The sequence below is a fragment of the Phyllobates terribilis genome, unplaced genomic scaffold (genome assembly GCF_046119375.1).
Source record: "Phyllobates terribilis strain yellow unplaced genomic scaffold, ASM4611937v1 Scaffold_1__5_contigs__length_1240528914, whole genome shotgun sequence".
NCBI classification, from domain to species: Eukaryota; Metazoa; Chordata; class Amphibia; order Anura; family Dendrobatidae; genus Phyllobates; species Phyllobates terribilis.
In genome coordinates this window covers 586889784-587381017 of record NW_027362761.1, presented here as the reverse complement: position 1 = coordinate 587381017, position 491234 = coordinate 586889784, and the positions used below count along the sequence as shown (strand labels likewise).

The 491234-nt window shown below is 47.4% G+C and overlaps 2 protein-coding genes across 5 annotated transcripts; both read left to right on the top strand.

Annotated features, from left to right (window-relative positions):
- Nucleotides 1–13568: 13568 nt before the first annotated feature.
- On the top strand, nt 13569–56606 carry C9 (complement C9). Its single transcript, XM_073681953.1, has 11 exons — nt 13569–13718; nt 25927–26032; nt 29076–29223; nt 30336–30486; nt 38932–39070; nt 46197–46412; nt 47621–47861; nt 48072–48200; nt 51243–51421; nt 53132–53360; nt 55844–56606. The coding sequence occupies exons 1-11, from the start codon at nt 13642–13644 to the stop codon at nt 55987–55989; spliced, it is 1761 nt and encodes a 586-aa protein (XP_073538054.1). The 5' UTR covers nt 13569–13641; the 3' UTR covers nt 55990–56606.
- Nucleotides 56607–188737: 132131 nt separating this feature from the next.
- On the top strand, nt 188738–456823 carry FYB1 (FYN binding protein 1). 4 transcript variants are annotated; one of them, XM_073681921.1, is made up of 20 exons: nt 188810–188861; nt 192322–192424; nt 261884–262925; nt 313004–313127; nt 326643–326674; nt 327894–327913; nt 335163–335215; nt 335652–335763; nt 338294–338450; nt 340999–341137; nt 342429–342451; nt 342575–342638; nt 419726–419854; nt 429215–429231; nt 430325–430385; nt 430904–431006; nt 437206–437368; nt 444098–444131; nt 454441–454472; nt 455819–456823. In XM_073681921.1, exons 3-20 carry the CDS (start codon nt 261917–261919, stop codon nt 455839–455841), a joined length of 2295 nt encoding a protein of 764 aa, XP_073538022.1. In that variant the 5' UTR covers nt 188810–188861; nt 192322–192424; nt 261884–261916; the 3' UTR covers nt 455842–456823. The 4 variants fall into 4 exon arrangements, with proteins under 4 accessions (XP_073538014.1, XP_073538041.1, XP_073538022.1 ...); XM_073681913.1 differs by lacking the exon at nt 192322–192424 and having other exon boundaries at nt 188738–188861; XM_073681931.1 differs by lacking the exons at nt 188810–188861; nt 192322–192424 and adding an exon at nt 234355–234478.
- Nucleotides 456824–491234: the final 34411 nt, after the last annotated feature.

Sequence of the window (491234 nt, the reverse complement as noted above, 5' to 3'; positions counted from 1 at the left end):
CCAGAATAATGAGAGAGAGAGAATGTTTTAAGGCATTTTTATTACTTACTGCAAAGTCAAAAGTTTCCATACATTTCATTAGTATTTGGTACCATTGCCTTTAAACTGAATGACTTGGGTCAGACGTTTGGGATATCCTTCCACAAGCTTCTCACAATAGTTGGTCGGAATTTGGGCCGATTCCTCCTGACATAACTGGTGTAACTGATCCAGGTTTGTAGGTCGTCTTGCTCGCAGCCTTTTCAGCTTTGCCCATAAATTTTCAATAGGATTGAGATCAGGGCTTTGTGATGACTCCAAAACATAGACTTGGTTATCCTTAAGCCACTTTGTTACCATTTTGGCAGTATGCTTCGGGTCATTATCCATTTGGAAGACCCATTTCCGCCCAAGCTTTAACTTCCTGGCTGATGTCTTGAGATGTTGCTTCAGTATTGCCACATAATCTTCTTTTCTCATGATGCCATCTATTTTGTGAAGTGCACCAGTCCCTCCTGCAGCAAAACAACCCACAACATGATGCTGCCACCCCCGTGTTTCACAGTTGGGATGGTGTTCTTAGGCTTCCAAGCTTCTCCCTTTTTCCTCCAAATGTAACGATGGTTATTATGCCCAAAAAATTCAATTTTAGTTTCGTCAGACCACAGGACAAGTCTCCAACAATTAAGGCCTGTGTTCCTGTGTGCATTTGCCAACATTAATCTGGCTTTTTTATGTTTCTTTTGGAGTAATGGCTTCTTCCTGGCAGAGTGGCCTTTCAGCCCATGTTGATACAGTACTCGTTTCACTGTGAATATTGACACAATCTTACCAGCTACCGCCATCATCTTCACAAGGTCTTTTGCTTTTGTCCTTGGGTAGATATGCACGTGTCGGTCCAAAGCAAGATCATCTCTGGGACACAGAACCCGTCTCCTTCCTGAGCGGTATGATGGCTGGACATTCCCATCTTGTTTGTACTTGCGTATAATTGTTTGTACAGATGAACGAGGCACCTTCAGGTATCTTGAAATTGTACCCAAGGATGAGCCAGACTTGTGCCAGTCCACAATTCTCTTCCTGATATCTTGGCTGATTTCTTTAGACTTTCCCATGATGCTGCACAGAGAAACAGTGTGTTTCAGGTGTGCATTAAAATACATCCACAGGTGTGTCTCTAATTAACTCAGATGTTGCCAAAAAATCAAAACTCAGATGTTGCCAAAAAATCAGAAGCTTCCAAACACATGACATCATCATATGGGCAGTCCAGAATTGTTTAAGGCTTAGTGCCCACGATGCAGAAATCAAGCAGAAATTTTCCTGAGCATTTCTGCATCTCCTTGGCAGAAAAATGCATGCGGTTTTTACATGCATTTTTGATGCGTTTTTGCATGCGTATTTGCCATGCGTTTTTCCAATGCATTGTATAAGCAAATCTGCATGCAGAAAAGTACAAGAATTGGTCATGTCCGGATTTTTTCTGCAAGTAAAATCCACGCAGAAAAAATCCTGACCATGTGCACAGAACTTGCAGAATGTCATAGGAAGTCATGGGATAAGGTATGCAATGTGTTTCTGGAGCGTTTCCGAGCTGCAAATCCGCACCAAAAATGCATCTTGGGCACACAGCCTAAAGGCATAGTAATCTTAGTGTATGTAAACTTTTGACTTTGCAGTAAGTAATAAAAATGCCTTAAAACATTCTGTCTCTCTCATTATTCTGGCATTTGGCAAATATTAAAAATTATGGTAATCCTAATTGACCTAAAATGGGAAAGGTTTATTCTGATTTCATGTCAGATATTGAGAAAAACATGGATATGTGACTTTATATATAGAGTATGGAAACTTCTGGTTTCAACTGTATATTTTGTGCAAATATGCTGGAAGTTGTAGATGTATTATTGTTATTCACAGCTGAAAAATATTTCAATGGCATTGCTAAAATATGGGCACTTGCTAAACCCTGGGGATACAATAAATACTGTATATAGCAGCCAATATGTCCCTCGTGCCAGCCACAATACCCCAGCGACTGCCTTAATGCCCTCAATACATGACCCGATTCTCCTAAAACAACCAAATTTCCACTATGACAGCGACAATGACCCAATGATAGTTACAATACCCCCATGGCTGCCACAATGCCATCATTGCCCTCTCTGCTTGCCATAATGCCCCATATGTTCGCCAAATTTCACTGTATGTCAGGCACAATGCCCCTTGACTGAGTCAATTCCCCGACAGCAGTCGCAGTGTCCCCAGATATTCACAGTGTGCTTAATTCCCAGGAAACCCCCATGCTTTCCATAATTCCCCCCTATGACAACCAAATTTCACTCAACGTCAGCCACAAAGCACCATGACACCTACAATTGCCCATAGCTGTCACAATTTCCCATGACCACCATACTACCCCTACGACGATGTCTCTCAAGCCAGCCACAATACCCCCATTAATATCACATTATCATTAATGCCCCTTTACCAGTCATAAACCCCCTATGACAGCAACAGTGTCCTTGGAGCAATCACAAAGCCCCCTTAAAAACCACAGGCACATGGTAGCCACAATGTCTTCTGCCTGACATTATGCCCCCATGGCTGACACTAAGCTGCCCATGCTAGCTATAATCCCCCCATAACATCCAAATTTACTCCTATGACCCCCTAAGACCGTCACAAAGTCCTCAGGGCAATTATAATATTCCTACACAACAACAGTGCCCCCATTCGAGCCATAAAACCTCCATGACAGATGCAATGACCTTCCTGCCTGCCACAATATGCCTGCGACTGCCTCCTACGCTACCTATAATCCCCACATGACATATTTCTTCTTATGACAGCCACAAGACACTAAATGGCCCAACGCCAGCCAAAATACCCCCTTGTCATACACAACGTTCATGCCAACCTCTATTGAAATTCCCCTTTTGCTCGGCACAATGAGCACTCCAATGCCTCCCCCTATTGGGAATATTGCCCTGTATGATGTCTGTATACACGCGGCAGTGTAAAGAGATGTCCTTATGTTACCCAGTGAGCACTCCAACGTCCCTGCTATTGATGCGTGGTCCATGTGGTTGCTGGGGATGCCGAGTGTCTGACTGACTTACTCAGTGAGCGCTGTGGTGCTTCTGCTAGTCCTGTACATGCAATGCTGCCTATTGGTGTTGTACTACATTGGTGGAAATGCACTCCTATCTTTTTCTCTACAGATATAAAGATGGATGTCAGGATGAGGTCCCAATGTACGTTTCGCCATTGAATTGGCTTCTTCAGGTGGCAAATTGTTGAATTCAGTTTTTTGGTTTAATTTATAGAATTAGGGTGACCACAATGAAATTATTAAAAGCACTCAACCTTCACCACCTACTAGAATTCATCATCTACTATTCGCATATATCATTTATACTATTAATTATTTCCTTCTCCGTCCTCCAGTGTTGGATACATTTGGCATTGAAGAGGTTTAGTAAAATACTGGCTGAACAAGCAAAAATTCGGGAAGGTCGTCCAGTTTCCCTATAGTAGACTGTTATCTGATGCTAACCCCCCACTACTATGTACAGCGGCCGATGCTGTGATTGGACACCGTGGCCACTTGGAGAGATATCCTCACCGACATCACTACGTTCTAGTGGACACACATTTAATAATCCAAACCACTAAGACCCTTGTTGGTCGATCAGTGGATGGAAATCAAGTTTTTGTCCTTTTAAAGGGATGATTTCACAATCATAACTGATCACTGAGGGTCCCACCGATCAAGAGAACAGGTGTGTAACGAGTACTCCATCAATCCTGCATAGCTTGAATAGAGTGTCAGCGTACATACTTGATCAATGTCCCCTTTAAGTGGATCTTTGTCCATTTGATCGATGGGGGTTCCAAGTGGTTGGACACCCTACGATCAGATACATATCACTTATCCTGTCCAAAGGTCTAGGTTTAAAGCCTAAAAGCTCCTTCTGTGTTCCTTCTTGAGACTGAAAACTCTATGATCCATGATGGCCGACCAATAGGTTGCAATTAACATTTTTGTCACCCTTTTTTGTAAAGTAATGTTCTTACAATAACAAATAATCACTTGGGGTCCTACAGAAGCGACTCACCACCAATCACAAACACAGAGGTCCTATGCTCCCTCTTAAATGGAGCTTTGTGCAAGCCAGTGCATTAACCGGGGGCATGGAAAATGATACGTTGGGGGTCCTTAGTGGTGGAAACCTCAGTGATCAGATACTTATCCTATAAAGCCCATATGGGTTAGATCCCTCCCATTAGTCAGCACTATGCCCCCCACTTCGAATTTTATCATCATATCAATTCTGAAATTTATCTGAAAGGGTAACTGTACTTTCAGGTAACCGTTAAGAATAAGCCATCCTGTATGTACATGAGGAATAGCAGTTTCTGGCCATTATGCGACTTGTCGTATGCATTTTTTCCCCAGTTTTCCACTCTGCAGTCTCTTATCTCTAATTTTCTGTTGTCTCTGAGCTGGTGGGTGGAAACAATCCGCTATGATGTCTTCCATACATACACAGCACACACACACGAGGGATTCCTGCTCCCCTGTCTGAGTGGCACATGTTCAGACGCAGTATGGAGTTCATTATGCAGCTATACTGAGCAGTGTAGCTGTGAATCTGTAAAGAGTTGGTAAAAAGTTTTTCTTTCTGTGTCTCCATACATTATACAGCTGTACTGAGCAGTGTAGCTGTGGATCTGTAAAGAGTTGGTAAAAAGTTTTTCTTTCTGTGTCTCCATACATTATACAGCTGTACTGAGCAGTGTAGCTGTGAATCTGTAAAGAGTTGGTAAAAAGTTTTTCTTTCTGTGTCTCCATACATTATACAGCTGTACTGAGCAGTGTAGCTGTGGATCTGTAAATAATTCTTAAAAAGTTTTTCTATTCTGTGTCTCATAAGTGGATAAAGTAGCATATTTCCCTGATAAACTACACTACCGTTCAAAAGTTTGGGGTCATTTAGAAATTTCATTATTTTTGAAAGAAAAGCACATTTTTTTTTCAATGAAGCTAACATTAAATGAATCAGAAATACACTCTATACATTGTTAATGTGGTAAATGACTATTCTAGCTGCAAACGTTTTGTTTTTATTGCAATATCTACATAGGTGTAAAGAGGCCCATTTCCAACAACCACCACTCCAGTGTTTTAACGGTGTATTGTGTTTGCTAACTGTGTAAGAACGGCTAATGGATATTTAGAAAACCCTAGAAAACCCTTGCACAAGTATGTTAGCCCAGCTGAAAACGGTTTGGCTGATTTGAGAAGCTATAAAATTTACCTTCCTTTGAGCTAGCTGAGAATCTGGAGCATTACATTTGTTTGTTCTATGAAACTCTCAAAATGGCCAGAAAAAGAGAACTTTCATGTGAAACTCGACAGTCTATTCTTCTTCTTAGAAATGAAGGCTATTCCATGCGAGAAATTGCCAAGAAACTGAAGATTTCCTACAGCGGTGTGTACTACTCCCTTCAGAGGAGAGCACAAACAGGCTCTAACCAGAGTAGAAAGAGAAGTGGGCGCCCCGCTGCACAACTGAGCAACAAGACAAGTACATTAGAGTCTCTAGTCTGAGAAATCGACGCCTCACAGCTCCTCAACTGGCAGCTTCATTAAATAGTACACGCAAAACACCAGTGTCAACGTCTACAGTGAAGAGGCGACTCCGGGATGCTGGCCTTCAGGGCAAAGTGCCAAAGAAAAAGCCATATCTGAGACTGGCTAATAAAAGGAAAAGATCAATATGGGCAAAAGAACACAGACATTGGACAGAAGAAGATTGGAAAAAAGTTTTATGGACAGACGAATCAAAGTTTGAGGAGTTTGGATCACAAAGAAGAACATTTGTGAGACGCAGATCAACTGAAAAGATGCTGGAAGAGTGCCTGACGCCATCTGTCAAGCATGGTGGAGGTAATGTGATGGTCTGGGGTTGCTTTGGTGCTGGTAAAGTGGGAGATTTGTACAAGGTAAATGGGGTTTTGAATAAGGAAGGCTATCACTCCATTTTGCAACGCCATGCCATACCCTGTGGACAGCGCTTGATTGGAGCCAATTTCATTCTACAACAGGACAATGACCCAAAGCACACCTCCAAATTATGCATGAACTATTTAGGGAAGAAGCAGGCAGCTGGTATTCTATCTGTAATGGAGTGGCCAGCGCAGTCACCAGATCTCAACCCCATTGAGCTGCAGTGGGAGCAGCTTAACCGTATGGTACAAAAAAAGTGTCCATCAAGCCAATCCAACGTGTGGAGGGTACTATCGATTCATGTAATATAGTGGGAAATGATTCATGATTGTCGTGTAGCGCTATCTCATAATCTCTGGGAATTGGAGCAACATCAGAAAGTTCTGTGCCCAATCTTGTGTTTATACTTCAGTTAATGAATCACTATGCGCCTACTGACTGCAAGTCAGCAAAGTCCCTCAACGTACAGTTCCCCAGAGGTCCAAGTATGGGGTCCAGTCATTGGGGTGAGTTTCACCATAGACCACCCAGGAAACCAAAAATACAAAAGAGGCCAAGGCAACAGTATGATCAAATATTGATTTATTTGGAAAAGAGCGACATTTCAGCCAGCAGCCTTTCCATCAATCTGAATAGATAAATTTGGCGCTACTTTATAGGTAAAGTTTATATAAATGTATATGTGTGTAGAACTTATGCTAATTTCTGGTGTAAATCCTAGTAAATTTATCAGGCCACCCAGGTCCCCTCTTGCTAAAAACACTCACTTCTTGGAGAAACAAATGGTGAGATCGATAAAAATTAGAAGAAAAATTGCATCAGTTCTGACATAATGCCACAAAAACTTTCCACCACCCGCTGAGGTTAATCCTCTAGGTAATTGCATGGACAATTTCATTACTCCATAAAGAAGCAAATCCGGATCTTTCATCTTGCACACATCTCGGGGAAGGAGCAAGTGCACAAAATGCAGCAACTGGGTGTAAGTGACTTGAACAGTGGGGAAAATAAGTATTTGATACTCTGCTGATTTTGCAAGTTTTCCACCTACAAAGAATGGAGAGGTCTGTAATTGTTATCGTAGGTCACTTCACCTGTGAGAGACAGAATCTAAAAAAATCCAGAAAATCACTTTGTATGATGCTTACATAATTAATTTGCATTTTATTGCATGAAATAAGTATTTGATACAGTAGAAAAACAGAACTTAATATTTGGTACAGAAACCTTTGTTTGCAATTACAGAGGTCAGACGTTTCCTGTAGTTCTTGACAAGGTTTGCACACACTGCAGCAGGGATTTTGGCCCACTCCTCCATACAGATCTTCTCCAGATCTTCCAGGTTTCGGAGCTGTCGCTGGCCAACATTGAGTTTCAGCTCCCTCCAAAGATTTTCTATTGGGTCCTTGTCTGGAGACTGGCTAGGCCACTTCAGCACCTTGAAATGCTTCTTACTGAGCAACTTCTTAGTTGCCCTGGCTGTGTGTTTCGGGTCATTGACATGCCAGAAGACCCAGCCATGACCCATCTTCAATGCTCTTACTGAGGGAAGGAGGTTGTTGGCCAAAATCTCGCGATACATGACCCCATCCATCCTCCCTTCAATTCGGTGCAGTCGTCCTGCTCCCTTTGCAGAAAAGCACCCTCAAAGTATGATGTTTCCCCCACCATGCTTCATGGTTGGGATGGTGTTCTTGGGGTTGTACTCATCCTTCTTCCTCCAAACACGGCGAATGGAGTTGATACCAAAAAGTTCTATTTTTAGTCTCATCTGACCACATGACCTTCTCCCATGCCTCCTATGGATCATTCAGATGGTCATTGGCGAACTTCAAACAGGCCTGGACATGTGCTGACGTGAGCAGGGGGACCTTGTATGTCCTGCAGGATTTTAATCCATGATGGCGTAGTGTGTTACTAACAGTAATGTTTGAGACTGTGGTCCCAGCTCTCTTCAGGTCAGTGACCAGGTCCTCCTGTATAGTTCTGGGCGGATTCCTGACCTTTCTCAGAATCATTCTTACCCCGCGAGACGAGATCTTGCATGGAGCCCCAGACCGGGGAAGATTGACAGTCATCTTGTATTTCTTCCATTTTCTAATAATTGCGCCAACAGTTGTTGCCTTCTCACCAAGCTGCTTGCTTATTGTCCTGTAGCACATCCCAGCCTTGTGCAAGGCTACAATTTTGTCCCTGGTGTCCTTTGACAGCATTTAGGTCTTAGCCATGGTGGAGAGTTTGGAGTGTGATTGAGTGTGTGAATTGGTGTCTTTCATACAGGTAACGAGTTGAAACAGGTGCAATTAATACAGGTAATGAATGCAGAGTAGGAGGGTTTCTTAAAGAAAAACTAACAGGTCTGAGAGAGCCAGAATTCTTGCTGGCTGGTCGGTAATCAAATACTTATTTCATGCAATAGAATGCAATTTACCGTATTTTTCCCGACTATAAGACGCACTTTTTTCCTTCAAAATTTTGGAGGAAAGTTGGGGGTGCATCTTAGGATGACGGATAAGGGGGGCCATGCATACCAGGATGAGGAATATGGGTGCCATGCATACCAGGTAGAGGGATGAAGGGGTGCCATGCATACCAAGATGAGGGGTGCCATGCATACCGGGATGAAGGGGGCCATGCATACTGGGATGAAGGGGGCCATGCATACCAGGATGAGGTGGGTCATGCATACTTGGATGAGGAATGAGGGGTGCCATGCATACCAGGATGGGGGATTGGGGTGCCATGCATATCAGTATGGGGCTGAAGGTAACGTATAACAGGAAGGAGGGGGCCATATATACCAGTATGGGGGATTTAACAGAATTGGGGGACATTATCCCTATAACAATGTCAGCAGCAGACCTCCCTCCCCCTTAACAGGGCATCATGACCACATTTTTTGCCTAATTTTTTTTTTCTATTTTCCTCCTCTAAAACCTAGGTGTGTCTTATAGTCTGAAAAATAGGGTAATTATGTAAAAATCATATACTGTGATTTTCTGGATTTTATTTTTAGATTCTGTCTCTCACAGGTGAAGTGACCTACGATAAAAATTACAGACCTCTCCGTTCATTGTAGGTGGGAAAACTTGCAAAACCATCAGTGTATCAAATACTTATTTTCCCCACTGTATTTAGTATATCCAGTGTGCTCTTATATAGGATACATGGAGCTAAAGTGAGATTTTCCAAAATCTAGTTTGTCCCTCATTACAAAACATCTTGGTTTGGTTTTCTCTATCACGCAGGGTTTATTATCACAGTCTGCACTTTTGGAGGGGTCCGAGGGTCACGTTCACTGCAGTCACATTCTAGACATATTGAAGTCAAACATATAATCTCTATGTAAATAGCACCTGGAAGGCTCTGTCTGGTGTCTACCCCCTGTGCTGCTACTCAAACAGTATATGGAGAAAAGTATGTGACCCCCTCCAAGATCTTTCCTCACCTTCCATCCTACATCCATAGACATTAATATGGAGTCGTCCTCTGCAGATATAACGGCTCCCGCTCTTCCGGGAAGATGTTCTACAAGATTTTGGAGGCATCTGTAGGAATTTTTGCTCCTTCATTCAGAAGATCATTTGTGAGGTCAGACCCTGATGTTGGGGGGGTCCAGTCTCACATCCTCCATTATAGGATGGGGCTGAGGTCCAGGCTCTGTGCGGACCCTCATGTTCTCCTCCATGTCTGTATGGAGCTTGTGCACTGAGCACAGTCATGGGGAACAGGAAAAGGGCGAACCCCAAACTGTTCCCACAAAGCTGAAGCTACAATTGTCCACAATGTCTTGTGCTGGAGATTAAGATTTCCCTTCACTGGAGCTGAGGGTCCGCGGCCGCCCCCTGATAACAGTCTAGAGCATTATCCCCCTCCACTATCTGTACAGCGCACAATGCAGTCAGGGGGAACGTCCTCCTGGAATCACCAAACCCAGACTCCTCCATCAGACGCAGATAGAGGAGTGCGATCCGTCACTGCACAGGACACGTCTCCTCCAGAGTCCAGAGGTGGCTTAACATCACTCCATCCGACACTCAGCATTGTGCTTGGTGATGTATGGCTGTATGCAGCTGCTCGGCCATGAAGCTCCCAGCGGGGGGCGCAGTGTTTGTGCGGATACCAGAGGAGGTCTGGACTCTGCAGTTATGAGGTCAGCAGAGCGGTGGGGACTTTTCTGCCCTCTGCTCCTCAGCACTCAGCCCCCCGCGCTCTGTAACATTACGGGGTCTTAACTTTTTGGCTGAGTTGCTGTGGTTGAAGCAATGGACCTGAATCTTATACACCAGGGGCTATACAGCCAGATGTTATAGAAAAACATGAGTTCAATGAATAAGAAGTGTGACACGATACCTTTCTCCATATAGTATATGTAAAGGTGTGTTATATACAGCGGGTGAAATAAGTATTTAACCTGTCACTAATTTTTCTAAGTAAATCTATTTCTAAAGCTGCTATTGACATGAAATTCTCACCAGATGTCAATAACAAACCATCCAATCCACACAGGCAAATAAATCACCATAGATGTCCATAAATTTTGCATAATAATGAGAAATGACACAGAGAAAAAGTATTATTATTATTTATTATTATTTATTATTATAGCGCCATTTATTCCATGGTGCTTTACATGTGAAAAAGGGGTATGCATACAAGAACAATTACAATAAAGAGTATTGAACACGTTTACTGAAATGTAATTAATACTTCAGACAAAAACCTTTGTTGGTGATGAAGTTTCAAGACAGATGAAGAAACTAGTCGCAGGCATTGCTCAGCTGTGATGTTGGCCCCTTCTTTCACACAAACGCTCTTCACATCTTGAAGCTCCCGTGGGCTCCTTCTATGAACTCTGAGCTTTAGTTCCTTCCATACATTTTCTATTGTATCCAGGTCCGGTGATCGACTCAGCCGTTCTAGCAGCTTTATTTTCTTTCTCTGAAACCAGTTGAGAGTTTCCTTGGCTGTGTGTTTGGGATCATTGTCTTGCTGAAATGTCCACCCTTGTTTCATTTTCATCAGCCTGGTAGATGGCAACAGATTTTTATCAAGAAGGTCTCAGTACATTTGTCCATTCATCCTTCCTTCAACCACATGAAGTTTGCTAGTGCCGTATGCTGAAAAACAGCCCCACACCATGATGTTCCCTCCTCCACACTTCACTGTTGGTATGGTGTTTTGGGGTGATATGCAGTGCATTTTGGCCTCCAAACGTGGTGTGTATTATGGCATCCAAAGAGCTCAATTTTGGTCTCATCTGACCAGACTATATTCTCCCGGTATTTCACAGGCTTGTCTCAATGTTGTTAAGCAAACTGTAAATGCGCCTGAACATGATTTTTGTTTAGCAATGGAGTCTTGCATGAGGAGCGTGCATACAGGCCATGGAGGTTGTGTGGTGAGCGTGCATACAGGCCACAGAGGTTGCATGGTGAGCGTGCATACAGGCCATGGAGGTTGTGTGGTGAGCGTCCATACAGGCCATGGAGGTTGTATGATGAGCGTGCATACAGGCCATGGAGGTTGTATGATGATCGTGCATGCAGGCCATGGAGGTTGTGTCGTGAGCGTCCATACAGGCCATGGATGTTGTGTGGTGAGCGTGCATACAGGCCATGGAGGTTGCGTGGTGAGCGTGCATACAGGCCATGGAGGTTGCGTGGTGAGAGTGCATACAGGCTATGAAGGTTGTGTGGTGAGCGTGCATACAGGCCATGGAGGTTGCGTGGTGAGCGTGCATACAGGCTATAGAGGTTGTGTGGTGAGTGTGCATACAGGCTATGGAGGTTGCGTGGTGAGCGTGCATACAGGCTATGGAGGTTGCGTGGTGAGCGTGCATACAGGCCATGGAGGTTGAATGCTTTACTTATAGTTTTCTGTGAAAACTCTTCTGATAATTTTTTTCACTCCTCTGTCTGATTTCTTGCAACTGGTCTTGGCCGGTTTATGGTGAAATTATGTTCTTTCCACTTCCGGATTATGGCCCAGCAATGCTTTCAGGGACCTTCAGTAGTTTAGAAATTCTTCTGTAACCAATGGCATCAATATGTTCTGCAACAATAAGGTAGCAAAAGTCTTGAGACAGCTGACTGGTATTATCCATCATGAGATGTTTCTTGTGTGTCACCTGGGTAATGAGACACCTTTTTATAGGCCGTCAGATGAACCAGCTGATATTATTTGTCACTAAGTTGCTTTCTAATTACTGATAGATTTCAGATGGTGTCAGGACTTTCCAGGGCTTTTTGCACCTCTCTTTATTCATGCGTTCAATATCCTGTGTCATTTTTCATTATTACACATAACTTCACTCATGGACGTCTATGGTGATTTCTTTGCCTGTGTGGACTGCATGGGTTGTTACCGACATCTGGTGAGAATTTCATATCAGTAGAAGCTTTAGAAATGGATTTACGTAGAAAACTAGTAACGTATTCAATACTCCTCTCACCCACTGTATACAGCGCAAGAAACATGAGACTTGTGTGTAACTAAAGCCTGTAAATAGGATGAAACAAATTCATAAATAAATATATACAGAAACATAACATAAATATGTTCAAATAGATGCCATAAAAAAAAAAAAATCAACAATGGAAAAAGTAGAAAAAATGGAAAAGTGACACCTCGTGTGAATTGTGCTCCGGTATCATTTACGTTCCCATTGTGCAGAATGTATTGAAAATAATTACATGTTATTTATTTTCCCCAGAGGTTTGTGACAGTCACAGGGCCTAACAGGATTGCTTTAAGGTGGGTACCAAAGGCAAATTTTGATGGGAACCCGGGAACCCTCGAACCCACTCATTATTTTAGTGAAGGAGAAGTGGTTAAACATAACTATGGCACTTTCCACTGAAGTCTATGGGAGTTGGCCAAGCCAGTAACTTCCATAGACACAGATTTTACGACCGCACTACATGCTGCGATTGGCAGTGTATATCGGCAAGTGTATGGGTGCGTGCAAAACATCGGACTGCACTTGGATTCCACCTGAGTGCAGTCCCATATACACCGACTCACACCATGGAGAAGATGGAGAAATTAAGTTGTCCGTCTTCTCCGCAGTCTGCACATGTGATCCGATTCTCGCATGCAAGGAAATCGAATCACGGTAAAATGACACTCGGCTCAGCAGAGTTTGAGCCGAGGGTCATTTGTATGAGAGAAACATCGGGTGCTGGACACTAGTGTGAGCGAGCCCTTACTGGATTTTTCCTCTAACTTCCCCCATACTACAAATGTCCTCACTCCTAGCAAACAGTATTATCTACATGGCACAATCTGAGGTCAAGGAAGTGATAACATTTGCCAAGTTGCTCAATTTCTGCAAAATACAAAACTGAAAATGAAGGAAATTTATTGGGGTAATTTTGAAGAATCAGACCCAGAAGGAAACAATGTATCAAGGCGGGATGAGACTTCCCAGTGCTGGTAACATTGTGATGCATTGTATCATTATGACACTGATACAAGTGCACGGACACAATCCTGTGCTAGTTAAGGTTGTTCAGAAGCCAAGGGACGGGGGGCGCTGTGTTTATGTTTGGGTTAATAAATGACAATGGACATGATATATTAGAGAAATTGTGCAAACTCCTAGTTTTTCACTGGAGTTATTCCCATCATCAGACACGAAGACCATGTGGCACCACAAAGCGGGGGTGATTGCGGCTTTCTGCCTGCTGGGTTGTGCATTTTCTGCGGCTGAGCACACATGGTAGGTTTTATTGTATATTTTATATATATATTTCTTATATACCTTATTAATTGATATGAAATGTCTTTAGTCCTCACTATTACATGTATAACCTTGTGTACAGAACTGGAAGTACCCAGTTAGTCTAGTGCAAAATCGGGGATCTAAGGCCACAGCTCCACTATCAGTATTCGGTCAGTATTTTTTCTCAGGAGTGGGAGCGAAAACCAGGAGTGGGTGATAAATGCAGAATTGGTGACTTGTTTCTATTACACCTTTTCTCTGATTGTTCCTCACCTGGTTTTGGCTCCCACTCCTGAGAAAAAATACTGACCGAATACTGACCAAATACTGATACTGGGGTCGTGGCCAAAGTCTGTGGATACAGGGTGTATTACATTGTTAATATTTTGTTTCCTAGTTATCTAAAATTTAATATGGGATTAAAGGGAACCTGTCACCTGATTCATGCAGCCCAAAACCGCGAGCATCAGGAATCAGAGCCTGGTGCACATGACTCAGTCAGGTATATATTGTTCTGAAATGCTCCGGCGTTTCAGACAAATATAGTTAAGGCAGGGGGAGGGCAATTAATTTTCCCAAGGGGTCACATGAGACCGTGACTGTAGTGGAGGCTGAATCAACAGGCTAAAATTAATTCTGCTCAATATTAATATTAACATATTAATTACATTTATTTATATTAACCCCTTTACGACATAGGGCGTATTAGTATGTATCTGAGCCCTGGGCCTTATGGACCAGATACGTATTAATACGCCCTCGCGATTTCGCCCGCACACAGGCTGTGCGGGCGCGATCACCGCCGGGTGTCACCTGATTGTCACAGCTGACACCCGGTGCTATGTGCAGGGAGCGGTCCCGCACCGCTCCCGGCACATTAACCCCCACAATGCTGCGATCGAAGTCGATCGCAGTCGATCGCAGCATTGCGGTGGCTAAGGGGAAGTGATCGGTGTACTCACCTCCTCTTCCGGCCTCCAGTTCTGTCTGCCGCGGTTTCCTGGATGTTGCCATGACGACCCGATGTTGTCATGACAACATCCGGGTCACCAGACAGCAGGAAGATTTTTTGGACATGCGCAGTGCATCTCTAAACTATCTTCTCCCTGTCCAGCGCTGACTGCCTGCATGGCACAGGGATGGTGCTCCATTCCTGTGCCATGCAGGCGATCAGAGAAAAAAAAAGTGAAAGTCCCATAGTGGGACAAAGTAAAAAAGTAAAAAAACTGTCATAAAGTGAAAAAAAAAAAAAAAAAATTGTAAAAATATAAAAAAAAAATAAAAAAAAATAATCCCCCAAAAATAAAAATATAATGTACCTTTCAATAAATATTATTATGAAAAAAAAACAAAAAAACAATAAAAGTACACATATTTTGCATCGCCGCATCCGGAATGACCTGACCTATAAAACTGTCCCACTAGTTAACCCCTTCAGTGAACACTGTAAAAAAAAAAAAAAAAAAAAAACGAAGCAAAAAACAATGCTTTATCACGATACCGCCAAACAAAAAATGGAATAACACACGATCAAAAAGACGAATATAAATAAAAATGGTACCGCTGAAAACGTCATCTCGTCCCGCAAAAAACAAGCCGCCATACAGCTCCATCAGCCAAAAAATAAAAAAGTTATAGCTCTCAGAATAAAGCGATGCTAAAAAATATTTTTTTCTATAAAATTGCTTTTATTATGTAAAAGTGCAAAACATAGAAAAACAATATAAATGTGGTATCGCTGTAAACGTACTGACCCGAAGAATAAAGCTGCCTTATCAATTTTACCACACGCTGAGTAGAATAAAAAAAAAAACAATTCCTAAATTGTTGTTTTTTGTTTATTTTGCCTCCCAAAAATCTGAATAGAAAGCGATCAAAAAATGTCACGTGCCTGAAAATGGCACCAATAAAAACGTCAACTCATCCCGCAAAAAACAAGCCGTCACATGACTGTCTGCCAAAATCTGGAAAAATTATAGCTCTCAAAATATGGCGATGCAAAATCTAGATTTTACAAAAAATGCGTCTTTTAGTGTGTGACAGCTGTCAATCATAAAAACCTCATATGATTCTGGTATCGCAGTAATCGCACCGACCCGAAGAATAAGGTCGTCTAATCACTTATACCACACGAGGAAATGCGTAAAAAATAAACTCTCGGGTTAGGGTTGGGTTAGGGTTGGGCTAGGGTTAGGGCTGGGGTTGGGGTTGGGGTTAGGGTTGGGGTTAGGGTTGTGATGGGGTTGGGATTTTTTTCAAAAGTAAGAAAAAAAGATGACGATATGGCGACTAGTGCTGAGCGCAAGTGCTCACTACTTGAGTTTGCATCGGGTGTTCTGGTATGCATTGAGTATCGTGGGTATTTGAGTGACATGCTCGAGTCTCCGCCCCATATTCTTCACGGCCAAAAAAACGTTGCTGGGGTTGCCTGCCATGCACGAGCGATCCCCACATGTTTTTTTTGGGGTGTATAATAACCGTGAAACATGCGTGGCAGGGTCTCGAGCATGTCACTCGAGCACCCGCGATACTTGGTGCATACCCGGGTACCCCATGCAAACTCAAGTAGCGAGCACTTGCGCTCAAGACTAATGACAACTTATTCAATATGATGACCTAATGTTATCAAATTCTGTGTTGTACCTCTGCGTTCAAAATGTTCACTATACCCCTTGATAAAATCCTTGAGGGGTCTAGTTTCCAAAATGGGATCACTTGTGGGGGGTTTCCACTATTTAGGCACATCAGGGGCTCTCCAAATGCGACATGGTGTCCGCTAACAAATTGAATGGAAAATCGGCTCAAATTGTTAGCTGACACCATGTTGCGTTTGGAGAGCCCCTGTGTGCCTAAACATTGGAGCTCCCCCACAAGTGACCCCATTTTGGAAACTAGACCACCCAAGGCACCTATCTAGATGCATAGTGAGCACTTGGAACCCCCAGGTGCTTCACAAATTGATTCGTAAAAATGAAAAAGTGGAAAAAAAAATACTTTTTCATTTTTACGAATCAATTTGTGAAGCACCTAGGGGTTCCAAAAGCTCACTATGCATCTAGATAGGTGCCTTGGGGTGTCTAGTTTCCAAAATGTGGTCACTTGTGGGGGATTTCCACTGTTTAGGCACATCAGGGGCTCTCATAACGCAACATGGCGCCCGCTAATTATTCAAGCAAATTTTACAATCAAAAAGTCAAATGGCGCTCCTTCCCTTCCGAGCCCTGCCGTGCACCCAAACAGTGTTTTTTCCCCACATATGGGGTATCTGCGTGCCCAGGGGAAATTTCACAACAAATTTTGGGGTCCATTTTTTCTTGTCACCCCTGCGAAAATAAAAAAAAATTGGGTCTAAAGTAACATTTTTGTGAAAAAAGTTAAATGTTCATTTTTTTCTTCCACATTCCAAAAATTCCTGTGAAGCACCTGAAGGGTTAATAAAGTTCTTGAATGTGGTTTTGAGCACCTTGAGGGGTGCAGTTTTTAGAATGGTGTCACTTTTGGGTATTTTCTGTCATAAAGACCCCTCAAAGTGACTTCAAATGTGATGTGGTCCCTAAAAAAATGGTTTTGTAAATTTTGTTGGAAAATGAGAAATCGCTGGTCAACTTTTAACCCTTATAGCTCCCTAACAAAAAAAATGTTGGTTCCAAAATTGTGCTGATGTAAAGTAGACATGTGGGAAATGTTATTTATTAACTCTTTTGTGTGACATATCTCTCTGATTTAAGGGCATAAAAATTCAAATTTTGAAAATTGCAAAATTTTCAAAATTTTCGCCAAATTTCCGTTTTTTTCACAAATAAGAGCAAGTGATATCGAAGAAATTTTACCACTATCATGAAGTACAATATGTCACGAATAAACATTCTCAGAATCAGGGGGATCCGTTGAAGCGTTCCAGAGTAATTACCTCATAAAGTGACAGTGGTCAGAATTGTAAAAATTGGCCTGGTCATTAACGTGCAAACCACCCTTGGGGGTAAAGGGGTTAATATTAATTGTATCAATGAATATTCAGCAGAATCATGTATGCTGACATCCCCCTATATGAGCTCACAGACATATAAAGTATGAGCCCCCACATAGCCTCCTATATACTGTATGAGCCCCCACACAGCCTCCTATATACAGTTTTAGCCCCCACATAGCCTCCTATATACAGTATTAGCCCCCATATAGCCTCCTATATACAGTACAAGCCCCCACACAGCCTCCTATATACGGTATTGTAACATACCTGGCGGAGTCCTTGCATATTGGTCCATCTCCCACTGTGCAAGAGCGCGCACTTGATCTCCAGTCCAGTCTGCTAGCCTGGCTTCCCTCCATGCTGTCTGCTTGCCTCTGTTTCTGCTGCTTAAGGGCGGCGCCCGATCACTTCCTGCTTCTTGTAGCTGCTGCGGGCACACCCCTTGTGCGTCCTCAGCCTATTGCTGTCTGTCACCTGGTATTTAACCCAGCTCCTCCCTGAAATCCAAGCCTGAGCATTGTGTTCTGTCAGTTGGCTTCCTGTCACTGATGTGCCAGGTCCTGTCTATGTTTCCTGCCTGGCGGTATCAGTTCCCGTGTCTGAACTGTGTCCTGTCTGATCTTCTAGCCTGTTGTCTTCTGCCTATCCTGGAGGCTGTATTTCCAGGCCAGTGTGAACACGCTCCTAGCCTGTTCTTTCTGCCTTCTAGGGGCCGCATACCTAGGCCCGTTCCTGTATCTTGCCTGTTCCTGTCTGAACACGCTCCTAGCCTGTTCGTTCCGCCTTCTAGGGGCCGCATACCTAGAACCGCTCCTGTATCTTGCTGTTGTGTCTGTTCTTGTCTGAATACTCTCCTAGCCTGTTACCTGTTTTTCTCTTTGTCCGTACCTTCCCTTTTCCTGCAGTATCTGATCCCGTACCTAACTCCTACTCGTTGTCCCTGTACTCCCATTTGTGAGTTTAGAGTCCACTCGCTACTTCATTGCAAGTATCCTGTGTGTACCTGGTTCTGCCTTTCCCTTCCAGTCTGTTCCGTGTGAACAGAGCCCTGTCCCCTCTGCTCTGCCTTGCTCACCGCTCCGGCGGTTCTAGCCTGCTCTGCCTTGCTCACCGCTCCGGCGGTTCTAGCCTGTGCTGCTTTACTCACCGCTCTTGCGGTTTCCGCTCTGCTCTGCCTTGCTCACCGCTCTTGCGGTTTCCGCTCTGCTCTGCCTTGCTCACCGCTCTTGCGGTTTCCGCTCTGCTCTGCCTTGCTCACCGCTCTTGCGGTTTCCGCTCTGCTCTGCCTTGCTTGCTGCTCCGGCAGTCTCGCTCTGCTCTGACCCTTTGCTCGCTGCTCCGGCAATCTCGCTCTGCTCTGATCCTTTGCTCGCTGCTCCGGCAGTCTCGCTCTGCTCTGACCCTTTGCTCGCTGCTCCGGCAGTCTCGCTCTGCTCTGACCCTTTGCTCACTGCTCCGGCAGTCTCGCTCTGCTCTGACCCTTTGCTCGCTGCTCCGGCAGTCTCGCTCTGCTCTGACCCTTTGCTCGCTGCTTCGGCAGTCTCGTCCTGCTCCTCTTTCGCTCACCTCTCCAGGCGGCCTTGTCCTGCTCTTCTCTCGCTCACCGCTCCAGTCGGTCTCGTCTTGTTCTACTCTTGCTCGCCGCTCTGGGCGGCCTCACTCTGCTGTTTGTCCACTGCGTCTGCGGTTCTGTTCCTGAGTCCCAGTCTGTACTGGGTCCTATCCACTCGGTGCTCCAACCTGTCGTACCTGCCAGTACCTCCCTGCCTGCATACCAGTCGTGCTTACCAGCATCCGCCAGTCTGCATACCAGCCATGTCTGTCTATACCCAGCAGTCTGTGTGCCAGCCTAACCTGCCTGTTCCTGTATTCCCCTGTGTGGGTCAACAGCTGTGTCCGGGGTCTGTCCTGGAGTAGCACCTGGTCCCTCTGCTCGGTTCCTCCTTGGTGCACTGGCGTCGTATGCCGTCGTGCGACCCTGGTCGGATCGGGTGGATACTTAGTTACGCCCCTCCAGGCATTCACTCTCCGGCACGGTCCAGTGGAATCACTACATATACATGCACACGCCACTCAGCCCGGGCGTGTGCATTACAGGTATGAGTCCCCACATAGCCTTCTATAAACAGTATAAGCCCCCACATAGCCTCCTATATACAGTATGGGCCCCCACATAGCCTCCTATGTACAGTATGGGCACCCACATAGCCTCCTATATACAGTATGAGCCCCCATATAGCCTCTTATTTACAGTATGAGCCCCCATATAGCCTCCCATATACATTATGAGCCCCCATATAGCCTCATATATACAGTATGAGCCCCCTCATAGCCTCCTATATACGATATGAACCCCCACATAGCCTATATACAGTATGAACCCCCATATAGCCTCTTATATACAGTATGAGCCCCCACACAGCTTCCTATATACAGTATGAGCCCCCACATAGCTTCCTATATACAGTATGAGCCCCCACATAGCTTCCTATAAACAGTATGAGCCCCCACACAGCCCCTATACACAGTATGAGCCCCCAAATAGCCTCCTATACACAGTATGAGCCCCCATATAGCCTCCTATACACAGTATGAGCCCCCTCATAGCCTCCTATATACAGTATGAACCCCTATATAGCCTATATACAGTATGGGCCCCCACATAGCCCCCTATATACGGTATGGGCCCCAACATAGCCCCCTATATACAGTATGAGCCCACACATAGCCTATATACAGTAAGAGCCCCCTCATAGCCTCCTATATACAGTATGAACCCCCACATAGCCTCCTATATACAGTATGAGCCCCCACATATCCTCCTATATACCGTTTGGGCCCCCACATAGCCCCCTATATACAGTATTGGCCCCCACATAGCCCCCTATATACAGTATGAGTCCCCACATAGCCTATATACAGTATGAGCCCCCTCATAGCCTCCTATATACAATATGAACCCCCACATAGCCTATATACAGTATGAACCCCCATATAGCCTTTTATTTACAGTATGAACCCCCACGTAGCCTATATACAGTATGAGCCCCCACATAGCTTCCTATATACAGTATGATCCCCCAAATAGCCTATATACAGTATGAGCCCCCTCATAGCCTCCTATATATGATATGAACCCCCATATAGCCTATATACAGTATGAACACCCATATAGCCTCTTATATACAGTATGAACCCCCACATAGCCTATATACAGTATGAGCCCCCACATAGCTTCCTATATACAGTATGAGCCCCCACACAGCCCCTTTAAACAGTATGAGCCCCCACATAGCCTCCTATACACAGTATGAGCCCTCATATAGCCTCCTATACACAGTATGAGCCCCCTCATAGCCTCCTATATACAGTATGAACCCCTACATAGCCTATATACAGTATGAGCCCCCACATAGCTTCCCATATACAGTGCCTACAAGTAGTATTCAACCCCCTGCAGATTTAGCTGGTTTGATAAGATGCAAATAAGTTAGAGCCTTCAAACTGCAAACGAGAGTAGGTTTTATGAACAGAAGCATTAATCTTACAAACCAAAAAGTTATGTTGCTCAGTTGAATTTTATTAAATTTTAAACATAAAAGTTTGGGTCAATTATTATACAACCCCTATGTTTAATATTTTGTGGAATAACCCTTGTTTGCAATTACAGCTAATAATCGTCTTTTATAAGACCTGATCAGGCCGGCACAGGTCTGTGGAGTTATCTTGGCCCACTCCTCCATGCAGATCTTCTCCAAGTTATCTAGGTTCTTTGGGTGTCTCATGTGGACTTTATTCTTGAGCTCCTTCCACAAGTTTTCAATTGGGTTAAGGTCAGGAGACTGACTAGGCCACTCCAACACCTTGACTTTTTCCCTATTGAACCAGGCCTTGGTTTTCTTGGCTGTGTGCTTTGGGTCGTTGTCTTGTTGGAAGATGAAATTACGACCCATCTTAAGATCCTTGATGGAGGAGCGGAGGTTCTTGGCCAAAATCTCCAGGTAGGCCGTGCTATCCATCTTCCCATGGATGCGGACCAGATGGCCAGGCCCCTTGGCAGAGAAACAGCCCCACAGCATGATGCTGCCGCCACCATGCTTGACTGTAGGGATGGTATTCTTGGGGTCGTATGCAGTGCCATCCAGTCTCCAAACGTCACGTGTGTGGTTGGCACCAAAGATCTCGATCTTGGTCTCATCAGACCATAGAACCTTGAACCAGTCTGTCTCAGAGTCCTCCAAGTGATCATGAGCAAACTGTAGACGAGCCTTGACATGATGCTTTGAAAGTAAAGGTACCTTACGGGCTCGTCTGGAACGGAGACCATTGCGGTGGAGTACGTTACTTATGGTATTGACTGAAACCAATGTCCCCACTGCCATGAGATCTTCCCGGAGCTCCTTCCTTGCTGTCCTTGGGTTAGCCTTGACTCTTCGGACAAGCCTGGCCTCGGCACGGGAGGACACTTTCAAAGACTGTCCTGGCCGTGGAAGGCTAACAGTAGTTCCATAAGCCTTCCACTTACGGATGATGTTTCCAACAGTGGAGATAGGTAGGCCCAACTCCTTGGAAAGGGTTTTGCACCCCTTGCCAGCCTTGTGACCCTCCACGATCTTGTCTCTGATGGCCTTGGAATGCTCCTTTGTCTTTCCCATGTTGACCATGTCTGAGTGCTGTTCACAAGTTTGGGGAGGGTCTTAAATAGTCAGAAAAGGCTGGCAAAAGAGATCTTTAATCCACACATGTGAAGCTCATTATTCTTGGTGCCTGAACTACTTCTTAATACTTTAGGGGGACCAAACAGAATTCTTGTGGTTTGAGGGGTTGAATAATAAATGACACTCTGAATTAACTTTTTACGTTTTTAAAAAAACAAAAAAAACAAAACAAAAACAAAATTTGCTGCAGTGCATTTCCCACTTCCAGGCTGATCTACAGTACAAATGTCACAATGCCAAGTTAATTCCGCATGTGTCAACCAGCTAAATCTGCAGGGGGTTGAATACTACTTGTAGGCACTGTACAGTATGAGCCCCCACACAGCCCTCTATATACAGTATGAGCCCCCACATAGCCTCCTATATACAGTATGGGTCCCCACATAGCCCCCTATATACAGTATGGGCCCCCACATAGCCCCCTATATACAGTATGAGCCCTTACATAGACTATATACAGTATGAGCCCCCTCATAGCCTCCTATATACAGTATGAACCACCACATAGCCTCCTATATTCAGTATGAGCCCCACATATCCTCCTATATACAGTATGGGCCCCCACATAGCCCCCTATATACAGTATGGGCCCCCACATAGCCCCCTATATACAGTATGGGCCCTCACATAGCCTATATACAGTATGAGCCCCCTCATAGCCTCCTATATACAATATGAACCCCCACATAGCCTATATACAGTATGAACCCCCATATAGCCTTTTATATGCAGTATGAACCCCCACGTAGCCTATATACATTATGAGCCCCCACTCAGCCCCCTATATACAGTATGAACCCCCATATAGCCTCTTATATACAGTATGAAACCCCATATAGCCTCTTATATACAGTATGAACCCCCACATAGCCTATATACAGTATGAGCCCCCACATAGCTTCCTATATACAGTATGAGCCCCCACACAGCCCCTATAAACAGTATGAGCCCCCACATAGCCTCCTATACACAGTATGAGCCCCATATAGCCTCCTATACACACTATGAGCCCCCTCATAGCCTCCTATATACAGTATGAACCCCTACCTAGCCTATATATAGTATGAGCCCCCACATAGATTCCTATATACAGTATGAGCCCCCACACAGCCCTCTATATACAGTATGAGCCCCCACATAGCCTCCTATATACATTGAGCCCCCAGATAGCCTCCTATATACAGTATGGGCCCCCACATAGCCCCCTATATACAGTATGGGCCCCCACATAGACCACTATATACAGTATGAGCCCCCACATAGCCTATATACAGTATGAACCCCCACATAGCGTCTTATATACAGTATGAGCCCCCACATAGCCTCCTATATACAGTATGAATCCCCACATAGCCTATATACAGTATGAACCCCCACATAGCCTCCTATATACAGTATGAGCCCCCACATAGCCTCATATACACAGTATGAGCCCACACACATTAACACATATTAAAAACACATACTCACCTCAGCTCCCGTTCCCTTGGCACTTTGCTTCAGTCTTTCCTGTGTGTACTGATGCTCCGCACAGCAGATGGGATGTAGTGACGTCAGTGTGTCTGCTGTCAGTCGCACTTGCTGACTGGTGGAATAAGGTGCCAGCAGTTCCCTCCTCCACCATTGTATTCACTGCTCTCTGCATCCTGAAGGTGCAGATAGAAATGAAATTGGGACTCCAGTTAGGAGAGGGTGTGGTGCAACCTGTGGAGTGGTATTTGCAGCCCTTCAGCTGTCTCGGCCCACTGGCCGGACTGGAACAGCCAGAGGACTGAATGTAGCCAGCGTGCCGCACTTTGCCAAGGTCTGAGCTAGAGGATCCGGCCGGGGACCAAGGCTGGAGATGAGACTAGTCCAGCACCATCCCCAGACAACTTTTCCCAGTACCATTCCTAGTGATTGACAGGTCTCTCCCTATGTACATGCAAGGGAGAGACCTGTCAATTAAATCCTGTGCTACTGGAAAGAGCAGCCAGGCTGGATCCTCCTACAATAATCTCTGAAATGCCAGAGTATTTTAAAGAAACATATGCCAGGCTACAATTGTGTCACCACATTCACATTCACTCTCCTGCCCTGCACTGATCATATGGATCACTGGTTACTAGGAAGAAGTGAAAACAACCAAAAGGCCAGAGTGTACCCCTGGACCACCCTGACTGTGGATTATTAGATTTACACACTTTTTTGCATGATTTCCTTGTCTCATGGTCTGAAATATCACTGTAGGGAGTTCTGGGTGACAGATTCCTCCAGTAATAGACACATCCCCTTCTGGGTGAAAACTATATAGATGTAAAACTACATCAGATTTTCACACAAACCTTCAAAAAAAAAGAACCAAATCAAACAAATGAGGCACAAATATTAGACTTTGTCACTTTCTTCTTGAGGAAAATGAAGGTGAAATTAGAGTCTGATGTTTTCAATCAATGGCATGACAATCAGGTGTGAGTGGACGACCTGTTTAAGATAAAGAACTGGGATCTATCAAAGTTCAGCACATGTTTGTATTTTGACATGAACAAAGGAGATTTCTGAGGATCTCAGAAGAAGAGCTGTTGATTCTCATCCGGCTGGAAAAGGCTAAAAAACATCTGTAAGGAGTGTGGAAAAATGGAGGAAATTTAAGACCATTATTGCCCTTCCCAGGAGTGGTTGACCAACAAAGATCTCTCTCAAAGCAAAGCTTTTATATAGTCCATAAGGTCACAAAGGAACCCAAGGTAAACTCTAAGGAACTAAAGGCCTCTCTCACATTACCTAATGTTAATGCTCATGAGTCCGCCATCAGGAGGACACTGAATAACAATGGTGTGCATGGCAGGATTGCTAGTTGAAAGCCACTGGTCTGCCAAAATAACACTGCTGTCCAGCTACAGTTTATTAAAGATCACTTGGACAAGCCAGAAGGCTACTGGAACAATGTTTTATGGACGAATGTGACCAAAATAGAGCTGTGTGGTTCAAATTAGAAACTCCTCATATATTTGCTGGGTCAGTTTTAGACAAAGTGTGTCCCTGAGCAAAAATTATAAATGGGGCCCAAATGCTAACATATTGTACCGCCACACAAGAACATTTACATGGGTTGATTTCAGACCATGAAACAAGCGTCGATTGATTATTTGTGAGTTGTTTGGCGCTGGGACGCTTTACACAGAAGAATGACGGTGACGGAACAATCACTAATAGATCATTTTTTGCACATACTCATGTCCTGGGTCTAGTCTCTCTCCTCCTCTTCAGTTCCTCTATATTCCCTCAGGATGAAAGACCTTTGGTCACATAGTCATGATGTCACCGGAGGTTCTTCTCTATTTCTAACTATAGAAAATGCACAGATAATGCAAGACTAGCATTATTGGTGTCATTTCTGGCTTCTAAAGATTGAGGGCTCTGGGCAATTGCAAAGTTTGGGACTCACATGTGGAAGGTGACAGTGCAGCCACAGACTTGACTTTCTACCTTCTTGTAGTACTGGAAACTTAATTAGACCCCTTCTCTTTGTTTTTAGGTTTTTCGGGATGGTTCAGAGATCTCCTGAGACGCCTGCTCCTATAAACTGTGAACTGACTAGTTGGGGTAATTGGAGTGAATGCGACCCGTGCACCAATCAGAAGGTAAATATCAACTTCGACCATATCGCCCAACGCTGAAGGACTGGAAACAGGGAGAACTATTGAATGCTGTGAATCCCCTTAGTAATTCCACATAGTTTAATACACATTTTACTGCCTTCATGCAGTGTGACTCCACAATGATGTCCACCACACACACTTGTCACCCCACACTGCCCCCTTACACACAGTAAAATGCCTCCACAGTGCCCCTAACAAAGTATAACGCCCAAAGTGCCCCTCATTTAGTATGATGCCACCAGTGCTCCTCCAAGAGTATGATGTCCCCACACACCTATGATGCCCAAAGTGTTCCCCCAACACATTATGATGCCCCCACATCCCACTCACACAGTATAATGCCTTCACAGCCCTCTCACACTGTTTGATGCCCCCACAGCCCTCTCACACAGTGATGCCACCATAGCCCTGTAAGAAGTGTGGACAATCACTGTCGCGTTCCTATCCCTGAAGACACCAGTGCGGTTATGTGAATAAGTGTAATGCATTTTCTACATATATTGTGATATATATATATATATATATATATATATATATATATACATATATATATATATATATATATATGAGTGTGATAAGCATTCATAGTATAATGTAATCAATAGTGAATAGCAGTGTTATAGGCAATGTTGGTAATGTATAATGTAGGATGTGATAATGTAAGGTATTATAATGTATAGTGATGTAATGCATGATAGAGATAGATGCTGCAGTGTTTGCATAGAATGTAGGTGAAAGGTTATGTCAGCCCAGCAACAGACTGCAGGGTCAGAGAGAATTAATGTTCAGGACTAGCCCACAGGAGAAGGTTTCCTGATAGTTAGTCAGAGAGGGACTTGTTCCAGTAGCAGTAGGAAGTGTTTGTGAGCAGTGCTGCCGTTTGGGTGGACTACAACCAAGGAGACGAAGGGGCAAGAAAGTAGCGCGACCTAGAACTGACAGAAGAGACAGAGTTGCCTTACATCTTAAAGGGGTCCTTGGATAGGACGATGTGTCATGAGAAACCCTGAGCTTGCAGAATGCCAATGGTAACGGACCGAAACAGAATGGAGTTTGAGGGGACTAGTGGGTGGTCCCGAGTGGTAGATCCAGGGCGTCCATAGTGATAGAACGCGGAACTGCTGAGCAGGTAGAGAGACTTGCTGAACAGGACTGGCAACAAGCTAGGTTGTGATGAAGTAGGGCTAAACAGTGCTTCACCAGCCCTGGAGTGGACTACAGTGGAAGGATACTGTGTGTGTAAAGATGCTTCTCAGTGTAAAAGAAACATCCATAACACTTTGTACCCACTACCCCTTGTATATAACCCTCATCTAGTTCAGTAAAGACCCCGTGTTTGAACGGAAGTCTCCTTTATTAATCTGTGGAACTCATGGTCCTGACCAGCCAATACCATCCGCTACAGGAGGCCTGCAGAAGCTCAAGGCCTTCATAACACTAAACACTCAGCAGGGACCCACAATGTTCTGAAAGTGACAGGGCGTCATGAAGCAGCCACTCGATCATGGCCACTGCCCGTGGCCACTTTACAGCCCCCTCACACAGTATGATGCCTACTCACTTAGTATTATGCCCACAGTGCCCCCTCACTCAGTATGATGCCCCCACAGCCACCTCACACAGTATGAATCCCCCACAACACCCTCACCCAGTATGATGTCCCCATAGTTTCCTCACACATTATGATGCATCCACAGCCCCCTCACAGTATGATGTGCCAACAGCCCCCTCACACTGTATGATATACCCACAGCCCCCTCATACAGTTTGATGCCCCCTCATATAATATAATGCATTCACAGCCCACTCCCACACACACATTATGATGCATCCACAGGCCCCTCACATTATGATGTCCTCACAGCCCTTCACACAGTATGATGTCCCCACAGCCCAGCTCCCTCACATAATATAATGCCCCCACAGCCCCCTCACGCAGTATGATGTGCTCACAGCCCTTCACACAGTATGATGTCCCCACATACTCCTCACACAGTATGATGTCCCCACAGCCAAGCTCCCTCACATAATATGATGCCCCACAGCCCCCTCACACACTATGATGCCCCCACAGCCCCCTCACACAGTATGATGTCCCCACAGCCCAGCTCCCTCACATATGATGCCCCACAGCCCCCTCACACAGTATGATGTCCCCACAGCCCCTTCACACAGTATGATGTCCCCACATACCCCTCACACAGTGTGATGACCCACATCCTAGCTCTCTCACATACTATGATGCCCCCACAGCCCCCTCACACAGTATCATGCCCCCACAGCACCCTCACACAGTATGATGTCCCCACAGCCCCCTCACACAGTATGATGCCCCTACAGTGCAGTTACACAGTATGATGCCCCCAAAGCCCCCATACACAGTATGATGCCCCCACAGCACAGTCACACAGTATGATGTCCCCACAATCACCTCACACATTATGAAACCTCCGCAGCTCCTACACCGTATAATGCCTACAGTGTCCCCTTCACACTTTAAATTTTTCAGAGGTCTGCCACGGCCCCTTAGTTTCAATATTGGGAAATTTTAATGCTTTATCATTTAGCAATTGTAGCCTTCAGCTTTTTGGGAACAGTTTGGAGAAGAAGACCCTTTTCTGTTTCCCATGACTGTGCCCAGTGTACAAAGTCCAAAAGGACATGGTTGAGGGAGTTTGGTGGGAGAATATGAGCGGCCACACAGAGCCTGAACCTCAGCCCCATCCAACATCTATAATGGAGATTGTGAGTCCGGCCTCCCCTCAACACCAGGGTCTGATCTCACAAATGCCTCCAAAATCTTGTAGAAATCCTTCCCAGAAGAGCGGGTGCCGTTACATCTGCAGAGGAGCGACTTCATATTAATGTCCATGGATGTAGGATGGGAGGTCAGAAAAGCTCCTGGAGGGGGCACATACTTTTTTTCCATCCAGTGTATGTGTGAGATCTTTGTCTATGATATGCCAGGGCCTGGATATCATGTCGGATATTATATATGTCTCTCTCCCTGTCTCCTGGTATATAGTTCCGCTCTCGAAGCATCGTGAAGTTCGGCCAGTTTGGCGGTACCCGATGTCTGAGCTCACTGGGGGAATATCAGCGCTGTAAGTCACATGAGCAGTGCGGAGGTTCGGTGCTTGACTGCGGAAACGACTTTGAATGTGAAACATCAGGTAATTAACCGCAGAAATAAATTCAATGCAACCAACAAGGACATCTAAAAAACCTCCAATAACAGGAGACCCCACAAACATCACCTATTCCCAACTTTTACCAAACTTGTTCTGGAGAATTTTGATAGCATTCAAAATTATGGATACCTGCAGTTGCCACTAGGGGGAGCTCACTGTATACAGATTAAAAAAACTCCCATTGAATTCAGTGGAGACAATATTGCTACATATGTAGCTCGCTTCCCCTTCTGACAGCTTTTTGAGTGATACTTGCCTGATCTGCCCCATATTACAGAAGACCCCTGAACTATCAGGGCCAGAAGGCACCACCAATACTGCAATAGTTGACGGTCATATTGATCTTTATTTGGCATTTAAAGGGGTTGTCTTGACACGGATAATCCCTTTAATGTAAGATTTGGCTCTTAATACCCAGAAGCAAACAGCTGATTTTGCACAAGTTGTTTTTGGCTATGTCATCTTATATACAAAGTCACGGAGGTCACGTCTCTGTGAGACCCTTATAGTTCATAGATGGGTCCCAAATATTTTTGCTGGGTAGAGTAAAAAGGAAGAGCATAAAAAAAAAAAATACATTCACCGATGAAAGACTAAAATTGCACCTTGTTGGGAAGGGGGGGAGGGGGGCGCTGTTGCATTGATTACTATGGAAATATGTGCCGCCATTAGTGGTAAAAAATGGTACTGCAAGTGAGAAAAGTTTAAAAATCGAAAAAGGGAACATAATGCACGTGTAAAGGATATTCTAATTCTGTGCATCATTGCTCAAAAGAGTAATAAAGTCCAGGTTTAAGTGATCTGATTCTGTACAAGTAAAAGGGACAAACATAATATGCCATTAGTACTAGTAGTTGTCTTCTCTTATGTGGCACAAGGGTCATCAGGCATCATGACCTTGTTGTGACTGTAACCTGAGCACCCCTTGTAGCTGCATGTTTTGTGGGTTTTTCAGCAGTTGCACCTATAAAGTGATGTGGCCACTAGGCGGCGCCGTTCTATTGGAGAATCCAGTATAACACTTCTCCATCAATGTGAATGAACTTTCCAAACTGTCGGATTTCTTTTTTTTTGTTTTTTTCGGACTGTCCCAGGTCGATGCGTAAAAACGAGGCTTCTGTGTAATGGAGACAATGACTGCGGAGACCACTCTGATGAAAACTGTGATGACGGCAAAGAGCCCAAACCCGTCTGCCGGAATATGGATGTGGATTTGTCGGAAGTCGCTCGGACAGCAGGAGACGGGTGAGTAGGATAGAGCTGGACACGCTGGACATTTATTGATGCATGTGACAAATTATTGCTTCATTTTGTTACTTAAGAAGAAAAATTACATAATACAGATTCACAAATCAGCTGGAAACAGTCAGCAAGTTTATCCATAAACACACCCTTAATCAATGAGCGGAGCTCCTGCAGAGCGGGCGCACAGTGCGGAGCCCATTCCTCACCTGGATTTCTTTATTATCTTATTCTTCTTTATTATCTTATAGCATTCGTTGACATTTTTGTGACAAAGTCTCCACACACGAGGTTCATGAATTTGGCGCAAAATAAAAACTTGCTCTTCATTTTTTTTCGCATTTTTTTTATTTGCGCCTCTTTAATTCTAAAAGTCATAAGACCTGTAAATATGTCGCACACAACTAGGATTTGCAGAACAAAAAAGTTTGGCATTTAAAAAAATAAAATAAAATCCCTGCAGGGAGGACGGAGCACATTTGATCAAAAACTTTAACAACTGTTTAAGAAGTCGCAAAAAATAAACCGGCCCGAAAATATCTGGATCACAAAAAATATATAAAGAACGGAGAACAGAGGAAATAACAATGAAAAAGTAGAAAATAGACACAAATATAAATAAAATAGATGAAATTCAAAGGAGTATGTATGTACACAGTGACTGCACCAGCAGAATAGTGAGTGCAGCTCTGGAGTATAATACAGGATGTAACTCAGGATCAGTAATGTAATGTATGTACACAGTGACTGCACCAGCAGAATAGTGAGCGCAGCTGTGGAGTATAATACAGGATGTAACTCAGGATCAGTAATGTAATGTATGTACACAGTGACGGCACCAGCAGAATAGTGAGTGCAGCTCTGGAGTATAATACAGGATGTAACTCGGGATCAGTAATGTAATGTATGTACACAGTGACTGCACCAGCAGAATAGTGAGTGCAGCTCTGGAGTATAATACAGGATGTAACTCAGGATCAGTAATGTAATGTATGTACACAGTGACTGCACCAGCAGAATAGTGAGTGCAGCTCTGGAGTATAATACAGGATGTAACTCAGGATCAGTAATGTAATGTATGTACACAGTGACTGCACCAGCAGAATAGTGAGTGCAGCTCTAGAGTATAATACAGGATGTAACTCAGGATCAGTAATGTAATGTATGTACACAGTGACTGCACCAGCAGAATAGTGAGTGCAGCTCTGGAGTATAATACAGGATGTAACTCAGGATCAGTAGTGTAATGTATGTACACAGTGACTGCACCAGCAGAATAGTGAGTGCAGCTCTGGAGTATAATACAGGATGTAACTCAGGATCAGTAATGTAATGTATGTACACAGTGACTGCACCAGCAGAATAGTGAGTGCAGCTCTAGAGTATAATACAGGATGTAACTCAGGATCAGTAATGTAATGTATGTACACAGTGACTGCACCAGCAGAATAGTGAGTGCAGCTCTGCAGTATAATACAGGATGTAACTCAGGATCAGTAATGTAATGTATGTACACAGTGACTGCACGAGCAGAATAGTGAGTGCAGCTCTGGGGTATAATACAGGATGTAACTCAGAATCAGTAATGTAATGTATGTACACAGTGACTCCACCAGCAGAATAGTGAGTGCAGCTCTGGAGTATAATACAGGATGTAACTCAGGATCAGTAATGTAATGTATGTACACAGTGACTGCACCAGCAGAATAGTGAGTGCAGCTCTGGAGTATAATACAGGATGTAACTCAGGATCAGTAATGTAATGTATGTACACAGTGACTGCACCAGCAGAATAGTGAGTGCAGCTCTGGCGTATAATACAGGATGTAACTCAGGATCAGTAATGTAATGTATGTACACAGTGACTGCACCAGCAGAATAGTGAGTGCAGCTCTAGAGTATAATACACAATGTAACTCAGGATCAGTAATGTAATGTATGTACACAGTGACTGCACCAGCAGAATAGTGAGCGCAGCTCTGGAGTATAATACAGGATGTAACTCAGGATCAGTACAGGATCAGTAATGTAATGTATGTACACAGTGACTGCACCAGCAGAATAGTGAGTGCAGCTCTGGAGTATAATACAGGATGTAACTCAGGATCAGTACAGGATCAGTAATGTAATGTATGTACACAGTGAATGCACCAGCAGAATAGTGAGCGCAGCTCTGGAGTATAATACAGGATGTAACTCAGGATCAGTAATGTAATGTATGTACACAGTGACTGCACCAGCAGAATAGTGAGCGCAGCTCTGGAGTATAATACAGGATGTAACTCAGGATCAGTATAGGATCAGTAATGTAATGTATGTACACAGTGACTGCACCAGCAGAATAGTGAGTGCAGCTCTGGAGTATAATACCGGATATAACTCAGGATCAGTAATGTAATGTATGTACACAGTGACTGCACCAGCAGAATAGTGAGTGCAGCTCTGGAGTATAATACAGGATGTAACTCAGGATCAGTAATGTAATGTATGTACACAGTGACTGCACCAGCAGAATAGTGAGTGCAGCTCTGGAGTATAATACAGGATGTAACTCAGGATCAGTACAGGATCAGTAATGTAATGTATGTACACAGTGACTGCACCAACAGAATAGTGAGTGCAGCTCTGGAGTATAATACAGGAGGTAACTCAGGATCAGTAATGTAATGTATGTACATAGTGACTGCACCAGCAGAATAGTGAGTGCAGCTCTGGAGTATAATACAGGATGTAACTCAGGATCAGTACAGGATCAGTAATGTAATGTATGTACACAGTGACTGCACCAGCAGAATAGTGAGTGCAGCTCTGGAGTATAATACAGGATGTAACTCAGGATCAGTAATATAATGTATGTACACAGTGACTGCACCAGCAGAATAGTGAGTGCAGCTCTGGAGTATAACACAGGATGTAACTCAGGATCAGTAATGTAATGTATGTACACAGTGACTGCACCAGCAGAATAGTGAGCGCAGCTCTGGAGTATAATACAGGATGTAACTCAGGATCAGTAATGTAATGTATGTACACAGTGACTGCACCAGCAGAATAGTGAGCGCAGCTCTGGAGTATAATACAGGATGTAACTCAGGATCAGTACAGGATCAGTAATGTAATGTATGTACACAGTGACTCCACCAGCAGAATAGTGAGTGCAGCTCTGGAGTATAATGCAGGAGGTAACTCAGGATCAGTACAGGATCAGTAATGTAATTATGTACACAGTGACTCCACCAGCAGAATAGTGAGTGCAGCTCTGGTGTATAATACAGGATGTAAATCAGGATCAGTACAGGATCAGTAATGTAATTATCTATGACGCGCCCCCTGGGACATATTCCTTTTTTGAGGGGAATACCCGGCACCGGATCAGATGGGGGGTTGTAGTCTCCGAGCGGCTGTGACCCGGTCCCGTGCCCAGGGCGTCAAGCTCAGTGTTATGTGGCAGCTTTACAGATGTTACTAAAGTTCTTTTGTGTCGACTACGCCACCCGTTGTGATGCGGTCACTGTGGCCGCCGCTGCTGCAGGGTCCGCTGAGGCTGATGGTGGGTGCGCAGCTTGGTGAGATAACCCCCAACGGGAGGGGTATAGCCTCAGAGGGGACAGGCGCAGAGGATGGGGGTTGTGGTGGTGCGATGCAGCCGGCAATGAAGACAGACTCGGGTTGTGCAGTTAAGGGTGTTTACTTACTGCTGATGTTGTACTGGTCACTCCAGCTGCTAGTGACCACCCGAGCCGTGCTGCGTCCACCAGGTCCTGGATCCGGCCAACCCCCAAACAAGTCCAGAGCGTGGCCCTGAGCTCTCCCTCTGTCCTTTCTTCAGCCGTCCCCACCAGTGATTCACCTAGGTCCAGCTCCCTCGGGCCTTCTTTTGGGACACCCTTGGCCCTGGGTTCCCTGACCCTTCATGTGGTGTGCCTTCGGGGTGAATGTGGTGGGTGACCGTGACAGACACTGCCCACGGTCTCCGGTCTCTGGCTGGGGAATGTCTTTGCCCCCACCAGCTTGGGTTCCGGTACCCTCTTGCTGACTCCTCACCCGGTGCTCTAATTTGGGTTCTTGGGTCCCTTCAGTCTTCCCCCTCTGGGTCTTTCTCTGCTCCACTCTCTCTCTCTCCAGGGCTGCTGTTTCCTTCTCTCTCCTCTCCTACTGACTTGTTCTCAGCGTCTGACCCTGATCTAAGTTGGTGCCCTCCTTATATATCCCTCTATGTGTGAGCTCAGGTGACCAGCACCCAATGAGCTCCTATCACTACCCAGACTGCTCCCCCTATCTGCCCCTACACTACATGGGATGTACCACCCCCCTCCCACTCCAGCCAGGAACAGGCTCGGTTGTACCTGCACATTTCTAAGTGGGAGTACCGTCGGCCTGCTCCTCTGGAATGGGATGTATGTAGTGCATGCAGTCTATCTGAGCTCAGTTCCACACTCCTTCCTTACCCGGGAGTGGAATATCACACCTCTGGGTTGAGGTGCAATACCCCTGTAGCAGCCGAATCCTCAGGGTGCTACATCTACACAGTGACTGCACCAGCAGAATAGTGAGTGCAGCTCTGGCGTATAATACAGGATGTAAATCAGGATCAGTACAGGATCAGTAATGTAATTATGTACACAGTGACTCCACCAGCAGAATAGTGAGTGCAGCTCTGGAGTATAATGCAGGAGGTAACTCAGGGTCAGTACAGGATCAGTAATGTAATGTATGTACACAGTGACTGCACCAGCAGAATAGTGAGTGCAGCTCTGGCGTATAATACAGGATGTAAATCAGGATCAGTACAGGATCAGTAATGTAATTATGTACACAGTGACTCCACCAGCAGAATAGTGAGTGCAGCTCTGGTGTATAATGCAGGAGGTAACTCAGGATCAGTACAGGATCAGTAATGTAATGTATGTACACAGTGACTGCACCTGCAGAATAGTGAGTGCAGCTCTGGAGTATAATACAGGAGGTAACTCTGGATCAGTACAGGATCAGTAATATAATGTATGTACACAGTGACTGCACCAGCAGAATAGTGAGTGCAGCTCTGGAGTATAATACAGGATATAATTCAGGATCAGTACAGGGTCAGTAATATAATGTATGTACACAGTGACTGCACCAGCAGAATAGTGAGTGCAGCTCTGGAGTATAATACAGGAGGTAACTCTGGATCAGTACAGGATCAGTAATATAATGTATGTACACAGTGACTGCACCAGCAGAATAGTGAGTGCAGCTCTGGAGTATAATACAGGATATAATTCAGGATCAGTACAGGGTCAGTAATATAATGTATGTACACAGTGACTGCACCAGCAGAATAGTGAGTGCAGCTCTGGAGTATAATACAGGATATAACTCAGGATCAGTACAGGGTCAGTAATATAATGTATGTACACAGTGACTGCACCAGCAGAATAGTGAGTGCAGCTCTGGAGGATAATACAGCATGTAACTCAGGATCAGTAATGTAATGTATGTACACAGTGACTGCACCAGCAGAATAGTGAGTGCAGCTCTGGAGTATAATACAGGATGTAACTCAGGATCAGTACAGGATCAGTAATGTAATGTATGTACACAGTGACTGCATCTGCAGAATAGTGAGTGCAGCTCTGGAGTATAATACAGGATGTAACTCAGGATCAGTACAGGATCAGTAATGTAATGTATGTACACAGTGACTCCACCAGCAGAATAGTGAGTGCAGCTCTGGAGGATAATACAGCATGTAACTCAGGATCAGTAATGTAATGTATGTACACAGTGACTGCACCAGCAGAATAGTGAGTGCAGCTCTGGAGTATAATACAGGATGTAACTCAGGATCAGTACAGGATCAGTAATGTAATGTATGTACACAGTGACTGCACCAGCAGAATAGTGAGTGCAGCTCTGGAGTATAATACAGGATGTAACTCAGGATCAGTACAGGATCAGTAATGTAATGTATGTACATAGTGACTGCACCAGTGTATTGTTTTTAAATGTTTTGTTAATGTGGTGTAACAATGCTACTATTTGGGAGCGATCTGAGGTATCACAGGAACTGATTCTATTTAAAGTCCGGCTGGTTTATTTCACTCCTCAGAAACCACATCACAGGAAACTCAAATATAGCCTTTGTCCGTCACAAAGTGGTACATAAAGTAAACAGTCCATACAATAGTGCTGGTTTGCCTGCTTGAGTTAGAGTCCAACTTCTTAGTCCTTTAGCAAAGGCACTCAATCCTGGAGGTCTGCACACCTCCATACACACAGATAAGTGTGAGACAAACACGCCTCATTTTATAATGTGAACCACACCCAGGGATGAAGATATGGGGAGCAGCCATCTCACCAAACTCTTCATCTGCTCACAATAAAACCCAGCCTGTTATGGCCGATTAACCCATCTTAGTACTATGTGTATTAAATCATTCCTCCAGGTTTTACATCACTGAGGACATGAACCTCTGTGATACATATCTCTCATCCACTATGTGTCCGGCAGCCACCTTACAGTGGTTAGAGGTCATGAATAAGGATTTGTGTCTTCATAAAATCTCCATGACTCGTCTGTGCTCTCAGCCTTCTGCAGTTCTGTGTTGAGCAGAAAACGTATGTTTCAGGTTATCATCAATGGCGTAACAGCCGCTGTGAACAGGTCCGGCGGGTCAGGGGCTTACCGACGCCAGCGGAAACTTCAACTGTGCGTCCTCGGACTCACATCCAGTTGAAGTGTATTGCGGCACACAGTCCCATTGGGTCCGCGTGCCACAATACACTCTGTCGGCCAAACAGAGGCAAACTGCTTGCACGCGACGGGGTTAAAGGCAGTGACATCACGCGCTCCCGTCGCACACCAAAGTCAGTTGCCAAATTCACAAGAGGACGAGGGAGCGAAGGAAAGGTGAGTAGAGAATTTACTATTTTTTAAATCAGTGGCTATACTACTATGGAAGACTATGGGCTGTACATTATACTATGGGGCTGCATTATAATTTATATATGACTGTGGGGTGCATTATACTATTGGGGTGCATTATACTTTATGGATTACTATGGGATGCATTATACTATGTGTGTGCATTATACTATGGGGTGCATTATACTTTATGGATGACTATGGGGGTGCATTATACTTATGGGGTGCATTATACCTTATGGATGACCAAGGGGTACATTGCACTCTATGGAAGATTATGGGGTTGCATTATTCTTTATGGATGACTATGAGGTACATTATACTATATGGAGGACTATGGGATGGGCATTATACTATATGGATGACTATGGGGTGCATTATACTACATGGATAACTATGGACTGTGCATTATACTATATGGTGGACAATGGGGGGTGCATTATACTTCTTCTATGGAGCCCCATGACTTCTATGTATGCCCTTGGTAAGGATAATGGTTTATTTTCTTCTATACATGAAAGAACAGCAGAAGAATGGGGAGACATATACCAAGCCATATACCATTTTTCTTCCCTACTAACGATTGGGGGGGGACCCGGTTCAAATCTTGCACCGGGGCCCATCAGACTCTAGTTACACCACAGGTTTTTATGTTATCTGCACACTGACTTTTTCGGAAGAGTTCAGAAATCATTTCAGGAAATGTTCTTTTTTTGGGGGGGGATTTTTTGGAGTAGTTTTTCTTTTTGTGAAGTGGTTTTGATGAGGTTTTGAAGACTTTTGGAAGTATTTTTTTCTGATGCGTTCTTTTCAGTCTTTTGATTGGACAATTCCTAATTTGGAGAGGTTTCCTTCAGGATCCACTTAAAAAATAGTAACAAGCACTTTTTTTCTACAAGGTCCTTTTGAAAATCTACTCCAGAAAAATAAAAAAAAAGTAAAAAAAAAACTCGTATGAACAGCAAAGTGGATTTCCCATTGAAATTCAGAAGTAGAGTTTTCCAAGAGTTTTTGAAGCAGTTTTCTTTGGAGAAGAAAAAAAATGCCCCAAAAAACGCAGGAGACAGAGTGCAGACATGGCTCAAGGAGCTTTGTGAAGAAGACATATTGTTCCTCCACTTCCTACACAGTTAAATAAATGTATATATTTATTACAAGTCAGAGTATATTCATAAAATAACATAATTTATATCAGGTTTTTGAATATTGAAAAAAAAAAAACATTTTTGTTTTTTTATGTGACCATTCACATAAAATATTCTATATTTCACTTTTCATACTGGCCACTAGGGCTCACAGTAACATAACATTACCTTTTTTTTTCTGTATCTCGCTTGTCAGCTTTGCTGTGTATACTGGGACAGAATGAGCAGAGTCATCTCATTATCATTAGTGGTGAAGATAAAGGGGGTAGTTTGGGACACTTCAATAACTTGGCAGGGAGTGTAACAGCGGAAACCTAACACTGAGTACATTACATCTAGGATTTATTTTGTTGCCGTGAATTTTACATTTTTTTTTTTTCGTTCTCTTCATTTTAGTTTTAACTTCCTGGGAATGGAAACAAAGAGAAACCCCTTTGACAATGAATATTATAATGGGGTCTGTGACCGCGTTCGTGATGGCAACACGAAGACCTACTACCGCAAGCCGTGGAATGTGGCTGCTCTCGTCTATCAGGTAGTAAACTGCAATGGTCTCTTATTGGGACTTTATTTGCTACTATATAATTATCTGCTTAAGATATGCCTGTTTATAGGCTATGCTAGGAAGCCTTCTTCTGGAGGTCCTCAGGATAGTGCAGTCTCAGGTCTGATACGTCCCAATAACCATGAGACTGAGCCAAGTGAGAGCTGTACTTATAATGTAATATTCGTCTGTGTTCTACTGTATTTTTATTGGTCCCGTTGATGACATAATTTAGAGCATGTAGGTCCACTGGCCCTCCTCTAAAGAAATAGTTACATAACTGAAGTGGCCAAAATGGTAGAAGTTTACTTTTCCCTTCCTCATACACAATGGTGCAACAAACTTGATAGTTACTGACCTCACATGAAGTAGAAGAGCTTGGTGGTTGCAATCTCTCTGCTTGACTATTTCAGAACAAAACCTGGACAGTATTAAAATACAGTAATTATAACGCCTTCTCACTTAGTTCAATTGACCATTCTAGTTTTGCAACAAACCTGATAGTTACAGATCTCACCTAGAGAAGAAGAGCTTGGTGGTTGCAATCACTCTTGATGTCTCTACTTCTTCACCTATTCAGAGCACAACCTGAACAGTCTTAAAATGCAGTGATTATAACTCCTTGTCATCCTTTATTCCTCTGTTTCTCCCCCTCAGTTCAACAGTCCCTCCTAATGGTACAAAAACTTGGTGGTTACAGACCTCACATAGAGCAGACGAGCTTAGTGGTTGCAGTCACTCTAGGTGTCTCTACTGCTTGACAATTTCAGAACACAACCTGAACTGTTAAAATACAGTGATTATAACTAACTGTCAACCTTAATCTCTCTGTTTTTCTCACTCCGTTGAACCAACCATTCTAGTTTTACAAAAAACCTGATAGCTACAAATCTCACATAGAGAAGAAGAGCTTGGTGGTTGCAATCACTCTAGATGACTTTATTTCTTGACCTATTCAGTGCACAACCTTAACAGTCTTAAAATATAGTGATTATAGCTACCTCTCTACATTTATCTCTCTGTTTCTCTCACTCAATTCAACAATCCATCCCAATGGTACAACAAACTTGATGGTTACAAATTTCACGTAAAATAGAAGAGCTTGGTGATTGCAGTCAATCCAGGAGGCTCTACTGCTTGACTGTTCCAGAACACGACCTGAACAGTCCTAGAACACAGTGATTATAATTCCCCCACAACCTTTCTCTCTCTCAGTTCACTATTAGCTCCAGATGACCCTCAGACCTGTGTTGCATCACACAGACCTCTGGATATTATTTCCATCATACTGCTTTGAAGAAATCAATACTGTTTGAGTGCAGCTCACTGTATAAAACAGCTCTCAACCCATGAATATGAGGAGTGTCATTACTAGTGCAGACCTATTCGTATGGAACTGTTCCACAATCGACCCTTCCTAATGGTGCAACAAACTTGATGGTTATGCATCTCACAGAAAGCAGAAGAGCTTGGTGGTTGCAGTCACTCTAGGTGGCTCTACTGCTTGAATGTTTCCGAACACAACTTATACAGTTATAGAAAATAATGATTATAACTCCCTCTTGACCTTCTTCTCTATGTTCAGTTCAACAGAACATTCCAGTGTTGTAACAAACTTGATGGTTACAGATCTCACATAGAGTAGAAGAGCTTGGGGGTTGCAGTTACTCCAGGTGGCTCAACTGCTCCAATGTTTCAGAACACAACCTGGACAGTCTCACAGAACAGTGATTATAATTCCCTTTCAACCCATCTCTCAGTTCAATATTAGCGCCAGAGGACCCTCAGACCTGTGTTACTTCACTAAGAACTCTGGATACTTTTTTCTTTCATACTGCTTTTCAGAAGTTGCCAGTGTTTAAATGCAGCTCACTGTATAACACAACCTCCAGCTCATGAATAAGAGAAGTATAGTTACTTTTCCAGACCTATCACTTGAAGCTCTTCCACAACCAAACCATTGTACCATGCTTCTATTCCATCTACTACACCACAAGACCGATTAGACCAGACCACAGGTCGGAGGCTTACTCGCCAACATCTCCATTGGTAAGATATGACCCTTCAAGTGCCATCCCCAAAAACACTTAAAATCTACCAGACTACCCACTTTTGGGTATTGTTTATGGAAACCTCACCCCTTTTCAGTCCAGAACATTCCCGCATTTGCTTACATTGTTTCTAAAAAAATTGTGACAGTCCTAGAAAATTCAGACTGTTGTCAACTATGGCCACCAACTCTCCACTACAATCTGCTCACAAGTCTCTTCCAGGCCGATGACCCACATAGCCCCTGCAGAACTGTAGCCTTCTCTGGATATGAGTTAAGAACCACTCAACCAAGCTTGGTTCCTTCTCAGGCTGACAACTCTCACTGCCAGAGCTGACCACTAAAACTGACCAATTTGCAGGCTGACAACCTACTCGGTCCATACTGACCGATCACAGCTACGTAAGATACCCATCTCCAAGGCTAAATCATGCCAGCCCCTGACTTCAGAGCAAAACTAAAGATCAGCTCAACCTCCCACAATCTGCAAGCATGCCTCACTGATAACCCTTGCCCAATGGACTTTTCAAAGAGTGCCAGATTACCCAATGTACAGTGTCTGATAAGGCCCCACATCAGACTCTTCAGCCCACCACCTCCTCTGCAATGGACAAGACTTTTCAGCCACTGATGACCTCTGAAGAGCAAGTCAACCTTGACCTCTAGTTCACTAACACAGTACTAATGGACAAGCCCCAGGTCTAACTCTGTACAAAGACCAGTCACTGGTTCACTTTACACCACAGCCCTCTTGACCCCAAAACACTCACTTTAATCATCTTCAGAATCACAATATCCACATACCTGTCGGCATTGAGCCCTTCCTGACATGGTATCACCTCCATCTCTCTACATGTCAAAGTTGTAGGGTAAGGTTGTCATGCCAGGTAGGAGATACACATGTAGCAACTTCTCTGAAACATAAGAAATGGAACATGGTGGTGTGGGAACCTGGTATGTGTTTCACATTTGGGTGTCATGTTATTGTGTCATAATCTGAAGATAAAAATGGACCTGGATAAACCCAACTTAATTCTGCCTCTCGAAGCCCACTATGTCATGGCAATCTGGAGACTCCAGCAATCCACATACCTATTGGTATGGCCGCAGTGTTTACGAGAGAATAACATGTGAATTGAAAAGTGGGGCAAAAGAATAACTTTGACTAAAATTAATAATTATTTTCTTTATCTTTGTCAAAGAAAATATTAAAAATCTCTCTCTCCAAACTCCTCGTCCCCCCTCCCCTATACCATTTGTAGTGAGAAGAGCTAGCAATCTAAAAAAAGCTGCTTCTATGTAAAGTGGCAGTGTACAAAAGAAGTGACAAACTTAATTATCCAGGCTAATTACCATGTGAAAGGGAGCTCCTGGTTTAAGAGACATGTGTGACAAATAGACACCTTAGAACATATGGGCCAGAGACTGAATGAGAATGAGATGTATGTTTGATTAGAAATAAGACACAGATTGAAGTAGATAGGAAACATCTCATTAAGGCTTCAAAGGGAACCTATCACACTCCTTACAATAGCCGGGACATTCCCAGCTGCACATGAGTTCAATCTCCAGACTCAGAGGCACCGAAATGAAATATGGAATATCGGAAGTTCTATAATTCCGTTTGTAATGGGACATATATTTTTAGAGGCGGGGCTAACTAAGGAACAGTATGCATATTTTTCCATATCTGTGGTCCCTGCCGGTGAGCTGTAATGCAAGAGGGCAAACATAACGGACAGCAGCCATGTCATGTTTGGTCTCCAAGGAAAGGTAAAATCACAGTAAAAAATATGGCATCACTTTCTAACTTCTGCGATCATCGAGCGAGGAGATATCTCCTTATATCTATATAAAATTAGAGATTTAATAAAACCATGAAGGGCGGAGACCAACCCATGTGAGGTCATCACAGAGGAGTGTGTGGGCAGGGCCCACTTCGGCATAAAAGATTAAGCTAAATATTGTTCTATGCTCATGCTGGGAGATACATATTCGTGTAAGCAGGAGTCACGTCTGTGGAACGGCCAAATCAATTGGGGTGCTCCCCTCCGACTAAACTGAATCGTCTCTGCGATCGGTATAGTAAGTTTCTTCTAATAATCTCTTATTTTGTATATGTATATGCTGTATTGTTTTGTCCCCCTTTGTAAAATCTTTTGTATATTTTTTCATAAACACTTCCTCACTTTGGATTAAATATAAAATGTAATAGTTCTGTTTCTTCTGTTCTGTAATTATTCCTCCCCTGAAGCCACACACTACCTATAATGCGTCGAATCGGCCGGAATTGATTGGTGGTGGCAGCGAATAATCTTTCTTGGGTTATCGTGAAGCTAGCAGTGATCGTACGAGGGTGTATACACATATTCCATGTGTTGGAAGGAGGTGTGTATGCCATGTGCTCACTGTTATCTTTCCAAGAACTAATAAGTGAGATCAGTCTGTGGTCAGCCAATCGTGCAATTGTCCAGATGATAGGGGGCAGCAGAGAGCTGTTTGCTCCAGAGATCACAGTGGGTGGTCTTTGTCAGTAATCGGGATCGTGGGGAACATAGGCGGATTATAATGAGGGCAATCTGGGCTACCTCCCAGGGCTCCAGGGGGCCCGGGGTTTTGGGGGGCCCATGGCCAGATTGCCCTCATTATAATATGTGCGGCGCTGCGGCACATACCGGCAGTCAGTGGGGGGGGTCCCCTGGACCGCTCCCTCAGTAGCAGTGCAGGGCCGCTGCTTCTTCTTCGGCCGGGCCAGCACTGCACCTGTTAACTTCCCTGTGCTGGCCCGGCCGCGGTCCTGTGCGCGGCCGTGTCTGCTAGTGTGATGTCACGCAGTGCGCGCCCTGCACTGCTACTTACCACCGGAGAGGAGCTGGACGACGGGAGCCGAGCCGGGGGAAGGTGAGTGTGTGTGTGTGTGTGTGTGAGAGTGTGTGTGTGTGAGAGTGTGTGTCTGTGTGTGAGTGAGTGTGTGTGCAGATATCATTGTGTGATGTCTGTTTATATGTATTTTTGTGTTTCAAATGTGTTTATGCGTGTATGTATATGTCTGTATATGTTTGTGTGTGTGCCTGACTGCGTGCGGCCTCCCGCTGTGTATAGATGGCTACGTGCAGCCTCCCGCTGTGTATAGATGGCTACGTGCGGCCTCCCGCTGTGTATAGATGGCACCGTGCGGCCTCCCGCAGTGTATAGAAGGCGCCTGCGGCCTCCCGCAGTGTATAGATGGCTACGTGCGGCCTCCCACTGTGTATAGATGGCTACGTGCGGCCTCCCGCTGTGTATAGATGGTACCGTGCGGCCTCCTGCTATGTATAGATGGCTACATGCGACCTCCTGATGTGTATAGATGGCTACGTGCTGCCTCCTGCTGTGTATAGATGGCTACATGCGGCCTCCTGCTGTGTACAGATAGCTACGTGCGGCCTCCCGCTGTGTATAGATGGCTACGTGCAGCCTCCCGCTATGTATAGATGGCGCCGTGCGGCCTCCTCCTGTGTATAGATGGCGCCGTGCGGCTTCCTGCTGTGTACAGATGGCTACGTGCGGCCTCCCGCTGTGTATAGATGGCTACGTGCAGCCTCCCGCTATGTATAGATGGCGCCGTGTGGCCTCCTGCTGCGTATAGATGGCTACGTGCGGCCTCCCGCTGTGTATAAATGGCTACGTGCGGCCTCCCACTATGTATAGATGGCTATGTGCGGCCTCCCACTGTGTATAGATGGCTACGTGCGGCCTCCCGCTGTGTATAGATGGCTACGTGCGGCATCCTGCGATGTATAGATGGCTATGTGCGGCCTCCCGCTGTGTATAGATGGCTACGCGCGGCCTCCTGCTGTGTATAGATGGCTACGTGCGGCCTCCCGCTGTGTATGAATGGAACCATGCGGCCCCCTGCTGTGTATAGATGGCTACGTGCAGCCTCCCGCTGTGTATAGATGGCTACGTGCGGCCTCCTGCTGTGTATAGATGGCTACGTGCGGCCTCCTGCTGTGAATTCATGGCACCGTGCGGCCTCCCGCCATGTATAGATGGCTACATGTGCTCAATATTAAGCCATACAATTAATGTTAGGCTATGTGCCCACGATGCAGAAATGCTCCGGATTTTTCCTGAGCGTTTCCGCATCTCCCTGGCAGAAAAAATGCATGCGGATTGTACATGCATTTTTCCTGGCAGGGACAAGCGGATTTTAGCATCACTTGGAAAGTGCTTGACAACTTGGTCACACTATATAAATCCATGCAACCGGCAACCGGCATGGATTTATATAGTGTGACCGTAAAGGAATGGTAAAAAATAAAAACTAAATATATACTTACCTTCTGATGGCCTGCCGACGTCAGCGGTCGCGTGACCCGTCACATGACTAAATGACGTCACCACAGGTCCTTTAGTGTACCGCGAGCTGCTGGCAAGCCAGGACTCATCGGATAAAGACACCGGGGGCCATCAGAAGGTAAGTATAATATTTATTTTTTGTTTTATTCTTTTTTTACAGGTTCTATTGTACCCGGGTCTGGAGGAGAGTCTCCTGTCCTCCAGACCCGGGTACCATCCGCACAGTGAAACGCTTGGATTCTGCATGTACAGATGCAGTGATGCGGATTCCATGTTTTCCAATGTAAGTCAATGGCGGCGAAAACGCAGTGCTTCCGCAAAATAATTGGTAGTGCTGCGTATTTTTCCGCAATGATAATCCGCAGCGGAAACTTCCGCATCATGTGCACAGCACATGCGGATTATCATTGGGGAACATGGCAGACCTTCTACCAAGCATTTTTTTAAGAGTTTCTGCAGCGGAATTGCCGCTGCGGAAACGCTTAACGCATAATGGGCACACAGCCTAAAAAAATTATTATAATTAATATTGTGCCAAATTAATTTCACGTGAACTATCACATGATCTATCACATGGGATCATGTGACATGTGATACATCAGGTGTGTGTGTGTGGGGGGGGGCCCCGTGCCTTCTAAACTGCCCGGGGCCCTCGCTACTCTTAATCCACCCCTGATGGGGAACCCCTGACAATCTTTAATTCTTTTTTTTTTTTTTTATATCCAGACCAAAGCTGATAAATCGTTTACCACCGAAACCTTTCAAGATTCTGTGAGTCTGGTGACGAAGCTCCTAAAAGAACACACTCAAACGTTGGATATCTCACTTTCGTTTAAAACTACCCCTTCTGATTTGGATAACACAACAATCGGTGGAAATGTAGGGTTAAAACATTCTAGAAATGAAAGTATTCAAACCCTGAAGGAATACTCCAAGACAACGGTAATAATATGAAGCATTAACTTTTTGAAAATGTAAAAAAAATTTTTGTTGCGCTGTTTTTTTTGGGTGGAATTAAGGAAAAACATTTCCCATGACTCTAGAACTACCAAGAATATGTTATCTTCCCAACTGGACATGTCATAAGTGGTGTACCAAGAGGTTCATATGGTGACCAAATCATGTGGCATTGTCTTACAGTTTTGGGACTAGTGGTAGCCAATCTTGTATAAAAATTGTACCTAAGGTCTAGAGGGAAAAATAGTGGTTATATCATTGGAGGCCTCATGGGCTCTTCAATGGCCCTTTCTGGTTTTGTAAGTCAGATAGGCGATGTCCACCAATCTAGGTTTCAGAAGATACCCTCCAAAAGGAGCATATTGTCCCATGGCCTTTAGAAGGCCAACTTGTTAGATGGGTTGAACATGGCCGTATGCGTCCTGATTTTCATCAATACGGGTGATCGGCATCACGTTTTGAAGTTTAATGAAATTGATCCAAAAAAGATAGTTTTAGATAAGCATAAGTAAAATCATTTTTTGCCAGCTAACCATAAACGCCATGTTCTTATGGTGCCACCAGAATGGATACCATAAAAGGGACAGAATTCAGAAGACCCCATTCTGTCTTAACTATGGTGGAATTACTAAAAGTCTGACTGTCTCCTGTACAAAGAGCAGACCACACGTTTCCAACATTTGGACTAGATGGTGGTCCCATCACAGTATGATATTGATGGGCGATGTCTTTGTTTAGCTTTTGTCCCTTCATCGTAGACCACCCTTTTAATCGGAGAGCTCCTAAGACCTCTAGCAAACAGTTTATTTTGCTGGAAAAGATTCAGATCGTCATGTATTTGCCCAACGAAAACATAGTATTACATGGAAGACATTCAGATAGGCAATCATTCATGTAATGCACGGCCGGCACCTTTTGAACAGCATGTCTCTACGCTGGATCATAGAAGAGGGTCCCAAGTGAACTTTCTTCCCTTATGATGTCTATATTTATATTTGTAACAGTGGTCCTGACCAAAAACCTTTTTAAGAATCGTATACATCCAGAATAAAAAAAGTTCAATAAGGAAGTAGAAGGGTAAAATTAAAAGAAAAGCAAAAATGAAGAGTGTTGGGCTTGAACTAGGAATCTACATACGGGGCATTGTGCATTATATAAAGCGGGAAATGAAATATTTTCTACTTCTCTCTTAGAACAAACAATATCTAAGAGTGACCGGAGAGGTGCAGCTCGGAACTTTCCAAATGAGAACCAGAGGCGCCATGGCATCCACAGTTTTCATTGACGACCTGAACAACCTCCCTCCGTTCTACCAAAAGACGGAATATTTCGCTTTTCTAGAGATGTACGGGACGCATTACGCCACCTCCGGAGTCGTGGGTGGGAAATACGATTTGGTTTATATATTGGATTCCAATTCTATGAAAACTAAAGGTACGATAAATAGAAATGCACGGCTGAGTCCTTCACTTGAGACTCCGGAAGTCGCAAAACTTCCACTCTCATCAGACGCTGACATCCCGCCAGGTTGTGAAGGAGGGAAAAATATGGTGGCAACGTTGTAAATCCACACCAAAACAGATCTTGATTTTAGGAAAAAATGTGAAAACGTGATAAATGAACTGACCTGTACTGTCATTTCAGAGGTCACCGACCGCACTGTAACGACTTGTCTTGGATTCACCGCTGGTATAAAGGTGGAGGCTAAAGGGATTAATGTTGGAGGTGAAATCAAACCATCCGATTGTGAAAAGCTTATTTCCAATACAGCAGGTAAGTCTCCCTCCCATTATCCTCCACGTCAGTCAGACACATTTGTGCCTATTTTTTGTCTAGTTTTCCTTGTTTTAAGGCTTATTTTTTTTGCAGTCCAATTCTTCTTTTAATTTGCGCCTTTTTTTAAGTCTATTTTCTACTTGTTCGTCTGTTTTTTTTTTAAATTATTATTCTTTGTGGCTTTAAAATTTGCAATCCAGATGCTTGCAGCCAAATCATTTACAACTTTTTAAAAAGTTGCAGAACTTTTGCAGATCTATACTACATTGCCACTGTCCGCCCCTTCCCTGGAGTAACTTATTGTACAACCGAAATTTCGGTCCAAATGTCAGAGTCGTGTGCGACATTTTAATGGATCGTGAAACTTTTGGCTTTAAAAAGGGCACAAAAAAAGGGTCAACGACAAAGATAAAGTGCATTTTTGATTTTGCAAAAAATTCAAGGACGTGCTTGCGCAATTTTGAAGAATTTTAAGACAATGAATAAAAAAAAAAAAAAAAGGCAAAGTGACCGTAAAAAAAAGGCAATGAAGAATTGGATACAGATCAGGGTAAGTGGAGCAGAAGACAAACCATAAGGTGGTGAACGGACCACCAGATAGAAAACAAGAGAAGGTTAACTTTCGTTAAATTGAAAAATAGATGAAATCAAGGATGAAAAACCCCAAAACTCCATTAAAAACAATACACCATCACAGCAATAAAAAGAGCCAAAAATAAAAATAAGATAAATAAAAAAAAATTGTAAGCTAAAGTGACGCGCCCCCTGGGCCTTGGGGTACTCGGTAGCCAGGCCGGTCGTTGCTAGGGGAGATGTCGCAGTGGCAGTGACCCGGTCCGTGACCCAGGGCGGTCAATTAAAGGGGAATTTTATATAGTTTTTGTATTTAATGAAATGTTTGTGACGCCACCTGTGGTATGCGGCTATGTGGAGCCGCCGCTGCGGAGCAGGTCCTCTGGAGCAGATGTTAGTGCAGCAGAGTTGGTTCAGCTCTCCACAGGTAGAGCTAAGCTCCAGGGCATTGCAGGGGATGTTATAGATGAAGTAGGTGTGTAAGGTTGTGCAGGGGATGATGGCGAAGTAATAATTCATAGAGACAGTGGGGTGCAGTCTTCAGAGTTTTTTACTCACGATTTTTTTAGACTCCAAGTTACCAGGGCCAGGGTAACTTCCCACGTTGTCCTGCGCTTACTCAGGGAGGGGTTCAGCAAACTCCCAGGTACCTCCAGAGTACGTAACGGGACCCCCTTCTGTGTGTTCCTTCTGGCTGTCTCCCTGCACCTCACACCCAGTGTCCCAAGCCAGTGACAGCGGACCTTGTCGGGCGACGTTTTCTCTGTCCCCTGGGTCCTCTATGGCCACCTTTTTGGTGAGTTAGATGTGGCTTTTGGCTGCAGCAACTGAAATGCAGCACCCTCCGGTTATCTAGTTGAGACTTGAAGAACTCTGCTAGTTTAGGGGCCGGTCCCCTCTCTGCGGCCTGATCCTTCCACGTTTCTGCAGACTCGGGCGCACGGGTGGCCTCCGCACTGCCCATGCCCCTGGGATCCTTTCTGTTCTGGAGCCTTTCCTTCTCACTCCTCTCCTCTCCTCAGTCTCTCCTGGGCCTCTCTCTCCAGGCCCTCCTCCTGAGCAGAGCTCCTGCTGAGCTCCTGCTCCACAGACTGACCTGACTGTTCCTGTTCTCACAAGATGGCTTCTCCTTTTATATCCTCCCTCTCAAGTGCTCCCCTGAGCTGCTTCCTCCACCCACACCCACTACATGGTTCCCCCTCTCTTGGTTCCCCCCACTCCAGCCAGGGTCAGGGCTCAGCAGAGGAGCAGTGCATCTTGCCCCTCCTGCTGGTCTGAAGTAGTGTAGTGTTGGATGCAGGTGGGTGGGTCCCGGGTAGTACTCCATCCTTACCTGAGAGTGAGATACCACACCTCTGGGTGAGATGCAGTACCTCTGTGGCGACTGAACACACAGGGGCGCCACAAAAGCCTTCCAGAATATGGGGTAAAACAAAAAGAATAAAAAATGTAGTATTGCAGTATATAGAAAAAGCAGTAAGTCCCTATAGGGACTAAAAAATATAGTAAAAAAAATAAATAATGATCAAATTATACTAATTTACCCCCCTCCTTTTTTCTCACATTACTAATAAAATAAAAAATAAACTGTTTGTATCGCCGCATCCAGAAAAATCCCATATATTAAAATATAAAAATTAATTTATCTGAACAGTAAACTACATATTTTTTTGTTGCCTCACCTTCCTAAAATAAAATGCAATAAAAGCGATCACAATCTCATATATACCTCATATAATTCGCCCTGCAAAACACAAGCCCTCGTAAGTCAGGGGAAAAAAATTTTGGGTCTTGGACGAAGTAAGGGAAAAACAGAAGCACAAAAAAAAAAGGATCAGTCATGAAGGGGTTATTATTAAAGAGGGCCTATCTCTTGCCATATTTTTATTTGGTATAAATGCCGCTGTTCCCCTGAATCCGGCGAGGTTTTTCTTTTGCTCCTGCGCCTCTCCGTTCCTGAGATATGACCTCCTCTTTCCTGTTCATATATCTAGTCTTGTTAGCCAACTGGGCATGTCCATATAAAGACAGCAATGTAGTAAAGCTGATGATCACACCCACTTAGCAAACAAGATCAGATTTCTATGCAGCGATGATGGGGCCATATCTCAGGAACGGAGAGGCGCAGGAACAAAAGAAAAACATCGGCGGATTCAGGAGAACAGCGGCGCTTACACCAGGTTAAAAAAAATTGCATAAATTACAGAAAGTAAAACTTTCTGTACAGTTGTTAAAACTTTATCATCATATAACAGAATGAAGATTTTCAGACATGAGTCTGGTGTTAGTTTAGGAATATTTTTTAGCTGTATCAGCTATTCCCTCCAGACAGTGCCCCCAAATTTTATGACTTTTTAAAAAGTCATGTTATAAAGTTGCCTAATAACATCTGACTAATCCAACCTTTCCCACTTTGATATATTTTTCCCCTCCCCCCTCCCCAATATTTCTCATTTTATATTACAGGGAGCACAAATAGTGACTCAGTGATTGAGCACGTCGTCTCATTTGTGGAGGGAGGAACGATCGATTTTGCAACAGTTATACAAGAGAAACTTTCCCGGAGAGAAACCAACATTGACGTTGACCTCTTTGTGAAATGGGCGCATTCCTTAGTAGACGCTCCGGCCGTAATAAAAAGGAAGGTAAAGGAACAGATGACACAAAATATTGGTGCAGTGACGTATGTATGCAAATCGCATGCTTGGTTTTACATGACCTCCCGCTCTCACCACTGGCACCAGAGAATCCTGACAGCATGCTGGGAGTGCGCTGTAAGGATTCAGAAGCCTGCAGTCACATAGAGTGACTGTAGACTTTCATCACAAACCTGGACAACCCCTTTAATGATAGAGAAATAAATACAAATGTAGTAACTCGTAACTTGTCAAACGGCACAACACTTTATTAACAGAGCCATGTATCAAGTAATCTTACAAGTTATGGATTGTTACATGTGTATGGGGTGAGAACCAATATCCGCACAGGAATACATCACAAGAGACACCCTCACTACAAAAATACAGCATTACACCCCCCCCCCCCATCAGTCCAGGAATATATCACCAGAACCACCGATAGCACATGAATAAATCACCAGAACCACCATCAGCACAATAATACATTATCAGAACCACCATCAGCACAGAAAAACATCACCGGTACCACCAACAGTAGAGAAATACATCACCAGAACAATCATCAGTACAGGAGTACATCACCAGAACCACCATCAGTACATTAATACATCACCAGAACCACCATCAATACAGAAAAACATTATCAAAATCACCATCAGTATAGAAATACATCACCAGAACCACCATCAGTACAGGAATAAATCACCAGAACCACCAACAGTACATTAATACATCACCAGAACCACCATCGGTACAGGAATAAATCACTAAAACCACCATGAGTACAGGAATACATCACCAGAAGCACCATCACTACAAGGATACATCACAAAAACAATCATCAATACATGAATACATCACCAGAACCACCATTAGTACATGAATATATCACCAGAACCACCAACAGTACATGAATATAGCACCAGTCTTAGTATAGTGATCAATTGTAATGTCAGGTTAGCCCAATATACAATTGCAGCACAAGAACCTACAATTCCCAGTATGTCCTTAACAATGGTAAGGAGTTACTGGGATTTGTTATCAGTCATCATCAGACTGCGGACCATACATGAACCAAAGTACTGATGAGAATTAGTCAGAATCACAAATAAACATTTACATCCAGGTACCTTTATAGGTGACATCTTCTCTGATTGGAGTCATTCTCCTTCTTTTCTTCTCCATCTTGTCCAGACACCATGAGAACTTTTTACATCCCCCAACTCCTCTCTACAGACTTCTCTTCTCTCCGGTCTTCTTCAGCACAGTGCCCTTAAAAATAGCAGCATGATTATACAGTAATGCTCCTGAATACAAATATCTAATGCTCCTGAATACAAATACTCCTGAATACATAATTGCCCCACACTGCGCGCAAAAAATATGACCGCACCACCACTGTCCCTTTTATGGTATATGTCTTCCACATTTCCATACTGGGCCCTTTCTCCATACTGTGCCCCCCCCCTATACTGCCAAGTCCCTATACTATACTGTGCCTTGTCCTCCCTCACCCCTTCTGCATACTGTATACTGAACACTTTTCTCTCCTCAATGCTGTATCCTCACACATTCTCCCCACTCCCCATATGGTCTCCTCACACATCTATCTATCTCATACCTATGTGCTCTTGCTGCCATGTTTAGATGCTTGGATTACAGTTTAATATCATTGATCATTTCATTGGATATTTCTTTTTCACATTCCCCGTGCAGCTCTCTCCCATTTACACCCTGATTCCTATTGACCTAAGAGACGCCTACAGTAAAACAAAGAACCTGGAGCGCGCCATTGAGGATTACGTGGATGAATATAATGTGTGCAAATGTCAGCCATGTAAGAACGGCGGCACGCTGGTGCTGCTGGATGGGGAATGTATGTGCACGTGCCCACTGGGGTATCACGGCATAGCCTGCGAGACTGTGGCACACGACCTAGCCAAAAGTAAGTCACACCATTAACATCAATCTCCAAACTAAACTTTATTATTGTAATTATTTATTTACAAAAATTAATTTACAATTCATTGCATTTGCAAAAATGTTGCGAAGTATCGAAAAGAACTTTCTGGTTGTCAGTTTGGAGGTGAATTACTATAAAGTAGAGAGATTGTATAATTTCTTATTGATTGGGTGATTTTTTTAAATATTTTTTTACTTTTTTATTTTTTAGTCTGTTTTTTTTCTTCCCCATCTTCCAACAGCCTAAACTTTTTTTTTTATTTTTCCTTCCACGAAGCTGTACGGGGGATTGTTCTGTGACATATGAAGTGTAGTTTTGTCTATGTAACCATTCACTTTATTATATAATCTACTGAAAACGGGGAAAAAAAATAAAATTTTGGTGAAAGGGCGAACCACCCCCTCCCCCCCGTAATTCTGGATTTTGTTTTATGGCGTTCATTGTGCCATAAAAAAATTACCCAGTAACATGATAATCTAGGTCAGTACAATTACGGTGATGCCAAACATCTAAATTCACAACATACAAGACGAAAAAAAAAAGAACACAAAAAGAGCGAACGTAAGAAAGTAAAGCGATATTACTTCCTTCATTCCAAAGTCACATGTGACCGATTTGCTAATGGATCTGGAAACCCAAATATTTGGGCCAGTTACATAATCGCAGGACTATAAGTAAGTGTGAATAGAGAAAAAGAGTCTGTGATCTGCGGAATATAAAATATATAAAGAAAAAAAGTTTTTTTGCACTTTTTTGATACTTGTTTTATAGCTTATTATTAGCCCATTTTTCATCAATCCAGACCAGAACTTGAATTATAAGAAACTAAAACCTGAAATGTCAGAACAAGCCCTAATAGTCAGTCCTATGTCAGATTCCCAGATAGAAAACAGGCTCAGGAGATGAGCCCGCACTCTAGCAAACTATAAGTGAGTGTAAGTAGAGAAAAGACTCTGAGAACTGCGGAATATAAAATGCATACAGAAAAAAACGTTTTTTTCACACTTTTTTAATACTACTTGTTTTATAGCTTATTATTTCCCCATCTTTCATCAATCCAGACCCAAACTTATCAGAAACTAAAACCTGAAATGTCAGAATGAGCCCTAATAGTCAGCCCTACGTCAGGTTCCCAGAGAGAAAGCAGGCTCAGGAGATGAGCCCGCACACTAGCTGATGCGTGCCTCAAGCCTTTACACAGCTCCATCTATAGAAAATTATAAAGTTACACTTCTCCGAAAATGGTGCCAAGAATCAATAATAGACATATTGCCATCCATCTGTTCGATTTTTACATCCATGTGCCATCCATGTGTCCGTTTTTTCACGTCGTGTGCCATCCGTGTGTCCGTGTTTTACATCCGTGAGCCATCCGTGTGTCATTTCCCTTTGGCATCAGTTTTTTACATAAACAATTTGATAAATAATAAAGGTCACAGACACTTTCCTGTCTTAATAATTGTAATGGATCTGAGAAAAACGCATGAAATACAGATGATAACCCATTTGTCATCCGGATTTTTGCACACCCATTGACTTATAATAGGCGAATCTGTACCAAAATAAAGATGAAAGTGGTTTATGATGTAATCTGTTTACATGCGGAGCGCCGCTCAGCAGGTAAAGCCTACGTCCAGTCCCCAAGTATGGAGCAGGCTCAGGCAATGAGCCCGCACCATATCTGGAAAATGCCTCAATCCCTCACACAACTCCATCAATGGAAAAATAATAAAAGTTACAGTTCCCAGAAAATGTGGACAAAAAACAATTAAACATTTTTTTTTTAATTTCTACATTATTTGTCACCACTTAAAATGTAAATTTGGAATCGCCATAACTGTACTGACGAAAATATTTTTTTTGCCAAGTCATGTTTACCGCTATGTAAAAACAAAATTCAAACAAATAATAGCAGAAAAGCGTTTTTCTTTCACCATTTTAGCACATTTGTAATTATTTTTTACCCATTTTTCAGTACGTTTTATGGGAAAGTGAATGGTGTCAATCAAAACTATCTATGATGATGCAAAAATAAATAAGTTGGATCTTGGTAGAAAGGGTGGGAAAACAATAAAGTGTAAAAATTAAAATTGGCTGAAAGGGGTCAAGATTTTGCTGCGAGTTCTTCGCTGTGAGAGTGGGAGATAGAGCTGCTATATTCAGAGTCTGAACATTGTTTTCGCCTGGCTACTGCAGAAATCAGATCCTGAAAATACCAAGAGAAGTGGGAAAGAACAGTCAGTGATGACATCTATAGACTTTTGTAAATCTTCCCCATAGTTTGTAGTAGCTCATACCGTCCCCATACCAGCATTTCCATGTCTCCAAGTTAAAAGGAACACTCCGGGAACAGGACTTGTTACAATGTATGAAGAATGTTCCTTTGTATCTGCGATAATATTGACCCATTGTTGAAAGTTACTTTGCTTTTCTATAAATGCTGATCCAAATGTGTCTTCTCATAGAGTCTTTGGAGGATCACCATGGACGCTGGAGCTGCTGGGAATCATCACCATCCTGCGTAAACAACGAAGAGACAAGAACCCGAACTTGTGACGACAAAGATGGAAAAGCATGTGTGGGGGAGACTACAAGGAAGGTTCCGTGCTGAGACCACCATCTCTAGGTTCAGCGTTCCCGCGATCCCTTCCTCAAAAACGTTCCTTCTTTTGTAGAACTGTCCAATGTACCTTAGATTCTCAAGGTGCCAACTTTTATGTTAATCTATGTGAATAACTCTACTTGGCTGTAAGGCTACGTTCACATCTCTGGGTTCTGTTCAGAGACTGTACAATACTTAGAATAGGTCATCAATATCAGATTGGTGGGGGTCCTACACCCAACATAGGTAGACCTTGTATGGAGCCAAAGCCACAGCTCTGTACACTGTGTAGTGGTCATTCTTGGTTGCAGCTACTCAGATCTCATTCACATCAATAGTAGCCAAGCGACAGTACTGAGAACGGCCAGTACAGTTAATGGAGCTGGGTTTTATGTGCTTTGTATCTGATTCCTCCCGGACCACATCATAGTCCTGGATAAACCCTTTAATGCAGCGTGTAGAGCTGTACTTCACAGCAGAACAACGAAGTTCTCCATAGAACCTTATTATGAGTCAATGTGGTCCACAATTTATCGTACAGAGTTGCCCTTTTTTTACCCGCTTGCTACTGACCCTGTTATTATGTATCTGTTGTTTATTATCATGGAATTATACATATCAAGTAATCAGCGTCTTGTGTCGTCATTGGTTTTATTGATAAACTGAGATACATATTCTAGTTGTGGGATGACACTAAGGGGTAAAACTCTCGTTCCCACTGATGCTCAAAGGTGCAAATCAAATCAACTTCATTATTAAACGGGTTCTCCAGTGAAAAAAAATATTGCCTATCCTTAGGATAGGTGATAACGTCTTGATTAATTCAGACCAATACATTCAGACGTCAGACCAAACCTCACAATAAGATCTGATTCTAAACCAGACATGACCCCTATAAGAGATATGTCCAAAGTGCTGACTGCTCATTTAAAAATCCAGAGACTCACAGGTGAGATCTCTCCGATTTCAGATGTTTACTTTCCTCCTCCATCCAGCCCAGACTCCCATGATGATGTCTCCCAATAACTGCTGAGATTACTCCTGATGAACTTTTAACTCCCTCAACTATGCAGCCATCACCAGCCACAAGTCAATTAATTCAGACCAATACATTCAGACATCAGACCAAACCTCACAATAAGATCTGATCCTAAACCAGACATGACCCCTATAAGAGATATATCCAAAGTGGTGACTGCTCATTTAAAAATCCATAGACTCACAGATGACATCTCTCTGATTACAGATGTTTATTTTTCTTCTCCATCCAGCCCAGACCCCCATAATGACTTTTAAAGACTGCAAAATTTACTGCTAAGCCCCTTGCTCCTGCAGCCATCGCCTGCTATTCAGACTGCAAAACCCAAAACAGAAACAAAATAAATAAATACCTTGCTGAAAATAAATAAATAAAAGCAATAGTGCATATAAATTACATTGGGTACTTAGTAAACACCATTTTTGATAAAAAAAAGCGTAGAAGCCATCCCACCAACGTCAAGGTGTACCCAAGTTTGGGATAGTCCTAACCTCTAATATTAACACCTTACCTTGAATCATAGTGATGTCCAATGTGAATAAGGACTGAGCAGGATCGGGTCCCAAACATGGACACACAGCTAGTGAGAAGCTTTTTAAATGTAATATTGGGTACACCTTGATGTTGGTGGGATGGCTTCTACGCTTTTTTTGATCAAAAACGGTGTTTACTAAGTACCCAGTGTTATTTATATGCACTATTGCTTTTTACTTATTTACTTACAGCAAGGTAATTATTTTTTTTATTTATTTTGTTTCTGTTTTTGTCTTTTTTTCCGGCCAGTGTGAACGTGCTGCTATCTTGCATGCATACCAACTTTAATATTCAGACTGCAGTGTAGACCCCCTAATTAATTCAGACCTCAGAACCTAAATCAGCCATATCACCAGACCTGAGATCAAACCGCAAAATAAGATGAGACCCTAAACCAGGCATGACACCTATAACAGATATGTCCAAAAAGGTGACAGCTCCTTTATGAATCCAAAGATTCAAAGGTGACATATCCCTGAATGGAAATATTTTTTTTTCATTTCTTCTTCTTCAGACCACCATGATGACTTCTCCCTAAGACTGCAGAGTTTTCTGCTGATACAACCTTGACCCCCCCCCCTAAATTCTGCAGTCATTTTCAGCAGCAGGTATGTTAAGACTGCAGTCTGGACCCCTAAATAAATTTAAACCAATTAATTCAGACCTCAGAATTAGTGATGAGCGAGCACTAAAATGCTCGGGTACTCGTTGCTCGGGTCGAACAAATTGGAATACTCGAGTGCTCAGACCGACTAATGAGCCCAATGTAAGTCTATGGGAAACTCAAGCATTTTTCCGGCGGCTCCCCCCGGCGGTCTGCAGAAGGTCAAAAATTGCCCAAATTGATGGGAACAGTGCTCAAATGACATGGGAACAGCATGGGAAAGACCCCTGGAAGCATTTCTGACTTTCAGGTGTCGTCACTGCATTCTGGGTCTTCTATCCTTGGATTACGATATCGGAGAGAATGAGACACAGGACAGGATGTATGTGTCAACAAGCTCTAAACTTTATTACAAACACAGGGTTAATATACACCCTGAAGGCAGGAAACGGATTTACCATATATGGTTCGATTATACAATTTAGCTGCGCAAGCAAAAAAACTAGTTTCTGTATGCTTTGAAACATTTAATTAGACGTATCTGGCTAGCAAGGCCACGTTATCTTCTAGCAAGGACACATTATTGATACAAGGAAGGAACATTCAGCTGCTGTTATTTTGACCTAAAGTAACTGTCAGGCTTATATAGCATAGATGGGGTCTTTGAACTTGAGGGGCCTCATCTTCTGCTATAACACAGGTCACTGCTGTCAACAACGTGGTCAGAGCATTATGCCACTTTTACGGACTCACAATAAAACATACAAAAACAAAATCAAAATGGATTTTCCTGGGAATTATGTTACCTTTCCAGGGTAATGATTTGTATATAAGGCAAAATAAATAACCAAAAACAAAAATACTCCTTCACACCTTGGGCTATGTTCACACGTAGCGTTTTTGATGCATTTTTTCACTTTTGCATTGCTTTCAACCGTGACAAATGCATTCACCAGGAAATGTCATTTTAACATTTTACAACCTTATCTGGCCATGTGCTGTGTGACACATCATCAGACACATCCTTTTTCATTCATGAAGGAGGGATTGTGAAAGTCACAAACACTGTTTTCACAGCCTTACTATTCTTAAAGGGCCAGCAGTCGGCTATGCTTTGTTGTTCCCATTATTAAAGAGTGGGTCTCCTATATTGTTATTGTGTATGCAGTGACTGCAAGGGCTGCCAAAAATTTGGACGCACCACAATACCCCTTTGAAGAGACATAGAGGAGGGTCTCAGTAAAAAAAAATTTTCCCATTCTAAAGGAGCGCGTCTCCTATAGTGCTAATGCCCATGCTGTGACTGCAAGGGCTGCCAAAATTTGGGAAAAACCCCACTAACAACTTAGAGCTGGGCCACAGTAACATGTTCCTATTAGAAAAGGAGAGGGTCTGCTAAACAGTTATAGGATATGCAGTGAGTGCAACGGTTGCTAAAATTTAGGAACAACCTGTAGCATCGGCGTCTCTGCCCCTTTCTAGGCAGAGACGCCGTCCCTCTCACCTCCCCGCTCCTGGCGCGGCGTCCTCTAGCGCTTCTCTCTCCGCTGCTTCCGGCACGCGCTCCTTCCCCGGCTGTGTGCTTAGGGCGCGCATGCGCTCCCCCTGTCTTAAAGGGACAGCGCGCGCCGTCCTAAGGAGTCCCCGGCCAATTGCCGGAGGACCTCCCATATATAAGGCACTTCCTCCAAAATGGAGGTGCCCGAGCAAAGTTGTTTGCACTGTGTCTGATCTGTGCTTCAGCCCTCAGGTCCCGCTGCTAGCCTGACTTCTCGTCCTGCCAGCCTGTTATCTGCCCGTTACCTGCCAGCCTGCTCACCTGGAGCGCTCACCTGTTACCTGCCGGTTACCTGCCTTGGCTATCTGTCCACTCACCTGGAAGCATCCGCCTGCCTTGTCTGTCAGACCGCTCACCTGGGAGCGCCCACCAGTTACCTGCCAGTTACCTGCCTCGTCTGTCTGGCCGCTCACCTGGGAGCACCCGCCTGTTACCTGCCTCGTCTGTCTGGCCGCTCACCTGGGAGCACCCGCCTGTTACCTGCCTCGTCTGTCTGCCCGCTCACCTGGGAGCGCCCACCTGTTACCTGCCAATTACCTGCCTCGTCTGTCTGCCCGCTCACCTGGGAGCGCCCACCATTTACCTGCCAGTTACCCGCCTCGTCTGTCTGCCCGCTCACCTGGGAGCACCTGCCTGTTTCCTGCCAGCCTGCCTGGAGACCCTGCCGTCACTTGCTGTGACCACCTTCCTGGTAAACCTAAAGACTGCTATTTGCCCTGCTTTCTCGAACTGTGACCACCTGTCTGCTACCAGAGACTTCCGCCTGCTTGCCATGGCCATCCGCCATACCGGTCAGTCCCAGCCATCTGACCCATGGGAGCCACCTGCTCTCTTACAAGGTCGTCCCCAGAGTAGCACCTGGTCCCTCAGCCCGGATCCTCCCTGGTCACGGTGTCGTTTGCTGCCGTACGACCAGGGTCGGTTCGGGTGGATACTTAGTCACGCCCCTCTGGGTCCCTCCTTGCACCTCGGCACAGAGGTTCCACCACCCGGACCCGTAACAAAACCCCACTAACAATTTAAACACACATAGAGCTGGGCCTCAGTAACGACATGTTCCTATTGTCCTATTGTCCAAAACTGAACTTCTTGTGTTTCCCCCCTCTACTAACCTAACTCTATCTAACATCGAAATTACCTTGGAGGGGTCAACCATAACTCCCAAGCAGCACGCCCGCTGCCTTGGGGTCATATTCGACATTAACCTTTCTTTTACTCCCCATATCCGATCACTCACTCGCTCTTGTCACCTGCATCTTAAAAACATCTCCAGAATCCGATCTTTTCTCACTTTGGAAACTGCTAAAACTCTTACTGTCGCTCTTATTCACTCTCGTCTGGACTACTGCAACTCTCTTCTGATCGGTCTCCCTCTTACCAAAATTGCCCCTCTCCAATCTGTCCTGAATGCGGCAGCCAGGGTCGTGTTTCTGTCCAGCCGCTTCACCGATGCCTCCACCTTGTGCCAGTCATTACACTGGTTACCCATTCCCTACAGGGTCCAATATAAACTCATTGCTCTCACCCACAAAGCTCTCCACAGTTCTGCACCACCTTATATCTCCTCTCTCATCTCAGTCTATCGTCCTACACGTGCCCTCCATTCCACAAATGACCTAAGACTAACATCCCCCATAATCCGAACCTCGCACCTCCGTCTCCAAGACTTCTCTCCTGCTGCACCAGTTCTCTGGAATGATCTACCCCAGACGATCCGATTGATGCCTAGCCCCGATGTCTTCAAGAGCGCTTTAAAAACCCATCTCTTTAAACAAGCCTACCACCTCAACTACTCAGTAAACTAAATTTCCCCTGTTCCCTCCTAAATACTATTCAGAATCTGCCCCCTACTGTTCATCTGTTTCTACACCCTTCATGCACACGATAACTGCACTCGGTAATTGAGTATTGCACTTGAACATACAGGCCGACTTATTATAATTGCCTGACCTGAAATAACAAGCACTTTCCACCTATTGTGTCCCCCCATTTCCTTGTAGATGTAAGCTTGCAAGCAGTGACCTTACTCCTGATGTAACTGTTAAACTGTCTCACCTTGTGTTGAATTTATTGTCTGTACATGTCCCCGCTTAATTGTAAAGTGCTGCGGAATATGTTGGCGCTATATAAATAAAAATTATTATTATTATTATTAGAAAGGGAGAGGGTCTACTATACAGTTATAGGGTATGCAGTGAGTCCAAAGGCTGCCAAAATTTAGGAAATACCCCACTAACAATTTAAAGATACATAGAGCTGGGCCACAGTAACGAGTATGACATGTTCCCATTAAAAAGGAGTGGGTCTCCCATACTGTTTGCCTATGGAGTGAATGCAATGGCTGCCAAAAATATTTTTAGGAACTCCAATGTCCCTTGCAAGAGGCGTAGAGGTCGGAGGGCCTTCTGAAAACAATGTTCCCATTATTAGGAAGTGGGTCTCCCATACTGTTTGCCTATGGAGTGAATGCAACGGCTGCCAAAAATTTGGAGGAACTCTAATGCCCCTTGCAAGAGACGAAGATATGGTGATATGGTGGTGATATGGTGGTAGAGGTTGAGGATGAGGAGAAGGAGTAGGACAAGAGAAAATAGACAAAATCAGGAAGCGTATAACCATGTCTGGGTGTGAAGAGGTGCATGGGAATAGACCTCCCAAAAAAAAGACACTGTATTTGAGTCTATGTTACGCTGATATCATTCGGTGGTGTTGAGAAGTCTGGCCCAATCCAACCCTTGTTCATTTTTATCAGAGTCAGCCTGTCAGCATTATCAGTTGACAGGCGGATGCGCTTATCAGTTATAATTCCACCAGCGGCATTAAAACCCGCTCTGATAAAACGCTGGCGGCAGGGCAGGCCAGGACACCTCCAAGGCATAGAGAGTAGTGTTGAGCGAGCACTAAAATGCTCGGGTGCTCGAAGCTCGGGCCGAGCTCGCCGTGATACTCGGGTGCTCGACCCGAGCAACGAGCCCAATGTTAGTCTATGGGAGACCCGAGCACTTTTGCAGCGGCACCCCCGGCAGTCTGTAGAAAGCCTAAAAAGTGCCCAAAACGATAGTGACAGTGCTCAAATGACATGACGACAGCATGGGGATCGCCCCAGGAAGCATTTCTGACCCCCAGGTCACTGCTGTCAACAACGTGGTCAGCGGTATTAAGCCACTTTTACGGACTCACAATAAAACGTTCAAAAACGAAACTGAAACTGTTTTCCTGTGAAATATGTTAAGGAACTTCCTTTCCAGGGTAAAGACTTGTGTATAAGGTAAAATAAATAACCAAAAACAAAAATACTCCTCCACACCTTGGGCTATGTTCACAAGTTGCATTTTTTATGCTTTTTTGTATTGCTTTCAACCGTGACAAATGCATTCACCGGGAAATGTCATTTTAACATTTTCCAACCTTATCTGGCCATGTGCTGTGTGACACATGCATACAGTGCTGAAAAGACATGGGAACAGCATGGGGAAGACCCCTGGAAGCATCTCTGACATCCAGGTCACTGCCTAAAAGTGTGCCCATCAGAAGTGATCCTTGCCGCATCAGAAGATGCAGACTTGCAACTATCCCCGTGCAAGTCCTTGTCCCAGGGCAGTGTTCAATTGTACCTCCCCCATTCCTTGCAATGCAAGCGCAAATATGCAGCCAACCACCCACCCACCCGCAGGCTGAAATACTATACTGCTAGCTTGCACTTGAAATGGGGCCTTTTAGTTTGGAGGAGGCCGAAGCTGGCCACTACCTCATGGCTGTGTCGGCGGCGAGGTATCCATACTCAGTCCCCAGCTGCCACTATTTGTCCCGGGAACCTTCCCCACACTTTTCTTAGCCTGGCCTGCTTTAGGGCAGCATTGGACGAGCCCACCACACAACCAGAGACTCCTCCGGTGGGCCCTGGCTTCTCCATCAGGGGAGTTGAGAGTGCCAAGGTGAGGAGCATGATGATGATGATAGAAGTTAGCATCTGCTTTGTTTTCTTGGAATGCAAGAGTAAGTGTGCAGCCTGCCACCCATCAACCCCCAGGCTGCAATACCATACTGCTAGCTTGCTTGCACTTGAAATTAGGCCTTTTAGGCTTGTGGAGGCAGACGCCGGTCACCATGTCATGGCTGCGTCGGCGGCCTGGTATCCATACTCAGTCCCCAGCCGCCCGGCGGCCGGGTGTCCATACTCGGTCCCCAGCCGCCCCTATTTGTCCCGGTGCGCCTAATACACAAGCGCGCATACCAAAACATTACCTGTGCCCTGCCCAGTGCATTTAGTGGCAAGTACAGCCTATTCCGCTGTAGTGTGTGCACGCTAACCCCCTGTTCATGGCACATGCGAAGATGCCTCCCGCCCTGCACCTGTCGTTGCAGACTTGCAACTATCCCCGTTCAAGTCCTTGTCCCAGGGCAGTGTTCAATTGTACCTCCCCCATTCCTTGCAATGCAAGCGCAAATATGCAGCCTGCCACCCACCCACCCCCAGGCTGCAATACCATACTGCTTGCTTGCTTGCACTTGAAATTGGGCCTTTTAGGCATGTGGAGGTGGAATCTGGCCACCACATCATGGCTGCGTCGGCGGGCTGGTATCCATACTCAGTCCCCAGCCGCCCGGCGGCCGGGTGTCCATTCTTGGTCCCCAGCCACCATGGGGAGGCCGGGTGTCCATACTCGGTCCCCAGCCGCCCCGCGACCGGGTGCCCACACACGGTCCCCAGCCGCCTGGGGGCGGCCGGGTGTCCATAAACGGTCCCCAGCCACCCCTATTTGTCCCGGTGCGCCTTATACACAAGCGCGCATACCAAAACATTACCTGTGCCCTCCCCAGTGCATTTAGTGGGAAGAACAGCCTAACCACAAACACGTGGACAAGTGAATGTGGCCAGGGATGGTCCATCTCACTGACGCCTTCACACTGGGTTAATATTGTGGAAGCCGGGACACAGTTGGACACTGGGATGCAACATGTCCTCCAGACATAGAGGATTACGGGTCCTGGGTCAATCAGGCTTCAACACAAAGTTCAGAAAGTAGACAGCAGCACTGGTCGGCCTCCTACACAACGAGTAAATTATTCATGATCATGAGGCCATCCATCTCCTTAGCTTTCTGTTCCTTGGAATGCAAGCGCATGTATGTAGTAGCGGCTAGGCCTGAGGTGGTCAGCGTTTTGGCACATATCCTACCTCCCCCGAGGATTGCTGGATATTTTCCTGCTACTATCCCAGTTCTATGACTCCCATTAAAACAAAGCTTCAGGTGATGAATGATGGATGAGGTGGTGGCAAAGGAGAAAGAGCAGGAGGAACAGGGACCATTCACATCAATATCAGGCCAGTCAACCACACATGTCTTGTAGGATATGTTTCTGTACCAAAAGGAGCGGTTCGGCTACACAGTTATAGGGCATGCAGTGAGTGCAATGCCTACCAAAAATTTTGAGGCACTCCAATGCCCATTGGAAGTGACATGGAGGTCAGAGGGCCTTAACTAAACCGTTTTTTCCATTTATAGCAACTGGGTCTCCTGTACACTGTTGGCCTAAGCAGTGAATGGAAGGCTTTCCAAAAATTATGAGGAACTGCAATGCCCCTTGAAACAGACGTGGATTACAGCTACTAAAAACCTTCTACCCATTATTGGGGAGTAGGTCTCCCTTAGTGTTCGCCTATGCATTGAAAAGCAAAAGCTGACTAAAATTCGGAGGAAATGCAATGCCCGTTGGAAGAGTCGTGGAGGTTAGAGGTAATTAAAAACAACATTTCAATGCCCATTGGAAGAGCTGTGGAGTTCAGAGTGGTTTAACAAGACGGTTTTAATGCCCCTTGGAAGAGACGTGGAGGTAACAGTAGCTTAACAAGACAGTTTTAATGCCCCTTGGAAGAGACGTGGAGTTCAGAGTGGTTTAACAAGACGGTTTTAATGCCCCTTGGAAGAGTGGTGGAGGTCCCAGTGGAATAAAAAGACAATATCAATGCCCCTTGGAAGAGTGGTGGAGGTTACAGTGGAATAAAAAGACAATATCAATGCCCCTTGGAAGAGTGCTGGAGGTCCCATTGGAATAAAAAGACAATATCAATGCCCCTTGGAAGAGTGGTGGAGGTTACAGTGGAATAAAAAGACAATATCAATGCCCCTTGGAAGAGTGGTGGAGGTCCCAGTGGAATAAAAAGACAATATCAATGACCCTTGGAAGAGACGTGGAGGTCACAGTAGCTTAACAAGATGATTTTAATGCCCCTTGGAAGAGACGTGGAGTTCAGAGTGGTTTAACAAGACGGTTTTAATGCCCCTTGGAAGAGACGTGGAGGTCACAGTGGAATAAAAAGACCGCTGTATCTTATATTCAAGCACTCTTTATGGACAGGGACTGTCCCACTAGACTGGCGCCAAGCAAATGTGGTACCAATATTCAAAAAGGGGTCTAAAAGTGACCCTGGGAACTATAGACCAGTCAGCTTAACGTCTGTTGTGGGTAAATTGTTTGAAGGATTTCTTAGAGATGCTATTGTAGAATATCTTAATGATAATAACTGTCTAACTCCATATCAACATGGATTCATGAGGGATCGCTCCTGCCAAACAAACCTGATGGCCTTCTACGAGGAGGTGAGCTCACAGCTGGACCGGGGAGAGTCAGTGGATGTTGTACACCTTGACTTCTCCAAAGCGTTTGATACCGTGCCACACAAAAGGTTGGTATATAAAATGAGATTGCTTGGTCTGGGGGATAATGTGTGCAAGTGGGTAAATAGCTGGCTGAGTGATAGAAAGCAGAGGGTGGTTATCAATGGAGTAAGCTCAGGGTGTGTCAGGGTTACTAGCGGGGTGCCTCAAGGGTCTGTCTTGGGCCCTATATTATTTAATATATTTATTAATGATCTAGTGGAAGGGTTGCATAGTAAAATAGCAATATTTGCAGATGATACTAAACTTTGTAAAGTAGTTAATACAGATGAGGATAGGGCACAGCTACAGGAGGATTTAGATAAATTGGGGAGTTGGGCCAAAAAATGGCAAATGGGGTTCAATGACGATAAATGTAAGGTCATGCACATGGGAAAGAAAAACAGCAGTCACCCATACATATTAAATGGGAAACCGTTGGGGAAATCTGACATGGAGAAGGACCTGGGCATCTTGGTTAATAGGAAATTAAATTGGAGTGCCCAGTGTCAGGCAGCAGCTGCGAAAGCAAATAGAGTCATGGCATGCATCAGAAGAGGAATAGGGGCATATGATGAGAACATTGTTCTTCCTCTGTATAAAGCGCTGGTAAGGCCGCACTTAGAATATTGTGCACAGTTCTGGTCTCCGGTGCTCAGGAAAGACATATTGGAGCTAGAGAGGGTACAAAGGAGGGCGACTAAGGTAATAAAGGGAATGGAGGGACTAGAATACCCAGAGAGGTTGTCAAAATTAGGCCTATTTACGTTGGAAAAGAGAAGGCTTAGGGGAGACCTCATAAACATGTATAAATACATCAGGGGGCAGTACAGAGATCTCTCCCATGACCTGTTTATACCAAGGATGGTGACAAAGACAAGGGGGCACACTATGCGTCTGGAGGAAAGGAGGTTCCTGCACCAGCATAGAAGGGGATTCTTTACGGTCAGAGCCGTGAGACTCTGGAACTCTCTGGGAGAGGAAGTGGTGATGTCCAACTCACTTAATGAGTTCAAGAGAGGCCTGGACGCCTTTCTTGAGAACAATAAAATTACATCTTATGCTTAGTGATAGTTAATTAATCCAGGGATTTAATCTGACTGCCAGATTGGTGTCGGGAAGTGAATTTTTCCTCGATGTAAATTGGCCTATACCGCATGGTTTTTTTTTTGCCTTCCCCTGGACCAACACTGCGGAATAGCTGAAGTGCACAAGAAATAGGCTGAACTGGATGGACGCTTGTCTTTTTTCGGCCTTATAAACTATGTAACTATGTAACAATAAGACAATATCAATGCCCCTTGGAAGAGACGTGGAGGTCCCAGTAGCATAAAAAGACAATATCAATGACCCTTGGAAGAGACGTTGAGGTCACAGTAGCTTAACAAGACGATTTTAATGCCCCTTACAAGAGCCATGCAGTACAGCATATTAAAAACATTATTCCCATTATTGGGGAGTGGGTCTCCCATAGTCTTTGCCTATGCCTTCCAAGCAAAAGCTGCCAAAAATTAGGACGGAGAAACTTGCAATGCCCCTTACAAGAGCCATGCAGTACAGCATATTAAAAACATTATTCCCATTATTGGGGAGTGGGTCTCCCATAGTCTTTGCCTTCCAAGCAAAAGCTGCCAAAAATTAGGACAGAGGAACTTGCAATGCTGGCAACACGGACCACGGTCACCCTGGTGGTATAGTGGTGATGGAGGCTGAGGATAAGGAGAAGAGCAAAAAACAGCCTAAATGAGGAAGCGTATACCCATGTGTGGGTGTGAAGCGGTGCATGGGAATACACCTCCCGAAATAACACAGTGGATTTGACTTTATGTTACTCTGCTGTCATTTGGTGGTGATGGGAAGTCTGGCCCAATCCAGCCCTTGTTCATTTTGATAAGGTTCAGCTTCTCAGCATTGTCAGTTGACAGGTGAGTGCGCTTATCAGTTATAATTCCCCCAGCGGCACTAAAAACACGCTCTGATAACACGCTAGCGGCAGGGCAAGCCAGGACCTCCAAGGCGTACAGAGCGAGTTCATTCCAAGTGTCCAGCTTGGATACCCAATAATTAAAAGGCACAGAGGAATCACGGAGGACGCTGGTATGGTCGGCAAGGTACTCCCTCACCATCTTTTGAAACTTTCCACTCCTTGTGAGAGTACCCCGCGCCTCAGGGCCTGTAAGCTGGGCTGGTCTCAGAAAACTGTCCCAGAACGTTGACAGTGTTCCCCTGCCTCTGCTGGATTGGAGTTGCGTCTCTCTCGCCTGTACACCTTGGTTGGGCAACGAACTGTGACCTCTGCCGCTAGCGTGTTCAGATGGGAATTTTTTTAACAGTTCTGCAGCAAGGGCCTTCTGGTACTGCCCCATTTTTGTAGACCTCTCCACCTCAGGAATAAGAGAGTGAAATTTCTCCTTGTAGCGGGGGTCTAAAAGTGTCACAAACCAGTAATGACTGTCACCCAACATTTTGACAACGCGAGGGTCACAGTTAAGGCAGCGTAACATAAAGTCAGCCATGCGTGCCAGACTGGTAATGGGCAAGACTTCCGTGTCCTCACGAAGATGACAACTGACCATGCTCTCCTCCTCCTCCTCCTCCTCCCCCTTGTCCTCAGGCCACCCACGCTGAACCGACGGTATGACAGTTGTACAGGTACTACCGTCTACAGCGCATGATACCAGCTCCTGTTCTTCTTCCTCCTCCTCCTCTCCCTCATTGTCCCCCAATGCATGTTGGGATGAGATGAGGCTGGTCTGTGTGTAATCTCCCGCTATGGCTTCTTGATCCATCTCATCATACTCTGGCTGCAATGCCTCCTCTTTAATTCTCTGCAGAGAGCGTTGCAAAAGACAGACAAGTGGGATGCTGACACTAATGATGGCGTCATCGCCACTCACCATCTTGGTGGACTCCTCAAAGTTTGCCAGGATGGTACATATGTCAGACATCCAGGTCCACTCCTGAGGTCTTATGTGTGGAGTCTGACCTGAATATCGACGGCCTTGTTGCAGCTGGTACTCCACAACTGCTCTCTTCTGCTCACAAATCCTTTGCAACATGTGGAGGGTAGAGTTCCAACGTGTGGGGACTTCACACACAAGTCGGTGTGCCGGAAGCTGCAAACGCTGCTGCAACACAGCAAGGGCGGCGGAAGCTGTAGCCGACTTCCGAAAATGAGCTGACAGGCGGCGTACTTTGACGAGCAGATCTGGCAACTCGGGCTACGATTTAAGAAACCGCTGAACCACGAGGTTAAGCACATGAGCCAGGCATGGTACGTGTGTGATCTCGCCTTGCCTCAGAGCCGCCACCAGGTTACGGCCATTGTCACACCCGACCATGCCTGGATGTAGGTTCAGCGGTCTCAGCCACAGATCTGCCTGCTCTTTCACAGCTGTCCACAACTCACAAGCAGTGTGAGGTTTATCACCTAAGCTTATGAGTTTCAGCACAGCCTGTTGCCGCTTGGCTGAGGCAGTACTGCAGTGCTTCCAGCTTGTAACTGATGTGGTGATATCTGAGATGGAGGCTGAACATGAGGAGGAGGAGGAGGATGATGCGCTGGAGCTGTACACTGTGGGGGCAACTCTGACTGACATAGGGCCCGCAATCCTCAGTGTGGGGAGGATGTGTTCCGTCCCAAGGTCCGACTGGGTCCCGGCTTCCACTATGTTTACCCAGTGTGCCATCAGGGAGATGTACCGTCCTTGGCCACAAGCACTTGTCCACGTGTCCGTTATCAGGTGGACTCTCCCAGTAACTGCGTTGTTGAGGGCACGGCAGATGTTTTGGGACACGTGCTTGTGTAGTGCGGGGATGGCACACCAGGCAAAATAGTGTCGGCTGGGGACCGAGTACCGAGGGATGGCCACCGCCATAAGGTTGCGGAAGGATTCCGTCTCCACCAGCCTAAAAGGCAGCATTTCCAATGCAAGCAGTCGTGAAATGTGCGAATTTAGGACTGTGGCCTGTGGGGCGTTGGCTGCGAATTTGCGCTTTCGTTCAAAGCTCTGGGATATGGACATTTGAACGCTGCAGTGGGACGTGGACGTTGATGCTGTTTCTTGAGAAACTGCCATAACAAGTGAAGACTGAGAGGAGGGGGCATCTTTGCATGCAGTATGGACAGGGGATTGCCTTGCACGCACAACAGGGGGTTCTCTTACACGCACAACAGCAGAAGAAGCAGTGGTGACACCCGCTGACACTGGTCGTGGACCCTGGGGTTCGCCCCACAAAATTGGGTGCTTTGCCGACATGTGCCTGATCATGCTGATGGTGGTCAGGCTGGTTATTTTGTCACCCCTGCTGATTCTGGCCTGGCAGGTGGTACAAATGGCCTTTTTGGGGTTATCAGCAGAGTCTTTAAAAAAATTCCAGACCCTGGAAGACCTACAGGTTGTACTGGCAACTTCCCTCATGTTGGTGTTACGGGGAACGGTTGCCCGCATTCTGTCTGCGGCCACCACACTGCTTCTTCCTGCCTGTTGGGGTACTCTGCCTCCCTCCCCCTGTGTGCTGCTGGCCTCGCTCTGCGTGTCCTCCTGCCACGTTGGGTCAGTTACTAGATCATCCACCACCTCCTCCTCTCCCACTTCCGCACCACGGTCCAAATATTTGGCCATCGCTACATGGGATCTCCTCTTCCACCACTTCATGCGGAGCAGGCGAGGGGCCCAAATATGGAAATGGACACTCTGAAGAGCTGTTCACTAGTCCAACTGTGGGATCAGTTGCTGTCTGATGACACTTGGCATGGTCGGAGGAAGGAGCATCAGGGTGAGGAGGAGTATGTGACTCGCCCCCTGGGCCGTGGGGCACTCGGATCCGGGCAATAGGGAAACGGTGGGAGTAGTAGTGGCAACCCGGTTCCGTGGCTCAGGGTGGTCAGTCCAGTGGTAGTCCGTTATGCGCTGATGATTATGTCCGACTACGCCACCCGTGGATTGCGGTTATTAGGAACCGCCGCTGCATGCACACCGCTGGGGCTGATGAGGTGTGCAGCTAGGGTAGTGTGACTCCCCACGGGAAGAGTGCGGCCCCAGGGCAGTATAATGGATGGTGGGAGTGATGGTGGTGAGAGTCCCAATACCGGTAGTGCTGGAGGCGCGAAGGAGCACACAGACAACAGGTTGCAGTCCAGGGTCTTTACTAAAACAGGTAAACTGACCCATAAACAGTCCCGGCTAGGAGGGGACCTGGATGTCTGAGAGCAATGGGGAAATTGGCCCTGGTCAGGGTGAGGGTGTAGGCCTACCGTGCTTTCTGCGCTCCTTCTGGCTATCTCCTCCTGATAGGGTAACAGCCCACGTTTCCGAGCTTTCCGTGTACTCTCGCCTATATGGCCTGCGACGTGGGTTCCTTTCTGCTCCCGGCCTGGTACGGCTTTACTGGTCCCTTCTGTTGTGGCAGAGCCTCTAGGCTTCTTAGGCCAAGGAATATACAGTCCCCTGCGGACTGGTTATCTGCTGTAGGATGTGGAATCCTCCCAGCCTCAGACACCAAAGTTTGGTGAATTAAGTCCTTTATCTGCCAAGACAGGCTCACTTCGCCTCTTGTCTCTGGCTTGTGGCTCTCCTCCTGCCACACTTCCTCTTAGGTGCAATACAACTTTCTGTCCCTGCTCTGCTCTGGGACAAGTCTCAGTGCTGAGACAGGTCATCCAGTTCTCACTAACCCTGCCCCCAGCACCAGCTTTTATAGGGGCAGCCTGCTCCCCCTACTGGCCTGAGACAGGAGGTACTGCATGCTAATGTTCCCCTGACCAGAGAACCTCCCCCTTGCTCTCAGACACAGCTTTATTACATTTTGTGGCATCCAGGCCAGGGTGACACATTCCCCCCTAGTGAAATTTAGTACTCCGGGACTAAACAATAAACAAAGACAATATGCATGACCATAAAACATTATCAGGAAAGTGACGCACAGATTGAGTTCTTAAGGTCACAGTGTGGCCTGTGACCGGGTGTCCATATCACCAATACAACGGGGAGCCTTAACCAAGTGGGGGTCTGTCCTACCCCAAGTCCTTTACAGTCTTAGTTCATTCCTTGGTTAGGCTCCGAACGCAGTCCATACAAGGTCCCGGTTATAAAAAGTCCATAACCTTTGAGTCCTTACGGTAACTGCAAGAAACTGAAACACAGAATTACCAAACATGCATGTAACTTTGTAAACATTTCAACATTTGGCAACAGGGTTATTTACAATTTTAGTACACTCTATATTTTCCAGCGAGCGGGTATCTGCCCCTTTGTGCTCCTGGTTGATCTACGTAGCCCACTGTCTGGTGGTGGACCAACCTGACTTTCCCCATTAGCGTTAGGGGTACAGCCACCAGCTGGGTGTACAGGTAGGGCAGGCAGCTGTCTGCGGGTCCTTTGGCTTACCGCAGGCATGGCAGGCTCACTGTCAGCAGAGGGTTGACTCTCCTGGGCTGCTGGTACAGGCTCTTCTGCCTCTGGAACCGCTCGCTCCTCTTCACCTTCGGGCTCTGGTGTTGGTTGTTGCTGTGCCGGTTGCAGGAAATGCAGGACGGGTACCACTATGGCATCATTTATGCGAGTCCAGGACTGAGGGAACTCTCTGAGAATGGTGCTGATCATTTCTTCCTTGTCCTCTGCAGGTTCAAGGTCACTCTGATCCTCTTCTGCACTACGGAGTTGCTCGGGGCATCTTTTGAGGTGGTCCCTGGAGACGACACTAGTGGTTTCTCCTCCGTCCTTGGTGATTACGCACACCTTTGGGTTGTCGTGATCAGACTGCAGTACGGTGTAGGGTTCCCTTTCCCACTGGTCGTCCAACTTATGTAGCCTTCTTTTTCGCTTTAGGACTTGCTCACCAGGTTCTAGGGGACCAGCAGGGGCGTGTTGATTGAAGAGTTTTTCTTGCCTCTCTCTCACCTGGGTCAGGCTCTTCTCCACACTCTCCTGTACCTTCTTGTACTGCAGTTGCCTTTCCGTATCCCAGTCTGCATCCGGGGAGGTGTTCTCAGGTGTTAGGACTCCCATCTCCAGGTCTACGGGCAGCTTACCTGGTCTGGCTCGCATCAGGTAAGCCGGGGTGCAGTTGGTAGCGTTCACCGGGATATGATTGTATAAGTCTATCAGGTCCGGCAGTTTTTCTGGCCACAGGCTGCGTTCCTCCAGGGGCAACGTCTTCAGGAGATCAATGACTATATTGTTCATCTTCTCACACATCCCGTTGGTTTGTGGATGGTAAGGCGTTGTCCGAATCTTCTTACAGCCATAGAGGTTGCAGAACTCCTGGAAGATTTCAGCCTCGAACGCTGGACCCTGGTCTGTTCCGGATACCCGTGTGGATGGCAAAAGTATTGCTGTAAGGCTCTGGCCGCCGTTTGGGCTGTCAAATCTTTCACCGGGACCACCACTAGAAAACGGGAATAGTGGTCCACGATTGTCAGGGCGTAGATGTATCCTGACCGGCTTGGAGCCAATTTGACGTGGTCCAGAGCTACCAGCTCAAGAGGCTGCATGGTGACGATGGGCCTCAAGGGTGTCTTCTGGTTGGCACGGTCCTTCCTCCTTAGGTGACAAGGGCCACAGTCTCTGCACCACTTCTCTACAGCCCCTCTCATGCCGACCCAAAAGAACCGTCCTCTTAGCAGGAACTCCAGTTTCTTCCAACCGAAGTGCCCCGCTCTGTCATGGTAAGCCCCCAGGACCATAGCTGCATCCCGCCTTGGAACCACGACTTGCCAGGTCAGCTCGTGCGTCCGGTGGTTGACAATCCTTCTGCACAGCTTGCTTTCGTAGAGGAACAGCTTGCTCTTCTCTTTCCATAGCTGCTTGGCTTCCTCTGGAGCATCCGGATCCATGCGGGCATCTTCCTGGGTCAGCAGATCTTTCACTAGGCGGATGGCAGGGTCACTATCTTGGGTCTCGGCCCAGCTGTGGTGAGGTAGGGGATTGATCATCACGGTTGTTAGATCCTCCTCCTTCACGCGGTGGGAGTATTGAGCGGCTCCATACCGGTGAAACGCGGGGAGTTCTACCTCCTCCAGCTCTTCTGGGTCTTCGTCACCTTCAGGTAAGTGAGGCATTCTCGATAGGGCGTCAGCGTTGGCATTGGTTTTGCCTGCCCGGTACTTGATCACGAAGTCATAATTGGAGAGACGGGCCATCCACCGCTGTTCCAGGGCACCAAGTCTTGCATTGTCTAGGTGTATTAACGGGTTGTTGTCCGTGTACACCGTGAACTTTGCGGAGGCCAGGTAATGCTTGAAGCGTTCCGTCACGGCCCACACCACCGCCAAGAATTCTAGCTTGAAGGAGCTGTAATTCTCCGGGTTCCTCTCGATGGGTCTCAGCTTCCAGCTGGCGTACGCGATCACCCTTTCTCTGCCCTGTTGGTTTTGGGACAGTACGGCTCCCAGTCCCACATTACTGGCGTCCGTGTGGAGAATAAAAGGCTGACCATAATCAGGGTAGGCCAGGATCTCATCCCCCGTGAGGGCCATCTTCAACTGGCGGAAGGACTCCTCTTCCGGTTTATCCCACTTGAAGGGTGGCTTTTGACTTCGGTCCTGCATAGGAGCTGCCATCTTAGTGAACCCGGGGATGAACCTTCGGTAGTAGCCTACCAACCCGAGAAACTGTCTCACCTCTTTGATGTTCGAGGGGCTTGGCCAGCTCTTGATTGCCGTGAACTTGTCAGGGTCGGGGGCCACTCCTTCCGCGCTTACCACGTGCCCTAGGTACTGGACCTTTGGTTTCAGCAGGTGACACTTCGATGGTTTCACCTTCAGGCCATAGCCTGCCAGGGCTTCGAACACCTCGGCCAGGTGCTTTAGGTGGTCCTCGTAGGTCTTCGAATAGACGATCACGTCGTCCAGGTAAAGGAGGACCGTCTCGAAGTTTCGGTGCCCTAGACAGCATTCCATCAGCTGCTGGAAGGCCCCTGGTGCGTTGCAGAGCCTGAAGGGCATACAGTTGAACTCACTCAGTCCCATCGGGGTGGTGAAGGCGGTCTTCTCCTTGTCAGCCTCTGCCACAGGAACCTGCCAGTACCCGCTAGTAAGGTCCAAAGTAGAAAAGAAGTTAGCTGATTTTAGTGCGGCTAAAGACCCCTCTATTCTAGTCAGCGGGTATGCGTCTTTGTGGGTGATACGGTTGATTTGTCTATAGTCTAAGCACATTCTCATGGTGCCGTCTTTCTTTTTGACCAGAACCAGGGGGGCTGCCCAGGGGCTACAGCTGTCTCTAATGACCCCAGCTTCTTTCATCTCTCTTAGAATGCCCTTTGCGTTCTGATAATGTGCAGGGGGTACAGGTCTGTGTCTCTCTTTTATTGGTGGGTGGCTCCCTGTGGGGATGTGGTGTTCTATCCCCTTTACTCTGCCGAAGTCTAACGGGTGCTTACTAAAGACTCTCTCGTACTCCTGTACCACCCGGTAGACTCCTTGTTTTTGGTGCAGGGGAGTGGAGTCAGCACCCACGTGGAGTTTCTGGCACCAGTCCTCCTTTTGTTTCTGGGAGCCATTACCCTCCGTCTGTGGAGATGGAGGCAAGGGTTCCACGGCCCTGATAGCTTTGTGTTCGACAACAAACAGTTTGGCGAGTGTAGCGTACCTGGGTAAGTGTACTTCCCTCTCCCCAATGTTGAGGATGCGGACGGGCACCCTCCCATGACGGACATCAACCACCCCCCGGGCTGTCAAAATGGTGGGCATGCTGTCCGAGTACACGGGTTCTACCATGGCTTGGTAGTCTCTACCTCTCAACCCGATTGCAGTCCGACACCAGATCATCATTTCACTTTTGGGAGGCATGGAAATGGGGAATGGGTCACTCAGTCTTACGCTACTGATCTCACCACCAGACAGTTCTACCTGCTGCCGTCTCATCAGGACTTTTATCTCCTTGTTGAGGACTCTCTGTTGGCTGGAACTAGCATTCACCGCCACCTGTTGTAGAATTACAATTACCTCTGAAAGAAAATTTTTAATTACATTAGTACCCACAGTTATTTTAGGGTGACTTTCACGACGGTCAATGTCCACAATAATTACTCCCTGTGCCGGTAGTTCAACTTTACCAATTTTAATGGTCATCTCCTTGAACCCCATCTGCGGCACGGGTAAGCCATTACTGGCAATGATGCTCAAGTTACTGTCTGGATACCGTGTGATATCAGCATCAGTCCAATACTGCTTAAAAAGTACATAAGGGATAGTGGTTACTTGTGACCCAGTATCCAGCAAGGCGCTCATGGGGATACCGTCCAGCACCACGGGTAAAACCGGGCGCCCCCCAACGTACTTATCACGCCAATTATAAGGGCCTGGTGATCTTATGCCTGGGGGTTGGCCCTCTGCCCCAGGTTGGACCCGTTTAAATTACAGTACCTGGAAATGTGTCCGGGCTGGTTGCATCGACAGCAAATGGGCTGTCCATCCTCTGCGTAGCGGTCTGTGGGCCTCCCTCGGAACGACGGGATCCTCCTCTGTCGACGCCACGGGACATCCTCCGGACTTGAAGCCAGCTCGATGGGTCTTGACGGGTCCACTTGCAACGCCTGGACGGTCCTGGTCAACGCCGCAACGCTCCTGGTCAGCTCCTGGACTTGGTGGTGCAGGTCTTTCGACTTGGCTTGGTTCAGGGCCTGTGCATCAGCCCCCACGGGGTCCATAGAGGAGGGCGCCGCCTCCTGGTGGTAGGTGAGAGCAGGGCGCCGGGGTTTATAGCGCCACTGGTTGCAGATTCACGGAGCACCCTTATGGCCCTGTCCTTAAATTGGGCAAAGGTCAGGTTGGGGTTCTGAAAGAACATGAGGCGCAGTTGGGCCCTGTGGGCGCTAGACAGCAGACCTTCTATGAATTGTTCTGTTAACAGCTTATCCGTATCCTGCACGCTGCCAGGGTCAGTTTGTTGAATAGCCCTCAAGGCTTCCTGCAGATTTAGGGCATAGTCTCTGATGCTGTCCTGTGCCCGCTGCTTACATCCATAGAACCTCATTTTAATCTCAGCGGAGGTACGTGTGTCAAAGGTACCCCGCAGCCGGGCCAGAATACCCTTCACTGTCCTTTTCTCCTCAGTGGGCCTGATTTTATCTCCCTTTGGGCTGCGCCAGTTAGCTGCCCTGTTAGTATGCTGACCTTCTGTTCCTCTGTCAGGGGGTAGACTTGGAACAAACTGTACAGCCTTTCCTTAAAGTCAGTTAGGGCATGGGGCTCCCCTGAGTACTTGGGCAGCCAGGCCGCTCCAGGGATGTAGGGCAGGGAAAATGGCATCACCGCTGCTGCAGCTGCGTTGGTGGTAGTGGGCGCCTCTGTGTCCGACATCTTCCTCCCCCCTAGTTAAGCGTGGCCTACCTTCTGACGATCCTCTTCTGTAGGCCGCGGCTCCGCTGCTGCTGCTCTGGACGAGGACCTTGCGTCGCGTCCTGATGACGTCAGCGTCGCTCTCTCTCCCTTCCAGGACCTTGCGCAGCGTCGGTGTGTGGGGCGGAGCTTCAGGTCTCGCGCGCTTTCGGCGTCCACGCCCCTCTTCTTCCCGCGCGGCGTCCTGAAGATGGCGTCCGACGGCGGGAAAACGACTTCGGATGGCGGGAAAACAGCTGAAGATGGCGGGAACCGATGGAAGATGGCGGGAGATGGCTGGAAATGGCGGGAAACGGCTCCGGACGGCGGGAAACCTCTTTTCAGGTAAGTGCAAAGTCTCTTTCAGGCACGCAATACCCGTTTGTGGCGGGTTGGTTGCAATCCTGCCGACTACGCCAAAGCTGACTCGCCCCCTGGGCCGTGGGGCACTCGGATCCGGGCAATAGGGAAACGGTGGGAGTAGTAGTGGCAACCCGGTTCCGTGGCTCAGGGTGGTCAGGCCAGTGGTAGTCCGTTATGCGCTGATGATTATGTCCGACTACGCCACCCGTGGATTGCGGTTATTAGGAACCGCCGCTGCATGCAGACCGCTGGGGCTCATGAGGTGTGCAGTTAGGGTAGTGTGACTCCCCACGGGAAGAGTGCGGCCCCAGGGCAGTATAATGGATGGTGGGAGTGATGGTGGTGAGAGTCCCAGTACCGGTAGTGCTGGAGGCGCGAAGGAGCACACAGACAACAGGTTGCAGTCCAGGGTCTTTACTAAAACAGGTAAACTGACCCATAAACAGTCCCGGCTAGGAGGGGACCTGGATGTCTGAGAGCAATGGGGAAATTGGCCCTGGTCAGGGTGAGGGTGTAGGCCTACCGTGCTTTCTGCGCTCCTTCTGGCTATCTCCTCCTGATAGGGTAACAGCCCACGTTTCCGAGCTTTCCGTGTACTCTCACCTATATGGCCTGCGACGTGGGTTCCTTTCTGCTCCCGGCCTGGTACGGCTTTACTGGTCCCTTCTGTTGTGGCAGGGCCTCTAGGCTTCTTAGACCAAGGAATATACAGTCCCCTGCAGGCTGGTTATCTGCTGTAGGATGTGGAATCCTCCCAGCCTCAGACACCAAAGTCTGGTAAATTAAGTCCTTTATCTGCCAAGACAGGCTCACTTCGCCTCTTGTCTCTGGCTTGTGGCTCTCCTCCTGCCACACTTCCTCTTAGGTGCAATACAACTTTCTGTCCCTCTCTGCTCTGGGACAAGTCTCAGTGCTGAGACAGGCCATCCAGTTCTCGCTAACCCTGCCCCCAGCACCAGCTTTTATAGGGGCAGCCTGCTCCCCCTACTGGCCTGAGACAGGAGGTACTGCATGCTAATGTTCCCCTGACCAGAGAACCTCCCCCTTGCTCTCAGACACAGCATTATTACATTTTGTGGCATCCAGGCAAGGGTGACACATATGCGGTCGAGACTCACGGCTACTAAGACTTGACCATGTGGAAGACAGACCGGAGGTGCTGGTGCCCAGGTGACTGGAAGTATTATCTGCTATCCAATTAATAACCTGTTCACACTGATCAGTTCTCAATACTGGTGTTGTTCTGTGCTTCCCTAGTAATTCGGTCAAGAACTGGAAGCGAGAAGATGTGGCTGTTGGTTGTGGCACATTTTCACCTAGGCCACGGCCCCGTCCTCTACACGCACCATCACCAGAACGTCCACTTCCACGTCCCTTGCCACGCACCTTGCCCATTGTAAAGGAAGTAAAATAGCTTACACTCGCACTATCAATGGCAAAAGGGTAACAAAAAGGAGATTAGAACTGTGGAAGAGGAAAACCACAGTTCTATTTCTCTGGCCTACACCAGAATCTTTTAAACAGATATATTTGTGTCTGAACAATCAGCGAGACACTCAAACTGTTTTTTTTTATGTAAAAAAGGCAAAAAGGTGGATTACACCCAGATTTGAACCGTGGAAGAGGAAAAACACAGTTCTAATTTCCTGGCGTATACCAGACTTTTTTAAATAGATATATTTGTGTCTGAACAGTCAGCGAGACACTGAAACTGTTTTTTTTTATGGAAAAAAGGTAAAAGTGGATAATACAGAGATTTGTACCATGGAACTGCAAAACCAGTTCTAGTTATCTGGCCTACACCAGACTCTTTTAACCACTTCTCACCAGAGCCTGTTTTTGCCTTCGTGACCGGGCCAATTTTTTCAATTCTGACCACTGTCACTTTATGAAGTAATTACTCTGGAACGCTTCAACGGATCCCCCTGATTCTGAGAATGTTTTTTCGTGACATATTGTACTTCATGATAGTGGTAAAATTTATTCGATATCACTTGCGTTTATTTGTGAAAAAATCGGAAATTTGGCGAAAATTTTGAAAATTTTGCAATTTTCAAACTTTGAATTTTCATGCCCTTAAATCAGAGAGATATGTCACACAAAATAGTTAATAAATAACATTTCCCACATGTCTACTTTACATCAGCACAATTTTGGAACCAACATTTTTTTTTTGTTAGGGAGCTATAAGGGTTAAAAGTTGACCAGCGATTTCTCATTTTTCCAACAAAATTTACAAAAACATTTTTTTAGGGACCACATCATATTTGAAGTTACTTTGAGGGGTCTTTATGACAGAAAATACCCAAAAGTGACACCATTCTAAAAACTGCACCCCTCAAGGTGCTCAAAACCACATTCAAGAACTTTATTAACCCTTCAGGTGCTTCACAGGAATTTTTGGAATGTGGAAGAAAAAAATTAACATTTAACTTTTTTCACAAAAATGTTACTTTAGACCCAATTTTTTTATTTTCACAGGGGTAACAGGAAAAAATGGACCCCAAAATTTTTTGTGCAATTTCTCTTGAGCGCGCTGATACCCCATATGTGAGGGAAAACCACTGTTTGGGCGCACTGCAGGGTTCGGAAGGGAAGGACCGCCATTAGACTTTTTGAATGTAAAATTTGTCTGAATAATTAGCAGACGCCATGTTGCGTTTGGAGAGCTCCTGATGTTCCTAAACAGTGGAAACCCCCCATAAGTGACACCATTTTGGAAACTAGACCCCTTAGGGAACTTATCTAGATGTGTGGTGAGCACCTTGAACCCCAAGGTGCTTCACAGAAGTTTATAATATTGAGCTGTAAAAATAAAATTTTCACATTTTTCCCACAAAAACGTTTTTCATCCCTTAATTTTGCATTATCATAAGGGTAACAGGATAAATTGCACCATGAAATTTGTTGTGCAATTTCTCCTGAACACGCTGATACCCCATATGTGGAGGCAAACCACTGTTTGGGCGCACGGCAGGGTTTGGAAAGGAAGGAGCGCCATTTGACTTTTTGAATGTAAAATTTATTTGAATAATTAGCGGATGCCATGTTGCATTTGGGGAGCCCCTGATGTGCCTAAACAGTGTAAACCCCCCACAAGTGACACCATTTTGGAAACTAGACCCCTTAGGGAACTTATCTAGATGTGTGGTGAGCACCTCGCACCTCCAGCCGCTTCACAGAAGTTTATAATATTGAGCCGTAAAAATAAAATTTTCACATTTTTCCCACAAAAAATGTTTTTCATTCCCTAATTTTGCATTATCATAAGGGTAACAGGATAAATTGCACCATGAAATTTGTTGTGCAATTTCTCCTGAGTACGCCGATACCCCATATGTGGGGGAAAACCACTGCTTTGGTGTACGGCAGGGTTCGGAAGAGAAAGAAGCGCTATGTTGGCTGGGATAGGTTGCAGACACCATGTCACATTTGAAGAGTCGCTGACATGCCGAAACAGCAGAAACCCCCACAAGTTACCCCATTTTGTAAACTACACCTCTCAAGGAATTCATCTAGGGAAGTAGTGAGTATTTTTTAATTTTTAAATTTATACCATTGGGCAGTGAAAAAAGCATAATTATATTTTTACCACAAAAAAATGTTTTACCCTCAGATTTTACATTTTCACACAGGGCAATGGGTAAAAATGGTGCCGAAATGTGTCACACAATTTCTTCTAAAAGTGGCAATACCCCATATGTGGCTGTATCGTACCGCTCAGCCATACTGCGAGATCTTGGGGGGACGGAGCGCTATTTGACAATTGGAGAACAAATTATTGTAGAATAGGTATTTGGATTTGGGAGCACAAAATTTTCTGAATTTCTTTTGGGGGGCAAGGGCCATTTCGCTTTCCCAGAGCCTTTCTGCTACCAGTAACTTGGAAGTCCCTTATATTTTTAACAGATGACGGACCTGAGTGGGGACTAGCTTTTTTTGAGGACTGAGTTGAAGCTTTTATTGGGAACATTTTACGTAACATTTATCCGGCGCTCTAGGCTGAGCACTTACATCGGAGTTTCCATCTAAATTTCCAAGTGATGTAATTCAGATGAAACCCCTGCAGGATCCATTCACTGTAATGAGGCAGCAGAGTTACTCTGGACTCCGTCTGGCCTCTGTTTAGCGGTGTCCTTTTTTTCAGAAGTGCACAAAACTGTGGCCAACCGCACTTTTATGCACGCCTAAAACAAATGACACCGTGGGATCCCAGGCCAGACGGCATCCACAGTGGCCTATATCTGCCTCATTACAGGGAATCTTCCGTCATGGGTTCCGGCTGAATCACATATTTCAGAGATTTGCACGGAAACTCTGGTGTAAGTGCTCAGCGCAGAGCACAGGATAAATGTGAGCAGAGCCTTACTGCGATCTTTGGGAGACATAATAAACTAATCAGTAGCAGGTGAAGAATTGATTTTATTTATTTTTTACGCCGTTCCTCGTGTGGTATAAGTGATGAGATAACTTTATTCTTCGGGTCGGTGCGATTACAGAGATACCAGATTTATATCGGGTTTTTATGACTGACAGCTGTCACACACTAAAAGACGCTTTTTTTTGGAAAATCTAGTTTTTGCATCGCCATATTTTGAGAGCTATAATTTTTCCATATTTCGGCCGACAGAGTCATGTGACGGCTTGTTTTTTGCGGGACGAGTTGACATTTTTATTAGTACCATTTTTGGGTACGTGACATTTTTTGATCGCTTTCTATTCCGTTTTTTGGGAGGTAAAATTAACAAAAACCAACAATTCAGGAATTGTTTTTTGAGGCTTTTTTTATGCCGTTCTGCGTGTGGTAAAAGTGATCAGGCAGCGTTATTCTTCGGGTCAGTACGTTTACAGCGATACTACACTTACTGTATATTTTTTTATGTTTTGGCGCTTTTACACAATAAAACCATTTTATAGAAAAAATATTTTTTTTTGCATTGCTTTATTCTGAGCACTATAACTTTTTTATTTTTGCGGCTGATGGAGCTGTATGGCGGCTTGTTTTTTGCGGAACAAGATGACGTTTTCAGCGGTACCATTTTTATTTCCATTTTGATTTTTGATCGCATTTTTTTCCACTTTTTGTTTGGCGATATGAGGAAAAAGCATAGTTTTTTGCTCCGTTTTTTATTTATTTTTATTACGGTGTGCACAGAAAGAGTTAATTAGTGTGACAGTTTTATAGCTCGGGTTGTTTCGGATGCGGTGATACCAAATATGTGTACTTTTTTTATTTTTGCATAAATATACGGATTTATCGGTTTAATATTTTATTTATTTATTTTTATTTATTTTGTAATTTTTTTTTAACAGTTTAAAAACATTTTTTTTTACTTTTTTTTTACATTTTTACTTAGTCCCTGTATGGGACATTAATTTTTATTTTTCTGATCACTGATCTCATGTAATGTAATAGACATGTATTACATTACATGAGATCTTCCCTGACTGTTTCACAGTCAGTCTCCTGCCAGGCTTCAGCTGCAGGCTGAGCCAGGCAGGACACCATATATGGCAGATCTGGAGGCAGTCATGTGACCTCCAGCTGCCATAGCAACGTCAGGTCCTGGAAGGTATAAGGGGGCCGTCGGAGAGGTAAGTGGACGACCCCCTCTCCTCCTGCTGTCTTCTATATGCCGCGATCACTATAGTGGGCGGTCGGGAAGCGGTTAAACAGATATATTTGTGTCTGAACACTCACAGACACACTCAATTTTTTTGGGGGGGTTGAAAAAATACCAAAAGGTTAATAAGACGGGTATTTGTACAGTCTGTGTGAGGAAAAAAAAAAAAAAGAGGATTTAGATGAAAAAAAAGGATTTTTCCTGGCCCCTGAGACCTGAGGCTAAGTCTAGCAATTTGAGCAGCAGCAGCACACAGGACTGTAATGTAGTGTTAGTTGGTATAACCACTGCGTCTCCTATACAGCCTGCCTGCCTGATATCTGGGATGGATATTAGTCCTCAGAAGGGCTGTTTGTTTGATTTTGCAGGCTTTAGAGACCCTACACTACCTATTTTGCAGTATAAATCTCTCCCTAGCTCAGCAGCACTCTCCCTACACTGTCTGATCCGGAGCGACTGTGTCCAAGACGGTTTTAAATACTCGAGGTGACGCTGTGCGGCCAGCCAATCACTGTAATGCCCACAACCAACATGGCTGCGGCATTACAGTGACTGGCTGGCAATCCCTGCATGTTCATTGGCTCTGTAAAGAGCGCCAAACATGCAGGGCGGAGACCCGAGCTCCCGCCCGAGTAACCCGGAAATGCTCGGTGCTCGCTGAACATCCCGAGTAGTGAGATTGTAGCACCCTGAGGGCTCGGCTGCTACAGGGGTATTGCACCTCAAACCAGAGGTGTGATATTCCACTCCCGGGTAAGGATGGATTGTGGACCAGGACTCGTTAGGCTGCATGCACCACACACACCCCATTTCCAAGGGACAGCTCAACGGTGCTCCCACAGAAGTGCAGGCACGACAGCTTCTGTCCCTGGCTGGAGTGGGGAGGGGGAGGAAAACCCAGTGGTGTAGGAGCAGATAGGGGTGGGTCTCTGGGCATAGGTAGGAGCCCATTGGTTGCTAGTCACCTGGGCTCACACATAGAGGGAGGCATATAAGGTGGGCACCATCTTAGGACAGTAGTCAGTTCAGTCAGGAGTAGAAGAAAACAGGAGTTCAGCCAGAGAGGGCTGACAGGGAGCTGTGGCTCAGTCTGGGCCCAGCTCCACGAGGCAGGCCTGGAGTGAAGGCCAGAAACAGCAGAGAGGACAGGACCAGCAGAGAGGAACAGAAAGGAGAGGAAGAGAGGAACGGAACATTAAGAGAGGCCCAGAGACACAAAGGTAGAAGGAACCCCAAAGGCCCAGGAGATTGCGGGTGAAGGGTTGGCAGAGCAGGGTACCGGAACCCAAATTGGTGGAGGCAACAGATTCCTCAGCCAAAGACCGGAGGTTGTGACCACATCTTGGTGCGACCCCTCACTACATCCACCAGGAAAGCAAACCACATAGGGTAAGGGAAACCGGAGATAGGTTTCGCCAAGAGAAGGCCCGAGGGAGCTGGACAAAGGTGGGTCACTGGTGAGGACGGCCAGAGAAGGGAAGAGAAGGGAGCCCTGTGCCACGCTCTGGAATTGCCTGGGAGTTGGTCGAGCCCCTTGCCTGGTGGATGCAACACGGCTTGGGCAGTCATTCCCTGCAGAAGTGACTCGGATAACAACTGTGAGTAAAGCATTGGAAACTGCAACCACACGTCTCTGTGTTTCATCACCGCACCAGCACCATCAGTACTGGGACGCTCACACCATCACTCTCATCATCCACACTAGCTGCCCTGAGGCAATACTTCTACCGTGGGGAGTTATCCCATACTTGGCTGCGCATACAACATCAGCCTCAGCGGTCTGCAGCGCAGCGGCGGTCCCCACTGACCGCAATCCACGGGTTGCGTAGTCGGACATTTGTTATTACACTAAGACTGCCACTGAATTGACCACCCTGGGCACGGACCGGGTCACCGCCACGGAGACTACAACCCCCAGCGATCCGGCTCTGGGTATTCCCTGCACAACACAGGCCCAGGGGGCGCGTCAACTTTTGGCGTAGTCGGCAGGATCTTTACCAACCCGCCACGAGCGGGTATTGCGTGCCTGAAGAAGATTGTACATGTACCTTGAAAAGAAGTCTCCCGCCATTTCCAGAAGTTTCCCGCCGTCCGGAGCCGATTCCTGCCATCGGACGCCATCTTGGACCGTTTCCCGCCATCTTCATCCGCTTTTCCCGCCCTGGCAGAGCGGACGCCATTATGTGCGCACCAAAAGACAGCAGGAAGCCGCCTCCCATAGTGGGCCAGGTCCCAGAGTGGCGCCAAAGAAGGGGCCTGCCCCCAGCAACTATGAGTGCAGCAGTGGAAATGTCCATCAACGTGGGGGGGCTGCCCCTAAGGGTGATTGTCAGCAGATGCCCCCAAGACCACCCCCCATGGGGGCGGATAGGAAAGAAAACTGTGGGGCCGGGCGCGGCCTGAATCAGTCTGGACCTGCTGCACCCGGAGATGGAGGGAGTAGCGAACCCCACCAGCACCCTGGCCAGGCAGCACAAAGATAGCCCGCAGAGTACCCCGCGAGAACTGAGTAGCGCGCTTGCCGTTGGGCGCGGAGAAGAAGGACTGGCGGTGGCAGACGACGCCGCGGAGGAGGTCATCAAGATCAAGGCAGGTAACGGGGACGACACCACCCCAAGCCCTGAGGCCGCGAGCCTGCCCCCACCCTCCGCTGCGTGACCCGAAGCCCCGGGGACCGTACCTGAGACCACGCCTCCACGGCCACCAGCTAGGCCTCAGGCAGCAAGCACCGTCGTCATGCCCCGCCCCGCGCTGTGCCCTCTGAACCCGGGCGCCGCTGCCTCACCAGCGCCCCCTGCCTTGACGGTGTCATCCCCGGGCGCGGCAAAAGAGGAAGTACCACCGGCCTGGTCGCAAGGCCTGGTGAACCCGGGCGCCGCTGCCCCTCCAGCGCCCTCTTTCTCAACAGTGCCACCCCCAGGCCCAACCGGAAATTCCCCGGCCTGGTCGCAAGGCCGAGTGCCCCCGGGCGCTGCTCCCCGACCGAGGCCCGTGGTGCCACCCTTGGGCGCAGACTTCAATGCGCAACATGCCAGCCCGGACGGGCTGCCCTTCGAGTGGCCACCGGAGTTCGTCAACCCCCGTCTCCGGAGAGAACAACCCCTGAGCGAGCCTCTGATCCCGGCCCCGGAGCTCGCCAAAATCGCTCCACTCCCGCTGGAGGATGCCCAGTTTGCATGGGATCCTACCGGCAAGAGTCTCATGGGGTTCACCCAGGAGACCCGGGCGGAAGCAGCCCATCGCCTGGATCCCTGCCGTCAGCAGCTGGCCACCTTTGAAAGAGAGCGGCGGCAGAGGCGCATCAGGGAGGAGCGACTCCAAGCCCGGAGCGCGGAGCAGAAGAGGAGAGCCCGTCAGAACTCCCAAGCCATCCGCGGTCCCCGAGCCACCGGGACCGTAGTAAAGTTCCAGCTGGAGCACGGCTGGGGCTTCATAAGAGACCCGGAGGCTGACACCGACGTCTTCGTCACCAGGAGAGACGTGGAAAGCCACCTGCCGGAGGAACATCACGGACGTGACCTGTACCCGGGTGACGTGGTCACTTACACCCGGCACAAGGGTGCCAAAGGACTGTACGCCCTCCATGTCCACCGTCTAACGGAGGAGGAACTGCGGTACCGCCCAGACATGGACTACCCTGAGGGCCCGGACGGGTCTGAAGATTACGAGGAAGGAGCATCAGGAGGACACCGTTACTAAGGAATGGTAAATTGAACTGTATATAGTTACCCGGTATAGAAACTGTTGCTGAGTGGAGTGTGGTCCCCGTCGGGACTAATGTGGACTGTTACCTGTGTGCCCCTAATCCCTACCCAGGCTGAGGACTGTGAGCAGCCATTCCCCTATCCCCAGTGGCCGAGGACTGAGAGCGGCCAATCCCTTGTAAATAGTTGCGCTTCTTAAAGCGCCCCCTACTGGTTTTATACAAGAACTGCAACGTCTACCTCAAGATTAACTGGACTGTTGCACCTTTACCTGGTCGCAAGTTGCACAGCGGCCAGAACTCAAGAATATGTTTTGAAAATGTTTTACTTGAAAATGCCTTAATGTAAAAAGTCTATGTGCTGCTAAAATAGAAATGCCAAAGTTTTATATGGTGTTTTTGCAAAAAGAGTTCCGGTGGCGTTAGCAAAATGTTTTATAATGATTATACCAGTAACGTTAAAAAGAAAAGAGTACCTCCCATAAAGGGATGAGTTTATGGTTAATGTATTATATGCGAGTGCACTTTAAAAATTTGTATGTTTAAATTGTTTTGCTCTTTTCCAGCCCGAGGACGTCCTGTGATTTACCAGGGGGGAATGTAGCACCCCGAGGGCTCGGCTGCTACAGGGGTATTGCACCTCAAACCAGAGGTGTGATATTCCACTCCCGGGTAAGGATGGATTGTGGACCAGGACTCGTTAGGCTGCATGCACCACACACACTCCATTTCCGAGGGACAGCTCAACGGTGCTCCCACAGAAGTGCAGGCACGACAGCTTCTGTCCCTGGCTGGAGTGGGGAGGGGGAGGAAAACCCAGTGGTGTAGGAGCAGATAGGGGTGGGTCTCTGGGCATAGGTAGGAGCCCATTAGTTGCTAGTCACCTGGGCTCACACATAGAGGGAGGTATATAAGGTGGGCACCATCTTAGGACAGTAGTCAGTTCAGTCAGGAGTAGAAGAAAACAGGAGTTCAGCCAGAGAGGGCTGACAGGGAGCTGTGGCTCAGTCTGGGCCCAGCTCCACGAGGCAGGCCTGGAGTGAAGGCCAGAAACAGCAGAGAGGACAGGACCAGCAGAGTGGAACAGAAAGGAGAGGAAGAGAGGAACGGAACATTAAGAGAGGCCCAGAGACACGAAGGTAGAAGGAACCCCAAAGGCCCAGGAGATTGCGGGTGAAGGGTTGGCAGAGCAGGGTACCGGAACCCAAATTGGTGGAGGCAACAGATTCCTCAGCCAAAGACCGGAGGTTGTGACCACATCTTGGTGCGACCCCTCACTACATCCACCAGGAAAGCAAACCACATAGGGTCAGGGAAACCGGAGATAGGTTTCGCCAAGAGAAGGCCGAGGGAGCTGGACAAAGGTGGGTCACTGGTGAGGACAGCCAGAGAAGGGAAGAGAAGGGAGCCCTGTGCCACGCTCTGGAATTGCCTGGGAGATGGTCGAGCCCCTTGCCTGGTGGATGCAGCACGGCTTGGGCAGTCATTCCCTGCAGAAGTGACTCGGATAACAACTGTGAGTAAAGCATTGGAAACTGCAACCACACGTCTCTGTGTTTCATCACCGCACCAGCACCATCAGTACTGGGACGCTCACACCATCACTCTCATCATCCACACTAGCTGCCCTGAGCCATACTTGGCTGCGCATACAACATCAGCCTCAGCAGTCTGCAGCGCAGCGGCGGTCCCCACTGTCCGCAATCCACGGGTGGCGTAGTCGGACATTTGTTATTACACTAAGACTGCCACTGAATTGACCACCCTGGGCACGGATCGGGTCACCGCCACGGAGACTGCAACCCCCAGCGATCCGGCTCCGGGTATTCCCTGCACAACACAGGCCCAGGGGGCACGTCAAGATGCTCGGGTGAGTACCGAGCAGTGTCGAGCATGCTCGCTCAACACTAGTAGAGAGCCAGTTCATGCCACGTGTCCAGCTTGGATACCCAATAATTATAAGGCACAGAGGAATCACGGAGGATGTTGGTACAGTCAGCAAGGTACTCATTCACCTTCTTCCGAAACTTTTCCCTCTTTGGGAGAGTACCACGCGCCTCAGGGCCTGTGCGATGGGAGGGTCTGAGAAAACTGTCCCAGAACTTTAACAGTGTTCCCCTGCCTCTGCTGGATTGGGGTATTGTCTCTCTCACCTGTACTCTTTGGTTGTCCAACAAACTCTAACCTCTGCCGCCAGCGTTTTCAAATGGGAATTTTTTAAATAATTCCGCAACAAAAGCCTTCTCGTACTGCACCATTTTATTAAGCCTGTCCTGCAAGGGAATAAGAGACAGAAAGTTCTCCTTGTAGCGTGAGTCTAGAAGTGTCACCAACCTGTTATGACTGTCACTTAAAATTTGGACAATGCGAGGGTCACAGGAAAGGCAGCGTAACATAAACTCAGCCATGTGTGCTAGACTGCTAACAGGCAAGACTTTCGTGTCCTCATGAAGAGGACGAATGACCATGCTCTCCCCCTCCTCCTCCTCCTCCTTGTCCTCAGGCCATCCACGCTGAACAGACAGTATGACAGTTGTGCAGGTAGTACCGTCTATAGCTCAGGAAACTAACTCCCGTTCTTCCTCCTTCTCCTCCTCTTCCTCATTGTCACCCAATCCGCATTGGAATTAGATGAGGCTGGGCTGTGTGGAATCACCCTGTATGGTTCCTTGCTCCATCTCATCGTGCTCTGCCTGCAATGCATCCTCTTTGATTGTGAGCAGAGAGCGTTTCAGAAGACAGAGAAGCGGGATGGTGATGCTAATTATGGCGTCATCGCTGCTCACCATCTTGGTGGAGTCCTCAAAGTTTTCGAGGATGGTACATATGTCTGACATTCATGTCCACTCCTGAGGTCTTATGTGTGGAGTTTGAACTGAATACCGACGGCCTTGTTGATGCTGGTAGTCAACAACTGCCCTCTTCTGCTCACAAATCTTTCCCAACATCTGCAATGTAGAGTTCCAACGCGTGGGGACATCGCAGGTCAGTGGGTGAGCTGGAAGCTGCATATACTGCTGAAGCATGGAAAGGGCGGCGGAAGCTGTAGTTGACTGGGTATCGAGTACCAAGGGCCTGCCCGCCGCCATCAGGTTGCAGAAAGCTTCCATCTCCACAAGCCTAAAAGGCAACATTTTGAGTGCAAGCATTCGCGAAATGTGTGAATTTAGTAGTATGGCCTGGGGGCGTTGGCTGCATATTTGCGCTTGTGTTCCAAGGACTGGGGTAGGGACAACTGAACGCTGCGCTGGGACAAGGACATGGACGTGCTTGCCGCTGGTGCTAGTTGAGGGTGTGCAACGACACATGCAGAGCGGGAAGCATCTTGGCATGCGCCATGGACAGGGGATTGGCATGCATGTGTGACACCCCAGGGGTCTGGTTGCCACAGTGATAGAGATATTACGTCTGAGAGCAGGTGGGAGGTCTCTTGGTCAGGGATCCTATGCATGCCACACCTCCTGCCCAGTCCTGGGAGGGGAAGGACTTCCCCTATAAAAACCTAGGGCTGAGGCAGGGTTAGTGAGTAGAGAAGAAGCAGAGGAAAGAAGCAAATATAGGAACAAAACAACAGGAGCTCTGTGGGAGCAGTGTTACAAGGAGTCAGGGGCTGGCAGCTGCAGAGCTCGCCCTGACTGAGAAGTGATCACCGGACCCGGAGTCCGAGGCTGTGGGGACTAACTCCTATCCAGCAGCAGAAACCGACCAGCAGGGGATTGCAGGTCCTCTGGAACAGAAACCCGAAGGCCCCGAGTCACCGGCCATACGGGTGAGCACCACACAGTACACTCAGGGACGTGGGCTACTTATACCTGCCTCTAGCAAGGTAGCCAGAAGAGTATCGTTAGTTTGGGAGGCCTACAACTCCGCCTGGCCAGGGGAGATCCCATCTGCTCAAGGACTGACCAGGCCCCAATCGCTAGCCAGTACTCCGGGAGGGTCTATCTTTGTGACCAGTAAAGACCCTGAACTATACAGTACCGTCTCCGAGTGGTTCCTGCTACCCCCATCATCCACGTCGGCTGCCCTGAGGCCATACCCCTCCCGTTGGGGGTTATACTATCACGCTGCACAATCCTACCACCGGCCTCAGCGGTCTGCCCTGCAGCAGCAGCTCCCTGGCTGCACTCAACGGGTGGCGTAGTCGTCCAACACCTACCGCTAAAACAGCGCCACTTAGTCTGACTCCCTGGGCACGGACCGGATCACCGCCACGAGACTACAACCCTCAACAGATCCGGCTCCGGGTAAGCTCCCGCGTGCGCAACGCAGCGCGACACAGGCCCAGGGGCGCGTCAACTTTTGGCGTAGTCGGCAGGATTTCGTGCCCGCAACCACCGGGTACTGCGTGCCTGAAAAAGAGACTTTTAAAACTTACCTGTGGTGAAGATTTCTGCCATCCGGCGCCATCTTCAGCCTTCTTCCCGCCATCGGTGAAGATTCCCGCCATCCGGTGCCATCTTCAGCCTTCTTCCCGCCATCCGTGGAGTTTTCCCGCCGTTGGACGCCATCTTGGGGACGCCGCGCGGGAAGAAGAGGGGCGTGGACTCCGAAAACGCGCGAGAACTGAAGCCCCGCCTCACGTCCGGACGTGGCGTAAGGTCCTGGAAGGAGCCCAGCAGACGCCGACGTCACAGGAGCGCGACGGAAGGTCCTCAACCCTGACGATCCACTGCGGAGCCGCGGCCTACGGAAGAGGATCATCGCAAGGTAGGCCACGGTCCACTAGGGGGGAGAAGGATGTCGGATACGGAGGAGAGCTTCACCGCTCCAACCCCCGCCAGCGCCACCGCTGTTGCGGTCATGCCTTTCGCCATGCCCTATATCCCGGGAGCAGCCTGGCTACCCCAGTACTCAGGGGAGTCACATACCCTGCAGGACTTTAGAGAAAAACTGGATAGCCTCTTCCAGGTGTACCCCCTCACAGAAGAGCAAAAAGTAAGCATCCTGGTGGCCCAATTAACCGGGGCAGCCCAAAGGGAGGTAAAGTCCTGGCCACCTGGGGGGAGGATTGTCGCAGGGATACTAACCCGGCTGAGGGACACCTTTGATACCCGCACCTCAGCCGAGATCAAGCTTAGATTCTACGGGTGCAAACAGCGGGCACATGAGAGTATAAGGGACTATGCCCTGAACCTACAAGAGGCCCTGAGAGCCATTAAGCAGACCGACCCTGACGGCGTGGGAGACGAGGACAGGCTGTTAACTGAACAATTTATAGAGGGTTTATATTGCAATGCCCACCGAACCCAGTTGCGGGCAATGGTCTTACAGGACCCTCATCTGGGATTTGCACAGTTCAAGGACAGAGCCATCCGGGTGCTCCGAGAACCGGCACCAGGTGGCGTTGTGACCCACAGACGCCCCACTACTACCTACCACCAGGAGGCGGCGCCCTTGTCGGCAGGGCCTGTGGGAGCTGATGCGCAGGCTTTGAACAATGACTCGGCTCCAGACCTGCACCATCAGGTCCAAGAGCTAGCTAAAAGCGTTGCTGCGCTAACCCGAACTGTGCAGTCTTTACAGGTTTCCACTCCAGGGAAGATCCAGCTGGCATCCGGACCGGAGGACATCCCGTGGCGTCGACCAAGGAGGACCCCACCGGCCAGAGGAAGACCCAGCGACCGATACAACGAGGACGGACAACCCATCTGCCGCCGCTGCAATCAACCCGGACATATGGCAAGGTACTGTCCTTTAAACTGGCACAACCTAGGGTAGAGGGCCAACCCCTAGGAAAAAGATCATCAGGCCCATCGAACTGGCGCGACAAATATGTGGGAGGACGTCCAGTCTTACCAGTGGTACTGGATGGCATTCCTATGAGTGCCCTACTGGACACCGGGTCACAGGTCACCACCATCCCGTACGTGCTCTTCAAGCAGTACTGGAATGACTCGGATATTACCCGCTACCCTGACGACGACTTGAGTATCATCGCCAGCAATGGTCAGCCCGTGCCACAGATCGGATTTAAAGAGGTGACCATTAAAATTGGTAGAGTTGAACTGGCAGCACAGGGACTGATCATTGTAGACATTGACAAACACGAGAGTCACCCAAAGATAACTCTAGGAACTAATGTAATTGAAAATTGTCTTGCAGAGGTGATTTTCCTTTTACAGCAGGTTGCCAAGAACGCCAGCTCCGGCGAGCAGCGAGTGCTCCAAAAAGAGATCCGGGCACTGATGCGACGGCAACAGGTGGAACTCTCCGGCGGTGAGATTGGTAGCGTGAGAATGTGTGACCCTTTCCCTATTGCCATGCCCCCAAAAAGTGAAATGATGATTTGGTGCCGGGCAGCTATTGGTCTGAGAGGTAGAGATTACCAGGCAATGGTAGAACCAGTTTACTCAGACAGTAGGCCCACCATCTTGACAGCACGGGGGGTGGTTAATGTACGCCATGGGAGGGTGCCCATTCGCATAATCAATATCGGGAAGAGGGAAGTGTACCTGCCCCGGTATGCCACGCTAGCCAAATTATATACCATTAACCAAAATGCTATACAATCTGTGGAACCCTTGCCTCCATCTCACCCGGAGGAAGGTAATGGCTCTAAGAAAACAATGGAGGACTGGTGTCAGCAACTACATTTGGGTACTGACTCCACTCCCTCACACCAGAAACAGGGAGTCTATCGGGTGGTTCAAGAGTACGAGAGAGTGTTTAGTAAACACCCGTTAGACTTCGGGCGAGTCAAGGGGGTAGAACACCACATCCCCACGGGAGACCATCCTCCCATAAAAGAGAGGTATCGACCCGTACCCCCTGCACACTACCAACACGCCAAGGGGATGCTTAGAGACATGAAGGAGGCTGGGGTGATCAGGGATAGCTGTAGCCCCTGGGCAGCTCCACTAGTCTTAGTCAAAAAGAAAAACAACACCATGAGGATGTGTGTAGATTACCGGAAAATCAACCGTATCACACACAAGGATGCGTACCCCTTACCAAGGATAGAGGAGTCTTTGGCTGCTTTAAGATCTGCTAACTTCTTCTCTACCTTGGATCTCACTAGTGGGTACTGGCAGGTTCCTGTAGCAGAGGCGGACCGGGAGAAGACCGCATTCACCACCCCGATGGGACTTAGCGAGTTTACCTGCATGCCGTTCGGACTCTGCAACGCACCAGGAACCTTCCAACGATTAATGGAGTGCTGTCTGGGCCACAGAAACTTCGAAACGGTCCTGTTGTACCTGGACGATGTCATCGTATATTCTAAGACTTATGAGGACCACCTGAAACACCTGGCGGAAGTGTTCGAAGCTCTGGCAAGCTACGGCCTAAAGGTGAAACCCTCCAAGTGTCACCTCCTGAAACCAAAGGTGCAGTACCTGGGACACGTGGTGAGCGCTGACGGAGTGGCTCCCGACCCTGATAAGATCACCGCAATTAAGGAATGGCCAAGTCCCTCCAGTGTAAAGGAAGTGCGGCAGTTCCTCGGGTTGGTAGGCTACTACCGCAGGTTCATCCCCGGTTTCACCAAAAAGGCAGCTCCTATGCAGGACCTCCTGATAGGCCAGTCCCGGAAGGCCAAGAACCAGAAGCCTCCCTTCAGATGGGAGAAGTTGGAAGAAGAGTCCTTCCGCCAGCTGAAGATGGCCCTCACGGGGGATGAAATCCTGGCGTACCCGGATTACAACCAGCCCTTTATCCTCTACACTGACGCAAGTAACATCGGGCTAGGAGCCGTGCTGTCCCAGATCCAGCAGGGGAAAGAACGAGTAATCGCTTACGCCAGCCGAAAACTGCGACCCACCGAGAGAAACCCTGAGAATTACAGCTCATTTAAGCTAGAGTTCCTGGCAGTGGTGTGGGCAGTCACCGAACGCTTTAAGCACTACCTCGCTTCTTCCCGGTTCGTCGTGTACACGGATAACAACCCGTTGACACACCTGGACACGGCAAGACTCGGTGCCCTAGAGCAGAGATGGATGGCCCGCCTGTCCAACTACGAGTTCACCATCAAATACCGGGCAGGACGCTCCAATACCAACGCGGACGCCCTGTCCAGGATGCCAAACCTACCGGACGTAGGAGAAGATCCAGAGGGACTGGAAGAAGTCGAACTCCCCGCGTTTCACCGTCATGGGACTATCCAGTATTCCCATCGGGTAAGGAGTAAGCAAGGCGCTACGCTTAACCCCTTACCTCACTACAACTGGGCGGAAACGCAAGACAGTGACCCTGCCGTCCGGCTGGTGAAGGAGATGCTGACTCGGCCAGAGGCTCGCCTTGACCCAGACGCTCCGGAGGAAGCCAAGCAACTGTGGGCTGAGAAGAGTCGACTGTTCCTTTACAAGGGGAAGTTGTGCCGCAGAATGGTTAACTCCCGGACGCATGAACTAATCTGGCAAGTAGTGGTGCCACGAAGAGACGCAGCCATGGTGATGGAGGCATACCACGACGGGGCTGGACACTTCGGATGGAAGAAGCTGGAGTTCCTGCTGCGCGAGCGGTTCCACTGGGTAGGCATGAGGGGAACCATCGAGAGGTGGTGCAGAGACTGTGGCCCGTGCAACCTAAGAAGGAAGGACCGTGCCAGCCAGAAGACTCCCCTGCAGTCCATCGTCACCCGGCAGCCGTTGGAACTGGTAGCCTTGGATCATGTAAAACTGACCCCAAGCAGAAGTGGCTACGTCTACGCACTAACCATCGTGGATCACTACTCCCGGTTCTTGGTTGTCGTCCCCGTCAAGAACTTAACAGCTCGAACAGCCGCGAGAGCCTTCCAGCAGCATTTCTGCCGTCCACACGGGTACCCGGACCAAGTGTTGACAGACCAGGGACCTGCCTTTGAAGCGGAGGTCTTCCAAGAATTCTGCACTCTGTATGGCTGCCGGAAGATAAGGACGACACCCTATCATCCGCAAACTAATGGACTTTGTGAGAAAATGAACCAGGTGGTAATGGATCTTCTGAAAACGTTGCCCCTGGAAGAACGCGGTCTGTGGCCTGAGAAGCTGCCCGATCTGGTGGACCTATACAACCACATCCCGGTAGGTTCCACCAACTGTACCCCGGCTTACCTAATGAGGGCGAGACCTGGTAAGTTACCTGTTGACCTGGAAATAGGAGTCCTGACACCCGAGGACACTTCACCAGAAGCAGACTGGGACACAGAGAGGCAGCAGCTGTACCGGAGAGTACAGGAGAGCGTGGAGCGAAGTCTCTGTCAGGCTAGGGAAAGACAAGAGAAAACTTACAATCAGTATGCTCCCGCTGTTCCCCTGGTACCCGGAGAGCAGGTCTTGAAGAGAAAAAGACGGCTCCACAAGTTGGACGACCAGTGGGAGAAGGACCCGTACACCGTACTGCCCTCAAGCCACGACAACCCAAAGGTCTGTACCATCAGTAAAGACGGAGGGGAAACCACAACCATTGTATCCCGGGATCACTTGAAGAAGTGTCCCGAACAGCTACGGAACCCTGAAGAGGAACAAGAAGACCCTCGACCCGTAGAGGAAAGGGAAGACATGGTTAGTACTGTGCTCGGAGACTTCCCTCGGTCTTGGACTCAAGTCAATGGCGCAGTTGTGGTACCCGTACTCACCTTCCTCCAACCAGCATCCCAAGCACCTACGGAGCGACAGGTAGAGCTGGAAGAGCAGCCGGTCCAGGAGGCAGAAGACTCCACACAAGCAGAACAGGAGGATCAACCCTCTGCTTATAGTGAGCCTGCCGTACCCCTAGTGAGCCAAAGAGCCGGTAGACAGCTGCCCAGTTTACCCTTGACAGCTCCTACACCCTGTAGTTCAGGGCTAGACAGTCAGCTCCGTAGGTCCACTAGGGCCACTAGAGGCCAGTTACCCGCACGTTGGAGGATTTGAAATGTATAAATTGTTTTATTTGTGGTTACCTGTTTTTCTTGTTACTTGTAAATAATTATGTGTTTCTAGTTATTTTTAGGAGTCCTTGGTGGATTTACCGGGAATCCTTGTACAATTAGTTGGAGCGTAACCCAGGATGGACTAAAAGACTGTTAAGGACTCGGGGCAGGACAGACCCCTACCTGGTTACGTCTCCCTGTTTTGGTGAAATGGACACCTTTGTTTTCTTCAAAGACTGCACCCGGTTGCGGACACGCCGTAACCATCTTTATGTGTTTTTCTTATTGTATTATTATTGTTTTTACCTTGTTATGTTTTTCTAAAAATATGTTTAGTCCCGGAGTACTAAATTTCACTAGGGGGGAATGTGACACCCCAGGGGTCTGGTTGCCACAGTGATAGAGATATTACGTCTGAGAGCAGGTGGGAGGTCTCTTGGTCAGGGATCCTATGCATGCCACACCTCCTGCCCAGTCCTGGGAGGGGAAGGACTTCCCCTATAAAAACCTAGGGCTGAGGCAGGGTTAGTGAGTAGAGAAGAAGCAGAGGAAAGAAGCAAATACAGGAACAAAACAACAGGAGCTCTGTGGGAGCAGTGTTACAAGGAGTCAGGGGCTGGCAGCTGCAGAGCTCGCCCTGACTGAGAAGTGATCACCGGACCCGGAGTCCGAGGCTGTGGGGACTAACTCCTATCCAGCAGCAGAAACCGACCGGCAGGGGATTGCAGGTCCTCTGGCCCAGAAACCCGAAGGCCCCGAGTCACCGGCCATACGGGTGAGCACCACACGGTACACTCAGGGACGTGGGCTACTTATACCTGCCTCTAGCAAGGTAGCCAGAAGAGTATCGTTAGTTTGGGAGGCCTACAACTCCGCCTGGCCAGGGGAGATCCCATCTGCTCAAGGACTGACCAGGCCCCAATCGCTAGCCAGTACTCCGGGAGGGTCTATCTTTGTGACCAGTAAAGACCCTGAACTACACAGTACCGTCTCCGAGTGGTTCCTGCTACCCCCATCATCCACGTCGGCTGCACTGAGGCCATACCCCTCCCGTTGGGGGTTATACTATCACGCTGCACAATCCTACCACCGGCCTCAGCGGTCTGCCCTGCAGCAGCAGCTCCCTGGCTGCACTCAACGGGTGGCGTAGTCGTCCAACATCTACCGCTAAAACAGCGCCACTTAGTCTGACTCCCTGGGCACGGACCGGATCACCGCCACGAGACTACAACCCTCAACAGATCCGGCTCCGGGTAAGCTCCCGCGTGCGCAACGCAGCGCGACACAGGCCCAGGGGCGCGTCACATGCACAACAGCGGAAGAAGCAGTGGTGTCACCCACAGCCACTGTTTCTATACACTGGGGTTCGACCCACAAAGTCTGGTGCTTTGCTGCCATGTGCCTGATCATGCTGGTGGTGGTCAGGCTGCTAGTGTTGCTACCCATGCTGATTCTGGCTTGGCTTGTGGTGCAAATGGCCTTTTTGGGGTTATCTGCAGAGTCTTTAAAAAACAACCAGACTCGGGAAGACCTAATAGTTGTACTGGCAACTTCCGTTGTGTTGGCGTTACGAGGAACGGTTGCCTGCCTTCTGTCTGAGGCCACCACACTGCTTCTTCCTGCCTGTTGTAGTGCTGTGCCCCTCTTCCACTGTGCGCTGCTGTCCTTGCTCTGTATGTCCCCCTGCCAGGTTGGGTCAGTTACTATATCATCCACCACCTCATCTTCCTCTTCCACACCCTCGTCCTCCTCCTGACTTTCTGGCAATTGTGTCTCATCAACGTCCACCTCTTGTGACACTTTCCCACCGTCGCCTTCGTGTGACCGTGGCTGCTCAAATATTTGGGCATCGCTACATGCGATCTCCTCTTGCCCCGCTTCAAGTGGACCGGGCGAGAGGCCCGAATCTATAAATGGAAAAGTGAACAGCTCTTCTAAGTGACCAAGTGTGGGATCAGTTGTCTCCGGGCACTCAGCATTGTGGGAGGAAAGAGGATCAGGGTGAGGAATATGCGATCCAGACTCACGGCTACTGAGACTTGACCATGTGGAAGACAGGGTGGTGGTGGTGGCAAAGTGACTGGAAGCATTATCCACTATCCAACCAACAACCTTTTGACACTGCTCTGGGTTCAATAGTGGTGTACTGCGGTCCTCTAGTAATTGGGACAGGAAGGTCGAGCGACAAGATGTGGGTGTTTGTTGTGGCACAATTTCAGCTTGCCCATGGCCACGTCCTCGGCCTCAGCCTCTGCATGCACCAACACCATCACGTCCAGTTCCCCGTCCCATGCCACACACCTTGCCCATTTTAAATGGAGGACCATATTTTCCACGTTCACGAGAAATGGCTGATTTTGGAACGCAGTTATATATGATACGTCTGACAGAGAACCACAGTTTTAAATAGCAGGCCTGCAATCTACTAATATTATTCTACACAGAGACCAAGTGTGAATAGCTTGACCAACACACTGCAACGAAATGGAAGGCAGAAATGGCTGATTTTGGAACACTATTATAGGCAATATGTCTGACAGAGAACCACGGTTTTAAATAGCAGGCCTGTAATTTACTAATATTATTCTACACAGAGACCTAATGTGACTAGTTTGACCGACAAACTGCGACGAAATTCCATTTAAGGATTATGGAGGCCACTCTGCTCTTAGGAACCTTGAGTAATGCAGAAATTCTTTTGTAACCTTGGCCAGATCTGTGCCTTGCCACAATTCTGTCTCTGAGCTCCTTGGGCAGTTCCTTTAAGCTCATGAATCTCATTTGGTCTGACATGCACTGTGAGCTGTGAGGTCTTATATAGACAGGTGTGTGCCTTTCCAAATCAAGTCCTATCAGTTTAATTAAACACAGCTGGACTCCAATGAAGGAGTAGAACCATCTCAAGGAGGATCACAAGGAAATGGACAGCATGTGACTTAAATATGAGTGTCTGAGCAAAGGGTCTGAATACTTATTGACTCGCCCCCTGGGCCGTGGGCCACGCAGAACCGGGCAATAGGGAGACGCTGGGAGTAGTAGTAGTGGCGGCCCGGTCCCGCGGCTCAGGGTGGTCAGGCCAGTGGTAGTCTGCTACGTGCTTCAGATAATGTTCGACTACACCACCCGTGGATTGCGGTTATTAGGAACCGCCGCTGCAAGGCAGACCGCTGGGGCTGATGGTGGGTGCAGCTGAGGTGGTGTTACTCCCCACGGAAGGAGTGCAGCCCCAGGGCAGTGTAGTGGATGGTGGGAGTGATGGTAGTGAGAGTCTCAGTACTGATAGTGCTGGAGGCGCGAAGGAGCACACGGACAACAAGTTATAGTCCAGGGTCTTTACTCACAGTTCATTTGTTCCGGGTCACTTCCGTCGGCAGTGACCGCCCGAGCCGTGCTGCGTCCACCAGGTGAGGGGCTCGGTCAACTCCCAGGCAGTTCAGGAGCATGGCACAGGACCCCCTTTAATCCTTTCTCTGGCCTGCCTCACCAGTGACCCACTTTTGTCCAGCTGCCGCGGACCTGTGCGGTTAAACGTGGGCCCCGTCCTCCGCTGTCCTATATGGTGCCTTCCTAGCAGGTTTGATGAGGTGTCGCACCAACAAATGATCACGACGACCGGTCTTTGGCTGAGGGTAGTTTCTCCTCCACCAACTTGGGATCCGGTACCCTTAATCTGCCTGACCCTGCACCCTGGATTCTCGTGGGTTCTTAGGGTCCCTTCCACCTTCTTGTTCCTGAGCCCTTCTGTTTCTCTGTCTCTCCTTCTCTTTCTCTGTTCCTTTCTGTTCCTTTCTGTTCCGTTCTCTTGGAGCTGAGATGAGCCAAAATCCCAGCTCCCCTTCACCTCCTCCTCGGCCTCTCACTAGGCCCTCCTGGAGTAGAGCTCCTACAGAGCCTCTACTCCCTGTCTTCTCCTCTGGCTGAACTGACCCAGAACTAAGATGGTGCCCACCTTTTATACCTCCCTCTGACCATGAGCCCAGGTGACCAGCAACCAATGGGCTTCTACCTACACTCAGGAACCAACCCCTATCTGCCCCTACAGCACTGGGTGTTCCACCCCCCTCCCCACTCCAGACAGGGACATAGTCGGTCGTGCCTGCACTTGTCTAGTGGGAGCACCGTTGAGCTGTCCCTCGGAAATGCGGTGTGTGTGCTGTATGCAGCTAACTGAGCCCTGGTCCATACTCCATCCTTACCTGGGAGTGGAATATCACACCTCTGGTCTGAGGTGCAATACCCCTGTAGCGGCCGAACCCTCGGGGCACTACATTCCCCCCTGGTAAAGCACAGCACGTCCTCGGGCTGCAAAAGAGCAAAAACAGATAATTACAGGACATGCAAAAACTTTTTAAAACTTTTCACATCAGAAAACAGGCAACATGGTTCAATTCCCTTTATGGGAAACGCTTTTCTTTTCTTGTCACTATTATAAAACACTTTGCTAATGCCTCTGGAACTCTTTTGTCATATAAAACATCTTGTAAAACATTTGCATTATCACTTAGCAGCATATAAAACTTTCTCATGTAAAACATTTTTAAGTAAAGCACATTCTTGGATTCTTGGATCATGGCCGCGGTGCAACTTGCGACCAGGTAAAGGTGCAACAGTCCAGTAAACTTGTCTTGAGGTAGACGTTGCGGTTTTTGTATAAAACCAGTAGGGGGCGCTTTAGGAAGCGCAACTATGTACAAGGGGTTGACCGCTCTCAGTCCTCGGTCAGTTTTGGGAAGGGAATGGCTGCTCACAGTCCTCAGCCTGGTGGGGAATGAGGGGCACACAGGTAACAGTTCAATATTTCTCCCAACGGGGGACCACACTTTCAAGACGGGAACAGTCCCAAAAACAGTTCTGACACCCTGACGGGTAACTATGCACACCGGTACGTGGCTACTTACTAGTAGCGGTGTCCTCCATATGCTCCTTCTTCCTCCTCATATGGTTCTTCAGACCCGTCCGGGTCCTCTTGGCTCTCCTCATAGCCGCGGTGTTGTAGCTCCTCCTCAGTGAGCCGATGAACATGTAGGGCGTATGGTCCTTTTGCACCTACGTGGAGGGTAAAGGCGACCACATCACCAGGGTACAGGTCACGGCCACGGTGTCCCTCCGGTAGATGACTCTCCACGTCCCTGCGGGTCACAAAGACGTCGCCTGCGGTTTCTGGGCCCCTGATAAAGCCCCAGCCATTCTCCATGTGGAACTTGACTATGGTCCCGGTGATTCGGGGACCACGGGCTGCTTGGGGGTCTTGGCGGGCCTTGCGCTTTTGTTCAGCACTCTGGGCTTGGAGCCGTTCCTCCCTGACGAGCCTCTCTCGTCGCTCCCGCTCAAAGGTCGCCAGTTGCTGGTGACAGGCCTCCAGACGACGGACCGCGTCTGCCCGGATCTCTTGAGAGAACCCCATCAAGTTCTCGCTGGTGGGGTCCCACGCAAATTGGACGTCCTCCAGTGGGGGTAGGGTGACCTCCACGGGTTCTGGAGCCGGTATCAGAGGCTCGCGCGGGGGCTGGGCCTTCCATGGCTGATTGCCGGTCACTTCAGCCGGCCACTCCAGCGGCAGTCCATCCGGACTGGTGTGATGTGCCAATAGGTCCACGCCCAGCGATGGTATAGTGGGGGGACCTGATCTGGGAGCAGCGCCCGGGGGCACTCGGCCTTGCGACCAGGCCGGGGGTCTTGTGGCTGCGCTAGGTAGCAGACAGGGGCGCAGGCTTAGCGATGACGCCCGAGTCATCCAGGCCTTGCGACCGGGCCGATGATGCTTCCTGCTTTACGGCGCCCGGGGTCAAGGGGCGTGGCGCCGGGCGGGGCGTGGCGGCGGCGCTCGTCGCTTGAGGCCTAGCGGGGAGCAGTGGTGGCGCGGCAACAGGTGCGGTGAGTGGGGCTTCTGGTGCTGCGATGGGAGGCTGGGGCAGGCTTGCAGCTGCTGGGCCTGGGGTGGTGACGTCCCCTGTACCTGCCTTGGCCCTCACAGCTTCCTCCGCGACGTCGCCTCCGGTCCTCTCTCCTCCTGCGCCGTCCTCAGAGGCAGGCAGACCCCGGGGTGCGGCTGAGGCCTGTCGCTGGTGGGTCTCGGCCTGCCGGGCCAGTTCCTCTCTCCACTCGGCGAGTGCACTCCGCTGCGCCCGGACCATCCTCCGCTCCAGGTCCTCCAGTGCAGCTTGCGCACGCTCCGGGTCTCTGGGGAGCTGCGCTAGGACTTCTGCTAGGCTGCAGAGCGGTTCGGCCTGCAGCAGGCTTCGGGCCAGGAGGCTGGTGCTGCTTAGGGCGTCCATTCCCGGGTGCGGTCTGTCTGGACTGATCCAGACCACCCCCTGCCCCGCAGTTTTCTTCTCTTTCCGCCTCCATGGGGGGTGGTCCTGGGGCATTCTGCTGACAATCACTCTCAGGGGCAGCCCCCCCACGTTGACGGACATTTCCACAGCAGTGCTCATGGTTGTTGGGGGCGGGATTCCTCTTTGGCGCCATTCTGGGACCCGGCCCACGATGGGAGGCGGCCTCCTGTGGTCTTTTGGCGCGCACATTATGGCGCTCCTTCTTCTAGGGCGGGCGCCATCTTTAGTACAACGAAACAGTCTCTTTTCAGGCGCGCAGTACCAGTGGTTAGCGGGCACGAAATCCTGCCGACTACGCCAAAGCTGACTCGCCCCCTGGGCCGTGGGGCACGCAGAACCGGGCAATAGGGAGACGCTGGGAGTAGTAGTAGTGGCGGCCCGGTCCCGCGGCTCAGGGTGGTCAGGCCAGTGGTAGTCTGCTACGTGCTTCAGATAATGTTCGACTACGCCACCCGTGGATTGCGGTTATTAGGAACTGCCGCTGCAAGGCAGACCGCTGGGGCTGATGGTGGGTTCAGCTGAGGTGGTGTTACTCCCCACGGAAGGAGTGCAGCCCCAGGGCAGTGTAGTGGATGGTGGGAGTGATGGTAGTGAGAGTCTCAGTACTGATAGTGCTGGAGGCGCGAAGGAGCACACGGACAACAAGTTACAGTCCAGGGTCTTTACTCACAGTTCGTTTGTTCCGGGTCACTTCCGTCGGCAGTGACCGCCCGAGCCGTGCTGCGTCCACCAGGTGAGGGGCTCGGTCAACTCCCAGGCAGTTCAGGAGCATGGCACAGGACCCCCTTTAATCCTTTCTCTGGCCTGCCTCACCAGTGACCCACTTTTGTCCAGCTGCCGCGGACCTGTGCGGTTAAACGTGGGCCCCGTCCTCCGCTGTCCTATATGGTGCCTTCCTAGCAGGTTTGATGAGGTGTCGCACCAACAAATGATCACGACGACCGGTCTTTGGCTGAGGGTAGTTTCTCCTCCACCAACTTGGGATCCGGTACCCTTAATCTGCCTGACCCTGCACCCTGGATTCTCGTGGGTTCTTAGGGTCCCTTCCACCTTCTTGTTCCTGAGCCCTTCTGTTTCTCTGTCTCTCCTTCTCTTTCTCTGTTCCTTTCTGTTCCTTTCTGTTCCGTTCTCTTGGAGCTGAGATGAGCCAAAATCCCAGCTCCCCTTCACCTCCTCCTCGGCCTCTCACTAGGCCCTCCTGGAGTAGAGCTCCTACAGAGCCTCTACTCCCTGTCTTCTCCTCTGGCTGAACTGACCCAGAACTAAGATGGTGCCCACCTTTTATACCTCCCTCTGACCATGAGCCCAGGTGACCAGCAACCAATGGGCTCCTACCTACACTCAGGAACCAACCCCTATCTGCCCCTACAGCACTGGGTGTTCCACCCCCTTCCCCACTCCAGACAGGGACATAGTCGGTCGTGCCTGCACTTCTGTCTAGTGGGAGCACCGTTGAGCTGTCCCTCGGAAATGGGGTGTGTGTGCTGTATGCAGCTAACTGAGCCCTGGTCCATACTCCATCCTTACCCGGGAGTGGAATATCACACCTCTGGCAGAGGTGCAATACCCCTGTAGCGGCCGAACCCTCGGGGCGCTACATTATGACCATGTGATATTTCAGTTTTTCTTTTTTAATAAGTTTGCAAAACTTAATACATTTCTGGGTTTTTTTTTTCAGTCAAGATGGGGTGCAGAGTGTACTTTATTGAGAAAAAAAATGAACTTTTTAGAATTTACCAAGTGGCTGCAATGAAACAAAGAGTGAAAAATTTTAAGAGGTCTGAATACGTTCCGTACCCACTGTTTTATTCTACACAGAGACCTAGTGTAAATAGCTTGACCAACACACTGCAACGAAATGGAAGGCAGAAATGGCTGACTTTGGAACACTATTATAGGTGATATGTCTGACAGAAAACCACAGTTTTAATTAGCAGGCCTGTAATTTACTAACACTATTCTTCACAGACACCTAGTGTGAATAGCTTGACAACACACTGCAACAGAATGGAAAAGGAGCCCAATATTTTCTACGTTCAGTTCAAATTTCTGGATTTTTATTGCTGAAATATGGAACAGATCTGGATATATTCTACAGTGCTAACAAACAAATGGAGCAGAAAATGGATTGCTTTTTAAGCAAATAACCAGGATTAAGATGCAAAAAAAATTGTCCTGTCCCCTGATATCTGGGGTTATGTCTACAAATATCTGTAATTATTACAGCAGCAGCAGACAGGACGTTCAATGAACCCTCTTGCACTATATGCACTGCAGTATGCCACATACATTGTCTGCCTGTCTAATTCCTGCTATTACCACTGAATATAGGCAGCTGGATTAGTCCTCAGAAGGACTGTTAGTTCAGATGGATATATATATATATATATATATATATATATATATATATAGTACAGACCAAAGGTTTGGACACACCTTCTCATTTAAAGATTTTTCTGTATTTTCATGACTATGAAAATTGTACATTCACACTGAAGGCATCAAAACTATGAATTAACATATGTAGAATTATATACTTAACAAAAAAGTGTGAAACAACTGAAAATATGTCTTATATTCTAGGTTCTTCAAAGTAGCCACCTTTTGCTTTGATGACTGTTTTGCACACTCTTGGCATTCTCTTGATGAGCTTCAAGAGGTAGTCACCGGAAATGGTTTTCACTTCACAGGTGTGCCCTGTCAGGTTTAATAAGTGGGATTTCTTGCCTTATAAATGGGGTTGGGAGTATCATTTGTGTTGTGCAGAAGTCTGGTGGATATACAGCTGATAGTCCTACTGAATAGACTGTTAGAATTTGTATTATGGCAAGAAAAAAGCAGCTAAGTAAAGAAAAACGAGTGGCCATCATTACTTTAAGGAATGAAGGTCAGTCAGTCTGAAAAATTGGGCAAACTTTGAAAGTGTCCCCAAGTGCAGTTGCAAAAACCATCAAGTGCTACAAAGAAACTGGCTCACATGAGGACCGCCCCAGGAAAGGAAGACCAAGAGTCACCTCTGCTTCTGAGGATAAGTTTATCCGAGTCACCAGCCTCAGAAATTGCAGGTTAACAGCAGCTCAGATTAGAGACCACGTCAATGCCAGACAGAGTTCTAGCAGCAGACACATCTCTTCAACAACTGCTAAGAGGAGACTTTGTGCAGCCGGCCTTCATGGTAAAATAGCTGCTAGGAAACCACTGCTAAGGACAGGCAACAAGCAGAAGAGACTTGTTTGGGCTAAAGAACACAAGGAATGGACATTAGACCAGTGGAAATCTGTGCTTTGGTCTGATGAGTCCAAATTTGGATCTTTGGTTCCAACCACCGTGTCTTTGTGCGACGCAGAAAAGGTGAATGGATGGACTCTACATGCCTGATTCCCACCGTGAAGCATGGAGGAGGAGGTGTGATGGTGTGGGGGTGCTTTGCTGGTGACACTGTTGGGGATTTATTCAAAATTGAAGGCATACTGAACCAGCATGGCTACCACAGCATCTTGCAGCGGCACGCTATTCCATCCGGTTTGCGTTTAGTTGGACCATCATTTATTTTTCAACAGGACAATGACCCCAAACACACTTCCAGGCTGTGTAAGGGCTATTTGACCAAGAAGGAGAGTGATGGGGTGCTACGCCAGATGACCTGGCCTCCACAGTCACCAGACCTGAACCCAATCGAGATGGTTTGGGGTGAGCTGAACCGCAGAGTGAAGGCAAAAGGGCCAACAAGTGCTAAGCAGCTCTGGGAACTCCTTCAAGATTGTTGGAAGACCATTTCCGGTGACTACCTCTTGAAGCTCATCAAGAGAATGCCAAGAGTGTGTGTGGCGCCCCTGAGGGTTCAGTCGCCACAGGGGTACTGCATCTCAGACCGAGGTGTGGTATCTCCACTCCGAGGTAAGGTGGAGCACCTCTCAGGACTCAGCCATCCATTCAACACTACACCACTCCTGTCCTGAGGGGGGCTTTAAGGCACCATAGTGCTGCCCCAGCCTGGATAGAGGAGATGGGGGGAACCAAAGATAGGGGGAACCATGTAGTGGGTGAGGGTGGAGGACGCACCTTTAGGTTACACTCATCCAGTTCATATTTAACCAGCGGCCATCTTAAGTTTAGGGTCTTTGGTTGTGGGTCTTCGGCTGGAAGGTAGCGCAGGGCCTCATCTGGCTGGAGGCTTACGGTCCTCGGTCTCAGGCCTCGAGACGAGGAGCGGGGTGGAGTGATCGGCGGTGGAGTATTGGCGCCTCCACCCCGGCCAGGGTCCCAGAAGCAATAAGGCCAAGGCGGGGAGCAGAGGAGAAAGCTCCGTAGGCGGGGAGCAGAGGAGGAAGCTCCGTAGGCGGGGAGCAGAGGAGAAAAGCTCCGTAAAAGGGGTACCGGCCCCCGATATCTGGCTTTGCCACTTTATGTCCTAGTCAGAAAAGCCCGGAGGCTCAGAGGATCCCACCGGGTAACGAACGGAGCGGAGTCGCCACCCGTACCCTTGTTCTGTGCATAGTCCAGAGGGAGACCCAGCCTTGTAACACGCACCACATACGGACAGGAGAGGACCTAGTGGGAAAGTCTAGGAACACTCTGGTGCGGGGGTCCTGATTGATTCACTCGAACTACCCGGAGTGTGCTGAACCCCTTCCTGGTGGCCGCAGCCCGCCGTGAGGAGCAAGGAAAAGCCTTGCAGCTGACACCTAAAAACGTGAGTAAAGCTTGGAAGACTGCATCTACTGCCTCCAGTCCCTTATTTCAGCGCGACACCACACCGCACCACCCACTACGACCCCCCCTGATCCGTCTTCTCTGCCTTGAGGCCCTGCTCCGCCTGTGGGGAGTAGTACCATTTTCTGCTGCCACTACATCCCGCCTCAGAGGACTGCCGCAGCGCTGGTTGCGAATCACCAGACTCCACAGGTGGCGTAGTCATTTAATCCACTCGATTACCATCATCCCTCCTAGCCCTTATTTTGATGTGACGACCCTGGGCACGGAACGGGTCCAGGCCACGAATGCTACCCCCAACATCTGACCTGGCTCCGAGTACCCCCATCTCTCAGGGTGGGCTAGCGAGTAGCGAAGTAGGCGTCACATGTCAAAGCAGTCATCAAAGCAAAAGGTGGCTACTTTGAAGAACCTAGAATATAAGACATATTTTCAGTTGTTTCACACTTTATTTTGTTAAGTATATAATTCCACATGTGTTAATTCATAGTTTTGATGCCTTCAGTGTGAATGTACAATTTTCATAGTCATGAAAATACAGAAAAATCTTTAAATGAGAAGGTGTGTCCAAACTTTTGGTCTGTACTGTATGTTGTGGAATACCTACACTAACTAGAAACAAGCAAATCTCTCCCTGACTCAGCAGCAGCACCTCTCCCTACTCTGCCTGTTTCCAGGGTAGACTGTGACGAGCATGGCGGTGCCAGGTCTGATATAGAACTGATGACGCTGTGCTGCCAGCCAATCACTGTAATGCCACAACCAACATGGCTACGGCATTACAGTGAGTGGCAGGCAATCCCTGCATGTTCATTGGCTCTGTAAAGGGCTTCAAACATGCAGGGAGGAGATCCGAGCATCTCGAGCAGTGAGATGCTCGGGCAAGCACTGAGCAGTAGCGAACATGCTCGCTCATCACTACTCAGAATCAAAAGCAGACCTCAAAAACAGATCAGACCCTAAAACAGACACAATACCTATAACAGATGTGTCCGAAGAGCTGCCATCTCCTCTATAAATCTAATGATTCACAGGTGATATCTCTCTGATTGGAAATATTACTTTCTCATTTCCTCTCCACCTGTACCAGACCGCCATGATGACTTCTCCCAAAGCATGCAGAGTTTTCTTGACATCCCTCAATTTTGTAGTCATCGCCAGCTGCAGACTACAGAATTTACTACTCATGCACCTTTCACACACTTCCCTCTTGTATTTTCTGTATAGGGGCGGCCATATTGGAGCACACACTTTCCTTCTGTATTGTCTGTATAGAGACGGCCATATTGGAGCACACACTTCCTGTATTGTCTATATAGAGGCGGCCATATTGGAGCACACACTTCCCTCCTGTATTGTCTGTATAGAGGCGGCCATATTGGAGCACACACTTCCTGTATTGTCTATATAGAGGCGGCCATATTGGAGCACACACTTCCTGTATTGTCTGTATAGAGGCGGACATATGGAGCACACACTTCCCTCCTGTATTGTCTGTATAGAGGCGGCCATAATGGAGCACACACTTCCTGTATTGTCTGTATAGAGGCAGCCATATGGAGCACACACTTCCCTCCTGTATTGTCTGTATAGAGGAGGCCATATTGGAGCACACACTCCCTGTATTGTCTGTATAGAGGAGGCCATATTAGAGCACACACTTCCTGTATTGTCTGTATAGAGGTGGCCATATTGGAGCACACACTTCCTCTATTGTCTATATAGAGGCGGCCATATTGGAGCACACACTTCCCTCCTGTATTGGATGTATAGAGGCAGCCATATTGGAGCACACATTTCCCTCCTGTATTGTCTGTATAGAGGCGGCCATATTGGAGCACACACTTCCCTCTTGTATTGTCTGTATAGAGGCGGCCATATTGGAGCACACACTTCCCTCCTGTATTGTCTGTATAGAGGCGGCCATATTGGAGCACACACTTCCTGTATTGTCTGTATAGAGGCGGCCATATTGGAGCACACACTCCCTGCATTGTATGTACAGAGGCGGCCATATTGGAGCCATATTGGAGCACACACTTCCTGCATTGTCTGGATAGAGGCGGCCATATTGGAGCACACACTTCCTGTATTGTCTGTATAGAGGTGGCCATATTGGAGCACACACTTCCCTCCTGTATTGGATGTATAGAGGCAGCCATATTGGAGCACACACTTCCTGTATTGTCTATATAGAGGCAGCCATATTGGAGCACACACTTCCTGTATTGTCTGTATAGAGGCGGCCATATTGGAGCACACACTCCCTACATTGTATGTATAGAGGCGGCCATATTGGAGCACACACTTCCTGCATTGTCTGGATAGAGGCGGCCATATTGGAGCACACACTTCCTGTATTGTCTGTATATAGGTGGCCATATTGGAGCACACACTTCCCTCCTGTATTGGATGTATAGAGGCAGCCATATTGGAGCACACACTTCCTGTATTGTCTGTATAGAGGCAGCCATATTGGAGCACACACTTCCTGTATTGTCTATATAGAGGTGGCCATATTGGAGCATACACTTCCTGTATTGTCTGTATAGAGGCGGCCATATTGGAGCACACGCTTCCTGTATTGTCTGTATAGAGGCGGCCATTTTGGAGCACACACTTCCTTCCTGTCTGTATAGAGGCAGCCATATTGGAGCACACACTTCCTGTATTGTCTGTATAGAGGAGACCATATTGGAGCACACACTTCCTTCCTGCCTGTACAGAGGTGGCCATATTGGAGCACACACCTCCTGTATTGTCTGTATAAAGGTGGCCATATTGGAGCACACACTTCCCTCCTGTATTGTCTGTATAGAGGCGGTCATATTGGAGCACACACTTCCCTCCTGTATTGTCTGTATAGAGGCAGCCATATTGGAGCACACACTTCCCTCCTGTATTGTCTGTATAGAGGCAGCCATATTGGAGCACACACTTCCCTCCTGTATTGTCTGTATAGAGGCGGCCATATTGGATCACACACTTCCATCCTATATTGTCTGTATAGAGGCAGCCATATTGGAGCACACACTCCCTGTATTGTCTGTATAAAGGCGGCCATATCGGAGCACACACTTCCCTCTTGTATTGTCTGTATAGAGGCGGCCATATCGGAGCACACACTTCCTGTATTGTCTGTATAGAGGCGGCCATATTGGAGCACACACTCCCTGTATTGTCCGTATAGAGGCGGCCATATTAGAGCGCACACTCCCTGTATTGTCTGTATAGAGGCAGCCATATTGGAGCACACACTTCCCTCCTGTATTGTCTGTATAGAGGCGGCCATATTGGAGCACACACTTCCCTCCTGTATTGTCTGTATAGAGGCAGCCATATTGGAGCACACACTTCCCTCCTGTATTGTCTGTATAGAGGCGGCCATATTGGAGCACACACTTCCTGTATTGTCTGTATGGAGGCGGCCATATTGGAGCACACACTTCCCTCCTGTATTGTCTGTATAGAGGCAGCCATATTGGAGCACACACTTCCTGTTTTGTCTGTATAGAGACGGCCATATTGGAGCACACACTCCCTGCATTGTCTGTATAGAGGCGGCCATATTGGAGCACACACTTCCTGCATTGTCTGGATAGAGGCGGCCATATTGGAGCACACACTTCCCTCCTGTATTGTCTGTATAGAGGCGGCCATATTGGAGCACACACTTCCTGTATTGTCTGTATAGAGGTGGCCATATTGGAGCACACACTTCCCTCCTGTATTGGATGTATAGAGGCAGCCATATTGGAGCACACACTTCCCTCTTGTATTGTCTGTATAGAGGCGGCCATATTGTAGCACACACTTCCTGTATTGTCTGTATAGAGGTGGCCATATTGGAGCACACACTTCCTGTATTGTCTGTATAGAGGCAGCCATATTGGAGCACACACTTCCTGTATTGTCTATATAGAGGTGGCCATATTGGAGCATACACTTCCTGTATTGTCTGTATAGAGGCGGCCATATTCGAGCACACGCTTCCTGTATTGTCTGTATAGAGGCGGCCATTTTGGAGCACACACTTCCTTCCTGTCTGTATAGAGGCAGCCATATTGGAGCACACACTTCCTGTATTGTCTGTATAGAGGAGACCATATTGGAGCACACACTTCCTTCCTGCCTGTACAGAGGTGGCCATATTGGAGCACACACCTCCTGTATTGTCTGTATAAAGGTGGCCATATTGGAGCACACACTTCCCTCCTGTATTGTCTGTATAGAGGCAGCCATAATGGAGCACACACTTCCCTCCTGTATTGTCTGTATAGAGGCAGCCATATTGGAGCACACACTTCCCTCCTGTATTGTCTGTATAGAGGCGGCCATATTGGATCACACACTTCCCTCCTATATTGTCTGTATAGAGGCAGCCATATTGGAGCACACACTCCCTGTATTGTCTGTATAAAGGCGGCCATATCGGAGCACACACTTCCCTCTTGTATTGTCTGTATAGAGGCGGCCATATCGGAGCACACACTTCCTGTATTGTCTGTATAGAGGCGGCCATATTGGAGCACACACTCCCTGTATTGTCTGTATAGAGGCGGCCATATTAGAGCGCACACTCCCTGTATTGTCTGTATAGAGGCAGCCATATTGGAGCACACACTTCCCTCCTGTATTGTCTGTATAGAGGCGGCCATATTGGAGCACACACTTCCCTCCTGTATTGTCTGTATAGAGGCAGCCATATTGGAGCACACACTTCCCTCCTGTATTGTCTGTATAGAGGCGGCCATATTGGAGCACACACTTCCTGTATTGTCTGTATGGAGGCGGCCATATTGGAGCACACACTTCCCTCCTGTATTGTCTGTATAGAGGCAGCCATATTGGAGCACACACTTCCTGTTTTGTCTGTATAGAGACGGCCATATTGGAGCACACACTCCCTGCATTGTCTGTATAGAGGCGGCCATATTGGAGCACACACTTCCTGCATTGTCTGGATAGAGGCGGCCATATTGGAGCACACACTTCCCTCCTGTATTGTCTGTATAGAGGCGGCCATATTGGAGCACACACTTCCTGTATTGTCTGTATAGAGGTGGCCATATTGGAGCACACACTTCCCTCCTGTATTGGATGTATAGAGGCAGCCATATTGGAGCACACACTTCCCTCTTGTATTGTCTGTATAGAGGCGGCCATATTGGAGCACACACTTCCTGTATTGTCTGTATAGAGGCGGCCATATTGGAGCACACACTTCCCTCCTGTATTGTCTGTATAGAGGAGGCCATATTGGAGCACACACTTCCCTCCTGTATTGTCTGCATAGAGGCGGCCATATTGGAGCACACACTTCCTGTATTGTCTGTATAGAGGCGGCCATATTGGAGCACACACTCCCTGCATTGTCTGTATAGAGGCGGCCATATTGGAGCACACACTTCCTGCATTGTCTGGATAGAGGCGGCCATATTGGAGCACACACTTCCTGTATTGTCTGTATAGAGGTGGCCATATTGGAGCACACACTTCCCTCCTGTATTGGATGTATAGAGGCAGCCATATTGGAGCACACACTTCCTGTATTGTCTGTATAGAGGCAGCCATATTGGAGCACACACTTCCTGTATTGTCTATATAGAGGTGGCCATATTGGAGCATACACTTCCTGTATTGTCTGTATAGAGGCGGCCATATTGGAGCACACGCTTCCTGTATTGTCTGTACAGAGGCGGCCATTTTGGAGCACACATTTCCTTTATGTCTGTATAGAGGCAGCCATATTGTAGCACACACTTCCTGTATTGTCTGTATAGAGGAGGCTATATTGGAGCACACACTTCCTTCCTGCCTGTACAGAGGTGGCCATATTGGAGCACACACCTCCTGTATTGTCTGTATAGAGGCAGCCATATTGGAGCACACACTTCCTTCCTGTATTGTCTGTATAGAGGCAGCCATATTGGAGCACACACTTCCCTCCTGTATTGTCTGTATAGAGGCGGCCATATTGGATCACACACTTCCCTCCTATATTGTCTGTATAGAGGCAGCCATATTGGAGCACACACTTCCTGTAACGTATGTATAGAGGCGGCCATATTGGAGCACACACTCCCTGCCTTGTCTGTATAGAGGCGGCCATATTGGAGCACACACTTCCTGCATTGTCTGGATAGAGGCGGCCATATTGGAGCACACACTTCCTGTATTTTCTGTATAGAGGTGGCCATATTGTAGCACACACTTCCCTCCTGTATTGGATGTATAGGGGCAGCCATATTGGAGCACACACTTCCCTCCTGTATTGTCTGCATAGAGGCGGCCATATTGGAGCACACACTTCCTGTATTGTCTGTATAGAGGCGGCCATATTGGAGCACACACTTCCTGTATTGTCTGTATAGGGGCGGCCATATTGGAGCACACGCTTCCTGTATTGTTTGTATAGAGGCGGCCATTTTGGAGCACACACTTCCTGTATTGTCTGTATAAAGGTGGCCATATTGGAGCACACACCTCCTGTATTGTCTGTATAGAGGCAGCCATATTGGAGCACACACTTCCTGTATTGTCTGTATAGAGGTGGCCATATTGGAGCACACACTTCCCTCCTGTATCGGATGTATAGAGGCAGCCATATTGGAGCACACACTTCCTGTATTGTCTGTATAGAGGCGGCCATATTGGAGAACACGCTTCCTGTATTGTCTGTATAGAGGCGGCCATTTTGGAGCACACACTTCCTTCCTGTCTGTATAGAGGCAGCCATATTGGAGCACACACTTCCTGTATTGTCTGTATAGAGGCAGCCATATTGGAGCACACACTTCCCTCCTGTATTGTCTGTATAGAGGCAGCCATATTGGAGCACACACTTCCCTCCTGTATTGTCTGTATAGAGGCGGCCATTTTGGATCACACACTTCCCTCCTATATTGTCTGTATAGAAGCAGCCATATTGGAGCACACACTTCCTGTATCTTCTGTATAGAGGCGGCCATATTGGAGCACACACTCCCTGCATTGCCTGTATAGAGGCGGCCATATTGGAGCACACACTTCCTGCATTGTCTGGATAGAGGCGGCCATATTGGAGCACACACTTCCTGTATTGTCTGTATAGAGGAGGCCATATTGGAGCACACACTTCCTTCCTGCCTGTACAGAGGTGGCCATATTGGAGCACACACCTCCTGTATTATCTGTATAGAGGCAGCCATATTGGAGCACACACTTCCCTCCTGTATTGTCTGTATAGAGGCGGCCATATTGGAGCACACACTTCCTGTATTGTCTGTATGGAGGCGGCCATATTGGAGCACACACTTCCCTCCTGTATTGTCTGTATAGAGGCAGCCATATTGGAGCACACACTTCCTGTTTTGTCTGTATAGAGACGGCCATATTGGAGCACACACTCCCTGCATTGTCTGTATAGAGGCGGCCATATTGGAGCACACACTTCCTGCATTGTCTGGATAGAGGCGGCCATATTGGAGCACACACTTCCCTCCTGTATTGTCTGTATAGAGGCGGCCATATTGGAGCACACACTTCCTGTATTGTCTGTATAGAGGTGGCCATATTGGAGCACACACTTCCCTCCTGTATTGGATGTATAGAGGCAGCCATATTGGAGCACACACTTCCCTCTTGTATTGTCTGTATAGAGGCGGCCATATTGGAGCACACACTTCCTGTATTGTCTGTATAGAGGCGGCCATATTGGAGCACACACTTCCCTCCTGTATTGTCTGTATAGAGGAGGCCATATTGGAGCACACACTTCCCTCCTGTATTGTCTGCATAGAGGCGGCCATATTGGAGCACACACTTCCTGTATTGTCTGTATAGAGGCGGCCATATTGGAGCACACACTCCCTGCATTGTCTGTATAGAGGCGGCCATATTGGAGCACACACTTCCTGCATTGTCTGGATAGAGGCGGCCATATTGGAGCACACACTTCCTGTATTGTCTGTATAGAGGTGGCCATATTGGAGCACACACTTCCCTCCTGTATTGGATGTATAGAGGCAGCCATATTGGAGCACACACTTCCTGTATTGTCTGTATAGAGGCAGCCATATTGGAGCACACACTTCCTGTATTGTCTATATAGAGGTGGCCATATTGGAGCATACACTTCCTGTATTGTCTGTATAGAGGCGGCCATATTGGAGCACACGCTTCCTGTATTGTCTGTACAGAGGCGGCCATTTTGGAGCACACATTTCCTTTATGTCTGTATAGAGGCAGCCATATTGTAGCACACACTTCCTGTATTGTCTGTATAGAGGAGGCTATATTGGAGCACACACTTCCTTCCTGCCTGTACAGAGGTGGCCATATTGGAGCACACACCTCCTGTATTGTCTGTATAGAGGCAGCCATATTGGAGCACACACTTCCTTCCTGTATTGTCTGTATAGAGGCAGCCATATTGGAGCACACACTTCCCTCCTGTATTGTCTGTATAGAGGCGGCCATATTGGATCACACACTTCCCTCCTATATTGTCTGTATAGAGGCAGCCATATTGGAGCACACACTTCCTGTAACGTATGTATAGAGGCGGCCATATTGGAGCACACACTCCCTGCCTTGTCTGTATAGAGGCGGCCATATTGGAGCACACACTTCCTGCATTGTCTGGATAGAGGCGGCCATATTGGAGCACACACTTCCTGTATTTTCTGTATAGAGGTGGCCATATTGTAGCACACACTTCCCTCCTGTATTGGATGTATAGGGGCAGCCATATTGGAGCACACACTTCCCTCCTGTATTGTCTGCATAGAGGCGGCCATATTGGAGCACACACTTCCTGTATTGTCTGTATAGAGGCGGCCATATTGGAGCACACACTTCCTGTATTGTCTGTATAGGGGCGGCCATATTGGAGCACACGCTTCCTGTATTGTTTGTATAGAGGCGGCCATTTTGGAGCACACACTTCCTGTATTGTCTGTATAAAGGTGGCCATATTGGAGCACACACCTCCTGTATTGTCTGTATAGAGGCAGCCATATTGGAGCACACACTTCCTGTATTGTCTGTATAGAGGTGGCCATATTGGAGCACACACTTCCCTCCTGTATCGGATGTATAGAGGCAGCCATATTGGAGCACACACTTCCTGTATTGTCTGTATAGAGGCGGCCATATTGGAGAACACGCTTCCTGTATTGTCTGTATAGAGGCGGCCATTTTGGAGCACACACTTCCTTCCTGTCTGTATAGAGGCAGCCATATTGGAGCACACACTTCCTGTATTGTCTGTATAGAGGCAGCCATATTGGAGCACACACTTCCCTCCTGTATTGTCTGTATAGAGGCAGCCATATTGGAGCACACACTTCCCTCCTGTATTGTCTGTATAGAGGCGGCCATTTTGGATCACACACTTCCCTCCTATATTGTCTGTATAGAAGCAGCCATATTGGAGCACACACTTCCTGTATCTTCTGTATAGAGGCGGCCATATTGGAGCACACACTCCCTGCATTGCCTGTATAGAGGCGGCCATATTGGAGCACACACTTCCTGCATTGTCTGGATAGAGGCGGCCATATTGGAGCACACACTTCCTGTATTGTCTGTATAGAGGAGGCCATATTGGAGCACACACTTCCTTCCTGCCTGTACAGAGGTGGCCATATTGGAGCACACACCTCCTGTATTATCTGTATAGAGGCAGCCATATTGGAGCACACACTTCCCTCCTGTTTTGTCTGTATAGAGGCAGCCATATTGGAGCACACACTTCCCTCCTGTATTGTCTGTATAGAGGCGGCCATATTGGAGCACGCACTTCCTGTATTGTCAGTATGGAGGCGGCCATATTGGAGCACACACTTCCCTCCTGTATTGTCTGTATAGAGGCAGCCATATTGGAGCACACACTTCCTGTTTTGTCTGTATAGAGACGGCCATATTGGAGCACACACTCCCTGCATTGTCTGTATAGAGGCGGCCATATTGGAGCACACACTTCCTGCATTGTCTGGATAGAGGCGGCCATATTGGAGCACACACTTCTCTCCTGTATTGTCTGTATAGAGGCGGCCATATTGGAGCACACACTTCCTGTATTGTCAGTATAGAGGTGGCCATATTGGAGCACACACTTCCCTCCTGTATTGGATGTATAGAGGCAGCCATATTGGAGCACACACTTCCCTCTTGTATTGTCTGTATAGAGGCGGCCATATTGGAGCACACACTTCCTGTATTGTCTGTATAGAGGCGGCCATATTGGAGCACACACTTCCCTCCTGTATTGTCTGTATAGAGGCGGCCATATTGGAGCACACACTTCCTGTATTGTCTGCATAGAGGCGGCCATATTGGAGCACACACTCCCTGCATTGTCTGTATAGAGGCGGCCATATTGGAGCACACACTTCCTGCATTGTCTGGATAGAGGCGGCCATATTGGAGCACACACTTCCTGTATTGTCTGTATAGAGGTGGCCATATTGGAGCACACACTTCCTGTATTGTCTGTATAGAGGTGGCCATATTGGAGCACACACTTCCCTCCTGTATTGGATGTATAGAGGCAGCCATATTGGAGCACACACTTCCTGTATTGTCTGTATAGAGGCAGCCATATTGGAGCATACACTTCCTGTATTGTCTGTATAGAGGCGGCCATATTGGAGCACACGCTTCCTGTATTGTCTGTATAGAGGCGGCCATTTTGGAGCACACACTTCCTTCCTGTCTGTATAGAGGCAGCCATAATGGAGCACACACTTCCTGTATTGTCTGTATAGAGGAGGCCATATTGGAGCACACACTTCCTTCCTGCCTGTACAGAGGTGGCCATATTGGAGCACACACCTCCTGTATTGTCTGTATAGAGGCAGCCATATTGGAGCACACACTTCCCTCCTGTATTGTCTGTATAGAGGCAGCCATATTGGAGCACACACTTCCCTCCTGTATTGTCTGTATAGAGGTGGCCATATTGGATCACACTCTTCCCTCCTATATTGTCTGTATAGAGGCAGCCATATTGGAGCACACACTTCCTGTATCGTCTGTATAGAGGCGGCCATATTGGAGCACACACTCCCTCCATTGTCTGTATAGAGGCGGCCATATTGGAGCACACACTACCTGCATTGTCTGGATAGAGGCGGCCATATTGGAGCACACGCTTCCTGTATTGTCTGTATAGAGGCGGCCATTTTGGAGCACACACTTCCTTCCTGTCTGTATAGAGGCAGCCATATTGGAGCACACGCATCCTGCATTGTCTGTATAGAGGTGGCCATATTGGAGCACACACTTCCTGTATTGTCTGTATAGAGGCGGCCATATTGTAGCACACACTTCCTGTATTGTCTGTATAGAGGCGGCCATATTGGAGCACACACTTCCTGTATTGTCTGCATAGAGGCGGCCATATTGGAGCACACACTTCCCTCCTGTATTGTCTGTATAGAGGCAGCCATATTGGAGCACACACTTCCTGTATTGTCTGGATAGAGGCGGCCATATTGGAGCACACACTCCCTGCATTGTCTGTATAGAGGCGGCCATATTGGAGCACACACATCCTGCATTATATGGATAGAGGCGGCCATATTGGAGCACACACTTCCTGTATTGTCTGTATAGAGGTGGCCATATTGGAGCACACACTTCCCTCCTGTATTGGAAGTATAGAGGCAGCCATATTGGAGCACACACTTCCCTCCTGTATTGTCTGTAAAGAGGCGGCCATATTGGAGCACACACTTCCTGTATTGTCTGTATAGAGGTGGCCATATTGGAGCACACACCTCCTGTATTGTCTGTATAAAGGTGGCCATATTGGAGCACACACTTCCCTCCTGTATTGTTTGTATAGAGGCAGCCATATTGGAGCACACACTTCCCTCTTGTATTGTCTGTATAGAGGCAGCCATATTGGAGCACACACTTCCCTCCTGTATTGTCTGTATAGAGGCGGCCATATTGGATCACACACTTCCCTCCTATATTGTCTGTATAGAGGCAGCCATATTGGAGCACACACTCCCTGTATTGTCTGTATAGAGGCGGCCATATCGGAGCACACACTTCCCTCTTGTATTGTCTGTATAGAGGCGGCCATATCGGAGCACACACTTCCTGTATTGTCTGTATAGAGGCGGCCATACTGGAGCACACACTCCCTGTATTGTCTGTATAGAGGCGGCCATATTAGAGCTCACACTCCCTGTATTGTCTGTATAGAGGCGGCCATATTGGAGCACACACTTCCCTCCTGTATTGTCTGTATAGAGGCGGCCATATTGGAGCACACACTTCCCTCCTGTATTGTCTGTATAGAGGCGGCCATATTGGAGCACACACTTCCTGTATTGTCTGTATGGAGGCGGCCATATTGGAGCACACACTTCCCTCCTGTATTGTCTGTATAGAGGCAGCCATATTGGAGCACACACTTCCTGTTTTGTCTGTATAGAGACGGCCATATTGGAGCACACACTCCCTGCATTGTCTGTATAGAGGCGGCCATATTGGAGCACACACTTCCTGCATTGTCTGTATAGAGGCGGCCATATCGGAGCACACACTTCCTGTATTGTCTGTATAGAGGCGGCCATACTGGAGCACACACTCCCTGTATTGTCTGTATAGAGGCGGCCATATTAGAGCTCACACTCCCTGTATTGTCTGTATAGAGGCAGCCATATTGTAGCACACACTTCCCTCCTGTATTGTCTGTATAGAGGCGGCCATATTGGAGCACACACTTCCCTCCTGTATTCTCTGTATAGAGGCAGCCATATTGGAGCACACACTTCCCTCCTGTATTGTCTGTATAGAGGCGGCCATATTGGAGCACACACTTCCTGTATTGTCTGTATGGAGGCGGCCATATTGGAGCACACACTTCCCTCCTGTATTGTCTGTATAGAGGCAGCCATATTGGAGCACACACTTCCTGTATTGTCTGTATAGAGATTGCCATATTGGAGCACACACTCCCTGCATTGTCTGTATAGAGGCGGCCATATTGGAGCACACACTTCCTGCATTGTCTGGATAGAGGCGGCCATATTGGAGCACACACTTCCCTCCTGTATTGTCTGTATAGAGGCGGCCATATTGGAGCACACACTTCCTGTATTGTCTGTATAGAGGTGGCCATATTGGAGCACACACTTCCCTCCTGTATTGGATGTATAGAGGCAGCCATATTGGAGCACACACTTCCCTCTTGTATTGTCTGTATAGAGGCGGCCATATTGGAGCACACACTTCCTGTATTGTCTGGATAGAGGCGGCCATATTGGAGCACACGCTTCCTGTATTGTCTGTATAGAGGCGGCCATTTTGGAGCACACACTTCCTTCCTGTCTGTATAGAGGCAGCCATATTGGAGCACACGCATCCTGCATTGTCTGTATAGAGGTGGCCATATTGGAGCACACACTTCCTGTATTGTCTGTATAGAGGCAGCCATATTGGAGCACACACTTCCTGTATTGTCTGTATAGAGGCGGCCATATTGGAGCACACACTTCCTGTATTGTCTGCATAGAGGCGGCCATATTGGAGCACACACTTCCCTCCTGTATTGTCTGTATAGAGGCAGCCATATTGGAGCACACACTTCCTGTATTGTCTGGATAGAGGCGGCAATATTGGAGCACACACTCCCTGCATTGTCTGTATAGAGGCGGCCATATTGGAGCACACACATCCTGCATTATATGGATAGAGGCGGCCATATTGGAGCACACACTTCCTGTATTGTCTGTATAGAGGTGGCCATATTGGAGCACACACTTCCCTCCTGTATTGGATGAATAGAGGCAGCCATATTGGAGCACACACTTCCCTCCTGTATTGTCTGTAAAGAGGCGGCCATATTGGAGCACACACTTCCTGTATTGTCTGTATAGAGGTGGCCATATTGGAGCACACACCTCCTGTATTGTCTGTATAAAGGTGGCCATATTGGAGCACACACTTCCCTCCTGTATTGTTTGTATAGAGGCAGCCATATTGGAGCACACACTTCCCTCTTGTATTGTCTGTATAGAGGCAGCCATATTGGAGCACACACTTCCCTCCTGTATTGTCTGTATAGAGGCGGCCATATTGGATCACCCACTTCCCTCCTATATTGTCTGTATAGAGGCAGCCATATTGGAGCACACACTCCCTGTATTGTCTGTATAGAGGCGGCCATATCGGAGCACACACTTCCCTCTTGTATTGTCTGTATGGAGGCGGCCATATCGGAGCACACACTTCCTGTATTGTCTGTATAGAGGCGGCCATACTGGAGCACACACTCCCTGTATTGTCTGTATAGAGGCGGCCATATTAGAGCTCACACTCCCTGTATTGTCTGTATAGAGGCAGCCATATTGGAGCACACACTTCCCTCCTGTATTGTCTGTATAGAGGCGGCCATATTGGAGCACACACTTCCCTCCTGTATTGTCTGTATAGAGGCAGCCATATTGGAGCACACACTTCCCTCCTGTATTGTCTGTATAGAGGCGGCCATATTGGAGCACACACTTCCTGTATTGTCTGTATGGAGGCGGCCATATTGGAGCACACACTTCCCTCCTGTATTGTCTGTATAGAGGCAGCCATATTGGAGCACACACTTCCTGTTTTGTCTGTATAGAGACGGCCATATTGGAGCACACACTCCCTGCATTGTCTGTATAGAGGCGGCCATATTGGAGCACACACTTCCTGCATTGTCTGTATAGAGGCGGCCATATCGGAGCACACACTTCCTGTATTGTCTGTATAGAGGCGGCCATACTGGAGCACACACTCCCTGTATTGTCTGTATAGAGGCGGCCATATTAGAGCTCACACTCCCTGTATTGTCTGTATAGAGGCAGCCATATTGGAGCACCCACTTCCCTCCTGTATTGTCTGTATATAGGCGGCCATATTGGAGCACACTCTTCCCTCCTGTATTCTCTGTATAGAGGCAGCCATATTGGAGCACACACTACCCTCCTGTATTGTCTGTATAGAGGCGGCCATATTGGAGCACACACTTCCTGTATTGTCTGTATGGAGGCGGCCATATTGGAGCACACACTTCCCTCCTGTATTGTCTGTATAGAGGCAGCCATATTGGAGCACACACTTCCTGTATTGTCTGTATAGAGACGGCCATATTGGAGCACACACTCCCTGCATTGTCTGTATAGAGGCGGCCATATTGGAGCACACACTTCCTGCATTGTCTGGATAGAGGCGGCCATATTGGAGCACACACTTCCCTCCTGTATTGTCTGTATAGAGGCGGCCATATTGGAGCACACACTTCCTGTATTGTCTGTATAGAGGTGGCCATATTGGAGCACACACTTCCCTCCTGTATTGGATGTATAGAGGCAGCCATATTGGAGCACACACTTCCCTCTTGTATTGTCTGTATAGAGGCGGCCATATTGGAGCACACACTTCCTGTATTGTCTGTATAGAGGCGGCCATATTGGAGCACACACTTCCCTCCTGTATTGTCTGTATAGAGGCGACCATATTAGAGCACACACTTCCTGTATTGTCTGTATAGAGGCGGCCATATTGGAGCACACACTCCCTGCATTGTCTGTATAGAGGCGGCCATATTGGAGCACACACTTCCTGCATTGTCTGGATAGAGGCGGCCATATTGGAGCACACACTTCCTGTATTGTCTGTAAAGAGGTGGCCATATTGGAGCAAACACTTCCTGTATTGTCTGTATAGAGGTGGCCATATTGGAGCACACACTTCCCTCCTGTATTGGATGTATAGAGGCAGCCATATTGGAGCACACACTTCCTGTATTGTCTGTATAGAGGCAGCCATATTGGAGCACACACTTCCTGTATTGTCTATATAGAGGTGGCCATATTGGAGCATACACTTCCTGTATTGTCTGTATAGAGGCGGCCATATTGGAGCACACGCTTCCTGTATTGTCTGTATAGAGGCGGCCATTTTGGAGCACACACTTCCTTCCTGTCTGTATAGAGGCAGCCATAATGGAGCACACACTTCCTGTATTGTCTGTATAGAGGAGGCCATATTGGAGCACACACTTCCTTCCTGCCTGTACAGAGGTGGCCATATTGGAGCACACACCTCCTGTATTGTCTGTATAGAGGCAGCCATATTGGAGCACACACTTCCCTCCTGTATTGTCTGTATAGAGGCAGCCATATTGGAGCACACACTTCCCTCCTGTATTGTCTGTATAGAGGTGGACATATTGGATCACACACTTCCCTCCTATATTGTCTGTATAGAGGCGGCCATATTGGAGCACACACTCCCTGCATTGTCTGGATAGAGGCGGCCATATTGGAGCACACACTTCCTGCATTGTCTGGATAGAGGCGGCCATATTGGAGCACACGCTTCCTGTATTGTCTGTATAGAGGCGGCCATTTTGGAGCACACACTTCCTTCCTGTCTGTATAGAGGCAGCCATATTGGAGCACACGCTTCCTGTATTGTCTGTATTGAGGCGGCCATATTGGAGCACACACTTCCAGTATTGTCTGTATAGAGGTGGCCATATTGGAGCACACACTTCCTGTATTGTCTGTATAGAGGCGGCCATATTGGAGCACACACTTCCTGTATTGTCTGTATAGAGGCGGCCATATTGGAGCACACACTTCCTGTATTGTCTGCATAGAGGCGGCCATATTGGAGCACACACTCCCTGCATTGTCTGGATAGAGGCGGCCATATTGGAGCACACACTTCCTGCATTGTCTGGATAGAGGCGGCCATATTGGAGCACACGCTTCCTGTATTGTCTGTATAGAGGCGGCCATTTTGGAGCACACACTTCCTTCCTGTCTGTATAGAGGCAGCCATAATGGAGCACACACTTCCTGTATTGTCTGTATAGAGGAGGCCATATTGGAGCACACACTTCCTTCCTGCCTGTACAGAGGTGGCCATAATGGAGCACACACTTCCTTCCTGTCTGTATAGAGGCAGCCATAATGGAGCACACACTTCCTGTATTGTCTGCATAGAGGCGGCCATATTGGAGCACACACTTCCCTCCTGTATTGTCTGTATAGAGGCAGCCATATTGGAGCACACACTCCCTGCATTGTCTGTATAGAGGCGGCCATATTGGAGCACACACTTCCTGCATTATCTGGATAGAGGCGGCCATATTGGAGCACACACTTCCTGTATTGTCTGTATAGAGGTGGCCATATTGGAGCACACACTTCCCTCCTGTATTGGATGTATAGAGGCAGCCATATTGGAGCACACACTTCCCTCCTGTATTGTCTGTAAAGAGGCGGCCATATTGGAGCACACACTTCCTGTATTGTCTGTATAGAGGTGGCCATATTGGAGCACACACTTCCCTCCTGTATTGGATGTATAGAGGCAGCCATATTGGAGCACACACTTCCCTCCTGTATTGTCTGTATAGAGGCGGCCATATTGGAGCACACACTTCCTGTATTGTCTGTATAGAGGCGGCCATATTGGAGCACACACTCCCTGCATTGAATGTATAGAGGCGGCCATATTGGAGCACATACTTCCTGCATTGTCTGGATAGAGGTGGCCATATTGGAGCACACACTTCCTGTATTGTCTGTATAGAGGTGGCCATATTGGAGCACACACTTCCCTCCTGTATTGGATGTGTAGAGGCAGCCATATTGGAGCACACACTTCCCTCCTGCATTGTCTGTATAGAGGCGGCCATATTGGAGCACACACTTCCTGTATTGTCTGTATAGAGGCGGCCATATTGGAGCACACACTTTCTGTATTGTCTTTATAGAGGTGGCCAAATTGGAGCAAACACTTCCTGTATTGTCTGTATAGAGGCGGCCATATTGGAGCACACGCTTCCTGTATTGTCTGTATAGAGGCGGCCATTTTGGAGCACACACTTCCTTCCTGTCTGTATAGAGGCAGCCATATTGGAGCACACACTTCCTGTATTGTCTGTATAGAGGAGGCCATATTGGAGCACACACTTCCTTCCTGCCTGTACAGAGGTGGCCATATTGGAGCACACACATCCTGTATTGTCTGTATAAAGGTGGCCATATTGGAGCACACACTTCCCTCCTGTATTGTCTGTATAGAGGCAGCCATATTGGAGCACACACTTCCCTCCTGTATTGTCTGTATAGAGGTGGCCATATTGGATCACACACTTCCCTACTATATTGTCTGTATAGAGGCAGCCATATTGGAGCACACACTTCCTGTATCGTCTGTATAGAGGCGGCCATATTGGAGCACACACTCCCTGCATTGTCTGTATAGAGGCGGCCATATTGGAGCACACACTTCCTGCATTGTCTGGATAGAGGCGGCCATATTGGAGCACACGCTTCCTGTATTGTCTGTATAGAGGCGGCCATTTTGGAGCACACACTTCCTTCCTGTCTGTATAGAGGCAGCCATATTGGAGCACACGCTTCCTGTATTGTCTGTATAGAGGCGGCCATATTGGAGCACACACTTCCAGTATTGTCTGTATAGAGGTGGCCATATTGGAGCACACACTTCCTGTATTGTCTGTATAGAGGCGGCCATATTGGAGCACACACTTCCTGTATTGTCTGTATAGAGGCGGCCATATTGGAGCACACACTTCCCTCCTGTATTGTCTGTATAGAGGCAGCCATATTGGAGCACACACTTCCCTCCTGTATTGTCTGTATAGAGGCAGCCATATTGGAGCACACACTTCCCTCCTGTATTGTCTTTATAGAGACGGCCATATTGAAGCACACAGTTCCCTCCTATATTGTCTGTATAGAGGCAGCCATATTGGAGCACACACTTCCTGTATCGACTGTATAGAGGCGGCCATATTGGAGCACAAACTCCCTGCATTGTCTGTAGAGAGGCGGCCATATTGAAGCACACATGTGGCACCCCAGGGGTCTGGTTTCCACAGTAACGGCAATGTTATGTCTGAGAGCAGGTGGGAGGTCTCTAGGTCAGGGATCCTATGCATGCCACACCTCCTGCCCAGTCCTGGGAGGGGAAGAACTTCCCCTATATAAACCTGGGGCTGAGGCAGGGTTAGGAGAAGAGTAGAGAGAAGAAGAGAAGCAGTAATAGGAAAGAAAGACCAGGAGCTCTGTGGGAATCGTGCTAAGAAGAGGTCAGGGGCTGGTAGCTGTAGAGCTCGCCCTGATCGAAGCTTTCTCACCGGACCCGGAGTCCGAAGCTGTGGGGACTAACTTTTACCCAGCAGCAGAATCCGTCAGGCAGGGGATTTCCGGTCCTCTGGCCAAGAAACCCGAAGGCACGGTCACACGCGTGGGACCAGCACCGCCGTCGTGGAGCGGAAGCATGTAGAAGGCCCCGAGTCACCGGCCATACGGGTGAGCACCACACGGTACACTCAGGGACGTGGGCTACTTTTACCCGCCTCTAGCAGGGTAGCCAGAAAAGTGCAGTTAGTTGGGAAGGCCTACAGCTCCGCCTGGCCAGGGGAAATCCCATCTGCTCAAGGACTGACCAGGCCCCATTCGCTAGCCAGTACTCCGGGAGGGTCTGTCTTTGTCACCAGTAAAGACCCTGAACTACACCGTACCGTCTCCGAGTGGTTCCTGCTACCCCCATCATCCACGTCGGCTGCCCTGAGGCCATACCCCTCCCGTTGGGGGTTATACCATCTCCGCTGTACAACTTTGTCACCGGCCTCAGCGGTCTGCCCTGCAGCGGCGGCTCCATAGCTGCATTCAACGGGTGGCGTAGTCGTCCAATATCTACTGCTACGTACACCGCCACTCAGTCTGACTCCCTGGGCACGGACCGGGTCACCGCCACAAGGACTACCACCCCTAATAGATCCGGCTCCGGGTAACCCCTGCGTGCGCAACGCTACACCAGAAAGCAGGCCCAGGGGCGCGTCACACACTTCCTGCATTGTCTGGATAGAGGCGGCCATATTGGAGCACACACTTCCTGTATTGTCTGTATAGAGGTGGCCATATTGGAGCACACACTTCCCTCCTGTATTGGATGTATAGAGGCAGCCATATTGGAGCACACACTTCCCTCCTGTATTGTCTGTATAGAGGTGGCCATACTGGAGCACACACTTCCTGTATTGTCTGTATAGAGGCGGCCATATTGGAGCACACACTCCCTGCTTTGTCTGTATAGAGGCGGCCATATTGGAGCACACACTTCCTGTATTGTCTATATAGAGGTGGTTATATTGGAGCATACACTTCATGTATTGTCTGTATAGAGGCGGCCATATTGGAGCACACGCTTCCTGTATTGTCTGTATAGAGGCGGCCATATTGGAGCACACACTTCCTTCCTGTCTGTATAGAGGCAGCCATATTGGAGCACACACTTCCTGTATTGTCTGTATAGAGGAGGCCATATTGGAGCACACACTTCCTTCCTGCCTGTACAGAGGTGGCCATATTGGAGCACACACCTCCTGTATTGTCTGTATAAAGGTGGCCATATTGGAGCACACACTTCCCTCCTGTATTGTCTGTATAGAGGCAGCCATATTGGAGCACACACTTCCCTCTTGTATTGTCTGTATAGAGGCAGCCATATTGGAGCACACACTTCCCTCCTGTATTGTCTGTATAGAGGCGGCCATATTGGATCACACACTTCCCTCCTATATTGTCTGTATAGAGGCAGCCATATTGTAGCACACACTTCCTGTATTGTCTGTATAGAGGCGGCCATATCGGAGCACACACTTCCCTCTTGTATTGTCTGTATAGAGGCGGCCATATCGGAGCACACACTTCCTGTATTGTCTGTATAGAGGCGGCCATACTGGAGCACACACTCCCTGTATTGTCTGTATAGAGGCGGCCATATTAGAGCGCACACTCCCTGTATTGTCTGTATAGAGGCAGCCATATTGGAGCACACACTTCCCTCCTGTATTGTCTGCATAGAGGCGGCCATATTGGAGCACACACTTCCCTCCTGTATTGTCTGTATAGAGGCAGCCATATTGGAGCACACACTTCCTGTATTGTCTGGATAGAGGCGGCCATATTGGAGCACACACCCCCTGCATTGTCTGTATAGAGGCGGCCATATTGGAGCACACACTTCCTGCATTATCTGGATAGAGGCGGCCATATTGGAGCACACACTTCCTGTATTGTCTGTATAGAGGTGGCCATATTGGAGCACACACTTCCCTCCTGTATTGTCTGTATAGAGGCAGCCATATTGGATCACACACTTCCCTCCTGTATTGTCTGTATAGAGGCAGCCATATTGGAGCACACACTTCCCTCCTGTATTGTCTGTATAGAGGCGGCCATATTGGAGCACACACTTCCTGTATTGTCTGTATAGATGTGGCCATATTGGAGCACACACTTCCCTCCTGTATTGGATGTATAGAGGCAGCCATATTGGAGCACACACTTCCCTCCTGTATTGTCTGTATAGAGGCGGCCATACTGGAGCACACACTTCCTGTATTGTCTGTATAGAGGCGGCCATATTGGAGCACACACTCCCTGCTTTGTCTGTATAGAGGCGGCCATATTGGAGCACACATTTCCTGTATTGTCTATATAGAGGTGGCCATATTGGAGCATACACTTCCTGTATTGTCTGTATAGAGGCGGCCATATTGGAGCACACGCTTCCTGTATTGTCTGTATAGAGGCGGCCATTTTGGAGCACACACTTCCTGTATTGTCTGTATAGATGTGGCCATATTGGAGCACACACTTCCCTCCTGTATTGGATGTATAGAGGCAGCCATATTGGAGCACACACTTCCCTCCTGTATTGTCTGTATAGAGGCGGCCATACTGGAGCACACACTTCCTGTATTGTCTGTATAGAGGCGGCCATATTGGAGCACACACTCCCTGCTTTGTCTGTATAGAGGCGGCCATATTGGAGCACACATTTCCTGTATTGTCTATATAGAGGTGGCCATATTGGAGCACACACTTCCTGTATTGTCTGTATAGAGGAGGCCATATTGGAGCACACACTTCCTTACTGCCTGTACAGAGGTGGCCATATTGGAGCACACACCTCCTGTATTGTCTGTATAAAGGTGGCCATATTGGAGCACACACTTCCCTCCTGTATTGTCTGTATAGAGGCAGCCATATTGGAGCACACACTTCCCTCTTGTATTGTCTGTATAGAGGCAGCCATATTGGAGCACACACTTCCCTCCTGTATTGTCTGTATAGAGGCGGCCATATTGGATCACACACTTCCCTCCTATATTGTCTGTATAGAGGCAGCCATATTGGAGCACACACTTCCTGTATTGTCTGTATAGAGGCGGCCATATCGGAGCACACACTTCCCTCTTGTATTGTCTGTATAGAGGCGGCCATATCGGAGCACACACTTCCTGTATTGTCTGTATAGAGGCGGCCATACTGGAGCACACACTCCCTGTATTGTCTGTATAGAGGCGGCCATATTAGAGCGCACACTCCCTGTATTGTCTGTATAGAGGCAGCCATATTGGAGCACACACTTCCCTCCTGTATTGTCTGCATAGAGGCGGACATATTGGAGCACACACTTCCCTCCTGTATTGTCTGTATAGAGGCAGCCATATTGGAGCACACACTTCCTGTATTGTCTGGATAGAGGCGGCCATATTGGAGCACACACTCCCTGCATTGTCTGTATAGAGGAGGCCATATTGGAGCACACACTTCCTGCATTATCTGGATAGAGGCGGCCATATTGGAGCACACACTTCCTGTATTGTCTGTATAGAGGTGGCCATATTGGAGCACACACTTCCCTCCTGTATTGGATGTATAGAGGCAGCCATATTGGAGCACACACTTCCCTCCTGTATTGTCTGTAAAGAGGCGGCCATATTGGAGCACACACTTCCTGTATTGTCTGTATAGAGGTGGCCATATTGGAGCACACACTTCCCTCCTGTATTGGATGTATAGAGGCAGCCATATTGGAGCACACACTTCCCTCCTGTATTGTCTGTATAGAGGCGGCCATATTGGAGCACACACTTCCTGTATTGTCTGTATAGAGGCGGCCATATTGGAGCACACACTCCCTGCATTGAATGTATAGAGGCGGCCATATTGGAGCACACACTTCCTGCATTGTCTGGATAGAGGTGGCCATATTGGAGCACACACTTCCTGTATTGTCTGTATAGAGGTGGCCATATTGGAGCACACACTTCCCTCCTGTATTGGATGTGTAGAGGCAGCCATATTGGAGCACACACTTCCCTCCTGCATTGTCTGTATAGAGGCGGCCATATTGGAGCACACACTTCCTGTATTGTCTGTATAGAGGCGGCCATATTGGAGCACACACTTTCTGTATTGTCTTTATAGAGGTGGCCATATTGGAGCATACACTTCCTGTATTGTCTGTATAGAGGCAGCCATATTGGAGCACACACTTCCTGTATCGACTGTATAGAGGCGGCCATATTGGAGCACAAACTCCGTGCATTGTCTGTATAGAGGCGGCCATATTGGAGCACACACTTCCTGCATTGTCTGGATAGAGGCGGCCATATTGGAGCACACACTTCCTGTATTGTCTGTATAGAGGTGGCCATATTGGAGCACACACTTCCCTCCTGTATTGGATGTATAGAGGCAGCCATATTGGAGCACACACTTCCCTCCTGTATTGTCTGTATAGAGGCGGCCATATTGGAGCACACACTTCCTGTATTGTCTGTATAGAGGCGGCCATTTTGGAGCACACACTTCCTGTATTGTCTGTGACGCGCCCCTGGGCCTGAGTCGCGCAGCGTTGCGCACGCGGGAGCCTACCCGGAGCCGGATCAAATGGGGGTAGTAGTCTCGTGGCGGTGACCCGGTCCGTGCCCAGGGAGTCAGACTAAGTGGCGCTGTATCAGCGGTAGATGCTGGACGACTACGCCACCCGTTGAGTACAGCTAAGGAGCTGCTGCTGCAGGGCAGACCGCTGAGGCCGGTGGTAGGATTGTGCAGCGTGATAGTATAACCCCCAACGGGAGGGGTATGGCCTCAGGGCAGCCGACGTGGATGATGGGGGTAGCAGGAACCACTCGGAGACGGTACGGTGTAGTTCAGGGTCTTTACTGGTGGCAAAGATAGACCCTCCCGGAGTACTGGCTAGCGATTGGGGCCTGGTCAGTCCTTGAGCAGATGGGATCTCCCCTGGCCAGGCGGAGTTGTAGGCCTCCCAAACTAACGATACTCTTCTGGCTACCTTGCTAGAGGCAGGTATAAGTAGCCCACGTCCCTGAGTGTACCATGTGGTGCTCACCCGTATGGCCGGTGACTCAGGGCCTTCTTAGTAGCTTCCGCTCCACGACGGCGGTGCTGGTCCCACGCGTGTGACCGTGCCTTCGGGTTTCTGGGCCAGAGGACCTGCAATCCTCTGCCGGTCGGTTTCTGCTGCTGGATAGGAGTTAGTCCCCACAGCCTCGGACTCCGGGTCCGGTGATAACTTCTCAGTCAGGGCGAGCTCTGCAGCTGCCAGCCCCTGACTCCTTGTAACACTGCTCCCACAGAGCTCCTGTTGTTTCTTCCTATGCTGCTTCTCTTCTCTACTTCTTCTCTACTCACTAACCCTGCCTCAGCCCTAGGTTTATATAGGGGAAGTCCTTCCCCTCCCAGGACTGGGCAGGAGGTGTGGCATGCATAGGATCCCTGACCAAGAGACCTCCCACCTGCTCTCAGACGTAATATCTCTATCACTGTGGCAACCAGACCCCTGGGGTGTCACATCTGTATAGGGGCGGCCATTTTGGAGCACACGCTTCCTGTATTGTCTGTATAGGGGCGGCCATATTGGAGCACACGCTTCCTGTATTGTCTGTATAGAGGCGGCCATTTTGGAGAACACACTTCCTGTATTGTCTGTATAAAGGTGGCCATATTGGAGCACACACCTCCTGTATTGTCTGTATAGAGGCAGCCATATTGGAGCACACACTTCCTGTATTGTCTGTATAGAGGTGGCCATATTGAAGCACACACTTCCCTCCTGTATTGGATGTGTAGAGGCAGCCATATTGGAGCATACACTTCCCTCCTGTATTGTCTGTATAGAGGCGGCCATATTGGAGCTCACACTTCCTGTATTGTCTGTATAGGGGCGGCCATATTGGAGCACACACTTCCTTCCTGTCTGTATAGAGGCAGCCATATTGGAGCACACGCTTCCTGTATTGTCTGTATAGAGGCGGCCATTTTGGAGCACACACTTCCTTCCTGTCTGTATAGAGGCAGCCATATTGGAGCACACGCTTCCTGTATTGTCTGTATAGAGGCGGCCATATTGGAGCACACAGTTCCAGTATTGTCTGTATAGAGGTGGCCATATTGGAGCACACACTTCCTGTATTGTCTGTATAGAGGCGGCCATATTGGAGCACACACTTCCTATATTGTCTGTATAGAGGCGGCCATACTGGAGCACACATTTCCTGTATTGTCTGCATAGAGGCGGCCATATTGGAGCACACACTTCCCTCCAGTATTGTCTGTATAGAGGCAGCCATATTAGAGCACACACTTCCTGTATTGTCTGTATAGAGGAGGCCATATTGGAGCACACACTTCCCTCCTGTATTGTCTGTATAGAGGCAGCCATATTGGAGCACACACTTCCTGTATTGTCTGGATAGAGGCGGCCATATTGGAGCACACACTCCCTGCATTGTCTGTATAGAGGCGGCCATATTGGAGCACACACTTCCTGCATTGTCTGGATAGAGGCGGCCATATTGGAGCACACACTTCCTGTATTGTCTGTATAGAGGCGGCCATATTGGAGCACACACTTCCCTCCTGTATTGTCTGTATAGAGGCAGCCATATTGGAGCACACACTTCCTGCATTGTCTGGATAGAGGCGGCCATATTGGAGCACACACTTCCTGTATTGTCTGTATAGAGGCGGCCATTTTGGAGCACACACTTCCTTCCTGTCTGTATAGAGACAGCCATATTGAAACACACACTTCCTGTATTGTCTGTATAGAGGAGGCCATATTGGAGCACACACTTCCTTCCTGCCTGTACAGAGGTGGCCATATTGGAGCACACACCTCCTGTATTGTCTGTATAAAGGTGGCCATATTGGAGCACACACTTCCCTCCTGTATTGTCTGTATAGAGGCAGCCATATTGGATCACACACTTCCCTCCTGTATTGTCTGTATAGAGGCAGCCATATTGGAGCACACACTTCCCTCCTGTATTGTCTGTATAGAGGTGGCCATATTGGATCACACACTTCCCTACTATATTGTCTGTATAGAGGCAGCCATATTGGAGCACACACTTCCTGTATCGTCTGTATAGAGGCGGCCATATTGGAGCACACACTCCCTGCATTGTCTGTATAGAGGCGGCCATATTGGAGCACACACTTCCTGCATTGTCTGGATAGAGGCGGCCATATTGGAGCACACGCTTCCTGTATTGTCTGTATAGAGGCGGCCATTTTGGAGCACACACTTCCTTCCTGTCTGTATAGAGGCAGCCATATTGGAGCACACGCTTCCTGTATTGTCTGTATAGAGGCGGCCATATTGGAGCACACACTTCCAGTATTGTCTGTATAGAGGTGGCCATATTGGAGCACACACTTCCTGTATTGTCTGTATAGAGGCGGCCATATTGGAGCACACACTTCCTGTATTGTCTGTATAGAGGCGGCCATATTGGAGCACACACTTCCCTCCTGTATTGTCTGTATAGAGGCAGCCATATTGGAGCACACACTTCCCTCCTGTATTGTCTGTATAGAGGCAGCCATATTGGAGCACACACTTCCCTCCTGTATTGTCTTTATAGAGACGGCCATATTGAAGCACACAGTTCCCTCCTATATTGTCTGTATAGAGGCAGCCATATTGGAGCACACACTTCCTGTATCGACTGTATAGAGGCGGCCATATTGGAGCACAAACTCCCTGCATTGTCTGTAGAGAGGCGGCCATATTGAAGCACACATGTGGCACCCCAGGGGTCTGGTTTCCACAGTAACGGCAATGTTATGTCTGAGAGCAGGTGGGAGGTCTCTAGGTCAGGGATCCTATGCATGCCACACCTCCTGCCCAGTCCTGGGAGGGGAAGAACTTCCCCTATATAAACCTGGGGCTGAGGCAGGGTTAGGAGAAGAGTAGAGAGAAGAAGAGAAGCAGTAATAGGAAAGAAAGACCAGGAGCTCTGTGGGAATCGTGCTAAGAAGAGGTCAGGGGCTGGTAGCTGTAGAGCTCGCCCTGATCGAAGCTTTCTCACCGGACCCGGAGTCCGAAGCTGTGGGGACTAACTTTTACCCAGCAGCAGAATCCGTCAGGCAGGGGATTTCCGGTCCTCTGGCCAAGAAACCCGAAGGCACGGTCACACGCGTGGGACCAGCACCGCCGTCGTGGAGCGGAAGCAAGTAGAAGGCCCCGAGTCACCGGCCATACGGGTGAGCACCACACGGTACACTCAGGGACGTGGGCTACTTTTACCCGCCTCTAGCAGGGTAGCCAGAAAAGTGCAGTTAGTTGGGAAGGCCTACAGCTCCGCCTGGCCAGGGGAAATCCCATCTGCTCAAGGACTGACCAGGCCCCATTCGCTAGCCAGTACTCCGGGAGGGTCTGTCTTTGTCACCAGTAAAGACCCTGAACTACACCGTACCGTCTCCGAGTGGTTCCTGCTACCCCCATCATCCACGTCGGCTGCCCTGAGGCCATACCCCTCCCGTTGGGGGTTATACCATCTCCGCTGTACAACTTTGTCACCGGCCTCAGCGGTCTGCCCTGCAGCGGCGGCTCCATAGCTGCATTCAACGGGTGGCGTAGTCGTCCAATATCTACTGCTACGTACACCGCCACTCAGTCTGACTCCCTGGGCACGGACCGGGTCACCGCCACAAGGACTACCACCCCTAATAGATCCGGCTCCGGGTAACCCCTGCGTGCGCAACGCTACACCAGAAAGCAGGCCCAGGGGCGCGTCACACACTTCCTGCATTGTCTGGATAGAGGCGGCCATATTGGAGCACACACTTCCTGTATTGTCTGTATAGAGGTGGCCATATTGGAGCACACACTTCCCTCCTGTATTGGATGTATAGAGGCAGCCATATTGGAGCACACACTTCCCTCCTGTATTGTCTGTATAGAGGTGGCCATACTGGAGCACACACTTCCTGTATTGTCTGTATAGAGGCGGCCATATTGGAGCACACACTCCCTGCTTTGTCTGTATAGAGGCGGCCATATTGGAGCACACACTTCCTGTATTGTCTATATAGAGGTGGTTATATTGGAGCATACACTTCATGTATTGTCTGTATAGAGGCGGCCATATTGGAGCACACGCTTCCTGTATTGTCTGTATAGAGGCGGCCATATTGGAGCACACACTTCCTTCCTGTCTGTATAGAGGCAGCCATATTGGAGCACACACTTCCTGTATTGTCTGTATAGAGGAGGCCATATTGGAGCACACACTTCCTTCCTGCCTGTACAGAGGTGGCCATATTGGAGCACACACCTCCTGTATTGTCTGTATAAAGGTGGCCATATTGGAGCACACACTTCCCTCCTGTATTGTCTGTATAGAGGCAGCCATATTGGAGCACACACTTCCCTCTTGTATTGTCTGTATAGAGGCAGCCATATTGGAGCACACACTTCCCTCCTGTATTGTCTGTATAGAGGCGGCCATATTGGATCACACACTTCCCTCCTATATTGTCTGTATAGAGGCAGCCATATTGTAGCACACACTTCCTGTATTGTCTGTATAGAGGCGGCCATATCGGAGCACACACTTCCCTCTTGTATTGTCTGTATAGAGGCGGCCATATCGGAGCACACACTTCCTGTATTGTCTGTATAGAGGCGGCCATACTGGAGCACACACTCCCTGTATTGTCTGTATAGAGGCGGCCATATTAGAGCGCACACTCCCTGTATTGTCTGTATAGAGGCAGCCATATTGGAGCACACACTTCCCTCCTGTATTGTCTGCATAGAGGCGGCCATATTGGAGCACACACTTCCCTCCTGTATTGTCTGTATAGAGGCAGCCATATTGGAGCACACACTTCCTGTATTGTCTGGATAGAGGCGGCCATATTGGAGCACACACCCCCTGCATTGTCTGTATAGAGGCGGCCATATTGGAGCACACACTTCCTGCATTATCTGGATAGAGGCGGCCATATTGGAGCACACACTTCCTGTATTGTCTGTATAGAGGTGGCCATATTGGAGCACACACTTCCCTCCTGTATTGTCTGTATAGAGGCAGCCATATTGGATCACACACTTCCCTCCTGTATTGTCTGTATAGAGGCAGCCATATTGGAGCACACACTTCCCTCCTGTATTGTCTGTATAGAGGCGGCCATATTGGAGCACACACTTCCTGTATTGTCTGTATAGATGTGGCCATATTGGAGCACACACTTCCCTCCTGTATTGGATGTATAGAGGCAGCCATATTGGAGCACACACTTCCCTCCTGTATTGTCTGTATAGAGGCGGCCATACTGGAGCACACACTTCCTGTATTGTCTGTATAGAGGCGGCCATATTGGAGCACACACTCCCTGCTTTGTCTGTATAGAGGCGGCCATATTGGAGCACACATTTCCTGTATTGTCTATATAGAGGTGGCCATATTGGAGCATACACTTCCTGTATTGTCTGTATAGAGGCGGCCATATTGGAGCACACGCTTCCTGTATTGTCTGTATAGAGGCGGCCATTTTGGAGCACACACTTCCTTCCTGTCTGTATAGAGGCAACCATATTGGAGCACACACTTCCTGTATTGTCTGTATAGAGGAGGCCATATTGGAGCACACACTTCCTTACTGCCTGTACAGAGGTGGCCATATTGGAGCACACACCTCCTGTATTGTCTGTATAAAGGTGGCCATATTGGAGCACACACTTCCCTCCTGTATTGTCTGTATAGAGGCAGCCATATTGGAGCACACACTTCCCTCTTGTATTGTCTGTATAGAGGCAGCCATATTGGAGCACACACTTCCCTCCTGTATTGTCTGTATAGAGGCGGCCATATTGGATCACACACTTCCCTCCTATATTGTCTGTATAGAGGCAGCCATATTGGAGCACACACTTCCTGTATTGTCTGTATAGAGGCGGCCATATCGGAGCACACACTTCCCTCTTGTATTGTCTGTATAGAGGCGGCCATATCGGAGCACACACTTCCTGTATTGTCTGTATAGAGGCGGCCATACTGGAGCACACACTCCCTGTATTGTCTGTATAGAGGCGGCCATATTAGAGCGCACACTCCCTGTATTGTCTGTATAGAGGCAGCCATATTGGAGCACACACTTCCCTCCTGTATTGTCTGCATAGAGGCGGACATATTGGAGCACACACTTCCCTCCTGTATTGTCTGTATAGAGGCAGCCATATTGGAGCACACACTTCCTGTATTGTCTGGATAGAGGCGGCCATATTGGAGCACACACTCCCTGCATTGTCTGTATAGAGGAGGCCATATTGGAGCACACACTTCCTGCATTATCTGGATAGAGGCGGCCATATTGGAGCACACACTTCCTGTATTGTCTGTATAGAGGTGGCCATATTGGAGCACACACTTCCCTCCTGTATTGGATGTATAGAGGCAGCCATATTGGAGCACACACTTCCCTCCTGTATTGTCTGTAAAGAGGCGGCCATATTGGAGCACACACTTCCTGTATTGTCTGTATAGAGGTGGCCATATTGGAGCACACACTTCCCTCCTGTATTGGATGTATAGAGGCAGCCATATTGGAGCACACACTTCCCTCCTGTATTGTCTGTATAGAGGCGGCCATATTGGAGCACACACTTCCTGTATTGTCTGTATAGAGGCGGCCATATTGGAGCACACACTCCCTGCATTGAATGTATAGAGGCGGCCATATTGGAGCACACACTTCCTGCATTGTCTGGATAGAGGTGGCCATATTGGAGCACACACTTCCTGTATTGTCTGTATAGAGGTGGCCATATTGGAGCACACACTTCCCTCCTGTATTGGATGTGTAGAGGCAGCCATATTGGAGCACACACTTCCCTCCTGCATTGTCTGTATAGAGGCGGCCATATTGGAGCACACACTTCCTGTATTGTCTGTATAGAGGCGGCCATATTGGAGCACACACTTTCTGTATTGTCTTTATAGAGGTGGCCATATTGGAGCATACACTTCCTGTATTGTCTGTATAGAGGCAGCCATATTGGAGCACACACTTCCTGTATCGACTGTATAGAGGCGGCCATATTGGAGCACAAACTCCGTGCATTGTCTGTATAGAGGCGGCCATATTGGAGCACACACTTCCTGCATTGTCTGGATAGAGGCGGCCATATTGGAGCACACACTTCCTGTATTGTCTGTATAGAGGTGGCCATATTGGAGCACACACTTCCCTCCTGTATTGGATGTATAGAGGCAGCCATATTGGAGCACACACTTCCCTCCTGTATTGTCTGTATAGAGGCGGCCATATTGGAGCACACACTTCCTGTATTGTCTGTATAGAGGCGGCCATTTTGGAGCACACACTTCCTGTATTGTCTGTGACGCGCCCCTGGGCCTGAGTCGCGCAGCGTTGCGCACGCGGGAGCCTACCCGGAGCCGGATCAAATGGGGGTAGTAGTCTCGTGGCGGTGACCCGGTCCGTGCCCAGGGAGTCAGACTAAGTGGCGCTGTATCAGCGGTAGATGCTGGACGACTACGCCACCCGTTGAGTACAGCTAAGGAGCTGCTGCTGCAGGGCAGACCGCTGAGGCCGGTGGTAGGATTGTGCAGCGTGATAGTATAACCCCCAACGGGAGGGGTATGGCCTCAGGGCAGCCGACGTGGATGATGGGGGTAGCAGGAACCACTCGGAGACGGTACGGTGTAGTTCAGGGTCTTTACTGGTGGCAAAGATAGACCCTCCCGGAGTACTGGCTAGCGATTGGGGCCTGGTCAGTCCTTGAGCAGATGGGATCTCCCCTGGCCAGGCGGAGTTGTAGGCCTCCCAAACTAACGATACTCTTCTGGCTACCTTGCTAGAGGCAGGTATAAGTAGCCCACGTCCCTGAGTGTACCATGTGGTGCTCACCCGTATGGCCGGTGACTCAGGGCCTTCTTAGTAGCTTCCGCTCCACGACGGCGGTGCTGGTCCCACGCGTGTGACCGTGCCTTCGGGTTTCTGGGCCAGAGGACCTGCAATCCTCTGCCGGTCGGTTTCTGCTGCTGGATAGGAGTTAGTCCCCACAGCCTCGGACTCCGGGTCCGGTGATAACTTCTCAGTCAGGGCGAGCTCTGCAGCTGCCAGCCCCTGACTCCTTGTAACACTGCTCCCACAGAGCTCCTGTTGTTTCTTCCTATGCTGCTTCTCTTCTCTACTTCTTCTCTACTCACTAACCCTGCCTCAGCCCTAGGTTTATATAGGGGAAGTCCTTCCCCTCCCAGGACTGGGCAGGAGGTGTGGCATGCATAGGATCCCTGACCAAGAGACCTCCCACCTGCTCTCAGACGTAATATCTCTATCACTGTGGCAACCAGACCCCTGGGGTGTCACATCTGTATAGGGGCGGCCATTTTGGAGCACACGCTTCCTGTATTGTCTGTATAGGGGCGGCCATATTGGAGCACACGCTTCCTGTATTGTCTGTATAGAGGCGGCCATTTTGGAGAACACACTTCCTGTATTGTCTGTATAAAGGTGGCCATATTGGAGCACACACCTCCTGTATTGTCTGTATAGAGGCAGCCATATTGGAGCACACACTTCCTGTATTGTCTGTATAGAGGTGGCCATATTGAAGCACACACTTCCCTCCTGTATTGGATGTGTAGAGGCAGCCATATTGGAGCATACACTTCCCTCCTGTATTGTCTGTATAGAGGCGGCCATATTGGAGCTCACACTTCCTGTATTGTCTGTATAGGGGCGGCCATATTGGAGCACACACTTCCTTCCTGTCTGTATAGAGGCAGCCATATTGGAGCACACGCTTCCTGTATTGTCTGTATAGAGGCGGCCATTTTGGAGCACACACTTCCTTCCTGTCTGTATAGAGGCAGCCATATTGGAGCACACGCTTCCTGTATTGTCTGTATAGAGGCGGCCATATTGGAGCACACAGTTCCAGTATTGTCTGTATAGAGGTGGCCATATTGGAGCACACACTTCCTGTATTGTCTGTATAGAGGCGGCCATATTGGAGCACACACTTCCTATATTGTCTGTATAGAGGCGGCCATACTGGAGCACACATTTCCTGTATTGTCTGCATAGAGGCGGCCATATTGGAGCACACACTTCCCTCCAGTATTGTCTGTATAGAGGCAGCCATATTAGAGCACACACTTCCTGTATTGTCTGTATAGAGGAGGCCATATTGGAGCACACACTTCCCTCCTGTATTGTCTGTATAGAGGCAGCCATATTGGAGCACACACTTCCTGTATTGTCTGGATAGAGGCGGCCATATTGGAGCACACACTCCCTGCATTGTCTGTATAGAGGCGGCCATATTGGAGCACACACTTCCTGCATTGTCTGGATAGAGGCGGCCATATTGGAGCACACACTTCCTGTATTGTCTGTATAGAGGCGGCCATATTGGAGCACACACTTCCCTCCTGTATTGTCTGTATAGAGGCAGCCATATTGGAGCACACACTTCCTGCATTGTCTGGATAGAGGCGGCCATATTGGAGCACACACTTCCTGTATTGTCTGTATAGAGGCGGCCATTTTGGAGCACACACTTCCTTCCTGTCTGTATAGAGACAGCCATATTGAAACACACACTTCCTGTATTGTCTGTATAGAGGAGGCCATATTGGAGCACACACTTCCTTCCTGCCTGTACAGAGGTGGCCATATTGGAGCACACACCTCCTGTATTGTCTGTATAAAGGTGGCCATATTGGAGCACACACTTCCCTCCTGTATTGTCTGTATAGAGGCAGCCATATTGGATCACACACTTCCCTCCTGTATTGTCTGTATAGAGGCAGCCATATTGGAGCACACACTTCCCTCCTGTATTGTCTGTATAGAGGCGGCCATATTGGAGCACACAATTCCTGTATTGTCTGTATAGAGGTGGCCATATTGGAGCACACACTTCCCTCCTGTATTGGATGTATAGAGGCAGCCATATTGGAGCACACACTTCCCTCCTGTATTGTCTGTATAGAGGCGGCCATACTGGAGCACACACTTCCTGTATTGTCTGTATAGAGGCGGCCATATTGGAGCACACACTCCCTGCTTTGTCTGTATAGAGGCGGCCATATTGGAGCACACACTTCCTGTATTGTCTATATAGAGGTGGCCATATTGGAGCATACACTTCCTGTATTGTCTGTATAGAGGCGGCCATATTGGAGCACACGCTTCCTGTATTGTCTGTATAGAGGCGGCCATTTTGGATCACACACTTCCTTCCTGTCTGTATAGAGGCAGCCATATTGGAGCACACACTTCCTGTATTGTCTGTATAGAGGAGGCCATATTGGAGCACACACTTCCTTCCTGCCTGTACAGAGGTGGCCATATTGGAGCACACACCTCCTGTATTGTCTGTATAAAGGTGGCCATATTGGAGCACACACTTCCCTCCTGTATTGTCTGTATAGAGGCAGCCATATTGGAGCACACACTTCCCTCTTGTATTGTCTGTATAGAGGCAGCCATATTGGAGCACACACTTCCCTCCTGTATTGTCTGTATAGAGGCGGCCATATTGGATCACACACTTCCCTCCTATATTGTCTGTATAGAGGCAGCCATATTGGAGCACACACTTCCTGTATTGTCTGTATAGAGGCGGCCATATCGGAGCACACACTTCCCTCTTGTATTGTCTGTATAGAGGCGGCCATATCGGAGCACACACTTCCTGTATTGTCTGTATAGAGGCTGCCATACTGGAGCACACACTCCCTGTATTGTATGTGACGCACCCCCTGGGCCATATTCTTTAGGGGAATACCCGGAGCCGTATCAGATGGGAGTTGTAGTCTTCCGAGTGGCTGTGACCCGGTCCGTGCCCAGGGTGTCAAGCTCAGTTGTATGTGGCAGTCCTACAGATGTTATTAAGTTCTTAATGTCGACTACGCCACCCGTTGTATTGCGGTCACTACGGCCGCCGCTGCAGCAGGGTCCGCTGAGGCTGATGGTGTTGGTGCAGCTTTTGATGGTATAACCCCCAACGGGTGGGGTATAGCCTCAGGGGGTCAGGTGCAGAGGATGGGGGTTGTGGTGGGGCAGCGTAGATGTTAAATGAAGACCGAGTCGGGTTGTGCAGTTTAGGGTATTTACTCACTGCTGATGTTCCGGTCACTCCAGCTTCAAGTGACCACCCGAGCCGTGCTGCGTCCACCAGGTCCTGGATCCAGCCAACCCCCAAACAAGTCCGGAGCGTGGCCCTGAGCTCTCCTTCTGTCCTTTCCTCTGGCCGTCCCCACTAGTGATCCACCTAGGTCCAGCTCCCTCGGGCCTTCTGTTGGGAGACCCTTGGCCTTGGGTTACCTGACCCTCCACGTGGTCTGCCTTCGGGGTGGATGTGGTGGGTGGCCGTGGCAGATGCTGCCCACGGCCTCCGGTCTCTGGCTAGGGTGTGCTTTTGCCCCCACCAGCTTGGGATCCGGTACCCTATTGCCGACTCTTCACCCGGGGATTGAATTTGGGTTCTCAGAGTCCCTTCTTTTTCTCTGGGTCCTTCTGACTCTCCTCTCTCACTCTCTCTGGGACTGCTCTGCTCCTCTTCCTCTGACTTCTCTCAGACTGACCCTGATCTTAGATGGTGCCCACCTTAAATACTCCCTCTATGTGTGAGCTCAGGTGACCAGCACCCAATGAGCTCCTATCTTTACCCAGGCTGCTCCCCCTATCTGCCCCTACACTACTTGGGATGTACCACCCCCCTCCCACTCCAGCCAGGAACAGACTCGGTCGTACCTGCACATTTCTAAGTGGGAGTACCGTTGGTCTGTTCCCCGGAAATGGGATGTGTGTAGTGCATGCAGCCTACCGAGCTCAGTTCCACACTCCATCCTTACCCGGGAGTGGAATATCACACCTCTGGGTTGAGGTGCAATACCCCTGTAGCAGCCGAATCCTCAGGGTGCTACATTCCCCCCTGGTAAACCACAGCACGTCCTCGGGCTGTAAGAACAAAACACCAAAACATACAATTTTTGCATAAACATCATAATAAAACATCATATAAAACATTGTATATATATATATATCAATAAAACTTTTTCATATAGACTTTTCTTCGCTTCCTGCTCCTCCTCCGGTCACTGTGCAATGCGTGACCGGGTAAAGTGCGACAGTCTTTTCTTGAAAAAATTGTTTTCCTATAAAACCGGTAGGGGGCGCTTTAGGACGCGCAACTATATACAAAAAGGGAAGGTGGCCGCTCTCAGTCCTCGGCCAGGTATTAGGGAGGAATGACCGCTCTCAGTCCTCGGTCAGTGGGATTTAAGGGTTAAACGGGTAAACAGTTCAATTCTCTGGTCCCAACGGGGACTACATTAGCTACAGTAACAGTTCACTGTGCCCCGACGGGCAACTATATACAGCTTCTGCTTCGCTGTACTTAACGACGACGTCCTCCTGCTCTTTCTTTATGGTTACCTCTAACTTCAGACCCGTCCGGGTCCTCTTGTTCTTCCTCCTCACACCGCAGCTCTTCCTCCGTCAGGCGATGCACATGGAGGGCGTAGGGTCCTTTGGCACACTTGTGCCGGGTGAAGGTGACCTCGTCCCCGATGTAAAGGTCACGACCTCTGTGTCCCTCCGGTAGGTGGGACTCAACGTCTCTCCTGGTTACAAAGACGTCACCTGGGGTGCGGTGGTCTCGGATGAAGCCCCACCCATGCTGCATGTTAAACTTAATCACAGTCCCGGTGGTGCGGGGACTATGCGCTGCACGGGGGTCTCTCCTGGCCCGGCTCTTCTGCTCCGCGCTCCTTATTTGAGCTTGCTGTTCCCGGACCCGCCTCTCTCTCCGCTCCCTCTCGAAGACCTCGAGCTGTTGGCGGCAGCACTCAGCACGCTCCGCTGCAGCTGCCCGAGTCTCCTGAGTGAACCCCATGAGATCTTCTCCGGTGGGGTCCCACTCAAATTGGGCCTCTTCTAGCGGGGGCGAGATCCTCTTCACGGGCTTTGGAGCCGGGATCAGGGGTGCACACATGGCCCCAGCCTTCCTCTGCCGTTCCAGTTCATGATATTCTTGGGGCCAGATGAAAGGCTGCCCATCCGGGCACGTGTGTTGGCCAAACAGGTCCTCTCCCAGATGCGGCACTCTTGGTCTTATGGGCGCGGTGGTGCTAGCGCCCGGGTTGCCCGGGCCTTGCGGCCAGGCCTGGGGTATCTGGAAGGTGAAGGGCACCGTAAGGACGGCGGCGCCCTGGGCTACTTGGCCCTGCGACCAGGCCGGGGGCTCCGCGGAGGTAGGGGGCGCTGTTGGTATTGCGGCGCCCGGGGGTACTAGGCCTTGCGACCAGGCTGGTGGTACTTCCTGCTTGGTCACGCTCGGGGTCGAGGCGTGTGACGTCACAGGGGTCGCGGCTCCCGTTTGAGGCCTAGTCTGCGGCGGTGACGTTGCAGCGACGGGCACGGCAGGATAGACTTCGGGCTCTGCGACGGGGAGCTGGGGCAGGTACGCGGTTTCCCGGTTTGGGGTATAGACGTCCCCTTTACCTGCCTCCACTCGTTCGGCTCCCTTCTCGGCGCCGTCTCCGGCCTTCAATCCTCCCGCTTCATCCTCAGAGGCGGTCTGTCTCCTCATCTTGGGTGGCGTGCTCCGCTGACAAGTCTCAGTCTGCTGGGCCATCTCTCGGCTCCACTCCGCCAACGTCTCTCGTTGCACCCGGGCCATCCTCCGTGCGAGGCCCTCCAGCGCAGTCTGCGCACACTCCCGATCTCGGGGGAGCTGTGCCAAGACCTCCACTAAGCCTAGTGGGGTCGTCGCTTCTAGCAGGCTCCTGACCAACGGGTCGGTGCTGCTCTGCTCTCCTTCTGTTGTCTCCAGCAGGCTCCTGGCCAGCGGGCCGGTGCTGCTCTGCTCTTCTCCCATCTCCGGGTAAGCTCCTCCGATACTCTTCTCCAGGCTTCTTGCCTCCGGGTGCGCTCTCTCCAGACTGCTCCAGGCGACACCCATCTTTGCTCTCTTCTTTCGTCTCCTCCCACTTCGAGGGCGGTCCCGGGGCCACTTGGTGACTGTCAGCTCCAGGGGCTGTTCTTTCACGCTGACAGACACCTCTAGCATCACAGTCTCTGTTGGTGGGGGCGGTTTCCACTTTTGGCGCCATTTTCGGTCCTGGCCCACGATGGGAGGTGGCCTCTTGCCACCCTCTGGCACGCCCATAATGGCGTCCGCTCTTCCAAGGCGGGAAACCTTTGGAAATGGCGGGAACCGCTTCCCAGTGGTGGGAAACTCTGCAGATGGCGGGAAAAAGCTGTTAATGGCGGACAACCGGCAGGAATCGACTGGTGATGGGGTCCGATGGCGGGGACCCTCCGGAACCGGCAGGAGACTTCTTTTTGAGGTAAACTTGCACTTTTCTTCAGGCACGCAGTACCCGGGTGTTGCGGGCACGTAATCCTGCCGACTACGCCAAAGTTGACGCACCCCCTGGGCCATATTCTTTAGGGGAATACCCGGAGCCGGATCAGATGGGAGTTGTAGTCTTCCGAGTGGCTGTGACCCGGTCCGTGCCCAGGGTGTCAAGCTCAGTTGTATGTGGCAGTCCTACAGATGTTATTAAGTTCTTAATGTCGACTACGCCACCCGTTGTATTGCGGTCACTACGGCCGCCGCTGCAGCAGGGTCCGCTGAGGCTGATGGTGTTGGTGCAGCTTTTGATGGTATAACCCCCAACGGGTGGGGTATAGCCTCAGGGGGTCAGGTGCAGAGGATGGGGGTTGTGGTGGGGCAGCGTAGATGCTAAATGAAGACCGAGTCGGGTTGTGCAGTTTAGGGTATTTACTCACTGCTGATGTTCCGGTCACTCCAGCTTCAAGTGACCACCCGAGCCGTGCTGCGTCCACCAGGTCCTGGATCCAGCCAACCCCCAAACAAGTCCGGAGCGTGGCCCTGAGCTCTCCTTCTGTCCTTTCCTCTGGCCGTCCCCACTAGTGATCCACCTAGGTCCAGCTCCCTCGGGCCTTCTGTTGGGAGACCCTTGGCCTTGGGTTCCCTGACCCTCCACGTGGTCTGCCTTCGGGGTGGATGTGGTGGGTGGCCGTGGCAGATGCTGCCCACGGCCTCCGGTCTCTGGCTAGGGTGTGCTTTTGCCCCCACCAGCTTGGGATCCGGTACCCTATTGCCGACTCTTCACCCGGGGATTGAATTTGGGTTCTCAGAGTCCCTTCTTTTTCTCTGGGTCCTTCTGACTCTCCTCTCTCACTCTCTCTGGGACTGCTCTGCTCCTCTTCCTCTGACTTCTCTCAGACTGACCCTGATCTTAGATGGTGCCCACCTTAAATACTCCCTCTATGTGTGAGCTCAGGTGACCAGCACCCAATGAGCTCCTATCTTTACCCAGGCTGCTCCCCCTATCTGCCCCTACACTACTTGGGATGTACCACCCCCCTCCCACTCCAGCCAGGAACAGACTCGGTCGTACCTGCACATTTCTAAGTGGGAGTACCGTTGGTCTGTTCCCCGGAAATGGGATGTGTGTAGTGCATGCAGCCTACCGAGCTCAGTTCCACACTCCATCCTTACCCGGGAGTGGAATATCACACCTCTGGGTTGAGGTGCAATACCCCTGTAGCAGCCGAATCCTCAGGGTGCTACATATGTATAGAGGCGGCCATATTAGAGCGCACACTCCCTGTATTGTCTGTATAGAGGCAGCCATATTGGAGCACACACTTCCCTCCTGTATTGTCTGTATAGAGGCGGCCATATTGGAGCACACACTTCCCTCCTGTATTGTCTGTATAGAGGCAGCCATATTGGAGCACACACTTCCCTCCTGTATTGTCTGTATAGAGGCGGCCATATTGGAGCACACACTTCCTGTATTGTCTGTATAGAGGTGGCCATATTGGAGCACACACTTCCCTCCTGTATTGTCTGTATAGAGGCAGCCATATTGGAGCACACACTTCCTGTTTTGTCTGTATAGAGACGGCCATATTGGAGCACACACTCCCTGCATTGTCTGTATAGAGGCGGCCATATTGGAGCACACACTTCCTGCATTGTCTGGATAGAGGCGGCCATATTGGAGAACACACTTCCCTCCTGTATTGTCTGTATAGAGGCGGCCATATTGGAGCACACACTTCCTGTATTGTCAGTATAGAGGTGGCCATATTGGAGCACACACTTCCCTCCTGTATTGGATGTATAGAGGCAGCCATATTGGAGCACACAATTCCCTCTTGTATTGTCTGTATAGAGGCGGCCATATTGGAGCACACACTTCCTGTATTGTCTGTATAGAGGTGGCCATATTGGAGCACACACTTCCTGTATTGTCTGTATAGAGGTGGCCATATTGGAGCACACACTTCCCTCCTGTATTGGATGTATAGAGGCAGCCATATTGGAGCACACACTTCCTGTATTGTCTGTATAGAGGCAGCCATATTGGAGCACACACTTCCTGTATTGTCTATATAGAGGTGGCCATATTGGAGCATACACTTCCTGTATTGTCTGTATAGAGGAGGCCATATTGGAGCACACACTTCCTTCCTGCCTGTACAGAGGTGGCCATATTGGAGCACACACCTCCTGTATTGTCTGTATAAAGGTGGCCATATTGGAGCACACACTTCCCTCCTGTATTGTCTGTATAGAGGCAGCCATATTGGATCACACACTTCCCTCCTGTATTGTCTGTATAGAGGCAGCCATATTGGAGCACACACTTACCTCCTGTATTGTCTGTATAGAGGCAGCCATATTGGAGCACACACTTCCCTCCTGTATTGTCTGTATAGAGGTGGCCATATTGGATCACACACTTCCCTCCTATATTGTCTGTATAGAGGCAGCCATATTGGAGCACACACTCCCTGCATTGTCTGGATAGAGGCGGCCATATTGGAGCACACGCTTCCTGTATTGTCTGTATAGAGGCGGCCATTTTGGAGCACACACTTCCTTCCTGTCTGTATAGAGGCAGCCATATTGGAGCACATGCTTCCTGTATTGTCTGTATAGAGGCGGCCATATTGGAGCACACACTTCCAGTATTGTCTGTATAGAGGTGGCCATATTGGAGCACACACTTCCTGTATTGTCTGTATAGAGGCGGCCATATTGGAGCATACACTTCCTGTATTGTCTGTATAGAGGCGGCCATATTGGAGCACACACTTCCTGTATTGTCTGCATAGAGGCGGCCATATTGGAGCACACGCTTCCTGTATTGTCTGTATAGAGGCGGCCATTTTGGAGCACACACTTCCTTCCTGTCTGTATAGAGGCAGTCATAATGGAGCACACACTTCCTGTATTGTCTGTATAGAGGAGGCCATATTGGAGCACACACTTCCTTCCTGCCTGTACAGAGGTGGCCATATTGGAGCACACACCTCCTGTATTGTCTGTATAGAGGCAGCCATATTGGAGCACACACTTCCCTCCTGTATTGTCTGTATAGAGGCAGCCATATTGGAGCACACACTTCCCTCCCGTATTGTCTGTATAGAGGCAGCCATATTGGAGCACACACTTCCCTCCTGTATTGTCTGTATAGAGGTGGCCATATTGGATCACACACTTCCCTCCTATATTGTCTGTATAGAGGCAGCCATATTGGAGTACATACTTCCTGTATCGTCTGTATAGAGGCGGCCATATTGGAGCACACACTCCCTGCATTGTCTGTATAGAGGCGGCCATATTGGAGCACACACTTCCTGCATTGTTTGGATAGAGGCGGCCATATTGGAGCACACGCTTCCTGTATTGTCTGTATAGAGGCGGCCATTTTGGAGCACACACTTCCTTCCTGTCTGTATAGAGGCAGCCATATTGGAGCACACGCTTCCTGTATTGTCTGTATAGAGGCGGCCATATTGGAGCACACACTTCCAGTATTGTCTGTATAGAGGTGGCCATATTGGAGCACACACTTCCTGTATTGTCTGTATAGAGGCGGCCATATTGGAGCACACACTTCCTGTATTGTCTGTTTAGAGGCGGCCATATTGGAGCACACACTTCCTGTATTGTCTGCATAGAGGCGGCCATATTGGAGCACACACTTCCCTCCTGTATTGTCTGTATAGAGGCAGCCATATTGGAGCACACACTTCCTGTATTGTCTGGATAGAGGCGGCCATATTGGAGCACACACTCCCTGCATTGTCTGTATAGAGGCGGCCATATTGGAGCACACACTTCCTGCATTATCTGGATAGAGGCGGCCATATTGGAGCACACACTTCCTGTATTGTCTGTATAGAGGTGGCCATATTGGAGCACACACTTCCCTCCTGTATTGCATGTATAGAGGCAGCTATATTGGAGCACACACTTCCCTCCTGTATTGTCTGTAAAGATGCGGCCATATTGGAGCACACACTTCCTGTATTGTCTGTATAGAGGTGGCCATATTGGAGCACACACTTCCCTCCTGTATTGGATGTATAGAGGCAGCCATATTGGAGCACACACTTCCCTCCTGTATTGTCTGTATAGAGGCGGCCATATTGGAGCACACACTTCCTGTATTGTCTGTATAGAGGCGGCCAAATTGGAGCACACACTCCCTGCATTGAATGTATAGAGGCGGCCATATTGGAGCACACACTTCCTGCATTGTCTGGATAGAGGTGGCCATATTGGAGCACACACTTCCTGTATTGTCTGTATAGAGGTGGCCATATTGGAGCACACACTTCCCTCCAGTATTGGATGCGTAGAGGCAGCCATATTGGAGCACACACTTCCCTCCTGCATTGTCTGTATAGAGGCGGCCATATTGGAGCACACACTTCCTGTATTGTCTGTATAGAGGCGGCCATATTGGAGCACACACTTTCTGTATTGTCTTTATAGAGGTGGCCATATTGGAGCATACACTTCCTGTATTGTCTGTATAGAGGCGGCCATATTGGAGCACACGCTTCCTGTATTGTCTGTATAGAGGCGGCCAGTTTGGAGCACACACTTCCTTCCTGCCTGTACAGAGGTGGCCATATTGGAGCACACACCTCCTGTATTGTCTGTATAAAGGTGGCCATATTGGAGCACACACTTCCCTCCTGTATTGTCTGTATAGAGGCAGCCATATTGGAGCACACACTTCCCTCCTGTATTGTCTGTATAGAGGCAGCCATATTGGAGCACACACTTCCCTCCTGTATTGTCTTTATAGAGACGGCCATATTGAAGCACACAGTTCCCTCCTATATTGTCTGTATAGAGGCAGCCATATTGGAGCACACACTTCCTGTATCGACTGTATAGAGGCGGCCATATTGGAGCACAAACTCCCTGCATTGTCTGTAGAGAGGCGGCCATATTGAAGCACACATGTGGCACCCCAGGGGTCTGGTTTCCACAGTAACGGCAATGTTATGTCTGAGAGCAGGTGGGAGGTCTCTTGGTCAGGGATCCTATGCATGCCACACCTCCTGCCCAGTCCTGGGAGGGGAAGAACTTCCCCTATATAAACCTGGGGCTGAGGCAGGGTTAGGAGAAGAGTAGAGAGAAGAAGAGAAGCAGTAATAGGAAAGAAAGACCAGGAGCTCTGTGGGAATCGTGCTAAGAAGAGGTCAGGGGCTGGTAGCTGTAGAGCTCGCCCTGATCGAAGCTTTCTCACCGGACCCGGAGTCCGAAGCTGTGGGGACTAACTTTTACCCAGCAGCAGAATCCGTCAGGCAGGGGATTTCCGGTCCTCTGGCCAAGAAACCCGAAGGCACGGTCACACGCGTGGGACCAGCACCGCCGTCGTGGAGCGGAAGCAAGTAGAAGGCCCCGAGTCACCGGCCATACGGGTGAGCACCACACGGTACACTCAGGGACGTGGGCTACTTTTACCCGCCTCTAGCAGGGTAGCCAGAAAAGTGCAGTTAGTTGGGAAGGCCTACAGCTCCGCCTGGCCAGGGGAAATCCCATCTGCTCAAGGACTGACCAGGCCCCATTCGCTAGCCAGTACTCCGGGAGGGTCTGTCTTTGTCACCAGTAAAGACCCTGAACTACACCGTACCGTCTCCGAGTGGTTCCTGCTACCCCCATCATCCACGTCGGCTGCCCTGAGGCCATACCCCTCCCGTTGGGGGTTATACCATCTCCGCTGTACAACTTTGTCACCGGCCTCAGCGGTCTGCCCTGCAGCGGCGGCTCCATAGCTGCATTCAACGGGTGGCGTAGTCGTCCAATATCTACTGCTACGTACACCGCCACTCAGTCTGACTCCCTGGGCACGGACCGGGTCACCGCCACAAGGACTACCACCCCTAATAGATCCGGCTCCGGGTAACCCCTGCGTGCGCAACGCTACACCAGAAAGCAGGCCCAGGGGCGCGTCACACACTTCCTGCATTGTCTGGATAGAGGCGGCCATATTGGAGCACACACTTCCTGTATTGTCTGTATAGAGGTGGCCATATTGGAGCACACACTTCCCCCCTGTATTGGATGTATAGAGGCAGCCATATTGGAGCACACACTTCCCTCCTGTATTGTCTGTATAGAGGCGGCCATATTGGAGCACACACTTCCTGTATTGTCTGTATAGAGGCGGCCATTTTGGAGCACACACTTCCTGTATTGTCTGTATAGGGGCGGCCATATTGGAGCACACGCTTCCTGTATTGTCTGTATAGGGGCGGCCATATTGGAGCACACGCTTCCTGTATTGTCTGTATAGAGGCGGCCATTTTGGAGCACACGCTTCCTGTATTGTCTGTATAAAGGTGGCCATATTGGAGCACACACCTCCTGTATTGTCTGTATAGAGGCAGCCATATTGGAGCACACACTTCCTGTATTGTCTGTATAGAGGTGGCCATATTGGAGCACACACTTCCCTCCTGTATTGGATGTATAGAGGCAGCCATATTGGAGCATACACTTCCCTCCTGTTTTGTCTGTATAGAGGCGGCCATATTGGAGCTCACTCTTCCTGTATTGTCTGTATAGGGGCGGCCATATTGGAGCACACACTTCCTTCCTGTCTGTATAGAGGCAGCCATATTGGAGCACACGCTTCCTGTATTGTCTGTATAGAAGCGGCCATTTTGGAGCACACACTTCCTTCCTGTCTGTATAGAGGCAGCCATATTGGAGCACACGCTTCCTGTATTGTCTGTATAGAGGCGGCCATATTGGAGCACACACTTCCTGTATTGTCTGTATAGAGGCGGCCATATTGGAGCACACACTTCCTGTATTGTCTGTATAGAGGCGGCCATATTGGAGCACACATTTCCTGTATTGTCTGCATAGAGGCGGCCATATTGGAGCACACACTTCCCTCCAGTATTGCCTGTATAGAGGCAGCCATATTAGAGCACACACTTCCTGTATTGTCTGTATAGAGGCGGCCATATTGGAGCACACACTTCCCTCCTGTATTGTCTGTATAGAGGCAGCCATATTGGAGCACACACTTCCTGTATTGTCTGGATAGAGGCGGCCATATTGGAGCACACACTCCCTGCATTGTCTGTATAGAGGCGGCCATATTGGAGCACACACTTCCTGCATTGTCTGGATAGAGGCGGCCATATTGGAGCACACACTTCCTGTATTGTCTGTATAGAGGCGGCCATATTGGAGCACACACTTCCCTCCTGTATTGTCTGTATAGAGGCAGCCATATTGGAGCACACACTTCCTGTATTGTCTGGATAGCGGCGGCCATATTGGAGCACACACTCCCTGCATTGTCTGTATAGAGGCGGCCATATTGGAGCACACACTTCCTGCATTGTCTGGATAGAGGCGGCCATATTGGAGCACACACTTCCTGTATTGTCTGTATAGAGGCGGCCATTTTGGAGCACACACTTCCTTCCTGTCTGTATAGAGGCAGCCATATTGGAACACACACTTCCTGTATTGTCTGTATAGAGGAGGCCATTTTGGAGCACACACTTCCTTCCTGCCTGTACAGAGGTGGCCATATTGGAGCACACACCTCCTGTATTGTCTGTATAAAGGTGGCCATATTGGAGCACACACTTCCCTCCTGTATTGTCTGTATAGAGGCAGCCATATTGGATCACACACTTCCCTCTTGTATTGTCTGTATAGAGGCAGCCATATTGGAGCACACACTTCCCTCCTGTATTGTCTGTATAGAGGCGGCCATATTGGAGCACACACTTCCTGTATTGTCTGTATAGAGGTGGCCATATTGGAGCACACACTTCCCTCCTGTATTGGATGTATAGAGGCAGCCATATTGGAGCACACACTTCCCTCCTGTATTGTCTGTATAGAGGCGGCCATACTGGAGCACACACTTCCTGTATTGTCTGTATAGAGGCGGCCATATTGGAGCACACACTCCCTGCTTTGTCTATATAGAGGCGGCCATATTGGAGCACACACTTCCTGCATTGTCTGGATAGAGGCGGCCATATTGGAGCACACACTTCCTGTATTGTCTGTATAGAGGTGGCCATATTGGAGCACACACTTCCCTCCTGTATTGGATGTATAAAGGCAGCCATATTGGAGCACACACTTCCCTCCTGTATTGTCTGTATAGAGGCGGCCATATTGGAGCACACACTTCCTGTATTGTCTGTATAGAGGCGGCCATATTGGAGCACACACTTCCTGTATTGTCTGTATAGGGGCGGCCATATTGGAGCACATGCTTCCTGTATTGTTTGTATACAGGCGGCCATTTTGGAGCACACACTTCCTGTATTGTCTGTATAGAGGAGGCCATATTGGAGCACACACTTCCTTCCTGCCTGTACAGAGGTGGCCATATTGGAGCACACACCTCCTGTATTGTCTGTATAAAGGTGGCCATATTGGAGCACACACTTCCCTCCTGTATTGTCTGTATAGAGGCAGCCATATTGGAGCACACACTTCCCTCCTGTATTGTCTGTATAGAGGCAGCCATATTGGAGCACACACTTCCCTCCTGTATTGTCTTTATAGAGACGGCCATATTGAAGCACACAGTTCCCTCCTATATTGTCTGTATAGAGGCAGCCATATTGGAGCACACACTTCCTGTATCGACTGTATAGAGGCGGCCATATTGGAGCACAAACTCCCTGCATTGTCTGTAGAGAGGCGGCCATATTGAAGCACACATGTGGCACCCCAGGGGTCTGGTTTCCACAGTAACGGCAATGTTATGTCTGAGAGCAGGTGGGAGGTCTCTTGGTCAGGGATCCTATGCATGCCACACCTCCTGCCCAGTCCTGGGAGGGGAAGAACTTCCCCTATATAAACCTGGGGCTGAGGCAGGGTTAGGAGAAGAGTAGAGAGAAGAAGAGAAGCAGTAATAGGAAAGAAAGACCAGGAGCTCTGTGGGAATCGTGCTAAGAAGAGGTCAGGGGCTGGTAGCTGTAGAGCTCGCCCTGATCGAAGCTTTCTCACCGGACCCGGAGTCCGAAGCTGTGGGGACTAACTTTTACCCAGCAGCAGAATCCGTCAGGCAGGGGATTTCCGGTCCTCTGGCCAAGAAACCCGAAGGCACGGTCACACGCGTGGGACCAGCACCGCCGTCGTGGAGCGGAAGCAAGTAGAAGGCCCCGAGTCACCGGCCATACGGGTGAGCACCACACGGTACACTCAGGGACGTGGGCTACTTTTACCCGCCTCTAGCAGGGTAGCCAGAAAAGTGCAGTTAGTTGGGAAGGCCTACAGCTCCGCCTGGCCAGGGGAAATCCCATCTGCTCAAGGACTGACCAGGCCCCATTCGCTAGCCAGTACTCCGGGAGGGTCTGTCTTTGTCACCAGTAAAGACCCTGAACTACACCGTACCGTCTCCGAGTGGTTCCTGCTACCCCCATCATCCACGTCGGCTGCCCTGAGGCCATACCCCTCCCGTTGGGGGTTATACCATCTCCGCTGTACAACTTTGTCACCGGCCTCAGCGGTCTGCCCTGCAGCGGCGGCTCCATAGCTGCATTCAACGGGTGGCGTAGTCGTCCAATATCTACTGCTACGTACACCGCCACTCAGTCTGACTCCCTGGGCACGGACCGGGTCACCGCCACAAGGACTACCACCCCTAATAGATCCGGCTCCGGGTAACCCCTGCGTGCGCAACGCTACACCAGAAAGCAGGCCCAGGGGCGCGTCAACTTTTGGCGTAGTCGGCAGGATTTCGTGCCCGCAACCACCGGGTACTGCGTGCCTGAAAAAGACTGTTCAAACTTACCAGTGGTGAAGATTCCCGCCATCCGGCGCCATCTTCTACCTTCTTCCCGCCATCCGCGAAGTTTTCCCGCCATCCGGCACCATCTTCTGCCTTCTTCCCGCCATCCGTGGAGTTTTCCCGCCGTTGGACGCCATCTTGAAGACGCCGCGCGGGAAGAAGAGGGGCGTGGACTCCGAAAGCGCGCGAGAACTGAAGCCCCGCCTCACGTCCGGACGTTGCGTAAGGTCCTGGAAGGAGCCCAGCCGACGCCGACGTCACAGGAGCGCGACGGAAGGTCCTCAACCCTGACGATCCACTGCGGAGCCGCGGCCTACGGAAGAGGATCATCGCAAGGTAGGCCACGGTCCACTAGGGGGGAGAAGGATGTCGGATACGGAGGAGAGCTTCACCGCTCCAACCCCCGCCAGCGCCACCGCTGTTGCGGTCATGCCTTTCACCATGCCCTATATCCCGGGGGCAGCCTGGCTACCCCAGTACTCAGGGGAGTCACATACCCTGCATGACTTTAGAGAAAAGCTGGATAGCCTCTTCCAGGTGTACCCCCTCACAGAAGAGCAAAAAGTGAGCATTCTGGTGGCCCAATTAACCGGGGCAGCCCAAAGGGAGGTAAAGTCCTGGCCACCTGGGGGGAGGACTGTCGCAGGGATACTAACCCGGCTGAGGGACACCTTTGATACCCGCACCTCAGCCGAGATCAAGCTTAGATTCTACGGGTGCAAGCAGCGAGCACAAGAGAGTATAAGGGACTATGCTCTGAACCTACAAGAGGCCCTGAGAGCCATTAAGCAGACCGACCCTGACGGCGTGGGAGACGAGGACAGGCTGTTGACTGAACAATTTATAGAGGGTTTATATTGCAATGCCCACCGAACTCAGTTGCGGGCAATGGCCTTACAGGACCCTCATCTGGGATTTGCACAGTTCAAGGACAGAGCCATCCGGGTGCTCTGAGAACCAGCACCAGGTGGCGTTGTGACCCACAGACGCCCCACTACCACTTACCACCAGGAGGCGGCGCCCTTGTCGGCAGGGCCTGTGGGAACTGATGCGCAGGCTTTGAGCAATGACCCGGCTCCAGACCTGCACCATCAGGTCCAAGAACTAGCTAAAAGCGTTGCTGCGCTAACCCGAACTGTGCAGTCTTTACAGGTTTCCACTTCGGGGAAGATCCAGCTGGCATCCGGACCGGAGGACATCCCGTGGCGTCGACCAAGGAGGACCCCACCGGCCAGAGGAAGACCCAGCGACCGATACAACGAGGACGGACAACCCATCTGCCGCCGCTGCAATCAACCCGGACATATGGCAAGGTACTGTCCTTTAAACTGGCCCAACCTAGGGTAGAGGGCCAACCCCTAGGAAAAAGATCATCAGGCCCATCGAACTGGCGTGACAAATACGTGGGAGGACGTCCAGTCTTGCCTGTGGTACTGGATGGCATTCCTATGAGTGCCCTACTGGACACCGGGTCACAGGTCACCACCATCCCGTACGTGCTCTTCAAGCAGTACTGGAATGACTCGGATATAACCCGCTACCCTGACGACGACTTGAGTATCATCGCCAGCAATGGTCAGCCCGTGCCACAGATCGGATTTAAAGAGGTGACCATTAAAATCGGTAGAGTCGAACTGGCAGCACAGGGACTGATCATTGTAGACATTGACAAACACGAGAGTCACCCAAAGATAACTCTAGGAACTAATGTGATTGAAAATTGTCTTGCAGAAGTGATTTTCATTTTACAGCAGGTTGCCAAGAACGCCAGCTCCGGCGAGCAGCGAGTGCTCCAGAAAGAGATCCGGGCACTGATGCGACAGCAACAGGTGGAACTCTCCGGTGGTGAGATTGGTAGCGTGAGAATGTGTGACCCTTTCCCTATTGCCATGCCCCCAAAAAGTGAAATGATGATTTGGTGCCGGGCAGCTATTGGTCTGAGAGGTAGAGATTACCAGGCAATGGTAGAACCAGTTTACTCAGACAGTAGGCCCACCATTTTGACAGCACGGGGGGTGGTCAATGTACGCCATGGGAGGGTGCCCGCTCGCGTAGTGAATATCGGGAAGAGGGAAGTGTACCTGCCCAGGTATGCCACGCTGGCCAAATTGTATACCATCAATCGAAATTCCATACAGTCCATAGAACCCTTGCCTCCATCTTCTCCGGAGGAAGGTAACGGCTCTGAGAAAACAATGGAGGACTGGTGTCAGCAACTACATTTGGGTACTGACTCCACTCCCTCACACCAGAAACAGGGAGTCTATCGGGTGGTTCAAGAGTATGAGAGAGTGTTTAGTAAACACCCGTTAGACTTCGGGCGAGTCAAGGGGGTAGAACACCACATCCCCACGGGAGATCATCCTCCCATAAAGGAGAGATACCGACCCGTACCCCCTGCACATTACCAACACGCCAAGGGGATGCTCAGAGACATGAAGGAGGCTGGGGTAATCAGGGATAGCTGTAGCCCCTGGGCAGCTCCACTAGTCTTGGTTAAAAAAAAAGACAACACCATGAGAATGTGTGTAGATTACCGGAAAATCAACCATATCACACACAAAGATGCGTACCCTTTACCAAGGATAGAGGAGTCTTTGGCTGCTTTAAGATCTGCTAATTTCTTCTCCACTTTGGATCTTACTAGCGGGTACTGGCAGGTTCCTGTAGCAGAGGCGGACCGGGAGAAGACCGCATTCACCACCCCGATGGGACTTAGCGAGTTTACCTGCATGCCGTTCGGACTCTGCAACGCACCAGGAACCTTCCAACGGTTGATGGAATGCTGTCTGGGACACCGAAACTTCGAGACGGTCCTGCTATACCTGGACGATGTCATCGTCTATTCCAAAACCTACGAGGATCACCTGAAACACCTGGCGGAAGTGTTCGAAGCTCTGGCAAACTACGGCCTAAAGGTGAAACCCTCCAAGTGTCACCTCCTGAAACCAAAGGTGCAGTACCTGGGACACGTGGTGAGCGCTGACGGAGTGGCTCCCGACCCTGATAAGATCACCGCAATTAAGGAATGGCCAAGTCCCTCCAGTGTAAAGGAAGTGCGGCAGTTCCTAGGGTTGGTAGGCTACTACCGCAGATTCATTCCCGGTTTCACCAAAAAGGCAGCTCCTATGCAGGACCTCCTGATAGGCCAGTCCCGGAAGGCCAAGAACCAGAAGCCGCCCTTCAGATGGGAGAAGTTAGAAGAAGAGTCCTTTCGCCAGCTGAAGATGGCCCTCACGGGGGATGAAATCCTGGCATACCCTGATTACAGCCAACCCTTTATCCTCTACACCGACGCCAGTAACATTGGGCTAGGAGCCGTACTGTCCCAGACCCAGCAGGGGAAAGAACGGGTAATTGCTTACGCCAGCCGAAAACTGAGACCCACCGAAAGAAACCCTGAGAATTACAGCTCATTCAAGCTGGAGTTCCTGGCAGTGGTGTGGGCAGTCACCGAACGCTTTAAGCATTACCTCGCCTCTTCCCGGTTCACCGTGTACACGGATAACAACCCGTTAACGCATCTGGACACGGCAAGGCTCGGTGCCCTGGAGCAGAGATGGATGGCCCGCCTGTCCAACTATGAGTTCACAATCAAATACCGGGCAGGACGCTCCAATACCAACGCGGACGCCCTGTCTAGGATGCCAAACCTACCAGACGAGGGTGAGGATTCAGAAGATTTGGAAGAGGTCGAACTCCCTGCGTTCCACCGTCATGGGACTGTCCAGTATTCCCACCGTGTAAGGGGTAAGCAAGCCGCTACGTTCAACCCCTTACCTCACTACAACTGGGCGAAAACGCAAGACAGTGACCCTGCCGTCCGGCTGGTGAAGGAGATGCTGACTCAGCCAGAAGCTCGCCTTGACCCGGACGCTCCAGAGGAGACCAAGCAACTGTGGGCTGAGAAGAGTCGACTGTTCCTTTACAAGGGGAAGTTGTGCCGCAGAAAGGTTAACTCCCGGACGCATGAACTGGTCTGGCAAGTAGTGGTGCCAAGAAGGGACGCAGCTATGGTGATGGAGGCATACCACGACGGGGCTGGGCACTTCGGATGGAAGAAGCTGGAGTTCCTGCTGCGTGGGCGGTTCCATTGGGTAGGCATGAGAGGAACCATCGAGAGGTGGTGCAGAGACTGTGGCCCATGCAACCTAAGAAGGAAGGACCGTGCCAGCCAGAAGACCCCCCTTCAGTCCATCGTCACCCGGCAGCCGTTGGAACTGGTGGCCTTGGATCATGTAAAACTGACCCCAAGCAGAAGTGGCTACGTCTACGCATTAACCATCGTGGATCACTACTCCCGGTTCTTGGTTGTCATCCCCGTCAAGGACTTAACGGCTCAAACAGCAGCTAGAGCCTTCCAGCAGCACTTCTGCCGTCCACACGGCTACCCAGAGCAGGTGCTGACGGACCAGGGACCTGCCTTTGAGGTCTTCCAAGAGTTCTGTACTCTGTATGGCTGCCGGAAGATCAGGACGACACCCTATCATCCGCAAACTAATGGACTTTGTGAGAAAATGAACCAGGTGGTGATAGATCTTCTAAAAACATTGCCCCTGGAAGAACGCAGTCTGTGGCCTGAGAAGCTGCCCGACCTGGTGGACCTATACAACTACATCCCTGTAGGTTCCACCAACTGTACCCCGGCTTACCTAATGAGGGCAAGGCCTGGTAAGCTACCTGTTGACCTGGAGATGGGAGTCCTGACACCCGAGGACACTTCACCGGAAGCAGACTGGGACACAGAGAGGCAGCAGCAGTACCGGAAAGTACAGGAGAGCGTGGAGCGAAGTCTCTGTCTGGCTAGGGAAAGACAAGAGAAAACTTACAACCAGTATGCTCCCGCTGTTCCCCTGGTACCCGGAGAGCAGGTCTTGAAGAGGAAGAGACGGCTCCACAAGTTGGACGACCAGTGGGAGAAGGACCCGTACACCGTACTGCCCTCAAGCCACGACAACCCAAAGGTTTGTACCATCAGTAAAGACGGAGGGGAAACCACAGCCATTGTATCCCGGGATCACCTGAAGAAGTGTCCCGAACAGCTACGGAACCCAGAAGGGGAACAAGAAGACCCTCGACCCGCAGAGGAAAGGGAAGATATGGTTAGTACTGTGCTCGGAGACTTCCCTCGGTCCTGGACTCAAGTCAATGGTGCAGTTGTGGTACCCGTCCTCACGTTCCTCCAACCAGCATCCCAAGTGCCTACGGAGCAACAGGTAGAGCTGGGAGAGCAGCCGGTCCAGGAGGCAAGAGACTCCACACAAGCAGAACAGGAGGATCAACCCTCTGCTTATAGTGAGCCTGCCGTACCCCTAGTGAGCCAAAGAGCCCGTAGACAGCTGCCCAGTTTACCCTTGACAGCTCCTACACCCTGTAGTTCAGGGCCAGACAGTCAGCTCCGTAGGTCCACTAGGGCCACTAGAGGCCAGTTACCCGCACGTTGGAGGATTTGAAGTGTTTAAATTGTTTTATTTGTGGTCACCTGTCTGTTACTTGTAAATAATTATGTGTTTCTAGTTATTTTTAGGGGTCCTTGGTGGATTTACCGGGAATCCTTGTACAATTGGTTGGAGCGTAACCTAGGAATGGACTAAAGACTGTTAAGGACTCGGGGCAGGACAGACCCCTACCTGGTTACGTCTCCCTTTTGGTGAAATGGACACCTTGCTTTTCTTCAAATCTGCACCCGGTTGCGGACACGCCGTAACCATCTTTATGTGTTTTTCTTATTGTACTATTATTGTTTATACCTTGTTATGTTTTTCTAAAAATATGTTTAGTCCCGGAGTACTAAATTTCACTAGGGGGGAATGTGGCACCCCAGGGGTCTGGTTTCCACAGTAACGGCAATGTTATGTCTGAGAGCAGGTGGGAGGTCTCTTGGTCAGGGATCCTATGCATGCCACACCTCCTGCCCAGTCCTGGGAGGGGAAGAACTTCCCCTATATAAACCTGGGGCTGAGGCAGGGTTAGTGAGTAGAGAAGAAGAGAAGCAGTAATAGGAAAGAAAGACCAGGAGCTCTGTGGGAATCGTGCTAAGAAGAGGTCAGGGGCTGGTAGCTGTAGAGCTCGCCCTGATCGAAGCTTTCTCACCGGACCCGGAGTCCGAAGCTGTGGGGACTAACTTTTACCCAGCAGCAGAATCCGTCAGGCAGGGGATTTCCGGTCCTCTGGCCAAGAAACCCGAAGGCACGGTCACACGCGTGGGACCAGCACCGCCGTCGTGGAGCGGAAGCAAGTAGAAGGCCCCGAGTCACCGGCCATACGGGTGAGCACCACACGGTACACTCAGGGACGTGGGCTACTTTTACCCGCCTCTAGCAGGGTAGCCAGAAAAGTGCAGTTAGTTGGGAAGGCCTACAGCTTCGCCTGGCCAGGGGAAATCCCATCTGCTCAAGGACTGACCAGGCCCCATTCGCTAGCCAGTACTCCGGGAGGGTCTGTCTTTGTCACCAGTAAAGACCCTGAACTACACCGTACCGTCTCCGAGTGGTTCCTGCTACCCCCATCATCCACGTCGGCTGCCCTGAGGCCATACCCCTCCCGTTGGGGGTTATACCATCTCCGCTGTACAACTTTGTCACCGGCCTCAGCGGTCTGCCCTGCAGCGGCGGCTCCATAGCTGCATTCAACGGGTGGCGTAGTCGTCCAATATCTACTGCTACGTACACCGCCACTCAGTCTGACTCCCTGGGCACGGACCGGGTCACCGCCACAAGGACTACCACCCCTAATAGATCCGGCTCCGGGTAACCCCTGCGTGCGCAACGCTACACCAGAAAGCAGGCCCAGGGGCGCGTCACACACTTCCTGCATTGTCTGGATAGAGGCGGCCATATTGGAGCACACACTTCCTGTATTGTCTGTATAGAGGTGGCCATATTGGAGCACACACTTCCCCCCTGTATTGGATGTATAGAGGCAGCCATATTGGAGCACACACTTCCCTCCTGTATTGTCTGTATAGAGGCGGCCATATTGGAGCACACACTTCCTGTATTGTCTGTATAGAGGCGGCCATTTTGGAGCACACACTTCCTGTATTGTCTGTATAGGGGCGGCCATATTGGAGCACACGCTTCCTGTATTGTCTGTATAGGGGCGGCCATATTGGAGCACACGCTTCCTGTATTGTCTGTATAGAGGCGGCCATTTTGGAGCACACGCTTCCTGTATTGTCTGTATAAAGGTGGCCATATTGGAGCACACACCTCCTGTATTGTCTGTATAGAGGCAGCCATATTGGAGCACACACTTCCTGTATTGTCTGTATAGAGGTGGCCATATTGGAGCACACACTTCCCTCCTGTATTGGATGTATAGAGGCAGCCATATTGGAGCATACACTTCCCTCCTGTATTGTCTGTATAGAGGCGGCCATATTGGAGCTCACTCTTCCTGTATTGTCTGTATAGGGGCGGCCATATTGGAGCACACACTTCCTTCCTGTCTGTATAGAGGCAGCCATATTGGAGCACACGCTTCCTGTATTGTCTGTATAGAGGCGGCCATTTTGGAGCACACACTTCCTTCCTGTCTGTATAGAGGCAGCCATATTGGAGCACACGCTTCCTGTATTGTCTGTATAGAGGCGGCCATATTGGAGCACACACTTCCAGTATTGTCTGTATAGAGGTGGCCATATTGGAGCACACACTTCCTGTATTGTCTGTATAGAGGCGGCCATATTGGAGCACACACTTCCTGTATTGTCTGTATAGAGGCGGCCATATTGGAGCACACATTTCCTGTATTGTCTGCATAGAGGCGGCCATATTGGAGCACACACTTCCCTCCAGTATTGCCTGTATAGAGGCAGCCATATTAGAGCACACACTTCCTGTATTGTCTGTATAGAGGCGGCCATATTGGAGCACACACTTCCCTCCTGTATTGTCTGTATAGAGGCAGCCATATTGGAGCACACACTTCCTGTATTGTCTGGATAGAGGCGGCCATATTGGAGCACACACTCCCTGCATTGTCTGTATAGAGGCGGCCATATTGGAGCACACACTTCCTGCATTGTCTGGATAGAGGCGGCCATATTGGAGCACACACTTCCTGTATTGTCTGTATAGAGGCGGCCATATTGGAGCACACACTTCCCTCCTGTATTGTCTGTATAGAGGCAGCCATATTGGAGCACACACTTCCTGTATTGTCTGGATAGAGGCGGCCATATTGGAGCACACACTCCCTGCATTGTCTGTATAGAGGCGGCCATATTGGAGCACACACTTCCTGCATTGTCTGGATAGAGGCGGCCATATTGGAGCACACACTTCCTGTATTGTCTGTATAGAGGCGGCCATTTTGGAGCACACACTTCCTTCCTGTCTGTATAGAGGCAGCCATATTGGAACACACACTTCCTGTATTGTCTGTATAGAGAAGGCCATTTTGGAGCACACACTTCCTTCCTGCCTGTACAGAGGTGGCCATATTGGAGCACACACCTCCTGTATTGTCTGTATAAAGGTGGCCATATTGGAGCACACACTTCCCTCCTGTATTGTCTGTATAGAGGCAGCCATATTGGATCACACACTTCCCTCTTGTATTGTCTGTATAGAGGCAGCCATATTGGAGCACACACTTCCCTCCTGTATTGTCTGTAAAGAGGCGGCCATATTGGAGCACACATTTCCTGTATTGTCTGTATAGAGGTGGCCATATTGGAGCACACACTTCCCTCCTGTATTGGATGTATAGAGGCAGCCATATTGGAGCACACACTTCCCTCCTGTATTGTCTGTATAGAGGCGGCCATACTGGAGCACACACTTCCTGTATTGTCTGTATAGAGGCGGCCATATTGGAGCACACACTCCCTGCTTTGTCTATATAGAGGCGGCCATATTGGAGCACACACTTCCTGCATTGTCTGGATAGAGGCGGCCATATTGGAGCACACACTTCCTGTATTGTCTGTATAGAGGTGGCCATATTGGAGCACACACTTCCCTCCTGTATTGGATGTATAAAGGCAGCCATATTGGAGCACACACTTCCCTCCTGTATTGTCTGTATAGAGGCGGCCATATTGGAGCACACACTTCCTGTATTGTCTGTATAGAGGCGGCCATATTGGAGCACACACTTCCTGTATTGTCTTTATAGGGGCGGCCATATTGGAGCACATGCTTCCTGTATTGTTTGTATACAGGCGGCCATTTTGGAGCACACACTTCCTGTATTGTCTGTATAGAGGCAGCCATATTGGAGCACACACTTCCTGTATCGTCTGTATAGAGGTGGCCATATTGGAGCACACACTTCCCTCCTGTATTGGATGTATAGAGGCAGCCATATTGGAGCACACACTTCCCTCCTGCATTGTCTGTATAGAGGCGGCCATATTGGAGCTCACACTTCCTGTATTGTCTGTATAGAGGCGGCCATATTGGAGCTCACACTTCCTGTATTGTCTGTATAGAGGCGGCCATATTGGAGCTCACATTTCCTGTATTGTCTGTATAGAGGCGGCCATATTGGAGCACACACTTCCTGTATTGTCTATATAGGGGCGGCCATATTGGAGCACACGCTTCCTGTATTGTCTGTATAGAGGCGGCCATTTTGGAGCACACACTTCCTTCCTGTCTGTATAGAGGCAGCCATATTGGAGCACACGCTTCCTGTATTGTCTGTATAGAGGCGGCCATATTGGAGCACACACTTCCAGTATTGTCTGTATAGAGGTGGCCATATTGGAGCACACACTTCCTGTATTGTCTGTATAGAGGCGGCCATATTGGAGCACACACTTCCTGTATTGTCTGTATAGAGGCGGCCATATTGGAGCACACACTTCCTGTATTGTCTGCATGGAGGCGGCCATATTGGAGCACACACTTCCCTCCTGTATTGTCTGTATAGAGGCAGCCATATTGGAGCACACACTTCCTGTATTGTCTGGATAGAGGCGGCCATATTGGAGCATACACTCCCTGCATTGTCTGTATAGAGGCGGCCATATTGGAGCACACACTTCCTGCATTATCTGGATAGAGGCGGCCATATTGGAGCACACACTTCCTGTATTGTCTGTATAGAGGTGGCCATATTGGAGCACACACTTCCCTCTTGTATTGGATGTATAGAGGCAGCCATATTGGAGCACACACTTCCCTCCTGTATTGTCTGTAAAGTGGCGGCCATATTGGAGCACACACTTCCTGTATTGTCTGTATAGAGGTGGCCATATTGGAGCACACACTTCCCTCCTGTATTGGATGTATAGAGGCAGCCATATTGGAGCACACACTTCCCTCCTGTATTGTCTGTATAGAGGCGGCCATATTGGAGCACACACTTCCTGTATTGTCTGTATAGAGGCGGCCATATTGGAGCACACACTCCCTGCATTGTCTGTATAGAGGCGGCCATATTGGAGCACACACTTCCTGCATTGTCTGGATAGAGGTGGCCATATTGGAGCACACACTTCCCTCTTGTATTGGATGTATAGAGGCAGCCATATTGGAGCACACACTTCCCTCCTGTATTGTCTGTAAAGTGGCGGCCATATTGGAGCACACACTTCCTGTATTGTCTGTATAGAGGTGGCCATATTGGAGCACACACTTCCCTCCTGTATTGGATGTATAGAGGCAGCCATATTGGAGCACACACTTCCCTCCTGTATTGTCTGTATAGAGGCGGCCATATTGGAGCACACACTTCCTCTATTGTCTGTATAGAGGCGGCCATATTGGAGCACACACTCCCTGCATTGTCTGTATAGAGGCGGCCATATTGGAGCACACACTTCCTGCATTGTCTGGATAGAGGTGGCCATATTGGAGCACACACTTCCTGTATTGTCTGTATAGAGGTGGCCATATTGGAGCACACACTTCCTGTATTGTCTGTATAGGGGCGGCCATATTGGAGCACACGCTTCCTGTATTGTTTGTATACAGGCGGCCATTTTGGAGCACACACTTCCTGTATTGTCTGTATAGAGGCAGCCATATTGAAGCACACACTTCCTGTATTGTCTATATAGAGGAGGCCATATTGGAGCACACACTTCCTTCCTGCCTGTACAGAGGTGGCCATATTGGAGCACACACCTCCTGTATTGTCTGTATTAAGGTGACCATATTGGAGCACACACTTCCCTCCTGTATTGTCTGTATAGAGGCGGCCATATTGGAGCACATACTTTCTGTATTGTCTTTATAGAGGTGGCCATATTGGAGCATACACTTCCTGTATTGTCTGTATAGAGGCGGCCATATTGGAGCACACGTTTCCTGTATTGTCTGTATAGAGGCGGCCATTTTGGAGCACACACTTCCTTCCTGTCTGTATAGAGGCAGCCATATTGGAGCACACACTTCCTGTATTGTCTGTATAGAGGAGGCCATATTGGAGCACACACTTCCTTCCTGCCTGTATAGAGGTGGCCATATTGGAGCACACACCTCCTGTATTGTCTGTATAAAGGTGGCCATATTGGAGCACACACTTCCCTCCTGTATTGTCTGTATAGAGGTGGCCATATTGGAGCACACACTTCCTGTATTGTCTGTATAGAGGCAGCCATAATGGAGCACACACTTCCCTCCTGTATTGTCTGTATAGAGGCAGCCATATTGGAGCACACACTTCCCTCCTGTATTGTCTTTATAGAGACGGCCATATTGAAGCACACAGTTCCCTCCTATATTGTCTGTATAGAGGCAGCCATATTGGAGCACACACTTCCTGTATCAACTGTATAGAGGCGGCCATATTGGAGCACACACTCCCTGCATTGTCTGTATAGAGGCGGCCATATTGGAGCACACACTTCCTGCATTGTCTGGATAGAGGCGGCCATATTGGAGCACACACTTCCTGTATTGTCTGTATAGAGGTGGCCTGTAACATACCTGGCGGCGTCCTTGCATGGTGGTCCATCTCCCACTGTGCAAGAGCGCGCACTTGATCTCCAGTCCAGAATGTCTCTCTGGCTTCCCTCCATGCTGTCTGTTTGTGTCTGTTTCTGCTGCTTAAGGGCAGCGCCTAATCACTTCCTGCTTTTTGTACCTGCTGTGGGTCACACCCCTTGTGCGTCCTCAGCCTATTGCTGTCTGTCACCTGGTATATAGCTCAGCTGCTCCAATCAATCCCTGCCTGAGCATAGTGTTTCATTCAGTGTGTGCTTGCACTCTGAAGGTGCCAGGTCCCGTTCTGTGTTCTCTTGTCTGCCTATCCTGGAGGCTGTATTTCCAGGCCTGTCTGAACACGCTCCTAGCCTGTTCCTCCCGCCTTCTAGGGGCCGATTACCTAGACCCGCTCCTGTATCTTGTCTGTCCTGTCTGAACACGCTTCTAGCCTGTTCCTCCCGCCTTCTAGGGGCCGATTACCTTGACCCGCTCCTGTATCTTGTCTGTCCTGTCTGAACACGCTCCTAGCCTGTTCCTCCCGCCTTCTAGGGGCCGATTACCTAGACCCGCTCCTGTATCTTGTCTGTCCTGTCTGAACACGCTCCTTGCCTGTTCGTCCTGCCTCTCTGGGGGCAGTATTCCCAGACCCGCTCCTGTATCCCGCTGCACTGTCGGTCTCCTCCGTACACTCATTTCCAGTCTGAACTCTCTCCTATCCTTTACCTGTTTTTTCTCTATGTCCGTTCCCTTCCTTTTTCTGCAGAGTCTGAACTCGTACCTAACTCCTGCTTGTTGTCTCTGTACTCCCGTTTGTGAGTTTGTGGTCCACTCGCTACTTCACTGCAAGTACCCTGTGGGTATCTGGCTCTGCCTTTCTCTTCTTGTCTGTTCTGTGTGAACAGAGCCCTGTCCCCCCTGCTCTGACTCCTTTGCTCACCGCTCCGGCGGTTCTAGCCTGCTCTGACTCCTATGCTCACCGCTCCGGCGGTTCTAGCCTGCTCTGACTCCTTTGCTCACCGCTCCGGCGGTTCGAGCCTGCTCTGGCTCCTTTGCTCGCTGCTCCGGCAGCCTTGCTCCGCTCTGACCCTTTTGCTCACTGCTCCGGCAGCCTTGCTCCGCTCTGACACTTTTGCTCACTGCTCCGGCAGCCTTGCTCCGCTCTGACCCTTTTGCTCACTGCTCCGGCAGTCTTGCTCCACTCTTGCTCACCGCTCCAGGCGGCCTCGTCCTGCTTTACTCTTGCTCACTGCTCCGGCAGTCTCGCTCACCTCTCTGGGCGGCCTCACTCTGCTGTGTTTGTCCGCCACATCTGTGGTTCTGTTCCTGAGTCCCAATGTGTACTGGGTCCTATCCCGCCAGTGTCCCTACCTGCTAGTGCCTCCCTGTCTGCACTCTAGCTGTGCTTGCCTGTACCCCTCTGCCTGTATTGTTCCTGAGTCCCAGTGTGTACAGGGTCCTATCCCGCCTGTGTTCCTACCTGCTAGTGCCTCCCTGTCTGCACTCTAGCTGTGCTTGCCTGTACCCCCCTGCCTGCATACCCGCCTGCCTGCATCCCAGTCGAGCCAGCCTATACCCACCAGTCTGTGTGCCAGCCTACCAGTCTGTTCCTGTATTCCCCTGTGTGGGTCAACAGCCGTGTCCGGGGTCTGTCCTGGAGTAGCACCTGGTCCCTCTGCTCGGTTCCTCCTTGGTGCACTGGCGTCGTATGCCGTCGTGCGACCCTGGTCGGATCGGGTGAATACCTAGTTACGCCCCTCCAGGCATTCACTCTCCGGCACGGTCCAGTGGAATCACACGCACACGCCGCTCAGCCCGGGCGTGTGCATTACAGCATGCTCAGGCCATGGTTCCCGTTGAGCCCCACGGCCTTCGCTCTCTGAGAAGTTTTCCAGCGAATACATGCATTAAAATAAATAAATAATTTTTTTTTTCTTAGCTGAGTTCCAGGCGAATTACGCACCCGTCCAGATGGATCTATCTGCTCTCGTTCCTGCGGATCCGCTACGTTACTATGGGGATCCAAGATAAAGTCGTGCATTTGTGGAGCAATGCATGCTACACTTCAAGTTCCACCCTCTATGTTTTCCCACCGATCGGGTTAAGGTGGCATTCATTATGTCTTACCTAGCGGGTGATGCCTTGGAATGGATCAACCCCCTATTTGAAACACAGGATCCTATCGTCCTGGACCTAATGGCCTTCCTGGTGGCCTTTCTAATGGTCTTCGATGATCCTAACCCGGAGGCTCCTGCTGAAGCTTCACTTCCCAATATCCCGGAGCAGCCCCGATGGGTAATGTGTGTGGGTAGCGCAATAGTCCTCCAGCCCAATGAGACTACTGCCCACCCAGAATCCTCACAGGGTGACTATGCTTTCCGGAATACTTCTCCCAACCTCAAGAGGCAGTCCAGACGTGCTAGACGTAGAGGCAAGCCGTCACGCCAGGGTCTGTCCTCCCTGAGACCTCCTGACCCCAACCTTGAAGTCCCTACTGAAGCTTCATCTCCCTGTATCCCGGAGAAGCCCCAACGGGTAATGTGCGTGGGTAGTGCACCAGTTCTCCTGCCCGAAGAGACTTCTGCCCATCCAGACTCCACACAGGAGAACTTCCTGCACCCGGCATCAGATGCTTCACCCACTTTAACCGATGTGCATGTCCAAGGATGCTCCAAAGCTGTGGTTACCTCAGAGTCTGTGCACCTCTACTACCTGGCGGAGGACCCCCTGTTGCCTCCTGAATCCTCTGGGATACCACTCGCTGACAAATGGAGAGAGACTTCTCTACACCGGGTACTCGATACTTTGTCCACTTCGTCCTGTGAGCCTGACAATGGGTACCCCAAAGTGGTAGTTACCACCGAGTCTCTACACCCCTCCAACCAGGTGGAGGACCTCCAGTTGTCTCCAGAACCCTTCGGGGTGCTGCCTGGTAGCGAAAGGACAGAGACTCTCCTATACTCTGTACCTGATACCTCGCTCGCTTCGTCCAGTGAGTCCAACCTAGTGTACTCCGAAGCAGAGGTTACTCCCGAGTCTCTACACCCCTCCGACCAGGCGGAGGACCTCCAGTTGTCTCCAGAACCCTTCGGGGTGCCACCTGGTGGTGAATGGACAGAGACTTTCCTATATCCCGGATCTGGTACCTCGCTTGCTTCGTCCAGTGAGTCCGACCTAGTGTACTCTGAAGCAGAGGTTACCCATGAGTCTCTACACCCCTCTGACCAGGCGGAGGACCTCCAGTTGTCTCCAGAACCCTTCGGGGTGCCACCTGGTGGTGAATGGACAGAGACTTTCCTATATCCTGGATCTGATACCTCGCTTGCTTTGTCCAGTGAGTCCGACCTAGTGTACTCTGAAGCAGAGGTTACCCATGAGTCTCTACACCCCTCTGACCAGGCGGAGGACCGCCAGTTGTCTCCAGAACCCTTCGGGGTGCCACCTGGTGGTGAATGGACAGAGACTTTCCTATACTCGGTACCCGATACCTCGCCTGCTTCGTCCAGTGAGTCCGACCTAGTGTACTCTGAAGCAGATGTTTTCTCTGAGCCTCTGCACTCTTCTGACCCGGCGGAGGACCTCCAGTTATTTCCTGAATCCTCCGGGGTACCACCAGATAACAAAGAGACAGTGATTTTTCCTCATTATGTACCTGATAACCCGTCTGTTTCTTCCTGTGAGCTTGACAAGATGTACCTCGAAGCAGAGATTACCCCCAAGTCTCTGTCCCCCTCCAACCCGGTGAAGGACTTCCAGTTGTCTCCTGTACCCTCTGGGGTGCCACCTGAAAATATGTGGAGAGAGACTTCCTTGTGTGCTGTTCCTGGTACTCCACCCGTTTCGTCTGTTGCTGAGGATGGCTGGATAGGAGGTAGCATCCTAGCTAACCAGATGGGATCAGTTTTTCCTGTGGACAGTGGAAGTGATCTCCTTGAAGTGAACGACTGGTCCTCGAATTCCCTGCGGAAGATTCTGGCAGGCCTGAAGAAGAGGGGGCGTAAGGGGGGGGGTACTGTAACATACCTGGCGGCGTCCTTGCATGGTGGTCCATCTCCCACTGTGCAAGAGCGCGCACTTGATCTCCAGTCCAGAATGTCTCTCTGGCTTCCCTCCATGCTGTCTGTTTGTGTCTGTTTCTGCTGCTTAAGGGCGGCGCCCGATCACTTCCTGCTTCTTGTACCTGCTGTGGGTCACACCCCTTGTGCGTCCTCAGCCTATTGCTGTCTGTCACCTGGTATATAGCTCAGCTGCTCCAATCAATCCCTGCCTGAGCATAGTGTTTCATTCAGTGTGTGCTTGCACTCTGAAGGTGCCAGGTCCCGTTCTGTGTTTTCTTGTCTGCCTATCCTGGAGGCTGTATTTCCAGGCCTGTCTGAACACGCTCCTAGCCTGTTCCTCCCGCCTTCTAGGGGCCGATTACCTAGACCCGCTCCTGTATCTTGTCTGTCCTGTCTGAACACGCTCCTAGCCTGTTCCTCCCGCCTTCTAGGGGCCGATTACCTAGACCCGCTCCTGTATCTTGTCTGTCCTGTCTGAACACGCTCCTTGCCTGTTCGTCCTGCCTCTCTGGGGGCAGTATTCCCAGACCCGCTCCTGTATCCCGCTGCAGTGTCGGTCTCCTCCGTACACTCAGTTCCAGTCTGAACTCTCTCCTATCCTTTACCTGTTTTTTCTCTATGTCCGTTCCCTTCCTTTTTCTGCAGAGTCTGAACTCGTACCTAACTCCTGCTTGTTGTCTCTGTACTCCCGTTTGGGAGTTTGTGGTCCACTCGCTACTTCACTGCAAGTACCCTGTGGGTATCTGGCTCTGCCTTTCTCTTCCTGTCTGTTCCGTGTGAACAGAGCCCTGTCCCCCCTGCTCTGTCTCCTTTGCTCACCGCTCCGGCGGTTCTAGCCTGCTCTGACTCCTATGCTCACCGCTCCGGCGGTTCTAGCCTGCTCTGACTCCTTTGCTCACCGCTCCGGCGGTTCTAGCCTGCTCTGGCTCCTTTGCTCGCTGCTCCGGCAGCCTTGCTCCGCTCTGACCCTTTTGCTCGCTGCTCCGGCAGCCTTGCTCCGCTCTGACACTTTTGCTCACTGCTCCGGCAGCCTTGCTCCGCTCTGACCCTTTTGCTCACTGCTCCGGCAGTCTTGCTCCACTCTTGCTCACCGCTCCAGGCGGCCTCGTCCTGCTTTACTCTTGCTCACTGCTCCGGCAGTCTCGCTCACCTCTCTGGGCGGCCTCACTCTGCTGTGTTTGTCCGCCACATCTGTGGTTCTGTTCCTGAGTCCCAATGTGTACTGGGTCCTATCCCACCAGTGTCCCTACCTGCTAGTGCCTCCCTGTCTGCACTCTAGCTGTGCTTGCCTGTACCCCTCTGCCTGTATTGTTCCTGAGTCCCAGTGTGTACAGGGTCCTATCCCGCCTGTGTTCCTACCTGCTAGTGCCTCCCTGTCTGCACTCTAGCTGTGCTTGCCTGTACCCCCCTGCCTGCATACCCGCCTGCCTGCATCCCAGTCGAGCCAGCCTATACCCACCAGTCTGTGTGCCAGCCTACCAGTCTGTTCCTGTATTCCCCTGTGTGGGTCAACAGCCGTGTCCGGGGTCTGTCCTGGAGTAGCACCTGGTCCCTCTGCTCGGTTCCTCCTTGGTGCACTGGCGTCGTATGCCGTCGTGCGACCCTGGTCGGATCGGGTGAATACCTAGTTACGCCCCTCCAGGCATTCACTCTCCGGCACGGTCCAGTGGAATCACACGCACACGCCGCTCAGCCCGGGCGTGTGCATTACATGGCCATATTGGAGCACACACTTCCCTCCTGTATTGGATGTATAGAGGCAGCCATATTTGAGCACACACTTCCCTCCTGTATTGTCTGTATAGAGGCGGCCATATTGGAGCACACACTTCCTGTATTGTCTGTATAGAGGCGGCCATTTTGGAGCACACACTTCCTGTATTGTCTGTATAGGGGCGGCCATATTGGAGCACACGCTTCCTGTATTGTCTGTATAGAGGCGGCCATTTTGGAGCACACACTTCCTGTATTGTCTGTATAAAGGTGGCCATATTGGAGCACACACCTCCTGTATTGTCTGTATAGAGGCAGCCATATTGTAGCACACACTTCCTGTATTGTCTGTATAGAGGCGGCCATATTGGAGCACACACTTCCCTCCTGTATTGGATGTATAGAGGCAGCCATATTGGAGCACACACTTCCCTCCTGTATTGTCTGTATAGAGGCGGCCATATTGGAGCTCACACTTCCTGTATTGTCTGTATAGAGGCGGCCATATTGGAGCACACACTTCCTGTATTGTCTGTATAGGGGCGGCCATATTGGAGCACACACTACCTTCCTGTCTGTATAGAGGCAGCCATATTGGAGCACACGCTTCCTGTATTGTCTGTATAGAGGCGGCCATTTTGGAGCACACACTTCCTTCCTGTCTGTATAGAGGCAGCCATATTGGAGCACACGCTTCCTGTATTGTCTGTATAGAGGCGGCCATATTGGAGCACACACTTCCAGTATTGTCTGTATAGAGGTGGCCATATTGGAGCACACACTTCCTGTATTGTCTGTATAGAGGCGGCCATATTGGAGCACACACTTCCTGTATTGTCTGTATAGAGGCGGCCATATTGGAGCACACACTTCCTGTATTGTCTGCATAGAGGCGGCCATATTGGAGCACACACTTCCCTCCAGTATTGTCTGTATAGAGGCAGCCATATTGGAGCACACACTTCCTGTATTGTCTGTATAGTGGCGGCCATATTGGAGCACACACTACCCTCCTGTATTGTCTGTATAGAGGCAGCCATATTGGAGCACACACTTCCTGTATTGTCTGGATAGAGGCGGCCATATTGGAGCACACACTCCCTGCATTGTCTGTATAGAGGCGGCCATATTGGAGCACACACTTCCTGCATTGTCTGGATAGAGGCGGCCATATTGGAGCACACACTTCCTGTATTGTCTGTATAGAGGTGGCCATATTGGAGCACACACTTCCCTCCTGTATTGTCTGTATAGAGGCGGCCATATTGGAGCACACACTTCCTGTATTGTCTGTATAGAGGTGGCCATATTGGAGCACACACTTCCTGTATTGTCTGTATAGAGGTGGCCATATTGGAGCACACACTTCCCTCCTGTATTGGATGTATAAAGGCAGCCATATTAGAGCACACACTTCCCTCCTGTATTGTCTGTATAGAGGTGGCCATATTGGATCACACACTTACCTCCTGTATTGTCTGTATAGAGGCAGCCATTTTGGAGCACACACTTCCCTCCTGTATTGTCTGTATAGAGGAGGCCATATTGGAGCACACACTTCCCTCCTGTATTGTCTGTATAGAGGCGCCCATATTGGAGCACACACCTCCTGTATTGTCTGTATAAAGGTGGCCATATTGGAGCACTCACTTCCTACCTGTCTGTATAGAGGTGGCCATATTGGAGCACACACTTCCTACCTGTCTGTATAGAGGTGGCCATATTGGAGCACACACTTCCTGTATTGTCTGTATAAAGGCGGCCATATTGGAGCACACACTTCCTACCTGTCTGGATAGAGGTGGCCATATTGGAGCACACACTTCCTGTATTGTCTGTATAGAGGCGGCCATATTGGAGCACACACTTCCTGTATTGTCTGTATAGAGGCGGCCATAGTGGAGCACACACTTCCTGTATTGTCTGTATAGAGGCGGCCATATTGGAGCACACACTTCCTACCTGTCTGTATAGAGGCGGCCATATTCGAGCACACACTTCTTTCCTGTCTGTATAGAGTGTGCAGCAGGGTTTGTGCATTATGGCAGCTGCAATGAATAAAGGCAATAGAAAGAGCCTGTTATCTAGGTCTCCAACAGTACAATTGGAGCTGTCAGTAGCTCCCCTGCCCTCCAATAATAATGAAATGACTCTGCTTATGCTGTTGCAGTCTGTACAGCAAATCTTACAAGTAAGCAGCAGAAACCAGGAAATATCAGCCTATTATGTACTCTCGTGATCGGTGTGAGAACTGTCATAGTTCAAGATTTTATGTCAACATTAATACAATAAAACTCCAAAAATATTGTAAGTTATTTGTCATGTTCAGACTTCTAATAGGGCGGTGCAGCTTCCCACATACAAATCATTTCAAGATAGTGATTATAAAAAAGTACAAATATGAGCATTGGAAATGTATGTGAAAAATATAAATCCTCGGGTGTATAATAATAATAATGTGTTTTTCAGTATTTCATCATTGACACAAAATTGAATACTGGTTTTAGTAGTTTGCATTTTTGGTCATTCCTTCCTTTTTTTCGTCTGGATGGATTTTTTTCTGGTAGCATTTGCAGTTTTTAGCATTCTTAAAAATAATTTTAAGTGTTGGGTTTCTGATGTTTTTTGCAATGACCTTTGTTACACTTTGAGTACATACTTTATAATAACGGGTTCTGGTGCACCCACTTAGTCATTCCTTGAGCTACTTCCACTTTGATCATCACCAATAGGGGACTTTTCATTTTCTTCATTGGGTGGCTTAGAAGACTCGCTGACAGTGCTCTGCAGGAGTGACTTGAGTTTAGAAGGTTTTCTTCAGGATGGTTCAACCTCTTGGGTGATAAACTTTCATTAGATATTTGAATACTCCAAAAAAATGATCTGACTAGTACAAATATTATTGGATGCAGTAGAAATGGATCTTGTATGGTGCCTACATGGTGTTGCACCAGTTTTATGCTGGTACTATGTTGGACTATGAAAGACCCTAAGGACTTTCTGCTAATGACTCTGGAGACAGCCAAGAAGTTAGCAGAAGTATATCATACAAGCTCCCTGCACTGACCCTGCACACAGCCAGGAATCTATCAGAGGTAAATGTAACACAAGCTCCCTGCAACTGACCCTGGGGACAGCCAAGAATCTAGCAGAGGTAAATGTAACACAAGCTCCCTTCAACTGATCCTGGACACAGCCAAGAATCTAGCAGAGGTAGATGTAACACAAGCTCCCTGCAACTGACCCTGGACACAGCAAAGAATCTAGCAGAGGTAAATGTAACACAAGCTCCCTGCAACTGATCCTGGACACAGCCAAGAATCTAGCAGAGGTAAATGTAACACAAGCTCCCTGCAACTGACCCTGGGGACAGCCAAGAATCTAGCAGAGGTAGATGTAACACAAGCTCCCTGCAACTGATCCTGGACACAGCCAAGAATCTAGCAGAGGTAGATGTAACACAAGCTCCCTGCAACTGATCCTGGACACAGCCAAGAATCTAGCAGAGGTAGATGTAACACAAGCTTTCTGCAACTGACCCTGGGGACAGCCAAGAATCTAGCAGAGGTAGATATAGTACAAACTCCCTGCAACTGACCCTGGGGACAGACAAGGATCTGGCAGAGTTAGATGTAACACAAACTCCCTGCAACTGACCCTGGGGAGAGCCATGAATCTAGCAGAGGTAGATATAACATAACATAAGCTCCCTGCAACTGACCCTGGGGAGAGCCAATAATATAGCACAGGTAGATGTAACATAAGCTCCTGCAATTCACCCTGGACACAGCCAAGAATCTATCAGAGGTAGATGTAACACAAGCTCCCTGCAACTGACCCTGGACACAGCCAAGAATCTAGCAGAGGTTGATGTAACATAAGCTCCCTGCAACTGACCCTGGGGACAGCCAAGAATCTAGCAGAGGTAGATATAATACAAGTTCCCTGCAACTGACCCTGGGGACAGCCAAGAATCTAGCAGAGGTAAATGTAACACAAGCTCCCTGCAACTGATCCTGGACACAGCCAAGAATCTAGCAGAGGTAGATGTAACACAAGCTTCCTGCAACTGACCCTGGGGACAGCCAAGAATCTAGCAGAGGTAGATATAGTACAAACTCCCTGCAACTGACCCTGGGGACAGACAAGAATCTGGCAGAGTTAGATGTAACACAAGCTCCCTGCAACTGACCCTGGGGAGAGCCATGAATCTAGCAGAGGTAGATATAACATAACATAAGCTCCCTGCAACTGACCCTGGGGAGAGCCAATAATATAGCACAGGTAGATGTAACATAAGCTCCTGCAATTCACCCTGGACACAGCCAAGAATTTATCAGAGGTAGATGTAACACAAGCTCCCTGCAACTGACCCTGGATACAGCCAAGAATCTAGCAGAGGTTGATGTAACATAAGCTCCCTGCAACTGACCCTGGGGACAGCCAAGAATCTAGCAGAGGTAGATATAATACAAGTTCCCTGCAACTGACCCTGGGGACAGCCAAGAATCTAGCAGAGGTAGATATAGTACAAATTCCCTGCAACTGACCCTGGGGACAGACAAGAATCTGTCAGAGTTAGATGTTAGATGTAACACAAGCTCCCTGCAACTGACCATGGGGAGAGCCATGAATCTAGCAGAGGTAGATATAACATAAGCTCCCTGCAACTGACCCTGGGGAGAGCCAATAATATAGCACAGGTAGATGTAACATAAGCTCCTGCAATTCACCCTGGACACAGCCAAGAATCTAGCAGAGGTAGATGTAATATAAGCTCCTTGCCACTGACCCTGAGGACAGCCAAGAATCTAGCAGAGGTAGAAGTAACATAAGCTCCCTGCAACTGACCCTGGGGACAGCCTAGAATCTAGCAGAGGTAGATATAATACAAGTTCCCTGCAATTGACCCTGGGGACAGCCAAGAATCTAACAGAGGTAGATGTAACACAAGCTCCCTGCAACTGACCCTAGGCACAGCCAGGAATCTAGCAGAAGTAGATGTAACATTGTTAAATATACTTATTTCAGTACATTATATAACAGATGTGATTCTTCAAGAGAACATCACAAAATCTTATAGAAAAATGTAGCGGTTTATTCTTGGATTGTCCATTAAAAAGAATAATTGCAGTAGTTACATAAAATAGGTGAAATAGTTACATAGTGATTGATTCATGAGTGTCCATCTTTCCTTGAATTCGGAATGGTAGTTTGTCTGTCCTTGTCAAGCATATGTCGGCCTACTCGGACATTGTCAGCTGTTTTCTCCAGCATGTAGATCCTTCACCTGATGTAGTGTGAAGTGGCAAGAGATCCCCTCCCTGTGACTCACGTGGGTTATATATTCCCTTCATAGCATCTGTTCTTCATATATGGCACTAACTATATACCCTAAATGTATAATAATAGATTGAATTTCATATCAGTTTACAGTGTGTCTTCAGTAAAATGGCGCCAGACAGCGCGGTGCTCAGGCGCCGCACTCCTTCCCCGGCCTCTGGCAGAAGAGGTCACCGCAGCACTGGAGCACAGGGAAAAAAGGTGAGTATAAGTGTTTATTTTTTTTGTATGTGTTGTAAGGCAGCGCTAGTCATCATACTGGGGTTACTCGCTTCGCTGCGTCAATCAATGCACACGTGCAATGTCTTTACGTATTTTCTCACAATGCTGCAGTTTATTACTTCATAAGCCACAGTTCGCCGGGTCCAACTCCGTGGCACGCCGACACACATTAACACAATGTTCATGAGCCAAGCGGCACACAGGCCCACTTGCTCCAGGTTACAGCTTACGGCAAGGTAAAAATAGCAATGTTCATATCACAATGTCCATATAACACAGGGTATTACCTTTGCCGGGTTTAGCTGTCTCAGACCATTACGCTGGCCACCACTGTGGCTTTGTGGCTTCCCAGGTAGGGGTCTCTAGCCGTCGTCCCCTCGTAGGCTACTGGTATGTGTTCCACACTTGACATCCAGCCTGCGCTTTTCAGGGTTCCTCAACAAGCCGGCTCTCCCTCAAAGGCCACTGGCATCCACGCACAGGATCCGGGCTCGGCCTTTCAGGCTGCCAGGCTTCACTCTTGGCCTCACTAAGCCTCTCACAAACGGTGTCTCACACACACGGAGCACAGGCCTCACGCCTCACACCGAACACACCTGTCTCAAATTAAGCAGGGTTTATATATGCATCCCGTGCACACACACACATACACATACTGACAGGACCTTAACTGTGTGCTTCAGGACCTGTGTGATGTCACGGTCATGTGACCAGTCAGTTAAAGGGGAAGGTACATGGTCCGGTAAACACATCCTGGACCATTTACAGTAATGCTAGCAAGCTGCTGCATTACAGTGTGCAGAGGATACCATTCATACCAGGATGAGGGGACCATGCATACCAGGATTAGGGGAATGAGGGTTACCACGTATACCAGGATTGGGGGATGAGGGGTACCATGCATACCAGGATTAGGGGAATGAGGGTTACCACGTATACCAGGATTGGGGGATGAGGGGTACCATGCATACCAGGATTGGGGGATGAGGGGTACCATGCATACCAGGATTGGTGGGTGAGGGGTACCATGCATACCAGGATTGGGGGATGAGGGGTACCATGCATACCAGGATTGGGGGATGAGGGGTACCATGCATACCAGGATTGAGGGGTGAGGGGTACCATGCATACCAGGATTGGGCAATGAGGGGTACCATGTATACCAGGATTGGGGGGATGAGAGGACCATGCATACCAGGAATGGGGGATGAGGGGACCATGCCTACCAGGATTGAGGGGTGAGGGGTACCATGCATACCAGGATTGGGCAATGAGGGGTACCATGCATACCAGGATTGGGGGATGAGGGGACCATGCATACCAGATTGGGGGATGAGGGGTACCATACATATCAGGATTGAGGGATGAGGGGTACCATGCATACCAGGATTGGGGGATGAGGGGTACCATGCATACCAGGATTGAGGGGTGAGGGGTACCATGCATACCAGGATTGGGCAATGAAGGGTATCATGCATACCAGGATTGGCGGATGAGGGGGCCACACATACCCGGATTGGGGGATGAGGGGTACCATACATATCAGGATTGAGGGATGAGGGGTACCATACATACCAGGATTGGGGGAAAGAGGGGTACCATGCATACCAGGATTGGGGGGATGAGGGGACCATGCATACCAGGATTGAGGGATGAGGGGACCATGCATACCAGGATTGGGGATGAGGGGTACCACGCATACCAGGATTTGGGGTGAAAGGACCCTGCATACCAGGATTGGGGATGAGGTGTACCATGCATACCAGGATTGGGGGATGAAGGGTACCACGCATACCAGGATTGGGGAATGAGGGGTACCACGCATACCAGGATTGGGGGTGATGGGGCCACACATAACAGGATTGGGGGGTGAGGGGGCCACACATACCAGGATTAGGGGGTGAGGGGGCCACACATACCAGGATTGGGTGGTGAGGGGGCCACACATACCAGGATTGGGGGATGAGGGGGCCACACAAACCAGGATTGGGGGATGAGGGGTACCATACATATCAGGATTGAGGGATGAGGGGTACCATACATAACAGAATTGGGGGGATGAGGGGTACCATGAATACTAGGATTGGGGGGATGAGGGGACCATGCATACCAGGAATGGGGGATGAGGGAACCATGCATACCAGGAATAGGGGATGAGGGGACCATGCATATCAGGATTGAGGGATGCGGGGTACCATGCATACCAGGATTGGGGGAGAAGGGGGCCATGCATACCAGGATTGAGGGATCAGGGAACCATGCATACCAGGAATAGGGGATGAGGGGACCATGCATATCAGGATTGAGGGATGCGGGGTACCATGCATACCAGGATTGGGGGAGAAGGGGGCCATGCATACCAGGATTGGGGGATGATGGGTACCATACATACCAGGATTGGGGGATGAAGGGTACCATGCATACCAGGATTGGGGGATGAGGGGTACCATGCATACCAGGATTGGGGGATGAGGGGTACCATGTATACCAGGATTGGGGGATGAGGGGTACCATGCATACCAGGATTGGGGGATGAGGAGTGCCATGCATACCAGGATTGGGGATGAGGGGTGCCATGCATACTAAGATTGGGGGATGAGGGGGCCACGCATACCAGGATTGGGGGATGAGGTGTACCATGCATACCAGGATTGGGGGATGAGGGGTACCATGCATACCAGGATTGGGGGATGAAGGGTACCATGCATACTAGGATTGTGGGATGAGGAGAGCATGCATACCATGATTAGAGATGATGGGTGCCATACATATCAGGATTGAGGGATGAGGGGTACCATGCATACCAGGATTGGGGGATGAGGGGTACCATGCATACCAGGATTGAGGGGTGAGGGGTATCATGCATACCAGGATTGGGCAATGAGGGGTACCATGCATACCAGGATTGGGGGATGAGGGGGCCACACATACCAGGATTGGGGGATGAGGGGTACCATACATATCAGGATTGAGGGATGAGGGGTACCATACATACCAGGATTGGGGGGAAGAGGGGTACCATGCATACCAGGATTGGGGGGATGAGGGGACCATGCATACCAGGAATGGGGGATGAGGGGACCATGCATACCAGGATTGAGGGATGAGGGGACCATGCATACCAGGATTGGGGATGAGGGGTACCACGCATACCAGGATTGGGGGTGAGGGGGCCACACATACCAAGATTGGGGGGTGAGGGGGCCACACATACCAGGATTAGGGGGTGAGGGGGTCACACATACCAGGATTGGGGGTGAGGGGGCCACACATACCAGGATTGGGGGATGAGGGGGCCACACATACCAGGATTGGGGATGAGGGGTACCATACATATCAGGATTGAGGGATGAGTGGTACCGTACATAACAGGATTGGGGGGGATGAGGGGTACCATGAATACTAGGATTGGGGAGATAAGGGGACCATGCATACCAGGAATGGGGGATGAGGGGACCATGCATACCAGGATTGATGGATGAGGGAACCATGCATATCAGGATTGAGGGATCAGGGAACCATGCATACCAGGAATGGGGGATGAGGGGACCATGCATATCAGGATTGAGGGATGAGGGGTACCATGTATACCAGGATTGGGGGAGGAGGGGGCCATGCATACCAGGATTGGGGGATGAGGGGTACCATACATACCACGATTGGGGGATGAAGGGTACCATGCATACCAGGATTGGGGGATGAGGGGTACCATGCATACCAGGATTGGGGATGAGGGGTGCCATGCATACCAGGATTGGGGGAAGAGGGGTGAAATGCATACCAGGATTGAGGGGTGAGGGGTACCATGCATACCAGGATTGAGGGGTGAGGGGTACCATGCATACCAGGATAAGGATCTGGGGGGTCCATGCATACCAGGATTCGGATGAGGGCCATGTATACCAGGATAGGGATGAGGGGTACCATCTATACCAGGATAGGGATGAGGGGTACCATGCATACCAGGATGAGGGAGCCATGCATACCAGGATGAGGGGCGCCATGCATGCCAGGATTGGGGGTGAGGGGTGCCATGCATGCCAGGATTGGGGATGAGGGGTACCATGCATAACAGGATTGGGGGATGAGGGGGCCACACATACCAGGATTGGGGGATGAGGTGTACCATGCATACCAGGATTGGGGGATGAGGGGTACCATGCATACCAGGATTGTGGGATGAGCAGTGCCATGCATACCATGATTAGGGATGATGGGTGCCATGCATGCCTGGATTGGGGATGAGGGGTGCCATGCATGCCAGGATTGGGGATGAGGGGTGCCATGCATGCCAGGATTGGGGATGAGGGGTGCCATGCATGCCAGGATTGGGGATGAGGGGTGCCATGCATGCCGGGATTGAGGGTGAGGGGTGCCATGCGTACCAGGATAGGGATGAGGTGTTCCATGCATACCAGGATAGGGATGAGGGCAGCACATAACAGGATGGGGGGGCAGGATTGGGGAGCACAAATTCCAGGATTGGGGAGCACAAATACCAGGATGGGGGCAGCACATACCAGCATGGGAGACCATATACCAATAAAAATATCTAGTTAGTTATATATTGTTATTATTTTAAAATGTTAGATACATAAAATCATGCAGTTATTGCAACTTCCTGTGTAAATAAAGAAATAACTCCAAGCAAGAGGTGTTTGATCAAATCCTGCTTTGAAATGAAAATTCTAAGGAAACATAAAAGATAAGATTAAATATCCAATTCATACAGAAACAGAATAATTTAAATATCTTATACATACTGTATATTGGCTCTAATGTAATTCAAAATATTTGTTACTTTAATTTATATATGAAGTTCTAATTTATTAATGAATCAAATTTGAATTATATGACTATAAATATATAAATTTACAAAAACTATGTAGCTATAATTTTACTGTATAAGATTATAAATAACTATTGATACGTTGTATAACACTTTTATACAGCATATAATTACAGTATTTCCTTAGCCACTCCCTAAACCAAATCTTTCTCTGTCAAAAATGTCCAAAAAAGCTCTATTCAGAAAAGGCATTTTTCAGCCTTAAAGAGATCAGGTGACTGAGTCTTCAGCTTACATTCCATTATGTTACTCTGACCTGGTCGACCCACCTGTCCCTGTTTGTCAATTTCCGCCATTTTTTTCCTTTTTAGGGAGAGAAGGACAGAACTTTGAAACTTTAACTCTTTCTGTGAAGAAATTGACTTTTGAATAATCTCATATGGCTTATAACATATATGAAATCTTCTGCGTATTTTACAGATTTCATTAGGGGGATGACTCAGTTTAGCAGAGTTTGATATTGGCTTTTGATAAGATTTTACCTTTTCAGGTTTTACAAACTTAGCTTGATGTATTTTCTTTTCACGATTCTCATGTTTTCTAGCAAAATCAAGCGACTGCGCACATTTAAATAAAGGATCCTTTTGTGATGCAATAAAGTGACAGGACGAATTTAGTAATTTTAATTTTTGTACAAAATTTGTTTTAATTTCTCATTTTTGATGAGGGTATTGTACAACCGTTCAAATATGGACATGAATGTAAACGTACATTCTTTCCTACCAATCCTTAATTTTTGAAGATCCTTTATGTCCGGGAAACCCTAAATTGCACAGTAAATCAAATATTTTAATCTGTCAGAATCATTTGTCCATTGTTTAGGAGAGTCATGTTCACAGGACATTAAAATTAGACATTTGGAAAATGTCACAGGAATCCACATTTTAAATAATTGATTCCTCTCCTCATTGGTTAAATCAAACTTATCAGCAAAGCTCTCAAATATCTCTGAATTTCTACAGACATGGATTTTGACATCATATTTTGGCATGATTTTGTATAATTTTAACAAATTTTTCCTAACTTTAATTTGGAGTTGAGCTTCTAAATCTTCTATTTTTAATGGTCTTTGTACGTCAGTTCCTCCTACGTCACCTAGGTCCATTATAATGTCTTCTCCCACATCACCTAATATGTCAGTTTCTCGTTCGTCCGTTCCCATGTCAGTCCCTATGTCACGAGACACAAGGTCACCTTCAGTAGCTGTTACAGACAGGTAGATGTAACACAAGCTCCTGCAACTGACCCTGGGGACAGCCAAGAATCTAGCAGAGGTAGATATAGTACAAACTCCCTGCAACTGATCCTGGACACAGCCAAGAATCTAGCAGAGGTATATGTAACACAAGCTCCTGCAACTGACCCTGGGGAGAGCCAAGAATCTAGCAGAGGTATATGTAACACAAGCTCCTGCAACTGACCCTGGGGAGAGCCAAGAATCTTTTAGGCTAAGTGCCCAAGATGCAGAAATGCTGAAGATTTTTTCCGCATCTCCCTGGCAGGAAAAACGCATGCGGATTTTACATGCGTTTTTCCTGCCAGGTAGAAGCATTTGTCAAGCGTTCTTCACATGCATTTCTGCATGCAGGTTATCAAGCGCTTAAAAAAAAAAGAAGAAAAATGGTAAAAAATAAAGATTATACTCACCTTCTGACGGCCCCCGGTCTTTTCTCTGCTGCGTCCGGTCTCTTGTACGGCTCGCGGTGGTGTGAAAGGACCTTTCATGATGTCATTTAGTGATGTGACAGGTCACGCGACCGCCGACTAAATGACGTCATGGAAGGTTCTTTTAGACCATCGCGAGCCGTACAAGAGACCGGATGCATCCCTGAGGAGACCGGGGGCCATCGGAAGGTAAGTATAATCTTTATTTTTTATTTGAAATTCTTTTTTTTACAGGTTCTATGGTACTCGGGTCCGGATGAGCATCTCCTCTTCTCCAGACCCGGGTACCATCCGCACATTGAATTGCTTAATATCTGCATGTGCACATGTAGTCATGTGGATATTAAGCGATTCAATGCAAATCAATGGCGGCAACTATTTTTTACTGGATTTTGGGCCCGGCATTTATGAGTGACTTAAAGAGCTTAGATGGGAGAAATCGCTCCATATTCCAGTCTAGGTCAGTCTTTCAGAGGTAGATGTAACACAAGTTCCCTGCAACTGACCCTGGGGGAAAGCCACAACACTGTTAGAGCTAAATGTAACACAAGCTCAGGAGACAAAAGACTAGAATTAATATAAAAGCTTGAATTATGGACTAAAGCTGAAGGTCACCAGAAGGTAAGCACTGGTTTGCAAGTTGCCATAATGCATGAAGAGCTTTTACAGAAGGTTTTTACTTGCCCGGTGAAATAGAAGACTCAACATGGGAGGGTCTCTTTTTTGTCGGTGACAAAATTTGGCTTATGTGGGAGCCAGAGATAGGTGGCACTAGAGACATTTTTCTTCCCTACTAAAGAATATATTTTATATGCTTTTCGCTGAGAGCATTTCTTTACCCTCTTGAGCAAGGGTGGGGAACCTCAGGCCCGCGATCCGTTTACGGCTCTTGATGACTTCTTATCCAGCCCCCGGGCAGATTCCCAAGGACCACAGTGCTTGGGCCGGCAGCTGTATTTTGCTGGTCACTAGCCCATAAATTTCTTCTTGTTCTGTGAGCACGTGTACCCTGTGTTCACTACTGAATGCTGAGGCGCGTGCAATGTAAGATTGTGCACTGACACCAGTGTCAGGACGTACTTTGTGGGCAGAGTTAGAGCGCAACTTGTACGGCCCCCGAAGGATATATAAATATCCAAATGGCCCTTGGAAGAAAAAAGATGCCCCACCACTGCTCTTGAGAATCAATCTTGACCTTCATATCAGGACGTGGGTTGCTTTTTGACCTTGCAGGAGATGTACTGTGTGTAGCTGCCTTCTTTTAATACTTATAAATTTGCGCTGAATTTGTTTTAATTTTTTATTTTGTAAAAAAAAAAAAGCAATTAATGGAGATAAATTATGGTAACATTTCAGGTGTCGAGAAAAAGTAGAAGTCAAATAGGAGGGAGCATGACCGAAAGATCAGGCATCGCATGGTTCATTTGTTACCTGCATAGATCTGCTTTGGTGCTGTAGACAAAAACATGGTAGAAAATTAGAATTTTTTTAAAATTTGCAATAATTATTTTTTTTTATCTCTCAGATGTTCTGGAGGAATGCAAAGATGAATGTTATTTGAAGAAAGGGTTAATGGATATGAAGGATCTGAAGAAGAAGAAGAGTTGAGCAAAAAGACTCAACGGACTCTAGTCAAGCGGCCACGTCAGTAATCCGTAGCCGGATCAGAGCCATGTGGTATCCCTCTTTGGATTAGTAGGTCCGGCTCAACGTCATCCGATTATCGGATCGCGCTCAGCCCATTCAAGTCTATGGGTCTGTGGATAACATCGGACCACACTCGGATGACATCGACTATCAGAATGGAGAAGGTGGGGAAAAAAAAAAATTTCTCCACCTCCGAGAAAATCGGATCTCAGCCCGATCATTCTTTGATCAGACTCTGATAGTTTTAGCAAATCGGACTGATTTTCTCGGATGAGAGAATATGCGGTCCTGCGATTCTAGCCTAATAGTGAAGCTGTATAGCGTTAACACAAAATGCGAGGAAGGCTTAGACTATATTCACATTTGGCGGATAGGTTATGGATTTTCTTTTAGGTCATTTCTTCTGCCCGTGTTCTGAAAATGCAAAGAAAATCTGTCCAATATTTGTGTGATATTTGATACTTTCCTTTTAGCATTTGAATGTTTTAGTAGGTAATTTAATACGTGAGAAAACCAGTTCTGTCCAAGGTATAGGGTAAAGTAGAAGGAAATGTCATCCACGTTTCTTTAGAATACCTGAAGAAATATATAAGACGCTGTGTATAAAACTGTGCAAATACAGAAAGCAGGAAACGCAGGGAGAGCTCCTGATTGACGTCTGTCCGTAGGGGCCGCGCTGACCATCTCTTGCACTGTTACATGCATTTTTCTAGTGTTACATAATTATCTTTTAAAAAGGGAACAATCTTCAATAGTAAAGGCAGATAATGGATCTATGATAAGAGGGAATGAGAGAGAAGCCAAAAAAAAAAAAGAGGAAGTGTTCTGATCGCAGCTTCCAGTCCAAGCGAAGGGATAATCATTAAGCCTCAGACGACACTACACCGCCAGCCAGTGCACGCAGCAGCACAATGGTGAGTACGGTGCGTGACCGCGTTACATTATAGCAGGAAAAGCTACCGTCCCCGAAAGGTTCTTATTGTTACTTGTTCTGAAATCCGGATACATTGATATTTGCTTTAGCGTTGCCGTGCACAGCGGAACGGAAGAAAAACATCACAACTGTGCACAGTCAGCTGTGTATCACAACAGGGAAGTGATTATTGTAAGAAAGGGCATACTAGTAATACTACATCTCCGTCCAAGGAGACAGAGAAAGTTTATCTGTTGCTTTACATTCATATGGGCGCACTATAATAAGTGATATTAGCACTGTATGGCAGTATTATTTAAAGGCTATGGACGTCATTTGGAGCAAGAATTTGGGCTTAAAAGCAATTTTGCAACATTGTTTCATTCAAAATTTGTTAGCATTTGTTTTCCGCATCCTATATTTGTCACTGTACATAGCAGACTGCAGAATGAGTTAACGGAGACTCTATCAGTGAAATAGTTCTATGGGCTACGACTCTTACCTTCCGCAACATTGTTTCATTCAAAATTTGGTAGTGTTTGTTTTCTGCATCCTATATTTATCGCTGTACATGGCAGACTGCAGAATGAGTTAACAGAGACTCTGTCAATGAAGTAGTTCTATGGGCTACGACTCTTACCTTCTGCAACATTGTTTCATTCAAAATTTGGTAGTGTTTGTTTTCTGCATCCTATATTTATCGCTGTACATGGCAGACTTCAGAATGAGTTAACAGAGACTCTATCAGTGAAATAGTTCTATGGGCTAAGACTCTTACCTTATGCAACATTGTTTCATTCAAAATTTGGTAGTGTTTGTTTTCTGCATCCTATATTTATCGCTGTACATGGCAGACTTCAGAATGAGTTAACAGAGACTCTATCAGTGAAATAGTTCTATGGGCTAAGACTCTTACCTTATGCAACATTGTTTCATTCAAAATTTGGTAGTGTTTGTTTTCTGCATCCTATATTTATCACTGTACATGGCAGACTTCAGAATCAGTTAACAGAGACTCTATCAGTGAAATAGTTCTATGGGCTACGACTCTTACCTTCTGCAACATTGTTTCATTCAAAATTTGGTAGTGTTTGTTTTCTGCATCCTATATTTATCGCTGTACATGGCAGACTGCAGAATGAGTTAACAGAGACTCTGTCAGTGAAGTAGTTCTATGGGCTACGACTCTTACCTTCTGCAACATTGTTTCATTCAAAATTTGGTAGCATTTGTTTTCTGCATCCTATATTTATGACTGTACAAGGCAGACTTCAGAATGAGTTAACGGAGACTCTGTGAGTGAAACAGTTCTATGGACTACTTTCTAAGGTCAACTTTCATCCTGAGTTCAGGAGAAGTGAAATACAAGTTTTTAAACCAGAGAATGAGCTTTCTGAGGGATAAACTGGTAACTTATTCTGCTGTCTGCTTGTGTATGTACCGTGATACGTAGATGCTGCAGAAGACAAACACTCCAACATTTATAATTACATTGTATGGAAAAAAATGCACATATATAAAGAAAGAAAAGCCCCCAAAGTGTCCATATCCTTCAATCCCTGTATGAGGTTGTTACTTTGATGCTGTGCGGCAGAATGATTGGGCACAATTGGATTTATTTTTAGGCTCCAAAGCATTTTTGCACTAAGGTGTCTTCAAAAAAATTGCATCCTTTAGCTTCTACATCCTCTATTTATCATTGTACATAACAGACTGCAGAAAGAGTTGCCATTGATCTGTCAGTGAGCGCGTTCTCTGGACTCTATAGCTTATCCCTCTTCTCCTGATTCATCTTTTAAGCTGATTCATGACCACATCAAAGTACAATTTGCAAGTTCATAAAGATGGTTCAGTGTCATTGATCAGGGAGCTTGTCTTCTGGTCTGTACGCTTTATCTTTCCTCTCCTAATCCATTTTCTAAGCTGATTCATGACCAAATCAAAATTGACAGACCTCGAATGAGCTCACTGACGGATTCACTGTTAACTCCTTCGACATTCTGCTATGTACAGTGATATATTGAGGATGTAGAAGACAAACGATCCAAAATTTATAACTGCATCCTATTTGAAAAGTGTATTTTAACTAAAAATATATGCATTTAAAGTGCATCTGTCAGTAGGATCAACCCTCCTATGTGCTCATAACATGATCTTGAGGCTGATTCTCAGGAGGATCTATTCGTATTATTTGCCACCATATTAATGTATTCATCGCAGAACATTATCTTTAATTCGGTTGTACTTACGTAATATAAATGTGAAAACATTCTTCCTCTTTTATGTGAGAATGATTACGCTGTGATGTTCTCTGCGTGTCAATTTCTCAAAAATTTCAACCCAAATGTAATTTGTAGAAAAATTTGAAGTGCGGAATGTTAGAAAAAGGCAGCAATGTATCACTGAAAAAAAAAATGCTACAATTGTAAAAGTAAAAAGTTCTACAACTTTCTAATAAACTTTGGGAAGAATTCATCAAGAATCAGGTTTTATGTCCCAGTCTTGGTCCTGAGTCCGCTGGAATAAGAGGAGTAATATTCAGTTGCCCGTGTATGATCTATGGTGGTCTAGGCGCCAGTTTTCTGGTATCAAAAAGTTACACATTTTGGCACACTTCATTTTTATTGCAAAAATGTGTGACGTTTTACAGTTTTGTGCCTCTCTTGGCACTTTGGAAAAATTGGGTGTCAAAGTGGTTAGCAATGTAAATGAGTAGCAGAGACTCTGATTCCAGTGATGTGTCACTTACTAAGATGCTTGCGCAGTTTTGATACAATCACAGTTTTCTTTGCTGTAGATGTAGCAAAGCTCGAAATGTTGAGCTGTGCATAACCCCGCCCCCCACCACTGATTGGAAGCTTCCTGTGTACATTGTCAGCAAGCAGCCAATCACTGGTGGGGGCGGGGTTACACAGATTAGCTGGACTGTCTGGCACAAGATACGTAGTCCTGCAGTGATTATCTCCTGCTGATAAAACACTGATTGCATTGAAACTACAAGAAGCTGCTGAGCAAGTGACACATCGCTGGAATCAGGTTCTCAGCCCCTATATTATGCTGCTCTCAGGTTAAATAGCAAAAACCTGCTGACAGATCCCATTTAAGAATTTGCGACTTTCTATCTCCATTTTTTTGTCATTCAGTCCTTTCTGAATTCCATCCAATACAATTTTAATATTTCACCAGTTTCACTAAATTTGATTGCACCAGTGAACGAGAACACGTTTTTTCTCAAAGCTAAAGGGGGAGCAAATTAGAGAAAGCTGAGCTGAAACATCAGACACATCGGGAAGAAAGCAAACACATTTTTATAATCATAGACATCCCCTTTAAAAATGTTTCGAGCATATAGAGAAATGTTGCTATTTTCACACCCTCTACATTTATCAATTCTAAATGCTAATGTCTTCGTATGTATATTAGCAGGCAATAAACAAACTCACACCCTATCTTTTATGTAGAAGATCTGTCATTTTAATCCTCTCTGTGATGCTAATGAGACTGCTGAAAAGTCTTCTGTAAAGAACAGCAAGAACGAGACTAAAATGAACCCCAGTGGCCAGTGTAAGAATTGCATGATTTCTGTTTTTTTTATACGGATTATAATTTAAAAAAAATATCAAAAATTAAATAAAACACATTTAAAATGAAAATTTGATTTACAAAAATAGGTAATTTTCTGTGTCCTTTAAGAAGGAATGCTCCATGATGACTTATGTTTACACGTTAATTACTATAAAATCATAGACTGTTGCAAACTTGAAGTTTTCCTACAAAGGAAAATTTATGGGTGACTTGTAACAATCGGAAGAATTCCAATAAAGTCAATTTTTTTTGCCATTGTTGTAAATTTGTATTATCCCGAGGAAAACATTGAGGTTGTCCAATGGAAGCGCTATCCATTGTTGCAGATCCAAGGCCTTAAACCTTACAAATGAAACTTGTTTAATAGCAAGAAGGTGCGAGATTTAAAGAAATAAATAAATAGTAATTAATAGTAATCATTAATTTTTTTTATAAATCATTAGTGCAAGTGAAGAGAAAAAAACTTTGTAATATATCTTTTTAGTGAAATTTGCTTCTTCTCTCACTTCCTAGTCTCTTCTCTTATGCACTGTTTATTCACTTTGAAAAAAAATGCTCAAATAGGTCTACAGATCTGTCTGCAGTGAAGGATCAAATTACACCAGTTACTTATGGAAGTCTATGGTGAGGACAGAATCTGAAGGAAGATAGAAGCAGAGACACATAAAGAAAAGCTTCTGAGGCTTCTAGTGCTTATAGAAGTCTATGGTGAGGGCAGGATCTAAAGAGAGACAGAAGCAGAGACATAAAGAAAAACTGCTGAGGCTTCTAGTGCTTATAGAAGTCTATGATGAGGGCAGGATCTGAAGGGAGACAGAAGCAGAGACACATAAAGAAAAACTGCTGAGGCTTCTATTGCTTATACAAGTCTATGGTGAGGACAGGATCTGAAGGGAGACAGAAGCAGAGACACATAAAGAAAAGCTTCTGAGGTGCCTAGTGCTTATAGAAGTCTATGGTGAGGGGAGGATCTAAAGAGAGACATAAGCAGAGACATAAAGAAAAACTGCTGAGGCTTCTAGTGCTTGTAGAAGTCTATGATGAGGGCAGGTTCTGAAAGGAGACAGAAGCAGAGACACATAAAGAAAAACTGCTGAGGCTTCTAGTGCTTATAGAAGTCTATGGTGAAGGCAGGATCTGAAGGGAGACAGAAGCAGAGACACATAAAGAAAAACTTCTGAGGCTTCTAGTGCTTATAGAAGTCTATGGTGAGCGCAGGATCTGAAGGCAGACAAAAGCAGAGACACAAAAAAAAACTGCTGAGGCTTATAGTGCTTATAGAAGTCTATGGTGAGGGCAGGATCTGAAGGGAGACAGAAGCAGAGACACATAAAAAAAAGCTTCTGAGGCTTCTAGTGCTTATAGAAGTCTATGGTGAGGGCAGGATCTGAAGAGAGACAAAAGCAGAGACACATAAAAAAACTGCTGAGGCTTCTAGTGCTTATATAAGTCTATGGTGAGGACAGGATCTGGAGGGAGACAGAAGCAGAGACACAAAGAAAAACTTCTGAGGCTTCTAGTGCTTATAGAAGTCTATGGTGAGGGCAGGATCTGAAGAGAGACAAAAGCAGAGATGCATAAAAAAAACTGCTGAGGCTTCTAGTGCAAAAGGAAAAACTGCTATAAATGCAGGATACAAGTCATATAATGGCCAGGAGAAATGTTTTTCCTCATGTACACACATGACCGCTTACACGGAAAAGTCACCTGCAACTGAAGTTACACTTAAATGTTAGTGCAGCTTTCTGTTGCTCATATGAACAGGGCTGACTACTTGTATCTGAACCTTACATGTATCCCGGCTGAGAAAAGACTAAATTCAGAGCTGAGGAGGGTCCAAAATCCAAGGTTAAATAGAGAAGTCAAACAACCGGCATTGCCAAAAACAAATATTAGCATATGCATAAGGAAAAGTGAAAGCAAAGCTCAGCTCACCCTGCGCCTGTACACGTTAGCCTAAATTGTACATTGGAGCTTTTCATGGGGTAAACCTCAATGTCCCCATACGTTTTCATTCACATGATTGGATTCTCATGTAACAAGTCCTGAGTTTTCTCTTTCCTCCAGGGTTCTCACATCGACTTCACGTTTTCAGTCTTTAAAAACTCGTATGTTTTTCCCAAGTTTGGTGCAGATTCCCTGCTATTGACGCGCCCCCTGGGCCATGGGGTACTCGGTAGCGGGCCGGTCGATGCTGGGGGATGTCATGGTGGCAGTAACCCAGTCTGTGACCCAGGGCGGTCAATTAACCCCTTTACAACCCAAGGTGGTTTGCACGTTAATGACCAGGACAATTTTTACAATTCTGACCACTGTCACTTTATGGGGTAATTACTCTGGAACGCTTCAACGGATCCCCCTGATTCTGAGACTGTTTTTTCGTGACATATTGTACTTCATGATTGTGGTAAAATTTCTTTGATATCACTTGCGTTTATTTGTGAAAAAAACTGAAATTTGGGGAAAATTTTGCAATTTTCAAAATTTTAATTTTCATGCTCTTAAATCAGAGAGATCTGTCACACAAAATAGTTAATAAATAACATTTCCCACATGTTTACTTTATATCAGCACAATTTTGGAATCAACATTTTTTTCTGTTATGGAGCTATAAGGGTTAAAAGTTGACCAGCGATTTCTCATTTTTCCAACAAAATTTACAAAACCATTTTTCTAGGGACCACATCACATTTGAAGTCACTTTGAGGGGTCTTTATGACAGAAAATACCCAAAAGTGACACCATTCTAAAAACTGCACCCCTCAAGGTGCTCAAAACCACATTCAAGATCTTTATTAACCCTTCAGGTGCTTCACAGGAATTTTTGGAATGTGGAAGAAAAAACTGAACATTTAACTTTTTTCACAAAAATGTTACTTTAGACTCAATTTTTTTTATTTTCGCAGGGGTAACAGGAAAAAATGGACCCCAAAATTTGTTGTGCAATTTCCCCTGGGCACGCAGATACCCCATATGTGGGGAAAAAACACTGTTTGGGCGCACGGCAGGGCTCAGAAGGGAAGGAGCGCCATTTGAATTTTCGATTGTAAAATTTGGTTGAATACTTAGCGGACGCCATGCTGCGTTTGGATAGCCCCTGATGTGCCTAAACAGTGGAAACCCCCCACAAGTGACCCCATTTTGGAAACTAGACCCCCTGGGAACTTATCTAGATGGATGGTGAGCATTTTGAACCCCCAGGTACTTCACAAATTAATCCGTAAAAATGAAAAAGTATTTTTTTTTCCACTTTTTCATTTTTACGAATCAATTTGTGAAGCACCTGGGGGTTCCAAGTGCTCAATATGCATCTAGATAGGTGACTTTGGGGGTCTAGTTTCCAAAATGGGGTCACTTGTGGGGGAGCTCCAATGTTTAAGCACACAGGGGCTCTCCAAATGCGACATGGTGTCCACTAACAAATTGAATGGAAAATCGGCTCAAATTGTTAGCGGACACCATGTTGCGTTTGGAGAGCCCCTGCGTGTCTAAACATTGGAGCTCCCCCACAAGTGACCCCCATTTTAGAAACTAGACCCCCCCAATGCACCTATCTAGATGCATAGTGAGCACTTGGAACCCCCAGGTGCTTCACAAATTGATTTGTAAAAATGAAGAAGGTGGAAAAAAAAACACTTTTTTATATTTACGGATTAATTTGTGAAGCACCTGGGGGTTCCAAGTGCTCACTATGCATCTAGATAGGTGCCTTGGGGGGTCTAGTTTCCAAAATAGGGTCACTTGTGGGGGAGTTCCAATGTTTAGGCACACAGGGGCTCTCCAAACGCGACATGGTGTCCACTAACAAATTGAATGGAAAATCGGCTCAAATTGTTAGCGGACACCATGTTGCGTTTGGAGAGCCCGTGTGCCTAAACATTGGAGCTCCCCCACAAGTGGTCCCATTTTGGAAACTAGACCCCCGAAGGCACCTATCTAGATGCATAGTGAGCACTTGGAGCCCCCAGGTGCTTCACAAATTAATCCGTAAAAATAAAAAAGTGTTTTCTTTTCCACTTTTTCATTTTTACGAATCAATTTGTGAAGCACCTGGGGGTTCCAAGTGCTCACTATGCATCCAGATAGGTGCCTTGGGGGTCTAGTTTCCAAAATGGGGTCACTTGTGGGGGAGCTCCAATGTTTAGGCACACAGGGGCTCTCCAAACGCAACATGGTGTCCGCTAACAAATTGGAACCATGTTGCGTTTGGAGAGCCCCTGTGTGTCTAAACATTGGAGCTCCCCCACAAGTGACCCCATTTTGGAAACTAGACCCCCGAAGGCACCTATCTAGATGCATAGTGAGCACTTGGAACCCCCAGGTGCTTCACAAATTAATCCGTAAAAATGAAAAAGTGTTTTCTTTTCCACTTTTTCATTTTTACGAATCAATTTGTGAAGCACCTGGGGGTTTCAAGTGCTCACTATGCATCTAGATAGGTGCCTTTGGGGTCTAGTTTCCAAAATAGGGTCACTTGTGGGGGAGCTCCAATGTTTAGGCACACAGGGGCTCTCCAAACGCGACATGGTGTCCACTAACAAATTGAATGGAAAATCGGCTCAAATTGTTAGCGGACACCATGTTGCGTTTGGAGAGCCCCTGTGTGCCTAAACATTGGAGCTCCCCCACAAGTGACCCCCATTTTAGAAACTAGACCCCACAAGGCACCTATCTAGATGCATAGTGAGCACTTGGAACCCCCAGGTGCTTCACAAATTGATTCGTAAAAATGAAGAAGTGGAAAAAAAAACACTTTTTTATATTTACGGATTAATTTGTGAAGCACCTGGGGGTTCCAAGTGCTCACTATGCATCTAGATAGGTCCCTTGGGGGGTCTAGTTTCCAAAATAGGGTCACTTGTGGGGGAGCTCCAATGTTTAGGCACACAGGGGCTCTCCAAACGCGACATGGTGTCCACTAACAAATTGAATGGAAAATCGGCTCAAATTGTTAGCGGACACCATGTTGCGTTTGGAGAGCCCCTGTGTGCCTAAACATTGGAGCTCCCCCACAAGTGACCCCATTTTGGAAACTAGACCCCCGAAGGCACCTATCTAGATGCATAGTGAGCACTTGGAACCCCCATGTGCTTCACAAATTAATCCGTAAAAATAAAAAAGTGTTTTCTTTTCCACTTTTTCATTTTTACGAATCAATTTGTGAAGCACCTGGGAGTTCCAAGTGCTCACTATGCATCTAGATAGGCTCCTTGGGGGTCTAGTTTCCAAAATGGGGTCACTTGTGGGGGAGCTCCAATGTTTAGGCACTCAGGGGCTCTCCAAACGCAACATGGTGTCCGCTAACAAATTGAATGGAAAATCGGCTCAAATTGTTAGCGGACACCATGTTGCGTTTGAAGAGCCCCTGTGTGCCTAAACATTGGAGCTCCCCCACAAATGACACCATTTTGGAAACTAGACCCCCAAAGACACCTATCTAGATGCATAGTGAGCACTTAGAGCCCCCAGGTGTTTCACAAATTGATTCTTAAAAATGAAAAAGTAATTTTTTTTTCCACTTTATCATTTTTACGAATCAATTTGTGAAGCACCTGGGGGTTCCAAGTGCTCACTATGCATCTAGATAGGTGCCTTGGGGGGTATAGTTTCCAAAATGGGGTCACTTGTGGGGGAGCTACAATGTTTAGGTACACAGGGGCTCTCCAAACGAAACATGGTGTCCGCTAACAATTTGAGCCGATTTTCCATTCAATTTGTTAGCGGACACCATGTCGCGTTTGGAGAGCCCCTGTGTGCCTAAACAGTGGAAACCCCCACCAGTGACCCTATTTTGGAAACTAGACCCCTCAAGGATTTTATCAAGGGGTATAGTGAACATTTTGAACCCAGAGGTATGACACAGAATTTGATAACATTAGGTCATCATATTGAATAAGTTGTCATTAGTCTTGAGCGCAAGTGCTCGCTACTTGAGTTTGCGTCGGGTACTCAGGTATGCACCATGTACTGCGTGTGCTCGAGTGACATGCTCGAGTCTCTGCCATGCATGTTTCACGGTTATTAGACACCCAAAAAAAAACATGCGGGGATCGCTTGTGCATGGCAGGCAATCCTCGCAAAGTTTTTTTGGCCACGAACCATATGGGCCGGAGACTCGAGCATGTCACTCAAATACCCACGATACTCAATGCATACCAGAGCACCCGATGCAAACTCAAGTAGCGAGCACTTGCTCTCAACACTAGTCGCCATATCGTCATCTTTTTTTCTTACTTTTGGAAAAAATCCCAACCCCATCACAACCCTAACCCCAACCCTAACCCCAACCCTAACCCCAACCCCAGCCCTAACCCTAGCACAACCCTAACCCTAGCACAACCCTAAACCTAACCCGAGAGTTTATTTTTTACGCCGTTCCTCGTGCGGTATAAGTGATTAGACGACTTTATTCTTCGGGTCGGTGCGACTACAGTGATACCAGAATCATATGGGGCTTTTATGATTGACAGCTGTCACACACTAAAAGATGCATTTTTTGTAAAATCTAGTTTTTGCATTGCCATATTTTGAGAGCTATAATTTTTCCATATTTTGGCTGACAGAGTCATGTGACAGCTCGTTTTTTGCGGGATGAGTTGACGTTGTTATTGGTGCCATTTTCAGGCACGTGACATTTTTTGATCGCTTTCTATTCCAATTTTTGGGAGGCAGAATAAACAAAAACCACCAATTCAGGAATTGTTTTTTTTGTTTGTTTTTTATTCTGTTCCGCGTGTGGTAAAATTGATAAGGCAGCTTTATTCTTTGGGTCAGTACGTTTACAGCGGTACCACATTTATTTCGTTTTTCTATGTTTTGGCGCTTTTACACAATAAAAGATATTTTATAGAAAGAATTATTTTTTAGCATCGCTTTATTCTGAGAGCTATAACATTTTTAATTTTCAGCTGATGGAGCTGTATGGCAGCTTGTTTTTTGCGGGACAAGATGATGTTTTCAGCAGTACCATTTTTATTTATATTCGTCTTTTTGATTGCATGTTATTCTATTTTTTGTTTGGCAGTATGATGATAAAGCATTGTTTTTTGCTTCGTTTTTTATTTTATTTTTTTACCGTGTTCACTGAAGGGGTTAACTAGTGGGACAGTTTTATAGGTCAGGTCGTTCCGGACGCGGTGATACCAAATATGTGTACTTTTATTGTTTGTTTGCTTTTTTTTCATAATAATATTTATTGATGGGTACATTATATTTTTATTTTTGGTGGATTATTTTTTATTTTATTTTTTTATATTTTTACAATTTTTTTTTTTTTTCACTTTCTGACAGTTTTTACACTTTTTTACTTTGTCCCACTCTGGAACTTTCACTTTTTTTATTCTGATCGCCTGCATAGCATAGGGATGGAGCACCATCCCTGTGCCATGCAGGCAGTCAGTGCTGCACAGTGAGAAGATTGTTTGGTCGTGCACTGCGCATGACCAAACAATGTTCCTGCTGCCTGGTGACCCGGATGTTGTCATGACGACATCGGGTCGTCATGGCAACACCCGGGAAGCCGCGGCAGACAGCTCTGGAGGCCGGAAGAGGAGGTGAGTATTGCGATCACCTCCCCTTGCCACCGCAATGCTGCGATCGACTTCGATCGCAGCATTGCGGGGGTTAATGTGCCAGGAACGGTGCGGGACCGCTCCCTGCACATAGCACCAGGTGTCAGCTGTGACAATCAGCTGACACCCGGCGGCGATCGCGCCCGCACAGCCTGTGTGCGCACGATCGCGATGACGTACTAATACGCGTCAGGCTCTTAAGTCCCAGGGCACAGACGCGTATTAATACGTCATGGGCTGTAAAGGGGTTAAAGGGGAAAAGTAAAAGGGGAATAAAGTTTTAGAGATAATGTTCGTGACGCCACCTGTGGTATGCGGCTATATGGGGCCGGCGCTGCGGTGCAGATCCTCTGGAGCTGCTGGTAATGCAGCAGAGTTGGTTCAGCTCTCCACAGGCAGAGCTTAGCTCCAGGGCAGTATATGTAGAATTGTATGAGGTAGATGTTGCTGGTGCTGTGTAGTGCAGGGCTGGTGATGGCGCAGCAATAATTTTAGGACACAGTGGGGTGCGGTCTTCAGGGTTTACTCACAGTTATCACGCTGCTCCTGGTTACAACTGCCAGATTATAACCACCCATGTCGTCCTGCATTCACCAAGAAAGGGGTTCAGCAGCTCTCAAGTATTTCAGGAGCACTTAAACGGGACCCCGTTCTATATTCCTTCCTCGGTCGTCTTCCTGCGCTGGCTCTCACCCTCCTGCCCTGCGCCTCACAATGAGTGTCCCGACTCCCGAGCCGGTAGCCTCGGATCTTGTCGGGCGACGTGCAATCCCCTGGACCCTATGCGGCCGCCTTTTCGGTGATGTAATTGTGGTAGTGGGCAGCTGCACCTTGAAAGTACAGTAGCCTCTGGTTATCTAGCTGAGCCTGGTTGTTCTCCACTAGTTTAGGGACCGGTCCCCTCTGCAGCCTGATCCCTTCACGCCCGTGTAGATTCGGGCGCACGGGTGGCTTCCTGCACTCACCGTGCCCCTGGAATCCCCTCTGTCTCTGGAGCCTTCCCTCTGCTTCCGTCCTCTCTCACTCTTTCCTGGGCCTCTCAGACTAGGCCCGCTCTCCTCTCTCCTGAGCGGAGCTCCTTCTGAGCTCCCGCTCCCCACAGTTTCTCCTCTGTACTCACACTGCACTCCTGCTCCCAGCACTGGAGCAGGAGACTGGCTTGTTCTAGAACCTTCTACCTTCTTTTTATACTCTTTCTGACGGTGCTCCCCTGACCTACTTCCTCCACCCACACCCACTACATGGTTCCCTCTCTCTTGGTTCCCCCCCCTTCCAACCAGGGACAGGGCTCAGCATTGTACACTTGCATCTTGCCCCTCCTGCTGGTCTGGAATGGTGCAGTGTTGGATTCAGGTGGGTGGGTCCCGGGTAGTACTCCCTCCTTACCGGAGAGTGGGGTACCACACCTCTGGGTGAGATGCAGTACCTCTGTGGTGACTGAAGCCGCAGGGGTGCCACACTATAACTTCAGGGTTTGACTTTTGACCTGAACTCCAGATTACTGACACCTCGCACTGTTTTCATTGTTCAGTCTTGTGATGTGACAGTTGTGCAGTGCTATATCTGTTCTATCTTGGAGGGCGGCACAGGCAGGTTCTTACTGTCTAACAAGTCATCAGTACACAAGACTAGAAAAATGATGTCCATGGTGTGAACAGTATTCTTAGGACCACCCAAAAGCCCCTTCATAGCCCCATACAATGCTCATACACTGGGGACATAGCACCGGCCCCTCCATATAATGTCAGCAGTGATGTCATGAAGGTTTTGACTTGGTACACATGACATCATCATCCATTATTGAAGTTTAGTAGGGGCACACAAAGCTGTTTCCACAATGTCTTGTAGGAACTAAGGGGCCAAATACACCCCCATAGTGGTACCCCGCCTCCACCAAACTGTACAGTGGGCACAATGCAGTCAGGGGGTAACGGCGTCCTGGAATCACCAAACCCAGACTCCTCCATCAGACGCAGATAGAGAAGAGCGATCCGTCACTGCACAGAACACGTCTCCTCCAGAGTCCATGATGGCGGCTTTACATCACTCCATCCGACGCTCAGCATTGTGCTTGGTGATGTACGGCTGCATCCAGCTGGTCGGCCATGAAGCTCCCAGCGGGGACGCAGTGTTTATACCAGAGGAGGACTGGAGTCCGCAGTTATGGGGTCAGCAGAGCGGTGGCGAATTTTTTGCCCTCTGCTTCTCAGCACTCGGCCCCCCTCTCTGTATTGTTACATTGGGGTCTCCACGTCATGGTTGAGTTGCTGCGGTTTCTTCCACTTAATATCATCCACAGGTGATGGGGGAAGATTCAGGAGGAAGAAATGTCATGGACGGACTTGTTCCTCCGGTGGCTCCTATTACAGGACCGCGCTGGTATCAGTGATCTCTGCTTCACCGGCCATTCTGTCACATGTTAGTAAAGGCTGATGGTATGGCAGGGAGTTGGAGGTTATATACCGGGGGTGGGGGGCTGGAGGTTATACATAGGGGCAGGGGGCTGGAGGTTATACACTAGGAGTGCGGGGATGGAGGTTCTACACCAGGAGTGGGGGATGGAGGTTATACACCAGGGGTGGGGGGATGGAGGTTATACACCAGAGGTGGGGGGATGGAGGTTATATACCAATGGTGAGGGGATGGAGGTTATACATCGGGGGGCGGGAGGCCGGAGGTTATACATCGGGGGCGGGGGGCCGCAGGTTATACACCGGGGGCAGGGGGCCGGAGGTTATACACCGGGGGCGGGGGGTCGGAGGTTATACACCAGGGGTGGGGGGACGGAGGTTATACACTGGGGGCGGGGTGTCGGAGGTTATACACCAGGGGTGGGGGGACGGAGGTTATACACCAGGGGTGGGGGGACGGAGGTTATACACAGGGGACGGGGGCCGGAAGTTATACACAGGGGACGGGGGCCGGAAGTTATACACTGGGGGCGGGGTGCCGGAGGTTATACACTGGGGGGCAGGGGGTCGGAAGTTATACACTGGGGGGCGGGGGGCTGGAGGATATATGCCGGGGGCTGGAGGTTATACACTGGGGGCAGGGCCGGCGTCACCACCCGGCGCACCTGGGCAAGTGCCAGGGCCCTGGACAGCGGGGAGGCCCACTCATCTTTGTTGGCTGCTATGTGAACGCTGGTGCTGCCCGCAGCGTCCTGGGTTACCGCTGGCCGGCAGAGCCGCAGATGCATTCTTAGCCTTCCGGTGCTGCAGAGCCCATGCGCCGGCAGTGCAGACATCCAGTCAGATGATGGCACCATCTATTCTCAACTGTCTACAGCGCATGCGCTGCCTTCAGCCTGGATCCCTCCTCCGAGCTCGAGCTCCTCAGTGTTCAAGCGCCAGCCACAGCCAGCAAACACAGACCACCGGTAACTTTATCTGACTATCAGAGACTGCATTTCTTATGCAATGTCTTTCTATATATAGATACAGTGACAGTCACATGCATCATCATGTATCTATATATAGAAAGACATAGATATATTATATATAGTCAGCATAGCACTGTCTGCAGTCTGTCTGCAGCATCTTACAGGAAATCCTGGTCTGACCTGTCTGACTGTGTGGAATGGCAGAGAAGTAAGTGGCAGGCAGGCAGGGGCAGGGATGATGGTGACAGTCTTCTCCGCTATAGGAGGGCTATACTGTAATGGTATGTGACCCTTTCTCCTGGCACTGTCTGACCACCTGGTGCCCATCTCTCCACTATGTGTGGTCACTGGGTGAGTTACTGCCATGGCTCCTGTCAGGACTATGTGGGGCCCATTCTTCTGTATGGAGCACTATGTGGGACCATTATACTGTATGGAGGACTATGTGGGGCCATTATACTGTATGGAGGACTATGTGGCCCATTATACTGTATGGAGGACTATGTGCGGCCATTATACTGTGTGGAGCACTATGTGGGGTCATTATACTGTATGGAGGACTATGTGGCCCATTATACTGTATGGAGGACTATGTGGTACCATTATTCTGTATGGAGGACTATGTGGGGCCCATTATACTGTATGGAGGACTATGTGGCCCATTATACTGTATGTAGGACTATGTGGGACCATTATTCTGTATGGAGCACTATGTGGGGCCCATTATACTGTATGGAGCACTGTGTGGGACCATTATTCTGTAGAGAGGACTATGTGGGACCATTATACTGTATGGAGGACTATGTGGGACCATTATTCTGTATGGAGGACTATGTGGGGCCCATTATACTGTATGGAGCACTATGTGGGACCATTATTCTGTATGGAGGACTATGTGGGCCATTATACTGTATGGAGGACTATGTGGGGCCCATTATACTGTATAGAGGACTATGTGGGACCCATTATACTGTACGGAGCACTATGTGGGACCCATTATACTGTATGGAGGACTATGTGGGGCCATTATACTATATGGAGGACTATGTGGCCCATTATACTGTATGGAGGACTATGTGGGACCATTATTCTGTATGGAGGACTATGTGGGGCCCTTTATACTGTATGGAGGACTATGTGGGCCCATTATACTGTATGGAGGACTATGTGGGGCCATTATACTATATGGAGGACTATGTGGGCCCCTTATTCTGTATGGAGGACTATGTGGGGCCATTATACTGTATGGAGGACTATGTGGGGCCCATTATACTTTATGGAGGACTATGTGGGGCCCATTATACTGTATGGAGGACTATGTGGGGCCATTATACTGTATGGAGGACTATGTGGGGCCCATTATATTGTATGAAGGACTATGTGGGGCCCATTATACTGTATGGAGGACTATGTGGGGCCATTATACTGTATGGAGGACTATGTGGGCACATTATACTGTATGGAGCACTATGTGGGCCCATTATACTGTATGGAGGACGATGTGGGGCCCATTATACTGTATGGAGGACTATGTGGGGCCATTATACTGTATGGCGGACTATGTTGGCACATTATACTGTATTGAGCACTATGTGAGGCCATTATACTTTATGGAGGACTATGTGGGGCCATAATACTGTATGGAGGACTATGTGGGGCCATTATACTGTATGGAGGACTATGTGGGACCATTATACTGTATGGAGGACTATGTGGGGCCATAATACTGTATGGAGGACTATATGGGGCCATTATACTGTATGGAGGACTATATGGGACCATTATACTGTATGGAGGACTATGTGGGGCCATTATTCTGTATGGAGGACTATGTGGGGCCCTTTATACTGTATGGAGGACTATGTGGGGCCATAATACTGTATGGAGGACTATGTGGGGCCATTATACTGTATGGAGGACTATGTGAGGCCATTATACTGTATGGAGGACTATGTGGGGCCATTATACTGTATGGAGGACTATGTGGGGCCATAATACTGTATGGAGGACTATGTGGGGGCATTATACTGTATGGAGGACTATGTGGGGCCATTATACTGTATGGAGGACTATGTAGGGCCATTATACTGTATGGAGGACTATGTGGGGCCATTATACTGTATGGAGGACTATGTGGGGCCATTATACTGTATGGAGGACTATGTGGGGCCATTATACTGTATGGAGGACTATCTTGTCCGGTCTGCACTGTGCGCTGTGAGGATTCGCCGGTTTCTGAGCTATTGTGGAATTTACAATAGATATCTGTCATGTAATGTAAGAAGTGAAATCTTCGGGCTTGTACTATATATATATTTCTCTGCGGTATCTGTGCATCATGAATCATGGTATGTGTTAAAGGGGCCACTGAGACTATTTCGCCCGGGGCTCACGAAAACCTGGAGCCGGCCCTGACTGGGGGGCAGGGGGCCGGAGGTTATACACTGGGGGGGCGGGGGGGGGGCTGAAGATTATATGTCGGGGGCGGGGGTCTGAATGAGATTCTGGAATTCAGTGATTCAGTGAGAATTCTTTTCTGCATATGGTGTTGTCCATCTTTATTTCTCGGTGGAGCTGCCGTGTCTGTCTGTCTGGCAGCTGCTGAGCGGGCTGGTACTCCATTTTTAGCCTTTATAGGATCTACACTGTGATGTCACCAATAATCTGTGACATCACGGCCCATGCTTGAATCCCAAAGGCACCTTACGTAAAATCTGTGAGAGCCATTATGCGCACACCCAACTGTGACATCACCCACCCAGTGATGTCACCACTTGCACTGATCCCTCCTATGATGTCATCAGAGGTGACATTACAAGAAGAGCGGCTTTGGTTCTCTCGATGTCGCGCTCGCTCCAGACAGACTTTCTATCTATGAGAAACTTTTTTTTTCAGTTCCTTATTATTTTATGGGAAACATCATTGCTTTTAAGCCTTTATTACTCACTTTTCACTTTATTTTTTGCCAGGGGTCACACTCCGGCATGGAGATCTGCAATTTCTATTGCCCCATCTCTTCTGTTTTTATGCTGTTTTATATAAATTTTTCCCAGCTCCCATCGTACGTCTAGAAACATTTCTTATAACAGTTCTGTTAGTGCAGGACATCCATATTTGATGTTCGGGGGTCCTTCTCCCACCACCTCTGCCGATCAGCAGAATAAAGGGATTCCTTCATTGTGGCACAGCGCCATACTCATGGTTGTGGCTTTACCTGGTACTGCAGCTCGGTGCCATTTCAGCAGTTCTAGATTTCTGATATATATATATATATATATATATATATATATATATATATATATAATAATTTTTTTGGACCATTTCATCACTTTCTTGCATTTCTCGCCATATTTCCCTTGCTTATTGATATGAGGACGATGTGACTGTCCATGGCTTTAGCACTTTGCATACGGCTTCCAGGGAAAGACTGCCGCTCTTTGTTACAGGCATTACCCGTGTCTTTATTACCCTTAAGCCATTTTTCCCCATGCAAAAAAAATTCACATACAGGATTCATTGTGCTGGGAAGCGAAACAAGAGACTTTTCTTTTACTTTTCTAAACTGTCCCAAGTTCCATCAACAAATGACGAAGACCTAAAAAAGAGGACGCGTCTGCTAACTGGGGACGTGTCTGATGATGTGCGGGTCGGCCGTGACTAATCCTGCAGTGAATGAGGACTAGCGTATGGAAATAGTGGAAATGTTATTTCATTAAAGGGAGTGTGTCACTGTATAAACTAAACACACAACCTTTTAGGGGATATCACCCCTTTAGTGATTTAATTGATGCCTCTGTTCTGCAGAAACTGAAGTTTAATCAAATATGATAATTAGGGTTATTGGTGCACCCTGGGTGTGGCCAAGACTCTCAGTACACCACCACTCCCGCTGGATTTGTATGCCCCGCCTCCCTCACTAGTGACTGACAACAGTGCCTTGTCAGAGCATTCTCTATAGACAGTTCTCCCCCCCAGGCAAGCCAAGACTGTCAATCACCAGTGATGGAAGAAAAAAAAAAAACAATATAGAGGTAAAGCAGTTATTAATTATATTTATTTACTACATATTATTTCAGATATTATATGTTATTATTATTTTTTTTAGATATTATTATTATTATAGTTTCATAGCTTTAAGGTTGATGGAAGACTTAAGTCTATCAAGTTCAACCTATAGTCTAACATGTTGATCCAGAAGAAGCAAAAACCCCATGGGGCAGACACTAATGGTTCCATATTAGGGGAAAAATTCTTTCCCGGCTCCATATACGGCAATGAGATGAGTTCCCTGGATCAATGCCCCATCACAGAATCTAGTGCCCATAACCTATAATATTATATTTATCAATAAAGGCATACAGACCCTGCTTGAGTTTGTGTAGGGAACCAACTATTACAACATCATGTGACAGAAAGTTCCATAGTCTCACTGCTCTTACAATAAAGAATCCATAGTCTCACTGCTCTTACAGTAAAGAATCCAGAGTCTCACTGCTCTAACAGTAAAGAATCTATAGTCTCACTGCTCTTACAGTAAAGAATCCATAGTCTCACTGCTCTTACAGTAAAGAATCTATAGTCTCACTGCTCTTACAGTAAAGAATCCAGAGTCTCACTGCTCTTACAGTAAAGAATCCATAGTCTCACTGCTCTACAGTAAAGAATCTATAGTCTCACTGCTCTTACAGTAAAGAATCTATAGTCTCACTGCTCTTACAGTAAAGAATCCATAGTCTCACTGCTCTTACAGTAAAGAATACATAGTCTCACTGCTCTTACAGTAAAGAATCCATAGTCTCACTGCTCTTACAGTAAAGAATCTATAGTCTCACTGCTCTAACAGTAAATAATCCATAGTCTCACTGCTCTTACAGTAAAGAATCTAAAGTCTCACTGCTCTTACAGTATAGAATACATAGTCTCACTGCTCTTACAGTAAAGAATCCATAGTCTCAGTGCTCTTACAGTAAAGAATCTATAGTCTCACTGCTCTTACAGTAAAGAATCTATAGTCTCACTGCTCTTACAGTAAAGAATCCAGAGTCTCACTGCTCTTATAGTAAAGAATCTGCGTCTGTGATTATGCTTAAACCTTCTTTCCTCCAGACGTAGAAGATGCCCCCTTGTCCCCGTCTCAGGCCTCAGAGTAAAAAGATCAGTAGACAGGTCTTTGTACTGTCCCCTCATATACTTGTACATAGTAATAAGATCCCCCCTAAGCCTTCGTTTTTCCAAACTCAATAACCCCCAGTCTGATAACCCGTATTCATCTTCTGCGGCTCAATCCTTCCATTAATAACCTCAGTCGCTCTTCTCTGCACCCGCTCTAACTCAGCTCTGTCCTTCTTATACACTGGAGACCAAAATTGTACTTGGAATTGTATTCTAAGTGTGGTCGCACTAATGACTTGTATAGAAGCAAAACTATATTCTCATCATGAGCATCTATGCCTCTTTTAATGCATCCCATTATTTTATTTGCCTTGGCAGCAGCCGCCTGACACTGGCCACTAAAGTGGAGTTTGCCGTCCATTCATACACACGTCTTTTTCAATGCCAGTTTTGAGCTGTGTTCTACCCTTTATTACATGATTATACATTTTATTTCCTCTGATTACATAGACATAAAAAGCCTCTAAACCAACAAATACATTAGCCAATTATCACCTTTATTAACCCCTTTACCCCTGAGGGTGGTTTGCACGTTAATGACCAGGCCAATTTTTACAATTCTGACCACTGTCACTTTATGAGGTAATTACTCTGGAACGCTTCAACGGATCCCCCTGATTCTGAGACTGTTTTTTCGTGACATATTGTACTTCATGATTGTGGTAAAATTTCTTCGATATCACTTGCGTTTATTTGTGAAAAAAATGGAAATTTGGCGAAAATTTTCAAACATTTTGCAATTTTCAAAATTTGAATTTTTATGCCCTTAAATCAGAGAGATTTGTCACACAAAAGAGTTAATAAATAACATTTCCCACATGTCTACTTTACATCAGCACAATTTTGGAACCAACATTTTTTTTTGTTAGGGAGCTATAAGGGTTAAAAGTTGACCAGCGATTTCTCATTTTTCCAACAAAATTTACAAAACCATTTTTTTAGGGACCACATCACATTTGAAGTCACTTTGAGGGGTCTTTATGACAGAAAATACCCAAAAGCGACACCATTCTAAAAACTGCACCCCTCAAGGTGCTCAAAACATTCAAGAAGTTTATTAACCCTTCAGGTGCTTCACAGGAATTTTTGGAATGTGGAAGAAAAAAACAAACATTTAACTTTTTTCACAAAAATGTTACTTTAGACCCAAATTTTTTTATTTTTGCAGGAGTAACAGGAAAAAATGGACCCCAAAATTTGTTGTGCAATTTCCCCTGGGCACGCAGATACCCCATATGTGGGGGAAAACCAGTGTTTGGGCGCACTGCAGGGTTTGGAAGGGAAGGAGCGCCATTTGACTTTATGGGTGTAAAATTTGCTTGAATAATTAGCGGATACCATGTTGCGTTTGGGGAGCCCCTGATGTGCCTAAACAGTGGAAACCCCCCACAAGTGACCCCATTTAGGAAACTAGACCCCTTAGGGAACTTATCTAGATGTGTGGTGAGCACCTTGAACCCCCAGGTGCTTCACAGAAGTTTATAACATTAAGCCGTAAAAATAAAATGTTCACATTTTTCCAACAAAAAATGTTTTTCAGCCCCCAATTTTGCATTTTTATAAGGGTAACAGGAGAAATTGTACCATGCAGTTTGTTGTGCAATTTCTCCTGAGTTAGCAGACACTGTTTGGACGCACGGCAGAGTTCGGAAGGGAAGGAGCACCATTTGACTATTTGAGTATAAAATTTGCTTGAATAATTAGCGGATGTGCCCATGATGTGCCTAAACAGTGGAAACCCCCCACAAGTGACACCATTTTGGAAACTGGACCCCTTAGGGAACTTATCTAGATGTGTGGTGAGCACCCTGAACCCCCAGGTGCTTCACAGAAGTCTATAACATTGAACCGTAAAAATAACATTTTCACATTTTTTCAACAAAAATGTTTTTTCAGCCCCCAATTTTGCATTTTCACAAGGGTAACAGGTTGTGTTTTGGGAGTCCCTGATGTGCCTAAATAGTGGAAACCACCCCACCCTCCCCCGAGTGACTCCATTTTGGAAGCTACACCCCTCCAGGATTTTATCAAGGGGTATAGTGAACATTTTGAATCCAGCGGTACGACACAGAATTTGATAACATTAGGTGATCATATTGAATAAGTTGTCATTAGTGCAAGTGCTCGCTATTTGAGTTTGCATCAGGTACTAGGGTATGCACCAAGTATCGCGGGTGCTCAAGTGACATGCTCGAGTCCCTGCCCAGCATGTTTTTTTTATTAGACACCAAAAAAAAACATGCGGGAATCGCTCATGCATGGCAGGCAATCTCCGTGAGTTTTTTTGGCTGTATAACAGCTGCAAAACATTTGGGGGGGAGACTCGAGCATGTCACCCGAGCACCCGCCATACTCGGTGCATACCCAAGCACCCGATGCAAACTCAAGTAGCAAGTACTTGCCCTCACTAGTCGCCATATCGTTGTAATTTTTTTTTCTTTACTTCTGAAAAAATCCCAACCCTAACCCTAGCCTAACCCTAACCTTAGCCTAACCCTAGCCCAACACTAACCCTAGCCCAACCCTAACCCTAGCCAAACCCTAGCCCAACCCTAACCCCAACCCTAGCCCAACCCTAACCCCAACCCTAACCCTAGCCCAACGTTAACCCAAACCCTAGCACAACCCTAACCCTAGCACAACCCTAAAGTTTATTTTTTACGCCTTTCCTCGTGCGGTATAAGTGATTAGATGTCTTTATTCTTCGGGTCGGTGCGACTACAGCGATACCAGAATCATATCGGGTTGTTATGATTGACAGCTGTCACACACTAAAAGACGCATTTTTTTGCAAAGACTAGTTTTTGCATCGCCATATTTTGAGAGCTATAATTTTTCCATATTTCGGCCAACAGAGTCATGTGACGGCTTGTTTTTTGTGGGACAAGTTGACGTTTTTATCGGTATCATTTTCGGGCAAATTACATTTTTTGATCGCTTTCTATTCCAATTTTTGGGAGGCAAAATAAACAAAAGCCAACAATTCAGGAATTTTTTTTTTTTTTTTTTTTACCGTATTCACTAAAGGGATTAACTAGTGGGACAGTTTTATAGGTCAGGTCGTTCTGGACGTGGCGATACCAAATATGTGTACTTTTATTGGTTTATTTTTTTTTTTCATAATAAATAAATATTATGGGTTCAATATATTTTTATTTTTGGGGGATTATTTTTTTCATTTTTTTTATATTTTTACCATTTTTTTTTTTACTTTTACACATTGTCCACATTGATCAATTTCGATCGCAGCATTTTGGGGGTTAATGTGCCAGGAGCGGTGCAGGACCGCTCCCAGCACATAGCACCAGGTGTCAGCTGTAACAATCAGCTGACACCCGGCGGCGATCCCGGGCGAAATCGCCAGGGCGTACTAATACGTATCAGGCCCATAAGGCCCAGATACGTACTAATACGCCCTGGGTCAGAAAGGGGTTAATTACAAAAAAAACTATTACTGATAGTAACATTCACTCAAACTAGTTGATCAGTATGAACCAGGTGAGTGCAGGTTTGGACTGGCCCACAGGAGAACAGGAGAATCCTCCGGTGGGCCATCACCCTCTTATATGAGCAGTACTTGGCACTATATACAGTACTTGAATCACTATGTACAGACAAAGACAGCATCTTATTCATTTAACAATCTACACAGTTCATTGTTATATAAATTTGTGATTGAGGATAATGTCACATCTGCATGTAGCTGAAAAGTGGGGCCCTGGAGTTGGTTACTGGTGGGCCCTTGGCACCCCAGTCCGACACTGAGTGAGTGTACCATATACTGCTAAAGTTAGTGGCTTAGTCAAGCTAAATAGCATATTGTGTGGCCAGGCTGGGTGAATAAAACACAAAATAGCAAAGATCAAGTAATGAATCAGTATAGAGCTGGTAAATATATCATAAAATACTAGTATTGGTGATTTCATAGAGCTGAATCATGCAGCCAGTCTGGGTAAATACAGCACTAATTGGAAAAAAATACCACATATAGAAATCAGTGCAGCTAATTAGAAAGAATAAAAAAATTACATATATCGTAGTTCGTAAAGTGTAGTCCCCGCGCGCCCCAATGCGCGTTTCGCCCTTTCTTCATCAGCTCGATCAAATCACTAATACTAGTACTGTATGGTATATTATTATTATTAGTAGTATATGGTATAGTGTTATTATTATTATCAATATTATTTTGTATATTATTATTACTATTATTATTTCAGATATATCTAATTGTTACTATTTTGGATATTATTTTATTATTATTATTATTATTATTAAATAATATCCAAAATAATAATACTGAAATATATCTGAAATAATAATCATCATCATAATAATAATATTTTCCAAAATAATATCTAAAATAATGTATTAATGTGTTCTGATTATGATTATTATTATATAAATGATTACAGTATTATCATTATTTTAGATATTATTTTCATATACTACTATTATTATTTGAAATATTATTTATTATATTATTATTATTATTTGTATTATTATTATTTCAGATATACACACGTGGTCAAAATTGTTGGTACCCCTCGTTTAATGAAATAAAAACCCACAATGGTCACAGAAATAACTTGAATCTGACAAAAGTTATAATAAATTAAAAATCTATGAAAATGAACAAATGAAAGTCAGACATTGCTTTTCTGCTTCCACTGAATTTAAAAAAAAATTAAACTGATGAAATCGGCCTGGACAGAAATGATGGTTCTTCTTAACTTAATATTTTGTTGAACAACCTTTTGAGGCAATCACTGCAATCAAACGATTCCTGTAACTGTCAATGAGACTTCTGCTCCTCTCGACAGGTATTTTGGCCGACTCCTCATGAGCAAACTGCTCCAGTTGTCTCGTGTGTGAAGGTTGCCTTTTCCGGACGGCATGTTTCAGCTCTTTCCAAAGATGCTCAATAGGATTTAGGTCAGGGCTCATAGAAGGCCACTTCAGAATAGTCCAATGTCTTCCTCTTAGCCATTCTTGGGTGTTTTTAGCTGTGTGTTTTGGGTCATTATCCTGTTGCAAGACCCATGACCTGCGACTGAGACCAAGCTTTCTGACACTGGGCAGCACATTTCTCTCTAGAATCCCTTGATAGTCTTGAGATTTCATTGTACCCTGTACTGATTCAAGAAACCCTGTGCCAGATGCAGCAAAGCAGCCCCAGAACATAACAGAGCCTCCACCATGTTTCACAGTAGGGACAGTGTTCTTTTCTTGATATGCTTCGTTTTTCCATCTGTGAACATAGAGCTGATGTGCCTTGCCAAAAACTTCCATTTTTGTCTCATCTGGCCATAGGACATTCTCCCAGAAGCTTTGTGGCTTGTCAGCATGTAGTTTAGCAAATTCCTGTCTGGCTTTTTATGATATTTTTTCTACAATGGTGGTCTCCCATGAAGTCCACTTTGGATCAAACAACGACAGATGGTGCGATCTGACACTGTTGTTCCTTGAGCTTGAAGTTCACCTTTAATCTCTTTAGAAGTTATCCTGGGCTCTTTTGTTACCATTCATATTATCCGTCTCTTTGATTTGTCATCAGTTTTCCTCCTGTGGCCACGTCCAGGGAGGTTGAGTACAGTCCCATGGATCTTAAATTTCTGAATAATATGTGCAACTGTAGTCACAGGAACATCAGGCTGCTTGGAGATGGTCTTATAACCTTTACCTTTAACATGCTTGTCTATAATTTTCTTTCTAATCTCCTGAGACAACTCTTTCCTTTCTGCATAGTTAGTAAAGCCGAATAAAGACTTGCGTCCATCAAGTTCGACCTGTTAGTTCTGTAATTGCTAAAGTTGATCCAGAGGAGGGCAAAAACCCCAAATGATTTAGCCAATCTTCACCTGAGGAAAAATTCCCTCCCGACTCTGAAACCAGCAGTCAGAATAAATCCCTGTATCAACCTACTATTTTATTCTATTTTTAAGTATATGCAGAAATCTGCCTGGTATCTAGAAATGCATCCAGTCCCCGCTTGAACTGGTTTAGTGAATCCGACATTACCGTCTCCTCACTCAGTGAATTCCATATTCTCACTGCTCTTACCGTAAAGAACCCCTTCCTATGCTGGTGCTGAAACCTTTTCTCTGCCAGTCTTAGTGAATGCCCTCTTGTTACCGTAATATTCCTCCTTTTGAACAAATCCCGGGCAAGGTCTCTATACTGTCCCCTAACATATTTGTACACATTTATTATGTCCCCCCTCAACCTTCTCTTTTCCAGGCTGAATAGTCCTAGTTTTGCCAACCTCTCTGGGTATTGCAGTCCTTCCATTCCCCTTATTAATTTTGTTGCCCTCCTTTGTACCTTTTCAAGCTCATTTATATCCTTTCTATATATTGGGGCCCATAACTGAGCACAGTATTCCAAGTGTGGTCTGACCAGTGCTTTGTACAGTGGAAGAACAATGTTCTCATCCTTTGCAGCTATACCTCTTCTGATACATCCCATTACCCTGTTTGCCCTTACAGCAGCGGCGTGACTTTGGGCACTCCAATTTAGTTTGCTATCAATCAAGATGCCCAAGTCCTTCTCCATCTCTGAATTCCCCAATGATTTCCCATTCAGTGAGTACTGGTGACTTCCATTTTTCCTTCCCATATGTATGACCTTACATTTCTCCTCGTTAAACCTCATTTGCCATTTAATGCTCCACCTACCCAGCTTATCCAAATCCCTCTGTAGGTCTTCACTATCCTCTTTTGTATTAATTGTTTTACATAACTTTGTGTCATCTGCAAATATTGATATTTTACTATTTATCCCGTTGACTATGTCGTTAATAAAGATATTAAATAACATTGGGCCTAGTACAGACCCCTGTGGTACCCCACTAGTGACGCTTACCCAATCTGAGTATATTCCATTTATAACCACCCTCTGCCTTCTATCCCTTAGCCAGTTAGCTACCCACTTGCAGACATTTTCCCCCAGCCCCATCATTCTCATTTTGTATACCAACCTATTATGTGGCACGCTATCGAACGCTTTTGAGAAGTCGAGATACACGACATCCACTGGTTCCCCCTGATCTACTCGAGAGCTAACCTCCTCGTAGAAGTCAATCAGGTTTGTTTGGCAGGAGCGATTCCTCATGAATCCATGTTGGTTCGGGGTTAATAGATTATTAGCATCAAGATGCTCCATGATTGCCTCATTAATAAAGCCTTCAAAAATTTTGCCCACAACGGACGTCAGACTCACCGGCCGATAGTTTCCGGCGTCACTTTTCACTCCCTTTTTGAATATTGGCACTACATTCGCCTGTCGCCAATCAAGTGGCACAGACCCAGTCTCAACAGAGTCCTTAAATATAAGATATAACGGTCTGTCTATCACATTACTTAGTTCCCTTAGTACCCGTGGGTGTATGCCATCAGGTCCTGGTGATTTGTTTATTTTAATGTTACTGAGGCGTTTCTGTACCCCAGCTTGGGTTAGATTTGTCATACTTAGTGGAGGATTGAGTTTGTCACTTCTCATTTCTCCTGTTAGTTCTTTTTCCTTTGTGAAAGTTGACGAAAAAAATTTATTTAATAGATTAGCTTTATCCTCATCTTTCTCTATGATTTTGCCTTCCTCACTTTTTATCGGTCCAATATTATCCGATTTAATCCTTTTACTATTTATATATGTAAAGAACAGTTTGGGATTTGATCTACTTTCCCTAGCAATACGTCTCTCTGTTTCCTCCTTCGCTATTTTTATTTGTTTTTTGCAGGTTCTCGTTTTTTCCTTGTAACACATTAGCGCCTCCTTACTGTTTTCCTGTTTTAATCTCTTGAATGCCTCTTTTTTGCTATTTAACGCCCCTTTTACGTTCTTATTCAACCATATTGGTTTCCTCTTATTTCGGGCCCTTTTATTCCCATACGGTATATACCTCTCGCACTGAGTATTCAGAATTCTTTTGAAGGTTTCCCATTTACTATTCGTATTTCCTTGATTAAGAACTTTGTCCCAGTCTATAAGTTGAAGGTTTTCTTTCAGCTGATCAAACTTCGCCCTCCTAAAGTTTAATGTTTTTGTTGTTCCCTTATTGATAACCCTACTGAAGGGCATTTTGAAATTGATAATATTATGATCGCTATTACCTAGGTGCCCCCCTATCTGTACCTCAGTTATTCTATCAGGCCTATTAGTCAATATTAAGTCCAACACTGCCTTCCCTCTCGTTGGTTCCTGCACTAGTTGGGAGAGATAATTATCCTTAATATTTGTCAAGAACCTTTTTCCTTTCTGAGATCTACAGGTTTCTGTTTCCCAGTCAATATCCGGGTAGTTGAAGTCCCCCATTACAATCACCTCATTATGTTTTGCTACTTTGTCTATTTGTCCTAATAGCAGTTTCTCATTCTCCTCTGTTATATTAGGTGGCTTATAGCAGACCCCCAGTAATATTTTATTATTATTTTTTGCCCCCTCTATCTCTACCCACATGGACTCGACCCCCTCTTCTCCCTCTCCTATATCTTCCCTTAGTCTGGGCTTTAGACGTGACCTTACATATAAGCAGACTCCTCCGCCCTTCCTCTGTTTCCGGTCCCTTCTAAATAAACTATAATCTGTTAAATTTACCGCCCAGTCGTAGCTATCGTCTAGCCAAGTCTCTGTTATACCTACGATGTCATACCTCTCCTCCGATATAAGCGCCCGCAGCTCATCCGCCTTATTGGTCAGGCTTCTTGCGTTGGTCAGCATGCAAGATAAAACTTTGGGGTTATTTAGCATCCTATTCTTCTCTAACGATCTAACTGTACTATCCCCACCCCCCTCTCCACCCTCATTATATTCACTTCTCCCGTTCCCCCTTGCTTGCCTCACATCCCACCTATTTCCTTGGTTTCCCCCCCCCGTCTCTAGTTTAAAAACTCCTCCAACCTATTAGCCATCTTCTTCCCCAGCACCGCTGCACCCTCCCCATTGAGGTGCAGCCCGTCCCTACGGTAGAGCCTGTAGCCGACAGCGAAGTCGGCCCAGTTCTCCATGAACCCAAACCCTTCTGCCTTGCACCAACTCTTTAGCCACTTATTCACCTCCCTAACCTCCCGTTGGCGCTCCTGTGTGGCTCGCGGGATTGGTAGTATTTCTGAGAAAACTACCTTGGAGGTCCTTGCCCTAAGCTTCCTACCTAGATCCCTGAAATCATTTTTAAGGACCCTCCATCTACCACTCACTTTGTCATTGGTGCCAATGTGGACCATGACCGCTGGGTCTTCGCCAGCCCCACCCAGTAACCTGTCAACCCGATCCGCGATGTGCCGGACTCGAGCGCCAGGGAGGCAGCACACCGTTCGGCGATCCCGGTCTTTGTGACAGATTGCCCTGTCTGTCCCCCTAATAATAGAGTCACCCACTACCAGGACCTGTCTAGCCTGCCCTACACTTCCCCCCTCCCCCTCATTACTGGAGCATACACTCCCCCGGCGGTCAGAGGATCTGTCGTGCTCCAATAATGCCGGTTCTGAACCAGCCTTCCTATACTTCTTCCCTCTATCCCTTCTAACTGTTACCCAGCTCCCTGCCTGTTCAGCCTGCGCTTCCCCACTAAGCTCCACCCCCAGTGTTGACCCATTGAGTGTCTGCTCGGTGAGCAGCAAACTCCGTTCCATGTTGTCGATGCTCCTCAGTACCGCTATCTGAGCACTTAGATCCAGGATTTGGGCTTCCAAGTGCACGATATGCTCACATCTCTCGCAGCAGTATGGATCCCTGAGCGGTAGCTCAGGGAATGCATACATTGCGCAAGATGTACACTGCACGGCTCCGGCCAACATGGACGTCATTCTAAATATGGGGATACAGTCAGTATATATATACAAGTACAAAACACAATTATTTATATATAGGTGTATGGACGGGGATCAATTAGGGATGTGCAAGTGTATCGATTAGATATCGGCGCGGGATCAGTTAAGTATGGACGGGGGATCAATTAAGTATCAATTAAGTATGGACGGGGGATCAGCTGAGTGGGTCAGGTGGATTAATTAAGTATGGACGGTGTGTCAATTAACTATGGACTGGGATCAATAAGTATGGACTGGGGAAATAATTAATTGTGGACTAGGTAATCAATCAATTAATTATGGACAGGGGGTTTAATTAAATAGGATGGGGGTAAAGCAAATAAATAGGTATGGATGGTGGGTCAATTAACTAAGGACTGGGGATCAATAAGTATCAATAATATCAATAAATATGGACAGGGGAAATAATTAATTGTGGTCTGGGGAATCAATCAATTAATTATGGACAGGGGTTAATTAAATATGGTGGGGGATAAGGCAAATAGATAGGGACTGGGGATGAGTAAAAGTGGACAAGGGGAATCTATTAAATAGGACAAGGGGGATCAATCAATTATGGGCTGGGGGGGTCAATCATTTAAATGTGGTCAGGGGGATCACTTTAATATGGACGGGGGGTGGTCGGGGATCAATTAAATGAGGACGGGGGGTCAATTTAATGTGGTCAGAGGGATCAGTTAAATATGGACGGGGGTGTTCAGGGGAATCAATTTAAATATGGACGGGGGTGATCAATTAAATATGGACGGGGGGGTAATCAATTAAATATGGACTAGGGAATACAATACAATTACAATACAGATACAAATACAATACAGTACAGTACACACTTGGGTTCAGTAGGGCCGCTTATCACGGCCTCCTGCCCCTCACTCACCTCCTCTAGGGACGCTGCACGCTATCACAGCGCGCTTGTCCCTCCGGTCGCCTCTTACCGATCCTCCTGATCACCTCCTGGTCACCACCACCTGGCACCCTCCGCTGGCTGGCACTGCACGCTGCCACAGCGCTCTCTTGCGCTCGTCCCTCCGGTCGCCTCCTACTGGTCCTCCCGCTCCGCTCGGTCAAATCCGCCTGGCTCTCCTCCCTTCCCAGGAGCTCTCTCCACACACAGCACAACTCTTGCAGCACACGGCAGGCTCCGCCTCCACCACTTCCTGTCAGGCCTCCTCCCACTTCCTGTAATTCCCCTTTGCTTCCTCTGGTCCATGTTGAGTGTGGTACACACCATGTCACCAAACAGCACAGTGAGTATCTGTAGCCCTATATACAGGCCACTGACTGATTACAAGATGGTAGACACCTGTGATGCTAATTAGTGGACACAACTTGATTTAACATGTCCCTTTTGTCACATTATTTTCAGGGGTACCATCATTTTTGTCCAGGCCTATTTCATGAGTTTAATTATTTTTTTAAATTCTGTGGAAGCAGAAAAGCAATGTCTGACTTTCATTTGTTCATTTTCATAGATTTTTAATTTATTATTACTTGTGTCAGATTCAAGTTATTTCTGTGACCATTGTGGGTTTTTCTTTCATTTAAACGAGGGGTACCAACAATTTTGACCATGTGTGTATTTCATAATTACTATCTTGGATATTGTTTTAATAATAATGGTATAATGTTGTTGTTATTATTATTATTATTATTATTATTATTAACTAGTATCCAAAATAATAATAATGAAATATATATGAAATAATAATAATAATAATAACAATAATAATAATCATCATAATAATAATAATTTGCCAAATAATCTTTAAAATATTGTATTATTATGATTATTAGTATAGAAATTATTACATTATTATTATTTCACACACTATTATTATTATTAAAAATAAAGTCTGCAAAAGAGCCGCAGATACACAATAACTTGTGAAAGTGGACACAGAGTAACAACTTGGTAACTTGGCTGAACTCTACATCCATCACTAGGGGTCGTACAGTGTAGAATGAGGAACAGTAAGGAAAGGTTATGGGGTCTTCTGTATGTACCCGGCTGGATCAGGCGACATTACATATTCTATCATCATCCTAATGCAACAAAAGAAAACAGAGAGATTTGACAGGTGAACTGTCATCACAGGGGCGGCGTATCCCGGAGGTGTATTTACTTACTGTGCGGCTCTGCCTTTTCCTACTCTAGGTAAACTGTACCAGTAAGGCAACGTTCTTAGCACGCTTGTAGTGCATGCTGGTCATAAATGATGACGATCTTCCCATGTGCACCGAGCGTGTTATAAGAGCACTATAGTGTATACAGCAACTTGCATAACCGGTTAATGTTTCTGCAGGAGGTGCATGGACTTCTGCACATCGGATACATGATATAGCCGCAAAAATATGTGCAAAAATATATAATGTGTATGCATAGCCAGTCATAGAATATTTTGTTTTATGCCACGTATTTTGCAGCAAATGTTTTGCATTTGGATTTTGGCGGAGATTGTGACTTGGATTTCCAATACAGAACTTCTAAAACCCTTTGAGAGAGAAGCTGCAGCAGCGCTTCGTCCTACCTGTAAGAATGGCTTGGCCGGCAAAAGCCCTCTAATTTTGCTGTTTTTGTAAATTGATGATCTAAAAAAAAAATCTCTTTGGAAGTGAATGATGATGTTCTTGCAGAACCTTTCATTATACAAGAGAGAAAAGCTGCAGTAACAGCCTTTCCTACCTAGAAAACAGGTCGGGCTGAGAATTGCGCGGTCCTCAAGTCCATCTGATTTTTATGCTTTTTAGATATTGATGATCTAAAAAAAATCTTTTCTGCGTAAGTGAATGATGATGGTTCTGCTATCAGTCTGCAGAGTCTTTCATTATACGAGGGAGAGAGAGAAGCTGCAATAGTAACTCTTCTATCTGTAAGCAAGTGTGGATTGAGTATTGTATGGGTACTTTGAAAGTTTTCTTTCATCTAAATACATTTATCATAGAATCCTAGAATGTTAGAGTTGGGAGGGACCTCCAGGGTCATCGTGTCCAACCCCCTGCTCAATGCAGGATTTACTAAACCATCTCAGGGTATGTGTGCATGATACGGATTTGAAGCAGAAATTTCCTGAGCATTTTTGCCTCTCCCTGGCAGAAAAAACGCATGTGAATCTACATGCATTTTTGACGCGTTTTTACATGCGTTGTTTTTTGAAGCGATTTTGCACATCAATGAATGCTTTTTGGAGCTAAATAAAGTTATTTGGTGGGACATTGCTTAAACCCTTGGATTACCATAGAACTGGGGTGAGTATATTGGTTTCTTTAAATAATTAAAGAATGTGTCTGCTGTAATTCAAATAAAGTGTTTACACTGTGTCTGTGTGTTTATTTAACTCTTTACTTTAATTAAGTTTGGTCATGAAATGGTCTGATGGACACCTTGACATAACCAAACAAAAGAGCTAGTTGTCAGCTAGTCCCATCCACCCAATCCTCATTAGCATTTCTATTCATGTACTTAATGCGACTGCTTTGAGCTGTTAATTTTAGCCTGGGAAGTTGCCACTAGGCAAACAGTTTCCCTGGCCATAATTAATATTTCACATCTGGTTCATTAGCTACTACATCCCCCAATCAGCACTCAGCAGCGCATTGAAAACAACGTATTTATGTCGCATCAAAAACGCTGTGTTCTAATGCCGCATTTTTGTTGTCGGTACATGTGAATCCACCGCATATAATGACACTTCAATCGGTCAAAATCTGCAGCAGAGACTAGCGTGTCTACTACAGAAATTGACATGCTGCGGGTGAGTTTGGGTACGTGGCCACGGTCAAGAGCTGCTGCAGGTTTGACGCTGCATATTTATACCGCGTCAAACCCGCAGCATCCAGATGTTACAGTATAAGGGATGGGATCTCTAGAAATCCCATGTACACTGTGCGTGCATCAGAGACTGCGAATCACCCGTGGACACTGACATGCGGCGCGTCTTTCAGGACCGCAGCATGTCAAATTCTCTTGCGGAGTCGAATGCGGTAAATGGTTCAGTGAACACATCTGGATTTTCCTGTATTCAATAGAATGCAACATTTTGAACACAGAAAAAAATTGCATCCAAAGCGCTGCTATGTCCGGATCGTGGGCACAGAGCCTAAAATTAAAAAAAAAATGGCGTGGGCTCCCGCGTCATTTTTATAACCAGCAGAGGGAAAGCCGACCGCTGAGGGCTGATATTAGTAGCCGCGGAAGGGGTCATTAGCCAAAAATGTTCCCTGGCTATTAATATCAGCCCACAGCTGTTTGTTTAAGCTTTACTGGCTAGATTACAGAGGACTCCAAAAAAAAATTGACCTGGGGTCCTCCTATAAAATCTAACCAGCAAAGGCTAAACTAGACAGCTGCAGGCTGATATTAATAGCCAGGGAAGGGGCCATTGATACTAGCCCCCTCCGCGGCTATTAATATCACCCCTCAGCAGTCCCAGAAATGGTGCATCCATAAGATGCGCCAAATCTGGCGCTTAGCCTCGCTCTTCTCACTGCCCTGTAGCAGTAGCAGTGGGGTAATGAGGTTGGGGTTCATGTCAGCCTTGTATTGGCGGCTGATGTGAAGCCCAGGTTAATAATGGGGGTGTCTATAAGACGCCCCCATTACTAACCGTGTGGTAAAATAGTTGCCGCCTTTTCAATAAAAGACACAGCTTGAATAAAGTATTTTAATGAAATAAAACACACACAGTTCTACAATTTTTTTTATTACACGCCTCTGCAAAGCCCTCGATGTCCTGAAAAAAACGTAAAAAAACACACAAATATACAGTGGGGAAAAAAAGTATTTAGTCGGCCACCAATTGTGCAAGTTCTCCCACTTAAAAAGATGAGGTCGGCCTGTAATTGACATCATAGGTCGACCTCAACTATGAGAGACAAAATGAGAAAACAAATCCTGAAAATCACATTGTCTGATTTGGAAAAAAAAATTTTTTAAATTTTGGTGGAAAATAAGTATTTGGTCAATTACAAACAAGCAAGATTTGTGGCTCTCACAGACCTGTAACTTCTTCTTTAAGAGGCTCCTCTGTCCTCCACTCATTACCTGTAGTACTGGCACCTCTGTCCTCCACTCATTACCTGTAGTACTGGCTCCTCTGTCCTCCACTCATTACCTGTAGTACTGGCTCCTCTGTCCTCCACTCATTACCTGTAGTACTGGCTCCTCTGTCCTCCACTCATTACCTGTAGTACTGGCACCTCTGTCCTCCACTCATTACCTGTAGTACTGGCTCCTCTGTCCTCCACTCATTACCTGTAGTACTGGCACCTGTCTGAACTTGTTATCAGTATAAAAGACACCTGTCCGCAACCTCAAACAGTCACACTCCAAACTCCACTATGGTGAAGACCAAAGAGCTGTCGAAGGACACCAGAAACAAAATTGTAGCCCTGCACCAGGCTGGGAAGACTGAATCTGCAATAGGCAAGCAGCGTGGTGTGAAGAGGTCAACTGTGGGAGCAATAATTAGAAAATGGAAGACATACAAGACCACTGATAATCTCCCTTGATCTGTGGCTCCACACAAGATCTCACCCAGTGGTGTCAAAATGATCTCAAGAATGGTGAGCAAAAATCCTAGAACCACACGGGGGGACCTAGTGAATGACCTGCAGAGAGCTGGGACCAACGTTACACAGACTATCATCAGTAACACACTATGCCGCCAGGGAATCAGATCCTGAAGTGTCAGACGTGTCCCCCTGCTTAAGCCATTACATGTCCGGGCTCATCTGAAGTTTGCTAGAAAGCATTTGGATGATCCAGAAGAGTATTGGGAGAATGTCATATGGTCAGATGAACCCAAAGTAGAACTGTTTGGTAGAAACACAACTCGGCGTGTTTGGAGGAGAAAGAATGTTGAGTTGCAATGAACACCATACCTACTGTGAAGCATGAGGGTGGCAACATCATGCTTTGGGGCTGTTTCTCTGCCAAGGGACCAGGACGACTGATCCGTATACATGAAAGAATGAATGGGGCCATGTATCGTGAGATTTTGAGTGCAAACCTCCTTCCATCAGCAAGGGCATTGAAGATGAAACATGGCTGGGTCTTTCAGCATGACAATGATCACAAGCACACCGCCAGGGCAACGAAGCAGTGTCTTCATAATAAGCATTTTAAGGTCCTGGAGTGGCCTAGCCAGTCTCCAGATCTAAACGCTCTAGAAAACCTTTGGAGGGAGTTGAAAGTCCTTGTTGTCCAGCGACAGCCCCAAAACATCACAGCTCTAGAGGAGATCTGCATGGAGGAATGGGCCAACATACCAGCAACAGTGTGTGCCAACCTTGTGAAGACTTACAGAAAACGTTTCACCTCTGTCATTGCCAACAAAGGATATATAACAAAGTATTGAGATGAACTTTTGTAATTGGCCAAATACTTATTTTCCACCAAAATGTGAAAAAAAAATTCTTCCAAATCAGACAATGTGATTTTCAGGATTTGTTTTCTCATTTTGTCTCTCATAGTTGAGGTCGACCTATGATGTCAATTACAGGACGACCTCATCTTTTTAAGTGGGAAAACTTGCACAATTGGTGGCTGACTAAATACTTTTTTTCCCCACTGTATCTTTCACCTGTTCCCAGTCAACGACGCAGTCCACATACCGCCGAGTGTCCCACGGCGATCTGGGTCACTTCTACAGCAGTGACATCAGCCATCACTGATGTCATTGCTGTAGAAGACAGCAATGTATACTGACAGGAGTGTAAAATCACCCATCAGTATACAGTGCTGCAGGAGGTCACTGGGCTTCTTTAGCTGAAGATCAGCTGATCAGCCCCAGTGAGCTAACCACCGTGACCATCAGATGATCGCTGCCAGCACTTATCAGCTGATGGTCACGTGACCATGACCTGATTCGTGACGTCACTGCAGGTCCTGGCAGCTCGGTACACTGCGGGGCGCGGGCCCACGCCTAGCAGTTTACCTCTGGCCGCCGGGGAGACAGCATTGTCGCCGGGGACCAGGAAGACACCGGGGGGGCCACCGGACAGGTGAGTATAAAGGTTTATTTTTATTCCTATTTTTTACTACCGCGGGCACGCGGGCTGGGAAGAGCAGACTGCTGATCCTCCCATCCACGCTGTTCTCGCTGTTATCAGCCAGAGCAGCGGTCGAATGAGAGGAGTAGCAGCCTTCTCTCCCGACCCGGGTACCATCTGCAGCGTGATTCCGCGCCTATTTATTTTCATTGAAACGCAGCAATTCCGCAGGTATAGATATTCTACCTGTGGGTTTGCTGCTATTCAATGCAAGTCAATGGGCGCAAATTCGCCGCGGAATCGTGTTAGAAATGGTCATGCTCCGGATTTTACCGCAATGGTAATCAGAAGCGGAAATTTCCGCATCATGTGCACAGCACATGTGGATTACCATTGCTATACATGGCCGACCTATTAATATGCAGTTTTAATGCGTTTCCGTGGCAGAAAAACCACCGCGGAAACACATAAAAACCGCATCGTGTGCACATAACCTCAGACAGATGTCTGTCCAGCCTCTGCTTGAAGGAGAACTCACCACCTCTCGTGGCCGTCTGTCCCACTCATTGATCACTCTCACTATTAAAAGCTTTTTTCTAATATCTAATCTGTATCTTCTCCCTTTCAGTTTCATCCCATTGCTTCTCTTGTTTCCATGTTCAAATGAGAATAAAGCTGATCCCTCTACACTGTGACTGTTATGATCTGCTACAAGAACTAAGGAAAGATAGGAAAACTGTCCCTACAATAGGACTAAGCTGATTCCCTACCATGCAGCGGGCAACCTGTTCCTTGTGAACAGACCCGCCTTCGTCCTCAGCTAGTCTGAACGCAGACCTATAGATATAAGGGAGGGGTCCCTAAAAGTACTAAGGACTGGGACAAAATTGGACACCTCCTAGCAGAAGTTGTAGCGGAGCAAAAAGACAAACAGACAAAAATACTTAGAGGTCCAAGGACCAAGCAAACTATAGAGATAGGTAAAAAGCACCTGGCTAGATTAAGAGTCAAAGTAACACTGAAGTCCAGTGTGGCGCCCCTGAGGGTTCGACCGCCACAGGAATGCTGCACTTCTTTAATGGAGTGTAGTGTTCCTCCTTTAAGGTAAGAACGGTGTGATAGTCGTGACCTAACCTTTTGCATCCAACACCACATTTCTCCACCAGAGGGAGCTAGTAGGCACTAGGTGCTGCTCCCCTGGTTACAAGGAGACTGGGGAACCAAGAGTGAGGGGAACCAGTTAGTGGGTGACAGTGGAGGACTTACAAGTTAGTTACACTTTAAATTTCATATTTAATAGAAAGCCATCTTTGATCTTGGTCTTGGTTGCTGACAGCTACTGTATGTACTGTGACCTCCCTCCGGGAGCGCAGATCCTGTGTGGGCCTGCACCGGCAAGGGACACAGCCCTTGTACCCTGGCCTCGGGACGAGAGGTAGGTTGTAGACAAGGAATGTCTCAACCCGGCCAAGGACCAGGATCAAGAAGGCCCAGAGCTTAGGAGTGTGGCTCCACAGCAAATGGATCCCAGGCAGGATGCAGACGGAGCGGAGTACGCCACCTGTCCTCGCCATGCTGATATATTCAGAGGGACTCCGGCTGCAAAAGGGGTACCGGCCCCCGACACCCGACCTTGCTACTCTATGTCCTGGTTGGGAAAGCCCGGTAGGCCCAGAGGATCCCACCGGGCATCGGACGGAGCGGAGCTGCCACCCGTGCCCTTGTTCTGAGAGGAGCTCAGAGGGAGACCCGGCCTATTTGCACACACACGGACAGGAAAGGATTCGGTCTGTAGTTCAGGAAAACTCTGCTGTAGGGTCACAACTGAATGCTGGACTTGCTCGGAGGTTGTCGGACCCCTGTCCCTGGTGACCGCAGGACTCCGCGGGGAGCAGGGAGTCGCCTTCCTTTGCCAGCTACGTGAGTAAAGCCTTGGAAGTTCACCCCTATGGCCTCCGGACTGTTATTTCTGCACCACACCGCGGGATGCGGGATCCCTTCTCCTCAACTACTACCCCCTCCATCCTGTCCCTCTGCCCTGAGGCCTTGCTCCGCCTGTGGGGAGTAGTAAGAACTCTGGCTGCCATACCACCATGCCTCAGCGGACTGCGGCGACGCTGGTGGCCCTTCACCAGGCACCACAGGTGACGTAGTCGTTAATTAAAGACAAAATGGATTCGCACGGACAATAGATTGTTCTCAGAGGGAAAAGTAACGTATATATATTAGATACCCTCGGCACAAAATGAGATTACTAGTATAATGTCAAAAAAGAAAATTTTATTCAGAGCGACCCAAAAAATGGAAAACAGTGCAATCCATCCAACGTTTCGGCTATTTGCCTTTATCAAGGTTATCTGGGTTGAGGCTCGGGGCTCAAAAATGTGGTGTTGTCACTGCATGTAGAGCATGTCAACACATGTCAACATTTTGCACTGTTTTCCATTTTTTGGGTCGCTCTGAATAAAATTTTCTTTTTTGACATTATACTAGTAATCTCTTTTTGTGCCGAGGGTATCTAATATGTAGTCGTTAATTAGCCATTCAACCCGGACAAGCCCGCACCATCTCTTTTAACTGTGACGGCCCTGAGCACGGGTCGGGCCCGGGCCACGGCTGCATCCCACCTCTCCATCACAGGGCCCAACACCGAGTCCCCCAACACCCAGGGTAAAACACGGGCTTTACGAGTAGAGGCGTCACACCAGCAAAGCCAGAAGGGCGGAGCTGGAATAAATAGGCAGCAGGTCACGTGACCACAACATAGAAAAAAAACTAACAGGAGGGTTTTAACAGTACCCCCTCTTCTATGAGGATCCTCTGGATCCTCCAGACCCAGGCCTATCCGGAAATCTCCTGTGAAACGCTCTGATAAGTCTAGGAGCAGAGACATCATCCGCCTTTACCCAGGAGTTATCCTCAGGACTGAAACCTTTCCAAGCGACGAGATACTGTAATCTCCCTCTATGCCTTCTGGAATTCAGGATACGAGAAATTTCATATTCACCGTCTTCCACCACCGGAGGAACTGTGACAGTGGCGTCCCTCTCCGAAACCTCAGCTTTTTTCAACAAGGAAACATGAAACACCGGATTAATCTTCCAGGAGGAGGGAACCTCCAACCTAACAGCAGACTCGTTAACCACCTGAAGCACCTTAAATGGTCCCACAAACTTCGGACCCAATTTCTTAGAAGGAATCCTCAACCGCAGATTCTTTGAGGACAACCAAACCATGTCACCAACCGTAAACAAAACCTCTTGACGTTTCCTGTTAAAATACTTCTTAGACTTTTTGTTAGCCTCTTGAAGGTTACAACGTACATCAGTCCAAACTCTCTCCAAATCACCCGAAAAATTCTCCTCCTCCGGCACAGCCGACACCAATTTGGAGAATGAACCAAACGACGGATGTCTCCCAGTACAACAGAAAAACGGAGAACACCCAGCAGAGGAGGATGTATGATTGTTAAGAGAAAATTCAGCAAGTGGCAGAAACTCAGACCACACCTCTTGATTGTCTGCCACAAAACAACGCAAGAACTGCTCAACATCCTGATTCTTTCTTTCTGTCTGTCTATTAGACTCAGGATGATAACCAGACGAAAATGACAAATGGACTCCCAATCTGTCACAAAAAGCTCGCCAAAAACGAGCCACAAACTGAGGTCCCCTATCAGAAACAATGTCGGTGGGAACGCCATGGAGTCTGACAATTTCCTTGACAAAAGCCTTAGCGAGTGTCTTAGGGCAGGGTAGTTTAATGAAAGGAACCAAGTGACACATCTTGCTAAAACGGTCCACGACCACCCAGATGACAGTGAAACCCTCGGACACAGGAAGGTCAGTAATAAAATCCATTGCCAGATGTGTCCAAGGTGCACTAGGAACCTCCAGAGGGCAAAGCAACCCCGCAGCAGGAGCATGTGAAGCCTTTGATCTAGCACACACCGTACATTGATGCACCCATTTAATGATTTCCTTCTGCCACCCAGGCCACCAAAAACTGCGACTGATAAGTCTCTTAGTCTCAGAAATTCCTGGATGACCTGCCAACCGAGACTCATGACACTCAACAAACAACTCTCTCCTAAAGGTTCTAGGTACAAACAACCTCCCATGGGGAGTGTTAGATGGGGCATCCTCCTGGGCTTTCAGAATCCCATCTTCCAAAACGGAGTCCAATGCTGCTATCACAACTCCTTCCTGTAAAATGCTCTCCTCCTCCTCGGTACCAACCATGGGAGAGAAGCTGCGAGATAAAGCATCGGCTTTAACATTCTTAGTACCAGGGATATAGGTAACAGTAAAATGAAACCGAGAAAAAAAAAAAGTGCCCACCTAGCTTGACGGGCATTCAAGCGCTTGGCAGCATCCAGATAGATCAAATTCTTATGATCTGTGAAAACCTGAATAGGAAATCTAGCGCCTTCCAAAAAATGACGCCAATGTTCAAATGCGAGTTTGATAGCCAGCAATTCCCGATTACCAACATCGTAATTAAGTTTGGTTTCAGAAATTTTTTTTGAAAAAAAAGCACAGGGATGAACCCCATCCTTGTTCTCCTGAGACAAAACCTCACCGACCCCCACCGAAGAAGCATCAACCTCGACCAAAAAAGACTTCGTCTCATCAGGCTGCATAAGGATGGGAGCAGAGCTGAACCTCTCCTTGAGATACTCAAACGCTTCAATGGCCTCAGTAGTCCACTGGGCCGTATTCGCACCTTTCCTGGTGAGATCGGTCAGCGGCTTAACAATTATAGAAAAATTCTTAATGAATTTTCTGTAATAATTGGCGAAACCCAGAAATCTCTGTATCGATTTTAAACCAATAGGCCTAGGCCATTCTTGCACAGCTTGAACCTTCACAGGATTCATCTCAAAGCCCTCGCTGGAGACAATGTAGCCCAAAAAACTAATTCTCTGCACAGCGAACTCACATTTCTCCAGCTTAGCAAAAAGTCAATTGTGACTTAGTAACTGCAATACCTCACGTACGCTCTGCCAATGAGACTCCAGATCTGGCGAATAAATCAAAATGTCATCCAAATACACCACCACATTCTTACCAATCAAAGGTCTCAGGATGTCATTAATAAGGTTCTGAAAAAATGCTGGAGCATTGGTAAGACCAAAAGGCATCACCAGATTCTCAAAATGGCCCACCGGGGTGTTAAAAGCAGTCTTCCATTCATCACCCTCCTTCATGCGCAACAAATTGTATGCCCCCCGGAGATCAATTTTAGAGAACCACTTGGCCCCCACTAACTGGTTAAACAAGTCAGGAATTAATGGCAATGGGTAGGAATTGCGTACGGTAATTTTATTAATTTCGCGAAAGTCCAGACATGGATGTAAACCGTCGTCCTTTTTTTTTTACAAAAAAAAATCCAACAGCCACAGGCGACTTAGAAGGTCTAATGTGACCAGCAGCCAAACTCGTCTGTATGTATTCCTCCAAGGCCTTTCTCTCAGGGATAGTCAGATTAAATAAGCTACTCTTGGGAAGAGTAGCACCCGGAACAAACACAATGGTGCAATCATAGTCCCTATGAGGAGGTAGAATTTGTGACTCCTCCTCTGATAAAACCCTCCAAAAATCCTGAATAGTTACAGGTAATTCCCCTCTTTCCACAGCAGCAATGCAACCATTACAACATTTATCGTAACACTTAGGACTCAAAGATTTAATCTCATTAGTAGACCAGTCCAGTAAAGGATTGTGCAGTTTTAACCAAGGCAAACCTAGAACAACCAGAGAGGGCAAATTATTTAATACAACTAAATCCAACTTCTCTTGGTGAATACCATTAATAGTGAGGGGAAATTCAAAAACCTTGTGAGTAACACATTTCAAACGAGTGTTATCAAAAGCAACCACAGAAATAGGAGATGACAAAGGTTTGGGTTCCAATTTAAGTTTTTCCAAAAATCCCTTATCAATCACATTCAGTGTCGAACCACAATCTACAAATACCTGAAATTCAATCAACTCCTCCTGCAATGAGGTACTCCCTGAAAGAAATACTCCCTTAGAGTTTAAGCAAGCAATACGGGTGTAACTGACCTTTTTTTTTTCTTTGTTTAACAGAAGCTCACAGTTCTTAACAAAATGGTCAGATTTACCACAATAAAAACACAATCCCTTGCAAAACCTGCGGTCTTTTTCCTGAGAGCGGAGTGACATCGCCCCAATCTCCATCCGTTCTCCGTCGTCCGAGCAGACCCTCTGATGACTAGGAGCTGCCATAGCAGGAGTTTTCTCCTCATTAACCCTGGCACGCAGTCTCCTGTCCACACGTATAGCTAATTGCATGGCTTCTTGCAAGTTTCCAGGTACAGGGAAAGCAATCAGCAGATCCTTAACCCTTTCACTTAAACCAGCAAGAAACAAACATCTTAACGCCGAATCATTCCATCTCACTTCAGAAGACCACCTTCTGACGTGTGTACAATAATTTTCAACATCACCTGACCCCTGCTTTAAATGTCTCAGTTGTGTCTCAGCAGAAGAGACTCGATCAGGATCGTCATACAACAACCCCATAGCAGAAAAAAAATCCTCCACTGATCTAAAACACGGATCATTAGGTTGGAGAGAAAAGGCCCATCCCTGTGGTTCCTTGCGCAAAAGTGACATGATAAACCCAATGCGCTGTGATTCATTCCCAGAGGACCTGGGTCTCAAACGAAAATATAATAAACAAGCATTTTTAAAGGAAAAAAAATCTTGTTGTTTACCATAAAAAAACACAGGCAGTCCTACCTTCGGTTCAACAAAATGTGCTCCAGGACAGCTACTCACGTGTTGCTGGAGCTCGGCCACCTCAAGAGACAATCCCTGCAGGCGTTGAGCCAATTCCTGAACAGACACCATGCTGATCTCCGGATCTCTTTCCTAGGAATTTTTTTTATTTTTTTTTATTTTGGGCTGGACTTACTGTTATGATCTGCTTCAAGAACTAAGGAAAGATAGGAAAACTGTCCCTACAATAGGACTAAGCTGATTCCCTACCATGCAGTGGGCAACCAGTTCCTTGTGAACAGACCCGCCTTCGTCCTCAGCTAGTCTGAACGCAGACCTATAGATATAAGGGAGGGGTCCCTAAAAGTACTAAGGATTGGGACAAAATTGGACACCTCCTAGCAGAAGTTGTAGCGGAGCAAAAAGACAAACAGACAAAAATACTTAGAGGTCCAAGGACCAAGCAAACTATAGAGATAGGTACAAAGCACCTGGCTAGATTAAGAGTCAAAGTAACACTGACGTCCAGCAAGCTGGAATAAATAGGCAGCTGGTCACGTGACCACAAAATAGAAAAAAAAACTAACAGGAGGGTTCTAACAGTGACATCCCTTCAGATATTTGTAGACAGCTATTAAGTATCCCCTTAGCCTTCTTTTTTGCAAGCTAAACATTCCCAGATCCTTTAATCGTTCCTTGAAGGACATAGTTTGCAGTCCGCTCACCATCCTGGTCGCTCTTCTGTGAACTCGCTCCAGTTTTTCAATGTCTTTTTTAAAATGTGGTGCCCAGAACTGGACACAGTGTTCCAGGTGAGGTCTGACCAAAGAGTAGAGGGGGATAATTGCTTCATGTGATCTAGACTGTATGCTTTTGTTAATACATCCCAGAACTGTTTGCCTTTTTTGCTGCTGCATCACACTGTTGACTCATGTGCAGTTTTTGATACCCAAGTCTTTTCACACGTGCTGTTGCTTAGTTCTATTCCTCCCATTCTGTAGATGTAATTTTCATTTTTCTTGCCCAGATGTAGAATCTTGCATTTCTCCCTGTTAAATACCATTCTATTAGTCGCTGCCCATTGTTCAAGCTTATCTAGATCCTTCTGAATCCTTTCTCTGTCTTCTCTAGAATTAGCTATCCCTCCTAGCTTTGCATCGTCTGCACATTTATTATATAATCATTATATAATCATTTCATCACTAGGGGGAATCTGACCACTGAGAACCCCACCAATCTTAAGAAAAGGGATTTCAAACTCCCCTGTGTATGTAAAGCAGTGATGCACTTGCTCAACTACAACTATATTTGCTTTAATTTAGAGAAAACAACAGGCGCTCCATAGTGTGATCAATGAGATAAAACAGTGTTGGATGGAACCATTACATCATAATGTTACAGATCTTGGAAAATGGCGATACAAGCAAATTTTGTTTATTTATTTTTTAACAAATTTCAGAATTTTTTTTACCACTTAACTAAAAAAAAATTAAATTATGCATGTTTGGTATCGCCGTAGTCATAGTTATATGGAGAATCACATTGCCATATTGCCAAATCATTTGCCATAAGCAAAAAAACCAATAAACAATTGTGGAACTGCACTTTTTTTTGCAATTTTGCATAGTTGGATTTTTTTTTTTTACTTATTTTCCAGTACATCACATGACAAAATGGACAATGTCATTAAAAAGTATATCTCATCCCATAGAAAAATCAAGCCCTCATATAGCTATATTGATGGAAAAAAAATAAATAAAAGTTACGAGTGTTGGAAGAAGGGGGGGGGGGGAGAGACAAAAGCGCAAAAAAATGAAAAATCGCCATGTCAAAAAGGGATTTATGTCAGGCTGTGTTGAATCAAAAATCAGAGTTTTTTTTTTAAACCTGCCTCATCTATGTGTGGTGTATTACTATCCTGCCTTATCTAGGCCTCCAACAGTATAATAAAATTGTCTGCAACTTCTCTGCCTTCTAATAATTATGAGATGACTCTGCTGACCGCAACCCAGTCTATACAGTAAAGCTGATAAATGAGTTTTTTTTGTATTGAGAACTGCACTGTTTCAGGACCTTTTGACTGCCATAGTTTTACTTTTATATGTGAACAATGTGGCACTTTCAGATGATACATTCTTTACTTTTCAGATTCGGTAATTATAATCGAGCATTATATTTCGCTTTCAGCTTCCCTTAAACTTAAGTTCCTCAATAACCATTGTTGCTATTAGAACGGAGTGATTGTTTGTCATTTCGCAGCCGGCTCCGTTGACTCTCGTTCATTCTGCCACTTTGTATCTGAAGCATATAACCTTATACAAGACGCATTAGTCGCCGACTACTTTAATGTGAGTATTAGTTATTATGTATCACTGTGTTCTGCTCTTTATGTGATTGCATTGAGTTGCTTCATTATATCTGTGTCCAGTCCAGCTGCCCCTCCTTGACATATAGGGTTTTTTTTTTTTTAGTGGGGTCTTTACATTGAAGTGGTCACTCTTTATCTAGAAGCTTATGATTTTTTTATGACATGTTTATTGAAGGTAATACATTACAAAAATAGATAAGAGAAACCATTGTGGAATGTTCACACGACTTTTTTTCAGGTTTTCAAGCAGAAAGGAAGTATCGGCATTTTCGCAGTTTTTTTTATTTGTCCTGGAGCACTTTTTTTTTTCAGGAGTTTCCTTGTGCATTTTGTAGACATTTTCTTATTTGTTTTTTCTTATTATATTTTTTTTTTCAGAGTCTTTTTTTTTTGCATTCCTATTCACTTCTACTGTAAAAAATGGATCATCTTTCAAGCATAAAAAGACATCCAAAAGATTTTTTGGAGTGAACCAGCTCTAAGCCCACCTAAAAAAAAAGTCGTGTGAACATCCCCTTATTGTCTCGTATATGCATCCTGTGGACAAGCCCAGTTACATCCTGATGGAGTCCATTCTGTAACCGGAATATTAGTGTTCAGTTTTTGTTTTCTGGAAGCAACAATTTCATTTTCCCTGTTAGAGATGAGTGAATCTGACGAGATTCAAGCTTAGAATATCACTCGAATTTTTCAGGAAAATTTTTCAATGTGTGGGAAGAGATGAGCGAACCCGAACTTAAAAGTTTGGGGTTCGTACCGGACAGTTGGTGTCTGGTGCTAAAATCCGAAGAGAGAGATTTTTTTTCAGCTCAAAAGCTCTGATCCCCATTGTTTTCAATGGGGTTTGAGTTCTGGTTCAAGTTCGCATACAGTTCTGGTACTCGAACTGAACTTTGGAATAAAGTTTGGGTTGAGTACCAGAACCCAGAACTTCCACAGATCCGTTCATCCCTAACTGTGAGGTCTCTGCAGACCCTAGAGCATAATAAATGGGGTGAAAAAAAAATAACCACCTCGCTGCTCACCACTCCCACCATCACAGCTTATTTTATGGTGCTCCACGTGGCCTCTTGCATCTCCTCCTGCAATCTTCACACCGGGGCTTCTGGCGCTGACTAAACCTCATGTACTTGTACTGCAACAAGTACAAAGGGGTTAAAAAGTAACATTTTTGTATTCATAAATCAATAGTACATGTAAAAATTAGAAACTTTGTTATATATATTATATATATTAACAGCTAAATCTGCTTCTTCCTCCTCCTGGACTGATCTTTCATTCACAATTCAGAGGTAAAATCTGAAAAAAATTGTATTCAGTGAAGACAAATTTTTCCATTACTGTGATAATAGATGACAGTTGGTGCTCATAAAGTTCTATGGAGGGGGAGGAGCTAGAGGTGACACATACATGAAAGGGGAGGCGCTAGAGGTGGCACAGAGGGGAGGAGCTAGAAGTGACACAGGCATAGAGGGGAGGAGCTAGAAGTGACACAAACATAGAGGGGAGGAGCTAGAGGAGACAGACATTCCTCCAATGGTTCTGTAAAACTTTGAGTAGCAACTGTTACTTACTATCTCGGCAACAGGAAAGTCTGTAGGCATTGATGACACATTTTACTCCTGAAATGAGAATTTTGAGAAGAAAAGATCAGTCCAGAAAGAGAAAGAATCAGATTCTTCTCCTAAGATCCAATACAAAGATTCTTACTTTCATGTGTAATATACTGATTTCTGTAAAAAAAAGTTCAAACAATTGTTACTCTTTAAATTAAATATGGGACAAGCCCCCAAAATCACTAGTTATCCATATAGTAATATTTGTTTGGGTGTGGTATGGCTTTTATCTGGATCCTGTATGACACTATTTATCTGGACTCTGTATCCGCTATCTGGGAAGTGTATAAAACTACTGATTTGGAAGTTTGAAACTTTATCTGGACGCTTTATGCACTCAGGGTCGGTTCTGGCTTTTCTACTGCTACTGTTTTGCAATTTAAATCTGCAGTGAACAAACGCAAAGTCGTCATTGTTTTTTAGGTTTTGCACTTACAGAATTCATTCATCATTATTTATGTGATGCTGGACAGTACTTATGGACAAGCCGATGAGGCTTGAGGTTCAAGGTGAAAAGTCAATAGGTTCGAGGTCAAAAGCCAGGAGGGTACGTCATAGACAGAGGGGTGAGACAAAGGCGTAGTCAAGGCACAGTCCGGGGCAGAATTCCAAGAAGGTAGTGGATTACTTAAAAAGGGCTAGGCAAACGCAAGGTCAAAGGCAAATCCAAGGTCGAGCAACAAAGATCAGAATACAAGACTAGGAGCACAGAGCACACACCTCTTCAATAAAGCTACAATTGACAGCAATCTTAAGCAGAAAGCTGATTAAATAGTCAGGTAATTACTCTGAACAGGAGACACATGGCACACCCTGGTCCTGATTGGACGGCTAAACTGTCACTCAAGACACTGACAGCTTAACATGCCCCTGTCCTAGATTGGGCTGCAGAACTGTTATTCACAGCGTCGAGACACACTGATAGGAGGAATCGTGACAATTTAGTTCCCTTAGTTCTAACTGCCATCAATACATGAATTCATCACTAGAAACATCGTCAGTAGATGAATACAGCACCAAACCACCATTACTATATAAATACAGCACCTGAACCACCATCAGTGCATAAATGTATAACCAAAACCATAATCAGTACAGGAATATAGAACCATCGTCAGTACATGGATACAGCTTCATTATCACTATTACTGCATGAGCACAGCTTCAGGAATATAGCACCAGAACCTCCATCAGTACATGAATACAGCATTGTTGCCATCATCTGTACATGAATACAGCACCAGCACCAAGCTTAGTACTGTGATCAATTGTAAAGTCAGGTCAGCCCCATATACAACTTTTTGAGCTGACCCAACACTTTTCTCTAAAGTTGGACGTAATCTAGCAAAATGCCTTTCCGTAACCAAAGTCAAAACATGTACAAAAATGAATCAATTAATAATTTTGTTGCATCTTACTGCAGCAAGCTTTGGGTTCAAGATTGGAGCATGAATCACAATCACCAATCTTGATAAATTCCCTCTATTAGCTTTAATCTGACTGGAGGGACCCCAAGACTGATTGGCTCTGACCAAACCGGTCACATCAAGTTATGACCGACTTCTGAGTCCTACTGACACGACACTGCAGAGACGCTGAGTCTCTCAATCAGGAACACATTGCCAGTGCAGCACGTCCGCCTAAAATAAGTATATGTAGCACCGTGAGGATTCGGCTGCTACAGGGGTATTGCACCTCAACCCAGAGGTGTGATATTCCACTCCCGGGCAAGGATGGAGAGTGGAACTGAGCTCGGTAGGCTGCATGCACTACACACATCCCATTTCCGAGGAGCAGACCGACGGTACTCCCACTTAGAAATGTGCAGGTACGACCGAGTCTGTTCCTGGCTGGAGTGGGAGGGGGGTGGTACATCCCAAGTAGTGTAGGGGCAGATAGGGGGAGCAGCCTGGGTAAAGATAGGAGCTCATTGGGTGCTGGTCACCTGAGCTCACACATAGAGGGTGTATATAAGGTGGGCACCAACTAAGAACAGGGTCAGTTGCAGAGAGGAAGTCTGAGAGCAGAGAAGAAAGACCCAGAGTGAGAGAGGAGAAGAGAGAGAGAGACCCAGAGGGGGGAAACAGCAGAAAAGGACTCCAAGATCCCAACTTAAATCCCCGGGTGAAGAGTCGGCACAGGGTACCGGAACCCAAGCTGGTGGGGGCAGAAAACACACCCCAGCCAGAGACCGGAGACCGTGGGCAGCGCTTGTCACGGTCACCCATCACATCCACCCCGAAGGCACACCACATGAAGGGTCAGGGAACCCAAGGCCAAGGGTGTCCCAACAGAAGGCCCGAGGGAGCTGGACCTAGGTGGATCACTGGTGGGGACGGCCAGAGAACGGGACAGAAGGAGAGCTCAGGGCCACGCTCCGGACTTGTTTGGGGGTTGGCTGGATCCAGGACCTGGTGGACGCAGCACGGCTCGGGTGGTCACTCGAAGCTGGAGTGACCAGTACAACATCTGCAGTAAGTAAACACCCTTAACTGCACAACCCGACTCTGTCTTCATTGCCGTCTGCACTACACCACCACAACCCCCATCCTCTGCACCTGTCCCCCCTGAGGCTATACCCCTCCCGTTGGGGGTTATCCCACCAAGCTGCGCACCCACCATCAGCCTCAGCGGACCCTGCTGCAGCGGCGGCCACAGTGACCGCATCACAACGGGTGGCGTAGTCGACACAAAAGAACTCTTAATAACATCTGTAGGACTGCCACATAACACGGAGTTTGACGCCCTGGGCACGGGCCGGGTCACAGCCGCTCGGAGACTACAACCCCCCCCATCTGATCCGGTGCCGGGTATTCCCCTCAAAAAGGAATATGTCGCAGGGGGCGCGTCAACTTTGGCGTAGTCGGCAGGATTACGTGCCCGCAACACCCGGGTACTGCGTGCCTGAAGAAAAGTGCAAGTTTACCTCAGAAAGAAGTCTCCTGCCGGTTCCGGAGGGTCCCCGCCATCGGACCCCATCACCAGTCGTTTCCCGCCGATTGTCCGCCATTTCCAGCTTGTTCCCGCCATCTGCAGAGTTTCCCGCCACTGGGCGACGCTTCCCGCCAAATCCGCAGATTTCCCGCCTTGGAAGAGCAGCGGACGCCATTATGGGCGTGCCAAAGGAGGGCAAGAGGCCACCTCCCATCGTGGGCCAGGACAGAAAATGGCACCAAAAGTGGAAACCGCCCCCACCAACAGAGACTGTGATGCTGGAGGTGTCTGTCAGCGTGAAAGAACTACCCCTGGAGCTGACAGTCACCGAGTTGCCCCGGGACCGCCCTCGAAGTGGGAGGAGACGAAAGAAAAGAACGAAGATGGGTGCCGCCTGGAGCAGTCTGGAGCGAGCGCACCCGGAGACAAGAAGTCTAACGAGGAGTCTGGAGCGAGCGCACCCGGAGGCAAGAAGCCTGGAGAGGAGTGGCGGAGGAGCTTGCCCGGAGATGGAGAGAAAGCAGAACAGCACCGGCCCGCTGGCCAGGAGTCTGCTAGAGACCGAGGAAGGAGAGCAGAGCAGCACCGACCCGTTGGTCAGGAGCCTGCTAGAAACCACGACCCCACTAGGCCTAGTGGAGGTCCTTGCACAGCTCCCCCGAGACCGGGAGTGTGCACAGACTGCCCTGGAGGGCCTCGCACGGAGGATGGCCCGGGTGCAGCGAGAGACATTGGCGGAATGGAGCCGGGAGATGGCCCAGCAAGCTGAGACCAGTCAACGGAGCACGCTACCCTGGAAGAGGAAACAGACCGCCTCTGAGGATGGCGCGGGAGGACCAAAGGCCGGAGACGACGCCGAGAAGGGAGCCGAACGCATGGAGGCAGGTAAAGGGGACGCCTATACCCCAAGCCGGGAAACCGCCCACCTGCCCCAGCTCCCCGTCGCAGAGCCCGAGAGTTCCCCTGCTGTGCCCGTAGCCGCCATGTCACCGCTATGGACTAGGCCCCGACCGGAAGCCGCCGCAGCGACCCCTGTGACGTCACGCGCCTCGACCCGGAGCGTGACAAAGCAGGAAATACCACCAGCCTGGTCGCAAGGCCTAGTACCCCCGGGCGCCGCATCACCAACAGCGCCCCCTACCTCCGCGGAGCCTCCGGCCTGGCCGCAAGGCCAGGTAGCCCAGGGCGCCGCCGTCCTAACGGTGCCCTTCACCTTCCAGGTGCCCCAGGCCTGGCCGCAAGGCCTGGGCAACCCGGGCGCCACCACCACCGCGCCCGCGCCCGTAAAACCAAGGGTGCCACACCTGGGGGAGGACTTGTTCAGCCAGCTCACATGGCCGGACGGGCGGCCCTTCATCTGGCCCGAAGAATTCCATGAGCTGGAACGGCAGCAGAGACTAGGGCCCTTGTGTGAGCCCCTGATTCCAGCTCCGACGCCCGTGGCACGGATCTCGCCCCCGCTTGAAGAGGCCCAATTTGAGTGGGACCCCACCGGAGAAGACCTAATGGGGTTCACTCAGGAAACCAGGGCAGCTGCAGCGGAGCGTGCTGAGTGTTGCCGACAGCAGCTCGAAGAGTTTGCGAGGGAGCGGAGAGAGAGGCGGGTCCGGGAACAACAGGCCCAAATAAGGAGCGCCGAGCAGAAGAGCCGGACCAGGAGGGACCCCCGTGCAGCACATTGTCCCCGCACCATCGGGACAGTGATCAAGTTCAACCAGCAGCATGGGTGGGGCTTCATTCGAGACAACAACACCCCCGGCGACGTCTTTGTCACGCGCAGAGACGTGGAGTCCCATCTGCCGGAGGGGCACAGAGGTCGTGACCTCTACATCGGAGACGAGGTCACCTTCACCCGGCACAAGTGTGCCAAAGGACCTTACGCCCTCCACGTACACCGCCTGACGGAGGAGGAGTTGCGGTGCGAGGAGGAGGAGCAAGAGGATCCGGACGGGTCTGAAGTTACAACCAGCTATAAGCAAAGAGCAGGAGGAAGACGCCGTTGAGTGCGGCAGAGCAGTAGATGTAAATAGTTACCCGACCGGGTACTAAAGAAACTGTTGCTACATATATATAGTCCCCGTTGGGACCAGTATGAGTGAACTTTTACCCGTTATTCCGTAATCCATACCAGGCTGAGGACTGTGAGCAGCCATTCCCTTCCCTTTACCTGGCCGAGGACTGAGAGCGGCCAACTTTCCCTGTATATAGTTGCGCTTCCTAAAGCGCCCCCTACTGGTTTTATAGGAGAACCAGTTGTCCAGAGAGACTGTCGCACTTTACCCGGTCACACGTTGCACAGTGACCGGAGGAGGAGCCAGAGGCGACGAGAATGTTTTATTTGCTAATATATGTTGTTTTATATGTTTATGAAAAAAAAAAAATGTATGTTTTGGTGTTATTTATGTCTTACAGCCCGAGGACGTGCTGTGATTTACCAGGGGGGAATGTAGCACCCTGAGGATTCAGCTGCTACAGGGGTATTGCACCTCAACCCAGAGGTGTGATATTCCACTCCCGGGCAAGGATGGAGAGTGGAACTGAGCTCGGTAGGCTGCATGCACTACACACATCCCATTTCCGAGGAGCAGACCGACGGTACTCCCACTTAGAAATGTGCAGGTACGACCGAGTCTGTTCCTGGCTGGAGTGGGAGGGGGGTGGTACATCCCAAGTAGTGTAGGGGCAGATAGGGGGAGCAGCCTGGGTAAAGATAGGAGCTCATTGGGTGCTGGTCACCTGAGCTCACACATAGAGGGTGTATATAAGGTGGGCACCAACTAAGAACAGGGTCAGTTGCAGAGAGGAAGTCTGAGAGCAGAGAAGAAAGACCCAGAGTGAGAGAGGAGAAGAGAGAGAGAGACCCAGAGGGGGGAAACAGCAGAAAAGGACTCCAAGATCCCAACTTAAATCCCCGGGTGAAGAGTCGGCACAGGGTACCGGAACCCAAGCTGGTGGGGGCAGAAAACACACCCCAGCCAGAGACCGGAGACCGTGGGCAGCGCTTGTCACGGTCACCCATCACATCCACCCCGAAGGCACACCACATGAAGGGTCAGGGAACCCAAGGCCAAGGGTGTCCCAACAGAAGGCCCGAGGGAGCTGGACCTAGGTGGATCACTGGTGGGGACGGCCAGAGAACGGGACAGAAGGAGAGCTCAGGGCCACGCTCCGGACTTGTTTGGGGGTTGGCTGGATCCAGGACCTGGTGGACGCAGCACGGCTCGGGTGGTCACTCGAAGCTGGAGTGACCAGTACAACATCTGCAGTAAGTAAACACCCTTAACTGCACAACCCGACTCTGTCTTCATTGCCGTCTGCACTACACCACCACAACCCCCATCCTCTGCACCTGTCCCCCCTGAGGCTATACCCCTCCCGTTGGGGGTTATCCCACCAAGCTGCGCACCCACCATCAGCCTCAGCGGACCCTGCTGCAGCGGCGGCCACAGTGACCGCATCACAACGGGTGGCGTAGTCGACACAAAAGAACTCTTAATAACATCTGTAGGACTGCCACATAACACGGAGTTTGACGCCCTGGGCACGGGCCGGGTCACAGCCGCTCGGAGACTACAACCCCCCCCATCTGATCCGGTGCCGGGTATTCCCCTCAAAAAGGAATATGTCCCAGGGGGCGCGTCATATACACCGGAGGTGCCTGAGGCTACAGCACATTGTCCTCTGTACTGAGTGTATTGCACAGCTTTGCAATCACAGGGGTTTTCTGCAGGTACAGTAGAGCTGCAATCACTTGGAAGTTGTGTCACAGTTAGGCATCATAGTTCTGCTCTGACTCAATTCTTTCACCTGTAGGATTCGATGTAGTCATCCTGCAGATCATGGCGTCTGATAGCCGCTGCACCACTTCCTGCGTGCACCGAAATCGTAGCAATAAATTATATGTTATGCGATTGATACAGCATCAACCCACACGTTTCTCACCCACAGGTAGTCGTGCTGCACTCCGCACACATACAGGTGATACTTTTATGATCCAAGTCTGATATTGCATGCTATAACACTGAATGGCCACTTTGTTAGAGATGCCCGTCTAGTAGATCCGATCCGCAGCAGAATATTGGACCATGAGCACATTCCTCGCACCATTACTACACCTCGGGAGGAGGTCATCCATTCACGCTGCTCGTCCTGCTATTATCATGGTACAGCATAAATCTGAATCCTCCGCTTCTCTGCTGGATCCATCTGTAGCATCGGCGTCTCTGCCTCCAGCCGGGCAGAGACGCCTTTCCCCTCACCGCCGCGGTCCAGGTCTGGCGTCCTCCCGCTCCTCTGCTGCTGTGGCACGCTCTACGCGCAGCTTCCCGGGCCCTGTGCTTAGGGCGCGCGAGCTCCCTCCCTCTTAAAGGGGCCGTGCTCGCCGTCCTATAGAGTCCCCGGCCAATGGCTGGAGGACTTCCCCTATATTAGGCACCTCCTCCTATATGGAGGTGCCTGTGCAAGGTTGTTGTTCCGTGCGCTAAACACTTGCTCCAGCCCTCAGGTCCCGCTGCCTGTCAGTCCTGCCTGCCAGCCTTCTTTCAGTCTAGCCTGCCAGCGTGTCTAACAGTTCTGTTCTCCAGTCTGTCTACAGTTGTGCCTGCCAGCCTGCTTACCTGGAGCACCTGTCTGTAACCTGCCGTGCCTGCCAGCCTGCTTACCTGGAGCACCTGTCTGTAACCTGCCGTGCCCGCCAGTCTGCCTACCTGGAGCACCTGCCTGTTACCTGTCGTGCCCGCCAGCCAGTCTACCCGAAGCCTACCCAGAGCACCCGTCTGGCTATCTGCCGAACCAGCCTGCTTATCTACCCGGTCCACCCGTCAGCCTTCCTGCCGTGCTCATCCGCTGTACCGGTCAGTTCCTGCCATCTGGCCCGTGGGAGTCACCTGCTCTCACACAAGGTCGGTCCCAGAGTGGCACCTGGTCCACCTGCCTGGATCCTCCCTGGTTCACGGAGTCGACTAAGCCGCTGTGTGACCTTGGTCAGGCCGTGTAGGCACTTAGTCACGCCCCTCTGGTCCCTCCTTGCACCGAAGCACAGAGGTTCCACCACCCGGACCCGTAACAGTTTACACAGTCCATGGAACCCGGTGGCCCCCAGGCTCCTTCGCTCTCTGATCTGTATCAGGAGGTCTCACGTCAGAGATCTCAACAGGAAACTATCCTGTCCTATCTGCGGACTGTCAATTCCCGCCTGGACACGCTGTCCACCCCATCTGTGTCCGTCTCTAGCCGAGCGGCACCCGCTCTGGCGACACCTCATCCCACTGGCGCTATGGCACCTGGTTCTGGACCCCGGCTCTCTGAGACTGCACATTTTGGTGGTGACCCCGTCTTATGTCGGGGCTTCATGAATCAGTGCACGCTGCACTTTTAACTCCTGGCACATCAGTTCCCCTCCGACCGGGCCAGGGTGGCGTTCATCATGTCTCACGTCACCGGGGAGGCATTGGCATGGCTAAACCCTCTGTGGGAAACAGGGGATCCCCTGGTGTCCGATCTTCCGGCTTTCCTCACTGCCTTCCGGAAGGTCTTCGATGACGAAAATCTTCTACTGCCTCCTCAATTCTCCGTCTCCGCCAAGGGAGCCTCTCCGTGGGTCAGTATGCCATACATTTCCAACCCCTCGCATCTGAGCTTGCCTGGAACAACGAGGCCCTAGTGTCCACCTTCTGGGAGGGTCTTTCTGGACTGATCAAGGATGAGCTAGCCGGTCGTGACATCCCTTCCACCCTGGACGACCTGGTGTCATTAGCTACCCGAATTGACATCCGTTTTCTGGAACGTGCTAAGGAGACTACCCGGGAGAGAAGATTTCCGCATCTCGCTCCTGTATTCCAAAAGCCAGCCTCGCAACCAGCAATTCCCCGGGCATGTTCGTCTGAGCCCATGCAAATTGACCAAACCAGGATGGTCAAGTCTCGCTAGGAGACGCACTGAGCCGAGGGGAGTTGCTTCTACTGTGGCAGTAAAGAGCATCTGATCCGTTCTTGCCCGGTGAGGCCGGGAAACTCCAGTGTCTAGGACCGCTCGGAGAGGTCGTCCTAGGCAAGAGTAAATCCTCTCCGTCCTTGACTCTGTTTCTATTTCCAGTGGTGAGACCCTCTTCTTCGAGATTGCCCATCTGGATTCCGGAGCCGCTGGGAATCTCATTCAACAGGCTGTTGTGGAGCGGTATCAGATTCCTACTGTACGTCTGACTGAACCATTGGCGGTTGCCTCCGTGGATGGGAGGCTTCTTCCAGAGACCATCTTGCTCATCACAGAGCCTGTAACCCTTCAGGTAGGAATGCTGCACTCGAAGATCTCCTTTCCTGTGCTGTCCGGTCTCTCTCACCTCCTCTTGCTTGGTCTACCCTGGTTACAAGACATGAGCCCGTCCTGAATTGGAGGTCTGGTGAAGTGCTCCGTTGGGGTCAGGAATGCCATGAGTTCTGTCTGGTTCCGGTTCGTCCTGTTCGACCCCCGTCTACTCCAGCTAATCTACCTGGTCTGCCGGCGCCATACTGGTCCTATGCGGACGTCTTCGACAAAAAGGAAGCAGAGACACTACCACTTCATAGGCCGTATGATTGCCCCATCAACCTGGTACCTGGTGCTTCTCCTCCCCGCGGGCGTATCTACCCCTTGTCGCTGGCTGAGACCTGGGCCATGTCTGAGTACATAGAGGAGAATCTTGCTAGGGGATTTATCCAGAAATCCACCTCTCCGGCTGGTGCAGGATTCTTCTTCGTCAAGAAGAAAGACGGCTCCCTACGTCCCTGTATCGATTACAGGGGTCTTAACCAGATTACCATCAAAAATAAGTACCCCCTGCCTCTCATCCCGGAGCTGTTCGTCCGCCTTAAAGGCGCGAAGATCTTCACTAAGCTCGATCTTCGTGGGGCGTATAATTTGATCCGGATAAGCCAGGGAGACGAGTGGAAGACGGCATTCAACACCCGGGATGGTCACTATGAGTACCGTGTGGTGCCCTTTGGTCTCTGTAATGCTCCAGCTGTCTTGGAGGAGCTGGTTAACGACATCTTTCATGATCTTCTGTATTCTTGCGTAGTGGTATACCTGGACGATATCTTGGTCTTCTCTCCGGATCTGCCCTCACAACGGAGGGATGTTCGTCAGGTTCTGCTAAGGCTCCGGCAGAATTGCCTTTATGCTAAGTTCGAGAAATGCCTCTTTGAGCAGACATCTCTACCGTTCTTGGGCTATGTTATCTTCGAGACTGGTCTGCGGATGGATCCTGAGAAGGTCTCTACCGTCTTAAAGTGGCTCCATCCGGAGGGGTTGAAGGCGATTCAGCGATTCCTGGGCTTCGCAAATTATTACCGTCTCTTCATTCCTCATTTCTCCTCCCGGACTGCTCCCATCTCCGCTCTCACCCGTAAAGGAGCAAATCCCAGGGAATGGACTTCCGAAGCAGAGGAGGCCTTCGTCTCCTTAAAACAAGCCTTCTCTTCCGCCTCTGTGCTGCACCGTCTGGATTGCAACAAGCAATTCTTCCTGGAGGTTGATGCATCCTCCTCCGGAGCTGGAGCAGTGCTCACCCAGGAGTCCTCATCCAGGAGAATGGTAACCTGCGGCTTCTTCTCCAAGCTCTTCTCCTTGTCTGAGCGCAATTACTCCATAGGAGATTGTGAGCTGTTGGCCATCAAATTAGCGCTGGAGGAGTGGCGCTACTTGCTGGAAGGGGCTCTGTACCCAGTGGTCATCTCGCTTATTTGTAGAACACCCAAAGATTAAATCCGCGCCAGGCCAGGTGGTCTCTTTTCTTTGCCCGATTGTGCTTCACTCTGCATTACCACCCGGCAGACAAGAACATTAAAGCTAACGCTCTATCCCACTCATTCCTGTCTTCCGACCAAGAGGAGGAACCTCTACATATCATCGACCCCTCCAAAGTGATGACTGTGGCCCCGTTGGACCTGTCTGATCTTCCACCCGGCAAGACCTTTGTAGCGGTTCCGGATCGTAAGAAGGTTCTACTCCGGGGCCATTCATCCAAACTAACCGGTCATGCTGGCCAGAGTAAGACCTTTCTGCTCATCGCCCGACATTACTGGTGGCCTTCCCTGCGCAAGGATGTTGCGGACTTCGTCGCGGCTTGTTCCTCCTGTGCCCCTAACAAGGTTCCCAGGCACCTTCCATCCGGCCGTCTCCTTCCTCTTCCCGTGCCTTCCGCTCCGTGGCAACACATTGCAATAGACTTCATTATGGATCTCCCTGTTTCTGCTGGTTGTACAGTTATTTGGGTGGTCGCTGACCGCTTTTCTAAAATGGCCCACTTCATCCCTCTGCCTGGTCTTCCATCTGCATCTGTACTGGCTAAGGACTTCATTCATCACATTTTTCGTCTTCACGGCCTACCCCTCCACATTGTGTCTGATCGCGGGGTTCAGTTCTCTTCGCGCTTCTGGAGAGCTACGTGTAAGCTGCTGGATGTCACCCTGGATTTCTCCTCTGCTTATCATCCTCAGTCCAATGGTCAAGTGGAACGTATTAACCAGGTTCTTACCAGCTTTCTTCGGCACTTTGTCAACGCTCACCATAACGATTGGGTTGAGCTCCTGCCCTGGGCCGAGTTCTCCTATAATAACCATGAAAGCGAGTCCTCTTCCAAATCTCCGTTCTTTGTGGTCTACGGTCAACACCCCCGGATTCCGTTTCCCATCTCCTCTTGAGTGGACAATCCTTCCACAGAGTCTCTGGTCAGCGAATTTTCAGCTATTTGGGAAGACACTAGATCTGCACTTCTTCAGTCCTCCGAGTGGATGAAGAAACATGATGATAAGAGATGCCTGGATCCGCCTCAATTCCGGGAGACAAGGTCTGGCTTTCCTCCAAATATGTTCATCTCAAGATACCTTCCTATAAGTTGGGTCCACGGATCATCTGTCCTTTCGAGGTTCTGAACCAAATTAATCCCGTGGTTTACAAGCTGAAACTTCCGGTCACCTTACGGATTCCCAACTCCTTTCATGTATCCCTCCTCAAACCTGTTGTCCTTAATTCTTTCTCTGATGATCCAGGTACCGCTCCAGCTCCTGTCTCTGCTGAGGGTAAGAGGAAAAACTTTCTTTCTTGTGGATTGGAAGGGGTTTGTCCCTGAGGAGAGGTCTTGGGAACCCATGGAGAAAATTCATGCCCCTCATCTTCTTAAAAAATTTCTTGCGGGCCTGAAGAAGAGGGGGTGTAAAGAGGGGGTACTGTGGCATCGGCGTCTCTGCCTCCAGCCGGGCAGAGACGCCGTTCCCTTCACCGCCGCGGTCCAGGTCTGGCGTCCTCCCACTCCCCTGCTGCTGCGGCACGCTCTACACGCAGCTTCCCGGGCTCTGTGCTTAGGGTACGCGCGCATGCTCCCTCCCTGTTAAAGGGGCCACGGGCGCTGTACTGTAGAGTCCAATGGCCAGAGGACTTCCCCTATATTAGGCCCTTCCTCCTATATGGAGGTGCCTGTGCAAGGTTGTTGTTCCATGTGCTAAACACTTGCTCCAGCCCTCAGGTCCCGCTGCATGTCAGTCCTGCCTGCCAGCCTTCTGTCAGTCTAGCCTGCCAGCGTGTCTAGCAGTTCTGTTCTCCAGTCTGTCTACAGTTGTGCCTGCCAGCCTGCTTACCTGCTGTACCTGCCTGCTCACCTGTCTGTAACCTGCCGTGCCCGCCAGCCTGCTTACCTGGAGCATGTAGTATCGGCGTCTCTGCCCCCTGGCAGGCAGAGACGCCGTCCCTCTTATCGCTGCGCTCCCGGCCCGGCGTCTTCCGGCTCTCCTGCTGCTGCTGCTGCCAGCGCGCGCAGCTTCCCGGGCACTGTGCTTAGGGCACGCGCGCGCTACCTCCCTCTTAAAGGGGCCGCGCACGCCATCCTAAGGAGTCCCCGGCCAATGGCCGGAGGACCTCTTATATAAAAGGCACCTCCTCCAAAATGGAGGTGCCTGTGCAAGGTTGTAGTTTTGTGTCCTAAACTCTGCTTCAGCCCTCAGGTCCCGCTACCAGTCCAGTCCGCCAGCTTGACTACCAGTCCAGTCCGCCAGCCTGACTACCAGTCCAGTCCGCCAGCCTGACTACCAATCCAGTCTGCCAGCTTGACTACCAGTCCAGTCCGCCAGCTTGACTACCAGTCCAGTCCGCCAGCCTGACTACCAGTCCAGTCCGCCAGGCTGACTATCAGTCCAGTCCGCCAGCCTGACTTCCAGTCCAGTACGCCAGCCTGATTACCAGTCCTGTCCTCCAGCCTGAATACCAGTCCTGTCCACCAGCCTGACTACCTGTCTCCGTCTGCCAAGTGTACTATCAAGCCCGATGGTCTGCCTACGATCCAAACCCACCAGTCTGTCTATGGGCCTGGCTTGCCTGCCTACCCGGAGAACGTACCAGTCACCTGCCGTGCCTATCAGTCAGCCTACCTGGAGGCTCCTGTCAGTTACCTGCCGTGCCTACCCGGAGGCTCCTGCTAGTTACCCGTGGGAGTCACATGCTCTCATACAAGGACAGGCCCAGAGTAGCACCTGGTCCCTCTGCTCGGTCATTCCCTAGTTCACGGAGTCAATTGAGCCGCCGTGCGACCTTGGTCAGTCCGAGTAGATACCTAGTTACGCTCCTCTGGTCCCTCCTTGCACCGCAGCACAGAGGTTCCACCACCTGGATCCGTAACAGAGCACCTGTCTGTAACCTGCCGTGCCCGCCAGTCTGCCTACCTGGAGCACCTGCCTGTTACCTGTCGTGCCCACCAGCCAGTCTACCCGAAGTGCCTGCCAGTTACCTGCCGTGCTCGCCAGCTCGTCTACCCGGAGCACCCGTCTGACTATCTGCCGAACCCGCCTGCTTATCTACCCGGTCCACCCGTCAGCCTTCCTGCCGTGCTCATCCGCTGTACCGTTCAGTTCCTGCCATCTGACCCGTGGGAGTCACCTGCTCTCACACAAGGTCGGTCCCAGAGTGGCACCTGGACCACCTGCCCAGTTCCTCCCTGGTTCATGGAGTCGACTAAGCCGCCGTGTGATCTTGGTTGGGTCGTGTAGGCACTTAGTTACGCCCCTCTGGTCCCTCCTTGCACCGAAGCACAGTGGTTTCACCACCTGGACCCATAGCACCATCTCTTTCTCCACTGCTCAGTGATACAGTTTTTGCTCTTTTGCTCCTTTCTGTTTCTCTTAAACGGTGATGGTGCTGGAACTGGTCGTCTGCTGTATTAGGCCATGTGTGCTAAGGAAAGATGAGCTGTGGGTTATGCCACTTTAGTTTGATACCAGCAGTGTAGTCAGCTTCAGTTTTCTTGACAGTTTTCTGCCGATTTATTCAAATCCTCCTCTTACCCTTTTCATAAAAACTATTCTTCATCTACTCATCTGCGCTGCTCTGAAGGTGGACGAAACTCTTGATCCGGCCCGCTCCAGTGCCCTTGTGGTCTGCCAATGCTACAGAGGCAAAGCTCCTGCTGTTAGCAGCCTGGGAGAGCACATGGTGTGGACCAGCAGCTCAGCCATGGTGCCTGCTGAAACTGTCAATCATCAGGAGCGCACTAGCCCCCTGGTAAGCATGAAGCTAGGAGGCAATGAAGCAATGTGCTCCTGATGATTGATAGTTCGTAGCTGCATCATGATCAAACCACTGGCCAGAACTGTGCACTCTCCAGTGCTTAAAACAGAGGCAGCTTTGCCATGGTGTCAGCTAAAACTTTCAACCATTAGGAGAGCACTAGCCCCCTAGTAAGCAGGAAGCCAGGAGGAAATAAAGCGGTGTGCTCCTGATGATTGACAGTTCGGAGCTGCAGGATCTGCCACTGGTCTGAACTATGCAATCTCCAATATTTCAAGCAGAGGCAGATTTGCCATTGCAGCATCGAAGTAGAGCAGAGGCAGCTTTGCCATGGTGTCAGCTAAAACTTTCAACCATTAGGAGCGCACTAGCCCCCTGGTAAGCAGGAAGCCAGGAGGCAGTGAAGCGGTGTGCTCCTGATGATTGACAGTTCGGAGCTGCAGCATCTGCCATGGGTTTGAACTATGCACTCTCCAATATTTCAAGCAGAGGCAGCTTTGCCATTTCAGCATCAAAGTTTTGCCATTGCAGCATCTAAGTAGAGTAGAGGCAGCTTTGCCATGGTGTTAGCTAAAACTTTCAACCATTAGGAGCGCACTAGCCCCCTGGTAAGCAGGAAGCCAGGAGGCAGTGAAGCGGTGTGCTCGTGATGATTGACAGTTCGGAGCTGCAGCATCTGCCATGGGTTTGAACTATGCACTCTCCAATATTTCAAGCAGAGGCAGCTTTGCCTTTGCAGCATCAAAGTAGAGCAGGGGCACATCAGCGATCTAAACAGCTTCAGGGCAGCGCTTACAAGCTATATAGCAAAGAGCTTGTAAGTGCACGCTCCTTGCCTAGCAAACAGGCGATTAAACTAGAAAATGAGCAGTAAATGTCAGAATTAAAAATCTTGCAGTTCTTGAGAACAGAGAGGTTTATTAATAATAAGTAAATTAAAAAGTTGTTAGTTTTTACAAGCACTTTGCAATTTTATCCATATATGATTATGAGAAACCCCCTTTAATGGTAACAGCTGACCACCGGGTATGAGAGAAGCCAGACTTCAGACAATCAGTTGATTGTAATGTTGGCTTATTTTCTTAAAAGAGCTTGTCATTACTATTACCCCATCACCAACGACCATGCAAACAGTTTTATCTACTAGTGGAATATTTGAAAATTAAGGGCCATTCGAAGCAAAATGAAACTACGGTATATCCTTCCGAGCGCAGTGTCTCTTTAAGAAGTTCAAGAAAAACTTTTTTCAGAAACAAACTTATTTTAGAAACAATGTAAAAAAGACCGGTCAGTCAAGAAATATTCTGGCAATGCTCCTTGAGAAATATATGCAAAGAAGTTCCTCTCTGAAAGGAGAAGAAGAGTCTGGGGAAATTCAAGAAAGTAAAATTGGATTTTTTTCTAGTTAATCTTCGTTTTATGGGAGGAGTTTATCCGCTAAGGACGCCTCTGGAAATTGGAAGCAATTATAATGATAAGGGTCAAAAAATATAAATAATTAAGAGTGAAAAAGCAAAAAGTGCAGAAGGGGAAAAAAGGAAGCACAAAACGGGAACTTTTCCTCTATCTTGCAAGACAAGAAAGCCAGGGGCATAAGTAATAACTTCGCCTACACTTCCCCAACAAACCTTTAACCGACCATGCAAATACTACTAGTAGAACATACACCGATCAAACAGTGAACTGTCCTGCATTACACCCATTGATATTAATAGATGTTGTGTCATACTTCATTTCCCCTGCGGAGGCAGTGTGGGGAAATTGAACCCATACTGCCAAGCTTACCCACAGATTAGAGCTGGTCACTGGTGGTATTAGAGCTCTTTTCCTATGTTATTTTTGTGCGGAACTACGGACCGTGTAATATCTTGATGCAAAATTATGTTGATTTTGCATCAATTAGGGATGAGCTAATAAATTCACAGGACCCTGATCCAGTGGTCATTCCATGGCTGCTGGATGGGAGCCCTGCGGATATTCTCCAACCTGATGGCATCCACGGCTCCTCTTAAGCACGGGAACTTTTGTGCATCATACCGCAACAATACTGTTGCATCGGGCAGGTGATCAAAAATGGAGACATGGGATGCTCGAAGGTAAGAGGCTCTTATCAGGTCTCCTGTACGGCGGCAGTCATGGAATACTGACCTGGCCGGTGGAGCGAGAAGGCGTGATTTGAATAAGAAAGCGGTGGGACAGGTGGTGGTGCAAACTCAGGAGCTCTGCGGATCACAGAGTGGGAAGAGCATGCCTGTGAGTAATGCTGTCAAGTAAATCGCCTCCATCCTGGAAGATCGACAAGTATATTAGGCTGTTTCTAAGAATCTTGTGCTTGAAAAGTGTCTTTGGCAGTGAAACCTAAAGCTATTTATAAATGTTTACCACTGATGTAGGGGGTAAAAGTCTCGGACCTCCCATCCTTCTAGAGGTCAAAGCACTTGGCAGAGGCGTAGCTAAGGTTTTGGTTCGGGAGGGGGGCAAAACTTCTGAGGGGGCCCCTAACCAGGTAACAGTGATTACAGCTATGGTGGCGCACCCAGATAGTGGATGTAGGAGAACCTCAGCAGATGACCGCGCTGTTACTGAAAATAATCTCAATACAAAGACCAGCACTGATATTACCGCCATACGGTGACCATATAGTGGTAGATATCAGTCATGCAGAACATGTAGGAGATCACAGTACAGTTATATATAGTGACTTACAGGTGACTTTCTTTCTGATGAAATCATTCACATTTCCCATCTTTTCCATCTGGCCCAGACCGACACGACAACTTCTCCATTCATGACTGCAGAGATTATAACAAAGACACATCTGACATCTCACATTTCCAGCCTCATCCCCATCTATTCCCAGCCTGCACAAATGCCTCATCCTGCTGATACCCCAATAATGAGCCGCTGCTCATATTGCGTATATGTCCCTATTACTGCACCTGCTGTGTGGTACTGTGCGCCCTCTAGATGGTAAAACAAACCTCTAGAATATATTACTGCCCTGTGCAAGTGCCCTAGAAAACAGTGCCCACATTTTGCCTCCTAGACACCTGAGTTCCCCTATAACAATAAGTGCCCACTTAACATTTAATAATGTCCTGAGTCTCCCCCCAAATACAGCTCCCCTCTACACAATATGATGCTCTCTTATACATAGTATAATGCCCCCTTACTGTATAGTACCCCCTAAGCAGTATACTGACTCCTTAGTAGCCCCCAAACTGATGGCTCTAACACTGTAAGATGGCCCCCACACTGTCCAAAGACCCCACATTATATCCCATACTGTATGATGGCCCCATAAATAATCTCCATATAGTATAATGCACCAGATAGTCCTAAATATAGTATAATGCACCCCCATAGGCAGACTCTATATAGTATAATGCACCCCCATAGTAAAACTCTATATAGTATAATGCACCCTATAGGCCTATATGCAGTATAATGCACTCCCCATAGTCCTCAATATAATATAATGCACTCCCCATAGTCCTTAATATAGTATAATGCACTCCCCATAGTCATTAATATAGTATAATGCACCCCCATAGGCCTCTATAGTATAATGCACATTCCATAGTCCTCCATATAGTATAAAGCACCCCCATAGGCCTCTATAGTATAATGCACAGCCCATAGTCCTCCATATAGTATAATGCACCCCCATAGGCCTCTATAGTATAATGCACTCCCCTAAAAAATAAATAAGTAAATAAATACAATACTCACCTCTCCTCCCCGTTTCCTTCGCTGCTCCGAGCACCCGCACATCTCAGGGCAGTGGGCTCCAAGTGATTACATCATCGCGCCTGGTCAGTGACGTCAGACTATGAGGGGGACTGATGGGAGAGGGAGCGTTGCGCTGTCTCTCTCATCATGGAACTTGCGGTGACAGGTGGGGGGCCTGATGCTGGCCACCCCCTCCCCCCCCACTCTCCTGTTCAAGGGCCCCCTGAGACACAAACCATCCATGAGTTTATGTGAAAAACAAGAAATGACATCTTTATAACACGTAAACCCAATTTGCATAATAATTGGGAATGCTGTGTATGACTAGATGTGAAAATGAAGTCCATAAGAGCGGCAATAGCGGCCGTATTAGTGGTCAAAATCTAAAATCTAACCATACATATTGAATATCTGTCAGAAGACTAATCCATGGGTCAAAATTAAGGTAAGAGTAGTTTGGGATAAAAAAACAAATGGATGGTATAGAGGTTGATATGGTTGAATTAAAACTTAAGACCCCTAATACACTTGGGTGTAACTAAAACCACACAGACCTGAACAATAAATGCTAGATCAGGTAGGTCACCTGTATCACATATACCCAATGACTTATCTGTTTCTGGGCAGGTAACCCAATATTCCTCAGCAGCCATGGTGAAAAGATTGACCAAATTATATGACATTGTCACCTCCACTTTAACCTGCCGAAATTTTGGTGGGAAAACAGTCTCACTATTCTCCAAAAGTAGAATTCCCACCATCATTGGGATATGCCATCATCACTTCCTCCTCATGGCTGGGTGTAAAACTTCCCAACTCCCTGGAAAGTCAGGGAGGCTCCATGAAAAATGGAAGACGTCCAAGTCTCCGAGAAAAGAAGGAAAATATCCGGGAATAGAATGTTATTAGAAATAAAAAGAATGGATGAATCGGAGAGGTGGTTATATGTACACCTGACCCGGGGGTCTGTGTTTTGGGGATATTTTAGTCTGTGGTAGGTAATAACTAATAAGTGGAAAGTTTAGTTTTATATGAAAGGGTCATCTGGTCTGGGTTCTGTATTAAGGATGTCTGATCTGGCGTCTGTAGTTACTCAGGGGGTCTGGTCTGGGATCTGCATTGATGAGCGCACCCCTTGATTATCCAACTCCAGACTACCAAGAGGTAATTGGGTTTCCTTTTGCTTAGGACTCAAGGGACAGGCCCCAATAGAATGTTCATTTTTTCCACAAAAAAACATACGCCCTTTTTTTTGCGGATCTCAGGGGAAAAGTACGATGCAGTAGCTCCCCCTAACTGCATAGGTTCTTCCACCTCCCCCAGTACTGGTTCACCCCCAGACTGCTCCCTCGGCAAAGGGGCATTACCCCGAAAAGAAGACTCCAGAGAAGGTGGTCCCACCCGTCTATCCCAAAGGCGTCTATCAACACGTATAGCCAAAGACATGGCAGCCTCTATGGACTCCGGGGTTTCATACACTGTCAAGGCATCTTACAACCTTTCAGTAAGGCCCTGACAAAATTGGCTTCTGAGAGCCGGGTCATTCTATTTTGTATCCGTTGCCCATCTGCGGAATTCGGAGCTGTATGTCTCCACTAACCGATTCCCCTGCTGAAGGCGACGCAGCCTGGACTCAGCCAAGGAGACTTGGTCAGGGTCATCATAGATGAGGGCCAGAGCCCCAAAAAATCCCTCCACAGACTGGAGACAAACCGAACCCTGCGGCAAAGAGAAAGCCCAGGATTGAGGATCTCCCTGCAGTAGTGAGATCACAATCCGCACTCACTGCTCCTCACCTCCAGAGGAGTAAGGACAAAGTTTAAAATACAGTTTGCAGGCTTCCTTGAACACAAAAAACTTGTCCCTACCTCCTGAAAACCTGTCCGGGAGGGCAACCTTGGGTTCAATCTGGACCGGCCTACCCACAGAGACCCCAACATTAGGGACCTGCAGTCGCTGTTGCTGCTGCTGAACCACAGAGCGGAGGTCAGTCACCTCCAGAGACAGCCCGTGCAGCCGCTCTGCCAGCATTGCAACGGAATTCATGAACCAAGGGAGAAAGAAAAAAAAAACAACGTACCCTTAAAAAAAATCACACACAAATAAAACCACGTGTCAGTTTTTTTTCCAATTTATGCACGGTCGGTGATGTCACGCAACGTGTGGGAAAGACTAAGTGCAACACGAAGCGAAGAGGGGGAGGAAGCCCAAACACTAGGGAAAGGGGGAGTGAAGACCCCCTAGGCAGATCTAATATCACCCTGCCTACCCTACCGTCCCTATATAGGTTCCACACCTATCGCTGAGCAGGACCCTAAGCCCTAGATGTCCCTAGAGTTTGGCCCAAGATAGGGAGGGGGAGGGGTGAACACTGGTCAGGCCCTACTACAAACTAAAGACAACAAGGTAGACAAACAAAGGGGATAAACTTAGCTTGAGCAGACACCAGAGGAGTAACGCCAACTGTCCTCCAAGGGCACCAGAGAAGAAGCTAGCCAACAGCTAATGCTCCAAGCCTACACATAGGTACATAGAAGTATCACCGGCGATTCCCTGGAGCAAGCTGAGTATTTTAAACTCCCAGGAAAGGGCGTGTCAGTCAGCAGCAGGAGGGAGGTCGCCGTTTGGTCCTAAAGGAATAAGGATTAAGAAGGCATCTGTAATGCCAATTGTAGTGACCTTGTACAGCCAGATCCAGAGCGACTGTCTATTACACCTAACACACCCGTGACAACGGGTCCGCTCATCCCTTATCACAATGATAAAAATTTTGGCTTGTCTTAGTACATAGAGATGAACACCTCACATGTGCACCCTGCAGCATGTTCACCAAAATTGGGCAATGTTGAGGAATACAGTGAGGATGTCGGGCTGCGGGTTGTGCGGTGCCACTGTAGCACCCTGAGGATTCGGCTGCTACAGGGGTATTGCACCTCAAGCCAGAGGTGTGATATTCCACTCCCGGGTAAGGATGGAGTGTGGAACTGAGCTCAGTTAGCTGCATACACTACACACATCCCATTTCCGAGGGACAGACCGATGGTACTCCCACTAGGTATATGTACAGGTACGACAGTGTCTGTCCCTGGCTGGAGTGGGAGGGGGGTGGAACATCCCAGTAGTGTAGGGGCAGATAGGGGGAGCAGTCTGGGTAAGGCTAGGAGCTCATTGGGTGCTGGTCACCTGAGCTCACACATAGAGGGAGTATATAAGGTGGGAACCATCTTAGATCAGGGTCAGTCTTCTGTAGAGGGTTAGTCAGTCCTGAGAGAGGTCCAGGAGCGCCTGCAGAGAGAAGAGAGAGAGGAGAAGAGAAGGACCCAGAGGGGGAGAAGAAGGAACCCCAAGAACCCAGAATTAGACCAGAAGGGTGAAGGGTTGGCACGCAAGGGAACCGGATCCCAAATTAGTGGAGGAGAGAAACAACCCTCAGCTAAGAACCGGAGGCTGCGACATTACATGTGGAGCAGCCCCTCACTAAGTCCACTAAGAAGGCACACCAGGCATAGGGTCAGGGAACCCCGAAGAGGTGCACCCACCAAGAGGCCCGAGGGAGCCGGATATAAGTGGACCCCTGGTGAGGAAGGCCAGTAGAAAGGACAGTCAGAAAGGGAGCTCAGGACCACGCTCCAGAATTGCTTGGGGGTTGGCCGAGTCCAGGACCTGGTGGACGCAGCACGGCTCGGGCGGTCACTTAAGGCCAGAGTGACCACAAGAACAGCAGTAAGTAAAAACCCTGAACTGCACAGCCCGACTCTGAGTCTTTTTACCATCCACACTGCAACTCCACCACAACCACCATCCTCTACACCTGACCCCCTGAGGCTATACCCCTCCCGTTGGGGGTTATACTACCCGAAGCTGCACACATACCACCAGCCTCAGCGGACCCTGCTGCAGCGGCGGCCTTTTGACCGCAAATCAACGGGTGGCGTAGTCGACACTAAGAACTAATAACATCTGTAAAGACTGCCACACACTGAGCTTGACACCCTGGGCACGGACCGGGTCACAGCCACTCGGAGACTACAACCCCCATCTGATCCGGCTCCGGGTATCCCCCTAACAACACTGGCCCAGGGGGCGCGTCACCACCACTTTCCTATATGAAGATGGTGAGTACATAAGTTGCATTGGGTGCAGCGGGTGCAGCAGGTGACACCCTTGATCCTGACAATGAGGTGTTTCCTGTGTTGCTAAGTTAGGAAATCAATATTGACAGCTTGTTGTCAGAATCACCATCACAGACACTTAGATATATGCTGTGTGCAGCTACCAGTGGTGTGAAAATCCTGTTTTTAGTTTTTATTATATTTCTAGCATGGCCCTGTTAAATCTCCCCAAAAACATCAATTTTGGAGCAAATTTGCATTAGCGCTGTGTAAGAGAGCGATACGTGGGTACAACAAGCTTGTTGGTTACGGAACTGGGATAAGGCACTAGAGCTTGGTGGTTGCGGATCTGGGATAGGGCACAAGAGCTTATTGGTTACGGATCTGAGATAGGGCTCAAGAGCTAGTTGGTTACAGATCTGGAATAGGGCACAAGACTTTGGTGGTTACAGATCTGGGAGAGAGCATAAGAGCTTGGTGGTAACGGATCTGGGATAGGGCACTAGAGCAAGGTGGTTACGAATCTGGGATAGGACACTAGAGCTTGGTAGTTAACGATCTGGGATAGGAAACTACAGGTTGGTGGTTACGGATCTGGGATAGGGCACTAGAGCTTGGTGGTTACGGCTTTGGGATAGGGCACTAGAGCTTAGTTGTTATGGATCTGGGATAAGACACAAGAGCTTGGTGGTTACGGATCTGGGATAGGGCACTAGAGCTTGGTGGTTACAGATCTGGGTTAAGACACAAGAGCTTGGTGGTTATGGATCTGGGACAGGGCACTAGAGTTTGGTGGTTACGGATCTGGGACAGGACACTAGAGCTTGGTGGTTACGGATCTGGAATAGGACACTAGAGCTTGGTGGTTATGGATCTGGGATAGGGCACAAGAGCTTGTTGGTTACGGATCTGAGATAAGGCTCAAGAGCTAGTTGGTTACGGATCTGGAATAGGGCACAAGACCTTGGTGGTTACGGATGTGGGATAGAGCATAAGAGCTTAGTTACATATCTGGGATAGGGCTCAAGAGCTTGTTGGTTACAGATCTGGGATAGAACATAAGAGCTTGGTTACATATCTGCGATAGGGCATAAGAGCTTGTTGGTTACGGATGTGGGATAAAACACAAGAGCTTAGTGGTAACAGATCTAGGATAGGACACTAGAGCTTGGTGGTTACGGATCTGGGACAGGGCACTAGAGCTTGGTGGTTACAGATTTGGGATAGGGCGCTAGAGCTTAATGGTTGCAGTTACCTGTAGATTTTGCTCTGGCCACCGATTCTCCACTGTTGTGCAAATCTGCTCTTATGCATTTGTTCACCATGGCATGGCTGCAATGGACATGCACCACACCTAACCCAAAACACAGAGGGCAATACGTAGAATCCGAAAGTATAAAACTATCTTCAAGCAAGAGTAACAGCCAAGGTTCCTTTCTGCGTTGCCAACTAATGTAATAATGACCCGACATCTTTGTTTTATCAATAAAAATAATGTTGTTGATAAGTCATATAAGAAAAAAAAATGCAATGTAAAAAAATAAAATACATTAAAGAGTGAAAAAATTAATTAATTTTCCACATCATACCAGAGTCTTTATTGACGTACACAGATGTCACAGATTACTGGATTACTGCACCATTACTGTGACACCTGTGTGCGTTAAAGAGTAACCTTTGTTTTTATTTTTATTTCAGAAATCAATGGATCATGTGAACATAAGAAACTTTGTAATATATGTTATAGAGAAATCTGCTTTTTTCATCTCCTACATTGATCTTTGACTCTCAATTCAGGGGTAAAATCTATGTTAGGTGAAGACTGATCTTCCCATTACCGAAATAGGAGAACAGTTGGTGCTTTTAAAATTCTATGAAGGGGAGGAGCTAAGGACCATGGAACTTTATAAGCACCAACTATCATCTCCTATCTCAGTAATGGAGAAATATGTATTCACTGAAGACATATTTTACCCATGAATTGAGCACTTTGAGAATGAATGATCAGTCCAGGAGGAGAACAAAGCTGATTTCTCTGATAATATATATTAAAAAGTTTCTTATTATCACCTGTACTGTTGATTTATGACATTTACTCTTTAATTCTTGTACAGAGCCAAAAGCCCTTTGCTTTAGCACTGTTTAATGTATTTTATCGTTTAGGTTACATTTTTTTACTTTGTTTTTATAACTGATGAATACATTTATTTTCATTAACTAGACAAAGACGTCGGATCATGTTTATTTCAGTGGTAAGCACCAAGGAACCTCGGCCATTACCTTTACTTTGAGACAGCAGCTCACTACACAGGACCAAGTACTCCTTCTCTTGGCAGATCCTCTAGGGAAAGTCTACTATACTGGGAACCAAGGTGGACTTCTGTGACTACTGGGGAAGATTTAGAGAGAGCCCGATGTAATTGCTCTAGACGTGGAATCCTGCTTTGAAGACTGGGTACTGGGGAGGTAAAAGGAAGAATGGTGAAAAAAGTTTTTGCAAAACTTTTAAAGTTAGTTCTTAGACCTTGAACTTTATCCGTGTCGTACTTAGGTGGATCTAGGAGGCTGCAAGAAGAAAAGCAGTTTGGTGCTATAGAAATATAGGAAGAAAGACCAATGTTGCTGCTACGTGAGGGCAACAACATGACAACCCAAGACTGATGTCATATGCACAAAAGGTGTAGACCTGAAGCCAGCTGCATGTAAGGGCGCCAGCTCCGAGTATTCGTCAGGAAGTGGCTTCACTCACCATGGCTGCCGTCAGGTTGACACTGTGACTCTACGTAACACTTCGTTTCCTCTTTCTCGAAATTCATCAGGCAGAAATAGGGAACATGAGAACTCACTTGGAGTTGTGTCACTTTCTGAACATGAACTTGATAAGTTTCTCTTAACATGAGCCAATACTGGCCGTAATACGATGCGACAAATAGGTGCCAACCACAGTGGCTGTCAATAGGGTTCCGCGTAGGAAATCCACCCTCAGTGCAATAGTCTCCAGAACAGCAGTTCGAAACTTTGATGATGAGTAAAATGTCCAGCATTTTGCAGAAAAGCTGAATTTTTTTTATTTTTCTTGAGTTGCATGTGAAAGTGCATAAGACAATGGTGGGAGGATCTTCTTAGAAAATGGGCATTGTACCTTTTCTCACTACAAAAATTGTAACATAATGTTGGAAAGATAATAAACTCAGGGTGATTTGTCTTTGGAGACTAATGATAATATTCAGTGTTACACCGACATGACAAAAGACAAGAACACTTGACAATAGCTCAATAAGTAAAAGAAACCTGTAGGGCATGAGCTTTTACTTGGCTGTACAGGAAGATGCTTCGTATAGAAACTCTACCAATCAGCTCTGTTGCAAGCCTCAAGTCAGGAAGCCTTTGAAATAGCTGCGAGTGTGCGAGAGCAGTGTAGCAACATCTCACTTCACTTCGTCTTTCCTTTTATGCTTGCAGGAGAAAACCCCAAATGTGAAGCATCTCGCAGACATGTTTAACGCTGCACCTGCTCCCACGGAGGGAGCCGAGAAGTCCCCCGGGCATTCTTCATCAAGTTCTTTCCAAGCAAGAAGAGCAGAATTTGCCAAAGGTAACAACTCTGCCCCAGTAACCTTGCCCAAGAAACCCGCCTCTCCAAAACCTCTACAGATTCCCAAATCTGCATCTGATGAAGCAAAGCCGCCTTTCCTAAGACCGGCAGGTTTTAACAGAAGTGTAGGATCTATTCATGGAGCCAGTCAAGACTCGAACACGAAACCTACGTTTCCAAAACCATCAGGATTTAAGACTTTTGAGCAACCAAAGGATGAAGCGAGGGTGCCATTTCCAAAGCCCATCGGAAACAAACCATTTCAAACCACTAACTCTCCTCTAGAAAATAGGATTGGGGTCAAGCCTCCAGTTCCAGCTGAGCCCAAAGAAGATCTCCAAAAACCAGTGTTCCCGAGGCCGTCCACTGTTAAAGCATCAGAAAATGAGTCTAAACCCTACGTACAGAAGAAGCCGCCATTTGGGGTAAAGCCTCCTTTGAACCCTGTGGGATCTCCCAGTGAAGTTAACTCCAACAAACATGGTTTAGCCTCAAAGACGTTCTCAAATTCCTTAGAAAGAAAAAAACAAACAACAGCAGAAGATCCAGAACCAGGTCCTACTCCTCAAATCTTTCCTGGAGTTACATTAAGATCAACCGGGATTAAACCGGTGCAGAGCCCATTTATAAATCCAAGCAATGATGAGCCGAACGACAAGACAAAACCAGTTACACTAATAAAAGATTATCAGGCCAAAGCGAACCATAATGGAGGTCCATCTGTACCGTCCACGTCAAAATACCCAAGAATTCCATCATCATCGTCGGAGAACGCAAAAGAGCAGAAGAATTCATCGGAACCCAAACGTAAACACTTGCCGTCACAAGCCCAACTGGGTCCTCCCCCTCAAAAGCCAGCGCGACCTCCGAACGTAGACATAGAACGGTTCAGAAGAGGAAAATCAACGGGTAAGATTGATTATAAAGTATTTTAAATTATATAAATTTCAGCTAAAGATATAAAAGCTTCATAAAAAGTACATTTTTTATTTTGTTTTTGTGGAAATTTTCAGTTTCTATTTTTTTTACTTTTTATTTCGATGTTTTTATTTTTTGTTTTACATTTCTATCTAAACGGCTAGATTCTACCATATACAGTTATATGTAAAAGTTTGGGCACCCCTATTAATCTTAAGCTTAATGTTTTTTAAAAATTGGTGTTTTTGCAACAGCTATTTCAGTTTGATATATGTAATAACTGTTGGACACAGTAATGTGTCTGCCTTGAAATGAGGTTTATTGTACTAACAGAAAATGTGCAATCTGCATTCAAACAAAATTTGACAGGTGCATAAGTATGGGCACCCTTATCATTTTCTTGTTTTAAATACTCCTACCTACTTTTTACTGACGTACTAAAGCACTTTTTTTGGTTTTGTAACCTCGTTGAGCTTTGAACTTCATAGCCAGATGTATGCAATCATGAGAAAAGTTACTTAAAGTGGCCACTTGCAAGTTGTTCTCCTGTTTGAATCTCCTCTGAAGAGTGGCATCATGGGCTCCTCAAAACAACTGTCAAATGATCTGAAAACAAAGATTATTCAACATAGTTGTTCAGGGGAAGGATACAAAAAGCTATTTAAGAGATTTAACCTGTCAGTTTCCACTGTGAGAAACATAGTAAGGAAATGGAAGAACACAGGGACAGTTCTTGTTAAGGCCAGAAGTGGCAGGCCACGAAAAACATCAGAAAGGCAGAGAAGAAGAATGGTGAGATCAGTCAAGGACAATCCTCAGACCACCTCCAGAGAGCTGCAGCATCAACTTGCTGCAGATGGTGTCACTGTAAATCGGTCAACTATACAACGCACTTTGCACAAGGAGAAGCTGTATGGGTGAGTGATGCGAAAGAAGCCGTTTCTGCAAGCACGCTACAAACAGAGTCGGCTGAGGTATGCAAAAGCACATTTGGAGAAGCCAATTTCTTTTTGGAAGAAGGTCCTGTGGACTGATGAAACCAAGATTGAGTTGTTTGGCCATACAAAAAGGCGTTATGCATGGCGGCAAAAAAACACAGCATTCCAAGAAAAACACTTGCTACCCACAGTAAAATTTGGTGGAGGTTCTATCATGCTTTGGGGCTGTGTGGCCAATGCCGGTACCGGGAATCTTGTTAAAGTTGAGGGACGCATGAATTCCACTCAGTATCAGCAGAGTCTTGACAATAATGTTCAAGAATCAGTGATAAAGTTGAAGTTACGCAGGGGATGGATCTTTCAGCAAGACAATGATCCAAAACACCGCTCCAAATCTACTCAGGCATTCATGCAGAGGAACAATTACAATGTTCTGGAATGGCCATCCCAGTCCCCAGACCTGAATATCATTGAACATCTGTGGGATCATATGAAGAGGGCTGTCCATGCTTGGCGACCATCAAACTTAACTGAACTGGAACTGTTTTGTAAAGAGGAATGGTCAAAAATACCTTCATCCAGGATCCAGGAAATCATTAAAAGCTACAGGAAGCGACTAGAGGCTGTTATTTATGCAAAAGGAGGATCTACTAAATATTAATGTCACTTTTCTGATGAGGTGCCCATACTTATGCACCTCTCAAATTTTGTTTGAATGCAGATTGCACATTTTCTGTTAGTACAATAAACCTCATTTCAAGGCAGAAACATTACTGTGTCCAACAGTTATTACATATATCAAACTGAAATAGCTGTTGCAAAAACACCAATTTTTATAAAACATTAAGCTAAAGATTAATAGGGGTGCCCAAACTTTTTCATATAACTGTATATATATATATATATATATATATATATATATATATATATATATATACAGTATATACGTATATTAATATGTGAAGCTGAAAATTAAGGCTCTCAGAATATGTTTCAGGTCTTCATCAGAAAAATGACAAAAATAGGAGAAAAAGAACATAAAAGAATAAAGATGTGAAAGAAAAATAATCAGCATATTTGTTCCATAGAATAAATACTGGTATCTTGATTAAAATGGGTGGAAATTTAGAGACCTGGACATTTACCTTACACGATTTCAGTCCAGCCAATATATGAAATCCAAATGGGCAAAAAAAAACAGTTTTTGCTTATTTCTGGTATTAATATTGATTAAAAAAATCTAAAACACAATAATTCAAGTAAAACAAAAGAAAATACACGGTAACTAGAAAATGACTTGATGTCCCAGTATATGAAAACCCAATAACGACAACAGTCTGATTGAGAATATATTTTAAGTCCTTGAATTTTCCTCTGTTGTCAAGTTTTAGAAAATTCTATCCTATCGTCTGCCATCAGCACCAAGTTCAAAGATGGCTTGCCGCCTTAGGTGTGGGTTCTTCCTTAGTCCACTCAAAAGAACCAAAAGAGTGAAATAGCCTAGGACAGATCCAATGTGAGGAAATCCTTTTTTTTTTCAGGGAGCACATGAACAAAACTAGGGACATGCCGCCATTACTTTTGCCAAACTGATGACTGCAGTGCGAGAATTGGTTGACTTTGGGTCCACCACTAGGAATCACCACTAGACCTCAATCATTAATTATGCTGAACCAGTCCAGTCCCACTTTTAATTCTGCACACATGGCATCAGTAATCACTAATACATGATTTGGCCAATTACTTCCACCATTAACACCATGTTTAATTGAGATTACCTACTAGAGAACTTGACCGTGTAGATCCAATTGTGTTTGGACATCATGGTCACGTCAAGACCTACGTGAGGATCCTCTGGTTTTCTTATGGTCCCGTTTGACCCTGGGTCACACAAAAGACCTAAAATTCTGTGGTAGGCTATAATGTCAGCCCTAATTGTTGTCAGACAACTTTCCAATGAACAAGTAAACTACAGCTGGAGAGGACAACAGAAAAACTTACTACTGATTCTTAGTGGGAACCCCCAAACCAACACCGTGTCTTCATTTAACCTCCTATCTATTTCCTAACAAGCCCCTTTTCATGGCTTATAGATTTTTGAATCTCTATCAATTTTATATCTGGACTTGCGATATGCTAATTAGTGGGTGACTAGTCATGGGGGGAAGATTTCACAGTTCATCGAGGTAGCTGTGATGCAGGACTTCAGCCAGCAGCGAGACTTGCAAAGAACCAGTGCTAACAGCTGAGTCCTGTGTCACTGTTGCCTCCCTGGGCATGAGCAATGTGCCGATGAAGCCAGGGAACGAACACCCGACTTCACTGTGCATTGCCAAGGAGGATGAGCATCACTTGCATGAGCCAAATTTGTAGAGAACAGGTTGTAACAGCTGGCTGAGTCCTCGTTGAGCATGCGCAGTGCGGCAATGAAACTGGGTAGCGTGCACCTGGCTTCACTGCGTATTGCCAGGAGGATGAACATCGCTTGCATGAGCGAGATATGTAAAGAACGAGCGATAACAACTGAGTCTTGCGTCACGGCTGCCTCGTTGGGCATGAGCAGTGCAGAAATGAAACCAGGGAGCGTACAATTGGCTTTACTGGCAATAGGCGGGGCGGCTGAACATCGTTCACATGCGTAAGATTTGAAAAGAGCTAGTGGTAATGGCTGGCTGAGTCCTGAATCACGGCTGCCTCTTTGGGCATGCGCAGTGCGGCAATGAAACTGGGAAGCGTACACCTGGCTTCAATGCACATTCCCAGCGAGGATGACCATTGCATGCCCGATATTCATAAAGAACGAGCAGTAACGGCTGGCTGAGTCATGCATCATGGCTGCCTCTTTGGGCATGAGCAGTGCGGCAATGAAACTGGGGGCATCATTGCGAATTGCCAAGGAGGCTAAATGTTGTGCTCATGCGCGAGATTCGAAGCGATTAAAGCGGTGACGCCGCTTTAGCAAATCATGTGATTCATGCCCACACTACATGATAATGGCTACTGGGAAAATTTGTCAAGGAAAAACAAGGCTCCCACCCATGACTAGTCACCCACTCATTAGAATATCGCAAGCCCAGTTATAAAATTGACTTTATGGAGATTCACAAATCTATAAGCCACAAAAAGGGGTCAGGAAGTACATAAAGGGTTTAATAAACACATGGTGGCGGTTTAGGGCGCTGACTTGTTCCCTTTAAAAAGTTTAGGTAAAAAAAGCAATCTGCAAATTCCTTTTTTTTCTAGTTTTATGCATGCATATATTTTCTTTTTTGCTTTGTTCACTTGTAGTTGAGACTTCCTCATCTTTACATTCTGCATCTAATATTACATGTCCTGATGGTCTAAATAAGAGCTCACTGACTAAACCTGTTTTATCTCCGCGCACATTGCTTCCTGCATCAGGGACAATAAACTGAGGATATCTCGTTGCAACTATGGACGTCTTTCCCAGGAAAAAAAAAAAAATTTCCTGCTGAAAAGGCAGATTTCACTTCTCAGTTTATGCAATCTCTTGAGTATTTACCAGCACTGAGATAACGGGGCTGAGAAATGTGTGAAATATAGAGAAGTGAGTGCTGAGCCGACATGGGGCAGAAGGCTGTACGCCATAGACAGGCTTATACAAGTGCATGTGCAATCCAGTGTGCAGAAACGAATAGTCAGCACCTCTGAATAACAACCAAAGCAACTCTGCTGCATCCACCGCTGGTGCTCAGTGCTTGAAGTCAATAGCACTCACCCTTAAAAATACAATGGGGTCTTTTTTTTTCATCTTGGTCCAGGTACACAGGCAATGCCTTGAGAAAGCATTGGAAGCAGTGGTGCAGATAAAAGGGGCAGAGGGGTAAAGTCTATGGGGACATACCATTTTGACAAGTTAGGATTAGAGCTAGAGATCGGTTTAGGGTTAGGACTAGGTTAAAGGTTATAGAAAGGGTTAGGGATAGGTTTAGATATAAGGCTAGGGTTGCTGATAGGTTTAGGTGTATGGCTAGGGTTGCTGATAGGTTTAGGTGTAGGGCTATGGTTAGGTTTAGGCATAGGGCTAGAGTTGGGGATAGGTTTAGGAATAGGGCTAGTGTTATGGATAGGTTTAGGTATAGGGCTAGGGAAGAGGATAGGTGTAGATATAGGGCTAGGGTTAGGGATAGGTTTGGGTATAGGGCTATAGTTAGGGATAGGTTTAGGTATAGGGCCAGGGTTTCAGATAGGTTTAAGTATAGGGTTAGGGTTAGGTTTAGGTAAAGAGCTAGCTTAATGGATAGGTTTAGGTATAGAGCTATAGTTATGGATGGGTTTATATATAGGGTTAGGTTTGGGGATAGGTTTAGGAATAGGGCTGTGTTAGGGATAGGTTTAGGTATAGGGCTAGGGTAGAGGATAGGTGTAGATATAGGGTTAGTGATAGGTTTAGGTATAGGGCTATAGTTAAGGATAGGTTTAGATATAGGGCCAGGGTTGCAGATAGGTTTAACTATAGGGTTAGGATTGGGGATAGGTTTAGGTATAGGGCTATAGTTATGCATAGGTTTAGGTATAGGGCTAGGGTTGGGGATAGGTTTAAGTATAGAGCTGGGGTTGGGGATAGGTTTAGGTATAGGGCTAGGGTTGGTGATAGGTTTAGGTATAGGGCTAGTGTTGGTGATAGGTTTAGCTATACAGCTAGAGTTAGGGACAGGTTTAGGTATAGGGCTAGGGTTAGGAATAAGTTTAGGTCTAGGTTTAGGGATAGGTTTAAGTATAGGGCTAGTGTTACATTTAGGTATAGATCTAGATTTAAGATAGGTTTAAGTATAGGGCTAGTGTTATGTTTAGGTACAAGGCTAGGGTTGGGGATAGGTTTAGGTATAGGGTTAAGGATAGGTTAATGAAAAAGTTACATAAAAAATAATAACAAATAAAAAGCAAAATATAACACAGAATAACTTCATTTTTTACATTTTTTGTCTGATTGCAGCAAAAACTTGAAAAAAAAATAGGAGGTCAGAGTGCAAATTATGATTATATCAGTATTTTCTTCAAATTACAATATAGATGCAAAACTGGGCGAATGGAAAGAGAAAAAAAAAAGCTGCCATATGCATTCTAGATGCACTCTAGAGGAGTAAAGTGAAGCTCCTCGGCCCCATTGCAGAATCTGTAAGAGAGCCCCCAATTTTTGTGCGCCAGGGCCCAAGTGTGACTGCACCTCTTCATGCCCGAAGCTACTACCCTGACAATACATAGGACAGGGCATTACCTATTAATGGAGAGGTGAGACCAGTCTGCACCTCCTTGAACTATTGAAGGGTTTAAGGGGGGGGTCTCCTACAATACTTGCTGATTGGGGGGGGTGTCAAAGTAAAAGGAAAAATAAAGGAGAATTGCTTGGTGAGTGTGGCTGCTCCTTTACAGTATTTTTCTGCAGACCGACGCTCCCGGCCACCCACTCGTCACAGAATACAGCACATTTACTGGAATGGGGTTGTGCTGCAGTTCCCTGAACTGTGGGTGCCTGAGAGGGGAATACTGTAAGTGCAGTAAGCTGAAGGTCCCTTTTATTTTCCTGATCGTTGGGGGGTTTAGAGTGATCGGACCACCCCCAGTTTTAATGTTATGTCATGCACTTCACGCGTCACTGCAATGTTGCAAAGGAAGACATTTGGCTTTAAGCTCCGAAGATAAAGTGACCCGGAGAGCCGTCATCCTCCAGTGACAGCTTCTGCTATCCGCGCCACTTCCTTATTTTCTGCAGATAATTCCTCTGACTGTTTTGGGTACGAACTTCCCATTTTTATACAGCGACTAGAAAGTAAAAGATTAACAGAGAATACTGCCGCTGTCACATTCACAGGTCGTGGCCGCCACATACCATACCTTCCACCGCTGAATGGCCAATATTGACTGTACATACAATTTTCTTAGATATTTTACCTCTTTACCCTGCAATATTTTATGTAAGCTTGTCGGAGGCCACAATGGATATTCATTTGGTAAATCTCAAGAGACACGCTTGGCTCCAGGTGCATTTTTCCAAAGCAGCTGTAAACTAGAAGGGGCGCTCTGCTCCGATGACTGGTCACCTGCTCACTCTCACGTCTTCCTTGCTAGTGTTAAGTCTGTATCTGTTGGCATTGACTCAACTTGTTTCCTGACCATGTTTTTTGTTTGCTGCCTGCCCTGACCTTTTGCAAGTCATTGTGAAAGAACTCTTCCTGCCCTACCTAGTTATATTATCTGTATAAATTCCATACATTGGAGTCTTCTATATGTTAGCCATTGCTAACGGAGATTATTCCGGGGATAACCACATGGCAATTCCCTCCACGAACATTCACATCACCGTATATAGGTTTGAGAATAAAAATCTGGCTAAGGGCTCGTTCACGCGTTTTGTTTTTGCTGCTCAATTTTTAAGGGCAAACATGCACCATTTTACAGTATTGCAAATACTCAAAGTGTGCACAATACCCCTAACCTCCATTCCCCAGTTAAGCCTAATACCAAATCCACTGCAACTTGGTGGTTTCATATCATCTCAAATTGTTCTTGTAATAATCCCCTTTTAGAGGGTCTCACCAGCTCGGGACCCTTGTTAAGCATAGCCCTGTTATTCTACAGCATCAATCCATGGCAACTTTGTCCAACATTCAGCCCATCCCTGTTGTTCGAGAAGCTGGAATCACTAACTGCCACGTTGGGTTCTTTCTTAAAAAAAAAAAAAAAGAGTTTGTTATGTGAGATGACCCTTCTAGGATTATAAAAAGGCGAGAAAGGAAAATAACAAAAAAAAGATAAGAAAAAAGTTATATGAAGTTACCATGAATATTATGGAAGGAAACCAACCAATACAGCCAGATACTGTGTGTCACAGCTGTCACATACAGTCATGGCGGAAAGTGTTGGTGACGCGCCCCCAGGGCCATGGGGTACTCGGCAGCCGGGCCTCTATGGATGCCGGTGGGGGATATCACAATGGCTGGCCCGGTCCGTGACCCAGGGCGGTCAATAAAAAGGGGGGGAATTATTGATAGGGGATTTGGAATAGTGTTCGTGACGCCACCTGTGGAATGCGGCCAAGGGGAGCCGCCGCTGCGGAGCCGTCCTCTGGAGCTGGTGTTACGGCAGCAGGGATGGTGTGGCTCTCCACAGGTAGAGCTAACTCCAGGGCAGTGTGGGATGTGGAAGTTGAGCTGGGCATTGTAGTGCCGGGAGGCAAGGGGGCGCAGATGAAAGAATGGATGGAGGCAGTACAGTGCTGACGCGCCCCCTGGGCCGTGGGGTACTCGGCGGCCGGGCCTCTGGTCGCTGGGGGATATCACGGTAGCTGGCCCGGTCCGTGACCCAGGGCGGTCAGTAAAAGGGGGGGATAGTTTATAGGGGATTTGGAAGGTTCGTGACGTCACCTGTGGAATGCGGCTAAGGGGTGCCGCCGCTGCGGAGCAGTCCTCTGGAGCTGGTGTTACGGCAGCAGGGATGGTGTGGCTCTCCACAGGTAGAGCTAGCTCCAGGGCAGCGTGGGGTGTAATGGATGGTGGTGCAGGGGAGAGACGGCAGGACGGTCCCGGAGGAAAGACGGACACTCACACGGGGGTAAGCTTCAGTACCTTCACTGGTGATGGTGCAGGCACGGTCCAGGGTACTCTGGGCGAAGGGCGCACTTTTGGACTCTCCCCAGTGAGCGGGTATAGGGCCTCCTGATCCGTGGCTTTACTCGCTAAGCTTCTGACCTGCCTGGAGCTAGGCCTATCTTGGTTACTGTCTCTCTTTGCACCTGCTGACCTGGTGGTATGGCTTTCTTTTGGAGATCGCTCTCCCTGGACGCTGGGGCCTCCGTGACTCCTAGCCCTGGTACTGTAATCAGCGTTTGGTGAACCTGGGACCTGTAGTCCTCCAGGGGTTTCGGTGATTCCTACTGGGTGTAAGGGGGCCCTGTAGGCGCGGACCCGGTGTCCGGTATATATATCGGGGTGAGCCTGGTATGCTCCTCTGCCCCCTCGCTACTTCTTCCTTCTCCTCTCGCCTTCGGCCACTCAGGGCCCTCACTAGGCCTTCACACGTGCTGTAGACCTTGGCTCGCCTAAGCACAGCAGCCAGCTTGCTGCCTCTTCGCTGCTCTCTGAGCGTCAGCACGCTCTCTGCTCAGCTCTGAGCTCACTACTCACTGAACTGACTTCTCACTAACTGAGCTGCCTGGCTCCACCCTCCCTTTATATATCCCTAACGGGCTCCCTCTGCTGGTCTGAGGTGCTAGGGTGGAGGTGTGAGAATGTGTGAGGGCCTCTTGTGGAGAAGTCCATCCATGCACCCTTCTGGGTTCTGTGGCACCAGTGCACAGCAGGGCGCCACATCCCCCCCTAGTAAAACTCAGTACTCCTGGGCTGAAGCATTTTTCTCAAAACAGGTTAAACAATAACAATAATAATTATAATAGCAACAACAAATATAATAATAACAATGAAGTTACAGCAAGTCCCGTAACCTGGTGTCCATTTCACTGATGAAGGAACATGAGGGACCCGCCTGAAAACCCTCAACGTAGGCCCTGGGCGTGGCTACAGGGCATAAGTGATCCAGGTGCTGGACCACGTCTTCGGCCACGCCAAACGGGTTTTTGTTCCGTGGTCACTTAAGGGGCACTCCAGGGAGTGCAACTATGTACACGATAGTTTGTAGGCTGGTCACAGTCCTCAGCCACCGAGTCCTTTATGTATACCCTTATGGGTAACCGAATGCAATTAGAAGTGTCCATGTCACATAAATTGTCCATTAGCAAGGCAAGGTAAATAAATAAATAAATACATGAAATGATTACAAGAACATACCCTATGGGGTAACTATTTATACTGTCAGTGTTTCTCTATTCACTCTCTATACCTGACAGGGGTCTGGCCTTTTGTACTACGTGATGACCTACGTAGTACTGGAATACGTGTAGTGTGGTTGCTTGCGCTATTTTCCGCTCTATCAGCTCTATGTGTTTGTGGACTGCAAGACTGCCTTAACCTCTCTACGGGACTGGCAAGTACACTGGTTACTGGGCCTACTGGCTCTGCTCCTACCGGTGATCCTTCTTCTGGGGATTCTTCCTGAGCAGGATCTTCTGGGGCACTTACAGGTCTTACTTGCAGTGGAGAGTCTTCTGGCTGTTGGTAGAAGTGTAGCACAGGTATTATTACCGCTCCATCCAGTTGAGGCCAATCTGCTCTCTGAGCGTCAGCACGCTCTCTGCTCAGCTCTGAGCTCACTACTCACTGAACTGACTTCTCACTAACTGAGCTGCCTGACTCCACCCTCCCTTTATATATCCCTAACGGGCTCCCTCTGCTGGTCTGAGGTGCTAGGGTGGAGGTGTGTGAATGTGTGAGGGCCTCTTGTGGAGAAGTCCATCCATGCACCCTTCTGGGTTCTGTGGCACCAGTGCACAGCAGGGCGCCACATCCCCCCCTAGTAAAACTCAGAACTCCTGGGCTGAAGCATTTTTCTCAAAACAGGTTAAACAATAACAATAATAATTATAATAGCAACAACAAATATAATAATAACAATGAAGTTACAGCAAGTCCCGTAACCTGGTGTCCATTTCACTGATGAAGTAACATGAGGGACCCGCCTGAAAACCCTCAACGTAGGCCCTGGGCGTGGCTACAGGGCATAAGTGATCCAGGTGCTGGACCACGTCTTCGGCCACGCCAAACGGGTTTTTGTTCCGTGGTCACTTAAGGGGCACTCCAGGGAGTGCAACTATGTACACGATAGTTTGTAGGCTGGTCACAGTCCTCAGCCACCGAGTCCTTTATGTATACCCTTATGGGTAACTGAATGCAATTAGAAGTGTCCGTGTCACATAAATTGTCCATTAGCAAGGCAAGGTAAATAAATAAATAAATACATGAAATGATTACCAGAACATACCCTACGGGGTAACTATTTATACTGTCAGTGTTTCTCTATTCACTCTCTATACCTGACAGGGGTCTGGCCTTTTGTACTACGTGATGACCTACGTAGTACTGGAATACGTGTAGTGTGGTTGCTTGCGCTATTTTCCGCTCTATCAGCTCTATGTGTTTGTGGACTGCAAGACTGCCTTAACCTCTCTACGGGACTGGCAAGTACACTGGTTACTGGGCCTACTGGCTCTGCTCCTACCGGTGATCCTTCTTCTGGGGATTCTTCCTGAGCAGGATCTTCTGGGGCACTTACAGGTCTTACTTGCAGTGGAGAGTCTTCTGGCTGTTGGTAGAAGTGTAGCACAGGTATTATTACCGCTCCATCCAGTTGAGGCCAATCTGCCGGGAAATCTCCTAAGACAGTATGGAGTACTTCTTCTTTAGGCTCCTCCGGTACGGTGAGAGGCACTTCCTCCTGGGGCTTCAGCGGACTTGGGCACAACTTCAGATGGTCTCTCGATACCGTTGCAGTTGTTCTTCCTCCGTCTTTGCTAATTAGACAGGTTTTTCTATTGTCGAATCTGGAATTCAACACAGTGTAAGGTTCCCTTTCCCACTGGTCGTCAAGCTTGTGGCTTCTTTTCTTTTGTTTCAGCACAACTTCTCCAGGTGTCAAGGGTTCGGCTGGTGCACTCTTGTTGTACTGTGCTTCCTGCTTATCTCTCATCCTACTTAGACTGTCTTCGACACAGGCCTGTACTCTCCTGAACTGCTCCTGTCGAGTCGCATCCCAGTCTTCAGTGAACATTTCCGCTTCTGGCTCTACCACTCCAAGCTCCAGGTCCATGGGCAATTTTCCAGGTCTTGCTCTCATGAGGTACGCTGGAGTACAATTGGTGGAACTCACAGGTATGTGATTGTACAGATCTACCAGGTCAGGTAGTTTGTCCGGCCACTGGTTTCTTTCTTCTAGAGGTAAGGTCTTCAACAGGTCGATGACTATGTTATTCATCTTTTCACATAGCCCATTGGTTTGGGGGTGGTACGGTGTAGTCCGGATCTTATCTTCTTACACCCGTACAGATGGCAAAACTCTTTGAACAGCTCGGCTTCAAAGGCAGGGCCTTGATCCGTCAGCACCTTATCCGGGTATCCATGGGGCCTGCAGAAGTAGGCTTGAAACGTCCTCGTTGCAGTTTCTGCCATCAGATCCTTGACGGGGGCTACCACCAGGAACCGGGAATATTGATCCACCATGGTCAGGGCATAGGAGTAGCCTGACCTGCTGGGTGACAGCTTGACGTGATCCAGGGCGACGATCTCCAGGGGTTGGGTTGTCTTGATGGACTGCAGGGGTGCCTTCTGGCTGCTGTAGTCTTTCCTTCTGAGGCTACAGGGTCCACAATCCCGGCACCACCTCTCCATGGAACTCCGCATTCCAACCCAATAAAACCGACTCTTCAGGAGAGTTTCCAGATTCTTCCAGCCAAAGTGCCCTGCTTGATCGTGGTAGGCCTCCAATACCATCTGGATGACTGTCCTGGGCACTACGATCTGCCATACCATCTCATGGGTCCAAGGGTTGACGTACCTTCGGCACAGCTTCTCTCTATAGATGAACAGCCGGCTTATCTCATTAGACAGTTGCTTGGCTTGGGGAGGAGCGTCCTTCTCCAGGGAGGAACCTTCCTGGGTTATCAGTTCTTTGATACGGCTGACAACCGGGTCGCTGTCCTGGGTCTCCTTCCAACTGTGGTGAGGTAAAGGGTTTAGTGTCTTACCACGATACCTCCTGGAGGTGCGCTGCTCGTGGACCATCTCATTTCCGTGGAAGGCAGGTAGCTCAATCTCCTCCATCTCATCCACTTCTTCTTCAGTATCCGACTGGTGCGGCATTCTGGATAGGGCATCGGCGTTAGCGTTCTTGTGGCCTGCCCGATACTTGATGGTGAATTGATAGTTTGACAGCCGGGCCATCCAACGCTGTTCCTTGGCTCCCAACTTGGCTGTCTCTAGATGTGTCAAGGGGTTGTTGTCAGTGTAAGCCATGAACTTACTGGAGGCCAAGTAGTGCTTGAATCGTTCAGTGATGGCCCAGACCAAGGCCAGGAGCTCCAACTTGAAGGAGCTATAGATTTCTGGATTCCTCTCGGTCGGACGAAGCTTCCTGCTAGCATAGGCAATCACCTTCTCCTTGCCATACTGCTTCTGGCTTAACACAGCTCCTAGTCCCTCGTTGCTGGCATCAGTGTACAGCAGGAAAGGTTGGCTGTAGTCAGGGTAGGCCAGGATTTCTTCGCCAGTCAGGATCTCTTTCATCACTGCAAAGGACTCAGCCTGCTCTTTACCCCACTGGAAGGGGGGGTTCTTGCCTCTGTTGGACTGTCCTACCAGGAGATCTTGCAAAGGTGCTGCCTTCTTGGTGTAGTCCTTTACAAACCTCCGGTAATACCCGACCAGTCCAAGGAACTGACATACCTCCTTGAGATTCTTCGGTTCTGGCCATTTCTGGATGGCAGTGACATTGTCCGGGTCTGGTGCTACTCCTTCTGGACTGACGATGTGCCCCAGGTACTGAACCTTCCGTTTGAGCAGGTGGCACTTGGAAGGCTTCAATTTCATCCCATACCAGGACAACGACTCAAATACCTCCGCCAGGTGCTTCAAATGGTCCTCATACGTCTTGGAGTACACTATCACGTCATTCAGGTATAGCAGCACGGTCTCGAAGTTACGGTGTCCCAAACAGCACTCCATCAATCTCTGGAACGTTCCAGGGGCATTGCAGAGTCCGAACGGCATACTGTTGAACTCGCAGAGTCCCATCGGGGTAGTGAAGGCCGTCTAATCCCGGTCCTCCTCAGCAACTGCTACTTGCCAGTACCCACTAGTGAGGTCAAGGGTAGAGAAGTAATTTGCCGACTTTAATGCAGCCTGGGATTCCTCTATACGGGACAAAGGGTATGCATCTTTATGTGTTATGCAGTTTACCTGTCTGTAATCTACACACATCCTCATGCTTCCATCCTTTTTCCTGACCAGGACCAGGGGAGCTGCCCAGGGGCTACAGCTATCTCTTATTACCCCTGCCTTCCTCATGTCATGCAACATTTCCTTTGCTTTCTGGTAGTGTGCTGGTGGGATTGGCCAGTAATGTTCTTTGATGGGTGGATGGTCACCTGTGGGTATATGGTGTTGTACCCCTTTAATCCTCCCAAAATCAAGTGGGTGTTTGCTGAATACCTGTTCGTATTCCTGGACCACCCTGTATACACCTTGCTTTTGATGGACAGGAGTGGCGTCAGTCCCAACATGGAGCTGTTGACACCAATCCTCCACCTGGGTTTCTGAGTCATTGTCCTCCACGGTGTCTGGTGGGGTCAAGGATTCCACTGTGTGTATGGCATCATCATTCACGGTGTACAACCTGGCAACAGTGGCGTATCTTGGTAATTTAACTTCATCCTCCCCACAATTTAGAAGTCGTACGGGCACCCTCCCATTGCGTACATCAACTACCCCTCTAGCAGTTAAGAGTGTAGGTCTGTGCTCCGAGCTAATGGGCTCCACTACCACCTGATAGTTCTGTCCCTTGAGACCTATTGCTGCCCTACACCAAATCAGCATCTCACTCATTGGGGGAATCACAATGGATATCGGGTCTGTCATCCGTACATTACCAATCTCACCACCTGTTAGCTTTACCTGTTGCTGGTACAGGAGGGCTCGAATCTCTCTCTGGAGCACCTTCCTCTGTCTTGGTCTGGCAGGTCCCTGGACCTTTAGCTCCGCTCTTCCCACCTTCACTGTCACATCCTTAACCCCTACTAGGTTAAGAGGAAGGCCGTTAGAGGCATACACGGAGAGGTTCGGGTCTGGCGGCCGGAGTTCATCTACGGACCAGTACCTTTTGTAGAGGACAGGTATGATGGTTACCTGTGAGCCGGTGTCCAGCAACGCAGGTGTTGCTATTGACTCGCCCCATGGGCAATGGGGCACTCGGAAGCGGGCAACAGGGCAATAATGGGAGTAGTAGTGGCAACCCGGTCCGTGGCTCAGGGTGGTCAGACCAAACGTTGTGGCAGTCTATTTGTAGGGTTTTAAATGTCCGACTACGCCACCCGTGGATTGCGGTCAGAGTGAACCGCCGCTGCAGGGCAGACCGCAGAGGCTGGTGTTGTGGGTGCAGCAGAGAATAGTATAACTCCCCACGGGAGGAGTGTAGCCTCAGGGCAGTGAGCGTAGATGGTGGAGGTTGTGGTGCAGGGCGTCCCAGTACCGTTAGTGCTGGCGCGGTAAGAAACACAGAGACAACGTGTTGCAGTCCAGGGTCTTTTACTCACAGTTGTTATCTGAGTCACTTCTGCAGGGAATGACTGCCCAAGCCGTGCTGCGTCCACCAGGTGAGGAGCTCGGTCAACCCCCAGGCAATTCAGGAGTATGGCACAGGACCCCCTTCTGTCCTTTCTCCGGCCTCTCGTGCCCCACCAGTGACCACACTTCTGTCCAACTGCCTCGGGCCTTCTCTTGGTGAAACGTATCGCCGGTTTCCCTGACCCTATGTGGTGCCTTCCTAGTGGGTGTAGCAGGGGGTCGCACCAATAGATGATCACGACCTCCGGTCTTTGGCTGAGGGATAATTTACCTCCACCAACTTGGGAATCCGGTACCCTTATTCTGCCTGACCCTTCACCCGTTATCTCGTGGGTTCTTAGTGTCTCTTCTGCCTTCTTGTTTCTGGAGCCTTTCTACTCCTCTTTCTGTCCTCTTTCCTTCCTTCTCCTTTTCCTTCTCCTCTTCTCCCTTCTGGCTCCGGCCTCTGTGCTAGGCCTGCCCAGGGAGCAGAGCCCATGCAGCAGCTCTGCTCCCTGCCTTCTCTTCTCACAGAACACTGAACTCCCTCCTAAGATGGCCCCCACCTTTTTATCTGCTTCACTGTGTCTGAGCTCAGGTGACCTGCAACCAATGAGCTCCTTCCTATGCTCCAGAAACCATCCCCTTCTACTCCTACATCACAGGGTTCTCTCCCCCCTCCCCACTCCAGCCAGGGACATGGTCAGTTGTGCCTGCATATATATAAATGGGAGCACCGTCGAGCTGTCCCCCGGAAATGGGGTGTGTGTGGTGTATGCAGCTAACTGAGCCCTGGTCCATACTCCATCCTTACCTGGGAGTGGAATATCACACCTCTGGTTGAGGTGCAATACCCCTGTGGCAACCGAACCCTCAGGGCGCCACACTATCCCGTCCAGCACGATGGACAGGAAAGGCCTTCCTCCCACGAACCGATGGTACCAGCTTGATGGGCCTGGCTGCTTTACTCCTGGGTGTCGGCCCTCGGTCCCAGGGTTTGCTCGTTTAAAGGACAGTTCCGCGCCGTGTGGCCTGCCTTCTGGCAGCGGTAGCAGATGAATTCTCCAGGAGGGTGACGTTGGTAGTAGGTCCTCCCACGGAGTGGCGTTGTCCTCCTCCGGGGTGGCATTATCCTCCTTCTTCTCCTCATCCAGGGGACATCCTTAGGGCTATCGGTTAGCAGGATCCTTCCTTCCGGCTCGGGCTCCGCCTGTAGCTGCAGGGTGCTCAGGACAGTGACCAGGGTTTTACTTAGCTGACGCACTTCATAGCGCAGGCTGTCCAGCTCGCTAGGGGGCACTGTTTGCATCTTTGTTTCAGCCGTTAATGAAGGAGCAGTGGGTGCTGCGGGCACTGGGGTGGCCCCACCCTGGTAACATTGGACAGCAGTATCTGTTGTTTCCAGGGGCTGCAGACCCTTTATAGCCATGTCCTTAAGGGTGTCAAATGTGGCATCTGGATGATCTAAGGCCCACCACCGTACAGTTCTGCTCTCCTCCTGGGACCTCAACCCCCGGATGAATTGTTCCGTCAGCATTTTATTTTCATCTTGTATGCTGGCTGGACTAACCTGTTTCAGGGCCCGCAGGGCTTCCTGTAAGCACCAGGCATAATCCTGGATACTGTCCTCAGGTTTCTGGGCACAGTGATAGAACCTCATCCGGAGATCTGTCTCAGTGCGGTTTTCAAACACAGTTTAGTTTACAGTCTCTTAAAGATGATGGATACTGATTCCTGGTCTGCGGCTGGCCAGGTTTCAACTTCCCGTTCTGCGGCACCAGTCAATTGTCCCAGCACAACAGCAGCTCTCTGCTTACCAGTCATAGAATACATGTCTAGCACACGGCATATTTTTCTCTTGAATACGGACAGGGTGTCTGGCTTGCCATTATACTGGGGAAGCCATTTCGCTCCAGGGAAATACGGCAGGGCCATGGGTATCAACGGGGTCACAACCCCTGTTGGTGGAGCGGCCGCTCCGGCCTGTGCAGCGCCGGGCCCAAGTTGGGCATCAGGAGCGTTAACTGGTGCTCCGGCGGCTTGCTGGTCGTCGGCCATGGTTGCGCCCACCTAGTGAACCGGAGCCTACCTTCTTCACTTCTTTTTCAGGTAGGCCGCAGCTCTGTGGGCGACGGTCTTTTTCCAGGACCTTGCGTCGCTCGCGTCTGACGTCAGAGCGTCCTCTGGGCTCCTTCCAGGACCTGACGCTTCCTGGTTCGACGTCAGGGGCGGGGCGTGTCCTGGGCTTTGCGCGCTTCCAGCGGTTACGCCTCTCCGATTCCCGCGGTTACGCCCCTCTTCTTCCCGCGCGGCGACAGGAAGATGGGGGACAATGGCGGGAAGTCTCGGGAATGGCGGGAAACCTTCACCAGAGTGAGTATCGCAGTCTTTTAAGGCGCACAGTACCCGCCGGTGGCAACGGGCATGCAATCCTGTTCGTGATGCCAAGGCTGACGCGCCCCCTGGGCCGTGGGGTACTCGGCGGCCGGGCCTCTGGTCGCTGGGGGATATAACGGTAGCTGGCCCGGTCCGTGACCCAGGGCGGTCAGTAAAAGGGGGGGATAGTTTATAGAGGATTTGGAAAGTTCGTGACGCCACCTGTGGAATGCGGCTAAGGGGTGCTGCCGCTGCGAAGCAGTCCTCTGGAGCTGGTGTTGCGGCAGCAGGGATGGTGTGGCTCTCCACAGGTAGAGCTAGCTCCAGGGCAGCGTGGGGTGTAATGGATGGTGGTGCAGGGGAGAGACAGCAGGACGGTCCCGGAGGAAAGACGGACACTCACACGGGGGTAAGCTTCAGTACCTTTACTGTTGATGGTGCAGGCACGGTCCAGGGTACTCTGGGCGAAGGGCGCACTTTTGGACTCTCCCCAGTGAGCGGATATAGGGCCTCCTGATCCGTGGCTTTACTCGCTAAGCTTCTGACCTGCCTGGAGCTAGGCCTAGCTTGGTTACTGTCTCTCTTTGCACCTGCTGACCTGGTGGTAGGGCCTTCTCTTGGAGATCAATCTCCATGGATGCTGGGGCTTCCGTGACTCCTAGCCCTGGTACTGTAATCAACATTTGGTAAACCAGGGATCTGTAGTCCTCCAGGGGTTCCGGTGATTCCTACTGGGTGTAAAGGGTCCCTGTAGGCGCGGACCCGGTGTCCGGTATATATATCGGGGTGAGCCTGGTATGCTCCTCTGCCCCCTCGCTACTTCTTCCTTCTCCTCTCGCCTTCGGCCCACTCAGGGCCCTCACTAGGCCTTCACACGTGCTGTAGGCCTTGGCTCGCCTAAGCACAGCAGCCAGCTTGCTGCCTCTTTGCTGCTCTCTGAGCGTCAGCACGCTCTCTGCTCAGCTCTGAGCTCATTACTCACTGAACTGACTTCTCACTAACTGAGCTGCCTGGCTCCACCCTCCCTTTATATATCCCTAACGGGCTCCCTCTGCTGGTCTGAGGTGCTAGGGTGGAGGTGTGTGAATGTGTGAGGGCCTCTTGTGGAGAAGTCCATCCATGCACCCTTCTGGGTTCTGTGGCACCAGTGCACAGCAGGGCGCCACAGTGCAGTCATCCAAGTATTTACTCACAGTTCTTATGACCGTTCCACTGGTGCACTGTATGGGTGCCAGACTCCCATGTCGCGCTGCGTTCACCAGGCAGGGGTTCAGCTCTTACTCAGGCAGATTAGGAGCGCCTGACGGAACCCCACTTTCTTGTGTTCCTAGCTAGACCGTCTTCACGATGGGTCTTCTCCCTCCTGCCCTGCGCTTCCCATTCTCAATCCCGCTCGGGTGCTCTGAGGTCCCTCCTGTCTTGCTGGAGTTCCCAGACCTGCTTGACCCTCACGGCGATTAGAATAAGGCTACGGCAACAGGTCTATGAAAGTCAGAAGCCTCCGGTTTTTCCAGCCGAGACTTGGAGTTTTACGACTGGTCCAGGGGCCGGTCCCCTTCTTGCGGCCTACGATCCCTCTGTCTTCTGACAGATTCGGGGCGTATGGGTGCCGTCTGCACTCGCCGTACCCCCTGGGATCCCTTCTTTAGATCGGAGCCTACTCCTCTGCTCCCCACCTGGGCCTCTAGGACTCAGCCCTACTTGTGGAGCAGAGCTCCTAAAGAGACTCTGCTCCCTGACTGACTTCTCTCACTTACTGACCTACTAACTTGCCACCCTAAGATGGCATCCCTTTTTATATCTCACTCTATAGTGCTCCTCTAAACTGCTTCCTCCACCCACACCCACTACTGGTTCCCCCTACCTTTGGGTTTCCCCCACTCCAGCCAGGGACAGGGCTCAGCAGGAAAACACATTGCATCTTGTCCTTCCAGCTGGCCTGGAGCAGTGTAGTGTTGGATGCAGGTGCTGGGGTTCCGGGCAGCACTCCCTCCTTACATGAGAGAAGGAGATACCACACCTCTGGGTGAGGTGCAGTACCTCTGTGGCGACTGAACCCTCAGGGGCGCCACATTGGAATCCTTGAAATTGTTCCAGAAAGTGAAATATTTCTCCCAGAAAAATATTGCAATTACACGCGTTTTGTTCTACGCATGTTCATTTTCTTTGTGTGAATTGGAACAAAAAAAAACAGAGGAAAATTGGATATAATTTCACACAAAACCCCCAAAATGGGCCGGACATAATCGTTGGCATCTTGAACTTAATATTTGGTTGCACCCTTTCTAATAAATATCTGCAATCAGTCGCTTCCTATAACCATCAGCGTCTTCCTCCTCTCAGCTGGAATCTTGGACTCTTCTTTTTCAAACTGCTCCAGGTCTCTCATATGTGAAGGCGCCTTCTCCCAACAGCAATTGTAAGATCTCTCCACAGGTGATCAATGGGATTTAGATCCGGACTCATTGCTGCCGCTTCAGAACTCTCCTGCCCTTTGTTTCCATCCATTTCTTGAGGCTTCTTGAAGTATGTTTGGGGTCATTGTCCTGCTAGAAGACCCATGACCTACGACGCAAACCCAGCTTTCTGACCCTGAGCAATACATTGCCACCCAAAATCCTTTGGTAATATTCAGATTTCATGATGCCTTGCACACAGTCAAGCATCCAGTACCAGAGGCAGCAAAACAACCCCAAAACATCTTTGAACCTCCACCATATTTGACTGTTGGTACTATGTTCTTTTCTTTGTAGGCCTCATTCCATTTTCAGCAAACAGTAGAATGATATGCTTTACCAAAAAACTCTATCTTGGTCTCATCTGTCCACAAGACGCTTTACCTAATATCTGAAGGGATGTCACATTGTAGAGGGATCATCTTTGTACATGGAAACACAAGAAGCAATGGAATGAAACTGAAAGGGAGAAGATACAGATTAGATATTAGAAAAAACTTTTTGACAGAGACAAAGTGACACACAATATGATGTCCCCACAGCCACACACAATTCGATGCCTCCACAGCCACCCACACACAGTATCATGTCCCCACAGTCCCCCCCACATTATAATGTCTACACAACCACCCTCCCACAGTATGATGCCCCCACAGCCACACACAGTATGATGCCCCCACAGCCACACACACACTTTATGATGCACCCACAGGCCCACACATACAAAATGATGACCCCACAGCCCCCACGCACAGTATGATGTCCTTTCAGCCGCCCACACATTATAATGTCTGCACAACCATCCACACACAGTATGATGCCCCCACAGCCACACATAATATGATGTCCCCACAGCCACCCCCCACATTATGATGTCTGCCCAACCACCCACACACAGTATGATGTCTTTATAACCACCCACAAAGTATGATACCAGACATAGTATGATGAACATAAAGTCCTCTTACATAGTATTATGCCTCAACAGTCACGTCCCCCCGTGAACTATGATGCTCCCGCAGCTCCCCCCAAAAAGTATGATATTTCCCAATGTCGCCCCACAGAGTATGATGCCCACCACAGCCCTCCACATAGTATGAAGCCCCCACAGTTCCACTTCACACAGTAATATTATGTCACCCTACAGTGACAATCAACCCATTTGCTGGTGTAACCCTGGTCATCTGCTGCTGAGCTGGTCTCTGCTGCCCAGTACATGACCTGAGAATGCCACGTGACCTTTAAGTCCTTGCACGTCCTCAGTCTCTAACCTGATGGAATGGTGGAACAGGGATCTGACGGCTCCCTGCTATACCACCATATTCACCTGTATCTGTGTCCTGAGGACATAACCCGGCCACCCAGCTTCTCAAATTCAGAACTATCCTGCTGGACCTGGGATAGTTGGGAGGTGTGCACCTATATGGTGTCCCCTGTAGAGACACATGAGAACATACCTATATAACATGCAGTACAGTAATATTACAGACACTGATCCTTTAGACGTCGTCACTTGTCCACATTCATTTACATTTTTTGCATTTAATTGTAAAAATGTCTCAAAAGCCGATAAGTGCAGACATGACAGTGCTTAAAAAGCCCAAAGAATTCTTGATGCAGAAAAGTGTCACTCGACACCTAACTGACAATGGCTTTTGTTGTGACAAGTGCTAAGAGTTATCTTTCTGCATCCTGATGTCTTTCGTGTGTTTTACTTTAAGAAAGGCTCTATTTGCAGATACATAAAAAGCACTGAAGAGCCACCAGACGGAAGAAAAGAATAGGGGAGGGTGGATGAGACATGAGAGAGTAACACCGAGGTCACAAGAGAGGAAAGACGAAAAATGCTAGGAAATTACAAGTAAAGGAGCCATTACCAGGTCAAGGATCCAGCGATGATCCCGATCTAGCGATGATCTCGATTCTGCGATTATCCCTGATCCTGCGATTATCCCTGATCCTGCGATTATTCCTGATCCTGCGATTATCCTCGATCCTGCGATTATCCCCGATCCTGCGATTATCCCCGATCCTGCGATTATACTCAATCCTGCGATTATCCTCGAACCTGCGATTATCCCCGATCCTGCGATTATCCTCGATCCTGCGATTATCCTCGATCCTGTGATTATCCTCGATCCTGTGATTATCCTCGATCCTGCGATTATCCTCGATCCTGCGATTATCCCCGATCCTGCGATAATCCCCGGTCCTGCGATGATCCCCAATCCTGCGATTATCCTCGATCCTGCGATTATAACCGATCCTGCGATTATCCCCGATCCTGCGATTATCCCTGATCCTGCGATGATCCCCCATCCTGCGATGATCCCAGATCCTGCGATGATCCCCAATCCTGCATTGATCCCCGATCCTGCGATGATCCCCAATCCTGCGATTATCCCCGATCCTGCGATTATCCCTGATCCAGCGATGATCACCTATCCTGCGATGATCACTGTCACGGGGTCCTTCTCCAACATCACACAATCAACAGAGCAAGAGAAGATTGAACAATTCCAAGACCTTTACTATATGCAAAACTGAAAGGTCCATATACAATCCACCACACAGAGGATAATATAGTCCAGAAATACAAATACAGTCCAGTATAAATGTCCCAGGAGATGAGAGTCCAACAATCCAGCAGACAGAGGATAAAATAGTCCATATGTTTCTCCATATATATATCCTTCCAGCAGTATTTTCAAAGTCATCCAGGTTTCTCCTCTTCTCTCTGACATGCTGTCCTCAGGTCATTGTCCCACACAGCATCTAACCAGTGTCAGTCCTGGCTGTGATATTTAAAAGTCTCTCTCCTCATTCACAGGTCAGTGGGGGAAGGTCCCATTGTTGGTCTTCCATTGCTTCACAAAATCAACAAGTTAGTGTGGTTCAATATGTCATTAGCATATTAGCAAACAGCATTATTCACTGACCCTATGCACAGATAACAGTACAGTAAACTATTGGAGCTGATATCAGATAATAAATACCAACTATTCATCAATTAACCAATATCAACCCATCCTACAAGAGAAGTCAACATAAGAGGGACACAGAGCAACAAGAGAACACTATGAAATTCAGCAAAGTATAAATATACACAAAATGATACCCACATATCATATCACACCACCTATCCTGCGATTATCCTCGATTCTGCAATTATCCCCGATGCTGCGATTATCCCTGATCCTGCGATTATCCCTGATCCTGCAATGATCACCTATCCTGCAATTATCCTCAATCCTGCGATTATTCCCGATCCTGCGATTCTCCCTGATCCTGCGATTATCCCTGATCCTGTGAGGATCACCTATCCTGCAATGATCACCTATCCTGCGATTATCCCTGATCCTGCGATTATCCCTGATCCTGCGATTATCTCTGATCCTGTGATTATCCCTGATCCTGTGATGATCCCCGATCCTGCGATTATCCCTGATCCTGGGATGATCCCTGATCCTGTGATGATCACCTATCCTGCGATGATCATCTATCCTGCGATTATCCCTGATCCTGCGATTATCCCTGATCCTGCAATGATCACCTATCCAGCGGTTATCCCCGATCCTGCAATTATCTCTGATCCTGTGATTATTCCTGATCCTGGGATGATCCCCGATCCTGCAATTATCCCTGACCCTGCGATGATCACCTATCCTGCGGTGATCATGTATCCTGCGATTACCCCCGATCCTGCGATTATCCTCGATCCTGTGATTATCCCCAATCCTGCGATTATCCCTGATCCTGCGATGATTATCTATCATGTGATTATCCCCGATCCTGCGAATATCCCTGATCCTGCGATGATCACCTATCCTGCGATGAACACCTATCCTGCAATTATCCCTGATCCTGCAATTATCCCTGATCCTGCAATGATCACCTATGCTGCGATTATCCCCGATCCTGCGATTATCCCTGATCCTGCGATTATCCCTGATCCTGCGATTATCTCTGATCCTGTGATTATCCCTGATCCTGCGATGATCCCCGATCCTGCGATTATCCCTGATCCTGGGATGATCTCCAATCTTGCGATTATCCCTGATCCTGCGATGATCACCTATCCTGCGATGATCATGTATCCTGCAATTTTCCCCGATCCTGCGATTATCCTCGATCCTGTGATTATCCTCAATCCTGCGGTTATCCATGATCCTGCGATGATCATCTATCCTGCGATTATCCCCGATCCTGAGATTATCCCTGATCCTGCAATGATCACCTATCCAGCGGTTATCCCCGATCCTGCAATTATCTCTGATCCTGTGATTATTCCTGATCCTGGGATGATCCCCGATCCTGCAATTATCCCTGATCCTGCGATGATCACCTATCCTGCGGTGATCATGTATCCTGTGATTACCCCCGATCCTGCGATTATCCTCGATCCTGTGATTATCCCCAATCCTGCGATTATCCCTGATCATGCGATGATTATCTATCATGTGATTATCCCCGATCCTGCGAATATCCCTGATCCTGCTATGATCACCTACCCTGCGATGAACACCTATCCTGCGATTATCCCTGATCCTGCAATTATCCCTGATCCTGCAATGATCACCTATGCTGCGATTATCCCCGATCCTGCGATTATCCCTGATCCTGCGATTATCCCTGATCCTGCGATTATCTCTGATCCTGTGATTATCCCTGATCCTGCGATGATCCCCGATCCTGCGATTATCCCTGATCCTGGGATGATCTCCAATCTTGCGATTATCCCTGATCCTGCAATGATCACCTATCCTGCGATGATCATGTATCCTGCAATTTTCCCCGATCCTGCGATTATCCTCGATCCTGTGATTATCCTCAATCCTGCGGTTATCCATGATCCTGCGATGATCATCTATCCTGCGATTATCCCCGATCCTGAGATTATCCCTGATCCTGCGATGATCACCTATCCTGCGATTATCCCCGATCCTGCGATTATCCCTGATTCTGCGATGATCACCTAGCCTGCGATTAACTCCGGTCCTGAGATTATCCCCGATCCAGCAATGATCACCGATTCTGCAATTATCCCCAATCCTTAGGTTATCACTGAGATTATCCCCGATCCTGAGATTATTCCTGATCCTGAGATCATTCCTGATCCTGAGATTATCCCTAATTCTGAGATTATCCCCGATCCTGAGACTATTCCCGATCCTGAGACTATCCCCGATCCTGCGGATTGTGCTAAATTAGGAAAACTCCCTGAATCCCTTCCTGGCACAACCAATTCATATTTTTGTGCTTTCCATTTTACATCTTCTTCCAAGAGCTATAACTTTTTTATTTTTCCATCAACATGGCCGAATGTGAGTTGTTTGGGGGGGTGGTTTCCGAAACAATTTGTAGTTTTGCCATTCACTTTACCATATAAATGTACCAAAATATAACAAAAAATCCAATAAGGAGAAATTGTGAAAAAATTTAAATTTCTGCATTTTATTTTTTTTGGGCTGTGGGGTGGTTGGGCTTTTACCAAATTCATAGTGTGGTATAAGTGATTGGACAACGTCATTCCCCAGGCCAGTATGATTACAGCAATACCAAAATCGCATATACACTGCTCAAAAAAATAAAGGGAACAGTGAAATAACACATCCTAGATCTGAATGAATGAAATATTCTCGTTGAATACTTTGTTCTGTACAAAGTTGAATGTGCTGACAACAAAATCACACAAAAATCATCAATGGAAATCACATTTATTAACCAATGGAGGCCTGGATTTGGAGTCCCCCAAAATTAAAGTGGAAAAACTCACTACAGGCTGATCCAACTCTGATGTAAAACAAGTCAAAATGCGGCTCAGTATTGTGTGTGGCCTCCACGTGCCTGTATGACCTCCCTACAATGCTTGGGCATGCTCCTGATGAGGTTGCGGATGGTCTCCTGTGGGATCTCCTCCCAGACCTGGACTAAAGCATCCGCCAACTCCTGGACAGTCTGTGATGCAACGTGACGTTGGTGGATGGAGCGAGACATGATGTCCCAGATGTGCTCAATCGGATTCAGGTCTGGGGAACGGGCGGGCCAGTCCATTGCTTCAATGCCTTCATCTTGCAGGAACCGCTGACACACTCCAGCCACATGAGGTCTGGCATTGTCCTGCATTAGGAGGAACCCAGGGCCAACCGCACCAGCATATGGTCTCACAAGGGGTCTGAGGATCTCATCTCGGTACCTAATGGCAGTCAGGCTACCGGGCTGTGCGGCCCTCCAAAGAAATGCCACCCAACACCATTACTGACCCACTGCCAAACCGGCCATGCTGAAGGATGTTGCAGGCAGCAGATCGCTCTCACGGCGTCTCCAAACTCTGTCACGTCTGTCACATGTGCTCAGTGCGAACCTGCTTTCATCTGTGAAGAGCACAGGGCGCCGGTGGTGACTTTGCCAATCCTGGTGTTCTGTGGCAAATGCCAAGCGTCCTGCATGGTGTTGGGCTGTGAGCACAACCCCCATCTGTGGACGTCGGGCCCTCATACCACCCTCATGGAGTCGGTTTCTAACCGTTTGAGCAGACACATGCACATTTGTGGCCTGCTGGAGGTCATTTTGCAGTGCTCTGGCAGTGCTCCTCCTGTTCCTCCTTGCACAAAGAAGGAGGTAACGGTCCTGCTGCTGGGTTGTTGCCCTCCTACGGCCCCCTCCACGTCTCTTGGTGTACTGGCCTGTATCCTGGTAGCGCCTCCAGCCTCTGGACACTACGCTGACAGACACAGCAAACCTTCTTGCCACAGTTCGCATTGATGTGCCATCCTGGATGAGCTGCAATACCTGAGCAACTTCTGTGGGTTGTAGAGTCCGTTTCATGCTACCACGAGTGTGAAAGCACAACCAACATTCAAAAGTGATCAAAACATCAGCCAGAAAGCATTGGTACTGAGATGTGGTCTGTGGTCCCCACCTGCAGAACCACTCCTTTATTGAGGATGTCTTGATAATTGCCAATAATTTCCATCTATTGTCTATTCCATTTGCACAACAGCATGTGAAATTGATTGTCAATCAGTGTCGCTTCCTAAGTGGACAGTTTGATTTCACAGAAGTTTGATTTACTTGGAGTTATATTCTGTTGTTTAAGTGTTCCCTTTATTTTTTGAGCAGTGTATATATTAGTCGCTAAAAAAAATTGAAGAACTCTGTCAAAATTGTTTTAGTTTGTTTCGCTACTTTCTGAGACCTGTAACTTTCCTATTCTTCTGTTCATTGAATTGTGAGAGGTACTGTTTTTTGTAAAGTGAGCTGTAGCTTTTCTTGAAGCAATACAGTGTTTTGATCGCTTTTTATTGAATTTTTAGGGGAGGGGGGGGAGTGATCTAAAAATGGCAATTCTGGTGTTTCCTTTTTTTTACCCCTGAATATCAATGAATAATAATATGAACTCTCCCCCATAAAACAAAGTCTTAAAGGAAATCTGTCAGTAACATAACAGTCACCCCTCCAACCTCACATATGGGCATCTAGATCTTTGAAATGTAAATCCATCATCACCTTTATATATTTTATGTGTTGCTGCATTTGACTAGCCCAGGGGAAGATGGGGGACAACTCGGTACCCGGGCCTTTAGCCTGGCCTTTAGGGATGTCGCGGTGGTCGGCTCCCGGGCCCGTACCCTGAGCCTCTCTTTAAAAAGGGGTTGATGTTTTGGGTTAAGTTTATAAAAGAAAGAGTTCGTGACGCCACCTGTGGTTTCTGGTGAGGATCACCAGCGCTGCGCGGACCACTGAGGCTGATAATAGGGCAGCTTGATGGTATTGCTCTCCACAGGTAGAGCTGGGCCTCAGGGCAGTATAGGAACGGGGATGCAGGATTAAGAGACTACGCCGGGCCAGAGCAAGAACAGGGACGGACACGATAGTCACTTCAGTACCTTTTACTGGTGGAATTTCAGGCACTCCCCGGAGCACTGTAGGGTGAAGGGTGTATGTCCGGATCCTCCCCAATGAGCTGGTTTTGGGCCTCCTGGTTCTTGCTGCTGCGTAATAAGTTTCTGACCTGCCTGGAGCTAGGCCTAACTTTGTCTCTGTCCTGCGTTGGCCGACCTTGTGGTAGGGCCTTCTCTTGGAGTGCACGCTCCCGACTTACGGGGAATATGTGTCTCCTGGCTCTGGTACGTATCAGCACTTTAGCGATCCTGGGACCTGTAGTTCTCCAGGGATTCCGGTTTATCTTACTGGGTCGGGGAGATCCCGGCAAGCTTCGGACCCGGTGTCCGATAACTGATTCTCCTTCAGGGTGAGCTAGTTAAGCTCCTCCGCCCCCTATGTACTAACTCTCTACTCCTTCGCCTTTGGCCTACTCGGACCTTCAATAGGCTACTCACACAAACGGCAGCGTGCCGCGATTCACCGATCTTATGGCGCCGGCACACCTACAGCTCACCTCACTGAGCTACACCTGAGTCTGGACTCCACTCTGTATTCAGGCTTGCACCAACTGAACTCTCAGAGGAATTGCTGAGTCACTGAGCTCCACTGCAGACTGACCTGTTTCTGTGTCTCGCTCTGCAGGAACTCATTAACAGACTAACTGCTGCCTGGCTCCACCTTCCCTTATATATCTTCCTAAGGAGCTCCCTCTGGTGGTCTGAGGTGGAAGGTGGAGATGTGTGAATGGGTATGGGGGCCTCTTGTGGAGGAATCCTTCAATACACCCTTCTGGGTCTGTGATGCCAAGCACAGCTGGGCTTCACATTCCCCCCTAGTTAAACTCAGCACTCCCGGGCTGAAGTACATTTTATAAAAACAGTAACAATAGGAAACATAAGCAATGCTAGAACAATAAGGACTATCTTCCCTTTATGGGAGGCACGAATCTTAAACGTTGCATAACTATAACAAATGCAAAGCGTCCTCAGAATCCAAGTCTCTTGTGGTGAGGTTCCCAAGAAGGATGTCCATCTCACAAGGTAGAGTACTTTGTGGTTTTTGAGGGACCTGTCCTAAACCCTCTACATAGGCCCTGGGATGGCTGCAGGACATGAAGATCCCGAGTTGGACCTCCACACGTGCCACTCCAGACAGGTTTTCCTTCTGAGGTCACCTAAAGGGCAATCCAGGGAGTACAATTATATACAATAAAGAGTTTTTGGGCTGCACACAGTCCTCAGCCACGCAGTTCTTTGGTAATTAAAGAAGTAAATAGGCAAAGTGTCCATATCACTTAAACTGTTCAAAAATAATCAAAACACAGAATAATGTACATTTGCATGGGAAATACACAATTATGCAGTACATTACATTTTAATATACAATACCCCAGGGGTAACTATCTACACTCTCAGAAATTTTGACCATCTACTGCATGTACCTATCAGGGGGTTTACCTCTCGTGCTACGTACTGATCTGTGTAGTGCTGTGGTTGGTGGAGTGTCAGTGTCTGTATCCTCAGTTACTCTATCAGTTCTATGTGTAACCATGTTGTAAAACTGTCTTAACCTCTCTCTTGGACTGGCAAGTCTACCATTGGCTGGGCCCTCTTGCTCTGCTCCTGCCGGGGATCCTTCATCCGGGGATACTTCTTGAGCTGGCTCTTCTGCAGCACTTACAGGTACAACTTGCTGTGGAGGGTTTTCTGGTTGTTCATAGAATTGGAGTACTGGAATGATTACTGCACCTCCGATCTGAGGCCAATCCACTGGGAAGTCTCCTAGGTCAGTGTGGATCACTGTTTCTTTAGGTTCTTCCTGGGTTGTGAAAGACACTTCATCTTGGGGTTTCAGTACATCTGGACACAACTTTAAGTGGTCCCTGGGCACTGTAGCAGATGTTTTTCCTCCATCAATTATGCATGTCTTTTTGTTGTCAAATTTTGATGGTAACACAGTGTAGGGGTCTTTTTCCCACTGGTCGTCGAGTTTGTGGTTACGTCTTTTTCTTTTTAGCACTGTTTCACCAGGTGTGAAAGGTTCTGCGGGTGCGTTTTTGTTGTAGTGCATCTCCTGTTTTTCTCTCACCCGAGTAAGACTGTCCTTGACACAAGCTTGTACCCTTCTGTACTGCTCTTGTCTGGTGGTGTCCCAGTCCTCAGTGGTCATATCAGCTTCAGGTTCAACAACACCAAGCTCCAAATCCATGGGCAGCTTTCCTGGCCTTGCCCGCATGTGATATGCCGGAGTGCAATTGGTGTAACTTACTGGTATATGATTATACAGATCCACTAAGTCAGGTAGTAGGTCTGGCCACTGGTTTCTCTCCTCAAATGGTATGGTCTTTAGCAGGTCGATGATGATGTTGTTCATCTTTTCGCAGAGACCGTTTGTGGGTGGTAAGGTGTAGTTCTTATCTTTTTACACCCGTAGAGATGGCAGAATCTTTGAACAATTCAGCCTCAAAGGCCGGGCCTTGGTCAGTCAGTACTTGCTCAGGGTATCCATGGGGTCTGCAGAAGTAAGCTTGGAACGTCTTCGCTGCTGTCTCTGCTGTCAGGTCTTTGACAGGGGCAACCACGAGGAAGCGTGAGTAATGATCCACCATAGTCAGAGCATAGGAGTACCCTGACCTGCTGGGGGACAGCTTGACATGGTCCAGGGCCACGATCTCCAGGGGACGAGTCGTCTTGATGGGTTGCAGGGGTGCCTTCTGGCTGCTGAAGTCTTTCCTTCTTAGGCCGCAGGGTCCACAGTCCCGGCACCACCTTTCAATTGAGCTGCACATTCCTACCCAGTAGAATCGACACTTCAGCAGGGTCTCTAGCTTTTTCCAGCCAAAGTGCCCCGCCTGATCGTGGTAAGCTTCTAATACCATCTGGATGTCTGTCTTCGGGACCACTATCTGCCATACCATCTCTTGGGTTCTTGGATTAACGTACCTCCGGCACAGCTTCTCACGGTAGATAAACAGCCGGCTTCTCTCATTCCACAGCTGTTTTGCTTGGAGAGACGCATCCTTCTCCAGGGAGGCACCTTCTTGGGTTATCAGCTGTTTAATGCGGCTGACAACCAGGTCGCTGTCCTGGGTCTCTTTCCAGCTGTGGTGAGGCAGGGGGTTTAACGTCTTTCCACGCTGCTTGTTGGAGACTCTCTGCTCATGGATCATCCCATTCCGGTGAAAGGCAGGTAGCTCTATCTCTTCCAGGTCATCCACTTCTTCTTCTGTGTCTGACTGGTGAGGCATCCTAGACAGGGCATCGGCGTTGGCGTTCTTGCGGCCCGCCCGGTATTTAATTGTAAATTGGTAGTTTGACAGCCGAGCCATCCATCGTTGTTCCAGAGCCCCCAACTTAGCTGTTTCAAGATGGGTCAAGGGGTTGTTATCAGTAAAGGCAATGAACTTGCTGGAGGCCAGATAGTTCTTGAACCGTTCAGTGATGGCCCGGACCAAGGCCAGGAACTCCAACTTGAAGCTGCTATAGTTCTCTGGGTTCCTCTCAGTCGGACGGAGCTTCCTGCTTGCATATGCGATGACTTTCTCTTGCCCATTCTGCTTCTGACTCAAGACAGCTCCTAGACCTTCATTGCTGGCATCTGTATACAGCAGGAATGGTTGGCTGTAGTCAGGGTAGGCTAGGATTTCATCACCTGTCAGGATCTCCTTCATTTCTTGAAATGATTCAGCCTGTTCTTTACCCCAGTGGAATGGAGGGTTTTTGCCTTTGGGGGACTGCCCTACCAGGAGGTCTTGCAGAGGAGCTGCCTTTTTAGTGTAGTCCTTTATGAACCTCCGGTAGTATCCGACTAGTCCCAGGAACTGACGCACCTCCTTGAGGTTCTTCGGCTCCGGCCACTTCTGGATGGCTGTGACTTTCTCCGGGTCTGGTGCTACGCCTTCCGGACTGACAATGTGTCCCAGGTACTGTACCTTTTTCTTGAGTAGGTGGCACTTTGAGGGTTTCAACTTCATCCCGTACCGGGACAGTGACTCAAATACCTCTGCCAGGTGTTTCAAGTGGTCCTCGTACGTTCTGGAGTACACAATTACGTCATCCAGGTTAAGTAACACAGTCTCGAAGTTGCGGTGTCCCAGGCAGCACTCCATCAATCTCTGGAACGTTCCGGGGGCATTGCAGAGTCCAAACGGCATGCTGTTGAACTCGCAGAGTCCCATCGGGGTGGTGAAGGCCGTCTTCTCCCGATCCTCCTCAGTCACAGCGACCTGCCAGTAACCACTAGTGAGGTCAAGGGTAGAAAAGTAATTTGCAGACTTTAAGGCAGCTAGGGACTCCTCTATGCGTGGCAAAGGATATGCATCTTTATGTGTAATGCGATTTACTTGACGGTAATCTACACACATTCTCATGCTCCCGTCCTTTTTCCTAACCAGCACTAGGGGAGCCGCCCAGGGACTACAACTATCCCTAATTATTCCCGCCTTCCTCATGTCATGCAGCATTTCCTTAGCCTTCTGGTAGTGAGCTGGGGGTATAGGCCTATAACGTTCTTTAATTGGGGAATGGTTGCCTGTGGGGATATGATGTTGAACCCCCTTAATCCTCCCGAAGTGTAGTGGATGTTTACTGAACACCTGCGAGTATTCTTGTACCACCCGGTGAACACCCTGTTTTTGATGGGCAGGAGTGGTGTCTGTCCCAACATGGAGCTGTTGACACCAATCCTCCACCTGGGTTGCAGGGTCATTATCCTCCACTTCTTCTGGTGAACTTAAGGACTCCGCCTCATGGATGCAGTTGTTGTTGACAGCATGTAATTTGGCAACAGTGGCATAACGTGGCAGTTTGACCTCGTCTTCCCCTAAATTGAGGAGATGGACAGGCACCCTCCCATTACGTACATCTACCACTCCCCTGGCGGTTAAGAGCGTGGGTCTATGCTCGGAGCAAAGGGGTTCTACTACCGCCTGGTAGCTCTGTCCTGTAAGACCTATGGCAGCTCTACACCAGATGAGCATTTCACTCATTGGGGGGATGACAATGGGTATGGGGTCTGTTACCCTCACGTTACCGATTTCACCATCTGTCAACCTTACTTGCTGTTGATACATCAGGACGCGGATCGCCTTCCGCAGTGCCCTCCTCTGTCCTTGTTTGGCAGTGTCGGTGATCTGTTGGAGTAAGAACACAACCTCTCCCAAACAGTTACCAACAATGTTAGTGCCAAGTACCATATATGGGTTGCTGTCTTCAGGGTTAGTCTCCACTACAATTAGTCCCTGGTCCTTCAGCTCCACTCTCCCCACTTTTACAGTCACATTCTTAACCCCGAGTAGGTTAAGGGGGAGTCCATTTGAAGCACATAGAGACAAATTTGGAGCTGGCGGACGTAGATCGTCCATGGACCAGAACCTCTTGTAGAGGACTTCAGGCATGATGGTTACCTGAGATCCTGTGTCCAGCAGGGCATGTGTCGGGATCCCATCCAACACAATGGACAGGAAAGGTCTTCCTCCGACGAACCTGTTGTACCAGTCCGATGGGCCTGGTGAGTCTACTGATGGGTGGCGGCCCTCGGACCCAGGGTTTTCCCGTTTAAAGGACACTTCTGGGCAAGGTGTCCGGTCTTATGGCATCGGTAGCAGGTCGGATCCTTTGGTGGGCGGCGCTGGTCACTGGTCCTTGGCGAGGGTGGTGTTGGCCTCCTCCTTCTCCGCATCCAAGGGACATCCTCAGGGCTGTCGGCTAGCAGGATCTTCCCTCCTTCCTCGGGCTCCGTCCGCAGCTGCAGAGCACTCAGCACAGTGGTCAGGGTTTTGCTCAACTGACGCACCACAGAGCGCAGACTGTCCAGTTCTTTAGGGGACGTTGCTGGGACTTTAGCTTCAGCAGTCACTGGAGAAAAGGTGGGTGTAGCAGGCACTGGAGTAGCCCCACCCTGGTAACGCTGGATGGCATTTGCTTCCAGGGGCTGCAATCCTTTTATAGCCATTTCCTTAAGATTGTCAAAGGTGGCATCTGGATGATCCAGGGACCACCAACGCACAGTCCTGCTCTCCTCTGGAGACCTCAGTCCCTGGACAAACTGCTCCTTCAGCATTCGGTTCTCATTCTCAAAGCTGGTCGGACTAACCTGGTTCAGAGCCCGCAGGGCCCCTTGGAGACGCCAGGCGTAGTCCCGAACATTGTCCTCTGGTTGTTGGGAGCAACTGCAGAACCTCATCCGGAGGTCCTCCTCAGTATGGTCCTCAAAGACAGTCTGTAATTTTTGGAATATCGCGGACACTGTCTCCTGGTCTGCGGCCGACCATGTTTCCACTTCCCGTTCTGCAGCATTGGTCAGCTGTCCTAATACAATGGCTGCTCTTTGTTTGCCGGTCATAGAGTACATGTCTAAGATACAACATATCTTCCGCTTAAATCCAGACAGGGTATCTGGTTTGCCGTTGTACTGGGGGAGCCACTTTGCTCCAGGAATGTACGGTAAAGTCATAGGAATTACAGGTGTTACAGGCGCTGCTGGTGGAGCGGCGGCTTCGGCCTGCCCATTATCAGGCGTGGGCCGGGCTTCAGGGACGTTGACCGGTAGGTCGGCGTTCTGCTGCTCGACGGACATCTTAGCGCCCCCCTAGTTAACCGTCGCCTACCTTCTGGTTTTTCTTCCGGTAGGCCGGAGCTCCGCAGGTGATGGTTGGCTTCAGGACCTTGCGTCGCTTGTGTCCTACGTCAGAGCGTTCAGCGATGCTCCGTACAGGACCTGGCGCTTCCTGATTTGACGTCGAGGCGTGGGGCGTGTCCGGGACTTCACGCTCTTTTGCAGGTTCGCCCCTTATTTTCCCGCGGTTACGCCCTTCTTCTCGCTCGGCGGCCCAACAATGGCGGCTACCTTCACCACAACTTTACGTACACAGTTCAAAATAAAGGCGCACAGTACCCGTTGGCAACGGGCAAAACACGGCGTCGTTGCAGCGGGCACGCAATCCTGTTCGTGACGACAGAGGAGAGATGACTAGCCCAGGATTAGATGGGGGACAACTCGTAACCCTGACCTTTAGCCTGGCCTTTAGGGATGTCGCGGTGGTCGGCTCCCGGGACCGTACCCTGGGCCTCTCTTTAAAAAGGGGTTGATGTTTTGGGTTAAGTTTATAAAAGAAAGAGTTTGTGACGCCACCTGTGGTTTCTGGTGAGGATCACCAGCGCTGCGCGGACCACTGAGGCTGATAATAGGGCAGCTTTATGGTATAGCTCTCCACAGGTAAAGCTGGGCCTCAGGGCAGTATAGGAACAGGGATGCAGGATTAAGAGACTACGCCGGGCCAGAGCAAGAACAGGGACGGACACGATAGTCACTTCAGTACCTTTTACTGGTGGAATTTCAGGCACTCCCCGGAGCACTGTAGGGTGAAGGGTGTATGTTCGGATCCTCCCCAATGAGCAGGTTTTAGGCCTCCTGGTTCTTGCTGCTGCGTAATAAGTTTCTGACCTGCCTGGAGCTAGGCCTAACTTTGTCTCTGTCCTGCGCTGGCTCACCTTGTGGTAGGGCCTTCTCTTGGAGCGCACGCTCCCGACTTACGGGGCCTATGTGTCTCCTGGCTCTGGTACGTATCAGCACTTTAGCGATCCTGGGACCTGTAGTTCTCCAGGGATTCCGGTTTATCTTACTGGGTCGTGGAGATCCCGGCAAGCTTCGGACCCGGTGTCCGGTAACTGATTCTCCTTCGGGGTAAGCTAGTTAAGCTCCTCCGCCCCCTATGTACTAACTCTCTACTCCTTCGCCTTCGGCCTACTCGGACCTTCAATAGGCTACTCACACAAACGGCAGCGTGCCGCGATTCACCGATCTTATGGCGCCGGCACACCTACAGCTCACCTCACTGAGCTACACCTGAGTCTGGACTCCACTCTGTATTCAGGCTTGCACCAACTGAACTCGCAGAGGAATTGCTGAGTCACTGAGCTCCACTGCAGACTGACCTGTTTCTGTGTCTCGCTCTGCAGGAACTCATCAACAGACTAACGGCTGCCTGGCTCCACCTTCCCTTATATATCTCCCTAAGGAGCTCCCTCTGGTGGTCTGAGATGGAAGGTGGAGACGTGTGAATGGGTATGGGGGCCTCTTGTGGAGGAATCCTTCAATACACCCTTCTGGGTCTGTGATGCCAAGCACAGCTGGGCTTCACACATTCATGGGTAATTAGCATTTTAATTCATATGCAATTGAAGTGATAAGTGTTCCGGGTGTGACAGAGCTCTTCAAAACCCTCTGCCTTCCTGTGTTGTTTCCCCGCCCTCTTTAGCATGATTGACAGCTCTTTGTCTGATTTCTTTGCCTATCATCTGCGATCACACAGACCATGAGCTATCAGTGGAGCAAAAGAGGTTGGGCGCTAGGTAGGGAAACACAGGGAGGCGGAGGCTTGGGAAGTGCTCTGTCACGCCCATAGAACTTAACACTTTTGCATGTGCAAATTTTTCAGGAATGCAGCAACAGATAGAAGATATAAAAGGTATCAATGGATTTACATTTTAAAGACCTGCATGCTGACATTTGCAACCAGGGGTGTTTATGTTACTGACATCTTCCCTTTAAGACCTTGTTTTATGAGGAACAGTTCATATTATTTCTTATGGTGTTCGTGGGAACATGTAACTTACTGTGTCATTTTTTGTACTGCAATTAAAGACAAAAGTGATCTATGATGTTTTTTATTTATTTTTATTTTTTTTATGTTTTTTCAGATTTTTTGCAGAATAACATGTTGATTTAGGCACTACATACCTATATTTTATACTAAATAATCAAAATATAAAGATTTTTTTTATTTTGGCATATGTAAATATATATACTGTATATACATATTTCAGGAGGGAACACAACCCCTCTGGGGACTTTATTTTAAGTGCGGGTTTGGGACAGTGCTTATAGGGGAAATCAGCCCACTTTGATGACGTCAGTCGCTGGTGGATTTGATCTGGTTATGCTAGGTGGACAGGTAGGAAGGTTTGCACCCCGCTGAGTCTTAGTCAAATTGACTTTTACCTGAATAATGGGAGAGCTCCTTTTCTGGACCAATTCCAGTATCTCGTTGAACAGGAATTGAAAGAGTGAAACAATAGAGTAAATCATGAGAAACACAGTAGAAAGTATAATCTACCACAACAGCAGAAACAAGAATTGCAACAACGTACAGATGGAGATTGTCGGATACAGCTCGTAAATACGAGCAAATTTGCAATTTGTTGCTTCTTAAAATTTGCAACCGTTCTTGAGATATTAACACGTTTCATTTGTTTACAGCTCGTTGCCTAGGAGACCGACCACTGCAGCTGTCTAGTTTGTAATCACTGTGCTAATGCTGGCTGGGATTAAAAGATAACAGGTCACTCCGGCGATCCTAACCGGCTTCAAAATAGTGCTTACAAGCTCAGTAGAAATGAGCTTGTAAGCACTGCACATGTTCTGCTGTCTAGCAGTGGTGGTCGGTCTCCAAGGCAATGAGCTATAAACAAAAGAAAAGTGTCAATATCTCAAGAACGGTTAAAATTTTTAATAAGCAGTAAATTGCAAAATTGATTGTAATTGTGAGCACTCTCCATATAATATCCAGCTATGAAGATGGCAATAACCCTTTAAGGATAACCACAACCACATATATAATGGGGGACAAAGACCATTGCCATTGAAGATACCAGACTGCACTTACTTCTCTGGTGCATTACAGCTGTTAAATCATTGCCCTGTGGGAAGATACCAGATAGCATTTACTTCTCTGTTACATCACTACTATCAACCAATACCCTGCTGGAAGATATTTGGCCGCAATTACTTATGTTACATCACTCCTATTAACCATTGCCTTGTTGGGTTATACCAGACTACATTTACTTCTCTGTTACATTCCTGCGGTTAATCATTGCCCTGCTGGAAGATTCCAGACCGCAATTACTTCTCTGTTACATCACTGCTTTAACCATTGCCTTGCTGGAATACACCAGAATGCACTTACTTCTCTGTAAATTGCTGCTATTAACCATTGTCCTGCTGGAATATACCAGAATGCATTTACTTCTCTGTTACATCACTGCTATTAACCATTGTCCTGCTGGAAGATACCAGAGTGTATTTACTTTTCGGTTCCACCTATGTTTAAGCGTTGCTCTGTCAAAGGATACTATACTGTATTCCTATGATTAACTGCTCCCCTGCCAGAAGTTACTAGTTTCCTATAGTGAAACTGTTTCTGCACTTATCCACACACTTAACTCCGCTTCATCTGTGCTCCTTGTTCCACTTATTTGTCTGTTGTTCTGTATACACTGCTGTCCTGGTCCTTGCTGATTCATATGTCGTCTGTCAAGACGCCTCCAACTCCACTGTTGCCTCCAGACCCATAGCTTAGAGACTCTATCTCTCCAGGTGATCCCATAACAGTTAGAGGTATACTTCCTTTTAAATATTGCGATATCCTTGTATACAAAAAAAAATATACAATAAGTGCGGTATATCTTGCTGGATTAGCAATCTCAATTTTGTTACTTCGTACTCACTGGAGTTTTCTGAGATAGCTAGTATTATTAAGAAACAGCTCCATGTTTTGGACCAAAGCAAGAAAGGTCTTAATTTCAAGGTGTCAATTTATTTCAAAAGAGGAGTCACATTAGGGAACATTTTGTCACACCCTGCATTCACCCCTGTTACATCTCGCTCTGAGATATGGTTAGCTTGAAGGGGCCTTTTTAAGGGAATGTGCACATGTTCAGTATTTGCAGCAAAAAAAACAAGAGTTTTGGAAGGAAAAATGCTGCGTAGAATACCGGTGATTTTGCCTTTTTTTTTTAACATTCATTTGAAAGGGTGAAAAAATGCTGCAAAAACGCTGAAAGAAGTGACGCTTTGAAGGTTGAAATCTGCAAGGAATAAATGAGCAGCGCGTGCCGGAGATTTCAGAAATGTCGCTCATTTTGCTGGAAACTTTAAAATGCCGCATAAAGGTGAAGGGAAAAAAATGTTGCAAAAACGAAAAGTGTAAATCAGTTCATAAGAAGGACTAAATTCATTGATGCTGCTCGCAATAATTGTATCAAAAGTCAAAACTATAGACTCATTCATAAATTGTATTGTATAACCTCTAATACAAAGGAGGCACCACTGGTAAGATGACAATGGGAGTCATTAAATACCTTGGCAGTATCTAGAAGCCCAAGGGTAAGAATCTGTTACATCATTTTATTAATGAGGACAATGGGACTCTCTCACAGTGAGAGTCAATGGGCAGGTCAATAGATCTAAGAGACCTTGTGACTGGAGAAGTCTTCTTTGACGCCAGGCGTTTGGGATTTTGTCATTTGAGACAAGGGATCCTACAGGTGTGAAATGATTTTTTATTGAAGTTGTTGATGGGTTTACATTCATATACACGCATACACTGTTCTCCTGTGCGTTTTCCTCCATTGTTAGTGAAAGGTGTATGAGTTTTCTGTATGTATGGATCAGCCTCTTACATGGATCTGGAGGAACTTTGTCCCTAGCTTGTGTTATGACTGTAGTAAATGCGAGAGGAATCTGCTCAGTTTGTCTGCTGTCTCTTCCCCTTCTGGTTGTTTGCAAAAGGATAAGTATAAGGAAGGATAAAGTTTAGGATAACAGTGCGTGAGAAGAAATTTTGTTGCTGACTGCAGTGTGATACCCACATATAGACAGCTTCACTGACAATAACTGGCAGAATTGGCAGTGCGCACTGGTCTTTACAGAGATCTGAGCGATGCCGTCATGTCATTGAGTTGCTCAGATCCCAGTTATTACAGGTCCAAGCACCAGGGCTGCAGTGATGATTTCATCCAGCAGTGAATATACAGTATGTATTACTGTGTTGTGAGCACCACAATGACATGACGGCTCTGCTCAGATCACAGAAATTACAAGTAACAGAGAGAAATTGTGATCACCGTGATCTCTGGATAGTATATCAAGCCTCTGAGATTCAGAATAACGCCAGCTTGTTGAGCAGGTCCACTAGTGAGGAGGCACACAGCATGGCGTGGTGCTGAGACTTTGTTTCTGACATAATCAAAAGTTCATGTAACGCATTTTATATTAGGGATAGATTTGGCATGCTTTGGGAACGTGGGATCTGAGCTAGTGCAATGTGACCTTTTGTTTCTGAACACTTTCATTAGGAAGCAAGAAACTTTAGTTTCCCACATAGAGGTTAAATGGGGTTAAATTGTACTTGAACAACCCAGAGATGCGGTGAGTCAAAGTAGAAAGTCTCCCCACATGATAGGCATGACTACGTTTATTATTCTTACTAAAGATTTTTAAAGTTTTATGCCTCTTTGCCTCTACAATTGTGGACCATCTGTGAGGTGTAACCATTACTCTGTTTACCTTTTTTGTATGTGTAACCATTATGCACGGTACCTCTTCAGATGTGTAACCATTATGCATGGTACCTCTTCAGATGTGTAACCATTATGCACGGTACCTCTTTGGATGTGTAACCATTATGCACGGTATCTCTTTGGATGTGTAAACATTATGCACGGTACCTCTTTGGATGTGTAACCATTATGCACGGTACCTCTTCAGATGTGTAACCATTATGCACGGTACCTCTTTGGATGTGTAACCATTATGCACAGTACCTCTTCAGATGTGTAACCATTATGCACGGTACCTCTTCAGATGTGTAACCATTATGCACAGTATCTCTTCAGATGTGTAACCATTATGCACAGTATCTCTTCAGATGTGTAACCATTATGCACGGTACCTCTTTGGATGTGTACCCACTATGCACTGTACCTCTTTGGATGTGTACCCACTATGCACTGTACCTCTTTGGATGTGTAACCACTATGCACTGTACCTCTTTGGATGTGTAACCATTATGCACGGTACCTCTTTGGATGTGTACCCACTATGCACTGTACCTCTTTGGATGTGTACCCACTATGCACTGTACCTCTTTGGATGTGTAACCACTATGCACTGTACCTCTTTGGATGTGTAACCATTATGCACGGTACCTCTTTGGATGTGTAACCATTATGCACGGTATCTCTTTGAATGTGTAACCATTGTGTTGTGTACCTCTTTGGATGTGTAACCATTATGCATAATATTTCTTTGGATGTGTAACCACTATGCACTGTACCTCTTTGGATGTGTAACCATTATGCACTGTACCTCTTTGGATGTGTAACCATTATGCACTGTACCTCTTTGGATGTGTAACCATTATGCACAGTATTTCTTTGGATGTGTCTCCACTATGCATGGTACCCCTTCAGATGTGTAACTATTATGCATAATATCTCTTTGAATGTGTAACTGCTTTGCACGGTATCTCTTTGGGTGTGTAACCACTATGCACAGTACCTCTTCAGATGTGTAACCAACATGCACGGTACCTCTTTGAATGTGTAAACGCTATGCACGGTGTCAGGGAAATATTGAGAAAATATTAACAATTTCTCCCAAAACTCTGAAGCCTCTCTCACCCTTCCCTTAGAAAGAGAAGAGCTGACAGTCCAGCCTCTGTGTCTCTGCAAATTATCACCTGCAGTAGAAGTGAAGCTATAACCTAATTAAAATGCAAGGATCTTTCTCCCTGGCAGAAACAGGGGGTGATTAGACATAGGCTGGCAATCAATTTACACGTAACTGTTGGAGCTTGATTCCCGGGACGTCAAAGGGAGTTTTAGCCAAAGCCCCAGTCCAACCAGAGCCGATATGAAATATGGAATAACTGAAGTTCCATAATTCTGATAATAACGGGACCTATACTTTTAGTGGCAGGGTTAGCCAAGGAGCAATATGCTTATTTTTCCATGGCCATAATCCCTTGCAGGGGGCTGTGGGGCAAAAGTAACAAAATAGCAGAGCAGAGCTATGCCATGTGTGGTCTCTACGGAAAGGCAAATTCATAACGGAAAAAATGGCATCACTTGCAAGCTTCTGCAAGCAACCAGGGATATTGCAGAAGTTAGAGTTTTTAATAAAAATGTACAGGCTGGAGACCATCCCCGTGCTGTCAGCACAGGGGGTGTGGACAGGTCTCTCCCTTCAGCATAAAATAGTTTGCTGAGGTTGGATCAGTACTCATTGCCAGGGGGTATAAATGCTATAAGCAATGGGTCACGTTTGATAACGTTCAAATCAAATTGGGGAGCCCCTCCTCCACCTATATTGAATCGTCTCAGCGATCTTATAGTAAGTCTTTTCTTTAATCCTTATTATTTTGTGTAACTGCTTATGTATTGTATTGTCCCCTTCTGTAAAATTTTGTATATTTTTCCTAAAACTGCCTCCCTTTTGGATTAAATATAAAATTTGATAATTCTGTTTCTTTTGTCCTTTAATCGTTCCCTCCCCCGAAGCCATATACGCTACCAGAATGCAGGTGTCTGCCCAGGCCTGTATTATATTTCAAATTTGGACGGTGGTGGCAGAGAATAATAATAATTGGGCTATCGTGAAGCCGGCAGGAACCGTATGGAGTCCAGATGTGTGACGTCACACGCTCACTGGTCGCTTGCCGATACCTAAGTAGCGAGTAGTCTGGATCGTGTGTTTGTGATTCCGGACGAAATTCCGTAACATAGTGACGGCACGGTGAGATATTGCATGATCTACCCAGTGTCATCCCTGAGGAAACTTGACACACCGTATCTCTTTGGATGTGTAACCATTATGCATGGTATCTCTTCGGATGTGTAACCATTATGTTGTATGCATCTTTGATTGTGTTACCATTATGCACGGTATTTCTTTGGATGTGTAATCATTATGTGCGGTACCTCTTCAGATGTCTAACCATTATGCACGGTATCTCTTTGGATGTGTAACCATTATGCACGGTATCTCTTCGGATGGGTAACCATTATGTTGTATGCATCTTTGATTGTGTTACCATTATGCACGGTATTTCTTTGGATGTGTAACCATTATGCATGGTATCTCTTCGGATGTGTAACCATTATGTGCGGTACCTCTTCAGATGTGTAACCATTATGCACGGTATCTCTTTTTAGATGTGTAACCATTGTGCATGGTGCCTCTTTGGATGTGTAAACATTATGCATGGTACCTCTTTGGATGTGTAACCATTGTGCATGGTGCCTCTTTGGATGTGTAACCATTATGCACGGTATTTCTTTGGATGTGTAACCATTATGCACGGTATTTCTTTGGTTGTGTTACCATTATGAACGGTATTTCTTTGGATGTGTAACCATTATGCACGGTACCTCTTTGGTTGTGTTACCATTATGCCCGGTATTTCTTTGGATGTGTAACCATTATGCACGGTACCTCTTTGCATGTGTAACCATTATGTACAGTACCTCTTGTGGTAAAGCGATTTGACACAGAAAACACGTCTCGGGTTAACTTCCTGCGGGTTTATTACACGGCATAAACCATGTCAGGGTTTCACAAAAATAAACAAGTCCTCTCCAGGATAACGGAAAAACAAAAGGATAAAGTATAGCACAGTTCATAGGTGAACGAGTTTCGCCCGCTCTCAGCAACACAAACAGTTCAGCAAAGTCTTTCTGTGGAGCTCTCTGGATTCCACTCACAGTCTGGAGATTTCCTTCTCCAGACCAGACCAGAGAAAAAAAACAGTGACTGAGCATTTAACTTCCCCCAACCACACCCTTGAGGTGGAGATAAGGTGAGTCGACTTCCCGCCCATCTCACACCTACTCACAAAGAACCAGACCCTTGATAGCTGATTAACCTCTTCAGCACCTAACATGCTCAAGAAACTTCTAGGTTCAGTTCACTGAGGCTAGTAGCCGCAGTGAAACATATCTCTCCTCACATACATCACCAGAAACTCTGTCACACTCTTCAGATGTGTAACCATTATACACGATATCTCTGCGGGTGTGTAACCATTATGCACGATATTTCTTTGGATGTGTAACCATTATGCACGGTACCTCTTCAGATGTGTAACCATTATGCACAGTATCTCTTCGGATGTGTAACCATTATGCACAGTACCTCTTTGGATGTGTAACCATTATGCACGGTACCTCTTCAGATGTGTAACCAGTATGCACAGTACCTCTTTGGATGTGTAACTACTATGCACAGTATCTCTTCAGATTTGTAACCATTATGCACGGTACCTCTCTTCCACAAAGCCTCACTTTTTTTTAAGTGCATAGAGTAGCAGAAATAGATTGGTAAGTTTTTGTGGAACTGAAGAATGCAACAAGACGTTTAGCTTTTATTTTCTGGTGCACAGCCATTTATAAATTCCCCAAAGTGCTTTTAGTACCCTGTGTTTCTTGTCCCTGAAATACAAGCAGCGCCGGCCACTTCCTCTTGATTGGGCACAGTAACATTTTGCTGATCTTGAAGTAGAGAATGATCGAGTGATCGGGAGGTTCCACCCCGAGCTGAATAATCAGCATCTGCCAATGCAGCGTTCACACCAGTGTGTATTTCATTACATAAGTAGCGCACAATGCAAAGATGATAAAAACAAAGAAACTCTTATAAACTTACAAAAATTTTTATGAAAGTTCGACTTTATATAAAAAACACAGAAGTCAACTCTTTCATATGCACAAAAAATGAATCGATTTATACAGAACATACACTCTATTGGCATCCAACAGGTAAATGGGTCCTTATGGATACGTTGGTCTTAAGCACCAAACTTTGAGATCAAATGAGATTTTAATAGTGTTCTAGACCCCACCAAAGATCCTGGAGCCCCCAACATAATGTACTTGCTTCTCACGTTGTGGCCGATTTTTTTATGAGCTTCTTTTTGAGCGACAGCACAGGAAGCTGCAGCGCTGACAACCACAGCCCCATCATAAAAATAGCCTCAGTGTCTCCATAGGAGTCAGCCGGTGCGCCCATTGTCTGGCTACAGCGCCCTAAGTGCAAGGTGTAGGGTTTATACGTTTCGGCTGCTGTTTCTATAGTTCCTATATATATAAATGTGACGCGCCCCCTGGGTTGTGGGGTACTCGGTAGCCGGTGCTGGGGGATGTTACAGTGGCAGTGGCCCGCTCCGTGACCCAGGGCGGTTAATAAAAGGGGTTTTAAAGAAAAGGATTATAGTTTTTGTATTTAATGTTCGTGACGCCACCTGTGGTATGCGGCTATATGGAGCCGCCGTTGCGGAGCAGGTCCTCTGGAGCTGTTGGAGCTGTTGGTAATGCAGCAGAGTTGGTTCAGCTCTCCACAGGTAGAGCTTAGCTCCAGGGCGGTGCTGTGATGGTGAATGATGAAGTAACTGTGGTGGTGCAGTGTGGTGCAGGGGGTGATGGCGCAGCAATAATTCACAGAGACAGTGGGGTGCAGTCTTCAGGGTTTACTCACAGTTCTCTCTTTGCTCCTTGTTACAACTGCAGATCATAACTTCTCACGTTGTGCTGCGTTCACCGGGCAGGGGCTCAGCCAACCCTCAGGTAATTCCAGAGTGCCTGACAGGATCCCGTTCTAGATGTCTTTCTGCACTGGCTCTCACCCGTCTTGCCCTGCGCCTCGCAAACAGAGTCCCAAGCCAGTATCCTCGGATCTTTCTGGGTAACCTGGAGTTCCCTGGATCCTATGTGGTTACCTTTTTGGCGACTTGAGTGCGGATGCGGCAACTACTCCCTGAAAGAGTAGAAGCCTCCCGTTTTCTAGTTGAACTTTGTAATTCTCACTAGCTAGGGGCCGGTCCCCTTCTGCGGCTCAATCCCTCCTCGTCCTGGTAGATTCGGGCGTACGGGTGGCCTCCAGCACTGCCCGTACCCCTGGGATCCCTTCTTCACTCCTGGAGCCTTCCCTCTGTTCCTGTTCCTTCCTTCTCTCCTTCTCCTGGGCCTCCTCACTCAGGCCCGCGCTTCCCTGAGCAGAGCTCCTGCTCCCAACTCTTCCTCTGACTCAATCTCCTCAGACCCAGACTCCCTCTAAAATGTTCCACCCTCTCTTTTATATCGCTTCTTACTGAGCTCCCCTGAACTACTTTCTCCACCCACACCCACTACATGGTTCCCCCTACTTTGGTTCCCCCCACTCCAACCAGGGACAGGGCTCAGCAGAGGAGCAGCGCATCTTGCCCCTCCTCCGGTCTGGAGTAGTGTAGTGTTGGATGCAGGTGTTAGGGTTAGCACTCCCTCCTTACCTGAGAGTGAGATACCACACCTCTGGGTGAGATGCAGTACCTCTGTGGCGACTGAACCCGCAGGGGCGCCACAAATGCACTTGCTCTAGACCCACTGGCACTTTGCGCTTGCATCGGAAACCTCCAGCCTGATGTCCTGCCATTGGGGCTGGCACCAGGACATGTCTATGGCAGCCCCAAAGAGTGAAGGGGAGTGAGAAGAGTCTAGGTTCTATTTACTTAGTGGGCTCAAAACATCTGTTTCTAGGGGGTCTGGCATGGAAACTGTATTAGTGGGGTCTGATCTGTGATCTGTATTGGTTTGGTGAGACTGAGAATTTCTGGTGGTCTGCATATAGGGGTCGGGATATTTAAAGGGTTACATTACCATCTTAATAGAGGAATATTATCGGATAGTGCTTGTTACTAAAAGAAGTTTTGCAATTTACTGCTTACTAAAATTTTAATCCGTTCTTGAGATATTAACACTTTTCTTTTGTTTACTTTTCTCTTCTCTTGTTTACAGCTGGTTGCCTTGGAGACCGACCACCACTGCTAGACAGCAAAACATGTGCAGTGCTTGCAAGCTCTTTTCTATTGATTTATTAATTGCTGACCAGGATTGCTGGAGGGCACTGTTACCCTTTAATCCTGGCCAGCTTCAGTGCAGTGCTTACAAGCTGGACAGCAGAGGTGGTCGGTCTCCAAGGCAACGAGCTGTAAACAAAAACAAAAGTGTTAATATCTCAAGAATGGCTGAAAATTTTAATAGGCAGCAAGTTGCAAAAGTGCTTGCATCTTGGGTCTGTATTTAAATGTTCTGGTTTTGTTCTGTCTCACGCGGGTTCTGGTCGGGGTTTATAGTTGTTTACACTGTCTGGTCGGGGTCTGTGTAAATTAAGGGGGTCCGTATCTTTATTAAGGGGTCTCATTGGAGAACAGTATTTGTTTAAGGGGTCTGGTCTGGGGTTTGTATTTAGAGGCTCTAGTCTGCGTTCTGTATTGAGGGGGTCTGGTGTCTTTAAGAGTCTGGGTCTTTTTTTATGGGGTCTGATGTTTAATTATAAGGGTTGGTCTTGGGTCTGCATTTACATGGTATGGAGTCAGTATTTGTTTAGAAGGTCTAGCCTGGGGTTTGTATATAGGGAATCCGGGGTCTATATGTTGGCTTGGGGTCTGTATATAGGGGGTCTGGTTTGGGGTCTGTATATGGGGGGTCTGGTTTGAGGTCTGTATATATGGGGTTCTGGTTTGGAGTCTGTATATAGGGGGTCTGGTTTTGAGTCTGTATATAGGGGTCTGGTTTGGAGTCTGTATATAGGGGGTCTGGTTTGGGGTCTGTATATAGGGGGTTTGGTTTGGGGTCTGTATTTAGGGGATCTGGTTTTGGGTCTGTATATAGGGGGTCTGGTTTGGGGTCTGTATATAGGGGTTTGGTTTGGGATCTGTATATAGGGGGTCTGGTTTGGGGTCTGTATATAGGGGGTCTGGTTTGGGGTCTGTATATGGGGGGTCTGGTTTGAGGTCTGTATATAGGGGGTTTGGTTTGGGGTCTGTATATAGGGGGTCTGGTTTGGAGTCTGTATATAGGGGTCTGGTTTGGAGTCTGTATATAGGGGGTCTGGTTTGGAGTCTGTATATAGGGGGTCTGGTTTGGGGTCTGTATATAGGGGGTTTGGTTTGGGGTCTGTATTTAGGGGATCTGGTTTTGGGTCTGTATATAGGGGGTCTGGTTTGGGGTCTGTATATAGGGGGTCTGGTTTGGGGTCTGTATATAGGGGGTCTGGTTTGGGGTTTGTATATGGGGGGTCTGGTTTGAGGTCTGTATATAGGGGGTCTGGTTTGGGGTCTGTATATAGGGGGTCTGGTTTGGGGTCTGTATATAGGGGGTCTGGTTTGGGGTTTGTATATGGGGGGTCTGGTTTGAGGTCTGTATATAGGGGGTCTGGTTTGGGGTCTGTATATAGGGGGTCTGGTTTGGGGTCTGTGTTTACAGTTTCTCTCTTAGATCTGTGATTAGTGAGATCTGCTCTGATCTGTGGCTGCTCGTTGTCCGGTCCGGGGCCGAGTATTTTCTATTATATCCTTCTATTTATGAAAAGAGGAAGAGACAAGTGGAGATAAAAGCACAGAACACTGGGCGATGATTTATGATGATTGTACGGCAGTAATTAGAACAGTTTATATCTGTGATAGGAAGTCGTATGACGGAAATAATCTCAATTCTGCTGTAAATTACACGGATTAGAAATCAATAATCAATAATCTCTGTAAATAATGTTTGTACAGATAGTACTGCCTCCCTGTCTCTCTCTGTAAACAATGTTGGTACAGACAGATAGTACTGCCTCACAGTCTCTCGCTGTAAATAATGTAGGTACAGATACTACTGCCTCACTATCTCTCTGTAACTAATGCTGGTACTGATAGTTCTGCTTCCCTGTGTCTTGTTACTAGTCTCATTTTGTCCTCTTGTGTGGACTGATATTAGTCCATTCTTCAGCCATTCATTGGCTACAGCTAAGATGCCACTATGGCACGATGGATAGATATATGGAATGATGGATGGATATATGGAATGATGGATGGATATATGGAAGAATGGGTGGATAGATGGAAGAATGGGTGGATAGATGGATATATGGAATGATGGATAGATAGATATTTGGAAGGATAGATGGATGAATATATGGAAGGATGGATGGATATATGGAATGATGGATGGATATATGGATGGATGGATATATGGAATGATGGATGGATGATGAATGGATATATGGAATGATGGATGGATATATGGATGGATGGATATATGGAATGATGGATGGATGGAAATATGGAATGATGGATGGATATATGGAATGATAGATGGAAGATGGATGGATATATGGAATAATGGATGGAAGATGAATGGATGGATACATGGAATGATTGATGGATATATGGAATGATGGATGGATATATGGATGGATATATGGAATGATGGATGGATGAATAGATATATGGAATGATGGATGGATATATGGAATGATAGATGGAAGATGGATGGATAGATGGAATAATGGATGGAAGATGAATGGATGGATATATGGAATGATGGATGTATATATGGAATGATGGATGGAAGATGGATGGATATATGGAATGATGGATGGAAGATGGATGGATATATGGAATGATGGATGGAAGATGAATGGATGGATATATGGTATGATGGATGGATATATGGAATGATAGATGGATATATGGATAGATGGATATATGGAATGATGGATGGAAGATGGATGGATGGATATATGGTATGATGGATGGATATATGGAATGATAGATGGATAGATGGATAGATGGATATATGGAATGATGGATGGAAGATGAATGGATGGATATATGGAATGATGGATGGATATATGGATGGATGGATATATGGATGGATGGATATATGGTATGATGGATGGAAGATGGATGGCTGGATATATGGAACGATTGATGGATGGATAGAGAGATACAACAGATGTTTCATCAGGTTCCCTCTGTCTGATATTACATCTATTAATACTGAATTGTTATAATCTTTGGATCGATACAGACCCATGAATACATCGATCGTCACCTACGAGCTCGTTTCTGTTTGCATTGAAGCAAAATCAGGAACTTACGAGCGTTTCTCTAAAACAATGTTCTATCTAATTATCAGACGTGTTCCTGTGTCATAATGGTACCCGGCAGGTAAAAGCTCCGGACGTTGTATCCGCTGACCCTAATAGCCCCCCCAATAGTGTATATCACATCCCAATCCAGCGGCCTCCTCTATGTTCCCTTGCCCCGATGTGGCCGCGTGTACGGTGGCGGTTCATGAATATTCTGCCCCCGTTAGACCTTACTATAACATTGCACCATGTCCGCACCATGCTGTATTGTATCTCCCTGCTGTATCAGTAAATGTGGCACAATGTAGCGATTTGCTGAAAATTTGTTCTCATTTTCAGTCATTTGTACATAATTGTGTTTAGAGATTGTTACAGTGTTACATTTTTATGGATTTTCTATCGGTCGTCTTTCTTGTTACGCAGCTCATTAACCCGCTCTTGGTTCTGTGTTTTCTTAGGTAATAAAGTGCCGGTCAGTGAACAGAGGTCATCGGCATTGTCCGCCGCTCTACCACCGCCACCGCCAGCAGGGAAGTCCCCTGCAGGACCCTCAATTCCCAGCTTACCCCCCAGGATCATCAGGTACCTATTCATTTCTGGTGGGTGCATGGAGCGGGCTCAAAAGCTGTGTTGTACAGTCAGCACCTGCCTGTCAATCAATGACAGAGGCATTTAAAGGGTTATTACCGACTTCCCATATGGACACTGTTGGATAGCGCATGTAAAAAATAAGCACTTTTGCTATTAACTTTTTGTTAAAATTTTCAGCCATTCTTGAGATATTAACATTTTTCTTTTGTTTAAAGCTTGTTGCCTAAGAGACCGACCACCGCTGCTATCTAGCAAGTAAGCAGCGCACTGAAGCTGGCAAAGATTAGGAGATAACAATGCACTCCAGCGATCCCTCAAGCCTATAACCAGTACTTATAGGCTCAATAAAAAAAGAGTAAACTAAGTTTAAAAAAAAAGTTTTTCAAAAATATTAAATTAAAAAATACATCAACGTTTGAATCTCCCCTCTTTTCCCAATACAGAAATAAAGAAATAATAATAAAAAAAATAAATTAAATTATCTCAGTATCGCCGCATCCCAAAAAAATCCTGATTTGCCAAAATATGACATTTTATTTGAACAACTTGAAAAGCAAAATAAATAAAAATGCCAAAAATTCTAATTTTTCCAGCTATTACACCTTTATAAAGAATGCTACAGCTCGGCACCTCGGCTGCTTTGATGGAAAATATTAACCCAAAAATTAAAGAGCTAAAAAAGTGACAACGCAAAACAAATTTGAGGGGTTTTTTTTATTTTCAAAATTTCTGAATTAAAAAAATAATTACACGAGAAAAAACTAAAACCTGCAAAAATATATCACAAAGAATAATATAATAAATAACGATCAGCACAGATTCATGGAAGATAGAACCCAACATGAGGAGGTAAGTGCAAATCTGGATATTGGTAACGCGGCGGATGTGATTTTTCATAGCAGCCTTATACTGAAGCTCCAGAAGCCGGGACTGGGGGGACTATATGCGGATGGGTAAGGAACTGGTTAAATGATAGGAAACAAAGCGTCGTCATAAATAGTAGGGATCTGTACTGGGAGCAGTGGGGACCGCAGGGATCGGTACTGGGAGCAGTGGGGACCGCAGGGATCTGTACTGGGAGCAGTGGGGACCGCAGGGATCTGTACTGGGAGCAGTGGGGAACGCAGGGATCTGTACTGGGAGCAGTGGGGACCACAGGGATCTGTACTGGGAGCAGTGGGGACCGCAGGGATCTGTACTGGGAGCAGTGGGGACCGCAGGGATCTGTACTGGGAGCAGTGGGGACCGCAGGGATCTGTACTGGGAGCAGTGGGGACCACAGGGATCTGTACTGGGAGCAGTGGGGACCACAGGGATCTGTACTGGGAGCAGTGGGGGCCGCAGGGATCTGTACTGGGAGCAGTGGGGACATCAGGGATCTGTACTAGGAGCAGTGGGGACCGCAGGGATCTGTACTGGAAGCAGTGGGGACCGCAGGGATCTGTACTGGGAGCAGTGGGGAACGCAGGGATCTGTACTGGGAGCAGTGGGGACCACAGGGATCTGTACTGGGAGCAGTGGGGACCGCAGGGATCTGTACTGGGAGCAGTGGGGACCGCAGGGATCTGTACTGGGAGCAGTGGGGACCGCAGGGATCTGTACTGGGAGCAGTGGGGACCACAGGGATCTGTACTGGGAGCAGTGGGGACCACAGGGATCTGTACTGGGAGCAGTGGGGGCCGCAGGGATCTGTACTGGGAGCAGTGGGGACATCAGGGATCTGTACTAGGAGCAGTGGGGACCGCAGGGATCTGTACTGGAAGCAGTGGGGACCGCAGGGATCTGTACTGGGAGCAGTGGGGACCGCAGGGATCTGTACTGGGAGCAGTGGGGACCGCAGGGATCTGTACTGGGAGCAGTGGGGACCGCAGGGATCTGTACTGGGAGCAGTGGGGACCGCAGGGATCTGTACTGGGAGCAGTGGGGACCGCAGGGATCTGTACTGGAAGCAGTGGGGACCGCAGGGATCTGTACTGGAAGCAGTGGGGACCGCAGGGATCTATACTGGGAGCAGTGGGGACCGCAGGGATCTGTACTGGGAGCAGTGGGGACCGCAGGGATCTGTACTGGGAGCAGTGGGGACCGCAGGGATCTATACTGGGAGCAGTGGGGACCGCAGGGATCTATACTGGGAGCAGTGGGGACCGCAGGGATCTATACTGGGAGCAGTGGGGACCGCAGGGATCTGTACTGGAAGCAGTGGGGACCGCAGGGATCTGTACTGGGAGCAGTGGGGACCGCAGGGATCTGTACTGGGAGCAGTGGGGACCGCAGGGATCTGTACTGGGAGCAGTGGGGACCGCAGGGATCTGTACTGGGAGCAGTGGGGACCGCAGGGATCTGTACTGGGAGCAGTGGGGGCCGCAGGATCTGTACTGGGAGCATTGGGGACCGCAGGGATCTGTACTGGGAGCAGTGGGGGCCGCAGGGATCTGTACTGGGAGCAGTGGGGACCGCAGGGATCTGTACTGGGAGCAGTGGGGACCGCAGGGATCTGTACTGGGAGCAGTGGGGACCGCAGGGATCTGTACTGGGAGCATTGGGGACCGCAGGGATCTGTACTGGGAGCAGTGGGGACCGCAGGGATCGGTACTGGGAGCAGTGGGGGCCGCAGGGATCTGTACTGGGAGCAGTGGGGACCGCAGGGATCTGTACTGGGAGCAGTGGGGACCGCAGGGATCTGTACTGGGAGCAGTGGAGACCGCAGGGATCTGTACTGGGAGCAATGGGGACCGCAGGGATCTGTACTGGGAGCAGTGGGGACCGCAGGGATCTGTACTGGGAGCAGTGGGGACCGCAGGGATCTGTACTGGGAGCAGTGGGGACCGCAGGGATCTGTACTGGGAGCAGTGGGGACCGCAGGGATCTGTACTGGGAGCAGTGGGGACCGCAGGGATCTGTACTGGGAGCAGTGGGGACCGCAGGGATCTGTACTGGGAGCAGTGGGGACCGCAGGGATCTGTACTGGGAGCAGTGGGGACCGCAGGGATCTGTACTGGAAGCAGTGGGGGCCGCAGGGATCTGTACTGGGAGCAGTGGGGACCGCAGGGATCTGTACTGGTAGTAGTGAGGACCGCAGGGATCTGTACTGGGAGCAGTGGGGACCGCAGGGATCTATACTGGGAGCAGTGGGGACCGCAAGGATCTATACTGGGAGCAGTGGGGACCGCAGGGATCTGTACTGGGAGCAGTGGGGACCGCAGGGATCTATACTGGGAGCAGTGGGGACCGCAGGGATCTATACTGGGAGCAGTGAGGACCGCAGGGATCTATACTGGTAGTAGTGGGGACCGCAGGGATCTGTACTGGGAGCAGTGGAGACCGCAGGGATCTATACCGGGAGCAGTGGGGACCGCAGGGATCTGTACTGGAAGCAGTGGGGACCACTGGGATCTGTACTGGGAACAGTGGGGACCGCAGGGATCTGTACTGGGAACAGTGGGGACCGCAGGGATCTGTACTGGGAGCAGTGGGGATCACAGGGATCTGTACTGGGAGCAGTGGGGACCGCAGGGATCTGTACTAGAAACAGTGGGGACCGCAGGGATCTGTTCTGGGAGCAGTGGGGTCCGCAGGGATCTGTACTGGGAGCAGTGGGGTCCGCAGGGATCTGTACTGGGAGCAGTGGGGGCCGCAGGGATGTGTACTGGGAGCAGTGGGGGGCCGCATGGATCTGTACTGGGAGCAGTGGGGACCGCAGGGGTCTCTACTGGGAGCAGTGGGGACCGCAGGGATCTGTACTGGGAGCAGTGGGGACCGCAGGGGTCTGTACTGGGAGCAGTGGGGACCGCAGGGGTCTGTGCTGGGAGCAGTGGGGGCTGCAGGGATCTGTACTGGGAGCAGTGGGGACCGCAGGGATCTGTACTGGGAGCAGTGGGGACCGCAGGGATCTGTACTGGGAGCAGTGGGGACCGCAGGGGTCTGTACTGGGAGCAGTGGGGACCGCAGGGGTCTGTACTGGGAGCAGTGGGGGCTGCAGGGATCTGTACTGGGAGCAGTGGGGACCGCAGGGATTTGTACTGGGAGCAGTGGGGACCGCAGGGATCTGTACTTGGAGCTGTGGAGGCTGCAGGGATCTGTACTGGGAGCTGTGGAGGCCGCAGGGATCTGTACTGGGAGCAGTGGGGGCCGCAGGGATCTGTACTGGGAGCAGTGGAGACCGCAGGGATCTGTGCTGGGAGCAGTGGGGACCGCTGGGATCTGTGCTAGGACCGATTCTTTTTAACCTCTTTATTAATGACTCTGTGGATGGGATTGTGAGTAAAGTGTCAGTTTTTGCTGACACCAAACTATGTAGAATATTAAATATATTACATTAGATGGGAGAATACTCGGGACTACAGAGCAGGAGAAGGACGGGGGATTCTGGTTACGAGTAAGCTGAGCAGCAGCTCAATGTCAGGCAGCAGCCGCAAAAGCCAACAAGAATTTAGGATGTAAAAAAAGAAAAATAAAATCCCTTGATCCCAACGTATTGTTACCCCTTTATAGATCACTGGTGAGGCCACATCTGGATATGGGATCCAGTTTTGGGCTCTACATTTTAAAAAGGATATTTAGAAGTTAGAGTCAGTTCAAAGGCAGCAGCTAGATTATTACAAGGTATGGAGGCCTCTCATATGTTACAAGGGATGGAGGCCTCTCCTATATTACACGGGATGGAGGCCTCTCCTATATTACACGGGATGGAAGCCTCTCCTATATTACACGGGATGGAGGCCTCTCCTATATTACACGGGATGGAGGCCTCTCCTATATTACACGGGATGGATGCCTCTCCTATATTACACGGGATGGAGGCCTCTCCTATATTACACGGGATGGAGGCCTCTCCTATATTACATGGGATGGAGACATCTCCTATATTACACGGGATGGAAGCCTCTCCTATATTACACGGGATGGAAGCCTCTCCTATATTACACGGGATGGAAGCCTCTCCTATATTACACGGGATGGAGTCCGCTCCTATATTACACGGGATGGAGGCCTCTCCTATATTACACAGGATGGAGGCCTCTCCTATATTACATGGGAAGGAGGCCTCTCCTATATTACACAGGATGGAGGCCTCTCCTATATTACACGGGATGGAGGGTGCTCCTATATTACACAGGATGGAGGCCTCTCCTATATTACACAGTATTGAGGCCTCTCCTATATTACATGGGATGGAGGCCTCTCATATATTACACAGGATGGAGGCCTCTCCTATATTACACAGGATGGAGGCCTCTCCTATATTACACGGGATGGAGGCCTCTCCTATATTACACAGGATGGAGGCCTCTCCTATATTACACAAGATGGAGGCCTCTCCTATATTACACAGGATGGAGGCCTGTCCTATATTACACAGGATGGAGGCCTGTCCTATATTACAGGGGATGGAGGCCTCTCCTATATTACAGGGGATGGAGGCCTCTCCTATATTACACGGGATGGAGGCCTCTCATATATTACACAGGATGGAGGCCTCTCCTATATTACACAGGATGGAGGCCTCTCCTATATTACACGGGATGGAGGCCTCTCCTATATTACACAGGATGGAGGCCTCTCCTATATTACACAAGATGGAGGCCTCTCCTATATTACACAGGATGGAGGCCTGTCCTATATTACACAGGATGGAGGCCTGTCCTATATTACAGGGGATGGAGGCCTCTCCTATATTACAGGGGATGGAGGCCTCTCCTATATTACACGGGATGGAGGCCTCTCCTATATTACATGGGATGGAGGCCTCTCCTATATTACACGGGGTGGAGGCCTCTCGTATGAGGAGAGGTTGGAAAAGTTGAGTCAGTACAAAGGACAGCACATGACTTATTCCTTCCAAAGACCATACTAAGGACCAGGGGACCCTCATTACGGGTGGAAAATAGGCGATTCCAGCAGCTAAACAGGAAAGGGTTCTTTTGGAAGTACTTGTATGTTTTGGGGCATGTATGTGGATATAGGGACGTACATGCTAAGAGGCTGCTGTGATACCCTGAGTTATAAATAAAGGGGCAGCAAGTCTTAAACGGACAGCGTAATGACAAACGATTCATTAGGTCTGTAAGTGAAACAAAAAGAACTGTGTCCTATGTAGACGTAGAGCTGTGTCCTATGTAGACGTAGAGATGTGTCCTATGTAGATGTGAAGCTGTGTCCTATGTAGATGTGGAGCTGTGTCCTTTGTAGATGTAGAGCTGTGTCCTATGTGGATGTGGAGCTGTGTCCTATGTAGTTGTAGAGCTGTGTCCTATGTAGATGTAGAGCTGTGTCCTGTGTAGATGTAGAGCTGTGTCCTGTGTAGATGTAGAGCTGTGTCCTATGTAGATGTAGAGCTGTGTCCTATGTAGATGTAGAGCTGTGTCCTGTGTAGATGTAGAGCTGTGTCCTGTGTAGATGTAGAGCTGTGTCCTATGTAGCTGTAGAGCTGTGTCCTGTGTAGATGTAGAGCTGTGTCCTGTGTAGATGTAGAGCTGTGTCCTGTGTAGATGTAGAGCTGTGTCCTGTGTAGATGTAGAGCTGTGTTCTGTGTAGATGTAGAGCTGTGTCCTATGTAGATGTAGAGCTGTGTCCTATGTAGATGTAGAGCTGTGTCCTGTGTAGATGTAGAGCTGTGTCCTGTGTAGATGTAGAGCTGTGTCCTATGTAGATGTAGAGCTGTGTCCTGTGTAGATGTAGAGCTGTGTCCTATGTAGATGTAGAGCTGTGTCCTATGTAGATGTAGAGCTGTGTCCTATGTGGATGTAGAGCTGTGTCCTATGTAGATGTAGAGCTGTGTCCTATGTAGATGTAGAGCTGTGTCCTATGTGGATGTGGAGCTGTGTCCTATGTAGCTGTAGAGCTGTGTCCTATGTAGATGTAGAGCTGTGTCCTATGTAGATGTAGAGCTGTGTCCTGTGTAGATGTAGAGCTGTGTCCTATGTAGCTGTAGAGCTGTGTCCTATGTAGATGTAGAGCTGTGTCCTGTGTAGATGTAGAGCTGTGTCCTATGTAGATGTAGAGCTGTGTCCTATGTAGATGTAGAGCTGTGTCCTATGTAGATGTAGAGCTGTGTCCTATGTAGCTGTAGAGCTGTGTCCTGTGTAGATGTAGAGCTGTGTCCTATGTAGATGTAGAGCTGTGTCCTATGTAGATGTAGAGCTGTGCCCTGTGTAGATGTAGAGCTGTGTCCTGTGTAGATGTAGAGCTGTGTCCTGTGTAGATGTAGAGCTGTGTCCTGTGTAGATGTAGAGCTGTGTCCTATGTAGATGTAGAGCTGTGTCCTGTGTAGATGTAGAGCTGTGTCCTGTGTAGATGTAGAGCTGTGTCCTATGTGGATGTGGAGCTGTGTCCTATGTAGCTGTAGAGCTGTGTCCTGTGTAGATGTAGAGCTGTGTCCTGTGTAGATGTAGAGCTGTGTCCTGTGTAGATGTAGAGCTGTGTCCTGTGTAGATGTAGAGCTGTGTCCTGTGTAGATGTAGAGCTGTGTCCTATGTAGATGTAGAGCTGTGTCCTGTGTAGATGTAGAGCTGTGTCCTATGTAGATGTAGAGCTGTGTCCTGTGTAGATGTAGAGCTGTGTCCTATGTAGATGTAGAGCTGTGTCCTGTGTAGATGTAGAGCTGTGTCCTATGTAGCTGTAGAGCTGTGTCCTATGTAGATGTAGAGCTGTGTCCTGTGTAGATGTAGAGCTGTGTCCTATGTAGATGTAGAGCTGTGTCCAATGTAGATGTAGAGCTGTGTCCTATGTAGATGTAGAGCTGTGTCCTATGTAGCTGTAGAGCTGTGTCCTGTGTAGATGTAGAGCTGTGTCCTGTGTAGATGTAGAGCTGTGTCCTATGTAGATGTGGAGCTGTGTCCTGTGTAGATGTGGAGCTGTGTCCTATGTAGATGTAGAGCTGTGTCCTGTGTAGATGTAGAGCTGTGTCCTGTGTAGATGTAGAGCTGTGTCCTATGTAGATGTAGAGCTGTGTCCTGTGTAGATGTAGAGCTGTGTCCTATGTAGATGTAGAGCTGTGTCCTGTGTAGATGTAGAGCTGTGTCCTGTGTAGATGTAGAGCTGTGCCCTGTGTAGATGTAGAGCTGTGTCCTGTGTAGATGTAGAGCTGTGTCCTATGTAGATGTAGAGCTGTGTCCTGTGTAGATGTAGAGCTGTGTCCTATGTAGATGTAGAGCTGTGTCCTGTGTAGATGTAGAGCTGTGTCCTGTGTAGATGTAGAGCTGTGTCCTATGTAGATGTAGAGCTGTGTCCTGTGTAGCTGTAGAGCTGTGTCCTGTGTAGATGTAGAGCTGTGTCCTATGTAGATGTAGAGCTGTGTCCTATGTAGATGTAGAGCTGTGCCCTGTGTAGATTTAGAGCTGTGTCCTGTGTAGATGTAGAGCTGTGTCCTGTGTAGATGTAGAGCTGTGTCCTGTGTAGATGTAGAGCTGTGTCCTGTGTAGATGTAGAGCTGTGCCCTGTGTAGATGTAGAGCTGTGCCCTGTGTAGATGTAGAGCTGTGTCCTATGTAGATGTAGAGCTGTGTCCTGTGTAGATGTAGAGCTGTGTCCTATGTAGATGTAGAGCTGTGTCCTGTGTAGATGTAGAGCTGTGTCCTGTGTAGATGTAGAGCTGTGCCCTGTGTAGATGTAGAGCTGTGTCCTGTGTAGATGTAGAGCTGTGTCCTATGTAGATGTAGAGCTGTGTCCTGTGTAGATGTAGAGCTGTGTCCTATGTAGATGTAGAGCTGTGCCCTGTGTAGATGTAGAGCTGTGTCCTGTGTAGATGTAGAGCTGTGTCCTGTGTAGATGTAGAGCTGTGTCCTGTGTAGATGTAGAGCTGTGTCCTGTGTAGATGTAGAGCTGTGTCCTATGTAGATGTAGAGCTGTGTCCTGTGTAGATGTAGAGCTGTGTCCTATGTAGCTGTAGAGCTGTGTCCTATGTAGATGTAGAGCTGTGTCCTGTGTAGATGTAGAGCTGTGTCCTATGTAGATGTAGAGCTGTGTCCAATGTAGATGTAGAGCTGTGTCCAATGTAGATGTAGAGATGTGTCCTATGTAGCTGTAGAGCTGTGTCCTGTGTAGATGTAGAGCTGTGTCCTGTGTAGATGTAGAGCTGTGTCCTATGTAGATGTGGAGCTGTGTCCTGTGTAGATGTGGAGCTGTGTCCTATGTAGATGTAGAGCTGTGTCCTGTGTAGATGTAGAGCTGTGTCCTGTGTAGATGTAGAGCTGTGTCCTATGTAGATGTAGAGCTGTGTCCTGTGTAGATGTAGAGCTGTGTCCTATGTAGATGTAGAGCTGTGTCCTGTGTAGATGTAGAGCTGTGTCCTGTGTAGATGTAGAGCTGTGTCCTGTGTAGATGTAGAGCTGTGTCCTGTGTAGATGTAGAGCTGTGTCCTATGTAGATGTAGAGCTGTGTCCTGTGTAGATGTAGAGCTGTGTCCTATGTAGATGTAGAGCTGTGTCCTGTGTAGATGTAGAGCTGTGTCCTGTGTAGATGTAGAGCTGTGTCCTGTGTAGATGTAGAGCTGTGTCCTGTGTAGATGTAGAGCTGTGTCCTGTGTAGATGTAGAGCTGTGTCCTGTGTAGATGTAGAGCTGTGTCCTGTGTAGATGTAGAGCTGTGTCCTGTGTAGATGTAGAGCTGTGCCCTGTGTAGATGTAGAGCTGTGCCCTGTGTAGATGTAGAGCTGTGTCCTGTGTAGATGTAGAGCTGTGTCCTGAGTAGATGTAGAGCTGTGTCCTATGTAGATGTAGAGCTGTGTCCTGTGTAGATGTAGAGCTGTGTCCTGTGTAGATGTAGAGCTGTGCCCTGTGTAGATGTAGAGCTGTGTCCTGTGTAGATGTAGAGCTGTGTCCTATGTAGATGTAGAGCTGTGTCCTGTGTAGATGTAGAGCTGTGTCCTATGTAGATGTAGAGCTGTGTCCTGTGTAGATGTAGAGCTGTGTCCTGTGTAGATGTAGAGGTGTGTCCTGTGTAGATGTAGAGCTGTGTCCTGTGTAGATGTAGAGCTGTGTCCTATGTAGATGTAGAGCTGTGTCCTGTGTAGATGTAGAGCTGTGTCCTGTGTAGATGTAGAGCTGTGTCCTGTGTAGATGTAGAGCTGTGTCCTATGTAGATGTAGAGCTGTCATTGAGTCATCTGTGATTCAACAGAAATTTACAGGCAGTGAACCGATATCACAGACCAATTGCTTTTAGACAAGAGCACAATATAGATAAAATCGTGTTATCTGTATCCTCTATTAGTGGATTGTAGTTTATATAAAAAAAAAGATTAGAGGGGGGAAAAAAAATACGACAATACACAAGATGAGAAGGGGTCTATATTTTCTGCAGAGGGCAAAGTGCAATAATAATCATATGCTCCCACTATGGAAATAATTAATATTTCTCCTGTCTCATATAACCCCGACTATATACAGGATAAGAAGGGGTCTATAGTCTGATATTCTGCAGAGGGCAAAGTGCAATAATAATCCCATGTTCCCCCTGTGGAAATAACTTATATTCGTCGAAGGGTTGACAATTTAGGCTAGAGATATATTGAGAGTAGTCTAGACATCAGTTATTACACATTGGGTGATTGGTTTTAGGGAATATTAATATCCTGACTATGACCCATGTGATAAAAGAGGGGACATACAGGATAGACTGCATTTACTACGGTGGTTTTGTTAATCATATTTTAATATTTATAATAAAGTATCATTTTTTAATTATTGCTATTCCACCTCAGTCAGTGATTTTTGTGTATGTTGGTGGTTATAATATATTTTGAGTTATTGGTCCTCAACCAGTGAATTCTTTTGGAAGAAGGCCGCTATTTTTTTTTTCACCGTGGACAACCCCTCTAAGTTTTCACAACTCTTGCAGTTGCCGGGTTTATTATTAGGATCACAATCAGATGATAAGATGAAGCCGCAACCTCAGAATGAAGCAACGTCTGCAGAAAAGAGGAAGGTGTGCAGTGAGCTGGTGCAGGACGCTGATAGCACCGATGGTGGGAACATCGGGGATCTGTGCTCGCTGAAGGTCTTTAAGGGGTACTCCTATTCTACCGAGTAACCCTTTTTTTTTCTCTTATCCACCACTTATTTTTTTGGTCTCTGATGTAGACCCTAAAAAAAAATGGATTTACACAGTGGTGTCCGATTTCAGAAGATTCAGCATTACTGGACTAGAGAAAGTGGATGGAACAAATAAAGCGTGAAAAACTCAGCAAAGAAATCATGAACAGTTTGAAACATTTAATACTGGCGCCATCTTGTGGTGAGAAAGCATAATGCTGCTGATGAAAAATGCAATGTAGTGTGGCCCTTTTCCATCCTAGGGAAGGTGCGAGCTCCATACTGGACAGGTGCAGACTGTGTTACACAGCAAGGTCCTGTCACGCCAGGTGTGGGGAAGACTTAGTGCAACACAGAGGGAAGAGGGAAAGGAAGTCCTAACTCTAGGGAAAGGGGGGAAGTGGAGACCTCCTAGTCTGATCTGGCATCACCCTGTCTCAGCTACTGTCCCTATATTGGCTCATCACCAATCGCCACACACGTGCCTCGCTCTGAATTTCCCTGGCATATGGCTAAGGCTAGGGATGGGAGGAGATGAGCACTAGTCGATCTCCACTAAACTCTATAGACAACAAGGGTAGACAAACAGGGGGGGATTGCTTAGCTTTAGACGACTCCAGACAAATGCGCACACGGCCTCCAGCTCCAGAGAGGATGAAGTACTGCTCTTGCTAAAGCCTCACAAGTAATAATGAATATCACCGGCACCTCACCCTCAGACACAACAGGTATATATACACCCAGCGAGGAAGCTAATTAGCCAGAGGGATTTAGCCGCTGGGTCATAGAGATACAGCCTCTAAGAAGATGTCTGTAATGCCAAATGTAGAGATCTGCAACCAACTGCAGGGCGACTGTCTGTCACCTCTGACACACCCGTGACAGGTTCCCCCCCGGCGCAGATTACTGATGTTTAACCACTTAAACCCCATTCAAGTAGCACAGTCTCGGTGGGACATCTATTCAGTCTCTTTTTCCAGCCTGATTGATAGCTATTTAATCTCCACCCTGACTGACAGCTGCAGCTTGTACGGAGCAGTGTGAGATGTCAGCAGCAGCAGAGTGGAGGGACACTGCAGAGCTGTCAATCAGGCTAGTTGAGCAGAGAATGAGTTAAACTTTTGTAAAGAATTACACAGCCATTCTGACATGGATTTTCACAGTAAGTATACCGGCTTCATCAGGTATAACATCTGTGTATGCTGTGAAAACAGCAGATTATTAATTTTGGAGCATTCGATTTGTAAATGTGACATCGTGCACCAGAAATGACGAGGTCCAGACTGGATGACATTGGTCAGTGTCAGTGATGGCGCATTAGTGTTCTCTCATCAGGACATGCGGTGCCCATAGTATACTCCTGGACAGAACAAGATAAAACTGATGAAGTATAGACACCAGTAAGGCCAGGGTCACACATAGAGTTAAACACTTAGTGTCACACATATGGTCACGCATAGAGTTAAACATAGGATCACACTTAGGTTCACATTTGGGGTCACACTTAGGGTCACACATAGAGATAAACATAGGATCACACTTAGGGTAAAACATAGGGTCATACCTAGGATCACACTTAGGGTCATACCTGAGGTCACACTTAGGGTCACACTTGGGGTCAGACCTAGGGTCACACTTGGGGTCATACATAAGGTCACACCTAGGGTCAGACCTAGGGTCACATGTAGGTTCAAACTTTGGGTCACACATAGGGTCAGACCTAGGGTCACATTTGGGGTCAGACCTAGGGTCACACTTGGGGTTATACATAGGGTCATGCCTAGGGTCAGACTTAGGGTCACACTTAGGTTCATACTTTGGGTCACACCTAGGGTCACACTTGGGGTCAGACCTAGGGTCACACTTGGGGTCACACCTTGGGTTACACCTAGGGTCACACATAGGGTCACAAATTCCATCATTTTTGCTAGAAAAAAAAAGCGCAGCAGATGCCAAGCCCCTGACCTCCTGAACGGGAACAAAAGGACCCCAATATAGTGAATGGGGTCCATCGGCTGTTTGTATCATAGGACAGCTGCATTTTAATTTGACATTTTTGCAGGATTTCTGGTTTTCTCTCCCATAACCTGTGACTCCGGCCTTATACATAAGAATCCCAATATCAATAACGAAATAAAAATAAAATAAAATGAAGGAATAATGAGATCAATCAGAGGGAATTTTCCAAGGCTGAAGGTCCTATATCTACAGGATAGGGGATGGTTTACTGATCGCTGGGTGACCCCCAACGATCCTGAGATCAGGGCTCCGTGATGCAGGGATGCAGGTCCCATAGACAAGGAATGGAGCGTGTTTTATGTCTGCTCCATTCAGACAAGACTCTGCAGACCCCATTCTTGTGATCTCGGGGTTCCCAGAAATTGGAAAAAGGATAACGTTCAAACTTGGAAAAACTTGACTAGTATTAGTAATTAATAGAAACGAGACAAATATTAATTATTCTTTTATTGTTCCACAGAAGCACGAATGAAGATTACAGGGGTGAGGACGGTACGTATTGCCGGGAGATCTGCTATGGGAATTTCCCTGAGGAGTTACTGGAGGGACGCGGAAGTTAAAGTGATGGGAGTTAGTTTGGGCGTGCTGGTCATTCCCTCTGACTAATCAGCTTTTTGGGATGTCGGGGGCCCAGATTTTCTGCAGTTTAACCAGTGCAGAAATAAAAACTTCTACAACTTTCCTAATTTTCCAGATCTGTGGTTGTTTTTAGTAAATGATAAAAGTCCAGTTTCCATTCAGAGGCAATAATCCTGTATATAGATGATACAATGTATCCAGTGCAGACAATGCTCTGTGAGCTAAACACATCAGCAGCTGCACAGATCTCTGCTGGATTGTTACAATGTATCCAGTGTAGACAATGCTCTGTGAGCGAAACACATCAGCAGCAGCTGCACAGATCTCTGCTGGATTGTTACAATGTATCCAGTGCAGACAATGCTCTGTGAGCTAAACACATCAGCTGCAGCTGCACAGATCTCTGCTGGATTGTTACAATGTATACAGTGCAGACAATGCTCTGTGAGCCGAACACATCAGCAGCAGCTGCACAGATCTCTGCTGGATTGTTACAATATGTCCAGTACAGACAATGCTCTGTGAGCCAAACACGTCAGCAGCAGCCGCACAGATCTCTCTGCTGGATTGTTACAATGTATCCAGTGCAGACAATGCTCTGTGAGCTAAACACATCAGCAGCAGCTGTACAGATCTCTCTGCTGGATTGTTACAATGTATCCAGTGCAGACAATGCTCTGTGAGCGACACACATCAGCAGCAGCTGCACAGATCTCTGCTGGATTGTTACAATGTATCCAGTGTAGACACCGCTCTGTGAGCTAAACACATCAGCAGCAGCTGCACAGATCGCTGCTGGATTGTTACAATGTATCCAGTGCAGACAATGCTCTGTGAGCTAAACACAGCAGCAGCAGCTGCACAGATCTCTGCTGGATTGTTACAATGTATCCAGTGCAGACAATGCTCTGTGACTCCAGACTGATACATTGTAACGATCCAGCAGAGATCAGCTCATTTCCAGAGGACAATAGTGCTCTCCTTTCATTCCCACTGCTCCCCTGATTATTCCCTGCAGATTAACCCTATATCTGCAGGAAAGTAGCATTTGTTATAGGTGATCGTTTCTCTTTAATATATTACAGAGATCTTTCCCCATCACTTATGCTGTTTCCCGTCTTGTATTTTGCAGGAGCCATCATTGATGATATAGTAAGTATGGGGGAAATGGCTGCCAAAACATGAGCCAGGAGCGCTGCTATGGGGGGCACAGAGGTGGCGTGCCGGCCTCCAGGCCTCAGTGCGAGGGTCTCTTATTCCCCTAAAAAATACCAAATACTAGTATAAAGAGGGTGTAATCTAGTGAGTGTGACTTCAGAGGAAGATCTTTTCTTACCAAATATCCCTGGTGGTCTAGGGTACTAAAGAGTTAATATCAGCAACATTACTGGTGGTCTAGGGCAGTAAAGAGTTAATATCAGCAACATTACTGGTGGTCTAGGGCAGTAGAGAGGTTAATGTAAGCATTCCTCATGGCAGATGGAAGGGAAAAGGCTCACTGTCAGTGTCCTTGGTGGTCTAGGGCAGAGGTCCCCAACCGCCGGTCCGCGGACCAGGACCGGGCCATTGGGGTTTTTCAGCCGGTCCGCGGGGAGAGGGGGCCCCTCCAGCCTCCAGCAGGGCCGCCATCAGGGCATGACTGCCTTGACTCCAGTATGGGGCCCGGCCGGTAGGAGCCCCCTCGGAGCCCCCCTCTTGTGCGTCTCTCTCCTCATGGGGCCCCCGGCCGCATGCTAAGCGCCGGGTCCGGGACATCTTAGCGCTGCGCTGCTGCGGCAGCACCTTCATGATTCCCCTGACTTCCGGTCATGTGACGGCGCCGTCACATGGCCGGAAGTCAGGAGAACCTGGTGTCAGCGATTTGGACGAGCGCCAGGATTCTGCAGGGATCGCATGGGGGTAAGTATAACAAGTTTTATTTTTTTTTAAATACAATTAACTAGGAGTGGGGGGAATGGGAGATGCACATGGGGGGAGGGGAGAGATGAGAGATGCACATGGGGGAGGGGAGAGATGAGAGATCCACATGGGGGGGAGGGGAGAGATGAGAGATGCACATGGGGGAGGGGAGAGATGAGAGATCCACATGGGGGGAGGGGAGAGATGAGAGATGCACATGGGGGAGGGGAGAGATGAGAGATCCACATGGGGGGGAGGGGAGAGATGAGAGATGCACATGGGAGGGAGGGGAGAGATGAGAGATGCACATGGGGGGAGGGGAGAGATGAGAGATGCACGGGGGGGAGGGGAGAGATGAGAGATGCACATGGGGGAGGGGAGAGATGAGAGATCCACATGGGGGGGAGGGGAGAGATGAGAGATGCACATGGGGGAGGGGAGAGATGAGAGATCCACATGGGGGGGAGGGGAGAGATGAGAGATGCACATGGGGGAGGGGAGAGATGAGAGATCCACATGGGGGGGAGGGGAGAGATGAGAGATCCACATGGGAGGGAGGGGAGAGATGAGAGATCCACATGGGAGGGAGGGGAGAGATGAGAGATGCACGGGGGGGTGAGAGATGCACTGGGGGGATGAGAGATGCACGGGGGGATGAGAGATGCACGGGGGGGGTGAGAGATGCACTGGGGGGATGAGAGATGCACTGGGGGGATGAGAGATGCACGGGGGGGTGAGAGATGCACGGGGGGTGGATGAGAGATGCACGGGGGGGTGAGAGATGCACGGGGGGTGGATGAGAGATGCACGGAGGGGATGAGAGATGCACGGGGGGTGGATGAGAGATGCACGGGGGGGTGAGAGATGCACGGGGGGGATGAGAGATGCACGGGGAGGATGAGAGATGCACGGGGGGGATGAGAGATGCACGGAGGGGATGAGAGATGCACGGGGGGGATGAGAGATGCACGGAGGGGATGAGAGATGCACGGGGGGTGGATGAGAGATGCACGGGGGGGTGAGAGATGCACGGGGGGTGGATGAGAGATGCACGGGGGTGGATGAGAGATGCACGGGGGGATGAGAGATGCACGGGGGGGTGAGAGATGCACGGAGGGGGATGAGAGATGCACGGGGGGTGAGCTGCACATGGGGGGTGAGAGATGCACATGGGGGGGGTTATGTTTACATAACTTTGTTGCCTTATGAAGGGCGGGGGAGGCCCCCAAAAATTTCTTGCACAGGGGCCCACTACAGTCTGTGTCCGCCCCTGGGATGAAGTAAATGCAGCTGAACAGCAGCTGTCAGGACAGCTGCCCTGTCCTGCTGCAGGGCGTGATGGGGCCTCAGTGATGCGGCTCCTGGCACAGCACATTATGTGGGGCTCCTGGCATAGCTCCTGGCGGGGACCTGGTCTACACTATATGATAAGTATGCACTAAACTCCAAATCCCTCCATTACCCCGCCCCCATATGACCAAAGCCCCGCCCACCCCACCCCCTCCTTGCTGGGCCATTGAAAAATGATCTTGCTTCAAGCCGGTCCCTGGTGCAAAAAAGGTTGGGGACCACTGGTCTAGGGTACTAAAGAGTTAATTTTAGCAACATTACTGGTGGTCTAGGGCAGTAAAGAGTTAATATCAGCAACATTACTGGTGGTCTAGGGCAGTAAAGAGTTAATTTTAGCAACATCACTGGTGGTCTAGGGCAGTAAAGAGTTAATATCAGCAACATTACTGGTGGTCTAGGGCAGTAAAGAGTTAATATCAGCAACATTACTGGTGGTCTGGGGCAGTAGAGAGTTAATATCAGCAACATTACTGGTGGTCTGGGGCAGTAAAGAGTTAATATCAGCAACATTACTGGTGGTCTGGGGCAGTAAAGAGTTAATTTTAGCAACATCACTGGTGGTCTAGGGCAGTAAAGAGTTAATTTTAGCAACATCACTGGTGGTCTAGGGCAGTAAAGAGTTAATATCAGCAACATTACTGGTGGTCTAGGGCAGTAAAGAGTTAATATCAGCAACATTACTGGTGGTCTGGGGCAGTAAAGAGTTAATATCAGCAACATTACTGGGGGTCTGGGGCAGTAAAGAGTTACATAGTTACATAGTTACATAGTTAGTAAAGCCGAATAAAGACTTGCGTCCATCAAGTTCGACCTGTTAGTTCTGTAATTGCTAAAGTTGATCCAGAGGAGGGCAAAAACCCCAAATGATTTGGCCAATCTTCACCTGAGGAAAAATTCCCTCCCGACTCTGAAACCAGCAGTCAGAATAAATCCCTGTATCAACCTACTATTTTATTCTATTTTTAAGTATATGCTGAAATCTGCCTGGTATCTAGAAATGCATCCAGTCCCCGCTTGAACTTGTGTAGTGAATCCGACATTACCGTCTCCTCACTCAGTGAATTCCATATTCTCACTGCTCTTACCGTAAAGAACCCCTTCCTATGCTGGTGCTGAAACCTTTTCTCTTCCAGTCTTAGTGAATGCCCTCTTGTTACCGTAATATCCCTCCTTTTGAACAAATCCCGGGCAAGATCTCTATACTGTCCCCTAACATATTTGTACACATTTATTATGTCCCCCCTCAACCTTCTCTTTTCCAGGCTGAATAGTCCTAGTTTTGCCAACCTCTCTGGGTATTGCAGTCCCTCCATTCCCTTTATTAATTTTGTTGCCCTCCTTTGTACCTTTTCAAGCTCATTTATATCCTTTCTATATATTGGGGCCCATAACCGAGCACAGTATTCCAAGTGTGGTCTGACCAGTGCTTTGTACAGTGGAAGAACAATGTTCTCATCCTTTGCAGCTATACCTCTTCTGATACATCCCATTACCCTGTTTGCCCTTACAGCAGCGGCCTGACTTTGGGCACTCCAATTTAGTTTGCTATCAATCAAGATGCCCAAGTCCTTCTCCATCTCTGAATTCCCCAATGATTTCCCATTCAGTGAGTACTGGTGACTTCCATTTTTCCTTCCCATATGTATGACCTTACATTTCTCCTCGTTAAACCTCATTTGCCATTTAATGTTCCACCTACCCAGCTTATCCAAATCCCTCTGTAGGTCTTCACTATCCTCTTTTGTATTAATTGTTTTACATAACTTTGTGTCATCTGCAAATATTGATATTTTACTATTTATCCCATTGACTATGTCGTTAATAAAGATATTAAATAACATTGGGCCTAGTACAGACCCCTGTGGTACCCCACTAGTGACGCTTACCCAATCTGAGTTTATTCCATTTATAACCACCCTCTGCCTTCTATCCTTTAGCCAGTTAGCTACCCACTTGCAGACATTTTCCCCCAGCCCCATCATTCTCATTTTGTATACCAACCTATTATGTGGCACGCTATCGAACGCTTTTGAGAAGTCGAGATACACGACATCCACTGGTTCCCCCTGATCTACTCGAGAGCTAACCTCCTCGTAGAAGTCAATCAGGTTTGTTTGGCAGGAGCGATTCCTCATGAATCCATGTTGGTTCGGGGTTAATAGATTATTAGCATCAAGATGCTCCATGATTGCCTCATTAATAAAGCCTTCAAAAATTTTGCCCACAACGGACGTCAGACTCACCGGCCGATAATTTCCGGCGTCACTTTTCGCTCCCTTTTTGAATATTGGCACTACATTCGCCTGTCGCCAATCAAGTGGTACAGACCCAGTCTCAACAGAGTCCTTAAATATAAGATATAACGGTCTGTCTATCACATTACTTAGTTCCCTTAGTACCCGTGGGTGTATGCCATCAGGTCCTGGTGATTTGTTTATTTTAATGTTACTGAGGCGTTTCTGTACCCCAGCTTGGGTTAGATTTGTCATACTTAGTGGAGGATTAAGCTTGTCACTTCTCATTTCTCCTGTTAGTTCTTTTTCCTTTGTGAAAGTTGACGAAAAAAATGTATTTAATAGATTAGCTTTATCCTCATCTTTCTCTATGATTTTGCCTTCATCACTTTTTATCGGTCCAATATTATTCGATTTAATCCTTTTACTATTTATATACGTAAAGAACAGTTTGGGATTTGATCTACTTTCCCTAGCAATACGTCTCTCTGTTTCCTCCTTCGCTATTTTTATTTGTTTTTTGCAGGTTCTCGTTTTTTCCTTGTAACACATTAGTGCCTCCTTACTGTTTTCCTGTTTTAATCTCTTGAATGCCTCTTTTTTGCTATTTAACGCCCCTTTTACGTTCTTGTTCAACCATATTGGTTTCCTCTTATTTCTGGCCCTTTTATTCCCATACGGTATATACCTCTCGCACTGAGTATTCAGAATTCTTTTGAAGGTTTCCCATTTACTATTCGTATTCCTTTGATTAAGAACTTTGTCCCAGTCAATAAGTTGAAGGCTTTCTTTCAGCTGATCAAACTTCGCCCTCCTAAAGTTTAATGTTTTTTTTGTTCCCTTATTGATAACCCTACTGAAGGGCATTTTGAAATTGATAATATTATGGTCGCTATTACCTAGGTGCCCCCCTATCTGTACCTCAGTTATTCTATCAGGCCTATTAGTCAATATTAAGTCCAACACGGCCTTCCCTCTCGTTGGTTCCTGCACTAGTTGGGAGAGATAATTATCCTTGATATTTGTCAAGAACCTTTTTCCTTTCTGAGATCTACAGGTTTCTGTTTCCCAGTCAATATCCGGGTAGTTGAAGTCCCCCATTACAATCACCTCATTATGTTTTGCTACTTTGTCTATTTGTCCTAATAGCAGTTTCTCATTCTCCTCTGTTATATTGGGTGGCTTATAGCAGACCCCCAGTAATATTTTATTATTATTTTTTGCCCCCTCTATCTCTACCCACATGGACTCGACCCCCTCTTCTCCCTCTCCTATATCTTCCCTTAGTCTGTTAATATCAGCAACATTACTGGTGGTCTGGGGCAGTAAAGAGTTAATATCAGCAACATTACTGGTGGTCTGGGGCAGTAGAGAGGTTAATGTAAGCATTCCTCATGGCAGATGGAAGGGAAAAGTCTCACTGTCAGTGTCCCTGGTGGTCTGGGGCAAAGGAAGAGATTGTGTCAAAGTCCCTGGTGGTGAAGAACAGTAATAACAGGTTAATTTGAGAATGATTTCTGGTCTTGGAAGGTGAGGGGGTTATTGTCTGCATTATTAGTGGTCTAAGACATCAAGGGGCTCTTTTAAGCATCCCTGGTGGTCTAGGGAAAGGTCAATTTGAGCATCTGTAGCAGTATAGGGCATAGAAGTGGTTAATATTAACATTGTTGGGGATCTGAGACATCAAGGAGGTCATTTAAGCATCCCTGGTGGTCTAGGGAAAGGAGGGGGTCACTGTCACTATCCCTGGTGGTCTAGAACAAAATAGGAGTTAAAGTCAAAATCGCTTCTTTTTTTTAACCAGTGAGTGACTACTCTATGATTTGGGGAGGGGGGTATACAGTGAGTAGATACCGGTAATATAAATGGCACATGGTAGGTGGGGAGCGCTGGTACAGGATTTGCATTGAGGCTGGGAATCTTTTAGCCGGATCCATCTCTTGCCGTAAATATGTCATTACTTGTTACCTGCTGTAAATGCCGCTGTTCTCCTGAATCCGGCGATGTTTTTCTTTTCTTCCTGCTCCTCTCCGTTCCTGAGATATGGCCCTATCTTCTTTTATATACATCTAACTCTTGTTAGGCAAGTGGGAGTGATCTTTTTTTTAAAAAACACCCCCAAGGGAAATTTCAGGGCCACGCCCAGTTGGCTAACAAGAGTAGATTTACTAACAGGGAGGGGGTCGTATCTCAGGAACGGAGAAGAGCAGGAAGAAGAGAAAAACATCGCCGGATTTGGGAGAACAGCGGCGTTTACACCAGGTAGAAAAAATATATATATTTATGGCAAGTGACAGGTCCCCTTTAATTTAACCCACTCAGAAGCTGAAGTGGCAGCCCATCCAGAGAGAGAGTGGCCAAATAATATTTAAAGGGGACGTTCACTACTGGACAAATTGTTATTAAATGCTACAGTGTCACATTTAAAATCATAAAAAAAAACATATTCTCCTCCCAGACCAACACTGAGCCAGGGCTCATGCTACATTGATACATCACATGAGCGCTGCAGCCTATCAGAGGGACTGATTGACTGCAGCCTTCACAGTTCAGACAGAGTTCCATCAGAGGACACTGATAGGCTGCAGCGTTTACGTGATTCAACATCGTCTGTAATTAGGAACTGATCAAACGGTGTCCGAAAGATGACGTCCTAATGATCTGACATAATCTGATGTCCAACGTATCAATAGCGCCACCACAGGGGAAAACGTGGCATTACACAGTTGCAAAAAAAAAAAAGAGCAGTCCATGCAACGTGTGGGTCCTCCAGAAAGAGAGAGAAAGGCAGAGGTTAAAAGACAAAAATCCAAAATAAGTCCCAAAATAGGTAGAATTTCCTAATGTATAGAAATGACCTTAAACCACAATTTCCCATTTTACTGACATACATTGTTCTGAACACACTTTGTTTTAAGAGTGAAGAAAGTGATGGAGATGAAGAATGCTATGACCTAATTGATGAGCACAAGTGAGTACTGAGTGTATACGGTATATACAGCTTTATATCATTGTAAGATATACTATACAGGGTATTATGCAGCCAGTATAAACAATAACTTAATTAATCTTTATAATGGCAGAGCTTTGCATTATTATCTATACCAAGTACTAAATCCCTTGCGAAAACATTGACATGAAGAATAACTTGTAATTACCGATGGTGACCACTAGAGGGAGCTCACTGCGCACTGAATATACATTGACCTGCATAACAGCATCGTATTCGGTGCACTCTTGAGCTCCCCCTAGTGGTGGATGATCATCTACATGGATTTTAAAGTTCACTATAAACCAAAACTTTACTGTGTATCAAGTTATAGCAAAGCGAGATAAAGCACGTCAGTATTCCATCTGTGTAGAGATGATGAGAGTTGCCCTTAATCGATGTGAGCTGTTCTTTCCAGCGCTCAGTACAGGAAAGAGCAAGAAGAGAAGAATGAGAAAAAGCGGAAGAAAGAATTGGAGCAAGCGAAGAAAGAACAAAAGAAGGAGCAAGAGATAAAAAAACGCTTCAAGGTGCGTCCTGACATCCCCTGAGCGTCGTCTACCTGTAGTCTGCACCCTGGAATAAGGTTTTGCTTTCTTATCTAAATAGATTTAACCCCTTCCTGACCAGGTAATTTCCCATTTTTCTGCTTTTGTTTTTTTCCCTCCCCTTCTTCAAAAAGTCATAACTTAATTTTTTTCCCTCCGCACAGCTGTGCGAGCGCCAATGTTTTTATGAATGACACCATTCACCATTATGTTTTAAATTTATACTTTTATAGATCGGACTTTTACCGATGCAGTGATATGAAAGATGTTTTTTTTATTAATTCTATAATTTTTGTACTAGGAAAGAAGAGGGCTGATTCACACTGGGCTTTTTATTTAATATTTTTTAATACTTTTACTTGATAGCTTGTACTACATACTGCAATACTGGAGCTGGGCTTCACAGGAATAACAGAAAGAAGCCCAGACAAAATGTTGCAGTATATATCATGAGCAAATAACTGGCTGTCATGTTAACGTATCATCAACTTGGGCGTAGGGAGCATTGGGCATGAGAACGGAGGCTCCACCAATAGGGGGAGCTCCCTGTATACAGAGATACATGATAAGATTCTGTCTGCAGCCACCACTAGGGGGAGCTCCCTGTATACAGAGATACATGATAAGATTCTGTCTGAAGTTACCACTAGGGGGAGCTCCCTGTACACAGAGATACATGATAAGATTCTGTCTGCAGCCACCACTAGGGGGAGCTCCCTGTATACTGAGATACATGATAAGATTCTGTCTGCAGCCACCACTAGGGGGAGCACCCTGTATACAGAGATACATGATAAGATTCTGTCTGCAGCCACCACTAGGGGGAGCTTCCTGTATACAGAGATACATGATAAGATCCTGACTACAGCCACCACTAGGGGGAGCTCCCTGTACACAGAGATACATGATAAGATTCTGTCTGAAGTTACCACTAGGGGGAGCTCCCTGTACACAGAGATACATATAAGATTCTGTTTGCAGCCACCACTAGGGGGAGCTCCCTGTATACAGAGATACATGATAAGATTCTGTTTGCAGCCACCACTAGGGGGAGCTCCCTGCATACAGAGATGCATGATAAGATTCTGTCTGCAGCCACCACTAGGGGGAGCTCCCTGTATACAGAGATTCATGATAAGATTCTGTCTGCAGCCACCACTAGGGGGAGCTCCCTGCATACAGAGATGCATGATAAGATCCTGTCTGCAGCCACCACTAGTGGGAGCTCCTGTATACAGAGATACATGATAAGATTCTGTCTGCAGCCACCACTAGGGGGAGCTCCCTGTATACAGAGATACATGATAAGACCCTGTCTGCAGCCACCACTAGTGGGAGCTCCCTGTATACAGAGATACATGATAAGATTCTGTCTGCAGCCACCACTAGGGGGAGCTCCCTGTATACAGAGATACATGATAAGACCCTGTCTGCAGTCACCACTAGGGGGAGCTCCCTGTATACAGAGATACATGATAAGATTCTGTCTGCAGCCACCACTAGGGGGAGCTCCCTGTATACAGAGATACATGATAAGATTCTGTCTGTATCCACCACTAGGGGGAGCTCCCTGTATACAGAGATACATGATAAGATTCTGTCTGCAGCCACCACTAGGGGGAGCTTCCTGTATACAGAGATACATGATAAGATTCTGTCTGCAGCCACCACTAGGGGGAGCTCCCTGTATACAGAGATACATGATAAGATTCTGTCTGCAGTCACCACTAGGGGGAGCACCCTGTATACAGAGATACATGATAAGATTCTGTCTGCAGCCACCACTAGGGGGAGCTCCCTGTATACAGAGATACATGATACATGTTCACAATGAATTGATTCATAAAATGCGGTGGTCATGGATGTTTGCTGATGGCTGTAATCCTTGTTTTATTTTGGTAGATCATACCAATGTGAGAATATGTTGCAGGTAAAATGCTGTTCTGCATTATTCAATGCCAGGCTGGAGCTATAAAGGTCCACTAATAGTTTTTCTATATAATATGTGTGGCCAATATGGCTTCCATCTCACAGCTCCTATACATGTTGTTAACCAGTTCTATGCTGCCTGTAACATGGGCTATTGGAGGAGAAGGATAAAATAAGAATTTTTGGGGGGCATACTTCACCTTTTTTGTACATGTCCGCTTTGTTCAGCTCTTACAATGCAGCGCCCCCTGCTGCCCTGTCTTTACAAGGTATGATGTCTTTACAAGGTTTGTGCAGCTTACAGATCAGTCTGATCCCATTGAGAACCTAATATATGACTGTATTATGTCTGACGTGAGTTGGGTTTAGCTATAATGGTGCAGATGGAGCAATCATTCCTGGGCCTCGCCCCCATAAGGAACATAATAATAGGGGGCGCTGTAATAAATTTAGCATTTTTTCCCAGGAGCTTCAAATCACCTTTCGAATCTGGTTCCCGCACAAGGGCCATTGACTCATGATATAACCTATGGGGTTGCATTTCGTCCTAGCACCTCACAGCTTCTCCCTGGTTTTCCTGCAGTTAACCGACAGGGTAGATGTCCTTCATCAGGCCAAGGCCAACATGGACTATAAAGGCGGCAAAAATGAACTCAGCTTCAAAAATGGAGATCAGATCGAAATCTTACGAGTTACTGATAATCCAGAAGGAAAGTGGCTCGGAAGGATGAAAGGAAATTGTGAGTATCCTCGCCTTCCTTCCCCATAATAAGGAAATAAGGAAATCACTTCCTTATTTCTTTCCACAATGCTCCCTCACTCTTTGCCTTCTTCCCTCTTTCCTATTTTTTCTCTTCATCTCACCGTCTCTGCTTTTCTCCCCTCCTTCACACCTTCTATCATTTTATTTCCCTCCTACTCATTAACTTTCATCTGACCTTCCGTCGTTATAATTCTTCCTTGCCTCACCGCTTTCTTTCCCAATGTAATTTGGAAATTTTTAAACTGCGTGGATTTGCTTCAATAAATATTTGCACTTTTGGAAGCTGGTTTCTTCACCTTTTTTTTTTTTTTTTTCACCGCTTTCTACCTCCCTAATTTCCTTTCATCCTTCCTCCTTACCCTCCTCTCTCATTTCCTATTCCTTTCTTCTCTCCTCAACTTTCACCCATTTCCTTTCAGCTATCCTTCCTCTTTCCTTTCCTACTCCATCTTTACTCATTTTCTTGCTTCTTTCCATGTAACCTGATTTTCCCTTTTTTCCGTTTTTCCTCCCTTTCTTCCTCTCTCTCTCCCTTGCTTTCACCCCTTCTGTCCTCTTCTTATCTTTATAAGTTTCTTTCACTCTTACTCATTTCCTTTCATTTTCTTTTCCCTCCTCATCTTATTTCCATTCCTTCCCTCTTTATTTCTTTATTGTTTCTTTTTTCTTTGTTTCTTCATTTCTTTCTTCTTTTCTCCTTTCATTCTTTGTCTCCCTTCTGTCCTTTTTTTCTTCTTTATCCTCCATCTTTCCTTACCTTACACTTTTATTCATTTCCTTTCGTCTTTCTTTCCTTCCCACTTTCTTCCTTTGTATTTTCCTCAATTATTTTCATTCTGCCTTCCTCTTAACTCCCTAGTTGTTTACTTATTCTTATTTTTCCTTCCTCTTTTAATAGCTTCCTTCCATGTTCCCTCCTTCCCTTTATGCCTTTACTACTTTTTTTTCTTTTTTTTCTTCCTTCTTCCTTTTCTTTCTTACTCCAAGTTTTATTTCTTCTTTTCTCCTTCCCTTTTCCCATCTTCCTGCCCTTCTTTTCTTGCTTATTTCCTTTCATTGTCCCTTATCTCCTATCCCTTCTTCCTTTTATTCTTCCTTCATCTCCCCTCACTTCCTTTTATCTTTCCTTCTCTATTTTCTTCCTTTTTTCTTTCTTCATCTCCCCTTCATTTCCTTCCATTTTGCATTCTCTGCCTTCTCCCCTTTTCTTCTTCATCTTCCCCTCATTTACTTCCATCTTCCCTTGTCTCCCTTCTTCCTTTTTTCTTCCTTCATCTCGCCCATATTTTCTTCCATCTTTCCTTCTTTCTCTATTTTTCCTTAATCACATCCTCATTTCCTTCCATCTTTCCTTCTCTCCCTTCTACCTTTTTTTCTTCCTTACCTCTCCCTCATTTCCTTCCATATTCCCTTCTTCCTCTATTCTTTCTTGATCAGACCCTCAGTTCCTTCCATCTTCCCCTCTCTCCCTTCTTTCTTTTTTCTTCCTTTATCTTTCCCTCATCCTTCCATATCCCCTTGTATCCCTTCTTCCTTTTTTTCTTCCTTCATCTCTCCCTCATTTCCTTCCATCTTCCCTTCTCTCCCTTCCTACTTTTTTCTTCCTTTATCTTTCCCCCATGTCTTTCCATCTTCCATTCTCTCCCCTTTTCCTTTTTTCTTACTTTATCTCACACTCATTTCCTTTAATCTTCCGTTCTCTCTCTTCTTCCTTTTTTCTCATCATTTCCTTCCATCTTCCCTTCTTTCTTCATCTCTCCCTATTGTCTCTACTTACTTCTTTCATCTCTCCCTAATTTCCTTCCATCGTCCCTTCTCACCCTTCTTCCTTCATCTCTCCCTTCTGTCTGTGCTTCCTTCTTCCATCTCACCGTCTTTTCCTTCCATCTTCCCTCCTCTCCCTTCTTCCTTTGCTTCCTTCTTCCATCTCTCCCTCTGTTCCTTCCATCTTCCCTTCTCTCCTTTCTTTCTTCATCTCTCCCTTCTGTCTTTACTTCCTTCTTTCATCTGTCCCTCTGTTCCTTCCATCTTCCCTTCTCTCCCTTCTCCCTTCACCTCTCCCTTCTGTCTTTGCTTCCTTTTTCCATCTCTCCCTCTTTTCCTTCCATCTTCCCTTCTTCCTTTGCTTCCTTCTTCCATCTCTCCCTCTGTTCCTTCCATCTTCCCTTCTCTCCTTTCTTTCTTCATCTCTCCCTTCTGTCTTCACTTCCTTCTTCCATCTCTCCCTCTGTTCCTTCCATCTTCCCTTCTGTCCTTTCTCCATTCACCTCTCCCTTCTTCCTTTGCTACCTTCTTCCATCTCTCCCTCTTTTCCTTCTATCTTCCCTTCTTCCTTCACCTCTCCCTTTGCTTCCTTCTTTCATCCCTCCCTTGTGCCTTTCTTTTCCTCGTTCCTCGCATCCTTTCCATTCTTCCTGTGTACACACCATGAGTCGTCCTTCCTCGCCCTGTGACATTGCGCACAGTCGTCTCCTCTCTGAGTTGATGTCTCTTTCATCTATAGAATAAAATATTCTGTATTTCAGACGGATATATAAAAACCGCAATGGTGAAAATAGATTATGACTCGCTGCCGAGGAAAAAGCCGCCGATGCACCTTCCTGTGAAAGTAGAGAGCGACCAGGATATTTATGATGACGTTGGGGATCAGGACTCCGTCAGCAAGTAGGGGGCGCAATTTATCTACTTTTCTCATGAGCATAAAACCATTTTTAATTGCCACCAGACATAAGTTAACCCCTTCCCCACATGTGACGGACATGTATGGAGATATATACATGGCAAGTGCCAGCTGTGTTATACAGGCGAAGCCTCATAGGAGATAAGCATTGTAGTATATAGCACAAGCGAGCAAATGATCATGGGTTAAAAAAAATAAATACAAATATTTTATAAAATAATTTAAAAAAAAACATAAAAATTTAAAGTCACCTCTTTATTTCGAAATAAAAGGAATAAAAATATTTGATAAAAGTCCGTAAAAGTCTAATCTATGAAAATATAAAATTGATTAACCCATATCGTATATGCCGTAAAGTAAAACATTTTAAAACGCCAGAATTACCCATTTTGGGTCACTGCATTTTCTCCCACCCTCCAAAAAAATAAAATAAAAAGTTATTAAAATGTCGTAAAACCCCAAAATATCACCAAGAAAAATGTCTGCTCGGCACTCAAAAAACAATCCCTCACACAGCCCCATCAAAGGAAAAAAAAATGATGACACAAACCAAAAGTGTTTTTATTTCTTTTTACAAAATTTTAACTACTAAAATAAACTTTAAAAAGTTTGGTGTCTCCAAAATCGTCCTGACCTGGAGAATTGTGTCACCAGGTCTTTATGAACTCCGAAAAAAAACAAAACCCAAAACCAATGGCGGAATCTTTTTTTTTTATCCTTTTATTTTTTACATTTTTCAGTACATTATACGGTAAAGTGAACGACGTCGTTCAAAACTACAACTCGTCCCGCAAAAGAAAAAACCCTCGTACGGCGATGGGGACGTAAAAATATTGCTTTTGGAAAAAGAGGAGGAACAAAGCAAAAGCATAAAAACAACAAAAAATAATGATAATAATTGGCCCGGTCAGCCCTTTCTTATCCTAGACTGCCAGATTTATGACAAATTAAAACCTTCATGACATTTAGCTTCCGTAGATCTGTTACCGCTAATGGGAAAGGTTAATAATGTCCCCTCCTGCGCCAAAATGATTGAATTTTGTAGTATTACTGAACACATCATCGGCCGCTCTACGGCATTATTGTGTGTTCACTGTGTGGCAGCTATTATCAGTAAAGTTCCTACTGTGGACTCCCAAGGGAGCGGGGGCCCTGGGCAATTGCCCAGTTTGCCTGCCCCTAACACTGCAACAGTTCATATGGACAATGTTACTTTTTTCATCATTATTAGTTATTTTTATAGCTTTACTATATCAATACTTTTTCTCATTTCAGTCACAGCGTCGGTGCAAATTCTTGTAAGTACTTTCCATATCTTTTCTACTTACGGGACGGCAATATCCCTTATATATCGATACTTACAGTCACGGGTATTTCCTTCAAGTTTCTTCCTTCTATACACATATTCTTTATTTCTCTAGATTTTCCGCCGCCGCCTGACGCAGATGATATCTATGATGGTGTTGACGATGACTCTCCAGACAGGTAGGGATCAGTACATTCTTCTGACTTTATAGGGGTCTTTACATCGGACCACTCTTTCCTATATGACTTAATCGTCTTTCTACTTTAAAAAGCACAGTGAAGATGGAAGCCCATCAAGGCAATACAAGTGGCTGCTTTTAAAGCCTCGCCTAGGGGTCCGGCTTCTAGGACCCCCCCATTATTACAGGGTATCACAAAAGTTGCATTGACTTGCAGGGTGGATAATAGAGGAAGGCAAACCCGTCAATGATTCACCCACACATAAAAGTAAATTGTAGGGGCTTCCAGCACTCAGTAGGGGGTCCCTATTAGTAAAGGGGCTGTCAGGTAGTGGCCATGCAACTATTTTATTACCCAAGCTTTAAGCAAAATTTTGCTCCCCAATAAATAATTTGGAGCTACCACACTGTGTCCAGGTGCTGATTTTTCTTTGGGTTGTGTTTGGCTGCACTGTAACCCATAAGATCCCCCCAAAAATATAATCTGGGATTATATACAGGGAGAATTATGATTTACTTAAAACGTGCGGAGATGCAATACTCTGAGTAGCCACTAGATAGGAGAGGGCGCTATACTAAAAAAATCCATGGGGATCTTACAAAGACTTGTAATTGTTCAAGGTCCCTGTGGTTGGATGCCTGCAAGTCAGACCTCTTCGATTTGCCTAGCAAAATGTAATCACTGGCAATAAATGGTAAACCCCATTAATCTCACCCGGTTTTGGGATTAGTGACTCTTTAAATCTTAGCTACCCGATATCTGTTAGTATACAGACGTCACATAATGTACAGCGTTTCCCATCACTGTCATTTTTCAGCCTTGTCCTGCAGCCTCTTATATATCATAATACCGTGGTGGAAGAGCCTAAAACAAGTCTGTGCAGCACAGAGAAGCAGTCTATAGTATGGCAGATAGATGTCAAAGTTCTACAACTTTCTAATAGACTTTGCCCCGATTCAATTTTCTTTTTTATGCCTTTTTTATTTGGATTTTGGACATTTTCTATTTTTCTTCGAGTTTAGTTTGCGCCAGAGATCTGTGCAGCTGCTGCTGATGTGTTTAGCTCACAGAGCATTGTCTGCACTGGATACATTGTAACAATCCAGCAGAGATCTGTGCAGCTGCTGCTGATGGTGTGTTTAGCTCACAGAGCGTTGTCTGCACTGGATACATTGTAACAATCCAGCAGAGATCTGTGCAGCTGCTGCTGATGGTGTGTTTAGCTCACAGAGCATTGTCTACACTGGATACATTGTAACAATCCAGCAGAGATCTGTGCAGCTGCAGCTGATGTGTTTAGCTCACAAAGCATTGTCTGCACTGGATACATTGTAACAATCCAGCAGAGATCTGTGCAGCTGCCGCTGATGTGTTTAGCTCACAGAGCATTGTCTGCACTGGATACATTGTAACAATCCAGCAGAGATCTGTGCAGCTGCTGCTGATGTGTTTCGCTCACAGAGCATTGTCTGCACTGGATACATTGTAACAATCCAGCAGAGATCTGTGCAGCTGCTGCTGATGTGTTTAGCTCACAGAGCATTGTCTGCACTGGATACATTGTAACAATCCAGCAGAGATGTGTGCAGCTGCTGCTGATGTGTTTAGCTCACAGAGCATTGTCTGCACTGGATACATTGTAACAATCCAGCAGAGATCTGTGCAGCTGCTGCTGATGTGTTTAGCTCACAGAGCACTGTCTACACTGGATACATTGTAACAATCCAGTAGAGATCTGTGCAGCTGCTGCTGATGTGTTTAGCTCACAGAGCATTCTCTGCACTGGATACATTGTAACAATCCAGCAGAGATCTGTGCAGCTGCTGCTGATGTGTTTAGCTCACAGAACATTGTCTAGACTGAATACATTGTAACAATCCAGCAGAGATCTGTGCAGCTGCTGCTGATGTGTTTAGCTCACAGAGCATTCTCTGCACTGGATACATTGTAACAATCCAGCAGAGATCTGTGCAGCTGCTGCTGATGTGTTTAGCTCACAGAACATTGTCTAGACTGAATACATTGTAACAATCCAGCAGAGATCTGTACAGCTGCTGCTGATGTGTTTCGCTCACAGAGCATTGTCTGCACTGGATACATTGTAACAATCCAGCAGAGATCTGTGCGGCTGCTGCTGATGTGTTTAGCTCACAGAGCATTGTCTGCACTGGATACATTGTAACAATCCAGCAGAGATCTGTGCAGCTGCTGCTGATGTGTTTCGCTCACAGAGCATTGTCTACACTGGATACATTGTAACAATCCAGCAGAGAGATCTGTGTAGCTGCTGCTGATGTGTTTTGCTCACAGAGCATTGTCTACACTGGATACATTGTAACAATCCAGCAGAGATCTGTGCAGCTGCTGCTGCTGTGTTTAGCTCAGAGAGCATTGTCTGCACTGGATACATTGTAACAATCCAGCAGAGATCTGTGCAGCTGCTGCTGATGTGTTTCGCTCACAGAGCATTGTCTACACTGGATACATTGTAACAAACCAGCAGAGATCTGTGCAGCTGCTGCTGATGTGTTTAGCTCACAGAGCATTGTCTGCACTGGATACATTGTAACAATCAGCAGAGATCTGTGCAGCTGCTGCTGATGTGTTTTGCTCACAGACCATTGTCTATACTGGATACATTGTAACAATCCAGCAGAGATCTGTGCAGCTGCTGCTGATGTGTTTAGCTCACAGAGCATTGTCTGCACTGGATACATTGTAACAATCCAGCAGAGATTTGTGCAGCTGCTGCTGATGTGTTTAGCACACAGAGCATTGTCTGCACTGGATATATTGTAACAATCCAGCAGAGATCTGTGCAGCTGCTGCTGATGTGTTTCGCTCACAGAGCATTGTCTGCACTGGATACATTGTAACAATCCAGCAGAGATCTGTGCCGCTGCTGCTGATGTGTTTCGCTCACAGAGCATTGTCTACACTGGATACATTGTAACAATCCAGCAGAGATCTGTGCAGCTGCTGCTGATGTGTTTAGCTCACAGAACATTGTCTAGACTGAATACATTGTAACAATCCAGCAGAGATCTGTGCAGCTGCTGCTGATGTGTTTCGCTCACAGAGCATTGTCTACACTGGATACATTGTAACAATCCAGCAGAGAGATCTGTGTAGCTGCTCCTGATGTGATTTGCTCGCAGAGCATTGTCTACACTGGATACATTGTAGCAATCCAGCAGAGATCTGTGCAGCTGCTGCTGATGTGTTTCGCTCACAGAGCATTGTCTGCACTGGATACATTGTAACAATCCAGCAGAGATCTGTGCAGCTGGTGCTGATGTGTTTAGCTCACAGAGCATTGTCTGCACTGGATACATTGTAACAATCCAGCAGAGATCTGTGCAGCTGCTGCTGATGTGTTTAGCTCAGAGAGCATTGTCTGCACTGGATACATTGTAACAATCCAGCAGAGATCTGTGCAGCTGCTGCTGATGTGTTTAGCTCACAGAGCATTGTCTACACTGGATACATTATAACAATCCAGCAGAGATCTGTGCAGCTGCTGCTGATGTGTTTCGCTCACAGAGCATAGTCTACACTGGATACATTGTAACAATCCAGCAGAGATCTGTGCAGCTGCTGCTGATGTGTTTGGCTCACATAGCGTTGTATACACTGGATACATTGTAACAATCCAGCAGAGATCTGTGCAGCTGCTGCTGATGTGTTTAGCTCACAGAGAATTGTCTGCGCTGGATACATTGTAACAATCCAGCAGAGATCTGTGCAGCTGCTGCTGATGTGTTTCGCTCACAGAGCATTGTCTGCACTGGATACATTGTAACAATCCAGCAGAGATCTGTGCAGCTGCTGCTGATGTGTTTAGCTCAGAGAGCATTGTCTGCACTGGATACATTGTAACAATCCAGCAGAGATCTGTGCAGCTGCTGCTAATGTGTTTAGCTCACAGAGCATTGTCTACACTGGATACATTGTAACAATCCAGCAGAGATCTGTGCAGCTGCTGCTGATGTGTTTAGCTCACAGAGCATTGTCTAGACTGACTACATTGTAACAATCCAGCAGAGATCTGTGCAGCTGCTGCTGATGTGTTTCGCTCACAGAGCATTGTCTACACTGGATACATTGTAACAATCCAGCAGAGATCTGTGCAGCTGCTGCTGATGTGTTTCGCTCACAGAGCATTGTCTACACTGGATACATTGTAACAATCAAGCAGAGATCTGTGCTGCTGCTGCTGATGTGTTTAGCTCACAGAGCATTGTCTGCACTGGATACATTGTAACAATCCAGCAGAGATCTGTGCAGCTGCTGCTGATGTGTTTAGCTCAGAGAGCATTGTCTGCACTGGATACATTGTAACAATCCAGCAGAGTCTGCACTGGATACATTGTAACAATCCAGCAGAGATCTGTGCAGCTGCTGCTGATGTGTTTCGCTCACAGAGCATTGTCTACACTGGATACATTGTAACAATCCAGCAGAGATCTGTGCAGCTGCTGCTGATGTGTTTAGCTCACAGAACATTGTCTAGACTGAATACATTGTAACAATCCAGTAGAGATCTGTGCAGCTGCTGCTGATGTGTTTCGCTCACAGAGCATTGTCTACACTGGATACATTGTAACAATCCAGCAGAGAGATCTGTGTAGCTGCTGCTGATGTGTTTTGCTCGCAGAGCATTGTCTACACTGGATACATTGTAGCAATCCAGCAGAGATCTGTGCAGCTGCTGCTGATGCGTTTAGCTCACAAAGCATTGTCTGCACTGGATACATTGTAACAATCCAGCAGAGATCTGTGCAGCTGCTGCTGATGTGTTTAGCTCAGAGAGCATTGTCTGCACTGGATACATTGTAACAATCCAGCAGAGATCTGTGCAGCTGCTGCTGATGTGTTTAGCTCACAAAGCATTGTCTGCACTGGATACATTGTAACAATCCAGCAGAGATCTGTGCAGCTTCTGCTGATGTGTTTAGCTCACAGAGCATTGTCTGCACTGGATACATTGTAACAATCCAGCAGAGATCTGTGCAGCTGCTGCTGATGTGTTTAGCTCAGAGAGCATTGTCTGCACTGGATACATTGTAACAATCCAGCAGAGATCTGTGCAGCTGCTGCTGATGTGTTTAGCTCACAGAGCATTGTCTACACTGGATACATTGTAACAATCCAGCAGAGATCTGTGCAGCTGCTGCTGATGTGTTTCGCTCACAGAGCATAGTCTACACTGGATACATTGTAACAATCCAGCAGAGATCTGTACAGCTGCTGCTGATGTGTTTAGCTCACAGAGCATTGTCTGCACTGGATACATTGTAACAATCCAGCAGAGATCTGTGCAGCTGCTGCTGATGTGTTTCGCTCACAGAGCATTGTCTGCACTGGATACATTGTAACAATCCAGCAGAGATCTGTGCAGCTGCTGCTGATGTGTTTAGCTCAGAGAGCATTGTCTGCACTGGATACATTGTAACAATCCAGCAGAGATCTGTGCAGCTGCTGCTGATGTGTTTAGCTCACAGAGCATTGTCTACACTGGATACATTGTAACAATCCAGCAGAGATCTGTGCAGCTGCTGCTGATGTGTTTAGCTCACAGAACATTGTCTAGACTGAATACATTGTAAGAATCCAGCAAAGATCTGTGCAGCTGCTGCTGATGTGTTTCGCTCACAGAGCATTGTCTACACTGGATACATTGTAACAATCCAGCAGAGAGATCTGTGTAGCTGCTGCTGATGTATTTTGCTCACAGAGCATGGTCTACACTGCATACATTGTAACAATCCAGCAGAGATCTGTGCAGCTGCTGCTGATGTGTTTAGCTCACAGAGCATTGTCTGCACTGGATACATTGTAACAATCCAGCAGAGATCTGTGCAGCTGCTGCTGATGTGTTTAGCTCACAGAGCATTGTCTACACTGGATATATTGTAACAATCCAGCAGAGATCTGTGCAGCTGCTGCTGAAGTGTTTAGCTCACAGAGCATTGTCTGCACTGGATACATTGTAACAATCCAGCAGAGATCTGTGCAGCTGCTGCTGATGTGTTTCGCTCACAGAGCATTGTCTACACTGGATACATTGTAACAATCCAGCAGAGAGATCTGTGTAGCTGCTGCTGATGTGTTTTGCTCACAGAGCATTGTCTACACTGGATACATTGTAACAATCCAGCAGAGATCTGTGCAGCTGCTGCTGATGTGTTTAGCTCAGAGAGCATTGTCTGCACTGGATACATTGTAACAATCCAGCAGAGATCTGTGCAGCTGCTGCTGATGTGTTTCGCTCACAGAGCATTGTTTAGACTGGATACATTGTAACAATCCAGCAGAGATCTGTGCAGCTGCTGCTGATGTGTTTAGCTCACAGAGCATTGTCTACACTGGATACATTGTAACAATCCAGCAGAGATCTCTGCAGCTGCTGCTGATGTGTTTAGCTCACAGAGCATTGTCTGCACTGGATACATTGTAACAATCCAGCCGAGATCTGTGCAGCTGCTGCTGATGTGTTTCGCTCACAGAGCATTGTCTGCACTGGATACATTGTAACAATCCAGCAGAGATCTGTGCAGCTGCTGCTGATGTGTTTAGCTCACAGAGCATTGTCTGCACTGGATACATTGTAACAATCCAGCAGAGATCTGTGCAGCTGCTGCTGATGTGTTTCGCTCACAGAGCATTGTCTGCACTGGATACATTGTAACAATCCAGCAGAGATCTGTGCAGCTGCTGCTGATGTGTTTCGCTCACAGAGCATTGTCTGCACTGGATACATTGTAACAATCCAGCAGAGATCTGTGCAGCAGCTGCTGAAGTGTTTAGCTCACAGAGCATTGTCTACACTGGATACATTGTAACAATCCAGCAGAGATCTGTGCAGCTGCTGCTGATGTGTTTAGCTCACAGAGCATTGTCTGCACTGGATACATTGTAACAATCAGCAGAGATCTGTGCAGCTGCTGCTGATGTGTTTCGCTCACAGAGCATTGTCTGCACTGGATACATTGTAACAATCCAGCAGAGATCTGTGCAGCTGCTGCTGATGTGTTTAGCTCACAGAGCATTGTCTACACTGGATACATTGTAACAATCCAGCAGAGATCTGTGCAGCTGCTGCTGATGTGTTTAGCTCACAGAGCATTGTCTGCACTGGATACATTGTAACAATCCAGCAGAGATCTGTGCAGCTGCTGCTGATGTGTTTAGCTCACAGAACATTGTCTAGACTGAATACATTGTAAGAATCCAGCAAAGATCTGTGCAGCTGCTGCTGATGTGTTTCGCTCACAGAGCATTGTCTACACTGGATACATTGTAACAATCCAGCAGAGATCTGTGCAGCTGCCGCTGATGTGTTTAGCTCACAGAGCATTGTCTGCACTGGATACATTGTAACAATCCAGCAGAGATCTGTGCAGCTGCTGCTGATGTGTTTCGCTCACAGAGCATTGTCTGCACTGGATACATTGTAACAATCCAGCAGAGATCTGTGCAGCTGCTGCTGATGTGTTTAGCTCACAGAGCATTGTCTGCACTGGATACATTGTAACAATCCAGCAGAGATGTGTGCAGCTGCTGCTGATGTGTTTAGCTCACAGAGCATTGTCTGCACTGGATACATTGTAACAATCCAGCAGAGATCTGTGCAGCTGCTGCTGATGTGTTTAGCTCACAGAGCACTGTCTACACTGGATACATTGTAACAATCCAGTAGAGATCTGTGCAGCTGCTGCTGATGTGTTTAGCTCACAGAGCATTCTCTGCACTGGATACATTGTAACAATCCAGCAGAGATCTGTGCAGCTGCTGCTGATGTGTTTAGCTCACAGAACATTGTCTAGACTGAATACATTGTAACAATCCAGCAGAGATCTGTGCAGCTGCTGCTGATGTGTTTAGCTCACAGAGCATTCTCTGCACTGGATACATTGTAACAATCCAGCAGAGATCTGTGCAGCTGCTGCTGATGTGTTTAGCTCACAGAACATTGTCTAGACTGAATACATTGTAACAATCCAGCAGAGATCTGTACAGCTGCTGCTGATGTGTTTCGCTCACAGAGCATTGTCTGCACTGGATACATTGTAACAATCCAGCAGAGATCTGTGCGGCTGCTGCTGATGTGTTTAGCTCACAGAGCATTGTCTGCACTGGATACATTGTAACAATCCAGCAGAGATCTGTGCAGCTGCTGCTGATGTGTTTCGCTCACAGAGCATTGTCTACACTGGATACATTGTAACAATCCAGCAGAGAGATCTGTGTAGCTGCTGCTGATGTGTTTTGCTCACAGAGCATTGTCTACACTGGATACATTGTAACAATCCAGCAGAGATCTGTGCAGCTGCTGCTGCTGTGTTTAGCTCAGAGAGCATTGTCTGCACTGGATACATTGTAACAATCCAGCAGAGATCTGTGCAGCTGCTGCTGATGTGTTTCGCTCACAGAGCATTGTCTACACTGGATACATTGTAACAAACCAGCAGAGATCTGTGCAGCTGCTGCTGATGTGTTTAGCTCACAGAGCATTGTCTGCACTGGATACATTGTAACAATCAGCAGAGATCTGTGCAGCTGCTGCTGATGTGTTTTGCTCACAGACCATTGTCTATACTGGATACATTGTAACAATCCAGCAGAGATCTGTGCAGCTGCTGCTGATGTGTTTAGCTCACAGAGCATTGTCTGCACTGGATACATTGTAACAATCCAGCAGAGATTTGTGCAGCTGCTGCTGATGTGTTTAGCACACAGAGCATTGTCTGCACTGGATATATTGTAACAATCCAGCAGAGATCTGTGCAGCTGCTGCTGATGTGTTTCGCTCACAGAGCATTGTCTGCACTGGATACATTGTAACAATCCAGCAGAGATCTGTGCCGCTGCTGCTGATGTGTTTCGCTCACAGAGCATTGTCTACACTGGATACATTGTAACAATCCAGCAGAGATCTGTGCAGCTGCTGCTGATGTGTTTAGCTCACAGAACATTGTCTAGACTGAATACATTGTAACAATCCAGCAGAGATCTGTGCAGCTGCTGCTGATGTGTTTCGCTCACAGAGCATTGTCTACACTGGATACATTGTAACAATCTAGCAGAGAGATCTGTGTAGCTGCTCCTGATGTGATTTGCTCGCAGAGCATTGTCTACACTGGATACATTGTAGCAATCCAGCAGAGATCTGTGCAGCTGCTGCTGATGTGTTTCGCTCACAGAGCATTGTCTGCACTGGATACATTGTAACAATCCAGCAGAGATCTGTGCAGCTGGTGCTGATGTGTTTAGCTCACAGAGCATTGTCTGCACTGGATACATTGTAACAATCCAGCAGAGATCTGTGCAGCTGCTGCTGATGTGTTTAGCTCAGAGAGCATTGTCTGCACTGGATACATTGTAACAATCCAGCAGAGATCTGTGCAGCTGCTGCTGATGTGTTTAGCTCACAGAGCATTGTCTACACTGGATACATTATAACAATCCAGCAGAGATCTGTGCAGCTGCTGCTGATGTGTTTCGCTCACAGAGCATAGTCTACACTGGATACATTGTAACAATCCAGCAGAGATCTGTGCAGCTGCTGCTGATGTGTTTGGCTCACATAGCGTTGTATACACTGGATACATTGTAACAATCCAGCAGAGATCTGTGCAGCTGCTGCTGATGTGTTTAGCTCACAGAGAATTGTCTGCGCTGGATACATTGTAACAATCCAGCAGAGATCTGTGCAGCTGCTGCTGATGTGTTTCGCTCACAGAGCATTGTCTGCACTGGATACATTGTAACAATCCAGCAGAGATCTGTGCAGCTGCTGCTGATGTGTTTAGCTCAGAGAGCATTGTCTGCACTGGATACATTGTAACAATCCAGCAGAGATCTGTGCAGCTGCTGCTAATGTGTTTAGCTCACAGAGCATTGTCTACACTGGATACATTGTAACAATCCAGCAGAGATCTGTGCAGCTGCTGCTGATGTGTTTAGCTCACAGAGCATTGTCTAGACTGACTACATTGTAACAATCCAGCAGAGATCTGTGCAGCTGCTGCTGATGTGTTTCGCTCACAGAGCATTGTCTACACTGGATACATTGTAACAATCCAGCAGAGATCTGTGCAGCTGCTGCTGATGTGTTTCGCTCACAGAGCATTGTCTACACTGGATACATTGTAACAATCAAGCAGAGATCTGTGCTGCTGCTGCTGATGTGTTTAGCTCACAGAGCATTGTCTGCACTGGATACATTGTAACAATCCAGCAGAGATCTGTGCAGCTGCTGCTGATGTGTTTAGCTCAGAGAGCATTGTCTGCACTGGATACATTGTAACAATCCAGCAGAGTCTGCACTGGATACATTGTAACAATCCAGCAGAGATCTGTGCAGCTGCTGCTGATGTGTTTCGCTCACAGAGCATTGTCTACACTGGATACATTGTAACAATCCAGCAGAGATCTGTGCAGCTGCTGCTGATGTGTTTAGCTCACAGAACATTGTCTAGACTGAATACATTGTAACAATCCAGTAGAGATCTGTGCAGCTGCTGCTGATGTGTTTCGCTCACAGAGCATTGTCTACACTGGATACATTGTAACAATCCAGCAGAGAGATCTGTGTAGCTGCTGCTGATGTGTTTTGCTCGCAGAGCATTGTCTACACTGGATACATTGTAGCAATCCAGCAGAGATCTGTGCAGCTGCTGCTGATGTGTTTAGCTCACAAAGCATTGTCTGCACTGGATACATTGTAACAATCCAGCAGAGATCTGTGCAGCTGCTGCTGATGTGTTTAGCTGAGAGAGCATTGTCTGCACTGGATACATTGTAACAATCCAGCAGAGATCTGTGCAGCTGCTGCTGATGTGTTTAGCTCACAAAGCATTGTCTGCACTGGATACATTGTAACAATCCAGCAGAGATCTGTGCAGCTTCTGCTGATGTGTTTAGCTCACAGAGCATTGTCTGCACTGGATACATTGTAACAATCCAGCAGAGATCTGTGCAGCTGCTGCTGATGTGTTTAGCTCAGAGAGCATTGTCTGCACTGGATACATTGTAACAATCCAGCAGAGATCTGTGCAGCTGCTGCTGATGTGTTTAGCTCACAGAGCATTGTCTACACTGGATACATTGTAACAATCCAGCAGAGATCTGTGCAGCTGCTGCTGATGTGTTTCGCTCACAGAGCATAGTCTACACTGGATACATTGTAACAATCCAGCAGAGATCTGTACAGCTGCTGCTGATGTGTTTAGCTCACAGAGCATTGTCTGCACTGGATACATTGTAACAATCCAGCAGAGATCTGTGCAGCTGCTGCTGATGTGTTTCGCTCACAGAGCATTGTCTGCACTGGATACATTGTAACAATCCAGCAGAGATCTGTGCAGCTGCTGCTGATGTGTTTAGCTCAGAGAGCATTGTCTGCACTGGATACATTGTAACAATCCAGCAGAGATCTGTGCAGCTGCTGCTGATGTGTTTAGCTCACAGAGCATTGTCTACACTGGATACATTGTAACAATCCAGCAGAGATCTGTGCAGCTGCTGCTGATGTGTTTAGCTCACAGAACATTGTCTAGACTGAATACATTGTAAGAATCCAGCAAAGATCTGTGCAGCTGCTGCTGATGTGTTTCGCTCACAGAGCATTGTCTACACTGGATACATTGTAACAATCCAGCAGAGAGATCTGTGTAGCTGCTGCTGATGTATTTTGCTCACAGAGCATGGTCTACACTGCATACATTGTAACAATCCAGCAGAGATCTGTGCAGCTGCTGCTGATGTGTTTAGCTCACAGAGCATTGTCTGCACTGGATACATTGTAACAATCCAGCAGAGATCTGTGCAGCTGCTGCTGATGTGTTTAGCTCACAGAGCATTGTCTACACTGGATATATTGTAACAATCCAGCAGAGATCTGTGCAGCTGCTGCTGAAGTGTTTAGCTCACAGAGCATTGTCTGCACTGGATACATTGTAACAATCCAGCAGAGATCTGTGCAGCTGCTGCTGATGTGTTTCGCTCACAGAGCATTGTCTACACTGGATACATTGTAACAATCCAGCAGAGAGATCTGTGTAGCTGCTGCTGATGTGTTTTGCTCACAGAGCATTGTCTACACTGGATACATTGTAACAATCCAGCAGAGATCTGTGCAGCTGCTGCTGATGTGTTTAGCTCAGAGAGCATTGTCTGCACTGGATACATTGTAACAATCCAGCAGAGATCTGTGCAGCTGCTGCTGATGTGTTTCGCTCACAGAGCATTGTTTAGACTGGATACATTGTAACAATCCAGCAGAGATCTGTGCAGCTGCTGCTGATGTGTTTAGCTCACAGAGCATTGTCTACACTGGATACATTGTAACAATCCAGCAGAGATCTCTGCAGCTGCTGCTGATGTGTTTAGCTCACAGAGCATTGTCTGCACTGGATACATTGTAACAATCCAGCCGAGATCTGTGCAGCTGCTGCTGATGTGTTTCGCTCACAGAGCATTGTCTGCACTGGATACATTGTAACAATCCAGCAGAGATCTGTGCAGCTGCTGCTGATGTGTTTAGCTCACAGAGCATTGTCTGCACTGGATACATTGTAACAATCCAGCAGAGATCTGTGCAGCTGCTGCTGATGTGTTTCGCTCACAGAGCATTGTCTGCACTGGATACATTGTAACAATCCAGCAGAGATCTGTGCAGCTGCTGCTGATGTGTTTCGCTCACAGAGCATTGTCTGCACTGGATACATTGTAACAATCCAGCAGAGATCTGTGCAGCAGCTGCTGAAGTGTTTAGCTCACAGAGCATTGTCTACACTGGATACATTGTAACAATCCAGCAGAGATCTGTGCAGCTGCTGCTGATGTGTTTAGCTCACAGAGCATTGTCTGCACTGGATACATTATAACAATCAGCAGAGATCTGTGCAGCTGCTGCTGATGTGTTTCGCTCACAGAGCATTGTCTGCACTGGATACATTGTAACAATCCAGCAGAGATCTGTGCAGCTGCTGCTGATGTGTTTAGCTCACAGAGCATTGTCTACACTGGATACATTGTAACAATCCAGCAGAGATCTGTGCAGCTGCTGCTGATGTGTTTAGCTCACAGAGCATTGTCTGCACTGGATACATTGTAACAATCCAGCAGAGATCTGTGCAGCTGCTGCTGATGTGTTTAGCTCACAGAACATTGTCTAGACTGAATACATTGTAAGAATCCAGCAAAGATCTGTGCAGCTGCTGCTGATGTGTTTCGCTCACAGAGCATTGTCTACACTGGATACATTGTAACAATCCAGCAGAGAGATCTGTGTAGCTGCTGCTGATGTGTTTTGCTCACAGAGCATTGTCTACACTGGATACATTGTAGCAATCCAGCAGAGATCTGTGCAGCTGCTGCTGATGTGTTTCGCTCACAGAGCATAGTCTACAGTGGATACATTGTAACAATCCAGCAGAGATCTGTGCAGCTGCTGCTGATGTGTTTAGCTCACAAAGCATTGTCTGCACTGGATACATTGTAACAATCCAGCAGAGATCTGTGCAGCTGCTGCTGATGTGTTTAGCTCAGAGAGCATTTTCTGCACTAGATACATTGTAACAATCCAGCAGAGATCTGTGCAGCTGCTGCTGATGTGTTTAGCTCAGAGAGCATTGTCTGCACTGGATACACTGTAACAATCCAGCAGAGATCTGTGCAGCTGCTGCTGATGTGTTTAGCTCACAGAGCATTGTCTACACTGGATACATTGTAACAATCCAGCAGAGATCTGTGCAGCTGCTGCTGATGTGTTTCGCTCACAGAGCATAGTCTACACTGGATACATTGTAACAATCCAGCAGAGATCTGTACAGCTGCTGCTGATGTGTTTAGCTCACAGAGCATTGTCTGCACTGGATACATTGTAACAATCCAGCAGATATCTGTGCAACGTCTGCTGATGTGTTTCGCTCACAGAGCATTGTCTGCACTGGATACATTGTAACAATCCAGCAGAGATCTGTGCAGCTGCTGCTGATGTGTTTAGCTCAGAGAGCATTGTCTGCACTGGATACATTGTAACAATCCAGCAGAGATCTGTGCAGCTGCTGCTGATGTGTTTAGCTCACAGAGCATTGTCTACACTGGATACATTGTAACAATCCAGCAGAGATCTGTGCAGCTGCTGCTGATGTGTTTAGCTCACAGAGCATTGTCTACACTGGATACATTGTAACAATCCAGCAGAGATCTGTGCAGCTGCTGCTGATGTGTTTAGCTCACAGAACATTGTCTAGACTGAATACATTGTAAGAATCCAGCAAAGATCTGTGCAGCTCCTGCTGATGTGTTTCGCTCACAGAGCATTGTCTACACTGGATACATTGTAACAATCCAGCAGAGAGATCTGTGTAGCTGCTGCTGATGTATTTTGCTCACAGAGCATGGTCTACAATGGATACATTGTAACAATCCAGCAGAGATCTGTGCAGCTGCCGCTGATGTGTTTAGCTCACAGAGCATTGTCTGCACTGGATACATTGTAACAATCCAGCCGAAATCTGTGCAGCTGCTGCTGATGTGTTTAGCTCACAGAGCATTGTCTTCACTGGATACATTGTAACAATCCAGCAGACATCTGTGCAGCTGCTGCTGATGTGTTTCGCTCACAGAGCATTGTATGCACTGGATACATTGTAACAATCCAGCAGAGATCTGTGCAGCTGCTGCTGATGTGTTTAGCTCACAGAGCATTGTCTACACTGGATATATTGTAACAATCCAGCAGAGATCTGTGCAGCTGCTGCTGAAGTGTTTAGCTCACAGAGCATTGTCTGCACTGGATACATTGTAACAATCCAGCAGAGATCTGTGCAGCTGCTGCTGATGTGTTTCGCTCACAGAGCATTGTCTACACTGGATACATTGTAACAATCCAGCAGAGAGATCTGTGTAGCTGCTGCTGATGTGTTTTGCTCACAGAGCATTGTCTACACTGGATACATTGTAACAATCCAGCAGAGATCTGTGCAGCTGCTGCTGATGTGTTTAGCTCAGAGAGCATTGTCTGCACTGGATACATTGTAACAATCCAGCAGAGATCTGTGCAGCTGCTGCTGATGTGTTTCGCTCACAGAGCATTGTTTAGACTGGATACATTGTAACAATCCAGCAGAGATCTGTGCAGCTGCTGCTGATGTGTTTAGCTCACAGAGCATTGTCTACACTGGATACATTGTAACAATCCAGCAGAGATCTCTGCAGCTGCTGCTGATGTGTTTAGCTCACAGAGCATTGTCTGCACTGGATACATTGTAACAATCCAGCCGAGATCTGTGCAGCTGCTGCTGATGTGTTTCGCTCACAGAGCATTGTCTGCACTGGATACATTGTAACAATCCAGCAGAGATCTGTGCAGCTGCTGCTGATGTGTTTAGCTCACAGAGCATTGTCTGCACTGGATACATTGTAACAATCCAGCAGAGATCTGTGCAGCTGCTGCTGATGTGTTTCGCTCACAGAGCATTGTCTGCACTGGATACATTGTAACAATCCAGCAGAGATCTGTGCAGCTGCTGCTGATGTGTTTCGCTCACAGAGCATTGTCTGCACTGGATACATTGTAACAATCCAGCAGAGATCTGTGCAGCAGCTGCTGAAGTGTTTAGCTCACAGAGCATTGTCTACACTGGATACATTGTAACAATCCAGCAGAGATCTGTGCAGCTGCTGCTGATGTGTTTAGCTCACAGAGCATTGTCTGCACTGGATACATTGTAACAATCAGCAGAGATCTGTGCAGCTGCTGCTGATGTGTTTCGCTCACAGAGCATTGTCTGCACTGGATACATTGTAACAATCCAGCAGAGATCTGTGCAGCTGCTGCTGATGTGTTTAGCTCACAGAGCATTGTCTACACTGGATACATTGTAACAATCCAGCAGAGATCTGTGCAGCTGCTGCTGATGTGTTTAGCTCACAGAGCATTGTCTGCACTGGATACATTGTAACAATCCAGCAGAGATCTGTGCAGCTGCTGCTGATGTGTTTAGCTCACAGAACATTGTCTAGACTGAATACATTGTAAGAATCCAGCAAAGATCTGTGCAGCTGCTGCTGATGTGTTTCGCTCACAGAGCATTGTCTACACTGGATACATTGTAACAATCCAGCAGAGAGATCTGTGTAGCTGCTGCTGATGTGTTTTGCTCACAGAGCATTGTCTACACTGGATACATTGTAGCAATCCAGCAGAGATCTGTGCAGCTGCTGCTGATGTGTTTCGCTCACAGAGCATAGTCTACAGTGGATACATTGTAACAATCCAGCAGAGATCTGTGCAGCTGCTGCTGATGTGTTTAGCTCACAAAGCATTGTCTGCACTGGATACATTGTAACAATCCAGCAGAGATCTGTGCAGCTGCTGCTGATGTGTTTAGCTCAGAGAGCATTTTCTGCACTAGATACATTGTAACAATCCAGCAGAGATCTGTGCAGCTGCTGCTGATGTGTTTAGCTCAGAGAGCATTGTCTGCACTGGATACACTGTAACAATCCAGCAGAGATCTGTGCAGCTGCTGCTGATGTGTTTAGCTCACAGAGCATTGTCTACACTGGATACATTGTAACAATCCAGCAGAGATCTGTGCAGCTGCTGCTGATGTGTTTCGCTCACAGAGCATAGTCTACACTGGATACATTGTAACAATCCAGCAGAGATCTGTACAGCTGCTGCTGATGTGTTTAGCTCACAGAGCATTGTCTGCACTGGATACATTGTAACAATCCAGCAGATATCTGTGCAACGTCTGCTGATGTGTTTCGCTCACAGAGCATTGTCTGCACTGGATACATTGTAACAATCCAGCAGAGATCTGTGCAGCTGCTGCTGATGTGTTTAGCTCAGAGAGCATTGTCTGCACTGGATACATTGTAACAATCCAGCAGAGATCTGTGCAGCTGCTGCTGATGTGTTTAGCTCACAGAGCATTGTCTACACTGGATACATTGTAACAATCCAGCAGAGATCTGTGCAGCTGCTGCTGATGTGTTTAGCTCACAGAGCATTGTCTACACTGGATACATTGTAACAATCCAGCAGAGATCTGTGCAGCTGCTGCTGATGTGTTTAGCTCACAGAACATTGTCTAGACTGAATACATTGTAAGAATCCAGCAAAGATCTGTGCAGCTCCTGCTGATGTGTTTCGCTCACAGAGCATTGTCTACACTGGATACATTGTAACAATCCAGCAGAGAGATCTGTGTAGCTGCTGCTGATGTATTTTGCTCACAGAGCATGGTCTACAATGGATACATTGTAACAATCCAGCAGAGATCTGTGCAGCTGCCGCTGATGTGTTTAGCTCACAGAGCATTGTCTGCACTGGATACATTGTAACAATCCAGCCGAAATCTGTGCAGCTGCTGCTGATGTGTTTAGCTCACAGAGCATTGTCTTCACTGGATACATTGTAACAATCCAGCAGACATCTGTGCAGCTGCTGCTGATGTGTTTCGCTCACAGAGCATTGTATGCACTGGATACATTGTAACAATCCAGCAGAGATCTGTGCAGTTGCTGCTGATGTGTTTCGCTCACAGAGCATTGTCTACACCGGATACATTGTAACAATCCAGCAGAGATCTGCACAGCTGCTGCTAATGTGTTTAGCTCACAGAGCATTGTCTACACTGGATACATTGTAACAATCCAGCAGAGATCTGTGCAGCTGCTGCTGATGTGTTTCGCTCACAGAGCATTGTCTGCACTGGATACATTGTAACAATCCAGCAGAGATCTGTGCAGCTGCTGCTGATGTGTTTAGCTCACAGAGCATTGTCTACACTGGATACATTGTAACAATCCAGCAGAGATCTGTGCAGCTGCTGCTGATGTGTTTAGCTCACAGAGCATTGTCTGCACTGGATACATTGTAACAATCCAGCAGAGAGATCTGTGTAGCTGCTGCTGATATGTTTTGCTCACAGACCATTGTCTACACTGGATACATTGTAACAATCCAGCAGAGATCTGTGCAGCTGCTGCTGATGTGTTTAGCTCACAGAGCATTGTCTGCACTGGATACATTGTAACAATCCAGCAGAGATCTGTGCAGCTGCTGCTGATGTGTTTGGCTCACAGAGCATTGTCTGCACTGGATACATTGTAACAATCCAGCAGAGTGTGCACTGGATAAATTTTAACAATCCAGCAGAGATCTGTGCAGCTGCTGCTGATGTGTTTCGCTCAAAGAGCATTGTCTACACTGGATACATTGTAACAATCCAGCAGAGATCTGTGCAGCTGCTGCTGATGTGTTTGGCTCACAGAGCATTGTCTGCACTGGATACATTGTAACAATCCAGCAGAGATCTGTGCAGCTGCCGCTGATGTGTTTCGCTCACAGAGCATTGTCTGCACTGGATACATTGTAACAATCCAGCAGAGATCTGTGCAGCTGCTGCTGATGTGTTTCGCTCACAGAGCATTGTCTGCACTGTATACATTGTAACGATCCAGCAGAGATCTGTGCAGCTGCTGCTGATGTGTTTAGCTCACAGAGCATTGTCTGCACTGGATACATTGTAACAATCCAGCAGAGATCTGTGCAGCTGCTGCTGATGTGTTTCGCTCACAGAGCATTGTCTGCACTGGATACATTGTAACAATCCAGCAGAGATCTGTGCAGCTGCTGCTGATGTGTTTAGTTCACAGAGCATTGTCTACACTGGATACATTGTAACAATCCAGCAGAGATCTGTGCAGCTGCGGCTGATGTGTTTAGCTCACAGAGCATTGTCTACACTAGATACATTGTAACAATCCAGCAGAGATCTGTGCAGCTGCGGCTGATGTGTTTAGCTCACAGAAAATTGTCTAGACTGAATACATTGAAACAATCCAGCAGAGATCTGTGCAGGTGCTGCTGATGTGTTTCGCTCACAGAGCATTGTCTGCACTGGATACATTGTAACAATCCAGCAGAGATCTGTGCAGCTGCTGCTGATGTGTTTCGCTCACAGAGCATTGTCTACACTGGATACATTGTAACAATCCAGCAGAGAGATCTGTGTAGCTGCTGCTGATGTGTTTTGCTCTCAGAGCATTGTCTACACTGGATACATTGTAACAATCCAGCAGAGATCTGTGCAGCTGCTGCTGATGTGTTTAGCTCAGAGAGCATTGTCTGCACTGGATACATTGTAACAATCCAGCAGAGATCTGTGCAGCTGCTGATGTGTTTCGCTCACAGAGCATAGTCTACACTGGATACATTGTAACAATCCAGCAGAGATCTGTGCAGCTGCTGCTGATGTGTTTCGCTCACAGAGCATTGTCTGCACTGGATACATTGTAACAATCCAGCAGAGATCTGTGCAGCTGCTGCTAATGTGTTTAGCTCACAGAGCATTGTCTGCACTGGATACATTGTAACAATCCAGCAGAGATCTGTGCAGCTGCTGCTAATGTGTTTAGCTCACAGAGCATTGTCTGCACTGGATACATTGTAACAATCCAGCAGAGATCTGTGCAGCTGCTGCTGATGTGTTTCGCTCACAGAGCATTGTCTGCACTGGATACATTGTAACAATCCAGCAGAGATCTGTGCGGCTGCTGCTGATGAGCTTAGCTCACAGAGCATTGTCTACACTGGATACATTGTAACAATCCAGCAGAGATCTGTGCAGTTGCTGATGTGTTTAGCTCACAGAGCGTTGTCTGCACTGGATACATTGTAACAATCCAGCAGAGATCTGTGCAGCTGCTGCTGATGTGTTTAGCTCAGAGAGCATTGTCTGCACTGGATACATTGTAACAATCCAGCAGAGATCTGTGCATCTGCTGCTGATGTGTTTCGCTCACAGAGCATTGTCTGCACTGGATACATTGTAACAATCCAGCAGAGATCTGTGCAGCTGCTGCTGATGTGTTTCGCTCACAGAGCATTGTCTGCACTGGATACATTGTAACAATCCAGCAGAGATCTGTGCGGCTGCTGCTGATGAGCTTAGCTCACAGAGCATTGTCTGCACTGGATACATTGTAACAATCCAGCAGAGATCTGTGCAGTTGCTGATGTGTTTAGCTCACAGATCGTTGTCTGCACTGGATACATTGTAACAATCCAGCAGAGATCTGTGCAGCTGCTGCTGATGTGTTTAGCTCAGAGAGCATTGTCTGCACTGGATACATTGTAACAATCCAGCAGAGATCTGTGCATCTGCTGCTGATGTGTTTCGCTCACAGAGCATTGTCTGCACTGGATACATTGTAACAATCCAGCAGAGATCTGTGCAGCTGCTGCTGATGTGTTTAGCTCACAGAGCATTGTCTACACTGGATACATTGTAACAATCCAGCAGAGATCTGTGCAGCTGCTGCTGATGTGTTTAGCTCACAGAGCATTGTCTGCACTGGATACATTGTAACAATCCAGCAGAGATCTGTGCAGCTGTTGCTGATGTGTTTCGCTCACAGAGCATTGTCTGCACTGGATACATTGTAACAATCCAGCAGAGATCTGTGCAGCTGCTGCTGATGTGTTTAGCTCACAGAGCGTTGTCTACACTGGATACATTGTAACAATCCAGCAGAGATCTGTGCAGCTGCTGCTGATGTGTTTAGCTCACAGAGCGTTGTCTGCACTGGATACATTGTAACAATCCAGCAGAGATCTGTGCAGCTGCTGCTGATGTGTTTAGCTCAGAGAGCATTGTCTGCACTGGATACATTGTAACAATCCAGCAGAGATCTGTGCATCTGCTGCTGATGTGTTTCGCTCACAGAGCATTGTCTGCACTGGATACATTGTAACAATCCAGCAGAGATCTGTGCAGCTGCTGCTGATGTGTTTCGCTCACAGAGCATTGTCTGCACTGGATACATTGTAACAATCCAGCAGAGATCTGTGCGGCTGCTGCTGATGAGCTTAGCTCACAGAGCATTGTCTGCACTGGATACATTGTAACAATCCAGCAGAGATCTGTGCAGTTGCTGATGTGTTTAGCTCACAGAGCGTTGTCTGCACTGGATACATTGTAACAATCCAGCAGAGATCTGTGCAGCTGCTGCTGATGTGTTTAGCTCAGAGAGCATTGTCTGCACTGGATACATTGTAACAATCCAGCAGAGATCTGTGCATCTGCTGCTGATGTGTTTCGCTCACAGAGCATTGTCTGCACTGGATACATTGTAACAATCCAGCAGAGATCTGTGCAGCTGCTGCTGATGTGTTTAGCTCACAGAGCATTGTCTACACTGGATACATTGTAACAATCCAGCAGAGATCTGTGCAGCTGCTGCTGATGTGTTTAGCTCACAGAGCATTGTCTGCACTGGATACATTGTAACAATCCAGCAGAGATCTGTGCAGCTGTTGCTGATGTGTTTCGCTCACAGAGCATTGTCTGCACTGGATACATTGTAACAATCCAGCAGAGATCTGTGCAGCTGCTGCTGATGTGTTTAGCTCACAGAGCATTGTCTACACTGGATACATTGTAACAATCCAGCAGAGATCTGTGCAGCTGCTGCTGATGTGTTTAGCTCACAGAGCATTGTCTGCACTGGATACATTGTAACAATCCAGCCGAGATCTGTGCAGCTGATGCTGATGTGTTTAGCTCACAGAACATTGTCTAGACTGAATACATTGTAACAATCCAGCAGAGATCTGTGCAGCTGCTGCTGATGTGTTTAGCTCAGAGAGCATTGTCTGCACTGGATACATTGTAACAATCCAGCAGAGATCTGTGCAGCTGCCGCTGATGTGTTTAGCTCACAGAGCATTGTCTGCACTGGATACATTGTAACAATCCAGCAGAGAGATCTGTGTAGCTGCTGCTGATGTATTTTGCTCACAGAGCATGGTCTACACTGGATACATTGTAACAATCCAGCAGAGATCTGTGCAGCTGCTGCTGATGTGTTTAGCTCACAGAGCATAGTCTACACTGGATACATTGTAACAATCCAGTAGAGATCTGTGCTGCTGCTGCTGATGTGTTTAGCTCACAGAGCATTGTCTGCACTGGATACATTGCAACAATCCAGCAGAGATCTGTGCAGCAGCTGCTGATGTGTTTAGCTCACAGAGCATTGTCTGCAGTGGATACATTGTAACAATCCAGCAGAGAGATCTGTGTAGCTGCTGCTGATGTATTTTGCTCACAGAGCATGGTCTACACTGGATACATTGTAACAATCCAGCAGAGATCTGTGCAGCTGCTGCTGATGTGTTTAGCTCAGAGAGCATTGTCTGCACTGGATACATTGTAACAATCCAGCCGAAATCTGTGCAGCTGCTGCTGATGTGTTTAGCTCACAGAGCATTGTCTTCACTGGATACATTGTAACAATCCAGCAGACATCTGTGCAGCTGCTGCTGATGTGTTTCGCTCACAGAGCATTGTATGCACTGGATACATTGTAACAATCTAGCAGAGATCTGTGCAGTTGCTGCTGATGTGTTTCGCTCACAGAGCATTGTCTACACCGGATACATTGTAACAATCCAGCAGAGATCTGCGCAGCTGCTGCTAATGTGTTTAGCTCACAGAGCATTGTCTACACTGGATACATTGTAACAATCCAGCAGAGATCTGTGCAGCTGCTGCTGATGTGTTTAGCTCACAGAGCATTGTCTGCACTGGATACATTGTAACAATCCAGCAGAGATCTGTGCAGCTGCTGCTGATGTGTTTAGCTCACAGAGCATTGTCTGCACTGGATACATTGTAACAATCCAGCAGAGAGATCTGTGTAGCTGCTGCTGATATGTTTTGCTCACAGACCATTGTCTACACTGGATACATTGTAACAATCCAGCAGAGATCTGTGCAGCTGCTGCTGATGTGTTTTGCTCACAGACCATTCTCTACACTGGATACATTGTAACAATCCAGCAGAGATCTGTGCAGCTGCTGCTGATGTGTTTAGCTCACAGAGCATTGTCTGCACTGGATACATTGTAACAATCCAGCAGAGATCTGTGCAGCTGCTGCTGATGTGTTTGGCTCACAGAGCATTGTCTGCACTGGATACATTGTAACAATCCAGCAGAGTGTGCACTGGATAAATTTTAACAATCCAGCAGAGATCTGTGCAGCTGCTGCTGATGTGTTTCACTCAAAGAGCATTGTCTACACTGGATACATTGTAACAATCCAGCAGAGCTCTGTGCAGCTGCTGCTGATGTGTTTGGCTCACAGAGCATTGTCTGCACTGGATACATTGTAACAATCCAGCCGAGATCTGTGCAGCTGCCGCTGATGTGTTTCGCTCACAGAGCATTGTCTGCACTGGATGCATTGTAACAATCCAGCAGAGATATGTGCAGCTGCTGCTGATGTGTTTCGCTCACAGAGCATTGTCTGCACTGTATACATTGTAACGATCCAGCAGAGATCTGTGCAGCTGCTGCTGATGTGTTTAGCTCACAGAGCATTGTCTGCACTGGATACATTGTAACAATCCAGCAGAGATCTGTGCAGCTGCTGCTGATGTGTTTCGCTCACAGAGCATTGTCTACACTGGATACATTGTAACAATCCAGCAGAGATCTGTGCAGCTGCTGCTGATGTGTTTAGTTCACAGAGCATTGTCTGCACTGGATACATTGTAACAATCAGCAGAGATCTGTGCAGCTGCTGCTGATGTGTTTCGCTCACAGTGCATTGTCTACACTGGATATATTGTAACAATCCAGCAGAGATCTGTGCAGCTGCTGCTGATGTGTTAAGCTCACAGAGCATTGTCTATACTGGATAAATTGTAACAATCAGCAGAGATCTGTGCAGCTGCTGCTGATGTGTTTAGCTCACAGAGCATTGTCTGCACTGGATACATTATAACGATCCAGCAGAGATCTGTGCACCTGCTGCTGATGTGTTTCGCTCACAGAGCATTGTCTGCACTGGATACATTGTAACGATCCAGCAATGATCTGTGCAGCTGCTGCTGATGTGTTTCGCTCACAGAGCATTGTCTGCACTGGATACATTATAACAATCCAGCAGAGATCTGTGCAGCTGCTGCTGATGTGTTTAGCTCACAGAGCATTGTCTACACTAGATACATTGTAACAATCCAGCAGAGATCTGTGCAGCTGCGGCTGATGTGTTTAGCTCACAGAACATTGTCTAGACTGAATACATTGAAACAATCCAGCAGAGATCTGTGCAGCTGCTGCTGATGTGTTTCGCTCACAGAGCATTGTCTGCACTGGATACATTGTAACAATCCAGCAGAGATCTGTGCAGCTGCTGCTGATGTGTTTCGCTCACAGAGCATTGTCTACACTGGATACATTGTAACAATCCAGCAGAGAGATCTGTGTAGCTGCTGCTGATGTGTTTTGCTCTCAGAGCATTGTCTACACTGGATACATTGTAACAATCCAGCAGAGATCTGTGCAGCTGCTGCTGATGTGTTTAGCTCAGAGAGCATTGTCTGCACTGGATACATTGTAACAATCCAGCAGAGATCTGTGCAGCTGCTGATGTGTTTCGCTCACAGAGCATAGTCTACACTGGATACATTGTAACAATCCAGCAGAGATCTGTGCAGCTGCTGCTGATGTGTTTCGCTCACAGAGCATTGTCTGCACTGGATACATTGTAACAATCCAGCAGAGATCTGTGCAGCTGCTGCTAATGTGTTTAGCTCACAGAGCATTGTCTGCACTGGATACATTGTAACAATCCAGCAGAGATCTGTGCAGCTGCTGCTGATGTGTTTCGCTCACAGAGCATTGTCTGCACTGGATACATTGTAACAATCCAGCAGAGATCTGTGCGGCTGCTGCTGATGAGCTTAGCTCACAGAGCATTGTCTACACTGGATACAATGTAACAATCCAGCAGAGATCTGTGCAGTTGCTGATGTGTTTAGCTCACAGAGCGTTGTCTGCACTGGATACATTGTAACAATCCAGCAGAGATCTGTGCAGCTGCTGCTGATGTGTTTAGCTCAGAGAGCATTGTCTGCACTGGATACATTGAAACAATCCAGCAGAGATCTGTGCATCTGCTGCTGATGTGTTTCGCTCACAGAGCATTGTCTGCACTGGATACATTGTAACAATCCAGCAGAGATCTGTGCAGCTGCTGCTGATGTGTTTAGCTCACAGAGCATTGTCTACACTGGATACATTGTAACAATCCAGCAGAGATCTGTGCAGCTGCTGCTGATGTGTTTAGCTCACAGAGCATTGTCTGCACTGGATACATTGTAACAATCCAGCAGAGATCTGTGCAGCTGTTGCTGATGTGTTTCGCTCACAGAGCATTGTCTGCACTGGATACATTGTAACAATCCAGCAGAGATCTGTGCAGCTGCTGCTGATGTGTTTAGCTCACAGAGCATTGTCTACACTGGATACATTGTAACAATCCAGCAGAGATCTGTGCAGCTGCTGCTGATGTGTTTAGCTCACAGAGCATTGTCTGCACTGGATACATTGTAACAATCCAGCCGAGATCTGTGCAGCTGATGCTGATGTGTTTCGCTCACAGAACATTGTCTAGACTGAATACATTGTAACAATCCAGCACAAATCTGTGCAGCTGCTGCTGATGTGTTTCGCTCACAGAGCATTGTCTACACTGGATACATTGTAACAATCCAGCAGAGAGATCTGTGTAGCTGCTGCTGATGTGTTTTGCTCACAGACCATTGTCTACACTGGATACATTGTAACAATCCAGCAGAGATCTGTGCAGCTGCTGCTGATGTGTTTCGCTCACAGAGCATAGTCTACACTGGATACATTGTAACAATCCAGTAGAGATCTGTGCTGCTGCTGCTGATGTGTTTAGCTCACAGAGCATTGTCTGCACTGGATACATTGTAACAATCCAGCAGAGGTCTGTGCAGCAGCTCCTGATGTGTTTTGCTCACAGAGCATTGTCTGCACTGGATACATTGTAACAATCCAGCAGAGATCTGTGCAGCTGCTGCTGATGTGTTTAGCTCACAGAGCATTGTCTGCACTGGATACATTGTAACAATCCAGCAGAGTCTGCACTGGATAAATTTTAACAATCCAGCATAGATCTGTGCAGCTGCTGCTGATGTGTTTCGCTCAAAGAGCATTGTCTACACTGGATAAATTGTAACAATCCAGCAGAGATCTGTGCAGCTGCTGCTGATGTGTTTGGCTCACAGAGCATTGTCTGCACTGGATACATTGTAACAAGCCAGCAGAGATCTGTACAGCTGCCGCTGATGTGTTTCGCTCACAGAGCATTGTCTGCACTGGATACATTGTAACAATCCAGCAGAGATCTGTGCAGCTGCTGCTGATGTGTTTCGCGCACAGAGCATTGTCTGCACTGGATACATTGTAACAATCCAGCAGAGATCTGCGCAGCTGCTGCTGATGTGTTTAGCACACAGAGCATTATCTACACTGGATACATTGTAACAATCCAGCAGAAATCTGTGCAGCTGCTGCTGATGTGTTTGGCTCACAGAGCATTGCCTGCACTGGATACATTGTAACAATCCAGCAGAGATCTGTGCAGCTGCTGCTGATGTGTTTAGCTCACAGAGCATTGCCTGCACTGGATACATTGTAACAATCCAGCAGAGATCTGTGCAGCTGCTGCTGATGTGTTTCGCTCACAGAGCATTGTCTACACTGGATACATTGTAACAATCCAGCAGAGATTTGTGCAGCTGCTGCTGATGTGTTTAGCTCACAGAGCATTGTCTGCACTGGATACATTGTAACAATCCAGCAGAGATCTGTGCAGCTGCAGCTGATGTGTTTCGCACACAGAGCATTGTCTGCACTGTATACATTGTAACAATCCAGCAGAGATCTGAGCAGCTGCCGCTGATGTGTTTCGCTCACAGAGTATTGTCTGTACTGGATACATTGTAACAATCCAGCAGAGAGATCTGTGCAGCTGCTGTGTTTTGCTCACAGAGCATTGTCTGCACTGGATACATTGTAACAATCCAGCAGAGATCTGTGCAGCAGCTGCTGATGTGTTTAGCTCACAGAGCATTGTCTGCACTATATACATTGTAACAATCCAGCAGAGATCTGTACAGCTGCTGATGTGTTTAGGTCACAGAGCATTGTCTGCACTGGATACATTGTAACAATCCAGCAGAGATCTGTGCAGCTGCTGCTGATGTGTTTAGCTCACAGAGCATTGTCTACACTGGATACATTGTAACAATCCAGGAGAGATCTGTGCAGCTGCTGCTGATGTGTTTAGCTCACAGAGCATTGTCTACACTGGATACATTGTAACAATCAGCAGAGATCTGTGCAGCTGCTGCTGATGTGTTTAGCTCACAGAGCATTGTCTGCACTGGATACATTGTAACAACCAGCAGAGATCTGTGCAGTTGCTGCTGATGTGTTTAGCTCACAGAGCATTGTCTGCACTGGATACATTGTAACAATCCAGCAGAGCTCTGTGCAGCTGCCGCTGATGTCTTTAGCTCACAGAGCATTGTCTGCACTGGATACATTGTAACAACCAGCAGAGATCTGTGCAGCTGCTGCTGATGTGTTTAGCTCACAGAGCATTGTCTACACTGGATACATTGTAACAATCCAGGAGAGATCTGTGCAGCTGCTGCTGATGTGTTTAGCTCACAGAGCATTGTCTACACTGGATACATTGTAACAATCAGCAGAGATCTGTGCAGCTGCTGCTGATGTGTTTCGCTCACAGAGCATTGTCTGCACTGGATACATTGTAACAACCAGCAGAGATCTGTGCAGTTGCTGCTGATGTGTTTAGCTCACAAAGCATTGTCTGCACTGGATACATTGTAACAATCCAGCAGAGATCTGTGCAGCTGCTGCTGATGTGTTTGGCTCACAGAGCATTGTCTACACTGGATACATTGTAACAATCCAGAAGAGATCTATGCGACTGCTCCTGATGTGTTTCGCTCACAGAGCGTTGTCTACACTTGATAAATTGTAACAATCCAGCAGAGATCTGTGCAGTTGCTGATGTGTTTAGCTCACAGAGCGTTGTCTGCACTGGATACAGTGTAACAATCCAGCAGAGATCTGTGCAGGTCCTGCTGATGCGTTTGGCTCACAGAGCATTGTCTACACTGGATACATTGTAACAATCCAGCAGAGATCTGTGCAGCTGCTGCTGATGTGTTTACCTCACAGAGCATTGTCTGCACTGGATACATTGTAACAATCCAGCAGAGATCTGTGCAGCTGCTGCTGATGTGTTTGGCTCACAGAGCATTGCCTACACTGGATACATTGTAACAATCCAGCAGAGATCTGTGCGGCTGCTGCTGATGTGTTTGGCTCACAGAGCGTTGTCTGCACTGGATACATTGTAACAATCCAGCAGAGATCTGTGCAGCTGCTGCTGATGTATTGGCTCCCAGAGCATTGTCTGCACTGGATACATTGTAACAATCCAGCAGAGATCTGTGCAGCTGCTCCTGATGTGTTTGGCTCACAGAGCATTGTCTACACTGGATACAGTGTAACAATCTAGCAGAGATCTGTGCAGCTGCTGCTGATGTGTTTAGCTCACAGAGCATTGTCTGCACTGGATACAGTGTAACAATCCAGCAGAGATATGTGTAGGTCCTGCTGATGCGTTTGGCTCACAGAGCATTGTCTACACTGGATACATTGTAACAATCCAGCAGAGATCTGTGCAGCTGCTGCTGATGTGTTTAGCTCACAGAGCATTGTCTGCACTGGATACATTGTAACAATCCAGCAGAGATCTGTGCAGCTGCTGCTGATGTGTTTGTCTCACAGAGCATTGTCTACACTGGATACATTGTAACAATCCAGCAGAGATCTGTGCAGCTGCTGCTAATGTGTTTAGCTCACAGAGCGTTGTCTGCACTGGATACATTGTAACAATCCAGCAGAGATCTGTGCAGCTGCTGCTGATGTATTGGCTCCCAGAGCATTGTCTACACTTGATACATTGTAACAACCAGCAGAGATCTGTGCAGCTGCTGCTGATGTATTTGGCTCACAGAGCATTGTCTACACTGGATACATTGTAACAATCCAGCAGAGATCTGTGCAGGTGCTGCTGATGTGTTTGGCTCACAGAGCATTGTCTACACTGGATACATTGTAACAATCCAGCAGAGATCTGTGCAGCTGCTGCTGATGTATTTGGCTCACAGAGCATTGTCTACACTGGATACATTGTAACAATCCAGCAGAGATCTGTGCAGGTGCTGCTGATGTGTTTGGCTCACAGAGCATTGTCTACACTGGATACATTGTAACAATCCAGCAGAGATCTGTGCAGCTGCTGCTGTTGTGTTTAGCTCACAGAGCATTGTCTACACTGGATACATTGTAACAATCCAGCAGAGATCTGTGCTGCTGCTGCTGATGTGTTTCGCTCAGAGAGCATAGTCTACACTGGATACATTGTAACAATCCAGCAGAGATCTGTGCGGCTGCTGATGTGTTTGGCTCACAGAGCATTGTTTGCACTGGATACATTGTAACAATCCAGCAAAGATCTGTGCAGCTGCTGCTGATGTGTTTCGCTCACAGAGCATTGTCTGCACTGGATATAGTGTAACAATCCAGCACAGATCTGTGCAGGTCCTGCTGATGTGTTTGGCTCACAGAGCATTGTCTACAATGGATACATTGTAACAATCCAGCAGAGATCTGTGCAGCTGCTGCTGATGTGTTTAGCTCACAGAGCATTGTCTGCACTGGATACATTGTAACAATCCAGCAGAGATCTGTGCAGCTGCTGCTGATGTGTTTGGCTCACAGAGCATTGTCTACACTGGATACATTGTAACAATCCAGCAGAGATCTGTGCAGCTGCTGCTAATGTGTTTAGCTCACAGAGCGTTGTCTGCACTGGATACATTGTAACAATCCAGCAGAGATCTGTGCAGCTGCTGCTGATGTATTGGGCTCACAGAGCATTGTCTACACTGGATACAGTGTAACAATCCAGCAGAGATCTGTGCAGCTGCTGCTGATGTGTTTAGCTCATAGAGCATTGTCTGCACTGGATACATTGTAACAATCCAGCCGAGATCTGTGCAGCTGCTGCTGATGTGTTTAGCTCACAGAGCATTGTCTGCACTGGATACAGTGTAACAATCCAGCACAGATCTGTGCAGGTCCTGCTGATGTGTTTGGCTCACAGAGCATTGTCTGCACTGGATACATTGTAACAATCCAGCAGAGATCTGCGCAGCTGCTGCTGATGTGTTTAGCACACAGAGCATTATCTACACTGGATACATTGTAACAATCCAGCAGAGATCTGTGCAGTTCCTTATGTGTTTAGCTCACAGAGCGTTGTCTGCACTGGATACATTGTAACAATCCAGCAGAAATCTGTGCAGCTGCTGCTGATGTGTTTGGCTCACAGAGCATTGTCTGCACTGGATACATTGTAACAATCCAGCAGAGATCTGTGCAGCTGCTGCTGATGTGTTTCGCTCACAGAGCATTGTCTGCACTGGATACATTGTAACAATCCAGCAGAGATCTGTGCAGCTGCAGCTGATGTGTTTCGCACACAGAACATTGTCTGCACTGTATACATTGTAACAATCCAGCAGAGATCTGTGCAGCTGCCGCTGATGTGTTTCGCTCACAGAGTATTGTCTGTACTGGATACATTGTAACAATCCAGCAGAGAGATCTGTGCAGCTGCTGTGTTTTGCTCACAGAGCATTGTCTGCACTGGATACATTGTAACAATCCAGCAGAGATCTGTGCAGCAGCTGCTGATGTGTTTAGCTCACAGAGCATTGTCTGCACTATATACATTGTAACAATCCAGCAGAGATCTGTACAGCTGCTGATGTGTTTAGGTCACAGAGCATTGTCTGCACTGGATACATTGTAACAATCCAGCAGAGATCTGTGCAGCTGCTGCTGATGTGTTTAGCTCACAGAGCATTGTCTGCACTGGATACATTGTAACAACCAGCAGAGATCTGTGCAGCTGCTGCTGATGTGTTTAGCTCACAGAGCATTGTCTACACTGGATACATTGTAACAATCCAGGAGAGATCTGTGCAGCTGCTGCTGATGTGTTTAGCTCACAGATCATTGTCTACACTGGATACATTGTAACAATCAGCAGAGATCTGTGCAGCTGCTGCTGATGTGTTTTGCTCACAGAGCATTGTCTGCACTGGATACATTGTAACAACCAGCAGAGATCTGTGCAGTTGCTGCTGATGTGTTTAGCTCACAGAGCATTGTCTGCACTGGATACATTGTAACAATCCTGCAGAGATCTGTGCAGCTGCTGCTGATGTGTTTCGCTCACAGAGCATTGTCTACACTGGATACATTGTAACAATCCAGCAGAGATCTGTGCAGCTGCTGCTGATGTGTTTGGCTCACAGAGCGTTGTCTGCACTGGATACATTGTAACAATCCAGCAGAGATCTGTGCAGCGGCTGCTGATGTGTTTGGCTCACAGAGCATTGTCTGAACTGGATACATTGTAACAATCCAGGAGAGATCTGTGCAGCTGCTGCTGATGTGTTTGGCTCACAGAGCATTGTCTACACTGGATACATTGTAACAATCCAGAAGAGATCTATGCGACTGCTCCTGATGTGTTTCGCTCACAGAGCGTTGTCTACACTTGATAAATTGTAACAATCCAGCAGAGATCTGTGCAGTTGCTGATGTGTTTAGCTCACAGAGCGTTGTCTGCACTGGATACAGTGTAACAATCCAGCAGAGATCTGTGCAGGTCCTGCTGATGCGTTTGGCTCACAGAGCATTGTCTACACTGGATACATTGTAACAATCCAGCAGAGATCTGTGCAGCTGCTGCTATTGTGTTTAGCTCACAGAGCGTTGTCTGCACTGGATACATTGTAACAATCCAGCAGAGATCTGTGCAGCTGCTGCTGATGTATTGGCTCCCAGAGCATTGTCTGCACTGGATACATTGTAACAATCCAGCAGAGATCTGTGCAGCTGCTCCTGATGTGTTTGGCTCACAGAGCATTGTCTACACTGGATACAGTGTAACAATCTAGCAGAGATCTGTGCAGCTGCTGCTGATGTGTTTAGCTCACAGAGCATTGTCTGCACTGGATACAGTGTAACAATCCAGCAGAGATATGTGCAGGTCCTGCTGATGCGTTTGGCTCACAGAGCATTGTCTACACTGGATACATTGTAACAATCCAGCAGAGATCTGTGCAGCTGCTGCTGATGTGTTTAGCTCACAGAGCATTGTCTGCACTGGATACATTGTAACAATCCAGCAGAGATCTGTGCAGCTGCTGCTGATGTGCTTGGCTCACAGAGCATTGTCTACGCTGGATACATTGTAACAATCCAGCAGAGATCTGTGCAGCTGCTGCTAATGTGTTTAGCTCACAGAGCGTTGTCTGCACTGGATACATTGTAACAATCCAGCAGAGATCTGTGCAGCAGCTGCTGATGTATTGGCTCCCAGAGCATTGTCTACACTGGATACATTGTAACAATCCAGCAGACATCTGTGCAGCTGCTGCTGATGTATTTGGCTCACAGAGCATTGTCTACACTGGATACATTGTAACAATCCAGCAGAGATCTGTGCAGGTGCTGCTGATGTGTTTGGCTCACAGAGCATTGTCTACACTGGATACATTGTAACAATCCAGCAGAGATCTGTGCAGCTGCTGCTGATGTATTTGGCTCACAGAGCATTGTCTACACTGGATACATTGTAACAATCCAGCAGAGATCTGTGCAGGTGCTGCTGATGTGTTTGGCTCACAGAGCATTGTCTACACTGGATACATTGTAACAATCCAGCAGAGATCTGTGCAGCTGCTGCTGTTGTGTTTAGCTCACAGAGCATTGTCTACACTGGATACATTGTAACAATCCAGCAGAGAGATCTGTGTAGCTGCTGCTGATGTGTTTTGCTCACAGAGCATTGTCTACACTGGATACATTGTAACAATACAGCAGAGATCTGTGCTGCTGCTGCTGCTGATGTGTTTCGCTCAGAGAGCATAGTCTACACTGGATACATTGTAACAATCCAGCAGAGATCTGTGCGGCTGCTGATGTGTTTGGCTCACAGAGCATTGTTTGCACTGGATACATTGTAACAATCCAGCAAAGATCTGTGCAGCTGCTGCTGATGTGTTTCGCTCACAGAGCATTGTCTGCACTGGATACATTGTAACAATCCAGCAGAGATCTGTACAGCTGCTGCTGATGTGTTTCGCTCACAGAGCATTGTCTGCACTGGTTGCATTGTAACAATCCAGGAGAGATCTGTGCAGCTGCTGCTGATGTGTTTAGCTCACAGAGCATTGTCTGCACTGGATACATTGTAACAATCCAGCAGAGATCTGTGCAGCTGCTGCTGATGTGTTTGGCTCACAGAGCATCGTCTGCACTGGATACATTGTAACAATCCAGTAGAGATCTATGCTTCTGCTGCTGATGTGTTTCGCTCACAGAGCATTGTCTACACTAGATACATTGTAACAATCCAGAAGAGATCTATGCGGCTGCTGCTGATGTGTTTCGCTCACAGAGCGTTGTCTACTCTTGATAAATTGTAACAATCCAGCAGAGATCTGTGCAGTTGCTGATGTGTTTAGCTCACAGAGCATTGTCTGCACTGGATACATTGTAACAATCCAGCAGAGATCTGTGCAGCTGCTGCTGATGTGTTTGGCTCACAGAGCATTGTCTACACTGGATTCATTGTAACAATCCAGCAGAGATCTGTGCAGCTGCTGCTGATGTGTTTAGCTCATAGAGCATTGTCTGCACTGGATATAGTGTAACAATCCAGCACAGATCTGTGCAGGTCCTGCTGATGTGTTTGGCTCACAGAGCATTGTCTACAATGGATACATTGTAACAATACAGCAGAGATCTGTGCAGCTGCTGCTGATGTGTTTAGCTCACAGAGCATTGTCTGCACTGGATACATTGTAACAATCCAGCAGAGATCTGTGCAGCTGCTGCTGATGTGTTTGGCTCACAGAGCATTGTCTACACTGGATACATTGTAGCAATCCAGCAGAGATCTGTGCAGCTGCTGCTAATGTGTTTAGCTCACAGAGTGTTGTCTGCACTGGATACATTGTAACAATCCAGCAGAGATCTGTGCAGCTGCTGCTGATGTATTGGGCTCACAGAGCATTGTCTACACTGGATACAGTGTAACAATCCAGCAGAGATCTGTGCAGCTGCTGCTGATGTGTTTAGCTCATAGAGCATTGTCTGCACTGGATACATTGTAACAATCCAGCCGAGATCTGTGCAGCTGCTGCTGATGTGTTTAGCTCACAGAGCATTGTCTGCACTGGATACAGTGTAACAATCCAGCACAGATCTGTGCAGGTCCTGCTGTTGTGTTTGGCTCACAGAGCATTGTCTGCACTGGATACATTGTAACAATCCAGCAGAGATCTGTGCAGCTGCTGCTGATGTGTTTGGCTCACAGAGCATTGTCTACACTGGATACATTGTAACAATCCAGCAGAGATCTGTGCAGCTGCTGCTAATGTGTTTAGCTCACAGAGCGTTGTCTGCACTGGATACATGGTAACAATCCAGCAGAGATCTGTGCAGCTGCTGCTGATGTATTGGGCTCACAGAGCATTGTCTACACTGGATACATTGTAACAATCCAGCAGAGATCTGTGCAGGTGCTGCTGATGTGTTTGGCTCACAGAGCATTGTCTACACTGGATACATTGTAACAATCCAGCAGAGATCTGTGCAGCTGCTGCTGATGTATTTGGCTCACAGAGCATTGTCTACACTGGATACATTGTAACAATCCAGCAGAGATCTGTGCAGCCACTGCTGATGTGTTTGGCTCACAGAGCATTGTCTGTACTGCATACATTGTAACAATCCAGCAGAGATCTGTGCAGCTGCTGCTGATGTGTTTAGCTCACAGAGCATTGTCTGCACGGGCTACATTGTAACAATCCAGCAGAGATCTGTGCAGCTGCTGCTGATGTGTTTGGCTCACAGAGCATTGTCTGCACTGGATACATTGTAACAATCCAGCAGAGATCTGTGCAGGTGCTGCTGATGTGTATGGCTCACAGAGCATTGTCTACACTGGATACATTGTAACACTCCAGCTGAGATCTGTGCAGCTGCTGCTGATGTGTTTGGCTCACAGAGCATTGTCTACACTGGATACATTGTAACAATCCCACAGAGATCTCTGCAGCTGCTGCTGATGTGTTTGGCTCACAGAGCATTGTCTACACTGTATACATTGTAACAATCCAACAGAGATCTGTGCAGCTGCTGCTGATGTGTTTGGCTCACAGAGCATTGTCTGCACAGGATACATTGTAACAATCCAGCAGAGATCTCTGCAGCTGCTGCTGATGTGTTTGGCTCACAGAGCATTGTCTGCACTGGATGTATTGCAACAATCCAGCAGAGATCTGTGCAGCTGCTGCTGATGTGTTTGGCTCACAGAGCATTGTCTGCACTGGCTACATTGTAACAATCCAGCAGAGATCTGTGCAGCTGCTGCTGATGTGTTCGGTACGCAGAGCATTGTCTGCACTGGATACATTGTAACAATCCAGCAGAGATCTGTGCAGCTGCTGCTGATGTGTTCGACTCACACAGCATTGTCTGCACTGGATACATTGCAACAATCCAGCAGAGATCTGTGCAGCTGCTGATGATGTGTTCTGCTCACAGAGCATTGTCTGCACTGGATACATAGTAACAATCCAGCAGAGATCTGTGTAGCTGCTGCTGATGTGTTTAGCTCACAGAGCATTGTCTGCACTGGATACATAGTAACAATCCAGCAGAGATCTGTGCAGCTGCTGCTGATGTGTTTAGCTCACAGAGCATTGTCTACACTGGATACATTGTAACAATCCAGCAGAGATCTGTGCAGCTGCTGCTGATGTGTTTGGCTCACAGAGCATTGTCTACACTGGATACATTGTGACAATCCAACAGAGATCTGTGCAGCTGCTGCTGATGTGTTTGGCTCACAGAGCATTGTCTGCACTGGATACATTGTAACAATCCAGCAGAGATCTGTGCAGCTGCTGTTGATGTGTTCGGCTCACAGAGCATTTTCTACACTGGATACATTGTAACAATCCAGCAGAGATCTGTGCAGCTGCTGCTGATGTGTTTGGCTCACAGAGCATTGTCTCCACTGGCTACATTGTAACAATCCAGCAGAGATCTGTGCAGCTGCTGCTGATGTGTTTGGCTCACAGAGCATTGTCTGCACTGGCTACATTGTAACAATCCAGCAGAGATCTGTGCAGCTGCTGCTGATGTGTTTAGCTCACAGAGCATTGTCTGCACTGGATACATTGTAACTATCCAGCAGAGATCTGTGCAGCTGCTGCTGATGTGTTCTGCACACAGAGCATTGTCTGCACTGGATACATTGTAACTATCCAGCAGAGATCTGTGCAGCTGCTGCTGATGTGTTCTGCTCACAGAGCATTGTCTGCACTGGATACATTGTAACAATCCAGCAGAGATCTGTGCACATGCTGCTGATATGTTTCGCTCACAGAGCATTGTCTACACTGGATACATTGTAACAATACAGCAGAGATCTGTGCAGCTGCTGCTGATGTGTTTAGCTCACAGAGCATTGTGTGCACTGGATACATTGTAACAATCAGCAGAGATCTGTGCAGCTGCTGCTGATGTGTTTAGCTCACAGAGCATTTTCTGCACTGGATACATTGTAACAATCCAGCAGAGATCTGTGCAGCTGCTGCTGATGTGCTTGGCTCACAGAGCATTGTCTGCACTGGATACATTGTAACAATCCAGCAGAGATCTGTGCAGCTGCTGCTGATGTGTTTAGCTCACAGAGCATTGTCTGCACTGGATACAGTGTAACAATCCAGCAGAGATCTCATTGTCTACACTGGATACATTGTAACAATCCAGCAGAGATCTGTGCAGCTGCTGCTGATGTGTTTAGCTCACAGAGCATTGTCTACACTGGATAGATTGTAACAATCCAGCAGAGATCTGTACAGCTGCTGCTGATGTGTTCAGCTCACAGAGCATTGTCTACACTGGATACATTGTAACAATCCAGCAGAGTTCTGTGCAGCTGCTGCTGATGTGTTCAGCTCACAGAGCATTGTCTACACTGGATAGATTGTAACAATCCAGCAGAGATCTGTACAGCTGCTGCTGATGTGTTCAGCTCACAGAGCATTGTCTACACTGGATACATTGTAACAATCCAGCAGAGTTCTGTGCAGCTGCTGCTGATGTGTTTGGCTCACAGAGCATTGTCTACACTGGATACATTGTAACAATCCAGCAGAGATCTGTGCAGCTGCTGCTGATGTGTTTGGCTCACAGAGCGTTGTCTGCACTGGATACATTGTAACAATCCAGCAGAGATCTGTGCAGCGGCTGCTGATGTGTTTGGCTCACAGAGCATTGTCTGAACTGGATACATTGTAACAATCCAGGAGAGATCTGTGCAGCTGCTGCTGATGTGTTTGGCTCACAGAGCATTGTCTACACTGGATACATTGTAACAATCCAGAAGAGATCTATGCGACTGCTCCTGATGTGTTTCGCTCACAGAGCGTTGTCTACACTTGATAAATTGTAACAATCCAGCAGAGATCTGTGCAGTTGCTGATGTGTTTAGCTCACAGAGCGTTGTCTGCACTGGATACAGTGTAACAATCCAGCAGAGATCTGTGCAGGTCCTGCTGATGCGTTTGGCTCACAGAGCATTGTCTACACTGGATACATTGTAACAATCCAGCAGAGATCTGTGCAGCTGCTGCTATTGTGTTTAGCTCACAGAGCGTTGTCTGCACTGGATACATTGTAACAATCCAGCAGAGATCTGTGCAGCTGCTGCTGATGTATTGGCTCCCAGAGCATTGTCTGCACTGGATACATTGTAACAATCCAGCAGAGATCTGTGCAGCTGCTCCTGATGTGTTTGGCTCACAGAGCATTGTCTACACTGGATACAGTGTAACAATCTAGCAGAGATCTGTGCAGCTGCTGCTGATGTGTTTAGCTCACAGAGCATTGTCTGCACTGGATACAGTGTAACAATCCAGCAGAGATATGTGCAGGTCCTGCTGATGCGTTTGGCTCACAGAGCATTGTCTACACTGGATACATTGTAACAATCCAGCAGAGATCTGTGCAGCTGCTGCTGATGTGTTTAGCTCACAGAGCATTGTCTGCACTGGATACATTGTAACAATCCAGCAGAGATCTGTGCAGCTGCTGCTGATGTGCTTGGCTCACAGAGCATTGTCTACGCTGGATACATTGTAACAATCCAGCAGAGATCTGTGCAGCTGCTGCTAATGTGTTTAGCTCACAGAGCGTTGTCTGCACTGGATACATTGTAACAATCCAGCAGAGATCTGTGCAGCAGCTGCTGATGTATTGGCTCCCAGAGCATTGTCTACACTGGATACATTGTAACAATCCAGCAGACATCTGTGCAGCTGCTGCTGATGTATTTGGCTCACAGAGCATTGTCTACACTGGATACATTGTAACAATCCAGCAGAGATCTGTGCAGGTGCTGCTGATGTGTTTGGCTCACAGAGCATTGTCTACACTGGATACATTGTAACAATCCAGCAGAGATCTGTGCAGCTGCTGCTGATGTATTTGGCTCACAGAGCATTGTCTACACTGGATACATTGTAACAATCCAGCAGAGATCTGTGCAGGTGCTGCTGATGTGTTTGGCTCACAGAGCATTGTCTACACTGGATACATTGTAACAATCCAGCAGAGATCTGTGCAGCTGCTGCTGTTGTGTTTAGCTCACAGAGCATTGTCTACACTGGATACATTGTAACAATCCAGCAGAGAGATCTGTGTAGCTGCTGCTGATGTGTTTTGCTCACAGAGCATTGTCTACACTGGATACATTGTAACAATACAGCAGAGATCTGTGCTGCTGCTGCTGATGTGTTTCGCTCAGAGAGCATAGTCTACACTGGATACATTGTAACAATCCAGCAGAGATCTGTGCGGCTGCTGATGTGTTTGGCTCACAGAGCATTGTTTGCACTGGATACATTGTAACAATCCAGCAAAGATCTGTGCAGCTGCTGCTGATGTGTTTCGCTCACAGAGCATTGTCTGCACTGGATACATTGTAACAATCCAGCAGAGATCTGTACAGCTGCTGCTGATGTGTTTCGCTCACAGAGCATTGTCTGCACTGGTTGCATTGTAACAATCCAGGAGAGATCTGTGCAGCTGCTGCTGATGTGTTTAGCTCACAGAGCATTGTCTGCACTGGATACATTGTAACAATCCAGCAGAGATCTGTGCAGCTGCTGCTGATGTGTTTGGCTCACAGAGCATCGTCTGCACTGGATACATTGTAACAATCCAGTAGAGATCTATGCTTCTGCTGCTGATGTGTTTCGCTCACAGAGCATTGTCTACACTAGATACATTGTAACAATCCAGAAGAGATCTATGCGGCTGCTGCTGATGTGTTTCGCTCACAGAGCGTTGTCTACTCTTGATAAATTGTAACAATCCAGCAGAGATCTGTGCAGTTGCTGATGTGTTTAGCTCACAGAGCATTGTCTGCACTGGATACATTGTAACAATCCAGCAGAGATCTGTGCAGCTGCTGCTGATGTGTTTGGCTCACAGAGCATTGTCTACACTGGATTCATTGTAACAATCCAGCAGAGATCTGTGCAGCTGCTGCTGATGTGTTTAGCTCATAGAGCATTGTCTGCACTGGATATAGTGTAACAATCCAGCACAGATCTGTGCAGGTCCTGCTGATGTGTTTGGCTCACAGAGCATTGTCTACAATGGATACATTGTAACAATACAGCAGAGATCTGTGCAGCTGCTGCTGATGTGTTTAGCTCACAGAGCATTGTCTGCACTGGATACATTGTAACAATCCAGCAGAGATCTGTGCAGCTGCTGCTGATGTGTTTGGCTCACAGAGCATTGTCTACACTGGATACATTGTAGCAATCCAGCAGAGATCTGTGCAGCTGCTGCTAATGTGTTTAGCTCACAGAGTGTTGTCTGCACTGGATACATTGTAACAATCCAGCAGAGATCTGTGCAGCTGCTGCTGATGTATTGGGCTCACAGAGCATTGTCTACACTGGATACAGTGTAACAATCCAGCAGAGATCTGTGCAGCTGCTGCTGATGTGTTTAGCTCATAGAGCATTGTCTGCACTGGATACATTGTAACAATCCAGCCGAGATCTGTGCAGCTGCTGCTGATGTGTTTAGCTCACAGAGCATTGTCTGCACTGGATACAGTGTAACAATCCAGCACAGATCTGTGCAGGTCCTGCTGTTGTGTTTGGCTCACAGAGCATTGTCTGCACTGGATACATTGTAACAATCCAGCAGAGATCTGTGCAGCTGCTGCTGATGTGTTTGGCTCACAGAGCATTGTCTACACTGGATACATTGTAACAATCCAGCAGAGATCTGTGCAGCTGCTGCTAATGTGTTTAGCTCACAGAGCGTTGTCTGCACTGGATACATGGTAACAATCCAGCAGAGATCTGTGCAGCTGCTGCTGATGTATTGGGCTCACAGAGCATTGTCTACACTGGATACATTGTAACAATCCAGCAGAGATCTGTGCAGGTGCTGCTGATGTGTTTGGCTCACAGAGCATTGTCTACACTGGATACATTGTAACAATCCAGCAGAGATCTGTGCAGCTGCTGCTGATGTATTTGGCTCACAGAGCATTGTCTACACTGGATACATTGTAACAATCCAGCAGAGATCTGTGCAGCCACTGCTGATGTGTTTGGCTCACAGAGCATTGTCTGTACTGCATACATTGTAACAATCCAGCAGAGATCTGTGCAGCTGCTGCTGATGTGTTTAGCTCACAGAGCATTGTCTGCACGGGCTACATTGTAACAATCCAGCAGAGATCTGTGCAGCTGCTGCTGATGTGTTTGGCTCACAGAGCATTGTCTGCACTGGATACATTGTAACAATCCAGCAGAGATCTGTGCAGGTGCTGCTGATGTGTATGGCTCACAGAGCATTGTCTACACTGGATACATTGTAACACTCCAGCTGAGATCTGTGCAGCTGCTGCTGATGTGTTTGGCTCACAGAGCATTGTCTACACTGGATACATTGTAACAATCCCACAGAGATCTCTGCAGCTGCTGCTGATGTGTTTGGCTCACAGAGCATTGTCTACACTGTATACATTGTAACAATCCAACAGAGATCTGTGCAGCTGCTGCTGATGTGTTTGGCTCACAGAGCATTGTCTGCACAGGATACATTGTAACAATCCAGCAGAGATCTCTGCAGCTGCTGCTGATGTGTTTGGCTCACAGAGCATTGTCTGCACTGGATGTATTGCAACAATCCAGCAGAGATCTGTGCAGCTGCTGCTGATGTGTTTGGCTCACAGAGCATTGTCTGCACTGGCTACATTGTAACAATCCAGCAGAGATCTGTGCAGCTGCTGCTGATGTGTTCGGTACGCAGAGCATTGTCTGCACTGGATACATTGTAACAATCCAGCAGAGATCTGTGCAGCTGCTGCTGATGTGTTCGACTCACACAGCATTGTCTGCACTGGATACATTGCAACAATCCAGCAGAGATCTGTGCAGCTGCTGATGATGTGTTCTGCTCACAGAGCATTGTCTGCACTGGATACATAGTAACAATCCAGCAGAGATCTGTGTAGCTGCTGCTGATGTGTTTAGCTCACAGAGCATTGTCTGCACTGGATACATAGTAACAATCCAGCAGAGATCTGTGCAGCTGCTGCTGATGTGTTTAGCTCACAGAGCATTGTCTACACTGGATACATTGTAACAATCCAGCAGAGATCTGTGCAGCTGCTGCTGATGTGTTTGGCTCACAGAGCATTGTCTACACTGGATACATTGTGACAATCCAACAGAGATCTGTGCAGCTGCTGCTGATGTGTTTGGCTCACAGAGCATTGTCTGCACTGGATACATTGTAACAATCCAGCAGAGATCTGTGCAGCTGCTGTTGATGTGTTCGGCTCACAGAGCATTTTCTACACTGGATACATTGTAACAATCCAGCAGAGATCTGTGCAGCTGCTGCTGATGTGTTTGGCTCACAGAGCATTGTCTCCACTGGCTACATTGTAACAATCCAGCAGAGATCTGTGCAGCTGCTGCTGATGTGTTTGGCTCACAGAGCATTGTCTGCACTGGCTACATTGTAACAATCCAGCAGAGATCTGTGCAGCTGCTGCTGATGTGTTTAGCTCACAGAGCATTGTCTGCACTGGATACATTGTAACTATCCAGCAGAGATCTGTGCAGCTGCTGCTGATGTGTTCTGCACACAGAGCATTGTCTGCACTGGATACATTGTAACTATCCAGCAGAGATCTGTGCAGCTGCTGCTGATGTGTTCTGCTCACAGAGCATTGTCTGCACTGGATACATTGTAACAATCCAGCAGAGATCTGTGCACATGCTGCTGATATGTTTCGCTCACAGAGCATTGTCTACACTGGATACATTGTAACAATACAGCAGAGATCTGTGCAGCTGCTGCTGATGTGTTTAGCTCACAGAGCATTGTGTGCACTGGATACATTGTAACAATCAGCAGAGATCTGTGCAGCTGCTGCTGATGTGTTTAGCTCACAGAGCATTTTCTGCACTGGATACATTGTAACAATCCAGCAGAGATCTGTGCAGCTGCTGCTGATGTGCTTGGCTCACAGAGCATTGTCTGCACTGGATACATTGTAACAATCCAGCAGAGATCTGTGCAGCTGCTGCTGATGTGTTTAGCTCACAGAGCATTGTCTGCACTGGATACAGTGTAACAATCCAGCAGAGATCTCATTGTCTACACTGGATACATTGTAACAATCCAGCAGAGATCTGTGCAGCTGCTGCTGATGTGTTTAGCTCACAGAGCATTGTCTACACTGGATAGATTGTAACAATCCAGCAGAGATCTGTACAGCTGCTGCTGATGTGTTCAGCTCACAGAGCATTGTCTACACTGGATACATTGTAACAATCCAGCAGAGTTCTGTGCAGCTGCTGCTGATGTGTTCAGCTCACAGAGCATTGTCTACACTGGATAGATTGTAACAATCCAGCAGAGATCTGTACAGCTGCTGCTGATGTGTTCAGCTCACAGAGCATTGTCTACACTGGATACATTGTAACAATCCAGCAGAGTTCTGTGCAGCTGCTGCTGATGTGTTTGGCTCACAGAGCATTGTCTACACTGGATACATTGTAACAATCCAGCAGAGATCTGTGCAGCTGCTGCTGATGTGTTTAGCTCACAGAGCATTGTCTGCACTGGATACATAGTAACAATCCAGCAGAGATCTGTGTAGCTGCTGCTGTTGTGTTTCGTTCACAGAGCATTGTCTGCACTGGATACATTGTAACAATCCAGCAGAGATCTGTGCAGCTGCTGCTGATGTGTTCGGCTCACAGAGCATTGTCTACACTGGATACATTGTAACAATCCAGCAGAGATCTGTGCAGCTGCTGCTGATGTGTTTAGCTCACAGAGCATTGTCTGCACTGGATACAGTGTAACAATCCAGCAGAGATCTGTGCAGGTGCTGCTGATGTGTTTGGCTCACAGAGCATTGTCTACACTTGGTACATTGTAACAATCCAGCAGAGCTCTGTGCAGCTGCTGCTGATGTGTTTAGCTCACAGACCATTGTCTACACTGGATACATTGTAACAATCCAGCAGAGATCTGTGCACATGCTGCTGATGTGTTTCGCTCACAGAGCGTTGTCTGCTCTGGATACATTGTAACAATCCAGCAGAGATCTGTGCAGCTGCTGCTGATGTTTTTAGCTCACAGAGCATTGTCTACACTGGATACATTGTAACAATCCAGCAGAGATCTGTGCAGCTGCTGATGATGTGTTTGGCTCACAGAGCATTGTCTACACTGGATACATTGTAACAATCCAGCAGAGATCTGTGCAGCTGCTGCTGATGTGTTTGGCTCACAGACCATTGTCTGCACTGGCTACATTGTAACAATCCAGCAGAGATCTGTCCAGCTGCTGCTGATGTGTTTGGCTCACAGAGCATTGTCTGCACTGGATACATTGTAACAATCCAGCAGAGATCTGTGCAGCTGCTGCTGATGTGTTTGGCTCACAGAGCATTGTCTGCACTGGCTACATTGTAACAATCCAGCAGAGATCTGTGCAGCTGCTGCTGATGTGTTCGGTACGCAGAGCATTGTCTGCACTGGATACATTGTAACAATCCAGCAGAGATCTGTGCAGCTGCTGCTGATGTGTTCGACTCACACAGCATTGTCTGCACTGGATACATTGCAACAATCCAGCAGAGATCTGTGCAGCTGCTGATGATGTGTTCTGCTCACAGAGCATTGTCTGCACTGGATACATAGTAACAATCCAGCAGAGATCTGTGTAGCTGCTGCTGATGTGTTTAGCTCACAGAGCATTGTCTGCACTGGATACATAGTAACAATCCAGCAGAGATCTGTGCAGCTGCTGCTGATGTGTTTAGCTCACAGAGCATTGTCTACACTGGATACATTGTAACAATCCAGCAGAGATCTGTGCAGCTGCTGCTGATGTGTTTGGCTCACAGAGCATTGTCTACACTGGATACATTGTGACAATCCAACAGAGATCTGTGCAGCTGCTGCTGATGTGTTTGGCTCACAGAGCATTGTCTGCACTGGATACATTGTAACAATCCAGCAGAGATCTGTGCAGCTGCTGTTGATGTGTTCGGCTCACAGAGCATTTTCTACACTGGATACATTGTAACAATCCAGCAGAGATCTGTGCAGCTGCTGCTGATGTGTTTGGCTCACAGAGCATTGTCTCCACTGGCTACATTGTAACAATCCAGCAGAGATCTGTGCAGCTGCTGCTGATGTGTTTGGCTCACAGAGCATTGTCTGCACTGGCTACATTGTAACAATCCAGCAGAGATCTGTGCAGCTGCTGCTGATGTGTTTAGCTCACAGAGCATTGTCTGCACTGGATACATTGTAACTATCCAGCAGAGATCTGTGCAGCTGCTGCTGATGTGTTCTGCACACAGAGCATTGTCTGCACTGGATACATTGTAACTATCCAGCAGAGATCTGTGCAGCTGCTGCTGATGTGTTCTGCTCACAGAGCATTGTCTGCACTGGATACATTGTAACAATCCAGCAGAGATCTGTGCACATGCTGCTGATATGTTTCGCTCACAGAGCATTGTCTACACTGGATACATTGTAACAATACAGCAGAGATCTGTGCAGCTGCTGCTGATGTGTTTAGCTCACAGAGCATTGTGTGCACTGGATACATTGTAACAATCAGCAGAGATCTGTGCAGCTGCTGCTGATGTGTTTAGCTCACAGAGCATTTTCTGCACTGGATACATTGTAACAATCCAGCAGAGATCTGTGCAGCTGCTGCTGATGTGCTTGGCTCACAGAGCATTGTCTGCACTGGATACATTGTAACAATCCAGCAGAGATCTGTGCAGCTGCTGCTGATGTGTTTAGCTCACAGAGCATTGTCTGCACTGGATACAGTGTAACAATCCAGCAGAGATCTCATTGTCTACACTGGATACATTGTAACAATCCAGCAGAGATCTGTGCAGCTGCTGCTGATGTGTTTAGCTCACAGAGCATTGTCTACACTGGATAGATTGTAACAATCCAGCAGAGATCTGTACAGCTGCTGCTGATGTGTTCAGCTCACAGAGCATTGTCTACACTGGATACATTGTAACAATCCAGCAGAGTTCTGTGCAGCTGCTGCTGATGTGTTCAGCTCACAGAGCATTGTCTACACTGGATAGATTGTAACAATCCAGCAGAGATCTGTACAGCTGCTGCTGATGTGTTCAGCTCACAGAGCATTGTCTACACTGGATACATTGTAACAATCCAGCAGAGTTCTGTGCAGCTGCTGCTGATGTGTTTGGCTCACAGAGCATTGTCTACACTGGATACATTGTAACAATCCAGCAGAGATCTGTGCAGCTGCTGCTGATGTGTTTAGCTCACAGAGCATTGTCTGCACTGGATACATAGTAACAATCCAGCAGAGATCTGTGTAGCTGCTGCTGTTGTGTTTCGTTCACAGAGCATTGTCTGCACTGGATACATTGTAACAATCCAGCAGAGATCTGTGCAGCTGCTGCTGATGTGTTCGGCTCACAGAGCATTGTCTACACTGGATACATTGTAACAATCCAGCAGAGATCTGTGCAGCTGCTGCTGATGTGTTTAGCTCACAGAGCATTGTCTGCACTGGATACAGTGTAACAATCCAGCAGAGATCTGTGCAGGTGCTGCTGATGTGTTTGGCTCACAGAGCATTGTCTACACTTGGTACATTGTAACAATCCAGCAGAGCTCTGTGCAGCTGCTGCTGATGTGTTTAGCTCACAGACCATTGTCTACACTGGATACATTGTAACAATCCAGCAGAGATCTGTGCACATGCTGCTGATGTGTTTCGCTCACAGAGCGTTGTCTGCTCTGGATACATTGTAACAATCCAGCAGAGATCTGTGCAGCTGCTGCTGATGTGTTTAGCTCACAGAGCATTGTCTACACTGGATACATTGTAACAATCCAGCAGAGATCTGTGCAGCTGCTGATGATGTGTTTGGCTCACAGAGCATTGTCTACACTGGATACATTGTAACAATCCAGCAGAGATCTGTGCAGCTGCTGCTGATGTGTTTGGCTCACAGACCATTGTCTGCACTGGCTACATTGTAACAATCCAGCAGAGATCTGTCCAGCTGCTGCTGATGTGTTTGGCTCACAGAGCATTGTCTGCACTGGATACATTGTAACAATCCAGAAGAGATCTATGCGACTGCTGCTGATGTGTTTCGCTCACAGAGCGTTGTCTACACTTGATAAATTGTAACAATCCAGCAGAGATCTGTGCAATTGCTGATGTGTTTAGCTCAAAGAGCGTTCTCTGCACTGGATACAGTGTAACAATCCAGCAGAGATCTGTGCAGGTCCTGCTGATGCGTTTGGCTCACAGAGCATTGTCTGCACTGGATACATTGTAACAATCCAGCAGAGATCTGTGCAGCTGCTGCTGATGTATTGGCTCCCAGAGCATTGTCTGCACTGGATACATTGTAACAATCCAGCAGAGATCTGTGCAGCTGCTCCTGATGTGTTTGGCTCACAGAGCATTGTCTACACTGCATACAGTGTAACAATCTAGCAGAGATCTGTGCAGCTGCTGCTGATGTGTTTAGCTCACAGAGCATTGTCTGCACTGGATACAGTGTAACAATCCAGCAGAGATATGTGCAGGTCCTGCTGATGCGTTTGGCTCACAGAGCATTGTCTACACTGGATACATTGTAACAATCCAGCAGAGATCTGTGCAGCTGCTGCTGATGTCTTTAGCTCACAGAGCATTGTCTGCACTGGATACATTGTAACAATCCAGCAGAGATCTGTGCAGCTGCTGCTGATGTGTTTGGCTCACAGAGCATTGTCTACACTGGATACATTGTAACAATCCAGCAGAGATCTGTGCAGCTGCTGCTAATGTGTTTAGCTCACAGAGCGTTGTCTGCACTGGATACATTGTAACAATCCAGCAGAGATCTGTGCAGCTGCTGCTGATGTATTGGCTCCCAGAGCATTGTCTACACTGGATACATTGTAACAATCCAGCAGAGATCTGTGCAGCTGCTGTTGATGTATTTGGCTCACAGAGCATTGTCTACACTGGATACATTGTAACAATCCAGCAGAGATCTGTGCAGGTGCTGCTGATGTGTTTGGCTCACAGAGCATTGTCTACACTGGATACATTGTAACAATCCAGCAGAGATCTGTGCAGCTGCTGCTGATGTGTTTGGCTCACAGAGCATTGTCTGCACTGGATACATTGTAACAATCCAGCAGAGATCTGTGCAGCTGCTGCTGTTGTGTTTAGCTCACAGAGCATTGTCTACACTGGATACATTGTAACAATCCAGCAGAGAGATCTGTGTAGCTGCTGCTGATGTGTTTTGCTCACAGAGCATTGTCTACACTGGATACATTGTAACAATCCAGCAGAGATCTGTGCGGCTGCTGATGTGTTTGGCTCACAGAGCATTGTTTGCACTGGATACATTGTAACAATCCAGCAAAGATCTGTGCAGCTGCTGCTGATGTGTTTTTCCTCACAGAGCATTGTCTGCACTGGATACATTGTAACAATCCAGCAGAGATCTGTACAGCTGCTGCTGATGTGTTTCGCTCACAGAGCATTGTCTGCACTGGTTGCATTGTAACAATCCAGCAGAGATCTGTGCAGCTGCTGCTGATGTGTTTAGCTCACAGAGCATTGTCTGCACTGGATACATTGTAACAATCCAGCAGAGATCTGTACAGCTGCTGCTGATGTGTTTGGCTCACAGAGCATTGTCTGCACTGGATACATTGTAACAATCCAGCAGAGATCTATGCATCTGCTGCTGATGTGTTTCGCTCACAGAGCATTGTCTACACTGGATACATTGTAACAATCCAGAAGAGATCTATGCGGCTGCTGCTGATGTGTTTCGCTCACAGAGCGTTGTCTACTCTTGATAAATTGTAACAATCCAGCAGAGATCTGTGCAGTTGCTGATGTGTTTAGCTCACAGAGCATTGTCTGCACTGGATACATTGTAACAATCCAGCAGAGATCTGTGCAGCTGCTGCTGATGTGTTTGGCTCACAGAGCATTGTCTACACTGGATTCATTGTAACAATCCAGCAGAGATTTGTGCAGCTGCTGCTGATGTGTTTAGCTCATAGAGCATTGTCTGCACTGGATATAGTGTAACAATCCAGCACAGATCTGTGCAGGTCCTGCTGATGTGTTTGGCTCACAGACCATTGTCTACACTGGATACATTGTAACAATCCAGCAGAGATCTGTGCAGCTGCTGCTGATGTGTTTAGCTCACAGAGCATTGTCTGCACTGGATACATTGTAACAATCCAGCAGAGATCTGTGCAGCTGCTGCTGGTGTGTTTGGCTCACAGAGCATTGTCTACACTGGATACATTGTAACAATCCCGCAGAGATCTGTGCAGCTGCTGCTAATGTGTTTGGCTCACAGAGCGTTGTCTGCACTGGATACATTGTAACAATCCAGCTGAGATCTGTGCAGCTGCTGCTGATGTGTTTAGCTCATAGAGCATTGTCTGCACTGGATACATTGTAACAATCCAGCCGAGATCTGTGCAGCTGCTGCTGATGTGTTTAGCTCACAGAGCATTGTCTGCACTGGATACAGTGTAACAATCCAGCACAGATCTGTGCAGGTCCTGCTGATGTGTTTGGCTCACAGAGCATTGTCTGCACTGGATACATTGTAACAATCCAGCAGAGATCTGTGCAGCTGCTGCTAATGTGTTTAGCTCACAGAGCGCTGTCTGCACTGGATACATGGTAACAATCCAGCAGAGATCTGTGCAGCTGCTGCTGATGTATTGGGCTCACAGAGCATTGTCTACACTGGATACATTGTAACAATCCAGCAGAGATCTGTGCAGGTGCTGCTGATGTGTTTGGCTCACAGAGCATTGTCTACACTGGATACATTGTAACAATCCAGCAGAGATCTGTGCAGCTGCTGCTGATGTATTTGGCTCACAGAGCATTGTCTACACTGGATACATTGTAACAATCCAGCAGAGATCTGTGCAGCCACAGCTGATGTGTTTGGCTCACAGAGCATTGTCTGCACTGGATACATTGTAACAATCCAACAGAGATCTGTGCAGCTGCTGCTGATGTGTTTAGCTCACAGAGCATTGTCTGCACGGGCTACATTGTAACAATCCAGCAGAGATCTGTGCAGCTGCTGCTGATGTGTTTGGCTCACAGAGCATTGTCTGCACTGGATACATTGTAACAATCCAGCAGAGATCTGTGCAGGTGCTGCTGATGTGTATGGCTCACAGAGCATTGTCTACACTGGATACATTGTAACACTCAAGCTGAGATCTGTGCAGCTGCTGCTGATGTGTTTGGCTCACAGAGCATTGTCTACACTGGATACATTGTAACAATCCAACAGAGATCTGTGCAGCTGCTGCTGATGTGTTTGGCTCACAGAGCATTGTCTACACTGGATACATTGTAACAATCCAGCAGAGATCTCTGCAGCTGCTGCTGATGTGTTTGGCTCACAGAGCATTGTCTACACTGGATACATTGTAACAATCCAGCAGAGATCTCTGCAGCTGCTGATGATGTGTTCGGCTCACAGAGCATTGTCTGCACTGGATGCATTGTAACAATCCAGCAGAGATCTGTGCAGCTGCTGCTGATGTGTTCAGCTCACAGAGCATTGTCTACACTGGATAGATTGTAACAATCCAGCAGAGATCTGTACAGCTGCTGCTGATGTGTTCAGCTCACAGAGCATTGTCTACACTGGATACATTGTAACAATCCAGCAGAGTTCTGAGCAGCTGCTGCTGATGTGTTTGGCTCACAGAGCATTGTCTACACTGGATACATTGTAACAATCCAGCAGAGATCTGTGCAGCTGCTGCTGATGTGTTTAGCTCACAGAGCATTGTCTGCACTGGATACATAGTAACAATCCAGCAGAGATCTGTGTAGCTGCTGCTGTTGTGTTTCGCTCACAGAGCATTGTCTGCACTGGATACATTGTAACAATCCAGCAGAGATCTGTGCAGCTGCTGCTGATGTGTTCGGCTCACAGAGCATTGTCTGCACTGGATACAGTGTAACAATCCAGCAGAGATCTGTGCAGGTGCTGCTGATGTGTTTGGCTCACAGAGCATTGTCTACACTTGGTACATTGTAACAATCCAGCAGAGCTCTGTGCAGCTGCTGCTTATGTGTTTAGCTCACAGAGCATTGTCTACACTGGATACATTGTAACAATCCAGCAGAGATCTGTGCACATGCTGCTGATGTGTTTCGCTCACAGAGCGTTGTCTGCACTGGATACATTGTAACAATCCAGCAGAGATCTGTGCAGCTGCTGCTGATGTGTTTAGCTCACAGAGCATTGTCTACACTGGATACATTGTAACAATCCAGCAGAGATCTGTGCAGCTGCTGATGATTTGTTTGGCTCACAGAGCATTGTCTACACTGGATACATTGTAACAATCCAGCAGAGATCTGTGCAGCTGCTGCTGATGTGTTTGGCTCACAGACCATTGTCTGCACTGGCTACATTGTAACAATCCAGCAGAGATCTGTGCAGCTGCTGCTGATGTGTTTGGCTCACAGAGCATTGTCTACACTGGATACATTGTAACAATCCAGCAGAGATCTGTGCAGCTGCTGCTGATTTGTTCAGCTCACAGAGCATTGTCTACACTGGATACATTGTAACAATCCAGCAGAGATCTGTGCAGCTGCTGCTGATGTGTTCAGCTCACAGAGCATTGTCTGCACTGGATACATTGTAACAATCCAGCAGAGATCTGTGCAGCTGCTGCTGATGTGTTCGACTCACAGAGCATTGTCTGCACTGGATACATTGTAACAATCCAACAGAGATCTGTGCAGCTGCTGCTGATGTGTTCGGCTCACAGAGCATTGTCTGCACTGGATACATTGTAACAATCCAGCAGAGATCTGTGCAGCTGCTGCTGATGTGTTCGGCTCACAGAGCATTGTCTGCACTGGATACATTGTAACAATCCAGCAGAGATCTGTGCAGCTGCTGCTGATGTGTTCGGCTCACAGAGCATTGTCTGCACTGGATACATTGTAACAATCCAGCAGAGATCTGTGCAGCTGCTGCTGATGTGTTCGGCTCACAGATCATTGTCTGCACTGGATACATTGTAACTATCCAGCAGAGATCTGTGCAGCTGCTGCTGATGTGTTCTGCTCACAGAGCATTGTCTGCACTGGATACATTGTAACAATCCAGCAGAGATCTGTGCAGCTGCTGCTGATGTGTTTCACTCACAGAGAATTGTCTACACTGGATACATTGCAACAATCTAGCAGAGATCTGTGCAGCTGCTGTTGATGTGTTTCGCTCACAGACCATTGTCTACACTGGATACATTCTAACAATCCAGCAGAGATCTGTGCACCTGCTGCTGATGTGTTTCACTCACAGAGCATTGTCTGCACTGGATACATTGTAACAATCCAGCAGAGATCTGTGCGGCTGCTGCTGATGCGTTTCGTTCACAGAGCATTGTCTGCACTGGATACATTGTAACAATCCAGCAGAGATCTGTGCAGCTGCTGCTGATGTGTTTAGCTCACAGAGCATTGTCTGCACTGGATACATTTTAACAATCCAGCAGAGATCTGTGCATCTGCTGCTGATGTGTTTAGCTCACAGAGCATTGTCTGCACTGGATACATTGTAACAATCCAGCAGAGATCTGTGCAGCTGCCGCTGATGTGTTTCGCTCACAGAGCATTGTCTACACTGGATACATTGTAACAATCCAGCAGAGATCTGAGCAGCTGCTGCTGATGTGTTTAGCTCACACTGCATTGTCTGCACTGGATACATTGTAACAATCCAGCAGAGATCTGTGCAGCTGCTGCTGATGTGTTTAGCTCACAGAGCATTGTCTGCACTGAATACATTGTAACAATCCAGCAGAGATCTGTGCAGCTGCTGCTGATGTGTTCGGCTCACAGAGCATTGTCTGCACTGGATACATTGTAACAATCCAGCAGAGATCTGTGCAGCTGCTGCTGATGTGTTCGGCTCACAGAGCATTGTCTGCACTGGATACATTGTAACAATCCAGCAGAGATCTGTGCAGCTGCTGCTGATGTGTTCGGCTCACAGATCATTGTCTGCACTGGATACATTGTAACTATCCAGCAGAGATCTGTGCAGCTGCTGCTGATGTGTTCTGCTCACAGAGCATTGTCTGCACTGGATACATTGTAACAATCCAGCAGAGATCTGTGCAGCTGCTGCTGATGTGTTTCACTCACAGAGAATTGTCTACACTGGATACATTGCAACAATCTAGCAGAGATCTGTGCAGCTGCTGTTGATGTGTTTCGCTCACAGAGCATTGTCTACACTGGATACATTCTAACAATCCAGCAGAGATCTGTGCACCTGCTGCTGATGTGTTTCACTCACAGAGCATTGTCTGCACTGGATACATTGTAACAATCCAGCAGAGATCTGTGCGGCTGCTGCTGATGCGTTTCGTTCACAGAGCATTGTCTGCACTGGATACATTGTAACAATCCAGCAGAGATCTGTGCAGCTGCTGCTGATGTGTTTAGCTCACAGAGCATTGTCTGCACTGGATACATTTTAACAATCCAGCAGAGATCTGTGCATCTGCTGCTGATGTGTTTAGCTCACAGAGCATTGTCTGCACTGGATACATTGTAACAATCCAGCAGAGATCTGTGCAGCTGCCGCTGATGTGTTTCGCTCACAGAGCATTGTCTACACTGGATACATTGTAACAATCCAGCAGAGATCTGAGCAGCTGCTGCTGATGTGTTTAGCTCACAGTGCATTGTCTGCACTGGATACATTGTAACAATCCAGCAGAGATCTGTGCAGCTGCTGCTGATGTGTTTAGCTCACAGAGCATTGTCTGCACTGAATACATTGTAACAATCCAGCAGAGATCTGTGCTGCTGCTGCTGAAGTGTTTAGCTCACAGAGCATTGTCTACACTGGATACATTGTAACAATCCAGCAGAGATCTGTGCGGCTGCTGCTGATGTGTTTCGCTCACAGAGCAGCGTCTACACTGAATACATTGTAACAATCCAGCAGAGATCTGTACGGCTGCTGCTGATGTGTTTAGCTCACAGAGCATTGTCTACACTGGATACATTGGAACAATCCAGCAGAGATCTGTGCGGCAGCTGCTGATGTGTTTCGCTCACAGAGCATTGTCTGCATTGGATACATTGTAACAATCCAGCAGAGATCTGTGCGACTGCTGCTGATGTGTTTAGCTCACAGAGCATTGTCTACACTGGATACATTGTAACAATCCAGCAGAGATCTGTGCAGCTGCTGCTCATGTGTTTCACTCACAGAGCATTGTCTGCACTGGATACATTGTAACAATCCAGCAGAGATCTGTGCAGCTGTTGCTGATGTGTTTAGCTCACAGAGCATTGTCTGCACTGAATACATTGTAGCAATCCAGCAGAGATCTGTGCAGCTGTTGCTGATGTGTTTAGCTCACAGAGCATTGTCTGCACTGGATACATTGTAACAATCCAGCAGAGATCTGTGAACCTGCTGCTCATGTGTTTCACTCACAGAGCATTGTCTGCACTGGATACATTGTAACAATCCAGCAGAGATCTGTGCAGCTGCTGATGTGTTTCGCTCACAGAGCATTGTCTGCACTAGATACATTGTAACAATCCAGCAGAGATCTGTACAGCTGCTGCTGATGTGTTTCGATCACAGAGCATTGTCTACACTGGATACATTGTAACAATCCAGCAGAGATCTGTGCAGCTGCTGCTGATGTGTTTAGCTCACAGAGCATTGTCTGCACTGAATACATTGTAACAATCCAGCAGAGATCTGTGCGGCTGCTGCTGATGTGTTTAGCTCACAGAGCATTGTCTGCACTGGATACATTGTAACAATCCAGCAGAGATCTGTGCGGCTGCTGCTGATGCGTTTAGCTCACAGAGCATTGTCTGCACTGGATACATTGTAACAATCCAGCAGAGATCTGTGCGGCTCTTGCTGATGCGTTTAGCTCACAAAGCATTGTCTGCACTGGATACATTGTAACAATCCAGCAGAGATCTGTGCGGCTGCTGCTGATGCGTTTCGCTCACAAAGCATTGTCTGCACTGGATACATTGTAACAATCCAGCAGAGATCTGTGCAGCTGCTGCTGATGTGTTTAGCTCACAGACCATTGTCTGCACTGGATACATTGTAACAATCCAGCAGAGATCTGTGCGGCTGCTGATGTGTTTCACTCACAGAGCATTGTCTGCACTGGATACATTGTAACAATCCAGCAGAGATCTGTGCAGCTGCTGCTGATGTGTTTCGCTCACAGAGCATTTTCTACACTGGATACATTGCAACAATCCAGCAGAGATCTGTGCAGCTGCTGCTCATGTGTTTCGCTCACACAGCATTGTCTACACTGGATACATTCTAACAATCCAGCAGAGATTTGTGCACCTGCTGCTCATGTGTTTCACTCACAGAGCATTGTCTACACTAGATATATTGCAACAATCCAGCAGAGATCTGTGCAGCTGCTGATGATGTGTTTAGCTCACAGAGCATTGTCTGCACTGAATACATTGTAACAATCCAGCAGAGATCTGTGCACCTGCTGCTCATGTGTTTCACTCACAGAGCATTGTCTGCACTGGATACATTGTTACAATCCAGCAGAGATCTGTGCAGCTGCTGCTGATGTGTTTAGCTCACAGAGCATTGTCTACACTAGATATATTGCAACAATCCAGCAGAGATCTGTGCAGCTGCTGCTGATGTGTTTCGCTCACAGAGCATTGTCTGCACTGGATACATTGTAACAATCCAGCAGAGATCTGTGCAGCTGCTGCTGATGTGTTTAGCTCACAGAGCATTGTCTGCACTGGATACATTGTAACAATCCAGCAGAGATCTGTGCAGCTGCTGCTGATGTGTTTAGCTCACAGAGCATTGTTTGCACTGAATACATTGTAACAATCCAGCAGAGATCTGTGCGGCTGCTGCTGAAGTGTTTAGCTCACAGAGCATTGTCTACACTGGATACATTGTAACAATCCAGCAGAGATCTGTGCGGCTGCTGCTGATGTGTTTCGATCACAGAGCATTGTCTGCATTGGATACATTGTAACAATCCAGCAGAGATCTGTACGGCTGCTGCTGATGTGTTTAGCTCACAGAGCATTGTCTACACTGGATACATTGTAACAATCCAGCAGAGATCTGTGCGGCTGCTGCTGATGTGTTTCGCTCACAGAGCATTGTCTGCATTGGATACATTGTAACAATCCAGCAGAGATCTGTGCAGCTGCTGGTCATGTGTTTCACTCACAGAGCATTGTCTGCACTGAATACATTGTAACAATCCAGCAGAGATCTGTGCGGCTGCTGCTGAAGTGTTTAGCTCACAGAGCATTGTCTACACTGGATACATTGTAACAATCCAGCAGAGATCTGTGCGGCTGCTGCTGATGTGTTTCGCTCACAGAGCATCGTCTACACTAGATACATTGTAACAATCCAGCAGAGATCTCTGCACCTGCTGCTAATGTGTTTAGCTCACAGAGCATTGTCTGCACTGGATACAGTGTAACAATCCAGCAGAGATCTGTGCAGCTGCTGCTGATGTGTTTAGCTCACAGAGCATTGTCTGCACTGGATACATTGTAGCAATCCAGCAGAGATCTCTGCAGCTGCTGCTGATGTGTTTTGCTCACAGAGCATTGTCTACACTGTATACAGTGTAACAATCCAGCAGAGATCTGTGCAGCTGCCGCTGATGTGTTTCGCTCACAGAGAATTGTCTACACTGGATACATTGTAACAGTCCAGCAGAGATCTGAGCTGCTGCTGCTGATGTGTTCGGCTCAAAGAGCATTGTCTGCACTGGATACATTGTAACAATCCAGCAGAGATCTGTGCAGCTGCTGCTGATGTGTTCGACTCACAGAGCATTGTCTGCACTGGATACATTGTAACAATCCAGCAGAGATCTGTGCAGCTGCTGATGTGTTCGACTCACAGAGCATTGTCTGCACTGGATACATTGTAACAATCCAGCAGAGATCTGTGCAGCTGCTGCTGATGTGTTTAGCTCACAGAGCATTGTCTGCACTGGATACATTGTAACTATCCAGCAGAGATCTGTGCAGCTGCTGCTGATGTGTTTGGCTCACAGAGCATTGTCTACACTGGATACATTGCAACAATCCAGCAGAAATCTGTGCGACTGCTGCTGATGTGTTTAGCTCACAGAGCATTGTCTACACTGGATACATTGTAACAACCCAGCAGAGATCTGTGCGGCTTCTGCTGATGTGTTTAGCTCACAGAGCATTGTCTACACTGGATACATTGTAACAATCCAGCAGAGATCTGTGCAGCTGCTGCTGATGTGTTTAGCTCACAGACCATTGTCTGCACTGGATACATTGTAACAATCCAGCAGAGATCTATGCGGCTGCTGATGTGTTTAGCTCACAGAGCATTGTCTACACTGGATACATTGTAACAATCCAGCAGAGATCTCTGCACCTGCTGCTGATGTGTTTAGCTCACAGAGCATTGTCTGCACTGGATACATTGTAACAATCCAGCAGAGATCTGTGCAGCTGCTGCTGATGTGTTTAGCTCACAGAGCATTGTCTGCACTGGATACAGTGTAACAATCCAGCAGAGATCTGTGCAGCTGCTGCTGATGTGTTTAGCTCACAGAGCATTGTCTGCACTGGATACAGTGTAACAATCCAGCAGAGATCTGTGCAGCTGCTGCTGATGTGTTTTGCTCACAGAGCATTGTCTGCACTGGATACATTGTAACAGTCCAGCAGAGATCTGACCTGCTGCTGCTGATGTGTTCGGCTCAAAGAGCATTGTCTGCACTGGATACATTGTAACAATCCAGCAGAGATCTGTGCAGCTGCTGCTGATGTGTTCGACTCACAGAGCATTGTCTGCACTGGATACATTGTAACAATCCAGCAGAGATCTGTGCAGCTGCTGCTGATGTGTTCGACTCACAGCATCGTCTGCACTGGATACATTGTAACAATCCAGCAGAGATCTGTGCAGCTGCTGCTGATGTGTTCGACTCACAGCATTGTCTGCACTGGATACAGTGTAACAATCCAGCAGAGATCTGTGCAGCTGCCGCTGATGTGTTTCACTCACAGAGCATTGTCTACACTGGATACATTATAACAGTCCAGCAGAGATCTGAGCTGCTGCTGCTGATGTGTTCGGCTCAAAGAGCATTGTCTGCACTGGATACATTGTAACAATCCAGCAGAGATCTGTGCAGCTGCTGCTGATGTGTTCGACTCACAGAGCATTGTCTGCACTGGATACATTGTAACAATCCAGCAGAGATCTGTGCAGCTGCTGCTGATGTGTTCGACTCACAGCATTGTCTGCACTGGATACATTGTAACAATCCAGCAGAGATCTGTGCAGCTGCTGCTGATGTGTTCGACTCACAGAGCATTGTCTGCACTGGATACATTGTAACAATCCAGCAGAGATCTGTGCAGCTGCTGCTGATGTGTTTAGCTCACAGAGCATTGTCTGCACTGGCTACATTGTAACTATCCAGCAGAGATCTGTGCAGCTGCTGCTGATGTGTTTGGCTCACAGAGCATTGTCTACACTGGATACATTGCAACAATCCACCAGAAATCTGTGCGACTGCTGCTGATGTGTTTAGCTCACAGAGCATTGTCTACACTGGATACATTGTAACAACCCAGCAGAGATCTGTGCGGCTGCTGCTGATGTGTTTAGCTCACAGAGCATTGTCTGCACTGGATACATTGTAACAATCCAGCAGAGATCTGTGCAGCTGCTGCTGATGTGTTTGGCTCACAGAGCATTGTCTGCACTGGATACATTGTAACAATCCAGCAGAGATCTGTGCAGCTGCTGCTGATGTGTTTGGCTCACAGAGCATTGTCTGCACTGGATACATTGTAACAATCCAGCAGAGATCTGTGCAGCTGCTGCTGATGTGTTTGGCTCACAGAGCATTGTCTGCACTGGATACATTGTAACAATCCAGCAGAGATCTGTGCAGCTGCTGCTGATGTGTTTAGATCACAGAGCATTGTCTGCACTGGATACATTGTAACAATCCAGCAGAGATCTGTGCAGCTGCTGCTGATCTGTTTAGCTCACAGAGCATTGTCTGCACTGGATACATTGTAACAATCCAGCAGAGATCTGTGCAGCAGCTGCTCATGTATTTAGCTCACAGAGCATTGTCTGCACTGGATACATTGTTACAATCCAGGAGAGATCTGTGCAGCTGCTGCTGATGTGTTTAGCTCACAGAGCATTGTCTACACTGGATACATTGTAACAATCCAGCAGAGATCTGTGCAGCTGCTGCTGGTGTGTTTGGCTCACAGAGCATTGTCTACACTGGATACATTGTAACAATCCAGCAGAGATCTGTGCAGCTGCTGCTAATGTGTTTGGCTCACAGAGCGTTGTCTGCACTGGATACATTGTAACAATCCAGCTGAGATCTGTGCAGCTGCTGCTGATGTATTGGGCTCACAGAGCATTGTCTACACTGGATACAGTGTAACAATCCAGCAGAGATCTGTGCAGCTGCTGCTGATGTGTTTAGCTCATAGAGCATTGTCTGCACTGGATACATTGTAACAATCCAGCCGAGATCTGTGCAGCTGCTGCTGATGTGTTTAGCTCACAGAGCTTTGTCTGCACTGGATACAGTGTAACAATCCAGCACAGATCTGTGCAGGTCCTGCTGATGTGTTTGGCTCACAGAGCATTGTCTGCACTGGATACATTGTAACAATCCAGCAGAGATCTGTGCAGCTGCTGCTAATGTGTTTAGCTCACAGAGCGCTGTCTGCACTGGATACATGGTAACAATCCAGCAGAGATCTGTGCAGCTGCTGCTGATGTATTGGGCTCACAGAGCATTGTCTACACTGGATACATTGTAACAATCCAGCAGAGATCTGTGCAGGTGCTGCTGATGTGTTTGGCTCACAGAGCATTATCTACACTGGATACATTGTAACAATCCAGCAGAGATCTGTGCAGCTGCTGCTGATGTATTTGGCTCACAGAGCATTGTCTACACTGGATACATTGTAACAATCCAGCAGAGATCTGTGCAGCCACTGCTGATGTGTTTGGCTCACAGAGCATTGTCTGCACTGGATACATTGTAACAATCCAACAGAGATCTGTGCAGCTGCTGCTGATGTGTTTAGCTCACAGAGCATTGTCTGCACGGGCTACATTGTAACAATCCAGCAGAGATCTGTGCAGCTGCTGCTGATGTGTTTGGCTCACAGAGCATTGTCTGCACTGGATACATTGTAACAATCCAGCAGAGATCTGTGCAGGTGCTGCTGATGTGTATGGCTCACAGAGCATTGTCTACACTGGATACATTGTAACACTCAAGCTGAGATCTGTGCAGCTGCTGCTGATGTGTTTGGCTCACAGAGCATTGTCTACACTGGATACATTGTAACAATCCAACAGAGATCTGTGCAGCTGCTGCTGATGTGTTTGGCTCACAGAGCATTGTCTACACTGGATACATTGTAACAATCCAACAGAGATCTGTGCAGCTGCTGCTGATGTGTTTGGCTCACAGAGCATTGTCTGCACAGGATACATTGTAACAATCCAGCAGAGATCTCTGCAGCTGCTGCTGATGTGTTTGGCTCACAGAGCATTGTCTACACTGGATACATTGTAACAATCCAGCAGAGATCTCTGCAGCTGCTGCTGATGTGTTTGGCTCACAGAGCATTGTCTGCACTGGATATATTGCAACAATCCAGCAGAGATCTGTGCAGCTGCTGCTGATGTGTTTGGCTCACAGAGCATTGTCTGCACTGGCTACATCGTAACAATCCAGCAGAGATCTGTGCAGCTGCTGCTGATGTGTTCGGTACGCAGAGCATTGTCTGCACTGGATACATTGTAACAATCCAGCAGAGATCTGTGCAGCTGCTGCTGATGTGTTCGACTCACAAAGCATTGTCTGCACTGGATACATTGCAACAATCCAGCAGAGATCTGTGCAGCTGCTACTGATGTGTTCGGCTCACAGAGCATTGTCTGCACTGGATACATAGTAACAATCCAGCAGAGATCTGTGTAGCTGCTGCTGATGTGTTTAGCTCACAGAGCATTGTCTGCACTGGATACATAGTAACAATCCAGCAGAGATCTGTGCACATGCTGCTGATGTGTTTAGCTCACAGAGCATTGTCTACACTGGATACAGTGTAACAATCCAGCAGAGATCTCATTGTCTACACTGGATACATTGTAACAATCCAGCAGAGATCTGTGCAGCTGCTGCTGATGTGTTTAGCTCACAGAGCATTGTCTGCACTGGATACAGTGTAACAATCCAGCAGAGATCTCATTGTCTACACTGGATACATTGTAACAATCCAGCAGAGATCTGTGCAGCTGCTGCTGATGTGTTTAGCTCACAGAGCATTGTCTGCACTGGATACATAGTAACAATCCAGCAGAGATCTGTGTAGCTGCTGATGATGTGTTCGGCTCACAGAGCATTGTCTGCACTGGATGCATTGTAACAATCCAGCAGAGATCTGTGCAGCTGCTGCTGATGTGTTCAGCTCACAGAGCATTGTCTACACTGGATAGATTGTAACAATCCAGCAGAGATCTGTACAGCTGCTGCTGATGTGTTCAGCTCACAGAGCATTGTCTACACTGGATACATTGTAACAATCCAGCAGAGTTCTGAGCAGCTGCTGCTGATGTGTTTGGCTCACAGAGCATTGTCTACACTGGATACATTGTAACAATCCAGCAGAGATCTGTGCAGCTGCTGCTGATGTGTTTAGCTCACAGAGCATTGTCTGCACTGGATACATAGTAACAATCCAGCAGAGATCTGTGTAGCTGCTGCTGTTGTGTTTCGCTCACAGAGCATTGTCTGCACTGGATACATTGTAACAATCCAGCAGAGATCTGTGCAGCAGCTGCTGATGTGTTCGGCTCACAGAGCATTGTCTGCACTGGATACAGTGTAACAATCCAGCAGAGATCTGTGCAGGTGCTGCTGATGTGTTTGGCTCACAGAGCATTGTCTACACTTGGTACATTGTAACAATCCAGCAGAGCTCTGTGCAGCTGCTGCTTATGTGTTTAGCTCACAGAGCATTGTCTACACTGGATACATTGTAACAATGCAGCAGAGATCTGTGCACATGCTGCTGATGTGTTTCGCTCACAGAGCGTTGTCTGCACTGGATACATTGTAACAATCCAGCAGAGATCTGTGCAGCTGCTGCTGATGTGTTTAGCTCACAGAGCATTGTCTACACTGGATACATTGTAACAATCCAGCAGAGATCTGTGCAGCTGCTGATGATTTGTTTGGCTCACAGAGCATTGTCTACACTGGATACATTGTAACAATCCAGCAGAGATCTGTGCAGCTGCTGCTGATGTGTTTGGCTCACAGACCATTGTCTGCACTGGCTACATTGTAACAATCCAGCAGAGATCTGTGCAGCTGCTGCTGATGTGTTTGGCTCACAGAGCATTGTCTGCACTGGATACATTGTAACAATCCAGCAGAGATCTGTGCAGCTGCTGCTGATGTGTTTGGCTCACAGAGCATTGTCTGCACTAGATACATTGTAACAATCCAACAGAGATCTGTGCAGCTGCTGCTGATGTGTTTAGCTCACAGAGCATTGTCTGCACTGGATACAGTGTAACAATCCAGCAGAGATCTGTGCAGGTGCTGCTGATGTGTTTGGCTCACAGAGCATTGTCTACACTTGATACATTGTAACAATCCAGCAGAGATCTGTGCAGCTGCTGCTGATGTGTTTGGCTCACAGAGCATTGTCTGCACTGGATACATAGTAACAATCCAGCAGAGATCTGTGTAGCTGCTGCTGATGTGATCGGCTCACAGAGCATTGTCTGCACTGGATACATTGTAACAATCCAGCAGAGATCTGTGCAGCTGCTGCTGATTTGTTCAGCTCACAGAGCATTGTCTACACTGGATACATTGTAACAATCCAGCAGAGATCTGTGCAGCTGCTGCTGATGTGTTCAGCTCACAGAGCATTGTCTGCACTGGATACATTGTAACAATCCAGCAGAGATCTGTGCAGCTGCTGCTGATGTGTTCGACTCACAGAGCATTGTCTGCACTGGATACATTGTAACAATCCAACAGAGATCTGTGCAGCTGCTGCTGATGTGTTCGGCTCACAGAGCATTGTCTGCACTGGATACATTGTAACAATCCAGCAGAGATCTGTGCAGCTGCTGCTGATGTGTTCGTCTCACAGAGCATTGTCTGCACTGGATACATTGTAACAATCCAGCAGAGATCTGTGCAGCTGCTGCTGATGTGTTCGGCTCACAGAGCATTGTCTGCACTGGATACATTGTAACAATCCAGCAGAGATCTGTGCAGCTGCTGCTGATGTGTTCGGCTCACAGAGCATTGTCTGCACTGGATACATTGTAACAATCCAGCAGAGATCTGTGCAGCTGCTGCTGATGTGTTCGGCTCACAGATCATTGTCTGCACTGGATACATTGTAACTATCCAGCAGAGATCTGTGCAGCTGCTGCTGATGTGTTCTGCTCACAGAGCATTGTCTGCACTGGATACATTGTAACAATCCAGCAGAGATCTGTGCAGCTGCTGCTGATGTGTTTCACTCACAGAGAATTGTCTACACTGGATACATTGCAACAATCTAGCAGAGATCTGTGCAGCTGCTGTTGATGTGTTTCGCTCACAGAGCATTGTCTACACTGGATACATTCTAACAATCCAGCAGAGATCTGTGCACCTGCTGCTGATGTGTTTCACTCACAGAGCATTGTCTGCACTGGATACATTGTAACAATCCAGCAGAGATCTGTGCGGCTGCTGCTGATGCGTTTCGTTCACAGAGCATTGTCTGCACTGGATACATTGTAACAATCCAGCAGAGATCTGTGCAGCTGCTGCTGATGTGTTTAGCTCACAGAGCATTGTCTGCACTGGATACATTTTAACAATCCAGCAGAGATCTGTGCATCTGCTGCTGATGTGTTTAGCTCACAGAGCATTGTCTGCACTGGATACATTGTAACAATCCAGCAGAGATCTGTGCAGCTGCCGCTGATGTGTTTCGCTCACAGAGCATTGTCTACACTGGATACATTGTAACAATCCAGCAGAGATCTGAGCAGCTGCTGCTGATGTGTTTAGCTCACAGTGCATTGTCTGCACTGGATACATTGTAACAATCCAGCAGAGATCTGTGCAGCTGCTGCTGATGTGTTTAGCTCACAGAGCATTGTCTACACTGGATACATTGTAACAATCCAGCAGAGATCTGAGCAGCTGCTGCTGATGTGTTTAGCTCACAGTGCATTGTCTGCACTGAATACATTGTAACAATCCAGCAGAGATCTGTGCTGCTGCTGCTGAAGTGTTTAGCTCACAGAGCATTGTCTACACTGGATACATTGTAACAATCCAGCAGAGATCTGTGCGGCTGCTGCTGATGTGTTTCGCTCACAGAGCAGCGTCTACACTGGATACATTGTAACAATCCAGCAGAGATCTGTACGGCTGCTGCTGATGTGTTTAGCTCACAGAGCATTGTCTACACTGGATACATTGGAACAATCCAGTAGAGATCTGTGCGGCAGCTGCTGATGTGTTTCGCTCACAGAGCATTGTCTGCATTGGATACATTGTAACAATCCAGCAGAGATCTGTGCGACTGCTGCTGATGTGTTTAGCTCACAGAGCATTGTCTACACTGGATACATTGTAACAATCCAGCAGAGATCTGTGCAGCTGCTGCTCATGTGTTTCACTCACAGAGCATTGTCTGCACTGGATACATTGTAACAATCCAGCAGAGATCTGTGCAGCTGTTGCTGATGTGTTTAGCTCACAGAGCATTGTCTGCACTGAATACATTGCAGCAATCCAGCAGAGATCTGTGCAGCTGTTGCTGATGTGTTTAGCTCACAGAGCATTGTCTGCACTGGATACATTGTAACAATCCAGCAGAGATCTGTGAACCTGCTGCTCATGTGTTTCACTCACAGAGCATTGTCTGCACTGGATACATTGTAACAATCCAGCAGAGATCTGTGCAGCTGCTGCTGATGTGTTTCGCTCACAGAGCATTGTCTGCACTAGATACATTGTAACAATCCAGCAGAGATCTGTACAGCTGCTGCTGATGTGTTTCGATCACAGAGCATTGTCTACACTGGATACATTGTAACAATCCAGCAGAGATCTGTGCAGCTGCTGCTGATGTGTTTAGCTCACAGAGCATTGTCTGCACTGAATACATTGTAACAATCCAGCAGAGATCTGTGCGGCTGCTGCTGATGTGTTTAGCTCACAGAGCATTGTCTGCACTGGATACATTGTAACAATCTAGCAGAGATCTGTGCGGCTGCTGCTGATGCGTTTAGCTCACAGAGCATTGTCTGCACTGGATACATTGTAACAATCCAGCAGAGATCTGTGCGGCTCTTGCTGATGCGTTTAGCTCACAAAGCATTGTCTGCACTGGATACATTGTAACAATCCAGCAGAGATCTGTGCGGCTGCTGCTGATGCGTTTCGCTCACAAAGCATTGTCTGCACTGGATACATTGTAACAATCCAGCAGAGATCTGTGCAGCTGCTGCTGATGTGTTTAGCTCACAGACCATTGTCTGCACTGGATACATTGTAACAATCCAGCAGAGATCTGTGCGGCTGTTGATGTGTTTCACTCACAGAGCATTGTCTGCACTGGATACATTGTAACAATCCAGCAGAGATCTGTGCAGCTGCTGCTGATGTGTTTCGCTCACACAGCATTGTCTACACTGGATACATTCTAACAATCCAGCAGAGATCTGTGCACCTGCTGCTCATGTGTTTCACTCACAGAGCATTGTCTACACTAGATATATTGCAACAATCCAGCAGAGATCTGTGCAGCTGCTGATGATGTGTTTAGCTCACAGAGCATTGTCTGCACTGAATACATTGTAACAATCCAGCAGAGATCTGTGCACCTGCTGCTCATGTGTTTCACTCACAGAGCATTGTCTGCACTGGATACATTGTTACAATCCAGCAGAGATCTGTGCAGCTGCTGCTGATGTGTTTAGCTCACAGAGCATTGTCTACACTAGATATATTGCAACAATCCAGCAGAGATCTGTGCAGCTGCTGCTGATGTGTTTCGCTCACAGAGCATTGTCTGCACTGGATACATTGTAACAATCCAGCAGAGATCTGTGCAGCTGCTGCTGATGTGTTTAGCTCACAGAGCATTGTCTGCACTGGATACATTGTAACAATCCAGCAGAGATCTGTGCAGCTGCTGCTGATGTGTTTAGCTCACAGAGCATTGTTTGCACTGAATACATTGTAACAATCCAGCAGAGATCTGTGCGGCTGCTGCTGAAGTGTTTAGCTCACAGAGCATTGTCTACACTGGATACATTGTAACAATCCAGCAGAGATCTGTGCAGCTGCTGCTGATGTGTTTCGATCACAGAGCATTGTCTGCATTGGATACATTGTAACAATCCAGCAGAGATCTGTAAGGCTGCTGCTGATGTGTTTAGCTCACAGAGCATTGTCTACACTGGATACATTGTAACAATCCAGCAGAGATCTGTGCGGCTGCTGCTGATGTGTTTCGCTCACAGAGCATTGTCTGCATTGGATACATTGTAACAATCCAGCAGAGATCTGTGCAGCTGCTGCTCATGTGTTTCACTCACAGAACATTGTCTGCACTGAATACATTGTAACAATCCAGCAGAGATCTGTGCGGCTGCTGCTGAAGTGTTTAGCTCACAGAGCATTGTCTACACTGGATACATTGTAACAATCCAGCAGAGATCTTTGCGGCTGCTGCTGATGTGTTTCGCTCACAGAGCATCGTCTACACTGGATACATTGTAACAATCCAGCAGAGATCTCTGCACCTGCTGCTGATGTGTTTAGCTCACAGAGCATTGTCTGCACTGGATACAGTGTAACAATCCAGCAGAGATCTGTGCAGCTGCTGCTGATGTGTTTAGCTCACAGAGCATTGTCTGCACTGGATACATTGTAACAATTCAGCAGAGATCTCTGCAGCTGCTGCTGATGTGTTTTGCTCACAGAGCATTGTCTACACTGTATACAGTGTAACAATCCAGCAGAGATCTGTGCAGCTGCCGCTGATGTGTTTCGCTCACAGAGCATTGTCTACACTGGATACATTGTAACAGTCCAGCAGAGATCTGAGCTGCTGCTGCTGATGTGTTCGGCTCAAAGAGCATTGTCTGCACTGGATACATTGTAACAATCCAGCAGAGATCTGTGCAGCTGCTGCTGATGTGTTCGACTCACAGAGCATTGTCTGCACTGGATACATTGTAACAATCCAGCAGAGATCTGTGCAGCTGCTGATGTGTTCGACTCACAGAGCATTGTCTGCACTGGATACATTGTAACAATCCAGCAGAGATCTGTGCAGCTGCTGCTGATGTGTTTAGCTCACAGAGCATTGTCTGCACTGGATACATTGTAACAACCCAGCAGAGATCTGTGCGGCTTCTGCTGATGTGTTTAGCTCACAGAGCATTGTCTACACTGGATACATTGTAACAATCCAGCAGAGATCTGTGCGGCTGCTGCTGATGTGTTTAGCTCACAGACCATTGTCTGCACTGGATACATTGTAACAATCCAGCAGAGATCTATGCGGCTGCTGATGTGTTTAGCTCACAGAGCATTGTCTACACTGGATACATTGTAACAATCCAGCAGAGATCTCTGCACCTGCTGCTGATGTGTTTAGCTCACAGAGCATTGTCTGCACTGGATACATTGTAACAATCCAGCAGAGATCTGTGCAGCTGCTGCTGATGTGTTTAGCTCACAGAGCATTGTCTGCACTGGATACAGTGTAACAATCCAGCAGAGATCTGTGCAGCTGCTGCTGATGTGTTTAGCTCACAGAGCATTGTCTGCACTGGATACAGTGTAACAATCCAGCAGAGATCTGTGCAGCTGCTGCTGATGTGTTTTGCTCACAGAGCATTGTCTGCACTGGATACATTGTAACAATCCAGCAGAGATCTGTGCAGCTGCTGCTGATGTGTTTCACTCACAGAGCATTGTCTACACTGGATACATTGTAACAGTCCAGCAGAGATCTGAGCTGCTGCTGCTGATGTGTTCGGCTCAAAGAGCATTGTCTGCACTGGATACATTGTAACAATCCAGCAGAGATCTGTGCAGCTGCTGCTGATGTGTTCGACTCACAGAGCATTGTCTGCACTGGATACATTGTAACAATCCAGCAGAGATCTGTGCAGCTGCTGCTGATGTGTTCGACTCACAGCATTGTCTGCACTGGATACATTGTAACAATCCAGCAGAGATCTGTGCAGCTGCTGCTGATGTGTTCGACTCACAGAGCATTGTCTGCACTGGATACATTGTAACAATCCAGCAGAGATCTGTGCAGCTGCTGCTGATGTGTTCGGCTCACAGAGCATTGTCTGCACTGGCTACATTGTAACTATCCAGCAGAGATCTGTGCAGCTGCTGCTGATGTGTTTGGCTCACAGAGCATTGTCTACACTGGATACATTGCAACAATCCACCAGAAATCTGTGCGACTGCTGCTGATGTGTTCGGCTCACAGAGCATTGTCTGCACTGGATACAGTGTAACAATCCAGCAGAGATCTGTGCAGCTGCTGCTGATGTGTTTAGCTCACAGAGCATTGTCTGCACTGGATACAGTGTAACAATCCAGCAGAGATCTCATTGTCTACACTGGATACATTGTAACAATCCAGCAGAGATCTGTGCAGCTGCTGCTGATGTGTTTAGCTCACAGAGCATTGTCTGCACTGGATACATAGTAACAATCCAGCAGAGATCTGTGTAGCTGCTGATGATGTGTTCGGCTCACAGAGCATTGTCTGCACTGGATGCATTGTAACAATCCAGCAGAGATCTGTGCAGCTGCTGCTGATGTGTTCAGCTCACAGAGCATTGTCTACACTGGATAGATTGTAACAATCCAGCAGAGATCTGTACAGCTGCTGCTGATGTGTTCAGCTCACAGAGCATTGTCTACACTGGATACATTGTAACAATCCAGCAGAGTTCTGAGCAGCTGCTGCTGATGTGTTTGGCTCACAGAGCATTGTCTACACTGGATACATTGTAACAATCCAGCAGAGATCTGTGCAGCTGCTGCTGATGTGTTTAGCTCACAGAGCATTGTCTGCACTGGATACATAGTAACAATCCAGCAGAGATCTGTGTAGCTGCTGCTGTTGTGTTTCGCTCACAGAGCATTGTCTGCACTGGATACATTGTAACAATCCAGCAGAGATCTGTGCAGCAGCTGCTGATGTGTTCGGCTCACAGAGCATTGTCTGCACTGGATACAGTGTAACAATCCAGCAGAGATCTGTGCAGGTGCTGCTGATGTGTTTGGCTCACAGAGCATTGTCTACACTTGGTACATTGTAACAATCCAGCAGAGCTCTGTGCAGCTGCTGCTTATGTGTTTAGCTCACAGAGCATTGTCTACACTGGATACATTGTAACAATGCAGCAGAGATCTGTGCACATGCTGCTGATGTGTTTCGCTCACAGAGCGTTGTCTGCACTGGATACATTGTAACAATCCAGCAGAGATCTGTGCAGCTGCTGCTGATGTGTTTAGCTCACAGAGCATTGTCTACACTGGATACATTGTAACAATCCAGCAGAGATCTGTGCAGCTGCTGATGATTTGTTTGGCTCACAGAGCATTGTCTACACTGGATACATTGTAACAATCCAGCAGAGATCTGTGCAGCTGCTGCTGATGTGTTTGGCTCACAGACCATTGTCTGCACTGGCTACATTGTAACAATCCAGCAGAGATCTGTGCAGCTGCTGCTGATGTGTTTGGCTCACAGAGCATTGTCTGCACTGGATACATTGTAACAATCCAGCAGAGATCTGTGCAGCTGCTGCTGATGTGTTTGGCTCACAGAGCATTGTCTGCACTAGATACATTGTAACAATCCAACAGAGATCTGTGCAGCTGCTGCTGATGTGTTTAGCTCACAGAGCATTGTCTGCACTGGATACAGTGTAACAATCCAGCAGAGATCTGTGCAGGTGCTGCTGATGTGTTTGGCTCACAGAGCATTGTCTACACTTGATACATTGTAACAATCCAGCAGAGATCTGTGCAGCTGCTGCTGATGTGTTTAGCTCACAGAGCATTGTCTGCACTGGATACATAGTAACAATCCAGCAGAGATCTGTGTAGCTGCTGCTGATGTGATCGGCTCACAGAGCATTGTCTGCACTGGATACATTGTAACAATCCAGCAGAGATCTGTGCAGCTGCTGCTGATTTGTTCAGCTCACAGAGCATTGTCTACACTGGATACATTGTAACAATCCAGCAGAGATCTGTGCAGCTGCTGCTGATGTGTTCAGCTCACAGAGCATTGTCTGCACTGGATACATTGTAACAATCCAGCAGAGATCTGTGCAGCTGCTGCTGATGTGTTCGACTCACAGAGCATTGTCTGCACTGGATACATTGTAACAATCCAACAGAGATCTGTGCAGCTGCTGCTGATGTGTTCGGCTCACAGAGCATTGTCTGCACTGGATACATTGTAACAATCCAGCAGAGATCTGTGCAGCTGCTGCTGATGTGTTCGGCTCACAGAGCATTGTCTGCACTGGATACATTGTAACAATCCAGCAGAGATCTGTGCAGCTGCTGCTGATGTGTTCGGCTCACAGAGCATTGTCTGCACTGGATACATTGTAACAATCCAGCAGAGATCTGTGCAGCTGCTGCTGATGTGTTCGGCTCACAGAGCATTGTCTGCACTGGATACATTGTAACAATCCAGCAGAGATCTGTGCAGCTGCTGCTGATGTGTTCGGCTCACAGATCATTGTCTGCACTGGATACATTGTAACTATCCAGCAGAGATCTGTGCAGCTGCTGCTGATGTGTTCTGCTCACAGAGCATTGTCTGCACTGGATACATTGTAACAATCCAGCAGAGATCTGTGCAGCTGCTGCTGATGTGTTTCACTCACAGAGAATTGTCTACACTGGATACATTGCAACAATCTAGCAGAGATCTGTGCAGCTGCTGTTGATGTGTTTCGCTCACAGAGCATTGTCTACACTGGATACATTCTAACAATCCAGCAGAGATCTGTGCACCTGCTGCTGATGTGTTTCACTCACAGAGCATTGTCTGCACTGGATACATTGTAACAATCCAGCAGAGATCTGTGCGGCTGCTGCTGATGCGTTTCGTTCACAGAGCATTGTCTGCACTGGATACATTGTAACAATCCAGCAGAGATCTGTGCAGCTGCTGCTGATGTGTTTAGCTCACAGAGCATTGTCTGCACTGGATACATTGTAACAATCCAGCAGAGATCTGTGCAGCTGCCGCTGATGTGTTTCGCTCACAGAGCATTGTCTACACTGGATACATTGTAACAATCCAGCAGAGATCTGAGCAGCTGCTGCTGATGTGTTTAGCTCACAGTGCATTGTCTGCACTGGATACATTGTAACAATCCAGCAGAGATCTGTGCAGCTGCTGCTGATGTGTTTAGCTCACAGAGCATTGTCTACACTGGATACATTGTAACAATCCAGCAGAGATCTGAGCAGCTGCTGCTGATGTGTTTAGCTCACAGTGCATTGTCTGCACTGAATACATTGTAACAATCCAGCAGAGATCTGTGCTGCTGCTGCTGAAGTGTTTAGCTCACAGAGCATTGTCTACACTGGATACATTGTAACAATCCAGCAGAGATCTGTGCGGCTGCTGCTGATGTGTTTCGCTCACAGAGCAGCGTCTACACTGGATACATTGTAACAATCCAGCAGAGATCTGTACGGCTGCTGCTGATGTGTTTAGCTCACAGAGCATTGTCTACACTGGATACATTGGAACAATCCAGTAGAGATCTGTGCGGCAGCTGCTGATGTGTTTCGCTCACAGAGCATTGTCTGCATTGGATACATTGTAACAATCCAGCAGAGATCTGTGCGACTGCTGCTGATGTGTTTAGCTCACAGAGCATTGTCTACACTGGATACATTGTAACAATCCAGCAGAGATCTGTGCAGCTGCTGCTCATGTGTTTCACTCACAGAGCATTGTCTGCACTGGATACATTGTAACAATCCAGCAGAGATCTGTGCAGCTGTTGCTGATGTGTTTAGCTCACAGAGCATTGTCTGCACTGAATACATTGCAGCAATCCAGCAGAGATCTGTGCAGCTGTTGCTGATGTGTTTAGCTCACAGAGCATTGTCTGCACTGGATACATTGTAACAATCCAGCAGAGATCTGTGAACCTGCTGCTCATGTGTTTCACTCACAGAGCATTGTCTGCACTGGATACATTGTAACAATCCAGCAGAGATCTGTGCAGCTGCTGCTGATGTGTTTCGCTCACAGAGCATTGTCTGCACTAGATACATTGTAACAATCCAGCAGAGATCTGTACAGCTGCTGCTGATGTGTTTCGATCACAGAGCATTGTCTACACTGGATACATTGTAACAATCCAGCAGAGATCTGTGCAGCTGCTGCTGATGTGTTTAGCTCACAGAGCATTGTCTGCACTGAATACATTGTAACAATCCAGCAGAGATCTGTGCGGCTGCTGCTGATGTGTTTAGCTCACAGAGCATTGTCTGCACTGGATACATTGTAACAATCTAGCAGAGATCTGTGCGGCTGCTGCTGATGCGTTTAGCTCACAGAGCATTGTCTGCACTGGATACATTGTAACAATCCAGCAGAGATCTGTGCGGCTCTTGCTGATGCGTTTAGCTCACAAAGCATTGTCTGCACTGGATACATTGTAACAATCCAGCAGAGATCTGTGCGGCTGCTGCTGATGCGTTTCGCTCACAAAGCATTGTCTGCACTGGATACATTGTAACAATCCAGCAGAGATCTGTGCAGCTGCTGCTGATGTGTTTAGCTCACAGACCATTGTCTGCACTGGATACATTGTAACAATCCAGCAGAGATCTGTGCGGCTGCTGATGTGTTTCACTCACAGAGCATTGTCTGCACTGGATACATTGTAACAATCCAGCAGAGATCTGTGCAGCTGCTGCTGATGTGTTTCGCTCACACAGCATTGTCTACACTGGATACATTCTAACAATCCAGCAGAGATCTGTGCACCTGCTGCTCATGTGTTTCACTCACAGAGCATTGTCTACACTAGATATATTGCAACAATCCAGCAGAGATCTGTGCAGCTGCTGATGATGTGTTTAGCTCACAGAGCATTGTCTGCACTGAATACATTGTAACAATCCAGCAGAGATCTGTGCACCTGCTGCTCATGTGTTTCACTCACAGAGCATTGTCTGCACTGGATACATTGTTACAATCCAGCAGAGATCTGTGCAGCTGCTGCTGATGTGTTTAGCTCACAGAGCATTGTCTACACTAGATATATTGCAACAATCCAGCAGAGATCTGTGCAGCTGCTGCTGATGTGTTTCGCTCACAGAGCATTGTCTGCACTGGATACATTGTAACAATCCAGCAGAGATCTGTGCAGCTGCTGCTGATGTGTTTAGCTCACAGAGCATTGTCTGCACTGGATACATTGTAACAATCCAGCAGAGATCTGTGCAGCTGCTGCTGATGTGTTTAGCTCACAGAGCATTGTTTGCACTGAATACATTGTAACAATCCAGCAGAGATCTGTGCGGCTGCTGCTGAAGTGTTTAGCTCACAGAGCATTGTCTACACTGGATACATTGTAACAATCCAGCAGAGATCTGTGCAGCTGCTGCTGATGTGTTTCGATCACAGAGCATTGTCTGCATTGGATACATTGTAACAATCCAGCAGAGATCTGTAAGGCTGCTGCTGATGTGTTTAGCTCACAGAGCATTGTCTACACTGGATACATTGTAACAATCCAGCAGAGATCTGTGCGGCTGCTGCTGATGTGTTTCGCTCACAGAGCATTGTCTGCATTGGATACATTGTAACAATCCAGCAGAGATCTGTGCAGCTGCTGCTCATGTGTTTCACTCACAGAACATTGTCTGCACTGAATACATTGTAACAATCCAGCAGAGATCTGTGCGGCTGCTGCTGAAGTGTTTAGCTCACAGAGCATTGTCTACACTGGATACATTGTAACAATCCAGCAGAGATCTTTGCGGCTGCTGCTGATGTGTTTCGCTCACAGAGCATCGTCTACACTGGATACATTGTAACAATCCAGCAGAGATCTCTGCACCTGCTGCTGATGTGTTTAGCTCACAGAGCATTGTCTGCACTGGATACAGTGTAACAATCCAGCAGAGATCTGTGCAGCTGCTGCTGATGTGTTTAGCTCACAGAGCATTGTCTGCACTGGATACATTGTAACAATTCAGCAGAGATCTCTGCAGCTGCTGCTGATGTGTTTTGCTCACAGAGCATTGTCTACACTGTATACAGTGTAACAATCCAGCAGAGATCTGTGCAGCTGCCGCTGATGTGTTTCGCTCACAGAGCATTGTCTACACTGGATACATTGTAACAGTCCAGCAGAGATCTGAGCTGCTGCTGCTGATGTGTTCGGCTCAAAGAGCATTGTCTGCACTGGATACATTGTAACAATCCAGCAGAGATCTGTGCAGCTGCTGCTGATGTGTTCGACTCACAGAGCATTGTCTGCACTGGATACATTGTAACAATCCAGCAGAGATCTGTGCAGCTGCTGATGTGTTCGACTCACAGAGCATTGTCTGCACTGGATACATTGTAACAATCCAGCAGAGATCTGTGCAGCTGCTGCTGATGTGTTTAGCTCACAGAGCATTGTCTACACTGGATACATTGTAACAACCCAGCAGAGATCTGTGCGGCTTCTGCTGATGTGTTTAGCTCACAGAGCATTGTCTACACTGGATACATTGTAACAATCCAGCAGAGATCTGTGCGGCTGCTGCTGATGTGTTTAGCTCACAGACCATTGTCTGCACTGGATACATTGTAACAATCCAGCAGAGATCTATGCGGCTGCTGATGTGTTTAGCTCACAGAGCATTGTCTACACTGGATACATTGTAACAATCCAGCAGAGATCTCTGCACCTGCTGCTGATGTGTTTAGCTCACAGAGCATTGTCTGCACTGGATACATTGTAACAATCCAGCAGAGATCTGTGCAGCTGCTGCTGATGTGTTTAGCTCACAGAGCATTGTCTGCACTGGATACAGTGTAACAATCCAGCAGAGATCTGTGCAGCTGCTGCTGATGTGTTTAGCTCACAGAGCATTGTCTGCACTGGATACAGTGTAACAATCCAGCAGAGATCTGTGCAGCTGCTGCTGATGTGTTTTGCTCACAGAGCATTGTCTGCACTGGATACATTGTAACAATCCAGCAGAGATCTGTGCAGCTGCTGCTGATGTGTTTCACTCACAGAGCATTGTCTACACTGGATACATTGTAACAGTCCAGCAGAGATCTGAGCTGCTGCTGCTGATGTGTTCGGCTCAAAGAGCATTGTCTGCACTGGATACATTGTAACAATCCAGCAGAGATCTGTGCAGCTGCTGCTGATGTGTTCGACTCACAGAGCATTGTCTGCACTGGATACATTGTAACAATCCAGCAGAGATCTGTGCAGCTGCTGCTGATGTGTTCGACTCACAGCATTGTCTGCACTGGATACATTGTAACAATCCAGCAGAGATCTGTGCAGCTGCTGCTGATGTGTTCGACTCACAGAGCATTGTCTGCACTGGATACATTGTAACAATCCAGCAGAGATCTGTGCAGCTGCTGCTGATGTGTTCGGCTCACAGAGCATTGTCTGCACTGGCTACATTGTAACTATCCAGCAGAGATCTGTGCAGCTGCTGCTGATGTGTTTGGCTCACAGAGCATTGTCTACACTGGATACATTGCAACAATCCACCAGAAATCTGTGCGACTGCTGCTGATGTGTTTAGCTCACAGAGCATTGTCTACACTGGATACATTGTAACAACCCAGCAGAGGTCTGTGCGGCTGCTGCTGATGTGTTTAGCTCACAGAGCATTGTCTGCACTGGATACATTGTAACAATCCAGCAGAGATCTGTGCAGCTGCTGCTGATGTGTTTGGCTCACAGAGCATTGTCTGCACTGGATACATTGTAACAATCCAGCAGAGATCTGTGCAGCTGCTGCTGATGTGTTTGGCTCACAGAGCATTGTCTGCACTGGATACATTGTAACAATCCAGCAGAGATCTGTGCAGCTGCTGCTGATGTGTTTGGCTCACAGAGCATTGTCTGCACTGGATACATTGTAACAATCCAGCAGAGATCTGTGCAGCTGCTGCTGATGTGTTTAGCTCACAGAGCATTGTCTGCACTGGATACATTGTAACAATCCAGCAGAGATCTGTTCAGCTGCTGCTGAAGTGTTTGGCTCACAGAGCATTGTCTGCACTGGATACATTGTAACAATCCAGCAGAGATCTGTTCAGCTGCTGCTGATGTGTTTGGCTCACAGAGCATTGTCTGCACTGGATACATTGTAACAATCCAGCAGAGATCTGTGCAGCTGCCGCTGATGTGTTTCACTCACAGAGCATTGTCTACACTGGATACATTGTATACACTTCACAGCTCCTTACAGGGTTACTGGCTCTGAATGGAAAAAAGAGGGTTGATTCCTTTTTGCATTTGCACCATTTTTGCATAGTTTTTGGTATTTTTAACTTGCAACAAATCCGTCTTTTAATTTGCCCCTTTTTTTGTAAGTCTATGTTCCACGGTCGCCTGTGTTTCTCTGTGTTCGTCATTGTGGGCATGGGTTGGAGTTTCCAGATGTTTTTGGCTGATTCATTAATTGTGATTTTAAAAAGTCACATTTTTACACACATGTGCTCCAGGCCTCCCCAGGGTGATTTTATCTACATCTGACTTTTTTTCTCCCCACAAATTTGGCAACTTTTTGAGCAAAAATTCATGAAGCGCATGCGGCATTTTTTGAAGAATTTGGTGCAAAAAAGTAAACAAATAACACAAGACAAAAAAGAAAAGTGCAAATGATGAATCGGGGAGCAAAGTGTTGTAGAAAGTTACAGAACTTTGCATTTATTCCAGAAAACCTCTAGCAGGTAGCGACAAGTAATCATACGGTGGTCCCCAGGCAGGAGGTCCTCAGCCAATCTGCAGGGTCACAGCCTGCCATCTACAAGGGGCTGCAGAAAGCCGACTATTGCTAATGGCGCAGCACTGGGTGGACGTGCAGCAGCGCTGTGTAGTCAGGTCATAGAGGTGACCACCTTCCTATATTTTGCACCCCACTTACCTTTTGCACTATAAAGCTCCACACCGCAGGAGGAAGAGAAAAGCGGCCCATCGCTGTGGGGGCTCTTTAAGAAGCGGAGAGGAACTGAGCACAAAAAGAAAAATGTGCCGGAGAAAACAGAAGAAGACGAGAACGAAGAAGAACTGTAAGAGCATGAAAGCTTCCCCCCGAAAACAGCTCCGCTAACAGCCACCACTAATCCACTAGTCACAGCGCCCCCCAGAGCACAATCATTGCCAATCAATCTGCTATTAATCACGCGCTTACCTATTAGATTAACCCCAAGGAAATCATTATTACAAGCTTCCTAAAAGAATGATAAAATCAAGCAAGGGAAGAGACATGAGAAACCGGACTGACCCCAAACTACTGACCAAAATATAGAGGGCACAGCGCACCTGGTACCCAGAGCTGCAGCGCTCAGGAAGCTCCAAGAGCAAGACGGTCTGGTCTGTGTCTCACCAGGAGAGAGGGGTGCAGGTATAGGGGTGCAGAGGTAACAGTCAGGGGTGCAGGTATAGGGGGTACAGAGGTAGCAGTCAGGGGTGCAGGTATAGGTGGTACAGAGGTAGCAGTCAGGGGTGCAGAGGTAGCAGTCAGGGGTGCAGAGGTAACAGTCAGGGTGCAGGTATAGGGGTGCAGAGGTAACAGTCAGGGGTGCAGGTATAGGGGGTACAGAGGTAGCAGTCAGGGGTGCAGGTATAGGGGGTACAGAGGTAGCAGTCAGGGGTGCAGGTATAGGGGGTACAGAGGTAGCAGTCAGGGGTGCAGAGGTAGCAGTCAGGGGTGCAGAGGTAACAGTCAGGGTGCAGGTATAGGGGTGCAGAGGTAACAGTCAGGGGTGCAGGTATAGGGGGTACAGAGGTAGCAGTCAGGGGTGCAGGTATAGGGGGTACAGAGGTAGCAGTCAGGGGTGCAGGTATAGGGGGACAGAGGTAGCAGTCAGGGGTGCAGAGGTAGCAGTCAGGGGTGCAGAGGTAACAGTCAGGGTGCAGGTATAGGGGTGCAGAGGTAACAGTCAGGGGTGCAGGTATAGGGGGTACAGAGGTAGCAGTCAGGGGTGCAGGTATAGGGGGTACAGAGGTAGCAGTCAGGGGTGCAGGTATAGGGGGTACAGAGGTAGCAGTCAGGGGTGCAGGTATAGGGGTGCAGAGGTAGCAGTCAGGGGTGCAGAGGTAACAGTCAGGGTGCAGGTATAGGGGGTGCAGAGATAACAGTCAGGGGTGCAGTTATAGGGGGTGCAGAGGTAACAGCCAGGGGTGCAGGTATAGGGGTGCAGAGGTAGCAGTCAGGGGTGCAGGTATAGGGGGTGCAGAAATAGCAATCAGGGGTGAAGTTATAGGGGGTGCAGAGGTAACAGTCTGGGGTGCTGGTATAGGGGGTAAAAAGTTAGCAATCAGGGGTGCAGGTATAGGGGGTGCAGAGGTAGCAGTCAGGGGTGCAGGTATAGGGGTGCAGAGATAACAGTCAGGGGTGCAGTTATAGGGGGTGCAGAGGTAACAGCCAGGGGTGCAGGTATAGGGGTACAGAGGTAGCAGTCAGGGGTGCAGGTATAGAGGGTGCAGAGGTAGCAGTCAGGGGTGCAGGTATAGGGGGTGCAGAGGTAGCAGTCAGGGGTGTAGGTATAGGGGGTGCAGAGGTAGCAATCAGGGGTGCTGGTATAGGGGTGCAGAGGTAACAGTCAGGGGTGCAGGTATAGGGTGTGCAGAGGTAACAGTCAGGGGTGCTGGTATAGGGGTGCAGAGGTAGCAGTCAGGGGTGCAGGTATAGGGGTTACAGAGCTAGCAGTCAGAGGTGCAGGTATAGGGGGTGCAGAGGTAACAGTCAGGGGTGCAGGTATAGGGGGTACAGAGGTAGCAGTCAGGGGTGCAGGTATAGGGGGTACAGAGGTAGCAGTCAGGGGTGCAGGTATAGGGGGACAGAGGTAGCAGTCAGGGGTGCAGAGGTAGCAGTCAGGGGTGCAGAGGTAACAGTCAGGGTGCAGGTATAGGGGTGCAGAGGTAACAGTCAGGGGTGCAGGTATAGGGGGTACAGAGGTAGCAGTCAGGGGTGCAGGTATAGGGGGTACAGAGGTAGCAGTCAGGGGTGCAGGTATAGGGGGTACAGAGGTAGCAGTCAGGGGTGCAGGTATAGGGGTGCAGAGGTAGCAGTCAGGGGTGCAGAGGTAACAGTCAGGGTGCAGGTATAGGGGGTGCAGAGATAACAGTCAGGGGTGCAGTTATAGGGGGTGCAGAGGTAACAGCCAGGGGTGCAGGTATAGGGGTGCAGAGGTAGCAGTCAGGGGTGCAGGTATAGGGGGTGCAGAAATAGCAATCAGGGGTGAAGTTATAGGGGGTGCAGAGGTAACAGTCTGGGGTGCTGGTATAGGGGGTAAAAAGTTAGCAATCAGGGGTGCAGGTATAGGGGGTGCAGAGGTAGCAGTCAGGGGTGCAGGTATAGGGGTGCAGAGATAACAGTCAGGGGTGCAGTTATAGGGGGTGCAGAGGTAACAGCCAGGGGTGCAGGTATAGGGGTACAGAGGTAGCAGTCAGGGGTGCAGGTATAGAGGGTGCAGAGGTAGCAGTCAGGGGTGCAGGTATAGGGGGTGCAGAGGTAGCAGTCAGGGGTGTAGGTATAGGGGGTGCAGAGGTAGCAATCAGGGGTGCTGGTATAGGGGTGCAGAGGTAACAGTCAGGGGTGCAGGTATAGGGTGTGCAGAGGTAACAGTCAGGGGTGCTGGTATAGGGGTGCAGAGGTAGCAGTCAGGGGTGCAGGTATAGGGCTTACAGAGCTAGCAGTCAGAGGTGCAGGTATAGGGGGTGCAGAGGTAACAGTCAGGGGTGCAGGTATAGGGGTGCAGAGGTAACAGTCAGGGATGCAGGTATAGGGGGTAAAGAGGTAGCAATCAGGGGTGCAGTTATAGGGGGTGCAGAAGTAGCAGTCAGGGGTGCAGGTATAGGGGTGCAGAGATAACAGTCAGGGGTGCAGTTATAGGGGGTGCAGAGGTAACAGCCAGGGGTGCAGGTATAGGGGTGCAGAGGTAGCAGTCAGGGGTGCAGGTATAGGGGGTGCAGAGGTAGCAGTCAGGGGTGCAGGTATAGGGGTGCAGAGGTAGCAGTCAGGGGTGCAGGTATAGGGGGTAAAGAGGTAGCAATCAGGGGTGCAGGTATAGGGGGTACAGAGGTAGCAGTCAAGGGTGCTGGTATAGGGGGTGCAGAGGTAACAGTCAGGGGTGCAGGTATAGGGGGTGCAGAGGTAACAGTCAGGGGTGCAGGTATAGGGGTGCAGAGGTAGCAGTCAAGGGTGCAGGTATAGGGGGTAAAGAGGTAGCAGTCAGGAGTGCAGGTATAGGGGTTGCAGAGGTAACAGTCAGGGGTGCAGGTATAGGGGGTGCAGAGGTAACAGCCAGAGGTGCAGGTATAGGGGGTGCAGAGGTAACAGTCAGGGGTGCAGGTATAGGAGTGCAGAGGTAACAGTCAGGGGTGCAGGTATAGGGGGTAAAGAGATACAACTAAATAGACCCTATAGGGGTAAAGTTGGCATATCCGGGGGGAAATATATCCCAGATTTGCCAAACTGAGCCAACTCATGAAACACATGGGTACATAGGAGAAGAAAGAGTTAATTGGCGTAAAAAATATATAAATTTTTATTCCATCAAGTTAAAAAACGTACATAGTAAAAAGAGAAATGACATAATACGGATAGTATAAAGACACTAATTAGATTACCAATGTAGCAAGATATGTTACAAAGTATACATATATGGTCACGCATATGGTCACAGTGGGACATGAGCAATATAGATAATATAGCATAAGGTTAGTATATCAAGACAATCCAATGAGTGTAATAATATATCAAAAAGTAATCCATAAGTATTCCATAGTCATTGGATTTACACTTGCCATATGCATCAGGTATCCATCTAAATAATGCTCCTGCCCACAAATAATCAGATACATGTCACATAAAACATTTTTTAAGGTAGTCTCTTACCACAAAGAGTGCCAAAAAGGAGGGTAAAGTGCATAAAGGAATGCGTTCTTGATATACTAACCTTATGCTATATTATCTATATTGCTCATGTCCCACTGTGACCATATGCGTGACCATATATGTATACTTTGTAACATATCTTGCTACATTGGTAATCTAATTAGTGTCTTTATACTATCCGTATTATGTAATTTCTCTTTTTACTATGTACGTTTTTTAACTTGATGGAATAAAAATTTATATATTTTTTACGCCAATTAACTCTTTCTTCTCCTATGTACCCATAGGGGGTAAAGAGGTAGCAATCAGGGGTGCAGGTATAGGGGGTGCAGAGCTAGCAATCAGGGGTGCAGGTATAGGGGGTGCAGAGCTAGCAATCAGGGGTGCAGGTATAGAAGTGCAGAGGTAACAGTCAGGGGTGCAGGTATAGGGGTGCAGAGGTAACAGTCAGGGGTGCAGGTATAGGGGTGCAGAGGTAGCAGTCAGGGGTGCAGGTATAGGGGGTGCAGAGGTAGTAGTCAGGGGTGCAGGCATGGAGGGTAGAGAGATAGCAGTAGGGGGTGTAACTATATGATATGGAGAGGTAGCTGTGAGGGGTGCAATTACGGGGGTGCAGAGGTAGCAGTCACACCTGAGTGGGTGGAGGGGTCTCACCACCTAATCAGAAGACCACAGTATTATAAATGGTAGATGGGGTCAGTTACAGATTTTATATTGAGCCACAGGACTTAGTGGATGTGGATGGAGCGAGGGGATTTGCAGCCGCCACTTTTGGGGACATTTGTTTTTTGCATCACATGCAGCATTTGGACTGTGCAGGGGCTTCTGTGGAGGGTAGAATCCGGGTAGATTTGCCCCTCTGTGGTGGGCACTATGGACGGCATCTACCACGTTCACTATCGAGCTGTGAGGTTGGAGTGTGAACGGATTTAGCTCCTATTTCCAGATTATCCGTGGCAGAAATTCATGGAGACGTCAGTGGGAGGACTGGGCAATTCTATGGCAGACGCTCTGGTGTCATCCTACAGGGGACATCTGTTACGTGGGATTACATCTTCCATCAGTCATTTCCTCCAGTCACTAAAGGGCAACACCCCAGGACACTGATAAGTTAAGAGGGGGAGGGGGGAGCATATTAAAAAAAAAAAAAATCTGCCATTTTTGAAAGTTTTATCCCACTTTGGTAAAAAATAACAAGTTTCAGAAATCCCCTTTAAATTTTTATTTTATTTTACTTCTGCAATTAATTAAGAAACCAATTCATTTCTTGAATCACTTCCACCCCCCATGCATCTAAAATGAAAAATGATTCAAGATTTTTTTAAAATTTCCTATGGTTTTGTGACTATAGCTCCTATGCAGAACTATGTATCTCCATGGATACAGACTATTAAGTGTTTGTAGTCTGATCCGGCAGTCGTACTCTCTTCTTCCATTTGTCACTACGACCATATACATGTTTGCATACAGTAGTGGACAGATGGAGCATTATTGCAGGATCTGACTACACAGGGCTTGTTTGTAGTCTGTTACCATGGAGACATATACACACGTGGTCAAAATTGTTGGTCCCCCTCGTTTAACGAAATAAAAACCCACAACGGTCACAGAAATAGCTTGAATCTGACAAACGTAATAATAAATTAAAAATCTATGAAAATGAACAAATGAAAGTCAGACATTGCTTTTCTGCTTCCACAGAATTTAAAAAAAAATTAAACTCATGATATCGGCCTGGACAGAAATGATGGTACCCCTGAAAATAATGTGACAAAAGGGACATGTTAAATCAAGTTGTGTCCACTAATTATCATCACAGGTGTCTACAATCTTGTAATCAGTCAGTGGGCCTGTATATAGGGCTACAGATAATCACTGTGCTGTATATAGGGCTACAGATACTCACTGTGCTGTATATAGAGCTACAGATACTCACTGTGCTGTATATAGGGCTACAGATACTCACTGTGCCTGTATATAGAGCTACAGATACTCACTGTGCTGTATATAGGGCTACAGATACTCACTGTGCTGTATATAGAGCTACAGATACTCACTGTGCTGTATATAGAGCTACAGATACTCACTGTGCTGTATATAGGGCTACAGATACTCACTGTGCTGTATATAGGGCTACAGATAATCACTGTGCTGTATATAGGGCTACAGATACTCACTGTGCTGTTTGGTGACATGGTATGTACCACACTCAACATGGACCAGAGGAAGCAAAGGAAAGAGTTGTCTCAGGAGATTAGAAAGAAAATTATAGACAAGCATGTTAAAGGTAAAGGTTATAAGACCATCTCCAAGCAGCTTGATGTTCCTGTGACTACATTTGCACATATTATTCAGAAATTTAATATCCATAGGACTGTAGCCAACCTCCCTGGACGTGGCCGCAGGAGGAAAACTGATGACAAATCAAAGAGACGGATAATACGAATGGTAACAAAAGAGCCCAGGAAAACTTCTAAAGAGATTAAAGGTGAACTTCAAGCTCAAGGAACATCAGTGTCAGATCGCACCATCCGTCATTGTTTGATCCAAAGTGGACTTCATGGGAGACGACCAAGGAGAACACCATTGTTGAAAAAAAAATCATAAAAAAGCCAGACTGGAATTTGCCAAAGTACATGTTGACAAACCACAAAGCTTCTGGGAGAATGTCCTATGGACAGATGAGACAAAAATGGAACTTTTTGGCAAGGCACATCAGCTCTATGTTCACAGACGGAAAAATGAAGCATATCAAGAAAAGAACACTGTCCCTACTGTGAAACATGGTGGAGGCTCTGTTATGTGCTGGGGCTGCTTTGCTGCATCTGGTATAGGGTGTCTTGAATCTGTGCAGGGTACAATGAAATCTCAAGACTATGAAGGGATTCTAGAGAGAAATGTGCTGCCCAGTGTCAGAAAGCTTGGTCTCAGTCGCAGGTCATGGGTCTTGCAACAGGATAATGACCCAAAACACACAGCTAAAAACACCCAAGAATGGCGAAGAGGAAAACATTGGACTATCCTGAAGTGGCCGTCTATGAGCCCTGACCTAAATCCTATTGAGCATCATGGGAAAGAGCTGAAACTTGCCGTCTGGAGAAGGCAACATTCAACCACGAGACAACTGGAGCAGTTTGCTCATGAGGAGTCGACCAAAATACCTGTCGAGAGGTGCAGAAGTCTCATTGACAGTTACAGGAATCGTGTGATTGCCTCAAAAGGTTGTTCAACAAAATATTAAGTTAAGAAGAACCATCATTTCTGTCCAGGCCGATTTCATCAGTTTAATTATTTTAAGAAGTCTTGTAGAAGCAGAAAAGCAATGTCTGACTTTCATTTGTTCATATTCATAGATTTTTAATTTATTATTACTTTTGTCAGATTCAAGTTATTTCTGTGACCGTTGTGGGTTTTTATTTCGTTAAACGAGGGGTACCGACAATTTTGACCACGTGTGTAAATGTGTAAAATCACATGAAAAATTGATTCTTTTAGGATTTAAAGGAGTATTTAGGCTTTGATATGAAGTCAGTGGCCCTTCTCACCTCCTGATCTGGACGTGAGCGGGGCCAGAATACCCCTTTAAGGTGCAGTAACAAATGTCTGTGAAGATGGGCATAGGAATTAAGAGTTTCCCCGTCTTCCCAACTCACAACCTTCCTACCTTTGACGTCTGTGATTCTACTAACTGCTGCAATGACCTTGTTCCCCTCCTGTGATCTCTGCCTTGGCTGTGACACCATTGCCGTACTCCTTTTATGATTTTGCTTACTTCTATTATCTTGTTCTTACGTTCATGCCGCCATAATTAATATAAATATCTCAGTTTCATGCATTTGCTATAAGATCTTTGCTTGCTGTCATTCAGCAGGAACCTTCACTGTTCACTTCCAGTGGCTACAAGTCGGTCGTGGTCATGTGAAGATTTTACAGATGGATTTTTTTTTTTGAAAGAGCTTGCAAAAACAAACACTTTTGCAATTTACTGCTTATTAAAATTTTCATCCGTTCTTGAGATATTAACACTCAAGACCGACCACCTCTTCTGTCTTATTTTTAATCACTGCGCTAATTCTATCCGGGATTAGGAGGTAACAGCGCTCTCTAGTGATCCCCGGCTTACAAGTTCAATAGAAAAGAGCTTGTAAGCACTGGGCGTGTTCTGCTTTCTAGCAGCGGTGGGCGGTCTCCAAGGCAACTGTTGAAAAGAAAACAGTTGATATCTCAAGAATGGCGGAACATTTTAATAAACAGTAAATTACAAAAGTGCTTGGTTTTACAAGCTCTATCCGACCATACCCATTCATGGAAGTTAAAGTATAACCCTTTAAGGGCTTATTCACATATCAGTTTTTCAATGCGCCATTTCTAAAACAGCACATAGACCAATAAAGTTTAGTGGAACCATTCACACATCTGTTTTTAACTGATCCATTGCTAAGTGACAATTTAAAAAGTTAGTTTTAGTTTTTACACAATTTGGAGCCAATTTTCGCTTTTTGCTCTATATTCCATCCTTCAAAAAAAAATATACATATATTTTTCTGGCCAGAGAGCGTAATGAGGGTTTGTTTTTTTGTGGGGGGATGTGTTGTAGTTTTGAATGACACCAATCAATTTCCCTGAAAATAGGGGGAAAAAAAATCCCAGTGGGATGAAATGGTAAAAGAAAAAAAACAATATTTTTCGATTTATTTTTTTGTGCAGTAAAAATAATTCTTCGGGTCGACACCAAAATAATTATAATTTTTAATTATTTTAGTGGTTAAAAAAATCAGAATTTTGTTGGAGCCATGTTAGGGCTTCGGTTTTTTGTTGTTTTTTTATGTGTGGGGAGCTGTACTTTTTATTTGTACAACATTTTGATTGTTTTTTTTCTTGCATTTTTTGGGAGGAAGTGCCATGACCAAAAAAAAATAATTCGTGAGTTTCAATTTTTTTCCTCTTTTTTCTGTTACCGTTTGAGTTAATTATAAAAACGAATCAAATTCATTTAGAATTGCCCAAAATGAATGAATTCAGACAAATCTGAATTTTGGGATTCGCATGAATTTGGCAAAGACAGAATTTGCTGAATTCTAAAGGGCAAGGAAGGAATTAAAATAGAATTGAACAATTATACTCGTCTCTCTCCGGCACTTAGTTGTCCATCGGTGCCGCATCCGTCTGCTCTACAGCCCCGTCCCGGCATCTTCGGCTCCTCAGTGCTGGCTAGACCTCAGAGTGGTATGATGTTTCCCTACGATGCCAAAGGGGAGGGGCCAAAGGTGCAAGGACGCTTCCGGAGAAGACGACTGAAAACGGATCGGAAGCGGATGTGTGAATGGAGCCTGAGACGTCTGGTCGCTTTCAGGTCTTGTGTCTTATAGATATCAGTGAGGTGTGCGTCTGCGAGCGCCTCTGCCAGAAACCTTTCTCCTCCCCTAATGTGCGCGGGTGTTAACCAGATATTTTGTAATGTCAGGAAATATTATATTAAAGAAACCGCTATCATTATATTAATATAAAATTCTCTATATGTTTACAGGGGAAACTCTACTTTTGGTAAGTAACTTTCTGCTTACTTTACTGGATGGGAATGTTGTAATTTTAGCAGTTGTTTTTTAATTGTTGCTCAGGAGTGTACTGCTCCCCCGCCTCCTGCTTGAGATAGTGCGCTCCTGCTTGCTTGACAGCTCAGGCCTGAAGCATTGTGGCGCCGCCTAACCAAACTGTACGCTCAACCATGCTGCAAGCAGAGTCACCTCTTGTCTCTGCAGCATCAGATGAGTACAGGGGCACTGAAGCAGAGCAAAATCAGGAGCTAAAAACACAACTCAGCAATCCAGGCCAGCTTCAGAGCAGCGCTTACAAGCTCTACTGGAAATAGCTAGTAAACACTGCACATGATCCGCCATGTCTGCTAGACTGCAGAGGTGGCCATTAACCTAGGCAACCTTTGGTAAACCACAAAAAAATGCAATTTTAATTATCAGGTGAGGTGAATTTTTATTAAACAACAAATTAGAAAGTTGCTTTTTTTTACAAGCATTTTCCAATTATACCAATCTCTGAAGATGGAAATAACCCTTTAAGGCACTGTTCATTTGTTTGCTCCATTCAAAGTCAAACATACCAGACAAACCAGTGCAACACGATAGATAGATAGATAGATAGATAGATAGATAGATAGATAGATAGATTTTTTTCAGGCAGGACCTGTCACCAGTTCAAAACTCACTAGTTTTACTCTAATTTTATTCCCACTACTCCCCTGAGTATTCCGCTTTTTGTAATTTTTAAATCGACCTTACGGTTCCAGAGATATGGTCCTTTTAAATTAGTACTAAGTGCTCAAAGGCTCCTCGGGGGCGGGTCTTTAAGCAACCACACCCCTCGAAAAAGCCCATTAAAAGAACACTAAGTAAAAAAGGCCAATATCTCTGAAACCGTATGTCGGATTTAAAAAAAATAAAAAACAGAAAACTCAGGGGAACAGCGGGAAAAAAATAACAGCAAAAACTAGCCACAGTTGATCAGGTGTTTTTCTAGTCATCTACAATACAACATGCCGATTTTGTGCCCAGATGTAGCAGAGCTGACATTACAATGATTATGTTGTGCGCAGAGATAACATTTTGGTCCATTCTTTGAGCAGAAAGTGACGTTTACGACGATGTGGACTCCAGTGATTTCCCACCTCCTCCAGTAGAGAGCAGGTAAGAAGAATGTACGAGAGTGGAGTCAGTACCAGATATGAATGATCAGATATGTATAGGAACATTAGTAACAAAGAAAATGACGGCACTTCCACAACAAGAAATAGGTGTGAACAGGTGCTTACTAAGAGGAGCTACCTCCATGTACAATGAACAAACAAAGTAGCACTCTGTAACGCTGAGTATGTAAATATGAAGTATGAAATATGAATAGCATTACTGCTGTAGAATATAGAAATAAATGAGAAATCTTAGCGCATAAATTGGCCAATTCATGTGTACCTGACAGCTGCGATAAGGCGTTTCTCGATGTCAGGACCTAACAATGTGAATACCTCTCTAAGGGACATCCGTCTGCTTATGTGTGGGAAAGTAAGATCCTGATGCATATTTACATACTCAGCGTTACAGAGTGCTACTTTGTTTGTTCAATGTATAGGAACATTGTCCAATCTCAATTGCAATTTATGAAAAGTAACGTTGACTCCGGCCATCGTTATATTTTGTATTCTTTTCAGTTTATCTGTAACTTCAAGAGATTCTATCGTCAGGAAGTCTCCCGACCTACAGACCATAAAAAGGATAAAAAAAGAGGAAAAGGAATTCAGGAAAAAATTCAAGGTAATTATATAAATTATACAGGATGATGGGACTTTGGACACGTCTTCCGATCAATGCCGAGTCGTTTTAACCTTCTCTGTTGCCAGCACTGGTGTCGTGTAAAGTTGGCTGCTATACAAAAAAGAACATAAGTACAGTCATATATATAGGACTGTCCAAAGCACCTGTGACGGCGGTGGCTGTGGACCCCTGCACCAAAAAAACAGGCTTGACCTGGAATTGCATAAATAAGTGGCTACCTGGTCTTCACGGGTGCCTCTGATGGTGAGGATAGGCTTGGGCCTTTAGGATAGCCACCAGGTGCCACTCCAGGGCAGTGCCTGGACCTGCAGCAGCAGAAGGGTCAGAGACACAAACGGGAATAAACAGAGACGTGGTCAGGAAGTCCGAGGGGTGGTCAGGGGCGTACATAGGAATCATGGGGCCCCATAGCAGAAGTTCTAATTGCCCCCCCCCCCCCCAAAAAAAATGTAAATAATTGTCAGGGTCACAGAAGATCAGATCTCACAACTTTCCAGCCTTTATATAGTAATTTTCCTCCTGCTGAAGTCCTAGATTCCTTTTTCATTGCCTCATAAAGTGTGATGCCAACAAAAGTGCCCCCCCCAAACACAGTATGATACCCCCATGGTGAATTCCTCCACATTCACAGTATAATGACTCTATTGTACCCCACCTCAACTCCCAAGTCAAAGTATGGTGACCCCAACCCAGTATGATCCCCCAACTGTGACCGCCACACAGCCCTCCATGCAGTATAATGGGCCTACATACATTATAATGGCCCCACACCTCTCCACACTCCACAGAGTATAATGCACTCGCCATGGTCCTCCATACAGTATAAGGCACTCACCATGGTCCTCCACACAGTATAATGCACTCGCCATGATCCTCTATACAGTATAATGCCCTCATCATGGTCCTCCACTCAGTATAATGCACTCCCCAGGGTCCTCCACTCAGTATAATGCACTCGCCATGATCCTCCATACAGTATAATGCACTCACCATGGTCCTCCATACAGTATAAGGCACTTGCCATGGTCCTCCACACAGTATAATGCACTCGCCATAATCCTCCATACAGTATAATGCACTCACCATGGTCCTCCACTCAGTATAATGCACTCGCCATGGTCCTCCACACGGTATAAGACACTCGCCATGGTCCTCCACACAGTATAATGCACTCGCCATGGTCCTCCACACAGTATAAGACGCTCGCCATGGTCCTCCATACAGTATAAGACACTCGCCATGGTCCTCCACACAGTATAAGACACTCGCCATGGTCCTCAACACACTATAAGACACTCGCCATGGTCCTCCACACAGTATAATGCACTCGCCATGGACCTCCACACAGTATAATGCACTCGCCATGGTCCTCCACGCAGTATAATGCACTCGCCATGGTCCTCCACGCAGTGTAATGAACTCGCCATGGTCCTCCACGCAGTATAATGAACTCCCCATGGTCCTCCACGCAGTATAATGCTCTCCCCACGGTCCTGTATGCAGTATAATGCACTCGCCATGATCCTCCACACAGTATAATGCACTCTCCATGGTCCTCCACACAGTATAATCCACTCGCCATGGTCCTCCACACGGTATAAGACACTCACCATGGTCCTCCACGCGGTATAAGACACTCATCATGTTTCTCCACGCAGTATAATGCACTCGCCATGGTCGTCTACTCAGTATAATGCACTCCCCATGGTCCTCCACACAGTATAATCCACTCGCCATGGTCCTCCACACGGTATAAGACACTCACCATGGTCCTCCACGCGGTATAAGACACTCATCATGTTTCTCCACGCAGTATAATGCACTCGCCATGGTCGTCTACTCAGTATAATGCTCTCTCCATGGTCCTGTATGCAGTATAATGCATTCGCCATGGTCCTCCACACAGTATAATGCACTCCCCATGGTCCTCCACACAGTATAATGCACTCCCCATGGTCCTTCACACAGTATAATGCACTCCCCATGGTCCTCCACGCAGTATAATGCACTCCCAATGGTCCTGAACACAGTATAATGCACCCCATGGTCCTGTACGCAGTATAATGCAGCCCCCCATAGGGTAAAATGCAGCTTCCCCCCACCATAGGGTAAAATGCAGCCCCCAGTCCTCCAGTTTTATCAGTACTCACTGATTTATAAATAAATCCATACTTACCGCTCCTCGTTCCCCGCTGCTTCAGTCTCTGCAGCTCGGCTCTGTCATCACCTCAGCAGCTGCCAGCTCCACTGTCTGACAGAGCGTGGAGCGTCATCACGCCGCTGCGTCAGACGCAGAGGAGGAATGATGGGAGATGGAGTGTCACATAACGTTCCCTCCTCCATCATTGCTATCAACCAGGGCCGACTCCAGGCTTTCGTGGGCCCCGGGCAAAAGAGTCTCAGTGGGCCCTTTAATACATACCAACATTCATGATGCACAGATAAGGGGGAGAAATATATATATATAGTACACAGGGCCCAGGCTGTCCCCTCATCCTTCATATATGCAGACACGCACACACACAGTACCCAGACATGCGCACGCACACACACACATTACACAGACACGCACACACACAGTACGCAGACACACACACAGTATGCAGACATGCACACACACAGTACGCAGACACACGCGCACACAGTAAGCAGACATGTGCACACAGTACGCAAACATGCGCACACACACAGTACGCAGACATGCACACACACAGTATGCAAACATGCACACACAGTACGCAGACACGCGCGCACACAGTAAGCAGACGTGCACACACACAGTACGCAGACACACGCGCACACAGTAAGCAGACATGTGCACACAGTACGCAGACATGCGCACACACACAGTACGCAGACATGCACACACACAGTATGCAAACATGCACACACACAGTACGCAGACATGTGCACACACACAGTACGCAGACATGCGCACACACAGTATGCAAACATGCACACACACAGTACGCAGACATGCCCACACACGGTAGGCAGACATGCACACATATGGAACGCAGACATGCACGCACACGGTAAGCAGACATGCACGCACACGGTAGGCAGACATGCACGCATATGGAACGCAGACATGCACGCACACGGTAGGCAGACATACACGCATATGGAACGCAGACATGCACGCACACGGTAAGCAGACATGCACGCACATGGTAAGCAGACATGCACGCACACGGTAAGCAGACATGCACGCACACAGTAAGCAGACATGCACGCACAAGGTAAGCAGACATGCACATGGTACACAGATATGCACATACACAAACAGATACACAGATAAGTACACATACAGACATATGTACATACTGTATTTGAACACATTCTTAAAAACACATAAAACAGAATAAATATATATATATATATATACACAGTCATACACACTGACATACACACAAGACACATTAGAAATATATTTAATATGGGGATTGGGGAATATGGCGACACGCCTCACGCACATGCCCCTTGGTCTGTGTCCGGTCCAGCTGTGCAGGGCCGCCGGCTTGTCTGATGGCCATCACAGGCCCTGGACCATCAGAGGGACCCACTCACCGTTGGGGCCCACACCGCTTCCCCAGCATCTCCGCAGGGAGGACCTCCGGCGGTGTTTGATTGCCAGCACTTCATAAGGGCCCCCCTCCTGCTCCACCGGTGCTGCTTAATTGACAGCGCTTCATCAGGGCCCCCTTCTGGGCCTCCCTTTGTCAGGACCCTCCTCGGGGCCTCCCTTCATCAGTGCCCCCCTCGGGGCCTGCCTTCATCAGGGCCCCCCTCGGGGCCTTCCTTCATCAGGGTCTCCCTTCATCAGGACCCCTTCTTCATCGGGGCCCCCCTCCTGCACCCTCTGCTCCGCTGCTTGATTGCCGCCGCTGCCCCCCCGGCACTGTTTTCAGGCATGGCCACGCGCAGTGTGCTGTGTGGCTGCGTCTGCTAGTAATGACGGTAGGGGCGAGCACAATTAAAGGCGCAGTGTCGCCCCTGCCGTGTCATTACTACAATACACAGCTGCACAGTGCACTGCTCGTGGCCATGCCTGCAGACAGTGCCGGTGGGTGGTGGCAGCAATCAAGCAGCTGAGCGGGGAGTGCAGGAGGGGGGGCGACTGCTATGGGGCCCCCCCAGCTCATGGGCCCCATAGCAGCCGCGTGGCCTGCCGCCATTGGCGGTACGCCACTGGGTCAGATTAAATGAGAGAACAAGCAGGGTTGGTAACAGGAAAGTCAGAACAATGCAACACCTTGACAGAGCATTAGGGCAAACGGCAACTAGGAGCTAAGCTCAGGCAAGGAGTGGAGGAAGGAGCTGCCTAATATACCACCTGCTGGCAGGGGATAGACCAGGAAAGCAGAACTCTGCAGGATACGGTGTTTGCAAATTTCTGCAGAGTCTGGCCGCCCCTCACTGGAGATTCTCAGCAACAGGAGGAACTACTAGTAGTGCTGGAAGTGGCTGCAAGAGGCATCCCAGCGAGAAGGTCAGACACTGGCTGGAGCGGAGCGGTGCACGCGGTGAGTAGGGCAATGCTTACAAGCCGTGCGAATCACCGGCGTGACTAACCAGTCTGTCTTAGAGAGTTTCATTGGGCCACTTAGTAAAGTCTAAAGTTGTCTCACTCCCCTATTTATGCAAAGAAGCGTGTGTGTGGGGACAGGGAAGGTAGAGGAGCTGGGGAGGGGGTTAAACACTGCTTAAATAATTATGAAAGTAGAGACACGGATTGAGCTGCTGTTTTCTAGTAAGTGTTTATCTCACCCCCAGGGCAAAATTCACAGTTACAGTGCTCAGTACTAATTTATAATGTCTTCCATGCTGCTTCTTTCCAGTAAGTGTTTTATCTAAACCCATAGCTGGATTCCCAGCTACATTGCTTAGTATTTTATTTATCTCAGTTATATAGCAAAATTAATTCCATAGCGTCTTACAGACATCACCATCACTGTCTCCATTGGGGCTCACACTCTAAATATGCTATCAGTATGTCTTTGGAGTAGTAGTAGTAATACAGTATTGCTGTACAATGTCCTCCATGCTGCTGCCTTTTTTTCGAATGTTTTATCACACCCCAGAGATAAACTCACAGCTACTTTGCTCAGTACTGCTGTGTAATGTTTTCTGAGCCACAGCTCAGTAAGTGTATTATCGCACCCCAGAGCTATATTCTCAGCCATCCTGACTAGTACTAGTACTAGTGTATAATTTCCTCCATGCTGCTGTTTGCTAATAAGTATTTAGCTCAATGCTGTGCTGAATTCACAGCTACACTGTTCATAACTGCTATATGATATCTTACATGCTGCTTTCTAGTAAGTGTTTGATCTAACCCCAGGGCTGAATTCAGAGTTACACTGCTCTTTGTTGTTGCATAATGTCCTCCATGCTGCTGCTTTCTAGTAAATACTTGCTAAATCCAGTGCTGAATTCACAGCTACACTGTTCACAACTGCTATATAATATCCTACATGCTGCTTTCTAGTGTTTGATCCCACCCCAGAGCTGAATTCACAGCTCTTTATTGCTTTCTAGTAAGTATTTAGCGCACCCCTGTACTACATTCTCAGCTACACTGCTCAGAACTGATATATGATATCTTACATGCTGGATTCTAGAAAGTTTTCTTTCATTATATTTTTGAGCTGGCTTCACAGCTACTCTTCTTGGTATTGCTATATAATGTCCCCCATGCTGCTGCTGCTTCTGAACATGTGGCTACATAGCTACAGGAGAGCAGGAATCCCTCGTTTCTGTGTGTGCTTTGTATGGGAGACATAATAGAAGCTGGTCTTCACCCACTAGCTCAGAGACCACTGCAAATGATAGATTGTGTATGCAGAGAGAAAACTGGTGAAAAATACAGAATACAAATCATAAAATGGCTAGAAATAGTGTTATTCCTTATATACACACACACACCATCTTACCCAGAAAAGTCACATGAAACAACAGGTACACATTAAAGACTATTCTGGCCCACGGACAAGTTGACAGATGCCTCCAATGCCTATGTGGTCATATCTATACTTCTATAGTATGGAGGTGTTATTTATGCACATTGTAGCAGTATATGTGTGTATAGTTTGGCAGCATTATATTCCTGATGTTCCCATGAGCCCCTTCCTTGATCCTGGGGACGCCCATGTAACATAAAGTTTCTGTTCTGCAGTTTACAGGTGAGATCCGAGTGTTGTCAACAGTCCAGGTAGTAACGAATCTGGCAACGAAGAAGTGGGGATTCAAGGATCTCCCCCTGAAGCCCGGAGAAACGCTGAGCGTGATACAGCACGGAAATGACAATACGCTTCTATGTAAAAATAATGAGGGAAAATGTAAGTACACGCAATGCAGGACAAATGGCAGATGTTCAGACCAGCGTCGGGGTGATCCCCTCTCCGATAAATTATGATCAAAAGTGACGATGATATAATGGAAAGTGCAAAACAGATTCAATTTCGGTATAATTTTTATTTCATAAATCATTAGCACACAAGAAAAATTAGCAATTTTGCAATAAATAGCTCACCATAAATGAGAACACCCCAACAGATTTGTCGGAAAACCTTTCGTTTCCTTTCAGAATCCACGTTTTCTATGGGGTACCATACTACAAAATACTCCCACAAATGTCGGCCATTGATTGCAAACAAGATTTGTGATTTTGCACCCAAAAAAGTAATTTTCCTAACAAATACATTCCAGACCATGTTGCAAAAATGAGTACACCCTAATGAAAGTCTTAGGAGCAAAGCTTTAGACTACAAAATTCTAATTAACAAGAATTCACCCACAGGTCAGTCTAATTCTTCATTACACCGGTGTCCAGCAGACGGGTGACTATAAAAGGGGGATACGTAACAAAGAAAACACTTTCCCATTTCATGCCGTCAGCAATGGCACCACATGGAAGAGAAATGTCACCAGAAAGGTGAAGACTACAAGAAGATCAGCAAAGCTTTACTTATCAGTCAGATACTGGAGCAAAAGTGATACAAAAATGTAACGAAGATGGAACTGCAACCATCTTACAGAGACGTCCAGGTAACTACAGAAGTTACTACCTAAACAGGAGCGTCTTCTGATGAGAAGGGGGAAGAAAATCCACATGTGAGTTCACTGCAGTTATCTAAAGAAGTAGAAAGGGGAACCGGGGTGATACAATCCGGAGTACACTGAAGGTAGCATGGGGGCGACCACGAAGGATCTGCTCCTAAAGCCCAGGCACAAAAAAGTCGCCTACAATTTGCCCGGGTGCAGGCTAAGAAATCTGAAGATGCTGGGACTCTATACTATGGAGTGATGAGACCAAGAGAAAGGTTTTTGGAACTGATGACTGCAAGGGCTTTGTACTCCTCACATCTGTATCGCAAAGGTGAGGAGTACAAAGAAAAATGCGTAGTGCTGACAGTGAGTAATGGTGGTGGCCGTGTCCTTATGTTGGGCTGCATAAGCTACTGGTGTCAGGGGCACATGAGCTGCTGGTGTCGGGGGCACATGAGCTGCTGGTGTCGGGGGGCACATGAGCTGCTGGTGTTGGGGGCACATGCTTCTGTTGGTGTCGGAGAGCACATGAGCTGCTGGTGTCGGGGGAGCACATGAGCTGCTGGTGTTGGGGGCACATGAGCTGCTGGTGTCGGGGGCACATGAGCTGCTGGTGTCGGGAGGCACATGAGCTGCTGGTGTTGGGGGCACATGCTTCTGTTGGTGTCGGAGAGCACATGAGCTGCTGGTGTCAGGGGGCACATGAGCTGCTGGTGTCAGGGGGCACATGAGCTGCTGGTGTCAGGGGGCACATGAGTTGCTGGTGTCAGGGGGCACATGCTTCTGTTGGTGTCGGGGAGCACATGAGTTACTGGTGTCGGGGGAGCACATGAGATGCTGGTGTCGGGGGAGCACATGAGCTGCTGGTGTCAGGGGGCACATGCTTCTGTTGGTGTCGGAGAGCACATGAGCTGCTGGTGTTGGGGGAGCACATGAGCTGCTGGTGTCAGGGGGCACATGCTTCTGTTGGTGTCGGGGAGCACATGAGTTGCTGGTGTCGGGGGAGCACATGAGTTGCTGGTGTCGGGGGAGCACATGAGCTGCTGGTGTCGGGGGAGCACATGAGCTGCTGGTGTCGGGGGAGCACATGAGCTGCTGGTGTCGGGGGAGCACATGAGCTGCTGGTGTCGGGGGAGCACATGAGCAGCTGGTGTCGGGGAGCACATGAGCTGCTGGTGTCGGGGACACATGAGCTGCTGGTGTCGGGGGGCACATGAGCTGCTGGTGTCGGGGGGCTCATGAGTTGCTTTGGTCGGGGGTTACATGTCATTTATGGCTTCATGAATTCATAGATGTTCTGCTCTATGACAGAGAAGATGCCGCCATCACTCCGGCCCTCGGTAGACTTGCACTTTTCCAACATAACAATGATACAAAACTCACAACTGCTACATTTCTGAAGAACAGGATGAAAGTGACTCAGTGATCAAGTGTCTCCTGATCTGACCCCAACCGGACACCTATGGGGATTTCTGAAGAGACGAGTAGTCATCACTCTGCATCCAGCATCCAGGCTCTAGAAGAATGGAGAAAGATCGATGTTGCAATATCTCACCAACTTGTTCCTTCCCAACCTATAAGAATCAGTACCATCCTTATAAATCATGGATGTCATACAAAATACTACATGTAGCATTTTTTGATGTGGGGTGTACTCATTTTTGCATCTAATAATTTGAGTAAAGCTGAAGATTTTGTAATGAAAGTTCTATTATTAACCTTACTGTAACATTATGGGTTAAAAATGTTTTCTTTGAAACTCAGTCTTGTCAAAATTTGAAAAATTTGTTCTTGTGTTCAGTGAAATATGGATTCAAATATTCGGGAGTGAACTCATTTATGATAATCCCTGTAGATCTTATCAGGGAAATCTATTTCTTTCACTTTCTGGATTGATTTTTCACTCTTAATTGAGTGGATGAAATCTCTATTCAGTGAAGACAGATTTTCCCATTACTGAGATAGGAGAAGACAGTTGGTGCTTCTACAATTCTATGGAGGGGGAGGAGCTAGAGGCGACACAGACATAGAGGGGAGGAGCTAGAGGAGACACGGAGAGGGGAGGAGCTAGAGGAGACACAGGCATAGAGGGAGGAGCTAGAGGAGACACAGAGAGGGGAGGAGCTAGAGGAGACACAGACATAGAGGGGAGGAGCTAGAGGAGACACAGACATAGAGGGGAGGAGCTAGAGGAGACACGGAGAGGGGAGGAGCTAGAGGAGACACAGGCATAGAGGGAGGAGCTAGAGGAGACACAGAGAGGGGAGGAGCTAGAGGAGACACAGACATAGAGGGGAGGAGCTAGAGGAGACACAGAGAGGGGAGGAGCTAGAGGAGACACAGACATAGAGGGAGGAGCTAGAGGAGACACAGAGAGGGGAGGAGCTAGAGGAGACACAGACATAGAGGGAGGAGCTAGAGGAGACACAGACATAGATGAGGAGCTAGAGGTGACACAGAGAGGGGAGGAGCTAGAGGAGACACAGACATAGAGGGGAGGAGCTAGAGGAGACACAGAGAGGGGAGGAGCTAGAGGAGACACATACATAGATGAGGAGCTAGAGGAGACACAGACATAGAGGGGAGGAGCTAGAGGAGACACATACATAGAGGGGAGGAGCTAGAGGAGACACAGAGAGGGGAGGAGCTAGAGGAGACACATACATAGATGAGGAGCTAGAGGAGACACAGACATAGATGAGGAGCTAGAGGAGACACAGACATAGATGAGGAGCTAGAGGAGACACATACATAGATGAGGAGCTAGAGGAGACACAGACATAGAGGGGAGGAGCTAGAGGAGACACATACATAGAGGGGAGGAGCTAGAGGAGACACAGAGAGGGGAGGAGCTAGAGGAGACACATACATAGATGAGGAGCTAGAGGAGACACAGACATAGATGAGGAGCTAGAGGAGACACATACATAGAGGGGAGGAGCTAGAGGAGACACAAACATAGAGGGGAGGAGCTAGAGGAGACACAGGCATAGAGGGGAGGAGCTAGAGGAGACACAGAGAGGGGAGGAGCTAGAGGAGACACAGACATAGAGGGAGGAGCTAGAGGAGACACAGAGAGGGGAGGAGCTAGAGGAGGCACAGACATAGAGGGAGGAGCTAGAGGAGACACAGACATAGATGAGGAGCTAGAGGTGACACAGAGAGGGGAGGAGCTAGAGGCGACACAGACATAGAGGGGAGGAGCTAGAGGAGACACAGAGAGGGGAGGAGCTAGAGGAGACACAGACATAGAGGGAGGAGCTAGAGGAGACACAGAGAGGGGAGGAGCTAGAGGAGACACAGACATAGAGGGAGGAGCTAGAGGAGACACAGACATAGATGAGGAGCTAGAGGTGACAGAGAGGGGAGGAGCTAGAGGAGACACATACATAGAGGGGAGGAGCTAGAGGAGACACAGAGAGGGGAGGAGCTAGAGGAGACACAGACATAGAGGGGAGGAGCTAGAGGAGACACATACATAGAGGGGAGGAGCTAGAGGAGACACAGAGAGGGGAGGAGCTAGAGGAGACACATACATAGAGGGGAGGAGCTAGAGGAGACACAGACATAGAGGGGAGGAGCTAGAGGAGACACAGACATAGAGGGGAGGAGCTAGAGGAGACACAGACATAGAGGGGAGGAGCTAGAGGAGACACAGACATAGAGGGGAGGAGCTGGAGGAGACACAGACATAGATGAGGAGCTAGAGGAGACACAGAGAGGGGAGGAGCTAGAGGAGACACAGGCATAGAGGGGAGGAGCTAGAGGAGACAGGCATAGAGGGGAGGAGCTAGAGGAGACACAGACATAGAGGGGAGGAGCTAGAGGAGACACAGAGAGGGGAGGAGCTAGAGGAGATACATACATAGAGGGGAGGAGCTAGAGGAGACACAGACATAGAGGGGAGGAGCTAGAGGAGACACAGACATAGAGGGGAGGAGCTAGAGGAGACACAGAGGGGAGGAGCTAGAGGAGACACAGGCATAGAGGGGAGGAGCTAGAGGAGACACAGAGAGGGGAGGAGCTAGAATAGACACAGGCATAGAGGGGAGGAGCTAGAAGAGACACAGGCATAGAGGGGAGGAGCTAGAGGAGACATAGACATAGAGGCGAGGAGCTAGAGCAGACACAGACATAGAGGGGAGGAGCTAGAGGAGACAGACAGAGGGGAGGAGCTAGAGGAGACACAGGAATAGAGGGGAGGAGCTAGAGGAGACACAGGCATAGAGGCGAGGAGCTAGAGGAGACACAGGCATAGAGGGGAGGAGCTAGAGGTGACACAGACATAGAGGGGAGGAGCTAGAGGAGACAGAGGGGAGGAGCTGGAGGAGACAGGTATAGAGGAGAGGAGCTAGAGGAGACACAGGCATAGAGGGGAGGAGCTAGAGGTGACACAGACATAGAGGGGAGGAGCTAGAGGTGACACAGACATAGAGGGGAGGAGCTAGAGGTGACACAGACATAGAGGGGAGGAGCTAGAGGAGACACAGGCATAGAGGGGAGGAGCTAGAGGAGACACAGACATAGAGGGGAGGAGCTAGAGGTGACAGGCATAGAGGCGAGGAGCTAGAGGAGACACAGGCATAGAGGGGAGGAGCTAGAGGTGACACAGACAGAGGGGAGGAGCTAGAGGAGACAGAGGGGAGGAGCTGGAGGAGACAGGTATAGAGGAGAGGAGCTAGAGGAGACACAGACATAGAGGGGAGGAGCTAGAAGAGACAGGCATAGAGGGGAGGAGCTAGAGGAGACACAGACATAGAGGGGAGGAGCTAGAGGAGACACAGGCATAGAGGCGAGGAGCTAGAGGAGACACAGGCATAGAGGGGAGGAGCTAGAGGTGACACAGACATAGAGGGGAGGAGCTAGAGGAGACACAGACATAGAGGGGAGGAGCTAGAGGTGACACAGACATAGAGGGGAGGAGCTAGAGGAGACACAGACATAGAGGAGAGGAGCTAGAGGTGACACAGACAGAGGGGAGGAGCTAGAGGAGACACAGGCATAGAGGGGAGGAGCTAGAAGAGACAGGCATAGAGGGGAGGAGCTAGAGGAGACACAGGCATAGAGGGGACGCCTGCACACAGGATCACACAGTAGTGGGCGACCGATGAGGAGAGGGATGAGAGTGCACCTGAGCTGACAGTTTGTGTGTGCGCGCCCTTGCTTGACCCTTGCAGTGTCAGTGTGCACACACAGGGCTGGAGATTCGATTCAGGCGGCACTTGAAGTGAGCGCTGTCAATCAAGCTGAGGGCTGTGGAACAAATCACTGAGCCCTAATAATAAAATGACAAAACAATTTATGTAAAACCAAAGTGGTGCCATCTACACTGCAGAGCTGATCAGTGCAGGGGCTGAGCCCTCAGCGAGAGGCCTGTTGCACTATATTCACACCTTACATTTTTGCTACATTTTTATTTTCTGCATTTTTTTTTATGCAAATTAAAAACCTGCTTTTTTACAGTCCCAGAGAAAGCTCTGAGACTTCACAAATCTCCTGCACGCACTTAAGTTTTATTTCCAGTCTGAATTTGAAATCTGCAGCTCGTCAATTCTTTTGCTGTTTTTGAAGTTGTTTTTCACCCATAAAAAAAGCAATGAAAAAGTGAAAAACCCTGCAAAAAAAAAAAAATTAAATGCTTTTTGTGGCATCTTTGAAGCATTTTTTTGGTGACCAAGACTTAAGGTATTAAACATGTACTGTAAACAGATCACAAGTAATCCACACTTGGAAACGCAGCAAAAAAAAAAACGCAACAAAAATGGTGTGAAATTTCCAAAAAACTGAGCAGGTTTTGGCTGCAGAAAAAAATGCTGCGTGTGAACATACCTTAGTGTGACATTGTTACAAGATATCATACTGCACATTTACTCACCTGCATGAATCCTGGGGCAACTAACCACCTAAGTGGCCAAATTACTGATTTTGTGCTTCTTTTCTGCTGCTGCTATTAAGGCTTGTACACATTCGGATCATTGTAATTATTTAGCTGTTAATTTTGTTGTTTTTTTTGGCCTCAGATGGTTATGTATCCGGAAGCAACATAATGGATAAGTAAGTATCGGCATATTTTATTAAATTAGAAGTCAGATTCGCAGGCGCTCGCCATGTAGGATCCCATCAGGGTTGGATACACCTGCGCTTGGCATCTGGTCTTCCCCTGTAATGGCAGCCGGGATCATAGATAGCTGGAATTACTTACATTGTCACCTTCTAGTGCTATATTGAGTGCGTCACACTGTGACCTCTTCAGAGTGAGTTAACTGTGAAACCGTCAGTGAGCTCGTTCTCTTTTATCCATCTTTTTCTGAGCTCCACTCAGACCACAAGAAGATAAAATTGTGATAATTTAACCACGGTGATAACTTTGGTGCATTTTAAGACTAAGGTCCCTGATTCATCATACAAAATTCTGGCGTAAAACTGTTAGAAATGTCACAATTTTTTTTTTTTCTTGTTTTTTTTTTTGCTACAATCGTAGTTGTGCAAAAAAAAAAATTGCAACTTTTGATGGTTTTAGTCCTGGCCAGATCTGCTTTTTTCCAATTTGTTGGAGCTTAAGGAATTTGACACATCTTATTCCAGCAAACTCAAAACAATAGGAAATCTGCCGCATTGATTGAAGCCCACAAGAAACGATATAAAAAAAGTTGGCAAAAGACAAAAGTAAAATGGCATTTTTTCACATTCTCGCCCTAAAAATAAAGAAATAAATATTAATCAGTAACTTATATCTCCCCAAAAATGGAGAATTGAAAAAAATAAAAATGGCGACATCATTTTTTTTGTGCTATTATTTTGCACAAGTTGAAAAAAACATATAAAACATTACGCGTTTGGTATTTTTATGTATCACATCAACCCACAGAATAAAGGTGACTCGTGCCACATCGTGAAGGACGCAAAATCTGGCACTAAAAAAATCTATTCTGTTAAAAGTTAAAAAAGTTATTAAAAGTTTACTAAACCCCAAGCTGATGCCAGTGAGAGATACAAGTCATCCTGCAAACAAATAACCAAGCCTTCATATGCCTAGAATCATGGAAAAATAAAAAAATTATGATCTCTGAAACACAATGATAAAAAGAATTTTGGGGACTTTTTTTCTTATTATTTAAATATAGTTATTTTGAGCTAATCATAATATTTGCGATTGGTGCAAATATTTTTAATGAAACCCTTTTGTCTTTAGCTGATTCTTTGTTTCCCTGGATATTTCTGGCTGCAAAGTGAGTTAACTGAGGATCCATCAGTGAGCTCATTTTGATGGGGAGTTTTTTACTCTTTTATCTGTTATTGACGCGTTTAGACAGGATGTGTTTCACGGTCCGTATGCGCACTAAAATGCCACGACTGACCGTGGGTCACAGATGAGACTGTTCGGGAGACCCACGGTCAGTCCAGGCTTTGTCGTCCATATACAGTCATGGCCAAATGTTTTGAGAATGACACCAAAATTATATTTTCACATGATCGGCTGGCCTCTGGTTTTTAATAGTGTTTGTCTGATGTTTATATCACATACAGAAATATAATTGCAATCATATTATGAGTACCAATAGGTTATATTGACAGTTAGAATGAGTTAATGCAGCAAGTCAATATTTGCAGTGTTGCCCCTTCTTCTTCAAGACCTCTGTAATTCTCCCTGGCATGCTCTCAATCAACTTTTGGATCAAATCCTGACTGATAGCAGTCCATTCTTGCATAATCAATGCTTGCATTTTGCCAGAATTTGTTGGTTTTTGTTTGTCCACCCGTCTCTTGATGATTGACCACAAGTTCTCAATGGGATTAAGATCTGGGGGGTTTCCAGGCCATGGACCCAAAATCTCTATGTTTTGTTCCATGAGCCATTTAGTTATCACCTTTGCTTTATGGCAAGGTGCTCCATCATGCTGGAAAAGGCATTGTTGGGCGCCAAACTGCTCTTGGACGGTTGGGAGAAGTTGCTCTTGGAGGACATTCTGGTACCATTCTTTATTCATGGCTGTGTTTTTAGGCAAGACTGTGAGTGAGCCGATTCCCTTGGCTGAGAAGCAACCCCACACATGAATGGTTTCAGGATGCTTTACAGTTGGCATGAGACAAGACTGGTGGTAGCGCTCACCTCTTCTTCTCCGAATAAGCTGTTTTCCAGATGTCCCAAACAATCGAAAAGGGGATTCATCAGAGAAAATGACTTTGCCCCAGTCCTCAGCAGTCCACTCCCTGTACCTTTTGCAGAATATCAGTCGGTCCCTGATGTTTTTTCTGGAGAGAAGTGGCTTCTTTGCTGCCCTCCTTGAAACCAGCCTGTAGCGTCGGCATCCCTGCCCTCTGCTAGGCAGGGACGCTGTTCCCCTCACCTCCCTGCTCCGTGCCCGGCGTCCTCCTCCCGCTCTGCTGGCAGCGCGCGCTCCTTCCCGGCCACTGTGCTTAGGGCGCACGCGCGCGCTCTCCCTCCCTCTTAAAGGGGCCGCGCGCGCCGTCCTAAGGAGTCCCCGGCCAATGGCCGGAGGACTTCACCATATATAAGGCACCTCCTCCAAAATGGAGGTGCCCGAGCAATGTTGTTGCACTGTTCACTACTCTGCTTCAGCCCTCAGGTCCCGTTGCCAGTTACCTGCCAGATACCTGCCAGATTCCTGCCAGCTTGCTGTCTTATTCCTGCCTGATATTCTGCTACCTGCCTGCTAGCCTGAGGTCCGACGGTCTGCCTTACAACTCCTGTCAGTCTGTCTAAGGACCAGCCTGCCCGCTCACCTGGGAGCGCACATCAGCTACCTGTCTGCTTGCCTGAGGTCCGACGGTCTGCCTTCCAACTCCTGTCAGTCTGTCTATGGACCAGCTTGCCTGCTCACCTGGGAGCGCACATCTGCTACCTGCCTGCTAGCCTACCAGGAGGCTCTGCCGTCACGTGCTGTGACCACCCGCCTGTCCAGTGACTCCTGCCCGCTCACCTGGGAGCGCACATCTGCTACCTGCCTGCTAGCCTACCTGGAGGCTCCGCCGTCACGTGCTGTGACCACTTGCCTGTCCAGTGACTCCTGCCCGCTCACCTGGGAGCGCTCATCTGCTGCCTGTCTGCTAGCCTACCTGGAGGCTCTGCCGTCACGTGCTGTGACCACCCGCCTGTCCAGAGACTTCTGCCCGCTCACCTGGGAGCGCTCATCTGCCGCCTGTCTGTTGGTCTTCCTGGAGGCTCCGCCGTCACATGCTGTGACCACCCGTTTATCCAGAGACTCTCGCCTGCTCACCTGGGAGCTCACGTCTACCATCAGCCGCCACAGGTCGTACCAACCCTTTACCCAGAGACAGCCCCGGTCACTTGCCGTGACCATCTGCCCGTTCATCCAGAGACTGCCCCGGTCACTTGCCGTGACCATCTGCCCGTTCATCCAGAGACTGCCCCAGTCACTTGCCGTGATCTCCTGCCCGTTCTTCCAGAGACTGTCCCGGTCACCTGCTGTGACTGCCTGCCTGGTCGCCACCCGCTCCCTTACAAGGACCGCCCCCTTGTATAGTAGCTCAGAGGTTCCGCCTCCCAGACCCGTTACAGTTTGCTCGGGCCATGGAACCCGGTGGCACCCAAGCTCCCTCGCTCTCGGACCTGTGTCATGAACTGTCCCGTCAGAGGTCCCAACAGGAGTCCATCCTGGGTCACCTGCAGAATGTCAATTCTCGCCTGGACACTCTGACTGCTCCGCCAGCAACCTCCGCCAGTGCCATGACTCGCAATCCGGCAGCTCCGCTGCCCACTAATACCATGGTATCCTACCCCGGACCCCGGCTTTCTGCACCTCCTCGCTTCGGAGGCGACTCCGCCCAGGCTCGGGGCTTCATAAATCAGTGCACCCTGCACTTTGAACTATTGTCCCACCAGTTTAACTCCGACCGAGCCAAAATTGCATTCATCATGTCCCATCTCACCGGGGAGGCCCTGGCCTGGCTAAATCCTCTATGGGAGAGAGGAGACCCCCTGGTGTCCAACTTGCCTGCTTTTCTCACGGCTTTCCGGAAAGTCTTCGACGAACCCGGACGGAAGACCTCATCCGCATCATCTCTGCTACGCCTCCGTCAGGGAAGTCTCACCGTGGGCCAATATGCCATACGGTTCCGTACCCTTGCCTCGGAGCTGGCCTGGGATAACGACGCTCTGGTATCCGTCTTCTGGGAGTGTCTGTCCGGCCGTATTAAAGATGAACTTGCCGGTCGGGACATTCCTACCACTCTCGATGACCTAATAACTCTTGCCACCCGGATTGACCTACGGTTCCAGGAGCGTGCCAAAGAGGTCACCCGTGAGAGGAGGTTTCCACGTCTAGCTCCTACTTTTCAGAAACCCGTCACTCCCTCCGTCTCTCCTCAGGTACACTCTCCTGTGCCTATGCAGGTCGACCAGACCAAGATGGTCAAAACCCGTCAGGACTTACGCCGTGCCGAGGGGAGCTGCTTCTACTGTGGCAGTAAGGAGCACCGGATCCGTGCCTGCCCGGAGAGGTCGGGAAACGCCTATGTCTAGGTTCGCTCAGAGAGGTCGACCTAGACAAGAATAAATCCTCTCCATCTCTGCTGCTGTCAGTCTCAATCGTCTGCGGGGAGAACCGTTATTTCGAACTAGCCCAACTTGACTCTGGAGCAGCCGGGAATCTTATTTCACAGTCCCTGGTAGAGAAATACCGCATCCCCACCAAACCTCTGGCTGTACCCTTGTCTGTTGCTGCCGTGGATGGGGGTCTCTTACCACGCCCCATCCAACTCATCACCGAATCCATTACTCTGCAGGTGGGAATGCTGCATTCTGAGAGTATCTCCTTTCATGTTCTGCCTGGACTCTCTCACGCCCTCTTGCTAGGTCTACCTTGGCTCCAGAGACATGCACCCGTGCTTGACTGGCAGACCGGAGAGGTCCTTCGCTGGGGACAGGACTGCCATAAGACCTGTCTGGTTCCCGTCCATCCCGTCCGTCCTTCTCCTACCCCAGCTAATCTACCTGGACTTCCGATTCCTTATTGGTCTTATGCTGATGTCTTTAATAAAAAGGAGGCAGAGACACTACCCCCTCATAGACCATACGACTGCCCTATCGACCTGTTACCCGGTACTACTCCTCCCCGTGGGCGTATTTATCCATTATCTGCTGCTGAGACCCGGTCGATGTCCGAATATATTGAGGAGAATCTGGCCAGGGGATTCATCCGGAAATCTACCTCCCCGGCGGGAGCAGGCTTCTTTTTCGTCAAAAAGAAGGACGGCTCTCTCCGTCCCTGTATAGACTATAGAGGCCTTAACCAGATCACGGTGAAGAATAAGTACCCCCTTGCGCTCATTCCGGAGTTATTTGATCGTCTGAGGGGGGCTAGAATCTTCACCAAACTGGACCTCTGTGGGGCGTACAACCTGGTTCGTATCCGTCAGGGGGATGAATGGAAGACGGCATTCAACACCCGGGACGGCCACTATGAATATCTGGTAATGCCCTTTGGTCTCTGTAACGCTCCTGCCGTCTTTCAAGAGTTGGTCAATGACATCTTCCAGGACCTTCTCTACTCCTGCGTAGTGGTGTACCTGGACGACATCTTGGTCTTCTCTCCGGATCTCCAGACTCACCGGAGGGACGTTCGTCAGGTCCTGCTCAGGCTCAGGCAGAATCACCTCTTCGCTAAATACGAGAAGTGCCTCTTTGAGCAGACCTCGCTTCCGTTTTTGGGCTACATTATTTCTCAGACCGGCCTACGAATGGATCCAGAGAAACTGTCTGCCATCGAGAAATGGCCTCGACCGGAGGGGTTGAAGGCCATTCAGCGGTTCCTGGGCTTCGCCAACTACTACCGCCTCTTCATACCACACTTCTCTTCCCGGACTGCCCCAATTTCCGCGCTCACCCGTAAGGGTACTAATCCCAAAGAGTGGCCGCCCGAAGCAGAGGAGGCCTTTCTTTCCTTAAAACAGGCCTTCTCTTCCGCCCCGGTGCTGCATCGCCCGGACGGCAACAAGCAGTTCTTCCTGGAAGTTGACGCCTCCTCCTCTGGAGCCGGAGCGGTACTTACTCAAAAATCATCTTCCGGGAGTATGGTAACTTGCGGCTTCTTCTCTAAACTCTTCTCCTCCTCAGAGCGCAATTATTCCATAGGAGACCGAGAGTTATTGGCCATCAAACTGGCATTGGAGGAGTGGCGTTACCTGCTCGAGGGGGCTCTTCACCCGGTAATAATTTACACTGACCACAAGAACTTGGCTTACCTCCAGCATGCCCAGAGACTTAACCCGCGCCAAGCCCGGTGGTCCTTGTTTTTTGCTCGCTTTGATTTTGTTCTTCATTTTCGCCCGGCTGACAAAAACGTCAAGGCGGACGCCTTGTCTCGATCCTTTCTGGTGTCTGATCTCGAGGAAGATCCGAAACACATCATCGATCCCGCCAGAGTAATGCAGGTGGCTCCCGTGAGTCTAAATCGTCTCCCCCCCGGAAAGACGTTCGTATCAGTACCTGATCGGGAGAAGATCCTTCACTGGGGTCACTCGTCTAAACTGGCTGGCCATGCCGGTCAGAAAAAGACCCTCCAGCTTATTACCCGGCACTACTGGTGGCCTACCCTGCACAAGGACGTAATAGACTTTGTTTCTGCCTGTGTGTCCTGCGCCCGCAACAAGGTTCCGAGACATCTGCCAGCCGGTCGCCTCCTTCCGCTTTCTGTACCTGCTGCCCCCTGGCAGCATATAGCAATGGACTTTATAACTGACCTCCCAGTCTCTGCCGGTTGTACGGTCATTTGGGTGGTCGCTGACCGCTTCTCCAAGATGGCTCATTTCGTTCCCCTGCCAGGCCTCCCGTCTGCACCCGAGCTAGCTAAAGACTTTATTCGTCACATCTTTCATCTTCATGGCCTGCCCCTCCACATTGTGTCGGATCGTGGGGTACAGTTCACCTCACGCTTCTGGAGAGCCACTTGTAAACTGCTAGACGTCACCCTGGACTTCTCTTCCGCTTACCACCCACAGTCCAATGGTCAAGTGGAGCGGATCAATCAGAACCTGACCAGTTACCTCCGGCACTTCGTTAATGCCCATCATTCAGACTGGGTGGATCTCCTACCATGGGCCGAGTTCTCTTATAACAATCACGAGAGCGAATCCTCCTCCAAATCCCCGTTTTTTGTAGTCTTCGGTCAGCATCCTCGGATTCCTTTTCCTGTCTCCACCTCTGTGGACAACCCGGCTGCGGAATCTCTCGTTAGCAAATTTTCCTCCATTTGGGAGAGTACCCGATCCGCACTCCTTCAGTCGTCCGAACGGATGAAAAGACACGCTGACAAAAAACGCCTGGATCCTCCACAATTTCGTCCTGGAGATAAAGTCTGGCTCTCATCTAAATATGTCCGACTCAAGATACCTTCTTACAAGTTAGGGCCTCGGTTCATCGGTCCTCTGGAGGTCATCAGTCAGATCAACCCGGTGGCCTATAAATTGAAACTCCCGGCCAACTTACGGATCCCTAACTCCTTCCATGTATCTCTCCTCAAACCTGTGGTACTTAACTCTTTTTCCAAGTCTACAGGTACGCCTCCTGCTCCGGTTTCTGCTGAGGACGAGTTTGAGGTAGAGAACATTCTTGCCACCAAAAGGGTAAGAGGAAAGACCTTTTTTCTAGTAGATTGGAAGGGGTTTGGTCCTGAGGAGAGAACGTGGGAGCCCCGGGAGAACATCCATGCCCCTCTTATCCTTGCTAAATTTCTGTCTGGCCTAAAAAAGGGGGGGCCTAAAGGGGGGGTACTGTAGCGCCGGCGTCCCTGCCCTCTGCTAGGCAGGGACGCTGTTCCCCTCACCTCTCTGCTCCGTGCCCGGCGTCTTCCTCCCGCTCTGCTGGCAGTGCGCGCTCCTACCCGGCCACTGTGCTTAGGGCGCGACCGCGCGCTCTCCCTCCCTCTTAAAGGGGCCGCGCGAGCCGTCCTAAGGAGTCCCCGGCCAATGGCCGGAGGACTTCACCATATATAAGGCACCTCCTCCAAAATGGAGGTGCCCGAGCAATGTTGTTGCACTGTTCACTACTCTGCTTCAGCCCTCAGGTCCCGTTGCCAGTTACCTGCCAGATACCTGCCAGATTCCTGCCAGCTTGCTGTCTTATTCCTGCCTGATATTCTGCTACCTGCCTGCTAGCCTGAGGTCCGACGGTCTGCCTTACAACTCCTGTCAGTCTGTCTAAGGACCAGCTTGCCCGCTCACCTGGGAGCGCACATCAACTACCTGCCTGCTTGCCTGAGGTCCGACGGTCTGCCTTCCAACTCTTGTCAGTCTGTCTATGGACCAGCTTGCCCGCTCACCTGGGAGCGCACATCTGCTACCTGCCTGCTAGCCTACCTGGAGGCTCCGCCGTCACGTGCTGTGACCACTTGCCTGTCCAGTGACTCCTGCCCGCTCACCTGGGAGCGCTCATCTGCTGCCTGTCTGCTAGCCTACCTGGAGGCTCTGCCGTCACGTGCTGTGACCACCTGCCTGTCCAGTGACTCCTGCCCGCTCACCTGGGAGCGCTCATCTGCTGCCTGTCTGCTAGCCTACCTGGAGGCTCTGCCGTCACGTGCTGTGACCACCCGCCTGACCAGTGACTTCTGCCCGCTCACCTGGGAGCGCTCATCTGCCGCCTGTCTGTTGGTCTTCCTGGAGGCTCCGCCGTCACATGCTGTGACCACCCGTTTATCCAGAGACTCTCGCCTGCTCACCTGGGAGCTCACGTCTACCATCAGCCGCCACAGGTCGTACCAACCCTTTACCCAGAGACTGCCCCGGTCACTTGCCGTGACCATCTGCCCGTTCATCCAGAGACTGCCCCGGTCACTTGCCGTGACCATCTGCCCGTTCATTCAGAGACTGCCCCGGTCACTTGCCGTGACCATCTGCCCGTTCATTCAGAGACTGCCCCGGTCACTTGCCGTGACCATCTGCCCGTTCATCCAGAGACTGCCCCGGTCACTTGCCGTGACCATCTGCCCGTTCATCCAGAGACTGCCCCAGTCACTTGCCGTGATCTCCTGCCCGTTCTTCCAGAGACTGTCCCGGTCACCTGCTGTGACTGCCTGCCTGGTCGCCACCCGCTCCCTTACAAGGACCGCCCCCTTGTATAGTAGCTCAGAGGTTCCGCCTCCCAGACCCGTTACACAGCCCTTGCTCAAAGAGTCTCCGCCTCACAGTGCGTGCAGAAGCGCTCACACCAGCCTGCTGCCATTCCTGAGCAAGCTCGGCACTGCTGGTAGTCCGATCCCACAGCTGAAACAGTTTTAAGATACGGTCCTGGCGCTTGCTGGTCTTTCTTGGGCGCCCTGGAGCCTTTTTGACAACAATGGAAGCTCTCTCCTTGAAGATCTTGATGTTGCGTTAGATTGTTGACTGAGGTGCAATCGTTGTAGCTGCGATACTCTTCCCTGTTAGGCCATTTTTGTGCAGTGCAATGATGGCTGCACGTGTTTCTTTAGAGATAACCATGGTTAACTGAAGAGAAACAATGATACCAAGAACCAGCCTCCTTTTAAAGTGTCCAGTGATGTCATTCTTACTTAATCATGACTGATTGATCGCCAGCCCTGTCCTCATCAACACCCACACCTGTGTTAATGGATCAATCTCTAAAACGATGTTAGCTGCTCCTTTTAAGGCAGGACTGCAATGATGTTGAAATGTGTTTTGGGGGTTAAAGTTCATTTTCTGGGCAAATATTGACTTTGCAAGTACAGTAATTGCTGTTAAGCTGATCACTCTTTGACATTCAGGAGTTTATGCAAATTGCCATTCCAAAAAACGAAGCAGTAAACTTTGGAAAAATTACTATTTGTCTCATTATCAATACTTTTGGCCATGACTGTACAGACTGGTACATACCCTGACCTTTTTCCGAGCTTCTCTTATCTGATCAATGGCCATAGACCACTTCAAAGAGAGTTAAACTTTTATGTGGTCGTACATCAGCTGAGAGAAGCTAGAAAAAAGGCAGATACGAGGGATACAAACTCCCCGTCAGAATGAGCTCACTGACAGATTGTCAGTGAACTCATTCTGCAGCCATGAATGTGTTATGGGAAGCAAATAGTTTGACAAACGGTGCAAATTTTTTAGTAAAAGATGTTAATAATGGTAAAAGTTATTTTTAGTCCCAAATACATGGATTTCAGTAAAAATGCGATTAAGCTATCCATATTTCTTAATACTAAAATGCTGCCCTTGAAGTTTATGGGAGTTGCAATTTTTTTTGCATTTTTTAATAGCCACCACAACAGCCTCATTCATTGTGAATTGGGTGGGAGTGTAGAGGGAACTGGGGGGATCTCAGAGGTCGGACTTTCTTCTTGTCTGATATGTTACATTTCTATGAATAATGATATCTCTTTCTCTGCAGTGACGGAGACATCTACGATGATATTGGAGAGGGTGCGTATAATGTTCTATATTCCATAGAAGGTTTCATTCATAGCGATATCGCTCACAGCTGATTGGTCGCTATAGTCGTGACATCACCAGTGATGCATTTCCCAGCAGGCACAGGAGGCACCTGCCTATGGGCGGTCATTTTGGGAAAAGGTGATTCCTATATTGTCAGGAGGGCACATAACAGCACATAGTGGAAGTCAGCTATTAATGCCACCATACAATTACTATTAATACCGCCATACAATCACAATTACTATTAATACCACCATACAATTACTATTAATACTGCCATACAATCACAATTACTATTAATACCACCATACAATTACTATTAATACAGCGATACAATTACAAATTTCTATTAATACCGCCATATAATTACTATTAATACTGCCATACTATCACAATTGCTATTAATACCGCCATACAATTACTATTAATACTGCCATACAATCACAATTGCTATTAATACCGCCATACAATTACTATTAATACTGCCATACAATTACAAATTCCTATTAATACCGCCATACAATTACTATTAATGCTGCCATACAATTACTATTAATACTGCCATACAATCACAATTGCTATTAATACCGCCATACAATTACTATTAATACTGCCATACAATTACAAATTCCTATTAATACCGCCATACAATTACTATTAATACTGCCATACAATTACTATTAATACAGCCATACAATCACAATTCCTATTAATACCGCCATACAATTACTATTAATACTGCCATACAATCACAATTGCTATTAATACCACCATACAATTACTATTAATACTGCCATACAATTACTATTAATACTTCCATACAATTACAAATTCCTATTAATACCGCCATACAATTACTATTAATACAGTCATACAATCACATTTACTATTAGTACCGCCATACAATTCCTATTAATACCGCCATACAATTAGTATTAATACTGCCATACAATCACAATTACTATTAATTCCGCCATACAATTACTATTAATACTGCCATACAATTAGTATTAATACCGCCATACAATTAATACAGTCATACAAATATGATTAATATTGTTATACAAGTCAGCTATTAATGCCGCCATACAACTACTATTACGATCTATGGTGGACACAAGTCTCGGATGCCGGCGCTCCTTATAGACAGATGGATGTTGGGTCCTCCAGCAGCACACAGGTCACACTCCCCGGAGGACATCGCTGGGCGCAGTATACATTTCCCTTGATGACATAGTCCTCATCCATGTGACCCTCCGGCAGCCATTTCTTGGCAGCTTTTATTTAGATCCGGTCTCTCTTCCTCTTGGTCAATTTTGTCTCTATTCCCGCAGATTGCATCTATGACAATGACTGAATCCACCGCCATCATCCGCATCCACGAAATCTGCGGGTGACAACAACATCAGAGAGAAGCATTGTACAGATTCTCATGTATCCAATCTTGTGACTATCAGATCGCTCCTCTTTATTCTCCCGGAAATAGCTGGAATCTGATTGGTCGCCACGGTCTATTTGTACTATTTTTCCTAACTGCATATAATATAATGTTGTAAAAAAAAAAAAAAGAGTGTCTGCTGCTTCCACAAAACAAAAAAATATAGGAATAGATTTCACTATTTTTTAGCACACAAAAAAATAACAAAAAAAAAAGAAAAAAATATTTAAAGGGATTGTCTGGTTTATAAAGCTCATGTTCCCATTAAGGACTCTGGTCTATAAGCTCACTCTGGAGGACTGGTCCTGTCCTGCATTTTATGGCCAGACTATTGATTTTAATAAGAGCTGTGTAATACTCCATTTCCCCTGCGGGGGCAATGCAGGGAAATGGAAGACTTGCTGCAGGAGTCTTACAGAGATCATGGCTGATCGGTCAGCAGGACAAAAAAAAAATGACTAAAAGAGATATTTTACTGAGATTTAGAAACTGAAAAACTCTGAAAAGTCTCACCCCCTCGCGTGCAAATGATGGGGGTGAAATGTGATTGTACTGCCATGGTTCAGCCTTAGACTTCACATTACAGTCACTGCTGACGGAACCCAGAGCCTCCACCCCGTGGTTCTGAAGGTCCGCTAGGGGTCCGGGTTTTGGGCTCTCAGTGACTTGGAAACGTTCATTTTTTGCATTCAGTGGCTAAAAATGCACCCCGATCACATCCCGGGGAAAGTGTGTGAAATGCGCTGGCTGCAGTATGACCTGCACAGCAGAGGTGACACATTGTGACAGCAGCATCAGCTCTGCATCTGTTGTGTGAAACCCGCCCGGATCTTACTGTATTTCTAAATGGGAAAAATGTGTTCTGCTCTCTGTACAGAAATAAATATATCGTGCTGTGGTCCTTTTGGCGGTGTTATGTCTCTTGTCTTATCTCCAAATTAAAGCCATTGCATCCATTTGACCCTGATTTAAAAGGGTTGTCCGCCAATAGGGAAACATGGCCACTTTGGGATTGTGTTACATAAACCTCACCCCTTTGTACCTGAAAAATTCAAAATTTTGGTTTGTTGTCGGCTAAGGTGAGACAGAGACTGTGATGATACAGCTTAAAATCTTTATCAGCCAGACGTTTAGATTTGTTAATCCAAGAGAAATACTCTATTATCTTTGGGTTGACTTGTAAATCTATGTGTATTTATGTGCCTGGTCAATAAGAACAGACCAGTATTTGTATAACCCTGATTGTTATCTCCTCTTGGGTTTGGAAACAATGTTGTTTGTGACTATGCTAATTGTATATTATACTAAGTCAGCTGAATGTTGATTTAAAGAGTCCCTACTATACCAACTATGTACCAACTATGTAAATTGATTAGCTCAGACAATGAGACCTGGTGCGCCCTGCACCTTCACCTCTAAGCCTATGTGCCCACGATGCAGAAATGCTCAGGATTTTTTTACTGCATCTCCCTGGCAGAAAAAAACGCATGCGGATTGTACATGCGGATTGTACATGCGCATTGTACATGCGGATTGTACATGCGTTTTTCCTGCCAGGGACATGCGGATGTGAAGCGTTCTTCACATGTATTTCCGCATGCGGGTTGTCAAGCGATTTTAACATCACTTGGAAAGTACTTGACAACTTGGTCACACTATATAAATCCATGCAACCGGCACAGATTTATATACTGTGACTAGTGTTGAGCGATACCTTCCGATATCGGGAAATATCGGATCTTATTGGATCGGACCGATACCCAAAAAATATCGGATATCGCCGATTCCGATACCGGAAACCAATGCAAGTCAATGGGACAGAAATATCGGAATGAAAATAAACCCTTTCTTTCCTTGTAGGTTAATTCTACATGAAGGAAAACAACTAAGAATAATGTAGAATGTATTACATGAAAAGCCGGCAATTCATCAGCGGCATACACCGGTACCCGACAATTTACAACAGAAAGAATAGAGCTTCACACATAGATTAGATAGATAGAAACATGTCAGTCACATATATAAGAAGTACAGTGACAGTGTTGATTACTGTACTTGTCATTTAGTGTAAAGGATTTATTAAAAGAAATAATAGTGTTTTCATGCACCGTCTCTTTAAAAAAGCCGGCCGGCAATTCAGCAGCGGTACCTGACAATTTATAACAGACAGAATAGAGCTTCACACATAGATTAGATAGATAGAAACATGTCAGTCACATATATAAGAAGTACAGTGACAGTGTTGATTACTGTACTTGTCATTTAGTGTAAAGGATTTATTAAAAGAAATAATAGTGTTTTCATGCACCGTCTCTTTAAAAAAGCCGGCCGGCAATTCAGCAGCGGTACCCGACAATTTATAACAGACAGAATAGAGCTTCACACATAGATTAGATAGATAGAAACATGTCAGTCACATATATAAGAAGTACAGTGACAGTGTTGATTACTGTTCTTGTCATTTAGTGTTAAAATAAAGGATTTATTAAAAAAAAAAAATTGGCGTGGGGTTCCCCGTAATTTTAGTCTCTATCGGAGGTTAAGCAGACAGCTGGGGCAGATGTTTGAAGCCTGGGAAGGGGGTAATACCTACGGAGCTTCCCAGGCTACTAATATCAGCCCCCAGCTGAATACCTAGCCTTTACTAGCTATTAAATTGGGGGACCGTCCAAAAAATGACGTGAGGTCCCCCCTATTTTAATAGCTAGCAAAGGCTAGGCAGACAGCTGGGGGCTGATATTAATAGCCCAGGAAGGGTGCCATGAATATTGGCCCCCTCCCAGGCTAGAAACACCAGCCGTCACCCGCCCCAGAAATGGCGCATCCATAGGATGCGCCAATTCTGACACTTAGCCTTGCTGTTCCCACTGCCCTGTAGCGGTGGCAGTGGGGTAATAGGGCTGGGGTTGATGTCAGCTTATAATTCCAGCTGACATCAAGCCCAGGTTAGTAATGGAGAGGCGTCTATAAGACACCCACATTACTAACCCCATAGTCAAAGTTAAAAAAAACACAAACACCCAGAATAAAGTCCTTTAATTGAAATAAACACACAATTCTTTATTGTTCTAAATTAAACCATACTTACCGTCACGCCCATTCCAGCTGAAGCCAACGATCTCCTGCAATAAAAGTAAAATAATAAAGCAACATCATCCTTACCTTTCCATGGTTCCCACGACGGCTCCAGCTCTGCTACATTCACATGACAGGCTGGATCGCAGCCGAAAGCTGCCATCCAGCTTGCCATGCTGCAGACACTGAGAAGCGCAGGCATGCTTGCGCTCCTCAGTGTCTGGCTGTGACGGCATAAAGATGAGCCGAGGTCATGTCCAATGAACTCAGCTCACCTCATGCACGTCACTGACAGCGTGGGAGAATTCTCCTGCGCTGAGCTCTTGAGCAGGAGAATTCTCCCACGCTGGGATGGCATAGAGATGACAGGCTGGATCACAGCTGAGCGCTGCCATCCAGCATGCCATCCTTCATAGATACTGCAGAGCGCAAGCATGCCTGCGCTTCTCAGTGTCTGCGGCATGGCAAGCTGGATGGCAGCGTTCTGTTGCGATCCAGCCTGTCATGTGAATGTAGCAGAGCTGGAGCCGTTGTGGGAACCATGGAAAGGTAAGGATGAGGTTGGTTTATTATTTTATTTTTATTGCAGGAGATCGTTGGCTTCAGCTGGAATGGGCGTGATGGTAAGTATGGTTTAATTTAGAACATTAAAAAATTGTGTGTTTATTTCAATTAAAGGACTTTATTCTGGGTGTTTGTGTTTTTTTTAAATACTTTACTAGAAATTCATGGTGGTCATGTCTAATATTGGCGTGACCCCATGAATTTCGGGCTTAGGGCCAGCTGATAATGCTGATTAGCTGGCCCTAACCCCTTTATTACCCAGTGAGCCACAGCACCAGGGCCCTGGATGAGTTGGGTACAGCGCCAGAAGATGGCGCTTCTATGAACGCGCCATTTCTGGGGTGGCTGTGGACTGCAATTTGCATCGGGGGGGGGGCAGAAAGCTTGGCCCCCCCTACAGTGCGGATTCCAGCCCCCAGCTGCCTAGATGTACCTGGCTGGACACAAAAATAGGGCGAAGCCCCACGTATTTTTTTTTAAATTATTTAATGAAATTCATGAAATAATTAAAAAAAAAAGGGCTTCCCTATATTGTTGTGTCCGGCCAGGTACAAATAGGCAGCTGGTGGTTGGGGGCAGCCCGTTCCTGCCTGCTGTACCTGGCTGGACACAAAAATAGGGCGAAGCCCCACGGCAATTTTTTTTAAATTATTTCATGAAATTCATGAAATAATTAAAGAAAGGGCTTCCCTGTATTTTTGTTTCCAGCCGTTCCTGCCTGCTGTACCTGGCTGGACACAAAAATATGGTGAAGGCCACGTCAAATTTTTGGTGAAAAATTCAATACATTTAAAAAAAAAAAACACATTTAGGGACTGCATCTTTATTAACCCCTCCACGTGAGGGGTTAATAATGAGGCAGTCCCTAAATTATTATTTTTTTTTATTATTTTTTAATTAATTTTTCCCAAAAATTTTGACGTGGGCTTCGCCATAATCTTGTATGCCAGTCAGGTACAGCATCCAGGAACGGGCTGCCCCCAACCACCAGCGGCCTATTTGTACCTGGCCGGACACAACAATATAGGGAAGCCCTTTTTTTTTTTAATTATTTCATGAATTTCATGAAATAATTAAAAAAAAAATATGTGGGGCTTCGCCCTATTTTTGTGTCCAGCCAGGTACAACTAGGCAGCTGGGGGCTGGAATCTGCAGCGCAGGGAGGCCCAAGCTTTCTGGGCCCCACCCGCTGCAAATTGCAGTCCGCAGCCACCCCGGAAAATGGCGCGTTCATAGAAGCGCCATCTTCTGGCGCTGTACTCAACTCATCCAGGGCCCTGGTGCGGTGGCTCACTGGGTAATAAAGGGGTTAGGGCCAGCTTGGCATTTTCAGCTGGCCCTAAGCTCGAAATTCATGGGGTCACGCCAGTATTAGACATGACCGCCATGAATTTGTAGTAAAGTATTTAAAAAAAACACAAACACCCAGAAAAAAGTCCTTTAATTGAAATAAACACACAATTCTTTATTGTTCTAAATTAAACCATACTTACCATCACGCCCATTCCAGCTGAAGCCAACGATCTCCTGCAATAAAAGAAAAATAATAAAGCAACATCATCCTTACCTTTCCATGGTTCCCACGACAGCTTCAGCTCTGCTACATTCACATGACAGGCTGGACCGCAGCAGAACGCTGCCATCCAGCCTGTCATCCCGCAGACACTGAGAAGCGCAGGCATGCTTGCGCTCTGCAGTGTCTCTGAAGGATGGCATGCTGGATGGCAGCGCTCAGCTGTGATCCAGCCTGTCATCTCAATGCCATCCCAGCGTGGGAGAATTCTCCTGCTGAAGCGCTGAGTGCAGGAGAATTCTTCCACGCTGTCAGTGACGTGCATGAGATGAACCGAGTTCATTGGACATGACCTCGGCTCATCTTTATGCCGTCACAGCGAGACACTGGTGTTTCTAGCCTGGGAGGGGGCCAATATTCATGGCACCCTTCTTGGACTATTAATATCAGCCCCCAGCTGTCTGCCTAGCCTTTGATAGCTATTAAAATAGGGGGGACCCCATGTCATTTTTTGGGGGGGGTCCCCCATTTTAATAGCTAGTAAAGGCTAGGTATTCAGCTGGGGGCTGATATTAGTAGCATGGAAAGCTCCGTGGGTATTACCCCCTTCCCAGGCTTCAAACATCTGCCCCAGCCGTCTGCTTAACCTCCGCTAGAGACTAAAATTACGGGGAACCCCACGCCAATTTTTTTTTAATAAATCCTTTATTTTAACACTAAATGACAAGTACAGTAACCAACACTGTCACTGTACTTCATATATATGTGACTGACATGTTTCTATCTAATCTAATCTATGTGTGATTCTCTATTCTTTCTATTCTAAATTGTCGGGTACCGCTGCTGAATTGCCGGCCGGCTTTTTTAAAGAGACGGTGCATGAAAACACTAATATTTTTTTAAATAAATCCTTTACACTAAATGACAAGTACAGTAAGCAACACTGTCACTGTACTAATTATATATGTGACTGACATGTTTCTATCTATCTAATCTATGTGTGATGCTCTATTCTTTCTATTCTAAATTGTCGGGTACCGCTGCTGAATTGCCGGCCGGCTTTTTTAAAGAGACGGTGCATGAAAACACTATTATTTTTTTTAATAAATCCTTTAACAGTAAATGACAAGTACAGTAAGCTGAGCGCTGCCATCCAGCTTGTCATCCTTCAGAGACACTGCAGAGCGCAGGCATTATGGGAACTTCCGATTCCGGTATTCGATATTCTAAAAGTATCGGAACTCAGTATCGGAACTTCGATACCGCGAATATCGGTCAATACACGATATTTCAGTATCGGAATGCTCAACACTAACTGTGACCGAAAGAATGGTAAAAAATAAAAAAATAAATATATACTTACCTTCCGATGGCCCCCGGAGTCTTGATTCCCTCCGTCCTGGCTGCCGGCAGATCGCGGTACACTGAAGGACCTGCCGATGTCAGTGTTGCGTGACCCGTCACATGACTATGACGTCAGTGCAGGTCCTTCAGTCCATCGCTAGCTGCCGGCATGAGAGGAGGAGCTCAGCGGGGGCCGTCAGAAGGTAAATATAATCTTTATTTTTTATTTTATTCTTTTTTTCACAGTTTCTATGGTACCCGGGTCCGGAAGAGAGTCTCCTGTCCTCCACACCCGGGTACCATCCGCACATTGAAATGCATGGAATGCGCATCTACATATACAGTGATGCGGAATCCATGCGGTCTAATGCAAGTCAATGGCGGCGAAAACGCAGCACTTCCGCAACATAATTGGTAGTGCTGCGGATTTTTCCGCAGTGATAATCCGCAGCGGACATTTCCGCAGCATGTGCACGGATTATCATTGGGGAACATTGCTGCCCTTCTACCATGCGTTTTTTAAAAAACGTATCATGGGCACACAGCCTAACCCTGACCTGTGACTGATGACCTTACAAAGATGTAAATATAAACAGGGATGTCTATAGTGCTGCACACAGAATCAAGGAGAATCAGAAAGACTTTACAAGGAGAATGAGAGACATCCTTCAGGACAGAAGATGGATAGCATGGCGGCTCCATCCAAAGACACCCAGATTTGGATTCTACATGATTCCGGTCTAAGGGTATATGGTCCTGACTGGAAAAATACGGATCTGCTCCATTGACCATCAGAGATCCCATGGATACATTTGGGGAGACCAGGTTGCGACGATGAAGTCACCTGGCCCCATGGATATGTTGTATGAGGTTGTTAGGAGGGACCCAACGGTTGCTTGGAACCCATGGAGACATTCGAAGAAGCCAGATTGGTACCAGCCGATCGTCTTGCCCCATGAAAAATCTCGGAGAGGCCAGATTGGGACCCTCGGGTCTCCTGGTCTTGTACCTTGATGGACTGCTAGCTTCCTAAGCTTGCCTCTACCTTCTCTCTGTGGGGGCCCGCCAGAAGCGGGGGGCCACTGGTTGAGGTAGTCGGCCCTGGAAGTCTCCATAGTCACAGCTGTTCTATCCCAGGTGGGCGGAGAAGGAAGGGTGAGACTGTGTAATGTTGACCCATCTCAGGTATTTGCTGGGACTGTTCTATGTGTTTATTGTCCATTTTGTGGTTCAATAAAGTATTGCCACGCTGTTTTACCCTCACCCTGCGTTGTCTGAGTAGCGTTACGCCCATGGAAGACCCCGAGTCTTCACATATTGGTGGCAGCGGTGGGATACTACTCAGCCCAGCACATCTGGGGGAGCTGCAGGGAACTGGTGTGTGCACACACTGTCCAAAGGGCTCCACAACCAGGGAGGCATGTAGACCGACCCATTAGTCCATAGGTGAGGCATACACAGCGGGTTTCGGATGCTACCATGTCCAACCCCACCAGCCCAGCCTTGGGAGGAAGACTGGAGAGGATATACAGCAGCAACAAGAAACGGCAACTACAGGAACTGTGCCAGCTTCAACAGATTGAACACCAGGCCACCGACACTCATCGGCAGGGGCATACACAGGAATCATGGGGCCCCATAGCAGAAGCTCTAGTTGCCCCCCCCCCCCCAAAAAAAATAATTGTCACCAAAGATCAGATCTCACAACTTTCCATCCGTTATATAGTAATTTTCCTCCTGCTGAAGTCCTAGATCTCTCTTTCATTGCCCCATAAAGTGTGATGCCAATAAAAGGGCCCCCCAAACACAGTATGATATCCCCATGGTGAATTCCTCCACATACGCAGTATAATGACCCTACTGTACCCCACCTCAACTCCCAGGGCAAAGTATGCTGACCCCAACACAGTATGATCCCCCAACTGTGACCCCTAGAGCTAGAGAGGATGGTACATAATAAGGGAGGGTGTTATACATAATAAAAGAGGAAACTATATAACTAAGGATGGCGCTATACATAATAAGTGAGCACACTCTATACTAAGGGACTGTGCTATACATAATACGGCTACATTCCTGCATCTGTGTGCAGTGTCGGTGTGCTGCCCTGTTTTACCGACGCATTGAGCATGTCCTATTCTAATCCTCAATATCGGATCAGAACAGGACATTCTCTGACCCTCTTAGATCTCATTCTCAGATACGTGATTTTCATGGATGTGTGAATGGATCTATAAAACTCTACGAGTCCGTGGACCATCCGATAAAAAGATCTGGCAGCACATGGACATTTCACACAACTGTGAGAATGCAGCCTAAGGGATTTTACAGATAACATTATCACTCCAAGTCACACAGTGCAGATACAGAATAATACTTACATCCAGGCACTTACCGCTGACGTCTCGTCTGATCAGAGTCGGTTTCTGCTGCTTCTTCTCCATCTGGTCAGACCTTCATGTCGACATCTCCCAGCCACGACTCGTCTTGTCACGATGATCTCCAGCCTAGAAAATAACAAGGTCACATATTGTATGTATACATGTGTCTCCCCCGCTCTGCGTCCTCGAATACAGATATGTAACCCCCCCCATTAATATACTATTAGCCACTTAGTAATCAAAATATAAAGTGATAAGCAGCACTGTGCCCCCCATTAACTATAATCTCCACCAGCCAATAATATAAATTATTCATTCTCTGTGACTCTCCCCAATTAACTGTAAGGCTATGTGCACACGGAAAACATACAAGGCTTCACAGTACAAGCAAAGTGAAACCCCCATCATTGCTCTCTCCCAGCCCCCCCGTCATTGCTCTCTCCCAGCACCCCCGTCATTGCTCTCTCCCAGAACCCCCGTCATTGCTCTCTCCCAGCACCCCCATGATTGCTCTCTCCCAGCACCCTCATCATTGCTCTCTCCCAGCCCCCCCGTCATTGCTCTCTCCCAGCACCCTCGTCATTGCTCTCTCCCAGCACCCCCGTCATTACTGTCTCCCAGCACCCCTATCATTGCTCTCTCCCAGCACCTCCATCATTGCTCTCTCCCAGCCCCCCCGTCATTGCTCTCTCCCAGAACCCCCATCACTGCTCTCTCCCAGAACCCCCACCATTGCTCTCTCCCAGCCCCCCCGTCATTGCTCTCTCCCAGCACCCCCATCACTGCTCTCTCCCAGCACCCCCGTCATTGCTCTCCCAGCACCCCCATCATTGCTCTCTCCCAGCACCCCCGTCATTACTCTCTCCCAGCACCCCTATCATTGCTCTCTCCCAGCACCTCCATCATTGCTCTGTCCCAGCACCTCTATCATTGCTCTCTCCCAGCACTCCCATCATTACTCGCTCCCAGCACCCCCGTCATTGCTCTGTCCCTGCACCCCCATCATTGCTCTCCACATCCTCACCATCCTCATCATTGCTCTGTCCCACCACCCCCATCATTGCTCTCTCCCAGCACCGCCATCATTGCTCTCTCTCAGCACCCCCATCATTGCTCTGTCCCAGAACCCCCATCATTGCTCTCTCCCAGCCCCCTATCATTGCTCTGTCCCAGCACCCCTATCATTGCTCTCTCCCAGCACCCCCATCATTTCCTCTCAGCACCCCCATCATTACTCTGTCCCAGCACCTCCATCATTGCTCTCTCCCAGCCCCGCATCATTGCTCTGTCCCAGCCCCCCCATCATTGCTCTGTCCCAGCCCTCCCATCATTGCTCTGTCCCAGCACCCCCATCATTGCTCTCTCCCAGTGTGACACTCTCAGCCCTCCCTGGCAGATGGGGGTACTCGGAGCCGGGTCAGATGTTGTGGGGTTGCAGCCGTGGCCTGGACCCGTTTCGTGCCCAGGGCCGTCACATAAAAGATTTAATGGGCTTTCAGGGTTGGTGTTTAATCGAGTGGATTAAATGACTATGCCACCTGTGGTTTCTGGTGATCCTCCACCAGCGCTGCGTTAAGTCCTCTGAGGCGGGATGTCTTGGCAGCAGCAGATGGTACTACTCCCCACAGGCGGAGCAGGGCCTCAGGGCAGAGAAGGCGGATCAGAGGAGTAGTAGTAGGAGATGTGGTGCGGTGTAGTGCGGTGACGAGTTGCAATAAGGAACCGGAGGCAATAGATGCAGTCTTCCAAGCTTTACTCACGATGTTAGGTGTCAGCTGCAAGGCTTCTCCTTGCTCAGCACGGCGTCCTGCGGCCACCAGGAAGGGGTTCAGCACACTCCGGGTAGTTCGGGTGCATCAATCAGGACCCCCGCACCAGAGTGTTCCTAGACTTTCCCACTAGGTCCTCTCCTGTCCGTATGTGATGCGTGTTACAAGGCCGGGTCTCCCTCTGGCTATACACAGAACAAGGGTACGGGTGGCAACTCCGCTCCGTCCGTTACCCGGTGGGATCCACTGAGCCTCCGGGCTTCTCCGACAAAGACTTAAAGTGACAGAGTCAGATATCGGGGGCCGGTACCCCTTTTGCAGCAGGAATCCCTCTGACTAGGCCAGAATAGTGAGGACAGGTGGCGTATGCCGCTCCGTCTGCATCCCCCTGGGATCCTTTTGCCTGTGGAGCTTGTCTCCTCTGCTCCCCTCCAGGCCTTCTTAGGTCAGGACCTTGACCGGGTAGAGACAGACGTTAACTCTAGTCCGCTCCTCGCCTCAAGGCCAGAGAACGAGGACCGAGCATCCTCAATCAGCTGCAGGTTCACACAGAAAGCCACGTTCAGTGATGAAGATCACAATCAAAGACCATAAGCCCAAGATGGCCGTTTATTAAATATGAATTTTGTGGTGTAACCTAAAGTGCGTCCTCCACCCTCACCCACTACATGGTTCCCCCTATCTTTGGTTCCCCCCATCTCCTCTTATCCCGGCTGGGGCAGCACTATGGTGCCTTAAAAGCCCCCTCCTCAGGTGGGAGAGGTGTAGTGTTGAATGGATGGCTGAGTCCTGAGAGATGCTCCTTCCTTACCTTGGAGAGGACATACCACACCTCGGTCTGAGGTGCAGTACCCCTGTGGTGACTGAACCCTCAGGGGCGCCACACCAGCACCCCCATAATTGCTCTCTCCCAGCACCCCCATCATTGCTCTCACCCAGCACCCCCATCATTGCTCTCTCCCACCACCTCCGTCATTGCTCTCTCCCAGCACCCCCGTCATTGCTCTCTCCCAGCACCCCTGTCATTGCTCTCTCCCAGCACCCCCGTCATTGCTCTGTCCCAGCACCCCCATCATTGCTCTGTCCCAGCACCCCGTCATTGCTCTGTCCCAACACCCCCGCATTGCTCTGTCCCAGCACCCCCGTCATTGCTCTGTTCCAGCACCCCCGTCATTGCTCTGTCCCAGCACCCCCATCATTGCTCTGTCCCAGCACCCCCGTAATTGCTCTCTCCCAGCACCCCCGTCATTGCTCTGTCCCAGGACCCCATCATTGCTCTGTCCCAGCACCCCTATCATTGCTCTGTCCCAGCACCCCCGCATTGCTCTGTCCCAGCACCCCCGTCATTGCTCTGTCCCAGCACCCCCATCATTGCTCTCTCCCAGCCCCCTATCATTGCTCTGTCCCACCACCTCCGTCATTGCTCTCTCCCAGCACCCTCGTCATTGCTCTGTCCCAGCACCCCCGTCATTGCTCGCTCCCAGCACCCCCGTCATTGCTCTGTCCCAGCACCCCCGTCATTGCTCTGTCCCAGAATACCCGTCATTGCTCTGTCCCAGCACCCCCGTCATTGCTCTCTCCCAGCAACCCCATCATTGCTCTGTCCCAGCACCTCCATCATTTCTCTCTCCCACCACCCCCATTATTGCTCTCTCCCAGCACCCCCATCATTGCTCTCCCCTTCCCCACCATCCCCATCATTGCTCTCCCCATCACTATCAGCCCCATTATTGCTCTTCAAAGCTCCATCATTGCTCTCCCCAGCCCCATCAGCCCCATTATTGCTCTTCCCAGCCCCATTATTGCTCTTCCCAGCCCCATCACTCCTCTCCCCAGTCCCATCAGCCCCATTATTGCTCTTCCCAGCCCCATCACTCCTCTCCTCAGCCCCATCAGCCCCATTATTGCTCTTCCCAGCCCCATCACCCCTCTCCTCAGCCCCACCAGCCCCATTATTGCTCTTCCCAGCCCCATCATTCCTCTCCCCAGCCCCATTATTGCTCTCCCCAGCCCCACAATCCCACCATTGCTCTCCCCCCACCTCCTCAGCGTTTCAGTAAAAAAAAACAACAACTTACCTCAGCTTGCTCCCCTGCAGCAGCATCCTCCTGGTTGATGACGTCATCAAGCTGCGCGCGCCTGGGTCAGGGAGGAAGCAGAGGACGATCCCTCCAGCTCCGCTGTTATTCTCCTCCTGACATCAGCAGAGCTCCAGGGATCGCTCCCTGACCGCCGGCTCACAGGCCCCATAGCAGTCGCGTGGTCTGCCGCCATTGGCGGTACGCTACTGCTCATCGGATTTAATTCAGGAACCACAGGATGCAGAGGACAGCATGTGTGGACACAATGGATACCAGTCTGTTTTCTTCAATTATGTGTGGAGTTTATTTGCAAGGAAGACATGGAATATGCTCTGAGGAAACTGGATGATGCAAAGTTTTGTTTTCATGAAGGTGAGACCTGTTACATTCCTGTCTGTGCTTAAAGACATGCTGATGGACTGTCTCCAATAAGTGGAGAAGGATGATTGGGATCCTTTCATGTCTGGCTGATTAACATTGGGGGAGCAATGTGACAATACAGCTTAAAATCTTTATCAGCCAGACATTTAGATTTGTTAATCCAAGTGAAATACTCTATTATCTTTGGGTTGACTTGTAAATCTATGTGTATTTATGTGCCTGGTCAATAAGAACAGACCAGTATTTGTAAAACCCTGATTGTTATCTCTTCTTGGGTTTGGAGACAATGTTGTTTGTTGCTACGCTAATTGCCCCCCCCCCCTCGTTTGCTCAGGGCCCCGGCAGCCGGCACAATACTCACCTCTCCCCGTGCCTCCGCAGCAGCTCCTGCATCCTCCACGGCTGCAGCACTGTGACGTTTCAGGTCAGAGGGTGCGGTGACGTCTTTACACCGTGCTCTCTCCTGAGCAGTCACAACGTAGAGCGGGATGAGTCCGGAGCAGGTGAGATGTGAGGTATTTGATTTTTTTTTTCTTTATGTATGGAGACATGGGGAATTATATGGGGGGGTGACATCCTGCATAGGGCATTATATGGGGGGAGAGGTGACATCCTGCATGGGGCATTATATGCATTATATGGGGGGAAAGGGACATCCTGCATGGGGCATTATATAGGGGGGTGACATCCAAAATGGGGCATTATATGGGGGGGGTAACATCTTGCATGGGGCATTATATGGGGGGAGAGGTGACATCCTGCATGGGGCATTATATAGGGGGGGAGAGGTGACATCCTGCATGGGGCATTATATAGGGGGAGACATCCTGCATGGGGTATTATGTGGGGGGGTGACATCCTGCATGGGGCATTATGTGAGGGGGGGGGGGCAGCCTGCATGGGGCATTATGTGGGGGCCAGTATTCTGCATGAAGCATTTTATGGGGTCCATTATTCTGTATGGAGCATTATATGGGGTCCATAATACTGTATGGAGGACTATATTGTCCTGTCTGCACTGTGCGCTGTGAGGATTCACCGGTTTCTGAGATATTGTAGAAGTTACTATAAATATCACTCATGTAAGGTAAGAAGTGAAATCTTTGGCCTTGTAATATATATATATATATATATATATATATATATATATATATACATATATATATATACAGTGCAGACCAAAAGTTTGGACACACCTTCTCATTTAAAGATTTTTCTGTATTTTCATGACTATGAAAATTGTACATTCACACTGAAGGCATCAAAACTATGAATTAACACATGTGGAATTATATACTTAACAAAATAAAGTGTGAAACAACTGAAAATATGTCTTATATTCTAGGGTCTTCAAAGTAGCCACCTTTTGCTTTGATGACTGCTTTGCACACTCTTGGCATTCTCTTGATGAGCTTCAAGAGGTAGTCACCGGAAATGGTCTTCCAACAATCTTGAAGGAGTTCCCAGAGATGCTTAGCACTTGTTGGCCCTTTTGCCTTCACTCTGCGGTCCAGCTCACCCCAAACCATCTCGATTGGGTTCAGGTCTGGTGACTGTGGAGGCCAGGTCATCTGGCGTAGCACCCCATCACTCTCCTTCTTGGTCAAATAGCCCTTACACAGCCTGGAGGTGTGTTTGGGGTCATTGTCCTGTTGAAAAATAAATGATGGTCCAACTAAACACAAACCGGATGGAATAGCATGCCGCTGCAAGATGCTGTGGTAGCCATGCTGGCTCAGTATGCCTTCAATTTTGAATAAATCCCCAACAATGTCACCAGCAAAGCACCCCCACACCATCACACCTCCTCCTCCATGCTTCACGGTGGGAACCAGGCATGTAGAGTCCATCGTTCACCTTTTCTGCGTCGCACAAAGACACGGTGGTTGGAACCAAAGATCTCAAATTTGGACTCATCAGACCGAAGCACAGATTTCCACTGGTCTAATGTCTATTCCTTGTGTTCTTTAGCCCAAACAAGTCTCTTCTGCTTGTTGTCTGTCCTTAGCAGTGGTTTCCTAGCAGCTATTTTACCATGAAGGCCTGCTGCACAAAATCTCCTCTTAACAGTTGTTGAAGAGATGTGTCTGCTGCTAGAACTAGGTTTTGCTTCTTTTTGCTAGTGTGAACATGCTCCTATTTCTTGCATGTGTACCATCTTAGACCTCAGTTCACATTGCTTGTTTTTTTGCTAGAACTCTGTGTGGCATTGACCTGGTCTCTAATCTGAGCTGCCGTTAACCTGCGATTTCTGAGGCTGGTGACTTGGATAAAATTATCCTCAGAAGCAGAGGTGACTCTTGGTCTTCCTTTCCTGGGGCGATCCTCATGTGAGCCAGTTTCTTTGTAGAGCTTGATGGTTTTTGCAACTGCACTTGGGGACACTTTCAAAGTTTGCCCAATTTTTCGCACTGACTGACCTTCATTTCTTAAAGTAATGATGGCCACTCGTTTTTCTTTACTTAGCTGCTTTTTTCTTGCCATAATACAAATTCTAACAGTCTATTCAGTAGGACTATCAGCTGTGTATCCACCAGACTTCTGCACAACACAACTGATGGTCCCAACCCCATTTATAAGGCAAAAAATCCCACTTATTAAACCTGACAGGGCACACCTGTGAAGTGAAGACCATTTCTGGTGACTACCTCTTGAAGCTCATCAAGAGAATGCCAAGAGTGTGCAAAGCAGTCATCAAAGCAAAAGGTGGCTACTTTGAAGAACCTAGAATATAAGACATATTTTCAGTTGTTTCACACTTTTTTGTTAAGTATATAATTCCACATGTGTTAATTCATAGTTTTGATGCCTTCAGTGTGAATGTACAATTTTCATAGTCATGAAAATACAGAAAAATCTTTAAATGAGAAGGTGTGTCCAAACTTTTGGTCTGTACTGTATATATATATTTCTCTGCGGTATCTGTGCATCATGAATCGTGGTATCTATTAAAGGGGCCACTGAGACTCTTTCGCCCAGGGCCCACGAAAACCTGGAGCCGGCCCTGACAGCAGAGATAGTAGCACCCAAGCAACAGTTCTCACAAAATTTGCCCCAACTGACTACTTCTCTGGGCCGCCAATCTATGACCAGATTATGTTTCTTCAGCCAGAGAAGGCCTAAGACGTAGCACAACAGGAACTCACTATGTAGCATCCCTATGCGCAAGTTCACATTATGTACGACTTGGGTCAAATTCCTCTGGCCAAAGGGAGTGGAATCAATGGCAAAAATAGGAATGGATCTCGCTAGCGCCCTATCGATAAGACCATGGGACTGAGCAAAGCGAGCATCCACCAAACTGACTCCAACTCCATCAAAACCGGAAAAGTCTCAGTCCCACCCCCCTCAGACTTGGATTCAGATACATTGCTTACAGAGAACCAGTCGGCAGGTTTTTAGACTCCAAACTAATATCATCTATGTAAAACAGTTAAAATGTTGATGACATCCATACATTTGTATTATTAGTCAGTGCCTTCATTTTCAAGAAATCGAACTGCAAATATTTATGCAAATGAGCTTGTAAGTGCAAGGGGCTTGGCCTGCACTTACAGCTCTCCGGCCTCTCTTCTTTTCTTCTACTCTTGCCACCGACCTGCTTACAGTGACTGATAGAAGATTATATGGTAGGCACTCGATGGTTAATTAATTTTGGTGCTCAGTGGTAGAGTAGATTCAATATACGAGCAAAATATCACTTTACAAACAATATTTTTGTTTATTTCACATTCAGTAGTGCAGCAATAAGTCTGTGCAGGAAAAAGGCCAATGTAACATGATCTTGTTCACAGCTGTTGGCAGCGAGTCTCCACTCACTAGCTCAGAGACAAATGAAAATAATATATAGAGACTGCAGGGGAGAAAACTGCTGAAAATGTGGGATACAAGTCATACAATATACAATGGTACATAAAAATACAATAGATAATATCATGTCACAGGCAACCGAGAATGACACACTAATAAGAAGCTCAACGACTTGTAAGGGAAACTCCAGAATGGAAATCTTCACGTGAACTCGAACACTTTGAGATTCGATTTGCAAAGAAAAAAACCTTGCCCCTCGGTCCTCTCTCTCTCTCTCTCCTGTATAATATAAGCTTTTATGATCAACGGAGCCCTCTCTCTCCTGTATAATATAAGCTTTTATGATCAACGGAGCCCTCTCTCTCTCCTGTAGAGTGTAAGCTCTTATGGTCAGTGGGGTCCTCTCTCTCTCTCCTGTAGAGTGTAAACTCTTATGGTCAGTGGGGTCCTCTCTCTCTCTCCTGTAGAGTGTAAGCTCTTAGGCTATGTGCCCATGATTCAGAAATGCTCTGGATTTTTCCTGAGCGTTTCTGCTTCTCCCTGGCAGAAAAAAACGCATGCGGATTGTACATAAGGATTGTACATGAGGATTGTACATGCGGATTGTACATGCGGATTGTACATGCGGATTGTACATGAGGATTGTACATGCGGATTGTACATGCGGATTGTACATGCGGATTGTACATGAGGATTGTACATGAGGATTGTACATGCGGATTGTACATGAGGATTGTACATGCGGATTGTACATGCGGATTGTACATGAGGATTGTACATGCGGATTGTACATGAGGATTGTACATGAGGATTGTACATGAGGATTGTACATGAGGATTGTACATGCGGATTGTACATGCGGATTGTACATGAGGATTGTACATGCGGATTGTACATGAGGATTGTACATGAGGATTGTACATGAGGATTGTACATGAGGATTGTACATGCGGATTGTACATGAGGATTGTACATGCGGATTGTACATGAGGATTGTACATGAGGATTGTACATGCGGATTGTACATGCGGATTGTACATGCGGATTGTACATGAGGATTGTACATGAGGATTGTACATGCGGATTGTACATGAGGATTGTACATGAGGATTGTACATGCGGATTGTACATGAGGATTGTACATGCGGATTGTACATGAGGATTGTACATGATGATTGTACATGCGGATTGTACATGAGGATTGTACATGAGGATTGTACATGCGGATTGTACATGAGGATTGTACATGAGGATTGTACATGAGGATTGTACATGAGGATTGTACATGCGGATTGTACATGCGGATTGTACATGCGGATTGTACATGAGGATTGTACATGCGGATTGTACATGAGGATTGTACATGAGGATTGTACATGAGGGTTGAACATGAGGATTGTACATGCGGATTGTACATGAGGATTGTACATGAGGATTGTACATGAGGATTGTACATGCGGATTGTACATGAGGATTGTACATGCGGATTGTACATGCGGATTGTACATGAGGATTGTACATGAGGATTGTACATGCGGATTGTACATGAGGATTGTACCTGCGGATTGTACCTGCGGATTGTACATGAGGATTGTACATGAGGATTGTACATGCGGATTGTACATGAGGATTGTACATGCGGATTGTACATGAGGATTGTACCTGCGGATTGTACATGCGGATTGTACATGAGGATTGTACATGCGGATTGTACATGAGGATTGTACATGAGGATTGTACATGCGGATTGTACATGCGGATTGTACATGAGGATTGTACATGCGGATTGTACATGAGGATTGTACATGCGGATTGTACATGAGGATTGTACATGAGGATTGTACATGCGGATTGTACATGCGGATTGTACATGAGGATTGTACATGGGGATTGTACATGAGGATTGTACATGAGGATTGTACATGCGGATTGTACATGAGGATTGTACATGAGGATTGTACATGAGGATTGTACATGCGGATTGTACATGAGGATTGTACATGAGGATTGTACATTCGGATTGTACATGCGGATTGTACATGGGGATTGTACGTGCGTTTTTCCTGCCAGTGACATGCGGATGTGAAGCGTTCTTCACATGCATTTCCGTATGCGGGTTGTCAAGCACTTTTCCAGGCGATTTTAGCATCACTTGGAAAGTGCTTGTCAACTTGGCCACACTATATAAATCCATGCAACTGGCACAGATTTTATATAGTGTGACCAAGTTAGTTAAAAAAAAGAATAAAAATGGTAAAAAGTAAAAAAAAAAAAAACATATACTCACCTTCCGATGGCCCCCGGTCTCCTTATCCGATGCGTCCGGTCTTCCCGGTGTCTCGCGGTTGTGTAAAAGGACCTGCCATGACGTCATTTAGTCATGTGACGGTGACGCGACCGCCGACGTCAGCAGTCAGGTGATAGTCTCGTGACCATCACATGACTAAATGACGTCATGGCAGGTCCTTTTAGACCATCGCGAGCTGCCGGGAAGACCGGACGCATCGCTATGGAGACTGGGGGCCATCAGAAGATGAGTATAATGTATATTTTTTATTTTAATTCTTTTTTTTTACAGGTTCTATGGTACTTGGGTCCGGATGAGCGTCTCCTCTTCTCCAAACCCGGGTACCATCTGCACATTGAATCGCTTAATATCCGCATGTACAGATGTAGTCATGCGGATATTAAGCGATTCAATGCAAGTCAGTGGCGGCGAAAATGGTTAATAATAAATAAATACTTGGTAGTGCTGCGTTTTTTTCCGCAATGATAATCCACAGCGGAAACTTCCGCAGCCTGTGCACAGCACATGCAGATTATCATTGGGGGAACATGGCAGGCCTTCTACCATGCGTTTTTTAAGCGTTTCTGCAGCGAAATTGCCGCTGCGGAAACGCTTAAAAAACGCATAGTGGGCAGCCTTATGGTCAGTGGGGTCCTCTCTCTCTCCTGTAGAGTGTAAGCTCTTATGATCAGTGGGGTCTTCTCTCTCACCTGTAGAGTGTAAGCTCTTATGATCAGTGGGGTCCTCTCTCTCTCCTGTAGCGTGGAAGCTCTTATGGTCAGCGGGGTCCTCGCTCTCCTGTAGAGTGTAAGCTCTTATGATCAGTGGGGTCCTCTCTCTCTCCTGTAGAGTGTAAGCTCTTATGGTCAGTGGGGTCCTCTCTCTCTCCCGTAGAGTGTAAGCTCTTATGGTCAGCAAGGTCCTCCCTCTCTCTCCTGTAGAGTGTAAGCTCTTATGATCAGTGGGGTCTTCTCTCTCTCCTGTAGAGTGTAAGCTCTTATGATCAGTGGGGTCTTCTCTCTCTCCTGTAGAGTGTAAGCTCTTATGATCAGTGGGGTCCTCTCTCTCTCCTGTAGCGCGGAAGCTCTTATGGTCAGCGGGGTCCTCGCTCTCCTGTAGAGTGTAAGCTCTTATGGTCAGCAAGGTCCTCCCTCTCTCTCCTGTAGAGTGTAAGCTCTTATGATCAGTGGGGTCTTCTCTCTCTCCTGTAGAGTGTAAGCTCTTATGATCAGTGGGGTCTTCTCTCTCTCCTGTAGAGTGTAAGCTCTTATGATCAGGGGGGTCCTCTCTCTCTCCTGTAGCGCGGAAGCTCTTATGGTCAGCGGGGTCCTCGCTCTCCTGTAGAGTGTAAGCTCTTATGGTCAGTGGAGTCCTCTCTCTCCTGTAGAGTGTAAGCTCTTACGGTCAGTGGAGTCCTCTCTCTCCTGTAGAGTGTAAGCTCTTGCAGTCAGTGGGGTCCTCTCTTTACTTCTCTACTGTAGAGTGTAAGCTCTTATGATCAGCAGGGTCTTTCCGCTCTCTCCTGTAGAGTGTAAGATCTTATGGTCAGTGGGGTCCTCTCTCCTCCCATGGGTATTTTCTGAGCATTTCCAAGATTTCAATACTGGGAAGTTGGCGAATTTGAATTTCAAAAGATCCGTTCATCTGTACTGTCTACATCTTTAAATAAATTTGAAATGAAACTCTCTATTCCTGAAATTATGGGGCGTCTCTGAAGATTTATTTTATCCTTAGGGATTTTTGGGATATGGTAGAAGACTGCCAATCTGGGATATGGTAGAAGACTGCCATAACCCGTCTTTGGACACACTCTCGTTCTCCATTTTCGGGCATATACACCTACTGTAGGCGGACACTCAGAAGCAGTCCACTACGTCTAAGTGTCCACCTCCAGTAAGCGTATGTGTCCGAAAATTATGCACGTCAGAGCGCGCGTTCAGTCTGTCGGCATCATTATAATCAACGGCCCCATCGGCGCATACGTCCAAATCCAGTTTTGGATGCAAGACATGACGGGACCACTGAACATGGGCAAGATCGCTGTGTGAAAACACCTTTAGCGTATATAGTTGCTGCTGCACTCTGGTTTGAATATAATACAGCCACAGCAGCTTGCACTAGTTCACACTTGCTTCGTTCTGTTAAGAAGTGCTGGTCAAACCCCAAATGGATTTGCGTACCAAAAGAGAAAATTACAAGCTGCCTGTAGAGTGAACTTGCTATTGAAGTCTTGTGGTCACAGCAGAATCAGCAATGATGTTGTGCACTTGTCTTAGCTCCAGAGCCGGGTTCTGCTCCCTTCCCCTCTGACGGCTGCCTCTTGTTGTGCTCCACATTGGGTTTCACAAGTTATCCAGCAAACAATATTGACATCATAACCCAAGGCCTTTTAAGGCCGACTCTGACACCAATTTGTCTCTTAGTATTCAGTATGTAAGCTTTGTATTCCGTTACCGTGTGTTTTGCAGCTTAACTCCTGTTTGTTTCAGTCTGTATTTACTTACAGCTCAGACCTGCAAATAACCCTTCATTTGCTTAAAACATAAAGAACTCCTCTCTGGACATGTTCACACTACAAACGCTGCTACATCCGAGTGTGTTGTCTCTACAAACATGTTCCCTGATTATCCTTGCTACAGGTGGCTATACATTTGTTTGTGATTAACCCTTTTTCTGCTGTAAGCATAATGAACTTTTCTCTGGAGTTGCTCACATAACTAACACTGCTGAAAGTTCTGAATTGACTATACATCTTCCATTCTTGTGTCTTCTGCTGTTCCCTGCTCCGCTTGTCTGCTTGTCGTCCAGCATACCTTGCTGTCCTCATCCTTGCTATTCTACGTGTCATTCGGCAAATCTTGCCCACTGTGCCATAGTCTTCCATCCGAGTGTCCACCCTGACCTGAGGCCTAAAGAATCCATCTCACCAGATGAGCCTATAACAGAATACTCAGGCCATGGTTTGCAGCAGCATCAACACTATTGCCTTTGCATACAGTGGCCTTATCTGAACTGGTCATGCAACTTACTGTGAGCCAACAGGAGGTTGTTCAAGCTATGCAGGACCTATTGGCCCATATACAGTAGATGCACTGCCTCAGACTCCTGCGGTTACATCTCCAGCTTCTCAACACCAACCTCAGCCCAATGAACCTCGGCATTCTGCTTGGGGAACATCTCCATTTTTACCCTCTCTTGCCTGTTTTTATGGAAATCTGAAGGCCTGCCAGGTCTTTGTAAACCAATGCACAGACCACAACTTTTTCCATCATTCATTTTTTCTGATCGGTCAAAAGTGGCCTACATTTTTTCTTTGTTATCTGGTGATGCCTAGGTGTAGGTTGCACCATTGTGGGAGTGGGAGGATCCTATGTTGCATTTTCTACCCAATTCCTGAGTGGGATTTGTAGAGTGTTTGATGAACCAGGTCGTGTCTACTCCACCGTTGATTCCATACTGCAACTCAGACAAGAGATGAACTTGTGAGACGTTACGCCATCCAGTTCCGTACCGTCTTCTGAACTCACCTGGAACAATGATGCTTCACTGGAGGTTTTCTACGCCAGCCTATTCAATCGGATCAAAGATTAACTTTCTGGTAGGGATTTGCCAATCCTCCTTTGATGTAATTTTATCTCTCCACCCGAAAGGACTTATGTTTTAAAGAAAGCTCAAGGGAAAAAGCTCAAGATTCCTGTGTCCTACATGCCAGAGCTTCTTCAAAATCTCCACCCAAAGTGGCTGAACTGGAATCCATGCAAACTGGGCAGAAGAAATTGTCATGGGTCGAAAAATCCCATCATCTAAAAGAAGGATTCTGTTTATATTGGGATGAATAGGATCACTCTTGTATAAACTATTCCAAAGTCAAGATCAAACAATTAAACTTCAGAACTTAGGTGAAGAAGGACAGGTCACTTCGGGATTAACTCGTTACCCTAAAGACAAACTGGTCATGCCTATGTCTATTTATTTTGCTTTGTTTGGGTTCACATGACAGGCATTCATTGATTCCGGAGTTGCAGAAAATTTCATTAACTTCTCTCTGGCCAAAGGTTGAAAATTCTTTTTGTTTCCTTGCGGACGTCTGTGGATTTAATCTGCATGAATGGATCCGCAATTCTTGCTGGTTGTATCTGATTCCGGACTAAGACGGCGACCCATCAGATTACAGCACTACACGTTGATTACATTTATTTTTTAGGGTATTTTATGTAATGCATCTGCAACTTCCGCGGCTAAGGCTACATGCTCCACTCATTGATTGGAAAGTCGACCAGATTGGCCAGTGTGGATCATCTTGTTTTCAAAATAGCATCAACGCTCTACCACAGCCACTTTCTTTAAAACTCTACTCTGCATCCATTGTCTCCAATTTACCTGCTCCCTACCAGGACTTTGCAGATGTATTTTTAAGCAGAGTTCTCCTTACAGATCCATAGAAAGTTGGAATTGCACTAATTCTCAAAACTAACTGGATGACGTAGTACAAGCCTTCCAAGGAACTTAAATCTTGTGTTTGCACTGCGCGAGTCCTACACCATCCTGATGTCGGATACATTGCTCTTTCTTGAAGTGGATGTCAATTGGTGCAAGAACAGTTCCGTCAAAAAATTCTTCTGAATCAAGACATCATGCCTAGAGATTTTTCTCCAAGAAATTCTCACTGGAAGAAAGGAATTATGTAATTGGTGACCGTAAGCTCTTAGCCATAAAATTATCTCTAGAGGAATGGTGATATCTACTTAAAGGGGTTAAGTTCCTGGTGACTACAAAATTCTGTAATATCTTCAGTCTGCCCACAGGCTGAATCCTCCGCCAAGTTCCATGGTCATTCTTCTCTTAAATGTTTGACTTCATCCTCAAGTATTATCCTACCGAGAAAAGAACGCAGGGCTGAAACTCTATCTCAAGTCCTTTGATCCGTGTCATACCTCTGAAGATGCACCCATACATGTAACTGAACCTGTGCATATCATTGCTTCCATCTCTTCTTCATCTAATTCTCCATCAAAAAGTTATTCTCTGGTCTCAAAAGCTCTTGGTCCTATTCTTCTCTCCAGTCACCCGGTGTGAAGCAAACTTCTGAAGTTCTCATTTGTACCGGTGGCCAAAATGGAAACAAGGCATCAAAGGATTTGTGGCATCTTGTACTAAGTGTGTACAATTCAAACCTTCTTTTCAGGTGCCTCTCGATCTTCTTCAGCATCTTAATATATCACAAGGGTCCTGGGCTGAGAGTCGTATGGATCTCCCTGAGTGGATCTTTTGTTTTGTTGCATTACCAGGTCTTCCATCCAGTGTCGGACTGGGTTGGCAAAGGTCCACCAGTAACATTGATTCTTGGGTCCCACTGTTCAGCTACATGCAAACATAACCTGACCCTAGTACACAAATGTACTTTTGCTTTTATGTAATATTAGTTTGACTAGTTTGTTTAATGAATGATTAGATGTTAATTTTTTCTGCAAATTGTGAATCAAGTGTAAAATCACTGCTCATTAGCACTCCTCCACAGGGGCGGCCTACCGGAGGATTCTCCTGTTCTGCTGTTGGCCGATCCGAGCTTGATTCAATCTGCTATCCCTTAGCAGTTGTGTAAACTAGCGGGCATGTAGAAGCAGTGAGCGGGGACTGTGACATTTCAGACCAACCTCCTGCCAGAGCTCAGGGCACATACATCTCGCCACTAATCTAGTTTTCCATCAACTTAGTACACAAATATATTTAATTTCCCAGAGGAGCATTGCGAGGCTTAAAAGTCTCCTCACCTTGTCATGCCAGGCTTGACATGTCACTCTCCGCAAGGAGAAACATTACCCCTTGGATCCCTACACAAATATATAAAAGAAACTCATGACAAACACAACGTCTTATGAAATCAGTTTTACGTCTATTAGCAACAATTGTTGCATGGGCCACATGCCTTTCTGAGAAGGACAGTGAAGCAACGCGGACAGGCAATAACAGTCCTAAAATACACATAGAATCATAGAATCATAGAATGGTAGAGTTGGAAGGGACCTCCTGGGTCATCTGGTCCAACCCCCTGCTCAAAGCAGGATTCACTAAATCATCTCAGACAGATGTCTGTCCAGCCTCTGTTTGAAGACGTCCATTGAAGGGGAACTCACCACCTCTCGTGGCAGCCTGTTCCACTCATTAATCACCCTAACTGTCAAAAAGTTTTTTCTAATATCTAATCTGTGTCTCCTCCCATTTAGTTTCATCCCATTGCTTCTAGTCTTTCCTTGTGCAAATGAGAATAAAGATGATCCTTCTACAATGTGACAGCCCTTGACATATTTGTAGACAGCTATTAAGTCTCCTCTCAGTCTTCTTTTTTGCAAGCTAAACATTCCCAAATCCTGCAACCGTTCCTCATAGGACATGGTTTGCAGACCAGTCACCATTCTGGTCGCTCTTCTCTGAACTTGCTCCAGTTTGTCTATGTCTTTTTTAAAATGTGGTGCCCAAAACTGTACACAGTATTCCAGATGAGGTCTGACCAAAGAGGAGTAAAGACCGATAATGACTTCACGTGATCTAGACTGTATGCTTCTGTTAATACATCCCAGAATTGTATTTGCCTTTTTTGCTGCTGCATCACACTGTTGACTCATGTTCAGTCTATGATCTATTAGTATACCTAAATCTTTTTCACATGTACTGTTGCTTAGCTCTATTCCTCCCATTCTGTATATGCTTTTTTCATTTTTATTGCCCAGATGTAGTACTTTGCATTTTTCCCTGTTAAAAACCATTCTGTTGGTTGCTGCCCACTGCTCCAGTTTATTTAGGTCTTTTTGAATCCTCTCTCTCTCTTCTCTAGTATTAGCTATCCCTCCTAGCTTTGTGTCATCAGCAAATTTAATCAGTTTACCCTCAATTCCTTCATCTAAATCATTGATAAAGATGTTGAACAATACAGGTCCCAGGACGGAGCCCTGTGGTACCCCACTTGAGACATTCATCCAGCTGGATGTGAAGCCATTTACAATCACCCTTTGAGTCCGATCACTAAGCCAGTTATGAATCCACCTAACAGTTGCCTGGTCCATTGCATACTTGGTCATTTTTTCAATAAGGATGGTGTGAGATACTTTGTCAAATGCTTTGCTGAAGTCAAGATATACTATATCTACAGCATTTCCCTGATCCACCCAGTCAGTGATTCTGTCATAGAAGGAAATTAAGTTAGTCTGACATGACTTGTTAGTTATAAACCCATGCTGACTCTGGTTAATCACTTCATTCTTATCCAGGTACTTACATACATGTTGTTTAATAATTTGTTCAAAGATCTTTCCTGGTATAGAAGTCAGACTCACCGGCCTATAGTTCCCTGGGTCCACCTTCTTCCCCTTTTTGAAGATAGGAACAACATTTGCTCTTCTCCAGTCTTCTGGGACTTCTCCTGTTCTCCAAGAATTTTCAAAGATTATGGAGAGTGGTTCTAAAATTTCTTCTATGATCTCCTTCAGTACTCTGGGGTGTAATTCATCTGGACCTGGAGACTTGAACTCATTTATGTTAGCTAAATATTCCCTCACAATCTTTCTGTTTACAAATAACTTGGATTCTTCTATTCCTTTAAAAGGACAGTGAAGATCAGTTGATGTTACATTTTCTTTCTGAGAGAAAACAGATGCAAAATAGGAATTAAAAAGTTTGGCCTTCTCAACATCCTCTCTTACCATTTCTCCATTTTCATCCTGTAAAAATCCTATAGCATCTTTGACTTTTCTTTTACTTTTGACATACCCCCAAAATCCTTTTTTATTGCTTTTGACATCTCTTGCAAGCCTTAATTCATTGTCAGCTTTAGCTAACCTGATACATGCCCTGCAGGATCTGCAGACTGCATTATAATCTTCTTTAGATATGCCTCCCTCTTTCCATTTAATAAACATTTCTTTCTTTCTTTTTAGCATGTGTTTAAGTTCTGTGTTCATCCATCCTGGTTTCCTTAAATGCTTCCCATTCTTCCTACTTTTCGGGATTGTTAACGATTGTGCTTTGAGAATCTCATTTTTAAAAATTTCCCATCCTTCCTGGACATTTTTGTCCTTAAGGACATTCAGCCATTGGATCCCTCCTATTCTCTTTCTGAGTCTCTTAAAATCTGCCTTTCTAAAATCTAACCTTGAAGTTTGAGTCTTCACATGTCTTCCTCCTCTAGTTATCCAAAATTCTATAATAGCATGATCGCTGCCTCCTAGGGTCCCAGCCACTTTTACCTCCTCAACCATTTCCTCCTTGTTTATAAGGATTAGATCCAAAGTAGCAGATCCCCTTGTTTTCTCCCCTACCTTTTGGAAGATAAAGTTGTCAGCAAGAGAGGATAAGAATTTGCTTGACCTGTTAGTTTTACTTGAGAGAGATTCCCAACAAATGTCTGGATAGTTGAAATCTCCCATGACCACTACGTCATATTTTTTTGAGAACTTGGTCATTTGATACATAAAGAGTTCATCCATATCTTCAGCTTGCCCAGGTGGCCTGTAGTAAATGCCTACAATGGTGTCCTTTCCGTTGTTCTCTCCTTGTATTCTTACCCAAACAGTTTCCACAGAACTCCCAGTCTCTGAAGCTTCAATCTCTGTGCAGATATACGCTTTTCTAACATACAATGCGACACCTCCTCCTCGTTTATCAAGTCTGTTTCTTGCAAATAAGTTGTATCCTTTTAGCCTTTTATTCCAATCATGTGTATCGTCCCACCAAGTTTCAGTGATTCCAATGACATCATATTTCTTTTCCTGCGTTAGTAGTTCTAATTCTCCTTGTTTGTTGCCCATGCTTTGTGCATTTGTATAAAAACATTTTAGTTTGTGATTGGTTTCTCTTCTTCCCATATTTTTATTATTTAAATTGTTTTGTCTTTGTTCTTCCTTTCCACTTCCAGTAGCAGAGATCTCAATAGTATTTGTCAGCTGTATGGCTTTTTCTGGCCTTTTGCTTCCCTTCCCACATTGTTCTAGTTTAAAGCTCTCCTGATGAGTGCAGCAAGGCAATTTCCAAATACATGTTTTCCAGTCTTCGTAAGGTGCACCCCATCTCTAGCAAGTAGTCCATCGTATAGGTAATTCATTCCGTGATCCAGAAATCCAAATCCTTGTTGACGGCACCATCGACGTAGCCAGTTGTTCACCTGTAGAATCTTATTCCACCTCATTGTTCCATGGCCATCCACTGGGAGGATGGATGAGAAGACCACCTGCGCTCCCAATTCTTTCACTTTCTTGCCCAAGTCTTCAAAGTCACTGCAGATGGTTTCCAGGTCCTTTCTTGCGGTGTCATTTGTCCCCACATGTATTAGCAGGAATGGGTAGTGATCTGTAGGTCTGAAGAGTCTTGATATCCTGTCAGACACATCTTTAATTTTTGCTCCTGGAAGACAGCACATTTCTCTTGAGGTTATGTCTGGTCTGCAGATAGCAGCCTCTGTTCCTCTTAACAGGGAATCCCCCATGACCACCACTCTCCGTTTTTTCTTCACAACATTCTTCTTTCTCCATCCAGGAGGATTCTGAGGGCTTACAAGGTTATTCATTGCTGGCAAAGTCTTATCTTGCTGTATTTCTTCATGGTTCTCCTGCGTGAGAGCCTGGTACTGGTTCCTGAGCAGTATGGGTGCTGACTGCCTCTCGATCCTCCTGCTTCTGTGGGTCACATGCTTCCATTCCTCTGTTTCCTCAGGTGCAGTTCGAATTTCTTCTGTTTCTGAATCATGAAGAGATAATTCTGCTCTGTCTAAGAACTCTTCACCTTCCTTAATGATTTTCAAGGTAGTTAACCTCTCTTCTAGATTTCGCAACTTTTCCTCCAACAGGGACACAAGCTTGCATTTCTGACATGTGAAGTTTGGCTTTTCCACTGGCAAGTCTGTGAACATGTAGCAGGATATGCAGCTCACCAAATGGCTCCTGGACTCTTCCATGTTCTTACTGTTAATGTTCTGAAAACAGTGAAAAAAGCTTAAAAAAAAAAGCTTCAAAATGCGCGCGCCGGTAGGCGCGCGGTTTACCGATGTCCTCTTTTCAGCTCCAACAGCCAAAATCCAGTGTTCTTTGAGTTCACGGAGACTCTTCACTTACCCCAAAATGCAGTGGGAATATGCAAATTATCTCCTTAGGACTCCTCCCCTGGTTTACCGATGTCCTCTTTTCAGCTCCAACAGCCAAAATCCAGTGTTCTTTGAGCTCACGGAGACTCTTCACTTACCCCAAAATGCAGTGGGAATATGCAAATTATCTCCTTAGGACTCCTCCCCTGGTTTACCGATGTCCTCTTTTCAGCTCCAACAGCCAAAATCCAGTGTTCTTTGAGCTCACGGAGACTCTTCACTTACCCCAAAATGCAGTGGGAATATGCAAATTATCTCCTTAGGACTCCTCCCCTGGTTTAAATAAATAATTGCAGCGGTGGGATTATTTATTTAAACCAGGGGAGGAGTCCTAACGTATCCTCCTAATCCACACTACCAGTGTAACACATCGAACATGAATTCACAATGAAAGTGTTCAAGGCAGAAGTAGAAATAAAAGATACAACAGATTCAAGTTGAGCTCTGCGGATTCACCATGCTGCCACTTTACAGCTGATCTCTGGAGAGGTTCTGAGGATAAACTTGTGACAAACTGTTGATCACTGTCCTACCTAGGAGCTTAGCTGAGGATGTGTCACAACTACAGGAATAATCCTCCAGAATTATCTAAACCAAAGGCGAAATAGCTGATTGCGACCTCCTGCTGGAGTGCGAGGAAAAAAAACAGCAATGCAAGAGCTTCACCACTAGAGGGCGGTCAAATTACTAAAATCTAGAGGATCCGAAGGCAGTAAATAATAACAAATCTTCGCCCATCCTCAAAAAGCCATCCCTTGACCCAACCGCCTTGTCCAGCTATCACCCCATATCGCTGCTCCCATTTGCCTCCAAACTCCTTGAGCAACACGTTCACACTGAACTTTCCTCCCACTTTTCATCTAACTCTCTCTTCGACAACCGACAATCCGGTTTCCGCCCCCACCATTCCACCGAAACTGCCCTTACCAAAATCACCAATGACTTACTTACAGACAAAGCTAACAGACAATTCTCTGTACTCCTTCTTGACCTGTCCTGTCTGTTCTATCATTGTTAGTTTGTTACTGTAAGTGATATCTGTATTTGGTATGTAACCCCTCCTTATGTACAGCGCCATGGAATCTATGGCACTATATAAATAAATACTAATAATAACAAAGGGGAGGAAGCAAAAAGGGGGGGAATGCAAGGTGGAGGCCAGAATAGCGGGGCTTCAAGTGTAAGGTTATGGGGGATCTGTGGATGACGGACTGTTATGGGGGATCTGTGGGTGACGCACTGTCCCGTCATACCTAACAGACCGGACATTCAGTGTCTCCCACTCACACACCACCTCCTCATCTCGTCCCCTATCTGTCGGTGTCCCCCAAGGCTCAGTTCTAGGACCCTTGCTCTTCTCCATCGACACTTTTGGCCTTGGCCAGCTCATAGAGTCTCACGGCTTTCAGTATCACTTCAATGCTGATGACACACAGATCTACCTCTCTGGACCTGATATCACCTCTTTACTAACAAGAATCCCACAATGTCTGTCCGCCATCTCATCCTTCTCTCACAGATTTCTAAAACTTAACATGGACAAAAATGAATTCATCCCCCCATCTGACCTATCTATCAAAGTCAATGGCTGTTCACTCTCCCCAGACCCACAAGCTCGCTGCCTTGGGGTAACCCTGGACTCTGATCGCTCCTCCAAACCACATATCCAAGCCCTTTCCATTTTCCTGCCGACTTGAACTCAAAAATATCTCACGGATCCGCACATTCCTCAACCACGAATCTACAAAAACACTACTGCACGCCCTCATCATCTCCCGTCTCGACTACTGCAACCTCCTGCTCTGTGGCCTCCCTTCTAACACACTCGCACCCCTCCAATCTGTTACAGATCCGGGTGGTGGAACCTCTGTGTTGCGGTGCAAGGAGGGGCCAGAGGGGCATGACTAAGTATCAACTCGTCCGACCAAGGTCGCACTGCAGCTTAGTTGACTCCGTGAACCAGGGAGGAACCGAGCATAGGGACCAGGTGCCACTCTGGGACCGACCTTGTATGAGAGCAGGTGACTCCCACAGGTCAGAGGGCAGGAACTGACCGGTACAACAGATGAGCTTCGGCTGGCAGGCTGACGGGTGGTCCAGGTAGACAAGCAGGCTGATTAGGCAGATAGTCAGGCGAGTGTTCCGGGTAGGCAAGCTGGTGGCACAACAGGTAGCTGGCTGGTGCTTCCAGGTAAGCGGGCAGGCAGGCACGACAGGTAACAGGCAGGTGTTTCCAGGTAAGCGGGCTGGCAGGCACGACAGGTAACAGGCAGGTGCTTCCAGGTAAGCGGGCTGGCAGGCACAGCAGGTTACAGGCAGGTGCAGGCGGGCACGGCTGGCAACAGGCAGGTGCTTCTAGGTAAGCAGGCGGACAGAGAGCCCATAGACAGACTGGACTGTAGACTCCTATGGAGTAGTTGCGCTCGGATGAGGAGAAGAGCTTGGAGAAGAAGCCGCAGGTTACCATTCTCCCGGACGGGGATTTCTGGGTGAGCACCGCTCCGGAGGAGGAAGCATCGACCTCCAGGTAGAACTGCTTATTGCAATCCGGACGGTGCAGCACAGGGGCGGAGGAGAAGGCTTGTATTAGGGAGACAAACAAGCCTTCCATTCCTTGGGATTTGCTCCCTTACGGGTGAGCGCAGAGATGGGAGCAGTCCGGGAGGAGAAGTGAGGAATGAAGAGGCGGTAATAATTTGCGAAGCCCAGGAATTGCTGAATCGCCTTCAAGCCCTCCGGTCGGGGCCATTTTAAAACGCCAGAAACCTTCTCGGGATCCATCCGAAGACCGGTCTCGGAGATAATATATCCCACGAACGGAAGGGAAGTCTGCTCGAAGAGACATTTTTAAAATTTTGCGTAGAGATGATTCTGCCGGAGCCTTAGCAGAACCTGACGAACATTCCTCAGATGAGAGGGCAGATCCGAAGAGAAGACCAAGATATCGTCCAGGTATACCACTACGCAAGAATCCAAGAGGTCGCGGAAAATGTCATTAACTAGCTCCTGGAAGACGGCTGGAGCATTACAGAGACCAAAGGGCATGACGCGGTATTCATAGTGACCGTCCCGGGTGTTGAATGCCGTCTTCCACTCGTCTCCCTGGAGGATCCGGACTAAATTATACGGCCCACATAGATCGAGCTTGGTGAAGACCCTCGCGCCTTTAAGGCGGTCGAACAGCTCCGAGATGAGAGGCAGGGGGTACTTATTCTTGATGGTAATTTGATTAAGCCCCATGTAATCGATACACGGCCGTAGCAAGCCATCTTTCTTTTTAGCGAAGAAGAATCCTGCTTCAGCCGGGGAAGTGGATTTCTGAATGAATCCCCTAGCAAGAATCTCCTTGATGTACTCAGACATGGCCCGGGTCTCAGCCAGCGACAAGGGGTAGATACGCCCGCGGGGAGGAGAAGCACCAGGTACCAGGTTGATGGGGCAATCATACGGCCTATGAGGTGGTAGTGTTTCAGCCTCCTTCTTGTCGAAGACGTCCGCATAGGACCAGTAGGGTGCTGGCAGACCAGGTAGATTAGCCGGAGTAGACGGGGGTCGAGCTGGGCGAACCGGAACCAGGCAGGCCCCATGGCAATCCTGCCCCCAACGGAGCACCTCACCGAATCGCCAATTCAGGACGGGTTCATGTTTCTGTAGACCTAGGAAAAGGGAGTGAGAGAGTCCGGATAGCACATGGAAGGAGATCCTCTCCGAGGGCAGCATTCCCACCTGAAGGGTTACAGGCTCTGTGACGAGCAAGATGGTCACCGGAAGGAGTCTTCCATCCACGGAAGTGACTGCCAATGATTCAGCCAGACGTTTGGTGGGAATCTGATACTTCTCCACAAGGGACTGAGAAATGAGATTCCCAGCGGCTCCGGATTCCAGGTGGTTTCAAAGAAGCAGGTCTCTCCACAGGAAATAGAAACGGATAGAGTCAAGGAAGGAGAGGATTTACTCTTGCCTAGGATGACCTCTTCGAGCGGCCCTAAACACTGGAGTTTCCCGTCTTCACCAGACAGGAATGGATCAGATGCTCCTTACTACCACAGTAGAAACAGCTCCCCTCGGCTCGGCGTGTTTCTTGGCGAGACTTGACCATCTTGATCTGGTCGATCTGCATGGGTTCGGGCGAGCGTGCCCGGGGAGTTGCTGGTTGGGAGGCAGGTTTCTGGAAAACAGGAGCGAGACGAGGAAATCATCTCTCCCGGGTAGTCTCCTTAGGTTGTTCCAGGAAACGGATGTCAATCCGGGTAGCTAGTGACACCAGGTCATCCAGGGTGATAGGAATGTCCCAGCCGGCTAGCTCGTCCTTGATCCGTCCGGAAAGACCCTCCCAGAATGTGGACACCAGGGCCTCGTTGTTCCAGGCAAGCTCAGATGCGAGGGTACGGAACTGTATGGCATACTGGCCCATGGTGAGACTCCCTTGGCGGAGATGGAGCAATGAGGAGGCAGTAGAAGTCCTTCATCCGGGTTCATCGAAGACCTTCCGGAAGACAGTGAGGAAAGCCGGAAGATCGGACACCAGGGGATCCCCTCTTTCCCATAAAGGGTTTAGCCAAGACAAAGCTTCCCCGGTGAGGTGAGACATGATGAACGCCACCTTGGCCCGGTCGAGGGAAACTGATGTGCCAGGAGTTCAAAGTGCAGCGTGCACTGGTTCAGAAAACCCCGACATAAGACGGGGTCACCCCCAAAACCAGGAGCCGCAGAGAGCCGGGGTCCAGAGCTGGATGCCATGGCACCAGTAGGCTGAGGCGCTGCCGGAGCGGGTACCGCTCGGCTCGAGGCGAACACAGGTGGGACGGACAGCGTGTCCAGGCGGGAGTTGACAGACCGCAGGTAGGTCGGGATGGTTTCCTGTTGGGATCTCTGACGAGAAACCTCCTGGTACAAGTCAGCAAGCGAAGTAGCCTGGGGGCCACCAGGTTCCATGGCCCGTGCAAACTGTTACGGATCCGGGTGGTGGAACCTCTGTGCTGCGGTGCAAGGAGGGGCCAGAGGGGCGTGACTAAGTATCAACTCGGACTGACCGAGGTCGCACGGCGGCTCAGTCGACTCTGTGAACCAGGGAGGAACCGAGCAGAGGGATCAGGTGCCACTCTGGGACCGACCTTGTATGAGAGCAGGTGACTCCCACGGGTCAGAGGGCAGGAACTGACCGGTACAGCGGATGAGCTTCGGCTGGCAGGCTGATGGGTGGTCCGGGTAGACAAGCAGGCTGATTAGGCCGATAGTCAGGCGAGTGTTCCGGGTAGGAAAGCTGGCGGCACAACAGGTAGCTGGCTGGTGCTTCCAGGTAACCGGGCAGGCAGGCACGACAGGTAACAGGCAGGTGCTTCCAGGTAAGCGGGCTGGCAGGCACGGCAGGTGCTTCCAGGTAAGCGGGCTGGCAGGCACGGCAGGTAACAGGCAGGTGCTGGCGGGCATGGCTGGCAACAGGCAGGTGCTTCTAGGTAAGCAGGCGGGAAGAGCCCATAGACAGACTGGCGGACTGGACTGTAGACAGACTGTCGGGCTGGAGAGTAGCCAGGCTGGCAGACTGGACTGAAGATCAGACTGGCGGACAGGACTGACTTGCAGATGACCTGGGGGCTGAAGCAAAGTAAGAATCACAAAGCTACAACCTTGCACGGGCACCTCCATATTGGAGGAGGGGCCTTTTATAGGGGAAGTCCTCCGGCCATTGGCCGGGGACTTTTTAGGATGGCATGCGCGGCCCCTTTAAGAGGGAGGGAGTGCGCGCGCCCTAAGCACAGAGCCGGGGAAGCTGCGTGCACCAGCAGCAGCTGCAGGGAGGCCAGAAGATGCCGGAGCAGAACCGCGGCGGTAAGGGGGACGGCGATACTACACAATCTATCCTAAACTCTGCTGCTCGACTAATCCACCTGTCCCCCCGCTATTCCCCGGCCTCTCCTCTCTGCCAATCCCTTCACTGGCTCCCCATTACCCAGAAACTCCAGTTCAAGACCCTAACC

Bases quoted from the DNA above. Each gene is read 5' to 3' on its own strand.
- C9 (XM_073681953.1), top strand. From the start codon at position 13,642: ATGTGGCACCACAAAGCGGGGGTGATTGCGGCTTTCTGCCTGCTGGGT. The intron at 46,413-47,620 runs GTAATAATATGA...CTTCTCTCTTAG, and splicing joins AGGAATACTCCAAGACAACG to AACAAACAATATCTAAGAGT. The intron at 51,422-53,131 runs GTAAAGGAACAG...TTCCCCGTGCAG, and splicing joins CGGCCGTAATAAAAAGGAAG to CTCTCTCCCATTTACACCCT.
- FYB1 (XM_073681913.1), top strand. The intron at 313,128-326,642 runs GTACCTATTCAT...ATTGTTCCACAG, and splicing joins TTACCCCCCAGGATCATCAG to AAGCACGAATGAAGATTACA. The intron at 326,675-327,893 runs GTACGTATTGCC...TGTATTTTGCAG, and splicing joins AGATTACAGGGGTGAGGACG to GAGCCATCATTGATGATATA.